The sequence below is a fragment of the Carassius carassius genome, chromosome 1 (genome assembly GCF_963082965.1).
Source record: "Carassius carassius chromosome 1, fCarCar2.1, whole genome shotgun sequence".
Taxonomy (NCBI): Eukaryota; Metazoa; Chordata; class Actinopteri; order Cypriniformes; family Cyprinidae; genus Carassius; species Carassius carassius.
This window is the reverse complement of record NC_081755.1, coordinates 16,729,904-17,306,619: the sequence shown is the minus strand read 5'-3', so window position 1 is coordinate 17,306,619 and position 576,716 is coordinate 16,729,904. Positions and strand designations below refer to the sequence as shown.

General features: G+C 38.6%; 7 protein-coding genes and 1 long non-coding RNA gene across 15 annotated transcripts; 4 read left to right on the top strand and 4 right to left on the bottom strand.

Annotated features, from left to right (window-relative positions):
- The first annotated feature begins 6,793 nt into the window (after nt 1–6,793).
- On the top strand, nt 6,794–8,491 carry LOC132140558 (serine/threonine-protein kinase 19-like). The gene is made up of 6 exons (XM_059549341.1): nt 6,794–7,140; nt 7,410–7,543; nt 7,667–7,902; nt 7,977–8,074; nt 8,147–8,294; nt 8,369–8,491. Exons 1-6 carry the CDS (start codon nt 7,050–7,052, stop codon nt 8,421–8,423), a joined length of 762 nt encoding a protein of 253 aa, XP_059405324.1. The 5' UTR covers nt 6,794–7,049; the 3' UTR covers nt 8,424–8,491.
- A 1,851-nt stretch (nt 8,492–10,342) lies between these two features.
- On the bottom strand, nt 10,343–14,540 carry LOC132140561 (ras-related C3 botulinum toxin substrate 1). Its single transcript, XM_059549355.1, has 6 exons — nt 14,287–14,540; nt 12,485–12,556; nt 12,066–12,183; nt 11,422–11,484; nt 11,096–11,255; nt 10,343–10,635 (listed from the first exon to the last, which is right to left on the bottom strand). Exons 1-6 carry the CDS (start codon nt 14,319–14,321, stop codon nt 10,505–10,507), a joined length of 579 nt encoding a protein of 192 aa, XP_059405338.1. The 5' UTR covers nt 14,322–14,540; the 3' UTR covers nt 10,343–10,504.
- Nucleotides 14,541–23,225: 8,685 nt separating this feature from the next.
- Nucleotides 23,226–63,658, top strand: LOC132140515 (cytohesin-3-like). 2 transcript variants are annotated; one of them, XM_059549289.1, is made up of 13 exons: nt 23,226–23,512; nt 47,541–47,623; nt 48,005–48,069; nt 49,806–49,872; nt 50,115–50,233; nt 50,583–50,663; nt 51,656–51,768; nt 54,220–54,368; nt 54,700–54,811; nt 60,720–60,796; nt 61,115–61,186; nt 61,276–61,430; nt 62,905–63,658. In XM_059549289.1, the coding sequence occupies exons 1-13, from the start codon at nt 23,227–23,229 to the stop codon at nt 62,975–62,977; spliced, it is 1,452 nt and encodes a 483-aa protein (XP_059405272.1). In that variant the 5' UTR covers nt 23,226; the 3' UTR covers nt 62,978–63,658. The 2 variants fall into 2 exon arrangements, with proteins under 2 accessions (XP_059405272.1, XP_059405277.1); XM_059549294.1 differs by lacking the exon at nt 23,226–23,512 and adding an exon at nt 40,665–40,812.
- Nucleotides 63,659–67,184: 3,526 nt separating this feature from the next.
- On the bottom strand, nt 67,185–82,224 carry LOC132140505 (voltage-dependent calcium channel gamma-5 subunit). Its single transcript, XM_059549280.1, has 7 exons — nt 82,102–82,224; nt 80,699–80,748; nt 79,992–80,229; nt 77,593–77,679; nt 75,671–75,811; nt 75,447–75,592; nt 67,185–67,899 (listed from the first exon to the last, which is right to left on the bottom strand). Exons 3-7 carry the CDS (start codon nt 80,185–80,187, stop codon nt 67,642–67,644), a joined length of 828 nt encoding a protein of 275 aa, XP_059405263.1. The 5' UTR covers nt 80,188–80,229; nt 80,699–80,748; nt 82,102–82,224; the 3' UTR covers nt 67,185–67,641.
- Nucleotides 82,225–97,694: 15,470 nt separating this feature from the next.
- LOC132140499 (uncharacterized) lies at nt 97,695–100,199 on the bottom strand. The gene is made up of 2 exons (XR_009433817.1): nt 99,053–100,199; nt 97,695–99,021 (listed from the first exon to the last, which is right to left on the bottom strand). It is a non-coding gene; the product is annotated as an uncharacterized LOC132140499 (long non-coding RNA).
- A 29-nt stretch (nt 100,200–100,228) lies between these two features.
- prkcab (protein kinase C, alpha, b) lies at nt 100,229–327,408 on the bottom strand. Of its 2 annotated transcripts, XM_059549266.1 has the most exons (18): nt 327,121–327,408; nt 326,055–326,086; nt 218,824–218,906; nt 154,869–154,980; nt 150,930–151,058; nt 143,566–143,722; nt 143,358–143,492; nt 141,224–141,317; nt 139,831–139,860; nt 135,341–135,481; nt 134,707–134,880; nt 131,537–131,628; nt 130,695–130,757; nt 126,685–126,823; nt 110,774–110,854; nt 107,568–107,675; nt 106,868–107,008; nt 100,229–100,632 (listed from the first exon to the last, which is right to left on the bottom strand). In XM_059549266.1, the coding sequence occupies exons 1-18, from the start codon at nt 327,285–327,287 to the stop codon at nt 100,465–100,467; spliced, it is 2,046 nt and encodes a 681-aa protein (XP_059405249.1). In that variant the 5' UTR covers nt 327,288–327,408; the 3' UTR covers nt 100,229–100,464. The 2 variants fall into 2 exon arrangements, with proteins under 2 accessions (XP_059405249.1, XP_059405254.1); XM_059549271.1 differs by lacking the exon at nt 139,831–139,860.
- Nucleotides 327,409–328,467: 1,059 nt separating this feature from the next.
- LOC132140432 (centrosomal protein of 112 kDa-like) lies at nt 328,468–555,546 on the top strand. 6 transcript variants are annotated; one of them, XM_059549213.1, is made up of 27 exons: nt 328,468–329,156; nt 329,440–329,543; nt 329,679–329,869; nt 329,991–330,121; nt 384,287–384,374; nt 385,206–385,283; nt 388,500–388,547; nt 391,852–391,926; nt 401,551–401,637; nt 407,217–407,316; nt 408,707–408,825; nt 409,622–409,765; nt 415,314–415,468; nt 415,749–415,878; nt 418,936–419,028; nt 420,464–420,523; nt 421,698–421,777; nt 437,359–437,494; nt 443,645–443,752; nt 452,508–452,690; nt 465,828–466,058; nt 486,082–486,144; nt 498,156–498,305; nt 514,451–514,540; nt 522,509–522,610; nt 527,944–528,008; nt 555,411–555,546. In XM_059549213.1, the coding sequence occupies exons 1-27, from the start codon at nt 329,140–329,142 to the stop codon at nt 555,427–555,429; spliced, it is 2,847 nt and encodes a 948-aa protein (XP_059405196.1). In that variant the 5' UTR covers nt 328,468–329,139; the 3' UTR covers nt 555,430–555,546. The 6 variants fall into 6 exon arrangements, with proteins under 6 accessions (XP_059405196.1, XP_059405202.1, XP_059405216.1 ...); XM_059549219.1 differs by lacking the exon at nt 555,411–555,546 and adding an exon at nt 533,466–533,772 and having other exon boundaries at nt 328,469–329,156; XM_059549233.1 differs by lacking the exon at nt 388,500–388,547 and having other exon boundaries at nt 328,469–329,156.
- Nucleotides 555,498–570,582, top strand: LOC132140473 (axin-2). The gene is made up of 10 exons (XM_059549258.1): nt 555,498–556,324; nt 559,083–559,223; nt 561,602–561,704; nt 563,096–563,236; nt 563,413–563,888; nt 564,976–565,143; nt 565,346–565,558; nt 565,651–565,731; nt 566,979–567,146; nt 569,159–570,582. Exons 1-10 carry the CDS (start codon nt 555,498–555,500, stop codon nt 569,283–569,285), a joined length of 2,445 nt encoding a protein of 814 aa, XP_059405241.1. The 3' UTR covers nt 569,286–570,582.
- The last annotated feature ends 6,134 nt before the right edge of the window (nt 570,583–576,716 follow it).

Here is a 576,716-nt window from a genome sequence, read left to right as displayed (position 1 = left end):
ACACCTAGGTTCCTAACTGATGACCAAGAATTGACAGAGCAACCATCAAGTCTTAGACAGTGTTCTAGGTTATTACAAGCGGAGTTTTTAGGTCCTATAATTAACACCTCTGTTTTTTCAGAATTTAGCAGTAAGAAATTACTTGTCATCCAGTTTTTTATATCGACTATGCAATCCATTAGTTTTTCAAATTGGTGTGTTTCACCGGGCTGCGAAGAAATATAGAGTTGAGTATCATCAGCATAACAGTGAAAGCTAACACCATGTTTCCTGATGATATCTCCCAAGGGGTAACATATAAAGCGTGAAGAGTAGCGGCCCTAGTCCTGAGCCTTGAGGTACTCCATACTGCACTTGTGATCGATAGGATACATCTTCATTCCCTGCTACAAACTGATGGCGGTCATATAAGTACGATTTAAACCATGCTAATGCACTTCCACTGATGCCAACAAAATGTTCAAGTCTATGCAAAAGAATGTTGTGGTCAATTGTGTCAAACGCAGCACTAAGATCCAATAAAACTAATAGAGAGATACACCCACGATCAGATGATAAGAGCAGATCATTTGTAACTCTAAGGAGAGCAGTCTCAGTACTATGATACGGTCTAAATCCTGACTGGAAATCCTCACATATACCATTTTTCTCTAAGAAGGAATATAATTGTGAGGATACCACCTTTTCTAGTATCTTGGACAGAAAAGGGAGATTCGAGATTGGTCTGTAATTAACTAGTTCTTTGGGGTCAAGCTGTGGTTTTTTGATGATAGGCTTAATAACAGCCAGTTTGAAGGTTTTGGGGACATATCCTAATGACAATGAGGAATTAATAATAGTCAGAAGAGGATCTATGACTTCTGGAAGCACCTCTTTTAGGAGCTTAGATGGTATAGAGTCTAACATACATGTTGTTGGTTTAGATGATTTAACAAGTTTATACAATTCTTCCTCTCCTATAGTAGAGAATGAGTGGAACTGTTCCTCAGGGGGTCTATAGTGCACTGTCTGATGTAATACTGTATCTGACAGCTGAATGGTTGCAATTTTATCTCTAATAGTATCGATTTTAGAAGTAAAGTAGTTCATAAAGTCATTACTGCTGTGATGTTGGGAAATGTCAACACTTGTTGAGGCTTTATTTTTCGTTAATTTAGCCACTGTATTGAATAAATACCTGGGGTTATGTTTGTTTTCTTCTAAAAGAGAAGAAAAGTAATCGGATCTAGAAGTTTTTAATGCTTTTCTGTAGGATATGTTACTTTCCCGCCAAGCAATACGAAATACCTCTAGTTTTGTTTTCCTCCAGCTGCGCTCCATTTTTCGGGCTGCTCTCTTTAGGGTGCGAGTATGCTCATTATACCATGGTGTCAAACTGTTTTCCTTAACCTTCCTTAAGCGTAAAGGAGCAACTGTATTTAAAGTGCTAGAAAAGAGAGAGTCCATAGTTTCTGTTACATCATCAAGTTCTGAGGTTTTGGATATGCTAAGGAATTTGGATAAATCAGGAAGATAACTTAAAAAGCAGTCTTTTATGTTAGAAGTGATGGTTCTTCAATACTTGTAACAAGAAGTAGGATTTACAATTTTGGCTATATGAAGTTTGCACAGAACTAAATAATGATCTGAAATATCATCACTTGGCTGAATAATTTCAACACCATCAACATCAATTCCATGTGACAGTATTAAATCTAGAGTATGATTTCGACAATGAGTAGGTCCTGAAACGTGTTGTCTAACACCAATAGAGTTCACAATGTCTATAAATGCTGATCCCAATGCATCTTTTTCATTATCAACATGGAATTTAAAATCACCAACTATTAAGACTTTATCTGCAGCCAGAACTAACTCGGATGTAAAATCACCAAACTCTTTAATAAAGTCTGTATGGTGCCCTGGTGGCCTGTATACAGTGGCCAGTACAAACATAACAGGGGATTTATCATTAACATTTGTTTCTCTGGATAATGTTATATGAAGCACCATTACTTCAAACGAGTTATACTTGAAGCCTGCCCTCTGAGAGATCCTGAAAACGTTGTTATAAATTGAAGCAACACCTCCACCTTTGCCTTTTAGACGCAGCTCATGTTTATAACAGTAATCTTGGGGGGTGGACTCATTTAAAATAATGTAATCATCAGGTTTTAGCCAGGTTTCTGTCAAACAGAGTACATCTATATTATGATCAGTGATCATATTATTTACAAAAAGTGTTTTCGTAGAAAGGGATCTGATATTCAATAAGCCAAGCTTTATCATTTGTTTATCCATATTGCTTCTGTTTTTTATTTGTTGAACCTCAATTAAATTGTTAATCTTAACTTGGTTTGGACGTTTTTTCTAGTTCGGGGAACAGACACAGTCTCTATAGTGTGATATCTAGGTGAAAGAGTCTCTTTGTGCTGAGAATTAACTGACCTCTGTGACGGGAGGCAGCTAGCAGACGGTCGGTTTAGCCAGTCTGTCTGCTTCCTGACCTGGGCCCCAGTTAGTCAAGTATAACCACTAAGACTATTTGCCAAATTTCTAGAGAGAAGAGTGGCGCCACCCCAGGAGGGATGAAGACCATCTCTTTTAAACAGGTCAGGTCTGCCCCAAAAGCTCGTCCAATTGTCTATGAAACCTTTGTTATTCTGTGGGCACCACTTAGACATCCAGCCATTGAGTGATGACAATCTGCTATGCATCTCGTCACCATGGTAAACAGGGAGGGGACCAGAGCATATTACAGTGTCTGACATCGTCCTTACAAGTTCACACACCTCTTTAATGTTATTTTTAGTGATCTCCGACTGGCGAAGTCAAACATCATTAGCGCCGGCATGAATAACAATCTTACTGTATTTACGTTTAGCATTAGCCAGCACTTTTAAATTTGCCAAGATGTCAGGCGCTCTGGCTCCCGGTAAACAACAACTATATTCACCTTCTGTACAATAGAATCACTAATAACTAGAGCACTTTCATCAGGTTTGTCAGTGGCTGCATCACTGAGTGGGGAGAACCTGTTTAATGTTTTGATCGGAACAGAAGAGCGGTGTTTTGACCCACGACTACGCTGCCTCACTGTCACCCAGTTGCCCTGCTGCAGGGGCTCTGTTTCCGGAACCGAACAATGTACAGGAATCCCTGAGCTAGACGCATCCAAAGCCGTATCTAGAGCCCGAACATTCTTACTGTCCTCAATTAAAGTTTGGATGCGTGTCTCTAATTCTGAAATCTTCTCTAGCAGCCTAACTATTTCCCTGCATTTATCACATGTGAATCCCTCATCTGCGACAGAGATAGATAAACTGTACATGTGGCAAGAGGTGCAAGAAACAATGACAGGAGAAGCCATTACTCACCGTGCTTGATGAAAATTCTTACTGCGGTTGTTTGATGAACTTGTGAAAAACTGAAAGGGATAGTTTGACCAAAAAGGTTGATGTTGATGGTCCCCATTGACATCCATAGTATTTTTTTTAAGTCATTAGGGACCCAAACTTTCAGTTTACTCATATTCTTAAAAAAATCTTCTTTTGTGTTCAACAGAAAAAAAGAAACTCACACAGGTTTGAAATAATGAGTAAATAATTACTTTTTTTTGGGGGGGGGGGGGGGGGCAAACTATCCCTTTAAAAGAATAATGTTTATGTTGATATTATTAACCTAATTACTTTTCACTTAAAGGGTTAGTTCACCGAAAAAGGAAAATTGTGTCATTAATAACTTACCCTCATGTTTTTCCAAACCTGTAAGACCTCTGTTCATCTTCGGAACACAGTTTAAGATATTTTAGATTTAGTCCGAGAGCTCTCAGTCCCTCCATTGAAATTGTGTGAACGGTCTACTGTCCATGTCCAGAAAGGTAAGAAAAACATCATCAAAGTAGTCCATGTGACATCAGAGGGTCAGTTAGAATATTTTGAAGCATCGAAAATACATTTTGGTCCAAACATAGCAAGAAACTACAACTTTATTTAGCATTGTCTTCTCTTCCAGGTCTGTTGTGAGCACGTTTACTGCAGTGTAGTGATAGTGTAGTCTGGTTCGCGAACGAATCATTCGATGTAACCGGATCTTCTTGAAACCAGTTCACCAAATCGAACTGAATCCTTTGAAACGGTTCACGTCTCCAATACGCATTAATCCACAAATGACTTAAGCTGTTAACTTTTTCAATGTGGCTGACACTCCCTCTGAGTTAAAATAAACCAATATCCCGGAGTAATTCATTTACTCAAACAGCACACTGACTGACTGAACTGCTGTGAAGAGAGAACTGAAGATGAACACCGAGCCGAGCCAGATAATGACTCGTTCTCGAGTCAAGAACCATTTTCTGTCCGAATCGAGAACCGAGGAGCTGATGATACTGCGCATGTGTGATTCAGCGTGAAGCAAACCGACACACAGAGCGCCTGAACCGAACTTTTGGTAATTGATTCTGAACTGATACTTTGCTAATGTTATGAGAGCGGGTAAACCGAAGGCTTGAATCAAGGGCAATCATCGCAAATGACACCATTACGTCGAGCGCAAAAGAACCGGTGAAACGGTTTCTTCAACTGGTTTATTGAATCGAACTGTCCGAAAGAAGTACTGGTGATCCGAAAACCGATGCAACCAGATCTTGACTCGAGATCGAGTCAATCTTTCAGCTCGGTGTTCATCTTCAGTTCTCTCTTCACATCAGTTTAGTCAGTGTACTGTTTGAGTAAATGAATTACTCCGGGATATTGGTTTGTTTGAACTCAGAGGGAGTGTCAGCCACATTAAACAAGTTAACAGCTTAAGTCATTTGTGGATTAATGCGTATTCAAATGATTCAGTTTGATTTGGTGAAGTGGTTCAAGAGCCGGTTACATCGAGTGATTCGTTCGGGAACCGGATATCACAAACTGCTTTGTTTTGAACTCTCTCACAACAGACACGGAAGAGAAGACAATGCTGAATAAAGTCGTAGTTTTTGCTATTTTTGGACCAAAATGTATTTTCGACGCTTCAACAAATTCTAACTGACCCTCTGATGTCACATGGACTACTTTGATGATGTTTTTCTTACCTTTCTGGACATGGACAGTATACCGTTCACACAGCTTCAATAGAGGGACTGAGAGCTCTCGGACTAAATCTAAAATATCTTACACTGTGTTCCGAAAATGAACAGAGGTCTCACGGGTTTGGAACGGCATGAGGGTGAGTCATTAATGACATAATTTTCCTTTTTCGGTGAACTATCCCTTTAATGCAATGATTACTTATGGGTACAATTTGTAAGAAATGTGCAGTAAAATATCCAAAAGCCACTAGGCTAGTGTTATATATTTTGTCCAGCTGATTACTAACAATATCTCTAATGTTTTCAACTACTTGTAAATCATGAGAAAATTCCAATTCTAAACAGTGACACGGGGCAGTGCAGTCACCTGTCAATCATGTTAGTTACCCTTTGTTACCGCCTTTACTTACGTAGAAACCACATGACAACAGTGTGTGGACAAATGCGGAAGTAGTGTCTAGCTTCCAACAAACCACCACATTAGCTTGCTTCAAGCAGTTCAAGCTGATCCATAGTCTGATCGCGTCTTTGCATTGACTTTGTATGTAATCTACTTGCGAAAACAGTTGAACTCCCGTTAAATCCATGATTTATCTTTCCGTCTGATTGATGGCCGTCAGCGGTTGGGTAGAAGACAACAAATCCCATCATTCCATGCTCCTTCTCAGCATCATCAACCACGCGATTGTTATTGTTTTGGTAGTGCGCCCTCTAGGGGCAGGTCCTACAATCTGTACTCTTAAAGGAGCTATGTGGAGGTTTTTACTTAAAAAAAATCTTTAAGATAGAGTTTTCATTTGTACACGTATGAGCCAACCATGATGTAAAAAAAAAGAATGACACCTCGACTGTCCATCACGGTTGCCTCTATCAGCCTGTAGGCTCAATTTGTGTGTGGAGGAGTCGGGCCCGAATTGGCGCGAAAATTCACAAAATGTGACGTCATGCGCGTTCTCGTCTACTTGGGCTTACAACCCTACGGCACACCAGCCATTATAGTAAGCAGCGGCAATAGTGTTTTCAGATGGACTCTGCGGATGGAAAGAAGCGACCAGCCTCCAGCACAATTCAGACACCCACGGACACTCCTCGTAAGTTAAAAAAAAAAAAAGCGTGCGCACTGAGAACGAGCATGAGACTGGCTGCAGTTCCTCTAACGGCCACTCGTGTCAGTAACAGTTAGAAATTTCAGAACCTACGCAATGCTCCTTTAACTGAAAAAAAAATATTATAGTTAAACTAGTTTTTTATTATTATTATTATTTTTATTTTCAACAATTATTATTATTACAACAAAAAAAGAATTATAAAAATAAAGCAGTCTGTTCAGTATTTAAAATATTAATTAAAAAATATGGCATGACACTTTAGCCTGATGGGACAGATGAGGGGGTGCCCACCCCTCAGTTCTTTGACAGGGGCCCAACATTTGCTACATTCCTGGGTGGCCTTTATGTCCCTGTGACCCTACGGAAATGAATGGATGCATGGGAGCCCACAATAACAATGTGAGAGTGTTGTCAAAAGTGCTGGCTCACTTTGACCCAGGCAGAAGACGGGTTTTGTCCCGGGGTGGCACCAAGTAGGCTACACAAGTTGTTTTAAACCGCGCTTTCAAGGCCTATTCACATAAAAACAGAGCAATACCTATCAATGTCCCATGTTTTGAGTTTTAGATGACAACAACGTCGTTTCTGAATGGCTCGTGCGTGTTGTTTGACTGCAGGCCGCCAGAGAGCAGCCGATGCGCTCCGTTCATCCTGGAAGAATCGAAGAAGAAGAGTCACAGTCCGCTGTAGAACTGGGAACAAACATTTAAACTCGAGAGTTAGAAGAGTTAAAATATACATATTTCTGAAAACTAAACTCTGTGTCACTTCGGCAGGGAAATGTTAAATATATAAGCTATTCTCGGCTTGCATACAAGCTAGTTAACTTACATCAGGAAAACAGTTAACGTAAATAAAGAAGTGGCAGTGTTAAAAAGCAGCAAGAGATGAACAGAAAAAGAGCCCTGATCGCAGACACATTCTGTTTATCGAAGAGACGCAGATGTGCCTCTGACTGTGTCACCGGAGACAGTCAAGGTAAGACCTTATTTCTTATCTGTAATAAAGTAGACGTGACGAGACCGTTTAAAGACTCCCCTCTAAAATGATACTTCTGTTGTCTCGAGATTAATTGTCATAAGATTCATCCAAAACCAATGCATAAATAATTTATAAATGCTTAATACATGTACTTTTTAAAAATAAATACTGCATGCTATGATTTTTTTTTCACCGTCAGAGTTACATCATAATGTTACATCATCAGAGTTATGGGACACTCATGTTGTGTGGCGTTTGTTGGGCAGATATCAGGTCGAGCTTGCAGTACCTCATGACCCTGTTTTCACGCAAGCTCTTCAACGACAGCCTCCCACCAGTGGTCTTAAAACACCAGCTCTATAGTTTACACAATGACAAAACCTCCGTGGACAAGCAGGTGGTAAGATCAGATTGATTTAGGCCTACCTATAAATATTCATCTTGGCATAGTGTGCCAGATCATCTTATAACAATTATAACCTTAACGCACTCCGAAGCCCTGGTCCTCTCTTCTCCTCGTCAGAATGAGTTGAGGGAAAACGGCGAGCTGTTGATGTTCCAGCTGGGGTTCGACTCTGAGGCCTTCGCTTTGGTGTTTGCAGAAGATTACAGAGCCAAAGTCCTGCAGGGGGAAGCTGGCAGAGGAACGCTGGCAACTGTAGAGAAATTCCTGGCCAAACTAATTCCCAGCTGCTCCGATTTGAGTTTCAACAAGGAGAAGATGCTCAAAGAGTTCCTCTTTACAGACTCTGAGATAACGTAAGGATCAGTCACAAATGCTCATATGTTGTTCACTGTCTCTGGCGCTTATGTGAAGATGCTTTTGGACGCAGGCAGCTGGTGAAATCAGGCGTCCTCACGGTGAGGGATGCGGGCAGCTGGTGGCTTTCAATCCCCAACTCTGGCAAATTCATCAAGTACTTCATTAAGGGTAGGTTTTCAACATTAGACACACACACGCACTGGTGGTATGGTTTCATATCTGGTCTTTGTTTTCTTACAGGACGCAAAGCTGTTCTCGGCATGGTTAAGAAATCCAAATACGGTGAAATCCTCAAGACTGAATTGGAGGGCCGCCGCACAACTTCGCAGGTCAAGTTCCAGATGAAGTATCACATTCATGATATAATCGGAGCAGAGTTAGTGGAATGGTAAGATTGCTGTATAGATTTGAGCTGTAATTGAGAAGACAAGGTCTGATGTCTGAAATGTGATCTTTTTGTAGCATACAGACAACATCAGGGACACTGTTAAGATACGTGGACGGAAACATCAACTAACAGCTCCACTCACTCGACCTGAACTGTACAGAATTGAAATGCGAAATGTATTTATTGCCATATTCTTTTGGTTACAAACTGCAGAATCAACTGTGCACAATATAGTGAATAAAAGGTTGTCAAACTTCACTTCAGTGCCAAATTCCTTATGAACACTCAAGAGAGCCATTAATTAAGGGTTTGAGACTGTTTGTTCTTATTTTGCTGGCACCAGTGGTGTTTACTGCTTTAGTGACTAGCTTACAAACCCTTACAATAATTTAAATAATTATCATAGTTCAGTGTGACTTTAGGCTATATTGATGAACGAGCGCTCAGTAGTCGTAGACCTAACCAGTAATTTGCTGGTCAAGTGGAAATACAAACAGGAAGACAGAAGACAAATGCTGCTTCATAAGGGGAATAATTGAAACAAAACAAAGTTTTAGGGTTTAATCTAAATTTATTGTATTTTATTATCTCTGTAAAACAAGTGACATCATGAATACCCCTAAAAACAGGGTTACAATCTGGCTATAACTGCAGACAGAAATCGCTCGACAGGGTGATCACAGGTGACGCACACTGTATTCGTGCCTCAGGACAGTTCAAGTATGTATGCAGTCGTGTTAAATGTCAGAATACCTTGTACATGATGTGCCGTTCGAATCCATAAGACAAGCAATGATTTCAGGAAAGAAAAAAAAACACATTTGACAATTACATGTTATTAGGACAGTAAGAAGTAAAATGTTAATTAAAAGTGATTAACGATAAGGGGAATCATCCTAATTCCTGTAGTGTACGCTATGACAGTAGTCTGTTGCTGTTTGTAACATTAGCAAATGTAAAAAGTGTCAAAAAGAAGAAAGTTTCTAAAAATGTGTTAACAAAAATATATATATATATGTGTGGCTGTAGAGGGTGTATTATAAATGCCAAAAAAAAAAAGAGCATGAAGGTGTTCATATACCGCTAAATCAAGATTGACACTAAATGTCCCATGTGATCCATTAGATATTTTAAAAAGCTGTTGTCGAACATCGAAGCATGATATTTGGGGACTGGAAATATTTGGAGGTATCAATACAGGTATTGTGAGACCTCTTGACATACTGGGACCAACAAAACACACATTTCCTGATCATGTTTCACTTTAAAGGAAAGATGGAGATTCTACTTTGATTAAACAAAATAAAGCCTATTTTTAGGATCATTACACACACACACACACATATATATATATATATATATATATATATAATGTGTGGGTGTGTGTTTTGAATTGAAATATTACTTTTAATACAAAAATACTTCCAAAACATCTATTGTAATAAGGGAGATTTAATTGATAAAAATGGTCCTAAAAACAGGCTTAATTCTTTTAATGCAAAATATGATGTTTTCTAAAATTTAGTAGTGAAATGTGGCTTGGACATGTTTTTGTGCATGATTAGTGTGGACTTAAATGACAGTATAACCCCCTCCAAACAAATGGCAAATAGTGTGCACATAACCTCAGAATGAAGACGTATAAAAATCTGTTGGGACACCTCGTCCTTCCATTAACAGAACCTCATGTTTCAAGTGTGAGGTAAACTGACTTCACTGTATCGCTTTCATAAAAATGTTACATCACATTTGCTTTCACAGTAGCCAACAGTTAGTTCTGGTTTACCGGATGACTGCAGACCTTTAGTGGGTAAAAAGCAACTAATGTTGTGTATGCAGGGCCGCCCCATCAAAATGTAGTGCTATTTGGCAAGATCTTCATTTCTTTCAAACAAAGACTGTAAACAAACATCATGGAAGGAATCTTCTCAATGGAAGGAACCAACTTCAGGACATTGTTAACCATCTAAAAGTTAATATCCATTAGTCAAAGGCCGCAGGTCGTCCAATAGTAGTGTATGTACTGGGGGGGGGGGGGGGGGGGGGGGTCAGGGATGGATTTTTTTTTAGCTATTGATAAACGTTTTGTGACGGTATAAAGGTGTACTGGTAATTACAATGGAGGAAGTGAAAAATAAAAACATGGTCTCATTTCTAACTTCTCCCCTTAGAAAATACAGTTTGGATCACAGCAATCTTTCCTCGGAGCTCTAGAGCAGCAGGCATTTCCTCTTCCTCTTCTTGACAGGGGGAGGGCAGAGCACGGCCCGGATGGCCTCGTCAAACACCGTCTTAAGGCCACGCTGCGTGAGCGCTGAGCACTCCAGATACTTGACTGCCCCTAACAAATAAAGGACAAGAGCTTTTTAGCCCAAACCATTCCACTTTTAACATTTGTGTGAGAAACAAACTACTGGATTTCAATCAGAAAGCTTAGTAATGCAGACAGTGTTTATGTGATTCTATGACAGGGTAAAGCGAAACATTTATAAGTCTGTGCATTTGTATAGTGTAAAGCTTGTGTGGTGTATACTCAAGTTTTATGGTTGTTCAATGTCGGTGCTATTTTTCTCCAAAAGTTATGACTGAAAAAAATATAATCGTGCTCTTTTATAGAAAAGCTATCTCTTAACCCTCACATACAGGTGCTTGTCAATGTGGGCATCTGTTGTCTGTGCACTATCAGTATTTTGTTGTTGTTCCATCTCTTTAGTTTCACTTTCTCCTGTGAAAACAGCCAGTATACTTTGGGCTTCGCACCTTAATCGATATAAAGGTAATAATACAGTGGTTCCACCTACCGATCTCTTTGGCCATAGCCAGGCCTTGAGGGTAGGTGATGGGGGTGAGCTTCTTCTCCTTCAGCTTCTCAATGGTGTCCTTGTCATCTCTCAGATCAAGCTTGGTTCCTACCAGGATGATGGGAGTGTTTGGACAGTGGTGTCTCACTTCTGGGTACCACTGAACACACAACGCATTTCAAAATGACCAAAACATCCAACACGAGTATGAAACAAGAGATGCGGTTTCAGTGTTGCATGCACTGTGCTAAACCTGAAATAATTATTTCAAGAGAAACATCTAATGATGTCTGCTAGCTCTACATTCTACTTCGAAAACGACGTACCTTTGCACGGACATTCTCAAAAGAGGCAGGGCTCACAAGGGAGAAGCAGATGAGAAACACGTCCTGGGGGACAAAAGCATTTATGATGTATCGATGGAGATTTACAGGTGTATTTCCACTATTTACATCCATTTTATGCAGTGGCTCATAGTTTTGATTTTCTAGGAGCAATGTCTCAGACTGTTATCTGAAGAAATGCTGTTGTTTAAAAGTGACAAGTGTATATGATAACACACAATTATATTCAGAAAAACAGACAGGAGAAAATTAATCCACGGCTAATGGTTATAGTGCAAACCCTGTTGACTACAGAGACACTATTAGTCACTATATATAGTCACTATTAGTTCATAGTCCAAGCATGTATTAGCAATGTAAAGCTAATGTAAATCATTCATTTAATGCAAGATCATTCAAAATGTAGTACAGTGGCAGGCAGCCTAAAAGTGAGCTAAAAAAACAACAGCAAGAAGAGAAGATAACTGAGACTTTAACTTGTCAAGTGGACAAACAAGATTTATGTCCACTGACATGGAAAGGGACAATGTGAAGGCAAAGGTGTCTGTTAAATTTCATGTATAAGTCAATTTATATGTTTATTTTTATTTGAAAAATGGTTGGTAAAGAAAGACTGTGGTTCTTACCGTTTGAGGGTACGACAGGGGACGGAGTCTGTCATAGTCCTCCTGTCCCGCCGTATCCCAGAGACCCAGGTTCACTGGTTTACCATCCACCATCACATTTGCAGAGTAATTATCAAACCTGTCAAATGAAAGGCAATCAGTGACAACCAGCTTAAACTGAAATGCTGACTGTAAACGAACGCAGAATTTAAATAAAACAAGAGACAGTTTCTGTTTTGTGGAGGAAGTTTCGAAATCCAGTGATTCATTTAAATGTTCATATTGAATACTTCATTGCACATCTCTCTAGAAAACATGATTTTCTATGATGAAATGGACAGCATTTCCTAGAGGAAGCTTTTAAACTATTCTACAATAATAATAACTTAATATTGACTGTTGCGTTATAAACTTGAGTGACGTGAAGTGGAGGTACTCACACTGTGGGGATGTATTCTCCAGGAAAGGCATTGGTTGTGTAGCTGATCAGCAGGCATGTTTTACCCACAGCTCTGGAATCAAGAAGATAAACACATCACCATGAACACATGGCATGCTACAAGATGGTATCAGCAAGCAGAACCACTGAAAAACTGGTCTGGTGAAGTCACTCGGTCAAAACAGTTCTCACATGACTGGCACTTAAGGGCCAAGATTTCCAGAAAGAGCCATCTACTTCCTGAAAGCAATTTTAATTGTCATCAGCAGGCAAATAATAAGAGGCCTCTGTTACATGTGTTAACATTTTGTCTCTATTGACTGTTTAATAACAATAGCAAAATAAAATAAAAAAGTAACATTTTATAAGAATATGCGGTCATGCACGTGAATCAAGTGTCAACCACAAATGTATAATTTCATTTTATTTTCTTAAAATGAAGTGTGTCCATTAACATAACTGTGAAGAAATTTAACCCTAACTTAATTTAACCCTAACCCTCTGACAGTTTAACTGTTAGATAAATATGAAACGGATCCTTTATAGAAATGCATGTGTTTTCATGGAATATATAATATGTTGGAATAATGTATTGATGATCATTTTATTGCTATAAAACATCAAATCTATCAGAGGCCCAAACTGTGTACAAATATGAGATTTGGAGCAGCTGCTATATTAATATGTCCAAAAAGAAAAATGAAATTCTGATAGCTTGTAATGTAAATCAATGAGATCTCTTTAACAGTATAGCAGACTACTTGCATAAAATGCATATAAATATCAGTTTTCACTCTGTATCTCCCAATATCATGTCTTCGAAAGAGTATTTAATGCTTAGAGGCTCAAAAGCCTGATGTGTGATTTTATCATGGTTTTTCTGATAAATTATGCATGGATGACCAAGTAAAAGTTGCATCAGTCCAGTAAATTTTCATCTTGATATATTACAAAAATAGAAAAGTTATTGTTAGGTTTACTTTATTTATTTTACAGATTTCACAACAAAAGTACATGTATTACATACAACTTGCCTAAAACGTTTGCCTTACAACTGATTATTTCCTAGCAATGTTTTGATCGTGTTAATAATTTAAAGATATCAAATAGTAGACATTATAGAGTTATTATACTGACAGCCATAAAAATATTTAATTGTCTTAACAGCATACAAACTCATGAATCCGCAAAAGCTATGAAAGATTGTGCAACGCCTGACAAACTACAGATCAAAGTCCAGTTATGACCTTACTGTACACCCACTGAAGCTTGAAGTTATCTCGGCCTGAAGTTATCAGAAATTCACATTGTGTGTTTGATGTATGGGTGTTTCTTGATCACAGACAGAGCTGATATGAGCCAATAATGTGGAAAGAACGAAATGTGTTTTTATGATATCATCGGCTGTCCTACGTGATGATTATATGGTACAGTGATTACATCATAATACTGGACTGAACGTCACTTCAATATATTTATGAATGCTGTACCATGGTACCATTACACCATATCCACAAAACCATGTTAGTACCATGGCACTTTGTAAAATGCAGATGCTCTATGTGTTGTTTAGAAAAACGCTAAAGAGCCTACTTTTGACGTCATGTGAACTCCGTGCCTCAGATAATGCGCTTGACGTCACGTTGAACCTCACGCGCGTCTATGACGCCAAAAAGCTGTTTAATGTTGCGGTTACGAGGCTTTGAGACACAGCCAGTGAAACACAGTGAGCCCAGTCATGTTTATGGAGAGAAAATGTAAGTACAGAGTCACAGACCGTGGAGAGACAGTAAAGTTACTCACCCGTCCCCGACGACCACACACTTGATGGCCTGCATAACTATAACTCGAGATTTACTTTCCCTTGGCGAGAAATGTGTCAAGATTAGTCAAACAAACAATGCCGTCCACAACGACACTTCTTCAGCCACACAGTATTTCGCTTTTATACAACTAGTTTTCTCCCTTCTCTCATTCCCACACAGAGGAATGAAGTCGAGTAAGAAAGTTTGAGGCCACCACCCAAGACAGGAAGCGACTCCAACAGATTTACAAGCGCACTTCCGCTCGGTTCCCTACAGAATAAAAGTACTCCAGCTAGCGCTCATCTTTCCCTGCATTTGTTTTGTTTCGTTTTATTTATTTATTTATTTATTTATTTTGGTTTAAAGAAGTACAAATACAGCCAGGGTTACAAACAAATTAGTATAAACAAAACAAAACCAAAAGATAAAGTTAAATAAAACATGGCAATGTTTGCAAATGCAAACACATTTTACAGCTTTTTGTTGTTCAAACTTGGTATGTTTAGGTATTCTTGAACCTCTGCCTTTTAAACTAAAAACAAAGGCTTATTTCCACATATATACATTAATCTTAATCTAGCCAACAGAAGTAACAGATTAATTCAATAATATTCCTTACGATAAAACATGCCACAGTCTATTCAAAATGAAAATTGGTTTGAAATTACTAAACAGTACACAACAATACACATTGCTATTCTAGTATAACTATTCTGATAACCTGTTTTCCTGGGAAAACACGGAAGCTTGAAATTATTTGGCCTAGTTTTGTATCTCAATATTTTTTTTATTTTTAATTGTTTTGTTTGTTTGTTTTTCTAATTAAAATAAAATATAAAGAAAAACAGTGCTCAATTAACAATATACATAAAATAATTCCCTTTTATGCAATGTTACATATGTACAACCCCGAATCAGTGTGGTCAGATTATTGAATCATTCTTTTGAGTCGGTTCTTTTTGGTGAATCAAAACAGGACAAGGGCGTGACCATTGTTGTTTGATTCACAAATTAATGAGTCAAATGAACCGGTTCGATTACAAGAAGCTCCTACTTGTTTTAATTCATTAGCGTTTGCTCTCTTAATTATTTAACATTCATGTGGGGGAATTAACTAAGGTTAAGCTGCTCTGCTTTATTATCTTGAAGTTTTACTAAGAAGCAGTGCACTTATTTTGACGTTGACAGGAAGTAGATAGAAGTTGATGACATACGGTCATGTCCATCTCTCCTAGGCTACTAGTCAGAATAATAATAACAGTGTTGAGAATGAGTTCATCTAACACGAGATGAGTGTTAGCGCGGTAAATGCTCACAGTAACAGAGGCTCGTGTGTCGTGTGTGAGAGAGGTCAGTGAAGCGCTCTCTTATGGCGGGACTGTCGCAGTTAATGCTGCGTGTGTCCGGCTCGTACGGGCTGTTTTCTAATGGGCTCAGCAGGACTCTGCTCATCTTCTTCGATCTCGCCTGGAGACTCAGAATCAGATTCCCTTATCTCTATGTTATCGCCTCTATGATGTTTAACGTGCGACTGCAGGTGAGATTCTGTCTGCCATTCTCTCTGTCTGTTTTATAGTCTGCCTGAATACTTGTCTATCTATCTGTCTGTTATTATAAATTGTTACATTGTAAAAAAAATTTACAAGCATCAAAAACCAAATATGGGTCATTCTGCAAAAATATGATACTTTTCTTGTATAGAGGAATGTCTGAGGAACAAATAGTGTTGAAACTAGAGATGTATCTTGTTTACTTATGTCATTACAACTGCATTGGACACAGATGTATGAGCGCCATAAATATTCTTTCTCCAGAGTTTGCATGCCTATAACTCAAGGAGTATCAAAGATATCGCAAAGCAGCATGATTTTAGATTCTAATTCTTAATAAACTTTTCTTTTTGATCCATGATTTTCAATGCCCTACATCATTCAGTCCCAGAGACACGGGATCTCTGTATTCAGATTGTTGTATATTACCAATTTCAATGGGGTGAAAACCAAATGTTGATCATTTTGTATACAGCTGATACTTGTTTTATTTAAAGGGCATGTGTGAAGAATAATTAATGTATCTTGTTTTCCTCTATGATAACAATTGAATAGGACATACCTGTTTGTGGACCTCTGGTTGATTTGACATGGAATGACTCAATATATTTATTCTACAATCCAATTTACATATCGTAGGAGCTTGCTTTTTTTGTTGTATTTAAATTTTTTGAACTGTTCGCAGTGTTCAGTTCTCATAATTTATGCTATAATCTCATCTCTGTCCCTCTTTCAGGTTCACATTGAGATACATTGATTGACACTGAATAGCTGCTGCTTTGATATTTCACCTCGTTGAAGCGGAGCCCAGTAATGGCTCTCAACTCTATGGTTTCCACAGACTTCATCAGTGAAGCTCATGAATTATCTATAGCTCAAAGACACTCAGAAGAGAACATGCTGACTGGGATACCAGAAGGGATTATTTGTGCAAAATGGACATCGACTTCATCAGAGGAGATGACTAGGAACTTATGATGATGATGATGCATCTCTTCCGGTTTCATGTTATTTTCTTTATTTTAGAAATGCTCAGCCGTAGGATGGTACGGGACCCCCAGACTCAAAATACACGTTTGGGATGAGTTTCTGAGCTCCATTGCACTTTTAAGACAGAGGGAATGCTTGATAAAAAGTGTTAAGATGTGTTTTTTCACACATTTCAGTTTTGCTTTCCAAGAGAAATTTAGAAATGTAAAATAAAAAAAAATAAAAAATTTTGATGGGCTTGTTTAGTCACTGCATGACAGCTCAGAGTGGGAATTACTCCGTTCACCTCCATCATCATCTCACCAACACAATGGCAACTGTTACAGAAAACTACAGGGATTTGTCTATATAGATGGTTTATTTGTTTGTGTTTTTGTTATTTTTCAATATGTGCTTTACATGGCACATGCATTATGGATGTACTGTAATTTAAACTTTGACAATAAATTATAGTTTTTTTTAACTTTATTATTATCATTTGTTTATTTATTTTTTGCCTTGTCCTGTGACTGAGTTGATGGTTTTTATATTGTTAAATGAATGCTCCAAGTTGAATAAAAGTTTCCATCAGTTACCACCGAAAGTAGGCGTTTCTCAAGTTCATGTACACAATATATACTTTGAAACTGTGATTGTGTCCAAAAATGTAAAATAAAACCTTTCATAGAAAAATGACTATTTTTCGACACTAGAGGGCAGCATCTCATTCGTCCTTTTTTAACTATTTCAATATTTATTGCGTGGAATAAATTATTTTATTATAGAAACAGAAAAGGCATTAACGAGTAAAATGTAACAAACAAGAGGGGGAAAAAAATGTTTACACTAAATACATTACTGAATTACATATAAATTAAATTACATTTCATAACAATAATGATTTAAATAAATCAAATCATCCATCGGTAAGAAGAAAGGATATTAAACATCAAACATTTCTCAGATTGTTTCAGGAATCTGTGACCTTTTATTAGTAATTTAATGAGAAAATGTAAGTACATTTCCATTAAGGAAGAAAACTTCTGTTTATGGATTTAAAAGAAAGAACCTGAGGATAGATTTAAGTGACTTGGAGTCGGCCGGAAGTGTCAGTAATAGCAAATAATATATTTTAAAGGAAGGACAGGGTTATATTATCTCATACACTATTCAGAAGCAAAGCTTTGAACAATGATGAATCTTTGAATCTTAATCTTTTTTTTTATTTTGATTGTATTTATTATTATCTTATTAATTTGACTGTACCTTAAAAACAGTTTTGTTAGTACAGTAGAGATCATCTCAGATTAGCATATTCTGAATTTAATTGTGCAGTAAGTTATTTTTTTACCTCATGAAACGTTTTACAGACATAAACAATGCTGTTCATAATGATGTCCATTCACACAAGACAAAGACTCCATCCATATCTCTGTAACACGGTTATATGAACCGTTTACCTGCTGAATAAATACTAAATACTACAATGCTGGCTGACTGTATAGTGCATTTATTCAATGGTATCAGTAACCCCCAAAAAAGCGTGCTTTTGTATGATGCTGAATCACACAACACTAAATAAAACAAGAGGTCCAATAAACCGGGAGATTTTAAAAATGCAGTATATTCACATCTATTTTAAACACATGTTAGGGAAGGAACCACATAATGATGCAGTTACAGCAATTGCTGAATCCATCATCCGAACCCTGACCTCAGGACAAGAAGAAAAAATAATACTTAACAACTTTAATCTGTAGCCAAGTAATAGACCCTGTACAGTAAACACTGATTGGTGTCTGCTGAATTTAGGCCTATTTAAGTACCTATTTATCGGGAATCATTTGGGAAAAAATACCTCTGACTAGACTTTCTGGTACTCAGAAAAAAAAGGTATTAGTTTAAGACTCTGAGCTTTCCTCATCCAGTAAGTTCAGCAGCGTTTGTTTGATAGCAGGCTACTTTAAAATACTGTTGCCAAGGCAACTGCCTAATTCTTTGCATGTCAACCCCCTCCACACATGCAGGATTTTCCCTGCACACTCGAAAAAAAAAAAAAGGATTTACAGATGAGGATTTGCTCACTGAAATGTTTTAATGGAGTTAACTAAAATGGACTGTTTACAACAGGGAAGACAAATGAGCAAATAGATTAGATTTTTGCACATTTTGACCATCTTTCAGAAATAAACTGAATATTTTTAACAAGGTCAGGGCTTAGTAGCATGCAGGTACATCCGTAGGGCTTACACATTATACAGCAGCTGTGTATGGATGTGTAATGATTGACCTTTGAATTGAAAAGGAATTGTGACAATGACTCAAATGATAGCCTACAGGAAATGTCTAATTGGAGCAAGCGATGCTTTCTAAATCGTCTCTTTGAAGCTTTTGATGTTGTGCGCATACAACATGGCCATGACACGTTTATTACACCAGAGGCAATTATGTTTTTTTTTTATCTTTAGAGGTTAAATATGATGATTCATTGCTTAAATTAGTGGTTTTTGGACATTTTTCCCATTTGCTGTATTTAAAAAACATACATATGCTGTGATCCAGGATCAGCATTTCTATTTGCCTTCAGAATAACATTCATGTAAAAACAAGCATAGTGCTAAAACAGTCCCAACTGTGAATTTACGGTGAAAAGCAGTAAAAGGAAAAAAGTCCCCAAAAGAAACTTCACATATTTATTAAATATTTGTATTTATTTAATATGAAATTATATTTAATAGTTAGTTCCCCGGTTTGGGCTGTGTCCAAAATTAAGGCGGCACTTATTTTGAACAAGTAGCCTAATTACTTTGAGACTGTAAAAGGAGTAAGTTCTGTGTGTAGAATGAATGCAATCTTTACGTACTACATTTACCATGTTGTCATTGTCCCGTGGCCTCGTGGTATAGTAACGTGTCCCTCGTATGCACACATCAGTATCACGCCGAAAGTAGTCGGTCATCCTGGTACTTTTTGCTGATTCTTGTGTGAATTCAGACATAGCCCACATATTTTGTCACATACTGTTTTTTGCCTGCTATATAGTAAATAAGTATGTGATTTGCAACAAAGCAGGTTTTAATAGTCATAGTTTATATTATTTTTACATCACTCAATTAAATACACAGTAAAAAGTTGAAAGTTAAACAAATGCGGCAACCTGATAAAGAGATCATAATGAGATCTAGATACGTGTGCATGCTGATTTTAATCCCAATAAACAGGCATATAAACATCTTACTGTGATTAAGACTGTATTCTGATGATTGAGGGGAAAATCACATTACTGGTGCACATGTAATCACAGTATTATTTTTTTTTACAGTGAATAGCAGACAACAGCAGCCAAGTTTTACAACAGTGTCGTGTAATAGATCAATAAAAGTAAAAAGACAAAAACGATGTAAAGTCCCACACAGTCTCCCCTGCAATCACAGACCTCTCCAATCATGTGTCCACAGGCACTTCATGTGAATTTGCTCTAGTTTAGTCTGCAGTGGAAGGAATGTGACAGTATGTATGACCACCAGTATCCACACAGGATGTCCCATTTCTCTGACCCCACTTATGCCCCTTTCCCCAACCTTCAGGAGCTATAAAACCACAGGATGCACGCTCTTCCCCCGGCCTGTTCTTCTCTGGAGAATTAGTCTGAGATCAGTCTTAGTATGAGCTGGTTGCAGATTATATATATATATATATATCTTTCAGCAACTTTTAAAAATCAGCCCCAGACAGAATATTGTATCAGCTATTGGACGAAAAATGACATAACCGTCAATGCTTGGCAATGGAAAGCTTACCATGATGTGATGCTATGCGGTTGTTGCGGTTGAGTAGTTTATATGTGGTTACATGCAGCCCAATATGAGTTTGTATGATATCTTGATACCTAATTATACATCTTCCGATTATGAATTGTACTAAATGAAATTTGATTGTAACAGCATGCCCTTTCTCAACAAGCCACATGATTTGAGGCATTCATGTCTGTAGCACAAACAGCGAGGCACGAGTTATGCACAGATTGAGCATGGTTGGGGGTGTTTAGGTGCTGGGGTGAGGGGTGACCCGACTGAAGACACTGGAGCAGATGAAAACATGTTTGTCTGACTGCTCAATCAGGCCACATGAACTCAGTCAGCGTGTCCCAACTGAAGCCATATTCTGCCAGACATGTGCTGCCCGAGGGCGGCCGCCTCTGGTGCAGAGCACGCTGGGAAATATTCAACACACCACATGCTTAATGCATGCTTACATGCCATTACTAAATGCAATCGTGATGTACGTTTGGAACAAAACATGTCTTTCAGCATGACAGACATGCAGATGATTCTAACCAAAATATGACATGTGACTTCCACTAAGAAGCTAAGCTACGAATGATAACACGAGCATTGAGCAACTCGTGCAGATTGCAGTTAATGCAATTAGTATGCTGCAATCAGTCATGCATCACTCCACCTAAAGCCTCTCAAAACCACCAATGGGAGAAACAGACAGTTGTTCCGGATTATGCTTTTGACCATATTTGTGCAGCAAAGATTACACTTATGACCTATTTTCAGTCTGCAGCTTTGATATATTCAAATCTGGTCTTGCGCTCGAAACTCTGGCTGCAAGAGTGTCCAACGCAAGGAAAACTGGGGAAACAGAGTGTTTCAGACATCTGCTCACAGAACAGGAAATACTCCCCCAAAACCTGAGGCTCCCTCAAGACCCGTTACACACACATTCATTACAACTCCCACTCTGTCCACCAACACACATTTTCACACACTCGAGACTGGAAGAGGTTTTTTTTTTTTTAATAGGAACTGGCAGTGATGATTTTGTTCAAATTGTCTATATGAAGCAGGAAAACAAATATCGCTCTTGTTGAAGATTAAAATGCAGTCTGTGTAATAGAGCTGTCCTTCTTTTTCCCATCATATCTGCTTCTCATTCACATGTTGATTTGTGAATATTAAAGAAGAAAATTCCATGATACAGAGAAATTAAGGGATTCTTGAGGAGTTTGGTAATGTGTATAAAGAGAGCAGCTCGTTTCGTCTGAGAGGCCGGCGTGCCCTAATTGAATCCATGTGTTGGAGAAACATACAAGAGCAGTGTTGTGAACGTCCACACCATCAGTCCCTTCAGATATTTTTCATCACCCGTTATATGACAGATTTGTCTTTCCTGAGTTTTATTTTCCTCATAAGAGAATATCATTCCCCTCTCAGCTGTAATGAGGAATGCTTTCCAATCCGATTCACTTCACCCTTTTGGGCTGTTTTCTCAGTCAGTTTTAGGTCTGAATAAAAGAGTTGCACTGAAATAAAACATTATTTTTATTGCTGTTATTTTGTGGCTTTTAGTCCATCTTTGTTAGTTTTAAAGCCATTCCCACTTGAAAAAAATAAAATGTTACAGTAATTTATTTTATATACTATAGTTTTTTATCTAACCATACTATAGTAAAGTGTCTTATATATTAGTATTTACAACACTTTGTTGATGAATGCTACAGCATACTGTAGTATTAACTATAGTGAACTGATAAACTATTATAAATACTGTAGAATACTTTAGTTTTTACGACAGTAAACTGTAGTGTATATTAGTATAATATATAGTTGTAGAAAACTTAGTGCATCGTGAAATAATGTGTTTATATTAGTTGTTATATTACCACAACAACTATAGAATTACTGCAACAAATTAATTCAAGTACTTTAGTATAGTATGGTTCGAAACACTAGTATTTACTATAAATTAGACCACTATAGTATTTTTTTCATTCGGGAATTGGTATGTTAGCTACTGTACTCCCAAACTGTATCAAAATTAAAAAGAATCTTTACACTTTAGAGGTGCCACTTTTTTTTCTTTTTCTTTTTGAGAATAAATAATTATCACATGTAAACTTGTATAACTGGCCTATGCGAAATTTATAGTGCATTAAAATCCAATACCAGTTCTGTTTCCCTCAGTATCAGAGCTACAATACAATGAATGAAGGGATTAACGAGTCCTACTAAAGTGAAGGTTTGGCTTATGAATATTAATTACGCTGTGCGATGCTTGTCCTGATTGGCTGGAAGGAAGGTGTTTCTAGGACAAGGAATTGTATATTTTTTATATCTTGTATATAAGGCAATTTCTTTATTTTTATCTATTTTAATGTATTACGTATCTTCTTTTCTGCTCTGCGTTTGTGCGTACGTGTAGGTGCTTTGTCAATATTAGGCTATATGTAAAACAATTAAGAGGTCATGACTCATGAATATTAAAAACTGGCTTCAAGTCGGTTACGAAGCAACGTCAATATTACCTAATTAATATTCATGCCGCAAGCCTTTATCTTAGTAGGATTGGTACATTCGCGTGTAAGGGGCGGGGCGAGTGTGATGACGTGTGGCGGTCGCTGCGAAACGCAGATGCCCGTGTGTCTCAAGCGCTTATTCCGCTGGATGTTATTGATCCACACAGCCGAGAAGAGCTGCATCCTCCATTCGTCCAGAAATACATCGGGTTTCGGATTTAAACGAGGATTGAGATACAATATCAGTTTATGCCGTTTAACATTCCGCATAAAACAGGAGCTGTCTGTAAATCCAGCATATAAAGCCCTCATTATAAAGCATACATCTGTGTCTGGAGCGCCTTCATCACATCATTTCATTATTTTACATTCATCTGCAGATATGGACGAAGATAATCAAGGTAAGGATAGAATGCAGGAGAAAAAAATGTGATGTGAGCAATGTTATGGGTTAACATGGTGTTATGACACAGATGTGTCATATTATTAAGATCGAGAAGCATTGCATTCATTATTTATATAATTTATTTAGCGATAAAGCTTCTAAAAACATTAATATTAACGTGATCCATTTCGTCTAATAACAAAAACACCATACACAGTGATATCTGTGCAGTTTTTATGCTTGTTTATATTTTAAGGCCTAAATAAGTATGCCTATGTCTTTCAGATACTGTATTAAGAGAGTCATAACTTGTTTATTTAATAAACTGCTGTGTAAAACGTTTGTTTTGAGAGCAGCACGCCACTCAGTAGAGCTCCAAGACTTTATTAATAAAATAAAATCTCATATAATCATAATATACTAGTTTGTTTCATTCTCAGAAGTGAACTGCAGATTTGACACTGGATCAGCGAGTTAAGCTCTGCTCTTTTTTTCCAGTCAAATTAGAAACTTCAAGGCTGGCTGTAGGTGCAAAGATCAGATGCAAGGGATGACCTACATGCCAGTTTGCCAGTGTTTGTTAAGAGAGACTGTGAGCTGATATGTCTATTGATTTAATTAAGTCAACAAAATATTCCCCAAGCTCCTGCTTTTCAACTAGGACACATATATCCTTCTCTTTCTCTTTTAACCACAGAGACACATAAAGCAGAGCTACAGTATATGGTTGAGTGATGCATTAATGGTGGATTCATCTACTCAAATTTGGTCAGATATTTCAGGACATCTGTTGACAAAATGGAGTATTTGAACTGTATTCGAACATTTTTTTTTGTAGAGAAAATACTAGTAGTGTTTGCCTAATAATAATAATAATAATAATTATTATTATTATTTGATTTGATTCTTGTGAGAAGACTTGTCTTCCATAGAGCTGCTTTATAGCTGGATCAAATTTGTTTCATAATTGATGCATTTTGAGTCATCAACCCTGAAATGAATCAATATTGTAGTGACTCGAGCTGAATAACGACACTATTGTCTTCAGTAGAGCTAAAAGAACTCGCTTTGATGAACTTTTTGCACAGTTATTGAACTAAACTGAAGCAACGCTGAACTGAGTGACGCTGAATAATTTCAGAGCTGTAGTTTAAAGCAGAATTCCAGTTTTCAGTTTCAGTCTCATATTTGACAAAGTCTGAATCATCGGTTTTGTGGTTTTCCTGTGACTTGACTGAAACCAGTCAGTTGTGTTCTGAGTGGTTTCATATTGACCCAACCAAGATATGGTTTCTAGATATGACTTGGATCCCTCCTGCCTATTTTATCACCTGAAAAGCCTAAAAAAGCAATAGCAAACCTCTCCTCAACAAGCTGCATGTTGAGGTTTTGGAGTGTTTGGTTCTTTGCACAGTTCCCCATCATAAAGCTAATCCATGGATATGAGTGCATGTGTAGTAATACTTCAAGAGATGGTCTTCTCACTATAATTAGCATATTCAAAGCATGTGCTCAACATAATCCTTCCCCACAATGCTGTGGGCTCACACTGAGGACTAGCTAACAGTCAGACTGCCGGTGTGTTTTGACAGTGGTTTGGTGGCTCTGTCAGAGAAGCGGCTGTAGGCTCATCTGAAGTGGAGCAGCAGGCAGACTGGATTAGACTCAGGGAGAGCGACTCTATTCCACGCTGCTTCTTCTGCCTCCACTGGGGTCCCTGCTGGGTGACAGTAATCAATGCTGCGGTCCACTGTGGGAGATCCCACTCTGGGCTCACCATTGAATTCGACTGGACTGAGAGGCAGCACCTTGTCACGTGTGCACTACTATGATTATGATTGCTGAAAATAAGCAATGCAAATAGCAATGATAGAATGTTTTCATGAATCGCCAACAAAATAGGGGGTTCCTTGCAAACATGTGAGCTAATGTATAGGATTTTAATTTTTTTTAATGAATAAACATGAATAAACTATACAAACCCCTACAATTATTTGAGGAACAGTGTTAAATGGTTGAGGCTGTAGTGAACAGTCAAAGTTAATAAAATCTTAAAAATAATAAGAATAAGAGTAATAATACTAATAGACACTGCCAGTCAAATGTTTGAGATGGGTTAGTTTTGATGTTTTTAAAAGAAGTTTCTTAGGCTCATCAATGCTGCATTGATTTGACCAAGAGTACAGGAAAAAAGTAAGATTGTGAGATATCATTTTAATTTAAAATAGCAGTTTTCTGTTTGAATACATAACGAAAGTTGTTCATTCCTGTGATGAAAAGCTAAATGTACAGCATCATTACTCCAATCTTCAGTGTCACATGATCCTTCAGAAGTCATTCTAATATGATTTATTATCAATACTGGAAAGAGCTGTGCTGCTTTTTTTTTTGATACTTTGTGTTTCTTTATGACTCTTTGAAAAAGAAACGCATTTATACAAAATAGAAATCTTTTAAAAGGTCTGTACTATAGTCTTTAAAGAAAGACTTTTCTATCACTTTTTAAAATCAATTTAACACATCCTTGCTTCTTGTCAGTTAAACTGATAATTCTTTGTGCTCCTTCTTTTCAAACTGATGAGAAACACCTTGGTGCAGTTTTGCATGGGTAGTTTTCATATGCATTCACGCACTTCCCTTTTGAGTGAGATCCCTGAACCTTGCTTATTTTTGACCTTGATGTAGCTGAAGTTGTCTTTATGCCAAAGAGATTTAAGCCTTGCGTCAAAGTGTAATGCTTATTCCAGCTAATGTCATAATATGACATTTGAAGTGACTCAGTCATGTTCTGCAGAGTGAAATTATGGACTGATTGTTTTATACGGAGTACAGTGAGTCTTTGTGCTGCAGGGCATAGGGGTGTTTCTCTAGGCATGATGTATGTTTCATTAATCCACATTACGTCAGCAGGGAAAGCACCAGTAGAGCAACACTATGACCCAGCAGTGATTCACATTCATGGCTCTGAACACGGACTGGTTTTGAACTCATCTCTGTTGCAGACACCTGTTTTAGGTGTGATTAAATGATGCGATAAATCATAACCAAGTTTGGCAGCACATGTATGTGTGCGATGTCAACATAGTTAAAATGTTATTTAAGCCTGACAGAAGTTCTGTGCCAAACTGTCTATTGTCTAAATAGCCAACTAGTCATGGCGCCGTTCACACCGAATGCATTTTTCCATTCTGATTCACTACTTTTCCATTGCTTTTCTATGTAAACATGGACAGATGTGTATGACAGTATTGCTGAGAATTAGTCTTTCTGTTTAAAAACATGTAGAGAGACACTTTGACAGGAATGTTCAGTAAAGTTTTTTTTTTTTAATTGCACAGAATGCCTCCTTCGCAAACAGTTGCCAAGCCAACTTGCTTGTGTAAGCAAAAGCTTGCAATGCTTGCCCTGCCTCTGGGGTATTCTGATTGGTCCACTGTTTTGAACTGACGATGTGCGACGCTGCATGTTAAAAGTTGAAATTCTTTTAACTTGACATGGCATCTTCAAAACACAGCCCTTTTGTTCGAGGCACTGCAAATTATGCGAAACGTGAGTGCAACGGTCCTCCCCATCCGTCTAGGGTGTGTTTACATAGAAAAACAATAGAAAAGTAGCAAACTGGAATGCAAAAGCGTGTTCTGCGTGAACAGTCATTTGAAAGAATTTAAATTTTTGCTAGTTGTCATGGCAACTACACTTCATGTGCACTTAGGGTCTTGCGGTCTTACAATGGCTGACGCATGAGCATGTCCACTAAGGCCGCGAGGCCTTACGGTGTCCCATTCATCATTTTAGCTTTCCCTTTGTGGCTACTATGCGGCCTAGATGCGCACTTTTGCTGAGCCCGCACTGAGGTGAGCTCTGCAGCAGACTTCTACCCAACAGTCAAAGTGGCATTACATTACCAAAGTGTAGACTCATAGGCAGACTGTGAGGGTTTAGGGTGTGATTTGGGACAGGGTTTTCGATGGCATGGCGGAAAAAGCACTAATCTCAATCGCGTTCTGTTCACTTCTGTTCACTGTTCACATTTCACTTTTAATTGCAAATGTTTGACATTACTGTGTGTGTCCCTAAGCTACAGTAATAAACAAAAATCCTCTAATAAACATGCAGAGCATGCACAAATATTGAGCAAAATAGTATTACAATTTAATGGTACAAAAAGTACAAAATTTTAAAATACATTTTCACATTGTATAGATCATAATATGTGTGATATATTATAGGCTTTATTCAAAACTTAAAAAAAAAAATCCTCAAATTCTTGAGTTAATAAACAGGCAGTTTTCATGGCTTCAAATTTTTTGACATTATGGAATATCAGTACTTTCATAAACTGATTTGTAACAGTGGACAACCAAAACAGTGATTAAAAATTGGATTCAGAAACTAAGATATCTCCTGTCCTGTATAAATATACTGTGTATATTTTAGGTTGAAATTCTCACAATTCTCACTATTAACTAGCATGCATATTACTAGCATTTTGGCTGTTTATTAGTACATCAGTTAGTACATATTAGTACATTAATAAATCACATACCAATGCCTTATTCTGCATGACCATAATTTAGATCCCTTAAAGGCACCATATGTAAGATTTTTTTATTAAAATATCCAAAAACTATGAGAACAATGTTATATATTTTGCTGATTTGTGTACTTACATTATCCCAAATATTTCGAAGAATGTTTAAATCCAGATAAATAAGTAATTTAAAGTATTTAACTAATTTTATCTGCCATTGTATCGCCTGCTTATTAAGTCATACCCCCTCGATTTCTGGAAACACCAAAGACACTTTAATATTTTGTGCGTATTAATAGACAGGTGATGACCGCACAGAGTAGCATTATATCAGAACTTTCAAACATCTAGTATGATAAAACAGCACTGCCTTTTCCCACATATGCACGACCTGAAGGTGCGAAAGCGGTCGACGGTGGCATAATAAGAGCTCCACTGCTTTCATGCCATGTGTTGCACTCGTTCAGCGGCTTCGTTTCGCATTGACGGCTTTCAGCCTCACCCTGTTTCATTCTACTATGCTAATAAATCATTAGCTCATCCATGAACAAGATTTCTGCCCGAGTCCTGTCAGATTGCATCTGCTGTGGGGATGTTGACAGCTCCTATGATTCCACACTCAGTCACTGTGTCATCAAACTACACTACCTGGTCTTTGTTTATTTTAAATACATACCCTCTAGCAGCGAAAAATTACAAATTGTGCCTTTAATCTGACCACATACCTAAAATTAACAACTATCTTACCAACTATTAATTAAAATATTTAAAAAATTTACTGAGTCATAGTTAATAGTTTTATATTAGTTAACCTAACAATCTATTAATGAAACTCTTGACTCATCTAACTAGTGCCTCAGGGCTCAGTTCTTGGACTACTTTTCTTCTCTGTCTACATGGCATCGTTAGGTTCTGTCATTCAGAAACATAGCTTTTCATACCACTGCTATGCTGATGACACTCAACTCTACCTCTCATTCCATCCTGATGATCCGACGGTAGCTATTCGCATCTCAGCTTGTCTAACAGACATTTCTTGCTGGATGACGGACTATCACCTTCAACTCTACCTTTCCAAGAGAGAACTGCATGTGGTTCCAGCAAACCCATAGTTTCATCACAATTTTACCATCCACTGAGGCACCAAAGGAGTTATCAACCATAACTTCTTCAAAAACAACCAGAAACCTCGGAGTTGTGATTGATGATCAGCTGACTTTCTCAGACCACATCTCTTTCATCTTTATTTGACCCTCTGACTCTAGCACTCTCTATTCAAACTCTATTCTTAAAATAAATAAAAAATAAAACACTTTCCCATTTTAGACTTGCACACTATTCATATACCAGCTTCCTTCTACTAAAAAAACAACAAAACAAAACAAAAAAAACAACAACAAAAAACTATTCTATTTCTTTTCTTTTTATTTATTTTACAATTAACAAAAGCAAAAAAGGCCTCTTACACTAACTTGCTCTATTCATTTTCTATTCTGTCTGTTTTCTTTTTATTTATTATATAATAAAAAAATCTAGCTATGTGTTAAGCTAACTGAGACTTGTTATAGCACTTGCATATAATTGCTCTTTTGTTGATTTTAACTGCTTCCATTGTCCTCATTTGTGAGTCACTTTGGATTAAAATGTCTGCTAAATGACTAAATTTAAATGTAAATGCATCTGCAATCTTTGATTATTTCTGCTGACCTAGTTGCAAAGTATTGTGGCACTGACTTCTTTGTGAAGGATACATGCATTGCTGCCTAAACAATTTGGCCAAAAAAAGTATCTTAGAATGCAGTCTGGGAGCTCACTGGTTTTTGGAACAAAGCTGACTAAAATCCTCAGTTTTGTCATCAGCATATAATGTTAGCAGATGCAGCAAGCAAGATGGCACATGGAAATAATTTGTATACCCTTCAAACTAACAATCTAAAATACTAATCATTTAAATGTCTTACAAATTTAACCCTGTTAACTGTTGATTAAATGTTTCAAAGATTTTACAAATAGTTGGCTAATTCCTCTGACTCTAAATTAGCTCATAGTACAGGGTTAAAATTTAAGAATGCAAAAATTAGAAACACATTTGCACAAACAATACAGCAGTTTCAGGAATTTAGGTTGGCGCAAGGAAAACTGAAGACTCTTTCACCCCCTCATTAAGGAAACCAGACTGCAGACGAGTCTCTGGAGCATGTAGCGAAATGCATTCCAGCAAAGGAGAGCCACTCTTTTGAAGAGCTGTATTTTTCAGATTCTGGAATAGGATGCAGGAGTAGAGGTGAAGGGGAATAGATTATGTAAGGGAATCTCAAATTGTTTAAGCCGATGAGGGTTCAGGAAAAGGTGTATCCAGTGGTCTTGCACAACAGATTCCATTCTCTCTTTCCTCTAGCGTGGGCTTCAACTCTCCAGCATTTGTCCTCAGAAAGAGGTTATTGAACAGAGATTTGCTAGAGGAACAAAATGTTCTTTGTTGTGAACCTTTGACAGTTACAGTTTTATCATTTGATTGTCATACACAAGACAACCTCTGCCATAATTTTCTCATTGTTTGGCAGTTCTGGTCTAAGCAAGCTTCACTATTACTCATTTATACGATTTAAGCGATCAATCAAAAAATAAAGTTGAGTTCACCCAAAAAAATAAAATTCCTTCATCATTTGCTCAACTCTCCACTTGTTCCAAACCTGTATTAATTTCTTTCAGCTGTTGGACACAAAAGAAGATATTTTGAAGAATGTTGGTTATCAAACAGTCGATGGTTCCTTAGTACTGTATATAACAATACCATGGAAGTCAAAGGCTACCGTAAAATGTTTGGTTACCAACATCCTTCATAATATCTTCTTTTGTGTCCTACAGCTGAAAGAAATTAATACAGACTTTATATGCTGAATCAAGCAAAAAATCCATAGACATACATTGAAGGAGGGACCTGGGTCAAAAAAACAGAATGTCATACTCAAGTGTGGCCCTTCATCCGCTATCAGAAACGTCCTACTTTCCACTTCTAAAGTTGTAATTATGAGTTTGTCGTGTTTAAGAACAGAAATTATGATGGACAGCCTATTCATTTTTGCCTGTTTCTTGGGGAAATGTTATTAAAGCTAAAAGGTATAGATTAGAAGATAATTAGTCTAGCTATCCAACAGGCTTTGAATAAAATGTAGCATTCCTTAAGTGGCTTAAAATGACTTACAGTGCATTCAGGGGTTGTTGTTGTTTTTTTTTACCACTATGTGTGTTCCTTGGGAATCAAACCCATGACCTTTTGCACTGCTTATGCAGTGCTCTACTACTGAGCATTTCACAGTATTTACGATAATTCTGATATCACGATAAGGCAGCATAATTTCTTTGGCCAACAAGTAATAAACAAATATTAACCAGTCAGAACACCCTAGCAACTGCGCATAGCAATGTATATTTTGGACTAACAAGTTATGACCAACTTCTGAGCACCAAGAACTTTCCTGCAACTTCATAGAAACATGGTAAAAACAAATGAATCTAGAAATCCTCAGAAAACCTTAGCAATGATGTTAACACTCTGGCAACTGCATTGCAACATTCTAAATACTTAGAATCAGAACCTCAACTGACAACATCCCTAGCAACTGCAACAAAACACCATATTAAACCATGTTATCATCGCTTTATAATTGTAGCATTAAGTTTTGTGGGGCAATGCTTCTGACAATTTCCCGAGAAAATATAAACATCAAGTTATTAACTGCAGGCTACTTCGTGTAATGCAATTACATTCTGTTTTGTCTTTATGCAAACGATGCTGGTTAATGATTATAGTTTGTCAATAGTTAATTTAGAACCAGAATCCTTCTTGTGTTGAGCATTTCCTGTGCATATAAGTATGTGCTGCTTTCCTGGGTTTATAGGTGATTTCTGTTGGCGATGCACATTTAAGAGGCTGCATCATTTAAAATTCATACTGTTTGACACACAGGTCCACAGAGATGTGTGTGTGTGTGTGGTCAGTCACGTGTGGTCTGTATATGGGTCTCTTTATAGTACATTGTCGGTTTGACGTACTATGCAAAAAGAACAATCCTTCATCAGCAACTTTTCAACCATTTGACAATCAGCTTTACATGATCTACCAGATGTATCTATGTGTGCACATGATGTCATGTGTTTGTAAAAGATTGAGAGGTCATATATGTATAGGTATGTACTGTATAGGACAATCTAAGTCAACATACAGTAAAATCAGATTTTTATTTCAGTGAAATTCTCACTAATAACTACTTGCTTATTGGGATGCATTTTACTAGAATGTTGACTGTTTATTAGTTATAAAGCACATATTAATACCTTATAACATGACCATATTTTAGCTCCCTTAATCTCTACTCCATACTTTAACTTAACAAATATCTAACTAACTATTAATAAGCAGACAATTGGGAGTTTATTGAGGGAAAAGTCATAGTTAATTGTGAAAATTGGACCTTAAAATAAAGTGCGACCTTTAGGGTAGATACATCGAAAAAATAACTTCACATGGTAACATCTAAATAAACTAAATGCATTCAAATCAAAAATATATTAATAAGATTACACCTGCACAACAGAAGTGTAAGATCACTATTCATTCACATTTGTGTCCTGTCAAACTAACATTCTGCATGCACTGAAAACAAAAGGATGTCTTTTAATTCTAGAAAGGTCATAGTGACCACCAAAATAATAGAGAAATGGCAAAGAAAGAACGAACTGATCCTAACACTGATCCTAGTTTGTGTTAGTTGTGCACTCTATCCCAAGCCCTCTGAAGCCACACAGTAGCTTTGTGTAAGGATGCAAATATACTGTAAGATGCGGCTGATAATCTTTCCCTCCAGCGAACTGAACTGAAGAAGCAGATCAGTGAATGGATTGTCTTTCACAGATCGAAACTCAAAATGAGTTCAACGCATTGACTGAAACTATTCATTTGCAGCGATTCTTGAGTTAACAGCTCACTGGAGGTCTGGCCCTGCTTGCAACAAACCCTTAAGCTAAGAAACACCATATTAATCAATATTAAACTTGGGGGTTGCCTTACCCCTTCATGTTGGAATATAGCATATGGCTGGCCTACTTTTTTCTATTACAACATTGAACTGATTAGGTGTGTCCGAAGTGAAATCTCCACATCAAATATGTTCTGATTGGCCGTGCATATTGGCACATCTTACAGCAGTTTCATATTCAATCTGGACAGATGAATTACCTAATGCTGGAATGTGTCTGATTCTGATCTAGAGTGAATGAGTTCAACAAGCCCAAACTAGCATTTCTGTGTATAATTCCCTGTGGAGGTGTGGCAAACACAGGTTTGAGATCATTTGTGAAGTGTAGATCACATAAAGTAGGTGTAAATCACATATAAATTATACAAATCCATCACATATCTCTTTCAAAACATTTTGATTTGTGTAACGTGCAACCTTAACTGGTATATGTTATTGTTGCACACCATTATTATTGTGCTTTGTTACAAAGACTTTATGTTTTCTCTTTTCTTATAACAGAATATAATGAGGTTAAGGTCAAGACTGAAATAAATACTTTTCTGTCTGCATTTAGCAGAGATTTTAAACTATTATTACCGTAAAGGGATGTCAAAGTGTAACAAGGATAAAATAATACCAAAAAATAATAAGTAGGGACCCATAACAAATTTGACATATTCCCAGAACATTTTTAGAAATAAGTAAATATTGAAAAGGCTAATGTTGTGTAAGCTATAAAGTAGTTTTTATGCTATAACCCAGGTGTTTTCAACTGCCAAACTGCTCAACGTACATAAAGCAAGGAAATATTTAAATAATTTAAAGACATATTTGCATGCTCTGCATGGTTGTCTGTTGCCGGTTAAGGGTCGCATAGCATGCAAGTAGACAGATGAAATATCTCATCTTTTTGCTAAGTGTTAAATTTAGAATATTAATCAAAATAAATAATTGTTTTATTTTTTACATATTTATATAAATTATTTATATAGGCTTATATTGAAATTGAACCGTCATTTCATATCTAATATTGATATTGCTGAGACATCCAAACACAAAGAATGAAGAACACTCTACTACTAAGGGAAATAGATACTTTTAAGTTAGTTCACTCTTTACAAGTTAATTTATACTAAAAGGTGCAATACAATTAGTTTTTTTGCATTCAGTTATTCATATTGAAACCCTTAAGATATTAACATGTCAAATCGTTTTGGCAGAATATTGATGAAATCGACAAAAAAATATATCGGAATTATTCACGTGTGAAGCAAATGACTGTATATTAGTTGTGTTTTGATAAGATATATAGCTATTTTAGTTTTATTCATTAATTGTGCCACCCCATTTGTTTTATTTTAATGTTATATATTCAATTTAGTTAATTGTTATTTGCTTTTCAGCAGCACACAAACAGTTATCTCAAAACCCACTATTTCGGAAATTCTGGCATAAACTATTAAAATGTAATTAACAATGTAATGTTTTTTTTTAGGTCCAATTCTCCCCATTAACAAACCATTAGCTACAACTTTTCCCTCAATTACCTCCTAATTTGCTGCTTATTAATAGTTAGTAAGGTATTTGCTAAGTTTAGGTATTGGGTAGAATTAGAGATGTAGAATATGGTCATGCAGAAAATGTACTTTATAAGCACTTAGTACCTATTAATAGGCACACTAATAAACAACTAGTTAATAGTGAGAATTGGTTCCTGTACTAAAGTTTACCACAAAACGAACAATAAGATTCAATTTGCTGTGTAAGTGTAACATTAATTAGAATAGTTGTACGTCATTGGGAGGCACACAGCAGCTGTTGTCCCGGAGCAACCATTTGTAACACATCTCAGAGATCATTGAAATGTGCCTTCGATTATCTTCATTTAAACACCTCTTGACTGGCCCAGTTCTCTTCCTTTGCGTCTCCACAGCCAGACTTAATTTAACAACAGTCTCTCCTAGTTTATAATTAAACCCCAAAGTTCCAAGGAAATTCAGGCTAAAGGAATTGAGTTCACAAGGCATGAAAAAAAACACAAGTGAGTGACTGAAGAATGTCTAATGGCGCAATAAAGAGCTGCCAGGACCGGACGCTCAGTCCTCGTCGCCCACGTGTCAACCATAATAATGCAACAGAGTGATTTTGTCTTTGCATTACCCTCTCATACAACGAGTACACCCCCGTCCTCACATCCAGATGTGGTGTCTGGACAGACGGGGCCAGTATAAACAGGCGGTTAGGTGTCCGGCGGCCCAGTTTGTCTCATTCATGGCTCTCTATCAGACAGCTGGAATCAAGCTCTAAACTCATTTCCTGTCTGAGTCATTGCAGGCCTCAGGGCATTCAGAAAGAAGGTCTCACTGTCTCATCTTGATGCCCCATGCCACATTGCACCTCAGATTTGCTTTGATAGACAAGGAGATTTTATATTTGATTGGATTTATTCCATAGAAGGAGATGAGAGATGAAATCCTGATGATAATCTGGATTTAATGGTGTCACTCAGAAATATTATCATCATTCAAAGCCACTGTATTTACCAGATTAAAATTACAGCCACAGCAAGGTCAGATGGTATTCACGCAGACAGAACTGAGGTACCGCTGACTTTAGTCTTGTGTAGGCAGGCGTATGACTATTAACTTATAGTCTGGTCCTTATTACATGTTTTTCTAGGCAGGATGCTCCTACTAAGACAAGAAATGATTATCTGACATGTAAAGTAACCAACTACAGTTCATTGTATATTTGAATGGTATGCTATGTGTAGTAACTGATTACATGCTGGATTACATAATCAGATTCCCAAAAACTGCTAACTGCTAATTGAAATTCGATTTTATTACATTCTAAAATGTACATAATCAGACTGATCCAGAAAAAAAAAGGAATCTTTAAATTAAATTGTTATTTTGTTTTCTTTGTGCACAAAAAGTAGTCTTGTAACTTCATAAAATTAAGGTTGAACCACTCATATGGACGTATCGTTAACGAAGATTATGACAACATTTTTTGTTGACAAACTTTTTTCCCATGACTCAGATGAGATGTCAATAAGGTCAATAAACGATAACAAGACTATATCAACATGCAATTCCGTTGACGAAATAAGACGAAACTAAAATGTATTCAAAAATGGGGACAAAATGTTATTGCAGACTGCTCAACATGCCTTTACTATGCAAGCTTTCATGAATGCGGTTGCCAGATATCAAGAGTTCAAATCCCCGAATCAGAGCTACGCTATTACAAGGATACATTTTCTTCCCTGTGTTTTGCTTACTTTAAGCAATTTGGCAATCATGCCAACTATGACAAAAACGTAATTTTTATGACAGACAAATATTTCGGAGGCAGTGTGTAAATGTGGTTGAATAACGTGAGCTCGTATTTCTTTTTTAACGTGTGAACATTTTGGACGAAATTTTCAGACTCAGTGTGTAATGACCTTAAGACTAAAATTGAAAAAAATTAACACTATGGAGGAAACTTGCTGTCTATGGAGGGTCAGAGAGCTCTTGAATTTCATTGAAAATATCTTAATTTGTGTTTCAAAGATGAAGGAAGAACTTACGAGTTTGAAATTACATGAGGGTGAGTAATTAATGAAAGAAATTTTCATTTTTAGGCAAACTATCCCTTTAATTATTAGCTTCCCATTTAACTCACAAACCCCTGCAATTCCTTCACAAACCGTTTGTAAAACCTTGATGTTTTCTTTGTAGTTTATATCAATATGGGACAAGATTGTCCTGTTTAAATCAATGTGATTAATGAGTCTAAACTTATCTAAAAGCAATCTAAAGTATTCAAATTATGTGTAATGTAACAGATTACATGACTGACTACAATTTATGACATGTAATTTTGCAAACCCTTTTTTTTTTTAATCTAAATCCTCATTTCAGTGCAATCATCCTCAGGTCTGTGGAATAAATCTGAAATCTGGCATGCATTTTAATACAACATGGAATAAACGGATATAAATTTTGATTTCTTGCCACTAATAAAAATCTGCAGTCTGCTACTTCACTAACATGACTTTTATTCCTTGTTTCCTGAAATGGTTAAATTTTTCAGTCAGGAAAGTCTTTATGTGCAAGATGCATCAGAAGGAACGTAAATGGAAAGACCAATTTTAAAGTGACTTAAATTTAGTTACATCATTTGTATTTCTTCTAAAAGACTTGACACAATGTTGAGGAAAATGTTGTCAGCTAGTCCATCTCACTTCCAGCAGTTTCACAGTAAAGCGACTGTTAATCTAATGGCACACATTCATATTAATCTAGTAATAGCTAGTAGGATGCAGATATGGAAGCTCACAGAGCTGATGCTGATGCTTTATGCAGCTGTTCTGAGCTCAAACTTTACTCACATTATTAACCCAGATGCTGCAAGTGAGGACAAAATGAGAATGAGCATGAGAAATCAGAAGCAAGCAAACCACTAATTATATGAGAAACAGCACAGAGTCTCTTCCAAAAATACTAATCTAATTTGTGAACGGGAGCATGACACAGGATGAGCTAAAAATAGGAGCACCAGGATATTTTCTCATCTGCTAAAGGAAAAGGAAGCTTTCTTTTTAAAATCATTTTCCAAATGGACTCAAGATGTCAGCGTGAGATGCAGGCGAAGAATAAGGCATTGTGAGAGAGCGAGGTTTCTTCTAGAGTGAGCTTTTATTGAGTTACGTGTGGAGTGGGTGAATTCAATCAACTTGGAGGTTTTGTTTGTGTTTCGTTTTTAAAATATTTGAAGCACCTTAAGGAGATTCACACTGCAGTGCCTTCTGTTTCTGTGGAGTACTGTGAAAAAAAAACAACTTCATGGAATATTAATACAGAACAGAGATGCAGATTGTAAAATCAGCTTTGCGGCAGGAATTGGTCAAAAGTGTTGTGTTCACTAAGTCAAGCAACACTGTCACAACTGCTTGTAGTTAGGGTTAGTGATTTAAACAAACTCCAAACCCTAAGTACTTCAGCCGTCCCGCACTATTTGTGCTGCAGACATGAATGATATTACATTGCCTCTTTGCTGAAATTGATGCTGAAACTTTTCCTTCTGAACAACAACCAAAAAAGAGTCAGGATAACATGTTTTCTTTGTGTCAGATGGCTTTCCCAGACTAATGATCTGTGCAGATTCACATATGGCAGTAGCAGAGGCTGGAGGATCATCACCAGAATGAGCAAAACTCCAGATCTTTTCATCAGATTTATGCCGTTAAATGGTTCATTGCTCATTCTAGCCCCATAAGGGAATGGCCCATGAGGAAGTGACATTATGCTTTTGATCAACACAAGCTGAATGTTAAATAAAAATACTTCTTATGTAGCTGTCCTCACGCAAAACACCATTCTTCACCACAGTTGTAACACAGCCTAACATAAATTGTTCAAAATGTAATGGTAAACACTATCAAATACCCCCCTTTCCCCATCAAATATTTCAACATTGTTGCTCTCCCAATTACAGTATGTCTCATGCAAAGCATGCCGTAAATTACAGTTTCAGTACCTGAATCACTTTCAAGTAAACATTTTAGAGAATTACATTAACTGGAAGCATAGAAATAAAGTTTAGATGAGAGACACAATTTTGTTGTGCAGATCACAAATTACAGGATTGAGTAAATAAGACAAACACTTTATTTTTAAGGACCACTTTTCACCATTATGTACAGTAGTTGCTTAATAGCATGCCTATAACTATCAGACTGGCTGTTTATTAGTACTTAAAAAGCACATGGTATTCTGTATGACCAGTCCTGTTTCAAATGTACATACTATGTACTTATTATAGTCATTTCAATAACTAGGTACTAACCCTGAACCTACTCCTAAACCTAACCCTACCCCATGTAGTTACCCTCTTTATTTCCAGAACTTTCTTAGATAAATACTCTGTAAGTACACTATAAGTACATGTTAGTACACGTACTGTAAAATAAAGTGAAAACCATGATCCCATACCTAAACTTAACAACTACCTTACTAACTATTAATAAGCAGAACATAAGGAGTTTATTGAGGGAAGACTCTTAATTAACAGTGAAGTGTTACCATTATAATCAACATGTTTTCTTTACACAAAAACAATAATTTTAAAATGTAGATCAGTGTAATGTCAGTATAATTTAGCTTTTTACAACTTAATTTCACTATAAACAAAAGCTAAATTACCTATAATATAGTAGGGTATTTTCGTTGAGAGAAAACTAAAAACATTTTGTTCGTCAATATTTAGTTTGCTATAAATAAAGATGACTTTTAAAAGCCTTAAGGTCCAATTCACCCATTAACAAACCCTAAACAACAACATTTTCCTCAAATAACTCCTAATTTGCTGTTTATTAATAGTTAGTAAGTTTATGTATTGGGTATGATTAGGGATGTAGAACATGGTCATGCAGAATATGTGCTTTATAATTATTAATAAAAAGCATGCTATTAAGCATCTAGTTAAGAGTGACAGTTGGTCCCTATGCTAAAGTGTTACCAAAACTGAACAAAGACTTTCAATTAGACCAAAAAATTCATTATTTTGATTGTCTGTTTGTTTGTAGTGAGTTCATGGTGCATTCCTGGAAACAAATTTAACTTATACATTTACATTATACATTTATTCACTTAGCTGACGCTTTTATCCAAAGCGACTTACAATTGCCACATATGTCAGAGGTCACACACCTCTGGAGCAACTAGGGGTTAAGTGTCTTGCTCAGGGACACATTGGTGTCTCACAGTGGATTCGAACCCGGGTCTCACACACCAAAGACATGTGTCTTATCCACTCCGCTAGTACCACCCCATACCCACCCACCCTTGCCTTGCCCTTGTTGTGTGGCTATAAATAAACTTTGTGACTCATTATTGAAACCAGCTCAGAATCAGGTGCCACTCCCAGTTGAGTGTAAACAGTCCCATTATGTCAAGTTAAATTGATGATATCAAACGATAGTGAACAATTGTTTCAGTACAAGTAAAATAAATAAAAATATAATGAGGTCACATAACAATTACCAATACCATAACATAATTCCAGCTACAGTGACTACATACAATAACAGAAAACATTCCCAAGTTTTGCTTTCCTCTGCAAGACTTGACCATATTATGTTGAAGTTGTCAGCATGCTTTTTTAACATTTTGCTATGTGTCTGCTGGGGTGTTGTGGGAAGTTGCCCGAGTGTATTGCTTTATTATTACTACAGTTGCTGTAGTGTGTACTGCACGTTGTTAGCATGTTACTGTGCGATTGCTGGGATATTCTAGGTGGTTGCTTGGCTGTTATACATTAGACGACTGTTGAAAAATGTATACTTCCTTAAACAGCAGTAAATCTAAATACAAAGCAGATTGTCTTAAAACTTAATAACCATGTACTGTCTCATGCAACATTTTAACAAACTCAAACACTTCCTGAAGAAATTTGACCTTGGTGAATATATAGTGAGTTTTACTATCAAACTGAACACTCGTAATGATTGAATGCACCAGAGACTGGTGTGGTTTTAGAGCAGAGGTGGTTGAACTGGTTTTACCTGAACAGTTGGTCTGTATAAGTATGCAAACTATGTTTTGAGAGCAGCGTGTGAGGAATAAACGCAGTCTAGCCGACACATCGTGCCTGTATCTGCAGTACTTCAGTTTCCCCGGGGAAATCATTCTTCTGACAGTTTCCAATGTGGTCCGCTTTGAGGAATGACTACTATGCCGCATAAAGAACAACAGAGAGGGGCAGAGAGTGATGGTACGTACCACATATATTGTGAGAATTAAGATGGAAGACGTTGTGCTGTAAACTTTTTTGTGGAAGTGTGAGATGTAAGTGGGTTACAGCATGATAAGGCTGTTTCTGTGTTTGTGTGGTTACTATTGTTATGTGCTGTAAGTCATCTAATCTGCACTGCAGACGGGCAGGGACATCCTCTCTATTGTCCCGAGGCAGTCCTGGACAATATCAGGATGTCAATCCAAGACTTTTCTTCATTAGATGTTTCCAGTCTCCACAAAGGACGTTTCTCTTTTAGGCTGAAGTGTCTTTTTCATATCCCAGCAGAAGCAACTATGTAACTAATTGGTAGGTTGATTCTCTAAAACTTGTAAATGCTAGCTATGTTACCATCCAAAGATTCAAATTAAACCATTTCAATCCAACGAGTCAAAGAGAACAAAATGATCACTTCCTGATAAACTGGCACTAAATATCTCTAAGATAACTAGGAGAAGCCACTGAATATAATAATTTTCATATATGATAAGTTGCTTGCGCCTCAGACCTAGCAGACAAAACGCAACTAATGTAGTTTACTAATTGCTTTCGGAGGTGGGTGATAGCGGTTTGGGAATGCAGTCGTGTAAGGGGCCGTTTACACAACAACGTTTTCAGCCAAAAAACTGCAACATTTTATGCGTTTTACCTGTTTGTTTATACCTCAATGGCATTTTGGAAACTGAAAACGCACGTTCTTGAAAATGAGTTTCAAAGTGCAAGTTTTTGAAAACACCACCGTTATCTTTTCCATGTAAACACCCAATACAGGAATCTTTGAAAACGGTGACATCATTCGCGAGCGTAGTATATGTTAGGTATGTAGACATGCGTAGTACATGTTGATTTTAAAGGCAAGCGCAAACAAACATACTCAACAATGGCGGAGTATGGTACTGTTGTTGCTTCTCAAGAGTTTGCTAACGCTTCTTCAGCAAAGTGTGGATTTACTTCACCAATATTACAACCAACAGCAGAGACGCATCATATGCAACATATAATCTTCACTTCCTTACAGGTATTGTTTACTAACAAGTTGACAGCGCCAACTACTGGCCAGACATACGTAAAATAATATAGCGCTTTTACCGTTTTCGCAGATATGTGTAAATGCAAATCATTTTGAAAAAATGTTGTTGTGTATACGTGAAACTTTTTAAAAACGCAAGGGAAAAACTTTTCTGGTTTTGACAACATCATTGTTGTGTTAACGTAGCCTAAGACAATTATACAGAAATACTTTGACGACAGACTTTGCTTAGGACATTGGTTAGTCAAGTTATCCCTTCTCATAGCGCAAAGTCACATGTCTATTTCTGTGCGCATGGAGGAATTTATTTGGAATTTATTCCATCGTAGTTTATGCACATTTTTTTTTATCGGATAAAAAGTTTATCCTACTCAAATGTGCGCTTAAGTTTTTAATGTACATTTTAAGAATTTATGCGCATGTTAGCATTGACGATGGAAACATAGCTACATAGCTATAGGTGGAACTGAGTGTGGTGGCTGTATAAAGTGTTTTTGTGTTTGGATTTGAGGAGAGCCCAGTATTACGCAAGCTTTAAGCAGTCTTAGCAGTCACAAGACGGCTAATATCTGAGTCTAGATGCGATGGGGATGTTCTTGAGCGAGGTTAAGATTAATCTGCGGACTGGTGGATTGGTTCACCTTTTGATCCCTTGTTGGAGGTGTTGTTCATGAGAGGCTGGGAATTAAATGGATGATGGGAATAAGGTTTATTCATATGTAGATCTAACCAGTATCTATACACTGCTGATGCTGTGTATGTAGGAATCAACACATATTTATATAGTTAATTTAACAGAAAAGGTGTAGATCATATGAGTGGTGTTTTCCAATCCAACAGTGTCCATCATTGTTGAAGCCATTAAATAAAATAAAAACATGGTTGAGACTTTAATCTGTCAGTTCTGACATTTTTCTTTATATTTTTCTTTATATATTTCAAGCAATTCTGAATTAAAAAAAATAAATCAGAATTGCAAGATGTAAACTCGCAATTGCGAGAAAAATCTGAATTGTGACAAGTTTGCAAAAGGGCATGTTTGTAGAGCTGCCCAAACAATATGTGTGGTTATATATCAATATGACTATAAAATGATAAAAAAATATTATCATGATGATTAAAATATTCAGTATTCAAATATAAAACAAAATAAGAAATATTAACTTTATAATAACACTAATTTACTGTAAAGAAATCATATAATATTACATTTATTTTATTTTAGAATACCACTGAAATCACAAAACCCAAATAAAATTGACCTGTATAGCACTTTTCACAATAATCATAAAGTTAATATTTGTAATATCTTAATATCTAAATGTTTTATAGTTGCATTTAGCAGATTAGATCTGTACTGAATATACTGAATGTATGTGGGTCAAGATGGAATTTTGCAGTAATATAAACAATCACAAACCTGAGATTGGCTATATATATTTTTTGTGAGTGTGCTGTATGAAGATCAGGTTGGTTGTACTATATATCCAACTTTTAATATATAGTTGGGCAATAATATAGCCAAGCAGTTGAACTATTAAACCATTAGGCTTTTATTTATAAATCTACAGGGAATCTTTATAGTTTCTCATTTGCTGGTAACAGGGTATATAAACATTTCTTATTTCCAGTTTGTAGAAATGGGTGGTGCACATTACATTTTCAATAGTACTTTATAAGTGACCCAAACACAAAGGAGGTAGAGCGGCATTAACTGCAAACTGAACCACTCTTCACCATATCGGCATATTGAATTTATTTAATTTTATTTGGTTGAAAGTCACATAGAAAATTATTTGAGGTTCCACTCACATTGGTAGCACATAGAGTACAGACCAAGTTTTATGGAATTTTTTAGTAATTAGGGTTAGGAGTAGTAAACACCACTAATATGTGCAGGTAGGGCTGGCCGATATGGAGCAAAAAATATATCTCGATATACGATATATATCTCGATATCTTTACAGGAAAAATAACCCCCCAAAAACTACTGCAAAAACACATATGCCAAATATTACATGTTTAAGGGCCTATGAAACGTTTTATTTTTTTCTTCACCATATGTTTTATTGTTACCTAATTCTGTGTTTTAGCATGTGTAATTATTTAAATGCATAAAAACAACTTAATTAGTTAAAAAAATTCTTAAAATAGCCTTATGTGAAATGTTTTTTTCCCTTCAGAAATTCTGTGTATTTACATTTTTCTGGTTATCAAATGAAGGCATAAAACATTCATTTAATTTATCTTTTAATTATTTAAAATTAAGCAAACTTTATTTTTTGGTAAACAAAGGGGATTTGCTATTAAAAATAAAACATGGAAGAAATGTTGTGTGATTATTCCTTAAAAAATTATGTTCGTTTCATTTTAATAGTAGTAGTAGTGGGCTATGTACATTCTCCTGAACAATATTAATAGTTTTCTGTCAAATACTTATATTTTGACGGGTTTACCGTTACAGTTCTGTGTATGTGATACTACAGTCTATGATGTGATATGACGCTAGTTTTACTCAAATCAAATGGTCAGATGCTCATGAAGTGACTCTCAGTGCAGTTCTGGAGATGTTCCTCATGTGTTCACGTCTTTATTTAGTGAGAGGAAAGATGCTGAAATCAGCGTGAGCGTCATGCGAGCTTCCGTGTGTTTAATGAATGAAGACGCGCTTCTGCTCCATTCATTAACACAGACACGCAGAACATGCAGGATTCATATTTAAATAGACTTTTTCATGTTAATATTTGCAGATATTAGTCCATATCGCGATTTGATGTAAGTGCATGACCTACTTTTGATTAATTCATTCAAAATTTGACAAATTCTGTGACATTCCGCCTTAAACTGTAAATTCCGTTTTTATGACTGGATTCCACGATTCCGTCCACGTTTTCTGCATCGCGGGAATCATTGGGCCCTACAGTAGACATCTGCCTGCCTTTCGCCCTACACCTTAAAACCGAAGTATCTCCATATAATGGAGCCAGTTGTCCATTTTTTTTTTTTAAACTAGTTCTCTACACGCGAGGGGAGAGGGGACAAAAGCAATGAGGCGGGGGGCGAGCACAGCACAGAGAAGGCAAACAAGCAAAGTAGCGGAATCAAAATTAAATAAACAATATATCGATATATACGATATGTCAAAATCCATATCGTGTTTAAAAAATATCTCGATATATTTTAAATATCGAGATATCACCCACCCCTATGTGCAGGTCTTGATGCTGTATTGTTTATTGTGCTTGAACTGACATATATAATGGTATTTAAATTCACACACTTGACACGTCAACGTCAAAATAAAGAATGCACATTTTTTGGCACGCAGTTTTCCCTTTCCCCTTGTTGGGTTATAGGTCATGTTTAATGCATTAGAGCCACCGTGATATCAAATTACCCTGTGCTTCCTGTGTGTGGGGGTTTGTCACTGAGTCCGGCAGGCCAACAATCGAAGACATTTGCCTATTTTATTCCAGCATGGGATGATGTAGGATCTCTGTGCTGTAAACGTAGGTTTCCCTGTGGGGGATTGCTCAATAAATGCTGCTTTATGCACGCTGTCAAAGAGAACCCAGAAACCATTGTGTGCAGCCAGGACGTGGTTGTTGTCATCATTTTTGTCTTTATGGAAAACATTCACTGTTTCCATGAACCCTGGTTTTCTGAGTTTGCTGTAGCCTCAGTCACCTCACTACAGACGTACCAGGCCATCAGAAAGCTTTGAACTAATGATCGGTATCTTTTCATGGTTTTTGGCCTAGAAAGGGTTTTAGCAATTGACAACTGAATGTGAAGTGAAAATGGGAGATGAAATTCAAAGCAGCTTAGTGGAGTGATGCAGATGGGATTTCTCTTCCAATGGATACAGGAAGCTGGCGAGTGCTACAATCTGCTCCAGCAGAAAAACTGAAGTGACCTACTTCCTCTGGCTGCTGAATGAATCCCAACCATCTTCACGCAGATTCTGAGGAGCCTAATGGTGGACTCAAACACTGCTGGTGGTCGCTTTCACACATTTTCTGCTTTAAAAAGTTTTTGTCCAAATTATGTTCTTTAGATTGTTCTTTAGACTTCATCTACAGCGATATCGTTGACTTGATTGCGAATGAATGCACAGATACTATTTAAACTGAACAGAGATGATATCACTGAATTCAATGATGAACTGCCTTTAACTGTCTTTTTGCATTATTGACACACTGTTTTCCTAATTAATGTTGTTCAGTTGCTTTGACGCAATGTATTTTGTTTAAAGCGCTATATAAATAAAGGTGACTTGACTAGATTTGACCAATATTTCATTGTGTCATATTCATTCATTTTAGTCTGCTGCCTGACTGGACTGGCGTATAATTGACAATAATGTACAAAATAGTGAACATGAAAATCAGACATTACATAAAAGAGTATCCTAAAGCTTCTTTTTTATGTATTAGAGTCAACACAGAACAACCACTTTAAGACATCTGTCAATGAAAACAGCTGCAGTGGGCTAAATGAATCAAAGAATCAAATCTAAACCTCTTTCAAAGAAATTCTGTTCACTCGGCAGCCATGTTTGCAATGTCTCCAGACAGCTATTTTGGGCATCCAAGACCAAATACTATCTGCTTGAAAGGGGAAGTCCTGATAAATTAAATAAATATATGATAAATTATTATATATTTCAAATAAGCAACAAAATCTGACATGAACTGCTCCATAAACATTTGTTATGCTCAAATAACAATAAAAAGCTTATATTTTAAGATGAATGCACATGTCCCAATGACTGTTTTTATGGCAGCCACAGCTTCTAGAAGCAGCTGCAGTGACTTTACCAACTGCCGATTGGCTCGTCTGTGTAGAATGTGAGAATGATTCCACTATATTGCATTGCGTTTTTCTCCTATTCATAAGTAATTTTAATTTTTGTATATCGAAGGTATTTGAAAGAATGCACAAGCTGTTCACTTCTGGGAACTGGGAAATTTGACTTTCTCCATGAAGCTTCAAGAACATGCCTTGCAGAGCAAAAACTTCACAGAAATTCTAATGCAATACAATACAAATATCAAGCATTAAAAATCAATACACTTTTAACCATTAAAACCATTAAAAATGGTTTCCTGTAGTGTTTTTGGGGCCATATTCCATTAGGATTTAGTGGTTTTAACAAGCCACCACCAATAGCAGTTTTAAATCACCAAAAACTGTTAGAGTTTTTATTAAAACCAATAAAATTTCCATTATAACCAGTAAAACCATTGCAAATTCTGTGATGGTTTGTATTGTTTGATACACTTTTCTGCCAAGTTTAGATCCAAACATGATCAAACTCACCTGTAACAAATGATTGGTTCAGGCGTGTTTGATCAGTGCTGGAGCTAAACTCTGCAGGAAAGTAAACTTTGAAGGATTGTGCCTGCCCTGACTTTTCAGATAGTTCATACGACCCTGGCTCTTTTTACGGCTATACTCATCAGAAGTCTGAGAAGAATATTTATGGAGGATCTCTCATTCTATGGCAAAGAATGTCTCAATAATTCATATAGGGTCTGGAGATAGTATGACTGGAGTTTGAATGCTGAGGGAAACATCTGACCCACATAAATGCTGATTTGAATATGTCAATTTTAAAACAACCAGTGCTCAAATAAGCACGTTTACAGGTGTCTTACCCTGTGTTTTGTTACAGTCCCTGAAGATCTGTCCTTAGAGGAGAGAGACGAGCTGTCCAACATACGACGCAGGAAAAAAGAACTGCTGGATGATATTGAGGTGAGAAAAGAAAGAAAGAGAATTTGATAATAATAATAGTTAATTTTATATTATATAAAATCCTTATTAAATTAATTGTATTAGCCATTGCTTTTGTATTGCAGCTGCCATTGCATTCTGAACATAACCTTTATTTTTCTTCATTGATTGCAACTTAAAAAGCACCTTGTTTGGTCTTCTCTATAGTTAAATAGCTTTAGAACATTGTAAAATGCACTTGGCAGACAGTTTTATCCCAAAAAAACTTACATTGTATTCAAGTTAAAAAAAATTTTCATGGGAATCGAACCCATGACCTTGTTGTTAGCAGAATGCTGCATTATTTGGGTAACTAGAGTTTCATATAGGGTTTACTGTTTAATGCAAGCCTCTGTTTTACAGCGGCTGAAGTTTGAGATCGCTGAAGTGATGACGGAAATCGAGCAGCTCACATGTGTGGGAGAGAGGTGAGTTACGGGAGTTTGAAATGTTTCCTTTTCATTACAGGCCAACTGACGCTCATTTTTGTTTGCACCTGTCTCTCTTTTGTCTAAGGGTCCTCACTGACCTGTTCTCTTCAAAACATTAATTAGGCGCTCTATTCACAATGTGTCATCTGATTGAAAGGTCATCACCGCTCACGAAATACATTTTTTGTTGATTTTATGAGAGTACATTTAATCATTTTTGCATTTTACCGACTCTGACTTTTGAGTCTCGTTCAGCAAAATGAACAAATCTTTTTTTTGAGTCAATTCGTTCATTTTAGCAAAATGTAATTAATGTTACGTGTTACTTACCTAACACATCTAGTACTTACGCAAATGATGATCACACTACAAACAATACAAAAATAAAATGATATAATAAACAGAAAATATTAATTCATTCTTTACCTGGGTCTTCAGTCTGTGATTAGCTCACCTCACATTTTGTCTGACAAGTCTTCGGGTTTAGATCATTCCTTAATCTCGTCACAGATCCATATGCTAAACCAATGCAGTCTGAGCCGGAAAGAGAATTGATTTAGGTGATCTTTCAGGTCGAGTTTGACTCATTCCTTAATCACGTGACAACTCCATACGCTATTTCTGACATTTCTGTCACTATGTTCAGACTATAGATTAAGGAACGACTCAAACTCGACCCAAAAGACTCATGAGATGAACTAATCAATTCTCTTTCCGGCTCAAGACTGCATTGGGTTTAGCGTATGGGTCTGTCACGTGATTAAGGAACGAGTCAAAAACCCGAAAGACCCGAAAGATGAACTAATCAATTCTGTTTCCGGCTCAGACTGCATTTACTGTACTTACCCGAGACGACTCATTCTTCCAGAGTCACGTTAAAGATTTGTTCAGAATGAACGAATTGTTCGAGAACGACACATCACTACTTTATTGAGTCAAGGAATGCCATGCGGTCAATAACACCAAAGCCTTATGATAAGAGTAAAACTGGTAAAGTTTGATGTTGTAAATCTGATGTTGTGTAGCACCTGCAGCTTTGCATGATTCGATACTAATGCCTGAGCTTTGTATTTAACAAAACGACGGATCGTTTCAGCCTAATTGTGAGCAGCTTTTTTTAGTGAAGATTGTTTAATGAATATGTTACAATGAAACGCAGCTTTGCAAAAAGGCTGTTATTAATAGATGCAGCGGTTAAAATCTATATATGACACATCATCACATAAGTAGACCCATATGGCTTTTTTCACATTGTCTACACCGTTTTTTTTTTTTTTTCTAGAAAAAATCAGCTGAATTCTGTGGACTTTAAGCATGCAAATCTGCTAAACAAAGCTAGAAGTGCTGCACTCGTATTGGTAACTAAATATTTTAAACTGTATGCATTTCATAAACAAAGATGTAAGTGTGAGGGATACGGTGAACTTTGTGAATGAAGGTCACTGTGTGTGTGTACATATACTTCTTAAAAGCACAGCATTAAAACAAACTAACAGTTGTTTCATTGTAACAAAGTTGAAAAATGTCTTTTAATGATATTTAAGATTATTATAAGTGGACCTTATTGGGAAACTGGGATCTTTTTGTGACAAAAAGCTGTTAAGACTGGTTATTGTTTTAAACTCGGTTTACTCCATATGTTGAATCTGCAGGCGAATCATACAAGAGGTTCTTTGTCTGTCTTAATTCCTATTAAGGGATTTTTGTTAAGACATGTTTTCTTCCATTTGCAGCAAAACAACACAGAGAAACAAACAAATTGCAATGGGAAGAAAGAAATTCAACATGGACCCCAAAAAAGTAAGTTTCTGTTTACTGTCTGTTCCACAATGACCCAGATATTTGAAAAATCTTCACAGATGTCAAATATTTTACCATGTTTTAAAGCCTTAAACCTTTCATTTATAGTATTTGTACTGTATTTGTACAACAGTGTGACATTTTCCCTGAGATACTGTATTACATTTGGAAATTTTCCACATAATTTCCCTGACATTTATAGGGTTGATCCTAAAATCCTTTTTAAATAAAATTCCTTGTAGGGGATCCAGTTTCTGCTGGAGAACGACCTCCTGCAACAGACCCCTGAAGACATTGCTCAGTTCCTGTATAAAGGCGAAGGCTTGAACAAAACCGTTATTGGGGATTACTTGGGGGAACGGTAACCCTTTACTTCATTCCTGTGTTTTTTATCCTTGTTTATTCAGTGCATGTCACTTGCGCTGTGAGAGATATGTGCCTGATTCATCACAAAAATCCTCCGGAAATTGACTGTCTGGGTTTAGTGAGGAAAACAACAGCAGTGAAACGCAACATGTGTGCCTCTGAGGGAAATGAACCACCTCTTGGGGTGTGTCTTGTCAAAACAACAGGATTTCTTGAAGCATAGCTATAGATACAAACAGACGAAGCAGCCCACAAATGCTGCTGAACACCTTGAAGGATCTTAAAAATCTACTCTTTGCAGAAAGTAACCGTTTCTAATGTGTGTGGTTGTTGTTTTCTCATAGGGATGAATTCAACATCAAAGTGCTCCAGGCTTTTGTAGAGCTCCATGAATTTGCCGACCTCAACCTCGTTCAGGCTCTGAGGTGGGAGAAGCTTCTCATTCTTCCTCAAAAACTGCAAGCATGCCTCCTTTCTAGACAAGTCGAAATATAGAGGACTTTTGGCTTAGAATTATCCCAGTAATACAATACTGAACTGGTTTCTACTCCAAAATCATAACACTCTTAAAAATAAAGGTGCTTCACAATGCCATAGAAGAACTTTTTTTGTCTAAAGAGCCTTTTTTTTTTTTTTACAAAAGGTTATTTGTGGCGAATAAGGATCTTCAAATTATAAAAAGGTAACAAAGAGATGTTTCTTTAAACTGAATGGTTCTTTGTGGAACCAAAAATGGTTCTTCTGTGGCATCGCTGTGAAGAACCTTTTAAGCACCTTTATTTTTAAGAGTGAAGTTCTAGCCATTAATTAACCATTTACTATAACTTTTAACCTCAATTAACTCCTTATTTGCTGTTTAATAATAGTTAGAAATGTAGTTGTTAAGTTTAGCTATTGGGAAGGATTAGGGATATATAATATGGTCATAAATTAATATGTGCTTTATAAGTACTAATAAACAGCCAATATGTAATAATATGCATGCTAATAAGCAACTAGTTAATAGTGATAATTGATCCCTACACTAAATTGTTACTAGATATTTTAATAATATATATATATATATATATATATATATATATATATATATATATATATATATATATATATATATATATATATATTTTTTTTTTTTTGCATTGTGACATTTTAATGACAATTAAAAAATAATTAATGACAAAATATTGATTACTGTAATATGAAAGAAATTGTGAATAAATTATATAGTAAAGTATTTATATATAATGGTACTATTTATGCTTCTACCATTTTAATTTGTAAAAAAAAAACTAAACAAATAACACTGTGATTAAAAATACAGTAGAAAATTTTCTTTTTGATTTTGTGTAAATGTGACCAGGACTTGTTTAGATTCACTGGTGAATGATTTGATGATGGATCTGCTCTCTCCACACAGGCAGTTTCTCTGGAGTTTCAGACTTCCTGGTGAGGCCCAGAAGATTGACAGAATGATGGAGGCATTTGCGTCCCGGTACTGCCAGTGCAACCTGGGAGTCTTTCAGTCAACAGGTCAGACATGTGCAAAACAGCCAGTGTCCATACTAATACAATAAAGCAATAAGCCCTGTGAAGCCGTGGTTTACAGTGAATTTATAACAGCTAAGGGGCGTTGTTAGGCACGACGTGAAGAGACTATATTCACATTCAGCTTCACAGGCCTTATTGCTTTGATAAACCGGTTATTCCATATTCTATACGTAGTAAGGTTTCACAGAATAAAACAGAGCAAATAAAGTGTTATGATATTAATAAAAACTGTGTTCTTCCACCGAACAATGTAGTTCCTCAGAATCAGTTGTGGTTCCAACAAAGTGTTGCCGAGCAACACAGAAACGTAAACAAAGGTGTATGTTTGTAGAGTAATTTACAAGAGCTTCGAACGTGGCTCAGCCAATCAGAATCAAGGACTGTAACTGTGTCTGTTTTATAAACCTTCTTTTTGTCCAGACTCTATTTCACAGAGAGATGTTTGTCAGAAAACACCAGGCCCAAAACATGCTCAGTCAAATCTGCATGTTTTTCCTCAGATTTATCTTAAAAATCTCAAGTCTGCAGAAAAGCACATGCCAGTTATCTGATCACAGCTGACAGATTATGTTATTCTGAAATGAATGGTTGGTTTGATGCTGATGGTGTTATGTCTGTTAGTGAGTTTAATGCCGGATCTGAATACTGGCAGAACAGACACTTGTTTAAAGTCACTTGTTCGAGTTAAGAGCTCATGTCATGATGTGTTTAGAGAGTAAACAGTGGCTGTGGTGTACTGAAGCTGAATTGTTTCACCGCACTAGTGACTCACACCCATACTTATGTCAGGGTTTGACTCTTAAGTAATACTAAGAATTGTTGGTCACACTTTATTTTAGGGTCCAATTCTCACTATTAACTAACAATTAACTATGACTTTTGCCTCAATTAACTCCTTATTTGCTGCTTATTAATAGTTTATAGACAGTTTCAACGGCCACAACATAAACAAACGTTACTGCGCATGCACGCTTTTTTGGACCTAACTTAACTTCCAGTAGACTTCCAAATAGAATCAATAACAACAGCCAAGTCCCTCTAGAGTAGATAATTTTTGATAACAAACAAAATATGTTTGCCGCGTGGATCAGGCGGACTTAATGAAAAATGCAAATTCATTCTTTGGCAGCAGGAGATGTTTTAAAGCATAGACATAAAGCGCTAGAAATAGAGGTTTCCCCAGTAACAGTTGTAAACAGAGCAGAGCTGGTACGCTCACACGCTGCTTTATCAGGCATATAACACGCAAGTCTTCCTTCAGAAATACAGCGATATAAAAACAACTGTGCCTCATTTTGATATTTAAACATATAAATGTAAGGAATTATTATTATTAAACGTGCAGTACGTAACGTTACTCATGTTTATTCAGCGAAGCCTTTTTGAAAATCGATCGGTTTTAAAATTGTGGCGAGTCTCCAAAAATAAATAAATGTATGGAGAACACATCCCGCAGCACAACCACCTGACCCCAACTTCAGTCTACTCATCACCTTGACTTTAACTGCGTTTGTAGAAGGCACTGCAGCCAGACCGATATACACAACACAGACCGGAAGTTTACTTAGGTCCAGGCGCGTGCGCCCGATGAAACCGTCTATAAGGTAGTTGTTAAGTTTAGGGTATTGGGTAGGATTATGGATGTCATGCATTATATGTACTTTATAAGCACTAATAAACAGCCAATATGTTAATAATAGACATGCTAATAAGCAACTAGTTATTAGTGTGAATTCGACCCTATACTATAGTGTTACCGAATAGTTTTTTTAGACTCGCTTAAATTTTCAGAATATTTGGGTGAAAGAAGTTTTGGTAACACTTTAGTATAGGGACCAATTCTCACTATTAATTAGTTGCTTATTAGCATACATATTACTAACATATTGGGTGTACGTATAAAGCACATATTAATACATGACCATATTCTACATCCCTAATCCTACCCAATAGCTAAACTTAACAACTACCTTACTAACTATTAATAAACAGCACATTAGCAGTTTATTGAGGCAAAAGTTGGTGTTAATGTTTTTTTTAATATTGGACTTTTATTTATGCAAATTATTTAAATGACAGGCCTTTAAATTTAAAATAACAGTTTTCCATTTTTACATATCTGAGTATTTTTTTTTTCCTGTGATGGCAAAGCTGAATTTTCAGCAACATTACTTTGTCTTTAGTGTTGCATGATCCTTCATGAATCATTGTAATATGCTGATTTGTTGCTCAATTATTAACATTTCATAGCATTTTCTATGTTGAAAACTGTTTTTATGCTTCCTTTTTTTTGTGGAGTCAGTAAAATTTAGAAAGAAAGATGAGTTTGATGGCTTTTTGTTTTTTTACAGATGTGTCAGATATTTTAGACAAATAATGTGTGGTATTGTCAGTGTAGTTATTAAGTTTTGTATCTGATTTTTGTCTTTGCAGACACATGTTATGTCCTGTCCTTTGCCATCATTATGTTAAACACAAGTCTTCACAATCCCAATGTCCGAGACAAACCCCCCGTAGAGCGCTTCATCTCCATGAACAGAGGCATTAATGACGGAGGAGACCTGCCAGAAGAGCTGCTCCGGGTAACAGCCGCTCACTGGATCTCTGATTGCCAATGCTGAAATTATAGACTGAGCCATTAATGATGAATAAAATAACACAACATAAGTAAGAGTTTCTTCTCTCTGCTGGAAAAGCCCAGTTCGGGGGCCAAGCACTAACTGCAAGAACTTGATTTACTCTACTCTTTCTTCTTCCTCTCTCACTTTCCATATGACTGACTTTAAGCTTCATGTCTGATCATAATTAATACCTCAGCAGCCATAGGATTGCTTTAAATATTTAACAGAGACAGACGTGCAAATATGCTCATCTGCATTCATTAAGAGCACTAATGTCCCTCCTCTCTCGCAGAACCTGTACGAGAGCATCAAGAGCGAGCCCTTCAAAATCCCTGAAGATGATGGCAACGACCTCACACACACGTTCTTCAACCCGGACCGCGAGGGCTGGCTGCTCAAGTTAGGTCAGTCCCTTCGCCCTGATATAGTCTGCCGAGATGTGGTTTTACACCGCGGTCTGTTGGAGCCTGTAGGTGGTGTCAGGGAAAGCTGTGAACACACAGTGCTGCTCATTACCACCCTAATGGGTTTTTCACATCACTGCGAGGGATTCCTTCAGCAGAAGCACGCCGTCTCATAGGGACAGAGCGCCTGACACATAGAGTTACAGCCACTCATGAAAAGTGTGCAGTTTAGTAGGGAAACATTTTGTGGGGAGACAAGAATAGGATGAAAGCATAATGCAGTGTTTTTAAACATCAGCTCTCACAGACAGGATTGTGGTACTTTTAATTAGTAAATCATGACGTCCTGGAATGGGCTTCTGTTGGACCTGGCAAGGGAGGAAGGGACACATAATGAAGAAAACCCAAGTTGTGTAACACCCAATTTAAACTAAGCAAGCGGCATTTAAAATACTGAAACACTGTTCACAACCTTTTTACTTTGTAATCTGATGTAAAATGGATTTGGCAGACTCTAAGCTGATTGGATAACATCTTTTTTAGTTCGCCTGGGTACAAAGTTAAGTTTATAAGTGGGACAATGAGAGATTCTGAGGGAAAAAATAATTACTGTATTTTATTTTATTTTATTTTTTTTGTCAGATCTGAAATTACTTTACAGCTTTGATAAATATGTGTATATTTGTTTTTAGAGTGTGATTTTGCACTTAGTAGAAAGTAAACTGGGTCACACTTTAGTGTAGGGATTTTCACCATTAATTTACTATTAACTATAACTTTTTCCTCAAACTCTTTAATGAAAATGCTTTTTAATAGTTTGGAAGGTAGTTGTTAATGGGGTCGGATTAAAGGTTCAAAAAAATATGGTCGAGCTTTATAACTACTAATAAACAATCAGTATGCTAGTAATGTGCAACTTGTTAATAGTAAGAATTGGTCCCTATTGTTCTTTCAAAATCATTTCAGTTAAAGGAACACTCCACTTTTTTTGAAATGGGCTAATTTTTCAACTCCCTAGAGTTAGTGGAGTTTTACTGTTTTCCAATCCATTCAGCCGAGCACTTTTAGCTTAGCTTAGCATAGATCATTGCTTTTGATTAGACCGTTAGCATCTCCCTCAAAAAAATTTCTATACAAAAAAGTTTCTATATTTTTCTATTCAAAACTCTTCCTTTAAATCCACCTCTAAATGGCACGTGAAAACAAAATTATGACTGGTCATTTGACTAGTTATTTAGATTTTTTTAGTGTGCAGCTGTTGAATAAGCTCCAGTGTGGACCAGACTTTATGCTGATAGTTCAATGTCTGGCTATAAAAGATTAGAGTTGCTGTATGAATCCTGATCTGGATGCACAAATGAATCCCTGCAGCAGGGGGTTGTCCATACAGAAGGTGTTTTGTAGTGGCTGTGTTTCATTCGTATGTGCCTCTTTTATTTGTCTGGCAAACATCAAATGACAATTTCAAGTGTTTCTGATGTCCCGTCTCCTAACATTATGTGTGTCATTTCTGTCCTAAATGTGTGTTTGTATGTATTGTGGTGGTGCTTTGTTTCTCATGTATTGATGTTGAACATTCCTTCTTGTTTTCCTTACACACTTTGCCCTTTGACCCTCATTTTCTGTCCTGTGACTGGCTGTCTCTACAGGAGGTAGGTAACCAGGACAGATCTATCCCATCATTCCCTCATCTCAACCTCTGGCGCCTCTTTTCATCTCTTGTAACCTTCATTTATCCTTTCCTGACTGTCATTCAAGGCCTTCCTACTTCCTGTCTGTAGGGATGTGTGTATTGTTAGGTTGCTCTACTCTGACTGGCTGCTCCTGGGGTCAAAGGTCAGTTTAGTGCATATGGTCTGGTTTAGCGTCACACCTCAGCTGTATTGTTTGGCACGGGACACACAACATTCTTTGTTTACTACGTAATGTCCCTGGAGTCCTGTATACATTGTAATAATGAAGGTACACATTATACCCACACAATCTTTATGTGCCCCCCTCAGCAGTAAGCAGTGGGGAGCTTTTTCCACACAAATAATTATGGTTTTCCTCACTAAAAATATCCCTGTTGGATTTGTGGGAATGTACACTTTGTATATATATATACATTTTCCCACCTTAGGTCCAAAGTATTTGGAACATGATCACCAAAATATTATTGCTCAATGGATGTCGATTTGTGTAAGATACTTTAAGTTCAGTATCTATATCAGTTTCCTGTTATTTATATCAAGAATAATTATTTCTCTGTCATCACAAGGAAGTTCACAAAGTCTTTAAAACTATACGTTTTTGATAAGATTCTTCATTAATATCAGGTCGGAGCAATTTAATTTGTGTAAAATGTTATGAATTTATAAAGTTTATTGTTGGCCAAACTAATGGTACATTTATTCATTTAGCAGACATTTTTATCCAAAGTGACTTGCATATGAGGAACATTGCAAACAATTTTTTATGGATCAATCGAGAGCAGATATTTTTTCATATACAATAATTTGTATAGGAGCAGTAATAAAGAGGAATTATATTAAGGTTTTATTTTTTGTATGTTACCAGATGCATTTTTTGATGTTTCATAATTTTTTCTTTTAGTTTTTTCATTCATAACTTTCAAAACATTTGAAAAGGCTAGGTTATTTGATGACACGTATTTTTTTACCCCATATAATGTGACAATATGCTATTGGGGAACGTTGTCACAAAAGTGTGATGATCTTTGCCCTGTAAGGCCATGAACTAACAGAAGCCTACATGTGTTGATAGTCATTGGGATTGTGTCATTGTTCCTTCTTCCATTCAGCTCCCTCACTGAGAGCCACACGCCATGAAACATCACTTGCGATCTCTCACACTGCAAGTAGGGAGCTGCAGATAGCACGACTCTAATCTCTCTCTCTATGCAGTACGTTTCCATGCGGATGTGCATTCAGCATCTGTGGGTTGGAGTCAGGAGAGGGGGTAGATAAGCCTGCGGCAGCATTGTGCTGGATACACCATGTTTGCTGCAGCCTGGAATTGAACTACTGGTTTCGTCTTGTCAGACGAGAACTGGCCGCCCAACTGAGCCTGGTTTCTCCCAAGGTTTCTTTTCTCCATTCTGTCACCGATGGAGTTTCGGTTCCTTGCCGCTGTCGCCTCTGGCTTGCTTAGTTGGGGACACTTCATCTACAGCGATATCGTTGACTTGATTGCAAATAAATGCACAGACACATACACATCACTGAATTCAATGATGAACTGCCTTTAACTATCATTTTGCATTATTGACACTCTGTTTTCCTAATGAATGTTGTTCAGTTGCTTTGACGCAATGTATTTTGTTTAAAGCGCTATATAAATAAAGGTGACTTGACTTGACCATGTTACTGAAGCCAAAAACAGGACAGAAGAGTGCCGCTTGCTCTAGAAAACAGTAGAGGAACGATATGACTGTAGATGAGTCAGAGGCTTTAATGTATGTGTGTGGATGTAAGAGAGAGATGCTTTGCATGTCTATATCTGTGTCATGTTCCACAGCATGATAGTGGCGTTTCTTCATTTGCCATGAGACACGGTGTCTAATTCAGTTGTAAAATGCAGTCTAGAACACTCTAAGGGCTGTCTTTTTTGTAAAGAATATTTGAAAAATAAACCAAAAAAGGGTAGCACTGTGATCCAAGCTCTCTTTGACATCTGTCTTAAATAACGTCTCTCATCGGCGTAGCATTGCTCCAAGACATTTCTGTTTTCGCATACTGTGGTCAGGAGTTGAAATCGACTTGTGCACTGGCCTCTATGATCTGCACAAATGCAGATCAGTCACAGATTTGAGCTGTATATTGTTTTCTGAAATCTCCATTTGGAATCTCCACTTCGGTCCTTGAAGATGTTGTTCAAGACACCACAAAGGATTCAAATAATATTCCGTAAATACTAAAGCATTTTTATATTCAAATAATCTGACTGGAATTTGATAATATTTAGCAGGTGTGAATGGTAAAGAAAAATAAAATAAATTCTTAAAATCAAATTAGAAAATCCATGTTTCTTTCAAACTACATTAATAACTGGTTTTGAGCTCTATACAAATAGCATTTTTGGAAATTCATTTCAATCTGACCTCTCAGATCTGATTTTTCTTAGATTTTTCACAATCTCACGTGATGTAAATGTGTAATATTTTTTGCCCTTTCTGCCCTTTATTATGATAGTACGCATCAGATGTTGTTTGTAGAAAACATTGCAGAAACAAAGTTGTGTTTTTGCAAAGTGCAATTCAAGCAGAAATTGACAACTGACAAAATACTGCTGGTCTCTTTGAGTTTTGAGAATGGTAGAGACCAGTGGTGGCTCGTGGGTTATAAAATAGAGGAGCCACACTAATTGTACTGTCTGGGGATCCCTGCCGATTATTATTATTATTAGGCTATTATTTGCTTAACCACTTTAAAATGGATTTTTGGTTCCTTTTAGTCAAAACACGAAAAGAATACGACACATACAGCAAGATAATATAATTTCACTTACCTGGCCTATCACTTGAAACAAACATCCATCCCTTCTTAAAAGTCTGTTGTGCCATTTAATTAAGCTTGCTGCTGTTGCCTATATCCAGCTTAGGTGTGTTCTAGCTCCCTTTAGTTTTTATTTGTATATATACTGTTTGAATAACAGCTTGGTAAATCTGTCGTCGATCAAATATTAAATATCGCTACTCATCATAAGTACTTGGTAAATTATCAGCACAGCGCGAGATGTTCAAACCAATATAGCCTAATTTAACTCTCCATGAGAATTGGTTGATATAGCAGAAGGGAGGCTAACCTCCCCTACCATGTTTCTTTTCTTAACACTCCTCAGGGCTGAAAGTGAACACTCGATGCCGATTGGCTAATTTTATTAACATAAAATTTTCACCTCAACATTTTGGATAAACTGTGCCTCTACCTCCCCCAACAAGCTGCCACTGGTAGAGACAGAAACATGGAATAAATCCATGCATTCAAGCTTTCTACATATATGCTGTTTTCTCATTAGATGTAGAATGATAAAGAGTGACAACATCTACATTGCAAACTGTATTGCCAATACAGATGTTCAGTAAAATGAAACAGCACGATGGGATACACAAATCGGATTCTGAGCAGTGTGGACTGTCATTTAAATCAGATTCCAATCGTATGCACAAATAATCAGATTTGGAGTGACTCAGTCTTAACAAGGATTACTGTTTCCAAACAAGTTTCCATATTGTCTTGCCGTCTTCCATTGTTTTAAGAAACAAGTAGTTCTGACCAAACTTACTCCACGTTGTTCTCAAGTGCCACAGACATAATTTGTCTTAAATACTGTAATTAATGTAGACTTGTGGTCTTGTGTCCTTTAATTGCATGTGTCCATGAGGTCCACTAGACCATAGTATCCTATTTGTTATCTTAAGGGGGATCTCTTCATGGCTTCAGTGTGTTGTTTTGCAGAGCTTGCACTGGAGATGAACTGTCTTTGTTGCATTATGTCACTCAAATAAAAAAATTAAAAAACACAAAGGCTGAGGCTGGTATTTAGGACAGGCTCGAACTCTTCAGAAATTCAACTAATTCGTGGTTTATAAACTAATTCATGGTTTATAAACAAATTCATGTTTTTTTTAGTTATCTCTGTGCATTAAAATGGGATAGTAGAAAATATTAACATAGAAAAAGATAGATATATTACACTGAATATGCAGAACTAAACTTGGCCAGATCATTTCCAAAAGAATGAGTGTTCCACCAGAAGATATTGTTTATATTCCAGAAATGAGAAGCAGGAGCTGTATGTTATTGTTGCATTGGCGCTAGTCGATATACTGCTCAGAAACTGGGTCACTGGCCTTGATTTAGTTTCTGCTTGTTGGTTCATAAGTTCTGTTTAATTTTCTTTGCAGGTGGGCGAGTAAAAACTTGGAAGAGGAGATGGTTTATTCTGACCGACAACTGCTTGTACTATTTTGAGTACACAACAGTAAGTGGTTTTTGTTATTTTTGGTTGTTAAGTACATGTTTCTGGGGTGTACTATACACCAGGGTTGCCAATCCTGTTCCTGGAGATCCACCTTCCAGCAAAGTTCAGTTCCAACCCTGATCCAACACACCTGTCTATAATCATCAGCTGCTCCTGAAGATCTTCATTAGCTGGTTCAGTTGTGTTTGATCAGGGTTGGAGCTGAACTTTGCTTGAAGGTGGATCTCCAGGAACAGGATTGGGCACCATGTCCTTCCTGAGAGTTTGAGGAGTTATTCTCATCCCAAATCTATTTTGATGGGTTTCTCCTGCCTGTAGGACAAGGAACCCCGTGGAATTATTCCTCTGGAGAACCTCAGCATCAGAGAGGTGGAGGAACCCAGGAAACCTGTGAGTGCCTCAACAAACTTGAGAGTTAGACATATACAAAATCATGAAAACATCATGCCTTACATTACATGTTTTGTATTCTTATGTAGAACTGCTTCGAGTTGTACAATCCCAACCATAAAGGTCAAGTGATCAAGGCCTGTAAGACAGAAGCAGATGGGAGGGTGGTGGAGGGAAACCACGTCGTCTACAGGATATCAGCGCCCACACCAGAGGAGAAGGAAGAATGGATCAAATCCATTAAGTAGGATTTCCTTCCTATTGAACATATTCTAATCATTAAATAGTCTTGTTCAATGATCTCATCACTGGGTTTCACCATGTTGCTAAAGAAATACAGTGATAACGTTAATGTTAATATTCCTCTTACACTAAGTCTCTAAAATCTAATTCATTCATTCCAGTAATTAGAATTTGGGGGATTACTTAAATGACATGAAAAAATTGCAAAAAAAATTGTAACGGTCTTAGACTGAGTCTTTGACTTGAGAGTTTCACCTCACTAGGTTTTGAAACAGTGCTATCAGCTGTGATTTTGTTGATATTGGGACAGCAGTGGATTTTAAGAGCACTAGTCATGATGGTGTTTTCAACAGAAACAGCAGTCTCATCACATAGCCCCTGTTTTCATGGGGCATCGGTGGAGATTAGTCAGAGCTTAACCCCCCATGAGCCGTCAACTCCAGCGGGACCTGTTGCAGACCTGTTCTCTCCGCTAATCCAGGCCTAGCGCTAGCGTGTCTCATCTCTCAGAGACATGCTGTAGGATGAGAGGGTTTTGTCTAGTCGGCAGAGTTATGACCCACAATCCTTATCTGCTTATCTGTAATCATGCTTTAAACGCTCAGGGTAGGGGACCATTCAGTCTAGCTTTGGAAACAGTCCAAAAACAAGGGTTCCCATTGGTTTTGTCTTTCAGCAGAAATAAGTTCTGTCGGTGCAGAACTCAATGTAGAATTGGAACACATTTAATCCATTCAGCAGAATTATTTTCAGGATAGTAAAATCAGGGTAGAAATAGTAAAAGATGAAGGATATGTTTGGAATAGATCACTGCCATATTACTGAGTCTGTGCAGTATATTCTGTGTACTAACAGCTATTACCAAATAGTAAGTAAAAGAGTGCACAATAAAATAATACCTTGTTGATGAATGAATGTCATCATATTGTATGCGAGTGACATTCTGTTAGCATTTTGGGAAAATTTTATTTGTTGCTTTTTTTAGTGTTGAATCAAAAAAATACTATGCTATTCTAAACATAGATTGTGCAAATTAGACCCATTCCCAGCAACCTTTGCAAGATACAACAGCACTTATTCTGCTCTGCATCTCCAAGAACTTACAGATTATAACTAGAGAAATAGAGAGAACTTCTCAAAAAAGGGAGGAATATAGGAACCCTAACCGAAACCTAATGAGCAGCATGGCTGTTTACCACCTACAAAGACAGATCACAAGTGACCATTTTGAAATGCTTGATATCCTTGTGAAAAAAGTTCATCTTAGCAGGTCTGGCCTTGCACTGGACAAGTCTCAAAAAAGAGAGGCTGGGTTAAATGGGGGCGGGTCTGTCCTCAGAAACCATGGAAACCAAACTAGGTCACTGAACAAACTATTTTCTATGATGTGTGTACTATATATGTGCTACATTTCCATATCAAAGATGCCGAAGTCTCTCTGCCCCCCCTCACATCTCCTTTAATTGCTCCTTCAGAGCGAGCATCAGCCGGGACCCCTTCTATGACATGCTGGCCACCAGGAAGAGACGAATCGCCAACAAGAAGTGAAATCTACATTCAAACCGCTTCCCCAAAGCCTGTTCACGGCAACACACACTGCCTTCTGGGACAGCCTTTGAGCAATGTTTATAGTTCCTTTCTTGTGTCTCTATGCGTATAAAAACACAGCTGTCCTGATCTGTTTGTATTTGCATGGATGTTGGTACAGTATGTATAACTGGGTGGCTCACTCGAGAGTCCAGAGGAAGTCGTTTGTGATCTCTCACTACAGATGTCAGATAAAAAAGCCATTTAGTTCAATAGAACAGACCTTTCGATCCCCAACGACCTGACAATGTGATTGCAGGGCTCTGAGACAATCAGCCTTTGTGGCCATTGTCTTTTATGGTGCTAGAAGACTTCCTGCGTGCATGTGACCTCAGCACTAGAAGCTCAAATCGACAATGCTAAAACTAGGTGGCGGTCTAGAGTCAGCTGGACTGATTTCATGTTGTTAAAATAAGAAACAGCAAATATGTAACACATACACTGCCGTTTAAAAGTTTGGGATGAGTACGATTTTTAATGTTTGTTTTTTAAAGACGTTTCTTATGCTGATTAAGGCTGCATTTAGTTGATCAAAAATACAGAAAAAAACTGTAATTTTGTGAAATATTATTGCAATGTAAAATAACAGTTTTCTATTTGAATGTACTTTAAAATATCATTTATTCCTGTGAAGCAAAGCTGAATTTTCCGCCTCATTACTCCAGTTTTCAGTGTCATATAATCTTTTAGAAATCATTCTAATATGATGATTTTTATGGAGCGCCGGACAAACATTGTAGGTTAAATTGTGTGCATGATTTACTATTTAGTTCCCTCGATTTATAAATTGAGCACACAATTTACTAATTCGTTCCCTTTTTTGCTAAATCGTGCACAGGATTTATAAAATGCAAGAACAAATTAACAAATTGTGCACACGATTTAGCAAATCGAGGGGACGAAAAATTAATCGTGTGCAATTTTTAGTACATTGAGTGAACAAATTAGTAAATTGTGTGCTCAATTTATAAATTCGAGGGAACAAATTAGTAAATCATGCACACAATTTATATATTTTTTCTTGCTTGTCATGATGTGTGAAATATATTTTGGGGATTTTGGTCAGCAATTTTTCTTTCTTTTTTTAAGAAATTAATACTTTTATTGTATTAAGTGGATAAAAAGGGTTATGTCTTAAATTGTTTGAAAAGATTTCTATTTTGAATAAATGCGGTTCTTTTTAACATTTATTTCTAAAAGATCATGTGACACTGAAGACTGGAGTAATGGCTGATAAATTCAGAAGTATATTAAAATAGGAGACCAATATTAGAAATTGCACAATATTACTGTTTTTTGATCAAATAGGTGCAGCCTTGATCTTGATCAGCCTAGAAAAAAATGTAAAAATTTTACTGATCCCAAATTTTTTAACAGCATTGTAAATATAGATTTAGTTTCCATGTAGCGGTCCATTAACTTTTCTGTTCTGGTCTTGTATGACAATCTTCTGTTACGTATGATGTGTTGATGTAATACGAATGAATTTGCTTGCTTTTGTGTTCTTATGACAAGTATAGTTAAATATCTTTTTATATTTATTTTCTCCATGTGAAATGATTTTATTCTACTCATAATTGGAAAACTAGAGATCTAAGTTATGTGTAAATACTGTAAACATTTGTCTTCTTTTTTGTGTAAGTACAATCTCTGTAGCATATAAATCTACTGGCTTTTTAATGTTGGGGCTCTTTGCTCAGCAGCCTTAAACTAATGTACTTCTGTCAGGGAAAAACACCTTGTAATTCTGGAAAAAAATTTTTTTTTTTAAATCCAGTAGCAATTTATATGTGGTTGTAAAATAACAGCCCTGTCCAAGGGCAGAATACTATCTCCAATGCCCTTTGGGGCTCCAGATTAATTTTTATATGTCTGTATAAGCTATTGGTCGAAATGTAAATGAAATATAAAACAATCATAAAGCTAAAACTTTTATGAGTGATTTTTTTTTCTCACACGCATCAAAGCTATTTGATCCAACTTTGATCACACCTTGAACACGCTTAACGCTTTTTTGAAATGGCTCTAAATCACATTCTTTGTATTAAATTAAAGTTTCAGTGTATTTAAGTGACCAAAACTGTGAAACATTGGTTTTGAGAAGTCTAGAGCAAGCGAAGAAATTAAGAACATGGATTAAGAAAAACAAGGAAAGTTTTGCAATATGTTAAGATTATATACACGGCACTGTAAATGCAATCTTTCTGACACCTACAAAATATTAATGTAGAAAGCATCATCCTACATTAGCTATGACAGAAAGACACAATACAACGTTTCAGATACATTTTCAGATACAAAAAAGAGATAAAAGCAACATTTGTAATATATGTCTATACTATACTGTGTTATGCCATGTTTTATCAAACATGGATGAGCCAAAACAAGTGCTGAACGTTCACAAAAAAAAACAGTTTCATTAGCTTGGTTTCATATTCATAGCAGAAAAGAAATTAATTTTATGTAAGCTGTGAACAACTCTATAATATTACAATTCCATCACAAATATTTAAAAAGATTTTCAGGTTATATTCTACTTTGATGTGTTTCATTTCAGACGTGGAATAATAGTATGTGATATTTGTGGTATAATTGTTCATTAGTATTTTTTCTAATATATATAGGCCTACATTGTATATGCTGACACGTTAATTTATTTCTAAAGATATAGCTATATATATAAAAATGCACTTATTTACTAATATATTTTTTCAGAACAACCTCTATAAGAATACAGTTTGATATTAATAGATTTTATATTGCATAAATACATAGTATATTACGCATTCATTTTGTACTATTCTTGAAAGCAGATCGATCTACAGTAGTTGAAGGCTAGTGTTCCATAATAGCTACAATTCATGTTTGTTTTAGCACCATACATATTTACATTGATCAACAGCCTGTTGTACAGTAAAGTGCCCCTATCATGGATAATGAAAGGTTAATATTTTGGTTTTGGGAGTCCCCAACAACAAGTTGACATGCATGCAAGGTCAAAAACACTTTCATTGTTTTATAATATGCATTTATTTTTACCTTACTTGCTCAACGACTCCCAAACGTTTTGCTCAAAGATTCGTTTTTCCAACCCCCTCCCTTGCGTGACGCTGATCTGCAGTTACTGGTTGATTGGTCTTATTTTCATTTACCGTATTTTCCGGACTATAAGTCGCACTTTTTTTCATAGTTTGGCTGGTCCTGCGACTTATAGTCAGGTGCGACTTATTTATTTAAATTAATTTGACATGAACCGAGAGAAATTAACCAAGAGAAAACATTACCGTCTCCAGCCGCGAGAGGGCGCTCTATGCTTCTCACTGCTCCTGTAGTCTACACTGAAATCATAGAGTGCCCTCTCGTGGCTGTAGACGGTAATGTTTTCTCTTGGTTCATGGTTCTAAATAAATGCCACTTATAGTCCAGTGTGACTTTTTCCTCATCATGACGTATTTTTGGACTGATGCGACTTATACTCAGGTGCGACTTATAGTTCGAAAAATACGGTAATCATGCCTTTAATATCCAAGCCGCAACCTCCCGCTCTCTGTCCTGAAGCCCACGCGGAAGTGACTTAAATTGTATTTCCTCAACTGGCCGCTAAAGGCTGGCTCCCAATGTTAAACTGCCCAACTTCACAGCAAAAAAAAAAAAAAAAAAACCTTGTTTACAGCCTGGTTCATATAGCTAATTTAGAATTAAATTTAGATTAAATTTAGATTAAAATCGCAAACCTGGTCTATATAGCTCATTTTGCCCTTCATGACAACTGTGAGGGGGTGATTTTTTAAATTTGTTTACAATTTAAATTTAAGTTCTGCATAATTAAGGGCGTGGCCACTTGAGTGACAGGTGGATTTCCGCTGCTGTCACCGCCGTCCAGCTAGGTGGGCATGGTTTCAGCAACCAGCTCCTGCCTTTTTGCCCATTTTCGACTATCTGGGAGTGTCACCTGGTGACGCGCTACCAACGGGCCGCCTCCGCCCACTTTTGGCTTCAAAAACGCTCTTCGGAAATCTATGGGTGACATCAGGAACACTATGTCCGTGTTTTTATATGCCTGATAAAGCAGCGTTTGTGAGCGCAGTGCTGCTTTGTGTACCGCGTTATCAGGGAAACCGCTATTTTTACTGCTTCAAAAGCGGCGTTTAGTGTCATAGAATGAATATGGATTTTCATTCAGACCAACTCGAAAAGATCAAAAAGTTGGTGGGCAATATGCTAATGATTCATGTTGACGTCAACATTAAACAACTTGGGACTCGTTTAAAAACGACTCTTTTCAATGAATCAGAGTTGACTTTCTTTTGAGAGACACAATGAACTTTAGGATTTAAAACTTTGCAGGATGTTTTCATTCACTTAGAGCTTTGTTACACACTGCATGAAAGGTAACTTTCAAAAATCCATAATAGGGGCACTTTAAACTTCAATGATTAATATTCACCTTAGTAGTTGTGTGGATCACTCCAGAGAAGAATACTATACTGCCACCTGCTGGAACAAAGCCATTAGCTCACTACAGAACAGGAAAATTACAGTCATACATTCTGTCAGTCTGTTCCCTTTCTTAAGGCAAATACACACATCTATTTTTCAAACCCAGTTCTGACGGACACTGAACTTCAGCAGGGAGAGGAGGACACCTGGTCGTAGTCAGGGCACTTGAGCAGTGCAGGGTAGCTGGCGTTCATCTGGAGCGAGGTGTCGCTGGAGATGTCTGATGGGCTGCGTCCTCGCGTCCAGGCGTCGGGGTGAAGATACTGACCCGAGTAATCAGAGCAGTTGCTCAGGCGTGGCCGGTAGAAGCTGGGGTGAGGCTGGTAGATTTCCTCCGCTGTGTAACGCTTCATGAAAAGGTAGACGGACATCACACCTGCACTCTGAACAGAGAGAAGAAAACATTTCTTGAAGGAAACACCAGGCAACAATAAAAGATTTAGAGAAAAAGCTTTAATTATGACAAATGATGACTGCTGATTTATATGTATGATAAAAATGTACAGTGGTGGCCAAAATTATTACAACACTAGTATTTTCATCAGCTAAAAAATGGTTTTAAGTCAGTTATTTACATCTTTTGCTGTAGAGTGTCAGTAGGAAATGTAATTTCCATTTTCAAACATACATTTGCCATTAATTGTAATAATCCAGTGAGATTTCTGTGCTGCAAACAGAGATCTGATCATCATCTAGTCTGTCTGGAATAACATAACAGAACAAATAACAGAACATAAACAGAACAAACTGAGACAGACTCAATCCAGAAGAACTGGATCTATCTATCTATCTATCTATCTATCTATCTATCTATCTATCTATCTATCTATCTATCTATCTATCTATCTATCTATCTATCTATCTATCTATCTATATGCGCAATTAAATTACTTATTATGGCTAGAATTTAAAATAATATACTGTACTGTACATAATGTAATGTTTTCAGATTCTTAATTTAATTTATTAGCACATAAATGAAAATGTATTATAGTTTAAATTTATATTCAATACAATTAGTTGAACTTAGCTGAGTGCTTGATATTTAAGCAGTTTCATAATTACTTAATTAATGAAACTTGAATGTGAAGTATTCCAGTATTTAAATACATTTTTAATTAAATGTATTAAGCTTATTAAGTTAGTCCATTATATGTCAAATGATTAATCGCATCCAAAATAAACGTTTTCGTTAACATAATATATGTGTATACTGTCTATATTTATTATGTATATATAAATACAAACATATGCATGTATATATTTAAGAAAAATATGTTATGTTTATATATTAAATATATTTATATATAATATACAATATCAGAAAATTAATATATAAATGTATAAACGTAAATATTTTCAAAATATATACTGTATGGGTGTGCATTTATATACATAATAAATAAAGATACAGTTCCCTATCAAAAGCTACTCTCGATGCTGCGCTCAATAGCACTACTGAGAAAATTCTTTGTTCGACCGGTTGTGAAGCATGTGTGTCAAACACGCCAAGAATTGGCTTAAATAACCTCGGCAGGTGACGTCACTGATAACATGCACCTGCAGGTTATAAATAGACGTGAAACGGAAACATCCTCAGTAGTGGTGGAAATTATGATTCTTTCAAGAGATTCGTTCATTTTCAGTTCGTTCACCAAAATGATTCGTTCAGAATCGTTCACTGATTCGTTCAGTGATCATTTCTTCGTATTACACAAAATATGCCAGCAGGTGGCAAAAAAGAGTGTATTATGTGTTATGTCTTAAATCAACGAACGTATTCACTTGTTACAACAACTGATCTGGCTTTATTAAAATGTGTGCATAAACGCATTCAATATAAAGTCTATTTAAGTTGTTCAGATGAACAAAGCACGAGGTTTTATTGCCTAATTAGCATTTTAATTGTTTGGTCAGACAGTTTGTATATTATATATTCACATTCATAAATCGGGGATTAAACGTGGAGTTCTGTATGCTAAATATCAAAACAAGCATATGTGCACAGTGCCTATAACTGCGCTTTGCATTTTCCGAGATTGACATGCGAAATAGCATACTAACCCTGTTTACTCTCATTCATTTCATTCACGAACGACATGTATCCGTTCATTCAACACGCTCACGAACGACATCTGTGCCAGTTCAGTCATTTCATTCACAAACGAGATGTACTAAATCATTCAACTCGTTCAGGAACGACATGGGTATCAGATCAGTCATTTCATTCACAAACGATAAGATCTCGTTCAGACTCATGTGAAACTCGTTCATTGAAGGGCGTATTCGTTCACTACATTCAACAAATCACATACTCTGTCACATCTCATACTCGAAGGCTATTGGCTCGAGGTTAAGTAACTCTTTGACAGGATGAAACAGTTCACAGCTACCCAGTTCACCGAGCTGTGCATGCGCTACTAATAGCGCCGCGCTGTTGTGGAGGGAGGAACTTCAGTGAACGAGAAATATGAGCCAGTGGATTGCGTGAACGAGAACGATTCGTTCACCTAAAAGATTCGTTCAAAAAAAACGATTCGTTCACGAACGACACATCACTAATCCTCAGGTTTCTTTGTCTTCAGAGACCACATTGTGTGTGTGTGTGTGTGACACGCTGATGAAAGTATTAGATTAAAAGAAAGTATGTTGAGACTTAAAAAAAAGGAAAAAGAAAGTTCTAACTATTCTTGCTGATTCTATAAGAGAGGCGTGCCTCGCTCTCCATGGTCGATCTCTGAAGAGAAATCGCAAGTTTATTGTTTGGAAAAAAAAAAGGCTGCTTTCGCGTTCTAGAGTGGCAGTTGTAAGCACCGCGGTTCACTTCCTCTCACGAGGAACGAGCCGCTTCCCGCTCATTAAGATCGCGCTCCGATCTGGAAGATCTGACGGTTCTTGCGCCCACCTCCGAAGAGTGCCCAGGCACTTCTTCGGATTGGGCAGAGGCTGCTGTAGCTCTAGCTTCTGTTGAAATGGACATTGAGAGTGCTCTCTCCTAGCGCTCCTCTCGCGATTATAAGGACATGAGGAGTTACTAGGTGGTGACTCCTGCAGTGACCAGATTAAAGCCTTAAAATTAGATTTTGTACATTATGATTTCATAGGTGAGAGAGACACTAGCTGCTATCTCTCCCCTATTGGAGCAACATCATTTAAATAAAAATATAAATTAAAAAATTATGATGAGATGATGATGATGATGAATAACAAATATATATATATAAAATATATATATGAAAAGACAGCAATTGTTCCCTGCCAAACGTACTGTAGCAACATCTATACTTGGATGGAACGCATTTCATGCTGTGGGTCAGACTAGTGCTGCCCTGCACACCATGGGTTCTGCAGGCGTATCAGGCTGATCTAAAAAATCTGAGTGCCAGGAGGAGACTTTTAATATGTTTCTCACTCACTGTGCTCAAGTGTCGGGCTGTCAAAAAAAAAAAAAATTAATAAATAAACAGTCCCGACCCGATCCATCTCCTCCGGCCCCCTCATAAGACTGGGGAGCAGCTTGTAACACTTGGCAGCCGCAGATGGAGCTGGACTAAAGTACAGTCATCACGACCAAATCAAGGGCCTTAAGCTGTGCCCAGGACAAAGGGTGTGTCCCCTCAGGGAGAGCCCTGGAAAATTCCATCAGAAGTGTAAGGCTCCTTCCTGGCAACCCTTAGGGGATCACTGAACAACCTCCACCACCACCGGTGTTTCGGGGGCAGTGGTCTCCAGTGAAATGATACATGCTCTGTTTGCTTCCTGCCACGTTTCAGGACACCAGACATCTAACCCATAGTCACAACACATAGTCTCTTACATAAATCACCAGGGCGGACTGCAGTCGCGCCACTCGAACGAGTTAGCGCACCAGGTTCTACTTTGGGCACAGGACAAGTTCCTGTCCCTTAGGGCGATTTACATTCCTGGGCATATGCATGTGGGAGCAGAATTGCTGTCCAGACAAACTGTGAAACTCGGGACATGAAAACTCCACCCCTAAGTAGTCAAATCTGGGAAAGATTTCAAGTAGCAGAAGTGGACCTCTGTGCTTCACATGAGATGGCACAATGTCCCCTCTACATCTCTCTGACTCATCCAGCTCCCCTGGGTCTGGATGCTATGGCTCATGCGTGGCCCAGACTGCGTCTTTATGCCTTACCTCCGATTGCCTCTCCTGCCTCTTACTGATAGCGCCCCGTTGGCCAACCGGAGTTTGGTTCTCAGATCTAATATCACTCCTCGATGGCTCGCCATGGGCGATTCCAGCCAGGAGAGATCTTCTCTCAGGCACAGGGGACAGTACTTCATCCCCAGCCTGAGCTCTGGAACCTTCACGTCTGGCCCCTGAGGGGGACTAACTAGAGATGCTGGCCTTCCAGCCACAGGAATAGAGTCTATTCTAAGTGCTAGGACTCCCTCCACTAGAAGAACTTATGCCCTCATATGGAGTGTTTTTGAGGGCTGGTGCATGACACACCATGCAGACCCAGCTCACTGCCAAATTGTTTCAGTACTGGAGTTCCTGCAAGAGAAATTGTCCTCAGGCACATGCCCTAGTACTAGTACCTAGTACCTAGCGCCTTCCAGGCTTCTGACTCTAAAGATGGTTTTTCTTATGGCCATTACCTCTCTAAGGAGAATTCGGGATTTACAGGCTTTGTCAGTCCTGCCATCCTGTTCCGATTTTGCCCCTAGGCGAGTCAAAGCTATTTTGCATCCTCACCCTAATCATCTTCCGAATGTTCCTTACTGTATCCAGTACGTGCTCTTCAGACTAACGTCCAACCGCACTAGCTAGTGGCGTAAGTCAGAGCAGCTTTTCAAATGCCATGGGGGCGGCTGCCTCCAGGCAAACAGTTTCACATTGGGTGAGGGATGCTCGTGCTTAAGTGTGTGATGCGGCAGGTTGGTCCTCTCTGCACACATTTGTCAGGTTCTATAGTTTGGATGTCCATCCTACTCATTTCCAAAGACTTCTGTCCTCCGACATTTACAACACCGGAGCAGAAAAGACTTCACTTACTGTGTCTAGTATGTGCTCTTCAGATTTACTTCCACCGCACTAGCCAGTGGCGTAAGTCAGAGCAGCTTTTCATATGCCGTGGGGGCCGCAGTCAGGGGTGCGGCTGCCACCAGGCAAACAGTTTCACATTGGGTGAGGGTTGCTATTGCCCTAGCCTACGAGGCGCGTGGTCAAACTTCGCCTCTAGGAGTTAGTGCCCATTCAACCAGTTGGATTGCATCTTCAATGGCTTGAGCAAGTGGTGCGCCCTTGCAGCAAGTGTGTGATGCGGCAGGTTGGTCCTTTCCACACACATTTGTCAGATTCTATAGTTTGGATGTTGATGCTACTCCGGGCTCGCATGCCCTTGAGTCCACATCCCAGAGTCATGTCTGAGACCTCTTCGATGTTTGTGCGCACACACTACACAACCTTGGGGTCGACAGACACTTACAGTGCGGCTGCTTTGGTATTCTCGTTCCCATTAGCGCTATTGAGCGCAGCATCGAGAGTAGCTTTTGATAGGGAACGTCTCGGGTTACTTGACTGTAACCCTGTTCCCTGAAAAAGCGGGAACGAGATCCTGCGCCTCAATGCCGCACTGTCGATGTGTCCGGACATCTCTTCAGACAAAGGGGTAACCTCAGGATGTTTCCGTTTCACGTCTATTTATAACCTGCAGGTACACGTTATCAGTGACGTCACCTGCCGAGGTTATTTAAGCCAATTCTTGGCGTGTTTGACACACATGCTTCACAACCGGTCGAACAAAGAATGTTCTCATTAGCGCTATTGAGCGCAGCATCTCGTTCCCGCTTTTTCAGGGAACAGGGTTACAGTCAAGTAACCCGAGACGTTTACACACATATATTATGTAAACAAAACTTTTATTTTGCATGTGATTAATTGCGATAAATCTTTTGACATCACTAATATATAGATAGATAGATAGATAGATAGATAGATAGATAGATAGATAGATAGATAGATAGATAGATAGATAGATAGATAGATAGATAGATATCCAACCTGAATTCCGGAAAAGTTGGGACGTTTTTTAAATTTTAATAAAATGAAAACTAAAAGACTTTCAAATCACATGAGCCAATATTTTATTCACAATAGAACATAGATAACATAGCAAATGTTTAAACTGAGAAAGTTTACAATTTTATGCACAAAATGAGCTCATTTCAATTTTGATTTCTGCTACAGGTCTCAAAATAGTTGGGACGGGGCATGTTTACCATGGTGTAGCATCTCCTTTTCTTTTCAAAACAGTTTGAAGACGTCTGGGCATTGAGGCTATGAGTTGCTGGAGTTTTGCTGTTGGAATTTGGTCCCATTCTTGCCTTATATAGATTTCCAGCTGCTGAAGAGTTCGTGGTCATCTTTGACGTATTTTTCGTTTAATGATGCGCCAAATGTTCTCTATAGGTAAAAGATCTGGACTGCAGGCAGGCCAGGTTAGCACCCGGACTCTTCTACGACGAAGCCATGCTGTTGTTATAGCTGCAGTATGTGGTTTTGCATTGTCCTGCTGAAATAAACAAGGCCTTCCCTGAAATAGACGTTGTTTGGAGGGAAGCATATGTTGCTCTAAAACCTTTATATACCTTTCAGCATTCACAGAGCCTTCCAAAACATGCAAGCTGCCCATACTGTATGCACTTATGCACCCCCATACCATCAGAGATGCTGGCTTTTGAACTGAATGCTGATAACATGCTGGAAGGTCTCCCTCCTCTTTAGCCCGGAGGACACGGCGTCCGTGATTTCCAACAAGAATGTCAAATTTGGACTCGTCTGACCATAAAACACTATTCCACTTTGAAATAGTCCATTTTAAATGAGCCTTGGCCCACAGGACACGACGGCGCTTCTGGACCATGTTCACATATGGCTTCCTTTTTGCATGATAGAGCTTTAGTTGGCATCTGCTGATGGCACGGCGGATTGTGTTTACCGACAGTGGTTTCTGAAAGTATTCCTGGGCCCATTTAGTAATGTCATTGACACAATCATGCCGATGAGTAATGCAGTGTCGTCTGAGAGCCCGAAGACCACGGGCATCCAATAAAGGTCTCCGGCCTTGTCCCTTATGCACAGAGATTTCTCCAGTTTCTCTGAATCTTTTGATGATGTTATGCACTGTAGATGATGAGATTTGCAAAGCCTTTGCAATTTGACGTTGAGGAACATTGTTTTTAAAGTTTTCCACAATTTTTTTACGCAGTCTTTCACAGATTGGAGAGCCTCTGCCCATCTTTACTTCTGAGAGACTCTGCTTCTCCAAGACAAAGCTTTTATAGCTAATCATGTTACAGACCTGATATCAATTAACTTAATTAATCACTAGATGTTCTCCCAGCTGAATCTTTTCAAAACTGCTTGCTTTTTTAGCCATTTGTTGCCCCCGTGCCAACTTTTTTGAGACCTGTAGCAGGCATTAAATTTTAAATGAGCTAATTAAGTGGATAAAAGTGTAAAATTTCTCAGTTTAAACATTTGCTACGTTATCTATGTTCTATTGTGAATAAAATATTGGCTCATGTGATTTGAAATTCCTTTAGTTTTCATTTTATTAAAATTTTAAAAACGTCCCAACTTTTCCGGAATTCGGTTGTAGATAGATAGATAGATCATTCTATCTAGAAGTGTTTGTTCATGTCAAACACTTAGGAAGATTAAATTATAGCATGTGGTAATCTTTAGTATATCACAAATAGAGGTTACTCTTTGACATTCCTTTCATCGTACATTTCTTTAAAGTCGGACTTAAATTATGCACAAAATAACGTTTGAATGGAGTCAGTACATTAAACATTCAGACTGAATTAACTGCAGAGAAGTTGAATTCAGTGCGAACACCCTAATAATGGAGAAAAGTGAGAGAAGAATGACAGTGTGAATGAAAGAGCTTTTTACCTCAGTGAGCAGGAAAGAGATGGCAGCGAACGCAAACGACCAGCCGTACTTATAGCTGAAATACGCCTCATTACTCTTGGTCCTGCTGAACATCTCGTCATTTATGCTGGAGATGTAGAGCACCAAACCAACCACCAGAGACAGACCTGAGAGACAGACCAACATCAGTCTGACAAATAAGACGTGTCAGACTGACCGAGGAGGAAGTGGAAGAGGAAGTGTACCTGACAGGATGAAGAAGATTCCAGAGACAAACGCCAGTATGGTGCGATGGGGCCGAATGTGTCCGATATTGTTGAGCACGAAACCAATGAACATAAAGAACAAACTGACCAGGGGGAACGGCGTGGCCGAGCGAATCATCTCTGGAGAGATATAAAAAAGAGCATTTGATAGTCAGTGTGAAATTGTGAGTATAAATACATGTTCACAACGAGAACAATAACTACACTGTAAAACCTAACAAATATTACAACTAATGAGGTTTAGTCAACTTAACTTGTAAAAATCTAGTATTTTACACACTATGCCTTTGTTACTGAGTTAAGATGAACTGTTTTCTATGAGTACCATTGAGTACCAACTATAGACTATATCTATAGACCAACTGATGAACGAATAAGTCATTTGTTCATCATTCGGTCTATATTGGTCATGCTGTTAATTTTTTGCATGCAGCCAAAAAATAGTGGTTTTAAATGCTTTTGCACAATAGCTATCTTCTGGAATCAGCTGTGGATGCCAGTTGAGTCATCATGAGAAGTCATGCGCTATTTCTGTGAAGCTTGTGAGCGACTGTAAACGAAGCTGCTGACGGTGAGGATGCTGCCTATATAGCAGCTCAGTGAAGGATCTCTCAGCTGTCCATCAGCTCAGACCCTCAGCAGGGTAATTACCAGCACACTGACAAGACGGCCACCCGAAATAAACTCACCTTTCAGAACTGACAGCTACTGTAATAACCACCCCATCCTGCATTAGCTATACAGTTTGGATTGTATAAGCAGTTTATGCAACTGGATTTAAATATATTATATGGATTTTACATTATAGGGTTTGTTTTGTTCTGACAGCCATGGGAAAGCAATGTTAACTGCAAATAACACAATTAACCATATATAAAATGACCTGCCCTCATCCTCATCCTCATCTTTTTTTTTAATTAAAGGTATAAATTACCCCCCACAAAAGAAAATTCATCATTTACTCACCCTCAAGTTGTTCCAAACCTGTATCAATTTCTTTTTCCTGCTGAACACAAAATAAGATATTTTGTCCCCGAAGAGTGTCTGTTCTCCATTGACGTCCATTGTATTTTCTTCCATATTGAAGGTAATGGTTTACTACCACTGTTTGGCTATTTTGTGTTCAGCAGAAGAAAGAAACTCATACAGGTTTGAAAAACTTGAGGGTGAGTAAATGACCAGATTTTTGGGTGAACTATTAAGTCTGAATCTATGGTTATAATTATCTTGTCGGCAATCATTGCCTGCTTCTGCCAAAAACAAAATGTACCACAGGCAGCTTTACTGCACTATTTGCACTTAGCAAATACCATCTAAATATTGAATATTGAAAAAAAAAAATTTAAAAATTTTTTTTAATTTTTTTTTACTGTTCACACATTACACTTTGCTGTGTAAACAGCTTCTATTGCTATTAAAAACATGGTTTGTGGCAATCGCAGGGTTTTGTGCAATGCAACATTGGGCCTTCATGTGTTTTTACTGATCGGATAGTTTTGTACCTGGACACATAAATCTCTTACCACAAAATGGCTAAAAATGCAATGTTCAATTCCCATACTATAGGCAAATTTAGATATGCAACAGATATCCACTGTTTTATATTCAACATCAAAAACTGCAATAGGAAAGAGAGCAGCATCAGCACTGGTAAGATAATTCAGTCTCACTACCTTTCAATGAAGATTACTGTGTGTTGAGCATCTGCCACATACTTTCGGTTAAAAAATGCACTTTAGTGACCAGATTTAAACACACCCATTGACTCTCAAGAGAAAGAAATCACTGTATTTAGTCATTTAAAACAAATAATAATAATAATCCAGTCAACTCTGTGTCACAGATATGATTTGAATGATTTGATGATGTGTTTGTCATGAAGGCACGGTATAATCACTTACTCAGGACACTGACAGTAGACTCACTGGTCAGCTGAATGCTCATGGGCATCACATACTCGATGGTGAAGCAACGGCCTTTCTCCTCACCTGAGACAGAGAGATCACAGAGGATGGAAATGTTTACTCCGAGGTTGTGCTTTCATAGTTTAGGATACAAAACAAGGTTGCGTTTGTGTTTCATTTCATAGTACAGAACAGGGCTTTGTTCACACCGATCATATTCACAACAATAATCACAATAAATAACACGATTTCAGAGTTTTTTCTCATTTAAAGTTCTATTCTACTGATAATAGATCATTCTAATGATATTAAAATGGTATGGCGTGTGTATGGTGAGTCAAAGATGGGAGTCACAGACACTTTCCTCATGTGGTGCGACCTACAGGATCATGAGATCTCAGTCAGTCACTCATATCACATTTACACATTCAACACTATAACAACCCGCAGCAGTCACATCAAAGCACAGAAATAATGTGAGACTTCTGGACTTCTGAAAGTTTTGGGTGTTTTAAAGCAGAGCCGATGGTGATCCTCTAGAGCTCAAACGACTGCTCACATCTGTTCACAGTCACGCTCAATTTAACCGGCTGTAAACAGCGAGGGTTCGGACCAAACTCACTCCAGTCACTCATCCACATCTTCACACACAGAGCGAATCCTTTCCCTGAGATTAATGTGGGTGTTTGTGCCACAGCAGGCCGTTGTTTGCCAATTCAGAGGAATGTGAGCTCAACATGTCATCTAAACGATAAAGAAACATCCTGCCTCTTGTGGATAAACCTGCCATCCCATCATTAAACGCATCCATGGAGATGTCAAGGGAGGGCACAAGCATAGAGCTGAAACCTTTGTAATCAGCCCAGAATGCCTGACCAGCCAAAAAATAATGGTGTAAACCAATCAACCCCTTTGAATGTGTGAAGTGTATTGGAACAAAGTGAAATGACTGGCTATTTGCAGAAGAACAATTTACGATTACTCACAGTGAGAACTTATCAAACACTGCAAAAATTTTTTAAAAAAGCCTATTTTCTTTTTAAAAAATTTTTTTCCAACTCAGGAGGATTAAAGTGATCTTTTCATTATGCTGTAGCAAAAATCACTGTCTGGGTGTTTGTTAAAATTCATTGGCTATCTCGTTTTGTATTATAGTGATGTAGCTTCATTTCTTAAATATCAGCACTGGGAAGTGGGAGTTTTATGCACACTTTTCTGAGAAAAAAAGGCAGAATTTTGAGTTAATAACATAATTGGGGGGGGGGGGGTCTGAATTTATATCACAAATATCAGTGGGATAAGTCAGAATTGTGAGTTTATATCAGAATTCATGGGAAAAAAATCTGAATTGTGAGTTTATATCATAGAATTATGTGGGGAAAAGTTAGAATTGGGAGTTTATATCAGAATTTTGGGTGGAAAAATCATGGAATTCAGGGGAAAAAGTTAGGATTGTGATTTTATATCACAGAATTTTGGGGAAAATGGTCAGGATTGTGAGTTTATATCATGGAATTCAAGGAAAAATTTCCAAATAGGGAGTGTATATCAGTATTCAATGAAAAAAGTAAGAATTGTAAGTTAATATCTCAGAATTTAGGGAAAAAAGTCAGAATTGTGAGTTTATATCAGAATTTTTGGGGAAAAAGTCAGGATTGTGAGTTTATATCACGGAATTTGGGGGGTTGTCAGGATTGTGGGTTTATATCACGGAAATCAGGGAAAAAGTTAGAATTGTGAGTTTATATTACAGAATTCATGGTAAAAATGTCAGAACTATGAGTTTATGTCACAGAATGTTTGGGAAAAATACAGGATTGTGAGTTTATATCATGGAATTCAGAAAAAAAAAGTCAGAACTATGAGTTTACATCAAGGAACTCAGGGAAAAAAGACAAGATTGTGAGAATATATCACGGAATTCAGGGAAAAAATGTTTGTAATACAGTAATCAAGGAAAATGTCAGAATGTTGAGCTTATATCACAGAATTTTGTGGTAAAATCAGGATTGTGAGTTTACATCAGAATTTGTTTTTGGGGAAAAAATCTGGATTGTGAGTTTACATCACGGAATTCAAGGGGAAAAGTTTATATCACAGTATTCAAGGACAAAATTCAGAATTGTGAGTTTATATCATGGATACTGTGAAAAAAAAGTTAAAACTGAGATAAAAAAGTAGCAATTATATATATATATATATATATATATATATAATTTATTTATTTATTTATTCAGTAGTGCATCAAGCTTTCATAGAGATATGTATTATTTAAATAATAATAATAATAATAATAATTTCAAGCTGTAATGTTATACATATGCAGTAGTCCATGCAAGTCAGATTAATAATTGTAAATGTAACTTGAGGTAAAGTAGAATCAACCATGTACTTACCTGCCAGAAAACAGACTCTCCAGAGGCCGGAGTGGATGGACATGCGTATGTCAGCGCTCTGGTTAAGAGGCAGGATGACACCCTCCTCCAGGTAGAGCCAGTAGTCAGTGCTGACGGCGATACCCAGCAGCCCCAGACTGCATACCGCAAACACACTGCTGAGCAGGGTCAGAGCCTTCCTCCCGCACGCGCTCATGCCCCTCAGCCTTCAGCAGGGGGCGCTAACCACACAGAGAATCTGAGGGACACGCAGATGCAGTGCTGTCATTTCACAAAGAGCTGCTTGCTGACTGTAAATCAGCCACGCGTCAACTTCCATCTCCAGCAAATCTGACACATAATGAATCATGAAAGCGAGATGAGATTCGCAATCCTTCCGGAAACAAGTGATTGCGGAAGCACAAAGATGCAGCTGGGATGCCAACAACTCAGCTCACAATGCGAGATTGACAAGCAGCACATTTAGTGAAATTCCACACAAGGAGAGAGAAAAGGGTTCAGTTGTTTATGGACAAAAATACACATGCACACCCATGCGTTTTCACATCTGTCCATGTGTCATCTGTGCACAGCTGGAGCCGCTGAACATGAGACACTAATGCACAATGCAGTATTAAACTGAATCATGCTGCTTGCTCTGTGGCATTGCAAAGCTGATATTAATGTGACATGTCATATATGAATATCCCATGTGAAGTGCAGTATACCTGTAACTCAGAATGTGAGAGCGTCCATTGCTGCTGTGATGATGATGCACCTGTTTAAAAAGGGATACATTTGTGAGCTCCTTTACATTTAATGACAGATCTGGGACATTTACTGTGCAGAGATTATTTGCATATTCAACCAGTTAAGCCACAATGAAAACAGTGTTACCACAATGCAGAATAATAAAAACTAATCAACATTTGAGTTTAATGTCTTATGTGGCACATATAAAACTCTTCACTTCAGAACGTTATAAAGAATGACAACTGTCCCTCACTTTTTCAGCTGAGTAACAATGCTTGTTTTCTGTAAAGCTGCTTTATAGTTGAATTGAGTGTCTTTCACTGTTGAACTTTGCGATATCATCAACACTATTACCAAAATAAACTTAACCAACATTTAATTAAATTTAGCTGAATAATGACTTCTGTAGAGCTACTTTACAGCTGAAATTAAATTAGACTCATAACAGATTTTGCATCATTTGAACTGTTATTTTCCTGTTTATTTCTCTACAGCTACTTTGAAACCGCCTGTGTTGTAGAGAAATGAATTTAACTTAGAAAACTTAGAAATGTTTGGCTTGCTTATTTATTTATTTATTATTTTTATGTGTGTGTTTGTTTATCACCTATACCAATGAAGACCATTTAGGTTTTAAAAAAGAGCCAATTTACTTTATTGTTAATAAATGATGGTGCAGTACAATTAGTATTATACAGTCCAGTATAAGAAAACTTCAAAGATAAGATAAATCTTACAGTATTTTTATTTAAAAAAATTATAGTGATGGATAGCAGCAACTATTACTATTTATTGCAAATGACAATAACATTAGTGACCATGATAATTTAGCTGAAACTATGGTAACCATTGTGCGTTTTTGCAAGGGCGCACAGCACTTTGGGGCATCAAGTGCGTGCAGCAGGAGACTTCCTAATCAGCCGCATCACACTGCGATCTTCAGCCTGTTAGTCAGCTCACTAGGTTTGGAGAATTTGGCTTTTGGTTTTTCACTTTAAAATCTATTTCAGTTTCTCCGCTTTTACTAGTTTCATCACTGTAAAAAGGTGTTTCTCTGCACATGTTGCAGTAAATAGTTCTGGACGTTAAGTTCCGCGCACAGCTGAATTCTCGTTATTATAAACATATGCATCCAATTGAGCTATTTAAAAGACATTTTAATACTTTTAATACATGTACACTATATCAACCATATAACCATATTTAAAGCACAAATTTGAAACACGTTTTAATATATTGCATGCAATGTGTAAATCCCACTAAGTATATAAAATCATGCATTTAAGACGCATTCATCTGTGCTGACATTAAAAAAAAAAAAAGAATGATGACATTAACTGTATATTCCTTCATCTGTATTTGAGAAATGGTGAATTACCTGAAGGATCTTGTTGATGAGAGTAAATCTGAGTGTAATCCAGCTGTGGAGTGAAGCAGGTCCTCACAGCGCAGTCTGACCACGAGAATGAACACGAGCCAGCGAGCGTGTTGTGCGTGCGTGTGTGTGTTACGTGAGAGTAGCCTACTGTACGTGCGTTACTGTTGCAGGTTAACGAGTCTGATCGTTCAAACAATTCGTTCAAATAAAAAGATTCACCGTTCAGTGATTCGTCATCGAGTCATCGCACAAAAACACTAAGAATATGTTCAGCTGAACGTATTTTTATACTTAAAAGCAAACACTGTATCTATTTATTTATCGTAGCCTAATTATTTTATTTCTTTTTGCTATCAGACGTTTACATAATCCCCAGTTCGAGTCCCGTGGCCGGTTTGGATAAAATCGAGAAAAGTCGACGAGTTGGCACTCGAACTCGTGACGCCCAAAGCCAAATTATGTGTTTTTTGTCATATACAGTGTTGGGGAGTAACTAGTTACATGTAACGGCGTTACGTAATTTAATTACAAAATTATTGTAACTGTAATTAGTTACAGTTACTACGAAAAAATGAGTAATTAAATTACAGTTACTTATGAAATGTTTAACGATTACAAAGGGGATTACATTTGAATGTTTACACACATCCACATACAGATTTAACTGATTTATTTCCCAAATTGCACTGACCGCCCTAATAATACCCGGGATGCGGAAATACCTTCTGGTTCGTAGAATCCAGTCATAAAAACGGAATGCCTAACGCGGGGGGAATATCCCACATTTTGGATGACTAAATCAAAAGTAGGTCAGTTGAATCAAAACATGACATGGACTATTGTCTGTGAATATTAAGCCCCAAAAATGTAATATATGACTTGCACATTCTGCGTGTCTGTGGAAATCAGGCGCGGACTGGACACTGGGAGAACCGGGACAATTCCCGGTGGCCTTGCAGCCGATTTTGCCCCACTATTTAATATCATTATTGTATAATTGCCGAATGTACTAAAGCGATCATTTGCGAATCCGCCATTTGATAATTAAATCTCTAATAAATCATGAATTGTTAGTCATGACTCGCGCGCTCTCCGTGCCTCCGCCAAACGGTTTGGATCAGAACCAGAGTAATCAATGCGAGAGAGAGAGAGAGAGAGAGAGAGAGAGAGAGAGAGAGAGAGAGAGAGAGAGAGAGAGAGAGAGAGAGAGAGAGAGAGAGAGAGAGAGAGAGAGAGAGAGAGAGAATAGAGTGGACTGCTGGAGCAAAGAAGCAGAACTACTGTTCAGGGTTTCAGGTCAGTTTCATGTGTAAAGATGCTTTTTTGTCTTTGTTTTTTTTTTTTTTTAATCAAGCAGCAGCACGTTGCTCATCAGTCATCACTCAAAATACTAAAGGACATCATTATTATCTGTTGTAATGTTACAGTAGTAATTTAGCTGAAAAAAATTCAGATTTTTTTTTATAGGTTTAGGGGGAGCTACGACAGACAACAACACAACCCTTACGAAAATTAACATTTTAATATTTAACTATAAATCCAGAGAAAATGGTTACTATTGTTTAACTGTGATAACCAAAAATGTAAAATTATTTTACAAATGTATTTATTTAAAAATAAATACAAATCCATTTGAAAAAAAAAAAAAAAAAAAAAAAAAATTACTCAAGGTTATTTTACTTTTATATAGGCTAATAAAAGCATGGTTAATTTTTGTAAGGGAAAAATATGACTCGTGTACAGTATTAGGATTTTCCTATAAAGATATTGTAGTATTGTAGAGTATTGTATTGTAAAGTATAAGTTTGTTCAATCTTGAGTATTAAAGTCATGAGAGAGATGCATAACAGGGCAAAATAAAGAAACTGAAGAGAAAATGGAAGTGAAGGTGCAGTTCAGGAGAGAACTTTTAATTATTTTGCATGTCCCCAAATTAAAGATTTAAAATAGATAAAAAATAGTTTTTTCCATGAATTTGTTTGTATGAGTTTGAATTTTCCAGTCTGAGTTTTTTTCCCAGTCCGCTCCTCCTGTAAATTAATGGCAAAGATATGGTTTCATTTACTACACATAGGCCTACTGAAGCTCGCAGAGTTTTCAACCTCTGCCATCTCAATATAGGAGTAAACAAGCACATAAACACAATTTCTAGAACTGCTCTGTGTCACTTCATGTGCATTTTACTTATTTTGAGAAAACTATCATCATATACAAAGAGACAGCAGTTTAAAAAAAACACCAATGTTTAGGAGTTTATTACACAGAATACGTCACATGCTTATTAGATAACTCTATTTAAGATGATGTATTTGCTTTTATTTATTATTCTTTAATTTTCACAAATTTAGAAAAGTAATCAAAAAGTACTCAAAAGTAATTAGTTACATTACTTTAATAAAGTAATTGAAAAAGTTACACTACTATTACATTTTAAACAGGGTCACTTGTAATCTATAACCTATTACATTTCCAAAGTAACCTTCCCAACACTGGTCATATATATCTTCTGAACCAAACATGATATCACAGAAAATGTGATGTCTACCCCTGTGCTTTAATGGCCGAGGATTACAATGATAGGCTACCACATACAACAACATAAACTGTTCAGGTGAACAGCTAATGGTAAAATCAGAAATGTGAGAGGAAAATCACAGTATCACAGCATTTACAATATTTCATATTATGGCTATTCATTTTTTTTTCTTTCTTTTAAAATGAACTATGATTTTATTCAATAATACAATAAAAGATTGTTTCAAGAATACATATTTAAGTTTAAGTGTATTCTTCCTTAAAGGCAAAGGTGGAGTAAGGTGGTAGTATGTTTCCAAAGCATTCTTGTTCTCTCTCAACAGGCTCTAACATCAAATGCAGATGGCAATGTAATCTTCCTAACCTGGATCCTCTGCACACCTCTTCTACTGTTCTTCTCTCATTTTCTATGGGTCTCTGGCCTGGATTCATTTTGAAGTCTTAACAGCCCCATCTTTTCTCTCCAATAACTTCCCTCTCTCTCTATTTATTGCCTTCTTGGTCAACAGGGTGCCTTGAGGAGCTGGGTGGGCTGCTGTCCTCATTCTCTGGGGATGGCAGTCCACTTGTAGTCTTTGGTGACTTCAACATCCATCTGGAGAAGCCATACACTGCCGGCTTCCACATACAATTGAATCACATTTCTCTGATCATTTACATATTACTACCTGTGTGCCACCGATTACTCTCCCATCTGTCCTCTGTAGTGTCATCCTCTCTTCCCTCACCCAGCCAATTTCTTATCTCTGGATGTGAACACAGTCACTAAAACTTTATATCTACTTTCACTTCTTGTCAAGACAATAATTTCAATTTCAGGTTCAATTTAAGTGTGCTTTATTGGCATGAACTATAAATTTGTATTGCCAAAGCAGTTGCAACTGGGCTGCTTACAAATAGAGCACATATGTATAAACAGAAAGAAAGATAATATATATATTGGCCATATATTGGATGTGGTATGTTCTGCTGGTGTTGGTATCCAATCTCTGGATAGTATCGACATGAGTATAAGTGATCATAGACTTATTACTATTGACATAAATGTTACGTCTTCACGATCTATTTCCGAGCGCACTATCAAATTCCGTAACATCAAGCACATGGACTTCACTCTTTTTTCGACTTTTGTGTCTGGGCTTCCCACTACTAACTCCGTGGAGCACTATAATTCCATGCTTTCCTCACTTTTGGATGAGTTCGCACCTGTGCGAGAACGGCTTGTTACTTTTAGGAAACCCTGTCCATGGTTTACCCCGGATTTACGTTTAATGAAAGCTGACGGAAGACAATTAGAACGGCAGTACAAAAAATCTGGCCTGACGGTGCACAGGCTTCTTTACACTGAACAACAGTCTGCTTACCATTCTGCTTTGAATACTGCACGTAAGAGCTACTATTCAAGCATCATTGGTAATGCTGCAACAAATTCTAAATCGCTGTTTAAGACTGTTGACAATCTTCTCAAACCAACTAAGGCCGTTGTTCATTCCTCTGTTGAACAGTGCAATAAGTTTCTTCATTATTTCACTGGTAAGGTTGAGGATATATATAGCACTTTAAATACCATCACTCCTCTTGAGCTAGTTAATATCCAGCCTTTAAACTTCCCAACTACTACCTTTTCAAACTTTGAAATGGTCGGAGATGATTTTATTATAAGTACAGTGAAGTCCATGAACTCTACAACCAGTATTTTAGATCCGGTTCCCTGCTTGGTCATCATGAACTGCCTTGCATCAATCTGCCCTTTTATGACTTCAATTGTGAACTTGTCATTGACTTCTGGAATTGTTCCTCCAGAACTAAAAATAGCTGCCATTACACCAGTCCCTAAGAAGACTGGTTGTGATGTATCTGATTTATCCAATTACAGGCCGATTTCTAACCTCCCATTCTTGGCTAAAGTTCTTGAGCGTGTTGTGGCTGTTCAGTTAAATAATCACCTAGCTCTGAACAGTCTCTTTGAACCTTTTCAATCTGGGTTCAGAAGAGGGCATAGTACTGAAACCGCTTTAATTAGGGTCATAAATGATCTTCTTATCACGGCGGATTCAGGTGCATGCAGTATTTTGGTCTTGTTAGACCTCAGTGCTGCTTTTGACACTATATGTAACTCTCTTCTGCTTGACAGGCTGGAAAATTGGTTGGGTCTTTCTGGAGCTGTCCTCAATTGGTTTCGGTCTTATTTAACGAATCGTGCCCAGTTTGTTGGCTTGGGTAACTACAAATCAGATACCGTGCCTGTTCGACAGGGAGTTCCTCAGGGTTCAGTATTGAGTCCAATATTATTTAATATTTATATGCTTCCACTTGGGCAGATCATTAGGAAACATGGTCTTGGGTATCACTGCTATGCTGATGATACACAGATTTACATCACCACTAGTCCTGATGTCCATTGCTCATTAATAGCTTTGCGTGGTTGTTTAGCAGAGATCAGTAACTGGATGCATAACAACTTCCTGAAGCTGAATGGCTCCAAAACTGAACTGATGCAGATTGGTACAGTGGCACCTACTCGTAAGGCCGAGCAGATCAGTTTGATTGTTGATTCCTGTACGGTAATCCCCACTTCACAGGTGTGAAATCTTGGTGTCATTTTTGATTCACAATTATCATTTGAAGCACACATAAAACACATCTCTAAAACTGCATTTTTCCACCTGAGAAACATAGCTCGACTTAGACATTTTCTCTCTTTTGCAGACACAGAAAGGCTTATACATGCCTTCATAACAACTAGGTTAGATTATTGTAATGCCTTGTTCTCTGGCCTTCCAGCTAAATCGTTGAGCAAGCTTCAGTATATACAAAATTCTGCCGCTCGTGTGCTCACTTGTACTTCTCCTCGTGAACACATTACACCGGTTCTTTCACAATTACACTGGCTTCCCGTAAATGCGAGAATTGATTTTAAAATTCTTATTTTAACATACAAGGCACTTCATGGGACTGCACCTGAGTATCTTTGTGAACTCATCAGCCCTTATATTCCATCACGCTCTCTTAGCTCTACTAACTCTCTTTTACTTAACCAGCCATCATGTAAGCTAAAGACCATGGGGGAAAGAGCCTTTTCATATAAAGCCCCTAAGCTATGGAATGTACTTCCTCTGCACGTCAGAAATGCACCAACGTTGGGTGATTTTAATAAATTTATTAAGTCACATTTATTCAAGACTGTCTTTCTATAATGAATTGTTGTATTGCTTTTGGTGTTTTGTTTAACTTTATTTATTAATTTATTACTGTAGTGCTTTGGGTTTAAGAAAAGCGCATTACAAATAAAAAAAATGTATTATTATAATAGTAATAATAACAATAATAATAATAATATAAAAACTATTAGGCATGTAGTGCAAAATGAATGAGTTTATGTAAGTATTAAGTTAGAAATAAAATAAAATAATATAAAGTATTAGATTTACAGAGGCAAAATATACATATAAGTAATTATTATTTATTATTTGTATAGATCCTCTGATAAGCTCTTTTTGCGTATAACTCGCTCTCGATTGAAATTTAAGGGGGATTGGGCTTTTTCTATGGCCGGTCCTAGACTTTGGAACAGCATACCTCTAGACATTAGATCTGCACCTTCCCCTCCTGTTTTTAAATCCCGCCTGAAGATTTCTCTGTATTCCTTGGCATTTGGATAAAATGTATGTTTGTGTTTGTGTATTGATTGTGTTTTGAGTCATTTCTTTTAATTCTCTTAATCTCAATATTTACTTCATTTGTATACGTACAGCACTTTGCCACTGTAGTAAGTTCGTGGGAGGAAAGGAAGAGGACAAAGGGGTCGGCATGACTGCTGACGAATTTATTAACTCAAAATAACTTAAGCTTTACAAACACCAATGGTGACTTTTACTCTGACATCAACACAAACACGATCGCACAACACTTCCGGTTTACTCGTTCCGGTTCCGTTTCCGGTTCACGTCAGCAGTCCGTCTCTCTCTCCTGGCATTTTATACTCTCTCCGCGCCAATTACTGAAACAAGAAACAGGTGTTGATAGTTTTTGCCCAAACCACTCACTTACTGCTCATTTCCTGATTCTCTCTCCTGCTGCAGACTTCGCTAAACCACGTCCCCCCTGCCACATACTCCCACCGCCCGTCTCAGGCCGGGGAACCTTCCGGCCTGCAGCCCCCCCCATTTCTGGAGAGGAAGTCGGCCACCGCCATCTGAACACCCGGCCTGTGGATCACCTTGAACTTAAAAGGCTGAAGAGCTAGATACCAACGAGTGATCCGCGCGTTGGTATCCTTCATGTGGTGGAGCCACTGCAGCGGAGCGTGGTCTGAACAGAGGGTGAACTCCCGTCCCAGGAGATAATAGCGGAGGGTGAGGACGGCCCATCTGATGGCAAGGCACTCTTTCTCTATGGTGCTGTACTTAGCCTCTCTCTTCGAGAGCTTCCGGCTAATGTACAGCACCAGCCATTCCTCCCCCTCTATCTCCTGGGACAGGACTGAACCCAGCCCCCTGTCCGACACATTTGTCTGCAACAGAAAAGGGAGAGAAAAATCAGGAGAGTGTAACAACGGCCCGCCACACAGGGCAGCCTTGACCTGGGTAAAGGCCTACTGACACGGCTCCGTCCACTGGACCGTATCTGGCACCTCCTTTTAGTAAGGTCAGTCAAAGGGCTGGTGAGGTCAGAATAATTAGGAATAAACCGTCTATAATATCCCGCCAGCCCCAAGAACTGCCTTACCTACTTTTTGGTCTTGGGACGTGGGCAGGTCGCAATAGTGGCTGTCTTATCAATTTGGGGACGCACCTGTCCATGCCCCAAGTGGAAGCCCAGATACCTTACTTCCACACGCCCAATCGCACATTTCTTTGGGTTGGCCGTGAGTCCCGCCCCCCTCAGCAATCTCAGGACAGCCCTCAGATGCTGCATATGCCGCTGCCAATCATTACTAAATATAATGATATCATCCAGGTAGGCAGGCACATATGCAGCATGGGGCCGCAGAATCTTATCCATGAGGCGCTGAAAGGTAGCCGGTGCCCCAAACAACCCAAATGGAAGGGTAACAAACTGGTGTAATCCAAACGGCATTGTGAAAGCGGTCTTTTCTTTGGATAATGGAGACAAGGGGATCTGCCAATAACCCTTTGTTAAGTCCAATGTTGAATAAAAACGAGCTGTGCCTAGCCGATCAAGCAACTCGTCAACCCGCGGCATTGGATACGTGTCAAATTTCGACACAGCATTCACCTTGCGGTAATCCACACAGAACCGGACTGAGCCGTCCGTTTTCGGAACTAAAACTATCGGGCTCGCCCAGTTACTATTTGATTCTTCTATCCCCATGTCAAGCATAGCGCCTAATTCAGCCTGAACTACTTTTTTCTTGTGCTCAGGTAAGCAATACGGCCGGCTGCGAACTACCAAGCCCGGCTCGGTCTCGATATGGTGCTGAATCAGGTTAGTACGGCCCGGTAGGGGTGAGAAGACGTCGACAAACTCTGCCTGTAATTTCGTTAAATCAGTGAGTTGGGACGGCGAGAGGTGATCTCCACCTGGAGCCAGGGCGAGGGATTGTGGTTTGATATTCGCCTCTGGTCCGAGATCATCCTCCCCACCAATCACCGTTGCCAACATCACTGATTCCGCCTCATTCCATTTTTTTAGGAGGTTGAGGTGATAGATCTGATGGGACCCGTTCCTATCGGACCGTATTACCTCATAATCGAGATCTCCGACTTGTCGTGCGACTTCAAACGGTCCCTGCCACTTAGCCATTAATTTAGAGCTTGACGTTGGGAGTAATACAAGTACTTTCTCTCCCGGTGCAAATTTGCGTAATCTAGTTCCCCTGTTATACCGCTGGCTCTGGCGGTCCTGGGCTTGTAACAAATTCTCCATTGATAGCCGCCCCAACGTGTGGAGTTTTGTTCTCAAGTCCAGCACATACTGAATTTCGTTTTTGCCCTGAGATGGTCCCTCCTCCCAAGTTTCTCTCAGTACATCCAGCACCCGTCGGGGCTGGCGTCCATAGAGAAGTTCAAAGGGGGAAAACCCCGTGGAGGCTTGTGGGACCTCTCGCACAGCGAATAACAATGGCTCTAGCCACCTATCCTAATTTTTGGCGTCTTCATTAACGAACTTACAGATCATGGATTTAAGTGTGCGATTAAACCGTTCGACCAGGCCGTCGGTTTGTGGGTGATAGACGCTAGTTCGAATCAATTTAATGCCCAATAATCCGTACAGTTCGTGTAGCGTACGTGACATAAACGCCGTGCCCTGATCGGTGAGGATTTCTTTCGGAACCCCCACCCGGGAGATAAGACGAAACAGGGCATCCGCAACACTCTTAGCGGAAATGTTGCGGAGGGCCACTGCTTCAGGATATCGTGTTGCATAGTCAACTATGACTAATGCAAAGCGATGTCCTCGTGCAGATCGCTCTAATGGCCCGATGAGGTCCATACCAATTCTCTCGAAGGGGACCTGCATTAAGGGAAGAGGGCACAAAGGCACTTTTGGGGCAGCTGGTGGGTTCACCAACTGACATTCCGGACAAGACGCGCACCACCTGCGCACATTGTCATGAATACCCAGCCAAAAGAAACGGGTCATGAGGCGATTCAGTGTTGCTGCCTGTCCCAAATGGCCTGCCATAGGATTAGAATGAGCCGCAAGGAAAAGCATTTCCCTGCGGCTCTTCGGAATCAACAACTGGGTTGTATTCACTTTTGTCCGAGCGTCTTGGGTCACTCGATACAACCGATCTTTTAAAATGGCAAAATACGGATAGGCGAGCGGGTGGGCAGGTTGGAGAGGCTGGCCATCGATGGAGCGGACCTGTTGAAACGCGTGTTTTAATGTCTCATCCTGAGACTGCTCCAGAGGAAAGTCATCACGCTCCGAGAGAATCAGTCTCCCAATTTCGTTCGGTTCCTCTGAAGCAGAACCCAGCGGTCCTGCCTCTCCCACCTGCACCTGCGCGGTCTCCTTCTGTGCCTTATTTCCCCAAGAGGTATCCGCACATAACGACCCCAATAAAACCGTAAACGCGGGCCAATTCGTTCCCAAAATTTTCGGATGCCGGAGCTGGGGACTAACCGCCACCTCCACACTATGCTTTTGTCCCCGAATTGAATAACAATTGGGACTACCGGATACTCCACCATATCCCCGTGTACACACCGCACCTTAACCACGCGGCTTGTATCCAATGCCCCCAGTTGAATCAGGCTTTGATGGATTGAGGTTTGGTTACATCCTGAATCCACCAAGGCCGGATATGTACCGCCCTTGATACTCACAGGTATTTGGTACTCGCCAGCCTGACCGGGGGTGGCCTGTGGGACGACCGGGACCCGGATCATCATCCCCACCTCCATCACTGGACACCTGTCCACGAAATGCTCCGGGTCCCCGCAATGCCAACAGGCCAGCCCAGACCTCCCCGCCGCCCCAGTGGCAGGGAGTGGATTGGAGAATTGGCGCGGAGAGAGCAGAGAAACGGAAGCGCTGTCCCCTCCGGCAGCCATAAGGGCCCTTGGATTCATGAAATGCCCTTGGTCAATCCCGCCCCACCCCCGGGTGGACCGGGGGCCGGGTGGGCCGGGTGTACAGGACCTAGGGAGAGCGACAGGTCGAGAGAGAGACGGGGAGGAGAGAGAGGGAGAGAGAGAGAGATGTTAATGGTTCGCCGACCCCTGGGCACGCCGCCATGTGGTCCTCTGCTAGATGGATGGCCGAGTCCAGTGACGTGGGACGGTGGCACTGGACCCACTCGGCTGTCTTCTTCAGTAGCCGAGCGATGAATTGCTCCAGCACCACGAGGTCGATGACATGCTCCACGTCACTTCCCTCGGCCAGTAGCCACTTGCGGCAGGAGTCCCAGAGCTGCTGGGCCATCGCGAAGGGCCGACCAGATTCCCCCAGGTCCAGGGACTGGAAGCGCTGGCGGTGCTCCTCTGGGGTCCGGCCGACCTGCTGAATGATGGCCCTCTTTAGGTCGTCGAAGACTAGGAGGTTCGCCACCGGTAGCTGTTGTGCGGCCACCTGGGACTCGCCCGAGAGCAGGGGGATGAGACGGACTGGCCATTGGGCGCGGGGCCAGTCGCACGCTTCCGCTGATTTCTCGAACAGTTCTAGGAATACTTCTGGGTCGTCTTGTGGTCCCATCTTGTGGAGGGGTAAGTGAGTGGGAACCGCGGGCGGTCCCGTGGCCTCGGTGCGAACCTCCCGGTCGATCCAGCTCCGAAACCTCTCGCGGTCCTCCTGCTGGGCTTGAAGGATGGCGTGGAATCGCCGCTCCTGATCCGTTCTCAAGTCCAGCAGGGCCTGGTGTTGCTCTTGATGTAGGGCCGCGAGGGATGAAATAACGTCCGCAAATGGCGTAGAGGAAGGACTCTGCATAGCGGCGGCACTCCTTCTTCCTTTCCCGGGTTTCGGCACCCGTGTAGTAAGTTCGTGGGAGGAAAGGAAGAGGACAAAGGGGTCGGCTGGACTGCTGACAAATTTATTAACTCAAAATAACTTAAGCTTTACAAACACCAATGGAGACTTTTACTCTGACATCAACACAGACACGATCGCACAACACTTCCGGTTTACTCGTTCCGGTTCCGTTTCCGGTTCACGTCAGCAGTCCGTCTCTCTCTCCTGGCGTTTTATACTCTCTCCGCGCCAATTACTGAAACAAAAAACAGGTGTTGATAGTTTTTGCCCAAACCACTCACTTACCGCTCCTGATTCTCTCTCCCGCTGCAGACTTCGCTAAACCACGCCCCCCCCCCCCCCCCCCCCGCCACAGCCACACACTAGCTGTTTTTAAATGTGCTTTTTACATGTGTTGGAAACATCAAATCAGGACAGGTTGAGTGTTTTCTCTTCTATCATGACAAGCAGACACATATTGAGCAGCAAACACAGCAGTTCTTGTGTTCTCCTGACAGATACGGTAGTTTCTCCTGGTTTGAAAGAGTTTTAAATGTCTGATGGATCTTCTGTATTTGATCATAGAACACTGTCCGTATGGCCGTGTATTTGGAGCATTCGGTTAGGAAGTGCAGATCTGATTCAGATCACAGTGTGAACACAGTCTTTGTTCCAGTGCAAGCCATGTTTTTCTGTATCTGCCCATCTCGATCATCAGCTTGTGTCCGCTGAGTCTGTATCTGGTCTACGTGCATCTCAGATTCTTATCTGACACTGTGTACAGATACTATGCCATACTGTACTCTCTCTTTAGGGCGAAATAGCTTTGCACTTTACTCTGTTGTTGTGTTTGGGTTTGCCAGTGAGTGATTTAATTCTGTTTGATTTGTGCAGTAATCTGATTGATTCTGATGTTGTGATTCTGAGGCTCAGTAGATGTTAGTGAAGCATCAGGACTGAAGCTCTGGATCAGCTGAGGGTGGGGCTTGCTTTCTTTGTTCAGCTCTTGGTATTGCAGGACTTAATGATATGATTGGGGTCACTGATTTTTCCAGAATTTAATTGCCTTTTTTTGTATCTTTATGATAGGAGGATATTTGCCTAATTCTTCCCTGAATGTGTTATTTGTTGTGTGCTGGTGCAGGTGTAATTTTACAGAGTGCTGCACTTCCCCCATGAGGAAACTGACATAATAGATAACTCTGCCCCCAGAGAGTGATTGCAAATTAAGTTTACATGAAATATGTTGGGAAAAAAGAGCATTGTTGAGAGAGAACAAGAATGTATTATAAATATACAAAAACCTACCTGACTCTGCCTGAGAGGTAAGGGAAATATATATATATATATATATATATATATATATATATATATATATATATATATATATATATATAATATATATATATATAATTTTGATATCTCTGAAATGATAATATTCTTGAAACAATCTTTTAATGACTTTTTAAATAAAATATTAGTTAACTATCAAAGAAAGAAAAAAAGATTGCCATAATATGGACATATTATTGCAAATGCTATACTGTGATACTTAGATTCTGTGATTTTCCTCTCACATTTCACCATTAACTCTTCACCTGAACAGTTTATGTTGTTGTATGTGGTATCATTGTAAACCTTGACCATCATTTCTATGTTATCGTGTTTGGTTCAGGAGATATGACACAAAATACATAATTTGATTATGGTGGAAAGTACATTGGTTGCCATGTCCACCACGGGGTGTTTTTGCGATGGCTGCAAAAACTATACAAGTGTAGTTTCATGCTTTCATGAAAAGTGAACATTATTTTCACAGTTTTATAATTTTAAGTTTTATCATTTTAACAGTTTTAACTAAAAGGGAATTGTGAAGGGAAGGGAATGGGAAGAACCAATAAAAAAAATAATGATAATTTTAACATTAATTATATGAATAATGTAGCTTTATATATCATAATATACGGTAGAATTATTATTATTATTATTATTATTTACAAATTGCTATAGCTCACAGCTGTTATGTAGTTATTTAACTCAATGCAAACTTTACATACAGAAACAAGAAGAGCCTCACAACGAGAAGAGACTTTATCTCATTGTTGAGCTATAAGCTCAGCAGGAACCTGTTCAAATGACAAAATCATTCTCGTTATACTGTAAGTTCACTCAAGAGCAGCAGTTCTCCAACAGAAATCGTCAAAAACCGAGATATTTTCATCATTTTTCTCTAAAGGTGTACTGAAATACTACATATAGTATTCTGTACTGACTTTAAAGTACCTTTGGGGAGAGATTACATTCTGACCTTTTGATTTACAACAGTGAAGTCCTTATTTGGTCAGAAATTGCATTCAACTTGTACTGCTTCAAAACCCCATTTTAGCTCTTTTTTGGGATTGAAAAAGCCCTCGTGCTGTACTTCTAACAAGAAAATTATTGTAAAATTATTGTGTTCCTACATTTATTTAGGTTGTCTTGTTCTATTTGTTCATCTCTGTTCTGTACATCCCCAGGAGTGTATTCCAGAAAGCACGGTTAACTTGCCGTCAGCTAAACCCTGAACTTTCAGTTGATTAACCCCAATCCTTGCTTACTCGGGGTGTGTGGTTCCAGAAATGCATCCGTGAGTAAGTTCATTCAACTCAGAGTATGCTCCTGGTTAAGACTCAAGACATTCTCCACAGAGCGATGAATCTGCAAGTTACTATGCAAAAGCGTGCCATGCTGTTTCTTTCTTTTTCTTTTGTTCAATGGTCGTTTACATGCTTAATGCATATTGCCACTTAAATGATTGTTGCGCAATCATTATTATTATTTTTTTTTAATCTTCAATCCTTGAGAATATGAACTATGTTGTTTGTTTGATGCTAATTATATATTAGGTGATATCAGATATGTATTTTGATTTGGAATTTAGACATTATAGAAAATGCAGATCCACGTGTGAGATGATAATATATAAAATGTAATATATATAATATAATCAATTAAACATTACTTTGTCATAGTGTTTTATAATTTATACAGATGCCAATAAAATAAATGTAATAACCATATTAGAATAAGATATTACCTTATTTATTACCTTATATTACCTTATTTATTACCTTATATATTTATATATATATATATATATACAGTACAGACCAAAAGTTTGGAAACATTACTATTTTTCATGTTTTTTAAAGAAGTTTCTTCTGCTCATCAAGCCTGCATTTATTTGATTAAAAATACAGAAAAAACTGTAATATTGTGAAATATTATTACAACTTAAAATAATAGTTTTCTATTTGAATATACTTTAAAAAAATGATTTATTCCTGTGATGCAAAGCTGAATTTTCAGCATTATTACTCCAGCCTTCAGTGTCACATGTAACATCCAGTCTATCACATGATCATTTAGAAATCATTCTAATATTCTGATTTATTATGAGTGTTGGAAACAGTTCTGCTGTCTAATATATTTGATGAATAAAAGGTTAAAAAGGACTGCATTTATTCAAAATAAAAAAAAAATTCTAATAATATGTATTCTAATAATATATTTCCTTTACTATCACTTTTTATCAATTTAACACATCCTTGCTGAATAAAAGTATTGATTTTATTTAAAAAGAAGAAAAAAAAATTACTGACCCCAAATTACTGACCAGTAGTGTATATTGTTATTACAAAATATTTATATTTTAAAAACATAGCTTCTTTTTTTTTTTTTTTTTTACTTTTTATTCATCAAAGTATCCTAAAAAAGTATCACATGTTCTGAAAAAATATTAAGCAGCAGAACTGTTTCCAGCTTTGATAATGAATCATCATATTAGAATGATTTCTAAAGGATCATGTGATAATGATCCTAAAAATTCAGCTTTGCATCACATAAATAAATGATCATTTAAAGTATAATAAATTTAAAAATAATTATTTTAAATTGTAATAATATATCACAATATTACATTTTTTTCTGTGTTTTTGATCAAATAAATGCAGGCTTGATGAGCAGAAGAAACTTCTTTCAAAAACATTAAAAATAGTAATGTTTCCAAACTTTTGGTCTGTACTGTATGTATATATGTATATATATGTATATATATATATATATATATGTTTTATTACATATTGTAATAGGCTATTACATATTGTTACAGTACATAAGGCTTGTCAGTAGATCACACGTGTGCTGACGCTGATAGTGCTGAAGATTTTTTTGAAGACTGTTTTTATAAATAAAAATATACACATTAGTGTTTTGTAAAGATTAATGAATTAAATAAGTTACCACAGTTTTGTTTGGTATTGCCGCTCTATCACCAATTATTGAAATGCATATTCTGCATGTCACCTTTACCAAGACATTTAAAAAAAAGACAATACAATGTCTGTTAAATGACCTTTTGTAATAATTGTTTTAAATGTTTTAATTCACCCTCATCTTATCATTTGGCCTTATGTTTCATTTTTTCAATGCTTATTCATTAAAAGTACTAAAGTATTGTTAATGGAACCCTTAATAAGGAACAGGAATCAGAGTTGAATTCTTTAAGATTCCCATCTATGCTTGTCTCGGTACTGTGGGGAGTGTGTGATAAAGAGAGGCTTAGTTTGGTTTTAGAATTTTGAAGAACTAAAACATGGACATTATCACTTTTGTCATATATTTATTCATACACATTATCCTTCACAAAGAACAGAGGGACAACATTTTTTACAGAAAAAAACTAACAAATATGACTGATTCAACCTATTAAATTTAAACACTGTCCTGGAATCCAAAATGTAATAATATTAAATGTATATTTATAATTCCTGATAGAATCTCTAATAAGAAATGGCTTGGTGGAATGTTCATATTCTTCAAATGTCCAGTGAATGTTAGAATGTCATCTCACATGCAGCAAAACCACAATCAAACACGTGACCGTTACATTCCCAAATACTCTCAATGTGAGACACTTGTGTAAACCTGCATCCTGCAAGACAACCACTTAAAAACGGTCTGCATCACTTCATAAGAGGACCGGCTCTATTTCCACTTGTTCATCATGTATCCATTTACTTCTGAACGAATGAAGAAATAAACATCTGAAGGTCTATTACATTTCTAAAAAAAAAAACATACTGATAAATGACAGATCAAAAAAATGTGAATCTATTGTGAAACTGAACAGTGGTGCACCTGATAACTACAGTATTTCCACCGAGGGCTTGGCACAAGACTAGAGCCCAAACCGAGCAATCTAATGTGTAAATACAGCATTTCTGAGGTACTTTTCTTTACTAGAATACACAAAATGATGTCTGAAGTGTGGTAAAACTAAATTCCCCGTCGACCCAGTTGTCGTACAGATCATTCAGACAGAGTTGCTCATCAGTGGTCGGAATCTACACATAACAGAGTCTAAACCTTCATCCACAGACAGGAACAAAAGCAATGACACAAAGGAAAAAAGTTGAGGTGGGACAGATATTGTACTTGGTGTAACGATCATTCTATGCTAGAGGACTCCGGATTCCTGGAATCATGCAACACGTTTTGCATGCACCGATTTCCCCATCATGCACACAGCAGCTGCAGTACAAACACACGTACAGTATTAGGAGCACAGAGCCCAGTCAGTCTACATACAGCTTAGATACTATCAGCATAGAAAACAGAGCAGATAAATACAAGAATTACATGTAACAAAGGTTTGCAGATGCCACAGTTCAAATCTCAAATTAGCCAAACTAGTCTTTTTGGATCGTCTAAACATAGAAACCATCTAAGTTAGTAAAAGCACATTCAGTTCTTAGTATAAAATCTGCAGGATAATGTATGCCTTCTCTGTATTTACAAAAGTCTTGGTGTATATTTAGTGTAACAGTAAACATAGCGCTCTACGTAAAAGTACTCACAGAGCAGAAATGCAAGATGATCGTAAACTAAGACCTAAAAAGATAAAAATAGCTGATATATACTGGAAAGCTCCCTTTGATAAGAACATGTAGTTTAACACGAAGAGTATTGATCACCAAAGGACAGAAACACTACCAGAGACAGGGTTATATTAGAAGTTATACATAACTGACCTCCCACCCCCCTCCAACATTTGAAAAAAAATGGGGAGTCATAAACTTTACATGAAAACCATTAGGAATTTTGCATTGTGGCATAATTTCAATTACATTAATGTTTTAATTTTTTCTGTAATTCTTTGTTCACAATGGCAACTTTTGTTATGTCAAATAATTACAGTAATAAGCAGCATAAGACTACCATGGTTTATAAATACTTAATGTACATTAAATAGTACATCTTCATTTCATATTTTTTCCACATTAAAGTAAGGGTAAGTTTTTTAGCAGTGGTAGTTTTCTTTAGCATAACATGCAAGCATTAAATCAAAGACCATATATCCATTTCTAACAAAAGAGACTCATTTGAAATGTTGCATTGGCCACTCTTTATCAGTACTCTTTATTATATTTTAATCAGCAGACTTTTTTGTGACAGAAAATCTATGAGATGGATTTAATCAGGGTAAAATATGTTAAATAAAACAGTATCATTTGACTATATGAAGCATTTCATAAAAACAAACGTGCAAGCGGATGAGTAGGAAAGGTGATCTAATTCTGTGGAAATCTGCATCTGGATTCTGCGGGTGCGTAAGCCTGCATTTTACCAATTAGGAATAACAATTCATACAAAAACGTTGTGTATATGTGAATATGTAGGAACCAGGCGAGCAGGCAGTGACGGGATCGGAAGTTGTCATGCTAAAACTCAGGGAGCGATAAGGGTTCAAGTTTCAGCCCAAGATAAGAGACACCACCAAGAGGTCTAGTAGGAAATCAATATGCATATATAGAGCTGGATATAAAAAAACCTTTTGATGCAGTTATATTTTGGCACTCCTATATCAAGATTTGAGATTTACAAATATATAATTCAGGAACATTAGAAATGGCAGTAGAGGATTGAAGGAATAGGACACAAAAACCTGTTTCATGTCAGCATGCTTCACACATAAAGAATCTGAGGACTGGAAAAAGGGATCGTTTTGTAAAATATACTGGGCCTGCACATAAGTTCTATCTGTATACAGGCAATAGATGAACTGTCATTGCTGTGGAGGCATTATCACTCTCTTTCAAAAAGCCTAGAGTCCTGCCTGTTTACTGCCTACCCAAGCAGCACCCTAACCGAGATGGAACCTCATAAAATTCTAATTTGTCTTTGGCGCCTTAAAATGCTCGTGATATATTCCCTTCAGCCATCAGACCCCCTTCTCCAGCCCTCCTCAGTTCAGATATGTTCAGATAAAGGGTATTCAACTGTCTACAAAGATTTGGTGAGTTCATAAATAATGTGGATGTGGTAGTTAGTTTGAGCAGGACGGGCGGTCCTCTTCTTCATCGGGCCGTCTCATACCACACTGTGAAGCGTTGATGGGTGGATGAACTCTGGGTTTATGAAAGAGAATCCAGAGAATTCGCTCTGGTCGATGTTGGCGATGACCAGTTGGTCTGGAGGGGTCAGCATGGGCTGCGTGCGGGTGAAGAATTTGTCGAAGTTCTCTGCCGCTTTGCCGCACTGTGAAAGGAAGGGGAGAAGAAAGACGGCGGGTTATTTTTAGATTCAACTGAAAAGCTGGTCGTGTGCCTGAGAGAAAATTCATTCACGTAGGTCTTCCGTTACAGACGTCATGTACGCTCATATGTCCAGTAAATGGAGGATTTTTAGAAAGATGACTGGAAGGAGAATATTCAGGGCTGTGTTAAAGGTTGAAACGACTACAGTCCAGGTTTAGCACCTGTGGGGTCCTTTGAGGGGGCTGTGCAAACAAACATGGGTGGGCACATGTTGAGATGAATCAGGGTATTCCCATAAAACACACATATATACACAGAGTGAGGGAAGATCAGCACAGAGGGTGGGCGGTTTTGATGCAGACACATGAAAAGACTCTTAAAATAGTCCAGGCCTTTATCATGTGGATTCTCTTACTAGGCCAAGTGGACTAAATGCTGGCCCACGCTAAAAGATATTTAAAACCTTATCAGATTTTCAATATGTGAAAGACCACAAACATAACCATGAAAAATCATAGATTGAACAGGTTTGTACTTTTTATTCCACATACTTACACATGGCATTCACAAGTAACCAGAGTCACGATTCTGAACAAGCCCCCCCTCCCCCAAATTAGAAATGGCCAATCCGTCCCACCCACTATTTAAAATTCTTGCACTGATCTGCTGCACTCCATTATGCAGCACTCTATTCTTAGGATGACAAAAATGTTTCAAAGTTACATTCTTAGCCTAGTCTGCCTCAGCAGTCTAACATCGCTCGTCAATGTCAAAATGACTGAGATGGCCAATCAAATCAAAGTAGGCAGGGTTTACTGTTCATAGAAGCAGAGCGCGAATTCCAGTGTGAAGTAGTGATGGGTAGTTCGGATCATTTTCCTGACTCTGACCTTTGAGTCTCGTTCAGCAAAATGAACTAATCTTTTTTCGGTTCATTTCGTCCATTTTTATCAAAATATAGTTAAAATGTTACATGTTACTTCCCTAACTGGTTTACGTTTACTAGTTTTTACGCAAATGTTGATCACACTACAGACAATACAAAACAGAAAAGATTCATTCATTGTTAAACCCATACAGTCTGAGCCGGAAAGAGAATTGATTAGTTCATCTCATAAGTCTTCGGATTTTTCGAGTCATTCGTTCATCACTTGACAGACCCATAAGCTTTGACTATAGACTGTATAAAATGAGTTACCCTGGCAACAAATCTGTGTGTATAATCTTTTTTTATTATTATTATTATTTTGTCTTTATGATTTTAAGTGTTCCTGTGGCTCAAGTGGTAGAGCATTGCGTTAGCAGTGCAAGGTGGTGGGTTTGATTCCCAGGGAGCACATGTTAGTCAAAAAATGTTAGCCTGAATGCACTGTAAGTCCTTTTGGATAAAAGTTTATGCTAAATACATAAATTTACATTTAAGTGTACTGCCTTAATGTTTTAATGTTTGTAATGTTTAATAAAAAATAAAAAAGACTGTATAAAAGGCTTTAACCTATCGTTCATTCTTTTGTCACGCGTTGTGGCACCATTAAATAGAGAAATTAATTTACAAGCTTCCTTACAAAACAGATGCATAGTCATTATTATTATTGTCATCATCATCATCATCATAATTATAATTATTATTTACTCTTACAGTTACTGCATTTCTGGTCTCAAATTGTAGCTTTTTATTTCTTACAATTTATAAATATGTGAATTTCTGTCATGGTGGTTATTTTCCATACACTGAATGTTGCAACAAAGGTAATAAAGGCTTGGTTATTATTATTATTAAGTCTTTTTCCGGCTCAGACTGCATAAGTTAAAGCTTATGGGTCTGTCACGTGATAAATGAATGACTCGAAAAGTCAAAGGACTCTGCAAATGAACAAATCAATTGTCTTTCCGGCTGTTTCCGGATTTTGACACCATTAATCACCAGATTCTCCTGTCCACCCTCAGAAAGATGGGCATCTCTGGAACCGCACTCCAGTGGTTTAAGTCCTACCTCTCTGATAGATCCTTCAGGGTGTCTTGGAGGGCTGAAGTTTCTAAGTCACAACAACTTGCTACTGGGGTTCCTCAAGGCTCAGTACTTGGACCACTTCTCTTCTCCATCTACATGACGTCATTAGGATCTGTCATTCAAAAGCATGGCTTTGCCTATCACTGCTACGCTGATGACACTCAACTCTACTTCTCATTCCAACCAGATGACCCGACGGTAGTTGCTCGCATTTCAGCCTGTCTGAGTGACATTTCTAGCTGGATGAATGACCATCACGTTCAGTCAACCTTACTAAGACAGAACTGCTGGTGATTCCAGCTAACCCATCGTTTCATCACAACTTCTCTATACAGCTGGGTTCGTCAACCATAACTCCTTCCAGGACAGCCAGAAATCTTGGAGTTGTGATGGATCATCAGTTAAGCTTCACAGACCATATTGCTACAACGACCCAGTCCTGCAGATTTGCCTTATATAACATTAGGAAGATTAGACCCTTCCTGTCAGAGCAAGTCACCCAACTTCTTGTCCAAGCTCTTGTTCTCTCCAGACTGGACTATTGTAATGCTCTCTTGGCGGGCCTTCCTGCATGTACTATCAAGCCTCTGCAAATGATCCAGAATGCAGCAGCGAGGGTTGTCTTCAATGAGCCACATCAAATTCAAGGTACTGATGCTTGCCTACAAGACGATCACTGGCACGGCACCAACATACCTAAACTCACTAGTTCAAACTTATGTGCCCTCCAAGTGAACAACTCCTTGTGGTGCCATCCCAAAGAGGTTCAAAATCACTCTCACATACCTTTCCCTGGACAGTGCCCGATTCACATTAAAGATTCATTCAAAATGAACGAACCATTCAAAGATGACCCATCACTAGCGTGAAGCGCCAGTTTAACACTGACAGAAAGCGAGGTAAGATACAAGTTGCAAATCATTTAATATTAGGCTACATTCACACTGTCCGTTGTTGGGATTCACTACAGCATTATCTTAAAATGTGGCGAGTTATTTAATCAAATCTTCATTAACCGACAGCTACTTTTAAAATTGGGTGGAGAGCGGAGCATTTGAATCACATGCAGAACACAAAACCAATGGGATCTGAAACGTTCAGATGACTCGCAGCTCATTTCTCCGTCACTGTAATTGACCAAAAAACAAATATTAAAACACGTAACATGTGGTAGACACATGTCTGTTTGGCAGACTGGCTCCCTCTTGTGCTGTATGACTTGACGGACAACTAGTTGTCCAGTCATGTTCCATTCACGCAGCGCATGTTCTGAGAATTTGGTTGTGAGTCCTGAAAATTTACGGATGTGAGTTCAGTTACAGAATGCGGTTGTCAGGCCCATAAATAACCGAACTGTGTGTGAACGTAAATGTATTAAGGACCCAAATACAGGACTGACAAAAAATTTCTGCTGCTGTGTGATCGTGACCTAACAGACAGCTATATCCAGTGATGCATTGACCTTTTGAAAGATTAAAGTTGTGTGTATGAATGATCTGAATCTGAGCATCTCTCTCTACAAACAATGAAGCTGAGTTTTTTTCACTTCAAAACAACGAGTTCGAAGTTTAAACATGGTTCAAAGCTGTTGTCAATTTTTCTACAAACATACACCTTTGTTTATGTTGGTGTGTTGCTCTGCAACCATTTCTGAGGAACTACATTGTTTGGCGAAAGAATAATGTTCTTATTAACATCGTTACACTTTATTTGCTCTATATATTTGCTCCACTTCACGTCATGCCTAACAACTCCCCTTAGCTGTTATACATTCACGGTAAACCACAGCTTAATGGGGCTATTGCTTTATTATAAAATGGATAGTTCTGGTCCTTGATTCTGACTGATTGAGCCAAGTTTCTAAGCTTTTGTAATTTTCTCTACAAACATACACCACTGTTTATGTTGGTGTGTTGCTTGGCAACCACTTTTTGCAACCACAACCATTTCTGAGGAGCTACTGTACATTGTTTGGCAGAAGAATAATGTTTTTATTAATATCATTACATTTTATTAGCTTTGTTTTATTTAGTGAAACCCCGATACATATATGGAATAACTCTGCTTTGCGCTGTGCCTAACAGCACCCCATTAGCTGATATAGTTATAAATTCACTGTAATTTTACCGCCTTGAAGTAACAAGAGATATAATGTAGAGATTTAGTATTGGATGCTAATTTATAGCGTTGACAGGTTTCTGTTTATGTGCAGCGCAATCTATGCATTGAATGCATTTAATGCACACCTGCATTTTATATATACTCTGTGTGTGTGTGTGTGTGTGTGTGTGTGTATATATATATATATATATTGTGGCGGGAGTTTTAAACTAAAAACAATTGTCTCTTTTTTGTAGAAATGTAGACTGTTGTACATGCTTTTGTATCATTGTGCATTGATTACTGTAATTCAATATATATAGGTATTTCACAGAGTCAATTATCTTGTGTTCAATTACTGTAGTACAAAACGCTGCTGCCAGACTTTTGACTCTCACGAAGAAGAGAGAGAATTACCCTTGGTCTTGGTTTCTTTAAACTGGTTGCCTGTAACATTTAGAGAAAACATGAGATCTTCAATGATTCTTAATGTTCCTAAAACAAGCTGAAAATCAGAGTGTGATTGGGCTTTCTTAGTGGCTGCTCCTTGATTATGGAACCCTCTTCCGATGCATATTAAACCTTCCCCATCTGTGGATGCTTTTAAATCTAGATCGAAACCAAACCTTTTTAGAAGAGCTTTTAGAATGTATAAGAGTAATCAGGTTTTCATTTTTAATGTTTCATTTTTTTGTGTATGACTATGTAATAATGCTGTAAAGTGCTTTGGTCAATAGCAGTTGTTTCAAATGTGCTATAGAAATACATTTTGTATGGTATTGTATAAACTCTCTGGGCTGGACTAGTGAGCTTCTTCTGAGTAACTTCTGAGGAAGAGCTCATCATCAACTCTTACACATTGCTGGTCATATTGTGCATATGTTGATGATATGTTTCATGTTTGAAAAAAAGTGTTTGTATGATATTCTGTAATCCAGCTACTCTGAAGTGACTTGGCTCCCAGAATGATTTATCTTATGACCAGAAAATGTTTAATTTCTCAAACCATCCCAACCATCCACCTATTTTTCACCCTACTTGCTCATAAGATCAAGTTATTCTGTTAATCAAAATGCATGAGTAAACATTCATTTTGAGTTCATTTTGACTTTATAGACAGACTGACCTTGCTTCAGTTTCCTCTCATTAGCTGTTCAAGGCTATAAGCAGTCCATTGAGTAGTAACAGTATGGACTCTCAACCCCCCTTTATTTCATTAGACAGTTCACCAAAGTTCACAATACCTTCCTGTCAAGCACTGAACCAGTGAAAGAAAGAGAATAATCTACTAATTTCAGTGATCATAGATATGGCCTGATGGTTCTTTTTAACAGCTCCGAAGCTTTTAACCAAAAATTTAGTTTCTTATCAGGGGTGCAATTCATGTACAGTGACATAACTGGAGAACTGAAGCACTGGAGAAATTAATTAACTAGTCATATCTGTTTGTGTAGTAACTTCTATTGTTCCATCAATGAGGCCAAATTAATGTCATATAATAAAAACATGATTTTAGATAACTAATTAGCTATTTTGTTCTATGTGGTTTTGATTTACACGTTTCAATCGTGGTTTCCCTCACACTCTTCAAAAACTGTGTTTACATTCTCATGATAAACTAAAAAGGTGTAGAATTAAATGTGTACAAATTTGGATATATAGATATAGATTGTACTGGATGTTAGTTTGCTTATTTTGCAGAAGAAAATGATCTATCGAAGTCAATGCCATTCTAACTAATCGCAGTAGTATCAACTATAATACATTGCTAAGCTGTTTGCAAATGTTCATTGGAACTATGATTTTGGGAAACACAGAATCATGGAACTATGATGCTTTTAGAAAAAAAACGCAAAACTGATTGTTAAAAAGCAGCTAGCAGCTAGCCATTGGTGAATGCAATAGCTTCAGCTATCTTAGTGTATAACACGCATTAAATGAGCAAGCATTGGTCATTTGAGGCTGAGAGTATGACACATCGAACTATTATCAAAGAACAGAGGTTATGTAAGTAACTAAACAACATACAGTGTGGTCCACTGTGACCTGAAAGAGCAAGCTGTCATCAACAACAACAGCGCTGGGAAAGGTCACAGACGAACAAACACATCATATTCACACTCACCACTTTGGGTTTGAAAGGAGGCTGGATCTCTCTGTTTGCCAACCGTTCCCAGTCGATTCTGCGGAAGAAAGCTTGCTCTTTTATATCTCTCTCACCCTCTGGACTGCAACCTAGACGCTTGGATGGATGCTTCGTCATCAGCTGTGCATGCGGAGGAGAAGAGAAAGGTTTAAACCTCAGATTTAATCACGAAGGAGCATCTGGCTATATCTGAAGCATTATATATATATATATATAAATAATTAATTTTTCATTTTAAGGAAACCACTAAAATACAGTAGTGCAAAGGTTTTTTTTTTTTTGGCTGTGCTTAATACATTAACACACATTTACAATCATTAGGAAGAAATTACACGGTGCCCAAAACATCTAATATACATACAGTACATATTATTTAAAAATCAATGACGTTTAAAGCTATTCTACATTTTTAGTAAACACAGATGTCTGTTATTATAAAGTGTCATTATTACACTGCCTTTATTGACATTAATATCACCACCATGATTCATATAAAAAATATTCTGTTTCGCCGAGGAACATAAACAGAATGGTGGAAAGACAAATTAAATATTATAATTTTTTACTCAATTATTATAGCAGGTAATATTCCAATGACTTGTACTGATGGCAATATTAAAGTATGGCATACAGACATTTAGAGGAATAAAGGAGCTCCTGCTGATATCTCGGGACTCACCCCTTTACAGATGGACACTGCCTCTTTAGACAGGGATTTGGGGTAGGACACATTGTGCTCCATAATGGACTGAAACAGCTCATCCTCATCCTCGCCATCAAATGGAGGCTGTTAGAAACAGAGCAGATGAAGGTTTATATTAAATATACATAGAATATAATTATGTACAATGCCATTTAAAAGTGTGGCATCAGTACAAGGGATCATAAGTCTCTTCTGCTCATAAAGGTTGCATTTATTTGACCAAAAATACAGAATAAAACCGTAATATTGTCAAAGTATTATTACAATTTAACATAATGGTTTTCTATTTTAATATACTTTAAAATATAATTTACTCCTATGATCAAAGCTGAATTTCCAGCATTATTACTCTTTACTCATTACATGATCCATTAGCAACCATTCTAATATGAAGATTTATCATCAATGGTGAAAGCAGTTTTGCTGCTTAATATTTTTTTTGGGACCTGTGATACTTTTTTTAGGATTCTATGAGAAATAAAAAGTTAAAAAGAACAGCAGTTAATTAAAGGCGTCCTATTATGGTCTTTTACAAAGTCTTGATTTTGTTTTGGGGGTGTACTAGAACATGCTCTCATGTTTGTTGTATTGTTTTTCACATAATTTACATTATTACAATACCTTTCTCCCCAGCCTGGCACAAACTGCTCGATTAGTTGCGGGTTTGATGAAGACCCGCCTTCCGAAAAACTAAATGTATTGTGATTGGTTAGCTGTCCCAGTGCGTTATGATTGGTGAACAGCTAAAGCGGTGTTTCAGTACTGCCCGGCCCATTGTTTAAGCAGCAAGTTCCTTGTTAAGGAAGGCGTCAATATTACCATATCAATTTGTGCCAGATTCAAACCCTGAGAATACTGAGCAAGAGGATTGCGCAGAACATTTGCACGCATGGATATTGCAAGAAATATTATAGTGCTAACGTTATTGTTGTTGTTGTTTGGCTAAATCATGTTTCAGATACTTTCAGCAACTCTTTAAATGCACTTCTTCGTCGTCGTCTTGTCTGATGCACAACCTCGCCCCTCCCCACCCACCAACCATTAGAATTTCCGTAATTTAATGATATTCTAATGGGCCATTTTGTGACATCACAAATAACCCGGAAAACAAGCTGTAGTCCAAACAAAACGTTCTTCGTAGTTCTAATATCTAAATATCTAGCTTTGGAGTGGACATTGTGTTTTGTAACTTTGTAGATCTTTTTTATACCCAAACATACACACTACACACAGACTAAAATTGAAAAAGTGAAAAACCATAATAGGAGCCCGTTAAAATAGTAAAGACTTACTTTAGCCCTATTTGCACAGAATTAGTATTATCTGGGGACCTTGTGTGATTTTAAAATTACCCCCCAAACCTGAATTTAGTGTGGTGCATTCACACAAGTTCAGATTCAACAGACCCATGTTTTTATAAACTTGAGGTAAATGGTAAAACAAAGGCATGCTCAACGTCTCTTTCCCTCCCTTTTTCACAGCTTTAGGACCCTAATTCTCAATCCATCTTAAGTTCTCCAGAAGTACTGACAGCTTCCACCCCCTCATCCTGACAGAGGCGGGTTATAAGCAGACACCCACAGTATACTCAGTACTTCAGAGTTTCTAAAAAGGAGCTGTACACATTTCTGTCATGATTCCAGAGTCATTTTACACTTTCAAATTTTTTTAACGCTGTATCCTCAGAGCAGTGGGATGATATATTACATAAGCAGGAATCATTCCAGAATGGGGGTGTCCAAGACAAAATCATCCAAAGGGAAACACATGAAGTGTATAACAAGATTCTTCTGTTGGGTAATTGGACCCGGGAGTCAGCGGGAGAAAGCCGAGATGTAAATGACGTAACCTTGGTAACCGTTCTGGTAGAAAGTATCGACGACACAGGAAGCGTGTTTCACACTGAGGCCTGGGCTGCACTCTATAGAAATGAACCTCACTGAACTCAACAGAGAATATTACAAAATGCACAAATAAACCAGTTTATTATGCAAATTAAATGTCTGTGAGTATTTGTGTATAAAACCAGTGTTGCGAGTGCAATCATTTTTTTGGTGTTTTTCCTGAGTACCACTGCGACATTATAAAAGTGAAATAAGATAATAATAAAATATAAGATGTTATACAAAATATATTGATCACACTTTAGTTTGGGGACCAATTCTTACCATTGACTAACTACTAACTATGGCTTTTGCCTCAGTAAATACCTACTTTGATTAACAATTAAAAAGTGCTGTCAAGCGATTAATCGCGATTAATCGCGTCTAAAATATTATTTTTTTGCTTACATAATATATATGTGTGTACTGTGTATATTTATTATGTATATATAAATACCAACACACATGCAGGTGTATATATTTAAAATAATAATAATAATAATGTTCATACAGTACATAAAAATATGCTGTTTGTGAGTATTCATATATACATAAACATACACACGCATATATTATGTAAACAAAAAACTTTATTTGGGACATGATTAATCGCGATTAATCGTTTGACAGCATAATTAATTAAATGAATGAATAATAATTATATAAATGGAGATGGAATGGGTTTTCTGACCGGCCCCCACCCCCAATTTTGTTTCCCTTTTCTTTTTGTGATATGGCATGGCAGGCCAAATTAAAGGTTGTCACAGTCCAGCTGTGGCCTGCGGGCCCTGGTTTGGGCACTTATAATCTAAAATATCAATGCAATATTCTAAAAATAAAAGATGTATTGATATCAGTGCTTTTATCACACGAGTATCGTGTCAAGATGTTATACTTTCAAAACAGTGTGTACTTTCAAATCTTTTTATTTATGCAATGGTTTTTCCCATAGACTTGCACTGCTCTGACATTGACAAGCTGCTGTAACCCTTAAAGGTTTTTTTTTTATTATTATTGAACCCAGGAGATTAAAAAATACATCATAACTGCAATATAAAACTGCATAAAAATGATTGTTCCATCAGAAGCACCTTGTGCACATTAAAATCTCAATCCTCTCTGTGCAGTGTGCACTGTTGCTCGGAGACAGCATGTTTTACTGAAAGTCATTTTCGGTGGCTTTCAGTGATCACAGCAGGGCTGCAGTCACAATTTTTCAAAGCAGCTCTGACTCATTTACTCGAGTACTATAAAGAATACTAAATGAATTACAAGAACTTTCTGTGCACGTCCACCTACCTGCCCAGCCAGCATCTCGTAGAGGAGCACACCGTATGCCCACCAGTCCACCGACTTCCCATACGGCTGATAGGCGATTATCTGGGGAAAGAGGAAATTAAAATGTGCATCATATTCTGTCCTGTCATTCATTCAGCTCTCATGGGCTCTTTTCAACTCTATTCAATCTCCATTTATTTGTCAAGAGCACAATGCACATTTCATTACTGCTCAAGAGGGTGGTTGGTTCTCTGCTATTTTTAACCATTTGCTGTAATAATTGCTTTTTTCCCCTCACTAGTCCATTTACACCCACATATTCAGCACACACACACCAATGAGTGTGTATAATCACAGGGGTAGTTAATGAGAGCTTTGTTAAGCACAGAGAGTATGTTTCATGTCACATTTTGAACTTTCTTCCTCTTCATGTGTGCTGCACAGTTGTGCCACTTACCACAAATAGGGCACAAATTGGTGCCTCGTTCCTTTCTTAAAAGCAATGAAGTCTGGATGGTCTAATGCTTAACTTATAATTACCACAACTTACCAAACATAATATGACTGATATCATATTGTTTGCAAACCAGCTACAGCATGATTTTCCTTGACAATAAATAAATAAATAAATAAATCATTTTATAAAATAGAGACACGTGGGAAGTTAAATCACCTGGATCTTTTCTACAGCATAATAGGAAGACAAGATACTAATATTCTTATTATATTATGTAGTACATGCGTCAAGTACATCAGCTCACCAAAAAACCTGGTGACTCAATATATCACTCCAATTAGAGAAACTAGTGGATCTTGCTTAATGAGATCTACATACCTCTTAGTGACTACAGTAGAAGAGCCTTATCCTTAGCCTTATTTATGTGGGAATGTATTTTTCTGTTTAGTTTGCTCAGTATAGTGCGCATAAGATCAGGATGTAATCTGTCCTGTCCAATTTATGTAAAAGTCAATTTATTCTAAAAATGGTTGTTGTTTTATTATTGTTCTTCAACACTGCTATGACAAAATGTCACTTCTTCCAACATACTGAGCTGCACTTCTCATTCAAGCAAGATGAAATCTGTCTCATGCCAATTTTCCCACTTTTTCACATCATTTTCATGTCATCCCTCGTTTTTCCACTGTCAAATAAATGGCAGAAAGCGTGCAAATGAGCATAGCTGTTGAATAAGTCTTCTTCCAGCACCTGTTTTCCAGAGCAAATTTAAACTATTGATCCATTCCTGTGGTTACAATTGCCTTTAGAAGCAGAAAGGTCAATATATCAGATCGTGTCTTCATTAGCATTTGTCTAAAGACAGGATGAAAATTAAAGATTGCCTCATTTCCTATGACAGTGTAAATCTGGAAGCCAACTCAATGGATTTGGACTCCTTGAAGTATCCCATAAACACTTTTTGATATTCATTGACCGTATGACATCATCACTGCGCTATGGTACTGCACTACGGGAGAACTGTTTCCCCAAAATGTAACAGTAAGTTTTAAGTCTGATGAACCAAACTGCTGCTCAGACCAGTCATCTAGAGAAACCTATGTATAAAAATACAAACTTTATTGTGTTTCTAAAAATAACATCCCATCTGCAGTAATATAAAGACGGCTGATGGGGGCTGGTGTGTGATTGGCTGGGGACTGGAGGATTTGAATGAAGTCAGGACAGATGAAGAGGTGGAAGGGCTGCTTATGGATGAATAAATGATTGTGTCAGGACACGGACGTGCTGGAGTTTCTAATGGAGAAACTGAGATGATGGAGTCACGCTGATCGTACAATACACTCAATTCTAAATAAATGCGAGTAACTGCTGGTTTTTAATAAATCATGGCTGGCACTGAATGTTTTCTAGACTCTTCTGTTTAAATCAGACCTGAGGAGATCAATAACTAAGGAATTAGAGGGAGCTGTCATCATGACACATGAGCTGAAGACGTCAATGTGACACTTGAAAGGAGTCATAAGCAATCTGGAGGCTATGTGCAATATAAAGAGATCAAAGTTTCCTCAAATCCTTGACACACACACACACACACACACACATACACACATTCTGTATCAAAGCACTCAAACCACCTCGTTCGTTTTAAAAGCTATCTTTGAGATACGAGGTACATCATGTTTATGTTTACTTTCTCTCTTCCCACCTACAATATGCTTCTCACACAGTGTATCTCCTTTTGTGTCATAACGCTAGAGGAGATCATGATGTTCCTGCTACCCACACTGCTCTGCAGCTTGATCCCCCCTCACACACACGCTCACACACATACACAAGATATCAAGCTGCCACATGCTTCAGTGGAAATGTCACAGCACTAATCTACAGGTCAATATCACTGTGGGCTTTGCAAAGAAAGCAAATTAAAATGTGGCCATTAGTGAATGCTGTGGCCATGTATCTAACAAAAAGGCCAAAACTTTTATGTTTAAAATACATATGAAAAAATTTATAAATAAATTAACTCTTTATTCATTATTTATTATAGATTGTAAAGTAATTAGATACTTATTAAAATTAAACATAAATTAAAAGGGTGATTTCAGACTGGGTCTAAAATGACAAACATTGACACAACTTATCAGAAAGGCAGTTAGGAAATAGTAAATAATTAATAAATAAATAAATAAATAAATAATATTATTAATAAATAAATAATTAAAGGCAATTATATAAAAAATATGAAATTCGTTTTATTAAATATTTATTTTCATCATTAAATCTACAATATATTCCATGTTTATATAAAGGTTTCATTGTTTAAAATATTTATACTTATAAAAAAAAATGGGGCAGAATTTTGAATCTGACAAGATGGGCTGGTTTCATCTAAGAATAATAAAATTCATAGGCATGTGTAGAAAAATGGGCTGTATTGTATGTGCCACATTATTGTTTGATAAAGACTTACAGTGCCCTTCACTGATAGTGGCACCCTTGGTACTGTAAATATGAACAAATGCGGCTGTGAAAATAAATCTGCATCGTTTATCCTTTTGATCTTTCATTCAAGTCAAGTTAAGCTTTATTGTCATACTGCTACAGGTGTGGACATACAGTGGAACGAAATGTCCTGCCTCACAGGATCACGGTGCTACATAAATACAGTATAAAAAAACTGTATAAACCTATGCACAACATACATATACAAAATATACATAACAAAATATACATAAACAAAAAAAAAAAAAAAATACAAACTATATGAATGGTTCACATAGTACTGTACATTTGCAAAGAGAAACATCATAAGTCAAGCAGCTGGGCTCTAAAGCTCCGGTACCGTCTTCCTTATGGTAGGAGCTGTAATAGACTGTGGGAGGGATGGGTGTGGTCCTTCAAGATACTGTTGGCTTTGCTGGAGCATCGTGAAAGGAAAATGTCCAGGATGGAGGGGAGAGGAAGGGTCTTGCGGTCTGTTACACTACAGTTTCCATACCAGACGATGCAATGCAATGAGACTTATGTAGCGCTCCCCTCAGACTGAATATTATTGAGGGCAGGGCTTTTGGGTTCTTTTAAGGTATTTATCAAATGTGTTTTAACCCTGATTAACTCAGTTTTAAATGTTATCTTGGATCTCTCTTTTACAGTACACACCAGAAATGTTTTTATAACTAACTTATGAATTCACAGTTCTTAAGTTATAGTTTTAATAAAGATTTTTACCCGTGTCTGTATATGCCTCTCCTCGAACATAATAAAGTACAATAAAGTAACACAACACAAGGTTTTCGGAAAATATATCTAAATTATTTACTCAAAGAAATTACTATCTCCAATGAAATAAGAAAATGAAATAAGGATATGATTGTTTTTTTTTAAACCTTCTACACAAAATGTCTCTCTTTTTAAAAGGAAAATACTGTCAAAACTGTACTATATATAAATGCACAGACAACAATTTAAACCCTATTAATCTTCAATTGGATTAATTCTGAAAACTTCGATGAATAACTTTAAAATCACTTAAAACAACATAATTTGTGGGCCCACACACACCTTAATACAATCTAAAGCCGGCAAAGAAAAATTCTTATAAAACAAAATACCGTAGCAGGCCTGATTCGTTGTGGCCCAAAAGTAATGGCCTTTTCGCTCGTCAACGAGCAAACAAAAGGAAAAAACGTTTCTGTCCAGTCCTTCTCCAACAATCACATGAGCAGGCTCCACATTCCATCAGCATTTCAGCACAAACTCATTGGTTTATCTTTTCTCCTCACAGTCTTTCTTCGTGCTCTTCTAACATTCGGCCAAATTCTATCAAGTCATCGAGGTAGACAAGGACTTCGAGTAGATTCATATCACCCACAGCCTTCTCCATTAATCTTTGGAAGGTGGCTGGGGCTCCAGTTATCCCCTGCGGCATCCTCTCAAATTGAAAGAACCCCAGTGGGCAGATGAATGCCGTCTTTTCCTTATCTTCCTCGGCCATGGCAATTTTGTAATAACCGCTCCGCAGATCCAGAACGGAGAACCACTTGCTTCTGGTCATTGAATTCAACACATCATCAATACAAGGTGTTGTATACTGATCTGGGATTGTTCGGCTATTTAACAATCGGTAGTCGATACACATTCTCACAGCTCCATTGTTTTTGTGAACAATCGCGATTGGGGATGCATAGGGACTACGAGACTCCTTGATGATCCCTGCACGCAACAGTTCTTGGAGATGCTTTCTCACGTCTTTCAGGTCAGCTGGAGCCAGACGACGAGAATGCTCCCTGAACGGCCATGGATCTGATAACCGGATGGTGTGTTCTACTCCCTTTGCCAATCCAACATCCCATTCATGTAAAGAGAACACCTGAGACCTTGTGGATAGCTTTTGACGGAGTCTCTCCTTCCACTCCTCTGAGACAGGTGAGTCTCCGAAGTTGATCAGGTTCACATTAAATTCAGTGTCATCTGTTTTGGATGCAGAGAGAGAAGTGACTGCATCTGTCAGATACATATGTCCGATTACGGTTCCCACTGGTATGACTGTCTCTGACAAAGACTCATTCTGGACCAAGATTGTGAAATGGTTGACGTTCACCTCTTCGCTGGGCACCACTGTGGGTTGAAGTAGCACACCAGCTGGGAGTGGAGCTACAGGTGTTGAGTCAACCATCAGGATTTCTTTGTCAACCTGGAGCTTGTACTCGACTTTGCAGACTGCAGTACAGTCACCACCAGGGGGGAAAGTCAATGGGCCAGGGCCTTGCCAATACACACAGCCAATATCACCCTCCTCTTCCAGAGCTGTGACCGTGCCAGGCGCTGTTAACTGGTTGTCGCTGTAACAGACTTGTATTCCCCATGTCTGGGTGATGTCAATGACATTGTCCTTACACTGCTGTACAAGTCGTCGGATGTGACTGGCATTGGTTCCCACTATGATAGGAGTCTGGTCTGCAGTTCGGGACTGGGGGCATATAAGAGCGAGAACTGTCACCGTCTGGTTTGCACCTGCAACCCTTGCTGGATATTCAATGTCGACCACTACATACCCACGGCATGGATAACTGATCTCAGATTCACTGCAGCAGCAAGAGTTCTTACTAGAACCAGGAAGTATGACCATATTAGCCCGGTCCTGTCAACACTGCACTGGCTCCCTATCAAGCATCGCATAGATTTTAAAATATTGCTTATTACTTATAAAGCCCTGAATGGTTTAGCACCTCAGTATTTGAATGAGCTCCTTTTACATTATAATCCTCTACGTCCGCTACGTTCTCAAAACTCAGGCAATTTGATAATACCTAGAATATCAAAATCAACTGCAGGCGGCAGATCCTTTTCCTATTTGGCGCCCAAACTCTGGAATAACCTACCTAACATTGTTCGGGAGGCAGACACACTCTTGCAGTTTAAATCTAGATTAAAGACCCATCTCTTTAACCTGGCATACACATAACATACTAATATGCTTTTATTATCCAAATCCGTTAAAGGATTTTTAGGCTGCATTAATTAGGTAAACCGGAACCGGAAACACTTCCCATAACAACCTATGTACTTGCTACATCATTAGAAGAATGGCATCTACGCTAATATTTGTCTGTTTCTCTCTTGTTCCGAGGTCACCGTGGCCACCAGATCCAGTCTGTGTCCAGATCAGAGGGTCACTGCAGTCACCCGGATCCAGTACATATCCAGACCAGATGGTGGATCAGCACCTAGAAAGGACCTCTACATCCCTGAAAGACAGCGGAGACCAGGACAACTAGAGCCCCTGATACAGATCCCCTGTAAAGACCTTGTCTCAGAGGAGCACCAGGACAAGACCACAGGAAACAGATGATTCTTCTGCACAATCTGACTTTGCTGCAGCCTGGAATTGAAATACTGGTTTCGTCTGGTCAGAGGAGAACTGGCCCCCCAACTGAGCCTGGTTTCTCCCAAGGTTTTTTTCTCCATTCTGTCACCGATGGAGTTTCGGTTCCTTGCCGCTGTCGCCTCTGGCTTGCTTAGTTGGGGACACTTCATCTACAGCGATATCGTTGACTTGATTGCAAATAAATGCACAGACACTCTTTAACTGAACAGAGATGACATAACTGAATCCAATGATGAACTGCCTTTAACTATCATTTTTGCATTATTGACACTGTTTTCCTAATGAATGTTGTTCAGTTGCTTTGACGCAATGTATTTTGTTTAAAGAGCTATATAAATAAAGGTGACATTGACATTGACATTCACTTAGTCCCTACAAGGCTAAACCAGAAACGGGGCATATTGGGACATCAGACAGGTAAGTTTGATACCAAGACTCAAAAATAATGGTGACCTGAGAGCCACTATCAAACAAGGCATCACAGCCATGTCCATTTACTTTCACAGGTACTACGCTAGGCGGTCCAACCAAGCCTTCAGGGATGTCAGCCCGCTCTGATAAAGTAACAGCACTTTTCTTGACCCCACAATTAACTTAATTGGTGGTGGCATCCCCAGACTGCTGTCTGTCTTTTGTCACCTTCAAAGCATGAATTTGCTTTCTGATAACCTTGGCTTGATTCTCAGGGTTTCGGCACTTTGTGGCAAAATGTCCTCTCTCACCACACCTGTAGCAGAAATTCTCTTCTGGACTTTTTGATGCTCCTTTGGGGTTTTTGGGGACCTGTTTAGTAGCCTCCATGGTTGAAACGGTAACTGCTGCATCTTGCTCAGGCATCTTGTTGCTAGTTTTCTGTTTTAATCGTTTCAATTGTTTTTTTAAGGCAGCCAGCTCGGCATCTTGCCGGTTCTCAACACCAGGCGGTGCACTAATGGATTTAAGCTCCATGTAATCATCTTTGTCATGAGTGGTTTTGGTCACTACTGCTGCAACCATTGACTTTAGCTCTTTTATTTCAGCCTTTAAGTTTTGAATCTCAGCTTGCCTGGTATCCACTTCTGTATTAGCATGCACTTGATGCACTGAGGCACTGAGCGTCTTTCTAGAAGTTTCGTACTCTTCCTCAGCACGAATCTCAGTCAACAGCTGTAGAAAATTTGGGGGTGCAGCCCTCCTTTCTCTCAACCACAGCTGGATCAGCATCAGGTCTGAGGCGATACCACCCCTCAGCAGTTGCTCCAATCGTGCTTGATCTTTGCTGCTAGCAGGGAGGCCAACTCTTTGAATCACTTTAACTAGAGATCTCTCTAGACGTCGAAGAAAATCTGATAGTTTCTCTCCTTTTTGCTGTTGCATCAAACAGAAAGCAAAATAGAGATCATCTCCGGACTCAGCACTTCCAAAAGCACTTTCAAGGGCTTCTAAGCACTCTTTTGGGCTGGCGTCAGGATTGGTGTGCCGCACTGCTTTCACAATTTCTAGTGCGGGCCCTTTTAAACTTCCAATAATTCTGCATCTTTTTTCTCTATCTGAGCATTCAGTTTCCTCCACCATAAGCGATGCCTGCTCTAGCCAATTATCAAATGGTTCCTCCCCTGGCGGCGTTGGTAGGACTCCTGAGAACATGCGTAGTCGACCATAACTCCCTCCATCAGATGGTTTGGTTGTCTTTTCCAACAAATCTCCAACAGCGCGAAGGATGGATTCAGTGGAGCTAGTGGGCGGGGTTGTACTGGGGAATAATGATTTGAGCTCCTCCATGGTTTTCCCTTCAGCCTGCAACAACCCTTTTAATTTGCTATTGAACTCTTCAGCAGCTGCCGGTGCCCCTCCTAAGATGATTACAGGCCACGCCTCTCCACCATCAAAAGGCATCACTTCAGAAGGAACACTGTCCTCTCGCACTGTCTCTTTACTCTCACACAAAACCATTCGTCCATTATTTCTCCATATAACCAAGTTTCTCCCACGTACACGCACCCGTCCTAAAGACTTGATAGTTTCCAGTGTTTCTTCCAATTCACTGATCTCTATATCTTCCGAGACAATGGTAATAAAGGCATGCGTCTCATCTAAACCCTCACCACGGCACCAGCATTTTAACTCTGACACTAGTTCAGTTTTTTCCATGTTAATACTATTTGCAAATAAGCTTAGTACTTTTACCTTTTCACTATATTTTTATTTTCTTCTTTACTGAAAAATCCAAGACAATCCCAGCGGTGCCTCCATTTTATGTAGCGCTCCCCTCAGACTGGATATTATTGAGGGCAGGGCTTTTGGGTTCTTTTAAGGTATTTATCAAATGTGTTTTATCCCTGATTAACTCTGTTTTAAATGTTATCTTGGATCTCTCTTTTACAGTACACACCAGAAATGTTTTTATAACTAACTTATGAATTCACAGTTCTTAAGTTATAGTTTTAATAAAGATTTTCACCCCTGTGTCTGTATATGCCTCTCCTCGAACAAAATGATAACCTCTTTCCAGATAAGTAATAAAGTAACACAACACAAGGTTTTAGGAAAATATATCTCAATTATTTACTCAAAGAAATTACTATATCCAATGAAATAAGAAAATGAAATAAGGATATGATTGTTATTTTTTAAACATTCTACATAAAATGTCTCTCTTTTTAAAAGGAAAATACTGTCAAAACTGTACTATATATAAATGCACAGACAACAATTTAAACCCTATTAATCTTCAATTGGATTAATTCAGAAAACTTCGATGAATAACTTCAAAATCACTTAAAACAACATAATTTGTGGGCCCACACACACCTTAATACAATCTAAAGCCGGCAAGCAAAATTCTTATAAAACAAAATACCGTAGCAGGCCTGATGCGAGGCTTGTGTTCATTGTGGCCCAAAAGTAATGGCCTTTTCGCTCGTCAACGAGCAAACAAAAGGAAAAAATACCTGGCGATAAGACAGTTTCGGTAAAACCCACGAGAGAAATCCTTGTAAATCCAAGATCAGTCTGAGTCTCTTCCGTCTTCAGGTCGAAAACAGCAGATAAACCCCTCAAACATTTCAACTGAGCTAGTCAAACTTTAGCTAGAAAATGTAATTCACTTGTAATGAACGGACTCCAGCCTATACTTAAATTTATCTAAGCGTTAATATTAGCAGTAACACAAAAATAAACAGTCACTGAACTTAGAAATTCCTCCCATTTCTCAATATGCAGCTTGTCACTCGTCTCACCGGTTGTTGTGTAAACAATCATAAGACACAATCTACACACTGGTTTGTGCACTACTTATTCACAAATTAACTCAGAAAATCTCTTTGTCTCGCACACTCTTTTTCTTCTTTCCTCTCTCTGTCCGTGCTCAAAACAAACTCGCGAGCTCTGACTCTCCGCCCCATCAGTATTAACCACATAAATGTTGGTTTGGACAGTTTTCAGAATTACATTATCTTTTACCATGAAACAATAAACATAATAATTTTTAAACGGCTTTTAACATTTTTATAACAACTTTTTTAATCACACTATTTATATGCTCGGATAATTAAATGATAGGCCTACTACAATCATCACTTATCACCTCATGCTTTTTCAAGCGTTCTTGTAATAGTTTTCTATGGGAGGAAAATGCTTAACCGTTCATATTATGGGCTCATCTGATTTTTTTGTACATAGCATAGCCTATTTGTTAGGATTTTAGTATCATAATTAGGCTAATAAATGCACGCACAATTATCCGTGAACTTGATTTGAACAAATGCCTTTCAACTTGTGTGTGCAAAATTCAGAATTAAATTAATGTGCAGAAATTTGTACAAACAGAGAGTAGGCTATGTAGGCATACTATACTGTTGTAGCCATTAAAAAAGCGTGTTTCATATTTGTTAAAATATTATAATGATACAAATGAACGTGAACTAGTTCGTTTTTAGATATGTGTACTTAGTTCATTTTTTTTTTTTAAATGAACTATGAACATGAACTAGTTCATTATCATCTGTGTGAACTGAACTTTGAGCTAGTTCTGTTTAAGTATGAACTGGCACAACACTGTTAGTGGTCCAGGTGAGATCCTCTGTGGTGTGCACCTCCAGGAATTTAGAGCTGTTGACTCACTCCACAGTCGAGCTGTCAATGGTCAGTGGGGGGGGGTCAACAGAGTTTCTCCAGTCACAACCGCCATCACAACCGCCTTTGTCTTACTCACATTGAGGGACAGGCTCTTAGTGCCACACCATTCAGCCAGATGTGTCACTTCCTCTCTTTAGTGTGTTTCCTCGCTGTTGCTGATGAGACCTACCACCGTTGTGTGATTCATGAACTTGATGATGTGGTTGGAGCTGAACTTGGCAGTGTAGTTATGGGTCAGCAGCGTGAAGAGCAGCGGGCTGAGCACACAGCCTTGTGGAGCACCTGTGCTCAGTGTGGTAGTGCTCAATGTGTTGTGGCCAACACAGACCGACTGAGGTCTTCCAGTTAGAAAGTCGAGGATCCAATTACAGAGGGAGGTATTTAGGCCCAGCAGGTTTTATTTTATTAATGAGCTGTTGTGGAACTATTGTGTTGAATGCTGAGCTGAACTTGATGAACAGCATTCTAACATAGTTCAGACAGGAACCACTTTGGGAAGTTTACTTGAGTTTATTGAACACAATTTATCTTTGGTGGTATGGTTCCTTATAGGGGTTCTTGCTCACAGAATAATTGAACATACAAGAGCTTTAACATTAACCCCCCGGAACCATGAGTTTAGAAATACATAACAATTAAGACTTTTAATAAAATCTTTAAAGCAAACAGTGTTAATCATGTAGATGTGGCAGTGGTACATCTATCCTGTAGCCTGGTTATGAAGATGGGTGACTCTCCGCAGTGAAGTCCATACCAGCTAAGATTTTGGAAGCCTTAGTGATCTGAAACAAGACAAGGTTTTGATGTTGTGCATGACTAACCTCTCAAAGCAATTCATCATGATTGGAGTCAGTGCTATGGGACGGTAGTCGTTTAGACAGGACACATGTGACTTCTTTGGTACTGGTGTCATGGATTTAAGACACGTGGGGACGACTGCCTGGCCCAGCAAGGTGTTAAAGATATCTGTTAGGACATCTGTTAGTTGTGCAGCACAGTCAGTACACAACCAGGTATGTTGTCAGGACCCGCAGCTTTGCATGGGTTAATCCTAGACAGGGTCTTCCTTACATCAGCTGGAGACAGACAAAGCATCTGATTGTTGGGAGGTATGGGCAGTTTTTGTGCAGGTGTGTCATTCTGCATGTCAAACCGTGAATAAAAGTGGTTGAGTGCATCCGGGAGGGATGTGTCATTATCACAGGCCTATGGTGGGGGCTTGTAGTCAGTGGTGGTCTGAATTGCTTGCCACAGGCTCTGTGTGTGTCTCTGCTGTCTGTGAAGTGATTGTTGATTTTTTTGAACATATGACCGTTTTGCATTTTTGATGCCACAGGACAGATTGGCTCCTGCTGTTTTGCGGGCTGCTTTATGATCTGAATGCTTTATCTCTGGTCTTTAGCAGCCAACAGACCTCTGATGTCATCCACGGCTTCTGGTTTGCATGTGTTGTGATCGTCTCACATCATCAATGCACTTTTTGATATAAGCCAAACTTGTTGACCAAGATGGCAGTGCGGTCAAACGTAGTGGCTACTTTGGGTCCCCAAACTGTGTTTTTATGTCTGTTAGTCTTGTTCCCTCATCTTTGAACAGTCACATTTTATCGCAAAATCATCAGATAAACACTCAGAAACTTCAGCCTTCTGGAAATCGGCAAAGTGTACAAACATCAGCTTTCGCCAGTGACTATTGAGGAGCTATGAGGCCTCTGTCTGCTGCTGAAGCCGAACCCTAAGACCACGGCCTCTCCTGCTGACACTACCTGCACAAAATGGCAATTCCAGCGGTGTGAGAATGGGCAGAAGTGCAGAAAACATTGAGGCACATGAGCTAGGCTAAGGGCTTACCCCATTGGACCAGCGATTCTATCACTCATGCTCTCAAACTTTCATCTTTGGAAAATAAACTGGACTTAATCCAATTCAGCCGGTCTACACAGCATGAGACAAGGGACTGTTGTGTATTTGGTTTCACTGAAACATGGCTAAATGACAACATCCCAGAATCCGCTATTCAGCTGCACGGACTTGCCTGCTAATGTTTACCACTCCATTTCTACCAAAAAATTCTGAAAATGTGAACCTATAATTGAAGTAAAATAATAGGGGAGAAAATCTAATCAATAATAGTTTTTTCCAATGCATGATGGCCACAACTGGCACCCCTAGTTATTCTTATGAGTAAAATATCTCTGAAGTATATTAACATTTTTAGCACACCATGGTAACTAGAAGAATAAAATTGTGCAGGCAAGGCTTCCTGTTCCACAGGATTATAAATATGAGGAACTCAAAGGCCAAATTCCCTTAATCATCCATCACAAGGATTACAACTAAAGACTACAGTTGTGACTGAAGACTGATGTGCAGAACAAGGTTGTTGAACTTCACAAAAGAGAGAGTGGCTGTAAGAAAAGAGCTAAAACATTGAAACCCCCCATTTCCACCATTAGGGCAATAATTAAGAAGTTCCAATCAACCTAAAAAAAATCAAACAGCCCTTACATCCCCACATGTTGTTCGAGAGGGTTTCAAGAAAAATTCTCCTTGCTTATCCAAAAACAACCTCCAGCATATTCAGTTGTCAGACATGACTAGAACTTCAAAAGGCACTGGCTTCATTGGCCAGATGAAACAAAAAAAGAAGAGATTTTTGGCAGCAAACCCAGCAGATGGGTTTATTACAAACTGGGAATAAAAAATACAACATGCCCATGGTTAAAAATACTGCTGTATCTTTAATGTTGGACCTGTTTTTCTGCCAGAGGTCCTGGGCATCTTGTTCAGATGTATGGCGTCATGCATTCTTTCAAATAGATTCAACAGATAAAAAATCTAAACCTGACTACCTCTGTTAGAAATCTTATAACGGTTGGATAGATCTTCCATCAGGACAGTTATCCAAACAAACATCAAAATCAACACAAAATTGTGTCACTGAGCACAAAACGAAGTTTCTGCCATGGTCGTCCCAGTCTTCTGACCTGGGGTGCGTTCTCCGAAACTACCTTAACGCTACGTCGTTCTTAAGTTGTACCTTAAGAAGTACCTTATCGTTAATATGTGGTTTCCGAAACCTACTTAGTTAAGTATACCTTCTGCAAGTCATACGTTCGTAAGGTTGGTCTGGAGCGCTCTTAGCTATACCTTATCGCTGCTGACGGTTCATACCGCTAGTGGCCACCACTACGCAAAAAGATTTTTTACATCGCAGTTTAATTACACATAGAAAATTTTATATGAACATTTAATATAAAATCTGATTTAGTATTAAAATTACATTTTTACTTTACTTTAAAATTATACACATAAAATACTTAAGTTGTTATAGCCTACACCCAGTGTATGGAAGTGTTTTCATTAATAAAGTTTCCATACACTAATGGTTGTTAGCTTTTTTAATTACTATCCTAAGGCACATCAGCTGGCGAACCATTTGACAGAAAAGGCTTAGGAGTCTATATAAAGAAAGATGAGTTTACACAAACTTTATAGCTATGGCAGCGAGACAGCGAGTACTTGTTTTAAATCAAAGACGGCGGCGTCCGCGGAGCCAGTTAGAGTTTGTCAACTACTTTATAAGAGAAGCAGCACGGAGCTTGACGGAGCTACCCCCTCAGCCCCGAAATTCAGCTGCTGGCGGCTCTTCGTTTTTATGCCGTGGTGGAGTTTTCTGGAGGTTGTTGGGGATGGATATGGGCTGAGTAAGACCTCAGTGTGGCTGGGCGATCTCTTTTTGCGGACTTTTTTCCCCCACATAGTGAATGTCGGTATGTCTCTCATGCTTGCGCTTTTATTGAGGAAATCATCCAATTACACAAATGAGCGATTTACGCCAATAATGTGATACGGCTGGTGGATAATCAGCATACGTTGTGGAGAACATTAACACACTTATGGCCGTGAGGGTTTGGGATTGTACACTTGCTAAATTATAAACACATACTCTTATTTATTTCTGCATGTACTTATTTCAATAAGCCCCGATAAATGCAGTTTGTACTATTTCTAAAATGCTTCTTTATAAAGAATATTGTTTTCTCAATACTTTACCTATACCACTGTGAAGGAAAGAGCGCACAATCGATCATCGAGGCGTCGATATCAACCTATTCAGCACCTCCACCATGGACAGCACCTGCTAAGGTCGAACTTAAGAAGGTTTACCTTAAGCAACATCCAAAGGTATAGTTCGGAGAACACACGTAGCAAAGGTATACCTGTAGTTAAGGTGTACCTTTTGAGTATTCGTAGCGCGCTAAGAGACAACGTTATCGGAGAACGCACCCCTGAACCCTATAGAAAATTACCATGTTGAAATGAAGAGAAGACCAACATGGACCTGTGAATCTGAAGGATCTGGAGAGATGCTGAATAAAGGAATGGTCTCTCTTATTAAGTGTTCTCCAAACACTTCAAGCATTATAGGAGAAAACTCAGAGCTGTTATCTTGGGAAAAGGATGTTGCAATTATAGGGTGCCAATAATTGTGGCCAACATGAACTAGAGATTTATTTCACAATGAGATCCCCCTCTCTCACTTCAATTGTTTTACTTCAATGATAGGTTAGGATTTAGAGAATATTTTAAATGAAAGATCAAAAGGAGAAACAATGCAGGTTTTTTTTCACAGCAACCTTTGCACATATTTACCAAGGGTCCCAATATAAGTGGAGGGCACGATATACTATGTAATACTATGTAATGAATTTGAAACAATTTTATCATAGTGTATTATTTGTAAACAGTGTTTGCAGTGATGATTGCATCACATAACCAGCTCACCTGGTGCATAATGCACTCGCATTCGGGTACAAGTCCAATGAAACATGAGCCATGATAAAAAAAGCTTACATGATTACTTTAGGAAATGCATGTTTGTGTCTTGTTTTCTTTTATTGATCAGTAGGGTTTAATGTAGGTGGTACGTTAACCTTTACACGCTACTCACTGGTCATTTCATTTCTGAACTACCATTATTAATGTACTAAAACATTGCCAGGTTCATGTTAATCTGTTTCAGGTAAAACTAAATGCATTTTAATTGCAACTCCCTGAACATTTCATTTCGAAAGTGCTGTGAAAAGAAGCAATAAAATATAATTTTGCAGAGATTTCGCCACGGGCATGTTTTTATAAAAAGCCTGGGTTGTCTAATGCTATATGAGTTGTCTGTTTATAAGGTTGTGTGAGTCTGGTTGAGAGGTCAGCAAGAGTGACGACTTTAAGGCCTGAGGTCGTGTCCTTCATGCAGTGACTATGACATGGGCAGTCCAGGTCATTTGATTTCAGTTAAAATTGGTTACTCTCACTCTCTCTTAACCTGGAGTTTGACAACCTCCCTCCTCACTACTTTCATTATATTGATAATTGGCCAAGATAAATCTCATTTTGTGAAGAAATAAAGTCATACATGTATGGAGTGGCATTAAGGGTGAATAAATGTTCAGTCTCGGTCATCCCTCACCTCCGGGGCGATGTAATCCGGCGTTCCACAGAAGGTGCGTGTCGTCATGCCCTCATACATGTGTTCCTTACACATGCCAAAGTCTGCAATCTTGATGTGGCCCTCGGAGTCCAACATCACATTATCCAACTTTAGATCTCTGAGGACAAAATGCACAAACCAGGTGTATGAAATTCACTGCATATAACTAATGTTCATGGCAGAGGTTGTGTATCTGCCTTAACTCGTTTCACTCTGCAGACCAGACAGTTCACAGTTAAATTAGCTGTGGGTGCGTATGGCCGTGTGCGAGTGGGCAGTATAAGCGAGGTCAGGGCGACCTCGGCCACGCTCAGCATTCATCATCAAAGAGCATGATTAATGTAAGCTGAATGCTGCAGCGCTGCAGGGATGGGAACGGCGAGTGAGGAGCTGAATGCAGACAGCGCCTGCACATAAACAGCCTTTCTTACAGCCCCCTTCTCCTCAGAGAGTGACTCATTCTCTGGACAGGAATATTTTTATTGCATTTCAAGGGTGTTTTCGGACCTGCTAAATCCTGAGTAATGTTGTTTTGAACAAGCAATATGTATTTCAGTGACACTGTTCTATAATTTTCATCTCGTTCATGTACAGGTTTAGCTTTCCTCTAAAATATGGATATGTTAGCTATAGCAAATAACAGCTGGAAGCTGACCGTTTAAAACAGCTTAAGCTCTATTTTGCTTTTACAAAGAATTTGTGCAAAAGCTTTAACAAAATAACATCAAACTTAAGAAAATGTTTTCTTTTAAACACATAGACTATTTTATTGAATTACAGTTCATTAAAGCATTATGGTTTGTTATTTTATATTACTTGTTGCTACTGTTATTCAAGAGAACAATTGGTTGGACAATTTTAGAAAGAAATTGCACAAAGTACATTCACACAGGCATTTCAGACCTGCTAAACCCTGAGGAACTATTTTTGTTTTTTCCAACAAATGTGTTATATGCACTACAATTTTCATCATATTCAGGAAGAATTTCTCTAGAATGGATGTTAGCTTTTGCAAATAAGAACTGGGAGGGTACACTTTGCATCATAAGGCTCATTTTAATCACATAATTATTTCTGCAAATTATTTGTAGTTTTCATAATGATGCAATTGAAGGTATGTTCTGTGTTTAAAGAAACAAAAGTTTCCTTTTATTCACCCGATGACACACACGATCTTTGCATCGTTTGTTTGGATGAAGAGCACGCACGCAATGTCTTTGAGGAGACAATCTGCATGCATTGTGAGCATTTTTTCAATGAAAAGGCTCCGCTCTCGTTCGTCTCTCTTTCAGAGGAAAAAAAGGAAAAAAGGCATCTGCTTCCCACGGTTCAGGACCCACCGCTGCTGAGGCACGGAGGAGAATGAGCTCGTGAGAATACAGGTGGATCTATCTGAATGGTTTAAAGAGAGACTTTCCCTTTTGCACTCGTGATGGCAGCGGACGAAAGAGAGCCTCGGGAGGATGATGTTATATCTTTAACACATTCCTATAATGAGGTTAGTGCTCTGCTGGGTTTTTACCCAGGAAAAGCAGGATATTTGAGGATGGTGAAGAAGCTGAGGCTGAGGACGAAGCCAATAACAGCTGAGATGGCGTCAAGACAAACCTATTAAAATTCCGAAAAAAAAAAAACCTTGATGAGCATTATCTTTCTGACCATAGCCCTCTAGCTCAGATGAGCCTTCCATTTCTGCATGAACTCCTTACAGAGATCGAAAAGAAATGAAAGAGGCTCTTTTCTTCTCGCATCCATCGGTTCCGCTGCTTTCAGATCCTTCGTTCCACGAAGGTCCAGGTATGAGCACGAACAACATAGGGGTCCTGGCATTTCTCGATCTGAAGATAAAAGACGGGCACAGTAGGCTAAGAGGATAAGGGATAAGAGAATTCGTGGGTCACAAGGACGTAAGCAGAACCTGAGGGATGTGATCAAGACAAGGCATCGTTCTAATCCGAATCAGAGTGATACTGAGGTATCTACTCGTTCTCTTTAGGGATTTTTAACTTCTGCTTTTATCCTCCCCTTCCTAATTCCCCTGTAACCACCAGCTCTTCACCTGATCGAGGTTAGGTGGAAACCTCTCACATAACAGTCTCCTATGCTGGACCTATAATGTTTTTGGCTGGTTTTATGTTCATAGCAACCACCTGACTGATGGTCCGGACTAAAAGGAGGTGCCCCTTAAGCGGGGCTCCAGCGCAGGAGGGTGGGTGATTATGTAACCCTTTCTGTATATACTTATGTGTATTAAATTGCTGGTGGTTTTGTGTCTACTAATAAACTCTGTGAGTTTCCGTTCCAGTGCTCAATTACAGTGTTTACTAAAACTCGCTAGAGGTTTGTAAAATTTGAGCTTGCCTCTCCCGTGTGGTTCAGCGCCTCTTCAATGCTTAGGAACCTTTAGGTACACATGCTAAGCTCTGTGTACTTTCTGAAAACTACATGGTGGTCACTTTCTAAAATCCATGTAAGTGGTAAGTGTGCACGCAAGACTCTGTGCACTTTCTGAAATCCTGTACGGTAAGGGTTACGCGCTACGCCTCGTTCCCTTTCTTGAGACGATTAGACCTTGGTTCCTGGGATCCATTCAGCCAGTGTGTATTTGTTTATACACTACAAGCATCGCTTCTCTCAACATGGGGGGCTATTTGGCCAGCGGTAGCCCCTGTGTGACAGGCAAGACAAGTATAAAATGTTAGGTTCCGTATCCCTTTAAAGGAATCTTTCCTGATTCCAAGCCTTCAGCTCTACCCTGGGCTGAGGCCCTAACAATTATGTTGGGTATGTACAGTAGCTTAGGCCTTTGGCCGTAAGGGGTACTGTCACAGACAGCCGTCTAAACGTCCCAGGGGCAACTCCCATGAAAATGGTAGAGTTGGTATTTAGTGTTCGCCATGATTCTGGCCTGCACTCCCCACAGCATGGCGGCATGGGTATACTGTTCCCCCCATAGCGACCCCTAGAGGACACAGTTCGAAGTTCCCTTGAAAGGGAACATCTCAGATTACCAATGTAACCATGGTTCCCTGAGTAGGGATCGAGACATGCTTTGGACGCAAGCTTCAGACGAAGAAGTGAATGACGTGTTATCCCGGTGCCTGTTTATAGTCATGCCGGTAGTGACGTCAGAGGCTGTTGCTGGCCAACAAGTTGTTTTTTTTTCAATGTATGCTTCAGACATGGGTCACGACGAGGTGTTCCCCATAGTGACCCTTAGAGGACACAGTGTCACGAACCCTACTCAGGGAACCATGGTTACATTCATAACCTGAGATGTTTCATGTACAGCATCTGTTACATTCTGTCTGACAGAAGATGTTTATAAAATCAGATGTAGAAGTGGTGTTTTTATGTATATCCATAACTTTAGTACTATCAGAAAGTGGCCAGCGATATTTATATGCAGGAATATTGCTTTTAACCCTCCAAATGGCAATCAGCACATGCTCACTGCAGCATTATGGTTCATTATATTGCTTGCTGCAGGCATTATTGAAGAGAACATTTGCTATGATTGCAAGTCATTAATATTTTCAGTCCATCTTCCCAGTTAATTTTACTGTATACTGTATATGTCAACTTTTAGGAGCACATTGACAGACATGCACTAAAAGTCCCAAAACTCCAACTGTGATTTCACTGTCTTTAGATACTCAGTTAAAGCTAAACAGCACAGTGCATGCTTGTCCTGAATTTACTGCAATTATTTGGCCAATAAACAAAGGATCTTTCTCTGTACTGCTGTAACAGTAAGAACGAAAGTGGAATTTTAATAGGTTTTTCTTGACGCCATCTCAGCTGTTATTGGCTCCGTTCTCAGCTAATCTAATTTGATCATGTGGAGAGTCACATCTGCTCCAATTAATGTGTGTTTTCCACTGATGGTGACACACTGACAGCATGTGATATACTGTGCTCCAGCGTGTGAAATCGGTGTAGAGCAATAACTATGTACAGTAATACTAAAGATACTGCAATCCACTCACCTGTAAATAACTCCCTTCCTATGAAGAAAGAAGAGTCCGACAGCAATCTCTGCTGCATAGAATCTGTCAACACAACACAGTGCAGATTAGTCAACATCACGCATTCATTAACATGTAAAGGACACATTTGTTTTGTATTTCTCAGACTGGCATCCCAGCCCTTACTTAGAAGCAAAGGAAATAAACTTGCATTGATTGTTCCAGCAGAAATTTTCTAGCCTCTGTTGACAAGGTGAAAAAATGGTGTGGAGTTTTGAGCTCAGACATTTGCTGCTCACACATGCATATATATGAATAACAACATGAACAACTCTATTTAAGGAGCAGCTCTTCATGAACGCTCCTCATATGTTTCCTGTTTTATTCATGAGTGAAGACTGGGTGTTGATGGAGCGGATGTTTACAGCTTTTCATCTGTGCCATTTTTATACTGTATGTGTTTTTGCATTATTTAAGCACATTCCTGCACAAATTCTCATTAGTGTACAGTAATTCAAAAACATTCAAAAATGACAATTTAAATCTGTTTAATAAACATGGTAGTATTTGTAATGCTTTTAAATAAAAGACAAATGTTCATTAAGGATAACAGTACATTTAGCAGCATTTTAAGTTGTAATGAGTTGGTGTTGGAAAAAAATGTGAATAGGTTATTATTTTGCACAATATAGCACGCATTAAGCTGGTGTTGCAGCATAAACATAGCCCCACAAACACACTGTGTAGACGAACCAGCATGTTCAGTCACATCTAGAGCTATGTGTTCTGCTTGACTAATGTGTTCATCATTAGTCTGTACTCGTGTGTTTTTAATTGACAGTAAGAAGTGAGTCATGTCTTACACGGCTTGTGGCTCCTTAAACTTGCCCACTTGCTGGATGTGATACATCAGGTCTCCACCGTTAATGTACTCCATTACAAAGTACAGACGATCCTAAGAAAAGACACTAGATAAATAAACAAGCAAGCCCCTGTATGCAGTACTGAATCAATCCATGTGCTGACCTCAGATCAGACAGGATGCCATTGACATATTGATATACTTTATGACAGATCTGCTGTGACCTTCCCTTTTTTTCTTACTCAGATTGGTAAGTTGATTACTTTCACAACCAAACACATATTGCATATTGACCCTCAATACCACGACTGAGGTACCCTTGAGCAAGGCACCGAACCCCCAACTGCTCCCCGGGCGCCGCAGCATAAATGGCTGCCCACTGCTTCGGGTGTGTGTTCACAGTGTGTGTGTGTGTTCACTGCTCTGTGTGTGTGCACTTCGGATGGGTTAAATGCAGAGCACAAATTCTGAGTATGGGTCACCATACTTGGCCGAATGTCACTTCACTTTAAAGCATTTCTTAAATGTCTCTTAAGCTACTTAGGCCTTTGATGGTCTGCTTGCTCACAAATGGGTTTTCTGACAGTTTTGGTGCAAATTCTGCTTATTTGTCACTAAGATAATATTATCTTACTTTCTAATAATGCAGAAACAAAATCCCTATCTTTGAATCCTGATAAAATCATAGGTCAATCTTCTGTTTTTATATTACCATGCTGGTTTGGTCGTAGTCTGGCTGGTTGAATAAGGATGTTAATGCTGGCTATACTACTGTATTTGCAAAATCTGGTGAGGACTCCACCAGAGACCCAAAACACAACATATGCTGGTGAACAGCTCTGCAGACCTTTTCGGCTGAGCTTCCTCTGACACCAGTTATGTTGAAGAAGCATTGTGACTATCCCAGGGGGAGTTATGGTGTTTGGAGTGAAATGCGAGTGGACATGATGGCTGGTTTGCTGTCTGCATGCAGCTCATGAATATTTAGTGAGGGCATGCTGGGATCTGTTGCATTATTCATCAGCAGGATGCCCATACTGAGAGCGGCCTGCTGTGACTCCTGGAGGAGCTTCCCCTGTCTCACACTGAACTATTACGTACATCAGTTGTTTGTGCACATATTTCTATGGTTTCTTCTTCATGCAACTCTTTTCCACAATGAAAGTGACTGTCAAACTCCAGAGAGGACAAAACTATATTAAAAACAGAATAAAATGATCATGGAACTGTAGTCAAAATAACAGATTTGTACGAAAGCACTTCACCTCACAAGTGCAACACCACATATGAGCTACCGGGCAAATACACTGATAATGTATATATAGTAGGGGTGTAACTGTACGTGTATTCGTACCGGACCGTTTCGGTACAGGGCTTTCGGTATGGTGCACGTGTGTACCGAATGACCTAATGCAATATTTTGTTTTGCGGAACATATGTACATTTTCGTGTTTCCAAACGAACATATTAAGAAGCGGAAGTCTCCGCGTTCAGCGCAAATCCCGCCCTGCAGCTGATTCTAAGGCCGGTGACACACTGGCTGCGTGGCGTGAGTGTGGCGTTTCTGGCGGGCTGCTGCTACTGTAGGTGACATAGAGGGAGGCCGCCGACAGACCAGGATCTTGTCTTCACGACAACAATATGTCACCTTTATTTATATAGCGCTTTAAACAAAATACATTGCGTCAAAGCAACTGAACAACATTCATTAGGAAAACAGTGTCAATAATGCAAAAATGATATTTAAAGGCAGTTCATCATTGGATTCAGTTATGTCATCTCTGTTCAGTTAAATAGTGTCTGTGCATTTATTTGCAATTAAGTCAACGATATCGCTGTAGATGAAGTGTCCCCAACTAAGCAAGCCAGAGGCGACAGCGGCAAGGAACCGAAACTCCATCGGTGACAGAATGGAGAAAAAAACCTTGGGAGAAACCAGGCTCAGTTGGGGGGCCAGTTCTCCTCTGACCAGACAAAACCAGTAGTTCAATTCCAGGCTGCAGCAAAGTCAGATTGTGCAGAAGAATCATCTGTTTCCTGTGGTCTTGTCCTGGTGCTCCTCTGAGACAAGGTCTTTACAGGGGATCTGTATCTGGGGCTCTAGTTGTCCTGGTCTCCACTGTCTTTCAGGGATATAGAGGTCCTTTCTAGGTGCTGATCCAGTATCAGATATAAATCCAATATCTATACTTCATGTTGAGCATAAATATAAAGCCTACTGATAAAGGACACCGTCAACAGTATTGACGGCAAAATAGACTATGTTTGACAGGTGCACTATGCCAGTGTGTCACCAGCCTAAGGTTTTCAAAAGGCATCACGCGAGTGTGAACATCACTACATATAGGAAAAAAACAATTGTAATTCAAACGCAGCTCCCGTCGGCATTTAAACAGACCTTTGCTCTTAATTCCGATCGGGCCAACGCAATAACGAAATCTGAGCAGGTCTAAAAACTGAAACTGTTGATGCTGCACTTTACAGTTTGGAAAAGTTATATATGTATTTTTTAAATATGAGCAGGCCTACAAGCTGGGATTGGTAATGCTGCACTGTAATCATAGTTATTTATTTATATTTTTCATTATATTTTATTATATGATATTGGTTTGAGACAGAGTATTTTATTCAGTTGAGAACTTTGCAGCAGTATTTTATTTCTTATTCTTTTTTTATTTTATATATATACTTTATTAAAACATGTATGTAAACAAATTGTTAAAAAAAGTAATAAACAACCTGCAGTTTAATGTTTGCATTTCTTTCCCTTACTGTACCGAACCGTGACTTTAAAACCGAGGTATGTACCAAACCGTGATTTTTGCGTACCGTTACACCCCTAATATATAGTAGTCCATATTTGAAGTGGATCAAAAAAAGTTAATCAAAGTTGTCCTAAGACAAGAACACATTTTGCTTTTAGGTTTTAGGACAACTTTGAAGAAAGGTTTTAATCCACTTCAAATGTTGACTAATATATATTGATGAAATATACTGAAAGACAAGGATTTAACCAAATTCCACAGAAAAGGAAACATCATACAATTTGGAATGCGAGCAAAAAAAATACTTCTCTGTGTCTACTGACAACTGCTATTGTGACAGCTACTGGCAACAGAAATGCCCCCAAAAGACAAAAGGACAATAAATATAAAGAAATGCATTTCTCACCACAGTTTGGAAGCAGGAGTGCAGCTGGGTGAGGAAAGGTGGCTTTTCTCTCTGGGCCAGCACTCTCTTCTCCACCATTGTGCACTCCACATCATCATCCTGGATCACCACGTCCTTCTTCAAGATTTTAATGGCGTACAGCTCCTCAGTGGACTTCATCTCTGCTAACATAACCTATGTTAAAAAAAAAATAAACACGCACTAAGTGGAAACTCATGGTGTGGGTTAGTAAGTCAGTTATGGCATATGCCTTATTAAGGTGCGGTCACATTTAATGTTCCTTGGTGTAATTTTGCAGGTGACATTGAGTCACTCTAATAGGGATCAGTGCTATCATAAGTTTCGTGTGAGGGAGAAAAAGTTATCATATTTTTAAGTACTCCAATTCAACAGAAAGTTGCTTGACTTCTGTGTAAGCTGTGCTTTATAAAATGTGCTTTATATTTCACTAATGTGACTGCACCTTTATGTCAAAAATGACAAGCCTCAGTCTTTTTGGCTTTACACAGTTTTAGAGAGCCAAGGGTGGTTTATTCATAAATTCTAGAAGATCTAGTAGCTTTTAGAGATTTATCTTCAAAAAAATGTAAGCATTTGTTTGAAACATGACAGGAGCACTAAATATTTGACTGACCTTCCCAAAACTGCCTTTGCCCAGAAGAGCCAGAAAATGGAAGTCACTGAGTTGAACTCTGTTCATGTTTCCGGATGGTAAACTGAAGCGACGGTGATCAGTGGGAGTGATGACTTTCTTCCCAGGGCCGAGCCTGGCTTTCTACAAGAGTGATGGAGAGTTATTAAAACTCTTGCAATTAAAACTCTGTTGCGTGCTCAACTACACAATATAGCACTTCTTAGAAACGTGCTGTAACATGGTCGGGCCTGTGTGAAAATGACAGGACATGCAGAGAAATGTATGCTGGGCTTGAGGAGACGTCCAGAGCTGCTGGAGAGAGATCTTCAGGCCAAATTAACAAGAACACAACCTCTAGGATCATCCTTCCAATTAGCTCCCATGCATACCCTTTTCAAAGTCTGTTCTGTATGGAAAGTATATCATGTGGTGACCTAGATTGTGCTTGGCTTTAATGTCTGGGTTGATTTAAAGTCCATTCACACTAGCTGTGATTCAGTCGCTGAAGGTCACCCAGTCACTGTCAATTCCAGTGGCATTGCTACTAGACTTTTGTCTCCAACTGGATGCGAGTAACTCAATTTCACCATGTCGCACCATACAGCCTGTTCACTAGGCTTTACACCGTGATTTTAGATTTGATGGTGAAACACAGAGGTGTAAAGTTTGAAAAAAAATATTTTAAACATATTTTTGTTGGAACTTATGGTAACACTTAAGTTTAGGGACAAATTCTCAGCATGCGTATTATGAGCATATTGGCTGTTCGTTAGTATTATTAACAGTATGGAGTCTTTAAGTGAAGCACGATGTTGCTCTGTTTGTGGTGTTCATATCCAGTGGAGCTCAGTGAGACTTTTCATGATTCACCAGTTCACAGTGATAATGAGAGGCAATCACCTTCTTTCAAACCCCGCAATTACACCTCCAACATCTTTCACACACTCTCGCTGTACGTTGCACTCTCACTTGCTTTCTACTATAACACTCTTCTCCATCCTGTTGTTTTGGTGTAAAAACCCACCCAGAGCATCTAGGGCACTAATTCTCTCTCTCTCTCTCTCTCTCACACACACACACACACACACACACACACACACACACACACACACACACACACACACACTCTCTCTCTCTCTCTGTGTATATACTATATGTTTTTTTATATCTGCTATCTAGCTGTGTAGAAAAAAAAATCTATTATTATGAGTATTCTGGTCACACTTTAAGATCCTAATTTGCTGTTTATTAAATGTTACGTAATAAGACAATTGCTAACTTTAGGTAAAGTGTTACCAGTATTCTTATATTTACAAATATACTCATTTTGATAATATGAATAATAATAAAGTAATAATAATGATAATGTTTTTAAAATATTAGCCTTGTTACCATGATTTTGTACAGTAAATAATGATTGACAATTTGACATTTGCAAAAATAGCTAAATACTTTTCTTCTAATTAAACTCCCTATTCCTCCATAATCTATAAAATCATGCTGTCAATCCTGTTTCAATTCTGATGGTATTTTAGTATTTAATACATTCAATGTGAACTGGCACAATTAAACTTTTTAGCACTAAGACATGATATGTCATAGAAAGTTTAAAATCCTAATGAAATATCACATTTTTGTAATGGAAAAGACCTCAGTTTAACAGAAGGGCACACGCTGAGATAAGAGAAACACCATCACTCTGTGTCCTCTGACTGTACAGAGACCATGACGAAAAAATGCCCAAAAATTATCAAAGGTTTCCAAAGCTAATTTAATTTGAGGTGGCTGTTATAAATCCTGCAACTCCCGTTAATGATTTCCTAGAATGATTAAAGTGGTGTCATCCTTATGTCCTCTAGAAATAATAAATGTGTATTAGGCAGGTGTCCAGACTTGCATGGCCAAGGACTTACACAATACTGAGATATTACACGACTATATGACTGATTTTTTCATTATTAAGATTTCTCAGTTTCTCTTACTCTAAGTTTACTGTGCAGGAGATCCTGAAAGAACATGCCAGCGGCTGCTCACATTAAATTCAAGGTAAAGATTCTTGCAGAGAACACATAGAAGCTCTTCTTGACAAGCTGTTATAACACTCCCAAACAATTTGGCTCCAGCTGGTATTTTCTAAGCCATTCTTATGTTACTGCCCCTTTAGCATCAATCTTTTGTGTTGTTTTCCTCATTTGTAAACCACTCTGAATAAAAGCATCTGTTAAACTTACTGTATGAAGGGAGCCATCATGTGGTTGATTTTAGATTTATCATGCTTAATTATTAAACATGAAGAGACTTTTTAAACAGCAAATCCAATCTTATACAGCAGGGGTTAGAAGATTAAATAATAATAATAATAATAATAGACACTAATGTCTCATTTGCTGGAAACCAAATTGAACTAGTGTTTCGTGAACATTGTGCAAAGATCAGAGGCTAAAAGGTAAGGTTTATTTTCATAGATTACATTGCAGATTGAATTACATTTCTGGGCAAAACAATAGCCTACTAGAATCTGTTTTGTTATTTGTTCCCTGATGCAATTTTAGGGTCTCATTATGACATTGATAAAGAATCTGTAACATGCATGGAGTATTTCCACTGCAACACATGCAAAAATATTTAGAAGAAAAAAGGTTATTCAGATTTAAATGCTCTTCATGGTTCTTTTAAGAACTGTAAACTAAATTGCATTTTATTGCATTGCTCTAAAAAACCCTTCTGGATCCTTTATTTTTAAAACAGAGTGAGACATACTGGTCACACTTTAGTATAAGGACCAATTCTCACTATTAGCTAACAATTAAATACAATATTTTGCCTCGATAAACTACTAATATGTTGCTTACTAATAGTTAGTAAGGTAGTAGTTAAATTGAGGTATGATTAAGGGATCTAAAATATGGTCATGCAGAACATTTCTAGTGCTTTATAAGCACTAATAAACTGAAAATATGCTCGTAATATGCATGTTAATAAGAAACTTGTTAACAGTAAGAATTGAACCCTATACTTAAGTGTTAACTATATTTCTTGTGCACATGTAGTTTTTTTCTGTAAAACTACAGTATCACAAGATTTGTCTCTGCAGCTAAAAAAGTTTAAGATTATAGGTGGGCACCAAATAAACGCAGTGCATAAACATCCCATGTAAGAAGAAAAATTACCATACAGCCACTGACACATCATCATTTTCATGTTTTATATTAATATAATAGGATATGATCCTATCTATATTGGGGTACAAATTAAGATGCACATTTTAAATAGTATGTGAAATAGTGTAATTACATATGTATTTACATGTTATATTAATGTAATTACAGTGTAATAACATGTATGCATGAGATACCTACATTTTATACAAAAGTTAAATACACCTCACAATTTTTATAAAATATATGTATATGTACATTTACTTCCTGAATATATCTAGCAAATACTGTCTAGACAATGATCCAGAAATATGTTGTTATGTATCTATTATCACTTGCACACATTTAAGTGTTGAAAAGGGCATTTCATTAGCATGTTGGTCTTTGAGAAATAGTAAACATCAGACACATCTAAAAAGAGTTGTCAAGTGCTGCCCCCTATTGGAAATCTCATGTCAGTGAGCTTCACAACTACATGCAAACCCAAACACTAGTGCATTTGAGACTGTCAACAGTGCAGTGAAGAACAGTGTCATAACCTTTTTTTCAGTGAGTGACAGGAACAGCATTATTCTGTGGTGCTAGACAAAAAGATGTGATCTAGCTGTAATTCATTTCATGATGCACATGAAGCATGCTCAGGGTCAGTGTGAGGAAACCTTCTATGATCTATAGAAGGCTGACGCAGATCACAAACAGCCAAAAGATCATTGCCTATCCTTTAGCTTCTGTGCTCTGCTGTGCTATTTACTAACAACTGCAGTGCTTATGTATGTAGAACTAAACATGTTTGTGTGTCTGTGTGTGAAAGAAGCCAATAATTTATAGATTTTATGTTTAATGAAATAACTTGCAAAATACAAAATTAATTTTGCATTGGAATATCATCCAAAAAATGGCATGTCCCGTTTAATACTTTCACCTTATATTAGGTATGTAATAGGTTGCAGTATCACTTAATCATTTGACGTCAATATATATATATTACAGATCATTGGGATTCATTCATAGTTTTGAAATAATAATATTAATAAACAATCATATTTCATGCTCAGATGGCACCATTTTTGTCACCTCTTTCACTGATTAGAGGTCAGATCTCATTGGAAGTTCATTGAAGCAATAGAGAAAGAGAGCAAGAAAGTGCATGTAAATTGTGTAAGTGAAAGTAAATAGAAACCTGAAAGAAGTTGGATTGCATCTTTGTTAGTAAATCTGATTTCTTTGTAGCAGCCTGAGCCACACAAAAAATCAGAGGGAGGGATTTTTAATAGTCTAAGATGAACAGATAGAGACAGACGAGAGGCGAGCAGGACAGAGAGAGGGGGCTACCTTCAGCAGGTGGATATTGAACTGAAAGGCCTATAAGAGGGAAAAAACTGGGATGTTAGTCTGCTATCTGCATACAGGGATACACAGGGACTGTGGTGACACAGCAGGTATTTCCTTTTCTCTTCAGACTTCTGCTGTAGACGCAGAAAGGCAGGAAACAAACGTCACAGAAAAATGAGAGAGGATCAGTCAAACCGACACAGTCACAGACAAATCACTCACTGTCAGACAACTGACACAAGCATTAGCAAAACTGCAGAAGATGGCATCCAGAAAGCATTTTACCAGACTGTCTTGGCATTATTTCTGCTCGTGGTTGTTAGAAGAGGATTTAAAACAAACTGTGACGAGTGGGGCGGGGCCGAGAGACGTGGGAACAGGAGCGAGGCCGGTGGAGTGATTGGGAAATGAGCGACACCTGCTCGATCCACCGGTCTCGAGTCCCACGGAGGAGATGGAGGGATATAAAACCGGAGCGACTACAGTGACGGATGAGAGAGGACCAGGCCTGGGCTTTAGTTTTAGTTTGCTTTTTATCCCTCCATCTCCTCCGTGGGACCGGTGGGTCGAGCAGGTGTCGCTCATTTCCCAATCACTCCACTGGCCTCGTTCCTGTTCCCACGTCTCTCTGCCCCATATTTTTAAACATATATATATGTTTAAAAACTTTTATGATCAAATCTCTTTAGTTTTTACTGTAGGGCAATGCATAATGTAATATATTGTATATACAGTATGTTTGTTTGTTTGTTTGGTAGATTATGCAAGGCTTTTTATGTGACCGAATATTTTTCAGTGTCACTGTATCTGACTATGTGCTTGTCTGAAAATTCGGCACATTCACCTAAAATTTGTGATTTATGAACACTGCCAAAACCGTAGCGCTTCATATGCCAGGTCTGGTTTCCACGATACCCCAGAAGAAAAAAGATAGTGAAATCACTAAAAGACTGTTTGATGTAAAAAATCTAATCAGTTTGAGGAGTTTACAAACGAGAGACACACAATAGCAAACAGTTCCGGCATTATTAAGCCAAACATTCGTTGCACAATACGCAAACACTTGACAAACACTTGACAAAGGGATCTCAGCACCCATCATGTCCCTGGCTTCCCTTAGCATCCCACCATCACACCAACCACTAGATCTCACCATGGAAACAGTTGCTATGGTGACCCTGACAGTGGCTTTTTGGTCTTTGAGAGTCACAATCTACAGTAGTCTAAGCCGTATAAGTGGGCCACTGCTGTTATTTGAACATTCACTACAAATAAAGCTCAATTTAATCACTTGACTTGAGAATGAACAGCCGTACAGGACACTTCAACACTCCTCTGGCATGACAACGAGTCACGAATGAGTGTGTTTGAAGAGATAAACACACACTCTCACCTCAAACTTCTGCCGCATCTCCAGGTTAATGTCACTCTCCTCTGGGATGGGCACGTTGTAGTACTCACCCTCTTCCTGGTTTAACATCTTATACCTGTCAAACAAGAGAATACCAGACACAATTGAAACTTTAAATTTTACCATAATACAGTCTATAAAAAACATGGTACAGTAATAGTAGCATCCCATGGAATTTCCATGGCACTCTTTGTTTACATATTACATAATATTAATTTATAAGTCATTGTAAAATAGTTTGCACCTGCTGTGTATTAATGCACTATCATTAGTTTTTTTTTTTTTTCTAATCCGCCCACAGTTTAATTTATAAACTACAGCTGTGGCCATAAGTTTACACAAACCTTTTAAATGTTAATAATTAAGAATAGATGAACAAATAAATAAGAGCGATTATAAAAATTTCATTTTTGGTACAGCCCAGAATAAGATTTTGCACATATCAGATATCTACAAAACAAAATAACGGATGCATTTATAAAAATGACCTTTTTTAAAAGTTTACATACTGTAAAGTTAATTCTTAATGCTCTCTTGTTTGCCTGAAGCAGTTAAACCACATGATGCTCAAGAAGTCAATGTGATGCATTAAAGGGTTAGTTCATCCAAATAGCAAAATTATGTCATTAATGACTCACCCTCATGTCATTCCAAACCCATGAGACCTTTGTTTATCTTCGGAACACAGTTTAAGATATTTTAGATTTAGTCCAACAACATGAGGGTGAGTCATTAAATGACATATTTTTGCTATTTGGGTGAACTAACCCTTTAAGAGGGGGCATGTCAATTTTTTTTAGTAACACAGTTTAGGGACCAATTCTCACTATTAAGCAGTTGCTTATCAGCATGCATATTACTAGCATATTGGCTGTTTATTAGTACTCATAAAGCACATATTAATGTCTTATTCTGCATCACCATATTATGGAATCCTTAATCCGACCCCACACCTAAACTTAAAAACTACTTTAATAACTTTTAATAAGCAGCAAATTATAAGTTTATTGAGGCAAAAGGCATAGCTCATAGTTAATTAAGACTGGACCTTAAAGTAAAGTGTTAGCACCTTTTTTAACTTTGATTAAAGATCTTGGTAACAATTTAAATTAGGGAACACATAAACATGATGTTACTGTAGTTCTAGACTAAATGTGAACATGCATTTACTCATCTCACTTGCAAAAAATCTAAAACATTCCTCAAAATGAATAAAAAACACAAAAACTCAGAATATGACATGGACCTGCAAATAATAAAATCTCTGAAATAACACAATTATCCATTATGTATTTAATCCCATTTTATTAATCTATGTCTTTGCTGCTGATCCACTTCAACCATACTTATAAGCAAAACTTTCTTTACATTCACATTTCATTTCTGGTGTGAAAATGTATGTAAAATGTGTAAAAGTTCTGGCCTTTTACATTTGCCAAAAAACTTTTTATATTAAAACAAACAAACAAATTCAACCCAGATGAGAAAAAGTAACGCAAAAGCAATGTAACACATTACTTTCCATAAATGTAACTAACACATTCAGTTACTTTTTAGGCAGTAACACAATACTGTAATGCATTACTTAAAAAAAAACAAAAAAAACCTGTATATACAATTGTGATCTTTAACTATTTATTGAACATTAGTGTCTTTTACTATATTGCAGTTCCGGTCATTTTTATACAATAATGACTGTGTGCTACATGTTACACTGCACCTAAGAACCTGTGGTAAAATCACTGTAAAGCATGTCCTTTTATGGTTTATTGCCTGAATAAGCACTGTAGTGTGAAAGCACCAATTAAACTCAAAATACAGGAATAACATGATAGATTTATACTGAAATATTAGCCACTGTATTAAAATAATTATCTGTTTTTGCATTTCAACATATTTTACATTTTACATTATACTGTGTTAACCTAACTGAGACTTGTTATAGCACTTATATATCATTGCTCTTTTTGTTGTTTTTGATTGCTTCCACTGTCCTCATCTGTAAATCGCTTTGGATAAAAGCGTCTGCTAAATGAATAAATGTAAATGTAAATGTAAATAAAAGTGAGAAAAACAACATTTTGCTGTATTTTTGGTGCCAGTGTATTTGACTCACCAGCCACACAGAGGAGCTTTGATCAGCTCAGACACACCAAAGGACATGGAGCCCATGAAGTCATTACGGGTGGTTCTGTCCCAATCCCACACCTCCACGGACAGACGGCGCTCCTTATCCGATGGCTTTAACTTACTGCACACAAACATGCATGAGAAAACTCATCTACAGTGCTGTGAAAGTGTGTGTTTACCGCTGGCAGACTCACAAGATGAAGGACTCGTTCCAGGTGGGGTTGAGCGAGGAGCGGATGGTGCGGGTCTTCTGCTTGGTCTCATTCTTGGGGTCCGGGATGAGTTTGAGCTTCACATACGGGTCTGACAGACCATTGGGGTCCATGGGAATCAGATTTCGGGCCTCACCCACTGATTAAAGAGACAGAAACCAAATCTCTTCAAACACACAAACTTCAAGTACATTAGCAAGTTTACTGCTAAGTGATTCTCAGACAGCAACAAAGACGGTGAATTAGCATTTGATGCTGCATTTCTATTAATGACCAAAAGGGGGAGACGTGTCTCTTTAGTTTTTCTCACAGAAACATTAGGAAGCAACTTAACAGAGCTCACTCCAAAAACACTTGAATGTTTGGACAACATCACTCAATTCTCTCTAATGCACAGAAAACTCATTCCCAAGGTCTGAGAGTGTTAGTGATAGTGGACATTAATTAGACTCTCCACATCGCCTACACTTGGTAACTGACAGAGAGACATCAACAAGAATCAAGGCTTTTTCTGCGGCTGTTGCTTAGATACAACATCTACGAGGAGCGTCGCGCTCATCCGTTTGCTTCCTCAGGCTTTTCTGATGGAAGAAGATCCACCGCTGTTAATTCCAGCTGAATCTCCTTTTTATGTCTTTAAACATAGTCTTGTGGAAATTATATTAGTGTCAAAAGGTTTTCCGGAAAAAAATAAGAAGATTATTTTTTTTTACATGTAATGACAGTCTGATTATGAAAACAGCATAATTATTAACCATTCAAAGCAACTGCATTTGATTTACTAGATCAGTTGATCTACTGTGTACTGTAGTTAGGGTTAATGATTTTAACAAACCCCTAACTTTATTGTACAGTCGCACACTGTTTGTAATAAATGATTCTTCAGATCATGTGACTTGTTGTAAAGAGGAGTTTTATTACTTTACTAAGCAAATAATCATATATTTTTAATCTGACAATGCCATAAAATCATCTAGATAATGTAGCAACATGCTAAAAACACTTTATACTGTAGCAACCACTGAGTATTGACACAGCTTTCATGAATTGATTATCAATATCATTACATTGTAATTTGTAAACTGCCCTCAACTAATACTGTATATACAGAGAACCATGTCAGTTGGTACATTAATATAATATCAAATTGGTAATACTTTATTTGAAGTGGCTTATTAGCATGCATATTACTTTAGCATATTGGCTGTTTATTAGTGCTTATAAATCACATCACAAGTGTGGCATCATAATTCTTTCATCTTAGTTATTAATCAAGTGAGTTTTTTATTTATTTATTTATTTTTAGTTCTGAAGGCCAGAGTTGGTATTTGGCATCAGCGCCTTGAAAAATGCATTTGAATCTATGGCTGATAAAACATTATGAAATTATCATAATCTTTCCTCTTCATATTGCTGCTGCATTACTAGCAAAGTTGCCCATATTATGTCATCCTGAACTTCAGTAAAACATATCTTACTGATGTCGACAGAGAGCAGAATGAATTCCTAAAACTTAATCTTCAAAGGCTATTTTTACGTGTGCTTTTCCATGGATGCTCAAATCGCACAAATAGCCTGAGAAATTCAGATGTGCTGTTACATAACGTCCAAATGTCCAGTCCACGGCATGCTGGGTAATCTGATAATGCAGTCAGGTGAGCTTGTTTCTTCCCATTGTTTCAGCCAAGACTCCTCCGTCTGACTGCAGCCCAGAATAAACAAATTTTAATACAATAACAGCAATAAATCTCCACAGATCTCCACAGTGCATTTGGTGTCTGTATGAGATACTTAACCTGCAAGAAATACGAATAAACACTGTTTCCAGAATAAGGAGATGAAACAATGCATAACACTTTTCATGCCCACAGAGTCAATGATACCACGCATCTTCATACTTCCATTCGATGACCCATCAACACTACCTCGACCAGCATGCCACATCTATACTGTCAAAGGCCTGATCTAATATCTGGCAGCGAGAACAAAATGAGTCATAGATAAAATAAAACCACACAAAAGTATGGCAGGAAGTGAATTCCAACTGGCCGACGCTAAATATAAAATCCTAAAAGAAGACAAACAGACTCCAGAAGTTCAGATCTACAGAGCGATCAGAACTAGTGTGAGGTCTCATATGCAATAATGCGGGTTCATATCACAAGCAAAATGCAATAAACCGCATGTGAAAGGACTGTGACTTGTAAGTAAAAAACCCTGTGTTATAAGTGGTGTTGATAAATCATTTACTAAATAAAACCAAGAGGAAACGATATATGCATGTTAAAAAGAGACCAGAGTTTTGTCTCTAAAGAATTGTAGCTAACTTTTTTCAGCATCTCTTATGTGCAGTGTCTCTCATGTTCCTTCACTGTTTGGCTAGGGCCACCAATGCACTAGATTTAGAGTAATCATACTTTATTTTTTTTTATCCATGACTTTACCGAGACCTATCCAGTCATTTGTGATTACAAATTAATGTTGTCGTTGTTGTTAAGGTTTTTTTTTTTTTTTCCACAACCATTTTGATTGAGAAAATTCACAAATCACTTGATCTAAAGAACAACTCAGACATCAAAAATTACTATGGATTGCAACCAAGTTTTAGTCTAAAGCGCAATATCTAGCTAAACAAACAAACAAAAAACATTACAATTACAAAGTTTGATGTCAGTAAAATAAAATAAACATTTTACAAGAAGGCTCTTATGCAAACCAAAGGTGCATTTATTTGATTGATAATACAGAATGAACACATACTGTAAATATTATTAGTTTAAAATGTTTTGTTTTTTAATATATTTAAAAATTGAATGTATTCCTTTATTTCATTACTCCAGTCTTCAGTGACACCTGAAGTCAGTCTAACATGCTGATTTGCTGCTCAAGTAACATTTCCTATTTTCAATAATTTCTTATTATCAGATTGTGCTGCTTAATATTTTTGTAAAAATGTGGAATGTGGAATGTTCTACATTATGATGTTATTGTGTGGATAAACATTACCTACAAAGATGATCAACCCCTGCTTCTACATCACTGCCTGTTTAGCCCCACCCACTGATTTGTGCATGTTGTATAAATAAAGAGAGAGGTGAATTGAGGTCCATGCAGAGACCAAACGATAAAGATGGTTTTGAAGACAAAAAGTGCCAAGTTCTGGAAAAACAGTGTTTGCATTGCTTTCCTTCTGATCCTAATATAAGGAAAAAGTGAATGAACTTTATTTTAAATGAAGATCCAGCCTGCGTTAGTTGTCTCTTTTTACAGATCGCTTGATATGTACATATGCGTTTTAACCTATATCACAGCAGCGTCCATCAGTAAGGACGTAGGCTTTAAAACATACAGTGAGCATTTTCATTTCCGAGTTTACAATCTGCCAAGAAAATTTTCAAATATTTCCAGGATTTCCATGATCGTGGGAACCATGTGGATTGTGTAAGAGCAGCAGCTCATATCTCATTGGTCAGTTATTTTTGTCATAGGAAGTAAAAAAGAAGAAAAAGATAATGTCTATCGCAATAGTTAAACTATCAACAATATAAGACACCTCCACAGAGGACAGCTTGTGTCAGCTTGCTGCATTGATTGAGAGTTTTAGATACTATACAGGCAGGAAATGGCCAGCCCCATGGGAAATTTGCCTTTGTGGCAGACGCCGTGGGTCATACTTCTTTACAGCAGGTATCTGGTTCTCCACATTACAACCAACAAAGGCAGCTATAGAAGAATGACCTGCTGACAAGATCTTAAACAAATATGAATTTCCATTCTGGTTTATTCTGGTGTAATACTAGTACCTGAGTAGTCATGCTGTTGAAGTTAAAAAGTGAAAATGTGAAGTTAAAAATCATGATCGGTCTAAGAAAACTGGTTGACCAAACACTTCAAGCTAGCAATTCTTGTTTCAACCAATTGTTTCATATATTTTCAACCTATTTAAACGATGATCCATATTTAACTAATACCCTGCACTGAAAAGCATGACAGAAGAAATTATGACTAACGTAGTATAATTAGGGATGACTGAATGGTTCAGCCAAGTTCACAAAACCACTTTCGCATCAACCATATGGACAGAACTCTGATGTCTGATGCACTCAGGTCTGCACCGAAAGCATCTTAGAGTGTGAGAAAAAAGAGGAAACCCAGCCTGAGGGTGTATTTGTGCGTGTTTGTTGTGTGCAGGATGTGTGCACATGAATGCTGCTGTGTTCTTGGCTGGACAAATTTAATCAAGTTCACCTCAGAGCAGTGAACTCACAAACCCCATGAAGAACCCAGTCATATTATTTACAGTTCCTGGCATACGACCTCCTTAGAAACAACATATGTGTGTTAATATTTCCCTTGAATATAGCTAATATAGTTTGATGAGCAACATTTTAGTATAGGGACAAATTCTTACTAGTTGCTTAATAGCATGCCTATTAATATATTGTCTGTTTATTAGCACTTATAAAGTACATATTCTGCATGAGCATATTCTACATCCCTAATTCTACCCAATACCTGACCTTAACAACTACCTTACTAACTATTAAAAAGCAGCAAATTGGGAGTTTATTGAAACAAAAGTCGTAGTTAATGGTTTGTTAATAGCGAGAATTGGACCTTAAAATTAAAGTGTGACCTAATGCTCACAACTCAAAACCCATAGCTCTTCCATTCATAATTTGAATTTAAAAGGATGGTTCTCTCCAAATGACAATTCTGTCATCATTCGTTCCAAACCCATAAGATTTTAATTCATCTTCAAAACACGAATGAAGTCATTTTTAATAAAAACTGAGAGCTTTATCATTCTCCTAAAAGACCAGGATGTCAAAAGTTTCAAGCTCCAAGAAGGTCATAAAGGCCTCATAAAAGCAATTCATATGAAGATATTTTGTTTCCACATGAAAATCAATCACATCGATCCATGAAAAAGAGGTTAAATCACTGGAGTAACATGGATTACTTTTACAATGCCTTTATGACCTTTTGGAGCTTGAAACTTGATTGCCTAAATCTTTAATAGATTAACAGAAATTACCTAGGTTTTCTAAAGAAGATCAAATGTTTTATGGGTTTAGAACAACATGAATGTGAGTAAAATAACTATCCTGAGAAGATGGAAAACAAAACTAAAAAACAAATGAAACTAATGTTTTAGTGTGTGTGTGTGTGTGTGTGTGTGTGGTGAAAAAAACCATTGACTAACATCATCAAGTGCAATTCAGGGGGAAATAAAACAGAATAGAATATGGCTCCTTCATCACTAGAATCAAAATTGATGACTTTTATTAACTGCAGAACTTGCTGAACAGGTCTCATGGTGAATCCTCCAGATGTATACAGTAATTATCAATGGATCAGTGTGAAGGCCCTGTTTGACTTCAGCATGTCTGTGTGTGTAAGGTCAGAGATAAACAGAAATGATATTCTCACAGCAGGGAAGAGGTGCCAGCTCACAGGAATCTGTTCACTGGAGCAAGAGTCTCTGAGCGGCCACAGGCTGGCATAGCCTACATGTCTCCTCCTCCACATAAACCCCACCATCACACCAGCTAGGCATCAGGCCAGACATCTGGCACTTAAGCTCCCTCATACCTGCTGCCCGCCCGTGTCCTGCTGTGACCCTGAGTTCTCCACACACACACACACACACACACATACACATGCTCAATATCTAAATCCACTCAACCCCTAACACATGACCTACCATGATAGCTTAATGCTAACTTGCAGTTTGTGGAAAAAACAGCATCAAAGTATTATAAAATCTGAGTAATAAGACTAATGTGAACTTGCAAGGACCATGCAAACATATAAAATAGAAACATTATGCGAATTATACTAATAATTTAGAAGCATTCAAATGACGTGACGTGACGTGACATTCAGCCAAGTATGGTGACCCATACTCAGAATTTGTGCTCTGCATTTAACCCATCCAAAGTGCACACACACAGAGCAGTGAACACACACACACACACTGTGAGCACACACCCGGAGCAGTGGGCAGCCATTTATGCTGCGGCACCCGGGGAGCAGTTGGGGGTTCGATACCTTGCTCAAGGGCACCTAAGTCGTGGTATTGAAGGTGGAGAGAGAACTGTACATGCACTCCCACCACCTACAATTCCTGCCAGCCCGGGACTCGAACTCACAACCTTTCGATTGGGAGTCCGACTCTCTAACCATTAGGCCACGACTTGGACGTGACAAGGACTATTTGGATAAATATAAATTTTAGACTAAACAAATTTCATGTACACGCATAGGGGTCAGATTTTTTTGCCTCAATAAACTCCTAATTTGTTTCTTATTAATAGCTAGTAAGATAGTTGTTAAGTTAAGGTACGGGGTAGGTTTAAGGTATCTAAAATATGGTTATGCAGAATAAAGCATTTAAATGTGCCTTCTATGTAGACTACTAATAAACAACCAATACGCTAGTAATATGTATGCTAATAAACAAGTAAATAATAAATCATGCAATGTGATTTACTAAGCTTTCCAGTAGTAAGTTTACTGGTATTTGCACCAGTATTTAACTCCCAAATACAAACACCCAAACGCATGTCTTAACTTATTTTCACTTGGGTTGTTAGCACATTACACACACCTGATTATCATCCCCCTCTGCTTGTTTGCTACCCTTCACTAATTTACGCAGCTCTCTGTAAATTGCATTGGTCTTTATGGAAATTAAATGGCTGTGTCTGTGTTTTTTAATTTGCACACTGACAGTAGATGAGCCTCAGTAATTTTCACTCATTTTGGTGCTATTATGAGATTGCTGCTAATTTGACGTTTAGTAAATCTGTCCTTAGGAAACTTTCTACAGGCCAGTGGTTCAGGTTTTTACTTGCTCTGACAAACAAACAAACAAGCAAACAAACAAACAAACAAACAAAAAAAACTATAAAACAGATTAATCTATATTAAATTTGCAACAGTAATTCTGTAAAGAGCACAGTGAGTGTTTGTTTTATTTTTATTTAGTTTTTTTTTTTACATTAAGAAAACAGACAACAGCAGGTATATTAGGCTTCTGTCACTTTTAAGACCTGATTCACATATCCAATAAACTGGCACATAGCAGATTTTCTCCAAACTGTGTAGATACTTTAGCTGTAACTGACTGTGTGCCAAGATTGGGATTTTTTTCATTATTTTCTGTGTATTGTCCAGGTCAAGTGTGTCAAGGTCAAATAAATAAATTTAGTACTTACGTGATTTCTGAGAGTTGGCTTTTTGTGTGAAGATTTTAGGTAAGCAGTAATATGACTAAATAAAATCTTTCAGGCAGATATTGTACAAGACAAGGGTATTCCCAGTTCATGCTGGATGCTGACCTGTGACGTGAAGTCTGTCTCCGCTGACCTCAATCTTGAGGAAAAGTCTTCCTCTGCGTTCAGTGTGGTCGGTCCCGCACAGACTTGGCACGTTCATCACACACTGCTTATGAACGTTCATGTCACAGGCTGGGAATAAGAGAGAGAAACATCTGTAAACACTACGGGATTAGACATAATAAAGTCAACATGAAATGACATTCACAACCCAGTTCCCTTTCACAGTGTTTTCAACAGAACAGGGCAGTCAGTGTATATAGGGCTTGACTGAATTTATTGGGAATTGATTAAATTGTAATACGTTGTCTATATCCACAACAATTGATTTAACATAATGGCTCCCTTCCTCTGCTTGTAAATTTTCCTACCAAGGCTTAAAGAAAATGCATGATTTTACTTACATTTCTGCTCAAAACTGTATGAATCATGGCAGTTTTTAGTTAAAATGATCACTAAGGGCTGTAAAACTTTGACAACTTTTATATATTTTCACACAAAGTATGATTTACAGGGCCAGAGTTCAATTAAGATTAAGATTTTCCCCACAATATTATGTTATGACTTTAAAACATGCTGGGATATTTGAAAAGTGATACTTTTGAACATTTGTGCCACATTTACAGCTTCATATGTAAGAGTTTTCTAATTCAGTAGGTTTGAACGGTAGCTCTCAAAATACGGTGTTGCACTTGTGAGGTAAAGAGTTCTTTTATAAAATCTCAAATTCTTGTAACCCAGACACTCAGTGATGGTAAGGCAGCCATGGCGATGGGACATGGCATCTCCATATCCTCTTTCAGGGAACGAGGGTTACAATATGTAACCAAGATGTTCCCTTTCATTCGGTCACTCTCTATGTCATGTCGGTCACGTCAGGCCAGTCACTGTTGTCGTAGCACTACCCACTCAGTGAAATTGGATAATACTGGAAAAATGCTGGGAACAGGAACGTTGCAGAAGCCCCATCCTTCCCAAAGGAGGATTCGGAAGCACTTACACATATGAACCACCGTGTAGGTGCATATGGAAGATTAGAGGTGATTGTAACCCTCTTGGAAAATGGGTCTGAGTCTGCCAGAGAAACACAGGTTTTGAGGCAATACCGTGGACACATATGGGATCCATTTACAGTAAGTCTCTACATATGGAACTCAGCCCTCTACTGGTTCTCAAAGATTCATGGAGTGAGGGCCAGGCGCTGGATATTCCGCCATGTCTGGCTGCTGGGTGGATGGAGGAGCTTGATATAGTACAGACAATCTGGAACAGTTTTAGCAAGCCGACACTAAACCGGTGCCTCTCAGTGCCTCTACCCATTTGAGGTGGGGATACGGGCTCCACATGAAGGCTATAGAATCTAGCAGGTTTGCCCAACCTGCAGCTCTACAAATACCTGTCAACGAGGTGCCATGAGCCAGCACCCAGAAGGATGCAACACTTCTAGTAGAGTGAGCTCCAAACGTGAATGGGCAGAGCACACCCTGTGCCTGATAAGCCAGGGTGATGGCATCCACTATCCAGTGGGCCATCCTCTGCTTGGAGATGGCATTCCCCTTCTGCTGGCCTCAGTGACAGACAAAGAGCTGGTCTGAGGTCCTAAAGCTTTGCGTCCAGTCTATGTATCATCTCAAGGCTCAGATGGGACAAAGCAAATCTAGGGATGGGTCTGCCTCCTCCAGGGGCAGCGCTTGCAGGCTCACCACCTGATCCCTGAAGGGAGTAGTGGGAACGGCCGAATCGTTGACCGAAAATGTGTGCAGGTCCCCTACACTCTTGATGGCGGCCAATGGAATCAACTGAATGCAAAGGCTCAAATGGGACCCGCTATAGTACTTCGAGCACCAGAGACAGGTCCCAAGAAGGTATAGAGGGAGCTTGAGGAGGGTTCAAACTTCTGCTGCCATGCCCACCTCAGAAATTGGCCATGAAGCCAGTGCTGAAGTGGTCTCATATGAAGCAACCCCAGTGGGGTCACTGCCGCAGCAGCTTCCATATGCTCCAGGAGCCTCTAAAAAAGTGTTTCAGTGGGACAGCCATCCTGCCTTTAAATTAATTCAAGCAGCTCAACACAGACTGAGCATGTTCCTTTGTGAGGCATGCTGTCTGTTTGACTGAATCCAACACCCTGCTCTCTCAGGGGAACAAAAGCCCCCTCCGTAACTTTTGTGAAGACACAGGGGGACAGGTACAGCTAAAAGAGCAGGCCCTTGTACCTCTAACACAAACTGCATAAAAGGTCTGTAGCAACACCGATGTACCCGCAGTAAGGCAGCAAGGTGGAACGCAGGGACCCGGCTCGGGCAGCTCATGGACCGATTGAAAGTGGACAAAAGATTCTCTGCCCGGCCCAACTCCGGGGTAGGGAGTAGTGCATTCTCCATTTCCCGAAGAGCAGCTCCCACCATCTATGGGTCGCCTGGCTCAGGGCCTCTTGCTCTTCCACTTGCCTGGGGCTGGATATGTCGAATCACCTCAGTCTGCTTCTGTGTAGCAGAGAACTGTCGGGCGAAGCTCTCAACTACATCTCTGAAGAGGCCGGTCTGGGACAAAGGGACATTAAGGAACCAAATTTTGTCATGTCCCACATGTTGGCCAGACACAGCCAGAGATGATGCTCCTGGACCACAAGTGTGGACATCACACGACACAGAGAATCATGACATTTGTCGCTCGGAGGATGAGGTCAGCTGTGTTTGTTGTTCCTTCAGAATTTCCGGATCATGACCATCCTCGTGCAGGTCCTTCAGTGCCTGGTGGAGCTGCATTAATGCCATGGAGTATAAGGCGGTGGCAGCCTGTCCGCAGACAGCATAAGCACTTTAGGGTTGGGCTTGGTGTAGTGGGTATGTTTTTTTACAACATGGTATAGAGCATTAACCCTTTAGGATCACTCCCTGCACATTTATATTCTTAACCACTGCAAATAAGTGCCTGAACCAACAAGATAAAAAAATAGCCAAAGTCACGTATTGAACACACATTTAAGTGGGCATTCAGTGGGCATTTAACTTTGAAACTGCCACTAAACATGCAGTAATATCAGTTTTGCAAAAACGTTGCCACAAGCACATATTTTCAACAAGACTGGGTTTTCATTTTCTCTTTGTGGTTTTAAAAAAAATAAGCGTAGCAGCTGTACATAGGCCGCAAGCAAGAACTATGTTAGATGTAAAACTGACTTCCACAAAAATATGATTTTTCAAGGAAATATTTGTAAGAACATATGCAAATGTGCATCGTTTTGTCTAATCCACATCAACTTTTTATTTGTATGAACAAAGCTCCTGCCCATTATGAAAACCCTTTATCCTTTGAATTACATGCACTGATAAATTGTCCACATAAGACATGGAATTTGATTTTGAAGATGAACTTGAAGGATTTCAAGTTAACAACAAGCAAACCTTTTTTTTGGAGTGTTTTTACTTGGAAAGGTATATCAATATGGCTTTTGCTATTGGACAGCAGAACTAGGTCGGTGGCAGAGAATTTGTGTGTGTACCATGCTGAGGCTGAAGTTGATATGTGGAAATCACTGTGGTGTGTCTTCTCAGAGAGGTGTGGATGAACAGATTGCAAAAATGTAATTACAAACATGCTGCTATTCCCAAATAAAATACTTCAATCTGTTCTCATTAAAATCTGTGATAACATTCCCATTAGAGCCAGAGCGCTTGAGAGGAACAGGAATGTTCTGGTTCAAATGAAGGAGGCATCTATGCAAAATACAAATCTAAACACATTTGACCTCATAATGGTAGAGAAAAGCAGAATCAGAGGAATTTTGTAGGCCTTAGGCAGGAGCTGCCCTTTTATACTGATCTGAGGCCAGTTCCTTTTTATTTTGTTAAAGGTTTTATCAAGATTTGGAGAAAACAGTCTTGCAAGAGTGTAAAATGGCAACTTCCACCTGGGGCATAATGGGAGGTTCTCACTCACTGTCACATTTCATCCCTTGGTGGATGAGGCCATACAGCAGCGATCCGCAGTGGTCGCAGAAGGTGGGACTGCCGTAGGTGTGGATCTTGAACTTGTGCTTGCTTCTGGGATCCTGCAGAAAAGTAAAAAATAGAGGAATCATTTACAGCTGAACTAATGAAAGAGTTTATGGACAGTCTGATACAACACCCCCCCCCCCCCCCCTCCAAAAAAAAAATACTGAGCAAGAAACTAATTAGGTTATGACATATGGAAGATATACTGAGTTTCAATTAAGATACTTTGAAGCAAGTTCATATTGTGAAAGTGACATGACATACAGCCAAGTATGGTGACCCATACTCAGAATTCACACACACACACACCATGAACACAAACGTGGAGCAGTAGGCAGCCATTTATGCTGCAGCGCCCGGGGAGCAGTTGGGGGTTCGGAGCCTTGCTCAAGGACCCCTGGTCATGGTCTTGCTGGCCCAAGACTCAAACCCACAACCTTAGGGTTAGGAGTCAAACTCTCTAACCACTAAGCCACGACTTCCCCATTCATGTTTTTCATCATATGAACAAAGCAAACTATGGGGGGGACATTTTACAGATTTTATATTGAAAATCAAAAGTCTGACTACATGAAACCAGTTTTTGATTGTGTATACAGAGTAGAGAGTTTAATATTTCCTGCATAAAGTGAAACTGCTGCTTGCTGGTACTAAACTTAACACTGCTAAGGTGTTGTGGGTGGTTGCTTTTTCCACTCATTTTATCATGTGCTAGTTTAAAATCGTAAGTATGAGCTATAGTAACAGTGATGCTTGACTTAGCAAACAGCATTAATACGTAAAATCTTCCATGTGCCTCAATGAAATTGGGAGGAGCATCAAGGTGACCATTAACTGTGAACTAAAAAAAATTAAAGCAGTTACCTAACAGAGGCTGACTGCGACAACAGGTCAAACGCTTTGCTGCGGCTTCTGTCCAGAAGCAGGAAGTTAATCATAAGTCTGTGGGGTTATTTCACTGGGCAATGCAAATAGGGCAACCAATTAATCTGTCTCTGAGTGGTCTGAAATTAATGAGAATGTGAATTTAGTTGAGGGGGTCTCGAGTTTTCCCATAGCTGAACCATTAATCTGACATTAATAAAGAGCTGTCAGACTCTGGTTAAACTGCACATCAGAACTGCAAGGGAATGCTGAGTCAAGTATCACTGTTAGGAAGAGTTTCTATTTCTGTAACAGGAACTTGATCATCTCACAGCCAATTCAGCAAAGAAATGTTAGCTATATCACAGTTAAAAAATATTTTCTTACTTAAAATTTGTGTCTTTTTTCCATTACCAATATCTTAACATTCTTGAAACAAGATACATTATCTGGAGTAGAAAAAAGACTTAAGATAATAAAGATATAAAAAGATACAAAATATTAAAAAATTTATAAACTTTATGTTAGATTTTGTTTAAAACATGAAAAAAAAGCAATTTTTTTTTCCTTTTTTTTAAAGGGGTGGTTGATTGTGATTTCACCCTTTTAATGTTTGTTAGTGTGTAATGTTGCTGGTTGAGCATAAACAATACCTGCAAAGTTGCAGCGCTGAAAGTTGAATGCAAACGGAGATACCATCTTTTAAAATTCTGGCAGTTAAAAAAAAACTGCTCTTCATTAATAGTCTCTGCGTCTCTGGCTCAAATTGATTAGGGATATAGAGGATGTCATTGTTTACAAAACAACTGGAGCACATTCTGAGCTTGAGAGGGGTGGTATGTTCAGATGCGCTCGAGGAGGTTTAGCGAATCACAACACACTGAGCTAGATGACCAATCTCAGTGCATTGCGTATTTATGAGGGAAATAATAAAAGAAAATAAATTGAGACATTTCTCAGAGAAGAGACAGATCGGTATGGAATAAAGGTAAATTATGTGAAAAATAATGTGCTTTTTCAAAAAAAAAACAAAGCATTAACACGTAAGACTGCACCCCATGAACACAATCAAGCCTAAAAAAAACAGTATACCACCACTACAGCAAAAAGTAACAACATTTTGAATTTTATGTTATTTTTTTCAGAAAACAAGACTTAATATCTTCAGTCATTTTGCTTCTTGAAAAAAACCTTGAAAAAGGTTAGAGAAATTTTTACTGTGCCTGCTATAACAGTAATACCCACTCTCTCAAGAAAGAAACTCGTTGTCTTGAGCACAAATGGAGAAAAACAGTATGTCCAGCTATAGACAGGCTCTAAAAACTGCCAGGGCCAAGCATATCCACAAACTCATTGAAAATAACCAAAACAATCAAAGTTTTTTTTTATTTAGCACAGTGGCTAGATAAACAAATAACCAGACTCCACCTGATTCAAATATTCCATTAACATTTAATAGTAATGCCTTCATGAATTTCTTCACTGATAAAATAGATAACATCAGAAATACAATAGTAAATGTAGATTCTATAGTGTCAAATACTTCAGTTTCATCCATCGCACCCAAAAATAAACTGCAGTGCTTTATAACTATAGGACTACAGGAAGAGCCAAATAAACTTATCACTGCATCTAAACCAACAACATGTTCATTAGATCCTGTACCAAACAAAATTACTGAAAGAGATGTAACCTGTAGCCGAAGAACCGCTTCTCAGTATTATTAACTCATCGTTATCTTTAGGTCACATCTCAAAACCATTGAAGCCAGCAGTTATTAAGCCTCTTATTAAGAAATCACAACTAGATCCTAGTGAACTGGCAGATTATAGGCCCATTTCAAATCTTCCATTTATCTAAAAAAAATTAGAAAAGTTGTGTCCGCTCAATTGTGCTCCTTCCTACAAAAAAATTCTGTATGAAGAATTTCAGTCTGGTTTCAGGGCCACTATAGCACAGAAACTGCACTTGTTAAAATTACAAATGACTTGCTTCTTGAGTCAGATCAAGGCTGAATCTCATTGCTGGTTTTTCTTAATCTTAGTGCTGCATTCGACACCATAGATCGTGACATACTTATAGATCAATTACAAAACTATACAGGTATTGAAAGGCAGGCTGTAAGACGGTTTAGATCCTACCTGTCCGATCGCTACAACTTTGTTTATTTAAATGGGGAGTCATGTGATTTATCACCAGTAAAATATGGAGTGCCACAAGGATCTGTCCTAGGTCCTCTGCTATTTTCAATATACATGTTGCCCCTTGGTAATATTATTAGAAAAGAGAGTGTGTTAAAAATGTAAAAGATTGGATGACCAATAATTTTCTCCTATTAAATTCAGATAAGACAGAGATATTACTTATTGGACCAAAAAACAGTACACAGAATCTAGTAGCCTACAGTTTGCAACTAGACGGATGTAGTGTTACTTCCTCTACAGCCAAAAATTTGGGTGTTATATTAGACAGCAACTTGTCTTTTGAAAACCATATTTCCCATGTTACAAAAACTACAAGCTACAAAACATGTTACCGATTTCTGATGCAGAAAAGCTAGTTCATGCATTCATGACCTCTAGACTGGACTATTGTAATGCACTTCTAGGTGGTTGTCCTGCATCAATAAACAAGCTACAGGTAGTCCAAAATGCAGCGGCTAGAGTTCTTACCAGGTCAAGAAAATATGATCATATTACCCCAATTTTACAGTCTCTGCACTGGCTACCTATGTATACCCATATACCTATGTTCCGTATCAGTTACAATTTATTATTACTTACCTACAAGGCCCTAAATGGTTTAGCTCCTGCATACCTAACTAGCATTATACCATGCTACAATCCAACATGCTACCTAAGTTCCTAGGATAGCAAAGTCCACTAAAGGTGGTAGAGCGCATTTCTTTCCCAAACTCTGGAATATCCTTCCTGATAATGTTCGGGGTTCAGAGACCGTGGATTAATAGCGATGTTCGAGCAGCCTTGTCAGCCTTGCTCTGTACCGTATGAGCTAAATAACTTCTATGCTCGTTTCAAGGCTCACAACCCCGCCCACACAGAGAGCGCTCCCGCAGCTGCTGCAGAAGATGTGAGTGCACTCTCCGTCTCTGTCGCAGATGTAACCCGATCTTTCCGACGGGTAAATATCCGTATGGCTGCGGGTCCCGATGGCATCCCAGGCCGTGTGCTCCGAGCATGCGCATTCCAACTAGCCGGTGTTTTCACAGACATTTTCAACCTCTCCCTCTGTCTGTCTGTGGTTCCCTCGTGCTTCAAAAAATCTACCATTGTGCCCATAACAAAGAGAAACAAAATCACATGCTTAAAAGACTGGAGGCCCATTGCTCTCACACCCATCTTCAGTAAGTGTTTTGAGAAACTCGTCAGAGATTACATCTGCTCTGTGCTGCCTGCCTCACTGGACCCGCTACAATTTACATATCGCAGCAACTGTTCCACAGACGATGCTATTGCTTTCACCCTACATACTGCTCTCTCCCACCTGGAAAATAAGAACACCTATGTGAGAATGCTGTTTGTGGACTACAGCTCAGCATTTAACACCATAGTGCCTGCCACACTTGTTACAAAGCTCCAGACTCTGGGACTAAACAGATCTCTGTGCAGCTGGATCCTGGACTTCCTGACAGGCAGAAGTCAGGTGGTCAGAATGGGCAACAATACTTCATCCCCGCTGACCCTCAACACTGGTGCTCCTCAGGGCTGTGTCCTCAGCCCACTCCTGTACTTCCTGTACACACATGACTGTACAGCCACACACAGCTCCAACGTCATCGTCAAATTCGCTGATGACACAACGGTGATAGGCCTGATCACCAACAACGATGAGACAGCCTACAGAGAGGAGGTGAGCACCCTGACTAAATGGTGTGAGGAGAACCACCTCTCACTCAACATCGACAAGACCAAGGAGCTAGTGGTGGATTTCAGGAGACCGAGCAGAGAACACACACCCATCACCATCGACAGGACACCTGTGGAGCGAGTAAGCAGCTTCAAGTTCCTTGGCGTTAACATCAGCGAGGATCTCACCTGGTCTACACACACTGATGCAGTGCTGAAGAAGGCACACCAGCGCCTCTTCTTCCTGAGACGGCTGAGGAAGTTTGGAATGAGCCCCAGCATCCTCAGAACATTCTACACATGCACTATAGGGAGCATCCTGATGGGCTGCATCGCTGCCTGGTTTGGAAACAGCACCGCTGGCAACCGTATAGCTCTGTAAAGGGCCGACGAACTGCCAGCTACATTGTTGGAGGTGAGCTTCCCTCCCTCCAGGACATCCACACCAGGCGGTGCATAAGGAAAGCCCGGAGGATCATCAGTGACTCCAGCCACCCAACCCACGGACTGCTCTCTCTGCTGCCCTCCCTGCTGCGTCTCCGCAGCATCCGATCCCTCGCTAGCCGACTGAGGGATAGCTTTTTCCCTCAGGCTATCAGACTAATGAACAATCAGAACTAATACACCCTACAGCATACTCCCACAATATGGTATGCCACACACTGCACTTTAACGTTTACAGCTCAACACTGGACTAAACATACACACTGCTTTTAATACAATAACCTACCTGTTACCACCGGATACCATCCGATGCATATCCATGACATTCCTGTATCCAGTTCACGTACACTCTATTGCACCTTAGCATATTTTTATGTGTCTATATGTTTACAGAATGCAGAACGTGTACATTCTGTGTATAGTGTAAATTGTATAGTGCATATGGTCCATTGTACGGTGTAGTGTATAGTGTACATTCGTGTATAATGTTTAATCTGTAGTGCTAAGTGTATGTATGTACATATTTCGTATAATGTGTTGTGTTAACTGTAAGTTTGTCTAATAGTACACTGTGTGTGCTGACCATATGTATGTGCATATTGCACACTTTCACCTTTTGAAGTCTGTTTGTTTTATGTAAATAGTTTCTGCAATTTCTGGAGCAAGCTCCCAAGAATTTCACTCACTAAGGCACATGTGTTGTGACAATAAAAGTGACTTGACTTGACTTGAGACACTCTCTTTGTTTAAAACTAGATTAAAAACAATTCTCTTTTGCCAAGGATTCGAATAATGCATCTCATAATTTGTGACTGCAGTTGTATCTGATCAAATGTGCAGTATTATTCTTTAGCTTGGGTTAAACCAATTAATTTTACTTGGTTGGAACAGAAGCTACACTATGTCTCTATTTGTTTCTCTGTTTTGCCCCGGACTAGGATTTGCACAAGCTCCAGTCTGGATCCAGAACACCTGAGAAGAGATGATGCCAACCCTGAAACAACATACACAACTTACAAATATTGCTACAAGTGTGATTGCACCAGATAATAATTGCTGTTAATAGTGTTCATCTTCTGGTTGACTATGTCTTGTATTATTTTTCAGAAATTTCCTGTCATATGCACATAAATTGACAGTCACCACTGATAAGCTACTACAAAATATTGTAGAGACTTAATTTTCTTGCTTTGCAGTTGCTTTGCAATGATTTTTATCGTAAAAAGCACTATACAAATAAACTTGAATGGAATTGACTTGATTTGAATTGCTTCTCAAGTAAATATATTTAGATCCAAAAATATTTAGATATCTGTAATGCAGCAGTGCTCAATTCCAGTCCTCATACCCCCCTGCTCTGCACATTTTGTATGTTTCTCTTATCGCTTCTATTCGAAATAATTGCCCTGCGAAGTGGACATCACAGGATATTCCGCCATGATTCCAGTTTGAAGTGAATGCATATGTGTGAGTGTGCAAGACGTAATTTTTAATTCAGCATTTTCACAAAAGTTTCATGGTTACTTTGTTGTATGAATATCTGAACAGGCAATATTTTAACAGAAAAAGCAAAATTTTTAACAAAAATCTGAGAAAATTATGATTATATCATAATCATAAATCTGAGTCAGAACAGGGTTCAAAACAAGCTTGCTCAGGCATATACCACCTCCTGGGTCATATGCTATTGTTTTTTCTGCTTGTTCTTTGCCTGTGTTTTGTCCTGGATATTCTGTATTCTTGTAGAAGATGTGTAATAGCGCCCCTTACCATATAACAGTAAAAACTACTGAAACTTCTGTCAACAGTCAGGAAAGAGTTTAGGGTTGTATTGTACTTCAAGCTGCCTTGAAGGACAAGCAGAGGAGGAAGACGATGCCGCTCCGTGTCTCCTGAGAGTTCATCTTTACAGACTGAGATGATCGAAGGTCAAATATTATTTACATATTTAGTAATACAAGGCATGACATATTGCATACAAATCACTGCGAGAGCTTTTTTTTTCTTTTTCTTTTCTACTAATGCAGAGATCAAAAACATACAAAAGTATAAACATACATCACATAATATCCACCACCACAAAAAAAGAAGAAAAGAATAAAATAGAACTAAAGAGGGCCAAAATCTAAACAAAATTACACAAGGAGATCAAAGACTAAATTCTAAAGACTAAATTCTAACAGTCCTTATAGCTTTCTTATTAGTAGATACTGAGATTGCGTGATCAGCCGTGACTATTACAGCCGTGTATATACCACCCAGTGCGAACACAAAAGACGCGCTTTCTACATTGTATCAATCTGTGAGCTCAATGCAGGACTTAAACCCGGACTCTGCCTGTATAATCGGGGACGATTTCAATCAGGGCAAATTGAAGACAGTACTCCCACACTTTCATAAATATGTGGACTTTGCAACCAGGGGAGAAAACATTCCAGGTCTATTCCAACATCAAACAGGCATACAGAGCTGTTCCACACCCCCATCTGGGAAACTCGGACCATCTTTCTGTTATGCTAATGGCATCTTACAGGCCACTGTTGGTGAGGAACAAACCATCTGTGAAGCGGATTAGAACTTGGCCAGAGGGGGCTACCTCAGCGCTCCAAGACTGTTTTGACTGCACAGATTGGACTGTTCTTAAGAAGGCTGCCACTTCTAACCAGCATGTCAATATAACTGAATACAGTGAGTCTGTGACGGGATACATATCCAAATGCATGGAAGATGTGACCGTCATAAAACACATCACCACAAGGGCAAACGACAAACCATGGTTCACCAGGGAGGTATGTGAGCTCCTAAAAGCACGGATTGCACCTTTCAAGTTTGGAGACAAAGAGGCCCTCAGAACTGCCAGGGCCAACTTGAACCGAGGCCTGAGAGCAGCAAAATATGCCTATGGACAAAAAAATCCAGTCAAACTTTACTGATACAAAAGACCCTAAACGCCTATGGCAAGGCATCCAGTCAGTAACGGACTACAGGCCCACACTCTTACCGTGCGAGGACAGCACAGACTTCCTAAACTCACTCAATTCATTTTTCCGTCGTTTTGAGGAAAACAACAACACCACTCCGACAAAAGCTCTACACTGCTTGGACAATGCAACTCTTCAACTTGACCCTGCCGACGTGCGGAGGACTCTTCAAAAGGTGAACCCCAGGAAGGCTGCTGGTCCTGATAATATACCTGGGCATGTGCTTAGAGACTGTGCTAACTCACTTATAGACGTTCTCACAGATATCTTTAACATCTCTCTGAGCAAAGCCATCATACCAGAATGCTTTAAAGCCACTACTATCATACCGCTACCAAAGAAATCACCAGCCACAACACTGGACGATTACCGGCCTATAGCACTCACGCCCATTATGATGAAGTGCTTTGAAAGGCTGGTCAAGGCTCACATAACATCTAGCCTACCTGCCACATTTGACCCTTTCCAGTTTGCATACCGTCCCAAGCGCTCCACTGATGATGCCATAGCAACAGCACTTCACCTCAGTCTGGCTCATCTGGAGAACAAAAACAGCTGTGTGCGGATGTGCGACTTCAGCTCTGCCTTCAATACAGTTATCCCTCAACATCTGGTGAATAAACTCAGTGCTGTATGCATCAGCACCCCACTTTGCAACTGGCTACTAGACTTTATCACCAACAGACCACAGACAGTAAGAGTTGGCAAAAACTCTTCACAGACCACCATCATGAACACTGGAGTTCCTCAAGGTTGTGTGTTGAGTCCTCTGCTGTTTACACTGATGACTCATGACTGTTGTGCCAGATACAACTCAAACCACATCATCAAGTTTGCAGACGACACGACAGTGGTGGGCCTCATCAGCAACGACGACGACTCCGCATACAGAGATGAGGTACACCAACTCATTAATTGGTGTGACACTAACAATTTACATCTTAATGTTAATAAAACAAAGGAAATGATGAGAAGAGCCAATCTCCCCCCACTGGCACTCACTACCTTCTACAGGGGTGCCATTGAGAGCATCCTCACCAGCAGTCTCTCAGTCTGGTATGGTAGCTGCACTGTTGCTGACCGGAAAGCTCTACAGAGGGTGGTGAGGTCAGCTGAGAAGATCATCGAATCAGCTCAACCATCCATCCAGGACATATACCCATCCCGTTGCCACAAAAGAGCCACCAATATCATCAAAGACTCCACCCGCCCCACACACAAACTGTTCACCCTCCTACCATCTGGCAAACGCTACAGCAGTATGCGTTGCAGGACTACCAGGCTCAGCAATAGTTTTTTCCCACAAGCCATCAGACTGCTCAACTCACTCATGAAAACTGGATTATAACACCCCCCCACAACCCACACACACAAAGACCTGTGAGACTGTGGAAAAGGCATACTCAATGTTCGCAAAATACTCATATGCACATATGCCAATATCCCCTTGCACAAGAATGTAACAAGTTTACAAAACTTATTTATTTTCATGCTGCTACTTGCACTTTGCCATATTGCACTTTATATTGCACTACAGTAAAATACCTTAACCTGACTATATTCTGAAACTCTGTGATAGTCTGGAAACTGTAAGCTCACTGTAGGCCATATGCTATGTTGATCAGTCTATTTGTTGAATATCTATTTGCACTTGTTTAGTGGTGTCCTATGTTTAGTCGTATGTTTAGTTTATGCTTAGTATGTGTCAAATCTTGTTTTAATATTGCACATTGGATGGACATTGTATGGGAGAAACGCAATTTCAGTCTGCTGCGTAATGTACTGTTGCATGGTTGATTGACAATAAAGTTGACTTGAACTTGAACTTGATTACATTCAAATAGTTTTCCATTTCTTTTAGGGAAACAGAGAAGACAGGTTTACAGTTGGAGAATTTACATTTGTGAATGTGAAATTTGTTTAGTGAAAAAATTTATAACAAAACTGATATTTTCGTTTGTGGGGTCGGAGTCATAATACGCAAATATAATGTTTTTCATATGTACTGAGAAGCCTGGCAAAATCTTACACTTGACAAACACACCAATATCATCCCAAAGTTTCTGAGTGTAGTGACATGACCAAAATAAGTGTACAGTTTCTTCAGAACTCGAACAAAAAGAGCTTGTAAGATCAATGTCAGATATAAATCTTTGTATAAATTGTCTGTGAACAATAATTTTTTGCGGTAGAGACCAGATTTAATCACCGCAAGAGCTTTCCAATATGCGCGCCACTGAGTGGCGTCTGTATTTCCTGGTCAGAGCACCTCTCCATCAAAAGCTCACTATCCAATCAGAGTAGATCATTGTTAAGCCCACCCCCACGAGAAGTTTGTGTCAAAACACCAAACGAAAAACTGCGAAGCACAAGCGAAATCTGTGGCAATGCATTCAGAATCCACGATTAGCGAAAACGAATCTTTGAAAAACATTAACAAAGAATGAAGCATATTTGAAGAGCCTGTTAATTTGTGTGACTGAGTTAATTTTTTTCATTTTCATTGTGTTTTTCTTCTTTTATAATGGCATATTTTTGATAGTTTCTGAAAAAGTTACGCTCAGTTTTATAAAGTTACGTTCATTTTTATTGAAACAAATGTAATTCTATAGGGTTGACGCTTAAACTTAGGCTTCACAAATTAGCCATGGTAGGTACACGCAGTTGAACACAAAAAGGGGGGGTATTTCCTAAAAAAAATTAAAAAGAGGTGAGACTGGTGGACTCCATTCTGATTAGATGCCTTTGAGTCAGGCTGCACAGGTTTATATCAATCCACCGAAAAACAAAGTCATGTTTACAAGTTCCCAGGTTGCTAATGAGCATTTCTCACAAAGAACTACAAAGTTCACAAGGTTTATGGCACTGAATATTTTAAATATATTTCACAGTTTGCTTTGAGGTATTAATTAGCCTTGAGATAATCTGGATATCCTTGAGTCCAACAGTATTTTACTTTGTTTTCAGATTTATGTCTGTGAAGGAGAATAATTACCCATTATTATACAGAATGCTGCACAATTATTCAAAATACCTGTCGTGTACTTTGCTGCACATCTATTATTTCTGGTATTTATGAATATATATCAAAATTATCTGCCCCTCAACATCACATAAAAATATAAAAGATGATCACTGAATTTCAGATCTAACTTTTTCTTCTGTTCTTCTTTGACAGTTCCTTCAATGATCACTGCTGAGTTGGTTTGTGTCAGATAGTTTGTTGGCTATATGGTCATTTTACATGCAAGTCATTCTACTCTACTATACTTTTTTTCCGCTCAAACCAAATGTAGTACCCAGTAGACAGCATGAGATTTCAGACTAACTTCCTGTCTATATCCTGGCCAGGATGACCTGCAAATTGTAAAAGACTTCAAGTCAACAGTCAAAAGCTTGGCTATGCAAGACTAGGCTTTACATACACTACTGTAAATATGTATAACTAGAACTAAAGCAGAAAGGCAGTGTTATAATTGCCATTCAAGGTACTGCAGTTTCTAAAGAGCAGAAAATGAGTAGCTGTGTTCAGATCCATCTCATGTAGTGTGCTATTTCCTTCAGACAGCTTTTGTCACCCTATCTAAGTACTAATTGAAAAGGCCAGAGTGCAAGCAAAGCAGATGCAGTCTGTGCGTCGGCCTCCTGGCCAATGGAGGAGCGTGTAATGAAAACAAACAGTGGACAGACCCCAAGAACCCTGTGATTGGCACAGAATGAGTCACTGAAGCACTCTAATTAGTACCTTGGCATCTTAAATAGCATTTGGGCTATTTTTTTCCCCATTGGTGGCTAGTATCAAGCTGCTGCAGCAGAATTATGGCACAGTATCAGCTCTCGATGGCTTCATCCCAATTTCCATACTTTTACTATGCTCTAAACATATTATTTTCCTGGTGATGGGAAAGGACATAGCTCTGAGCAGATGGTGAGACAAACAAGTACTGCGACACACTACTATGAAAGCACCTCTTTGTTATGTACTGCTTGTGCAAATGTTAGTATCTACTTATTACTTAAAAAATTCTGTAACACTTTAGTTTGGGGACCAATTCTCACTATTGCCTATTAGAATGCTTATTACTAGAGTATTAGAGATGGAAAAGGAGAAAAACACAACAGCTTCACATATTTATAGCCAACTAAAATATACAGTAGGCTATTCAAACCATATTTACTCTTAGTATAGTTTTTTTTACTACAGCCCATGATAATTAATACATTATATATATATATATATATATATATATATATATATATATATATATATATATATATATATAAGGCTACAACCATCTATGGACACCTTGGCAATTGAATCGCCATTGGCTAGTAAAGTTTACTCGCCAGATTGACAATGTAGAGGGTTGAGGTTAAAAGAAAGTCATAATAATACAAAAATGGTGTGCACATCCCAAACAGCATGCTTATTAGATTTAGCAAGTATCGTTTTAACTAATAATTTTTTTCGTTTTCAGGACGATTTTTTTTTACAAGTTAAAGGTACTGCAATGGGTAGTAAAATGGCACCTAATTATGCTTGCTTGTATATGGGAGTGTTTGAAAACGACTTTATTTTAAATGAGAATTCTTTTCGCCCTAAGATTTTGCTTTATAAACGGTATATTGATGACATTTTTATGATAACTAAGGCCACACCTGCAGAGATGTTGACATTTTTGAATTATCTTAACTCAAGGACTGAGCATGTGAATTTCACAATGGAATGTGATCCAGTGAGCATTAGTTTTCTTGATGTTCGAGTATACATATGTGACGGGAAAAGGCGATAGTTTCCATCCTAGACCTTTAGTTAAGAGTTTACCTATCAGACAATTTAAGCGTGTGCGCAGAGTTTGTAGTATGGATAAATCTTATACTCATCAAGCAAATGATTTAACTAAAAGATTCTTGAATCGTGGTTATCGTATAGAATGGATCGAAGATGCCAAAAAGAAATTCAACGAGACAAGTTCACTGATCATAATGCTCCCATGTGCATGATAAAATACTCTGCACTGGGAGCGGAGTTTCGTAGAGTCCTAAACAAACATTGGCATATTATTTCAAGTGATCCTAAATTATCAGGTGTCTTCAAAAATGGTCTGAAATTAGGTAACAAAACGCTTAAGAGGAGGAGATTATGAGAAGAAATTATTACAGAGGGAATTTTTCTGGATTTATACTTTAAATACATTGTCACCTTTAGGGTTGAATGAGGATTTTGATATTAAGCCATTTTTATAGCGATTCAAAATGTCTTTGTAGCTTGTATCTGTTGCATGATTTGCATGATTTGTTTTTGTCACACAATAGACATGACTTGTATGTGTCACATGACTTGTATTTGTCACATGATTGCTTGGATGTGCCTAATTAAGGTGATCACCTGTGTCTATTTAAAGTTGACTTCACTTTACATTGATATTGTGCCTGATGAAGCCCTGAAGGTCATATTTTTAGTAAACAGTATATGTAGGGAATTCACGATTATATGTTGTATATGATGCGTCTCAGCTCCGAGGCAGTGAAGCAGATATGGAGAGTTTTTGGACAGGCTCAGGTGGACCTCTTTGCGACTCACGAGACATCGCAATGTCCCCTCTGGTTCTCTCTACTTCATCCAGCTCCTCTGGGACTGGACACTATGGTACAGACTTGGCAGAGGCTTCGTCTGTACGATTTTACCCCGATCGCTCTGCTCTTTGGGAATTCTGGTGAGAGTACTCCGGGATGGGGTTCAGCTGTTATTAGTAGCCCCATTCTGGCCAGGCCGTGTATGGTTCTCAGATCTGATCTCACTCCTCGACAGCTCTCCATGGGAGATTCCTGTCATGAGAGATCTACTCTCACAGGTGTGGGGTACAATAATTCACCCCCACCCGGAGTTGTGGAAACTGTGGGTGTGGCCCATGAGGGGGCACAGCTCATAGCATCCGGTCTCTCAACTGAGGTTGTTGAGACCATCCTCCAATCCAGAGCTCCCTCAACGAGGAAACTGTATGCAATGAGGAAGCAATTCACCTCATGGTGCAGAGAGACGGCAGGTTCTCTGCAGGGTTGACCTTCTCCGCCTTAAAAGATTACATGTCCCCCTCGGTGGCCAGTCAGTAGGCAGACACCCCCAAGTGACACATATCCTCTATTGTGCGCTGAGGCCTCCAGTACGGTCCCGTGTTCCCCATTGGAAATTGGTTGTGGTGTTAGAGGCTTTCTATAAAGCTCCATTTGAGCAGATCCAGGAGATATCAGGTCGTCATCTGACTATAAAGACTTCCTTTTGGTAATTACTTCTCTAAAGAGAGTTGGAGATTTCACGCCCTCTCAGTAACCCCTACTTATCTCAACTTTTCACCCAGCATGGCCAAAGGATTTTTATACCTTCAAGCAGGTTATGTTCGAGCACTGGGCACATACAGTACGTGCACAGAGCTGCCCTGTGGAGAAGAACAGACCAACTTCTCGTGTACCATGGTCCTCCCAAAAGGGGTCTCCCTGCAACTAAGCAGACCCTCATCCGGTGGAAAGTTGAGGGTAGTTGATCAACCTGGCCTATGAGTCCTCTGACCTCCCCTCACCAATGGGACTCAAGGCTCACTCCACATGGGGTATGGCTGCCTCCAAGGCCTCCTTAGCAGGTGTATCGATACAAGTCATCTGCAACACTGTGGGATGGTCCACAGCCTCCACCTTTGTGAGGTTCTATGGCCTTGATATGCGAGCCACCCCGGGATCTTCTGTTCTCACGACTCAGCTGTGCTCTTCGGATACACTAGGCAGGGACTTGGAAGTCTGGCAGAGTGGGCACATCGTTCCCCATAGCGTTCGATGCAACTTGAGTTCCTGAAGAGGAATGTCTCAGGTTACGCATGTAACCATGGTTCCTTGAGGGAATGAGATGCTGCATCTCGAAGCCATACTCCTGGCACCCCTGCTTTATTCTCAGAGGCTAACGTCGGCACTGCTGCACGTGCTTTTAAGCTTTCGATGAAGTCACCCGCCCATAACGTCTTGCTTTTCCATTGGGCTGATTACACCTGTGATTCAGAGCATGGTCATGCAGAGGGCGTTCCCCATAGCTTTCGACGCAGCATCTCATTCCCTCGAGGAACCATGGTTACATGCATAACCTGATATGTTTTTTTGCTAATGTAATTGCTACAATCTCATGTGAGGGACCGACCTGATCTCATGGGAAAACTGGTGGCAATTTTGTATGAATACATACAAAAACTTGTATGTAAAATATGTATGTAAAAATCTTTAAATAGTTACGAAATTACCAAGAGATTTTATTGGCGTAAGAGGTAGCTGGAGAGGAGAGATTATTGCTCAGCATTAGCGGTTAATATGTCAAATTTTTTGTACTGAACTCACTTCAAAGAGACAGTGAAATAAGAAATCAATAAATAATGTTATAAGGAGCCTTTAAACAGCATTCAACATAAAGCAATTGCCAGCTGTTTTTTTTTTAATGCATCCAGCCAATCGAGTTAAAAATGTCATTGGACAGTTTGTCATGTGGACACAACAGTGAACTTCTGAACTCCATATCTTCGAGGTTATTAGAGGCCTGCACCTATCTTTCATCTCAACAGTCTGTTCCTCTCATGTTTCTCCTCATTTTCCCAACATTCAGTCATCCTGTGTGTTCTGTCTCTGTTCATGCCATTTGTGGTATAATCAGCTTTACTGCTGTCCAATGAATCAGTCACAGATGAAATTAAAAGCTCATCTTCTGCCTCTGTCTTTTTGAACCGAGGATTGAAGGACGGGTCAGTATGTGTCTGTGAGATTTCACTGGAGGTGCCTGTGTGTGTGCACGTAGCCAACAGTGCATATGACCTTTAATTCCTGGGCAGCGCAGCTCTATACTTCCACACTTTCCTTTTTTTTTCCATGGCTGGTGTTCACAACTCAGTGTGAAAGCCAAAGACACAGGACAGGACAAAAGACAGCTCGCTACCTCCATCAAACACCACTGATGAGGAAAGTCAAAGCTGTAACAGGAACCCAGCAGACGGACTTTTCAGAGCAGAGTCCCATTATGAACATCAGAGTGTGTGATACTGTGAACCTGTGATCATGGCTATGTTTAAACTGCAGGCATATCTGATTCACGTTTTTTTTTCTCAAATCAGATCTTTTCAAGCAGACTGTCCGCACTATTAATTGCAAGTGAATCAAATCAGGTTTGTCTGTCCAGACATAACCAGCTTATCTGCATGGGTTGCTTTTGTTGAGATGCAGGTGTACCCCTGTGTGTGACGTCGCTTTCAGAATGGATGCAACAAAATGGATGTGCGTCATTTCACCAATTGTGGCACAGTCTACATACATTTGTGCATTCACTCTGTAACAATGATTATATAAAAATAAAGTCTGAGAAGCTGACTAGAGCCTAAAAACTACTCTAACCAGCCGACAACAGCAAATCACATTGCTTTTAAAGTCTTTTTACCCAAGAGATCTATGAATGACAGACTATCCAATTTTGCAGGAACCTGCAGAGTGTTCTAGGAGTTTTGTGGCCACACTTTCTGAGTGGGGCATTTATATACAACCTGTGCCTTTTACACACAAAACAACCAAATCTAGATCAGTTATCTCATACAATTTGGCCGCTCTGAGGAGAAACAGAGGAGAACATACAGTGTCCTTCAATCAGACTGAAGAAACAGACTGTTGGCACTGGGCAGATATAATTTTTTAATAATGCTGGCACCTACATCAGGGGAAGATTTAGTCTCTGAAGTAAAGGATAATTTCTGGACAGACTGCCAATACTCTTTTATACTAAAGGCTCATACTATTTTTTATTATTGTTATTATTTTTTATTTTAACTTCCAGAAAAGAACAAAAATAACAATTAATAACATCTTAACCAGTATATCCATGATGTATGACCAGTCAAAACTAGCATAAAAGTGTCCCTAATGTGCCTCATACTGGATGCCAGCATTAGTAGGAAGTGAATATCATTTAAGCATCTTATTTGCTTCAACATGGCTCTCCTGAATACAGCTTGATTTTTTTGTGTTGCATCATTGATACTTTTATGGTTCTGATCTGAATATTCACGCTCACTGTGGTTAGACCTGGTTTAACTGTGTCATTTAATTATACTCATGTTAAAGCTATTATTTTCTGTTGTTTTTATTCTTGTTTTAATGTTCTGCTCAATGCAGGAAAAACACTCAAGTGTGTTATAGATTTTACAAAATATTACTACATAATAATTAATTACATATTTTCAAATTTTCAGAATTACATTTTCAGCAAATTCATTTAATGCATCTTTCCATGCAACAAAATGGTACTAAAGAACAAGAATAACAATCTGCTATGGGAGAACAAGTAAAAACCTTTTAATTTATTGTGGACTATAACATGGCATGGAAAGCTGCACTTACCAATAAGCATTTATGGCTGGATTTTTTTCTTTTAAATATTAAACATCAAATCTTAATTGGTCACTAATACTGAATTTTAAAATCGAATTGCTCGTGTAATTTATTTTACGGTGCCACACATAAAACAGGGCTGGTACCTACTGTATATAAGCATTAACATGTGCTGCACCATAGAGAAACACACTGCTACTGTAATTACAGATGTGAAAACACATCACTCACTCATGATCATCACTTCATGTCAATAATTAGCTGACTCATTAACTGCAAATGAGTGGAAGAACCTGTTTTTCCATCTGTATCATATGACGTACATTTCAAGCACAGCTTGATTCATTAATGTACGTTTAACAGTAAGCAGCTACTGAATTATAGCTTGTTATAACATCCTTAGTTGTTTTATTTTTCAGACACAACACTAATTGATCTAGGAAACCTTTAGGGAATCCTGTTACAAAAATAATAATGTTTTTATGTTAGATGCGTCTGTTATGTCTGGTTATTAAAGAGGCATGAATGTAATGAGGCTGAAATGTGCTTCTCTAATGGTGTGTGTTATTATTTGAGGATGTACTGCTGCCTGCGGCGCGAGGTGACTGTGATGTGGATTATTCCAGACGCGTCTTTTGTTTCACTGTCTCTCTGAATTCACAGTCATTTGTGAAAATGCTGATTGTATATCTTACGATAATTCACATGTATAAAGCCATACATCTGTCCACATTATTATTATAAGAGTAGGTTTTATTGCATAAATCAAACAGACATGCACAGATTTTTGCCAGTACAAATTTAATGTGATTGCAGACTATAAAATGTACAGTTTATGTTTAAATGTACAGTACACATGAATTACAATATATTCCATACAAACTGAAAGTTAAAGTTTGTGAATATTGGAGTGTTTTATTTGAAAATAAGAGTTTCAGTTTTTGTATTTCAAAATTTCACTTTCACTTTAATTTAGTTCAAGTTCATTTCATTTGTTTAAGACCAATCCAGGACTAGGGCTTTGCGATATGGACAAAAAAAAAAAAAAAACTACCGCGATTTCTTTTATTAATTTATCAATTTCGATTTAATCACGATTTTTACACACACAGACATGCTTTACACTCACAAAGGCATTCAGTATGAATTTGGAACATATTTCCAAAAGAAAACCAATTAGAGCTTTATCAAAGCTTTATTATGTCTCTAGAACAGACATAACTCAAAATAATCACTAAGTAAAGGTGTGACCAAATCTCTAGACATATGGCAAAAAAATAAATAAAATAAAAATAAAAATAAAATAAAATAAATGAATCCCGTGTCCAGGGATTTTTCTGTTTGTTTGTTTGTTTTTTGCTTTTTTTGCCATGCATTGGTCATAGAGCTCATTGTAGCGGTGCCTCAGGTGTTGTAATATATTTGTTATACATTATACAGGTTCACATGTACTCTGTCTGCAGTGCGTATACAGTATGAGTATGCGGTGCAGATGCAGCAGCGAGAGCGCATTATTGTAATGCGAAAAGCACATTAAAATAAAGCGTGGGTGCGAAATCTCTTCGCTCGCACTCAGATTTCCTTTGCTCTGTCACAAAACCAGATGCGCGTGCTCTGATACATGCTGGGTCCGTGTACGTTTTGATGATTTCATTTCCTATTTAGAATTCAAAAATGAGAAATGGAAAAATGGCTCGTTTATTCTTTTTCCGTTTAGTTTAACAAACGGAAAATTAGTTTTTGGCTTGATATCTCATTTTGTCATTTGGGGTTTACAAATTGGTTTATGGCTTCAATATTTCATTCGCAGTTGTGGGCAGAGCTGAAAGGCTGCTTTCATCTGATTGGTTGAATCGCTCTGCCTTCAGCTCGGTCATTTCATTCTTTCAGTCAGAATAAGAGTCAGTACGAGTGCGGCACTGTAATGTCTGAAACCACCGCTCACTGTTAATTAGCATAATATCTGAATCAGATGTTGCTGGGCACATAATTCGTGCTGCTGCGACTTGCAAGTGACCCCTTTAAATTATTTCTAGGTTATAGTTTTGTATGAATATTGTCCCACTGATAAATACAGTGCAAATAGTTCTGCACCCCTGGATAAAAAGTGGAAGTGGAAATAAAAATCAATAACAGACTGAACAGTTCCATGATAATAGGTCTGTAACCTTTTACCACTCTATACAATAATAATTTTTAATTGGCACCAGCCGCAGTTAACCCTCTGGAGTCTAAGGGTATTTTTGGGGCCTGGAGAAGTTTTGTCATGCCTTGACATTTGTGCTTTTTTCAGTTTCTTATAAATATCTAAATGGGTAAAGACTAATCTCACTGTAATCAGCACAAACTGGGCTGTAATAATATGTGAAATGCATGTATGTACATGATTGTGTTTTTGAGAAAAAAAATATTATGCGTGGTTAGTGAAAAACTAAAAATGTTAAATCGCTTGAATAAGGCAAAAAAACACATAAAGAACAATGGTTCCCGGGATTTTTGAGAACTGGAGCTTGTAGCCTAGAATTTTTTTTTTCTAAATTATGTGAAAATCTTCTTGTTTACTCACTCACAGAAAACAATATATTGATTTAAATTTTCTAAGACACTTTTTGTTGGTAAAAGTCATATGCGAGTAGGCGTCAACTACCATGAATATCATTGTGATTTACACCTGAGAAGACAAAGGGCCGCATAATGAGCTGCATAATGAGCCTCTCAGTCATCTGTGCCACTGTGAGTGAGGAGTTACAAGAGAGAATGTGAGAACAAAATAAATCTATATAATTTTATGTTTGTAGTTTATTAAGAATATATTTAATTATCCCACAACATAATTTAATATCCACTTGGGGGAGCAGTTAAACAGTTTATTAGAAACAATCAAAGCTGACTTTCAAACAAATTGTTTGGCATGCTTACTTCAGTCACACAATCCTTCAGAAATCCTTTTAACAATCTTATTTTCTACAAAAAAAGATATCTCTCTCATGTATTTTCGTTGATTATTCACGGAGTTACAGTTCATTTAAATGACGTGTTTGTAAAAGAAGATCAGCGCAGACAAAGGCTGCAGACAGCGCACCTTGTTTGTTATCTTTATTTTATAAGTGCACAAAGTTTTGTTGTTATTATGTCTGTATCCAAAAAAAAGTAGACCCTTTACAGATTCGATTGATGTATTGCTCTTATCTGTACGATTAAAACTGAAAGTGTAATTTAAGTTCTTTTCGGGGTTATCAGGAGAAAATGACTCAAAACGCGTATCCGCGTTAATCGACTTGAGAGGGTTAATGTTGACAGCTAGCAGGAGTGTGGTGGGATGCGAGGTCTTTTTTGACCAATGGATGCAGACCTCAAGGCAGTGCCCTAAATGCAGATCTGAAGATTTTGTCTTTACAGATTACTTTTTCCGCTGTACTTACTGACGTGCACCTCTGCATGCAGACACCCAACTATACACATTCATTTATAGATTTAAAACCCAGTCCTGAACCGGGAGAACAATGTTCTGCAGAGTTCATTTCCAACACACTTGCTTGGACATTGCTACTGATCCTGCAGACCTTGCTTAGCTTAGGTGTGTTTATTCGGGGTAGCTGAACTTTGCAGGACACTGGCCATCCAGGAGCAGGACTGAGAGCCCTGACATTAGCTCTTTACATTCATTGCATTTGATTTATCAACACCTAGTACATCTTTAAATATACAGCTCCTAAAAATAAAAGTTCTAGATGGACAAACATTAAATGCATAATCCAGTGTGAATAAACAATATCTTAAAATAAATTTGGTTGAAAAAGCCAGAATGGGAAGTTTTAAGTAGTTGTACAGCTTGAAGTGTGAAGTTTATTCTTGTACACAGATATGGCATATTCATGGCAGTACACATGAAATTAATGTATTTATTTGTCATTTAAACTCATGTAAACAGAAATCCTTTCGCCCCCTCTAATGGACATTAAGTATTAAGGCCTTCATTGGTCAGATTACAAAAGTCCTTAGGATTCTTTGGGAAGGTAAGTCTGGCCAGTTTTACAGCAACGAGTCAGACGAGTCTGAAGATTTGAGCTGAATTTGGTGAATCATTAAAGTTCTAGTCAGTGTAGTCGGTGTACTCTCATAATAAATAATAATAATGTTCAAATATATGTTGGCTTCTCAAACCCAACAAAGAAGACTAAGAAGAGAAACATTATTCAATTTAGTATGTAATAAAACTAATATTACTAATTTATTTAATACATTTAAATATATATTTTCACAATTATTTATTAATGTCACATACACATACCTAGTGCCTTGTGACTTAAAAGACAAGATTGGTAAATGTTACAGACATATTATCATGGAACCGTTCAGTCTGTTATAGATTCTTATTTCTACTTCACTTTTATCCAAGGAGACAGAACTATTTGCACTGTATTTATCAGTGGGACAATATTCATACAATACTGTAACCTACAAAATTATTTAAAGGGGTCACTTGCAAATCGCAGCAGCACGAATTATGTGCCCTGCAACATCTGATTCAGATATTATGCTAATTAACAGTGGTGGTTTCAGACATTACAGTGCCACACTCGTACTGACTCTTATTCTGCCTGAAAGAATGAAAAACCGAGCTGAAGGCAGAGCGATTCGACCAATCAGATGAAAGCAGTGTTTCAGCTCCGCCCACAAGTGCGAATGAAATATTGAGGCCAATTTGTAAACCCCAGACGACAAAATGAGATATCGAGCCAAAAACCCATTTTCTGTTTGTGAAACTAATTGGAAAAAACGAATAAACGAGCCATTTTTCCATTTCTCGTTCTAAATAGGAAATGATTAAACGTACATGGACCATGCTGCTCTCGCCCGGAGAGAGTGCTCTAAAACATCTCCTCTCGCTCAAACTGCGTCGTTTGCACTCGTAACTCTCTCTATGCTCATGTGCTTGATATTAATTATTTTATCACCTTTCTATTTCCAACTTTTTCTGTTCACATCTTCGCATGTTTTACAGCGTGCAGTGTGAACACTCTGATCCGTTAACATGGTCTCTGAAAAAAATATGCATCAGAGACAGAGTGTGTGAACCTGGAGTTACGTAGGCATATGCCCAGTCTGTTTTGTTCTCATGCTCCATTTAGGCACACTGCATTCTGATTGGATAGCATACTGCGAGAGGTTGGGGCTGCGGAAAATCGTGCTATAAGGCGACTTAGAAATCGTGCACGCTTAAATCATGATTTTGATTAATAACACAGCCCAACCCAGGACTCTAGTATGGGGTGGTCTACTGTATCAAAAGCAGTCGATAAATCTAAAAGAACAAGGACTACATTCTCCAGAATCAGTGGAGAGATAAATATTGTTTAATACTCTCAAGAGGGCAGACTCAGTGCTGTGAGCAGACTTAAAACCAGATTAAAAAACCTCATAAATACAATTACTTGTCAAAAAATGTTGGAAGTTGATCCAGCACAATTTTCTCCATTACCTTAGTAATGAATGGTATGGAATGGAATGCTTCTTCAGCAGGGGATTGATTGGAAGCTTCAATACCTGGAAATTGATAAGTTTGAAAGCATCCCAAAAGGCAGAGGCAGATGGCAGGGTTGGAGAGACAGTTAAAGTAGGGCAGACACTAAGTCTTAAGTTAGTAATTTTGTCAATGATATACCTCAGGAAGCTTTCACAGAGAGCATCAGAGGCATCAGGTAAGGAGTTAACAGAAGGATTTGCAAAAGAGACTAAATAACTGAAAACAAAACATTAGGTTTAGATTGATTAGTTTCAATTAGATTAGAATAATATGCCACTTTAGCAGACTTAACAGCTGTTTGGTAAGATGTAAGAGAGTCTTTAAATATTTGAAGAGAGATATGTAGCCTGTCCTTCTTCCATTTGTGTTCTGCTTTTCTACAGTTTTGTCTTAGAAGATGGGTATCAGAATTTTGCCACAGTTCAGATTTTGGTTTGTGGATATGAGGCTTAAAGGGGGGCAGTCACATTGGCAACATTGAGCCAGGCTGATTTAAAAGGCTAAGAAGTCGATCACCATCCAAGTGAGATAATGGTTGATCCAAATTCAACTTTGGACAAAATTCAGCAAAGCAAAAGTTGAAGTTTGAGCTAAACTGTGGAGAGTAGTACAGAGAGAGTTAATAGAAAAATGAGAGAGATCTGCAAGAGTCAGTGAAAATAATATAGATTATAAATATTGATATGAAAGAATGAAATGAATATCTTACTGATTATGTGATTATTAAATGGAGTCATGTTGATGTTAAGAGGCTGGTTTTGAGTTAAGGAGCCTGATTGCCTGGGGGAAGAAAGTCCTCCCATGTCTCTCAGTTTTAACCATCAGGCTACAGAAGTACTTACCAGATGGCAGCATAGTGAAAATACAGATACTAGGGTAGTTGGAGTCCTTGATGATTTTAACAGCTCTGCTTTTGCTGTGTTTGAGGTAGATGTCCTTCAGCGATGGAAGAGCAGATAAGAGTTTAGACCAAGGTCTATGAGTTAAGAAGCAAGCTTGATGGGGACTATAGTATTGAAAGCTGAGCTATAGTCGTAAAATAGCAGCCTTACATAGTTCCCATTGCTGCTGTCAATGTGTGTGTGAGAAAAGTGCAGGACGTGAGAGATGGCATATACAGTGGATCTATTGGGGCGATAAGCAAATTGAAGAGGGACTTAAGCATCCGGGATGGATGAGCAAATGTAGTTCTTTACCAGTCCTTCCAAGACCTTCATTACTACTGATGTGAGGGCAACTTGGGCAATAGTCATTCAGACAAGAGGGTTTATTGTTCTTAGGCACAGGGATGATGACAGATTTTTTTAAAGGAGGTGGGAACCACAGAGGTAGCAAGGGACTGATTAAAGATGGATGTAAACAAACCAGTGAGTTGATCAGCGCAGGACCTCAGAACATGGCCAGATATCCCATCAAGTCCGGCAGCTTCCCTGATGTTCACTCGCTTTAGGGCCCTCCGAATCTCATCCTCCGTCATGGTGATTACATGATTATCGCTGCTCTGACTGCTGCTTCCTGATGCGCTGATTGGCAGTTTTCAAAACAGCCAAAGAAAGTGATTAACTCGTCAACCAGCAATGGATCTGCTCTCACCACTGCAGAGGATTTATTTCCAAAGGCACAGATGGTTCTTAGTCCTTGCCACATGCGTCGGGAGTCATTGAGCTGGAAATGAGACTCTAGTCGTTCCCTGAATCTGAGTTTGCAGGCTCTTACTGCACTTCGGAGAGCATAGCATGATACTTTGTACTCATTCATGTTCCCGTCAAAACACTGTTATTGTATGAGGTAGTGTGTTTGTTTACCGCAGCACGGATTGTTCTGTCCACTCATGGTTTCTGATTAGAGAAGGTCCTTATAGTTATTGTTTCAGTTGCTTACTCGGCTAGTGTGTTTACAAAGCTTAATGCTACATCTGTGAACTCACTGCCATCAGATGAACTTGCCTGAAACACGGCAAAATACTCTCTGCACTGGGGGTTCTTGAACTAGCCTTTGTTTATATTCTGGTGTGAGGAAAATGGCGGCATGGTCCAATTTGCCAAAAGCCGGTAGTGAGTGGGCTTTGTAGGCATTCTTAAACTTAGAGTGGCAATGATCCAGTGTATTAGGTCCTTTGGTTACACAGGATATATGTTTAGTTAATCATGAAACACACTCCTCCACCTTTGGATTTACCAGCCTCAGCTGTTCTGTCCATCTATAAAAAAAAGTCTTGTTCACCAAGAAACAGCCATTTATTAATGCCATCTCCGGTGAGGGAAAAATAACAGGAGATGAGGATGTTCTTCTCAGTGAACACAGATTACCATGAGTTACTCCTTGTCACCGGAAGCCATGGCTGATTCGGTGGAGGCCAGCACGAGAAACAGGACTCAGTTGCCGGGGGAGTACAGGACAAAGCCAGATCCAGCTGCCGCCAGGTAGTAGAGCCACCATAAAACGACTCATGGGAAGGGTCAGAGAGAAAGCATGTGAGCAATGTATCCCACGCTGTTGCCTCATTTTCTCCTTTGTTTTCTCCGCGAGATGTTGAGGGGACACAAGCAGATTCAATCCAGGATGACCATTCGGAATGACTTGATGTGATTTCTCAAAGGGGCAGTCCACATCCAGAGTGTTATCATGAATCATGAAAGTGTCCACAACAGATGCCAGGCGCCATCTTCCAGTCCATGAGAGTGATTAGATTAGATTATTGTAATGCTACTTGTTGTTTCTTTGTAATTATTTATAATTATTTATGAAATAATTTTCCATTTTCAATTTTATTCTATTCTATTATTTTGAAATTTGTTCCAAAACCTTCTTCCTGTTATATAAGTGCATCAAGTAACATTGTAATAAAATGATATCAAACATAGAACTGCCTGACTACCTTTAACTGCTCTGGCTTCTGCTTCTGGCTTCAGACATCGCAATAATCAAGCGAGACAAGCTTACATAAAATTCATTCTAAAACTTGTAATTACCAATTTTACAAAGACGTGAATGGTTTTTACAGAAAAAAAAAAAAAATACAACTGTGACAGCAATCCTATAAAGTTGAGCAACTCAGAACGGCACCCCCGCTGCTCTTTATCTAAAAATATGCCAGGAAAGCTTTCCTCTCATAATTCTCAACTTGTTTTAGAGATCTTTGTGAGGCATATTAATTCTGTGTGTACAGCACTATAAATCAACCATATATTACGTGTTTATTAACCAAAGCCTCAATATCTTTTCATCAGCCACTATTTAAAGTTCAAATATTATCTTCTTTGCTGCTGTGATGCCAAAAAATATTGTTTTGATCAATATTAAATTTAGACAAGTACCATCATTCAATTTAAAAAGAAAACTTCCATTTTAATTCCAATAAATAATTCAATTTATATAAAAATCAACACTACCACTCATGCAGCAATATTAGAATTATAAAAGTCTGATATTTTTCAAATTCTGTGATAATACTGACTATTGCCTATTTTGGAAGAGAGTTTCTAATGCAAATTTACCCAAGATAAAACAATAATTAAACATTAATTGCATCAGATTTGGTTAAAACTTTAGTATAGGGACTAATTGTCACTTTTAACTAGTTGCTTATTAGCATGCCTATTATTCACATTTTGGCTGTTTATTAATACTTAATAAAGCATATATTCTGCATGACCATATTTCTACCTCCATAATCCTACCCAAATACCTAAACTTAACAACTATGATAATAGTGAGAATTGGACATTAAAATAAAGTGTGACCATATACATATATAAATGTGTGTGTGTGTTACCCTGATCCCCAAAAAACAGTTTATATTAAATTTTCAGAAATTCTGGAGCTCCTATTGTATCAATAAGAATTATGTTTCATGCATATCCATGCATAATTACTGTGTGTAAACAAAACAAGCAGTTGTAAAAAATAAAGTGTTTATTATTTGTATTACAGATAGTTTGTACAACTTTAATGATATGCATGTAACGGATGTAAACAAGATTCTTCAGGCTGTTATTAAGTGAGAAGTGTATGTTTCCAGTGAATGTCCATTCAAAAATGATACTTGATTAAACATTACAAACATTATCATTGTGTTTGGAGACTGGTCTATTGTCATACAGAAAGCAGATGGGATGATATTGTGATGGCTGTGTTTCCTGTGTGAGATGAGCACACGTGAAGCCTGGAGCTGTGTTCTGAAGATCACTGGCTGATGCTTATCTCTCACAGACACAATCATCTGAGCTGTTATCCCCATGCCACCCCAAGGTTAACATTTGCATATGATTTTATTGCTAAACCAATAGACGCAAGAAATCGTGCGGGAAGTGCACAGCACAAAAGATGCCACATTACTGGGAAAAAAGAGCTCCAGGTACATCTAATGGATCAATGTAAATGTAGTGAATAGTGTGTAAGACACGTGATAACTGAGTGAGCAGAACAAACATGCAATGGACAACAGATATGTTGCTATGGTGATGATCTGAAAACAGCTTCACCGCTGTTGTATCACAGGATTCACTGTGATATTCAACAATAATACTTCTTATCATAGCTGTAAATGTCACACTGAACCAAGATAACAGTTCTACTGTATTTAACAGGTTCTCTTCCATCTCGTCCAGTTTATTCTAAAGAAAACATGGTCTCACTGTATTTTAAGGTCCAATTCTTGCTATTAACAAACCATTAACTACGACTTTTGCCTCAGTAAACTCCTAATTTGCTGCTTATTAATAGTTAGTAAGGTAGTTGTTAAGTTAAGGTATTGGGTATAGGGATGGAGAATATGATCATGAAAAATATGCAACCTGTCCTCCAACCAATACGCCCATATAGGTCGTTTGTCCAAATCCCTGAAATACGACCCATCAGAGCATATACTACAATTGCGCCCCTATCGGCAACAGGATGTTTTCATATTAATATTTTGTACTCTTTTATTTGCACTAGAATTTGGGTTTCCTGTAGCTCAGTTGGTAGAGCATTGCGTTAAATCAAGGGTTCGATTCCAGAGAATGCACATGCTCATAAAATGTATATGCTCTTTAAATCATAATTTAGCATGATTTCTGTGAGGGGTAGGTTTAGGGGTGGGGTTAGTTACGGTCATTTGAACGAATAAGCCACCTAGTAAAATATGTACAAATTACTGTGAGATTGGTATAAAAAGTCCACACATTGCATTTAAATAAGCATCCATTTTGATTGGTAATGACAGATATATGTAATTTCATGACAACAGACGCAGCACGATACTGTCATTATTTTTACGCCCGCTAGAGTGCAGTTAACTTTAAAATGTAAATATAGGTCGTAATAAGGTACTTGCAAAAATAACCTATATGGAATTTTTTTTTTGGAGGACAGGCACAAAATATGATGAACAAAATGAACAGCCAATATGTTAATAATAGGCTTGATAATATAGCAACTAGTTAATAGAGAGAATTGGTCCCTATACTAAAGTGTTACCAAAAACACAAATGCAATTTATCCGGTTGCTAAGCTAAAGATGAGATAGCAGTTATAAGAATAAAAATGATACAGAACAATCAAATATAAGGTCATAGTAATTCATTTAACTTTGGTGGCTCCCATTAAGGGTCATCACATTAAAATTATCCACACATTATTTTGCACAGGTTTTATGCTGTATGGCATTATGTAATGTTGACATAAAGAGAACTTTATATAGCAGCATATTACTGCTGACTACTTTTGGAACAGCCTTCACATCAGGTCTATGGTGCTTAAAATCTAGGTAGGCAATTAACTAGGGATTGGAACTGAGATCTCTGATGTGTGCCTGTATATCGCACAAATCTATTCTATAAGATGTGCCATTTTTAAGAAAAAAAAATATGTTATAATATTACTTTTTTCTGAAGAACAATTTAAGAATACAATTCTAGTAGTGTAATATACAATACTCAAAATTAACAAATTTTGTTAGAAATTCATCCATCAATTGATATTTTAAAACCTTCCAATAATTTTTAACAATGTGATGTGTGAGATGACCTTTTCGATTAAAATTATGTTTCAAAATATCTGTCAGATACATTATTGAGTTTCTGGGAAATCTATATTGCCTATACGTTCTGCTTAGGACACATAGATTTCCCAGAAACTCAATAATCATAATCATTTCAATCAGGGGTAGGTTTAGGGGTGGGGTTACGTGTGGACATTCGAGCGAATAAGCCACCTAGTAAATATGTACAAATTACTGTGAGATCGGTTTAAAAAGTCCACACATTCCATTTAACTAAACACGGTTTTTGATTGGTATTGACGTTATACATCATTTCATGACAACAGACAAAACACGTTACTGTCATTATTTCTACACTCGCTAGTAATAAGGTGCTTGCACAAACGACCTATATAGTATTTTTTTTTGTTGGAAGACAGGCACAATTATCTTTATATAATTTCAATTATTTCAAAAATAAATGTGAAAAAAAAGGATACACCACAAACATAATGATTAGGATTAGCTCTGAGACAGATGACATAGCCCATACCAAAAGAAAAAGAAAAATGTAAACTCACAGTAATATTACTGTATACATGTGATGAAAGAATGTGAGGAATATGTTCATAACATCAGCACAGATCAAATGTAATTAACCGAACGGTTGATTAAATTGTGCATTCACATGCGTGTATGTCGTCAAACATTCATTAAAATCTCAGTATAATCTCACCATAATCTCTCTGACTGAATGTATGGGGAGATTATAAAATATAATCTTAAAGGACTGCAGTGAGAGGATCAAAACGCCATCATATTTCCATCACTTTATCTGCTTTTCTGCAAAGGATTTATAAAATCTGAAACACAGGAGCATGAGAAAAACTCTTGTGGGTTATCCGACCCAACAGGCCTATCTGAAATAACGTCCTGAAGATCGAGCTGTTAAGCTTGTAGCTGTCCTGTGAAATCATTAAAATCATAATGGGAATTTGAATAATTAATCTGTGTGTGCAGCCTCATTTGCTCTAGACAGCCAATGTCTCAATAGTTTGATCCATAATATGTCATGCGCACTCTGAATGAGATTTATGGTGCCTGTGCTTGAGCAGGTGATTGGGTTGACAGCACTGATTTCATTGACATGCTTTATTATCTGAGGAATGGATAAGCAGTTGCTCTCGAGGTCTTATTGGTCTGTTCTGATCTAGCAGTTTGTGTTAGTGTTAGGAAAGCCCAAAGGTAAAGGTATGGTAATACTATCATGGTGCTAATATTACATGGTTATAACATGATAATTATAATGGTACTATCAAAAATATATATATATATTTTTTTTTTTATAAAAAATACTATTGCACATTTCCAAAAAATATTGAAATATATTTCTATATGCCTAGAAATTAATTGTATGCATGTCAAAAAATAAAAATAAAGTGCATACATAAAATTTATAATTACCCATTTATTTAGCCTGATTGTTTTAATTGTTCAGTTTATTTTGTCCTGGTTCCAACAATAAATACAATGATACAATCAGAAATCATTAGCAAATCAAACAGCCTGCTTGGGAAATCATGCTAATGTTATTCTGCATGAGTCATGTCAGGAGGTATCAATCAGTGGACAGCTGTGGCTATAATTGATCATGTGTTACAGAGAAAAGACTCCCTTGTTCTTGTAAAACAGCTCACCACAAACCTGAATGTCACAGCACAAGCACTCTGCATTTGAATTAAACCGATAATGCAATATTTTCCCTGTTGTGTCATTTTCATTGAAAAAAAAACCAAGCGTAATAAAATGCAGAATGCAACTTTCCTCAAAGACAAATGAGATGCATCTCATTACAATCGCCCCGTCCCGCTGAGAAATAAAAACACATTATTGCAGATTCATTAATCTGCAAGATACACTTATCAAAGCCCATCACGTAATGAATCCAGACACATGCATAATGCCCACTTTCAGGTGTACTTGAAACTGTAGTGCAGATTAGCATTAACTGAAATGCACATTTGCTGTTTGTGTGAGATGTGTTTCATCAAACAGGCATACTTGTGCCCCTTTCACACTGTCATTCCGGCAAATACATGGGTAAAGTGCTCCGGCAATTGTTCCTGGGTCGCTAGATTTTGCACTTTCACACTGCCAGTGATTACCCAGGTTATGTGCGTGCTTTCACACACAACCCGTAAAGATCCCGTAACGACATGTGACATCAGGGCGTGACGTGTAATGTACGAGTCGAAAACGCTAGGCACGTTATACTTTCACTGAAGCAAGCGAACGATCTTGGAGTTAGCGTGGAAAGTGAGGAACAAACTGATCTCTGCTTCATTACAGTTTGCACATATTTTTTCGTCGCGAACGTTGATCTTCTTTCAAAACAGCCGGTAAAAGAGTCGCGCGATAACGTGTGTCATCACTTCGACATGGCATTAGATCTGGCTTTTGTTCACACAGCGCTCGTCCCGGGTTGAACCCGACAATGTTACTAGGTCCCCGACCCAGGTTAAATGCCGGAATCAATCCCGGGACGTGGTTGCTTTCACACAGAAGGCGACCCGGCAATGTTCCGGCAATATGCCGTGTCCGACGTGCAGTGTGAAAGGGGCTTTGGAAATCTCAAATGTAAACTGCACGAGTTGCTAAGTTGATAAATGCTAAGCTCCAAATATCATACCAAGTATTATTTAGTTACAATAAATGTATGGTGTAGCAACATTATAAGTCTTGCAGTCTGCAAAGTAAACTGAACATTTACTGAACATATAAAACAATTACATGTAAGGAAAACAGGTCAATTTAGCTCAAAGGGAATGATTTAAGATTTTAAAGGGAATTTGAACAGAATCACTATTTCACGGCTGATCACTGAGATGCCCTGCGATTCACTGAACAAGCCATTTAACATCAAATCTGCATTGGATATTAACATCCAAACTATAGTGAAAACACTATTAATTAGCAGAGTAACAAGATCGGCAGTTTAAGACATTAACTTGTAAGCAGAAAACACAAGATACTTCTCTTTTCAATATGAATAAGGCTTTATTAGATAAATCTAAGACATATAAACTAATCTAACACACAGGCACACGCACTCACACATTCACACAAGTTGCAGGGAGATAGAAAGTTAGGAAAGAATCAGTTTAAAAGGTCTCCTTAGGAATTTCAGTCTGGTTCTGCTAGGTGGGGGGAAGTCAATCCAAGGATCTTGTTTACTCTCATGGGTTCACATGTGATGTCGGATGTGCATCTCTTTGACCACCAATCTTGATTACTTGCCCCAAATTTGACAATCTCTTCTCTGAATTGAAATGGTCAATAACTGTTCTAATGGTGTTAATGTTGAAAGCTGTTCTGTGAAAGAGTTGGATGGTTAGTTATCTTGCTTCTGACTTGTGGCACTAGGAATGATTTACAACATCCTGTTGCCTTTCTGAGGAATTCAGCTCGTGTTTCAACCACGGTCCTGATTGACTCTTTAATTTGTCTGTTGCAATTTAAAATTTTCCTTTCTCTTTCTGGGGTGTTACAAGCTCTTGGTGCATAAAGAAGATCTGTAAAGTTATAAAGACTAAAGTCTCAAATCCAAAGAGATATTCTTTATGAAAGTTAAGACTTTTCCAGGCCCTCCTAAAACGCCTCATTTAAACATGCCCCCACATGTCTACATCACTGTATGGGAAAGTTCGCATAACAACGCCCAAATGTACACGCAAAGAAAGAAGGCGTAACTTTTATTCTTGCTGTAGTATTGTTGTTGACATCGCCATGTTGTGGAGATGCTGTGTGTTTTGTTGTGAAAGCAATACTACATTGTTTGGACTTCCAAAAGAGGAAGATATCTGCCTTGTCATGCCTAGAGCTGATCCATGCTGGTTGCTGAGGAAATACATCAAGTTTGCGCTGTGGATAGTGTGGAGGAATAAGCCCGGGGTCGTCTCATGTGGTTGCCCGCCAGCTGCGCTGTTCTCAAGTCTGCCGTGTGTGATGTATTTTATAGAGGACTTTTTCCTGACTAGCCTACAATGGGTCTGTGCTCAAAGACTGTTCAATAAAGTGGGACAGTTCCAACTTTGAAAGGACAGTCTAGCGCTTCCGAGTCACAGTTTGTAAGTAAATTTTTTATATTTAAAGAGTTGGCCACTGACGATTCAAACGCGGGTTTTCAGAAGTATAGAGTAACGCTTGTTGTTTGTCATTTCTCCGATCACAAATGCAGACATGGTTTTATGTTTATGTGGCGTGATACACAATGCGTAAAAACACAGTATAAGTCATTATAATCAGTAATTATGTCCCCATTGGATGCAACAAATGTCTTGTTTATAAAGGGTTTTATTCCTTTTGTCTCATTGTGCCAGGAGACGGCATCACAGTTTGTTAAGGGGCATAACATTTCCGTCACACGCTTGAGGTATTCAACCAATCACGATGCACTGGAAAGCTTGCTAATCAGAGCACACCTCGCTTTTCAGAAAGTGGAGCTTGTAAAAATGTTCACATTATGTGGAAAATAATATGTTTTTGAACCTTAAAGCATAAACACAATGCTTTACACCAAATACACAACATAATGTTCTTTTTAGCCATGTCATATGACCCCTTTAACAAAAAACAAACACATTTCCTAAAGCAACTATACGCTTTTTTATTGCTTTTACAATCTTTTTTTTCACAGGACTCTGCATCGCAAGGACTGTACCAGGTGAGCCACTGAGCAAGTTTACTTTCTTTTGTCGGCTGAAAAAATTGTATGTTGTTAAACAATAGTACAATCGATTGATCACACTGTACTTCTATCACTAACAGCCTAAATTTCATTACTGCCAAAACTAAACATGGTACTACCCATATGGTCTGTGAGCTTACATTAGTTTGCATTTTATGTTCCATTTTCCAGTTTTTGTCTTAACCCCTGGCAGTTTGATCACAAAATGAGTCATAAAAGGGGATGTTAAAATGCTGTATGGTAGTATGCTATACCAAACGGCCATAGTCAGATACACTTGCACGCTTCCACTCAGATTGGAAGTTCTGCTCAGATTGACAGTTCTGTTATGAAAGACACAATGGGTCACTCTGTTCAAGGCATCTGTCTTCTGCCGCAGTGCCATATTCTGTTGCCTGTCTTGTTTTATTCATTTGTGAATCTGCTAGCATTGAATCAATCACCCTGTCCAATCTAATGAGGACCATGGCTCTCTGATACACGTCCACAGCTAATAGACCAGAGAAGAACTGCTCTTTAAAGCCCTACGAGTTACGTCCTCCTCTTCACTTCTTTCCACTGTGAGGGATCCAGCACTCAGCAGCACATAATGACACACCAGCAGACAGTAATAATTGGGAACAGTCGAACTTCAAGGAAACACAGGCTGACTGCTATTTCAAAGCACTCTTTGCCTCCAGAGGAAATCTCACAAACCTACTGGAAGCAATACGTAGCAGAAATGAAAACTACAGGACATCTGAATGTGCAGGAATGCTGTTAATACTTGGCAACCCCACGATCTTCCATGTACTGTATTCCCCTTACAGCACACCTCTCCCCTTCAAACTCCTGCAAGTGTTCACTACCAGCCAGCCTAAACCCGTTAAAGGTCCCATGACATGGATTATTTCCTTTTCTTTAAATGCTTTTTAATGTTTCCTTAGGTGTACTTAAATTGTTAGTATGATTTTACATTTAAAATTTAGAAATAAAAAGCATTTTTTATATCCTGATATTAGCCCTCTGGCTTGAATGCTCTGTTTCAAGGGGCGTGTCTGCTGTGAGACTCTGAGTAAACGACAACTGTTGTGATTGGCTGACATCTTTGCATTTGAAATGCGTATTACATGTGGACCCCTCTCATATATATATATATATATATATATATATATATATATATATATATATACTACAGCTGTCGAGATTAACGAATCTTGGATTTGTTGATTATATAATTATTTTTTCAATCTTTTCCCATCACATGAAAGGCTGCAGTGATGAGCAGCATTGAGTTGACAGAGTCTGTTTATCGCGTGAATGCAGTGATCTCGTCATTATTGCAACACGTTTTCTTTCACAAAATGCTTTCACCACAACTAACAGCAAACACATGAATACAGTAAGAGCTCCGTTGTGCAGCATAACAGCGTCATTCATTGTAACGGCAGTTTGGGCAAGAGTGCAGATATACTCACGATGTGTGACAGCTCCGAAAAAAAGGGAGCGTTCTTTGATCGCTCTCTGTAGTTAAATCACAATTTAAATAACAGATTTGTTTCATGCTACTAAGAGAAACAACGTGAAGTTGATCGTTTAGTCACTGGCTTGATTCACTGATGCATAAACAGTATTAAACGATTTAGAAAGAAAGTCTGTGTGAACTTGAATGATTAACTACACATCAGAAATCACTGATCACAGATCAGGCATTAATGAAGACTGTTACTCACTGTTTGTGGTGGTGCTGTCGAATCCATATCATAAAAGTCTGTTTGTAACGCCTGTGCTGACATTGCGAATGTATTATATGTAAATATTTGGGCGGGCAAAGCAGAGAAAGGGGAGGTAACATTTCTCTTTACAACGTCACAAAGAGGAGATTCCAGATCAGCCCGTTTGAGCTTCCATTTTCTCAAAGGCAGAGAAAGATAGCAAAATCTCGATTTACACCGATTAAAATTTTTAGAAACTTGGGGACCACATACATGCTAGGGGAAGTCATATTAATGTTAAAAAACCTCAGAAAGTGAAATTTTCATGTCATTGGACCTTTAATAATCATAAGCTCAAAAGAGACCTGAACTTCCTATGTGCATGCAAGAGGATATTGGTGGTGGCCAAGAACTTAATTGGGCTATGTTTTCAATCGGCTGCCAGAGCTATTTATAACGCTCAGGATACGCCCCTCTTGCTGTCTCCGGGTAGCATTTTATTGTCGTATTGCTAGGTACAGTGCACAGCATGCAGCCTTTCAGGAGACACACGCCTGTGCTCACTACAGTGATGTTGTGTGATTAAAAAGACAACACAGAACAGTACAACTAATCCATTTGCAATTTCTAGAAACATCTGCCAGTAGATAGGCTAACGTGGAACAGTTTTAATCACAGATAATGAGAGTTTTATAGTTGACTGAAGTATGTTTTTCTCTGTGGGGATGACATAACACAGCTATTAATAAGTAAAGTAGAAGGTAGCTGACTACTGCACTGCCCTGGAATTTAAAGTAGTCAATAAACTGATTATGTCAAGGTTTCTACTATATGTATGTGTGGTCCTGGTATTCCCTAGATTATGGGGATTATGCTCCAACAAGTATAGTGATACCAGTAGATCTTGACCTTTCGGGGACCCCACAAAGAAAAACAAGCTTATAAATCATACAGAATGTTCTGAAAATTTAAAAATACCTGTAGTTTTGTGTGAAGAGTAGGGTTAGGGTTTGGATAAGGGAAGAGATATTCAATAAATAGTTAACATTTTAAAATAGTTTAAATCAGTATTTAATCTCCACTTAAACATTTAGATAACATTTTATTTTAAGGACCAATTCTCACTATTAACAAGTTGCTTATTAGCATGCCTATTATTAACATATTGGCAGTTTTTAGGTACTTATAAATAACACATGAATTCCTTATTCTGCATGACCATATGTTAGATCCCTTAATTCGACACCACACCTAAAATTAACAACTTCCTTACTAACTATTAATAAGCAGCAAATTAGGAGTTTGGTCAGTTAAAAAAAAAAAAACTCTAAATTTTCATCTTATTTTATTTATTTATTTATTGTTCCATTTGTCGTGGCTCAAAGCCACTTGACAGAAACAATTATTATATAGCTAAAATATTATTTCAACTTTAATATTAATATATTGTGTTAATATTTTGTGCTTAATTACTGTATCTACTTATATGGCAAAATAGCAGTGTTGGAGAAAGTTACTATTAATTATACATTATAATATTGCATCTCTTTTTATGGAAAGTAAAGGACTATGTTACTTCTGTGTTTTTTCCCAACTGGGCTTGGCTTACTTATTTGTTTTTCATAAAAAATTTAAATAAAAAACATAAAAAAGTTATATTTTTGGCAACTGTAAAGGCCTTTTTGCACCAAAAGTGAAATGAATAAGCCTCAGGCTGAAGGAAATACCTCTGCCTCTGCACTTCATTCCCGATTTCTCTCAACATGAGGACAGGAGAGGTGTCAGTGAATAAATGGGAAAACAACGTAACTTGCATTATGTATTTGAAAAAGTAACTCAGATATTTCATTGTAAATTTAAAAGTAATGTAATTTAAAAGTAATCTGATTATGTATTTCACGTTCCTTGTAATGCATTAACCCCAACACTGGCAAGTAGCTGTGCAATAGTGGGATAGTGGGATAAAGCACATCTGTTTGGTTGTTATCAAAATTAAACCCTTTCTGATCACCCTGATTGGGTATATTTTGCAATAGCAACAGGCTGGGCTAGAACATGTACAAAGATAAACTGGTTCTTTTCATTTGGTTTGCTGCAGACAAAGACAAGTACCTGGAAAGTCTAATATGGTGCTTTGGATGACCTTAAAGCTGATCAGTTTTGATTTCATATGAACTTTAAATGTGTTATCTTTGCTGCAAAAACCATAGCCAATAGAATGACTAATGCTCTGTGTGTGGCACAGGTAGACTATCCATGACAGCTTAATAACTGAGAGCAGAGAGACAGAAAGAGACAGACATCTCTATAACTCCTACTCCAGGCTGAATCACAGACCGAAGGAAACCTTTAAGGTCTCCAAGCTCCCAGGCGAACGACTTTACATTTGATGTGATTAACTTCACGTCTAGACGAGAAACTCTCAGCTGTGTGTGCATCGGGAGAGGGGGCGTCCCCGAGCTATACATATCAATAAGCCACCCGTGTCTCATTTCGAAAGAAAGAAAAGAAAACCAGAATGTTCTCTCTCATTTCCTTTCACTGGGATGTGTGGTTACACAATGCTGCTGTGGAGCGTCATTCTCTTGTGCAGTTTTTTCCATATAACAATGCACTTCTAAGCATCTGCGGTTTGATTTCCATTAACAGTTCCTCAAGGGGAGGGACAGAAACTGCAAAGAAGATGAGTCTGAAAAACACAGAGCGGCTGCACACGATTCCGAGAACAGTTTGTGTGAGCGATACATTTTCCATGCTATTTATGAGCATTCATTGTGAACATTAGCTCCACTCGGCATATGTGAGACTGATATGTTTAGAGTTTGTTTAGTTTAACACATAACCTGATGAGAGTGTTGGGAAAGCTAAGCTACTTCTGTAGTCAAACTCTAAAAAAAAGTAGTGAGCAAAAACTACACTGAATCAAAGCAGTACATTTTTAAATGCCTACTGTAACTATAAGAAAACAATATCAAATAATTTACCTAGCATAAAAACAATAAGGGTTTCCATTACTATGACAAACATACATTTTAACTACAATGAAGTAATAAAACAAATGAAAAAATAATATATTTTTCAGCTGATTTAACTAAATCTTTATTTCACTACAAAAGCTCAGCAGATTAATGACTACAGTGTAAGAGTGAATCATTAGTTTGAACTGGTTCAGAGAAATCAGTCTGAATGAATAGATTTATTATATATATATATATAATAAATCAGGCTTAGGAAAGAGGGGGACATTGAAAAAGAGTGCTTTTTTATTATTCTCTCAGTTCACAGGGTTGTAGAACTGTAAGCTCAATAAAATGTGACATAAAAATCTGCGGTTTTGTCTCAGTACTTGCAATGTGTTGAAAAAATGTTGGGATCTTGTGGATGATTCCCTTTAATCAATGGAGCTGTCACCACTGCACAATAAATCTCTTATTTACACCATGTCTATGTGTCCTTGTTGATTAGAATGGATGCATTCTTGTTTTTTTGCATCACTTCCTTGCCGCCTTCATTGGGCGTTACACCGCCTACATTGCACATGAGTGCCGTGGCATTTAGCAAATACAAAGGAAGATGTTTCTTCATAACTCCTGTGGATAAGCTTCAAAATCACTCATTAGGACTGGCTGTCATAAGTGATGGGTCTAAAGACTGCATTCACGAGACATGCCTGTGATTGGCTACAACGCTTAACAATAAATAAAGAAATACATGTTGAAAATATAACAATGGGTACATCCAAATGGAATGTTGTAATCAAGACTTTTCATGTAATCACAATTATTTGAGCTCTTTTGGCTATTTGTGCATGCTAAAATGGGTTACATAACAGTATTTTCCTCTTTTGAGCTGCTTTACACTTGATAATAAATTTGTTTTTAATTGAACAGTTTTGTAACAGTTAACAGTTATTTTCCTGTTTATTATTGAGAAGCTGCTTTGAAATAACTAGTATTGTGTAATGTTAGATAAATAAATGTGACTTGAGTTGACTTGGCCAAAAGCTACAGAATTATTTAGCATTGCTAAATAATTAACCAAAACACTACACAGGTCAGCCTCTTCTTCTTATAACTACAACAAAAAATGACATGTCCACACGTGTGACTTGCATATTCTGATAAAAATCTCATTGGTTTGAGAAGAAAGATCTTAATTAACTGACGACACTGCATGAAGAGCGTGTGTGCTGTTTGCTCTTGTCGATGCTTTGATGCTCCCCAAAGCTTCGAGGCTGTCTCCTGCTGTCTCTACGCTTGTCAGACGGTCTGATCAGACCAGGTGAAGGTGTCTGGGGTCGTTCTATTTCCGACAGACCCAAGAGGGCACAACAGGAAGAGGCCTTGTGCAAGGAGGAGACCACGAAAGACATTCATCTACTTGCTAAATATAGCATTTCACACTGCAAGACAATCTCACTGTTTTCTCTCTCTCTCTTTTTTCGGGTGTTTTTAAGGTGATGGAAGAAAACAAGTGCCAACCTTCAAGGTGCTAATGTCCCAGACAGGGAATGCAGGGGAGGATTATCAAACAGAAATAAATACAACACAGCATTATTTTCATGTTTGTGGTGTCAGATGAGGTAAGAAGTTCATTAAACTTGGAAAAATGGCAGTACTCTTAAAAGGAAGACTTTTTACTTTACCTAACCCTAAAAGGTTCATTAGTACATTAGAGTAGTAATATGTACATTTAACCTTAAGCCATATGAAATAATAGTTAGAAAAAATATCACTTTTTGAAATTTAAGAGTTATAAAAATTATGCATATGAAAATATTGTTATAAATATATTTAAATTAATAATAAAAAAAAAAAAAACATTTAAATTAATATTTGGTGAAGTTGCTGATATTTATATGACCAAAAGTAACATGAAATTCTGATAGCTAATTCTGATATCTTTTGCAATTTTCAAAGATTTTTGATACTTAGATGATTTTTGAAAAGTGTCATGATCAAAGCTCTTCAGTTTTTATTGTAGGGCAATACATTATGTAATACAATGAATGAGAGATGAACAATAAAAGTTCCCCAAAAGCCTTATCATCATACTTGATACTGACATTTTAACATGATTTTTTTAAAGAAAAATAAAACTGCATAATAGTGTAGTATAGTATAGTATAGATAATCAAGTAAATAAAAAAAGTTTAGATAATCAAGTAAACCTAGGTTGCTTCAGTCCTGTAAAAGTTGATCTTGAAATATTGTTAAAAACATAAAAAAAAAAACATAAATAAAAAAAATCTATACATTTAGTTACAATTACATTAGCTTAATATAAATTTTACAAAGATTTTACATGCACATTTTTAAAATAATGTGAAAATATATTTGCTAAAAGCCATAATCTATGAATTTGATGACAGAAGGCACGTATGTAGAATATTGTATAGAACTGGTTTTTCAGCAATAATTTCATCATGTTGATGCGTACCCCTAAAACCTAAAAAAGAAAGAGATAAAGAACTTGTGATAGGCCTGATACACACACATACACACAGCACTCCATATATGCCATAACTCCAGTGTGCATGTAGATGAAAAGTCATTAAAATTCTGAAGCCTCATTTCTTTGATGAATGCACCAGTGATCATCAGAAGACCTGATTGTATTTCCACTAAATCAAGAGTTCAGTTGGAAGATTCAGTGTTTCTTGAAATAATCAATGAAACAGCAGCTGTTTCAGAGCAATCACTCCAGCAGAGTGTTTTATATTTTATGCATCAAAACACCAAACCACAGACTGGTGGGTTTCATGAGGGAGAGAGGTACATAGAGAGTATTAGAAGAAAGCAGATGGAGCTGGAATCTGTTCAAATTAATAAAACAATATGCTGAATAATTATGTAAATAAATCACAGTTAATCACATTTGCACATATCATATAATCACACATTAACTTAATTAACTGGAGAACTTGCAAAAATACACTTTGTCTTGAGCTGTTACTTTGAAAATGATGCAAGTTCAGGGACCATGAATTGCTAATTTATATTATATTTTCTGTCAACACTACAGCTTTTTATTAAATGAAATTAACATAAGCTCTGCTGAGGATTAAAAATGCAATTTCACTTTCTATTAATCATCTCAAAATGTCATTTTTAAGTAGGCCAAGGGGAAAAAAACTAACTGATCGAAGAGAAGAGAAGGAAAAGTACTGAGATGCCAGAGACACCTCTTAGTTGCATGTTTTAAACCACAGCTTAAAGATCCTCAGAGTAGTTAGAGGCCAATCATTTATTGAGATGCATAAAATCTGATATTGCATCTGAGATTTCACAGGCATTATTTACATATTCCATCTCTCTTAATTATAAATGTCAAGCTCACTGTGAAGCTCTAACATACTGCCTGATGGATTAATAACAACAACTGGACATTTGTCAGGAACTGATGAAACTAAAACACTCTAAAAATGCTTAGAGCCATATGAGCTGAACTATTATTCACAAAGGCTTTGGCTTCAAAGATCCTGCACAATCCTTAAAATGTTCTGCCTCCACGATATTGAATTTACCCAGCCGAGCATCCATGAAGACAAATCCGAGCAGAGGAAAGCCAGGAGTCACGTCGTTTTATTGATTTTCTCTCTAACAGCTTCCAAAATGGATTTGGATTAGTTTGTTTATGAGAAACAGCTGGCATACTGTAAGAGTTAAGAGGTAACATGAGAGAGTGATCCACATGTGTACTGGAGGATTATGGGATGTTGGCTCTAACATCAATCTGGTTTCATCTGGGGACTCCAGAGGGACGAGAAGTGATTTAACGATTCTCATTATTGATTCTATGAACATATTTAGTGTATAATTAGTGGTAATGTACTATATACATAACATAAACTGCACTAATCAAAAATTAACCTCCTTTTTGGCAAACTTTTAATCAGTTTTATTTTTAGGGGATTGTTCACCCCCAAAAAATTATATATTCTCTAATGACTAACTCATCCTCATGCCTTCACACAAATGTCTTCACAAATATTAGCAATTTATCTGTAACGTGTGATTTTGGTTCTTTGTGATGTATTTTAATGCATTATATTTAATGTATAATGTCTAAAGGTAAAGGTATATATAAGTTAATACAAAGATAATGAATTTTATACATATAGTTCAGAGAGTTCAGATGGCGGTTGCCATTCTGTGTGTTTGGGCTCTTCTACTCCTCTAAAGCCCACTCCAGTCTATGAGTCTGATCCAGATCACGCTATAGTTAAGAGCCCGCTCCAGTCTATGATTCTGATCCAGATCACGCTATAGTTAAGAGCCCGCTCCAGTCTATGATTCTGATCCAGATCACGCTATAGTTAAGAGCCCGCTCCAGTCTATGAGTCTGATCCAGATCACGCTATAGTTAAGAGCCCGCTCCAGTCTATGATTCTGATCTGGAGTATATTAACTGTGGTTACAATTATTCCTTATTTCAAACAATTGGTTAAGGTTACAAGTTAATTCAAAGTATATTACAAGGCATAATAAAAGTCACATGTATGGTCACGGTCTAATTTTCACTATTGACTAATTATTAAATGGCCTCAATAAACTCCTAAATTTTAAACAAGCAACAACACAACGAAATCTCCACAACACAATGAAATCATCACAACACAAAGGAAACAAGCAACAACACTACAAAATCTCCACAACACAACAAAGTCTTCACAACACAATGAAATCTTCACAACACAAAGGAAACAAGCAGCAACACAACAAAATCTACAAAATACAATGGAAACAATCCAGAACACAGTCAAATTAACACAAAGAAAAAAAGCAGCAACACAACGAAATCTCCAAAATACAATGGAAACAAGCCAGAACACAATAGAATTAGCACAAAGGAAACAAGCCACAACACAATAAAATCTCCACAACACAAGGAAATCTTCACAACACAACGAAATCTCCACGACACAACGAAATCTTCTCAACAAAGGAAACAAGCAACAACACAACAAAATCTACAAAACAACGAAATCTTCACAACACAAAGGAAACTAGCCATAACACAACAAAATCGTCACAACACAAAGAAAACAAGCAGCAACACAATGAAATCTCCAAAATAATGGAAACAAGCCAGAACACAGTAAAATTAGCACAAAGGAAACAAGCCACAACACAATAAAATTTGCACAACGCAAACAAGCCACACCACAACGAAATCTCCATGACACAACGGAATCTTCTCAACAAAGGAAACAAGCAATAACACAACAAAATCTACAAAACAACGAAATCTTCACAACACAAAGGAAACAAGCCACAACACAATTAAATTTCCAAAACACAATGGAATAAAAATAAATTTTAATCTATGTATGTTTGAGCGTCAACTAAAAGTGCCATTTTTGAAGAGTGTGCATGTGCACAAATACCTAAGGGAACCCCGGAGTATGACGTAAGAGGGAAACCGCGATGAATCAAACAGGGAACAAAATGACAGGGAACAAAACATAGTAAATAAATCATCAGGTGCAGTGTTCAATACAGCAACATCTAATGAAATGTCTAATTGGTTAAATAATATTTATTCCTCCACCACATGCGTGTGACATTATTAACAATGGCCCTATGTTGTTGAATTAATGTGGTTCAAACGACGGAGATGCAACCGTGTTCAGGAAACAGTCGTAACTAGCTAGTTTGTTTCTACAACAATGCACCGTACTTTGGTGGTTAATAAGTGAGTCACGTCGTGTATGGAAACGCATCCCAGGGTGGTTCTGTGTTAAAATGGCAGTTTCTGTCAACTTTCGTGGACAAGGCCTGTGGCCTTGTGAAAACAGGTACAGTAGTTGGGAGACACTGCTTTTTACTTATGGGGATTAAAACAAGGAGTGGGCGGATTTTTATCATTATAGGGTGCCAACACACATTTATGTCCAAGCAACATGTGAAAGTGAATTTTGCATAATAGGTCCCCTTTAAGACAAATGTAAACTCAACCCTCTCATTAATGTTTGTATGACAGTTGGGCAGAAACTGTTGAGCCAGTAAATTAGTAGAGAGCAGTCAAAGAGTGAATATTTTTAAGAGTTCTTTCTAGTCATTGATTTGTAAATCAGACTACAGTGATGTATCAATCATCATCAGACAGTGGCCTACTTGAATCAACTGTGAGTGGCGCTCTAGCCAAGTGTCTTTCAGTTCAATCACTTCAGTCAATAATGTAACATGAGGGTCCATCTGGTATAGGAGTTGACTATATAGATAGTGTAGCTCACTAGGTATCAAAGCAGAGCGAGATTTTTAAAGTGTCTTGTTTCTGAGGAAAGAGAGTTCATAAGTTCAAAGTGTGAGGTGCAAAGATGTTTTTTTTTAATGATGCTGTGATTCATTCTCAGACAATAGCTTCCATTTAAACATATTTTAAAATATTTCTTTAAAATTGTGGCTCAAAGTTAAACTGCTACTGCATTTTTTTTTTCTGGGGATGCACAGCAGCAGATTAAGTGGTGGAGTAAGGGACGAGGTGCCCACACTCCATATATACTGCACAGTTCACAACCTCATGTACACCCCCTTCAGCTAAATACTGTACACCTTACATACATCTCCAGTAACATACTACACACTCAAGATGACTCAAAGACCGTATAGTAGAGGTTAAACCACTACCTGTTACCTCCTTTCATCATTTCCGTACATCAGAGAAGAATAACAGAAGAAGATGCTCTTGAGAACCCTGATGTAACACCAAGCCAGGATTCATAGTCCAATAGTAGGAGAATTACACATGCAACGGACACTCCCTTTCTTTCTCATTCAGACACAAGAGCAAAAGCACAAAGGCATTTGTGATGGTGCTCGTGTCTGAAAAACAAAACAAAACAATACAAAAAACATGATATATATATATATATATATATATATATATATATATATATATATATATATTCTATTAAAAGACAGAGCTAATAATGATGGAGAATGTGTGAGCATTTGTGTCTGTGCTCTAAGTGGTGTCAAAAAAGTCGCTTATCCGCTGATAACAAGAATTCAAAAATGTCAAAAATGCCAAATGTCGTCTGAATACGTCATCGGGAAAGGCTCATTTCAGAAAAGTAACCATTATAAATTGACAGTTATTCCTCATAAGGTGTAAATTATTGTAATTCCCTTCTTACACTGAAATGTAATGTAATGGTTACTTTTTTGAGGCAGCCTCTGTAATGTATATTTTTGATCACTAATCACATTGCATTTAGAGGATCGAAATGTCTTTCAAGATGGCCAACTTCTATCGACATCCAGGTCATGGGTTTGTTAAGGTAATTGACAAGTTAAGGGTTTGCCATTAATATCCAAATGTTTCAAAGAAGAAGTCTTGATTAGAATGTGTTGTGCTTAGTTTTGAATTATCTTCTTATTTAAAATAATGCTGCAATTAGATCCTTGCCTCAACTACTCTTCTTTTCAGCTCAGGAGTCTTCGGTGCTTGTGGTGCCAGAAGCCAATCTATTTTATTGTAGCATTATTTTTCTCAAAAGACCAGATGATTGGCTCAAAAATGTCTTCATCTAGACCTGAGTGCCCATAAATAATGATGGCAGAAAGCAGTATCTAGGAAATGCTAATGCATTCTCTTAAGATTTTATAGACCATATTATCTCTCATCTATTGTGTTGATACATAAAGAGCCATTTTCATAAATCCCAATGAGGAGTACAATTCCATACAGGTCATGAATAGGCACAGATATCAGACAATATACAGCAATGATATAATGCCTCTTCCCAGTGAATAATGCTAATCTGACTTTAATAATCATCCATGACAAATGCATTCGTTACACTGTGAGAACATGCTTTCATCACACAGGACTGAATATATATCTGTCTCTGAAATGATCCAGTCATACGGCTAATGAGTCTCTCTGCTAATCAACAGAAAGATAATTGTAGCGCATGAACAAATACACTGGGTAACACAAGCTCTTGAATCTCTCTACAAAAGCACTGTAAGACATGCAGCTTTTCCTGCCGTCAAGTTTTAAAGAGTCTATGGATTGATAAGCAGTTGTCTTTGTTTGTTGACATATTTTCTATTGAAACAGGAAGATGAACATGGCACAAGCAAGGGAAATAACACTATTGTCCCTTCTTCTTTTTTTTTAATCCAAAAGTCTTTATATCACATCTTGATTAAACCATGTTTGAATTGATTGACCCCCGGGTTGCTGTTAAAAAGCACTGAAGCTGAAGACTGAAGAGATCAGGGGGCTATTTTATTCACACAGCAATTAAAATGGTGAATCTGAAGAGGAACGACAGGAGACTGTCTCTGTGTGTTAATGTCATAATGTCATTTCATCATGATGGTCCTTTCAAACTCTGTAAACCATTTTCTCTTGGTAAATATAAAACTTGACCTGATTTGACTTGACTTGAATATACGTCTATTTCTGAATAGCCACACAAAATTCCTTTTTTTGGTGGTGGGGGGGGGGGGGGGGGAGGTGGGGCTAACTGGATTACTGTCATTCAAGAGAGCATTTCATTGAAAAAAAAAAATGTCATCCTTAGTTTTTGTTGTGTTTTTTAAATCAATTTTACAAGTAGCATTTATGGTAAACTCAACTTTACTGTAATTTCTGCTGAAATGTGCACAGGTACAGTATGTCATGCATTTAAAGTATTGCTGTCAAACGTCCAAAATAAAAGGTTTTGTTTACATAATAAATATACACAGTACATACATACACATGAATGTATATATTTATGAAAAATATGTAATGTTTATTTTTATTTATTTATATATATATATATATATATATATATATATATATATATATAAATAAATGAATCGTTTGATAGCACTAATTGAAATAAATGTATGTTGACAAAAAAATTATTAAAAAGCACACTTTTTAAAAGCGTTCTTAAGTGTACACTTTTAAACAGTCATGAAAGTGTATTCACATTGTTGACCTTTTATTTCATTAATATTTTACTATCTGCAAGTACATTTTCTAATACAATTTTAAGATTTGAAGTACACTACAATCAGTGCACAATCAATATAATTCATCAATGTTTGATAGCCTGTTAATGACCTTAAAGAAATTAAATCTGACATACAACTTTTATGGGGGCTTTAACAACGCAGCTCAAAATTACGACATGGAGTCTGTTTCATGTGATTTAAAAAGAACAGAGGTAGATGCTGATTTTGGTATTTAAATGTCAGTGAAATGCTACTCTGCATTACTAAACCTGTGCTGCAACAGTTTCATGACTCAACCGTCCTCCAAGCCACATTTCATATTCAAATAATAACCCTCTCTGCACCCAATTCATGAGAGCTGCATTTTAACAGTCACTAAGAGCTACAAAAAGTGAATCAAGACATGAAAATGTTTATTGAGCTGCTGTGAGTAATGTTATAACACAAGCTATTGCTTATAGAAGAGATACAGTTGATTTCAGCTGTATGTGAAAAATTAACCTTGACTTTGGAAATGGTCTTTGTATATCACCTTAGTCACATTTTTCATTTCATTTATATGAAATAAAGATGCACTGAAATATAGACAGTTCAATGAAGTCTCTCTGTCATGACCTCTGGTGCTGCTCTATCTGTTCTGTTTATACTAGTGTTGTGACTTACTTTTGCTAAAGAAAAAGCTGGAAGCCTTTAAGTGTTGAAATATGAATAAAATGTGATTTTTCAGAGTGATGTGTGTGTGAGTGTCAGTGAAAGCAGTGCATTAATATAGAACAGTGATTAAACTTATTTGGAACTACATGTGAATTAAAAAGTTTTAATACACACCTGTCATCAAAATCAAGTATTCAGTCAGACCATGGAATGAATTCTTTAAACATATATGATTTCTGTATTAAGGACTTAAAAAAAAAAAAAACATTCTACAGTGTACTTCTTTTTCACAAGGGACACCAGCAGACACAAAGGCATGAAAGTGTACACAAACATGGCAAACAAATGAACCAAGGCAACAAAAGATGTTTAAACACTACAGCAGTGTTTGAAAGTGGAGTAATTGACAAATCAATGCACAGCTTGATAATTACACACACTGACGAGACAAACAAACAGCGCTGGTGAATCTGCATGAGACACTTCAGCTGATTGACTGTAATCATGTATGAAAGTCATGAGGATAAACCCGCCGAGAAACGACAAAGGATAATGAGAGGAAATCTGAGACATTAAGTACACTTATAACACTAGAGAGGTTTTATTTAGCTCTTCTCCACCCATGATGCTCTGGACTCACGCCCCAACTCTGCCACGGAGCAGGTTGTTCTTAACATGCCCCATGGGCGGCTGCCTTCTGTTTCCTCAGTGTTGCTTTCTTTAGCCTGACTAATGAGATAAGCACATGCTCTAATAATATTAATAATTCAAGTAGGAATTTGTTAAATGTGCTCCATTTTAAACCACCTATGGAACTGTGGTTACTGATTAATGCCTGGACTCATTTGAAGCAGATTACTGTACATGAACCTGATGTTACCTAACTACATTTGTACATTACTTGCAAAAATTTATTTTTGGTCTATACATTTCTATACATTTTAGTCCTCATTTTTTAGTAATGTTCTGTATCTTTTTTCATGACCCAGAGGGAACGTGTACAATATTTCTGAGCTCACACTTATTAGCGAACAGGAAGGAACACATCAGAATGTTCAAAATGCAAGTGTGTTTTTCTGATGCCTCAGGAGAGCTCGCAAATCTCAGGATCATTAAGAAGAGATTCCTAAAGGATCCAGGCATAAGAAGTGGTGTGTTTCACACATGCTGAGCTCTGTGCTAAAAACAGACAGTGTTTGTAAGCGGTTTGTGTCTCCTTCAGTCAACCCACTCGACAGACCTACTCAAGGCCATAAGAAAATATAGAATAGCATATTCACATAAGCATATTTCTGCACACCACAATATTTTGCCACTGTTACTACATCACAGTAACCTCTCAATATTTTTGATGTGCTCCTTGTACATGTTAAAGTCTTGTACATATAAAATCTGGTTTAGGTTTTGACAGAAAAAAAAATGTTTTTCTGAATGATGTACCGACAGTAAGATGTTTGAAAATTAATGGCACCAAAAATGAACAGATTGAAAAAGTGCTATTGATTTTACATAACCATTCATTGAACAAGAAGTTAATATTAAAGGAATAGTTCACCCAAACATAAAAATTATTCTGTCATTAATTATTCAGCCCCATGTCGTTCTAAACCAGTAAGACCTTTGTTCATCTTCAGAACACAAATTAAGATATTTCTGATGAAATCTGAGAGCTCTCTGACCCTCCCAAATACAGCAAGGATCATAAGATGATCCAAGCCAGAAACGTAGCTAGGACATCGTTCAAATAATCCATGTGACATTAGTTGTTGAACCGTAATTTTAGGAAGCTACGAGAATACTTTTTGAAAAACATACATAACTTTATTCAACAATTTGTCTCCTCCGTGTCACCCTATAGCACCAATTTGTAGAGTATCACATACTTTACTCAGAGTATACTTAGAGCAGCACTGTACGCATTCTTTACACTTTCATCTAAATTTAAACAATGTATCTGCATACATATTTTGCATATATATGCGCACAAAAAGTATTCTCATAGCTTCTGAAAATTATGGTTGAACCACTGATGTCACATGAATTCTTGTAACGTTTCTAAACCTTGATCGTATTAGGACCCTTGGTGTCTATGGGAGGGTCAGAAAGCTCTCGGAATTCATCAAAAATATCTTAATTTGAGTTCTGAAGATGAACGAAGGTCTTTCAGGTTTGGAACAACATGAGGGTGAGTAATTAATGATAGAATTTTCATTTTTGCGTGAAGTATCCCATAATCCAAGTGACTTGCATTTAAGATTGTACGACAATATTGACCTGAAGTCAGTATTGTTTGTATTTGCTCTTTTACCCATCAAATAAGTTCCAAACAAATCCACAACAAAACACACATAGGTATTTTGTTCCAGAATGAATCTGTATTTTGAACTACTAGGTTGAGAGAATGATTCAGTGACCCATTCATAAAGTCAGTCACATTCTTCGTTCCTAAAAATAAAGTAATAATGAATACAAAATAAGCTATCTTACGGTTTTAAATAAATATAATCCACCTTTGAGCTGAGTGAAATAGCCTATTTAAATACACTTAAATGCCACTTCAGATGCAGCAGTGCAAAGATGGATTTTGCTGTTACTGATTTAATTTGATTGGTAAAAGTCCTACAATTTATATGCATACAGACATAAAACAACAGTAACAGTTCTTATATTAATATCCTAACATATAGAATATTGTATAACAAATCTTGTATGTATGGACTAAATGTATAGTCACTTAAATGGCATCTTAAACTGTATGGAACATGCTTTTCTTTTTGGTATAACTAATCACCAAATTATGTAAATTAACAATTTCAGTAAACTTTCAGTTTCATTTAAACTTGTGACATCCAACTAGTTGTAATACCAGTATAACTGGTTTGAACATGGTTACCACTCTAATGTGAAAACATATAATCTTATAATCATGAATAATTATTGTAGATGTGTGTTCTGTTGAATCAGTGGATTCATTGCTGTTATGATGTTTACCCGTGATAGACAAACACACTTAAGTAAAGCACAGCAGAATCTGGCATACACACAGATGCAGATCGTCCTCTGGGTCTCTGTTATTGTCGCTGCTGTGTGAGGGTGGCACTTCTGTTTATGTAACTCCTCTGAGCTTCACCTCCCCCTCTAAAACACCTCCAAATAGACTATTCCCACAACACAACACAAACAGACAACATCACCAAAACTCTCCTTAAAACATACTGTCCACAACAACACCAAATCAAGCTTTACTTTATTCCAGAATTATCTCCAGAACACAAAATGTGCATTTCCTAAAGCAAACAGAAGTGAAACAGGAAATGAGCAGCTTTAAAGCTGTTAGGTTTAGGCTTCAGTTCTGAGTAGGGCTGCAACTAACGATTATTTTGATAATCGATTAATCTGACGATTATTTTTTACGATTAATCGATTAATCGGTTTATGTACTTATATTTTAGTTTTTTCCATTTTTTCCCCAAGTAAATTATTAATAAATGGTCTTTATCCTTCAGCATAGATTTTTAAGATATTTTAACCATTTTGCACTGTCATATCCTAATCAAAAATATACCTAGAGTTGTTTTATAGTGTTAGTAATCCTTTGTCGAACTCTTCTGCAATCAGAACACTGACCCATACTCTAGCAAATTTCACAAGGAGATTTAAAATAATGTTTTCACCATGGCAGTCCTTAGAGCTCTAGTAGTTTAACATCCCGAACGAAGCTTATTAAGGAATCTTTCAGAACATATTTTCACGAAGAATAAGGATAAAACAGAATAAAATTGCAGTGCATTGTATTTTATTATTTACTGGGAAACAGCTTTACAGCTTTTGCTGTGAAATTGTAAACAATCCTTCGAATAAAGTGCCAGTGACATGAAACCTGAATGGAACTCACATTTTAAAGTAAAATCCATCAGAAGGTTGTCCAGAAAAAAAAATTGGACAGTCACACACAAAAAACCTGCTGTGTGAAAAAGAGCAGTGAATACTTAGAAAAAAAGTGCATTTCAAATATCTTTAAATATTTACCTCTCTCATTCAGTCATAATTAGGCTGCACGACTGAATTTTGAACTGGTAAACGACAAACTGATCACAGATCATGTTTGTAAAGCTTTAAATGTTAACAGTTAAAAAGCAATGTTATCAGCTTTTACGACTAAACATTTGCAAACAACATTGTACTGGAGAATCTGCACAAATAAAAGTCTTAGGGGCCGTTCACATATCGTGCCTAAAAACGCGTGGCGCTTTCTCCTTCTTTCCAAAGCGCTCGGGCAGAAGCGCCCCTGAGGCGTCTGCCTTTGATAAGCAACCATTACGTGCTCTCTCCTTGAAGACGCGGAAATTTCAGCAAAGGATAAATGGATTTGCAGCTCAAAAAATCACTTGCAGTAGCTCTGCTACTAAATTTATTTCAAAATGGAAATCCATATACAACTATGATCAGCTGTTCCTTTCATCTTGATTGAGCTTTTAACGTTGTTACGGGAAAGGATGAAGCTGATTGGTTAGTTCTTGTCACATGACCCGCGATGCGCTTGCAGCATTCTGAAAAGTTGAGATGTTTTTAACTCGATGCGGTGCGGTGTTGGAAATAACGAACTTGAGCGCGCAAAAGACGCGATATGTGAACGTCCCCTTAAACAGTTCAGTAGTGCAGAGTTTACAGGTTACTCTTCTTTTTTGAAGGCTCAAAGTAAAGTACTCCCAGTCTCCCACATCCCGCTAAATGCTGCAGAGACGCTGTTCGGGAAGCACGTGACATAAAACGAGGCCAGCTATTGGCTATTCGCTACTTCTCCGTCTGTACTGGCTGAGTAAAACCTCCGATGGCTCATTACTGCCACACTTTGGTCACCGCAGATTTGAAATATGCACGAAATGAGCCGCTTACGGCAAATAAAAGTTATTTAGCAACGAATCGATGACTAAATTAGTTGACAACTATTTTAATAATCGATTTTTATCGATTAAATCGATTCGTTGTTTCAGCTCTAGTTCTGAGTAAATTAAATGCTGCATCAGAGCTACTTTGCTGATGTCAACAAGCTGTGGGCTTCAGCAGGAGAACTGGAGTGCTATTGTAAACTTTACAAATTACAGACTTTGTTGTGAAATGGAAATGAGAAGCAGGACCACATTCACAATCAAAAGGTAATGGTAATATATTTCCATGGAATAGAGGCTAAACCCGAAAGTGTAGCTAAAAACTGCTTTAGTCAGATTTACTCAGAAAAAAAGTCAGATTTACTGAAAAGAAAGTGTTTGTGTGCCAGCCACACTGTTTAAAACATACAGACTAAATCCATCTTTTTTTTCAAGCAATGGATGAGGAGTTCAGTCCCAGCTTAAGGAATTATAGAGGGTTATTTCACTGTGTCAGACTCTTCAGCTGGTGGGTTTGTGTGAGTAGATTTAGGGTCTTCAATGCGTCAGTGTGTTTATGATGATGTCAATGAGCTGTGACTCTGAGATAACACTCAGAGAATGTGTGGCTCTGATGAAATCACAGTGATCATGACCTCCATCTGTCTGTATGTGGATGCTGTGACCGAAACCTCCAGCAGAACTATAAAAAGTTTTTGATCGGTTGTGACTGCAGGACATCTTTGGACTGAACTGGAGGTTCTGGTGAATTTCAAACCACTGATATTTGGCTCGACTCATTACATGTCGTACAACACACTTGGGTTAGTTTATTTAGCCAGCTCAGATAATGTATTAGTCTGAACTTTAGACTGGAGTTAATGCTACAAACCTTATACATAACAAAACGAGAAATAAAAGCAGTGCAGACACTGTCCTCCTAAAAACCATCATCAAAACATTAAAGAGGAGCATGCTTAACCCATGCAATTACACATCTGCATATCATACTGCTTTGGATGAGTCATCTAAAAAAGAATCAGACACTGATAAAACATCTACTATAATGCAGTATAAAATATTTGCCCTAAGTTAATAAATACAAGCAAGCATGACTGGTGCATGCCTACCCTCTGAAGTCATATGAAGTCAGATAATCAGACTTGAGATTGTTAGAAAAAGCAAATGCTATCCAGTTCCGCGTGCAAATACTACATCTGAGTGGTTCATGGATGTGCTTACAGGGGATGAAACTACATGAGATCTGGCTAAACAGTGGTGGTCTTAGATCTATGTAAAAGCTTCTTTAAATTGAGAGGCCAAAGCTCCATCTGTATGTGAGCAGTGAGGTGGAGCGAGAATAAAGAGTACTTGTAAAATCACATTGTACTTTAGTCATGTCAATTAGACCGCTCTGCCTCAGTGAGAAGAACGATCACATAACTATGACTTCACAGCTGAAAAAACACAAAAGTTCAGAGTTAATGACACACTGGGAAAAGTGCAGTATTCCAGATCCCAATAATTAGACTATAGGATTCCTTTGCCTACTTTATCTTCTGATTTATGCAACCAGTGTTGAACAGTAGCTAAGAGGTAGTCAAAACAGCTTAGCTTTTCTTGTAATAGATACAGGTGGGGAATCTTTAGGTATCCCATTTTTTTTTTTTTCAGGGAGTCTCATTTAGAAATAATTATCAACTTTTCAGTAACTGTATAGTAGTGAAGTTCTTTGCTGAGTTATGATGGTTACATAATATCTCAATTGTTTATATCAAATTCAAAATGCATTGTTTATTATCCCAAAGCTCTATATAAAGTTACATTTATAAGTACATGCAACTAAAATTTACATATAATGTACCCACCCCCTTATCAGTGTTTCTTCAGTTGTTAAAGAAATTGTGTTTTTTGAGGAAAACATTTCAGGATTTCTCTCCATATAACGGACTTCTATGGTGCCACCGAGTTTGAACTTCCAAAATGCAGTTTAAATGCAGCTTCAAATGGCTCTAAACAATCCCAGTCGAGGAAGAAGGGACTCATCTAGTAAAACGATTGGTTATTTTCTTAAATAATTGACAATTTATATACTTTTTAACCTCAAATGCTTGTCTTGTTTAGCTCTGTGTGAACTCTGTGCACTCTGTTTCATGACAGTTAGGGTGTGTTGAAAAATCTCATTTTTTCATCCAACTTCAAAATCGTCCTACATCACCGTTTTACCTTTTTTTTGTACAGGGCGTTTGATCTTCTATGCATGTTCAATTTGTAAACACTAGGTCGGTGCTTCTGGAGTTCGGGGTTCAGAGAGACAGCATAATGATAAAAAGTATCATTTATCATATCATGCATCTTGTTGTTTTAAGCAGCCTATAAAAGAACACTATGTAACCAAGTGCAAGAGAGTTTGTGTGTTTAAAGTGCTCATGTATAAACAGTTCTCACTAATAACTTGAAAGATGCACAACGTCCAGGCCCAGTGGAGTCCAGTAATGAATATATAAATATGTTCAGAGACTCTGGAGGAAAAAGAGACAGAGAATGACTGGGGACTTGACAGATCATTTGTTCCAATTTAATCCACATGTGAAAATCAAAGCCGCATATGAAATGCAGAAACACACTGATCTGATTGTGACGCACAACGCTGTAGATCTGTTTGAAGCTCACCTCAGACAGATGCTTCTTATACAAAATCACGACATTAAAAAACAACACATTTACAATCATTTTGGCACAAGGGTTTGCAATGGGAATGAACATAGATGAATGAACATAGATTCAAGACAGACAACACGACAGATACAGTTCTGTAAAGTTCAAAGGTCAAGTGTGTATCCTTGTGGATGGTAAAACATCCTCAAGATGAATTTGTAAGATGTATTTTCCGGACTATAAGTCGCACTTTTTTTCATAGTTTTCACAGAGTATTTCATAGTTTTCATAGTGCACAGAGTATTTATCAAAATTAATTTGACATGAACCGAGAGAAATGAACCAAGAGAAAATATTACCGTCTACAGCCGCGAGAGGGCGCTCTATACTGCCAGAGATGCTGCTCAATGCGACTTATAGTCAGGTGCGACTTATTTATCAAAATTAATTTGACATGAACCAAAAGAAATGAGCCAAGAGAAAATATTACCGTCTACAGCCGCGAGAGGGCGCTCTATACTGCCAGAGATGCTGCTCAATGCTCCTGTAGCCTACAGTGAGCAGCACAGAGCGCCCTCTCGTGGCTTGGGACGGTAATGTTTTCTCTTGGTTCTTGGTTCTAAATGAATGCGACTTATAGTCCAGTGCGACTTATATATGTTTTTTTCCTCATCATGACGTATTTTTGGACTGATGCGACTTATACTCCGAAAAATACAGTACTTTAAGAGACGGTATTTCGAAATGTTCAAAATACATAATCAAGTATTTCATTTTATTCTCATATAATACAATATCTTTCTTCAAAAAAAGAAAAAAAAGAATAATATTACATTATAATTTATAAATGTATTTATTTAACACACCAAGCTTCTTATTTACATTTTCTTGCATTTGTACACCACACATGTTCACACAAATAGTATTTAAGGGAAAGCTCTCGGATTTCATCAAAAAGATTTTCATTTGTGTTCGGAAGAGAAACAAAGGTCTTACAGGTGCTAAACGACACAAGGGTGGGTTATTAATGACAGAATTTCCATTTTTGGGTGAATCTATACCAAAATATAGAAATATACATATAGTGCCATTTTTTGATCTACATAACAACCACATAAAGCAATGTGTTAAAAACCACTCTAAAACCCAAACCCTACCAATGGATTTTATTCTGTATTTTGCACAGTAAAAAAATACAAAATAAATAAGAAAAGTTGGTAGGACAAAAGTCTGAGGTGACAGTTCCACATGTGGTCATGGCCTAGTGAGTTCATTGAAGAAAATAAAAGGAAGGTTATTACGCCTACCAAGTTCCTACGTAAGACCTAGTGTATACTCATAAATTCAACACAATGGAATAAAAACACTCATCGCCACCCGCACCACCCTAGCATAGCTGGCAGGTTCTTGCACATGCAACTCACTCACATTTTGGTGGCACAGAAATTACGCACTGCAGCTTTAAATGAGTGGAGATGGTTTCTCCGCATGTCTTGAGGGTTCGAGCATCAGTTAAAGAAGGATGAAGCACCAGGGGAACAGAGAAAAGAGATGTGAATGAGCAGTGTTCAGATGAAAGCCCATGATGACAGGGCTGGATGGATTCAGCTTTAGGGTCATGATGGAGCACATGCTCCCACCAGGAGGAGGAGAACTTATGAGATCAGCAGCTCTGACCCTCGGACTCCTACACAATCACAAACACAAAGAGAGTCTCCAACCCCTCCAAGAAACCAAAGAGTATAGAAGACCAAGAGGTGAAATGCTAATGTTTTTTAGGTAACAGCCACTAGGTGTCACTTCACTTAGTTCAGCCGCCATTTTGGAGTGAAATTTCAACTGGACAACAGCACAGACTAGAGCTGTAGTCAAGTCCAGCTTTGTCAAGTCCAGTGTTGGGGAGTAACTAGTTACATGTAACGGCGTTACGTAATTTAATTACAAAATTATTGTAACTGTAATTAGTTACAGTTACTAAGAAAAAATGAGTAATTAAATTACAGTTACTTAAGAAATTTTTTACGATTACAAAGGGGATTACATTTGAATATTTACACACATCCACATACAGATTTAACTGATTTCTTTCCCAAATTGCACTGACTATTCTGAGACACACCGCCCTAATAATTTCCGGGATGCGGAAATACAGTCTGGTTCGTAGAATCCAGTCATAAAAACGAAATGCCTAACGCGGAGGGAATATGCCACATTTTGGATGACTAAATCAAAAGTAGGTCAGTTGAATCAAAACATGACATGGACTAGTGTCTGTGAATATTAAGCCCCAAAAATGCAATATATGACTTGCACATTCTGCGTGTCTGTGGAAATCAGGCGCGGACTGGACACTGGGAGAACCGGGACAATTCCCGGTGACCTGGCAGCCGATTTTGCCCCACTATTTAATATCATTATTGTATAATTGCCTAATGTACTAAAGCGATCATTTGCGAATACGCCATTTGATAATTAAATCTCTAATAAGTCGTGAATTGTTAGTCATGACCCGCGCGCTCTCCGCGCCTCCGCCAAACGGTTTGGATCAGACTCAGAGTAATCAATGCGAGAGAGAGAGAGAGAGAGAGAGAGAGAGAGAGAGAGAGAGAGAGAGAGAGGACTGCTGGAGCAGAGAAGCAGAACTACTGTTCAGGGTTTTAGGTCAGTTTCATCTGTAAAGATGCTTTTTTGTCTTTGTTTTTTTATTTATTTAATCAAGCAGCAGCATGTTGCTCATTAGTCATCACTCAAAATACTATATAAAGGACATCATTATTATCTGTTGTAATGTTACAGAAGTAATTTAGCTGAAAAAAAATTCCGTTTTTTTATAGGTTTAGGGGGAGCTACGACAGACAACAACAGAACCCTTACGAAAATTAACATTTTAATATTTAACTATAAATCCAGAGAAAATGGTTACTATTATTTAACTGTGATAACCAAAAATGTAAAATTATTTTACAAATGTATTTATTTAAAAATAAATACAAATCCATTTGCAAAAAAAAAAACAAGGTTATTTTACTTTTATATAGGCTAATAAAAGCATGATAATTTTTTGTAAGGGAAAAACATGACTCGTGTACAGTATTAGGATTTTTCTATAAAGATATTGTAGTATTGTAGAGTATTGTATTGTAAAGTATAGTTTTGTTCAATCTTGAGTATTAAAGTCATGAGAGAGATGGATAACAGGGCAAAATAAAGAGACTGAAGAGAAAAATGGAAGTGAAGGTGCAGTTCAGGAGACAACTTTTAATTATTTTGCATGTCCCCAAATTAAAGATTTAAACCTTTTTTATGTCAGATCCATACAAAAAAATAGTTTTGTCCATGAATTTGTTTGTATGAGTTTGAATTTTCCAGTCTGATTTTTTCCCCAGTCCGCTCCTCCTGTAAATTAATGGCAAAGACATGGTTTCATTTACTACACATAGGCCTACTGAAGCTCGCAGTGTTTTCAACCTCTGCCATCTCAATATAGGAGTACACGAGCACATAAACATAATTTCTAGAACTGCTCTGTGTCACTTCATGTGCATTTTACTTACTTTGAGAAAACTATCATCATATACAAAGAGACAGCCGTTTAAAAAAAACACCAATGTTTAGGAGTTTATTACACAGAATACGTCACATGCTTATTAGATAACTATATTTAAGTTGATGTATATGCTTTTATTTATTATTCTTTAATTCTCACAAATTTAGAAAAGTAATCAAAAAGTACTCAAAAGTAATTAGTTACATTACTTTAATAAAGTAATTGAAAAAGTTACACTACTATTACATTTTAAACAGGGTAACTTGTAATCTGTAACCTATTACATTTCCAAAGTAACCTTCCCAACACTGGTCAAGTCCAAGTCAAGTCCAAGTCCAGGACTAGTCGAGACAGAGTCAAGACCGAGTCCAAAGAGGTTTGAGTCCAAGTCAAGTCCAAGTCCAAAAGTTTCGAGTCCAAGTCAAGACCGAGTCCAAATGAGAGAAAAAAGGGTCCTCTTCAAGACCACATACTTAACTACTGATAATGTATGTGATGCGAGAGACAGCATATCTCCTATTCTAAGAAAACAATTTTACATTATTATTTGTAATGATGAAAAACCATGTGCAAAGTAACAACTCTGTAGGACAGGGGTCTCCAAACTAGACCCTGGATGGCCAATGTTCTGCAAAGTTTAGCTCCTACTGGCCTTAACACACCTATCTGGAAGATTCTATTGTGTCTAGTAAGAGCTTGATTAGCTGGTTCAAGTGTGTATAACTAGGGTTGAAGCTAACAGGGGCGTTACACAAGATCCCGAGCCCTATGCATAGGCAGTCTTGATGGGCCCCCATGCCCCCCACCCATGAAAATATCCAGGTAAAATAAAATATATTTCAGATTCATACTTTTCAAGGGCCCTCTCTTCCTTTGGGGCCCTGGTAATGAGTACCTGGGACCCTGGGAGCTAAACTATAAAGGACACTGGCTTTCTAGAACAGAGTTTGGAGCTGTAAGGTCAAATTATTTGTATGTACTTTATTTACATTTTATTTACTTAATAATGCTGCTTTTGCTGACATTATGTCTGTGGTCAAAAATTTAAATGACTGATGCCTTGGCACAGTGCACACACACATGCAAAGCTCGGGATATGACAAATGTGCGTGGCTAGGCGAGGCAATGTGTTTGGCTCTACTGGGCATGCGCACATAAATACAGCGAAATTTTTGTCATACTGTACTAGTGCTTGCATAGACTAGTCGAGCGCTGCCGGAAACAATCGAATACTCCAGCATGCATTAACCATAATGCATACAAAGTGTTTGCAAGTACGATGTGAATTTTAGGATTACAATATTGCGTGGAGCTGTTACTTTCTATGACCTTATCCATGTTGCATGTAAAAATAAAATATGTAATATAATAATTAGGGTTGTGCCTGAAGCCGAATACCTTACTCGGAATGGCTCGGATAATGGCTTAAAAAACGAATAACAGACAAGGAATAATTCTGCCTGAGTACGCGGCATAAATTAGAGCTTTGCAAGAGTAATAATAACATGTTATAGTATTTGTGTATATTTAAAAGGCAATGATTTAAAGCTTAGGCTACGATATGAAACGAATGAATGGAATCAGCACAGCACGCTCACCAATCAAACAGACTCGTTGCGCGTCTCAGTCTCTCAAAAACCAAACTAGTTCTCTCTCAAGAGTAGGCTAATAATCAGCTTAGATACGGATACATTGTCTCCTTGGCCTACATGTTTGCATCTTTATCTTTTGCTGGTTTGCGCGAAACACACACATTTGTTTAGTGAAGTTCACTAAACATTATAGACTCGCTTATAGACTCGTTCTGCATAAAGAAAATGTGCACATTGAATTGATTCAGTCGTGTTCAGATAATCACTAAACGTTTGTCATGACATCTCTCTGCTTGCATTATAAATATTATTTTAGAAATTAATAATTATTTTAGTTTAACACGACATACTTGTTCAGTGATAACTACGAAAAAAAAGATAGGTCATAACAGTCTTATCAAGTAACTGTACGACGTTGTATCCGAATGCAGATAAGAAAAATGTTGTGATTGTTACAGATACAAATACTGGCTGTTACATGGAAATTTAAATATGTAATGTCATAATTATAAAGTTTTTAAAATTTACATATGTAATTGTTGCATAAGGCTATAAAAACTATTTAATGTGTTTTCATTTACAATAGCATGAACCACGAGTAGTCGAGTAACTCAAACATTTTTTAATAAAAAAATCGACTAGTAGAAATCAGTAGTCTTGCAACCCCTATACTGTACAACATTAATTAGTATTTAATTATTGTAAAGGGTACGTTTAAGGATATCTAGGTGTAGACGTAAATAAAACACAATCTAACAGGTAGAAAATTAAATTAGAAACATCTATACTTTCAGAACGCAGCAATTACGCCGCTGGTCATGCACATCCTTTCCCGGAACAACACTGAAAGCTAAACCAAGATGGAGAAACAGATGGTCATAGCTGTACAAGGATAGCCATTTTTAAATGAATCTATTAGCAGAGCTACGGCAAGGGATTTTTTTGTGCTGGAAATCCATTTATTTTTTGCTGAAACTTCTGCGTCTTCATGGAGAGCGTGTCATGGTTGCATAGCAACAGCAGACAAGTCCGAGACAAGTCCGAGTGCAAATGCAACGAGTCAGAGACAAGTCCAAGACGACAGAAAAATGTCTCGAGTCCAAGACCTGACTCGAGTACTACAGCCCTAGCATAGACACACAGAAATAGACAGAATAACAATGAAATAGAGGTCAAAGTGGAATATAAGAATGCAATGTTGGGCAATCCACTGCAAAAAGTCAGTGTGACTGTAAAAGTCTTGACTTTCATCGTTTTCCCAAAGACGCTGACAGGTAATTAGTCACAAAAGTGTGAAAATATAGTGTGTTTTGAAGTGGCACGTAGCGCTGTCTTATGCACCTGTTAACTTTAACTTCTTTTTAGTCTGGTAGTAAACGTAAATCCTTTTAGGAACTGCAGTTCCTAGCCATAGATACCATAAAAATGATTTATATGGATATGTCACTAATGAGCTTACTGTATGCATCTTTACATATTTACAATTTCTTACTATATTGTTATTTACTATTACTCCACTAGGTCTGAAATATATATTGTACGTTTAAAACCCCTGGAACACACTACAAACATGATGATCAAGATTAGAACATGATGCATAGCTGTGTCTCTTAAATAATTAAACAGTTTTGGAGAAAGTGTATTTATGTGATTTTTTTGTTTTGTTTTGTTTAGTCTTTCTTTAACGGACATTAATATAAGACACTTCTACTGTTTACTGTCAAGCTGTTATATATTCCTGTTTTATATTTATATTCCAACATTCCTAATTTTTCTGTCATTAATTTAATTTAATATGTTGGTTTTAATTCAGTGTTTATAATGCTAACACGTGAACTTAAATATTTTCAACCGAAACTGACATGGTTTCTAGGGAGAAAAAGGTTTTGTGAAAAAAGGCAAGAGTTTAAAATAAAGTCTGTAAATAAACTGTTTAAAGGATTTGATGATCACTAGTCTATTTAGCTTCTATTTATGGTAAATATATGATGTTGACCTACATCAATTATTAAGTAATCTTTTGACATCCATTTATTTTAATCTATTTTAAACTGGCTTAAGTATTTTTCGGTAATTTTTCAGTGTATGGAAAAGAGCAACATGCATGGTCTGCATAATTTCTCCTTTTGTGTTCCAAAGAAAAAAAAGAAAGTCACGGAACTTTTGGAATGACATAAGGATGAATAAATTTACTATTGATTAAGGTAAAGGCCATTTTGCTTAAATGGCAAAAGTCAAACAGAAAGGGTTGTGTTATTAGTGTTGCAGCTGTCATGATGTGCATACTTCCTGAACTCATTCATGCCTGTACTTTAAATCTTGCCTGCAATTTGGACCCATTAAAACAACCAGAACAAGCATGTAAACCTCTCATAAGCATCTTCCTGGTGTGGTTTAGATGCTAATGTGAGGCTAATCTAGTGAAGAGTTAAAAGAAAACACACATAGCTGGCTTTGTGTGGGTTTTTCTGGATATCTGAGTAAGCAGCACTCAGGGGACATGCAGGGGCCAACAGGTCATATTTGACCACTACTGGCCCCGGTGCTCATCTACTCAAACCACAAGCAGCTGTCCTCCCAGCAGACACACACACACACATATATCCCCACAGCAGGAGGAGGTGAGAGAAGAGAAGAGAAGAGAAGACAGTTTTGTTCTGCATCACACTGAATTCAAGCACACCTAAACACAGCTCTTTAACAAAGAACATGCTGACTGCAGTGTGAGCATGTGTGTGTGTGTGTGTGTGTGTGTTTGTGTGTGTGTGTGCGTGTGTGTGTGTGTGTGTGTGCTCTTGTTTTTGTGACATATCAGGACACAACTCTGTATAATGACATGGGTATGACACAGGTATTACAAGGAGAGGGTGACTTATGAGGACATAACCCATGTCCCCATTTTTCAAAACGCTTATAAATCAAACAGAATGAGTTTTTTTGATAAAAAAGTAAAAATGCACGAAGTTTCCTGTGAGGGTTAGGTTTAGGTGTTGGGTTGGTGTAGGGCCATAGAATATACAGTTTGTACAGTATAAAAACCATTACACCTATGTGATGTCCCCACTTTTCACAAAAACAAACGTGTGTGTGTTTGTGTGTGTAAGAAAGAGAAATACAAGCATTTACTCACATCTGTGTCAGGGCCCTTGTCGGCCCCTGGACAGGAGAATGAAACAAACTCATGGCATCTTTTGTGGACCACAAAACAGCACACTGTGGATGAGAAGAAAGGGGAAATTTGATGAAAAAGCATAAACACATTTGTTTCATATTCAAATCGATATCAAACCAATAAATACACCACAACATAGTTTGTGTGTGCTATTGTCACATCAAATTCACCCTGATCAAAAGTTACACCTGTCACAGGTCTGTCACAAAACCATTGCAATTTTGTGATTTTAGATAGCAGTTTCATTATTTATTAATTAACAGAGACCTTTATTTAAATATTAATAGATATACTGAATAAAATAAACCAAAGCATTCAACAATTTCTGAATTAAGTCAAGATCTCTTTATATTCCTAAATTATCATTCAGTTAAACAGTGAGTAATAAAAAAAATAATGTAATTCAAACTACAGCTGACTTGTCTGGTCACACAGACTGATTGACAAAAGCAAAGTTTGAGGTTGCTCTGACCTTTAAAAACATACATACATACATTCATATATATATACATATATATATATATATATATATATATATATATATATATATATATATATATATATATATATATATATATATATATATATATATATATAAATAAGAAAAAATAAATAAATAAACAAACTAATCAACCCTAATCTGCTAATCTGGCTGTTTGACAACTAGCTAATCGAATATTTTTGTACATACAATAATTAATTATTGTATATGGTAATATGTATCACAACCCAGAGGACAAGCAGTTTGAAGAATGAATGGATGGTTTTATGTAAATTCTATTCTGATAGATCAGTAAATTGCTACAGCGGTCAGCGGCTCACTCTCCTTATCAGCAATTCATAAACACATTTTAAAAACGTCCTTTACAGTTTAATAATTGATTTACAGCCATATTCATTCTGAATCTCTTTCAGATGAAACATTGCTCTGAGAGTCCTCAAGGAGACACAAATGCTGATTTGTATTTATAGAACTGCTTCCATGAGCAAACGCTTTCCAAAATCAAACAATTTCCCCATCAATCTGTGCGCTGTAGTCTACTGTAGCTTTGGGGAAATCCATTCCAAGGTTTCTGTACCTGAGCCATATTTAATCAATAGTGGTTTTGTTTCAGAGCTAACTTACAATGCTGCGCATCAGAGAAAAAGCAATCATATGTCAAGACTGAATTCAATCACATTATCATAGATAGCTCACTATTATTACAGCTCAAAACAAAGGAAACAAGACATTTGGTAACACTGCAGTATAGGGACCAACTCTCATTAACTTTTGCATATTATCATGCCTATTATTAACATATTGGCTGTACATTCTATTAGTAAAACATCATAGTTAAGGATTTATTAATAGCAAAAATCGGATCTTAAAATAACGTGTGACCAGACATTCACTGACAATGGCAGAGTTTAAGGTGGATTTGATGCAGCATTACATTCATAGTGCCACTGATACTAGGAGAATTGAGAACAGGTTCTTATTCACAATCTGTGTTGTTTTTAGAAAATAGTGGAACTGATGGATTTTAACGGGTACAGTGAAGAAAACTGTTTTTCAACGTGTTTATTCCTATGCTTCAGGCTACAGCCCAGTCAGAAAAAGTCTTCTTAGCCAGTTCTTTCAAAGACTGTTGTATATAACAATGTATAGTTTAAGACACAATCCCTAGTATATTCATAGCAAATAGTGAATATAGATTTTTAAAATAATGCAATATTGGAAGAAATAGAATAAATCAATGAATGTTAATGCCTGCCCTGATTAAACCTTGTTGAATTATATTTTTCTACTAAAATAAACAGTGAAGTGGAAATATAAATATTGCTAGAGTAAAAGGCTTCACAGGTTGCTGGAAGGTTCTCTTGTGCTGATCTGTTGTATTGCACACAGCTGAGAGTGGAAATTGGTTTAAATGTCACGGCATCAGCTACATTATCGGCACAAATGCCTCCCACAAACAGAGGAGAGCTGGGAATGACTCCAATCCATCCAAGCCCCTGTCAACAGCTCCATACAAACACCACCCTTCAATTTAGATTGTTCTCCTGTCATTTAGATTTATAGTGTTGAGTGTGGCGTCTCATCCAGTTACATCTTCCTGACAGATTGAGTGTTAGCAATGACAATGATGAGACATGTATTAATGAATTAAGTGATCAGACAATATGAAAACATGTCACATACTGACTATGATTAACTATTGAGACAAATGTGTTAAAGAGTGTAAGGTCCACCCATTTAAATACCCGACCTCTTTAGTAACTGCTGCTATGTCCGACAAGCCATGCCGCTCTCTCATTACACACTAGGGCTGCACGATATTGGGAAAAAATGACATTGCGATATTTTTTTTTCTGCGATATATATTGCAATATGAAATCTAATCAATTTTTTTCTTACAAACAAAAATGGTGAGCACCTTTACATTCTCATTTTCAATTATTTAAACATCAGAGTATTATTTAAATTAGAGTAAATTATTTGTTTGTAACTTTAGGATATGATTTGAATTGTTAACATATTAATTAACATGAACTTACCACCAGCAATACTTTTGTTACTATATTTATTAATCTTTGTTTATCTTAGTTTATAAAAACACAGCAGTTCACTGTTTGGTAATGTTACTTCACAGTGCATTAACTATGTTAACAAATACTGTACAACTTTTGATTTCAACAATGAAAGCTATAGCCTAAATGTTGAAATTAACAATGTTGTAGAAGTGCAGTTTAGTAATAGTAAATGTTAAATAATGTAGTTAAATAGTTTAATAAATAGAACATCATTGTAAAGTGTTACAGATTTTTTTGATACACCAATTCAGACGTCTCGTGAGTTCAGTGTTGGACAGGTCAGTTGTTTAAACCATTCATTAAATTGAATCGGTTCAAAGGAATCATTAGTTCGCGAATCAGACGTGTATGGCACACGTTGTGTAATTATCTCTGCAGTTTAGAATATTGCACAAGATTTGACAACACAGAAAACATTTAATCACTGGATAGTTTTTTTGACACCATCGTGTCAATTGATTTTGATTAATATGTGCGAAGGAGAGAGAGCAAGACAGCGCTGTTGTTTGAAGACGGTGAAGGTGAGCGTGCGCGTGGCTGGGGCTCTCTCTCTCTCTCTCTCTGCCCGTTCTTATATGTGCCCTGTTAAACTGACAGGACTTAAAAACACATGCAAATGATAAACTTTCACTCTATGATGGTTAAGCTGTGCTGTTGAATTATATTTTGTCGCTGTTGGCCTTCTGTAGCTAATCGTAGCTCCGTGTAGCTGTTTTTATTTTATTTTTTCTCTAGAATCTTTATCTTACTATCACTCTCTGTTTTTTAAAGTGATAACATATAACTTAATTCACACCATATTTCTGATATTATCGATCAATCTTATCATATTAACTTTGATCGTTCACTTTTATTTTATTTCAGTGAGTGCATTACACCTGCAAAGCGTTAGCACTCGTTAGCTTGTCATTAGCGTTTTCATTCGAACCTATCGCTGTTTTCTTTTCTCCTCTCCTCTCTCTCGCTCCAGTTTTTCACAAGTTCATCAAACAACCGCAGTAAGAATATTTCATCAAGCACGGTGAGTAATGGCTTCTCCTGCTATTGTTATTTGCACCTCTTGCCGCATGTACAGTTTATCTATCTCTGTCGCAGATGAGGGATTCAAATGTGATAAATGCAATGAAATAGTTAGGCTGACAGAGAAGATTTCAGAATTAGAGACATGCATCCAAACTTTAATTGAGGATAGTAAGAATGTTAGGGCTCTAGATATGGCTTTGGATGCGTCTAGCTCAGGGATTCCTGTACATTGTTCAGTTCCCGGCAACAGAGCCCCTGCAGCAGGGCAACTGGGTGACGGTGAGGCAGCGTAGTCGTGGGTCAAAACACTGCTCTTCTGTTCCGATCAAAGCATTAAACAGGTTCTCCCCACTCAGTGATGCACCCACTGAGAAACCTGATGAAAGTGCTCTAGTTATTGGTGATTCTATTGTACGGAACGTGAATATAGAGACACCAGCCACCATAGTCAAATGTTTACCGGGAGCCAGAGCGCCTATCATCTTGGCAAATTTAAAAGTGCTGGCTAATGCTAAGCGTAAATACAGTAAGATTGTTATTCATGCCGGTGCTAATGATGTTCGACTTCACCAGTCGGAGATCACTAAAAATAACATTAAAGAGGTGTGTGAACTTGCAAGCACGATGTCAGACACTGTAATATGCTCTGGTCCCCTCCCTGCTCACCGTGGTGATGAGATGCATAGCAGATTGTCATCACTCAATGGCTGGGTGTCTAAGTGGTGCCCACAGAATAACATAGGTTTCATAGACAATTGGACGAGCTTTTGGGGCAGACCTGACCTGTTGAAAAGAGATGGTCTTCATCCCTCCTGGGGTGGCGCCACTCTTCTCTCTAGAAATATGGCAAATAGTCTTAGAGTTTATACTTGACTAACTGGGGCCCAGGTCATGAAGCAGACAGACTGGCTAAACCGACCATCTGCTAGCTGCCACCCGTCACAGAGGTCAGTTAATTCTCAGCACATAGAGACTCTTTCACCTAGATATTTCACTATAGAGACTGTGTCTGTTCCCCGAACTAGAAAATACAAAAAATGTCCAAACCAAGTTAAGATTAACAATTCAATTGAGGTTCAACAAATAAAAAACAAATGCAATATGGATAAACAAATGATAAAGCTTGGCTTATTGAATATCAGATCCCTTTCTACGAAAACACTTTTTGTAAATAATATGATCACTGGACCTGGCTAAAACCTGATGATTACATTATTTTAAATGAGTCCACCCCCCAAGATTACTGTTATAAACATGAACCTCGTCTAAAAGGCAAAGGGGGAGGTGTTGCTTCAATTTATAACAACGTTTTCAGGATTTCTCAGAGGGCAGGCTTCAAGTATAACTCGTTTGAAGTAATGGTGCTTCATATAACATTATCCAGAGAAACAAATGTTAATGATAAATCCCCTGTTATGTTTGTACTGGCTACTGTATACAGGCCACCAGGGCATCATACAGACTTTATTAAAGAGTTTGGTGATTTTACATCCGAGTTAGTTCTGGCTGCAGATAAAGTTTTTATAGTTGGTGATTTTAATATCCATGTTGATAATGAAAAAGATGCATTGGGATCAGCATTTATAGACATTCTGAACTCTATTGGAGTTAGACAACACGTTTCAGGACCTACTCATTGTCGAAATCATACTCTAGATTTAATATTGTCACATGGAATTGATGTTGATAGTGTTGAAATCATTCAAGTGATGATATCTCAGATCATTATTTATTTCTGTGCAAACTTCATATAGCCAAAATTTTAAATTCTACTTCTTGTTACAAGTATGGAAGAACCATCACTTCTACCACGAAAGACTGCTTTTTAAGTTATCTTCCTGATGTATCCAAATTCCTTAGCATATCCAAAACCTCAGAAAAACTTGATGATGTAACAGAAACTATGGACTCTCTCTTTTCTAGCACTTTAAATACAGTTGCTCCTTTACGCTTAAGGAAGGTTAAGGAAAACAGTTTGACATCATGGTATAATGAGCATACTCCCACCCTAAAGAGAGCATCCCGAAAAATGGAGCGCAGCTGGAGGAAAACAAAACTAGAGGTATTTCGTATTGCTTGGCGGGAAAGTAACCTATCCTACAGAAAAGCATTAAAAACGGCTAGATCCGATTACTTTTTTTCTCTTTTAGAAGAAAACAAACATAACCCCAGGTATTTATTCAATACAGTGGCTAAATTAACGAAAAATAAAGCCTCAACAAGTGTTGAAATTTCCCAACACCACAGCAGTAATGACTTTATGAACTACTTTACTTCTAAAATCGATACTATTAGAGATAAAATTGCAACCATTCAGCCGTCAGCTACAGTATCACATCAGACAGTGCACTTTAGACCCCCTGAGGAACAGTTCCACTCATTCTCTACTATAGGAGAGGAAGAATTGTATAAACTTGTTAAATCATCTAAACCAACAACATGTATGTTAGACCCTATACCATCTAAGCTCCTAAAAGAGGTGCTTCCAGAAGTCATAGATAGTCTTCTGACTATTATTAATTCCTCATTGTCATTAGGATATGTCCCCAAAACCTTCAAACTGGCTGTTATTAAGCCTCTCATCAAAAAACCACAACTTGACCCCAAATAACTAGTTAATTATAGACCAATCTCGAATCTCCCTTTTCTGTCCAAGATACTAGAAAAGGTGGTATCCTCACAATTATATTCCTTCTTAGAGAAAAATGGTATATGTGAGGATTTCCAGTCAGGATTTAGACCGTATCATAGTACTGAGACTGCTCTCCTTAGAGTCACAAATGATCTGCTCTTATCATCTGATTGTGGGTGTATCTCTCTTTTAGTTTTATTAGATCTTAGTGCTGCGTTTGACACAATTGACCACAACATTATTTTGCATAGACTTGAACACTTTGTTGGCATCAATGGAAGTGCATTAGCATGGTTTAAATCGTACTTATATGACCGCCATCAGTTCGTAGCAGTGAATGAAGATGTATCATATCGATCACAAGTGCAGTATGGAGTACCTCAAGGCTCAGTACTAGGGCCACTACTCTTCACGCTTTATATGTTACCCTTGGGAGATATCATCTGGAAACATGGTGTTAGCTTTCACTGTTATGCTGATGATACTCAGCTCTATATTTCTTCGCGGCCCGGTGAAACACACCAATTTGAAAAACTAATGGAATGCATAGTCGATATAAAAAACTGGATGACGAGTAATTTCTTACTGCTAAATAAAAAAACAGAGGTGTTAATTATAGGACCTAAAAACTCTGCTTGTAATAACCTAGAACACTGTCTAAGACTTGATGGTTGCTCTGTCAATTCTTCGTCATCAGTTAGGAACCTAGGTGTGCTATTTGATCGCAATCTTTCCTTAGAAAGCCACATTTTTAGCAATTGTAAAACTGCATTTTTCCATCTCAAAAATATATCTAAATTGCGGCCTAGGCTCTCAATGTCAAATGCAGAAATGTTAATCCATGCATTTATGACCTCAAGGTTAGATTATTGTAATGCTTTATTGGGTGGTTGTTCTGCACGCTTAGTAAACAAACTACAGCTAGTCCAAAATGCAGCAGCAAGAGTTCTTACTAGAACCAGGAAGTATGACCATATTAGCCCGGTCCTGTCAACACTACACTGGCTCCCTATCAAACATCGTATAGATTTTAAAATATTGCTTATTACTTATAAAGCCCTGAATGGTTTTGCACCTTAGTATTTGAATGAGCTCCTTTTACATTATAATCCTCTACGTCCGCTATGTTCTCAAAACTCAGGCAATTTGATAATACCTAGAATATCAAAATCAACTGCGGGCGGCAGATCCTTTTCCTATTTGGCGCCTAAACTCTGGAATAACCTACCTAACATTGTTCGGGAGGCAGACACACTCTTGCAGTTTAAATCTAGATTAAAGACCCATTTCTTTAAACTGGCTTACACATAACATACTAATATGCTTTTAATATCCAAATCCGTTAAAGGATTTTTAGGCTGCATTAATTAGGCTAACCGGAACCGGAAACACTTCCCATAACACCCTATGTGCTTGCTACATCATTAGAAGAATGGCATCTACGCTAATATTTGTCTGTTTCTCTCTTGTTCCGAGGTCACCGTAGCCACCAGATCCAGTCTATATCCAGATCAGAGGGTCACTGCAGTCACCCGGATCCAGTACGTATCCAGACCAGATGGTGGATCAGCACCTAGAAAGGACCTCTACTGCCCTGAAAGACAGCCGAGACCAAGACAACTAGAGCCCCAGATACAGATTCCCTGTAAAGACCTTGTTTCAGAGGACCACCAGGACAAGACCACAGGAAACAGATGATTCTTCTGCACAATCTGACTTAGCTGCAGCCTGGAATTGAACAACTGGTTTCGTCTGGTCAGAGGAGAACTGGCCCCCCAACTGAGCCTGGTTTCTCCCAAGGTTTTTTTCTCCATTCTGTCACCGATGGAGTTTCGGTTCCTTGCCGCTGTCGCCTCTGGCTTGCTTAGTTGGGGTCACTTCATCTATAGCGATATCGTTGACTTGATTGCAAATAAATGCACAGACACTATTTAACTGAACAGAGATGACATCACTGAATTCAATGATGAACTGCCTTTAACTATCATTTTGCATTATTGACACACTGTTTTCCTAATGAATGTTGTTCAGTTGCTTTGACGCAATGTATTTTGTTTAAAGCGCTATATAAATAAAGGTGACTTGACTTGACTTGACTATTAATCCGCGAATCACATTCATCAAGGGCCGGGGAGCAGCTGGCCCGTACGGTTAATGAATAATGGATCAACTACGACAGCCTACATCGCACATCCTGCGATGTGACTATCGTGGATTCGTACATCGCAATATCGATGCTTAAACAACACATCGTGCAGCCCTATTACACACCATGTTCTCACATAGTAAAAAATACATTGCGGAGCAAAGAGGATACTGACAACACTCCCTCAGACAAGACAGGTTATTTTTGGTATGAAACAGTCTCAGCTTTCAAATTGTGTAATTTCTTTAAGAAATTCAAATAATAAATACAATTTTGTGGCTCTTTAATGTGCTGTGACAGATCACTGTATTGCCTCAGTTAAAGTGGCACGTGAACAGACCATCTTTTCATGTTTACTTAAATACCAATAGAAACATGAATGAACATCAGAAGGGAGTTTTAATTTCAACCGCGGAAAGACGTCAATACACATGATTTTTAAATTTCAAGTCCACTTAAATTGTTAATTAAGCTCAAAGGGTCAGTTGGCCCCATAAAGGAAATCCAACGGTGGCTGATGGTTTTCCTGCATGTCCAGTCTTTTTGGTGCGCAAAGTAATTTAATTTAAATTGAATTCTAAATCAGACTCCAATTTACTAAAACCTGCATTAAATTTAGATTGAAATGCAAATTGGTTGTTTGTCCATTTCTAATTCTTCTTCTTCTGACATTTCATTATTCTATTTAACTTTCTATTTCACTCATTCATTAGGAATCTGTGTCGCTCATAGTGTCTCGCATTGGCCATTTACGCGGACCTCATGGTCACAAACTCACAAGTCATTAGCCAGAGAATATTGGCTACATGTGTGTGAATGATTGTGTCTAAGATAAATGAAGATTTTGCATAGAAAGACATGGAACACACACACACACATGCACACACATAAACTTCATTCTGTATGATTCATAAGCTGTTTTCCTCATGGGGGCCAAATTACTATCCTTGTGGGCACACTAGTTGGGAAAACTTTGCATCGCAGGTGATCCCACTCACTCGTCATACAGCTTCTTCAGTATGCTGCCATCAGGGAGAAGACTGCGGAGTCTCCAGGCCAGGACCAGCAGACTGAAGGACAGCTTCATTCATCAGGCTGTCAGGAAGCTGAACTTCCTCCCTCCCCTCTTTTTTCCCATGCACCACTGAACTCTGAACCACAGCACCACCACCCCCCCTCCCCACCCCACCACCAGCTCCCACTATACACTGGGACCTGCACCAGACACTTTGTGCAGCATTGGTCTGCTCACTCGCTCATTCAGCATTTAACTGACCTCATTCAACTACCTCTTATGTCAGTTTAAATGAAGAACTGCTCTCTGAGATTTTTGACACTTTAATCAGACTGAATAAGCTCTTTGCACTAAAATCATTATATCTGCACTGTTTGTTTACTTCACTGGTTTTCACTCTATCTGCCATGTGCCTTGTGCGGCTTTACTTATCTTTCTTTTTACATGAGCTATTTGTATAGTTGTACTTTATATTTTATCTGTATTTAATGTTCTACTGTTAGTGTTATATGTATGCACCAAGGGTCTGATAGAAACGCAATTTCAATTTTCTGTATGTGTGTACCAGACACGTGGAAGAATTGACAATAAAGCAGAATTGACTTGACTTCCTTCTAAAGTGTCATAACACCTTCCTGTCAGAAGCATGCCTATGATGCCTAAAAATGCTGGCCAGTAAGAAAATTCACAAGGGTTTTAAACAGACCTTTTGTCCACAGCCAGATGTACATATGGTACGGATGAAACCGAAATGAAGCCGAAAAAAAAAAAAATTCCCATTTTGCTTCTGAAAATGGTCAACGCACTTGGGCGCATGGTATAAACTGGTTATCCCAATTCTCTGAATGAGTAATGTTTTTTTTTTTTTTTGGGTGGGGCGTAACATGCAATAAACCAATCAGAGTCTCATCTCCGATCCACTTTAAAAGCCAGTTGCACTCGCGCCATGGCGACTTTGCTATTTACATGCCAGAATTTAATTTTACATTTTTAAAAAATGTTTGTGTGCAGTTGCACGTCCCTGTGTGTGTAATAAGCAAAGTGTATGCATGTTGTGCACCTGTCTATAGGCACATACTACTAACATTAACTGACCTCATTCAACTACCTCTTATGTCAGTTTAAATGAAGAACTACTCTCTGAGATTTTTGACACTTTAATCAGACTGAATAAGCTCTTTGCACTAAAATCATTATATCTGCACTGTTTGTTTACTTCACTGGTTTTCATCTGCCATGTGCCTTGTGCGGCTTTACTTATCTTTCTTTTTACATGAGCTATTTGTATAGTTGTACTTTATATTTTATCTGTATTTAATGTTCTACTGTTAGTGTTATATGTATGCCCCAAGGGTCTGATAGAAACGCAATTTCAATTTTCTGTATGTGTGTACCAGACACGTGGAAGAATTGACAATAAAGCAGAATTGACTTGACTTCCTTCTAAAGTGTCATAACACCTTCCTGTCAGAAGCATGCCTATGATGCCTAAAAATGCTGACTAGTAAGAAAATTCACAAGGGTTTTTTAAACAGACCTTTTGTCCACAGCCAGATGTACATATGGTACGGATGAAACCGAAATGAAGCCGAAGCCGATAATCTCCGATCCACTTTAAAAGCCAGTTGCACTCGCGCCATGGCGACTTTGCTATTTACATGCCAGAATTTAATTTTACATTTTTAAAAAATGTTTGTGTGCAGTTGCACGTCCCTGTGTGTGTAATAAACAAAGTGTATGCATGTTGTGCACCTGTCTATAGGCACATACTACTAACATTAACTGACCTCATTCAACTACCTCTTATGTCAGTTTAAATGAAGAACTGCTCTCTGAGATTTTTGACACTTTAATCAGACTGAATAAGCTCTTTGCACTAAAATCATTATATCTGCACTGTTTGTTTACTTCACTGGTTTTCATCTGCCATGTGCCTTGTGCGGCTTTACTTATCTTTCTTTTTACATGAGCTATTTGTATAGTTGTACTTTATATTTTATCTGTATTTAATGTTCTACTGTTAGTGTTATATGTATGCACCAAGGGTCTGATAGAAACGCAATTTCAATTTTCTGTATGTGTGTACCAGACACGTGGAAGAATTGACAATAAAGCAGAATTGACTTGACTTCCTTCTAAAGTGTCATAACACCTTCCTGTCAGAAGCATGCCTATGATGCCTAAAAATGCTGACTAGTAAGAAAATTCACAAGGGTTTTAAACAGATCTTTTGTCCACAGCCAGATGTACATATGGTACGGATGAACCCGAAATGAAGCCGAAGCCGATAATCTCAGATCCACTTTAAAAGCCAGTTGCACTCGCGCCATGGCGACTTTGCTATTTACATGCCAGAGTTTAATTTTACATTTTTAAAAAATTTTTGTGTGCAGTTGCACGTCCCTGTGTGTGTAATAAGCAAAGTGTATGCATGTTGTGCACCTGTCTATAGGCACATACTACTAACATGCTCTTTAAATAACAAAGAAAAAATATTGCAGCAGACTTTAGAACAGGTTTGAGTTGGTCTATGGTGCAGTCTATTTTGAGTATGGAAATGAAAATGAGTATGAAATATCAACACGCTAACAATGCAACGATCACACCTCTTTTTAGGGTGCACAAATGGGCACAAATGCATTTGCTATTTAAACAATGCAGCGCAGGACGGGAAAACGAGAACTGCGTCGGCCTGAATCTAGCAAAAAAACTTGTGCAGCCCCTTGCTCAGCATGGCACTGGTTGAATGATAGGGCCCCTATGTGTGAATTCTATAATAAATGTATTAATAGAGCTGTAGTAAATATTTTGTTTTACAGAACAACAGTAAAATTACAAAAATAACATTTATTAATGTCAAATGAGTTCTTGCTTTTTTTCATCTTTTATTTTGGCAGAAACTTGCAGGAAGATCTCAGTGCTTCTTTTTGTTGACAACAGTAGATTTATAAATGATTCTTATTACGAATTTGGGAAGATGCACGCTCTGCACTTTATTTCATTGTTTAAGGGCATTTCGCGATTTCTGTCATCATACAGTAACCAGCAACAACCACCCCGTCCTCTTCTCATTAAAGACATGCGATGCAGTGCTAAACAGTCTCTCGCTGTCGGTGCTTGTAATGATTTTTGCATCTTTCTAGGAAAGTTTAAATTATTCCATATTGCCGACATGTTTGTTGCATTAGTGCACACCTCTGTTTGATTGCTTCACATCATTTTGGTTTATTTCGGTTGCCGAACATTCGGTGCATCCCTATCATACAGTATAACCAAAAGCCACTAATATTGTCAACAACATTGACAGAGACAACATTGATTGATTAAATGGCAAATGTGTGTTTATTTGAGACAGCACAGTTTGCATACTGCTGTGTGTTTCTCTAATTTCCCCATGAGTTCATTACCGTTGTCAACTTGCATCCTCCAAACACAGCCACCCACTCAGCTTCCTCTTCCTGACACTCCACTGACACTGTCCACACACAGGAAGACAATCACTGAGACATCTTTAGCAAGTCTCGGGGTTGGGTCTTATTTTAGAGGCACTGTGATTATCTTGTCTAACATTGTAATATGATAAATGAAATATGGGAGGGTTTTAACACTGGAGATGCTGTTGCAATTCAGACAACTGCTCAACCATTTATCCATCAGCATCAAGTAAGCGTAACATTTCCTGCTGGAAACCATCAGTAGGTCAGTGCATCCTTGTCCTCAAGTTGGCATTTGAATGAAACTATGTCATTCAAATGCCATCTTGAGGACAAGGATGCAAATATAAGCAGGAGACCAGTGAGTTAGCTGTCAAGACCACATGGGGAATTCATTAGTCTTGCATTCCAGATGTCCCAGCTACTGAAATGTGGAGCTCAGCAGATATGCACAGGTGTGAATCAGTCCTCTTCACAGCAAGCATGCAGCTGCATTTGTGTCACTTAGGGATGGAGATGTCAAACATTGTCAGGCATTATAATGCCTCTTACAGAACACACAAGGACAATCTATATTTGTGTGGGTGGACATTATGCAGAGACGTGAAGCTGTGGAAGCTCAGAAGCTGAAGCTACTTGAGTATAATTCAAATGTGTTATCCATTACTTCGTGCAATTCTGGAGCCAGCTGCTTGGTTAATCATTAAAAGCCGGCAATCTCGATTCAATCACTCATGAGATCTTATTTTTAGAAGACAGTGATTCACCTCTGTCTATTAAATCATTCTGTGATAAGAAGCCACATCAGATCAGAAAAGGTTATTTAAAACATTTGAGTGATGTTAGGAAGTAAAAACATGTTATAGTTCTCTTACGAGAGTTCTCTCGTACTGCGTCTTAGCTAAGACGCTACGGGAAAAGTCTCTTTTCACGAAATACTGAAGCAAAAAATTATCCTTAAAAAAAATCGCATTTGCAGCAGTACACAGCCATAGGCGAGACGGCTCGCTCGCTCATTGGCTGCTTCAGCGGCAAGTGCACAGCCTATCGAGCGCAGGCTGATGCCATATCAGACCAATAACGCCTTCAATAACTTCCCGATGAAACGGGTGTGGCCCAACCTTATAAAAGGAGCTCGAAAAGGCTGACTCACCTGATTTTTCATCTCTTCAGCGAAGCTCACGCATCGCTGGATCACGGAGGAAGCAAGCGCCGTCTGAGAGGCATATCAGCGGGACGAGCCATTCTGAAGCTGCTGGCCTTCGCCGCCTTCCACTGCCGTTCCTGCTGCGCTGTCCGGCGCCTATATCCTTTCAATTCTGTTATATCCAGCTGTTCTTTATGCGTGTGTGTGTGTTCGCCCTGCGACACACACTCGTAAAAGAGCTTGCGTCTTTTTTAAGATGCCTTCCTGCGGCTCGTCAGAGCCCCACTCAGCGAGGGAGACCGGTACGTCATCTGTGTCTCCTGCCTGGGTGAAGATCGTGCAGCGCTCGCGACTGGCTGATTATATAGCTGTTGCCATGGTGACTCTGAGGACTCCCCTGGCCTTTTTCTCTGAGCCTGCTTCCCCGGCCTCCCCTGCATCGCTTCCCGATGGGCAGCGCCCGCTATTTGCCGCCGCGTCGTCTGAGGAAGTCGATCTCAGGGCCGTGTCGGGGGAAGAGGACACACGCTCTCTGCTAGCTTCGGACAGTGAGGGCTGGGCGAGCTCCGAGGATCTCGCGCCTTCTGCTCAGAAGCCCAGCAGACGAGCTGACATCGAGAAGGAGCCGGGGCGAGTGCTCGCGATGGCCGCGATGAGTCTCGGCCTCTCGTTCCCGGCTGGATGGTATGTTCCTTTCGGATGAGCGTACTTCTCAAAGCCCGCCTCATTTCTTCCTGAGCCTCACGAAGAGGTGGCAAAGGCTTGGAACGTTCCATATTCAGCGCGAACTCGTTCGCCTGTCTCACTAGCATTCTCCACACTGGATGATGCTACAAACAGGAACTACCAGTCACTTCCGCCGGTGGAACAGGCGATAGCGACGCACCTTTGTCCGCCCTCTGCTGGACGGCGGACGAAAGCGGTGTTGCCATCTAAAGCCTGCTACATGACGCTGCGTCTGCACTACTCACGATGGCTGCTTCATCGAAGCGCAGGTGTACGAGTTCCGCTGTGGCCGAGCTCTCACCCAAGCACGCAGCTGTTTCAGTTCCAGGAATTGTGACTGTCTCAGTGTTTTCTGCAACGCGCAAGCCTGCACAGTTGAAAGTGAAAGTGAAAGTGAAGTGACATTCAGCCAAGTATGGTGACCTCAGAATTTGTGCTCTGCATTTAACCCATCCGAAATGCACACACACAGTCGAAAGTGGTAAATGTGCATTGCAGCCTACAGTTACTCGCCGACATCACGAGTCCCACGGGACCCGCTCAGCCCTCCCCCAATCGGTTAAGCACCGGGATGGGGTCGAGGACGAGCGATCTGCCCGCTGTGATCAGCGCGCCCCCCGCCTCAAATGCCACAGGCATAACGCCCATGGTGCAGTGCACCCAAGCGCCGCCGTTGCCCAGTCAACAGAGCGCGCTTCGCATCCAGCCCTTAGCCATTCATGCAGATGCATGGTCAGCGCTTCCAGGGGTTTCGGATTGGGTGCTAGGCATTATAAAGGCCCATACTGGATCTAAGACAGCTGAACAAGGCATTGATGAAACGCAGTTTCAGAATGCTTACGACCAGGAAGCTCCTCGCGCAGATTCGCAGAGGGGGCTGGTTCATGTCAATAGATCTGAAGGACGAATATTTTCAAATACAGATAGCGTCAAGTCACAGGCGATATTTGAGATTTGCCTTCGAGGGCCAGGCATACCAGTTTACAGTCCTGCCGTTCGGCTTGTCCGTGGCTCCTCATACGTTACGAGGTGGATGGATGCAGCGCTTGCTCCTCTCAGAGGCATGCAAGTGCTGAATTATTTGGACGACTGGCTGTGAAGAGTTGGGTGAAGAGTTCGCTGAACCCCAGTCAGACGATTCTGTTTTTGGGTATAGTTCTGAACTCGTGTTCCATGACGGCGCGGCTGTCACCACAGCGCGCGTTGGGCATTCAGCGCGCAGTGAGTTCTCTCCGCTGCGGCGCGACCGTTTCGCTCAAGCACTGTCAGAAGGTGCTGGGTCTCATGGCCTCAGCATCTCCGGTTCTGCAGCTGGGCCTGCTCCGCATGCCCCCCCTGCAGCTCTGGCTGGGTGCCGCGCAGAGCGTGGGTGTCTGGCCGACTGCGTCTCAAGGTCAATCAGGGCTGAAACCCTGGACAGCAAACGGCTGGTACCAATCAGGTGTAAGCCTGGGGACTTCCTCGAATGTGAAGATGGTGTCGACGGACGCCTCCACTTCGGGATGGGGAGCGCTGTTCGAGGGCAGGCCTTCCTTTGGCCTGTGGTCAGAACGGGAAAAGCTCCATCATATCAACTGTCTGGAAATGCTGGCAGTGGAGAACGCGCTAATGCGCTTTTGTCCCCAAATCAAGGGCCACCACGTCTTAGTCTGTTCGGACAACATGTCTGTGGTGTCCTACATAAATCGCCAGGGCGGTCTCGGGTCCCGAAACCTGTACAGGCTGGCGGAATGCCTCCTGGTTTGGGCTCAGCGCAACGTGCGTTTGCTGAGGGCAGTGCATGGGCCTGGGCTACAGAATCTGAGTCCAGACAGGCTGTCCAGAAGCAACATTCCCAAGGGCAAATGGTCTCTACACCCGCAAACAGTCCGGCTGTTGTGGGAGAGATTTGGCAGGGTGGAGGTGGACCTCTTCGCGTCCCACGAAAACGCTCACTGCCCCGCGTTCTTTTCCAAGGACGAAAGCGCGCTGTCACGGAGATGGCCGTGCTGCCCGCTTTATGCTTTCCCTCCCATCTCCCTCCTTCCGCAGGTGATGGAACGGGTGAGAGAAACGAGATGTTCAATACAGCTTGTAGCACCTTTTTGGAAGAACCAACCATGGTTCCCAGATTTGATGCAGTTAGCAGACATCGCCCCGTGGCTAGTGCCGTTGAGGAGGGACCTCCTCTCGCAGGCCAGGGGCTTGATTTGGCACCCTCAACCGGAGTTGTGGTCCCTCCATGTGTGGGCGCTCAACGGTTACCCGCTGATCTCTCAGTGGGAGTGCTAAATACCATCACTCAGGCTAGAGCTCCGTCGACACGGCGGCTGTATGCCTCGAAGTGGTCGGTGTTCTCCAGCTGGTGCACGGCTCGGGGATGTTCACCCCTTAGTTGTGAGGTGACGGAGGTTCTCTCCTTCCTACAGGAGCTGTTGGATAAGGGCAGAGCCCCCCCATCCATGCTCAAAGTTTATGTGGCGGCCATCGCAGCGTTTTCTGAACAGCGCTCTGTCAGTCAATAGGAAGGAACGATTTGGTCATCTGCTTCCTTAGAGGAGCTAGGAGGCTGAATCCTCCCAGACCTCTGTCAGTCCCTATATGGGACCTCACGGCGGTTTTGGAGGCCATGAAAGGTCCCCCTTCTGAGCCTATCCAATCGATTAGCCTCCAACATCTGTCGTTCAATACAGTATTCTTGTTGGCTCTCGCTTCAGTGAAGCGTGTGGGTGACCTGCACGCGCTCTCGGTGAGCCTGTCGTGCTTGAAGTTTGGGCCTAATGACTCAAGGGTCATACTCAAACCTAGGCACGGTTATGTGCCGAAGCCCCTCAACACGCCATTTCGGGCTCAGGTTATTGCCCTGTCTGCCCTGTCGGTGTCAGGAGAGGATGGAGACTCGAGTCTTCTTTGCCCTGTTAGGGTTTTAAGAGCTTATGTGTCTCGCTCTGCTGTCTTTCGATAGATTGAGCAGCTGTTTGTCTCGTTCAGTGGACTCTCCAAGGGAATGGCTGTTTCGAGACAGACTCTATCCAGATGGATAGTTGACGCCATATCGTTAGCTTACGCTTCCAGGGGCCTTCAGTGCCCACTGGGCGTCAGAGCACACTCCACAAGGGGCGTCGCCTCATCGTGGGCGTGGTCTACTGGGATCTCCTTGCAGGATATATGTATGGAGGCAGGTTGGGCCTCGCCGTCTGCATTTATCAGGTTCTATAACCTGGAAGTTCCCGCCTTGCAAGCAAGGCTGCTGTCGGTGAAGCCGAATCAGGGCCCTGATGGGAATTCTGAGTTCGTGAGCGTTATGCGCTACCGACTGTTATATGGGCAGTATTGTGTAAGACCTGTATTGCCACATTGGTCAGGCCTTGCCTCGACTGTGTGATGATTGTATTGCTGCATCTACGGGTGCCGCTAGATATGGGACGGAAGGCTCCCCCCCCTCTCCTGTCCTGGGCTCTCTGTGAGTCCCTCGGGTGACTGTGCACTGTAAATCCTGGGCGTTGCTTCAGGTTTATTGGTGTGTGATCCCTGCGCGCACGGCGTTTTACATGGGGTTCCCGTAGCGTCTTAGCTAAGATGCAGTACGAGAGAACTCTCGTAAAAGAACGTACTCGGTTACTAACGTAACCTCGGTTCTCTCTAGAAGAGGGAACGAGTACTGCGTTCTCTGCAGTGCATACGATTCACTCTGGGTCGCTTTGGCGATGAAATAAATCAGGTGAGTCAGCCTTTTCAAAGCTCCTTTTATAAGGTTTCGGCGTTTCGGCGGAAAGTGGCGTGAAGTTATTGGTCTGATATGGCATCAGCCTGCGCTCGATAGGATGTGCACTTGCCGCAGAAGCAGCCAATGAGCGAGCGAGCCGTCTCGCCTATGGCTGTGTACTGCTGCAAATTCGCTTTACAAAAATTCAAAATTAAGGATAATTTTTTGCTTCAGTATTTCGTGAAAAGAGACTTTTCCCGTAGCGTCTTAGCTAAGATGCAGTACTCGTTCCCTCTTCTAGAGAGAACCGAGGTTACGTTAGTAACCGAGTACGTTTTCTTTTTTGTTGGACAGCAGGTTTAGAAATGTGTCTCATTTCAAGTAATAGGAAAGTTTAACTTTAGGCATTTTAATTTAAGTGCTTTTAATGTAGCTAGCTAATGTTAGGCTACCTGCTGCCATCAGAGAAAGTTAGTGCTGCATTCACATGCTTTTCAGATGGCCTCTTTTCCCGAGTTGTGCTTTTAAGTCAGAATGTGAAAAATGAATTTCTCAGTAGGGGAATTATTTCTTTTTTGATTATTCTGACAGAACATGAATGCAGTATTATTTAACTAGTGATCATGTGCAGTGAAGATGCTTCTTATGTCCATTTCGGAGCACCAGAGAGCAAATATTTCAAAAACAGTTCAAGCATTGAAGTGACACCGGAATTAACATTCTGATTTGGTCTGGTACATACTGGTTATACAGGCATCAGTGCCATATTGGCACTGGGTTTCGGTACCAAGCCCTACGTTTAAGTATAAAACAGATTCAGAAACAGACTTTTCAACCACACAGTATTATTTCTGTCTCACAATCATTCATATCATCAGAGAAGTACTGGGATAAAAGTTTATAGTTCGGATATAAACACTGATGTCTAAGGTAGCGATACAAATCACCTTGTGACAGTAACTGACACTTCAAATAACACTTGCATTGATTTTATTTATTTTTTTGCTAATAGGTGACAAGAAGTGACTGTTTTTGACACTGAATCGTTCATTCAAGAGATTTGTTAAAAACCGTTTCATCAATTTAATTTGTTTTATCCGTATTCATCCAGTAATGAAACAAGTAACGTAGTTATGAGTGAGTCATTGAATCATTCTAGGGCTGGGCAATATATTGAATGATATGATCATGCTTCAGTCTTGTCAGTAAAGTTGGATCCATGATTAGCGGTAAATCCGCATCACCTGCTTTCCAATGGAGTGCCAGTTAACCCTCTGATAACCCCAAAAAGAATTTAAATTACACTTTCAGTTTTGATCGTACAATACATCAATCGAATCTGTAAAGGGTCTACTTTATTTGTATACAGACATAATAACAACAAAACTTTGTGCATTTATAAAATAAAGATAACAAACAAGGTGTGCTGTCTGCAGCCTTTGTCTGCGCTGATCTTCATTTACAAACACGTCATTAAAATGAACTGTAACTCCGTGAATACTCAACACAGAGACATGAGAGAGATATCTATAGAAAGCTTGACATGTCTACCTTTAAACTAAATAAGTGCTACCGAAAACAAATATTCTGTGATAAAGTAACCCATATGAAAACAACAACGATGTCTGTTTTTCACGTCTCCCTTCATTATAACTAATGCAACCATGCCCCCGCGCTGAATGCCCTATTCAGATTATAATGTTTCATTTGAAGCTTGCTGCTTGAATACGCCCACACAGAAAACAAAGCAGCGAGACTGTTCTTCAAGTTTTTTTTTATTGTACTGTATGCTTCGAGCTGAGAGGAATAAGACATAATTCACCCCAAGAAGATGTAATGAGGATGACCTCAGGATTTGAGTTTTGGATTTCCTCAGAAAAAAAGAATGAAGTGCTTTATTCAGCAGAGATCATAAACAAGAGTCTCTTCTTATTTATTTATATACTTGTATTAGGTTTCACATAATGTGTAAACATTTTACTAGGTAGACTTTTTCCAAAATATAATTCCTGACTAAATGTATAATCAAGTGAAACATTTTGAAGTTTCAATAACAATATGCACTATACCATTCAAAAGATTAATGTAAATAATATAAATGTAACAAATAAATGTAAATGTAACAAATGTAACAAACAATGCTGTTCTTTCAATTTATCAAAAAAAAAAAAACCTGAAAAAAATATTCTCAGCTCTTCTCCACATTAATAATAATAATAATAATAATAATGATACTAATAACAATAAATGTTTCTGTAGAAAATCAGTGTGTGACTGGAGCAATGATGCTAAAAATTCAGCTTTTAAAATCAGCTTTGATTGTTCCTAATCAACTTTTTAACTGCACCCGCAAGTGAATATTTAATTATTTTGTGGGATAATTAAATATATTCTAAATAAGCTACAAACATAAAAATATATAGATTTATTTTGTCCTTACATTCTTTCTTGTAATTTTCCCTCTGCATCACAAACCTGACTGAAAGGCTTATTAAGCAGCTCATTATGCGGGTCTTTGTCTTCTCAGGTGTAAATCACAATATAATGCTGATAGTTCACACCCTCTTGCATAGACCCTTTCTGCACAAAAAGTGTCTTGCAAATTTTAAATCAATATATTGTTTTGAGGCCCACGGAGGAGATGGAAGGATATAAAACTGGAGCGACGACAGTGAAGGACGAGAGAGGACCAGGCCTGGGTTTTATTTTAGGTTTTGGTTTTATTTTGTGCGCATCAGTCGTCCGTGAGGGGCTGATGCGCTGTTTTGCGTTTATTTGTGATTATTAAAGTTTCATATGATTGTCCGCCGGTTCCCGCCTCCTTCTTCCCGATGATTAGGAAGTTTTAATTCATTACAAGTGGGTAAACAAGTTTATTTTCACATAATTTAGAAAGAAAAATTCTAGGCTACAAGCTCCAGTTCTCAAAAGTCCAGGGAACCAATGTTCTTTATGTGTTTTATTGCCTTATTCAAGTGACTTACAATTTTTAGTTTTTCACTAAACACACATAAACATTGTTTTCTCAAAAACACAATCATGTACCGTATTTTTCAGACTATAAGTCGCACCGTCCTCGCTAGTTTATTTATTTAGAACCAAGAACCAATAGAAAACATTACCGTCTACAGCCGCCAGAGGGCGCTCTATGCTGCTCAGTGCTCCTGTAGCGTACCACTGAGCAGCACAGAGTGACTCAGGTGCGACTTATTTATCAAAATTAATTTGACATGAACCAAGAGTAATGAACTAAGAGAAATGAACCAAGAGAAAACATTACTGTCTACAGCCGGTAATGTTTTCTCTAGCACCCTCATTCTCTTATAATTGACTTTGAAGTCTTATTAAAAATGCTTCTGGAAAATAGTTGACCAGTAAATTAAACCAGCAGCACAAAGTGTGCTGGCAACTGGATTTTCTCAATGGGAATAACCTTAAAAGTCCCATTTTTCGTGCTTTTTTGAAGCATTGATTGTGTTTACAGTGTGCAATATAACGTGTTCATGTTTCGTGTGTAAAAAAACACAGTATTTTTCACACAATTCACCTATCTGTATACCACTGTTTTCACTGTCATAAAAACGGGCTGATGACTTCCTTGTTCTATAAAGTCCCTCCTTCAGAAATACGTAACGAGTTCTGATTGTGCCAGCGATTCCTGTGTTGTGATTCGACACCAGCTTAGAGCATGTGGCCCTCCTGTAAACGCGATTGGGCTAGAGAGCACGTGCTGGAGAATGTACTTATAATCACAGGAGCGTTTTTACTGATGAAATGCGCATGAAAATCGCATTTGATTTTTCACACATCCCTAACATCTAGTTAACAAAGCTAAACAGCATTGCCCTTTGTGTAATAAGTTACAGAAACTGTTACACGCACCAACTTAAATAATACAATACACTTACTGGTTGTGGTCCATAAACCATGCGTTCTCCAGACAAAGAGGGAACTGCTCCATCTTTCAGGAATAATCTTTGTGCGAATCCGGCATTAAACTGATTGAGATTGAGGAAGCTCGCTGTCCTCAGCAAAATGTGCTGCACAGTTTTACATGTGGATTATAATTTTCGGGAACCGATCTTTAATTAATCTCCAAGTACAACGTCCCTGGGAAGGCCAAACAAAGGTGACTGGACTCTGAGATGAAAATAACAGCGTTTCGACAACATGGTGACAAACACAACTGCAACTCTTCCTCTTCTCTGTCGGAGCGCAACAAGGCCACGCCCCCTTTTTTGTATATTCCTGTGGGCGGAGGTTAGTCAAAAAACTGTTTAAGTGACGTCATTACTGCAGGAACTAGAGGGATGCAGTCCAAACGGGTCGTTTTTTGTAGGCGAATTCTGTTAAATAAAATATCTCGCTTGCCATTGAACTTTGAGCTTTAGAATTTTACAGATATTATTTATACTCTAACAACAACATTACACACTACCTAAAGTTTAAAACATGGGATCACGAAGAACGGGACCTTTAAACAAGACACCAGGTGAAACCATTACAAACAAAATGAGCCTGGGCAGAGTTAAAGGGCACTTTGTCAGAGCTTTAATATGCCTAAACAATCTTGTGTTAAACCTTTTAGCTAAATAAAAAGCTACTAACAAACTAACAAACTAAGTGCTGGAGAAATCTGGAGTCTTTAGTTCAGTTAATATAAAACAGTGAAGGACAAATGATCTGAACTTGGCACTTAAAATAGTTGCAAGAACATCAATAGAATACTGGGATAGACCATTTGTTCCATTCAGGGGAATTCCCCATTTGTTTTAAGTGTCTGTTTTGGTATAATATTATTCCGCCTACACATGAGACGAGATGCCAGGACTTAGCCTCTATTAGACTCCATGTTCTGGTCAAGTAAAGATGCCTGTGACTACAAGGATAATCAATATCAGCTTTTATTTAAATACTGCTCAAGAGGTGAGGTGAACTAGATGAGATGTACACCTGGCTAATAGCAAAACATAATGGGCGAAATTTGAAAGAGAATCAAAAACAACAGCTTTCAATGCATATTTGCTTGGGATGTGAATAGATCTACAATCTACTATGACACCAACTATGAGGCTTCATGAGGTTTGACAGATAAAAATTAAGCTCAAGACAATTAGCAAGCACACACTGAAGTTATCATCTCTTTGTGCACTTTCTCTTTGTGCACTTTCTCAGAATAAAAGCAGATGGTAAAAGTCAGTAGCAATTTATTTTGTTCATGTTTTTTTGTACTTACTACATAACAATAACTTTGTAATAACTAGTTATTAACGCTGAACCTTCCCCTAAACCTAACATTAACCCATTTGGTTATCTTGTATAATCCAGTACTTTCTTTGGTAAGTGCATTGTAGGTACATGTCCTGTAAAATAAAGTGTAACCTAGAAGTTAGTGTTTAGGATCTTGAATATCCATGCAGACATGTGGCATCCAAATGAGGCTAATCTTTCCTTTAGCAGTATGCAGTATGCTTTTGTGAGCTGAAGTACTCATGCAATGCAGTTAGTAAATTTTAAAAGGAGATTATGCTTGAATATACATTATATCACCTTAAGTGGTAAATAAACACTGTTACACAAGTTAATGTTGCCGCAAAGCTACAAGGAAGGTGTAGCTTTTATGGCAATTACTTTAAGGTGGAGGATACATTTCAGCACTGTGTTAGCAAGTTCAAGTAATAAAGTAAATAAAAATTTAAAAACACACACACAAAACAGCAGACCGAACTAGAATATTACATTACATTGAAAATAACCTTGCCACTCTGAGAAGCTGAGAGGAGGACTCCCATTGGGAAAAGTTGTGCTGGATTCCAGGCAAATCCTGCTGTGATGATAGACAATATAGATTCTTTAGCAAGCTTGTGTAAATAGTGAATGGAATTGACTGAACACCAGTTGGATCAGCACTGAGCACCATAAACCAGCCAGTACTGGAATGGAAATCCAGGATAGATTTAGCAGCAGCTAGAAAGGCTCCAGTTAGCTTGGCAGATGGTGCTTCATCAGGTGTCTAGTTATTACTCAGTACAAGCTTTGTTTTCTCCACTCAACCAGATAAAATATAAACAGACCCATTACACAAAGCGGCTTACAACGCACTGCAACAATATCTATATATCACTTGCTCAGTTCAGTCTGTGAGAGGCTTTAATGCTTGGATGAGCCAGAGTTAATCTCATTCAGGTAAAAACTTCACAACTGGATTATAAAACAGAGGACTAAAAACAGGGTTAAAAATGTTCAATTATCTCAAAATTCTGACAATTTATTGTAAAAAAAAAAAAAAAAAAACATTCCCACTAACATTATAATTGCACATCTGGGGAAAAATGCAAATAATAGAATGCAAAATAAACAAATTATTTCCTGTCCTAGCGCACCACAACTTTGATTTGGTGGACAAACATAATTAAATTATGAACAAGCAACTTTTTTCATTTTTGCTGTCCACTTTTTGGAATAACATTGAGGGTGGGAATACCTATGGTGCATAAATATGCAGCTCACTAAGTTCTGGAACAGAGCAAAAGAGAAAGGTAGAAGGAGGGAGGCAGTAATGTTCAGACATTATTGTCTAAGAGGCCACATGATAAGAACTTTACTCTCAACTGAACACACACACACACACACACGCACACAGGCTAGGGTTACTGCTTTCTCCCGTACAACACACATCCACACATCTCACAGCCTGTCCAACAAGAACAGGCACATAAGTCCTACTCCATTTCTGTGTGTCAAATTCTCCTCAAACTTTCATGGGGTTGAAGAACAATCCTGTTATAGTCTGGCAGTGAGAAACTGACACGCTCTTTTTTTTTTTACACATCCTGCAGTTATTCTATCGGCGTGTAACTACACCGTCATGGCAACAGACTGACAGGTTACAAGTGCACCTATAACTCGAGCGGAGTCTTTTCCGCCAGGTTGCAGATCTCCTTTGTTCTGAACGGACTGATTATTTAGCACGAGATGGAAAGAGCTGCCACTCTTGAGCTAAAATAAGCAGTGAAAGCTATCAGAGAGCACTGATATGGTTATACAGATGATACATAGTCAACACACTTTCACACACAAGACCTTATAAAGTGACTAATCTGAAACATGCTACACTGGTTTGCTGGGCTTAGATGACTTAGTTTTCCCAAAACCTATAAAGCAGCGAATCAACTGGCATACCTGTTAAGATCAGCAATCCTGCTTAGGCTGACTTAAGGTGTATTTTTCTCCAAAGTAGGCCAAACCAAACCAACAGAAGTCAAGTGTGACATTTAAGAACATACTTTACACCAGTGTGAAAACAACACTTCTACTTAAGCTCCATTTCATGCAATGTTGTCTCTCGGAATGTTAGACTGTAATTCATATCTTCATAACAAAATTATGCAACGCATTTCCAACATTATTATAAGGGGTTATATAGTATTCAACAGTTTAAATAATTGGGGAATGGCTATTAGCTATCGACATGACTGTCACACACCTGGACTTATTTTGTGTGTTTTTTCCCCTGTGACCCAGTTTCTGTCTTCCGTGTGTGGTTTTGATTAGTTCCCAGGTGTGTCTAGTCATTTCCCCATGTGTTCCATGTCCCTGTTAATTTAGTCATGCCATCCACCTGTGTTTCCCCAATTATCCCTTCTATAAAAGCCTTGTCCTTTCAGTTCTGTTTTGTCGGGTCTACTCGTCTAAATGTCCACTTGTCTACTTGTCACCTGTTACTTGCCACTTGCCTCTTGCCACCTGTTATTTACGACTTACCTTGTTTATGTTTTATTTAATAAATCCTTGTTTTGTTTATCCCTCGGCTCCGTGTTCCTTCCAGCAGCATAAGCCGTGACAGAAGACCCGACCTGAAAAAGTTAAAAACTGCGTGTTTTCCCTCCGTTTTGTTTTCCGTTTTTTTTCACAGTCTTTTTTCTTTCCGTAGTGTGTCATGGATCCCCTCTATCGCCCCGAATACCTCCTCCTCCTGCTGGAGCAGGAGGGACTGTCTCTCGAGGACCATACCAGACGGTTTCTCTGGCTAGCTAATGCCACCAGCTACCCGGACCACGCGCTCTGCACCTTTTATCACGCCAGCCTGAACTCCAGGTGCAGAGCGTTGTCGCCCGAAGATGGTCCTCGGGAGGATTTCGCCGCATTTATAGAGTGGAATCTGGTGAGAAATGGGTCACCTCTCACGGTCGGCCCAATGGAGGATCTCGCCAGGTCCACTCTGGACCCAGAGCCCAGCCTACAATCTCCCCACGGTACGAGGCATAAGCCCGAGCCCACCGATGACGGAGAGCCAGAGAGCAACCCGTCAGACCAGGTGCGAGAGCCGGCGACACTGCCCACCACGAGGGAGCATAATGTGGAGCGCCAAATGGGTCAAAATGTGGGTGTTTCCTATTCACCTATGTCAGTTTCTCAGTTAAGCCCAGGACGGGCTCCTGATCCTCTGTTAAGCCCAGGAAGGGCTCCTGATCTTCTGTTAAGCCCAGGACGGGCTCCTGATCCTCCTGTAAGCCCAGGATGGGCTCCTGATCCTCTGTTTAGCCCAAGAAGGGCTCCTGATTCCCCGGTAAGCCCAGGACGGGCTCCTGATCCTCTGTTAAGCCCAGGAAGGGCTCCTGATTCCCCGTTAAGCCCAGGACGGGCTCCTGTTCCCCGTTAAGCCCAGGACGGGCTCCTGATCCTCCTTTAAGCCCAGGACGGGCTCCTGATTCCCCGTTAAGCCCAGGACGGGCTCCTGTTCCCCCGTTAAGCCCAGGACGGGCTCCTGATCTTCCGTTAAGCCCAGGACGGGCTCCTGATCCTCCTGTAAGCCCAGGACGGGCTCCTGTTCCCCCGTTAAGCCCAGGACGGGCTCCTGATCTTTCGTTAAGCCCAGGACGGGCTCCTGATCCTCCTGTAAACCCAGGACGGACTCCTGATCCTCTGTTAAGCCCAGGAAGGGCTCCTGTTTCCCCGTTAAGCCCAGGACGGGCTCCTGATCCTCCTGTAAGCCCAGGACGGGCTCCTGATCCTCTGTTAAGCCCAGGAAGGGCTCCTGATTCCCCGTTAAGCCCAGGACGGGCTCCTGATCCTCCTTTAAGCCCAGGACGGGCTCCTGATTCCCCGTTAAGCCCAGGACGGGCTCCTGTTCCCCCGTTAAGCCCAGGACGGGCTCCTGATCTTCCGTTAAGCCCAGGACGGGCTCCTGATCCTCCTGTAAGCCCAGGACGGGCTCCTGTTCCCCCGTTAAGCCCAGGACGGGCTCCTGATCTTCCGTTAAGCCCAGGACGGGCTCCTGATCCTCCTGTAAGCCCAGGACGGGCTCCTGATCCTCTGTTAAGCCCAGGAAGGGCTCCTGTTCCCCCGTTAAGCCCAGGACGGGCTCCTGATCCTCCTGTAAGCCCAGGACGGGCTCCTGATCCTCTGTTAAGCCCAGGAAGGGCTCCTGATTCCCCGTTAAGCCCAGGACGGGCTCCTGTTCCCCCGTTAAGCCCAGGACGAGCTCCTGATCCTCCTTTAAGCCCAGGACGGGCTCCTGATCCCCCGTTAAGCCTAGGACGGGCTCCTGAACCCCCGTTAAGCCCAGGACGGGCTCCTGAACCCCCCGTTAAGCCCAGGACGGGCTCCTGATCCTCCGTTAAGCCCAGGATGGGCTCCTGATCCTCCGTTAAGCCCAGGAAGGGCTCCAGCCCCAGAGCTTACTCCAATGCCTGCTCCTCCAAAATTCCCACCCTCCCACCCACTCCTGCCTCCTCCTCCGCTGTCGTCTGGCTGCCCCTCTGCTCGCCCTCAGCCTACCATCATTGTGGTGCGAGTTCAGCGGGACCGCCATCCTCCAGCGACGCCTTGGTCGGCGTCTCCCTCACCTCCGCCTCCAGCCTCTGAGGCCTGGACTCCGCCTCGGCCCGTTGACCCGTCGGCTCCACCATGGCTCCTAGCTCCTTCCTCTCCGCCGTGGCCCGGCAGTCCGCAGGCTCTGCCTGGCTCCCTCGTCCCTCCGGCTCCGCCTTGGTCTGGCGTCGTCCTTCCTATGCCTCGGGACTCCACTCCTCCGGCTTTGCCTCATCCCTCCGTCCCTCCGGCTCCGTCAGGCTCCTTCATCCCCTCGGCTACACCTCTGTCCTCGGTCACTCTGGCCTCACCGCGGCCTTCCGGATCCACATCGCCGCGTCAGTCACCAGAGCCATCTGTTCCGCCTAGGACCTCCGGCTCCTCCCCGTCACCCTGGCTCTTCGGCTCTCCGTCTCCGCCTCGGGCTCCTCCTCCACTTGCTCCGTTGCCGTGGGTCGAGTCCCTGGAGTCAGTGACCATTCCTCCTCCATGGCTCCTTCCACCGTCGGCCCCACCTTGGGCCATTATGGCTGTGGCCTGGGTCCTGCTGGGTACCTCCTGCTTCACATCCTTCCTGTCTCCTCCCTGGCTCCTCCCTCCGTCATCTCCTCCCTGGCTCCTTCCTCTGTAGTCCCTGTCTGCTGGCCCCCTCCTGGGAGGCTGTCCTCCACCGGAACCTCCTCCCAAGTTCCCACCCACGCCTCCCTTTGTTGTTTCTACGGTGCGAGGACGCACCTACCGGGAGGGGGGAGTACTGTCACACACCTGGACTTATTTTGTGTGTTTTTTCCCCTGTGACCCAGTTTCTGTCTTCCGTGTGTGGTTTTGATTAGTTCCCAGGTGTGTCTAGTCATTTCCCCATGTGTTCCATGTCCCTGTTAATTTAGTCATGCCATCCACCTGTGTTTCCCCAATTATCCCTTCTATAAAAGCCTTGTCCTTTCAGTTCTGTTTTGTCGGGTCTACTCGTCTAAATGTCCACTTGTCTACTTGTCACCTGTTACTTGCCACTTGCCTCTTGCCACCTGTTATTTACGACTTACCTTGTTTATGTTTTATTTAATAAATCCTTGTTTTGTTTATCCCTCGGCTCCGTGTTCCTTCCAGCAGCATAAGCCGTGACAATGACAGTATAATAGTTTGAAAATATTTTGCTTATCAATTTACTGAAAGCTAGTGTTAACTGGTCAACATTACTACCTAAATAGTAACACATCCAGGGTAATACAGACATTTAAAAATAATGTCACTGCTGGATTGTTACCTATGCCTCTATATATATATATATATATATATATATATATATATATATATTGGCATAATAGTGTAAAATAGTATGTTTCTGATTCAAAGTTGATCAAATATAAACAAGCAAACAAACAAATAAATAAATACATAAAATACTGAGTGAATTAATTATTGTAATTTTTTTTGTTTTGTTTTTTACTGCAGATGGCTCTGAGAAAGAGATCAGTGCCTTATTGTACTGAATGTGAGCTTGTAGAGTACCTCAAAAAACTATTCTTGCAGATAATGCAATATTAATGAAAAAAGTCCACATTATTAGTGTGCACTTCATGGCTGTTAATTCCCTTGAGTACACTAAACAGTGCACTTTGTAATAATGTCAAATTACTATTTACTAACAACCGCAAAATTTAAGAATACAGACGCAACATCTAATTTAAATATCGACCAACACATTGTAGCAATCGCATCGCAAATTAAAAACCCTCTCACTTGTACCATGCACTCTGTTACCCTCTGTACTCCTCCTTACAGCAATAATTGCAGTCATTTCAAGCACAAAATAGTTAAAGATATGCTTTTTGGGGGTGTTAATGGTGTAAATGCCAGTAATTTGACGAGCGCAAATGTTAGAAAAATGCGTTTGGTGATTCATTTGAATATTGTCCTCCCACATATTTAGCATCTGAAAGGGAAAATCCTACATTGTTTACATGAAACTGAAGCAAACACATGCATTGTGATACTTTCTGCTGCAGACGGGATTGTTGAATAAAGTAATCATTTTTGTTTTCTTTGAGCACAAAAAGTATTCTCATAGCCTTGTAAAATTACGGTTGAACCCCTGATGACACATGGACTATTTTGCCAATGTCCTTGCTATGTGTAACGATAAAAACTCCATAACTATGGGAAGAAAGAGGCGGGAACTGGCGGACAATCAAAATTAAACTTTAATGCTCAAAATAAACATAAAACAGCGCGTCAGCCCCTCACGGACGACTGACGTGCATAAATAAAAAGCAAACACAAACTAAAGCCCAGGCCTGGTCCTCTCTTGTCCTTCACTGTCGTTGCTCCAGTTTTATATCCTTCCATCTCCTCCGTGGGACTCGAGACCGGTGGGTCGAGCAGGTGTCGCTCATCTCCAATCACTCCACCGGCCTCGCTCTGTTCCCACGTCTCTCGGCCCCGCCCCACTCGGGAACCTGGGGGTAGGACAGACGAGGCAAGAGAAAAGGAGATGGAAGGAGGAGCGACAGAGACGAGAGAGAGGAAATTAAAAAAAATTCCGGTTTCCAGACGCATAGCTGCTCGGCCCTCCACCAGCTGGGTGATCTCCTCCGCGGTGCCTGGCGGTGGCACTGGACAGCCCTCGGCGGACGGCACGACACTCCTCCGGTTTTGGGCAGCCGGCAGGAGTCCCCCCTTCCCTGCTCCTCCGGATTCCTTCACGGAGGCAGCAGGCTCCGGCCCCCTGGCGAACGGCGCCGACTCCTTCGCTCTCTCACGGACGGCAGCCGCCCCTCCACATCACGGGCGGCCAGCAGCGAGCTCGCCCGTCCCCGGCAACTCACTCCAGCCCACCGCCTCGAGTGTCCATGGCGGCACACTTCCTCGCCTGCTCAATGGCATCGCAGATTCACCACAGCGGCGAGGGATCTTCAGCAGTGCGTCCCTCCTTCTCCTGGGCTTCGGCACCACTGTTACGATATAAAACTGCAAAATCATCGGGAAGAAGGAGGCGGGAACCGGTGGACAATCAAATAAAGACTTACAAACCGCGCGTTTGCCCCTCACGGACGACTGACGCGCACAAATAAAAAAAAACAAATACAAAATAAAGTCCAGGCCTGGTCCTCTCTCGTCCTTCACTGTCGTCGCTCCGGTTTTATATCCTTCCATCTCCTCCGTGGGAGTCGAGACCGGTGGGTCGAGCAGGTGTCGCTCATTTCCAATCACTCCACCGACCTCGCTCCTGATCCCACGGCTCTCGGCCCCGCCCCACTCGTCACACTATGTTTCTGGACCTGGGAACATTTGAGTTGTATTGCTGTCTATACATGGTCAGAAAGCGGATTTGATTAAACATATTTTAACCCCTTACAGTCGCCCACCATTTTTTGGCATGCACTCTAAAAACCCGGGGTTATTTTTTTAACCCAAATGCTGGGTTGAGCCTTTTGGGTAATTTTTTCAGTGTTTGGGTAGTTTTTGTGTTACCCAGCTCCTGGGTCAAACGTAACAAACCAGTGTTTGGGTAGTTTTTGTATTACTCAGATCCTGGGTCAGACTTAACCCAGCGGTTGAGTTATTTATCGCAGGGATTTGCTTCTCTTCTGGAGAGAGCAGTTCTTAGCGCCATAGAATTGAAGCATTCGTCGGTAAAATATAGGTTTGTATAAATTTTATTTTATCTATAAAATCATTACTGTGCTGAATATCGTTCAATTTTATGCAGAGCAACATACAGGCGCGCGGTATGAATCACCTTTAATGAGTGTCGCGATCTTTTCGAGTGATGGAAAAGCTTGATTCTTTGCATAAAATAAACGATTTTATTCATAAAGATACAGAATACAAATATTCCCTAAGAGCTGTTTACTGTTTGTTTTTGGGCAGGTTATAAAGGCAATCGCAGTATATTTTGGCTATGAGTGAAACGCAGGGGGGCGGCCTCCGACGTGAGCAGTTCACTGCCGCCGAACATGACTCCAGCTCGGGCACGAGAACTAGCGTGACGCAGCGCAGTTACAGTCACGGTGAAAACAGAACAGAGACTCGTTAATAACACGTAAATTACATCTGTTTAATGTTACATTTTTAGTTTTACTGTTTGTTAAACGAGTTTAAATATGGCCAATATAAACAATGATATAAACAATGCTGTAAATGATAATAAAAGGAAAATAAAGGAAGTTAACATGTAAACCAGTGGTTGTGTGGATTATTTTAGAAAGTTTTAGAGGATTTAAATTAATATGTAAACATTATTTAATGTATGAAGTAAAAAAAACTAGTAATACAGTAAAAATGTATAAACTTCATCTGGGTTAAATCAACCCCTTATGCTGGGTTAAATAAACAACCTAATTTGCTGGGTAAAATTAACCCAAGATGGGTTCTGTCCTATATTTACCCAGCCCTTGGGTTAATAAGAACCCAAATTGGGTTGTTTTTAACCCAGTGTTTTTTAGAGTGTGGAGACAGAAATGACATACCCAAAATAAAAAGGCTTCTGCTCATGATTCTTTCTGTCTAGATATACAATCAACATTTGTTCACAAAGCTGACACTTCAAAGTTTACTGTTCAGGACTCAGAATCACTCAGACTGTTATGATAATAGAGATATATTTTTTACATGTATTAAAAAAATTGTTGATGTAAGATATGAGTTTAGAAATACAGTGTTTAGCTAGACTGTATTTCTAAACTCATATCTTACATCAACAATTTTTTTTAACAAAATCTTTTAAAAGCCACAAGTCTTTCAAAACTTCATTAGAAATTTCATAATCTAATCCGTAAAACTATGAATTTTATTAAATATATTTATGAAATAGGCCATTTCATGTGTGTTTTTAGAGAAGGCTAATCTGATTGATTTATGGCACTTGTCTTCTCTGTAAGATCTCACATGTAAACACTCCTGTGTGCTTTGTCTGTGTTTTTGGCTTTGAAAACTCCCCGATTTATGGTTCTATTGTTCTCACGATATGAGTTTTTCACACCTCCGCCAGGTATGACACATTATCCGCATTATTCTTTTATCATTATTCTATTGTTTTTATTCCACCTTTATCAGCCTTTTTTGTGGTATTTCAATGTTTACAAAGCAACAAAGCAGCAATCTCACTTCAGTCTCAGTATGCATTTACCCCTTATTTATCAAAAGTCTTACTATAAAAATACAACAAAACATTTTCTTACGACCTAGAAAAGATATAGAATATGGTCATGCAGAATATGCGCTTTATAAGTACTAATAAATGGTTTATATGTTATTAATTGGCATGCTAATAAACAACTATAGCTAATAAGCAACTATAGTAGAATTGGTCCCTATACTAAAGTGTTGCCTTTCTTTTAAAAAGTATATTATTTCCTGTATTAAGCACTCTTTTTTAAAGGTATACTAGTATACTTAAATTTTCCCAAGGGTTTTAATGGAAGAAAGTAATGGATATTTCTTACTGACACTTAGTACTGAAGGAAATACAGTTGTATAATCAACCTTAACCTGCACCCTCAGTTCCTTTGAATTAAACTAAATCATCACTGAGCTTAAGCTGAATAATGACACATTTGTCTTCCATAGCTGCTAGATGAACTGAGTTTTTTTCACAAGTAATGAATGTTACAAAATTTAAGACTGTTGTTGAAATGTTTGTTTTATAACCATTGAAAATGGTTAGTAGGCATTAACACTATTATTTAAGCTTCTTTAAACAATATGTATTGTATAAAGTGCTATATTAATAAATGTGACGACTTAATGCGTCTATTTGCATTCTGAATTCTGAGCATTCGAAGATTGCATACTTTTACAGAAGCAGAGCTTTGCTGACTGGCCTTGTGTTGGGAGTGTCTATGGTGACTAAACACCTGTCCAAGATAGGTAGCTCAATAAAGTAGGTTTCACTAGGTTACTACATCAATCATTTCAGAAACACTGAAACTGTATCACAGCAGCAAGGCAAGCAAACTGGAAACATGACAGGCCTGCGAAGGGTGGCAAATAACCCCAGCAGGAACAATGCAATGACGCCCACAAGAAGTGTGCGGCTCAGCAGGAAATGCTGTGTGTGATGTCAGCAAAGAAACTTTTCCCCTGTCTCTGTAGACCCTCTGCCTCTGTTCATTTACAGACAGTGCTTGTTGGCCTTTCTGTGTGTGTGTGTGTGTGTGTGTGTGTGTGTGTGTGTGTGTGTGTGAGAGGGAGAGAGAGAGAGAGAGAGAGAGAGAGAGAGAGAGAGAGGGAGAGAGAGTTTGTCCAGCTCCATGCGTGGGTGAATTGATCACTGATTTCTCAAGGCAACCCCAGTGGTACCCTGCTGTCACCAAGGCAACCGAGCAGATCATTCAGATCCTGTGTATCTCCCTCAAGCGTGTTATTATCTCAGAGATGTGTCTTTCCGAATCATAGTTTGGAGTGGATTTTTAAGTTTACAGTAAATTGTGACAGTGTGGATGTTATTTATCTGACAACAGTGTGGATGTTATTTATCTGACAATGTTTCTAATGCAGGGTCAGCAAAATTGGCATATTGTCTTCCAGTCTTAACGTATCACTGTCCAGCCTGTTGGGCTTTCATAAATACAGGGTTCCTGCTGGGCTCTAAAACGTTCTAGGCCTGCTTTCACAGATAGGTCTTAGACTAAGCTTTGATTGGGCCATAGTTCAATTAAGACATTTACAGTATTTTCCGGACTATAAGTCGCACTTTTTTTCATAGTTTGGCTGGTCCTGCGACTTATAGTCAGGTGCGACTTATTTATCAAAATTAATTTGACATGAACCGAGAGAAATGAACCAAGAGAAAACATTACCGTCTCCAGCCGTGAGAGGGCACTCTATGCTGCTCAGTGCTCCTGTAGCCTACACTGAGCAGCATATAGCGCCCTCTCGCGGCTGTAGACGGTAATGTTTTCTCTTGGTTCTTGGTTCTAAATAAATGCGACTTATAGTCCAGTGCGACTTATATATGTTTTTTCCCTCATCGTGACGTATTTTTGGGCTGATGCGACTTATACTCAGGTGCGACTTATAGTCCGAAAAATACGGTAAGTAATTTTTAGAAATATGCCTTAAAAAATATTACTGTGAGCAGCTTGAGACAAAACAAAGGCACTGGTGCATTTTATGATCAGTCAGTGTTAGTTTTTTCAGTTGAAACATCTTAGACTTACATTTTAGACTGGGACTAAAGCCTTGTCTATGAAAATGGTGGCTAAAGTCTTAAATTTAGCTTAGTAAATTAGTATTTCAGTAAAATATAAGGACATAAAAAGTCTTAAATATCTTAAGATTTAACCTACGATACCTAAATTACTGAATTTGTTTCAAAGTCAAAATGCGACATTTTTATTTGAATGCATCTCTGAAGGAATTGACTGTCTTCTAAAAGTTTAGATTTCAGTTTTATTTCATCTTACTTGTTTATAATGCCTGAAAGTAGTATTTATGAGCGCAGCACTGCTTTGTGTACAGCCATCAACTCATCAACATCCCAAAAGTACCTCCTGCAAGCTGTAAATGCAATCAGGTAGACCGAGAAAAAGCTAATGTACTTTCTAAAAATATAAACAATTAAGCCAGTAAGATATATATTTTATTTGTTAGATGTTTGACTTATAAAATGTGATGTTGATCATTTTAAGACTTTTTGTTTTGTGAAAACCTGTATCTGAACTGTAAATCAGGTATTTTTATTGTTTAACATTGCCCTATCATGCTCATATGGTATTGATTTTATTTGTCCAGGTCTTAGGTTTCATAATAAGCCATACATTTCATTTTAAAAACCATGCAGAGACCCATTATAAATAATAAAATAAAGTTTATTCCTTGATATTTTGATGTTCTAACAAAAGAGAAGATCTTTTTGCAGGCTTGATATATTATTTACATTTTTAAATTTTGCCAGCCCTGTAATGACAGCAAGAAATAAAAAAATAAAAAACACACTGCAATATTTAAAATAACTCACCCTATTTTAATTTTAAATACATTTCTATTTTTAATAGTGCTCAATTCATCAGTGCATCTTATTCTACAGATACTTAATTACAAATTATTCATTAAATATATTTATTCTTATGTTACTTAGCAGTATGTCTGTTGGGAGCATCAAAATATAGTATTAGCAGTTATTTGTTTACACATATTGCTAGTTGATGTAGTTGTAAAGTTACTTAGCAAGTGGACTATTGTAATAAAGTGTAACCTATAGCACATAGTGTCTTAAAGTGTCTTACAGCCTACAATTTTATAGTGCATTTAGGATCTTAACAAGCTCCTGCGTGTTTTCACTGTATGGGAATGAGCTGTGCTAAACATCTCCTTGTGATCTCCTTCTCATTTTTTTGGTTTGTTTTTAATTAAATTCATTTTCCTTAATGTAATGAGAATCTCTTCTATCTGAACTGTCATATTTTGCTCTGCATCACAAACACCCTATCTGGATAAGACCGATGAGTGTTATGCGCTCAAGATGAGCTGTGAATGAAATCCAGAGAGCGTTTTCAGACTGTGTGAAGGGCTAAACATAGATGTGACTGTTCTTGAGTGAACAGCTCTTCCTGGGCATGTAATGACCATGTGCTGACACTAGAGAGGGGAAGAAGACACACCCTGGAGTGTAATTTGATGGTAAATGGCAGTGCTGTTTCTGGGCCGTAATTCCAGAGAAGAACAAATGAGTCACATCCCAATGGGGGGAAATTGCTAGCCACTGTGTTTTTTGAGGGATGGGGTGGTTAGCCATCTATGAAGATTCAGTTCACCTTGACCTGACAGATGCATTCAGGTTCTCAGGGACCATTTGTCTAAAAATGCCTTTATTTATGGTTACAAAACTCTTTTTGACATAATGTCAAGTGACAAAACCTACCCTTACCAAAAAGTTCTGTAGTATCAGATATAATCCATGGTACTCCAAGATATTTCGGAAAATGCCACAATGCTACCATAATGCATTTTCAGTATACTAAATGCATTCTCTGGTGTACTACTCCAAAATTATTTTGAATACTTAATTTTAACTTTCTAATTGATTTTTAGTATCAAAACTGCTTTTAGTGATTTTTATTTATTGTTTAATGTGCTCAGATAAACCTAAGTAAGCAATTCCTAGGTTCCACCCAAAAGTATAAACACTGTATCTCTGTGGCGCTATCATACATTTTAGTGCCATGTAAAAAAAAAAAATTATAAGATTACGAGATTAAAGTCTAAATATTGAGAATAAAGTCAAAATTAAGAGGAAAAAAAGTCAAAATATTAAGAGAGTAAAGTCTACTTAATATGAGAATAAAGCTGAAATACTACAATTTCAAGCCGCTACATGTGTGCAGTGGTCATGGTGCACGAGGGAGGGATGAGGAGATGATGGAGAATAGTCAAAGGTGTCACTATCAACAAAGGTGAATGAACTGATGAAACAATAAACATAGGTAAGTAAGTAAGTAAGTAAATTTATTGTCATTGTGCAGTAGTACCATACAACGAAATTTGCTTGTGCATCCTCTAAGAAAACAATGCTCACATTCATATACACATTCACACAATAAATATAGTTAAAAATAACAGGGCTTCCAACATTACACTAAAGTTCCATTACATAAAGTCCGTTCCTATAAAGTGCAACTGTGCTGACTGGGAGGTAGGAGTGTATAATTATTCAGTTCTGCAATGGCCCTTGCAATGAAACTGTTCTGCAGCCTGGAAGTCCGTGCACTAAGAGCCCAGTACCGCCTGCCAGATGGAAGCAAGGAGAAAAGATGGTTTGAGGGGTGTGTCTCGTCCTGTAGAATGTTACGTGCTCGGCGGAGGCAGCGGATCTTAAAAATATCATCCAGTCGGTTCAGGGGAAGTCCAATGGTTTTTTCAGCAGATCTTATAACTCGATCAAGAGATTTCCTGTCCTTCCCTGTGCTATTAGCAGAGGTGGGTAGAGTACCCAAAAACTGTACTCAAGTAAAAGTAAAAGTACTTCTAGAAATATTTACTCAAGTAAAAGTAAAAGTACTAGTCTTGAATAGTTACTTGAGTAAGAGTAAAAGAGTATCGGATAAAAAATCTACTCAAGTAGTTAGTTACTTTGGGTCATATATTTTTATTTAGATATATAGATAAAATGTATGTAATATATGTGTGTGTGTATAAATTTATATATTTCATCAGCCTTTACTCCAATTTATGTAATTTATTATAAAACCCTGTCTGTTTAATTAAGTAACAGATATAGGTGTCATGCCATAACATATTTTTAATTCGACTGACTTTATATTAAATGTGAATTTAACATTGAAAGTTAATGTGATATAAATATTGCTACTAATCTTTCATTGTTCAGAAAGAGAGCAAATAACATTTACATTATTAAAGATCATTTTCACTGACAGTCTAGAGTTCAATCACTCTCAGAAACTCCCATTAAAATCACTGAAACTGTTAACACTGTGAAATCAATATCTTAATTAAAGATTCGTACACACATCTGCACTTTGTTGTTTCTGATGAGAGAATTCGCCAGAAAGAGGTCTCCAGTCAGCAAGCGAGTGAAGGAAGCACCGGCATTTTAGCGATGACTCATCGGAACACCTCTGATTGGCCAATGCTTTAATAAGCTCAAAAGAATCATGTGTGATTGGTTATAATGTGCAGTGCTGTAAAAACACATCTATCTCTGGCTCAGCGCCAGCAAGCGATCACAGATCTGAATTTAGCAGCTGATGATGACTCGCTGAACGTACTCGCACCGGTGTGATTGTATTAAAATTAATAAAATCTTAATCGGCTATTTTTTGTCTTTTGGAAGCTGCATTCAACTTGACTCCCCTCTGTTATAAGCCACACACATACAACAAACTAATGTCACAGTGCTATCGTGTACTGTAATGTAGCCCAAATTATTACCTGGAACAGTAGACAGTAGACATCTAATAAGGATCTCCATCGCAAGCAAATAATAGCCTTTGGAGATTTGCTTTTAATTCAGTGCAGTTCCATAGCCACGTTTTCAACGCTGCTGATGTTAAACGTTACAACTCTGAGTGAACCACTTCAGACGCTCAGCGCGTGCGGCAGAGAACTGAAAGAATCATTCAAACTGATTCATGAACCAATTCACTCGTTTGCCAATTGGTTTGATCAAGCCTTTGAACAGAGCTGACTCAAAAGAATGAATCATTCACGAATGGGCATCGCTCATTGTCCAGAGAAAAGTAGACGGCGCGTTTGGAATAAACTGAAGCATTTATAACATTTATTGCATTAATATAAAGTAACGAGAGGAGCGTCGCCCACAGTAACGAAGTAAAAGTACAGATTTTTCCCCAAAAATTTACTCAAGTAAGAGTATAAAGTACCCATCTTTAAATATACTCCGAAAAGTATTAGTTACCCCAAAAAATTACTCAAGTAAATGTAACAAAGTAAATGTAACTCGTTACTACCCACCTCTGGCTATTAGCATACCATGCAGAACTCCCGTATGTTATGACACTTTCTATGGCACATTAATAAAAGATCTTAAGAAGCTCAGCAGGCAAATGGCTCCTTTTGAGTGTTCTTAAAAAGTAAAGTCGCTGTTGCGCCTTTTTAACCATAGCGGTAGTATTTTTCTCCCATTTGAGGTCCTCTGAGATCATGATCTCCAAGAATTTAAAACATGATACCTTTTCCACTTCCTCACCATTAATTATGAGGGGTTGAGGGTCCTCCTTACACCTTCTGAAGTCCACTATTATCTCCTTTGTTTTCTTAACATTCATGGTCAAATTGTTGTTTTTGCACCATCCTGTCAATCTGTCAACTTCATCTCTGTATGCATTCTCATCGTCGTTTGAGATTTCTCCCACCACAGTTGTATCATCCGCAAATTTTATCATTGTGTTCGAGGGGTGGGTGGAGATGCAGTCGTACGTGTAGATGGAACACCTGGGACTAAACAAATCTAGAAATAAATCAACATGATCAGGACAGTAATAGGAAACTAACCATCTTGGGCATATAGGGACTCAAAACAAGGACCATATACATGACAGATCGGCCATTAGTTACATCGGAAAGTCGGGTGGGGTGGGGGGGGGGGGGGCACCGGTGGTGCAGGACTGGAATAGGGCAAGGAGAGCCTAGACAAGGAGAGCCTCCAGGGCAGATCAGCAAGCCATGGTGGATGAGGGGACTCAGGAGGCCATGGCGGAGCAGGGCACTTAGAAGGCCATGGTGGATACTCTGTGATCTTAGCCGGCTCGGCCACAGGCATATGGCCTGCCCCAAAACATTTTCTTGGGGAAAACTAGGTATCTTAATGGGGGCTATGGAGTAGTGGGCTCTGTCGGGCACTCTGGGAGTGGAGACAACACTGGAGTGAGCTCTGGGGCTGGACCAGACATTGGAGTGAGCTCTGGGGCTGGAGTTGACACTGGAGCAAGCACAGGTGCTGGAGCCAACACTGGACAGAGCGTTGGGACTGGACCTGACACTGGAGTGAGCGCTGGGGCTAACTGGAGATCTGGAGCCCTTCCTGGGTTGAACTGGGGATCTGGAGCGCTCGCTGGGCTTGAAGGGGAATCAGGAGTCCTTGCTGAGCTTAAAGGGTAATCAGGAGCCCTTCCTGGACTTAACGGGGGATCAGGAGCCCTCCTTGGGCTTAACTCAGAAACAGGAGCCTTCCCTGGGATGAACTGGGGATCAGGAGCTCTTCCTGGGTTGAGCTGGGGATCAGGGTAGTGCTTACATGGTGCTGGCACTGGAGGGTGCTCTGGTGTAGCAGGCTCAATAGAGCGCTTTCAAGGAGCTGGCACTGGAGTGAGTTTTGGGGCCGGCAGCCTTGCCACATTAACGTCCAATGGGCTTGCCACATTAATGCTTGGCAAGCTTGCCATATTAATGTTCACAGCTGGTGAACTTGAGTGGTCCGCAGACTTGACTCGGGAACTGCTTGCAGAGGGATCGGGATCGGAGACTCTCCAGACACAGGATGACTGCCTCCTTCCAGCCGAGGGTGGTGGTGTCTGGGAGCTCCGCGGGGCGATGGTATTTCATCCCGATCCGAAATAGCATCACAAGGGTTTCCCCCTCGAGGGAGCTGATGAAGGCGAGTGGCACAAACACCCTTGCAAAGACAATGGGGTTGGGGCTCACCTGAGCCACGGCAATGAATCTCGCTTGTTCTTCCATCACAGTGTGGCGGATCGAGAAAAAAACTAAACAAAAAAAAAAACTTCAAAAAAAAAAAAAAAACTAAACTAAACATGAGGAGAGGGGGTGCTACTTACATTCATGATGATGATGATTTGAGTTCAGGGCTCTCACAGCCTAAAAGCTGTTGAGCAGTGTGGCGAAGTGGGCTCTGATTCTCTGGTACAGTCTTCCTGATGGTAATAGCTGGAAGAGACTGTAGGAGGGATGGGTGGGGTCCTTCACAATACTGTTGGCTTTGCTGGAGCACTGTGTAAGGCTCTTTTCAGCCGTTGGGGAAAGTTTAGGCGCTGTTGTGCCTTTTTGGAGAGTGACTTGGTGTTAGTGGTCCAGGTGAGATCCTCTGTGATGTGCACCCCCAGGAATTTAGTGCTGCTGACTCTCTCCACAGTCGAGCTGTCGATGGTCAGTGGGGAGTGGTCAATGGAGTTTCTGCTGAAGTTCATCACAACCTCCTTTGTCTTACTTATATTGAGGGACAGGTTGTTAATGCCACACCATTCAGCCAGCTGTGCCACTTCCTATCTGTAGTTAGTTTCATTGCTGTTGCTGATGAGACCTACCACAGTTGAGTCATCCACAAACTTGATGATGTGGTTGGAGCTGAACTTGGCAGTGTAGTCATGGGTCAGCAGTGTGAAGAGCTGCAGGCTGAGCACACAGTCTTGAGGAGCACCTGTGATCAGTGTGGTAGTGCTTGAGGTGTTGTTGCCGACAAGGACTGACTGAGGTCTTCCAGTTAGAAGATCCCATTACAGAGGGAAGTATTTATAAACCCAGCAGGTTTAATTTATTAATGAGCTTTTGTGGGTGCGACGAGTGGGACGGGGCCGAGAGCCCTGGGAACGAAGCGAGGTCAGTGGAGTGATTGGAAATGAGCGACACCTGCTTCACTCACCAGTCTCAAGTCCCACGGAGGAGATTGGAAGGATATAAAAGAGGAGCGACGACAGTAAAGGACGAGAAAGGACCAGGCCTGGGCTTTATTTTGTGTTTTGGTTTTTGTTTGTTTGCGGCAGTCGTCTGCGAGGGGCTGTCGCACTGTTTTGTGTTTATTTTGGTATTAAAGTTTTGATTTGAATGTCCGCCAGTTCCCGTCTCCTTCTTCCCAATGATCATGAAGTTTTATATTATTACAGCTACATGTGAGGAATGAAAGTTTGGATGCCACATATGTTTTTGGTGGAATTTTCACAAAGAAAACAGTATAATTTAATGAATTGATTCACATAAATATAGCGATCTGTCGCGCCACATTAAAGAGCTTGAAATACACATTATTGTAAGACACATAGTTTGTGTTTCGCTATAAAACTGAGACTTTGTTTTCTATTAAAAGTACCAAGAGCACAAAGTTAAAACTTTATTCTCATAGTATTTTGACTTTATTCTCTTATTTCACAACACCAAGATGGTGGTGCGGTCGGACGCAGCGGCTACTCCGGGTCACGAAAACTGTGTTTTTATGTCTGTTAGTCTCTTATCATCTTATCGCAAAATCATCTGATAAACACTCTGAAACACATCTATGATCAACAGAGCCTTCTAGAAATTGGCAGAGTGTAAAAACATCAGCACAAGCTACGAGGCCTCTGTCTGCTGCTGAAGGTGAACCCTGAGACTGCAGCCTCGTCTACTGATGCTACCTGAACAAAATAGCGATGCCAGCAGTATGACAGGGGGCAGAAGCGTGGCATGCATGGAGGCACATGAGCTAGGCTACTGGTTAACCCCACTAGACCAGTGATACCATCTAGTGATCGACCGATATTGATTTTTTTATAACCGATACCGATTATTTGCATGTTTATGTACCCGATAACCGATATGCACAACCGATATTTATTTACTGTTATACTTCTGTTTTTGACAATTATTACAACACAAATGAGCTGAACAACCCATTTTATTTATAACAATCACTCCCTCCTTGCATACAAAAAAAACCGTTATATTTATACACAAATAAATAGAGGGGTCTGAGTCCAAAAAATTAAAGTGCACTGTTACTAAGTGTCTTTGTTTTACAATAAAAGCTTTGATGAGGTAAAAAAAAAAAAAAACAGGTAAAAAAATAAAGCACAAAAATTATTATAACATATTGGTGGGGCGGGGGGGCTATTTAGAAGTGCATAGCTATTTAGTAGTGTAACTTAATACTCCCAGTTAAGCAGAACTAGGTTGTAGTGTAGAAAACAGAGTCTTTCAGCATTCTGCCCTGTAAGCCTGCTTCGTTTGTTTTCATAAATGGCTCCCACTTCACTGAAGACTCGTTCACTGGGCACCGAAGACGGTGGGGGGCAAAGGAACTTTCTTGACAGACATCTTAAAAAAAAGTGCTGAAAGTTAGCAGTTTTTCATGTTAAATTTAAATCTTCAAATTACAATAAAAAATATATTACATTATATAATTTATATCTAAATTATACATATGATTTATAAGCATTATCAGCAACAATGTTAACAATAGGCAAAATAAATGTTAAAAGTCTAATGTTTTAAAATGGAGTAAATAAATGACAGGGGAGTTATATCACCTTTGCAGAAATGTAATTTATTTTAAACAGTTTTAGAAGGTTTATGTGCCATTTAATAGGTTTAAGAGTGAGTAATAATTCACTGGGTAATTTTAATTTAATTCACTGAATAATATTAGCTGGAATATATAACATTGTCAGGAAAGTAACAAACAAAACAGCATACATCATTGCATTTTCCAACTAGTGTTATTAATTATTATGTTTTGTCGGTCTAGATCATGAAATGCTTTCTGAGCGCTGTAACTTATCTATGAATTTACACAAAACTATAAATTGGGCTACTCAACCGCGATCGCGTGTGGAGATAATAAATAATTTCCACAGAGCTGCATTTATTTAGATTTGTATTAACTAAATAATGGTTATGTAGTAAATCAAATGATTTTATAATTTAGGGGGTTTAAACGAGATAATCTTGTCAAAAATTTCATGCAGTGGCCGTGCTCGAGGCTTCCTGATCATCAACCCATTCAGGTGCTGAGCAATATGAACGAACTTTTTTTTCCGAGACTATATAAAGTTAAACAGCACTTGTCAGTTGGCATTTTATGATCTAGATTCAATCTAACGTTAGATCATGAAATGCCAACTGACAAAGTGCTGTTTGACTATAACTTAATCAACCGCGATCGCGCATGGAGATAATAAATAATTAATTTCCACAAAGCGGTAGGCTATATTTATATGTGTATTAGCGAAATAATTGTTATGTAGTAAATGATAATATAATCTATAAATGATAATATAATGCTTAAGCCTCCTGATCATCCGTCTTTTGCTAAGCAATATGAACGAACTTTTTCTTCTAGACTAATGGTGAGCAAATACAACAGATAGAGAATTAAATTCAGTGCTTTTATTTTCAACATGCATCATTCATGTCTGTTTTATTTAATTCATGTAAAGTTACGTCTTTATTGGGGCAGGACATGACGAATTATATTTAGACTTTATTCTCATAGTATTTCAACTTTATTCTCATAATATTTTGACTTTATTCTCCTAATTTCGACTTTATTCTCAAAATATTATGACTTTAATCTCGTAATCTTAGATATTTTTGTCATTTTTTAACATGGCACTAAAACACTATCATACCATCAAAACAGTGATTGCAAAAAAATAAAATAATAATAAATAATAATAATAATAAAAATCAGTCTGACTTGAGTGCAGCAGGAATGAGTCCTAATACATAAAAAAAGTTATAATTTTTTACACTTCCAGTTCCATCATCCCAAAGTCAATGGGATTTTTCAATGGGGTTAAATTCCTCAAATAAGGTCTGTGACAAGCTGAAGATATGATCACGGTTTACTTTACAACATAAAATTAATCACTAATACCCCATTTATGTTTTTTAAACATGTCTTAATGGTTTCTAACAAATGACTAAACAGGAGTACAGAAGCTGCTGGGGACATTAAGCATCATCTTACTGAACAGGAATACTCTATTTACTAGTCCGTTTTTACAGCCTCATGTATATATTCACACTCTATTCTAATGCAAATGTTCCAACCTCAAAGACTGAACGAGTTGTTGGAAGCTTAGGCTACGTTCACACTATTGCCTTTTGTTTTGAAGTTAGTTTATAGCCTAATGTTAGCTTTTTACAACTGGTAATTGTATTTAGGCTTCAAAATTCATGAAAGATGTGTTCATTAGTGAACAAAAAGTGAGAATATTAAACTTTTATTGGTCAAAGTGCTTAATTTTCTGCAATAATCTAAAAGCCAATGGGAAAATCCTAGTGCGTTCAGTCAAGAGAACCAGAGTAATGATAACTTACAGGTTGGTCTACAAAAACATGTAAAATAAATAAATAAATAAATAATAATAATGTCATCCCTCCAGAATGCTATTATGACTGGCTAAACAAAGATTTTTTTGTTTATTAACAGCAGATCAATGCAATTGGGTTTGGTGAGGTTAGTAGCACATAAGTGATAATTTTCCTTTAAGAATATTCTTCTGCAACACGCAGTTTCATTTTAGGTGCAAACATGATACTTGCAACATGTCTTCTGTCATTGTCAATTGTCAATTAATTCCTAAAATTTGGATGCATGCAGCCATTCAACATAGAGCCTTGCGAAGCAAACCTCCCCGACTCCAGAATGACACCACTTTTTGTTCACAAACTGCCATGGTGTGCTGTTAGGAATATCTGTGGACTATCTTGACTTGACTGAATACGTCCTTGACTGTAATGACAGAGCATGGCACCTTATTTCTTCATCTACTCCTCTTTCAACCCAGGTGTGCTTGGATTGGTTATAGCATTTGAAGGATCACAGAAGGCTGAAGTGAGTGGTGGCATGGTATTGAGTGTGACAGGAGTTTTGACAGGGTTGGATAATCAATGAGAGTGGAGTGAAGTCCCTCTGTCAAGTGCTGCATCTCAATGTTTGATTATCTGAAATGTCAGAGGCAGGACAGGCGTGTGCAGAAGAACCTGTATGACAAAACATGACCGCCAGGCTCTGATTCATAGGGACAGGTAAAGACACTGCCATTTACTGATGTTTATACTCAGCTTCCCTCAGCTAATTTTAATGCTGTGGTCCATTCAACATACAAAGTCAGAAAATACATTCTGCTATATGGAAAATTTTTCCGCAAATAAAATGCATCAATAAACAGACAACATGTCCTTCGACCAATACAACTGTATAGGTCGTTTAACCAAATTCTTGAAATACAACCCATCAGAGTGTTTACTGCAATTGCTCCCCTATTGGCAACAGGACACTTTCATATGAATGCTTTGTACTCCTTTTCTGTGCCATAATTTGGATTTCGTATAGCTCAGTTGGTAGATGTGACGAGTGGGGCGGGCTGAGAGCCATGGGAAAGGATCGATGCCAGTGGAGTGATTGGAAATGAGCGACACCTGCACCACTCACTGGTCTCGAGTCCCATGGAGGAGCTCCGGAAGGATACAAAAGAGGAGTTATGACAGTGAAGGAGGAGAGAGAACTAGGCCTGGATTTTATTTTGTGTTTTTGGTTTTGTTTGTGCTTGTTTTGTGTTTATGTAATTATTAAAAGTTTAATTTCTGCCGAAGATCCCTCGCCGCTGTGGTGAATCCGCGGTGCCATTGAGCAGGGCGAAGGAGTCTGCCGCTGTAGATGCTCGAGGCAGTGTGCTGGAGTGAGTTGCCTGGGGCATGGACAAGCTCGCTACCAGCCGCCTGAGATGTGGAGGGACGGCTGCCATCCATGAGGGAGTGGAGGAGTTTCCACTGATCAACAGGAGGCCATTTGCCAGAATTGGGAGGAGCAGGGAACAGGGGACTCCTGCCGGCTGCCCGAAACCGGAGGAGCCATCGCCAGCCACCGGGCACCGGAGGAGTGTCGTGCCGTCCACCGAGGTCTATCCAGTGCCACTGCCAGGCACTGCGGAAGAGTTCACCCTGCTGGTGGAGGGCCGGGCAGCAGTGTGTCTGGGAACCGGAACAATTTTTTTTCTCCTCTCTCCCCTCTGTCGCAGGTGTAATTGTTTAGTTCAATTGTTTATTGTCATGGTTCATGGGTCTGTGCGTTCATCTTGCGTCTCCGTCTGATTGTGTGCGTCTGTTAACTAGCACTACAGCTGCGGTCTATGAGCGCCATTTGTGCTGCCTTTAAGTTGGCTGGCAATCCTGTGCGTGTTGTTGGTTCGTTAATTCTCGTCTGTCTCTCCTGTCTAGTTGTTGTTACTGTTCCTCCAGTTGATATTTTGTGGACCTTATTCCTCGCCCACCTGGGATTCCTGCGCTTGGTTAGAGTCACTGCAGCTTGAGCGGCCTGGACAATATTCATCTGGAGTTATGCCATAGTCTTCCTAGATTTCTCATTGCTTGCTATGCTGAGATATGCAAAATAAACATTTTTTTCCCTCGAACTTGGATCCCGAGACTCGATCATTGTGACAGTTTATTGTGTTCCTTATCAATTTGCCAACAAAAACAATCAAAATACATGTAATCCATGTAATAATGTACGCACAAGTATGTGTATGCACCTGTTTGCATGGGCATGCTTTATAAAGGCCTTTGCAGAACAAAATGCAAGTTAATTCAAGCTCAACTAAGACTGAATTGCGATGGTTGTGTATTTGGGAATCACCTGAATATGTGTCCTCAAATTTGTGTTTTATGTCTTCGAAGTTGAAAGCAGGTTCAATCTGGGGTTGCACAATAAGCATCTGAAAACATTTTTTCTCTCTGTTATCTCGGTCAGTTTCATGTACTTGTCGAGTTACGGGCTGTTTTTATACAGTCTATGGGTATGGGTACGGCCACGGTGACTCGCTCCTCAGGATCAATACAACTGTTCTCCGACCTCACCCTCTGCCATCATTTCATCAAGTAATTTTTTGCGTGACTGGTCAAGGAGTGGTACCGTCCGGAGCAGAAGGTGGCAGTAATGCATCATAAAGCTGGTTGGTTGCTATCCACCGTAAACATGAACAAGATGAAGTGGCGCCGTCAGAAGTTCGAGCTTCAGAAATGCTTGCGAAAATGTAGCTTGTGTGTAAGCTACCATACTACTGGGTAAAAAAAAGAGCTTCACTACTGAAAAGCTATTTGATTCAGAAAGCTACGACCACGCTACTGAGAAATGTAGTTAAACTAGTAGCTTCACTGCTTGTAGCGACACTACTGCCCAACATTGCATAATTGTTCAGTATAGTTTTGGGGGAACAAAAACAAAACTGTATTGACATTATTGACTTTAAACTCAATACTGAATATTGAATATTGACTTTGAACAGTGTTATGTTTTTCCTGAGAATGGGCCAGGAAACTTCTAATTATGCAATGCACAGTAAACATTACAAATAACAGAGTTGAAAATACAAAGAGAAACTCTTTATAGAGAGCAAACTTAAAGTGAATGCATGTCCTAGATGATCACATTAATTGTGACAACACAGTGTTTAAAAAGATTAGACTGAATAAATCCTCAAGTGTTCTCTTTTCATTTCGTTACTCATCTGCATGGTCATTCCCGGTCTAATTGACTCATTCTGTCATGTTACATTAGGATGGAGTGGATGTGCTGTATTTCCAGCTGTAAGTGCTCTTTCCCTCTCTCTTGTGGGTAACAGACATTAAAAATTTTTCCCTGACCTATTTTATTTCCACAGCCAGAGCTTGAGGGTCTCCTCACATGTCACATACTCACACGCACTGATGTGACACCAGTGGTCCTGCAAATAAAACAGAAGCAGGCCTGCTGCCTATTACATAATTCTGCACAACATGACACTTATTTCATAATCGGATCATGGATTGTGATTAATGTATACTTAAATTGGCAAATAATATACATTTGAATATAGTCTGATACCGATACTTTTTATATTATTACATATTTGTAAGGATGTAGAAAACCATTCGTAACACGGAAAGGATACAACAGTTAATGTTTTTACTTGGATATTTGATTAAGTTTTAATCTGAATGAAGTGTGTGCTGTAGTTACAGTACGTGCATGCACAGAAGCACTCTTTTTATACAAACTACATATAAATACAAAGTTCTGTCATGAAACTCTAGATGGCACAGGCCATTTGGTTTTTATTTGACGCAATCACCTGATTAGTCACATGGCACAGCTGCTTTTTTATTCCACATCAGTAGCCAATGAGTTTGCTGCTCAGCATTCAGATACTTTGCACCTTGCTGTAGTAGTTGCAGTGTGCTTCAGAAACCCCCCTCCTTCCCCAGCTCCACCTGTATACATCTGTAAAAAGTATGTTATATATGTGTTTCATTTTTATTATATAAGTGTTCCTTTAGCTCAATTGGTAGAGCATTGCGTTATCAAGGTTGGGGGTTCGATTCCCTGGGAACACATGATAGGTAAAAATTGATAGCCTGAATGCACTGTAAGTCGCTTTGGATAAAAGCATCTGTTAGATGCATAAATTTAAATTTAATTTAATTTAAATATGGGGGTTTATTTCATATATTATATGTACTATATGTAACGGTGGCAGATTTTTACCACCGCAGTGGTAATGGAGCAACTACTGTTGCTTACGCGGTGTTATTATATATATAATATATGTCAATTAAATAAATAAATAATTATATATTAATCTATATAAATATATTATGAAACACAAAATATAAATAAAATAGGCTCGATCATTTATTAACACACGTGTGTGTTTCTTTTAGCACTTCCATCAGTGAACACGCAGCCTGCAAAACACTAAAATAAATATAAAAAAATTATACAGTTAAATAAGAAAAAAGCCTGAAATAATAATGTTAAATACATCCTGTCTACACCTGGTGTGAGCGGTGAGGTCCAGAGCAGCATGACAAAATAGGCTATATAACCCATTATAATTAGTGATGTTGTCTACACTGAATGCAACGTGACATGAGTAACAGTAAACTGATGCCTCATCCTTTTATGATGTACACACATTTCAAATGTGCTATAGAGAGACTCAACCTGTTGTGTTGCGACGAGGCATGGAAACTGTCCAGTGTTGATATGGCTCACTGTTCCACCACCAAGCAAGCGGGTGCATTAACTCCTGGTCTGCATGCTCTTACTATGGAATAGGAATTGCTTTCGCATGTTTCCACATTTCATTTTAGCATTTTACATTTACTGCTGTCTCATTTGTATTTGGCCAGTTTGGAGAAACCCTCACCATACAAACCTGACCAGCCTATCTTTTGCATTCATGGGAACTTGAAGACACTTTAACAGATGCGGATGGGTGACATGAATGGAGATGGCTTCAGATCAGCGATGTATTATTTGTTTTTCAACAAGGTCCATCGCTCAACATGAAAATAGTTGGCTGAATGCAGAATAAACAGTATTTTCATGCGCTCAAACCCTGAATCCTGATCTAAAGGAAATTCCATATGACGTTTGAGGTAATTTGTAAATTAACATAGACTTATAGTTTAAATAAAACAACAACTGTCAATGTTATTACACTTGTATACAAAGCTATGCATTATGCTTGTTATAGATTGTGTGACATCACATTCACTACCGCCTGTAGCAATAGACGACCCACCGCAGTGATGCGGTTGTCACGGTGACGGTCACAGCAATATTTATATGTGCAGCAGCAGTATTTCCTACATGCAGCATCACAGCAGCATGTCTGTGGATTTATTGGCAGTAGCGAATCGGAGTATTTGTTGAAATTGAAATTGAAATTATGAGAAAAAAAAGTCAGAATATTGAGATAAAAAGTTGCAATTACCTTTTTTATTTTTCATTCACTGGCGGAAATGGGCTTCCATAGATTTAACATTATCGAGTATTGCAAAAAAAAATTCAAATAAAACACTCCAACAGAGTGTTGTGAAGAAGATTAGTGTGTGTGCGCATTTAGAGAGCATTCTTTCACTACATGATTCAGTTTATTAAAATGCAATTAGAATGCTCACAAAATGAAAGATATAGGCACAGAAAATGTGTATACATATCATTTCATAAAGTTAATCAATCTCACCAGAACAGTTCTATTTTTTCTCCAAAAATCAGCACGATTACATACAGATTTTTAGGTAGGTTTTCGAGGGAAATTCGCGTGTCATTATGTCACGTCTGTAAAGTTGTCCCGGTCACTAGGCTATCGCATGTGAGGATCCTGCAGGTGGATCGTTTATAGCCTTTTCTCCCGGCAGCTAGAATAATTCTTTTTACCATTTTGATGGTGGATTGTAATCCAGAAAGGATTATGTTTTTTATGAAACACATGTGAATAACATTAAATTATATTACAGTTTCAAATGTGCTTCTGATATATAAAAACATTATTTCTGCATGTGTAACTGCAGGTTAAATGCATTCATGTTTTGGATTAAACAGTGAATGACACTTCAGATAAAGCTTCTGTGTTTCATCTGCATTGCAAAGATGAATTGTGTTGATACTGATTTAATTTCCTCGGTAACAGCTCAAAGGTCTTATTATTCTAAATGACTGATTGATTAAATGTAAGAATTTGGACGATGAACACTTTCAGAAAAATAAAAAATGGCTTTATAAAGGTTAAAATGTCCATACAATGTAAAAATCAATAAAAGATTAATTTCTATCACTGCTGTAAACTGACCACACAGAATATGAAAAATATCAAAAACTTTAAGAGTCAGCTGTCCACGGCAATCCTTAAGTTACCAGCATAATAACACTCTCAGCAAAATATTGTCTAATTATCATTATCGATAAAATCAAGATATCTTTTTTTGTTACACACTCCTAGCAGTACTTATAATTGAGGTTGGCACCAGGGTCAGAAATGAACGGTCAAAAAATGTCATCCAATATTATTATTAGGTGCAAAAAGTGTCCCTGCACAATTAAGCAAGAACTATTATGGCATTCTCGACTTAATGTGTGATGTGAAATAAATGAAAAGTGTTACATTTTAGACTACATCTGCTCATGTTGCATCAGATGTCTTTATTCCTGTGTTTTGCAGCCTTGAGTATTATAACTATTCACACACTTTTCCGTTGAGTTTATGATCATAAACGTTCATATTTATAATAGGATTAATAATGTCATTTTACCATGTGAAGCATCCGTACCTGGCATGAACACAAAAAGTAATACAATGAAAGAAAAATCATTCATCTTAATTATTTTATGACTATTAATTGCCAGGCAACTGTATAAAGGTTGCAGGCATGAAGAGACAGAAGGGATTTTTCATAGGGAGTTTATTCTTCTTCTTACATAAGATGCCCACGCCTTTCTATTCCTCATCTCTCTGCCCTAGTGAATACCCACCAGGTGGCACAGCACACTACATCATTATGTTTCTGGGCCACCCATAACCACCCCACCACCCCCTCTCTGAGCTTAGCTGCAAAAATCACTCGTAACATATCCAGATGCTGGCTGCTGGGATAGAGGATCAGTCTTATGCTGAGGCCACACATAATACACACTGAAGCTTTGTTAAAGAGCACTAACACACACAGTAACACACACTGTCAGATTACAGCTATACACACACAACATCACAGGAGGTGACAGCTTCATATTCCATACTGCCACAGCATATGTGTTTTTGCGTGTTTTGTGTGTATGTGTGTTTGCTTGTGTTTTCTGTGGTTGTAACAGTTCCAGTGTGTTACTATTTGGTTGATAGGGTGTTTTGGTGGTTGCATACAAGTCCACCAGTTAAAATAGCCTAACTCCAAGTTTTGGGGATTGTTAAAGGGTCATGAAACCCTAAACCAATTTTTCTGAGATTTTAACAGAGGTAGGTGTGTTTAACACCATAGAAGACAATGTTATAATCTGTAAAATTTAATAATAGGATATAAATGGTTAAATTTGAGTTTGTATCGGCTATTTTCGTCTTCCGGGTTTGAAATCTTCATCAAGACCACGTCACAGGATGTGACGTTTTTCTGTACGGATCATACAGTGATGACTCATCGTTCTCTCATAATTATTAATGAGGCTGAGCCTTCATATCCAATGAGAAGACATTTCACTGAATTAATCATGATACCACGTGGATCTTTTCAATGATAGACCTGTCAAACAAACTGTGATATTGCGTAGTCGATGAGAGAGGCGATCATGGGACGCAAGTGTTTGTATGCGTGGTGCAAAAGTTCAAGCGCATTGCAGAGCTTTCCCCGCGATGCTGCCAGGGCTAGAGTCTGGCTCCGTGCGGCTGGTTGGCCATCCACAACGGACACATCTAACTTATATATATGCAGCAAACATTTTTCTCGAGAGAGCTTCGCCTCTCGAGAAGTCCTCCACCTCCACAGAACCCTGCGCGCTGCCGTCACTGTATATTTCTATGTCGCTGTCCATCTTTACTATTGTTGTTCAGGTGGCGCGTCGATCTAGGCACGGAATTTTTTTTTAACCGGAAATCTATTATTTGCAAATATATTAATTTATAGTGTGTATATAAAGTATATAGTTGTTTATAATGACATTATAATTAATATGTACATTTAATATGTTTTATTCAATAGAATTTGATGACAGGGCGTTCAGTTACTTTTGAAATGACAGAAATAGTGTCAGTGTATTGCCAGCTTTTTTAAAAAAAAATTTTTTGCTTACGTTTTACGACACATTTGTAATGATATGCAATAACAGTTATCCCTGCCGTGCAATACCACATCCACACTCCCCTCCCCTTCTCACAGCCATCCACGCCCATTTCAGTTGCATTTTTCAAAAACAGTGTGAGCTAGACTTGCGCTGAAATAGGGGGGTTTCATGACCCTTTAAAATCACTAACCTGAACTATCAGAATTTGTAATAGTGATGCATCCCTTGGCAGTCATCACTGATAATAACTATATATGCTGAACCTAAGGGAGACAAATTAATTGATAGTTGAAGGCAAACAGTGTATGTGTGTATGGGTGTGTGTGAGAGAAGGGTTAGAAAGATAAAAGTATCTGTTCTCGTCACTAAATCTATCTTTTCACTTGATATCCTTCAACAAGATCCTAAATGTACTGTTCTTAGCATGCTATTAGGAAGAGAGCAGCATGCTGGCTGCCTGCGGACACGACTGAGGATTTGAGTTCCCAATCCAGTGTTATATCCCTCTTAGTTCCTGTCAGTAAAGAAAAGAAGAAGAAGAAGCCAAAAACTATTCTTCCTTTTATTTTTTTTCTCTTGTCAATCACGAATTCCCAAACATCCATGAGTGATAGAAACTTTTCAGAACTCACAGCTCTTTGGAATGCTTGACTTTGATTGCCTGAGTTCTCTGCTATATTTTTGGCCACAAAACTGTACATGGTTTTGGCCACAAAACTGTACATTAGTTTAATACATTAGAAAATATTTACCTGTTCAGTCAAAACCCATATGTGCAGTAATTTCCACACTGTACAATAAATATCACTGACTGTGTGAGGCCAACAGTGGCTGAGAGAGCTCAGCCCAGTCAACACGTGAGATCATGTGATGATCACAGTGACATCACAGGATCCTCATACTGTGATCCTCACAGTGTGAGTAGTATGTGACCTCATTGTGAGTTTAAACGATGTTAATACTGCATTATATACTGCATATATAATACTGCATAATACACATTGTCTACATAAGAGAAATGAAAACAATTTTTTGTCATGTTTGCCTTTATTATGATAGGATAGTTTAGATCTGACAAGAAGAGAAGTTGAAGCCCACGATTACTGCCCATGCAGCTATCGGTAACGAAAAGAAGGTTTTAATACTATAGTCTTTATCAATGGATCAATGAATGCGTAAGTGGTTTACTTATTTGCTATTCACATTCGCTGATATGACATTATAATGCCAATATTCACTTTGGCCTGGCCCCATGTTAGCAAATTAGCCAGGTACACGTGTTAGCCAGGTACGTGTAAACCAGTAATCTTGTCAGCTCAGCCAGGAACACACCACGACTGTAAGACTGATTATGAATGTAATTTGATACTTACAACTCACACCCAAATGTATCAGAGCTAGTTAGTCTATATTCAGTCGGTGTTTGCAGTCAGCATCTAAAATCATAAGTGTGTTTAGTTTAGTCGTACAGTGTGTTATACTTCCCAAATCAGATCATTACTAGAGGAAGCATGGATGCATGATTTATTTCATATTTTGTTTAACTAATAGTTATTTTCACCTGTAAGAATGTTAGCAACTGATTGCAATAACATATTATTCTCTTTGTTTCAGGATGTGTCAAGTTCAAGGGTACAAAGAAATCGAAGTAAAGAACCGAAAAGGAGTCAAAAAAACAACACCGGAAGCACAATATATGTTAAATTGAAATGTTTGTCAAATGCCAACACCTAACTTAAAATAAATCAAAATAAACAAGGAAACCAAATTGTAGAAATACTTTTATGGAAATTAAAATGAAATTCCACTGTTTGTGATATTACTGACCAATATTAGAGAACTTTTAGAGCACACTTAACAGAATGACACACTGATATGACAGTGGTCTCATATGGTGAGATCACAATATGAGTGCACAGTGGGTATACTGTGACCTCACATTGTGAACACAGTATGAGCACACAGAGAGTGTGCAGTGACCTCACACTGTCCACAGTATGAGCACAGAGAGTGTGCAGTGACCTCACATTGTGAACACAGTATGAGCACACAGAGAGTGTGCAGTGACCTCACACTGTCCACAGTATGAGCACAGAGAGTGTGCAGTGACCTCACATTGTGAACACAGTATGAGCACACAGTGAGTGTGCAGTGACCTCACATTGTGAACACAGTATGAGCACAGAGAGTGTGCAGTGACCTCACATTGTGAACACAGTATGAGCACACAGAGAGTGTGCAGTGACCTCACATTGTGAACACAGTATGAGCACACAGAGAGTGTGCAGTGACCTCACATTGTCCACAGTATGAGCACAGAGTGTGCAGTGACCTCACATTGTGAACACAGTATGAGCACACAGTGAGTGTGCAGTGACCTCACATTGTGAACACAGTATGAGCACACAGAGAGTGTGCAGTGACCTCACATTGTCCACAGTATGAGCACAGAGAGTGTGCAGTGACCTCAGATTGTGAACACAGTATGAGCACACAGTGAGTGTGCAGTGACCTCACATTGTGAACACAGTATGAGCACACAATGAGTGTGCAGTGACCTCACATTGTGAACACAGTATGAGCACACAATGAGTGTGCAGTGACCTCACATTGTGAACACAGTATGAGCACACGAGTGTGCAGTGACCTCACATTGTGAACACAGTATGAGCACACAGAGAGTGTGCAGTGACCTCACATTGTGAACACAGTATGAGCACACAGTGAGTGTGCAGTGACCTCACATTGTGACCACAGTATGAGCAAACAATGAGTGTGCAGTGACCTTACATTGTCCACAGTATGAGCACACAGAGAGTGTGCAGTGACCTCACATTGTCCACAGTATGAGCACACAGAGAGTGTGCAGTGACCTCACATTGTGAACACAGTATGAGCACACAATGAGTGTGCAGTGACCTCACATTGTGAACACAGTATGAGCACACAATGAGTGTGCAGTGACCTCACATTGTGAACACAGTATGAGCACACAATGAGTGTGCAGTGACCTCACATTGTGAACACAGTATGAGCACACAGAGAGTGTGCAGTGACCTCACATTGTGAACACAGTATGAGCACACAGAGAGTGTGCAGTGACCTCACATTGTGAACACAGTATGAGTACACAATGAGTTTGCAGTGACCTCACATTGTGAACACAGTATGAGCACACAATGAGTGTGCAGTGACCTCACATTGTGAACACAGTATGAGCACACAGAGAGTGTGCAGTGACCTCACATTGTGAACACAGTATGAGCACATAGAGAGTGTGCAGTGACCTCACATTGTGAACACAGTATGAGCACACAGTGAGTGTGCAGTGACCTCACATTGTGAACACAGTATGAGCAAACAATGAGTGTGCAGTGACCTCACATTGTGAACACAGTATGAGCACACAGAGAGTGTGCAGTGTCCTCACATTGTGAGCACAGTATGAGCACACAGTGAGTGTACAGTGACCTCACATAGTGAACACAGTATGAGCAGACAATGAATGTTCAGTGACCTCACATACACTTTTAGCTCACTGTGACCCACAAATTGTGACCACACCATGACAATGGTGCGAGCTCATGGTGACATCATTGTGAGATAAAATTTTTGACTGGGAATGCACTGCAACTAAAGAAAACACATGCAACAACAAAAAAAAACATACTCAGTTACTAATGTCACCTTGTTTCCCTGAGATACGGGACGGAGTACTATGGGAAAAAGCCTTTTTCCTCCTGAACTGAAGCCTTTTTTCAATCACACAATGAAACTGCATGGCCATTGGTTCACACAGTGTTTTAAAAACAAACCAATGGCTCAGCTGAGCTGCACGAGCCTCTTGCGATGAGGCCCACCAAAGCTTGCCAAAGCCTGCAAGAATGGGCAGGGCATCTGGCTATATAAGTGGGCAATCACCACAGGATTCTCAGGTTACTTCGAATGAAGTGAAGACTGAGTTGTGCAGCTACATAGCAGAGGTAGCAACGCAGTACTAGTTCCTGTATCTCAGGAAACCAAGGTTACATTAGTAACCGAGTATGTTCCCTTTCTATATTACACTCATACTGCATCTGGCTAAGATGCTATGGGAACACAGTACAATCATATCGGGCTAATGTAGTGGAATGACTAAAAGTATCAAACTTCCATAAGCAACCAATGCCCATAGAGAAGTTTACAACAACCCAAGGCTAAGATGGAATGAGCTTCCTGAGGTCGGACCTGGGCTGGGGTGCGATTCCCAAAACCATAGTTGCTAACTTGTTAGCAACCATGGTTTTGAGAAACGCACCCCTGGATAATTGGTTCAGAGTACTCCTGCAACTTCGACACCCAGGGGTCGAGAGATAGAGGTTGAGGCACTCTACCAGATTGAAGAAACACTTTGGGGACAGGGCTCTAGTGTTGGGCGATATGGTCATTTTTCAAATCGATATATCGTCAGCCCATGAGATCGACGATGCATGATATTATCATGCATGTGTGGAGCAAGACAGAGACTCTTTGTTCTTGTCATAGCATAACTATTTGGTGTTTTAAACCGCGCAGGTGCGCGAGAGAAAGCCTATGGAATCACCAATAATCAAAAAAATATACTTTCAAACATACTGACTGATTTAACTAACATTAAATATAAAAATACTGTATTTAAAACAGCTAGTTCATATATATATATAGTCTGATGCAACTGTCATATCGCACATCCTGTGACAAATTTGCCGCATCTGAGCACGGAAGTTATCAGACTAAATATTCTGCATTTAGGGCTCGTTTAAAATACTGCACATTTATAGGCCGTTCAGAATACTTGTTACAGTGCAATGAAATTCCTTATATCTGCAGACCATGTACGTCTGTTTGTGGATGGAGACTTTGTACGGCCAAAACTATGTATTTTGCATGCATCACATTATAGTGTGGAGTGCATGAAAATAATAACAAGGCAGCAGAGCGAATTTATAATCCATATCTGTTCTCACGTATACGTCATCACCACATAGTGTGTGTTATGAGTTAAGTGATCAAGTGGTCTTTAAGAGAAGGACTACGTGATAATCACTATGGATGATAAGTTCGCTCTTCCGCCTTGTAATTATTTTGTCTTTACTTTATTTGTTTGTAACGCCAAGAAAGAGTTAATCTCTCATGTTCGAGTAGAGCGCGTCATCGTGTAGCTACCAGCCATTAAATGTGTGGGACACCAACTCCTCCTTCTCTTTTATTTCATGGATTTAACGAGTTATCAGAGTCAAAGCGTTACAACTTCTTCAGGAACAAGCTCCTCTTTTTGGGCACATGCGCTATGTGTGTGTGTGAGAAAGTGCTGAAGTGAAATAGCTGGGCAGTTTGATAGCCGAATTATAATAGTTATTATTATAATCTAATACATTAATAGAAGAATGAGCCTAATATCTTCTTGATTATCGACAGAGAAATCTGCTTATGTCGATATCTCTGACTTTCGTCGATGCATGATACTATCGTCTATCGGCACAACACTAGAGGGCTCCCTGGTGATTTATGTAGGACACCACATACATGCTGTCCAATCAGATTAGCACATGGTGCTCTTTTAGGACTGGCAGGAAGAACTGACAGGCTTGACATACTGCTAGCATTTCCAGACTGTTGATGTGGGAGTCTTTTTTGACCAATGGCCGAAAGTCAGTATGCCCTTGGACAGCGCCACACATGGGATGAAACTCGTGGTTTCAACCAGCACTGAAGGGGGCGCATACGATGCACACCCAACTGTAGTGTTGCATCTTCTGAAACTCTTTGAGAGGGCGAATGGTACCAATCTCAAAGGAGGTCACCAACCTCCATATGGCCAGAGTTCATTCAGGCAGGACTACAGCTCTCATTTGGGCTGAGTCAAAAATTGTTCCCTGGAACAATATTAGCTGGCTGGGGAACAACGTGCTCTTGGCAAAAATGACCCTGAGTCCAAGGCACTCCAGATGGCTGAGGAGAAGGGTCCTGTATGATATTAATTCTGTCTCTGACTGGGCCAGAGTGAGCCAGTCATCGAGGTAGTTGAGAGTGTGGATTCTGATCTGACTCAGAGGGGAGAGAGCCACGTCCATGCACTTCGTAAAAGTGCGGGGGGCAAGGGACAGCCCGAAGGGAAGGACCATATATTATTAAGCCACTCCCTCGAACACAAATCTCAAGAATCGCCTGTGACGGGGGCTATCTGGGTGTGAAAGTATGCATCCTTCAGGTCCAGAGAAAAGAACCAGTCTCCTGAGTGAATTTGCTCAAGGATCTGTTTCAACGTTTTCATCCTGAATTACCTTTTCATGAGGGCATGATTCAGATGTCTGAGATCGAGGATGGATCGGATCTTTTTTGAGGATGAGGAAGTAACGGCTATAGAAGCCTAGCTCACTCTGGGATGAAGGAACATTTTCTACAGTTCCTTTGGCCATTTTTAACATACTGCAAGATTCAATTGCTGTGCAGTTTCGAAGCATGATTGAAAAAAGGCTTCAGTTCAGAAGAAAAAAGGCTTTTCCCATAGCATCTAAGCAACACAGAGTACGTGTGTAGTATCGAAAGTAGGGCTTTGCGATATTGAACGAAAATGCAATACGCAATACCTTGTTTAAAAATTTTATATTTGTTATGTGATACGATATTGCTAAAAAAGTGGGAAAAATCCATTTAAATTACATTTAAAATATTACATAAAATATTTTACAATTATATAACCAATTTGTTTCACATTCTTTTTTGGAAAAGAAAGAATCACTACAACTTCTGAAAGTGACCAGCAGTGTTTTAGTAGTACATAATGTCACAAATCCGAAAATGTAATTTTAACAAACATTTTTTATTTCATTGTGACTTTGCTTTTCATAGACTTTTAGTACTTCATATATCACAGCAAAAGCTATAGTCTGAGAAATTTCAAACATGATTTAAGGCAAGCGAACAGTCAGTAAAAAAGAAAGAAAGAAAGAAAGAAAGAAAGAAAGAAAGAAAGAAAGAAGGGGAGGAAAAAAATACACAATTTACAAGCAAAGATAAAATAAACAATAGCATTCAGGTACAGAAATGTTAATAATTAAGTGTAAAATAACAGTGCATTGGGTTCACTGTATGAACAGAATTTAGATTCATCTTTGTTATAGCTGTTTTATTGTTTCATTAAGATTTGTGACATATTCAGCAGCACATATTTATATGCTGCTGTCCCTTTAAATCCGACTGCACATCCAGTATAATGATACGCATCTGATGTCTTTCTCATCTGTTTACATTAATTTTTACTGACCGTGTTTATGAGAATGATTGTCGAGATGGGTACCATTGACATAATTATGTATGTATGTGTCTGTTCAAACATTAGTAGGAGATGCGAAAGAAAAAAATAACTTGGTGTTTGCACAATGTTTTAAATGCTTCTCAGTGTGTGTGTGTGGGTGTGTGTGTGTGTCCTCAGACTAAAAAAGAGGACGATGTGTTCTACAGGTGCCTTTTATATCCGCAGTCGCTCATTTGCTTACGTCAAAGGCTTCCGCCTGCCAATGTCAAGTTCATTGTCGTTATTTCATTCATGCTTCAGACACCGGTCATGCTGACAGCGTTCCCATAGCCCCCTCTAGAGGATGCAGCATCTCTTTCCCTATTCTCAGGGAACAATGGTTACATGCGTTACCTGAGACGTAACTTGCAACTTATTGCAATTAATAATTATTTTTAATGTCTAGCATTTCACAGCTATATGCGTAAAATTATAACTTTGACCTTTTGCAACATTTTGATTTAAGTAGCCTATTATTAAAATGATTCAGATATCATATGCGTTGCGGTATGCATATTGCAATATTTACATTTGTGATATTTAGATAATTTTGGTATATCGTGCAGCCCTAATCGAAAGGGGGAAAAAAAAAACACCAGCAAATTAAGAAAACAGTTTCATCAATGCAAACAAATACAGAAACACGCTGCATGTCACAACCTGACCAAATGCAGAAATGCACAGCAAATACAACACAACCAAATAGAGAAACATACTGCAAATATTTACATTGCAACCAAATTCTGCAAATACTCACATTGCAAACAAATACAGAATCATGCTACAAACTCAACAAACAAATGAAGAAATGTGCTGCAAACACTAACAGTGCAACCAAATACAAAAAAGGTGCAAATTGTCACAATGAGATCAAATGCAGAAACGTGTCCCAAATACTCACATTGCAACAAAATATGGAAATGCTGCAAATACTGAGAACACAAAGAAATACAGAAATACGCTGCAAACTCAACAACAAAAGCAGAAATAGGCTGCAAATACTAACAGTGCACCCAAATACAAAAACTAGCTGCAAATACTCAAAATGCAACAAAATACAGAAACACGCTGAAAATACACAACGTAATACAGAAATAAAACGCACTGGAAATATTCACAATGCAACCAAATACAGAAATGTTGCAAATACTCACAACGCAGCCACATACAGGAACACGTGTTTCTGTATTTTGTGTTTTGAGTATTCAATATACATGTGTTTGATTAAAATTTATTAACATGCTTTCTTAATTTGCATGTGTGTGTTTTATTTTTTATTTGTATGTTTTCTTATGTTGCAGCATTTTGAGCTCTCTTAGCCACCATAGAGGCCTCACTACTACAGCAGCAGATCAGATCAGATCAGATCCATTCTGTGTGATGAACAACCATCTTGTGTTACTTTAAAAGGAAGTTGTTAGGAAGGCAGAAGCTGATGAGGTCATACAGAAATGCAAAAGCTCTGAATCTTGCAATCTTGCAAATGCAAGAGCTCTGGGGCTCCATGACGTCAAGTGTCACAAAACGGCAAAACACAACAGTAGGATCAGGCTGTACAAATAGAGCAAGTACAAAGATGTCAACACAGATCAAGAGACGACTGTAAAGACATAAGCAATCTTCTTGGGTGGAGAATCGACATGCAGACATTGTTTTTTAAATACTAGTGTTTGTTAACAATAAATATTAATCAATTAAATGTTCATGTATTTTAATGTCAATCAATTATGAAAATTCATGAAATCTGGTATTCCTTGTGGGGGAGGTCTATAATGTTTTACTTGAAAGGATGAACCAATTGTATAAAATTGCACATCCTATCACAACACTACTAGAGGAGAGTAAGCTTGATTGATGTCAACAATTGTTCCTCTGCTTGTTTAACATACTTGCACTGTGGGCTTATGTTCTTGGTCTCAGCTTTGTGAACAGCAGTTCCACGTATACACATATTGGGCCCTATAATACACCCGGCACAATGCGACGCAAAGCGCAGCACAAGTGTGTTTGCTAGTTTCAGTCCGGCGCTGTTTGCATTTTCCTGTCTAGCGCCATGTCGCTTAATTAGCAAATGCATTTGTGCTCATTTTTGGCTCCATGAGCGTGCTGGTCTAAAAAAGAGGTGTGTTCAGGCGCATTGCTTTTTTAAGGAGCTGAAAATAGACTGCGCCATAGACCAACTCAAACCTGGTCTAAAGTCTGGCGCAATGTTTTTTCTTTGTTATTTAAATAGCGTGTTAGTATAGGCGGGATAGTATAAGCGTGTTAGTATAGGCGAGTGTGGCAGGGGGGGCGTGGTTTAGTGAAGTCGGCAGCGGGAGAGAGAATCAGGAGAAGAATGGTGAGTGAGTGGTTTGGAGGGAAATCAACACCTGTGTCTTGTTTCAGTAATTGGCATAGAGAGAGTATATAACACCAGGAGAAACAGGAGTAGGTGAGAGAGAGAAGGACTGCTGGCGAGTGAACCTGACCCGGAAGAAGTAACCTGGAAGTGATTACAATAGCATGTTTATGTTGGTGTGGTAGACACCATGAGCAGTAAAAGTGTATTTTATAAATAAAGATATCGTCAGCAGTCAAGTCGACCCCTCGTCCTCTTCCTTTCCACCCACGAACTCTCTACAGCGGGTTAAACACAGGGACGCACAGCACACAAACATGCCAAATATTAAAAATTAAAAGATTGCAATGCATAAGAATTTTATATATATTCAGTGTTGGGAAGGTTACTTTGGAAATGTAATAGGTTACAGATTACAAGTTACCCTATTTATAATGTAATAGTAGTGTAACTTTTTTAATTACTTTAATAAAGTAATGTAACTAATTACTTTTGAGTACATTTTGATTACTTTTATAAATTTATAATGAATGTTAATTTGCAACTGTTAATCATCTTCAACCATTTTACACCATGCAGGTTTAACCTTAAAGTAGAGCTCAATACTGTCAGACTTTCACCATCCTTCATCACCTGAATTAAGATGATCACATTTGAACACATCCACCACACAATCAGACTTTATTACTGCCTTTTACTTAGAGATTGATCTGAAGTTCAAAGCAGATTTAAAATCAAAAGAAATAGTTTATAGATACTGTTTTTGAAACCAAATCTTTGCATAACTATAGGCATCTAACTGCATCTAACAATGGTTTGGGGAAAAATAGTTAATAAAAAAATAAAAGCATATACATCAACTCAAATACGGTTATCTAATAAGCATTTGTCCTATTTTGTGTACTAAACTCCTGAAACATTGGTGTCTTTTTGAAACACTGCTGTCTCTTTGTATATGATATGATGATAGTTTCTCAAAATAAGTAAAAAAATGCTTATGAAGTGACTGTTCTAGAGATTAATTTCCATGAGGGGCGGACTGGGGAAAAAAAATAGGCTGGGAAATCTCACACTCATAAACCCACAACCCATTCTGAAACATGGACAACCCTATTTTTTTTTTTTGGACCTGAAAAAAGATTTGAGTTCTCTCCTGAACTGCACCTTCACTTCCATTATCCATCCATCTCTCTCATGACTTTAATACTGAAGATTTTTATTTGACTTTTACCATGTTTTGTAAGTGCAATTTAGTTTTTTTGGCAAATGAATTACCACTTGTATTTATTTTTAGTACAAATTCCATAGTTAAACCACGGTTAGTGCCATACCATAGGCTACATTAATTTTCCTAAGGGTTGTGTTTTTGTATCCACTAGCTCCCCCTAAACCTATGATAAAATATGAGGATTTGTCTGCTAACTTACTACTGTAACATTACAATAGATAATAATGACGTCGTTTATACAGTATTTTGAGTGATTGCGAGCAATGTGCTGCTGCTGCTTGACTAAGTAAACAAAGACAAAACTACATTAGCATATTTACAGATGAAACTGACCTGCACCTGAAACCCTGAACAGAAGTGTCGCTTCTCTGCTCCAGCTGTGCGCTTACACAGTTCACTCCGGTCTCTCTCTCTCGCATTGATTACTCGGAGTCTGATCCAAACCGTTCGGCGGAGGCGCAGAGAGCGTGCGAGCCCAACCATTGCCAGTCACGACTAACCGATTCATGATTTATTAGAGATTTAATTATCGAATGGCAGATTCGGAAATAATCGCTTCAGTAGGCTATATTCGGCCTGCAATTATACAATAACAATGTTAAAGTAGAAGGCCAAATCGTCTGCCAGGCCACCGGGAATAGTCCCGGTTCTCCCGATGTCCAGTCAGCGCCTGATTTCCACAGACACGCAGAACGTGCAGGATTCATATTCAGTCTTTTTGCGGCTTAATATTCACAGACATCAGTCCATATCGGGTTTTGATTCAAGTGTACTGACCTACTTTTGATTTATTCGTCCAAAATGTGGCATATTGCGTCATTATAGGCTAAATTCCATTTTTATGACTGGATTCTATGAATATGTGTTTTCCGCGTCTCGGAGATTATGGGCCATATGTCTTAGTGCAATTTGGGAAAGAAATAAGCTGTATGTGGATGTGTGTAAATATTCAAATGTAATCCTCTTTGTAATCGTTACAATTTTCATAAGTAACTGTAATTTAATTACTCATTTTTTCTTAGTAACTGTAACTGATTACTGTTACATTTATTTTGTAATTAAATTACGTAACGCTGTTACATGTAACTAGTTACTCCCCAACACTGTATATATTTATATATATATAAATGGCTACATGTCATAATGGATAGTCATCGCATGTAGCAGAATTAGGCTATCTATTTGCTCGCACACGAGCAGCTCCGTTTAATCTCGGAGATGCGTTCTCTCTTTGCGCTTGCCAAGTTCCGGCGTGTTAACAGCAAATCCGTCATGGCACGAGCGCAACTGGCTCTTAAAGGGAATGGAAGATGAGACTCTGATTTGTTTATTGCACGTTACGCCCAAAAAACACCCATACTCATTAACAGAGTAGGGACAACCCGTTTAGACCATGCGCCCGGATGCTCCACCCATTTTTCGTTTGTAGACCAGTGATAAACTTGGGTATTATAGAATAACAGAAACAGAGTTGGTTATGATTAATCTCTCTTACTCAAATGAGTCGCATAACTATTAAAAAAGTAAATTTTTATTTACTTTAAATAAATAATAGGAGATACTGATTTCTGAAAATGGAAATATTTAATTCATTAATAGGAGATCAATATTTGTGATTTTATTTCATGACAGTGATTTAAAATGAAAGTTTAAAGTTTATATTATTTAGTTAAATAATATTATCAGAGGTTTCATACATTAAGCCTTTTATTACTCTATTCTTGTTTTCATGTTACTGTTGTTATTATTTTTTGAGTATTAACGCTATATAGTCAATGGTGTTTGGCTGTCGGTATGACAACGGATACAGGTAACCGGAAGAGAAACCGTGAGAGCGCGGAGTTTTTTGGCTTCTTCCTTCTTCCCGCTGGACCGATGTGAAGCACAAGGCGTTGGCGCGTTTGAGAGAGATATCACGCTAAAAAGAGTGAGTAAAGCTGACGAAACTGAGCGGGGTGTTGAGATAAGGGGATCGCGGACTCTGGGTGTGGAGAGAGCGACTGAGTGAGTGAGAAACGAAACCGGAGACCCGTCTGACGGAGCGGGAGAGAATGAGCGGACGTGTGATCGGAGGTAGCCGAGATAGTTAGCCACAGTGAGCTGATGCTGGAGGACCTGTCGTGAATCGCGCTGCACGTGAGCATCCGGACATTTCCACGATCTCAATGTGTTGCAAGTGTTTGTTCAGCGCACTCAATGTTTTGCAAGACCAACACAGGCCTGCAACGTGTTTTTTCCTTTTGTTCTAAGCAGTACCGTGAGTGAACTGAAACGTGTGTGAATGTGTGTGTGAGTGGGCCCACCTCTGCATTTACTAAGACTGGTTTCAGAACACGTGGAGACATTTTCTGTGTATTTTAGATCATTTATTCTTATTTAAAAAGTGTGATTGAAACGATTGAAGTTTCTAACTAAATTTAAAGAGGAATTTCTTGGTTATTTATTTTGTTTATTGGGTGATATTTTGTTTTAGGGGAAGTTTTTATATTTTATTTGCCAAATTTGTGGTTTAAATAAACCAGGGCATTACCCTATTATTTTTGCTAAACTAAAAACTCTCTGGGTCTCATTATTTGTTAATATTTTATTGTATAAAGGTTTTTACAATTTATTAGAAATTTATTAGGTGCACCTTCGTGGTATCCACCTGAACTATCCGAACCCAAGCACCCACCATTCTCACATAAGTAACAAACAGAGTGGCTGTACGGGTGCTACATAAATAAAATGGAGGCACCGCTGGGATTTATTTAGTTCAAAAGTAGTTTTAAATCAGATCTAACTTTAGTTTGACCCAGAGATTTAATTAGTTTGTTTCAAAAATAGTTTAGAACCAAAAGCTAGCTAGCTATTAACCTACATGTAAAACCATATTAAAGAGTATCTATTGTGAAAATTGTACAACTACAAAAGTAGAGTTTTACTAAGCATTTTAAGTCAAGAAAACGCAAATTAAGCTTTATTTGTGTTAATATACAACTAAAAAAACCCCAAATTTAGTTCTGACAAGTGATCACAGTAAGCGCACAACCCGTGGGGATGGCTCAGTTGAAGAACTGGTGTATTGGAGAAGGCATAGACCCGGTGAAAGCCCTGCTGGTTAAAGATGTACCTCCGGAAACTGAAGTTGGTTTCATTGAAGAAACGCTGCAGACTATCAAAGCACTCGGGAGAGTCAAGGTGAGAGGAAGAATGTATGACTCGCAGTCTCAAAGTTTAACTGTGCTATGTGAGTGCAGGGAGAAAGTGAATGCAGATGCCATTCCTCTTGATGTTGTTCCTGAGGGGTTTGCTACGACTTGGAGAATCTTTGGACCTTCTAAGCAGGAGGAGGAACCCCAGGGTCAGGCCGCCTGTGATGGTCAAAATGTGCCGCTATCCGAATCCAGTCTTTTCACCCCACTTCAAGCGTCCACTCCTGAAGCTATCATTCGAGCAGTTGGTGATGTCCTGCAAATGACAAGTAAGCCCACACACAGTGACAACAACCTTTACAGAAGATTGCGCACTTTCTCAGGGGTCATGCCCACACCACAGGGAGAAGAACAGTTGGAAAACTGGGTTGAACAAGCCAGACTAATGAATGAAGAATACGATCGCCCTGAAAAAGAAAAGAAAATGAGAATAATGGAAAGTGTAAAGGGTCCTGCACTTGAAATTCTCCAAGCTGTCCGTTTCAACAACCCATCTGCAACTTCTATGGACTACATTGACATTCTCGAGACCACATTTGGTAACCCCGAGAGCGGTGAAGAACTTTACTTTGCCTTCAGAATGTTGTGTCAACACCCCAACGAGAAACTTTCTGAGTTCCTGAGACGCCTTGAGAGAGTTCTAAATAAAGCTGTCCAAAAGGGTGGACTCCAGTCATCGGCAGCAGACAAAGCACGTCTTGACCAGCTCATTAAAGGGGCCATCAGATCTGACATGATGATACTAAATCTCGGATTGAGAGACTGCAGAGACAGTCCTCCCACTTTTCTCGAGCTGATGAATGAGATACGCCTGGAGGAGGAGCATGAAGCTTCACGTCGCAGGCTCCATCCACCCAAAGCCGTCTATGCCAAAAGTGCTGTGGTTACCTCTGACACAGAGTTAAATGATTTGAAAGCTGAAATACACCAACTCAGAGCACAAGTGAGTGAACTCTCTAATTCCGCCGCCATGTCAAGTCAACGTTCGACAAGCACACTACTTTCAGTCACTCCGGCGACAGAGAACGCAGAAGACAAGAATGTGCAGGCTTTAAAGAAAGAGGTTGTCAAGCTACGAAAGCAAGTCTCTGTCATGTCAGTCAAGCCAAAGTACAGTCCTGCTACTGAGCCTTGTCCACAAGAGACCCAGTCAAGACCCTGGCAGCAAAGACCTTCTACAGCCAGAGACCCAAGTGATTTTTTCTGCTATCGCTGCGGTGAAGACGGGCATTATGCCAACAAGTGTGCCTCTCCTGAGAACTATCCCAAAGTTATTCAGAAACTGCTGCAAGCTCAAAGGAAGTCCAAGCAGAACCGCCAATCTGATAACGAAACAAGAACCAAGACCACAAATGCAAGTGTCAAGAGAAGCGCAGTAAATGTACAGACCAACAGTTTGCCCGAGGGACTCGTGGGACCGCCCTCCACTGCTCAGGTCAGGATAAATGGCAACCCCTGCACTGCGCTGATGGACAGTGGATCTCAAGTTACCATCATCTTCGACAGCTGGTATGTCAAACACCTGTCACACATCCAGTTAAACTCTGTGACCGGTCTAGCCATATGGGGTCTAAGTGAGTCAGAGAGCAGTTACCCGTACAAAGGTTACATCCAGGTTGAGTTGGAGCTGCCACAAAAATCTAAGTCCAACAAAGTCAAGTCTGTTCCTATCCTGGCCCTGGTGTGCCCTGATCCACGGTGCTCCGAGACTATTCCTGTCCTGATCGGCACAAACGTCAGAGGGGTTCAGCCTTTCAAGTCCAGAGCAAATAAAGGAGATCTGGAGAACGTCAACTCAGTCAAAATCCAAGTTCCAGAGAAAAAACACTCACCCGTTCATGCAGGGATGACCATAAAAGGAAACAAAGACTTGCCTGTGGCTGAAGTTAAGTGGTCTGGGCCTGGTCCTCTCAGCATTCCTCCTGGCACTGAATACGTTGCCATCTGCAAAGTTAAAGAAAAACAAGACATTGGAGACAGTATACTTATTATTGAACGAGCCCACTCACCTGCTCTTCCTCCAAGTGTACTTGTCCAGCCAACTGTGTTGTTCTCCAAGATGCTAGATCCAAACAACTTCCTGGTGCTCCTGCGAAATGAGTCTCTAAAGCAAACTGCCATTCCAATGGGCACCGTGATCGCTCACCTTCACATCGTAGACATGGTGACAGATGCACCAAACCCTAAAGTTGAATCTGTTCCAGCTATGGATCCTTCTTTGTTTGACTTCAGTGAGTCACCCATCAGCAAAAAGTGGAAAGAGAGGCTGAGTCAAAAGCTTGCCAAACACTCTCAGGTGTTCTCTATTGAAGAATGGGATGTCGGTTTGGCTAAAGGGGTAGAACATAACATCCGTCTGAATGACAACACTCCCTTCAGAGAGAGATCTCGACGTATTGCCCCTGCTGATTTGGATGACCTTCGGCGTCACCTGCAAGGTTTGTTGGCGGCTGGGATTATAAAAGAATCAAGAAGTCCATATGCTTCACCGATTGTCCTTGCACGTAAAAAGAATGGTCAACTTCGTATGTGCGTTGACTACCGCACCCTGAACCGGAGAACTACCCCAGATCAGTACACTGTACCACGTATCGACGACGCTCTCGATTGCTTGTCCGGCAGTAAGTGGTTTTCAGTGTTGGATTTGCGCAGCGGCTATTATCAAATCCCAATGGCAGAGGAGGACAAAGAAAAAACTGCTTTCATCTGTCCTTTGGGGTTTTTCCAATTTGAGCGGATGCCGCAGGGGATCACAGGGGCCCCTGCGACATTTCAACGGCTCATGGAAAAGGCTGTCGGCGACATGCACATGCTTGAAGTCATTGTCTATCTTGATGACCTCATTGTTTTCGGTAAGACTCTGGGAGAGCATGAGCAAAGACTCCTCAAAGTCATCGCTCGTCTTGAAGAAGCTGGACTCAAGTTGTCCCTCGACAAGTGCCAGTTCTGTCGCTCACAAGTCACCTATGTCGGGCACATCGTCTCTGAGAACGGCATCGCCACAGACCCAAACAAAGTTGAAGCAGTGACGAGGTGGAAGCAGCCAACCGACCTTCCTTCTCTGCAGTCATTCCTGGGGTTCTGCGGCTACTACCGCAGGTTTATAAAGAACTACTCCATCATTGTCCGACCCCTTACAGAGCTGTGCAAAGGGTATCCTCCCACCCAAAAGAATCGAAAGTCTGCCTCGTCATCAGACAAGACCTACTATAAAGTCAATGAGCCTTTTGGTGACCGGTGGGACCAGCCATGTTCAGAGGCATTCCAAAAGATCATTCACTGCCTCACAAACGCACCTGTGCTGGCATTTTCCGACCCCACCAAGCCTTACATACTTCACATTGATGCCAGTCTTCATGGGCTCGGCGCTGTCCTCAACCAAGAGTACCCAGAGGGCTTGAGACCTGTTGCTTTCGCCAGCCGCAAGCTGAGTGCATCCGAAAAGAACTATCCAGTGCACCAGCTCGAGTTTTTGGCACTTAAGTGGGCAGTGGTAGACAAGTTCCACGACTACTTATATGGAGCACAGTTTACCGTGAGAACTGATAACAACCCCCTAACTTATATTCTCACGACTGCGAAACTCAATGCGACTGGTCACCGCTGGCTCTCAGCACTCGCCACATACCATTTCACACTGCAGTATAGGCCTGGTAGCAGCAACATCGATGCCGATGCCCTGTCCCGCAACCCTCTTCCAACCACAGAGGAAGGCTGGCAAAGCGTACCGACTGAAAGTGTCCAAGCTCTGTGTAAGCAGATCAAGTGCCGTGAAACGCTAAAAGAGTCAAGCACTATTGCTGAGTCACTTGGAGTGTCGCCTGATGGTATACCAGAGTGTTTCGCCTTCCCAGTTAGGTTGGATCTCGGTTCTTTGAATCAGCTCAGTCACAAAGACCTGGTCACTGCTCAAGATGTTGACTCTACTATCGCTCCAGTCAAACAGTCGCTGTGGGGTGGTCCCTCATTCACCAGCCCTGACAATCCAACTTCTGTCCTGTTGAACAAAGAAGCAAGCAAGCTGTTCATTCAAAACAATCTGCTCTACCGAAAGGTTGAGAAACATGGAAACACGGTAAATCAGCTGGTACTGCCCAGAGAGTACGTTCCGATGGTTCTGAGATCTCTGCATGATGAGTCGGGTCACTTGGGCATGGACAAGACTATTGAACTTATCAGACAACGGTTCTATTGGCCGAAAATGGGAGTTGAGGTTGAGCAATATATCAAAAACTGTGGCAGATGCATCACTCGCAAAGCCCTTCCTCAGAGAGCTGCTCCCTTAAAACAGATCACCAGCCAAGGCCCTCTAGACCTAGTTTGTATCGATTTTCTGTCACTTGAGTCAGACTCCCAAGGTTTCGCCAACATCCTTGTAGTGACAGACCACTTTACTCGATACGCCCAAGCTTTTCCAGCCAAAGACCAGCAGGCAGTTACCGTGGCCAAGATACTGTGTGAGCGCTACTTTGTACACTACGGACTCCCTGCCCGTATACACTCAGATCAAGGCCGCGATTTTGAAAGCAAACTGATCCAAGACCTTCTGATGATGTTGGGTATACGTAAGTCAAGAACATCACCTTACCACCCTCAGGGAGATCCGCAACCAGAAAGATTTAACCGTACGCTATTGTCCATGCTTGGCACACTTGATCCAAACCAAAAACAAAAATGGAGTCAAAAGATCAGTCAGTTGGTCCACGCCTACAACTGTTCTCAAAACGATGCAACTGGTTATTCGCCCTACTTACTAATGTTCGGCAGAGAAGCTCGCTTACCGGTAGACATTTGTTTTGGTGTGACCGATGACAACCAAAAGACAAAGTCCTACCTTCAGTATGTTGCTAAGCTCAAGCAAGATCTCCAAAGAGCCTACAGTCTTGCAACAGAATCGTCAGACAAGAACCACCAAAGAAACAAAAAAGCACACGACAAGCACGTCAAAGAACAAGTCCTTGACAAAGGCGACAGGGTGCTACTGAGAAACTTTGGGGTCACAGGCAAGCACAAACTGAAATGCCAGTGGCGATCCTCACCATATATTGTTATGGAGAAACTACCCAACTTACCTGTCTATAAGATCAAGCCAGAGAGAGGCATGGGAGCAGAAAAGACTATTCATCGTAATCACCTGTTACCCATTGGTTATCTGGTGAGACTCCCTGTTGACGAAAGGGAAGTAAGGTCACAACACAGACCTGTGACCAGAGCATTTCAGCAAAATACAAAAGAACCAGTACAGACAAACAACCACGGTGAAGATGTGTCCTCAGAATTGGAGTACGACGAAGTATATTTGCCAAGACCCGTTGAGTTAGACTGGGATAAGTTGCTGACTGGTCCAGAACTGTCCACAAAGCAATCAGAGCCACTCGTCACAGGACCTGAAAGACAAGCTCAAGACCCTGCGGAGATAGAGCCAGTGGTCAATGATCTTCCAAACCTGCCTCTGCACGCTGATCCAGAAATCGACGTTCTAGAAGAGGAGACCGACGTCAATTCCTATCTGGACACTCAAGCTGAGAGTGAACAAGTTGAGCGTTCAAAAAGAGTCACCCGTCCAGTGGTCAAGCTGAGCTATGATGAACTTGGCAAGCCCTGTGACTACCCTGTGACAGTCTTAAGCCATGGAGTATTGGTGGGAAGTGGACTCTATGGAGACTCCAGAAGCAGTCTATGTCGAACTTTCTGGTGCCACCCCATGGCGTTGTGTTTCACTTGTTCAAATCTGGTCTCTACCCTTGACATTAAAACTATTAGAGTCATCTAAGGTTTATTTTGATGAGGACATCAAAACTGTCTAGAAGGGGGAGGATGTAGACCAGTGATAAACTTGGGTATTATAGAATAACAGAAACAGAGTTGGTTATGATTAATCTCTCTTACTCAAATGAGTCGCATAACTATTAAAAAAGTAAATTTTTATTTACTTTAAATAAATAATAGGAGATACTGATTTCTGAAGATGGAAATATTTAATTCATTAATAGGAGATCAATATTTGTGATTTTATTTCATGACAGTGATTTAAAATGAAAGTTTAAAGTTTATATTATTTAGTTAAATAATATTATCAGAGGTTTCATACATTAAGCCTTTTATTACTCTATTCTTGTTTTCATGTTACTGTTGTTATTATTTTTTGAGTATTAACGCTATATAGTCAATGGTGTTTGGCTGTCGGTATGACAACGGATACAGGTAACCGGAAGAGAAACCGTGAGAGCGCGGAGTTTTTTGGCTTCTTCCTTCTTCCCGCTGGACCGATGTGAAGCACAAGGCGTTGGCGCGTTTGAGAGAGATATCACGCTAAAAAGAGTGAGTAAAGCTGACGAAACTGAGCGGGGTGTTGAGATAAGGGGATCGCGGACTCTGGGTGTGGAGAGAGCGACTGAGTGAGTGAGAAACGAAACCGGAGACCCGTCTGACGGAGCGGGAGAGAATGAGCGGACGTGTGATCGGAGGTAGCCGAGATAGTTAGCCACAGTGAGCTGATGCTGGAGGACCTGTCGTGAATCGCGCTGCACGTGAGCATCCGGACATTTCCACGATCTCAATGTGTTGCAAGTGTTTGTTCAGCGCACTCAATGTTTTGCAAGACCAACACAGGCCTGCAACGTGTTTTTTCCTTTTGTTCTAAGCAGTACCGTGAGTGAACTGAAACGTGTGTGAATGTGTGTGTGAGTGGGCCCACCTCTGCATTTACTAAGACTGGTTTCAGAACACGTGGAGACATTTTCTGTGTATTTTAGATCATTTATTCTTATTTAAAAAGTGTGATTGAAACGATTGAAGTTTCTAACTAAATTTAAAGAGGAATTTCTTGGTTATTTATTTTGTTTATTGGGTGATATTTTGTTTTAGGGGAAGTTTTTATATTTTATTTGCCAAATTTGTGGTTTAAATAAACCAGGGCATTACCCTATTATTTTTGCTAAACTAAAAACTCTCTGGGTCTCATTATTTGTTAATATTTTATTGTATAAAGGTTTTTACAATTTATTAGAAATTTATTAGGTGCACCTTCGTGGTATCCACCTGAACTATCCGAACCCAAGCACCCACCATTCTCACATAAGTAACAAACAGAGTGGCTGTACGGGTGCTACACGTTAAAATAGCAAAAGTGGATTAGGACACGCCCTAAGTGCACCTGCGCCGTGCGCTTTACACTTTGCATTTAGATCGTTAAAATAGGGCCCATTATGTCAATATATTTACAGTTTAAGCTTGAAATGCAACCAAATCTGACACTGTCTTCTTCTGCTGCTGTCCCATTGTTTAGCAGCATTCAGGCAATCAACTTTGCATTGGACAATACAATAAGGATGGGCTGCTGGCCCACGTCCAGTGTGAGAGAGTTTAGTCATTGACACTTGCCTTTTAATTAGGTCTGTCCTGTGCTGCCTCTCAGAATCGTATAGTACATTTATTGAACATCTACTGTACAGCTCATAAAAATCTTGCTGGCTAGAAACTAAAATTGTTAAAATTATTTGTGATTGTTTTGAATGCATCAATGAGAATATGTTGATAACTACAATTCAATCAGTAATGTTTATTTTATATTATCATTTTATATAAAAATTGTTGAGCCCTGTTTCTCTGCATGCAAAATCTTTGGCACTTTACAGATTCTAGCTCATTAGAAGACTGGTTGGTATATCACTTCTGGAAAAAACATTACGTCTGGCCAACATTAAGTCAAACCAGGAGTCTGCTAAAAGCCATGTAACAAATCAGACATCTTCTAGAAATTGAAAAAGATAAAAATTGTGTTCTAATGAGTCCAAATATGAGGTTTTTTTTGGCCTGACATAAAATTGCTATTTTGGCACAAACAATTTTCAGCCTACATGTTGCAGATCTACAAGATCTTTAAGAGCTCTTGACAGAATAGGATTGTTGAAATGTAATTTAATAAAGATGAATATGAATCAGGTGAAAATGCAGTTTAAAAGTTCCTTAAGTTTCAGAGAACTTGTATATTGTGAACACAGGGTGGTACTCGTCATACAGCCTTCCTAAATATTCATCTCCAACATAGAATTCACTACAATCTCTTTTCTGGCTCTCTAGCTCATAGTCCTGATGGAACCCCTGAGGCTTTAACCGGAGCAAGATGAACAGTGTTGCCACTGACTCCATCTTCTTCAACCTGATTTGACCACACCAGGGGTTTAACACCTTTACAGCTGACCCACTTACAGATAAACCACCACAGACCACCTGAAGAACCCCACTTCTCTTATTTCCTGTGCAATGAAATACTGCAGGGGGACTTATATTACTGTCATACAAAATCAGCAAACCTCTGTTGCTAAAGTCATTTTATGCTTCTGCTTCTCCTTAGCTTGGTCAAATCGACAAATAAACCTGTCGAACACCGTGGATACAGCAAGGCAACATATACAATGAGTATGAATTTTTGTATTCTTTTACACCTCCAACATTAGAATAGCTGAAAAATTACACATTAGGGTGAGGCGTAATCAGCCACCACTTTTAACAGTATACCATACAGCCATACAGCACATTTATCTCCACTGTCACCATTAAACAGAGGGAAATAGTCAGGACAACCATGTCAAACTGCATGAGCTTCTTCAATAATGTTACAGTGCTCATACTGGTGTTTATTTACTCTTTCTTTTTATGAAATGTCTAATGAAGAGCATCACTTATTGGACATTTCACTTTGAAAGTGTTGCCAAATATGCAAGAATCAACATAATATCAGATCATCCTAATTCATGAGTTTGCCTGCCCATTCAGTCCTGCTAGACACTTGGCTTGTTGCACTTGAGGGAGGCTCGAACCTGAGGCTTGAACCCCACCTTTTGATTGTATGCTGTGAAGGGATTGCAGTCATGAAGGCTTTGGGAACTGCCTCGCTTGTTATTAAACTCAGCTTGACAATGATAAGCGGTGTGCAGTGTTTTTTTCAATGGGCCATTATAGTTGAGTTTGTTTTGTTAAGTGAATCAGAGATGTGACACACACACAGGTCAACTAGCACTTTCTATGAGCCATGAGTGTGAATGCTGTGAGAGGAACTCCACAGCATAATAGAGCTTGAGTTATCCAGACACATTAACCTTAAACACACGCTATTAGAGATGCTGTCCTACACCTGCCGTACAACACAGAAACACTGCAGTAAACATTCAATCACTCTCGCCTCACCTACACAAAATGAAACAACTTTTTTTCTGACCAAGTAAATAACAATGTGTGACAATACTGCCCTGCCAACACTGCGAGCTGACTGGAACTGGTCCTCATGGGGCGGAAAACAGCCATTAGCTTGGCGTGATGGGTGGACAGTGGGAGGAGAGAACAGGCCATGTGGCCAAAATCAATGTAAAAGCATGGTGGCCATCTTGGAGACTATTCAAAATTTCCAGTCTGCTTAAATAGAGACAGATCTTTCTAGTCTTTTTTTAGACCACAACTTTTAGGCTATAAAAAGTCATCCCTTGTGAAAAAGTACACTTTTATAGTCACTCTAGGTTTTCACTTTTTAGTTGTTGTTGTTTTTTTTTCGTGTGTGTGTTTCCTGTGATTTTTTTTTGCAATAATAATTTTTTTGTGTGATCTTATTTTAATATTATTATTTATTAGAAACAAGTGACATCAGGACAAATATGTACAACATTAAATAACAATACAGTTTTTGTTTGTTTGTTTGTTTGTTTGTTTAATGATAAATGCACGAAACAGAAATCCAATAATTCAGTTACAGAATTACAATACATTTCTTTGTGAGACCTTATGAGACCACAATTATTCTGTGGTGAAATTACATATTATGCAGTATCATAAAAAAAAAATGCAGTATTGTGTTGATTTTGCATTGGATTCAGAGAGTGTGTAATCATGGAAAACTAAAGGGACTGATTTTGGCATACATTTAAAATGCACTTATTATGGAAAAAAAATACAAAGAAAAATAGACTTTATGTAGTATGAAGTACCATAATATTGTAATGCATTACGTTTAAAAGTAACATTCCCCAACACTGTTTACAACACATTTTCAAGGCTTTCCATCTAACTATGTATCATTAGAAAAAAGTTTGAAAGGTGCACACTTGTATGGACAGAGATAACTATTTTTTTTTTATTTTTTTTTTAGCATGACACTACTGTGCTTAAGGCTGTCTCATACGTCTGTATGTTATGACAGTACTGTATATACCACACAGTAACATAAATGTGTCAGTCAGTAGAGATTTTGCTATACAATTTATTCAATGTAATGTATATTCGACCAACTTAGAGAATAGGAATGCTTTACATTATTTACACTCAAAAGTGATGAAGAAAAAGTCCCTAACCAGTCAAATGAGAAATGTTAATATGCCCAAAGTGGAGTTTAGATTTTTATAGTTGGCAAGCAACATCACACCTTGAAACACTACCAGAGATTTAAAATGACATGTTTTCAGAAGTGTGCTTAAAGTATATCAGCTACTTTACAACAGCTTTAAATATGGCTCATCCAATTACGATTCACAGTTTAATCTGTCTTGTAATAACTCCTGTTACATAATGCAAAGCTGTGTGCATATGTCAGACTTATTCATATGCCAGACTTACTCATTTGTTTTATTCACTTATTTTTCATCAAATATTTTATTAAATATTTTATAATTCTTGAAAACATGGATAGAACCACAACATCTAGTCAGAGAAATAGAATTCCTTGTATAAATCAGAATGCCACAGAATTTGGCCAAATTTGGATCGATAAGTAGGGCTTTATACTTTAACCAAAGAGCCTGTCCTCCAACAAAAAAATGACCATATAGGTAGTTTGTGCAAGCACCTTATTACGACGTATATTTACGTTTTAAAGTTAAGCCGCCTCTGGCGGGCATAAAAATAATGACAGTATCGCGTTGCGTCTGTGGTCATGAAATGACGTATAACGTCATTACCAATCAAAACGCATGCTTATTTAAATGCAATGTGTGGACTTACAGTAATTTGTACATATTTTACTAGGTGGTTTATTCGTTCAAATGACCACACCTAACCCCACCCCTAAACCTAACCCTCACAGAAATCATGCAAAATTATGATTTATTGAGCATATAGATTTTCATGCACGTCTGTTCCCTGGGATCGAACCCATGATAGCATGATTACATATCAAGGTACAACGCAATATTCTACCAACTGAGCTACAAAAAATGCAAATCAGAGTGCAAATAAAAGAGTAGAAAATATTAATATGAAAACGTCCTTTTGCCGATAGGGGCGCAATTGTAGGATACGCTCTGATGGGTCGTATTTAAGGGATTTGGACAAACGATCAAGGCTATATGGGCGTATTGGTTGGAGGACAGGTTGTAACCAAAGTATGGACTTGTGTCTATATTTGACAGAAAGTACTATTGTACAGTAATGTACTTCTCAAAGTAATAACAATAATAATAATAATAATAATAATAATAATAATAATAATACAGTTTAACTGTTTATTAAGGACTAATTCCTAATTAAAACTTTGATCCATTTTTTTATTATTATTTAATTAAACCTTTGTTATTCATAAATTTATTTGTCAAAAATGTTAAGGATTTAAAGATAGATTACATTTTAAAATTAGTATTCAGTTGTCACTGTCAAAGTTTTATGCGTTCATTTGATTACCACTGTTTTTGATACAACATTTGTCGTAAATAATAAAACAAAGAATTCAGAAAAAAAGAACATTCTTGTTTCGGTAACACTATCTTGTATATTTTGAGAGCATGTGGTTTAGAGTTTTGGATCACAATTCTCCTGTCTAGTTCAGTTTCAGTTCAGTATAGAGGTTCGAACATTTGTGATCCATGTTCGGCATTAGGATTTTTTTTTTTTTTTTGTGAACACATGACTTGTTATTGTGTTTATTTCTGCATGCCATTAGTTCCTCCATCGATTATCTGAATTGCTCTCTAACATTACCCTCCTAATTTTCCTCTCTGTTTATTCTCCCTGTGTTCTCTGTCCTGTGCCAGATTGTTGGTTCTGGTTGTGTTTTGCCCTGCTGTGCCCGAATGTTTTCCCCTGCAGGGTATATTTTTTTTATAAATATGATAATGCCGGTTGAGCTCTCAGACCCACCTCTGGCTCTGTTAATTGGTATCTGTGAACCCAACGCCCATAGCAATGCTGCTAATAAGACATGTTTCCTCAGCTGTCGTAGGCAGACCCAGGGCTTCTCACAATGATAACATAAAGCAAAGTATTATACAATCTGTGTCTTGAGGTAGAGCTGCACATTTTGTGTGCCAAATTTACTTCTCGCTCTGCTTCTCTTGATATTTTTTTCCCCTCCACATTCATGCTTTTTATTCTTATTTAAGCATGCTACAATTTGCACTCCCACTCATCCAATAGCACATTAGTGCTGATTTACAGTCTTTTTTTGTTGTTGTATTGTTTGTCTGTGTGTGGTCTATCTGTCTTTTTTGTCCACCCATTCTTCCTCTCTTGCAAACTGCATTCTCAAATGTTCCTATTTGATATTGTCTGCCTCCACCCACACTCTTTCCTTCGCTACTCTTTTCTCTGTCTCATTCTCGCTTTCACTCAATAATAGTTTTTTATGAAACTGATAATATAAATATCCAATTTGGTCCCTTTTAACCAGACTTGTGACTATAGTTATAATGTCTGGTCAATTTAAAAAAAAAGTTTAAAGTGAAGTGACATTCAGCCAAGTACGGTGACCCATACTCAGAATTTGTGCTCTGCATTTAACCCATCCGAAATGCACACACACAGAGCAGTGAACACACACACACACACTGTGAGCACACACCCGGAGCAGTGGGCAGCCATTTATGCTGCGGCGCCCGGGGAGCAGTTGGGGGTTCGATGCCTTGCTCAAGGGCACCTAAGTCATGGTATTGAAGGTGGAGAGAGAACTGTACATGCACTCCCCCCACCCACAATTCCTGCCGGCCCGGGACTCGAACTCACAACCTTTCGATTGGGAGTCCGACTCTCTAACCATTAGGCCACGACTTCCCTTCTTTTTTTTTTTTTTTTGTTTTTTTTTTTTTTGTTTAAAGTTTTTATGATAATGCCGGTTGAGCTCTCAGACCCACCTCTGGCTCTGTTAATTGGTATCTGTGAACCCAACGCCCATAGCAATGCTGCTAATAAGACATGTTTCCTCAGCTGTCGTAGGCAGACCCAGGGCTTCTCACAATGATAACATAAAGCAAAGTATTATACAATCTGTGTCTTGAGGTAGAGCTGCACATTTTGGTCTTGAGGTAGAGCTGCACATTTTGGTCTTGAGGTAGAGCTGCACATTTTGGCACAAAATGGTCTACTTATTCTGGCCATTCTTTGTAATGAAGAAACCAGCATTTGTTTTTGATATATGTGACATTTAGGGGCATGCAAATCTGAAATTTGATGTCAATTGTTGTACCAAGTGCACCGTTTGTTTCCATAACAGGGGGAAAAATACTAGTCAGTGGCTACCAGCAACTGTTTGGTCACCAATGTTCTTTAAAATATATTTGTGTGTGTGTGTGTGTGTGTGTGTCTGTGTGTGTGTGTGTTTAACAAAAGAAAGAAACTTATACAAATTGGAAACAACTGAGGGTGAGTAAATGATGAGATTGATTTATTTGAATCACCAGATTCCAAAATGTTAACTGATAAACTGAATGTTTTTAATTACACAATAACCCTCTTTATATATTTACCATCAATAAATCCTGTCGTTTCTGTCTCTCATTACATTTTAAGAAATTAAATTTTATTTGTTCAACAACTAGCCATGTTTTGTTTATAGAGACATATTTCATATATGAATAAATAAAATTGTTTTCACAACTAATACATTTATGCTGATTTTCAGGACTTTGAATAAATGCCTTTGAGTACAAAAATCTTCCCTGTTTCTAGCTGTTTCTTATACGCACAACTGACAAATATTACCCAGTCAATCTTTTTGATTTGAATCTGGCATACCATTCTTTCCCGTTTATCAAAAGAAAAGATCTTATAAACAGCCCAGCATTTTCACATATATCTAAAACCCAAAACTCTTTTGTCTCCATCAGCGCTAAACCTGTAAAACACTTGCAGCTGGTTGTTTTCCATGTTATTGTGTTTTAATAATTGGGTTTTATGATTCTACTGGCTGGTTTCAGATTAGCTCTTCACACTGAACATTATAATTATGGGCTTAATATAATAGCTGGCTGCAGACCAGAGAGAACCCCATGACACATTTGTAGTACTATTAAAGGAGACTCCGGTAATATAATATATTATGAGCGCGGCTGAAGCAGTCCATATGGTGCTGCCCACACATTGCAGGGTCTCACGGCAGCGGCACCCAGTGCTCTAATTGGTATTTGCGGAGACCGAATGGAGGCCCATTTGTTGTGCTGTCCTATTAACCGAGCTGAGAACAGCCTGCGCGAACAAGCACTGGGGCAAACCTCCACCAGATGATGGATAGCCTTCTATTCCTGCATGGAGGAACCAAACGTTCCTTCAGCCAAATAACAAGTAACAGCTACAAACCATTTCATATAATAAACACAGAGAGGAAATAACCACAAAGACAATGAACAGACTAAACATTAACATGGCTTTGTTAGGAATAGAAAAAAATGAATCACTTCCTGATTTCAATGCAGTGCACTGTATGCTTACTATACTTTTTAAGTAAAGTGAGTGAAATCGTATGTGGTAGTCTATAAGTTTAACTCCTGGCTACCTGGCACTGTTAAAAGTCAACAAGAATTATTAATTCAGATTTGGAACAAATGAAACTACATGCATACTGTATGAAGTGAAATTCCTTTTTTTTTCATGAGGTGTTTATATGAATGCATTCTGGTTGATCCATTAGTTGGATTATTGACCGATTATTATGCTGATTCTTAACAATGAAGAAAGAAAGCCAGAACGTAGAGATTTGAACACACTTTGGTCTGGAAGCACACAATGTGCCCATATCCTTCTGATGAATTCTTCTGCACACGTGCGATGGCAGAGGAAGAGGCATATGGACGGCACTCTCTCAGAACATTGTGTTTATCTGAGCTGTGGGAAAGTGAATTTAATTAAAGGAGGATTGTGGGAAGAGCGGGTGGACACATGTGAAGCCAGCAGCAAAGCCCCACCTTATGTAACAACAAGCATCCGAAGATCTCATTTCCAGAAAAAAAAAAAAAAAAACATCCAGAGAATGTTTTCCGTATGTGAGAATCTAACACAGCAGAGTGCAGAATCATAATGTCACAACTCTGAGATGAGCAGAAACACTACAGCTAAAACATTAGTGTTTGACTTCAAAACATATCCTGCATAAACTTAGACGTTTGCTCCAGGGGTTTGTCTAAACACTGTAGTTCTGTAACCAAAACCTATTAACCTATTTTTTCTCATGGAAATAGTAGGTTTCTCAGGGAATATCCTAACCAATATGAAACCACACAACCACACACTTTACATAGGCAGGAACACAGGTGTTAATAAACCTGTTGCCAACAAAGAGGAAGCTGGTGCTTCTTGCGGATTTCCATCAACATGAAAGCTTAAAGGTTTAACTGCTATCATTGGGATATTGACAACTTTTCTAATTGTAACTTGTTATAATTTGTTATAATTTTTTGTTCAAAATGGTGATTCTTTATTTTATACAAAATCATGGCAAAACACCTTTGAACTTTTGTAGCGATATTCAGATTTGATAAAAACATATATGAGATGTTACTTATGTTACTCTGAGCAGAAATGTATGACATGTTTAATGTTTATCATATTGCAGTTTTAGGATACCTTTACACACTAACAATGTATTAAAAAGGGGGGGGGGGTCCTTTGTGTTTTTAAAAGGTTTTGCGTACATAGACAAAACGATCCCCATTCACACCGATAAGTGTCTAAAATGCTGTGTTATTCATGCCAGGCCAGTAGTTGGCGATGTCACTTTGTAAAGAAGTACTACGCATTGGCACTGAACTCGTAATACGTGTTTACAATGTCAATGTTTTCACAAATGCATGTTTTCATAGTTTACACAGATATGGTAATGGTACAGTTTTCAAAAACTTGCACTATGTTTTTAAAAGTTTTTTTTTTTTTTTTTTACTTTTTTAAGGCCCCAAAAATGTTGTTTTTGTGTAAATGAATGGCCAAAATGCTTCAGATCCCAGATTTCACATCGTTCACTTAACACAAGACTGTTGCTCTATTCTGACAGATTTGCAGATTGATAAAGACATGGTGGGATTTTGATCCACTTCTGAGTTCACACTCCATTAAGACAGCTTTAGGGCTCAGAAACGCTCAGTTAACTTGTCAAAAGCATATCAAATAACACTCTGGGCAGCTCACAACAACATATCCAGCCTTCAGCAGGCCACACAATGAAAACTGTGTCTCAATTAGTCATGACATGGCAGGTTTCCACATGCAATTTTTCTGTGATTGCTGAAAGTGAAATACACAGAGCAACAAAATCAGTTTTTACTTCAAGAAAAGTCTGTGAAAATAGGGCCCGATGCACTGTGATAATATGAAGAATTTTACATATAGATTTCTCATAGGTGTTTTACCCATATTTTGAATTACTCATAGTATATTGTTGTATTTTAAGACTGAGGGAAACGTCAGTAAATTTAACAGATCATTTTGGAAGAAAAATAATAATACATTTTCAGTTTTCCTATGGATTATTTTTGTTACAGTGTTAATTTCGCTTTGATAAGTGTTTTTCTATTTAGTTTTCCCATTTCTGAACATTTACTTGAATTGCATGTATTGAATATGACTCACGTGACATATGATGAATACAAGGCCACATTTGAATTAAGCCGACTGCATTCTGATCCGCCTTCATTCCAACATGCTTTTATTTCACAATCCAATCAACAATTGTCGGATAAAATCAAGTCCCGTCCTATGATTTTTCTTGTTTAATAGCCATTTTAATTGGAAATATGATACCATACGATAGCAAAGATGGTCACAGTTTCTGTTTTTTTTTTCGACTTTTTATGTAAAGTTATTGTTTTCCTCCTTTGTATCCTTGTATCTTAGTCACATTTGTATAAATTTGTTACTTGGTTACTTGTTATATAGGGAGCTCAGACCTGATAGGTGTGTTTGTTGGAGTGTTGATTTTAAATATCAACAGCGTTTCTCAGAAATTGCTTAATGAACCTTTAATAAAAAAAATAATAAAAAAAAAAATCCTGATGACTCATTCATACATTCCATATTATGATATTTATCTATTCCTTTTAATTAAAGGAGTGTTCTGTATTAAGTATTATGAAATTTCACCCTACTTTGGTATCAGCTTATAAAATGTTGGTATTGTGATAAGCCTAGTTGAGGCTGGTTAGAACAGAAACTCAGACTGACAGGATAGATGGCATTCAGATTTGTGTGAATGGAAATTGGAGCTGATATATGCATGTAAAGCAGATTGATTGTATCATTGCTGTATGTTTTCACAGGACACAGGGAGGCTGGAGGCAAGCTCACAGCTGGAAGGGAGAAGTGCCCTCAATTAGTATGTTCACATTGCCAGATCCCAGCCAGGGTTCAACTGTCTTCCAGCAGATAGAGAGAGAGAGGTGAGGACACACAGGACGAGTGACAGCAGAGGTGGCGAGACAACCTGATGTGTGTTTAGGTGTATGTAATATCATAATTCAACACATCCTGTTATAACACACACATTCACACTAAATACACACAACAACATGACACTAGGGCGAGACACACATCACATTTTCTGGTTAACAATGTGTTCTCCTGTGATGCATTCTCTGGTGATGTATTTACTGATTCATTCTTTGATAATGCATTCACACATGTATTGTCTGGTGGCAAGTCTTGTGCACCCAATAAACTTCACATAATGTATAAAGATATTTTGGTGCACAGTTGGCTACTTGAAAGGTTTATTAACATATTATGTTCCATATTAAACCAGTAACAAATACAAAAAGCTACAGTGGCAGTTCAATTTAAAGGGTTAGTTCACCCATAAATTCTGTCATTAATGACTCAACCTCACGTCATTCCAAACCCAGAAGACATCTGTTCATCTTAAGAACACAAATTAAGATTTGTTTTAATGCATTCTGAGAGCTCTCTGACCCTCCCATAGACAGTAACTGAAAAAAATAAAAAATTTTCTCCAAGCCACACGGTGCCGCAGCTGACACAGAATGGCATACTTTGTTTACGTTCAGTGGATACTCTCCAAAATGGGGCTAGGGTGACGCGGAAGACACAAATTGTTGAATAAAAAGTCATTCTTTTTTTTCTTTTTTTTGTGCACAAAAATGATTCTTGTAGCTTTGTAAAATTATGGTTGAAAACCCCTGTCACACTGATTATTTTACCGATGTCCTTGTTATGTTTCTGGACCTTGATCGTGGTAGTACCCTTGCTGTCTTTCGGAGGTTCAGAGAGCTCTCGAAATCCATCAAAAATATCCTAATTTGTGTTCTAAAGATGAATGGAGGTCTTACAGGTTTGGAACGACATGATGGTGAGTAATTAATGAAAGAATTTTCATTTTTGACAGAATTGTTTTGACGGAACTAACCCTTTAAATAAACATATTGACTTCTAACTTATTTATGGTTATGAACTACTAACAGGTTTACGTTACTGTCGCTAATTTGAGAACAATTTGTTTTGCAGCAGTGATACATAAAAAAAGCATAATATATTTAACATGAGAAATAAGTAAAAATGTATATAAAATGTATGTAAAATCTACCTTTTCTAATTCAACTTATGAAAATAGCATATGAAATGTAGTAATGTATAAGTATCAATAAAGTGGTTTACTAACGATAAAGCACAAGTACTTTAAATGAATGTAACTGCAAATATCCATAACAATTATAAATTATGCACAGTAATGCATATGCTGATTTTGCAAGCAAACATTATTCAAATGCTAATTTAATAAGCTAAGTAATTTATTATGTGCTGAGAGAGAGAGAGAGAGAGAGAGAGAGAGAGAGAGAGAGAGAAGCTGACAGAAATGTAGGCCTAATGGTTCCACAAGTTCCAAATATAAAATACACTTTTTTTTTGATGCATAAAAGGCCAATGTGTTTGTTTGTGTGGAATAAGAACAGCTGAGGCTTGCAATTCTTACTTTAGAGCCTCATTAATCACCCTGTCAAGGTACTTTAGGTCAGTATGAGCTTTAGCATGAGGAGGAAACATATGCAAAAGCAAATAAAACCAGCACATTTGAACCTGTTCTGCATGTTTTCTAATGAAAAACCTACCTTATCATATAAATCACAAAATAAATATATTTTACTGAAACTCAAGAAATGGTTTATATATTACAAAACCATGTGGTTATGCCTATTGTTGGATACTCCAGTGAATGAAATATTTGTACTTTGAACTTGATGGGTGCAAACCAAAATATTTAACACTCAAAGTAAAACAAAATTGTCCAAACATGTTGTTTTACTTCATGATGAAAAAGGAAGGTATAGAAAATGAAGGAATTAAAAAATGATATGATGATATATTCATAGATATTATATTGTGAAAATGTGACTCAGAGTTTTGGTTCATGTTGTTTTATGCTCTATTATTTGCATTTGCAGACAGTAATGCCTTCAGCAAAGGTCACATCAGCATCATTACCAGCTCTGAGCTGATGACTGTGTTGACAATCTTCTGTGTGTGTGTGTGTGTGTGTGTGTGTGCGCATTTCTCACAGCTCTGCCTAAATGAATCTGCAGAATGGGCGCTAATTAGCCCGCATCTCTGATGTAAATGTAAATACAGAAATGCATTGTCATTTTACATATTGCATTGTCATTTTGCATATTACATCGCAAATTGAATATTGCTACCCATATGCTTCCATAGTTTTGTTGTTGTTGTTTGTTTGTTTGAAGAAAACAAGCAGTTAGTAAATAAATATAGTGCAAGTCTAAAAGGGGCACTTTTTTTAAAGAATATAAATAGAATAGAAGGTGCTAGAGTTAGAGGGTCAAATAAAGATGGAAGAGATGTTCCTTAATTAAAAACTAAACCACACAATGTAACAGTCAAGTGTTTATTGTCTTTATGTTTCATCATTCAAAGCATTTTCATCTTCTTTTAATTCAGCTACAGCAATAACAATGCTGTAGTTGGATTAGGTGGCTTCTTTTAATGTAATACACGGTTGTTTTGCTCTTTTTGCTCTTTATATTTTTTGTAAGTACTGCTTCAGGCACCAGTACTGTTTTAAAAAAAATGTTAATAACTTGTATTGAATCATTTGTTGTATTCCTTGTTTGTAGGTCACTACAGATGAATGTGAATATAGATTGCTAAATGAATAAATGTAAATGAATTTATGTCTATTAGTGAATGGAGACATTCTATCAATGTAAATACATATAATCGCACATTTTTAGAAAACAACATTTAGATGGAGTGCATAGATTGACTGGCTTGTGAATGTGTAGTATTTCTGATCACAGTCTCAAAACAAATCAATAGAGTCTTATGCTGTCGTATGCGGTGACTCAGGGCAGCTGGACATACCAGCCTGCGCTGGGGAGCGTTGTGACATCACCAGCATTTCCCCTCATCAAAACCACCGCTCTGACTCCATCACGCGCCCAGATGAGCCGTTACCCTAGCAACAGAGCGCTTCATTCATGTGACGAGCTGTTGATGCTCTGGAAGAGGCATGACTCGCATTACACATAATTAGAGCTAACAGAGCGAGCCATTACTCTCACTGCAATTAATGTCATTTGGTGTCAGAGAATATGTTGAAGGACTTGGCTTGAATTAGCAGTTTCTTTTTAGATGAATGATGCAAATGGAAAATAATGGGGGACTGATTGAAGTCTTGTGTGAGAGCAGTGAATAATCTGAGAGAAGATCTTTTTTTTTTTTATTGTGGCCTTAATTGATTTTAGGAGAGAAATAGGGATAAAAATGTTTGGCTTTGCGGGACAAAACCAAGGGCGTGCTTGACACAAAATCAGCAACTTAATCACTTAATGCACTTAGTCAGCAAAGTTTATCACTCTTGTTTTGGTGCAATAATTGTGTTTTATGTGAGTAGGCGGTACATCAGAATGAATTAACAAGATACAAAATAATTTTTTACCACTATCAAATGTGGTTTGATATTCAACAATTAATCACAAAACATTCTGAAGTTCATGCCTTTATTTTGAGCTGTCCACTTTTGATTAGATCACCCAAAACATTTTAAACTGACTTTTTTCCATCCATGTTTAATTGCGATAATCTGGTTCCTGGTGCATCTACCAACCTAGAAAACATTAAAAAGGTACACTGTACCCAGTAAAAAATATTTTTGGATAGCCTTTCTCTGCAAGCTTGTGAGAAAATGAACCACTCAGATTGCACTCCTCCCGTGAGGTAGAATGGTGATATTTGGTATAATATTACTGATCCTTATTCTGCACTAGTGCTTCAATGCGTCACATTGTTTACATCTCGCGTAATGGCATACTAGGAATGGAGAAAGTTGCATTCTATCACAAAAACAGAGACCACTGTTATCAAAAGTATGGGAATACTTTAAACAGAGGCCAAATAAAATGGTCCCTTGCTCCCTTTGCAAAACCGATATGGTGTACCACGGCAGCACAAATGCGATGCACGAGCACCTCAGAGGAAAACATCCTGGTGCTCTCCGGTGTTACGGTTTAACTGGTTACCGTGTGATCTGGGGACCAACTTCCTGATTCAGGTCTGCTGCATATGTGATGGAACGACCGCGGCAGATTCGGCGATTCTAAAAGCACAAACTGATGTGATATTATTAAATGTCTAATAAACGCAGACTTGCTCATTGCATGATTCTGATATTCTTGTAAAGATTACAAGTTATTGGTATAATAACACTTGGCGGCTGAAGTAAGGATAAAATAAAAAATAAAGTAAGTCTGTGTTGGCGCGGGTTTCGAACACGCGTTAGGGGCGTTCACATATCGCGCCTAAAAACACATGGAAAACGCTAGTCGCGCCGCTTTTTCCTTCTTTCCAAAGTGCTCAGGCAGTTGCGCCCCTGGGGCGTCTGCCGTTGCTAAGCAACCATGACATGCTCTCTTCATGAAGATGCGGAAATTCCAGCAAAGGATAAATGGATTTGCAGCACTAAAAATTGCTTGCAGTAGCTCTGCTACTAAATTTATTTCAAAATGGCAATCCATATATAACTATGATCAGCTGTTCCCTCATCTTAGCTGAGCTTTCAACGTTGTTACGGGAAAGGATGAAGCCGATTAGTTAGTTCTTGTCACATGACCTGCGGTGCGCTTGCGGCATTCTGAAAAGTTGAGATGTTTTTAACTCGATGCTGTGCGGATGCGCCTGTTTTCGTGTGCGCGTCACAACCGCGTCGCTTCCATTATAAGCGCATTCCTGTGCGCCTACATTGGAAAAACAAACTTGTGAATATGTGAACAGCCCCTTAAAAGACAGCGCGCCGCGAGACAACAGTCACAAACCACCGAGCTACCCCGAATCAGCTCCAGATCTCTAGAAACCATGCTAAACCATAGCAGAACCCTGACTACATTTTATGTTTTGTGATGCTAAAGAACATTTCATGACGTCTCAGACAACTGTAAATTTGTGGCTACTGTGGTTTAATTATAAACGCTATCGAAAACTCATATTTACCATAGTAAAATAATTTTCTTTGCCTCTATTTTTGTATACTGTAAAAACTTCAACCACATTGGTTGAAAATGAATAAAGGTTGAAATATTATATTAGAAGTTGTACTTCTATTTTTTTGTAAAGTTATCCGAAGGATTCATTAGCTAATCAAAAAAAGAACATTATATTAATTATTTATTGTAATAAAAATAATCGTTAGAGTACTCGACTAATCGATAAAATAATCGTTAGATTAGTCGACAGAAAAAATAATCGTTAGTTGCAGCTCTATTCTGTACATTTCCACCCACAGCGCCAGCGCGGTGTATCAGTCTATAGCGAAAATTCGAGCAAAGCATACTAACTTTTGTGTCTTTGGATGCACTGAAGATCACAGAACAGTATTTAGTGCCCCCTAGTCTTAGAGGAGACAAGAGAGCAGTGGATTGACTTATTTACTGAGATATACATTTATTTACTGTATATAATGCTGTTGCCACACAGATCTAATATAAACATGTGATTTCTGTCCCAGCTGTTTACCTTCACAGATATAACCGTTTCTGTAACATAAACTTGAGTGTGTTTGAGAGTTAAAGTGCAATAAGACACGAAAGTTAGTGAACATGAACATAGTTTAGTACTCACATGTTGTGTGAGAGCTGCTTTCTGTGCGTGTGCATCTGATGTGTGCACTCAGAGAACCGTATAGCAGAAGTATAAACCAATATGTTTTTAAACGTAAGATGATTTAAGTGATAGACATGAAAATCAAAACCAAAGAGATTTTTAGGCAGAATATAAGAGGTAACAATAATAATTATAATTATTTACATTTATATTGTGCTTTTCTGGGCACTCAAAGTGCTTTGCATAGAAGGGGGTAATCTCCTTAACCACCACCAGTGTGCTATAGGCTAAAGGCACAGCCCTATTCTGGAAAAGGGGCGGGGAGAAGTAGCTCATTTGCATTCAAAGAGACATGCACAAAAACAGCTTGTTTTCTGCTTACACTCATTTATGGTATCTTGGGCTGAAATGTCAAAGACACATTCTGGGGACACCTGAGACATGTAGAACATATTGTAAAAAAGGGCCATGATGCATCTCCTTCAAATAAAACACAAACAAACCCAACATGAGGCCAGAACTTTAAATAGTAGGATGGCAACTATAAACGAGCAGAAGATAGATGGACCAAAAGATCTGATGTCCAAAACACTCACAGTACAATGTCACCTGTAGAATTATACTAACATCCAAATCCATCTTCTGTAGCTTTAAACAAAATGAAACAAGAGGATTTTAAGTACATCCAACTCAGAATAAGATTTTGGGGCCTGTGATGGACAAGCTAGGACTGGTTGAATCTCAAAGAGCATAAAGAAGACTAAACTTTGGAAGCATATGGGTAGCATTATTCAATTTGGAATGTAATATGCAAAATGACAATGCAATATGTAAAACGGCAATGCATTTCTGTATTTACATTAACATTCTCCAATACATTTGTGCAACGTATGGTGCAAAATGAAAATGAAAAATAAATTACATAATTTTCATTTGCCATTTCACACACTAGTTTTAATCTGTAAAATGAATACTAATTTTAATGTTTTATAAGTTGCAAAATTAAAATGAAAATGTATTACAGAAATGATTAGATATGTATAACATGTTTAAGCAAAAACTGTGGCAAAATAATCATTCAAATGCTATTTTTCTTAATTGCATTAACACTCACAGTCAAGACACTTACGATTGCATTTTCATTCAATGTCCCGCAATGAATGTAGCAAAATTCAATGTGCACATTGAAAATGCATTCCGAGCCGATCACGTGTCCGCCCCGTCGTGCCACGTCAATCACTGCGTGAACAAAGCGGGGCTTGCAGAAGGTCAAGAGACTCAAGACTCAAGAAGAGGATTCAAGTGAGAGAACATAGACAAGACAGTTGGTCCGTGTACGTTTTGATAATTTTGGTTTATTGCTTCAATATTTCATTCACACTTGTGGGCGGAGCTAAAACGCTGCTTTCATCTGATTGGCCGAATCTCTCCAGCTCGGTCTTTTCATTCTTTCGGACAAGAATAAGAGTCAGTGCGATTGAAGCACTGTAATGTCCGAAACTACCACTCACTGTTAATTAGCATAATATTTGAATCAGATGTAGCTGGGCACATAATTCGTGCTGCTGAGACCTGCAAATTATTTCTAGGTTGTAGTATTGTATGAATATTGTCCCACTGATAAATACAGTGCAAATAGTTCTGTCTCTTTGGATAAAAGTGAAGTGGAAATAAAAATCAATAATAGACTGAACAGTTCCATGTCTGTAACATTTACCACTCTCATATTTTAAGTCATAAGGCACTAGGTATGTGTGTGTGACATTAATAAATAATTGTGAAAATTAATATAGTTACATTTCTTAAATAAATTAGTAATATTCGTTTTATTACATACTAAATTGAATGATGTTTCTCTTTTTAGTTTTCTTTGTTGGGCTTGAGGAAGACAACATATATTTACTGTATTTTCCGGACTATAAGTCACACTTCTTTTAATAGTTTGGTGGTCCAGCGATTTACAGTCAGGTGTGACTTATTTATCAAAAGTAATTTGAAAAAGAACCAAGAGAAATGAACCAAGATCTACAGCCGCGAGAGGGAGCTCTATACTGCTCAGTTCTCCTGTAGCCTACCCCAGAGCGCCCTCTCGTGGCTGTAGACGGTAATGTTTTCTCTTGGTTCTGAATAAATGCGACTTAGTCCAGTTCGACTTATATATGTTTTTTTCCTCGTCATGACGTATTTTTGGACTGATGCAACTTGTACTTAGGTGCGACTTATAGTCCGAAAAATACTGGTAACATTATTATTATTATTTATTATGAGAGTAATTGACACAGACTAGAACTTTAATGTTTCACCAAATTCAGCTCAGATCTTCAGACTCGTTTGACTCGTGTTCCTGTATAACTGGCCAGACTTACCTTCCCAAAAAATCCTATTTAATTCTATTTCATAAATGTAATATTTATTTTCACTTCACTGTTATCCAAGGAGACAGAACTATCTGCACTGTTTTTTATCAGTGGGACAATATTTATACAATACAGTAACCTAGAAATAATTTAACGGGGTCTCTTGCAGGTCTCAGCAGCACGAATTATGTGCCCAGCTACATCTAATTCAAATATTATGCTAATTAACAGTGAGCGGTGACTCTTATTCTTGTCTGAAAGAATGAAAAGACCGAGCTGAAGGTGGAGCGATTCGGCAATAAAATGAAAGCAGCGTTTCAGCTCCGCCCACAAGTGCGAATGAAATATTGAAGCCATAAACCGAAATGATCAAAACGTACACGGACCAACGGTCTTGTCCATGTTCTCTCACTTGAATCCTCTCGAATCTTGAGTCTCTTGACCTTCTGCAAGCCCCGCCTTGTTCACGCAGTGATTGACGTGGCGCGACGGGGCGGGGACGTGATCGGCTCAGAATGCATTTTCAATGTGCACATTGAATTTTGCTACATTCATTGCGAGACATTGAATGAAAATGCAATCATAAGTGTCTTGACTGAGTGTTAATGCAATTAAGAAAAATAGCATTTGAATGATAATTTTGCCACAGTTTTTGCTTGAACATGTTATACATACCTAATAATTTCTGTAATACATTTTCATTTTAATTTTGCAACTTATAAAGCGTTAAAATTAGTATTCATTTTACAGATTAAAACTAGTGTGTGAAATGGCAAATGAAAATTATGTAATTTATTTTTCATTTTCATTTTGCACCATACGTTGCACAAATGTATTGGAACATGTTAATGTAAATACAGAAATGCATTGCCATTTTACATATTGCATTGTCATTTTGCATATTACATTCCAAATTGAATAATGCTACCCATATGGTTCCATACTAAACAACAATCACAAGCTTTCAGAAACAGAAAGTATCCTATGAGTTTATGTTTGCTATCTCTTTAGTCCAATAGTGCAAGTATACTTTAAATAATTGGGAAAGAATATGAAGATAACTGGCTATTTTAGGCACTTATCAACCTGACTGAAAATGATATTAATATAGGGGTGTCTTTTGGCTAGTTCCTTACATTACAGGCATACTTTAGTTTTAGCATCTAACATAAACAGATGAAGAACAAACAATTAAAACAGGTTAATCACTCTAAAACAGATGAGCAGGAACACTATTTCCACAATTGGAAATTAGTCACATGCTCATCATGTGCAGAACCTGACCATTCACCATTTTTAGCCTCTTAAATATGCAAATAAGAATATTAAAGCAGTGTTTGCAAATGTAGGAAACCATGTAAAGGCTGTACGGTGTATTATGTTCATGATCTGAATAAAATAATTAATATACGATGACATGTATGTTTATGGTACACTTTCATATATTATAGCACTACCATGAAAATGTGCTTGTAAAAATCTGCCTAGAAAAACCTATGAAACAATATTACATAAAGCGCTAAAGAAAAAATAGTGCTCTGTCAGCAAACCCATTCTGAACTGACATGCTATTCTCAGCTTCATTTCAACATCAACTTCTGTAGCAGCTGTGCAGTTTAACTTCTACAGCTTGTTTCATTACAGTAAGTGATATGAAGTTTGTGTTCTCCCAACAGGAAGCACTGTGCCAAACTAACATTATTCTACATTGCAAGAGCACAGAAAACCCTACTCTTAACTATACGTAATAACATGGCAAACCATCTTAACAGTTCCACTTCTGAGGAGGAGCGCAGGCCGTTGTGTAACGTGTTTATTGTTTCACGTTCTCCTCACAGCTCGTGTTCACCACCCCCTCACTTCTGCCGGCTGATTGGTTAATGAGCTCAGCTGTACTCTGAGATGAGGTGAAGTGCTCCCCACCTACACTACAATTGAGAGCTCAACACGGCAACAGCCAAACTCTGTCACAATTCAAGACGCCAATATAATGTATTAACATAACATTATATATTATTCATATGAAAGAAAACTCACAAGCAGCATCTTTTTAATAGCTGAACTGAAGCCGTGAGACACTCACATGGTTTTCATAAGATTCTATCAATATGGGATTTTTCAAACTGATATCCAGATGGCAGTATGAATGATAGCTTATATAAACAACACACAATAGCAAATAAAACATACGCAAAAATGTATAATTATTAGTTTTAGTTTTTTTTTTTTTTATGAGTCACTGATCGATATATGTTATCTTAAACCTCAAGTGGTGTGGCAGGCAAAAGGTTATCAGTTGGTTAATGAGATATGGTGACTAGTATTATTCTGCTTAAGAGGTTCGAAGCATGTCATGCAGAATAAGAATGTTATTAGGTTACCAATATAACCAAAGTCTTCATCTAACATTGAAAGTACTTTTCATTTCTTTAATAAACAGTGAGACTGAGGGGAAAAATACAGAGTATACCTTTAATCGGACTCTATTTAAACACAAAGTTAAATCTAAATTAAAAAAAAAACAAAATTGAAACCAGCAAATGTGCATCTATTGACAAGGCTGTTTGTAGATTTTGGAAGTGGATTGACAAGAGTAATCGACCTATTGGGTGACTGATTCTGGCCAAAGATATCTGATGCTGCTTTTAGTTGCACTTGGGACCGTTATCCCCATATTATCACATGTCAAAGATTCAAGATTGAAATATTGTAACCCCCTGAACAACTACATTTGAATTTGAAACATGAAAATTATTAATTTCTCTTTTATTTGTATATGGTAAATATCTGTGTAACACAGTTAGCAAATTGTGAAAGAGAAATTAACTTTCTTATTGTCTATCACCTGTTTATTACACCTTCACATCATATAAAATTAAAGTAACTTGTGAAATCATTCATTAAAAAATTTTTTGTTTAGATTCCTGCTGGTAAATATGACTTTTCTTGTTCATTCATGTCCTTGGAACTCATAATTGCCAGTGTTGTGGTCACAAGTAATGCGAGTTATGTAATCAAATGACCTTTTTCAAGTAACTAGCAAAGTAACGCATTACTTTTACATTTACAAGAAAATTTGTAATACAAGTTCTTTGTTTTCTCATTTATGAACTGATAGCTCTCTTGTCCAGAGAAATTGGGAGCGGGGGACTTTCTATAAAAATCAACTAATTTATCATAGTTACTTTTTTAATTCAATTCAATTCAAGTTTATTTGTATAGCGCTTTTTACAATACAAATCGTTACAAAGCAACTTTACAGAAAATTATGTTTCTACAATATTTAGTAGTAGCTAGTAGTTTGTGCACGTTTGACAGGATTTTAGAAAAAATAAAAAATAATAATAATAATACAAGATGCAGTCAGCTAGACGACTACTTTTTTAATTGACTTACTTTTTTAATTGACTAACACAATATTATAATTCTGTATATTTAACTTTCACCAACAATGGTAATTACAATAATGTCCACTTGAAGTGCACATGAGTCTGCAAACATAGGTCTGTGTTCTCAACATGAACTCAAAACATTTCTCATCAAATTCTCCTCTTTCGTGTCTACTTTTACTTCTCCTCAGTGAGAGGACGAAATATAGTATTTTAGACACTGTGACACTAATACATTTCTCAGTTATATTTTATTTCTGCTTTTGAAGCAATGAAAGAACCATTTTTGAGAAGTAACCACAAAATTTTACTCTCAGTCACATCTTGGATCTTAAACACATTTGGAAATTAAGCTTCACTGTCACAATAAAGACAATCTCATGACAACTTTAAGTTGAACAAATTGAACAACTGAACAAATTTAGGCCCGCTTTCGTAACGAGGCTACCATCTCTGTAAGGTGTCAGCCTTGTCTTCAAAATCTTTTCCACAAGCCTTGTCTTCTGTGGCACATAGCATTTGGGATATCTGACAGAGGGATGTGGTAATGAAGGGTACGGCTCTGAGAGACATCAAAGCAAACAGGAAGTGCAGCAGAGCGGTGCAAGGGCTCTTAATTTGGCAGAGGCCTCAGAAAGATAGACGTTCAAATGAAACTCATTACCATACTGCTGAGGAGAGCCGACAGGAACAAGCACACACATAAACACTTCAACTGCACTAAAACACATTGCTGTCACTTCAAATGAAACAAATAGCTCAGATACAAACGCTATCCATATGCAGTAGTTTAAACTCACACTTCGTTTAATGGAAAACAGGATTTTTCGTACCTTTTTATAATAAAAAAAAGTGTACTATATAGAGGCACTGCAGAAACATTTTGTGGTCAGTAATTTTTTCATAAGTCTCTTATGCTCTCCAAGGCTGCATTTATTTGACCAAAAATCACTCCAGTCTTCAATTTTAATATGCTAATTTGCTGCTCAAGAAACACTTATAATCAAAGTTGAAAACAGCTGTGATGCTTAATGTTTTAGAGGAAGTCTTTGATGAACAGAAAGTTCAAAAGAACAGCATTTCATTTTACATTATTTTGCCTAATTATTGTTTTTATATTTGTGGTATTGCTGGTTAGGGATTTTCAGTAACCGGGAACAATAGAGTGATTTCAAAACAGAGATGCCAATGGTGAACTCAAATAACAAGCAATAAAAGTCTAGAACAGTCAGTGTAAGTCACTCTCAGGCACATAAATGAGGGCATGAACTGTTTCTTGAGTCTGACATTTGGAGACATGTGCTCTTATCGGAAGTCTAATCTTTTTTTTCAACAGTTCTTCGAAAGGTTAAATAAAACAGAGATAGCAAGGGAAATCTTCCAGACCCTCAGAAACAGCAACTGATACCGTGTCAGCCTGCGTTCTGCTAATGCTCACTCTGTGACGAAAACATCCACTTCTGTTTTTCACCGCTCTCACCCGTCAACTCAAACCGCAGCTCTCAGACTGTTTACGTTCTCCTTGCCAGCGGCTCACTAACTCCACCGGCTCGCTCAAGCTCACCCTTCAGTCACAGCGTCGCTCTCTTCATTCCTGGACATGGCAAGACTCTCCAGATAAAGGGGCACCTGACTTCAAAGTCACAAAGGAGATTGAAGAGACGGGCAGAACATCTGCATTAGCCAGCTGATTTATTCTGTGCCAGTGCTGAAGAGGGCAGTGACAAGGCTATGCTGTTAACAGAGAGTGGTTAGAGTGCAGTGGTGATGACAGAACTGTTAGCACTGACCCTTGAAGAAGAGAATCCAGACAGAACTTAGACAGACAACAATGAGAAGGTTGTGCTCCCAAACAGACTCTCTTTGCAAAAGCTCTTCGCAACTTATTTCACTTCTGTGATTTGATGTATTTATGTATTTTTGCTTTAGCTTAATCTGATTGCTTCTGGTAAGAAATGATTCAGACTTAAAGGTAATTACACTAGCTTGCTAATATTTATGTCTTGCTTGCTTATTAGGTACAATTAGAGCAAATGCAGTCTGTTCTTATTTATATTTAATTGGTTTATGTGACAAAAAATGATTTATATGTTATACATAATGACAAAAAAAACTTTTTTGGCTCTTGTGTGGTATGAATGGCAATTTAAATTGTGCAACTTGAGGAGAGGGATCAGACCATTATTTTCATTTGGGTCAGGGTTGGGGCTAAACTCTGCAGGAAGTGGATCTCGGAAGCCAAATTTGAGGATCCCTGCAAATGAGAATGGATGTATGGATGTACTAATGTAAGCTTGATTTGTCCACCGCATCCAGTGTTGGTTCTATGTTAATACAATGTCATCTGTTTAGTTTTACCTTGTGTCAAAACTTGAATGATTTAGGGTAACTGGCAGGTAACAAGGGGCACCTGCATTTCTTCAAACAGACACATTACCGTTAAAATTATGATACTGTAATGATAGTCAAACCTGACTCCTCAGAGGCTTGTAAAGAAGGTTTCAAAGGAAAGTGGAAATTTCGCTAAATCAAATATTCTCTCCACAGAAGAGGCCATAGAAAATTACCATTGACTTTTTTATTTTCTGGGAGTACTGAGGCTAAACAGAGATTCTTATCATATTCCTAATGATCTGTAACAGAATACAGCACAGTAGCCATGAGACCCACACACTAGTTAGAGCTCTCTCTCAAGTGGTCACTGTAGGTAGAGTGAGGGCAGCTGGTGTCTGTCTGATGTCTGTCTGTCATCCCTGCTCAAACAAGCAGCTTAATTCAATTCCAGACTAAACTTTTTTTGGTGGTCTAAGCTGGCCCCAGACTTGTCAGGCTGGGTTTTGGGCACTTGATAACAGGTCAGGCTGGCTGGGAGACCACCTAAATGCAATTAAAAACACCAGCTGAAACCACTGCTAGCAGTGAGGATGGCCGGTGTGATTTTACCAAGCAACAAGGATGTTGATCCAGGAACATGTTGTACTTGGTGAAATCACATTCACCCAGTTAGGACATCATTCAGTGTGTTCTGTCGTGAGTCAGATGCATTTATCGGACTATGCTACAGTAATTCAATTTTTATTCTAGAAAGCATATTAGCAGTTTTGCATGCCCCAAGAGCAAATATAAATGGAATGACGCACAACATTAGAGATTTTACATTAATGGTTCAGTTGTTTATAATTATTTAAGCATTCAATACTAGCTATATATAATAAACCAAAACTTTCAGGCAGCATTCAGTACATACTGTATGAGAGCGCCTACACAGAACTTATTCACTAACAGCACAAAAACACACACACACAAACATTTATTCTAGAAAGAGCGAATGATTGCAACAGCCTGCTTGAGAAAGGCTCTTTAAAGGTGCACCAAGCTGGATTTTCAATAACTGTTTGGAAAACACAAGATTCAAACTGGGCCCCTCCTACACCGCCAGTAGCTCAGAAGATGAGCGATGAGGGGTTTTGCAAACATTTTCTTCAGATATTGTGTTAATCATTCATTAATGGCAGTTTTTATGTATACGAACAAATAGTGTCATCATAAAAGCATAATTACATTGCCTAGTAATCTGTCCAGTTACAGATAGCAATCAATAAGGCAATGGCAACATTGAAAACATGACAACGGGCCAAAGTCCAAAAACATTCCAATCACAACAGAATAAGAAAATAAGAAAATACAGGTAAATGACTATGACTCTGTAGATAAACTTACATACAGTACTGATAGTGGATCGTAATATTTAGGAGGCATTATTTTTATATTTTTGAGTCTATATTTTATTTTATTTTATTTTATTTTATTTTATTTTTGTGAAAACCCTGTATAGATCTTTTAAAAATATAAAAAACATGATGTGGGGGCTTTTCATGAATCCACACGCTGGTCTTTTTCAGAATACCTCATGTGTCTTATTCCACTCTCAGTAGCAGTTTTGGAGAAGCATGCTCAAAACGCAGGTGAGCACAGATCTGGTGTCCCTCATCCCGTGTCTCAAATCACTTGGTCGGGTATCAGAAGCCTTTTCATTGTTACACGCCATTACACATCTCCCTAACGCTTCCAAGAACATGCAATCTCTGGCCTGGCCCTCGTGTTCGCTTCCCACTCCACTGCACACCAACCAGCTCCCACAGCCAACCGTCCATCAGTGAAACCATCTGTGAGCTCACCAACAGCCTCACTGTCAGCCTGTTCAGAGCATGCTTAATGCGCTTGTTTTAGCCAGTTTCCTTCATGTTTTCATGCTGTCCTCAATTCTCTGCATGCAGCACGTTCTCCAGTGAAGAGGTAGTTGCAGACAGGCAGGTTATTGCATGGACAGAGGTTAGAGTCGTCTGGAGCAACACATGCTGACTGCAATGACACTTAATTAGGGAGACAGACTATGTAACCATGTGGCAGGTGCTTGGAAAGAGGAAGCAGTTATGACAGGGTTGCTTAAGTAAAAAACATGCAGGCCAAAAGCTTTAACACAAGGGACAGTGATGCCTCTTAAATAACCTTCATCTTGATGACTGCTTATAGGCTGATGGTCATTACATATGTGATTCTTACAAGACTCAAAACATGCTCTACACAACACAAGAGCTTCCAGCTACACAAGATGCAATCAAGATCCAAATGTACAATTCATAACTCAGATGCTTTGTTAGATCATAAATGAACTATTACATAAGTACCATATTTTCAGCCACTTGATAAGTGCTATAACTTATATAATGCAATGCAATTAACGGCAAGCAAGCAAACTATGTGTAAAGTTCACACATTTGGAAAATGTTGAAAAGTGAAATTGTTCAAAACAGAATAAAGTGATCCTGGCAGAAACTTGTTACCAGAAGATTGTGGGTTCGAGTCTCAGGTCTGGCAGGATTTGTTGGTGGGAGGAGTGAATAAAAAGCACTCTCTTCCACCCTCAATACCACGACTGAGGTAAGACCCCCGAGCAAGGTTCTGAAGACCTAACTGCTCCTCGGGCACTGCAGCAATATGGCTGCCCACTGCTGTGTGTGCGCACTTAGATGGGTTAAATTCTGAGTATGGGTTGCCATATTCCCTTAATTGCAACACAGATTAAGCGAGATGTAAAGATTGTGTTCGTGTAGAGCAGCATTTACTGCAAATTGAGCCGCTCTGCTACTGAAAACAACAGAACACAGTGTAATTAAACACAATGCCATTATAAACTCAGAAAACACTAAAGCTGCGGTTATATTAACCGTAGCCAGTGTTGTGCATGAACGCGTTCAATGAACGACGCTCACTGAACGCGTTCATATTTTCACCGAACGCTGAACTGAACGAATCACTTTTCATACAATGAACGTGAACGAGAGGGGCGCTCACTCTGGCAGAAATGAACAGCACGCGCAGTTCACGTTCACGCTCATTTGAAAAGTCAGGTTTTACCAGGGCTTAATTTGAGCTGGAACATGTTCCGTCACCTCCGACATTGGATCTGGCACCTCCTGTGTCACAAAAATTGATTGCCTAAATGAAAAAAAAATTACTGTTGGTGTAGTGTTCAATGTTTGTGACACATGACTTGCGCGCTTGTTGTACTAGTTGAGATTGCTGTTAGCCTCGATCGTTTCACGCAGGGGAAAAATGTCAAAAAGACAGGAAAGTTTGCTTAACTTTTTCAAATACGCTGGACAGTCAGATCCCAAACAAGCAAAAAAATTAACAAATGAACGTGAACTAGTTCGTTTTTAGATATGTGCACTTAGTTCTTTTTTTTTTTTAAATGAACTATGAACATGAAATAGTTCATTATCATCTGTGTGAACTGAACTTTGAGCTAGTTCTTTTTAAGTATGAACTGGCACAACACTGACCGTAGCTCTGCGAAATTTTGTAAACAAAATGCTGTCTTTCAATTGAAATCTGCATGTTCAGGAGTTTTACATGATGGCATAAAAGTTCTCCATGCAGACTGCGCTCATATTCAAGATGCGACATTTGCAACATTGTGTGAATTTTTGTCTTTTTAACAATGTTTCTAAAAAAAAAAAACATTCTAAATGGGAAAGCTATATTAGTTAATCAAAATGTATAATTCTGAGTCCAACAAATGTATCAAATATGCATTCAGCTTTCTTATCATTATAGAATGCTGCATATTTCATCAGCATTTTTTAAAAGCTGAAGCATCTTAGGCTGTGTAGAAAAGAAAAAAAAAAGACCTGTGAAATCCTAAATGGACAGAAGAATGCATGCTTACAATGCCTTGACCAGTCATTTGTGCTAATGTACTAGAGGCCGATCGATATATTGTTAAGCCGATATTATCTGCTGATATGAGTCTGTCACCGATATATCGATAATATATACACATTCCGCAGATATTAATAATTTTTTACAGAGCATATAACGCAGATACTGAATGGTGTAATTACTTTGTTTGTCCAGCAGAGCATGCTTTATTGTTTGCTACTGGCGACCCAGGTCAATGTAGTGTAGAGATGAGTCCACTGTTTCAAATTATCCTTCCGCCACCCACCTGCACCTATATTCGATCATAACTTTACAATGATTCTAATTCTTAGTTTTGCATGATGATATGATGAATGGACGGTCAATGACATAAGAGACTATAGCTGATCTGTGCATCACAGCACTCATCTGCAGTGTGTTATAGCCTGTGTTACGGCCAATGGAGCTGATGCTGTCAGTGTGTCAATGCTGGTGTTTATATATCCTATTTATGACGTGCGGACACAAAGTTTAAATGATTTTCAACGATGGCTTTGTTGCGTCCTGTTGAGGTGCAGACACAGGTGTCAGCATAGTTTGTCAGTACAGTCAATAATGTAGCATATTGAAAAGTTAGTATTTTTTGCACTCCAGTAGGCGGCAGTGCGGTGGTGGCTTGAATCTACCATATGGTGATTTAACACTATGTTGTCAACTAGTTGGAGAGACTCAATGCTAATGTACAATTCATAACTCATATGCTTTGTTAGATCATAAATTAACTATTACATAAGTACCACATTTTGTGCCATCAGTTCTGCCAAACTGCTACTGTTTGTTTGGCAGCAGCTTGCTTGCCCTACACAGTTACCTTGTTATATATATATATATATATATATTTTTTTTTTTTTTCTATTTGTGTTATTAAAGTTATTTATAATAAGTGAAGTGAAGTTTACTGTTAAGTTAATCAGACTCATTTTGAATAATAAAGTCTATTGTTAAATTATTAAATACCCTGCCTCCACTATACATAGGCCTATGTTTGTCACATCATTATAAGTGTGTGATCACCACATCTGAGTTATCATTGCAAAAAATATTTTTATGTTTATATATTCTGTTTATGTAGGCTAAAAGTCAAAGTTTGGACACACAAATTGGAAGTTTGTACAAACATTTGACTATACTGTACTATAATATAGCCTACACAAAAAGAATATCGGCCGATACTTTGGTATCTGTCTATTTTTACTCCCTAATATCGGTATCGGAATCAGCCCCCAAAAAACCCATATCGGTCAGGCTCTATTATGTACTTGTGTAAATTTGTCTCTGGTATAACACTGCAGAGGTCTTTGGAAAAATATTCACGGATGTACCCACACATCCTCAAAGACTTGACCATTTTCCATGGCAAAAGTCCAGTTGACAGGAAGATACACAAATATGATACACAAGATACCTTTGCCATCTGTGACCATCTGAGTATGCCAGCTCTTGTGTCATCCTGTAGTTCTGCTCAATGATTCAAAATGAAAAGATACACTTTTTAGGAACTTATATCATCAAATCTTATGTAAACATCCTAATTCTTTTTTTATTTTTATTTTTTTAACCAAATATGTTATTGCTGCAGCATGGCTCTGACAAGTCATGTTGTTTTAGCAAGTCAATGTTTTAACCCAGCTCTTGGAGAGTTTACTGTCGTGAAGACTTCAGTTAAACCCTGCTACAACACACTTGCCTGTCAAGTAACCCAAAAAACCTGCTGGTTCATGTATGTTTGGGGTTGAAGAACCCGATATAATATCTTGGGAACTTCTACACAAATTACTGCACCTCTAAAGACCCCTCTGTCAAGCTCTGACACCACAGTCATTGGCCTCATTCAGAATGGTGACGAGTCAGCTTACAGACAGGAGGTTGAGCAGCTTGCTGTCTGATGCAGTCACAACAACCTGGAGCTCAACACTGTGGAGATGATTGTGGACTTCAGGAGGAACCCCCTGCTCTCCCCCCACTCACCATCATGAACAGCACTGTGGCTGCAGTGGAGTCATTCAGGTTCTTAGGCACAACCGTCTCTCAGGACCTGAAGTGGGACAATCACATTGACTCCATTGTGAAAAAGGCTCAGAAGGGGTTGTACTTTCTTTCGTCAGCTGAGCCTCAGCCTGCCTCAGGCACAGATGACACAGTTTTACTCAGCTTTTATTGAGTTGGTTCTGTGCTCTTCTATAACTGTCTTGTTTGGGTCAACCAGCAAATCAGACTTAAGTGAAAGTGACATGACATACAGCAAAGTATGGTGACCCATACTCAGAAATCATGCTCTGCATTTAACCCATCCAAAGTGCACACACACACACACACACACACACACACACACACACACACACACACACTGTGAACACAAACCCAGAGCATTGGGCCACCATTGGGAGCAGTTGGGGGTTCAGTGCCTTGCACAAGGGCAGTCGTGGTATTACCGGCCCAAGACTTGAACCCACAACCTTAGGGTTAGGAGTCAAACTCTCTAACCTCTAGGCCATGACTTCCCCACTAAAGAAGATTACAACGGACTGTTAGGACTGCAGAAAGGATCATTGGTGTGTACCTGCCCAGTCTTCAGGACCAGAGTGAAGAAACGGGCAGGTAACATCATCAAAGACCCCTCTCACCCAGGACACAACCTGTTTGCACTTCTCCCCTCAGGCAGATGTTACAGATCTCTGGGCACTAGAACATTTAGACATAAATGTTTTTTCCCCCGTCTCCAGCTTAAACAGCTAACGTATGAATCAGTACCAGTGTTCTGTAATTATTTCGGTAAATCATTCTACATCTTTAATTATTGTCTTTCTCAAGTATTATGTAAATACATATGCATATCTCTATTATTTATACAGTTCTATATAGAGTAAAATGCACAAATCTGTACATAAATCAATATACTGTTCCAGATTCTTTTATTTTTATTTTATTTTTATTTTTAGTTCTCATGTCAGATGTGTATGTATGCATGTATGTTTGTATTTACCATGAGCACAAATTCCTTGAGTGTTTGCGCACACCTGGCGAACAAACCTGATTCTGATTCTGAATGGATGGAGTTTAGCTGAAATGGACAAGCAATGTCAGCAAGCAACCAGCATGTAATAATCACATTTTCTCATGCTAATCAATATGCCAAAAAAAACATGGTTACTGTACTTTTACTGCAATCAAGCCATGGTTAAAATCTGTAAGGGATGCAAAAATAACTAACATTTCTGGGTGGTCAGGGAGTTATTGCTGTCATATTGTGGACATGAATTCCCTGAAAAATCAGTTAGATTTCAGTAATCTTATAGGGCAGGAAAAGTGCTGGTTGCTTAATCATGACATAATCATTCATCAGCGGTGCTCAGGTCTGGGTTTTGTGCCGGATGGTCAAGTTCCTCACAGGGATGTTGTAATGTCAGAACAGAGGCACAGAATTCAGCACAACTGGGCATGTACTGTAGTTTACTGCAGCCATACAGTGTTCTTCAAAACCCTTTCAGATTTGGGATCTGCCATTTATCAGAAGCCAAAAATGACAAGGCAGAGCCAAGATTTAAACAAATTTGCCAAGGACCCTTACAGAAAACGCCAGAGCTCTGGCAAGGCCAGCATTTTCCACATTATCCAGATTATGTGTACCTTAATGGCACAATGATGAAATAAAATTAACATGTGTGTACTCAATGTCCTCATCTGCCGTGATGTACAGTAGAATAGCGTAAAGATCAATACATGAGCAAATGCATCAGTGATAGAATCTGTGACACTAAACCACAACTTCCCACTACAGCACACACACACACACACACACACACACACACACAGTACCTTGGCACTGGAAGCCTTGCTTTCCAAATCCCCTGTAGAGTTGCATTTGAAAATGACAGAAAAAAAAATGTGTTAGTGATAATGCTTCAAAATGTAACCTGAACCTAAAATACTTTCCACCCTTTCCTGGGAATTTTCTAATTTTTTAAATGCACAAAATAAACTCTTTAACCTCAATTATTTTAAAGGTTGAAGGGTATTAAAACTGGATTTGGGTATTAAAATGTCACCAAACATCTGTTCAGCAAATCCAGTTTCATGATGTCATGAAATGGTTTTCTGAATGTGCATTAATAGCTCATTAACCGTAACTGACAGTCTGTTGTCGAAATGAAACATTATTAATATTAAATATATATTTAAACTTTATACGAATATTACTATTATTAATGCATGACCATACATACCTACACATAGAATATAATACATAGAAGAACATACCTGTTTTTATAGAATGAATGAATAGAACAATAAATGATGAAATTACACAAAACAGTGACCTATAAAATAAAGTGGTTTCATGCATGGAACTACAAAATATCTGCTGTTTATTTATATTTAAGCATTTTTAAGAGGTTTGCGTGTGTGTGTGTGTGTGTGTGTGTGTGTGTGTGTGTGTGTGTGTGTGTGTGTGTGTGTGTGTATTACTGAGAACTATAAAGTAAAATATGATTGACACCTGTCAAAATAAGGTCAAGAGTTTGTTTTTGTTTTTTGCATGTAAGTAATTTTAAGACGTTTTGTATCATAGAAACAAATGATCCAATTAATTTAGTAAATATAAACCCTAAATTTACGCTACATAAATAGAGAATAAGCTAAATAAATTAACCCCCTTCCCCAAATTCAAGCACAAAATGAAAACTCAAACATATTGTCATGCTAATTTATTCATGCAGGCTATGCACCTCAATTTTCTATGATTTTTTTTTCTTGTATTACTTGAGGTGTTATGCTTGCCACTAGAAAAGTAAGACATGATTGTCAGCTGTCAAACCAAACATTCAAGACTGCAATTTCTCAGTTTCAAGTGTAATGCATGAGTACTGAATGCAAAGCATGTTACCAGATAAAGTCGGTGCAGTGGCTGCAGAATGTGGGCTGCTTGAAGAATCGAGCGATAAATTTGTGGTTTTTAACTTCGTGCACGTTCTTCTTTCGCTGAGCTCCTTTCCGCGCGAAACGGTTGAAAGCGGCGGAAGAGTCATTGATCTGTATGAGATGATCAGCCATCGCGCCGCTATTCCTCAGGTGTGTGTGTGTGTGTGTGTGTCTACTCTCCTCCGCTGCGCGAGTCGACGCGTCTACTGTACGCGTTCAGCTGCTGCTCTCCTGTTACAGCGCGCGCCTCTCTCACTGACACTGACGTCAACGCTCTCCATAGTGCCTGTCCACTCGTCACTCAATACGATGGTGTATGACGCCATCCCGTGGACGAAAACCAGAAACACGTCAGCTGTACAGTTCCAAACGCGATGAAACGCGATGAGTCGGGCGCTGCAGAACAAAAGTCAGTCGACTATCAGAAACCTCTCTATAATTAGATAATTATGTGTCCCTGGACCACAAAACCAGTTATAAGGGTCTTTTTTTATTGAGATGTATACAAAAAAGCTGAATAAATAAGCTTTCCAATGATGTATGGTTTGTTAGGAAATGACTATATTTGGCTGAGATACAACTGTCTTAAAATCTATGAAAAAAAAAAAAAAAAAAAAAAAAATATATATATATATATATATATAAATATATATATATAAATAAATAAATAAATAAATAAATAAATGTTGGGGGGGGGGGGGGGGTCGATTTTAAAGTTGTCCAAATGTTCTTTACCATGCACATTACTAATCAAAATTACGTTTTGATATATTAACAGTAGAAAATGTGCAAAATATATCATAACATGATCTTTACTTAATATGCTAATGATATTCTATATATTCTATATATTTGTTTATACCATTGGCACCATTGTTTTTTTCAAGCAATACAAATAAATAAATAAACAAAACCTTTAAACCAAAACCTTTGGCCAAATAATTAATATTTATATATATAGCCTATTTGTTTGGTCGTAAACTTTATTGTAGAATTGGTTTTTGCAAAAAATAAAAAAAATATATAATAATAATTTGAACTGTTTGGGTTAATATAAGTGAATACATTTATCAATAAGTTAGTAGGCTGTGACATAGTTACGGATCTACAAGACCGGTAGCCGGTTACACAAAACCAAGAGAGTTAGTGCTAATTGATTTATAACTAAATCTAACCTGTTTCTAGTGAATGCAATTAATCGCTTGCAAATAAATAAATAAAGCACCCTAAATATCAAACTTAACTACACGTGTTTGTTTCACCTGTGATTTTATGGTTGCTAGGAAACGGAAACGCTTATCGTGAGGAACGGAATGAAGCTACAAATAATGCGCTATTTTCTGGCGACATGAGGAATACAATTCTTCAAATTAAAAGTAAAAAGCGCAAGGAAACGTATAGAACACATAGAGACAACAACTAAATAATGTTTTCTCGGTGTGAGAGATATTGCTGAAATGTAAAGCTATTATGCACAAGCTGTTGCAAGAAGCATGTGATAACTTGTTTATCAGTTAGGAGAAAATAAATAGAGAAAAATATATAAAGTACAACAGTTAGTCCTCTAATTGTGTAAAACAAATATCCAAATATGTTATAAATTTGAATATTTGCATCTCAGCTTACAATAAAAAGAAAGTAAAAATTGTACAAAACAAAGTAGTTATATTTACAAAGTACAAGTAACGGTGGGGAAATACAACTCCGTTATGTGAGACTTTTATTTTGAATCAATAAGGGTTCTTGAAATATGACTTCACAGTTTGTCAGTTTGAAACCGTTTGGGAGCGTAAAGTAGCAACAAGTGAAGGAATAGCGCACAATCACAGCTGCAGATCACACTCTGCGAAGACATTATTATCATTCAAAATGATTTAGTGCTCAACAACTGTTAACCGTAGACTTACGTTTACATCAACACTGACGTTTACATTACCCGTTTATACAAGCCTATCGCAGAAGTAGCGCTTCTCAGTATTTGTGAATGACTTCTGCTAACTGGTGAGCTAACACAATGATGAAAAAGAATTATGTATCTATAAATTATTATTTAATATAAACTATCGCACCACATCACATAAATATTACTAATTATTGTTATCATTAGACTTTTAAACCCATGTCATAGGCTGCATGCTGTATGTTAACAAATAATGATATGTCTGTCATTTATGGCTGTCTGCTATGATAATTAGCTAAAACATGCACCAAAAATACATACCCAAAGTTACATATGGATACAGTAAACTATAGGTTGTTTTAATTAGTCTTTTCATGCATTCAGGAGCAACATGAGTGAACAGGACTGCTTTGGGATTCTGGACTCTGAGTTTGATCATTACCTTGTGGACATGAAGCCATATGTGCTCAAACTGACTGACAAGACAGGTGAGAATATATATATATATAGAGAGAGAGAGAGAGAGAGAGAGCTCTGTCATCTCAACACAGGATTTGTAAGTCTTCAAATAAGAAAATTCTACTTGAAAATGATCTTTTTCAAAAACCACATTTGCCCGTCAGATCGGCAACGGTGTGCACTGTGGATTAAAAAGTTGTGTGATCTTGAGACCTGTGGCTCTGGACTGACTGGAAGGAAAAATCGTAACATGTACGCCCGGCTCCTTCTGCACATGCTCAGAAAAGGAGTTTTAGAGGGTCCCTTTACCCACAGACCTGAAGCAGGCAGCCTAAAGACTTTACCTACGTACATGGTAAATACTGCACTGATACTTGATTTGTATAAGGCAACATAACACCACAAAAGGTTTTATAGGTCTGAGACCTGGAATCAGTGGTGATCGTTGAGCATTGTGATTTTTTTTCTGTTTTTAGTCCATTTATTTTGATGAGCCGTTGCTGGCAAAGTCACAGGAGCAGGGATCTGCAGTGCTGCCGGACTGGGTGTCTGAGTTGGGTCAGACTGATGGCTCATGGTCCACCTCACCCCTCTCAAACACACACAGGTATGACAGATCACAGATTAAGCCCCCTGTGTTGAGGTTAGGATGTGATGTGACATACAGTATCTGATTGATTAATTGTTAACTTGTGGCCCACAACCCTACATAGCAGTAGGATGGATGAATAATTGTAAATCTTGTTTCAAAAAGGACCTACATGTCCAGGTCTTACCGTATTTCACCCCAAAATCAAAAGGAAAGAAAAAAGCTTTGATATTTTACACAGACATCAAAAGATATTTTAAAGACATCAAAGCTTATTTTAGTGTACAGGCCTTTGATTCACAGGGCCGAGTGATTCAAAATAATATTGATGCTACTACTAATAATAATAAAGTCTGGAATTATTGGTACAGTTATATTATAGATGATTTAAATTATTTCAATTTCAAAAGGTTGGGGACTGAAAGTTTATTTATTTATTTATTTTTAATTAACAAATTGAATTTTTATTCAGAAAGGATGCATTAAATTAATCAAAAATTACATTAAAGATATTCATAATATTAAAAAATATTTTTATTTCAAATTTTTGTTATTCTGTTAATTTAACGTTCTATTGGTCATTTAAAGAATCCTGAAAAAAATGTGTCACAGTTTTTATCAAAACATTAAAGCAGCACAAATATTTCAACATTGATAATAAGATGAAATGCTTTCTGAGCAGCAAAACAGAATATTAGAATGATTTCTGAAGGATCATGATTCATGTGACACTGAAGACTGCAGTAATGGTGCTGAATTGAATGATGCACAGTTTTTTGTTTTTTTTTTAATCAGTGTTGAATTTATATACTTCTCTGTGTTGACCTGATCGTCAATCTTTTTTTGTGTGTGTGTTAAACACAATCTACTACATATAGACAACTTCATTTTAATGAAAAATAACAAATGAAAAATATATAATCATCATCTATGACAAAAATACTATTATAAACTAGGTTAGTGGATAATTCAGCAGAAAAAGATACTCAAAAAAAAACACACACAGGTGCACAACAATTGTATAAAATCTAGTAAAACATTTTTATTTAAATAAATGTCAATGTCTAAATCTGGTAAAATGCTCTCTGTATTTTTGTAAAATACATTCATTAAAAAAAACAAGTAAATACATTTATATATACAGTAGGCAGTGTTGGGAAGGTTACTTTGGAAATATAATAGGTTATAGATTACAAGTTACCCTGTTTAAAATGTAATAGTAGTGTAACTTTTTCAATTACTTTATTAAAGTAATGTAACTAATTACTTTTGAGTACTTTTTGATTACTTTTCTAAATTTGTGAAAATTAAAGAATAATAAATAAAAGCAAATACATCATCTTAAATACAGTTATCTAATAAGCATGTGACGTATTCTGTGTAATAAACTCCTAAACATTGGTGTTTTTCCTAAAACTCCTAAAAACTGCTGTCTCTTTGTATATGATGATAGTTTTCTCAAAATAAGTAAAATGCACATGACGTGACACAGAGCAGTTCTAGAAATTGTGTTTATGTGCTCGTTTACTCCTATATTGAGATGGCAGAGGTTGAAAACTCTGCGAGCTTCAGTAGGCCTATGTGTAGTAAATGAAACCATATCTTTGCCATTAATTTACAGGAGGAGCGGACTGGGGAAAAAAATCAGACTGGAAAATTCAAACTCATACAAACAAATTCATGGAAAAAACTATTTTTTATCTATTTTAAATCTTTAATTTGGGGACATGCAAAATAATTAAAATTTCTCTCCTGAACTGCACCTTCACTTCCATTTTTCTCTTCAGTTTCTTTATTTTGCCCTGTTATGCATCTCTCTCATGACTTTAATACTCAAGATTGAACAAAACTATACTTTACAATACAATACTCTACAATACTACAATATCTTTATAGGAAAATCCTAATACTGTACACGAGTCATATTTTTCCCTTACAAAAATTAACCATGCTTTTATTAGCCTATATAAAAGTAAAATAACCTTTTTTTTTTGCAAATGGATTTGTATTTATTTTTAAATAAATACATTTTTAAAATAATTTTACATTTTTGGTTATCACAGTTAAACAATAGTAACCATTTTCTCTGGATTTATAGTTAAATATTAAAATGTTAATTTTCGTAAGGGTTGTGTTGTTGTCTGTCGTAGCTCCCCCTAAACCTATAAAAAAAATCTGAATTTTTTTCAGCTAAATTACTACTGTAACATTACAACGGATAATAATGACTTCCTTTAGTATTTTGAGTGATGACTGATGAGCAACGTGCTGCTGCTTGATTAAAAAAAAAAAAAAACAAAGACAAAAAAGCATCTTTACACATGAAACTGACCTGAAACCCTGAACAGTAGTTCTGCTTCTTTGCTCCAGCAGTCCACTCTATTCTCTCTCTCTCCCTCTCTCTCTCACATTGATTACTCTGAGTCTGATCCAAACCGTTTGGCGGAGGCGCGGAGAGCGCGCGAGTCATGACTAACAATTCATGATTTATTAGAGATTTAATTATCAAATGGCGGATTCGCAAACGATCGCTTTAGTACATTCGGCAGGCAATTATACAATAATGATATTAAATAGTGGGGCAAAATCGGCTGCCAGGTCACCGGGAATTGTCCCGGTTCTCCCAGTGTCCAGTCCGCGCCTGATTTCCACAGACACGCAGAATGTGCAAGTCATATATTGCATTTTTGGGGCTTAATATTCACAGACACTAGTCCATGTCATGTTTTGATTCAACTGACCTACTTTTGATTTAGTCATCCAAAATGTGGGATATTCCGTCCGCGTTAGGCATTCCGTTTTTATGACTGGATTCTACGAACCAGACGGTATTTCCGCATCCCGGGTATTATTAGGGCGGTATCAGAATAGTCAGTGCAATTTGGGAAATAAATCAGTTAAATCTGTATGTGGATGTGTGTAAACATTCAAATGTAATCCCCTTTGTAATCGTTAAACATTTCATAAGTAACTGTAATTTAATTACTCATTTTTTCGTAGTAACTGTAACTAATTACAGTTACAATAATTTTGTAATTAAATTACGTAACGCCGTTACATGTAACTAGTTACTCCCCAACACTGACAGTAGGTGGCCATCCTGTCTGGGGCTCCGCGGTGGTAACTGTAATTCAGTCGCGTGTTAAAATCATTCGCGAAACTACCGCCAGGTGGCGCAAAGGGATGGATTGCGAAATGAATGTAATTGTAAAATGAGATAAAAGAAGGAAGTAAAACAACAATAACATTATGATATAACATTGTAACATTTAAAAAAAAACATATTTTTTTTTTTACAATTTGTTAATTTTTAAAATGTAGAATAGTCTTAGGCTACAGTCTACTAAACAAAAATTAAAAGAAGACATTAACACAAAGGATCATATGCATGCTATTTTTATTAAACAGTAAATAAATATAAGGCCTATATATATATAAGCTAAATGTTTTAATTTCATTTTCATTTCCGTTCATTCTTGGTTTAAAAAAATCTTCAGGTTCCATATGCAGAGCGAAATGGGAACGGTCCAGCATTTAGCAATAATTAGTATTAACAGCATTTTTGAATTATGCCTTATGTGTGACCAAAAATTAAGTATTATTTGTTTCAGCTGTTTGAGCGTGCTGTTGCCTCGCGCACATATTCACTGGAAACAGCAGTCGTTCACCAGACATTCGGCGTGACCACTTTGACATATTGTTAATTAGGGCCCGAGCACCGATGGTGTGAGGACCCTCTTGGAATTGCTCCGTTTATTATTATTATTATTATTATTATTAGGGCCCGAGCACCGATGGTGTGAGGACCCTCTTGGAATTGCTCCGTTTATTATTATTATTATTATTATTATTATTATTATTATTATTATTATTATTCTCTAAGATGAATCACATTTATGAGAGCCTAAACATGCTCGAAAAGTCATGAAACTTTGCACACACCTCAGAACTGGCGAAAATTTACGTCTGATATGGGTTTCAGAAGTGGGTGTGGCAAAATGGCTCGACAGCGCCACCTATACACGTTCAACGGTGTGCGCCTCAAGCTACGTTTCACGTAAATGTATGAAAATTGGTATACACATGTATCTCTCCAATACCTACAAAAAAGTCTCTTGGAGCAAAATCCGAAACCCAACAGGACGTCAGTTATTTTTAATTTTATGAGCAAATTTTGTGTCATTTTTGTCATTTCCATGCGTTGTATTTTAACGAACTCCTCCTAGAGATTAATTCAGATCAACACCAAAGTTGGTATGCCTAATCTAAAGGCCTTTGCGATGTTAAATTGCGAAGATTTTGAGTTTTCATTAAAGGGCGTGTCCGTGGCGGCCTGGCGAATTTCGATGATTCGCCATGAAAAATGAAGTTGCTATAACTCAGACATACAATGTCCAATCTAACCCACACTTCACATGTTTGATGAGACTCCGAACCTGAACATATTTACATGCCCATATTCAGTTATAGTCATAGCGCCACCTATAGGCAACAGGAAGTGACATATTTTACACTTCGACACACTACTCCTAGAAATTTTTTGAGATCAATGTCTTTTTTGTGGTCAGTCTAATCTAAAGGCCTGTGCGATGTTAAGTTGTGAAGATCTTGAGTTTTCGTTAAGGGGCGTGTCCATGGCGCCGTGACAAAATTCAAAGTCTCGCCATGGGAATAAAAGATGTTATAACTCAGGCATAAAATGTCCGATCTTCCCCAAACTTCACATGTTTGATAAAAGTCCTGGCCTGAACAGATCTGTAGGCCAATATTCCATCGGGTGTGGCAAAATGGCTCGATAGCGCCACCTATACACTTTCAATGGTGTGCGCCTCGAGCTACGTTTCATGTACATGTATGAAAATCAGTATACACATGTATCTCTCCAATACCTACAAAAAAGTCTCTTGGAGCAAAATCCAAAACCCAACAGGAAGTCGGTTATTTTTAATTTTATGAGCAAATTTTGTGTCATTTTTGTCATTTCCATGCGTTGTATTTTAACGAACTCCTCCTAGAGATTCATTCAGATCAACACCAAAGTTGGTATGCCTAATCTAAAGGCCTTTGCGATGTTAAATTGCGAAGATTTTGAGTTTTCGTTAAAGGGCGTGTCCATGGCGGCCTGACAAATTTCAATGTTTCGCCATGAAAAAGGAAGTTGCTGTAACTCAGACATACAATGTCCAATCTGCCCCAAACTTCACATGTTAGATAAGACTTCTGCCCTTAACAGATCTACATGCCCATATTCAGTTATAGTCATAGCGCCACCTGCTGGCAACAGGAAGTGACATGTTTTACGCTGCGACAAACTACTCCTTGAAATTTTATGACATCAATGTTATTTTTGTGGTCAGTCTAATCTAAAGACCTGTGTGATGTTTAGTTGTGAAGATCTTGAGTGTTCGTTAAAAGGCGTGTCCATGGCGCCGTGACGAAGTTCGATGTGTCGCAATGGGAATAAAAGATGTTATAACTCAGGCATAAAATGTCCGATCTTGCCCAAACTTCACATGTGTGATAAGGGTCCTGGCCTGAACAGATCTGAAGGCCAATATTCCATTGGGTGTGGCAAAATGGCTCGATAGCGCCACCTATACACTTTCAACTGAGTGCATATACACTTTCAACGGAGTGCGCCTCAAGCTATGTATCACGTACATGTACAAAAATCGGTACACACATGTAACACACCAATACCTACAAAAACGTCTGTTGGTATGAAATCCGAATCCCAACAGGAAGTCGGTTATTTAGAATTTTCTCTGCAAAATTGGCGTTGTTTTTGCCATTTTCAGGGGTTGTACTTTAACAAACTCCTCCTAGAGATTTATTCAGATCAACACCAAAGTTGGTATGCCTAATCTAAAGGCCTTTGCGATGTTAAACTGCGAAGATCTTGAGGTTTCGTTAAAGGGCGTGTCCTGGCAAATTTCGATGTTTCGCCATGAAAAGGAAGTTGCTGTAACTCAGACATACAATGTCCAATCTGCCCCAAACTTCACATGTTAGATAAGACTTCTGCCCTTAACAGATCTACATGCCCATATTCCGTTATAGCTATAGTGCCACCTGCTGGCAACAGGAAGTGACATGTTTTACGCTGCGACAAACTACTCCTAGAAATCTTTTAACATTAATGTATTTTTTTGTGGTCAGTCTAATCTAAAGGCCTGTGCAATGTTAAATTGCGGAGATCTTCAGTTTTTGTTAAAGGGCGTGTCCATGGCGCCAGGACAAAATTTGATGTCTCGCCACAGCAAGAGAAGTTGTTGTAACTCAGGCATAAAATGTTCGATCTTCCCCAGACTTCGCATGTTCGATAAGAGTCCTGGCCTGAACACATCTGAAGGCCAATTTTCCACTATAATGATAGCGCCACCTGCTGGCAACAGAAAGATTGGCACATATATGGTATAAACATTGATATATTCCACTTATATTTATGAGTTTAAATGCATATTTCTCACCGTTCACCTATTTACTAAAGCCACTTGCTGCCGGTGAGCCCGGGTGCGAGGGCCCGTTCATCGCTGCTTGCAGCTTTAATTATTATTATTATTATTATTATTATTATTCTCTAAGATGAATCGCATTTTTGAGAGCCTAAACATGCTCGAAAAGTCATGAAACTTTGCACACACCTCAGAACTGGCGAAAATTTACATCTTATATGGGTTTCAGAAGTGGGTGTGGCAAAATGGCTCGACAGCGCCACCTATACACGTTCAACAGTGTGCGCCTCGAGCTACGTTTCACGTACATGTATGAAAATTGGTATACACATGTATCTCTCCAATACCTACAAAAAAGTCTCTTGGAGCAAAATCCGAAACCCAACAGGAAGTCGGTTATTTTTAATTTTATGAGCAAATTTTGTGTCATTTTTGTCATTTCCATGCGTTGTATTTTAACGAACTCCTCCTAGAGATTAATTCAGATCAACACCAAAGTTGGTATGCCTAATCTAAAGGCCTTTGCGATGTTAAATTGCGAAGATTTTGAGTTTTCGTTAAAGGGCGTGTCCATGGCGGCCTGGCGAATTTCGATGATTCGCCATGAAAAATGAAGTTGCTATAACTCAGACATACAATGTCCAATCTGCCCCAAACTTCACATGTTTGATGAGACTCCAAACCTGAACAGATTGACATGCCCATATTCAGTTATAGTCATAGCGCCACCTATTGGCAACAGGAAGTGACATATTTTACACTGCGACTAACTACTCCTAGAAATTTTATGACATCAATGTCTTTTTAGTGGTCAGTCTAATCTAAAGGCTTGTGCGATGTTAAGTTGTGAAGATCTTGAGTTTTCGTTAAGGGGCGTGTCCATGGCGCCGTGACATAATTCAAAGTCTCGCCATGGGAATAAAAGATGTTATAACTCAGGCATAAAATGTCCGATCTTCCCCAAACTTCACATGTTTGATAAAAGTCCTGGCCTGAACAGATCTGAAGGCCAATATTCCATCGGGTGTGGCAAAATGGTTCGATAGCGCCACCTATACACTTTCAACGGAGTGCGCCTCGATCTATGTTTCACGTACATGTACAAAAATTGGTACACACATGTAACACACCAATACCTACAAAAAAGTATCTTGGTACGAAATCCTAATCCCAACAGGAAGTCGATTATTTTGAATTTTGCCTGCAAAATTGGTGTTGTTTTTGCAATTTTCAGGGGTTGTACTTTAACGAACTCCTCCTAGAGATTTATTCAGATGAACACCAAACTTGGTCAGTGTAATCTAAAGCCCTTTGCGATGTTAAATTGCGAAGGACTTGAGGTTTCGTTAAAGGGCGTGTCCATGGCGGCCTGACAAATTTCGATGTTTCGCCATGAAAAAGGAAGTTGCTGTAACTCAGACATACAATGTCCAATCTGCCCCAAACTTCACATGTTGGATAAGACACTTGACCTGAACAGATCTACATGCCAATATTTAGTTATAGTCATAGCGCCACCTATTGGCAACAGGAAGTGAAATATTTTACACTGCGACAAACTACTCCTAGAAATTTTATGACATCAATGTTATTTTTGTGGTCAGTCTAATCGAAAGACCTGTGTGATGTTTAGTTGTGAAGATCTTGAGTTTTCGTTAAAAGGCGTGTCCATGGCGCCGTGACAAAATTCAAAGTCTCTCCATGGGAATAAAAGATGTTATAACTCAGGCATAAAATGTCCGATCTTGCCCAAACTTCACATGTGTGATAAGGGTCCTGGCCTGAACAGATCTGAAGCCCAATATTCCATTGGGTGTGGCAAAATGGCTCGATAGCGCCACCTATACACTTTCAACTGAGTGCATATACACTTTCAACGGAGTGCGCCTCAAGCTATGTTTCACGTACATGTACAAAAATCGGTACACACATGTAACACACCAATATCTACGAAAAAGTCTCTTGGTACGAAATCCGAATTCAAACAGGAAGTCAGTTATTTAGAATGTTCTCTGCAAAATTGGTGTTGTTTTTGGCATTTTCAGGGGTTGTACTTTAACGAACTCCTCCTAGAGATTTATTCAGATCAACATCAAACTTGGTCAGTTAAATCTAAAGGCCTTTGCGAAGTTAAATTGGGAAGATCTTGAGATTTCATTAAAGGGAGTGTCCATGGCGGCCTGACAAATTCAATGTTTCGCCATGAAAAAGGAAGTTGCTGTAACTCAGACATACAATGTCCAATCTGCCCCAAACTTCGCATGTTAGATAAGACTTCTGCCCTTAACAGATCTACATGCTCATATTCAATTATAGTCATAGCGCCACCTGCTGGCAACAGGAAGTGACATATTTTACGATGAGACAAACTACTCTTAGAGATTTTTTGACATTAATGTATTTTTGTGGTCAGTCTAATCTAAAGGCCTGTGTAATGTTAAATTGTGGCAATCTTGAGTTTTTGTTAAAGAGCGTGTCCATGGCAAAAAATGACAAAATTTGATGTCTCGCCACAGCAAGAGAAGTTGTTGTAACTCAGGCATAAAATGTTTGATCTTCCCCAAACTTCCCATGTTCGATAAGAGTGCAGCCCTGAACACATCTGAAGGCCAATATTCCATCAGAATGATAGTGCCACCTGCTGGCAACAGGAAGATTGGCACATATATGGAATAAACATTGATATATTCCACTTATATTTATGAGTTTAAACACATATTTCTCACCGTTCACCTATTTACTAAAGCCACTCGCTGCCGGTGAGCCCGGGTGCGAGGGCCCGTTCATCGCTGCTTGCAGCTTTAATTATGATTTTTTTTTCATCGATACTGAAACGCACACAGCCTATTTACCTCATGAATAATAGTTAAGCTTCAAATGGGCAACATCACAAATATGGAAACGTTAGATTTCTCCCGATTGAGAAAGCCAAACCTTACCTCATGCTTAGCTTTAAATTATTATTATTTTTTTGTTTTTTTTTTGTTTTATTACTAAGCCTATATTATTATATACTGCAATTATATTTATCCATTAGAATTATATGTTTTTAATTATTGTTTTGTTCTGATAAACTTGTTAAATTTAAAGGATTTGTTGTAAAATATTTTCTAATAGCCTATTTTTTTTCCTCTCACAAACTCTGATTTATTTTTTAGCGTGTTTAAAAAAAACATGCAGCAAACGAAAATAGGTGATTGATCCGTTAAAATGAAACCTATACACGACTCATAGCCTATATTTTTTTCCCCTGACAAACTTAATTTATTTTTTAGCGTGTTTAAAAAATAAAAAATAAAGAAAACATTCAGCAAATGAAAATAGGCGATTAATCCGTTAAAATGTGTTACTCTTGGTTAACAGTAATTATAATTATTTTACTTCAGAACAGAGCCTGGGACTAATCTAGGTTATCCATGTTTTTTTTTTTTTTCATTGCATCTGAAAATGACTTTGTTCATTACATTCACTTCACGCGATCTGGCGCAGATCAGCCTCCCGCAAAGCTCAGCTGTGGACGATTTAAAAATGTTTGAAATAAAGCAGTGGTTCTCAACCCGCAGCCCGTCACGAATTCAAATGCGGCCCGCACCACATGCTGAATAATAGTATTTAAATTCAAGTAAAAAAAAAAAGGTTTTAATTGCTTAAATTATTTTTATTAATTAATAATATGTTATCATGTTTATTCTTGTAAAAAATACGTGTTTATTCTTTAGGGAAACAAGGGAAAAAATAAGGGAATAAAAAAAAAAAACATGCAGCAAACGAAAATAGGTGATAAAAAAAAATAAAAGCAGTGGTTCTCAACCCGCAGCCCGTCACGAATTCAAATGCGGCCCGCACCACATGCTGAATAATAGTATTTAAATTCAAGTAAAAAAAAAAAGGTTTTAATTGCTTAAATTATTTTTATTAATTAATAATATGTTATCATGTTTATTCTTGTAAAAAATACGTGTTTATTCTTTAGGGAAACAAGGGAAAAAATAAGGGAATAAAAAAAAAAAACATGCAGCAAACGAAAATAGGTGATTGATCCGTTAAAATGAAACCTATACACGACTCATAGCCTATATTTTTTTCCCCTGACAAACTTAATTTATTTTTTAGCGTGTTTAAAAAATAAAAAATAAAGAAAACATTCAGCAAATGAAAATAGGCGATTAATCCGTTAAAATGTGTTACTCTTGGTTAACAGTAATTATAATTATTTTACTTCAGAACAGAGCCTGGGACTAATCTAGGTTATCCATGTTTTTTTTTTTTTTCATTGCATCTGAAAATGACTTTGTTCATTAATTGCTTAAATTATTTTTATTAATTAATAATATGTTATCATGTTTATTCTTGTAAAAAATACGTGTTTATTCTTTAGGGAAACAAGGGAAAAAATAAGGGACAATCCGAATATTTGTTTTGCTTTACCTATTTATGTAAGCTACAATTATTCAAATAATAATAATAATAAAATAATGTCAATAAAAAATACCATTGGCCTGAGTAATTTTGACCATTATAGAATTGTGTAGCAACAATCACTTTCTGGGGAATAATTATCTCAAATGAAGTGAATATTCATGAGTCTATGAATATAATGTGCTTATTGCTTACAAATATTAAATTACCCAAAGAGGTAATATTTAATCATTTGAAGGTAACCTTCACTAGAATTAATTTAAGTTAATCTAGACAATCTGTTCGTCCCGCGAACTGGAAGCTGGACTTCCTTATCAAAATTCAATAAAAATACCCTTCTTACAAACTCCAAGAAATATTAATCTTCTGATCAGGAAAAAACAATATTTTCTGTGTCTGTACTATTTAGATTACTAAAATCAATCTATAGAAAACAAAGCTTGTAGCTTAGATCACACGATTCAGGGACTTCGATCTCGATGAGCAATAGAACAGTTCAATTCAAGCAAATTATGGTATTTAATAAAAACAGACTAAAGAGTACATAACTACACTTCACACGGAGTAAATATGAGTATATAGCAAAACAAGCAGTACAATTTAAACAAGATAAACGAACAAGAATAGTAATGAGAGATGAGAGAGAGAGAAAGTGGAGAGAGAGAGAGTGAAGACAAATCTCAGCGTGAAAATATTCAAACAGTTAACTTTTCAAGAGACCCCAAGTCATTGAATAATTTCACAAACATGGAATAGCCTGGACAACCTTAAACAGCAATTTGAAGTTGCGATATAAGAAAGTACTTGCTTTGATCTGGCTCTTGTGTGTAGCTGAGTTCAAATTGTCCGTCGGTGCGGCTTCAGCGTCGTTCTTTCCAGAGCAGATGATGCGTGAGCTCGATGGTTAACGCGAAGGTCAATTTTGCCAAAAGATGATTAGACTTAAGTTTGTTTGGCTCGTGAAGACAATTGAACAAAGTCAAATATCAGAAGACAACAAAGAAAACTAAAATGAAACGAAAAGTAAAGAAGAACAAATGGAGAAACTTCTTGAAGTCCGGTTGCGAAGCTGAGAACCCCCTCTTTCTCTGGCGGAATGCCAAGAACACCGGCTTCCCTTTGTTTTTATGTAAAAGTAGGTTTACACCTATTTTTCCATATGAACCAATGAAGTGTAAGAAACTGAGGCGGGAAAAATCTTCTTTGTTTGCTGATTTCCGCCCACTGGTCTAATTTATGGCGATGACAAAATTAAAATTTTTCCTAAGCAAGATTGTTCCTCTGAAACAATGCATCTTTTTGTAATTTGCTGTCAAGATTCGTTACAGTCATGTTTTTACGGTTATACAGACACCAAAAACTACATGCATATAAAGTTTGATTAAACACACAGTAACATTTATATATTCCACTATGCCACATACATACATTTGAGCACAAAAAGGGAGACATTAAAAATACATTTAGAGGTAGTTTTATGGAAACTGGCCCATGGCTGGCCAAAATGCTCGTGCCTGTTACTGAATGTTTGTGTGTCCGTTCTGTGGAATGTGTGGTCGCGCCGTGAGTGAAAAGGGCGGGTGTTTGTCTTTCGTTTGAAGTTCGATCTTGTATCTTCTGGATAGTCTCAGAGGCGTTATAATTCTCATCCACGCCAGGATGTTGCCGTCATGGTGGCGCCCGGGTGGTGAGTTATGTTGGAAGATGTCGTAAAACGAAAGTCTGTTGTATTTTCTTTAACTCACATTCTGGTCTTTGAGTGCAGAATGTGTTAGAGAGTCAGGATTCATTAATATGGACCAGATGGTTGAATACCATCCGCTCATTGGGGTTACATTCCCCCTTTGTTGTTGGATAATGCCCTGTGGTCATTATCGGACAACACCCATCACAATGGCCGGATGGCAGGTGAATCATGACAGTCAGATAGCAGGTGTTTGTTAGGGCTGAGGACTCAGCTCGATGAGGTCCCTATCCGTCTCTGGTGTGGTACCTTCCCTCCGAGGTTTCCATCGGAGACTTCCAATCCTGGTTGTCTTGAGTTTGGCTGCAGAGATTCGCATCTCGTTGAGTTTCCTGTATAGGACTAAGGCCACGCCAAGGGTCAGGGTGTGGCCGACGACCATGGAGATACACAGTGCTGTGTCAGCTGCAGTCCAGGCTTGGACAACAGGTGAAGTGTTCAGGATGGGCAATCGAGACGAGGCTTGGAGGGCTGCGTCGACGGGAGCAATGTCAATGAGCTGAGGCCCCCCTTTTTCAATCCACAGTTCTAACTCTGGACCTAGGGTGAAGTTGTAGTTCCTGAAGAAGGATGGGATTTCTAGTTCTGACTGGTACTCTTCACTCGGAAGATGGTATAAGGCCAGATCGTCAAGGTGGAGGATGGCCCCTCGTGGCACTTGAATCCACATGCTCTGGTCAAGCAGGTTGACACGGGTGGCTGTGTCATGCTGGTCGTTGGTCAGTGTAGCGGTACGTACTGGGGTGTTAACGTTGTAGGTGTTATCTATCACCTACAATCTCAGCTTGTGTCTCGGTGACTTGGCTGCGAGGCTGGGCGTCGGCAGGGCAACGTGTGTTGCTGATCATGGGTTGCAACCCACAGATTCCATCAGTATTGTCTCTGAGAAACGGTTTGCTGGGGCAGAGGTAGTGGATATCTTTAGTCAGGGTGCACATGTGCAGGTTTGGGGCTAAGTACAGCTGGGTGTTGCTGTCATGGTACGCCACCACCTCAGGGGTACGTATCTTGATATGAGTGTTATCCTTCCAGAACCCCACATTAACAATGTCTTTGAGTCTGTAGATTCGGCTCGACTCTATGATGGGTAAGTTCAGGAGGAAACTCATCTCCTTCTGCTCAGGATCCACGTAAAGGGGAATAGCGCTACCCAGAGAGTAGGCAAGGTGGATTTGCATAGGATCAGTGGGTGTGGCGATGGCAGAAGCCAGCACATTTTGCACCAGGCTTAAGGGTATCAGGTATGGTGGAATTCTTCCCATGGCTAGACTGTCGATGGAGGAACTCACTTCTCGTAACATGTCAGTCATTAATGCTGTGACCAGCTGCGTTTGGGCAAAGTCATTTTGGAAGACAGTGAACAGCTGTTTCATGGAGTTCACGGTCTGGTTCAACAGCACACTGTGAGTGTTGAGAATGACCACCGTTCCTTTCACAGTCTTTCCAATGGTTTGCAAGGATGCACTCTGTGTAGTGAGCTGCTCTTTTAGCTGTGGAAGTTCAGTCTGAATTTCAGCCACATGCCGTCTCACGGTGGCTATGTTTACTGCATTGACACTGGACATACCAATGTTAAACAGAGTTCCTACAGCAGCGGCGGCTCCGAGCAACGCTCCCAGGAAACGTTTGGAGCGGCGGTTGTGTCCACCTAATTCCGCCTGGGTAACAGTCATCTTCTCAAGTTGGTTGAGCATGTGCTTGACAACGGCCTCGGCGTGCTGGAGGGAGTCCTCTGTCCAACGGGCACCGGCTACTGCGCGGGGGTAGTGTGCTCTGTAGACGTTACGGGGGTCGAGACGAACGTATACTTTCTGGGTGTACGTCCGACAATTCGTGATCAGGTGTCCTGGTTGTTCTCTCAATACAATGCCCGAGGCAGGACCCGGTATGATGATGTCTGATGACGGCTGGCCTCTGGTTGACTGGAGGCACAGGATGACAATCCACAACAGCATCCTGTTACAGGCCAGAGAGAGAGAGATAGAGAAGAAAAGGGAGAAAAGAGAGAGATGGAACAGGTCAGTGAGGTTTGTCAAGGGTTGGATGGGACAGTCTTTTTGCTTCGATGGCGGTGGTTGAGTTTAGCTTGCATTGGCCCCTCCCTGTCTTTCTCTGCTAGTGGCCACATGTTTCTTAATCTGGTTACGGTGGACCCATTTGAGAACTGGTTCTCTCGATCCCCGGCTTAGCTGGATTTGGTACGCAACTGGGGAGAGTTTGTTCATAATCTCATGAGGTCCCGTCCAGTGTGGCAGGAATTTCTTTGACAGCCGCTGGGGGCCTGTCTGAGGTGGCGGGGCGAAGCTGTTATACAAGACCCTGTCGCCCACATTCAGTTCCTGGTGTGACGATACATTACTGGCTGGTGGCAAGTCTCTATGATAACTTTCTGTGCCCCAATGTAATTGGAGAATCGCTGAATGGCCCATACAGTGCAGAGCAGAGCTTTTTCACAGTCTGTGAACTTACACTCTGGTGGAAGCAGTGTCTTGCTGGCATAGGCAACAACTTTCTTGTCTTGGTCATGCCGTTGGTAAAGGCCAGCACTGAGGCATTGGTCGGAAAACCCAGCTTCCAGGTAGAATTCCTTTTGTGGATCAGGGTAAGCAAGACATGGAGCTGTGCATAAATGTCTTTTTAGTTCTTTCATGGCGTGTTCTTGAGCCTTCGACCAAACGAAAGGGCAGTCTTTTTTTAGCAGAGCTGTCAGAGGTCTGGCAATGTCTGAGTAGTTTTCGATGAACTGTCAAGAGTAATTGCATACCCCTAGAAAACTCCGCAGCTCAGAGACGTTAGTGGGAGGCTTGATGTTTTGAATGGCATGAATGCGGTTTGACTGAGGTTCAATGCCTTGGGATCCGATGAGCAGGCCCACGTAGTTAACCTTAGTTCGGCACCACTGTCCTTTGTGGAGGGCGATCTTGGCTCCGGCGGTGGACAATTGGTTCAAAACATAGTCTATTTCTTTCAGGTGGTCGGCCACCGTTGTGCTCTTCATGAGAACATCATCTACATAGATCAGGTTACCTCTCATTCTAGCGTCTGGACAGGCTTTGTTCAGAAAGATGTTGAATTCAGCTGGTGAGTTGGCGTAGCCGAACGGACACCTGTTGAAGGTGAACTGTCGGTTGCCAAATGTGAATGCCAACTTGTGTTGGTCTTCCGGGTGCACCGGAATGGTCCAGAATCCAGAGGCCACATCAAGTGTAGAGAAGATTGTGGCTCCTCTGATTCGGGGTATTTCTTGTTCTAGCTGGGTCATGGGCCATCGTGACAATGGCAACTGTTGATTCAGTTTCCTGTAGTCAATGGTGGGTCGCCATTTGCCGTTAGGTTTGAGGACGGGCCAGGTGGGGGCTGAGTAGGTGCTGTTGCATGGACGGATGACACCCTTCTCAAGCATAGATTCAATAATCTCCTGCACTGGTTCGTGTGAGGCGATGGGAATCTTGTACTGTTTGACAAAAGTGGGAGGAGCATCAGGGTGCGTAGGGATGCACACCGTATGGAGGTTGGTGAGACCACAGTCTAAAGAGTCTTTGGCAAAGGATTCTTTGAACTTATATAGAACTTGTCTGAGTCCTTGACGATCCGTATCGCTCTGAAGTCCATTAGCGTCTTGTAGAATTTGCTGCACTTGAGATTCAAAACCTGGGTAAGGCTCCTCCGTCGGTGTGTCATCAGTCGGTTTGGTATTGAGAGGTGTAGTAGGTTCATTAGCCTCACCGACGTTCTGGTGGGAGACTGTGTATATTGTGAGGTGTCGGTCCTCGGTCAGCTCCGTTCTGCACACCTGGTCTTTGGACACCGACATGACAGATGCGATGGCGATGAGTTTGAAGGGTGCAGTGAACAATGTGTTGTCTGTACTCCCTTCGGGTATCAGTGCAGGTGGAATGGGCCCAATAACAGGTAGTACAAGTTCAAAGTCATGAAAGTCATGGCTCACTAGCCATCCCAGCCGGTAGGCCTTGGGAATGTTGATGTTAGTTGCCGTGCAGTTGTTGAACAGGATGTATACTACACGAGATGACACTTCAGTGAGGGGTGTGGCTTCCAGTGTGAGTCCGAGTTCCACACATTCAGGTGAGGGTTGGAAGAAACCCAGCGTGTGGTTTAAGGTTTGACCCCATCACATGTTGAGCCGAATAGCAACCCCTTTGGTGTAAGCTGGTACCACTGTTTCCTGTTCGTTGACTAAGATGCAGACTTCTGGAATGGTCTGCCCTGACATGAGGTTGTCATGGTTGATGGAAACATGTGGCTGCAAAGTCAATGGGGCCCATACAACTTCATTAAAAATGTCCACATGAGCCTTGAGGCGAATCAAGAGGTCTGCTCCAATGTAAACATCGTGGGGCAGGTCCGGAAGGACCAGGAAATAATGAGTCAGGCATCGGTAATTCCATTTCACGTGCAAAGCGCAGATTCCTCTGGCAGACACCATAGAGGATGGGTGTGAGTTCAAAGGGAAACGTGTGCGCTTGCTGGTATAAGGGAGGTCAGGTGTCTTCTCAATGATTGCATTGTATAGTGAGAGACTAATGGCTGAGTTGTCTGCCCATATGGCCAGAATACTGTCCGCTGTGGTTATATCATGCAGCTGCAGTTCGGTCTTGACCTTGGGGCAGTAGGTATCAGAGTCTTTGGTGGCCTTGAAGGTGCAGAGGATTGAGCTTGAGCCTTGGTTCGTTGTTGAGGCTGGGTACCCATGGCTGGCTGCTGGGGTTCCCGTGACCTCTGTGACCTGATAGTCTGGCTCTGTGGGAATTCCCGTGACCTCTGTGACCTGACAGTCTGGCACCGTGGGAATTCCTGTGACCTCTGTGACCTGACAGTCTGGTACCAGCGACCTGTGTGACTGGAGGGGAAGAGGTTCTCGCACTTGAGCCCAGACTTTGAGCTGTTTGAAGTCTAGTAAAGGCTCAAAGCGATCTAGCAGGTACAGCCCCAGATACAGATCCCCTGTAAAGACCTTGTCTCAGAGGAGCACCAGGACAAGACCACAGGAAACAGATGATTCTTCTGCACAATCTGACTTTGCTGCAGTCTGGAATTGAACTACTGGTTTCGTCTGGTCAGAGGAGAACTGGCCCCCCAACTGAGCCTGGTTTCTCCCAAGGTTTTTTTCTCCATTCTGTCACTGATGGAGTTTCGGTTCCTTGCCGCTGTCGCCTCTGGCTTGCTTAGTTGGGGACACTTCATCTACAGCGATATCGTTGACTTGATTGCAAATAAATGCACAGACACTATTTAACTGAACAGAGATGACATAACTGAATCCAATGATGAACTGCCTTTAACTATCATTTTTGCATTATTGACACTGTTTTCCTAATGAATGTTGTTCAGTTGCTTTGACGCAATGTATTTTGTTTAAAGCGCTATATAAATAAAGGTGACATTGACATTGACAGGTCTTTACCGATGAGAAATGAATAATTGTTCATTGGTGCAACATAAATAGGATGTACTAGACTCATAGGACCGATCGTCAGGTGGATGGGAGCTACATTTCTGAGCTGGATGTCATTTTGGCTGTATGACTGCACATTCAGTTCGCAAGTGTGGAAATTAAGAGTTCGATTCTGTCTCTGAGCTTCAAATTTGAGCTTATCAAATAGTTGAGCCGAAATCAACGTGAGGTCTGAGCCCGTGTCCACAAGGGCTTCGAGTCTCATTTCCTTTTCTAAAGTGATGGTTAGGTAGAGTTTCCGAGCCACTCCCTTCTCGATCAGGTTCCCCAGGAGTTTTGGTGTTGGGGCTTGTGTGTTGATCGATAAGCAGTTAGGGTATGTTTTGTGTGTTGCGTTGTGGGTACAGATGACCAAAACAGCACTTTCTGGCACGTCAGTGCATGGGATGATGCTTTCTTGGTCAGGAGCTGCAGGCGTCAGCTGGACTGAGTGGGTGTTGCTATTGTTTGATGATGCAACAGCTAGTTCATCAGTTAGCTAGTTCATTAGTTAGTGGTTGAAAAACAGTGTTCTGTGTGCTTGGTTCCGTTGCGGAGACGTGGTGAGTGGTGTTGGTTTCAGGCATAAGGTTTAGTTATGCGGTGTCTGGTTTATCCTTCTTGTCTTCCTTGTGAGGATTCTTTTGAAGGAACTCTCTCAGTATACTCAGAAGTTCTGCAGCTTCAGACATGGCTGCACTTTCCTTGTTAGATGTGGGTTCAGCCTTGAGTTTCCAAGCATCACGTCGAGAGTGTTCCCCCTCCTGGCTTCCTGGGCTTGGTGTTCTGGAGGCTGGAGGTCGGCTATTTCTGGGTCGCCGGCCGGCTTCCCAGGTGGCCCCCCCCTTTTGGTTGTGGGAGGGGCGAGGCCGGTCCCAGGATACTCCAGAGCGGTCGTTCTGGTGCCTCGGACGGGCACCACCACCGCGACCGCCCTGTCCTCTGCTGGCTTGGAACGGTCTTGACTCTCGGTTGCTGGGTCTATAACTGTGGTGCTGTTGGGCGCCCTCTAGGGTCAACTCTGAAGAGGACTCAGAGACAGGGCAAATAGTTGGGTGTTTTACAGTCTTTTCTGACACAGTCTTTTGTTTGGTGTAAGCCTTGTGTGCTAAATCACGTAACTGTTGCGTTGACATGCTACGCGGGCACGCTAACACTCCCAAATGGTGGCTGACAGTAGGATGGAGGTTTCGAAGAAACAAAGTTCGGAAGTTAACGTCTTCCTCCATGCCTGGTTCATTTCTTGCTCCGAAGTAGGCATGTCGCAGTCGGTTATAGAAATTTGGTGGGGTTTCAAGTCGACCTTGCTTGAGGTCCATTGCGGTTACTAGCCCTTGGTTTGATTCTGGATCAGAGAATTCACGCACCAAAGCTTTTCGCAGTTGCTGGTAGTCTGTTTTGACAGTCTCTGGTTGACGTCTAAGAAACTGCGTACCTCACGACTGGACGTAATTCTGAGCAGGTACAGCTTGTCCCAAGTGGTTACGTTGGTGACAGTTTGTAAATGAAAATCTATATCTTGTAAGTAAGCGTGAATGTCGTGGCCTCCTGCAGGATCTGGGTTGAACGTAGGGATATTTCTAGCCAGCTTGTCCAGTTCTTTGGGAGTTATGTGTCCGTGGCCGGTGACCCGGACTTTCTGGAAGAGTTTTCCCTCCCCTACTGCTGACAGGGGCTCGTGGAGGCTGGCTGGTGACATTTTGAGAAGCAGGCTTTCACCCCCTTTTTCAGCTCGAAGTTCTTGGCTGAAAGGCTGGGGTTCACTAACCAGGGGAAACTCTGTGGAGTGTGTTTCCTCTTTCTGTTCACTTTGCAGTTTATAAGAATGTTTCAGTTCTCTGTGAACCATGTCAAGTTCATCTATTAGAAAGTCTTTACGCTGCGTAAGGTCATGGATTCGCTGATCCGTGCCTGGGCGATGAGGAGGTGAGCTAAGGTCCCTGTGATCCTGGCGAGTTCTTTGTGCGTGTAACCCTGCGTCGGATCATTTGCCATCAGCTGGTCAATCTCAGTGTCCAGTTGTCTCTGGCTGAAGTGCTGCAGGTCACAGGTGTCCTTGGGCAGGAAGGAGGTCGTCATCGTCTCCAGCCATGTCGTTAGCTGATCCCAAGGGACTGCGGGACTGGATGACCGCGACATCCTGGCTCACTGCGGACGAGAGAAGCACAGCACACACACAAAGAGGCCAATGCAAGTTTGTTCTCAGGTTAACGAGCTATCGTACGGGCTATGCTGTCTATAAGAATTTCGGCTAACTGATGCAGACAGTTAGACAGTTAGGCGGGACCAATTAAGGGTCGGCCCAAAATAGAGACTTGACAGGGGGTAGCCTCGTGGGTCACCTGGTGACACCGGCTGCTCGGTTGTCGCTCTACTACTTAGCTCTCCTTGGGGTCTCTCAGTGAACTGTAAGAAACAAAATCACAACAGCATGCAAAAAGGTGAAGATGGGAAAGATCACAGTGAAAACAAAACACCAAATAGATTGGTCTGCAATGAAATGGGCTGAATAAGAACGCTGGAAGTGTTAGGTAAAGAATAAAAGGGACTAAGCCTGCTACTTTTCGCAAGAGTTTCTGCTAGGGCCTACAGCACGTGTGGCTATGGGAAAAAGAGACCTAGGAAAAGGGTGTGGCTTAGAGAGGAAAATGGACCAAACACTTAACATATATATCTGGGGGAATATCTAATATTCTGTGCCTTATAATAAATGGATAGGTTTTATCAAATTTGGTTCACCTGGTGGAACCCAGCGGCACGGTCAGCCTCCCTAGCACTCCCAAACACTCAACCGCAGTGTCCCTGGCCCTCCGTTACTCTGGCGCTGCGCCCTCTCAAACAGCTTGGGACTTTTAACACAACCGGGAAACACCAAGATGTCAACCGCCAGACAGCACTACAAAATTGGGCTGTTCCCCAGAATCCTCTCTTAAAAAGATAGTGGCCCCGATTTAGGCCCAGGTTTAGGTACTATTCCCAGAGATTGCGTCGTGTGTCGGCTGGACTGATTGACTACCGTTGGAGTGCCAAATTGCTGATGTCTTCCACTGCGTGACGCAACGGACAGAGATAAGAGGAACCGAGTTTCACTCACAGCCAGTGTTGGTAACGCCAGTCGGCCCCCTTGCTCACTGGAAACCTGAGATGACTGTCCAATCACCAAAGGAGTTCTACAATCAAATACACAAAGGATGAACAAAGGAAACTTAAACTGATTTAAGGTTTGTTTTGTTTAATCATCAACTGAGTAAATATATATATGTAGAAATGAGAGGTAACAGCTTTACCTAATAATGATAAAACAACGAAAAGGAATTATGATGATGCTAATTATCAACATAACCTAAGCCAAAAGGGAGAAGGAAAAGACAGGAATGAAACACGGGAGAAGTAGTAGCTGGTTTTGACCACAAGGGGGCGTACTCCCTCTCTGTGCTTAACCTGGTGAGCAGAAAACTTAATTCAAATTAAAAATTCAAAACTGGTTTAAAATGAAATTTAAAATAAGCATGTAAGGAGAATTAAAATGAAAATCTGAATAATATCCTATAATAACCAATGGTAACAGTAAGGTATCATTAATAATTATGAAATTAATCAAACAGGGTAAAAGTAGACATATGCAATTCAGAACAGAATTGAAAAGAGAGAGATGTCAATGTCAATGTCACCTTTATTTATATAGCGCTTTAAACAAAATACATTGCGTCAAAGCAACTGAACAACATTCATTAGGAAAACAGTGTCAATAATGCAAAAATGATAGTTAAAGGCAGTTCATCATTGGATTCAGTTATGTCATCTCTGTTCAGTTAAATAGTGTCTGTGCATTTATTTGCAATCAAGTCAACGATATCGCTGTAGATGAAGTGTCCCCAACTAAGCAAGCCAGAGGCGACAGCGGCAAGGAACCGAAACTCCATCGGTGACAGAATGGAGAAAAAAACCTTGGGAGAAACCAAGCTCAGTTGGGGGGCCAGTTCTCCTCTGACCAGACGAAACCAGTAGTTTAATTCCAGGCTGCAGCAAAGTCAGATTGTGCAGAAGAATCATCTGTTTCCTGTGGTCTTGTCCTGGTGCTCCTCTGAGACAAGGTCTTTACAGGGGATCTGTATCTGGGGCTCTAGTTGTCCTGGTCTCCGCTGTCTTTCAGGGATGTAGAGGTCCTTTCTAGGTGCTGATCCAGCATCTGGTCTGGATACGTACTGGATCCGGGTGACTGCAGTGACCCTCTGATCTGGACACAGACTGGATCTGGTGGCCACGGTGACCTCGGAACAAGAGAGAAACAGACAAATATTAGCGTAGATGCCATTCTTCTAATGATGTAGCAAGTACATAGGTTGTTATGGGAAGTGTTTCCGGTTCTGGTTTACCTAATTAATGCAGCCTAAAAATCCTTTAACGGATTTGGATAATAAAAGCATATTAGTATGTTATGTGTATGCCAGGTTAAAGAGATGGGTCTTTAATCTAGATTTAAACTGCAAGAGTGTGTCTGCCTCCCGAACAATGTTAGGTAGGTTATTCCAGAGTTTGGGCGCCAAATAGGAAAAGGATCTGCCGCCAGCAGTTGATTTTGATATTCTAGGTATTATCAAATTGCCTGAGTTTTGAGAACGTAGCGGACGTAGAGGATTATAATGTAAAAGGAGCTCATTCAAATACTGAGGTGCTAAACCATTCAGGGCTTTATAAGTAATAAGCAATATTTTAAAGTCTATGCGATGCTTGATAGGGAGCCAGTGCAGTGTTGACAGGACCGGGCTAATATGGTCATACTTCCTGGTTCTAGTAAGAACTCTTGCTGCTGCATTTTGGACTAGCTGTAGTTTGTTTACTAAGCGTGCAGAACAACCACCCAATAAAGCATTACAATAATCTAACCTTGAGGTCATAAATGCATGGATTAACATTTCTGCATTTGACATTGAGAGCATAGGCCGTAATTTAGATATATTTTTGAGATGGAAAAATGCAGTTTTACAAATGCTAGAAACGTGGCTTTCTAAGGAAAGATTGCGATCAAGTAGCACACCTAGGTTCCTAACTGATGACGAAGAATTGACAGAGCAACCATCAGAGCCTTAGACAGTGTTCTAGGTTATTACAAGCAGAGTTTTTAGGTCCTATAATTAACACCTCTGTTTTTTCAGAATTTAGCAGTAAGAAATTACTCGTCATCCAGTTTTTTATATCGACTATGCAATCCATTAGTTTTTCAAATTGGTGTGTTTCACCGGGCTGCGAAGAAATATAGAGCTGAGTATCATCAGCATAACAGTGAAAGCTAAAACCATGTTTCCTGATGATATCTCCCAAGGGTAACATATAAAGCGTGAAGAGTAGCGGCCCTAGTACTGAGCCTTGAGGTACTCCATACTGCACTTGTGATCGATAGGATACATCTTCATTCACTGCTACGAACTGATGGCGGTCATATAAGTACGATTTAAACCATGCTAATGCACTTCCACTGATGCCAACAAAGTATTCAAGTCTATGCAAAAGAATGTTGTGGTCAATTGTGTCAAACGCAGCACTAAGATCCAATAAAACTAATAGAGAGATACACCCACGATCAGATGATAAGAGCAGATCATTTGTAACTCTAAGAAGAGCAGTCTCAGTACTATGATACGGTCTAAATCCTGACTGGAAATCCTCACATATACCATTTTTCTCTAAGAAGGAATATAATTGTGTGGATACCACCTTTTCTAGTATCTTGGACAGAAAAGGGAGATTCGAGATTGGTCTATAATTAACTAGTTCTTTGGGGTCAAGTTGTGTTTTTTTTATGAGAGGCTTAATAACAGCCAGTTTGAAGGTTTTGGGGACATATCCTAATGACAATGAGGAATTAATAATAGTCAGAAGAGGATCTATGACTTCTGGAAGCACCTCTTTCAGGAGCTTAGATGGTATAGGGTCTAACATACATGTTGTTGGTGTAGATGATTTAACAAGTTTATACAATTCTTCCTCTCCTATGGTAGAGAATGAGTGGAACTGTTCCTCAGGGGGTCTATAGTGCACTGTCTGATGTGATACTGTAGCTGACGGCTGAATGGTTGCAATTTTATCTCTAATAGTATCGATTTTAGAAGTAAAGTAGTTCATAAACTCATTACTGCTGTGGTGTTGGGAAATGTCAACACTTGTTGAGGCTTTATTTTTCGTTAATTTAGCCACTGTATTGAATAAATACCTGGGGTTATGTTTGTTTTCTTCTAAAAGAGAAGAAAAGTAATCGGATCTAGCAGTTTTTAATGCTTTTCTGTAGGATATGTTACTTTCCCGCCAAGCAATACGAAATACCTCTAGTTTTGTTTTCCTCCAGCTGCGCTCCATTTTTCGGGCTGCTCTCTTTAGGGTGCGAGTATGCTCATTATACCATGGTGTCAAACTGTTTTCCTTAACCTTCCTTAAGCGTAAAGGAGCAACTTTATTTAAAGTGCTAGAAAAGAGAGAGTCCATAGTTTCTGTTACATCATCAAGTTGTTCTGAGGTTTTGGATATGCTAAGGAATTTGGATACATCAGGAAGATAACTTAAAAAGCAGTCTTTTGTGTTAGAAGTGATGGTTCTTCCATACTTGTAACAAGAAGTAGAATTTACAATTTTGGCTATATGAATTTTGCAAAGAACTAAATAATGATCTGAGATATCATCAATTGGCTGAATAATTTCAACACCATCAACATCAATTCCATGTGACAGTATTAAATCTAGAGTATGATTTTGACAATGAGTAGGTCCTGAAACGTGTTGTCTAACACCAATAGAGTTCAGAATGTCTATAAATGCTGATCCCAATGCATCGTTTTCATTATCAACATGGATATTAAAATCACCAACTATTAAAACTTTATCTGCAGCCAGAACTAACTCAGTTGTAAAATCACCAAACTCTTTAATAAAGTCTGTATGGTGCCCTGGTGGCCTGTATACAGTAGCCAGTACAAACATAACAGGGGATTTATCATTAACATTTGTTTCCATGGATAATGTTATATGAAGCACCATTACTTCAAACGAGTTATACTTGTAGCCTGCCCTCTGAGAAATCCTGAAAACGTTGTTATAAATTGAAGCAACACCTCCACCTTTGCCTTTTAGACGTGGCTCATGTTTATAACAGTAATCTTGGGGGGTGGACTCATTTAAAATAATGTAATCATCAGGTTTTAGCCAGGTTTCTGTCAAACAGAGTACATCTATATTATGATCAGTGATCATATTATTTACAAAAAGTGTTTTCGTAGAAAGGGATCTGATATTCAATAAGCCAAGCTTTATCATTTGTTTATCCATATTGCTTCTGTTTTTTATTTGTTGAACCTCAATTAAATTGTTAATCTTAACTTGGTTTGGACGTTTTTTGTTTTTTCTAGTTCGGGGAACAGACACAGTCTCTATAGTGTGATATCTAGGTGAAAGAGTCTCTATGTGCTGAGAATTAACTGACCTCTGTGATGGGAGGCAGCTAGCAGACGGTCGGTTTAGCCAGTCTGTCTGCTTCCTGACCTGGGCCCCAGTTAGTCAAGTATAAACACTAAGACTATTTGCCATATTTCTAGAGAGAAGAGTGGCGCCACCCCAGGAGGGATGTAGACCATCTCTTTTAAACAGGTCAGGTCTGCCCCAAAAGCTCGACCAATTGTCTATGAAACCTATGTTATTCTGTGGGCACCACTTAGACATCCAGCCATTGAGTGATGACAATCTGCTATGCATCTCATCACCACGGTGAGCAGGGAGGGGACCAGAGCATATTACAGTGTCTGACATCGTGCTTGCAAGTTCACACACCTCTTTAATGTTATTTTTAGTGATCTCCGACTGGCGAAGTCGAACATCATTAGCGCCGGCATGAATAACAATCTTACTGTATTTACGTTTAGCATTAGCCAGCACTTTTAAATTTGCCAAGATGTCAGGCGCTCTGGCTCCCGGTAAACATTTGACTATGGTGGCTGGTGTCTCTATATTCACGTTCCGTACAATAGAATCACCAATAACTAGAGCACTTTCATCAGGTTTCTCAGTGGGTGCATCACTGAGTGGGGAGAACCTGTTTAATGTTTTGATCGGAACAGAAGAGCGGTGTTTTGACCCACGACTACGCTGCCTCACTGTCACCCAGTTGCCCTGTTGCTGGGGCTCTGTTTCCGGAACCGAACAATGTACAGGAATCCCTGAGCTAGACGCATCCAAAGCCGTATCTAGAGCCCTAACATTCTTACTGTCCTCAATTAAAGTTTGGATGCGTGTCTCTAATTCTGAAATCTTCTCTGTCAGCCTAACTATTTCCCTGCATTTATCACATGTGAATCCCTCATCAACGACAGAGATAGATAAACTGTACATGTGGCAAGAGGTGCAAGAAACAATGATAGGAGAAGCCATTACTCACCGTGCTTGATGAAAATTCTTACTGCGGTTGTTTGATGAACTTGTGAAAAACTGGAGCGAGGAGAAAAGAAAACAGCCATAGGTTCTAATGAAGACGCTAATGACAAGCTAACGAGTGCTAACGCTTTGCAGGTGTACTGCACTCACGGAAATAAAATAAAAGTGAACGATCAAAGTTAATCTGATAAGATTGATCGATAATATCAGAAATATGGTGTGAATTAAGTTATATTTTACCACTTTAAAAAACAGAGAGTGATAGTAAGATAAAGATTCTAGAGAAAAAAATAAAATAAAAACAGCTACACGGAGCTACACGGAGCTACAATTTGCTACAGAAGGCCAACAGGAAGTAGAGAAAACACTGTCCAACAGCGACACCCGCAGAGATCAGAGAGCTGCAGGCTGTGATCTGACTTAACAGGTGACTGCCACTAGATAGCTTACTTCCTTCTAAGTGGGTTAATCAGTGGTTGGCCTGAGACAATTTTCGCTATTAAACAATTAAATTCTAATTCAAATCATGTTTGAACCAAATTCAAAGTAAATGTGAACAAAGGCAGGCTAAAAAAAGAAAAAAAGAAAGTCTAATACTGAAATAATATTCACACGAGCAAAGCTGTAAATGCAAATAATTATTGAGAATTTAGACAGCTAATTCAATAAATCGCAGGGAAATAGAGATTAGTAATTAGAGCGCCTTATCTGAAACGGCCACGAGATGGCACTCATGCAAGCTGGAATCAGAAGACAGGGCAACTTGAAACTTCTAAACAAAGGACCCCCCCTCTAGTGTTTAGTCAGCGGAATTACAGCCAATTTCAATATGACTTAGAATCTGATCGTTTGTCAGGCTGATCTTCTGCATCAAAATCTCAACTAACAACAGACAAAGGTTTTATGACCCTTGAGGTGCTATATTAAACAGTGAGTGAGACAGGAACCTTTCACTGACAAACACACGACTGTTAACAACAGGTTTTGTCCATCTGTTGACTCCCATAAACATTTAACAAAATAGCACTTATGATTTAAATGTTTTAGGTTTACAATCGGGTAGCAAAGCCAATTTTAGACCAGGAGTTTTTATCGTTTATTTTTGAATATCACTGTGGTTCACCACGAATTCAATAACGATATTTAATAAACAAGGCCTTTTTAACTGAATCAGAGGAACATCGCTCATGTTCAGATTTAATTATTCATATTAAAATGTTCTCACTGCAGAGAGATCTTGGTCTTTCTTAACAGGATACTTTTAACATTATACTGCAGTTTAACTTTATTAAAATAACAGTGACTATAGGTATTTCTAGAGACTGTTAGTGCTGAACAGCTGGCTTTGTGCCGAATGAGTTCGCTCGCAGCGCAACTTAACTCACAATTCAAAAATGCGCATACATAATATTAACATCCAAAAATAGGCATGAATATGACAATGAATATTGCTCACAAAAACAAAGTGTGAACGCTGCCCAAATTAATCTCCACCATAAAATATGTAGCAACAATCACTTTCTGGGGAATAATTAACTCAAATGAAGTGAATATTCATGAGTCTATGAATATAATGTGCTTATTGCTTACAAATATTAAATTACCCAAAGAGGTAATATTTAATCATTTGAAGGTAACCTTTACTAGAATTAATTTAAGTTAATCTAGACAATCTGTTCGTCCCGCGAACTGGAAGCTGGACTTCCTTATCAAAATTCAATAAAAATACCCTTCTTACAAACTCCAAGAAATATTAATCTTCTGATCAGGAAAAAACAATATTTTCTGTGTCTGTACTATTTAGATTACTAAAATCAATCTTAGAAAACAAAGCTTGTAGCTTAGATCACACGATTCAGGGACTTCGATCTCGATGAGCAATAGAACAGTTCAATTCAAGCAAATTATGGTATTTAATAAAAACAGACTAAAGAGTACATAACTACACTTCACACGAAGTAAATATGAGTATATAGCAAAACAAACAGTACAATTTAAACAAGATAAACGAACAAGAATAGTAATGAGAGATGAGAGAGAGAGAAAGTGTAGAGAGAGAGAGAGTGAAGACAAATCTCAGCATGAAAATATTCAAACAGTTATCTTTTCAAGAGACCCCAAGTCATTGAATAATTTCACAAACATGGAATAGCCTGGACAACCTTAAACAGCAATTTGAAGTTGCGATATAAGAAAGTACTTGCTTTGATCTGGCTCTTGTGTGTAGCTGAGTTCAAATTGTCCGTCGGTGCGGCTTCAGCGTCGCTCTTTCCAGAGCAGATGATGCGTGAGCTCGATGGTTAACGCGAAGGTAAACTTTGCCAAAAGATGATTAGACTTAAGTTCGTTTGGCTCGTGAAGACAATTGAACAAAGTCAAATATCAGAAGACAACGAAGAAAACTAAAATGAAACGAAAAGTAAAGAAGAACAAACGGAGAAACTTCTTGAAGTCCGGTTGCGAAGCTGAGAACCCCCTCTTTCTCTGGCGGAATGCCAAGAACACCGGCTTCCCTTTGTTTTTATGTAAAAGTAGGTTTACACCTATTTTTCCATATGAACCAATGAAGTGTAAGAAACTGAGGCGGGAAAAATCTTATTTGTTTGCTGATTTCCGCCCACTGGTCTAATTTATGGCGATGACAAAATTAAACATTTTTCCTAAGCAAGATTGTTCCTCTGAAACAATGCATCTTTTTGTAATTTGCTGTCAAGATTCGTTACAGTCATGTTTTTACGGTTATACAGACACCAAAAACTATGATTTTGCAAATCACGTATACAGAGATACAGAGTTTTTCCTAACTACATGCATATAAAGTTTGATTAAACACACAGTAACATTTATATATTCCACTATGCCACATACATACATTTGAGCACAGAAAGGGAGACATTAAAAATACATTTAGAGGTAGTTTTATGGAAACAGGCCCATGGTTGGCCAAAATGCTCGTGCCTGTTACTGAATGTTTGTGTGTCCGCTCTGTGGAATGTGTGGTCGCGCCGTGAGTGAAAAGGGCGGGTGTTTGTCTTTCGTTTGAAGTTCGATCTTGTATCTTCTGGATAGTCTCAGAGGCGTTACAATTCTCATCCACGCCAGGATGTTGCCGTCATGGTGGCGCCCGGGTGGTGAGTTATGTTGGAAGATGTCGTAAAACGAAAGTCCGTTGTATTTTCTTTAACTCACATTCTGGTCTTTGAGTGCAGAATGTGTTAGAGAGTCAGGATTCATTAATATGGACCAGATGGTTGAATACCATCCACTCATTGGGGTTACAATTGTGACTTTAAAGATTAGTCATTTAGGTGGTAAAAATACTGTGAAATTAATAATGGCATGGATTTTAGAGCATAACAACTGAAGGTTTATGAAACATTAGCCAATAAAGCATTTTTTTAAACAACGGAACTTAAAGTTGTGAACTAAAATATTATTTCAACCATACAGCATGTGAATAAATAAACTGCATAATTTTCATAACATTTCATTATTCATAAAATGCATAACGTTTCTGGTGTTTGGATTTGTACTTCAATATAATGAGCTCCAAGTTTAAGAATAGCCCTAGACTAGTTTCTCTCTCTCTCTCTCTGTTTAACAGCATTAGCTCAATGATATACGTCTTCCTTCCGTTATAATTTTCCTGCCTTGCTAAATGTTGTGCTCATGTAGGGCCGGCGCGTGCCTATAGGCGAACAGGGCCTAGGGCGGCAGCTCAGCCAGGGCTGCAAGAGAGAAGGCGAGAGAGAGAGAAGGCGAGAGAGAGAGAGAGAGAGAGAGAGAGAGAATTAATTTATTTGTTTGTTTCACATTAGGTATAAATTAAATAAAAGCTATAAATAAATAAAAAAACTTTACATTTCGAATAAAAATAGTGCCCTATTAGTAGGTCTATATGCATGCAAAATACTTTAATGTATATTCAAAAATGTCAAACCGAATAAATTTATCTGGTCATGAGTAATCGCCTCCGTGGAAGAGCGCTTTTCGCTGCTTAGAGACCATGGGCGCGTATTTGGATTTTATATGACAACGCATCTCTCAAAGAAGAGCAGAATAGAATAGCCTAGTTCTTCAGGATTGCTTAGGACTGGAAAAGGCCCTGACTCATGGAGACTCGTGGGATGTTGATGGGCATGAAACCACTGGATGCGCTTAAATTCATCTGTGAAAAAGGGATGGAAAACAATTTTCCAAATGTTTTTGTAGCATTGAGAGTGCTTCTCACTCTCCCTGTCACTGTGAGCTATGGAGAACGCAGTTTCTCAAAGCTTAAACTGATAAAAATGATCTCCGAAGTACAAGTTAAACTCGAGGACGCAATCAAAGCGTTTGCCGCTGCGAAAGCCCGACGCGCACGCTTCTGAAATGTAGGTGTGTGAATGTGTGTATCAGTCAAGAAAACAATCGAAAACGTTTTGTGAGCTAAACAAAATGTGTGCATATGTTTAGTTTTATTCTGTACACTATCTATTAGCCTATAAAACAGAATTTATACTTAGCTGTTGCATTGTGTACCCTTTTCACCTTTTTGCAGAATGAAAAAATGTAAAACTCATAGATTATGTAATTTAAAATGTAATTTAAAATGTAATAAAATGTAATTTCATAGATTAAAAAAAAAATTGTTTACATACATCTTAAGGATCCCTAATTGTGAATGTGAGGGGGGCAGCACGATCGTGCTCTGCCTAGAGCGGCATTTGAGCTTGCGCTGGCCCTGGGCTCATGATCAATAAGTTTTATTCGCCTCTATCTGATTCAGTAAAGTCAAACCGCAGAAAGTGAAGCTTGCATCACTGAGCGGGCGGGACTCGCTGTGAGGCGGGAACAGAGGATTCCGCTTGGTCTTAAAGCCTCCCGTAAACATCCACGATCACAAATAACAATGATTTTCGTAAAATAATGATTAATTATTAATTAATGATTTGTTATTATCATTATGGTCTTGTAAAAAATAATAATATGGGCTGCGAGAAAATTATGAATACAAAGAGTAGCCTACTGCTGAGTGCAAGCATATCAGCCCAGTAACACACCGTTCCTCAGAGCCAAAACACAGACTGAATTCTGTTCAGCTGGAGGGGGTTGGGTTTTTTGGGGTAGTTATTCATGGCTTGTGGGGGTCGAGATAAAGGTGTGAATTGCTCTTTCATATGGACAGTGTCTTATGAGGCTTTCACTTGCTGAACCGGTTTATATACGACTGTTGTTTTGACTATATTCACAGTGCTGACTCTCTCCGACGAGAGAAATGCAACATTCACACATTACACTATTCCTTTTCGTCTAAAAACATTTCAAGCTTTCTGTAGATATATTTTTAATGTACCTATGTGAGACACCACGATATTATGTTAATTAAAAAATTATACATTCATTATCATGAAAAATTAAAGTGATGAGACGGCGCCTCCCTGTCATTAATGCACATTAATAATTTTTGCACAAACACTTGAATATGAGCTTCTTATCACGAGTAAAATTCATGCCAACAGCCAACATATTTAGCTTGATCAGAAGGTTGACTGCAAGAGTCGAGCGGGATGTTAAGAGTTTGTCTGTTTCTTTTACTGATTATTTTCGGGTTAAAGCATGATATAAACGGATTCAAACTCAATCGCTTTCGCAATAATGCGTTCAAACAAATGTAATCTTACAGTGCTACTACATTATCAGCATGCTATCTGATTTTGAAATCTTGAAGTTAATCGATCTGTTTAGATAAAATAACTGACAAAAATATACTGTTATTTTCATCACAAACAAAGTTTTCACAGCAGAAATCAGCAATTAAAGATGTAATGCTTACAATGTTATTAGTTTGGCATGTGTTAGGCTATAGGGAAAAAAGTTTACACAAAATAGCTTAAGCAACTTTGAAACTCTCCTGTTATTTTTTTTATTATTATTATTATTTTATATGCTATGTTATGTTTCTGGTATCAGAGCGCATGGAGGGGAAGTTGTTGCTTCTCACAGACTCTGCTGCGAGTGAGAGAGATGTTTCACCCGATGAAATGAAGACGACCGCGGCCGCACAAGCACAGCACATCCGCCAAAAATCAACCTGCAGCAATGCTCGTTCATCGAGTCGCCAAGCTTTACTTTTGTAGGTCGCATGGCAGTAAATAATTCGATAATATGACCATGCAGTCAATACAGGTATTTAATAAAAACATTAAAACAAGCAGGGCTGTAAAATAAAACAATAAAAAACGCATACCAGGTCTACACTGGACACAAGTGGAACGATCCAACAAAAGACAGCAGAACCCAGTGATGGATACACTGGACTCGATCCCCATCAGTGAAATGATGCTCGTTCTGTTTATGATGAAATGTTCTGACACTGTGTTCAGATGATTTGACACTATAGTGTGATGTCATCCAGTTTAGACACACTTTTCGCTGTGGGGCACAGATGACAACTTTCGCGTCTGGTGTAGACACAGACAGTGACTGCTCTATTTACAAATAAGTTCTATAAGAAAAAAAAAAAATCTAAACCAGTGGCATAACGAGATGGAAATATAAACTAGAAAAAATATTAACAGGTCCTCCGTCCATGACACTGACTCACTGCGGAGCTGGCAGTTTTAATCTGAACAGCTCTTAAAGCTGAGTGGATGGTTAGATGCATGATGGGCTAGTATTAAAAAAAATAAATAAATAAAGATCTTTCCAGCATTTAGGTATAACAGTACTGTTTTTGTTAATCATCTTGTTGCAGTTATAAATTTGACTGCTAAATGAATGATAAAGAACTATATTAAAACTTGTTTTGTAAAATTTCTTCGTCATTTGAATATTGATTTAAAAATCGGTTTAAATCATAAATCAGATTTTTTTTCTAAAATAAAATAAAAAAAACAGGGATTTTTTTTTAGGCCATATGATATTACCCTACTTTAAAAACAAGTAAAGAAGGTTCCCTTTAAAATTACTTTAGTTGTCAATTACGGAAGCTTTTTTTTTTTACATCGTGTGAATGTTGTTGATTATTGTAATGATTTAAACCTTCGTAATTGTCGGGAAGAAGGAGGCGGGAACCGGCGGACAATCAAAGGACATTTTAATTACAAAAATAAACACAAAACTGTTACATCTGGTGATACAAGAAACACGGAGAGATCCAAGTGCAGGTATGTGACTTTATTAAAGGGCAAATCCAAAGGGTAAACAGTCCAGGCATGAGTCGAAACCAAAAAACATCCATCCAAACATAAACCAAACAAGAAGACAAGGCAAGGGCAAGAACTGACGGACATGAATTAACATTACATCAAACAAGGACTCTGTAACACAGACTCAGACAGACCGGGTATAAATACACAGAAGGATAAAGGGGAAACAGGAGACAGGTGGGGAACAATCAATTAACTAAACAAGGAGGAAGGTGACCAAATAAGGGAACAGGAAGTGATAAGGTGACAGACACCGTGAGAAAGGAGGACATCTAGTGGAAACCCAGGGACACAACCCAGACACTGTGACAGAACCCCCCCTCTACGGAGCGGCTCCCAGACGCTCCACGACAGACACAAAACAGACCAGGAGGGAGGCGGACAGGTGGAGGCTCAGGGGGAGGGACGGAGGGCCAGAAAAGAAAAACATGGGGAACAGGCACCAGAATGTAACACAACACAGAAAGACCAGGAGGGAGGAGGACCAGAGGAGGTACAGGGGGAGGGACGGAGGGCCAGACTAACAGAAAGGGACAGGGACAGACATTAACACAAAAACAAACGGAAAAAACAACATGAAGCCCCCCAGGGCGGAGCAGAAGACCACCACACCTTTGTGGTCAAGGCCAGAGTCCTCCAGGGCGGAGAGGAAGACCACCACAACCGTGTAGTCAGGGCAAGCGCCCCCCAGGGCGGAGCAGAAGTCCACCATGTCCGTGTGGTCAGAGCGGAAGCCCCCCAGGGCGGAGCAGAAGACGACCACGTCCGTGTGGTCAGAGCGGAAGCCCCCCAGGGCGGAGCAGAGGACCACCACGTCCGCGTGGTCAGAGCAGTAGCCCCCTAGGGCGGAGCAGAGGACCACCACGTCCTTGTGGTCGACGCCAGAGTCCCCCAGGGCGGAGCGGAAGACCACCACAACCGTGTAGTCAGTGCAAGCGCCCCCCAGGGCGGAGCAGAAGACCACCATGTCCGTGTGGTCAGAGCGGAAGCCCCCCAGGGCGGAGCAGATGACCACCACGTCCTCGTGGTCGACATCGGAGTCCCCCAGGGTGGAGCAGATGACCACCACGCCCCTGTGGTCGATGCCGGAGTCCAACAGGGCGAAGTAGAAGGCCACCCAGTGACTTGACCTGACTCTGAAAGGTCCACGATGACTAGCCTTGTCTCTGGAAAGTCCATGGTACCTAGCCTTGGCTCTGGAAGGTCATCAGTGACTGGCCCTGACTCTGGATGGTCATCGGTGACTAGTCCTGACTCTGGAGGGTCATCGGTGACTAGCCCTAACTCTGGAAGGTCAACGGTGACTAACCCTGAATCTGGAGGGTCCACAAGCACCTGACTAGCCTCTGGAAGGTCAACCGGAACCTCACTCAACTCTGAAAATTCAACAGTCACCTGACTCGACTCTGGAAGGTCAACAGGAACTTGACTCGACTCTGGAGAGTCAATGGGCACCTGACTTGGCTTAGGACTGCCTGTGGAGACGTGAGACGCCTCGGCTTCAGGCACCGCCTCTGGAACGGCCTCGGGCACTGCCCCGGTAACGGCCTCGGGAGCGGTCTCGGGCACCGCATCGGGAGCGGCCTCGGGCACCGCATCGGGAGCGGCCTCGGGCACCGCATCAGGAACAGCCTCGGGCACCGCCTCGGCCTCCGGAATGGCAACGGACACTGCCTCGGCATCGGACACCACCTCGGCCTCCGGAACAGCATCGGGCACCGCCTCGGCCTCCGGAACGGCATCGGGCACTACCTCGGCCTCCGGAACGGCATCAGGCACCGCCTCGGCCTCGGGAACGGCATCAGGCACCGCCTCGGCCTCCGGAACAGCATCGGGCACCGCATCGGCCTCCGGTACAGCATCGGGCACCGCATCGGCCTCCGGAACAGCATCGGGCACCACATCGACCTCCGGAACAGCATCGGGCACCGCCTCGGCCTCCGGAACAGCATCGAGCACCGCCTCGGCCTCCGGAACAGCATCGGGCACCGCCTCGGCCTCCGGAATGGCAACGGACACTGCCTCGGCATCGGACACCACCTCGGCCTCCGGAACAGCATCGGGCACCGCCTCGGCCTCCGGAACGGCATCGGGCACCACCTCGGCCTCCGGAACGGCATCAGGCACCGCCTCGGCCTCGGGAACAGCATCGGGCACCGCCTCGGCCTCGGGAACAGCATCGGCCTCCGGTACAGCATCGGCCTCCGGAACAGCATCTGGCACCGCATCGGCCTCCGGAACAGCATCGGGCACCGCCTCGGCCTCCGGAACAGCATCGAGCACCGCCTCGGCCTCCGGAACAGCATCGGGCACCGCCTCGGCATCGGGCACCGCCTCGGCATCCGGAACAGCATCGGGCACCGCTTCGGCCTCCGGAACAGCATCGGGCACTCGCCACAATTATAATGACAGAACTTGAGTTTAATCATGAGGACGTTTTATTAATTCTTTAGAGTTTCAAAGATTTAATCGTGCCGGTTTAATTTTATTCGTTTCTTGTTTTAGGCAAATTAGGTCTAAATAATGGGAACGAAATTATACATTGCTTCACATTTAAACATGTAACAATTTCTTAATCAGTTTACAGACAAATGTCTTTTTCCCAATAAGTTATGTCAAAATAAAGGACAGGTAACGAATAACAAAAATGCATGTTGTTTTATTAAAGGAAAAAATATATTTATATTTAAAATATAAATTAAAATATTGGCATAATATATTAAAATATTGACATTTTGCATATTAATCCATGTAGCCTACCCCCCTAAAATAGGCTACCACTTTTAATGCTCGGATGCAAAGTAAACCACAATTTCTTTTGAATAATATAACGCATAATTAATATAATATAAATAATACTACACATCTTTTAAATGTGTCCAATCTAAAATATGGCTTAATACCATGTAGCTTGGGAAATATAAGCACAGACTAACGCACAGGCTTGACAAATCCTGCTTTAATTCGTTCTAAGAACTGCACATAACTTCATAAATACCAAACTTTCATCTGTGAATATTAAATATTAAATATATAAAATATTTAAATTATAGTGTTTTTCTTTCATTTTCCGTGACTGAAGCAGTCAAATGTAACACATCAGCGAGGCAAAACTGACGTCTATTTGCGAAAATGTGCTTTGATGCGCTTGTTTGATAACTTGTGGTTAAAGCGCCACTCAGCGGTCAAAGGCTGCAAATGCACTTTATACCGCCGCCGCCGCGGTACCCGCGATGGTAAAAGAGGCGTTTTTGATGTCTACTTAGTGTATATACTATAAATTTAAAGATTGAATGATACCCTTGAAACAACACAGTCACAGTGCTGCGCAGTCCTCCTAGTCCGCATAGAAAAGTTAGTAGAAAGGCAATAGATATTGAAACGTAGTGTTTTAAATATGTGCATTAGTTTATTGAGCCTTTTCTTTAACAGTTTTAAACCTGTGTGCTCGAAGAGTTTCATTGTTTTGGCTGTAGTAACCGAATGCAACACATTGAATTCTGAATGGAGGATGACAGACAGCCGCAGCAGCAGAAAGAAGAGTTTATGTGAACTTGAATTTAATGACTTAAATATTCATCTGTACCTAACATTAAACTATGAAACAGCTTCAGAACACTTGAAATATAGTGCACTGGTTTGTGATGGTGAGGAAATTTTCCCGTTTATGCTTTTTCTCTTTTCTCGGTTTCCTGCACTTTTAAATAGCTTGTAAAAGCGATGTGCTCATTCTGCTTTCATTTTCAAATAGCGCCAATTCGGTGTAAAACAACTGTTCATTTTTAGTTTGTTTGAATTTTCCCTCTTTTCCTCGCTTTCCTTTGCTTTTAAATAGCTTAAAAGCACCATGCGCATTTTACTTTCACTTTCGAATTAGCGGCAGTTCAGAGTCACTTGCTTGAATGCAACAACAAAATACAGTACAATGTCAAACTCACTTTAACCTATTTATAAAACATAGAACTTTTATTAACAAAACAATTAAAACTACACCATGTTATAGGGCAGGCTATTCCTAATATAAAATAACAAATAACTTAAAAAAAAAAAAGTTTAAATAGGTATACAAAACTGGAAATAGGCCAAGTATACAGGTGCTTCTCAATAAATTGCAGTGTAGAGGAAAAGTACATTTATTTCAGTAATTCAACTCAATTTGTTAAACTCATGTACATTTACAATTATTCATTTAGCAGACGCTTTTATCCAAAGCGACTTACAAATGAATAAATTCAATGTACACAGACTGAAGTAGTTTATGGCCCAATCCCAATTCTATTGTATACCCCTTCCCCTACCCCTCTGCCTACCCCTTCCCCTTGTTCCTTGAAACAGAGTGTCAAGGGGTAGGGGAGAAAATATTCCCCTAAGGATTGGGACACCACTACCATGACGTCACACGCCATCATTCGTCATCTAGCTCTTACAATGCACACATATACTGGTGTGCTGGTGTGCATTAGAGCCTTTAATTTTCGTTCTGTATTAATGAGCTGCTTACTGACACATATGACATGACACATATCGGAAATCGCGCAGCTCACACAACCAGGAGAAAATAAACTTGTCAACGGTGCCCCACGACTTTTATTAACCCTCTGGAGTCGATTAACGCAGATACGCATTATGAGTCATTTTCTCCTGATAACCCCGAAAAGAACTTAAATTACACTTTCAGTTTTAATCGTACAGATAAGAGCAATACATCAATCGAATGTTTTGATAATAACAACAAAACTTTGTGCACTTATAAAATAAAGATAACAAACAAGGTGTGCTGTCTGCAGCCTTTGTCTGCGCTGATCTTCATTTACAAATATGTCATTAAAATGAACTGTAACTCCGTGAATACTCAACGAAGAGACATGAGACAGATATCTATAGAAAGCTTAACATGTCTACTTTTAAACTAAACAAGTGCCGCCGAAAACAGATATTCTGTGATAAAGTAATCCATATGAAAACAACGCGATGTCCGTTTTTCACGTCTCCCTTCATTATACAGTTTAAATACTGAATCGCTAACATTATATTTTCCAGCGACGAGAGGATACAATCGCTGTTTTAAACTCTAAAAAGATAAACGCACAGATGCGAATACACGCAAATTCCATTTCTCTCTCTCTCTCTCTCTCTCTCTCTCTCTGCAATATTTGAGAAAATGGTTTAGTGAATTCTAGTCGACGGCAGTTATCACCCTGATCAAACATGTGCTGTGGCACTATCATGCAGTCTGTAATGTTATGATGTTAGCAAATATTAGGGATTTTTTGCAAACATTTCTTTGAGTAACATGACCATTAATATGAACTCACAATTGAATGTAACAAATGATTACTTTTCGTTAAAATCTTTATTTATGCCAAAAAAGCTTACATTTATGTGTCTTTTTGTTCGCTGTTTTGTTAGCCATGTTGCCGAGATAATTCATACCCCTTTGTTTGAAGTGTGGTCCCGAAAAATCTTTGTTTGAAGGGCTATCTGGCCCTTCCCCTTCCCCCTTTCCCTCCAACCAAAAGAGAATCGAGACACCCCTACCCCTTCACGTGAACGCGCGAAACGGAGGGGTAGGGGAAAGGGCAAGGGCTAAGGGGTAGAATTGGGATTGGGCCTAAGTCTTTGGTTATTTTAATTGTGATGATTTGGCTCACATTTAACAAAAATCTCAACAAATTAGAATACTTCATAAAACCAATTAAAAAAACATTTAGTGAAGTGTTGGCCTTCTGGAAAGTATGTTAATTTACTGTACATGTACTCAATACTTGGTAGGGGCTCTTTTTGCATTAATTATTGCCTGGTGATATGGAAGCCCAGGTTTCTTTGACAGTGGCCTTCAGTTCATCTGCATTGCTTGGTCTCTTGTTTCTCTTGTTGATCTTCCTCTTGACAATAGCCCATAGATTCTCTATGGTCATTAACACCATGGTCATTTACTGTAACCAACTTGTGCTTTTGGCAGTGTGGGCAGATGCCAAATCCTGCTGGAAAATGTAATCAGCAAAAAGCTGGTCAGCGGAAGGAACGATTAAGTACTCCAAAACTTCTTGGTAAACGGATGCAGTGACTTTGGTTTTCAACAAACACAATGGACCAAAACCAGCAGATGAAATTGCACCCCAAATCATCACAGACTGTGGAAACTTAACACTGGACTTCAAGCAACTTGGGCTATGAGCTTTTCCAACCTTTCTCCAGACTCTAGGATCTTGGTCTCCAAATTAAATACAAAACTTGCTCTCATCTGAAAAAAAAAGGACTTTGGACTAATGGCAACAGTCCATTTCTTCTTCTCCTTAGCCCAGGTAAGATGCCTCTGATGTTGTCTGTGGTAAAGGAGTGGCTTAACAAGAGGAATACGACAACTGTAGCCAAATTCCTTGACACGTCTGTGTGTGGTGGCTCATGATGCCTTGACCCCAGCCTCAGTCCATTCCTTGTGAAGTTCTGTAAAATTATTGAATTCAGTTTCCTTGACAGTCCCCATAAGGCTGCGGTTCTCTTGGTTGGTTGTGCATCTTTTTCTTCCACACTTTTACGTTCCACTCAACTTTCTTTTAACATGCTTGGATACATCACTCTGTGAACAGCCAGTTTATTGGCAATTCATTTTTGTGACTTACACTCCTTGTAAAAGGGTGTCAATGATTGTCAGAGACCATTTTGAAGGCTCAGGAAACCTTTGCAGGTGTTTTGAGTTGATTGGCATGTCATCATATTCTAATTTTTTGAGAATTGGTGGGTTTTGTTAAATGTGAGCCAAAATCATCACAATTAAAAGAACCAAAGACTTAGACTACTTCAGTCTGTGTGCATTGAATTTATTTAATAAATGAGTTTCACAATTTGAGTTGAATTACTGAAATAAAAGTAATTAAAATAAGAATGTCGAGGAAAAGTTTATTTTTTTTCTCTTTTAAGTTATTGAGAAGCACCTGTACATGTATAATATATAACCAAAAAGTTAAGAAACGTAGAACGTTTATTAGCAAAACGAATAAAAAAGCTTGGAGCCACGGCATACACTTTGATGTCAAAATAAAATAACACAAAGTTTAAAAAGTATAAATCAGCAAACAATGTGAAACCAATTAAATAAGAAACAAATATTTAAAAAAAAAACTTCCAAAATCAGCTTAGATAAACAGCTAAAGTCAACAGGCTTTTCAAAAGCCAAGATTTTGCAAAACAGGTGCTTTTGCATTTCTTCTTGATACTACAGTAAATCATCCTCCATCGTCTTGTCTGTCTCACCTCACTCTTCTTGTCAGTCAGCTTGACTCACTCTCCTCACTGGATAAATTAAATCTGATCTGTGATGCGACTCGTTCGGCGTGCTGCATTGAGCTGCCAAATTTAGTTTTTAATTGTAGTGTCTGTTCTTTTACTGAACTGAATGATTTTTATTACTATAAAAAAATCTAAACGAATGAAAACTTTGGTTCTTTATCATGATTATTATTTTTTTTTTGTGCTCAACAATAACACTGAATTGTATACACACTATATCGGATTTAGGTAGGTCTAGTCTGATCGATATACTATCCAGCAGAAAATGCCAGTATTGGAGTGATACCGCTACTGAGTATCAGATCGATGCATCCCTAATAGTAAATAGCTATTTTAATTTGATTGTAGTTTTTAATTGTATAAAGAAGTTTATACAATAAACTTTTGACTACTGAAAAATTGTAATATACAACAATCTGAATATGGAGCCTTATTGAGGCCCCTAATCTCAGAGATTGAATGATACATGGCCTTGAAAATTAAGACTCCAAAAGAAAAGTATATTAAAAATTAGAATATAAAAACTAATTGAAATATATTTAATACTACAGATATAGGCATGTAATATTTGGGAAAATAATACTTATGGCACTCAGATATGTATGTTCAATGCAGTTGTTTTGAAAGAAGTAAACAAGATACGTTTCTAGTTTTAATATAATTTGTTCTTCAAATCATATTTTTGCTAATTCCAATATTTCTGGCACTGGACCATATAGGTCCTTAAAGAAGAAGATGCTAAAAGGGAAGTTTGGTAAGACCTAATATCCATTAAGATATCTTTAATACTTTTTGAGTTAAAGGACTGCAAACTTTGGAGAAAAAACTTTTGACTGAATTTTTGAAACTTGACCATTTTTGAATCGTCACCATTGACATTGACATTGAATCATGGTCACCATTGACATTGACTCAGGTGAAAATTGACATTTTGACCCCCTCTACAAAATAGTGGATTACTCAGTAAATATTCATCCATGACATTAAATATTTAGGTTTTCATCACTATACATTTTTATATTTCTTTAGAAAACAATATAAGAAAATTGAGTCTTGCAAGTTTCTGAAATTTGTTTCAATTGACTGAGAATAACCCTAATAGCTTTGTTGGGTAATGTACATTCAACCAGTCATTATTGCAAAATAAACCCCTTCAGGGTGACAGAAACCCAACATGAAGCCAATCATATGGTAATTACTTGTTTATAATTTAATAAATAAATCATAAAATCCCATGTTAAAAAATAATAATAAGATGAAAAAGTAAAAGATATTTCTTTCACCTCTAGCGGCACAATATGAATGCCCCCGGTCATCCCTCTTAATCATGGCCCCGGGTTCCAGAAACCCACAAAATAGAACCGGAGTCATATTCCATTATTCCTAGCTGCGGTATTCAGCGGCGACAGGCAGCCTGCTTTGAACACTCTAATTTTTATAAAAAGTAAACGCTCCGGGCCCTGAGGTGACCGGACACCCAGTTAAGGGCATCCGGGGGACCGCCAGCCCACTCCCGAGATCCAACTACGAGCATTTTAACTGCAGCAACTTTAATATACGCTATTGGAGCTGGAATTACCATGGCTGCTGGCACCAGACTTGCCCTCCAATGGGTCCTCGCCCATTTAGTTTGTTTGTTTGTTAGTTATTTGAGAAGAAAGAGAGCATGGAATAATACAAGAGCCATGAAACTAAACCAGATCTATCAGAAATTGTTTGCTGAGGACATGTGATAGTTTGATACCAATTAGTGGTCATACAAATATATTTAATCACCAAATGCAGCTACTGAAAAAATCCAGAGAGTCATTGTAATAAGAACAACATTTCATCAAGGTCTCTGTTAGGCCTAAGGATTCCCATATTAGATAAACATCAGTGATCTTCATTTTGGGGCAAATTTATCATAAAATACAGAACATTAACAAGCTTTCTAGCACCACTGTATGCAGTTACTGTGTCATAAAATGAGCAAAATCAATCAAATCAAAGCATCATTTGTGATCCAAAATATTTTGAAGAACACTTCACGCTTTTATTGCATTCATGAAAGAAAGAAAGAAAGCAAAGGAGACATGTTTCAAAATATGTTTATTGTGTTCTCAGAAGAAAGAAAGTCAAGCAGGTTTGGAATGGCATATTTATTTATTTATTTATTTATTTATTTTTGATGAACGATCCCTATAATTTGGAGCTTCACAAAAGAACACAATGATGGCTCTATTAAAACCTGGCCTATAGAACATGAAATAGACAGACCCTTTGTTAACACTCTCACAACACTTTAATGTTAATCTGTGTTTGTTCACTGCACTGATAACTAGCTTCTTGCACAAATGGTGCCCACAAAATCCACAGAAAGCTCTGCAGATCTCCTCAGAACTGGAACACACCCGTCATTCACAAAGCTCTACACATCCCCACTGTCAGCGACTCTCCTGTTCTCTCTAACAATATCCCATTAAACTGTCACTTATGACTCTTCCTTAGCTTCAGCTATATGTTTTCCATCCTAAAAACAAGTGGCAGTGTTGTCTCTGAAGTGTAGACCCAGGCAGTCCACATCCATCTATGCCTTTTCCTTTGAGCCAATAGTTCTATAGCCCCATTCACACCAGTTTGTCACTGATTCATCCTGACATAAAATCATTTTTGTGTTGTTAAAAGTAAACTTTCTGGAGATAATTTTTTTTTATATAAATTGCACCAGCTAGTTATGTTGCCAGAAGTCACCAATTTTTAGGCTGGAGATACACTGGGCAATTTGTTGAGCAAAGCTGCCAGGCAACTTTAGGAAAAGTTGTTGTCAGCGAGCAACCAGGAGAGACAAAGGGCCAACGACTGATCTAAAGCATAAAAAAGTGTTTAGATGAATAGATTCAGTGCCAGTGAGATGTATTATGAAAACATGATGTTCTCCTCCACCGCAGTGTTTAGTTCTGTGAAGATCTGGCTGGTCTTTAGTTATGTCATTTTGCCAGGGATATAAAAGCATTCCCTGTAACTCACTTTATCTTGGAAGCTTGAGCCAAGAATCACAAAGTGCTCATTTGAGCTGTATCTTGTAAGACTATTTCATACACTCCATTGCACATTAAGGATAGTGTAATAACTGCACAAGCTGTGGCAAGTATTACATTATTTTTGTAGTAAAATGTTGATAATGTAAAATCCATTGATAATGCAATCCAACTGAGTATGAAAACTCACCAAGTGATGAAGTAATATTTGTGTTGTATATTGGAGGTTGTCTAAAGCAAGCATTACAGATATACAGTTGCATGCAAAATTATTCAACCCCTTTGACCTGCAAGGCATTTTGCTGTGGCGAACATTATTTATGAAAACAATTTAACAAAGGCATCAGTAAAGTATTAGAGAAAGTTGGTTAATACACTTTTGAGTGATTATGAGAATGGAACACAAATTGGCTCTAAACATTTATGTTTAAAATTATTCAACCCCCCAAAACTCAAATTTTGTGCAGAATCTTTTATTCTTTATAAAATTAATAATAAGCACTGTCTGTAAGTGCTTAGAAGCTTCTGTCACCTCTCTACTACTGTCTTGGCCCATTCATCGCCTGAAAAAGCTTCCAGATCACTGATAATCTTTGGTTTTCACATTGACCACTGCTTTATTTAAATTCAACCAGATATTTTCATTGAGAATTAAATTCTGGAGACTGAACAGGCCATTCAGGAACATTCTTTAACTGATCACTAAACCAAGCAGAAGTAGATTTGGATGTGTACTTTGGGATGACTGTCCTGCAAGAAAGTCCATTGATCATCAGTCTTTGCACCAAAGGCATCACAATTCTTGTCAAAATGGCCTGATACTTCAAAGAATCCATGATGTCCTTCATACAGTCATGATTTCTACTTCCTGCTATAGTTAAGAAACCCCATAACAGGACTGATCCACCTCCAGGTTTGATGATGGAGATGGTGTTCTTCTGCTTATGAGCTTTGCCTTTTTTTTTTGCAGCAGCAGACATACCGCAAAAAATTATAGTTTGGTCACATCACCCCATAAAACATTCCTCCAGAGCTCCACAGGTCTACACAAATGAATTTTATCAAGTTAAAGTCTGCCTTTTGTTCTTCTTGATCAAGAGTGGTATTCATCAAGATGTCTCAACATGAAGGCCATACTTGTCTAGTGTTCTTCTTATACAGTGCATTGAAATGGTTTTCCTCCTTTCATCGAGTCATCTTGCAAGTCTTTGGCTTAACATTGCACATTTTTTTTCAATTGCTCTGATTAAACATTTTATGATATTGTGCTTTTTCTTCAACACCCTCAAAGGTTTTCTGGTACAACACACTTTAAGCTAAGAAATAAGGCTGAGAACTGTGTCTCTAGGAACTTTTAATGTCTTAGAAATCTTCATAAGTATAGCCTTAGCCTTTCTAAAGTAATACAACATTTATTCTCTTTAGCTTTTGTGAGATCTCTGTTGACCTTTTTGCTACTGAACTTCAGCACATGCATGGGCTAACTGTATGTGTAACAGCTCAAGCTAATTCTGTTTTTAATAGAGTTTCTAATTAATTGTGTTTTGAGACTGTTTTATTCCCCACCATGCAAATAAGTGATTTAAAAACAGCAATGTTGAATAATTATGACATAGCAGTATTATTAAAAAATCTTATAAATCAAAAATATTACATTATATATTAACAATATCACTTTTAATATGCCAGTGAACTGTTATAGATGCAATTTAAATTTTATCCTGGATCTTCAGAAAAGCTTGTATTTGTAAAGTACTGCAGTCTCTGAGGGGCTGAGTAATTTTGATTGCAACTGTATAGAGCGATCCGGATCTCTGAGTACAAGGAGCATGTGCAAGCTATTTTTACACATGAACAGTTTCGGTGTGACTGTATTGGTGAGGTTTCTGTTGTTTTATCATGTTGCTCTGGGTGTGAAAATGTCTTCAATCTCAACTATGCAAGACAAAATCATTGGGAGAGACACATGATTGTGTTTAGCCACACAAATGAATGTTTGCCAATGCCAGGCCTGTGTTTTTCTCATGACTCAAAGAGTCCATTGACCCTCACGGCTGAAGATTGAACTGCTTCTTCTGAAATTAGAGATCTTTCAATTGAAGCAGTCAGCAGATAGAGGGAGTCCATCTGCTTGAAAGCCTGGACTTGTGCTTCAGTGCTTAAATTTGGTAAAGACCATTAAAGGCATTTAGATCACAGACTCAAGTCCTGCTGGAGAAAATTACAGCCGTGTCTTTTATGTGTCGCACTCATTTAGATCAGATTAAAGCTTTGAGCTTGCGGCTCTTCTCTGATGTGGCTGTGTTTGCTTTCAGTCAGTCAGTCAGTCAGGTGATGACATAACAGTTCTTGTGCCTTTTTCCCCCTTTTGCTTTTTCTTTTTGTCTTTAATATGTTGTTATTGAACATTGTGTGAAGTATTACTGCTTTTTTTAATATACAATCATTATGTCTATATACAGTATTACATTTGAAAGGAAAATGGACATGCTTCTCCAAGCCACAGAATTTTATATTTGGGCTTTTTTATTCAATTTAATACTTTATTTCTGCTTGTATATAAACTTTTCAGATGACTGATGTAAAATGAAAACGCTAAATTGGGTGACTAATGAAAACAAAACAAAGTTATTTTCTTTAAAAATACATTTGCTCGATTTAGGGCAGTTAATTTTCTTTTCATGACAATGAGCACATTATCCCCATATTCTCAGTAGCACGCTGTAAACCAAAATAAGAAAGAAAAAAGTTATTCTCTTTGCTGTAATTTGGGGATGGAAAAAATGTGTAAAGTACATCCATAAAAGTGCATCAAGTAATAATTGTTGTTTTGAATGTAAATTATAAGGATAAAAAACACCTGCAAACAAGGTGGTTTTTCTATGATGTGACAGTAAGTATAATTACTAAGATTTATTTTTCGTTCTTTCTTTTTTGTCTTATATTACATACAGTAGTTTGTGAAATATCTTTTATGGCCATGAAAGTAATGACACTGAATGGTTCAGACCACTCCATGTTTGTCCACCTGATGGCGATCTTCACTAAACTTTGGCTCCCCAAGCATGTGTGAGTTGAGAGAGGTTTTAACACAGTGAATGTTCAGACATGGATTTGTTGTGGTTGTTATGTGTGTAACAGGTCTGAGACCAGTGAGACATGCTGATGAGAACTTAGTGTTGCAACAGGTTTGTTTTTTTCCCTTTTATTCATGTAGTGCTTTATGCAATGCAGATTGTCAAAGCAGCTTTACAATGATAAATAGGAAAATTGTGTTGCAGTGATGCCACCATAATTGTGATTTAGCTATAAAAAGAGGACAATAGTAAACATTTTTCCAGGTAAAGTCAGTTCATTGTTGATGCAGTTTATATATAAATATATATAAACTCAATATACTAAATCAGTGTGTATATATACATATATATATATATATATATATATTTATAACAGTTACAAAACCAGTGCTTTAATGTGTGCTCACATTTACCATTGTTTTGCAAATATCCATAGTCTTTACAATAGAAAGTGGCAAAATTGAGAATTTTGCATGAGGGCGAAAGATTTTCCCACAAAGATTCACTACAGGTAGTTTCATTGTCAGTTCACCACATTGACAAGCAACACAGCTACTTGGTTTGAATGTGACTTCTGTGTGAGCTGGGTTTTTATATCACTACACTACTGACATTAGACAATGGGCCTTTTTTTCTAATATGATGACACCTTTACTGACCACCTAGAACTTGTTAGCGACACCCTAATTATGCTAATCTTTCAACTAATCAGAACACATGCGTCGCTTATTAGCAACACCATAGCATCTTCTCAGAATGCCCTAACAATTCATAGCAACACCCTTGTGGACACTGAGATGTTGTACGTGTTGATCATTTAAAGGCCTTGTTGCCATAGTTTCCTTGTGAACCATTCCATCTGTCTGTCTGGGTTTTATGTGTTCACCAGAAACATTGTCCAGAGTCTCCTACCGTTGCCAAATGTGACAGCGGCAGCAGCAACGGCCGTAAGAGACATCAGATGTGTTGCTGAGTCCAAGGTTTGAGTCAAGTACGCATGAATGCTTTGGCCTTGAGTTTTTAAGTGGTGTAGATGAAGACGTGTCCCTGAGGCCGAGGCCGTTCTGAGTAGCTGCAGGTCAGGACACGGGGCTTTAATCAGGCCGCGGGGCAGCAGCACCTCCACAATCTGCCCCCACAGCTCTTTGATCCCTCACTCTCATCTGATTCAATTATCCCCATCCACCTGTTAACGGCCAGGCGCCAATCACAATGGCTGGCCCTCATCTGACAGCTCAAAGGGAAGGTAGACTGTGTGTGTGTGTGTAGTATGCAAGCAGTCCAGCAGATTTAGCTGCAGTGCCCTTTTTGATCTGTTCTTTGATGTAGTGTGAAGATATAGAGCTATATATATATATATATATATATATATATATATATATATATATATATATATATGTGTATATGTATGTTTGTGTGTTTATATTTGTATATATATGGATATATAGGTCATCTGGCGCAGCACCCCATCACTCTCCTTCTTGGTCAAATAGCCCTTGATGCCTTCAGTGTGACTCTACAATTTTCATAGTCATGAAAATAAAGAAAACTCTTTGAATGAGAAGGTGTGTCCAAACTTATGGTCTGTACTGTATATATATATATATATATATATATATATATATATATATATATATATATTAGGGGTGTAACGGTTCACAAAATTCACGGTTCGGTTCAATATGATACACTGGTGTCACGGTTCGGTTCGGTACGTTTTAGATACAGCAAAAAGAAAATTTTTTTTACATTGAACAATGATGGAGCTATTCTTTACCCATCTTCTATGGTGTTTTCTTAGCAGCATACTGTATAAAACAAAAACAGCAACAAAAAAAAAACAACAAAAAAAATGTTATATTATTGTAGTAGTTATGAACAAATACAAAGATTTAACTTTTTATATGGAACTCTATAACTCTTTATATTGAGTGTGTTTTTACTCAATTGGTTCTCTATAGGGCTTATGTTTTTTGGAACAAAGCAGGAATTACGGTCTGTCTGAAATGGGCTCGTGAAGGAATATTGTAACGGGGCTCAATTACATTAAGCAAGTTCTTAAAACCTACGTTTTCCACTAAAGAGTAAGGCGCTCACTCATTACGCGCTGAAGGCTCGTTTCAAAATGGCTAATGCGTTTAACAGACCAGAAATAGAAGATCCTCCAATAACCAACAGGTCTGGTGTTTGGGTGCACTTTGGATTCCCTGTAAGCTATAATGGTGATGATAGAATGAATGGTAAATAGTAAGGTCTCATATCCGCGGCTATAGCGTAAATGTAGCCTACCAATCGCCGTGCTGATGTCTTTTGCCCTGTTTGAATCCGTTGGAAATGTCTGTCTAAATGCTGCGGGGATAGTTTGTTCCGTGTATGTTTCTCCTTTTTTTCGTCTTTTCCCAGATACTGACACACTAAGGTGATGTCGGCGTAAATGAGTTGACATGGTTCAAGTATTCCCGCTGGTGTTTTTTTTTTTTTTTTGTATTCCCGCTGGTGTACCCTAGATGCAACATATCGTTGTTTTTTTATCCACCACTCTCTTGCCATCACCATTATAGTTTACAGGGAATCCAAAGTGCACCCAAACACCAGACCTGTTGGTTATTGGAGGATCTTCTATTTCTGGTCTGTTAAACGCATTGGCCATTTTGCAACGAGCCTTCAGCGTGTATTACTGAGTGAGGGAGCGCCTGACTGAGTAGCCTAACATAAACATATAAGTTGGTGTTTTTTTCTTCTTCGGGGGTGTCAGGGGCGTTGCCTGTTACGTCGTTTGGGTTATTGGGCTACCTTGTTGAACGCATAGCATTATATTTCACAATTTTCCAAATATAATTAATTAGTCCAACGAACCGTTCGGTCCATAATGCGTACCGCGTACCGAACCGAAGGCCTTGTACCGAACGGTTCAATACGAATACGCGTATCGTTACACCCCTAATATATATATATAAATTGTTTCTTTTTAGCCCCCATCTGGTTGGCATGCTGCACTACAGCTCATGCCAATGTTTGCACCCTAGTTTACATTTGTTCTGTATAATATGTAAGACTAGGATGCCTGCTTTTTGAATTGCAGTATGTTGAAGATAGTATGTCAGATGATTGGAGGATGTACTGTTTCCTTAAGGCAGCATTCCACTAACCAATTTTTCAACTGATTTCTAAGATTCGTTTATGGTACATTCACATAGGGCATTGAAGTCGACAGTTAGAAGAGGGAGCTTGATGCTGAGGCGACCGTCATAGTCACAACAGCCAATCACATTGCTTTTCTGGTTTTGCATGAACAAGATAAGTTAACATCTGTGCTAGGGTATTTGCACAAGGCAATCTAATTGGCTAATGCCTTAAGATGTCACGCCCACAGATCGCTAGTTGAACGTATGAGGAATGTGGCACACAAAATTGGAAGCACTTCAGGAGTTTTGAAGTTGACGTCAGATTGGCTGATTTCTAGAGAATTTCTGGGAGATGTGTGTGTCGCATTCTTTAACGTTCCGCCTGGAAACAAAGATGCTATGCCGCCCAACTTAATTTGTGTTGCACCTGTGTGATACTCTTACCATAATTCTTTCAATTAAAATAACAACAGTAATCAATATAATTCAAATTACATCACAACCGACATGTAAAAACAAATCATTAATTTGCATTGGAGGGGGTGGGACACCTGACTCACTGACTGAATATAATGGTATTCTTGGCAAGCTACTGGTAGCTTGTGACCAATGTGTTGGAGACCTCTGCCCTGAACACTACTTGGCACAAAACGAAACATGATTGGTTGCTTTAACTGTCAGTCATTTGGCCTCTTGGGTGGGCCTTGACCATTCAAAGCAGCCGAGGTTCCCAAACCAATGTTACCAGGTTCATGGTTTTCCCGCAGAATTGGGCTACTTTAACAATGTTGCAACGGGTTGTTTTTCATTTCCGTAGGTTGAAGTAAACCCAATAACCTGATTTAGCCCTTGGAATTAAAATTTTACTGGAGGATCTGGAGGATTTTTCAGCTTCAGCTGCAATCAATGCCAGTGATATGACACAACAGATCCACAATTCAGTTTGGCAACAACACCTATTTAAAAGTAATTCAGAAGGGTTAAAGTCGATGCACCATGTGAATGCTTCCTTATGTAGTTGTTACAAACCGTTCATTAAAATTAATAGAAATACATATATCTGTAGTAAGACTTTTTAACGGAAAAGTATGTTTGTTAAAGTGGCATGACAGCCTGTTTTGAAAGATTACCCCCCCCCCCCCACCCCCACCCCCACCCCAGGCAGACAGATACACGATTTAATTTGTTTGATTGGTATATATTTAGTCATACTTGTTTACAAACATTGCTTTTCTCTGAATGCCATTACCTGTGTTAAATTCCTTTAAATTGCAGTTTAGCAATTCCTCTTATTGTCAGTTCAATCCAGTGCCTTCTGGCCAATTCAGTTTATATTGGTGATTTGTGAATTGAGTTTTTTTTATTTTTTATTATCTGTTTTCTTTCTTTTTTATTTGGTTACACTTTTTTGGTCACTCGCTATTAACAAACCATTATGACTTTTGCCTCAATAAACTTCAAATGTGCTGCTTATTAATAGTTAGTAGTTGTTAAATTTATTTGGTAGAATTAGGGATTTGGGTCTTGCATAATACAGTATGCGCTTTTGTAAGTACTAATAAACAGCCAAAATGTTAGTAATAGGCATGCTATTAAGCAACTAGTTAATAGTGAGAATTGTTTCCTATACTAAAGTGTTACTTGTTTTCTTGACTGACATTACGTACAGTCATATACATTAATGGGATGGAAGTGTGAATTGTCTAATAATTCAGTTAAGTTCAGATTTTGCCTGGTGCTTCTGTTCTTATTTCTGTTAGCTTTGTGTGAGTGGAAATGTGCTGAAAAATAATAATGAAATTTAAGGTTGCCAATTGGTATGGTAATGCTTATACGCAAATGGAATCTGCACACTTCAAGATTTTGACACATTAGTGTGTAAGTACTGCTGTATTGTTTTATTGCACACTTAAAAGTATGCACTTTCTTGTCCACATGTGAATATACTTTCATAAATATCTAAATGCAACCATTATTGCTATACGCATATAAATAATTGTAGGCTGTACATTTAGCTGTGTGATTGACAGCAAAATAAAATCACTGCAGTGCTTTTAAAGCAGCTTTCTGATGTGTCTTTTAGGCTAGAGCTTAATAGTAAGTCCAAACGAAACCACAGAAAAAAAGAAAATAGAAAAAAGAGGGTTTATGTGTCTCCAAACACTTGTCAAGACTTTCATATAGTCATCACATCCTCCCTCTCTTCATCATTTGACTAACGGGGGATTAGTTTAATTAGTTGAGATTTGCGTTAAGCATTCATAATTAGCTCGAGAACACGTTCTTAATTTGCCCATGAAACAAATGTGTCATGGCTGTCGAAATCACCGACATCTAGTCAGACGAGTTTCAGCCTTTGAAGTTGTCGTTGGTGGCCTCAGCGTAGCTGATCAAACTGGAATCATCTGGGCAAAGAAAGAAATCACAAATATCAGTGAACTGGAAACGATATTCTGCATAATATATGCTCCCAACTGGCATGAGTGTGTGAGTCTGCTGGGAACTTACAAGTACTAGAAACCATGAACCATGTGTGTTTTAGATGTGTTAAAGATGATGCAATTATTTCCATTATTTGTGTAGAAAATAAGCTTTTTTTGCTTACTTGTGTAGCAAATTAGCTCAAAAGGGACATGTATATAAATAATTACAATTATGATTTATTACATTTATTTATAATAACTTCCCATAGTAGTAACAGAAACCTTAGCAGAATTAAATTGATGTCAACTACTCACATGTCATTATAGTTGCAGCGCCTACTGCCCCGAATCCTAAAAAAGCTTTTTTAATTCCGTGTCGCCCCATCAAGCTTTCGCTGGATCCACTCCTCTGCTATCAATGAGAGGAACTTCTGTACTTCCGCAACAGACAACGTAACCTTTTGGTTGTTAAAAAAAAGTTGCGCTCGTTCAAAAGAGTTGCGTTCGATCCTTTGCTAGCTGTGCTCTAGTTCAGTGACGCAGGTAGTGATGATTCTCTCCGGCCAATCCGTGATCAGCAGAGTTTACACTTCAGGTTTCGGTAACAGTACGGTTCACTTGGAACCTCAACTGAGGTAGTACTAAAATAAGTACCAGGTACTGTACCCATTGGAAAACCCCCCAAAAGTTATTTGTACCGAGCCATACCATGCAGTGGAAATCTGCCATAAAAAAAGCTTGACTTTGAGGCAGTCAATAATCTAAGTCAATAATCTAAGTTCTGTGGTGGTCATACCTCTCGGAGGTCAAAGAGCAAATGGTGACTTGCACTTCTTGAGGGAAAGTTTTTGACTCTTTATCTTAGAGCATGGTTTTTAAAATATGTAATTCGATTTGATGTTGATGCAAAACTACAAAGAATTCTTAGAACATTAATATGTGGCATAGCTGTAAACATTTAATATACACAATTAGATCATCCGAAGACAAATTCATAGAGACCAAACATGGTATAGGTAAGGTTACATGAATGAGTGGTTCTATCATAAGCATGCATAAAACCGTATATAATACAAAAGACAGTATACAAGAACAGTATTAATATACACAAGGACCTGAAGGATATCTGCGTTCATTTAAAAAAAAGATCTATTTATCTATTAATTAATTAGTAAAAAGTAAATTTTTATGGGCATTATGTTTTTCCTATGGGTGAAAGGTAGTGAGAGGGAGAACTCACGACATGCCATTAGGATGTAAAGTTTATCTGCCATAGCAACCAGGGGCCTTGGGTCATTCACAGACATCCTGGTACCCAGTATGGTTATTGGGTGAGGGGTCTGTGATTATTTGTTAATCTAACGGAAAATTGATTTGTTAAATCTAATGAACAATTGTGTGTCTGATTGGTCCTAATGCTATATCTGTGTGCCTGTGAATGTCCTAATGGAGACCAAGGCATCAAAGAAAAGACTGATGCATCTAGATTATGCATGTGGATTTTGATACATTTATGTAGGTACTTGTATGATCTAGTGTAAGGGAGCTAAAAGTTATTTCTTTTCCACAGGAAGAGGAATTTGTTCAGTAGTAAGTCACCAACCAGACCCCTGTCATCAAGTCCCATCAAACACGATACCAAGGATGATGTCAAGATGGTAAGAACTTAAAACTGTCATGAAATCAACTTCCAGTTTCCAACATTGCAACCTTAACACAACGTCTGCACAAGTTCTTATAGCTTTGGGCTGTAACCAGGAATGCTCCCATGTGTCCTAGTTTTTATCTGATATGGGTTCAGACACCTTCCTTTAATGTGAGTTATTTGCTCTTTGTGAACTATCCACTTCCTACAGTCCTATTAAGTTCCCTGGAAACATTCAAATTATATAGAGCTCTTAAAGAGCTGGATTCTTCTGACAAAAGACCAGCGCCTGAAAACAAAGAGTATGTCATGTGACGCTCTGCAGGAATTTACTGCATATGAAGGAGAAAGCAGAAATAATGTGGAAATGTCAAACATCTGGTGTGCCACGAGGGGTGTATGACCGTATCTACAGCCATCTTTGTTACTTGATCAGTCTCTCTCTCTCTCTCTCTCTCTCTTCTATATTAATTTTTTTTTAATTAATTTTAACACAGTTGCACATGTCTGATTCTACAATACATTTCAAATGTTTGATATCTTCAGTATCTTGTGACTTGATGTTTATGGTCCAAATCTGTTCATTACTGTGCATACAAATTAGATACACAGAGGTGTCAAAGTTGTTCCAAAAGTCACATTATCTTATAAATGTTACTTATTGTAGAATGTATTTATAAAGTATATATAATTTGAGCAGTTGTAGATTGAGGTTTCTTAATCTCTGCCCATGTCTAGCCGACTTTACAGTCTCTTTAGTTCAACACAATGAATTCCCAGAGCGCTCGCCATCCCTGGACATATTTGTCGTTTCTTTGTTGCTCACTGTCTGTTTCTCCTCCAGGCGGAGGCACACAGGAGGCCGCCCATCTCCTCTGATGATAGTGACTTTGAGGCTCGCTTCAACAGCTGGAACCTGGGGGTAAAGTTGAATGTTTTTGTTTTTATGTATATTCCTCCCATTCGTTAAAAAAATTCTGTTTCACTTCAACTTGTATTTTCATATCTGACTGTTTGTTGGTATGACTGTTCACATTTAATTGATCTGGACTGTCATAAAAACCTTGAATGATCATTTTAATAATGAGAACACAATATGATAAATGTTCTTCCTGTTTATGAAACCGATGAAGCAGTGAACAGTTTTTCCACTTCATTGTGCAGTTTTTAATCATTATTCAGATCCAACAATATCAGACAGTTTGCCGTTATAGTGAGCTGCCATGTGCATTTAAATTAAGTTCATCATCATTTTCAGTGCATGCATGTAAATTAGGCTTTATTATGGAGTTTTCACAGAAAATGCTTTTGTATAATGACCAATTGACCTATCGGTAAGCCCTGCCCTCCTTAGTTACTGTTGCCCCCTCGGACAGACAAAGGAGCTGCTCACTGTCTTACAATGACAGCTATCAGTGTGAAAACCTTGTCACAAGATGTTCTTGAACCAAGAAGGACCACCATTCATGTGGGATTTAAATATGCCATGGAAGGATATATAAAAGATTTAAAAATAAATATGGTGGGTAAGTCGAAGGGAGGGTTTACAGATCACAATGCAAGCGGGAGAAGCCTCATGTTACAGCCGTCACAATCACTGATGACAACATGCAGCATCAACACTGTTCATGTATTATAGGGTATGATTTTATTAATTTACCATTTCAGTATGGAGAGGCACTGAAATGTAGACCTTGGTTTATGTGTTTTTGACCTACACTGTACATGACATGAGAACAGTCCACTATTTAGGTTTGTAGTTTAGCATGGACTCACTAACTTCAACGCTAGCTAGTTTTAGCCAGAGATACCTTGCTGAAACGCAAGTTGACATTAACATTCTGCATGAGGTGATAAAAAAAGAGAGTATGACAAACAGAAAATGAACATTTTCGTCTTCATTAGGATTAGAGTTGAATGCTTTCGGATATTTTGCTGTTTTGTTTGGGTTCAGGAAATGGAATAATATAAATTCCATTGCCCATCCTCTCAGGATACATGGAATTAGTGTTACAAGTACCCTAGGCACACAGTTTTTTTTTTTTTGTAACATAAACGCTATCAAGCTCAGGAAAGCTTCGGATCTTCCAGTGATTCTCTATGTTTATGAAACCTAAAGATATCCAAGTTCTGTTCCCTCTGCAACTGATACTCGATTGCCATTGACTCATCTGCGTTCGAGGGGAGGGGCTTACTGATAAGCCATTTCTAACTATTAACAAGTTGCTCATTAGAATGCCTATTGTTAACATATTGGCTGTTTATTAGCACTTATGAAGCATATGCTGCGTGGTCATATTCTACATCCCTAATCCAACCCAATACCTAAATTTATCAGTTGGCCATAGTTCATTCTTAGCAATTTCTCCCTCAGTGTCCTGGGTTTGGTTCTTGATTAATCCTTAAAGTAAATGTACAAAAAAAAGAAGAATTGCATTGTTTGCAGTGGATGACTACACTATGTGGGAGGGAAAATGTGCTGCAATGATTTCTCAACACGTTGGCATGCAGAGTTCTTGTGATCAATGCATTTGAATCTTTATAGGACTGAGTTGGCCTCCAGATTTTCTCAGTAGCCACTTCTGACTTCCCCACAGATTGCGAAACCTTTCGGCTGCTTGTTTCATCACAAAGTTTATGCAGAAAAACAAGAGTCTGAACTTTGCTCTTATCAGAGAGTGGAGTGTTGAGATAAGTATTTGCACTTGCGGGCAGGTTTTCAGCGGCTCCGGGCCCCTGTTCTGTCGGCACTGATGCTGGACTAATCAACAGCTGCATCATGTGTGGACGTGAAGCGCAGCACCGCTTCGTTCTGCCTGGAAACCGATGCGATAACACACCACTGCCGTCCGGTTCCTTTGGCCTGATGATTCATTTTGAGTTCAGTGTCAGATTACACTCACGCTGTGTTTGAGTAGTGTGCACTTACAAAATTTTTATAACATTCTTTTGACTGGGTCATTGTGACTCATAAATTTGTAAATGCTATGCTGCTAATGTCACAGAAATGGAATTGTGAAAATAAGGAGTCTGAAAATATTTTCCCGGACACTTCCCAAAGTAATGCCTTTGTTTGAGCCATACAGTATATGCTCTTCATTATGGCTTACTTAACCTTGACTCTTGACTGTTTACTTGCAGTTGGCTTTTTCACACCATGTGTGAATTTTTGACACTCTACAAATCTCTTTAGAAGCAGTGTGAAAATTGGTTTGTTGGTACTAACAATCGTATATTATGACATACAGTACTGTGTAGAAGTCTTAGGCAACTAGTATTTTTATTTATAAAATGGTTTTTAGTCAGTTATTTCTATGTTTTGCTGTAGTGTCAGTCGTCAATCTCAGTTTACATTTCCAAACGTTATTTTTGCCATTAATTGTAATAATCCAGTCAGATTTTTGTTTGCACAAGGAGTCTGACAGCAGCCAGTGCTCATTAATCATCATCAAGTCTGTGGAACAAAAAAAATATATATATAATTAATAAATAAACAAACAAAGTTGTGCATTATGACACAAAGATGGCTGGCCACCAAGTAACAAAACAAATTATGATTAAAAACAAGCAGACAAATAAATAAATAGTTATTTTGCTGTTCCAATACATAGAAGTAACTGCTAAAAACAAAACAAAAAATGAAAAAATAAATTTTTTAAATGTTTAATCAACCAAACTTTAGCCATTTTTGTCTCTTTGACTTTGAGCTTATACATTTATTTATTTATTTATTTATTTTTGTGCAACAATATATATATATATATATATATATATATATATATATATATATATATATTTATTATTAGTTTTATTATGAATAATATTTCCAAATGGTCAAACTTATTATGTGTTGAGAGGGGTCTTCTACAGTCTCATCAGAAAGAACAGATAGTGTCCTGGAAAAATTTCCATTGCTTTCAGATTATTTATGGATTATGTTAAGAAAAAACAAACTAACAGAAAAAAAAAACAAAAAAAAAACTTTTTTTAAGAAACGGAAATGGCCTTGCTGCACACAATGCCTCAGTTTATGCATTGTTTATGACAAATAAAAGGAGGTCAGATGTGTATGGGAGGTGTTTGGGACTTACCAGAAGAGGAGGGGAGTAAGCTTGTGTTGTATTGTCTGGTTTTGCAGATAGAAAACCCCAGATATCTGCGTGAAAATCCTATCCCACTGTCTCCGGTAAGTGCTGATGGCTCCTTGTGGCAGAAACATGATTGATCTCCACAACTGCATATACAGTTAAATGACAATTCAAGGTAACACTTTAGGGATCAGTCCTCACTATAAACTAGTTGATTATCAGCATGCATATTTTTAGCATATTGGCTGCTTATTAGTAATTATGAAGCACATAATTATATGTCTTAAAGGGTTAGTTCACCCAGATAGCAAAATTATTTCATTAATAACTTACCCTCATGTTGTTCCAAACCCGTAAGACGTCCGTTTATCTTTGGAACACAGTTTAAGATATTTTAGATTTAGTCAGAGAGCTCTCAGTCCCTCCATTGAAACTGTGTGTATGGTATACTGTCCATGTCCAGAAAGGTAAGAAAAACATCATCAAAGTAGTCCATGTGACATCAGAGGGTCGGTTAGAATTTTTTGAAGCATCGAAAATAAATTTTGGTCCAAAAATAGCAAAAACGCCGACTTTATTCAGCATTGTCTTCTCTTCCGTGTCTGTTGTGAGAGAGAGTTCAAAACAAAACAGTCTGGATATCCGGTTCACGAACGAATCATTCAGTTCATCAAATCGAACTGAATCGTTTTAAACGGTTCGCATCTCTAATACGCATTAATCCACAAATGACTTAAGCTGTTAACTTTTTTAATGTGGGTGACACTCCCTCTGAGTTCAAACAAACCAATATCCCGGAGTAATTCATTTACTCAAACAGTACACTGACTAAACTGCTGTGAAGACAGAACTGAAGATGAACACCGAGCCGTGCCAGATAACAAACAATAGACTGACTCGTTCATGAGTCAAGAACCGGTTGCATCGGTTTTCGGATCACCAGTAGTTCTTTCGGACAGTTCGATTCAATAAACCGGTTTAAGAAAACGGTTCACCGGTTCTTTTGCACTCGACGTAATGTCGTCATTTGCGATGATTGCCCTTGATTCAAGCCTTCGGTTTACCCGCGCTCATAACACTAGCACAGAATCAGTTCAGAATCAATCACCAAAAGAATCAGTTCGGTTTGGGCGCTCTGTGTGTCGGTCTGTTTCACGCTGAATCACACATGTGGAGTATCATCAGCTCCTCGGTTCTCGAATCTGACAGAAACGGTTCTTGACTCATGAACGAGTCAGTCTGTTGTTCGCTATCTGGCTCGGCTTGGTGTTCATCTTCAGTTCTCTCTTCACAGCAGTTTAGTCAGTGTACTGTTTGAGTATATGAATTACTCTGCGATATTGGTTTGTTTGAACTCAGAGGGAGTGTCGGCCACATTAAAAAAGTTAACATCTTAAGTCATTTGTGGATTAATGCGTATTAGAGATGCGAACCGTTTAAAACGATTCAGTTCGATTTGGTGGAGTTCTTATGGGTTTGAAACAACATGAGGGTAAGTTATTAATTACATAATTTTGCTATCTGGGTTAACTAACCCTTTAAGGCCTGTTCACACCAAAGATGATAACTATAAAAATATACGTAAAGATATAGTTCTTAAAATCATTTTCAGTATTAAAGAATAGCACACTACACCACAGCTATAACAATAAAGGCACAAAGAAAAAGTTTTTTCCAGCTACTGAACAATAAATACATTTGACATGTGCTCAGAATAAACAGACAATAATTTTTCGCTGGCGTGGTTGGTAATATATATTATAATATATATTTTAATATATATATATATATATATATATATATATATATATATATATATATATATATACATACAGTTCTGTGCAAAAGTCTTAGGCCACTAGTATTTTCACCCACAAAAAATGATTTGAAGTCAGTTATTTCTATGTTTTGCTGTAGTGTGTCAGTTGTAAATATCATTTTACATTTCCAAACATTATTTTTGCTATTAATTGTAATAGTCCAGTGAGATTTTTGTTTGTACAATGAGTCTGACAGCAGCCAGTGCTCCGTAATCATCATCCAGTCTGTCTGGAATAACATGAAGAAACAGAACAAACTGAGACAGACTCAATCTAGAAGAACTGTAGGAATATTTCCAAGACACTTCGAGAAACCTACCTGCAAAGCTACAGTACCGTGCAGTGCCTAAACCTAAAAAGGCTGTAAAGTGAGGATGCCATCAGAAATAATGCCATAAATAGGTTAACTTCTATTAACTTAACCTAATTAAGCACTTGCACATTGTTTTCCAGGTAGCTTTGATGGTAGGTTTATTGAAGTGTCTTGGAGACATTGCCACAGTTCTTCTGAATTTAGTCTCAGTTTGTTTATATATATGTATGTGTGTGTATGTATATTTATTAGAGCTGGGCAGGTTAATTATTCGTTATTTTAATATTAATTATATTATTAATTATTTATTAATATATTTATTTTATTAATTATATTAATTCTTTACCGCGTTAATGCATTTTGTTTAATTATTATGAAAGTCCGTTGCTCACTGGCTCTGAATACACATACAGACAAATCATGAGTCACAGGAGGCCATGCTCCCGATCAAATTATTTAAGCTGAGCATCAACATTCACAAACCACTGTCCACTGTTATTTCTAACAGAAAAGAATGCAATTAGCTCGTAATCACGAATTCATAAATGGGAAATAGGGCGTTTCCAATGGCACATGAAGACAGCAGAGAAGCGCTCTCGCTCAACACAGTGCATTGTTTTGTTAACTTTGTGGTTTATTATTTTGCGTCATATGGGATGGTGTAAAACACAGCCCTCTCACAATATATTGCTGTACACATCTATCGCTTTTGCTGCTTAGAAATATTCACGCAATCATGCAGCACGAATCAGAAGATCCGCGCAGGTCTCTAATAGTAAAATGCCTGTTATAACGTTATGATCAAGATCTCTGGACTCTGAGCATAACTTGTTTTTCTATTACAAACTATAAATTTTTTTTTATAAAAACTTTAATGTCCTGGCATTGACAAATAGCTTGTTTTATATTTAAATTAATTACATTAATGTTAGTTAATAGTGACAGTTGGTCTCCATACTAAAGTGTGATCAAATTTCAATGAACACATAATGCAAAATAAAGAACAAAGAAACAAATTACAAGAAAAAAGAAAAATAAAACTGCAAATGCAATTGCCAACATAAAGCATACAGCAAGACACTGTCACTTCTCTTTGACTGCATGTTGATCAAACATTATTGGTAATGATTTGAATTATAGTATTATTTCTTGAGTTCTGCATTCAGATATTTAGTGCAACCAATACTGTCAGAACTGTTATTGTAACATAGTTGTATTAGTGTAGTATCAGCAGAATGCACATTTTATCTTTCTCTTTTGTATTAATAGATTTACAACAAATCAAGTCTTGGAAAAAACAGCACCCTTTATGATGAGGCCGCCCCAGTTAAAGCTGATAAGGAGGTAGGAACATTATGTTCTCCCAAAGTGCTTGAAATGTGCTGTAATTGCTTTCAAAATGGCCCAGTACCTTTAAAGGAGTAGCTGACTCCAAAAAAATGAGTTGGACACTTTGCAATGCAAAAGAACAGAACAAAGATTCTGCTAAACATCTTCATTTCTTCTCAAAGAAAGATGTCCCCTACGGTTTTGGAATGATATGATTAAATGATGACACGAGTTTCACTTTTGATTAAACTAACCATTTAAACCAGTAATGGTTAAATCTTCAGTGCTGCTGTCTTGTTGAGATTTGTCATCCAGCATGCTTTTCCACTTCTTAAGTAAATGCTGTGTGATGGCTGGTTGCTTTTAATAAACTCAAGAAAGAAATGCTGGATGACAGCTTCACACACCTAACCAAAGCAAGACTCTCTGAGTTTCACTTGTTTAGAGACGCCGACTTCTCCTAAGAGCTTTACAGACCCTGTTTGTGACGACAGTTTCCCCCTGTATGTGGGTTTAAGCTGAAAATCCCATAGAACAAGCTTCTCTTTGATGTAATTTGACTGGTATTGTTGAATATACTGAGCGTGACCTGCTGTAATCACATTTCCTCCGGGAAGAGCAGTGCTCAATTAGATCAACTTCAGTCACACAGCATCATCAGCCTTCGTCTTCACTAGAATACTGCCATTTCGCAAACAGCTAAATAGTCTTTTGAAACAGTCCTTAAGTTTCCAGGGCTGCCGTTTGAAAGATGAAGCCGCCACATTAACTCCACACACTGTTAAGCGAAGAGATTCTGAGATTAGCTGAAACATTATTTTACTGTAAGCAGAGTAAATAGTGTCTGCGTTGGGCTGTGGAGCATGGTAATTAATAACAGGTGCCAAAATGGCAGGCCAAGAGGTCTGCTTGAGTTAACATCAAGGCTGAAGAAATATTCCCAGGTAATGGGGTGAAGGGTGAGTCAAACGTTCCTCAGGAGCTGCTAGTCTTTGATGAAGGGAAATGGTGCATGTATTGCCCTTCATTGCCTCTGATTAAAGTGACTGTGCAGCTGAGGGCAGAGAAAAACAAAGCTCATACGAGTTCTAGTACTCATCACCGGCACTGCTCTTGCTGTGTGTTCTTGGTGTTGTGCCTCATTATCAGTTTTTACTCTTTGTAACCTGAGTTCTGGGTTCTGTCTTTATTTCACATATGTCTCCTGAAAACCTTGTCAGTAGACTAGTTTTAATGCATTTTCTTGCTTTGCTAGAACACACAGCATCGAAACAGCATTAAAGTTTGCATTTAGAGGTCTAGATGAATCATTTGATGAACCACTCTGTTTAGTTAGTTGATTCATACTGATTCATTTTGGAGAATCACACAAAAGTGTTCAAGTCTCTATAACCTTTTTATAGAATATATACTGTATGTAAATGCATATTACTGTTTATTACAATGTAATGGTATATTGGTGCATATAATTAAAAATAAATTAATATATATTTAAAAATATGGTTATTTTCATCAGTTATGCCTAATTAGCTAATTATGCATTCTGCCCACTTTAAAAACAGACACAGAGATGAAGTAGTGCAGTAAGACATTTATTTGTATAAATTATCAAGGAAAGGGGGGTGAAAGTTGTGTGTGAACCTGTGCATTTCTGTCTATAAACAATGAAACTGTCAGTTTAGTTACTTCAAAAACTGTGATTTTACTGCCTCGTTGCTGAGAAACGTAATTACCGATTCAGTATCAAGCAGCTAAAACAGCATCATCCCACTGAATTATGGACTCTGAAAGTGTCCTTTAAAAGCAGATCCTTGTGGGGTGAAGCTGTCGTGAATTGAACATATTGGTCCAGCACATCCCAGAGATGCTCAAATGGTTTGGGATTTTGTGAATTTGGAGGCCAGGGCAACACCATGAACTCTTCATCATGTTCCTCAAACCGTTCCTGAGCAATGTGTGCAGTGTGTCAGGATATGTGATTCTGCTGAAAGGGGCCACTTACATCAGGTAAACACAAAAACTTGGTCTGCCACATTGTTCATGTAGGTAGCATGTGAACAACTCACACCACACTACATCCTGGAGCCATCACTTCCTCAGGTAAATGCTCCTCTAGTGTGATGTAAATGAAAACGTGACTCATTGGACCAGATTACCTTCTTCCACTTGTCTAAAATCCAGTTCTGATGCGTGCTTGGCCTTTGTTCATGACTTTGATGGTGGACAAGGGTTATCATAGGCACTCTGATCTGCGGCTACGCAGCCTCATACACAGCAGAGTGCGATGCACAGCGTGTTGTGACACATTCATCCCATAACCATCACTAAAATTTTGTGTAACAGAGAGACTTTCTGTTAGCTCAGATCAGATGGGATAGCCTTCACCGAAATCTACCCAGACCTTAATTTGTGGCCTTGTTATCAACATTATTTACGTCACCTGACCTGTGACTGGTCATAATGTTTTTACTCATTAGTGTTTACATACATCTCGCTCATATATTTTAAAATTCTTATTTAATGTAGTAGGTTCTGTTGGTCCTCTTTTGTTTATTATTATCCCTTAGTAATTTTGCGACACCTAGAAATATTTGCAAGATTCCAATTGCCTCCATTGATACAGTTGACAGAAAGGCTCTAACCATCACAGGAAAACAATCTAGTCAGACTGATTTTACTTACTATTTTACTATTATTAAAATCTGCTGCACATATTCATATTTTCAAATGGGAAATGACTCGCTATAATGCCGATCAATGTAAGTGTAAAATGTAAAAGTATTTTTTTCCCCCAATAAATCGCCCTTTAAGTGTTTTACTGTTGAGTTTTAATATTGAAAAAAGAAGACCCTGATAGTGTATTTCCTTATGAGGTGATGCAGTCTGTTTTTATTTATTTGACTATCCCAGTTTGTTTATTTGAGATATTTCAGTTGTGTTATTTTTCTTTCATAGAGTGAAGACAGTGATTTGATTGAGATGTCATCGGTGTGACTGGGGAAGCTTTCTGGGTTTTATCTAAACACTGAATAGTCACCCAGATTTTGACTCTCAAAATAGCTGGAATCACAGATTCAACCCGCAGTGTGGCGCTAAAACGTAGCAGACGTTTTGTGAAAATATTCCCTAAGGAAATGTGTGAAACCAACGCTGGGTGAAGAAAAGACGGAACATCTGCTCTTGTTTCATTCGCACCGTCTTCATCTCTCCTCCTCCCACCCTTCCATCTCTCCTTATGCTCTTCAAAAAGCTCAGCGTCTCTGTGAGTTTAACGCGAGTAAAAGTACCAATGTCATTCACTTCACTGATTCCAGGGAATCTGAAAACCCGGAGGTGTGCACTCGCCCGCCGCACCTTTTCAGACAAGAGTTTCAGAACGCCACTGATGTAGTTTGACAAACTTTTCTAAAAGCACCAATTGAAGCTTCAAAAAAAAGACAAGAAAAGAAAAAAAAGTGCTGCCCACGTTTGCGTCTGTGCTGCCGGGATCTGTTTGACTGCGTGGCTTCAATCAGTGCAATCTTCTCCTCTGACAGGTCTCCTGTGGTCTATGAGATTGCACAAGAAGAATTGTGCGCAAAGCGAGAGGCGGGGGCTTGTTTCTCAGGGTTGAGTGGAAGTAGGGCAGGTGACGGTAGCAAAATGTGTGCTCTGCTCTTATGAGATCATTCCAGCCTCCAGATAATGCTGTTTGAGACGACCCTCTATGTTTAATTTCTATAAAAATGTGTCTGGTTGATTTTAGAGTTTTTTCATAAAGTCTTTTTTGACTAAATATTTAGATATGCACTCATATGGAGCTTCTAAGGTGCATCTCAAAACATGAAAATGTGAACGCAAACACTTCTGGCTATGCATTTCATGCGTCATTATATTCAGAAATGTTATAAAGCAAGTAAACATTGCATTCTCGGGATTGCTGGAAGCAGACATCACTTAAATTGTCTTTACATTATATGCAGGGTTTTTTTTTTATTATATTTTAAAGGGTTAGTTCACCCAAATATTAAAATTATGTCATTAATGACACACCCTCATGTCGTTCCAAACCCGTAAGACCTCCATTCATCTTCGGAACACCGTTTAAGATATTTTATATTTAGTCCGAGAGCTTTCGGTCCCTTCCAGTGTTAATTTTGGCAGGCATTTTTGATTTAGTCTTAGTCTTAGTCTTGAGACGAAAATGCTTAATAGTCTTAGTCACATTTTAGTCACTTTCGTAGTTTTAGTCAAAGAAAAAGTAATTGCATTTTTGTCAACTTTTAGTCATTACTTTTAGTCAATAGTTTTAGCCAAACTGTAGTTATCAAATTAAAATTATCAGCGCGTTCACGAAGCTGCTGACATATGACGCTGCTAATGTGTTTTCTGGTGCGCCCACAAAGATAACACGTCAGCAGCATCGTACGTCAACAGTCACAGCAGTCGCACTCACAACAGACCCGGAAAAGGAGACAATGCTGAATAAAGTCGTAATTTTTGTTACTTTTGGACCAAAATGTATTTTTGATGCTTCAACAAATTCTAACTGACCCTCTGATGTCACATGGACTACTTTGATGATGTTTTTATTACCTTTCTGGACATGGACAGTAGACCGTACACACAGTTTCAATGGAAGGACAGAAAGCTCTGACTAAATCTAAAATATCTTAAACTGTGTTCTGAAGATGAACGGAGGTCTTACGGGTTTGGAACGACATGAGGGTGAGTCATTAATGACATAATTTTAATATTTGGGTAAACTATCCCTTTAAGGCCATTAATAGCCATTGACTATTGAAGATAGAATTTTCATTTTTGGGTGAACTATACATTTAATGTCATGAAGAGAATCTTACAGTTGTAGTAACACAAGTGGCTCGTTAATGGCAGATATTTGACGGTAAAGTAATTATATTGTCTTCTTGAGCATGTACAAGAAGACCATGCATTGGTTAAGCCAGGGGCTTCCTCTAATTTTCAATACCACACCCAACCTAGCCTAGCATCCCCCAGCAGCTGACGTAGTGTATATAACAAACCATTAGCTTTTGAGAATCACAGAAGTGAAAGAAAACAATGATTTCTCTCTCCCTGGAGATGATGAAGTCTGTATTCATGTTTTTGATATGTAAATAAATACATTGTTTATGTAGAACACACGAGATATCTTCATGGATTGGGCATGAATATGAAATGACACTGAGATATATATACTAGGGCTGGGTGATATGTTATAAATAGTTCCACAATTCAATGAATATTTTATTACGTTACATTATGTAAAACCATTGTCTCTGCATTCAACCCAACTACAGTAAAGCAGCGATTCTGTCTGTGTCATTTTGATGCATTAAAACATCTCGTTCATTTAAAGTTTGTTCATCATGGTTCACAATCTGTTCCATTGTACCAAATATAACAAGTATCACTGTTATAATTTATTGATGAATACAGGTTGATGTCATAAAGCCATGTGTTTTAAATCAGCGGCTTTTAATAATGACGTGTGCTAACTTATTACTTCAGCATTTCACAATAATGTGTTTTCCCAACAGGCTGTATTTTTCTTATTTGTGAATTTATATATATATGTGTGTGTGTGTGTGTGTGTGTGTGTGTGTATATAGAGAAAGAGAGAGAGAGAGTGTTTATCTATTTTTTTTTTATATAACTGCTAAAGATATCCTAAACAAGTTTTTGTGCCCATATGCTTTTAATACCTATAGTTTTTAAACAAACTGCCTTATTCATCTAAATTAGAGTCACACATGTGAAGTTGCAAATGCTTATAACTGCCAGTAATTCTCACTTTAGTGAACATGATATCAGGCTTTGAGGGTTAAGCAAGTGCTTGTTCTTTCAGAGCAGTGTGGGTTTGTGTACTACAAAAAAAAAAAAAAGATTTAGCCCTGAATTTAGGCAGGTTGGCCAATGTCCAATCATAGTATAAAGATGTTCATTGGCCGATAACGTTTGGTAGCCAGTAAATATGGATATCCTGAATAACAAGAAATGAAATAAAATGAACCAACATATTTGACTTATTAATTATATTTAGTAAGTTGTCATTCGTTGTTGTTTTTAGCTCAAGTGTTATGGAATGCTAAGTCATTTTCTCACTGTATTGTTGTATGATTAACCATACTAGACAGAAGCAGGTCTGTTCTTTCTTTTGAATGGAAATAAAACGCATATATATATATATATATATATATATATATATATATATATATATATATACTGTATATATATATATATATATATATATATATATATATATATATATATATATATATATATATATATATATATATATATATACTGTATATATATATATATATATATATATATATATATATATATACTGTATATATATATATATATATGTATGATTTTGTCACATTACACTATACATTCCAAGACAAAGCTCAAACACAATGAAATGTTGGCATTAAATTGGAATTAGTATCTTAATCAAGCATTCTTCCCATCAGTGACCACTCCTGTTGAGTTGGATTTTCCTGTCAGTCTGAGTCTGTTCTAACAGGCAGCAGAAATGGCCTGTGGCTCTTTCAAAGTTCTTGTGGCCTAGAGACGTCGGGAACACTCTCTCACACTCTTTTACTCTGGCCATATAGTGCCCTGCAGCAGATCTGATAAGCCAGTAGATCGTGTCCCACGCTGGTGGCAGCAGTTGAAAGCCCTGATCCGCAGTCAGCCAGAGGGCTGGGAGGCTCACACAAAAATCCTGCTCATGCCACATCAAAACATGTTTCCCAAAATACATGAGAAGAAAGACACCGCTTCAGGAATGACCAGCAGCCATAGTGACGAAAGTTTCAGCTGCATTTTGTGTTTGTGTAAGCAGAGTTGTGTGCTTACTCCTCTCTTGTGTGTGTGCGCTCAAATTATTTGTGTGGGTTTGACAACCTGAAGAGCCTGGGACACATGTTCTGACAGGCCACTAAAGAAAAATGTTGAAGTTTTGCTCCCAGAAATATTGAGGCACATTGAAAGCCTCAGGTTGCTTGAGGTGAGGGAAGCTGATTAGTGGTAGAGCTGCAACTAACGATTATTTTTTCTGTGGACTAATCTAACGATAACTTTTTTTCGATTAGTCGACTACTCTAACGATAATTTTTATTACAAAAAATAATTAATCTAATGTTCTTTTTTTGTATTAGCTAATGAATCCTTTGGATAACTTTACAAAAAAATATAAGTACAACTTATAATATAATATTTCAACCTTTATTCATTTTCAACCAATGTGGTTGAAGTTTTTACAGTATACAAAAATAGAGGCAAAGAAAATTATTTTACCATGGTAAATATGAGTTTACGATAGCGCTTAAAATTAAACCACAGTAGCCACAAATTAACAGTTGTCTGGGACGTCATGAAATGTTCTTTAGCATCACAAACCATAAAATGTAACTTAGTCAGGGTTCTGCTATGGTTTAGCATGGTTTCCAGAGATCTGGAGCTGATTCGGGGTAGCTCGGTGGTTTGTGACTATCTTTTAAGGGGCCGTTCACATATTGCGTCTTTTGCGCGCTCTAGTTCGTTATTTCCAATGTAGGCATGCGGTATGCGCGCTCATAATGGAAGCAACGCGGTCGCAAAAACAGGCACGTCCGCACCGCATCGAGTTAAAAACATCTCAACTTTTCAGAATGCCGCAAGCGCACCGCGGGTCAGTTGACAAGAACTAACCAATCAGCTTCATCCTTTCCCGTAACAACGTTGAAAGCTCAGCTAAGATGAAGGAACTGCTGATCATAGCTGTATATGGATTGCCGTTTTGAAATAAATTTAGTAGCAGAGCTACTGCAAGCGATTTTTAGTGCTGCAAATCCATTTATCCTTTGCTGAAATTTCCGCGTTTTCAGGGAGAGACCATGTCATGGTTGCTTAGCAACGGCAGTCATCCCAGGGGCGCAACTGCCCGAGCGCTTTGGAAAGAAGGAAAAAGCGGCGCGACTAGCGTTTTCCATGCATTTTTAGGCGCGATATGTGAACGGCCCCTAACGCGTGTTCGAAACCCGCACCAACACAGACTTACTTTATTTTTTATTTTATCCTAACTTCAGCCGCTACGGGTGATCATACCAATAACTTGTAATCTTTACAAGAATATCAGAATCATGCAATGAGCAAGTCTGCGTTTATTAGACACTTAATAATATCACATCAGCTTGATCCATCACATCTGCAGCAGAGACTTGAACCAGTAAGTTGGTCACCAGATCACACGGTAACCAGTTAAACCGTAACACCGAAGAGCGCCAGGATGTTTTCGTCTGAGGTGCTCGTGCATCGCAGTTGTGCTGCCGTGGTACACCATATCGGTTTTTCAAAGGGAACAAATGGCCATTTTATTTGGCTTCTGTTTGAAGTATTCCCATACTTTTGATAACAGTGGTCTCTGTTTTTGTAATAGAATGCAACTTTCTCCATTCCCAGTATGCCATTACGTGAGATGTAAACAGTGTGATGCGTCAACGTATTTTTGTAGTAAAAAATATATCATCGATGACGTCGACGCGTCATTGCAGCACTAATTAGTGGTGCTTGCTACTGTAAGGGGTAGCAATCAAAATAGGTCAAAATGACTCACAAATCACTCTTACACTCATGAGTAATTGTTTTATGTTGGTCCTCAATATATTGAAAGAATTTATGAAGTAGAATCAGAACTGGAACCATACAGTAAAATCCATTTGATTCCCATGTGTGTTGAAATACTAATGAGGACTGTTCAAATGTTATTATGTGTGTCCTTTTTTATCTTCCTCTATCTGCTGTTTCCTGTCCAGTATTATTTCATCTGTGTCCTTCTGAACAGATGGGCTCTTTCATCAGTGTCTCACAGCACAATAAATGTCGTTTTGTGTTTGCTCTGAACATTGGCAGATTCTTAACTGACTCTTTTAATGACTGATCTTAAAAACAAAAAGACTGGATGTGTTTCTCTGTAGGTGGAGAGGAAACTCAACACTGTAATTCAGACATTTCTATGCTTTGGCTTTTTGTAAATGGGTCATGTCATGAAAAAACTTGATTTTGATGTGCTGTGTAGACAGACTTTAACATTGATAACTTTTTCTCCAGTCAACCCAGACTGAAACAAAAAACACCAAAAGGGCTTAGAAATTATTTTTATAGTTACGACATCACTGCATCGAGCTTGTTAACATACAACCATCCACATTCACATATTAAGATCTTTTCAGAACTGAGCTTGATCTGTACTGACGAATGTCATTGTGAACTACACCAACATTACTGAAGCTTGTCAATCATTTACATGTAGAAGTCTTTATCAGCCTGTTTAATTTGAATAGTCAGAGAAAAAAAAACTAATTATTAACAATTCTCGCTATTAACAAACCATTAACTATGACTTTTGCCTTGATAAAATCAATTTCCGTTTATTAATAGTTAGTAAGGTAGTTGTTAAGTTTACTGTGTGTGCTTTATACGTACTAATAAGCAGCCATTATGTTAATAATAGCCATGCTAATAAGCAGATAGTTAATAGTGACAATTTGTCCCTATAATAAAGTGTTACCATTTGCATTATACATGGAATTTAGAAATAAAAATAAAAAATTGCCATTGTGTCATTAATTTTTTTTTTTGCATTTGTAGATTGAGGTGAGGACTAAAGTCTTGGAGGCCAAACATCAAGAGGATACACTGAGGATGCAGCAGAAACATGATGCAGAGATTCAAAAGGTGAATCAACTGACCTGTCAGATATTTTATAAGGGATTCTCCACCAAAACATTTTCTCATCATTTACGCACCCTTATGCAATCCCAGATGCATATAATTTGCTTTCTTCAGGTCAACACATTTTTTGGAAAAATAGTCTCTGTGGGACCATGTTATGCAAATGTACAGGTTTAAATGTTCAGGTTTATAAAAGGTTAAAGGGATACTCTACCCCAAAATGAAAATGTTGTCATTTATCACTCGCCCCCAATGCTGTTCCAAACCCGTAAAAGCTTTGATCGTCTTCGGAATACGATTTAAGATATTTTGTATGAAAACCGGGAGGCTTGTGACTGAAGTCCAGAAAAGTATGAAAGACGTCGTCAGAATAGTCCATCTGCCATCACTAGTTCAAACGTAATGTTATGAAGCAACAAGAGTACTGTTTGTAAGCGAAGAAAACAAAAATAATGACTTTATTCAACCATTTCTGTCAACAGTCTCCTCTGTGTCTCTCCACATCACTTAAACTGCCTACGCTCTTCTGCGTGAGCCACACCACAAGGATGCGCTGTTTCTATGTTTATGTTTTCCACGCATTCTTGTGGTGCGGCTGACACAGAAGAGCGTGTCACTTACAAACAGTATTCTTGTCGCTTCATAAGGTTTCGGCTGAACTACTGTTGGCAGATGGAATATTCTTTCATACTTTTCTGGAACTTGACAGTGTAACTTACTTGGCAGTCTATGGGACAGTCATAAGCCTCCTGATTTTTATCCAAAATATCTTAAATTGTGTTCCAGAGATGAACAAAGCTTTTACGGGTTAGGAAAGACTTGGGGGTAAATGATTAATGACAAAATGTTCATTTTGGGGTGGAGCATCCCTTTAAAATGTAAACCCATTTGCATTATATGGACAGAAATGGATAATGTTTATATAATTTTCTTGGTTTTCATCTGAAAAATGGAAGTAATTTTCATCTGGAACAGTGTGAGGGTGAGAGTGAGAGAATTTACATTTTTGGATGCAGTATCCCTTCAAGCTGATATTCCATAACGTCTCCTTCAAACTATGTACAAACTAAAGTTTATATAATATGTAAAAAAGCAATTACATTTTTAAATAACAAAATTGTTAATTATATTAAACAAAAGAAGATAAGAACCACAAACCAACTTCAGAATTCCAAGTTCAGCCCAGTTTGCTGTTAATAGAGGAGAAAATGGAAGATGATGAGTTTATAATGGCAAGTATACTGATGATACACAGAGTGACTGCTCACATCTTGCAAACATTTTGTCTGACTGTCTCACTCATTGTTTTAGTGATACTGATTTTATGTGCATGTGCTGTGTCAGTATCTCCTCTGTTACTTCCACATTTATTTTCTTTTTCATTCAGTCCCAGTGACATCACACCTTAATTCCGCTTTAATAAACTTTATAAATGACCTAGGCCTACAAATGTTTGTGTATTCCCACCCCTTTTTAAGCGGAAACATGATTCTGTTCATGAAACAGACTGTTGTCTTTCACAGCATCCCCAAAAGTCCAACGGTCTCTGGACCTCATCCTCAACACTCTGTTATGACTCTGCTATGTGTCTGAAAAGAGCTCTTTAAGGAGACGATGGGAAAATTGTGTGTCCCTAAATGTTCCACGAACTTCCCTTTAACCTCCCTAACGCCCCCTCTTTCCCTCACTCTCAGCTGCAAGCTTTCATCTTTCACAGGCGACCGGATAGCTGGATGATGAGCTTAGCAACAGAGTGCACTTCTGACGGACAAGAAGCAGGATAAATAATCCACTGATGGGCTCACTGATTTTTCAGAGGGAGAAAATAATAACTTTTGGGAGGTATTTTTTGGTGGGAATGAAGTTGCATCTGTGTTTGAAGGACCAGCAGTGAAATTGTCCTCTTGTCGGCGATGTCCATCCTCTCTTCACTAAACACTGCTGTATTAGGCCTCATGAGGGACCATCACCCCCCTAACCTCAGAGAGTACATCTGTAAATAGGAGCTCTTACTGCTGCAGAAGCCCTTTGAAGACTATTCTTGTTTAGTTTCTCCAATGGGTTTTGAACCTAGCTTCCTGTGGATCTTTCATTAATTTGCCGTTCTTTTTGATCAGCGTTACATGAAATCTTAATTGATTCATAAGACTCTCTTTTGTTGGCAATTGTGTCTGTTTTGCTCTTAATAAGCCCTGTTGTTTGGTTCTGAAAGACTCAGTTGTGCTTGTTTGGACAATGTCAATATTTGCTCAGGTGCATCTTTCTTTGAAGACCCTATAAACACCACACACATGCGGCACAGTGGTGTCCGTTGGTGGGCTTGCTTGAGTCCAGTGTGTCATGTCCTCTGAGCCGTTGATCTCCGTCGGGTCCTTTGAGATTTACAGACCCCTGGTCGCAACGCCGCTGTCCACCCTCACTGAGACAATGGCAGACAGCCTTTGAACTCCCACTCGGACACAGGCGGCTTGTAGAAGGTCAGGCCATCAAAGGAGTTACAGCAGTCTCAACAAACGGCTCTCTGCTGCACAGCAGCCGCATCAGATAAAACACATTTCTGAAATGCCCAACCCGCCTCCCACCCCACCTTGAGCCTAGGCATCTTATTGCCCACAGCTCAAGGCACAAGACTGGACCTCCGCTTGGGAACAAGAAACAGCAGATCTGCTGTTTATTTGGAGCTTGCTAAATGCAGGTTGCACTTGGCTCCCTCCCGCCACAAAGGATTTCTAAATTCCTTGGGTTCATCAAAAGCCTGCGCTGTGTGGCACAATGAGTGGATTGTCAAGGACTCGCAGAACCGGTCCATTGGAGTCTGGGAGCCCACAGCCAAGGGACAAGGTCATGAGTGAGTTTCTCAAAGCTGTGGCTCAAGTCCTCTCAGATACGGGCAACACTCATTCATGCTACCGAGAGTCTGGAATGTTAACACTCAACATGCTCCTGAGACACATCAGAAAGAATATGTAACAGTGTTTTCACTGAAGAGATCACTCCATTTCCTTTTATCCATATTCTTTTTTTTTTTTTTACTTCCATTTATAATGCAGAATCTTTCACAAAACATATTTGCAACAAAACTTCAATGAGCAATATTTCAATATCTAGTTTACCTATTTATTTGGTATCTTTTGCTATAAAACATGCTTTTTTTTGAAAGTGGTGGTGATGTCGATTCAATCAAGCGACTATTTTGAACCAAAAGATTCATTTAGATACTGTTGATTACATAATTAAACCAGTAGATGTTGACAAATTAGTTTTGTGTGTGTGTGTGTGTGTGATATGAGTGAGTCATTGAATTATTCACTTAGTAGATTCATTCAGAATCATTCACAACAGAAACAGTCTTGTACATTATTAAAATTTTACAAAGAGACCTTGTGAATAGTGATTAAGCATCAGAGGTGGTTCCCAAACCTTCCCCAACACTGCATTTTTTGAATGTCTCATTTGTTTGATACACTCTGTTAAGGGATCAGTATATGCCAAACCTCTTTTGTGTTGTTTTTGTAAGATATAATGTTACTTCAGTTTTTTTCTTTGATTTTGCTTGAAGTATAACTTTATTACCTTTAAGGTATTGTAGTCCCTGCCAATGAGCTGATGAATTGGGTGTGTCTGGTAAGGAAGACATAGGTTACATGATGTGCATTGTTATGGCGTGGTAGGGTCCACTTGCCTTATTAAATGTGCCATTACTTCCAGTAACATCTTTATTTAAATGCATATAGTCAGAAGTCATTTTATACATTCATAAAATGAAGTACTTCTTATGCTAAAAGAACCAGTGCCCCCTTTTCTTTCGATCATTTTCAGTCATCAGATCCCTGTTCACAAATGAAATACTTTGTTCATTCAGTACAATCACAAATGACAAGTTCCAGTTTGTTTAGTTAGATCGTGAACAAGTGGCAGTTCATTCAGCCCTGCTCCAAGTCGTTCAGACTCAAAACATAGACTTGTTCAGTGAAGGGCGTATGCGTTCAGCAGGTCCAACAATTGATATACTATTTATATGCTAATGTATGGTATTAATATGCTGTTTGCTCATGCTATAGTCAGCCTTTGAAAATAGGGAGAAGTAGTCAAAGCCCTTCAAAAGGGAGAGACTTCACTGTGTGAAAAATATGTCAGTGCGCAGAAGTGAATGATTTGTTTTGTTCATGACCAAAACACTACTTCTTGTCAGTGGGGTCATGGGTATGTCTCCTGGAGTGGTCTTCCTTCCCAGAGCATAATGTAAGATTCATACGGGTTTGTCATTGTCTGCTTTAAGCTTACGCTACTGTTACAGATAATATACTTAAGCAAAAAGCCTTCACTGAAGAAAGGCCCACCACCCCCAAACCCCCATCCACTAAACGTCGGCTTCAAAGCAGCAAATTCCAACATTCAGTGACGCAGGAGAGGGCGAGTTCCTTCATGGTCATGCTTGTGAATAAGAACATTATCCTCTGTAATCTGCAGCCAGCATTAGCTTGTCATATGGAAGCACCAAAACCTCTATTTAAACTCTGTTCCCACTGAAATTTATTTATGGCTCTAGATTAGCTGGAAAGTCTGGAACATAAATGTTCTGTCATCCGTCGTCTCAGTGTCATGAATGCTTCTTGTTTGTAGAGTTGTTTGCTAATGCAAGCATCACTATTAGCATTGCTCACACTTAGGGTTAGTGATCTGAACAAACGTCTAAAAGCCGTGACACACCAAACCAACATCAAAGAACTAGTGATGACGTGTTGCCTGGCATCTGGGCATAAAAGTTGCACTAGAATACAGTGTAAAGACTGCAGCCTACTGCCAACTGGTGCATACATTTTTGCCAGCATGAGGGGAAATAAGTTTCCATGTCAGCAGGTGGCAGTAGTCTGTATTCCTCATTCAAAAAGAGATCCTGTGGGTATACAATACTATGTGTATATGTAAAGTGTGGTCCAACTAGTGCAGAACACACCAGAACTCTGTGCTTACAGAAGATCGACGATGGTCTGGTGTGTCACAGCCTCAACAAGTCCTAATCTTTAAACTTGGGAACTCGTCATGCATTTGTGACATGAATAATACCTGTTGCATTTGTTTTGTTTGTTTTACTAAATTTTCATCTGGTAGGTGATAAAACAGGCACAAACCCTACTGAATTATATTGAAGAAGGTAACCTAGCCATATCTAGAGACCAGATATCACCTAGATTACACTAGTAACCACATACAGTACTGTAGCTGTCTAACAGTCCAATTTAGCTTGCTTAGTTGGGAGCACTTGACTGATTGCACAGACAACATTGGACGAGAGCTGAACTAGATGAAGACAATGAAGTTCAATAAATTGACTTTAGCTGGAAAGATGACTCTTTGATATTGTCTTCTTACATTATTGATAAACTTTTTTCCTGTCTGACACTGTATAGCTGCTTTGACACAAACTGTATTGTACGCTATGTACATACTATTATAGCGTATTATAGCACTGTGTACATAACGGTGACTTGACTTAAGAGCTGCTCCATCCACACACAATGCCAGTCACGTTTTCTCCAGAAAATGTACAAAACGTGGTATGTGTTTTTTTTTTTCCTCAGATTTTGGACCGCAAGAATGGTGAGATTGATGAGCTGAAGAGCATGTATCGTGGGAAGCAGAAGGAGGGGGAGGAAATGATTCGGAGGCTGGAGAAGAGAGGTGAGGGTAGAACATGCAGTGGGTCGTGTTTATACACTCGCTCTGAGCACTCTGTCAGTGCTAAGGTGTTGCCCTGTGCACCCCAGATGGAAACCTCTCCTTCAGCCCCAAAATGGCTCTAAAGACTTGTAAACAGACATGTAGTAAAGCTGGACCACACTCTCAAACAAAGAGGCTTTTTCTTTTGACTCAGTAAAAGCAGCATCTGTGATTTGATGTCTTGTTATGGCCTTTCTACATATTTCTTAAAAGTCAGTGGCAGGTATGTCATTTTAACTGACGAAATGCTAATTATTTATTGATGAAACTCTTCAGTCAAATTAATCTTTTTTGATGATGACATTAATGAAAAGTAAAGAGAATGTGGAATGTGTCAGGCATAGCTCTGTGCATCATTTTTTGTTTGTTTGTTTTTTTATTTAAAGTGTCATGAAAGCTCCTGTTTCAGCACTGGCTAGTTCTCACCACATTTTTTAAAAACGCTACAAAAGTAGGTATGGTGCACAGCGGAGTGGAGGGGGAAGAGGGGAGACACAGTTTCATTTAGCTTCTATTCATTTAGAAGCCATTTGCGCTATGCATCAAAAACATATATGAATGCGCTGTTGCACCTTGGATAACTTTTAAGGCTTATTCTGTGGCATTTACATAAGCCTTTTGATGGGTTGTGTCACAGAAATGAAAAACAAACCATTATGCTCACCAAGTGAATGGATGCGTTTGTGTCAAACTCTTATTACAAAGCAAAAACAAACACTCTTCTTCAATCCATGAACGTTTCTATCAGTTAATGTGTGCAATGTTATTTCTCAGTCTGGAATGTCTGTCATAGCAAATCAACACATTTAAGATTTAAGCGAAGCTTCTTCTCATAGCATAAGAACACGCAGTATATAATTTAATAGACACCGATGCGTCATCAATGTACTAAAGTCCATTGCTACGTCACAAATTGTGATGACAACACAATGTAGATTTTAAAACCGGAAGATGAAAATAGCGCAAAACAGCTTCAAATTTACCAGTTTTCTCCAGCAGTTAAAATTATCGGATGCTAACATTGTCTTCTATGATGTGCAACACAAACACCTCTGCTAAAATCTCAGAAATAGTAGTCTGGGGTTTCAAGAGCCTTTAAAAGTTCTAAACATTCACCATAACCTTTTCTGTCTTTCTGCTGTAATACACTTCACCTTAACTTGTAACACAAAGATATTGTATCATTTCTTGTTTTCGTACCCATTGTTGTGTATTATCGTTTTATTTATTTACTTATTTTTTGAGTCAAGAAGTATGGTGCTGTCCAGGGCAGCCTGGGGTGCGAGCAGACATAGAGATGCCCTGCGGCCAGGCCTGAATGTTTGTGTCTGCCTCCCTCTCTCCCCTGTAGTTCAAAGCCTGCTGCGAGAGTCCCAGGTCATCCAACAGACCAAAGAGAAACAGATCAGCGAGCTGAAGAAAATGTCTGATCAAAGTGCTGAGTCTCTGAAAAACGAATGGGAGAAGAAGGTAAGGAAGGGTTGAAAAGGCTCAGGTTTCCATAGGCCCGTCCCTCCAGCAGCCGGAGCTTTGAACGCTGAACACTCACTGAGTTTAGAGCTCAGCCAATCCCGTCTGAGAATGAGAAAGAATCCCAAAAATCCATCTTTTTTGAGTGTTCAGTAGATGTGTATGTTTATTGCAGAGATAGAAAAGAAAAGCTCAAGGTTTTCCCAGAGATTCCGGCCCCTGCCTTTCTACAGGCTTTGGTTGAAGGGTATCTTGCTTCAGGCCTTATAAAACATTCTCTTTGTTCTCTGTATCTAAACATAATATTCTGTAGGACTCATGTTCAGGGCTCAACAATAAGGATGGCCAGATGGTAGTGTGGGATCATAGATCATCTGTTTTTATGTCTTGCAAACTTTTAATATTTTTTATTTATTTATTTGATGTTCATAATTAAGTCATCTTCTTCCAGTGAAAGCATTTTATAGGAAAAATTGCACAAATTGGAAAGGAGTGAAACTGGCTGATACATCCTGTATTTTGTTTGGTATGGATATACGTTAATTTTGTTTGTTCAGGTCTTTATTTAAAAGTATTACATCTTAAAAAAAAAATTATAATTCTGTAAAATGAAAACATATTGTTAAAATGAACTATTCTTTAATAGCAAGTAAAACGGAACTACTTGCCGTTTGTGAGGGCAGTAACATAAAACAAACTCATAGTTGAGCCCTGATATTTTAAATGTTTCAATTTCAAAAGTTATTTTAATATTTTATTGATCTGTATTGTATTATTGGTTTATCGTCTCTATCAGTTGCATGCTGCAGTGGCGGAGATGGAACAAGAAAAGTTTGACATGCAGAAGAAGCACACAGATGACATCCAGGAGCTGCTGGAGGACACCAATCAACGGCTCGCCAAGATGGAGGCTGAGTACAGCAGCCAGATGCAGGCCACAGTGAGTGTATTCACTCATACCTCAACACTGTTCAATGGAAATATTCAATGTTTTGCACTCTTATGTAGCTCCGTTTCACATGTTGTTGCATTCTAAAATCTATCGGAGCGAAATTTAAATAGTGACATTCTGAGTAATGAAGCAAGGGTGCATCAGCGTAGTGAGTCTTTATTCAGTGACTTTCAAGTCTCTTTCAAGTCATCTGCTGTCATGGTGGAACTACAGGCCCAGTTCAGGAATCAAATTACTTGTAATTACAAAAAAAAAAAAAAAAGTCACTTCAGTTCATAATGATCTTGCAGAGTTCTGCTGTACTCACATGAAGATATCCATTATAATCAATGAAGCTGACTACACTGCACAATAACTGCCTTATTTACTTCGCATCTACTCTTTTGTTTTGTACAACGAGAGGATACATGAACAAATAGATCACAGCACTAGGTTTTTGAGTGGTAAGTGGATTCAGACTGACTTGAGCAACTCAGACTCTTGAGCAACCATTGAACTCTATTGTTAACGACAGAACTTGGGGCCATAGTTGTTTTTGGGAAACGCACCCTTGGACAGCAACGCATCTGGTTTAATGGCATATACATTTAGAGAAAACTATATCGCCCCCTTTAGTACTGAGATTTGTTGCTGTCAGCACGATAGGACCACACACTTGTAACACGTTGGACAAGCATTTGTGTGCATTGTGTACCTTTCTTTGTTTTTGTCTTTTCTCCTCTTCTCTCATCTTGCAAATACTTGTATGTGTCTTGTATGTGTGCATTCAAAGTGTGCCTGAAACAAAGCATGCCTTAGAGCCTTTGATTGAAGCCACCCCATTAGAGGGACCGAAGCGCTGCAGTGCTCTGAGATGAGCCGGGACATGCATCCCTCAGTGGCTCTGGCCTAATGAGTTTTGCTTGTTACAAATTAGCATTCAGTGGCTGTCATACAGGTAAGGGCACACACTGAGACGGCCGGCCGCGGTCTGTCAGCAGGGCTGAATTTAAGAGACTTCAATTGCATGCCGACCCCACAGAGTAAGAACCTTCTTTAATAATTAAACACAGCGCATTTCCAGGCAGGGCCCCAGATGAAAGGCCCTTCTGTCATTGGAAATTAGGTTCTCCCATTCTGTTGGTTTAGGCTGACCTCGCCAACCTCTCCACCCATAACCCCCCTTCCTCTTGTCTTACCTCTTCTCTCCTCATAGGCTGCTGTTGTCAATATGTCAGCTGAGGTGAGATGCTGTGTGTTGTTTCTACTTTGCGTTTGATGTCTCAATACTCCAGCCTTTGAAAGCTTTTGTTTATCTTTCGTTCTTTCATCATTCTTTTGTGCGGCACACTCTGGTGCCATCCTGATTTCTCAAAAAAGCTCTTCAAAGCTATGTGGAGACACAACGTCCATCTTCTGGACGGGCGAGATCGGTGCACCAACGGATGCTTGTCAGTTTACCTGTGGCTTCATGCTGGCATAGCCGTTCTTCTGCTTATTATTCCTAATGTTCATTGGTGGCTTGATCGCCAAGTTTTGAAGCACACAACGGTGGTGCCAATGTCAGTCCTCAATAGAGGAAGCAACACATTGAATATTAATGATAAGATACATATTAATCACAGTCAGGGCTCAGTGGAGATTGATGACTTCAAATGCATTGATTTTATAGCACAGACTGTAGCTTAGAGACGTGAACATCAGCTTGTGATACTGAGTGCATCAATTTGTCCAACTTCCATAAAAAAAAAAAAAACCTAACCACACTTAAAAATAAAGGTTCTTTTCGGCATCTATGTTTCCATAAAGAGCGTTTAACATCCAAGGAACCATTCCTTTGCACAAAATTGTCCATTGTTGTTGTTTCTTAAAAGTTTATTTTGGGAACCTTTTGGAACTTATATTTAAGGTCAACGAATAGTTGAACTTAAGCATTAAAATAGCAGGGTGTTTAAAGCTTAGAGCTGGTGAACCATGAAATTATCCATGTGTCTCGCCATTATGTCCTTTACAAGACACTTAAAGTCTGAATTTAATCAACACTCATCTAAATTAAGCTGAATGAAGACACTTTTTTTTTCTTCTGTAGAGCAGTAGCTGAATCAAATTTGCTTCTCAATTGATGAACTTTGCAACATTAACACTATTTTAACACATTTTCCTGTTGAATACTGAAAAACTTTTTTATACAACGCCTGTTGTATAAATTACTGTATAAATAAATATTATAATATAAATAAAGATTTGACTTGACCCTGTCTACAATGGATGTTTTGGGCACGACATGATGGGTCAATCATCAACAGTAAACAGATGCTAAGTTCTACATCCAACAGATGAATGAAAAAACATTGACTTGTTGTGCCCATTGTACTAGAGGCACATCTGTAATAAAACGTCCCTCACACAGCTTCGGGTGGTAAATAAAGTCCCCCTGTAGCAAATTCATGCATTTTTGTAAGACCTCAACCGTAATAAACACTTTTTTCCTAACATCTACTGACTTTGGGACGCGGAAGACGTGCAGGCTGAAAATGGAATATGCTTCTCGTATGCCTCTGGGAAATGTAGGAGTAAAGGAAACAAAGTTTCCTTACTTTACTAAAGGAAAACCAGTCTCCTCTTGGCTTATTTCAAAATCTTTCTACATTTTTCTTTACAAATCCTCATTTTGTGCTTCTAATTCGTAACCAGAGTTTTGTTTTGTTCCTTCTCAGCGCTCGTCACTAACCACGCAGCACTGTCGAACTACAACATCCGCCTGCACATCTGCTGGTTACCCACAGTCAGCAGAAGTGAGAAAAAAAAGTGTTTACTATGTTTGAAATCTGGATATTTATTTGACAAAAACGCATGGATTTGCTACAGGGGGGTTTTATTCACCCACAGAGCCGTGTGAGGGATGTTTTATTACAGATATGCACACTTTATTACACGTCTTTGAACGGTTGACAACAGACACCTGCTTACCCCCACTGAAAGGCTTGGAAGAGCAAGGGCAATATTTACTATAACTCAGATTGGATTATTCTGAAAGAAAGTCACATACACCTACTGTAGTATGCTTCGAGAGTGAGTAGAAGATGGATACATTTTTATTCTCTGGTGAACTAACCCTTTAAAGGAGATTTTTGCATAGAAAGAGATGAACTAATCTCAGGAGGGCGAAGTGATCATATACAAATAAAATTATTATAGCATTTTAGTGGAAGTAACCTAGATTATTAGACTTCTAAACAGGCCATTGAAGTGTACCTTCTGCCCCTAAAGAAACTAGAAGATAAACATAGTTTGAGCCAACAAAATGTCTGCCTTATGAGATATGTATCTTTGTTTGAATTGAGTATTCATCAACAATTGTTGATCTGTATCTTCAGAGAGTGGTGGTGTATGTCTGTGTATCGGAAAGCAGATCCTCTCCCCATCTCTTTTGTGGAGGATGTAAACAGACTAAGCATCCTCCTGTCCACTGAGACGTGCTCACAGATGAGTGCATGTGTGATTAAAAGGATAAAGACATGTCCCGTCTCATGCGGAAAGTTTGAGGGTGTTATCACAATTTACATCAACAACTGTTTCTGACTGACACTCAACAACAATGCTGAGTAATTCAGTAATTAAGGCTGACAAGGTGAGATATGTGTGCTTGTGATTACTTGAATATTTTTAAATTGTTTTCTTAAAAAATATCTTTAAGATCTTTAAAATGTAGAATTATAGGTAACTCATTATTTTACAGTATCCTTGTTACATATGATACAAGTAGTTGCTATAGTAGTAACGGAAAATTAAGCATAATTAATATGAACCGAACTCCTGACTCTATTAGTCTTCATGTTGGTAAGTGTTTTTAACAGTAGGATGAGTTGTTAAATAGCTCAGCCTGTGAGCAGATGTGCTGTTATGTGCCGCTGGCATGTGCTATCAGGGTCAGTGTATTAATTACCAGCGTGCGTCATAGCACATGCCCAACTCTTTCAGATCATGCCACATTTCACACTGGGAGTTAACAAAGGCCTATTTTCCAGCATTTTGACACCGACATTGCCATCAGAAAGCTGTACTTTTCAACACTGGCCACTTTCATCATCTGAGCTGTGTATCTTCAATCAATGATCTGTCATCATTCATATCAGCCTGCATTCCATCCGCCAGGCACGGGACAGTGGCCTCCATTAACGATGAGGCATGAGCGCGTGTGTGTGTGTCTGCGCTCCACTCAGGCAGGCTGTCTGGTTTTGGTTTAACAGCTCTTGCTGTCCCATGGAAAGTTTTCCACTTCCTGTATTTCGTCAGTTATGGTTGTCTCATTTTCAAATGAAGACCATCCTATATGTTCTTTGAGGGCTGATCCATGCTTAGCTGCTGATCTGCTTCACATGCCTTTTTCATATTCAGTCCCAGCATGCTCTGGGTTGTGCTAAAGAACAGAGGCCCACAGGTGCATCAGATTTGAGGCTGTTTGAAAGATGATCTCAGATGATCTTTGAAGGTGGATGAGGATGGTGTGGTGGCCATGAAAGCGGTTAGAAAGCTGTTTAAGCTCACTGTTACTGAACTGTTCAACTTTCACTATCACATCTACAGAAGAATTCCCCATTCAGGAGATCTTCACTGCCTTTCTCGGCTGTCTCTTTGTAGTGGAAATCAGTGTTGGGAAGCTACTGTGAATCTGTAGTTTGTCAAGATGCAAGCTACTCATAATTTAAAGTAGTTCAGCAACACTCGAGCTGTTCTTTTGAAAAAATTGTGAGCTACCGGTCAAAAGTTTAAATGTTGTTGTAAGAAGTCTCTTATGCTCAGCAAAGTTGCATATATTTGATCAAAAATAGTAATGCTCTGAAATGGTTTTACAATTTAAAATAGCCCTTTTCATATAGAAATACATTTAAAAATGTGATGTATTCCTCTGAAGCAAAGCAGAATCCAGAATGCTGATTTGCTGCTCAAGAAACATTCATTTTTATCAATGTTGAATTTTTTACTGCTTAATATTTTTGTGGAAACAGCGACCATTCAAAAGTTTGGGTTTTGAATTTGTTTTTAACTGATAAGCTGCAACATTGACACTAAACTGATTTGAATCAGCTTTGCAACATTAACTCTATTTTTAAAAATTCTTACTGTATAAAGTGTATACATTAACTCTTTCCCTAACAGCTTTTCCTTTTTTAAGTTGCTAGCTAGTGCCAGCGTTTTTGATTATTTTCACAAAGTTTCATAGCCCCCAGGAAATTTTGTTGTACAGTATAAATACAATACCATGATAGAACAGAGACTCTGTTTTTTAAAGAAAACAAACCATTGTATTGAATGCCGGTACGTTTCATAGTTTTGAAAAGCAACATTTTGAACGAAAGCTGAGAAATCACTTTTTCTTTTTTTAAAGACTATGTCCAGGTCAGATTCAGAACGATTATCAAATGGCTGGAGAAGCACTGTCATAAATGACGGAAAACAAAATATTTGTCCAGAAAATATATTTTTTAAATTCAGCACTATTTGAACAAACCACTCTACAGAACTTGCTCTGTATTTTACTGTTTGGTTCTTCTAGGAGCAGATGCTGCCTGAGCTGGAGACTCGAGTGAAGCAGCTCTCAGTGGAGGTGGAGAATGGGAACCTGCTCCGGCAGAAGGTTACTCAGGAGAAAGCCGAGTTAGAGGTTCATATCGCCTCCATCAGCGCTGAGCTTCAAGAGGCCAACCACAGGTACAAGAAAACCACCTGATCATCCCGCCAAGCTCAGATACGACTGATCACAGCTGAAGAGATTTGATGTAAAAATCAGAGCTCTGCCCCAAAACAGATGTACGGCATCATAAACACACCTGGAGGCAGTGTTACATATATCCTGAATGTATAATGCAGTCGCACAATACATTGCAGTAACTCCATAAAATTAATTCAGTGCGATGGAGTCAAGTGATTGGAGCTATTGTGTTTTGTGATTTTTTTATCACTCGAATAAAAAGTTGTTTGTATGATTTAGGAGCATATCCCTGCAGAGGGAGATGGAGCAGATGAGAGAACAGCATGAAGACGCGCTGCAGAAACTTCAGACCAGACATAATGCTGACATGAGCCACTTCCAGCAGGAGCATGCCCTCTCTGCAGCCAAGGCATCTTCACTCACCACTTACACCTACGAATGCTTTACTCATTTATGCCCTGTGATAATTGACGAATTCATTCTTTCATTGAGCCGTGACCATTGCTTTATTTGAATTAACTTGATATACAACCTAAGGAAAGATTCCTGGTATATTAGCTCTTTTCCAAACCCTGCCTCACTTTCTAGCTACGTTCTATTGCAGAATACTAACCCAAATGAAGTGCCTGAACTGAAACTCAATTATTGATCAGTGGTTGCCACCCAGAATTTACTTCTCACAAAAAGTGCAGAAGAGAGTGAAGTTAAACACACAGTTGATTCTTATATTTAAAGGAAGACTCCACTTTTTTTGAAAATAGGCTCATTTTCCAACTCCCCTAGAGTTAAACAGTTTTTTATACCGTTTTCCAATCCATTCAGCCGATCTCCGGGTCTGAGGGTAGCACTTTAAGCTTAGCTTAGCATAGATCATTGACCATAGACTGTTAGCATCTTGCTCGAAAATGACCAAAGAGTTTCTATATTTTTCCTATATTTAAAACTTGACTCTTCTGTAGTTACATTGTGTACTAAGAGAGACGGAAATTGAAAAAAAATAAAAAATTCTATGCCGATATGGCTAGGAACTATACTATCATTCTTGCATAATAAACAAGGATAATCATTACTGGCTAACCATTGGGTGTAGCAGGTGCAATGATATTCTAACAACTACAAAAATGTAGAAATGTTGGGTATTTTTCTTTCCTAAAAATGTAAGTAAAAATCATAAGTTAACTGTAGGATTGGGTACCAAAACCCGGTGCTTATATAGTTATGGAACTGGTATCCACCGAACCGAATAAGAACTCAGATTGCGGTGCCTCATATCGGTGCCTCTTAAATGCCTGAGTGATCGATTGAAATATTTGTGCTGGTTCTCCGAAATGTACACAAGAAGAACAGGCATCGCTAGGCTTTTTTAGCAGTGCTATAGCATTTAGCTCCATAAACTGTACACAAATTTGCGATCACCTCAGAGTCAGTCCCCTTAAATTTCATATGAAAATGGCGACAGAGCGGTCTCCTCTCCGTCTTTCAATCCACAAACCGTGGCGTAGCAGTGCGAGCAGACTCAAACACAAACACAGGACACACGCTGTGTGTTTATCGATAGATTGTCAGAATATCTGTATCTGTGCAGTACTTTGTCATAAATATAGTTTACAAAAGATCGCGAGGGAGCAATCGGTTTCTAACACTTATGAACGCATACTTTAATTACACTTATTTAAATATACTTCATCTAATTACAAAAGTCTTAGTTTTAGGCAGTTGTCAGACTTCTTGTGCATTCAACAATCTCACTAAAATTAATGGCAAAATGAATGTTTGGAAATGTAAACTTATAATTCCTTCTGACATACTACAGCAAAAGATATAAATAACTGGCTTAAAACCCTTTCTTGGGGTGAAAATACCAATGTGCCTAAGACTGTACTTTACAGACGACATTGTTGCTACTTTATAAAGAATGACCATACAGTCATTCACAGAACTGAACGCAGAGACAGACAGCACTCATTTTAACTAAATATCAGAGTGATTGACAGAGATACAGTAGAAACATTATGTGTGGTTTTCTATTAAACATTGACCCAGATCATGAAATAGGCTACATTTATTAGGCTTAGAGTAAGGGAAGCTTGGGAAATGAGAGCATCCAAGGAGTGTGTGAATGCTGTGGATTTATTTTAAATCTTTTTAATGTTCTTTAATGTTATCCTTTTTAGGCTTTATTTATTTATTTATTTTTATAGAAGTATTGGTTTAGGCACTGGTATTGTTTTAAAAGTAGCAAAATGGCACCGGTATCGAATAAAACCCAATCGATACCCAACCCTAGTTAACTGAGCTTGTCATAATGTATTCTGAGAACGCTGTGCCAAAAAAGTTTATTCATCTGTGCTATTAGTGTAGGCTTTTAAATATTATTATTATTATTATTATTATTATTATTATAAGAGAGCATACTTTAAGTCTGTTTTTATGTATTTTTTACACATTTACTTAACAAATGTATATTTACATGTACTTGACTTATACCAAAGTCCTTTTAGGCATGTCATGCCACTCGGCCGCCATCTTGGCAATGCCTCCGGGCAGCTATTTCAGACTAACAAGACCAGGCTCCTATCTAAATGAATGGGCATAGAGTCAGAACTGCACTTTCACTGGTCACCGGGACATAAAAAATGCATGTATAGAAACAGCAGTAAAATATGATAAAAATCGTTGAAAAAGTTTGATGACTTTGCCCCAAAATAAGGTTTAAAACGCCTTTTTGCCCACAGGTTATATTTTTACAACGCATGCGCAAGGGTTCCTGAACTATGCGCATACGTCAGTGGAACCAGATGATAGGCTTAAATGTTTCCCGGCTTGACTGTTAAAAGCAGATGATTGGCTTTCCAGTGGGAGGGGTGGGACATGTGTATACAACCCCCATCTTTGCCATTATGGGTTTTACTTTTATAGTTGTATTGAGGATTGTGGAAGTGGCATGTCTCTTATAAATTGTCTCTGCTTATACTGACAAGTATACTGAAAAGTTGGAGTTAATTTGCCAGACACTTGTACTTAAAAAAGCTAGAAGTGCGTAGCTAGCAAACTATCAGTATATCTAGCAGTTCATTTATATATTTAACAATATAGCTGCAGTAGAAAATAAAAACTTGTAAACTGGTGTACAACAGTTTTGTAGTCAAAGTCTACTACCATTACAGTTCAGTCCCAAAAAGAATTGAAATATATATACTACTAATACACTATATTTAGTGTACTTAACTACCTTAGATGGACCTGGAAATATACTTTAACCTTTCAAAAATGTAATTAATAGAGTTCTGCGGCTCTCTACTGAAGGGCCTTTGCATCAAGTGGAGGTTTGTGATGGAAATACTGTGTAGGTAGGCAGTTTACTAGGTTTTGGAACTGAGCTAATGCCAGTGTGTTTGATATCAGACAGTGTCTGTAATCCTATAGTTTTATAGCATGTTGTGAATGTAGTTTGTTTTGTTGTCAGGCATCGGAGGTGATTGAAGATTTGGAGCAGACTGTGATTCACCTCAAACTGCAAATCCAGGAAGCTGAAAACAGGAGACAGAAACAGCTCAGGGTCAGTTGTTCACACTTTTCACACCCTTCCATATTCACAGTGAGTGATTTTCTCTGATTTTCAACCCCTCCCATCCAACCACTAGCCACAGTTACACTCATCTAAAGGATTATTAGGAACACCTGTTCAATGCAATTATCTAATCAACCAATCACATGGCAGTTGCTTCAATGGATTTAGGAGTGTGGTCCTGGTCAAGAAAATCTCTTGAACTCCAAACTGAATGTCAGAATGGGAAAGAAAGGTGATTTAAGCAATTTTGAGCGTGGCATGGTGGTTTGTGCCAGACGGGTCGGTCTGAGTATTTCACAATCTGCTCAGTTACTGGGATTTTCACACACAACCATTTCTAGGGTTTACAAAGAATGGTGTGAAAAGGGAAAAACATCCAGTATGCAGCAGTCCTGTGGCCGAAAATGCCTGGTTGATGCTAGAGGTCAGAGGAGAATGGGCTGACTGATTCAAGCTGATAAAAGAGCAACTTTAACTGAAATAACCACTCGTTACAACCGAGGTATGCAGCAAAGCATTTGTGAAGCCACAACACGCACAACCTTGAGGTGGATGGGCTACAACAGCAGAAGACACCACTGGGTACCACTCATCTCCACTACAAATAGGAAAAAGAGGCTACAATTTGCACGAGCTCACCAAAATTGGATAGTTGAAGACTGGAAAAATGTTGCCTGGTCTGATGAGTCTCGATTTCTGTTGAGACATTCAGATGGTAGAGTCAGAATTTGGCGTAAACAGAATGGGAAAATGGATCCATCATGCCTTGTTACCACTGTGCAGGCTGCTGGTGGTGGTGTAAAGGTGTGGGGGACGTTTTCTTGGCACACTTTAGGCCCCTTAGTGCCAATTTGGCATCGTTTAAATGCCACGGCCTACCTGAGCATTGTTTCTGACCATGTCCATCCCTTTATGACCACCATGTACCCATCCTCTGATGGCTACTTCCAGCAGGATAATGCACCATGTCACCAAGCTTGAATCATTTCAAATTGGTTTCTTGAACATGACAATGAGTTCACTGTACTAAAACGGCCCCCACAGTCACCAGATCTCAACCCAATAGAGCATCTTTGGGATGTGGTGGAACAGGAGCTGCGTACCCTGGATGTGCATCCCACAAATCTCCATCAACTGCAAGATGCTATCTTATCAATATGGTCCAACATTTCTAAAGAATGCTTTCAGCACCTTGTTGAATCAATGTCACATAGAATTAAGGCAGTTCTGAAGGTGAAAGGGGGTCAAACACAGTATTAGTATGGTGTTCCTAATAATCCTTTAGTTGAGTGTATTTTTCAACATTAAATGAATTCCCCATGTATAAAATCTTTTATACATCTTGTTTGTTTCAATCAGAAATATGCCATATTACAGAAGTAAAATGGATTGCATGAAAACCTTGTTTTGATTTTTTATTCAGGACCAAGAGAATAAGTTGCAGCAAGAGATAACTGACCTACAAAATATCACTGACAAAAAGGTAATTCATCTATTCACAAAAACAATATTAAATGTATGTTTTAAATAATTTTATACAAAATGTGATTTTGCTACATAATATCAAAGCAAGTGGTCACTGATTATAAAGAAACATACAGACAAGCACACACACCCATTCTGTGCCCACTCTGTGATTGTGGTTTATAAATGTACATTACAGATTTTTACATTGCATTTTTATGCTTAATAATACCAAACATTAAACATTGACAATGCTAGTGATTATATTGAGGCAATAGTAATGAATTTATGCAACATTTTAAGAGACTGGCCCTTCTTTACAATCACCACCCGTCTCAGAAGTGTTATAAACCAAAGCAGGTTTAGGTTTTTAGGTAGACATGAAAGCATTTGCTCTGCTCTCAATTGCCCTAGTTCACTTTGATGAGGTGGCTATAAAATGTAGGCCCTGTTTCCACCTGGTATTAAGATTTTCAGTGATCCGATCACAAATGGTCAGGTGAAATGCAATACCATTTATATTATTAACATGCATTTCAAACGCGTATCCTTTGATCACTTGTAGATGGCGAGTAGGCGGAGCTTCACACGTTTATTTCCAGAACACCTTTAGAGTGCTTAGTGTTTCCACTTAAAATGTGATGTGGTCACATGCATTTTTGTCTACCTCTGTATGTAATTTACACCTCTATTTAGCACTGACCACTTGTGATTGAACAGCCTAATGAGGGTACCAAGTGTTTTCCCAAATGAAAGGGGAGCATAACTGGACAGTCATAATTCGACCTGATAGCCCCACTAATTATGAGTCTAAAAGGAGCTGCTGCCAAGCGGCTCCCTTTCGAAAGTCTTCAAAGCTTCAGAACTGTCATAAAAAGGCTGCTTTAATAATTGGGCCGACACAATCAGGTGAAGATAAGTTTTAAGATCAGTCTCAGACACCTGGTTGCTGCCTGCCACCCCACCTTCAAAGGGCCGGTCTGGTCATAAAGCTGGACGGTGAGGCGGACCTCTGTCAAGGGCACATCTGCAAAGCAGAGGCCTTATACACCTGCAGGCCAGTCGTCTGCCAGCGGCTGCTCACGGCTGACCTCTGACCTTTCGAAAATTAGATCAGCTCTGTTTAGTTATGCCGAAGGGTGGGAGCTGATGAAGCGTGTTGAGTGATTGACACTTCTGCTGTCCTGTCACAGCTGCAGACACTTCAGGTCGAGCTGGAAAAGGAGAGAGCCAACAGCAAGAGGAAGATGAACAAGATGGAGAACTCACTCAGGTACATACATATATATATAGACACATATTCACATACATATACTGTGTGGATACTACATATATAAATACATATATATATATATATATATATATATATATATATATATATATATATAAATACTATATATATATATATATATATATATATATATATATATATATATATATATATATATATATTACTATATATATACTATATATACATATTTATGTAAAACATAAAATAATAATAAATAAACAAAAATGTTTTAGTTTAAATAACTTTCCTTTTTCAAAAGTTCTGCCCTGCAAGCCACTATTAAAGTTACATGCTGTTTCCTGTACTAAAGTACCACATATAGCTTTAACCACATCAACTCTGGGGACCCACCGGTGGGTCCAATATTGCATATGCCTAATTCTCAAAAAATCAAAATAACAGCTGAAGTGGTTAATAACAATACACTGCAGTGCTAATTATTATCATTAAGATACCATTATAGTTTTTATTAATATTTTGAAAAAAAAAAAGTTCATTTTACTGTTGAAAAAATGTTTTTTTGTATATACTGTTATGTTATTTTTGTTAAGGTTATGCTATGTTTAAGGTTCAGTTATGTTATTTTTTTTGTATATAAAGTAACTTTTTTATGGTTTTAATTTTAGTTTCAGTTTTAGGGTGCTTTCCCACCTGCCTCATTTAGTTTGGTTAAAGCGCACTAGAGTTCGTTGTTTGGTGCTGTTTTCGTTTGGGCAACTGTGAATGGAGAAATAGCACTCGACTGTGCACCAAAAGCAGACCAAACGTCTCGGCCCGTTTGCAAACTGACTCGTTTCGCTTGTGGTGAGAAAGCAATCCAACCCAACGAACCAACAAACCAAGCGCTGTCATAATTCATAATTGGAAATGTGTTATGTAAAAAAACAGCAGACAGTGCCTGATTCTATGAGTGAGTATATAAGTTATTGCATTTGAAAACCAAAGAACACCTCTTCATATTTAAACATTTTGTAAATAATTGCTCTTCATTACAAGAATTCTGTCTGGACGAAGCCTTGATTCCCGCTGACTGTAACTACATTTTATATATAATCATATAGATAGATATATTAGAGCGGGAATGAGGGCTACATTCGTAAGTGTTTGCATGTGCCAGGACAGCTATAAAGCCGCAACACGCCGCGAAGCGAACTTGACAGTCCATCTTGAATGATGCAGAGGAAATAAACAGGTGAACTCTGACCAATAAGAGCACAGCTTTACTCACATGTGACCTGCATAAAACAAGTTTGTTATGCTTTGCAATGCTGCCTTGTGAAAGTGAACTGAACCAAGAAGAAGATGCAACATTGTAACAAATTACGTGTAAGTCTCTGATTCAGAACAAAGTCAACGATCTACAGATCTGAAAACACCCTCAGTTTTAGTTAAGTATAATAAACCTTGCATAACATGATTTAATGTTTACATGGATGTTTACATGGATACACAAATGCTGCTTCTCATTTGAGTGTACAAGGGCAATATTTGGTCAGTCTTGCCTCCCTGACTGCTCATGAGTTGTGATGTCCAGCAGTGCTGTAGTATTGTTGTGTGCTAGCAGAGACCAGTAAAATGTGAACAATGCTGTGGTCTGGACTGGATTATGGGGCTGTAGAAGAGGCTCTGCTCTAAGTCCTGTTTTGGGAAGGCCATCTCCTGGCCAACAACAGAGTCCTTAGATGTGGAGCTAGCGTAGGGTTACTGCCTGTGCTCCCGGAGCCCGTTCCCAACCGCAGGAATGCAGCGGGAGATGTGGAAGTGGTTAGGATGGCGTTCTGAGGAAGCTTGCAGGGTTTGTGTGCCGGGTGGAATCGCACACTTCAGGTTAGATGCTGTTCAAGTTTGTCTGGCCTCGCTTTTTCACTGTCAGTCAAGGAAAATGAGCAAAACTCCCCTGACAAGCTGTGTGCCACGTTCAACATACCCACCAGGCACAGATGTGAGATTATTTACAGTGTCTAAACACTGGTGGAAAACCTCCCATTTAGGTTGAAGAATGACATCAGGCTGGACTCGACCCACCTATGAGCTCATTATTTGCTGTTTGTTTGTTTGGCCCTTGTCCTGGTGTATCACTCACTCTTGGCAGTAACTGTACGCGTTTAATTAGATTTCAGTCATTAACTCTGCCGGTGGACATGTGACATCATCATCATCTCCTGGAGCACAAGACCTGGTCCTGAATTAATAGTTTTTACAGGAAAACATTTCCATGACATACTTTTTATTTTTTATTTATTTTTTTGTATGCTGTCGTTTTGTTCCAGTATAAATTTAAATGTGTTTATCAACACATTTTTGGAATGGAAAGCTGAATATAGTGGAAGAGGTAATATAGAATATGTGGCTTTCTTTAGAGATCGGTCGGTTTCTTTTCTTTGAGGAACCATATTACAGTATAAGATCATTTACAGGCAGTTTGGCAACACTTTAGTATAGGGACCAACTGTCACTCTTAACTAGATGCTTATTAGCATGCCTATTATTAACATATTTGCTGTTTATTTGTACTTCTAAAGCATGTATTCTTGCATGACCATATTCTACATGCCTAATCCTACCCAATACCTAAACTTAATTACCTTACTATTAATAAGTAGCAAATTAGGAGTTTATTATGGCAGAAGTCATACTTTATGGTTTGTTAATAGCAAGAATTGGACCTTAATGTAAAGTGTGACAGGCAATTTTATTAATTTCATTCTTAAATGTGTCACAGTGTGGTATTTTATATAAATACTTACATTTAAAAAATTAATAAATTAATCAATCAGAGTCCTATAGCCTGTTACCAAAAAATAATTCTGCCCAGAGGTGGAATTTTGCAGTGAAAATTCTTTGCACAAGCTTGCGTTTGCAGTCTCCTGGATTCACATGTGCACAGGTGAAAGTCAATAGAATGAAAATTGTAGTGGGAGTGGCCCTTTTGTTTGGTACATATTCATGCCAAACCGAAAGACACTTACGTGTACACCCCGAGTTACTATACTACTGCACAATGAAAATTATATATTATATAAATATAGATGATCGATTCACCATTTTATGTCATATTTAAAATGGCTGCATTAATCTAACACATGCTACAGTATTTTATTCCTTAGCATAAAAATAACAAATGTTACAGCAGTTTATTTTTGCCTCTTTTGTAAAAAAGAAAAAACTGAAATGAGACAACTATTAAATGAAAGAAATCAGGTCTGGCTGTCATTGGCACATACGTAATTTAAAACTGTTCCAGGACGTTTTGCATGTCTTGTTCCGTATAGCACAACGCTTCCTTTCATCTGCCGAATTGTGATTTTTTTTTTTTCTCTGCCATTGCTTTAAAGTGTCGAGATGAAACGAGTGCCGTTATCTGACGTACCCATTAGTAGCGCCAGACACACATGGCTTAAGATGAATAAATTAGCCCCGCAAGAGCAATGAACAACACAGATGCCCATTTGTGTCAATAGGCAAGCACATTTACACTGCAGTCCTCATCGAGCTAATTTACATTTACATTTATTCATTTAGCAGACACATTTATCCAAAGCGACTTACAAATGAGAACAATAGAAGCAGTCAGGTCAACAAGAGAACAACAACAGTATACAAGTGCCATGACAAGTCTCAGTTAGTCTAGTCTAGAACGCATAGCCAGGTTTTTTTTTTTTTTTTTTTTTTTTTTTTTTTTTTAAATGAAAAGACAAGAAAAGGAAAAGTGCTGGTATTAGTTGGTTAAGTGCAGGCGAAAAAGATGAGTCTTTAGATGTTTCTTGAAAATGAGTAAAGACTCACCTGTATGAATTAACATTGGGAGGTCATTCCACCAGCTGGGCACAGTCCAGGAAAAGGTCCATGAGAGTGATTTTGAACTTCTTTGGGATGGCACCACAAGGCGTCGTTCACTTGCAGAGTGCAAACTTCTGGAGGGCACATAAGATTTAACCAGTGAGTTTAGGTATGTTGGTGCCGTGCCAGTGGTCGTCTTGTAGGCAAGCATCAAAGTCAAAGTCACCTTTATTTATATAGCGCTTTAAACAAAATACATTGTGTCAAAGCAACTGAACAACATTCATTAGGAAAACAGTGTCAATAATGCAAAAATTATAGTTAAAGGCAGTTGATCATTGGATTCAGTTATGTCATCTCTGTTCAGTTAAATAGTGTCTGTGCATTTATTTGCAATCAAGTCAACGATATCGCTGTAGATGAAGTGTCCCCAACTAAGCAAGCCAGAGGCGACAGCGGCAAGGAACCGAAACTCCATCGGTGACAGAATGGAGAAAAAAACCTTGGGAGAAACCAGGCTCAGTTGGGGGGCCAGTTCTCCTCTGACCAGACGAAACCAGTAGTTCAATTCCAACTATTCCAACTACTGCATCAGTACCTTGAATTTGATGCAAGCGGCTACTGGTAGCCAGTGTAACCTGATGAGGAGAGGAGTAACATGAGCTTTTTTGGCTCATTGAAGACAACCCTCGCTGCTGCATTCTGGAACAATTGCAGAGGCTTGACAGTACATGCAGGAAGGCCCGCCAGGAGAGCATTACAATAGTCCAGTCTGGAGAGAACAAGAGCTTGGACAAGAAGTTGGGTTGCTTGCTCTGACAGGAAGGGTCTAATCTTCCTAATGTTGTATAAGGCAAACCTGCAGGACCGGGTCGTTGTAGCAATGTGGTCTGTGAAGCTTAACTGATGATCCATCACAACTCCTAGGTTTCTGGCTGTCCTCGAAGGAGTAATGGTTGATGAGCCCAGCTGTATAGAGAAGTTGTGATGAAGCAATGGGTTAGCTGGAATCACCAGGAGTTCTGTCTTCGTAAGGTTAAGCTGAAGGTGATGGTCATTCATCCAGCTAGAAATGTCACTCAGACAGGCTGAAATGCGAGCAGCTACCATCGGGTCATCTGGCTGGAATGAGAAGTAGAGTTGGGTGTCATCAGCGTAGCAGTGATAAGAAAAGCCATGCTTCTGAATGACTGATCGTAATGATGTAATGTAGATGGAGAAGAGAAGTGGTCCAAGTACTGAGCCTTGAGGAAGCCACTGTAGGTGATGGCTGAAGATCAAATTTCCATTCTTTTGATGTAAGGAGACCCATACCTCCACCCCTCCCAGTGGTACGAGGAGTGTGGGAACAAGTGAAATTAGTGGACAGGGCTGCAGGGGTGGCAGTATCTTCAGGTTTGATCCAAGTCTCTGTCAGTGCCATGAGGTTGAGACCGGAATGAGTAGCAATAGAAGAAATGAAGTCTGCTTTGTTAACTGCAGACTGGCAGTTCCAGAGACCAACTGGAATAGAGAGTGTAGTAGTAGAGGTCAGAGGGACAGGCCGTAGGTTTGTCAGACAGGCCTTCCTGCGACGTACATAGCGTGCTCTCCGAGTGTTAGTAGTGATAGTAGAGATCTGAAAGCACATAGTGAATACAAGTGTAAGAGATATTTGAGAACAAGGTATACAAAAGTGTCGATTGTCTTTACACTCGTCCGTCTTTACACGAGGAGGATTCACACGAGGGCTGTCGCGGTGAAACCTACCGCTTTTGTATTTGCCTGATTACCTGTGATTGAAGTCAGCTGGCCACGCCTCACTATTTAGCAGATCGAAACTGGGCAGTCCCTGCGATAGGCAAACGCAAAACCAAGCGCCACTTTCAGCACGTATTTACCAGGGTAAGACACACACAATTTAAACCAAAAACTTTCCTAGCAATGACGATCACACAGTAGTCTAATGAGAAAATGACACAAAACACTTACAAGCTGCTGTCCTTCTCTGTTGCTCGACTGTTTCTTCTGACAAGTGCTTTCAAAACAGCTAATTAAGGACTTTCACTGGCTTTGGCCACGCCTCACTATTTAGCAGATCGAAACTGGGCAGTCCTGCGATAGGCAAACGCAAAACCAAGCGCCACTTTCAGCACGTACCTGTATTTACCAGGGTAAGACACACACAATTTAAACCAAAAACTTTCCTAGCAATGACGATCACACAGTAGTCTAATGAGAAAACGATACAAAACACTCAAAAGCTGCTGTCCTAATTAAACAGTCATTGGGCTAACGAGCACCCAGTTTCCCGATCTGCTACCTACCTGCCGTTCAGGGTCTTTTGGCCACTTTAAAGTCAGCTCAGAACTTCAAACGGCCAGCCAGCACACACATCAAGAGAGCACCGCCTGATAGCAGAGATCAGAGGATGAGCGGAGAAATTTAAGTCAAGTGCTGCCTGCTCTCCGCATTATATACAGGCTGGCATGTTGGACACACTTTCATGTGCATATGCGTTACAGAGAGGCTGTGAAAATGTATGTAATATTTAGCAAGATTTGCATCATTTTTGCGTGTACATTTTATTTGTATTTAGAATTTTGTCGTTTTTGCGTGCCCTTTTGATATGCATGTGAATTTAAACATGCATGCTAGTAGATGCAAGCAGCTGGTGCACTGTTTGTTTGTCTGAGCCCCCTTCCCTTCAAAAGACCACCCCCTTCCCAATGCAAATGAGAACTGGTGCATTGTTTAACTTTATGTTGCTTTGGCAATACCATAGTGAGCTACTATGCTTTGAAAAAAAAAAGTTAGTTTTTTTTTTTATCTGAGTGTCTGTCTGATCATCAGAGGAAATGCATATACATGACGAACCATTGTGCTCTGAATGTTCAAACTGGTCTTGGTTTTATTTTGATAATGCAAGGACTTCTTAGAGCTGAAAGCCTCTGTAAACCCTTTCTTGTCCCTTCCTGCTGCTTTTATTTATCCATACCAATTCTTTTAATAATCACCAGTCAAGTCAGTGAACTCAGGATTATTTCCATTCACACTTGGATTTGCATGGAGAGATGGTTGCTTGCTTTGTGTCTATCTCTGTTTAACCACACATTTCAGAAGACGGCCAGGTCACCTAAACAGACCAATTCAGTTCCCATCACTGAAATATGTTTGTCTTAATATGCGGCATGATTGTCAATGTAAGATCACATGAGGGAAGTGCCACAGGGATATATGCTTGCCCCGGCTATGTTGTCCCACGTCTGCAGCTGCGTCTCTCTTTGAGTCTCGGCTGCAGCTCAGTCCGGCTCTGGTGGGGGAGGAAGGGGGCACATCCCTGGGGATTCAGGGGCCAACATCAAACAGACTAATCACTGCAGTCCCGCTGGATCAGACGGAGGATAAGAATAGGCAAGAAAATAAACCAGCTGGCCTTAAACTCTGTTCTTCGTTTTGAAAACGATAGTGTTGCATTCCCTAGATGAAGTGCAGAATAAACTCATCATTTGAATTTGCACAGATCTCCTCTCCTACCAAAACATGATTTTTTTTTGCTCTTCTGCAGACATAGAAGAGACTAATTTGTATTTGGATATGTATTTTTGTCATTCTGAGTGGATGCTCCAAGCCAAGGAGAGTCAGGGTGTGTTTGCAGTGGCATACAACTCTTGCTATTTTTGCATTATGCATAGTACAGTATATGAATTTTGTTTTGTATGTCTGGAAGGACTTCTACATTCAGAGCACACTGCATGCACATTTGCATCTGATATGCCAAACAATTGATAGAAATCAAATGTTTCAACCTAAAATTAGTGCCAAAGGAAAATAAATATGATATAGGTTTAAATACAAATATCACTGATATGTTGTAGAACAGTGCATACAACAAATGTCTGATTAAATCACAGCATGTATTAATGCGTACACTGAATATGGTCATTACCTGTTAGAACTGTTAAGATTTCTTAATGGGTCAGTATCACCATAGAGTGCCTTTGAACTCTCAAACATTTTGATTTTAATTTCCCCTTCACTTTATATCACGTTATAAATAGTAGACACTCAAGTACTGTAGAAGCATATTAGCTGAGCTCCCACACTTTTTTTTTTTTAGATAATTATGTGCCATTGTTTGAAGCATAAACAATAAGATATGTCCACCCTGTCATATATGTCCATCAAACTGTTAAATACATTTTCATTGCAAAATTAAGATGCAAATTGTATATATATCATATATCATATCATATATATATATAATCATTTTGTATCATATTTTATTCATTCATTCATTTATATGTATTCATTTATATGTATTTTGGTTTTGGTTTAGGATACATCCAGTGCTAGCTATGGTTTTAGTTTTCGCTAAACGAAGACATCAACCATTTTGTTCCAGAAACGTCTACAATGCTATTCCCACCACTGAATGTGACCAAACATAATACTTTATATCACGGGAGATATGGTGAAATGTTGACATATTTCTTCATTGTTAGAAGACAAATTAAATATCCTATTGAGAGTTTGAAGAGTTTTTCTAAAAGTCGCAAAGTGGTGTCAAACATGCCCGTAGTTGAAGAAACATGCATGACCCTTCATCTCCGTATAAAGATGAGTCTGTTCTTGAGTGCTGCTTGATTGAAAGTCTGCAGTATTGCTCTTGGCGGTAAACAGCTCACATGTGTTGCTGTGTAGATGCTTTCATTTTTAAACTCTTGATTGTGGATAGGTGATTGAAATCTGATCTCAGCTTTGATCTGCAAAGTTGATTCAAATAGATGCTTGTGCAACTCACCAAACAACGCAAACACACTGAATTTCAGAAGTCACAGGCACATGACGTTCAGCTGCATATGTGGCAAGAACAAACTTTTATTCCCGTCATCTGTTTTTACTTTTTAGCAATTATCAGAATTTTTTTTCCCCTTCATTTTAACGTTGCATTGTTTATGAGTTATGGTCTGCATACATGTGTGTCTAACACATGCCTGATGTTCTTAAGGATTACTATAAATTAATGAGTCCAAAGTGTCCAAAAACACATTGAGAGAAGGCCTTTTGGCGGGGGATTCATTCGCTGTTGCTATAGGAGAGAAGTGGGAGGCGTGCCCTGTTGCATAGGAATGGAGAAAACAGCGCGCTGAAAATGCATCTGAAAGCATTTAAATCGTCACACTTTCCAGAGAGCATTACATGCATACCATAAGCCCCTGCTTCCTGCAGACACCTGCTCTTCCTTCAGGGGGCGCCATACAGACACAATGATCATCCGGGATGGCAGGAATAACCTTTCAGTGCTAAGCTGAAACTACGAACAAATTCCTTGTGTTTGGAATTTCCTCTGGAAGTTTTAAAGAGATGCAGATGTTGTTTTCTTGTATCATACGCAAACCGCATCATTGAATAATCGCCTCATGCTTAAAGCAGGAGGTTTATGGTGTGTGTCATTGAATGTGTCTTTTGCACTGGGAATGACATTAATTAAGAGGCATCCCTGAATGTAATACCACCCAAGAGTCACACACTTCACTGATTCAGCAGCACACTCTCCTGGTGGTCCACACTGTCGCAAAAATCAACGCAGATGAGCAACCCTTCTTTTTTTATTTAACATCAAATAAGTGATTTCACGTGTATTTGGGTCAATTCCAAATTTAACATAAATTAAAAAAATATATAATAAAAATTGTTTAGCAGGTAAATAGCCAGATTTCACAAACAGTTGGCAGATATTTTCTCACCATCAAAGCTTGTCGAAGGGAATATTTTTGACAGCATGCAGGTGGTCTGAAAGAAGAAAATTGCATGGCACACTGAGCTGCATGTTGATTTCATGATCCTGTACTTGGAGGCTATCTAACTGTGTTTGGAGTGGAATTCCAGCTTTCTACTTACTGAATTTCAGTCAGTAGTATGCCGCATTCTAATGACTTCATCATATATTTCATTTAGAATGTGTGACCCTGTCTGTAATTACTTATGTTTCGTCTCTCACTATACAACTTATTTTTTAAGTAAGCTAAAAAGTAAGCAAGCTATTTTCTTTGAATGTGCAAGATTTCTGATTTATAAGCCACTATAGGTATTAGGGATGGTAAGATTCACCAGTTTGCATCAGATTTTAAAAAGTGTGCATTGGATACAAGTTGTCATTTGTATTGCGATGCATCGTTTTTAACATATTTGCATTGGTAAAAACCAATTAATTCATATATAATTATTAGTAGATATGCTATACTTATTAGCATCATATTTTTTTTTCTATTGCATCGTATTGCATAGAGTTGAATCTAATCAAAATCAGATCGCACTGCATCAGTAGCTGCTTCATATGTATCTTTAATGTGTCATATCATTGGCTATGCAGCAAGATGCGTATCGCGTCGACCTTAGTTATGGAGATGCAGACCACTAATGGATATTTAACTAGAGCAATAACAAGGTGTGGTAAGAGGTTAAACTATTTGCCCTACAATCAAGTATGTTTATGATTATAACAATACATTTAAATAAAATGTTAAAAACAAATACCAGTTTCAATATGAAGCAGTATAATGGACTGTTTTGTAGTGGTAAAATAACTGAAAGTAAATGTCACCGGAAGTCTTGCACATTCAAATAACATATTGCCGGCTCTTATGTTAAAATGAGATGGATAGAAACAAATTGTCAAGTCGTTCCCACTTCATTTGGGGATAATTTACCCAACATAGTATAAGTAAGGAATAACTGATGACAGGCCATTGAATTCTTGGAAAATAATACACACACAAGGTAGTAACGTTATATCTTGGGTGTGCATTATTTTCTAAGAATTCAATGTAACAATTCAATTATTCCGCTTATTCTACGGTTACCACACCTCAAGACATCGATCAGATGATATATTTCAAGGCATTTGTCTAGTTTTTCTACTTAAAACGCTATTGAGAGTAGGATTATTTCTTCTGCATCTCATCCAGTGCCTCCATTACTAATTCCAAAACATTTTAAACATAGTAACGGAGGCTTGAGCCATTGATAGCAGACTAATCCAGCTAATAATGAAGTTATAAGGGACAGAGAGAGATTATCTTTGTAAGTCTGTACATCTCTCGTCTATGTCTCTAGTAATATTGAAACTTTACGTTCATTTTCTTCACAAACAGAGCCGTTGTTGTTGCCGAAGTCATGTAGTTTTTAAGTTGTTAAGCTATGTTACTGATAAAATCATTAGAGTTGTGCTAATAACATGCGTTTGTTAATGTCAACTGTATGTATGTGCGTCTGTGAGGGAGAAAGAAAGAGAAGGAGAGGTTGAATAGCTTATGTGCTATGATAAAACATAATTTTGTGTCAAAAACATGGAAATGATCTGTGATTTTTATCCTATTGTTTACTATATCTGTTTGGCGAGTGTCGTTGTCGGTTTTCACAGGTTCTTTTGCCGTTTTAGGCTGTAAGGACCTTTGAAATAACTGAAATCATTTGGTGAAGTAATATGGCCATGTAATGCGGTCAAGGGCTGCCTGGAACTACAGTATGTACATGTGCATTTCCCTGAAAATAATTGCACACCTTAGAACATTGGTCAGCCAATCAGACTGTATAATCTGTAGTAGGCTATACTGCACATTTTTTCAAATGTAGACCACATTGGTATTATATGCATAAATGGAAAATGTGTATTGTCTGCCTTGTACTGTATGCATACTTTATTCTGCAGCTCTACCATTTTATTCAGAACAAAGTCTTGCAATACTTGACATTGAACTTCCATTCTACTACAGATTGCATTACTTTGTTTATTAAATGTCAAACAAGAAATTCTTATCTCAATCAATAACTGGCCATATTCTCGAACCCCAAGTGTATATTTGACCATGAGCGCAGGGTGTTAAGACTGCATGCTCACGCAGCGGCTGCTGTTATTTTTGAACGGTGCGTATTTGCATGTCAGTCGTAAAGTGCACGAGGCTGTTTCTGTGCATTTCTGGCTCTCTGGGGAAAGATGAATGAGGCACTCCTCTTTTGAGGGCGCTGAAAATTTCAGCTTTGCATTTTCTCTCTGGCTTTAATGTGTTGCCTCTTTTTGGGCCCCAGCTTTGATCTGGTGCTGGATGTGTTATCATTCCGCCATGATGAGCTCATGGAGTGGACGGCCTTTGGCTTCACATTGGTGTGGAGAGGTGTAATCCACCTGGAATCCATATGTCTCTCCTAGTGTGTTTATTGATTGAGTCTAATATAGGGACGCTGCGTTTGTACAGCTTTTTAGCCAGATGCTCAGAGACTTATAGAATATTTATGATATATTCCACATTTTTCTCAAATATAAAATTAAGCACTCAATTTCTCCCTCTTCTATCAGAATTTATAGATTGACTCCAATTTGGGATCAAACAAAATCAACTAAAATCAATAAAAGGCAATATTGGTTCAACTGTATTTCCCACGAAACACTTATGTGTTGTCACTAATGGGTCAGTGTAAATCTTCAGCCTTTAGGGGAAATTGTTAGTTTTTTTTTGTACAGTCAGACAAAAGTGGGTTTATTGTGGCATCCGTCACAGGTCATGTGCTTTGAAGGTCATGAGCCCAGGTTCTCTGCGGTCATTGGTGCCAGAAACTCAGGCGTCGTACGGGTTGAATGCAGCCTGGATGAAAATGAATGGGTGCATTTGTGTGGCCATAGCATTTGAATTAGCAGCATCTCCAGTCTTATTTACAGTACAAGCTCCCCATCGAAGCATCCTGCTCTCCACATTGGAGGCGTCCTGTGGTTAAGGAGGTTTGGAAAATTGACCCTCCTGTCTGACTTGTGGCTAGTCGGAAGCACTGTCACCCTTTCCTTAAGTCCCTTCCTTCTGCTTTTCCCCAAAAAAATCCCCTTAAAGAGTGCAGGATGAGAAGGATTTCCTCTGGTTTGACGGCACATCTTTAATTTGAGTCTGCTTGTCTTCCACTCTTCTCTGAGCACAAACCCCAGCCAAAGCCGACGGCCTCTGCGGAGCTGGCATTCCCCTTTCCCTGCCGCGTTGCTTTATTTGTCCTTCCCCATTCTGCCTTCTCATCTCACCCCTCTCTATGACGGATGGTGACGGACTGTCTGCTCTGCTCTTCTCCACTTCCACACCCTTGGTCAGCCTTTGTTGTGTTCTCACAGCAGTACACCTACATAAAAACCATAAGATGAACCTTTGCCTTCTTGAAACTTGATTATGCTCACTTTCTGCCAGGACATTAGTCAGGGACATTTTCTTCTAACCCTAAGACTGAACACAATGCATAATTTAAAATATGTGTCAACCACCTGTGAATCCAAACCAAATATCAATGCAGAGAGCATATAAACCTTTTTGTTAAATGTAGATCTGTGTAGTATACTGCTCATAGCAAATGGGTTCTTAACCCATAACAGACAAAATAGGTAGATTTAGGTTTTTGTATTCGTGAGATCAAAGCAGCTAGATGAAGACTGAATGAAGCAGATGGAGATGCATTTTTTAAAGTTTAGTTTTATAACTGGACACGGCATCTTAAATGTGTGGCATACATGGCAAAATACATTTAAAAAAAAGATGCAACACAACAACCAAAGACCAACAAGTTGAGAAACATCAGTCCGTCCACTCATCCACTGCTGTAGGGTCTCAGTGAGGCTGGAGCTTAATCTAAGCGTCTTGGGCCACATGTTAGTGGAAGAAATGGACAGTAGTTGAAAATTCCAAATGATTATGTTTGATAATGATAATGCCTTACACACTATTAAGCCTATAGATTCAATCTATGCATCAGTCCCATCCTTAAAGGGTTAGTTCCCCCTAAAATGTCATTAATTACTCACCCTCGTGTTGTTCCAAATTGTTGAATAAAGTAATTATTTTTGTTTTCTTAGTGCACAAAAAGTATTCTTGTAGCTTTGTAAAATTACGTTGAACCACTGATGTCACATGGACTATTTTACCAACGTTTCTTGGCCTGGGAACATTTCAGTTGCATTGCTCACTATGGAGTTCAGAAAGCGCTCAGATTTCATTAAAAATATCTTAATTGCTGTTCTGAAGATGCTCTCACAAGTTTGAAATGACATGAAGGTGAGTAAATAATGACAGAACTTTCATTTTTGGGGGAACTAACCCTGTAAACGGTACTAATACAGATAGGAATTGTACACAAAAACAACACAGCCTTGCATGTATTTTCATTTTGCAATCCATTTGCAATATTAACTCAAACAGGGTACGGTAGTTAAAAGCCAATGGTAGACACATTGTCTATACTGCAAAGAAAGAATGTGGAAAAACATATCAGGAATTGCTTGGATAATGAATAGTGGTCTCTATGACAGGTGGTTAGAAGGGAGTGGTTTAGAGATAAGAGGGCTTGATGATGTCAAAAAAAAAGTAAATTCAGGGGCAAAGCAAGACTTTATTTTTCTTTGGAATAGTGTTCACTGATTAAGTCTTCACATTAAAACACACAGCACATATAAAGAAAGTGAAAAACAGCCGTTTTGGTTTCATGTTGAGTGTGTTTAAAAAAAAATGTGTCTGTTGCTGGTATTCTTCACCATTAAATGAGTCACTAACTAAAACCTCTAACTCACTACCTAATCCTCTCTTCCTCACAATGAGCTGCTCCTTCTTCTTTCTGGAACGTCTCAAAATGTTCAGAGAGAGCTATTTTTGTGGCTTTGCCTTTTTCTTATTTCTTTCTTGTTTAGACGCCTGTTTTTCTTTTTCTTTCTTTCTTTCAGTGTTTTTTTGTCTTGCTGGTTGCTCCACATCAGAGATGAGCAGAAGGCTCTTTTGTGTGTGCTCTGCCCTGAAGGCATTCATGTTGCAAGACAGATTAATAATTACAGACTACACAACAGTCGGGAGAAACAATTTCTAGATCTTTGATGTCAAACATGAGAGAGACCAAAATTACACAGAAAAGAGGCCATAGAGAAAAAAAAAGAAAAAAAGGTCCCCAACTTTTTTTTTTTTCGTTTGTTTTGTTTTTAATTTCCTCTTATTGTTATGCCTGTTTTGTATGTATACACTAAATGAGACAATAACTAATGAAGGAGAACCTGATGAAGATCATTTATAGAAAAGTAATTTATATATACAGTATATATGTATTTTGTATAAAAAAGTTTTATTGAAATTTTAGGTTTAACGTATGTTGTGTTTGTAAATCATGATTACCAAAATTTGTTTTAAGAAAACAGTTCCCCACATTAAATGTCTTGTGTCTCATATAACTGCATGTCACATATTTTAATTCACATTTCCTCTTTACTAGTTAATTAAAAAGTGGCTTTTTGGATATGCTGGTTAACTTGTTTGATGAAGTACTAATATGTAGTTTCACAGGTCCTGGTGAATTGTTCTTTTAATGAAAAGTAATTACAACAGTAATTACACTCGTTTGAGGGAGGGGAGATGTGCCACACACACACACACACATACATACACATGCAGGGATATAGACAGTGAAAGCAGGTTGACAAGCTCTTTGTAGCAGTCTGGCTTGCATCTGACAGCTCTTTTGGCGGTTGTGTCTCAGCGTTGTTGTCAGACATGAGTCTGAGATGCTGTTTGTTTTGCTTCGACACACATTTGTGCACTGAAGTTTTCTGTGTGAACATAAAATGCTTCCCCAATCAGCTGATAAAAAATAAATTTAAAGCACAACATGCTGCTTTTATGTGACGTGTTTACCATTTCTCAGTTATGTTATAGCGCATGAAACAAATCTGAGTGAGGAGAACTCCTAAGGATAATACACATGGTGACCCAATTTGTGTGGGCTTTATGTTGTAGGGATAAAGAGGAGCAGCTGGTTCGTCTTCGGGACAGTCAGAGGCTTCAGGCCCAGCAGGCTGAGAGTGCACTAGAGAACTTTAAGAAGCAGGTGGAGCTCAGCTCAGAGAAGACCTACGCTGACATGAAGCAACAGGTGAGTAAAGGGCACCTACAGTTTACCCTGTGTCCTGTGTCTCACGGTACAGCGATCACAGCATGAGCATCAGCCTGCTCACTGACCCTCTGACATACATTCTGACTGCAATCCAAATCACATGTTTTTGGCTACTGTGCAGCTTCCGAAGTAATGTTTACAAGTTTACAGGTTGCTAGATTGAGAGCACTTCTACGGAAGAACTAATCACTGGAGTTAATGGTCTCTGTCCCACTTTATATGAATTGCCTTTAACCCTTTCGAGTCGATTAACGCGGATACGCGTTTTGAGTCATTTTCTTGTGTACATACATGCATTTCACATATTATTACAGCCCAGTTTGTGCTGATTACAGTGAGATTAGACTTTACCCATTTAGATATTTATAAGAAACTGAAAAAAGCACAAATGTCAGGGCATGACAAAACTTCTCCAGGCCCCAAAATACCCTTAGACTCCAGAGGGTTAACTATGTATTTACATTAAAAATGAATTGCTTGGTGCAATGTACTTATTGTGTTTCATGTTGTATTGTAAATCACTTGTTCTGCTATTGAGGTATGAAATATGTAAATTAAACGACAGGTTTAGTGGCCTGGTTAGGTTTAAGGGAGGGTTTAGGCTTAGGGGTAGGGTTGCCAGTGTACCTATAGATGTAACTAAAGTAATTAATTGCAAAAGAAGTTAGAGGAAGGTATTTGTGTGTGTGTGTGTATATATATATATATATATATACAGTACAGACCAAAAGTTTGGACACACCTTCTCATTCAAAGAGTTTTCTTTATTTTCATGACTATGAAAATTGTAGAGTCACACTGAAGGCATCAAGGGCTATTTGACCAAGAAGGAGAGTGATGGGGTGCTGCGCCAGATGACCTGGCCTCCACAGTCACCGGACCTGAACCCAATCGAGATGGTTTAGGGGTGAGCTGGACCGCAGACAGAAGGCAAAAGGGCCAACAAGTGCTAAGCATCTCTCGGGGAACTCCTTCAAGACTGTTGGAAGACCATTTCAGGGGACTACCTCTTGAAGCTCATCAAGAGAATGCCAAGAGTGTGCAAAGCAGTAATCAAAGCAAAAGGTGGCTACTTTGAAGAACCTAGAATATGACAAATTTTCAGTTGTTTCACACTTTTTTGTTATGTATATAATTCCATATATTATTCCACATGTGTAAATTCATAGTTTTGATGCCTTCAGTGTGAATCTACAATTTTCATAGTCATGAAAATAAAGAAAACTCTTTGAATCAGAAGGTGTGTCCAACCTTTTGGTCTGTACTGTGTATATATATATATATATATATATATATGTAAAAACATGCATGCACACAATAAATGCATAAGTACATAGTAGTTATAGACACTTAATATTAAAGCATAATATAATTTGAAAGACATTTAGTGGCAATGCACCAAAATTTCAGCAACTGAAAATATTCACTCTTTATTGTTGTTTATCTTTGTAAGTGTTGAAAAAAAAAATTATTACATTTTATATTTAGTTTTGGTTTTCAGCTAAATGAAAAACTTTCAGAGTTGTAAGCAAATGCATGTGTCTATGTTATATCGAATAGCACAATAATTTTATATAGGAATTATCATAATTCAAATTTTGCTGTATCAAAATCTTTTTTTTTTTTTTTGGACAGTCAAAGTTTGGCCTTCTCCCAATTTTTACAATTAACTAATTGCTTAATACTGTGCATATTATTAGCATATCGACTGTTTATTATTACTTATAAAGCTCATATTAATTCCTTATTCTGCATGACCATATTTTAAAACCCTAAATCTGACCCCATACATAAAGTTAACAACTGCCTTACTAACTATTAATAAGCAGTCATTAGAAGTTAGACGCAAATGCTGTAGTTATTAGTTAGTTAATATTGAGAATTGGTCTAGAACTTAAGTGTGAATATTTTTTAGGGTTTAGCTGTTATCAACAACAATGCCACACATTGATCCTATTCTAGTTATTAGCAACTAATCATTTTCAAGAATCTAACAAAAAAATCATAGTACACTCTCTAAGTGGTAATCTCATTCTTATGAAACATAAAACCATCAAATGTATCCCAGGTTATATTCCATGTATGAAATCTGTGATTGGTTGCCTCACAATTCAGTCATAGTCTCTTTCTGCCTAAATGTGTGTTCTTGAGGCTGAGAATCTGAGACATTCTTTCACTGACATCTCAGGGTTTATTTGATCTGTGGATTGTTCCAAGTAGTCCAGACAGCAAGCGATAAGTACTGTAGACTGGATCATAAATCATATCCAATCCAGTCCCCTCATTCAGTCTCACAGGATGTCACTGCATTCCACCATATGGGCAGCGAGCATCTCTCAGATGACAATTCATGTCATTGTAAAGCGTCCAGCATGACTTATAGTTAGCACATGTGCTCCAATACATGGGGCTGTGGTGCTCATGTGGGCATTGCAGGGTTATCTGACTCACAAGGTGTGTTGACCTTAATTGTCAAAAAGGCCAAAAAAGGATTGCGGAGGATCCCTATTGGACTCATCTGCTGTGTTGAAAAGCTTTTACGGTGTTTGAATCCATTTCTTCGAGACAGCAGACACTGACTTGGTATTAGATGAGCAAACAGATCCCATTGTTAGTCATCAGGAATAGTAACTCATCCTGACATGTATTCTGTATGACTGTTTGTACATTCACCATTTCCATCATAACAGTTCCAGCCTCCCAAACAGCGGTGTTCAGTCTGTCCCATCAACACAGTGCACATGACTGCAGTCTCACATCACATCCTGCGCACAGATGCTGGAGCGGGCCGCTGCGGCGCCACCCGGGTTCACTGCCACAGCTGTGTCCAATGTGTGCACAACCAAACTTTCATGCTATTGTTACCTAGCTGTTAAAAGTCTCTTATTTAGCCTCCATATAACAAAATTCATCATTCAAATCGTCATTCAAAACTAAATGACCCAATCAAAATGGATTTGGTTTACTTTCTTTATAAATATTGCTAGTCTTGTTGTGAATGAGTCATTAGTTCAGGTTTTATAAAGAAACCATATTAAAATAAACAAAAAATAGGAATAATAATCAAAATCAATGACCAATCAATGGGCTGTGTTTTCCAATCATAGATTTTAAAGGCCACTGATGATTTGTTCTAATGTTGTTATATATATATATATACAGTACAGACCAAAAGTTTGGACACACCTTCTCATTCAAAGAGTTTTCTTTATTTTCATGACTATGGAAATTGTAGATTCACAACGAAGGCATCAAAACTATGAATTAACACATGTGGAATTATATATGGAATTATATACATAGCAAAAAAATGTGAAACGACTGAAAATATGTCATATTCTAGGTTCTTCAAAGTAGCCACCTTTTGCTTTGATTACTGCTTTGCACACTCTTGGCATTCTCTTGATGAGCTTCAAGAGGGAGTCACCTGAAATGGTCTTCCAACAGTCTTGAAGGAGTTCCCCGAGAGATGCTTAGCACTTGTTGGCCCTTTTGCCTTCTGTCTGCAGTCCAGCTCACCCCTAAACCATCTCGATTGGGTTCAAGTCCGGTGACTGTGGAGGCCAGGTCATCTGGTGCAGCACCCCATCACTCTCCTTCTTGGTCAAATAGCCCTTGATGCCTTCAGTGTGACTCTACAATTTTCATAGTCATGAAAATAAAGAAAACTCTTTGAATGAGATGGTGTCCAACTTTTGGTCTGTACTGTATATATATATATATATATATATATATATATATATATATATATATATATATATATATATATATATATATATATTGTTTAGGTTTAAGATTCTTTTGGAAAACACAGCCCTGGTGGGTAACATCAAATCAGCTTTATCTTATTTCCTGCTTTCACTCAGAAGATGAGTATTTATGTACCTTGGAGATTTAGCAACTAGTCATGTTTTTAATATATAAAGATTTATTACTTAAATTGTTAAATGCTTATTTCTTGTGAAAGTTATTGTCACAGTCCTGGTACTGCTTTGCTGATGGAGACATGTAAAAGTCACAAACACACCACAGCCATTCTTAGCACATGTGCAATGGAGGCTGCATCCATCTGCTTTTCTTCAAAAAGACTCACAGTCCTGTCATCAGTACTTTTACAAACTAATGCAGAAAAACAGAAGAGAAACTCGTCTCATGTCATTCCACTAAATGCTAGCTAGAGAAGAGCCTTGGACTGGAACAGTGAACACAGGATAAACAGTCTCAGTATACACATACTATGCATGCTAAATGCTCAATCAGAATGCTTAAGTGTATATTTTCTGTGTCACCAAATACCATTGGTCAGTCAAACAGTCCCATCCCAAACTCATGCCATTGGATCTGTCAGTATACTGCTATGTCGTTCTGGTCGAGATCCTCTCATACATCTGTACATTAAACCAGATGCATAGTATTGTTTATCCTCCACAGTTTGTTTGACAGCAGACGTCTGTTGATAGAAGCTTCATCTTCTCAGAATTAGACAATGCTTTGATGGTGGAGGTCAGAGATATATAAGTTGGAATCAACCCAGGGTCTCAGGAAATACGTGCCTGTGGTGACATTTGATTGTACGTTGATTCTTGCACATTTCCTGACACTTCCAAAGTGAGTGGCACTAAAAGGTTAATGCTCAGTTGTGTTATATAAAATAACACACAACTTACACTAAACACCACACTAAACCTGAACTATAGTGCTAACAAAAGCAAACATTTCCTCAAGCAACAATGCCATTTTAGCTTGCTTCTACAAGTCTTTGAGCTCCTTTTTCTTGAGACTCGTACCCAAGTGCATTGTTTACCAGGTATGCTATCAAGCAAGTTTACGGTGTCAGAAAAGCCATACACATGCAGCTGGTTATGTGATGCAACCATTATAATTAATTAGTTTATGGACTACGATAGAAGTATATTCAGTTCATAATATTGTGCATTTAAATCTTTAGAAATCAATAATCTGTAATCATAATTAGCATGAAAATAAATTAAATGTGTTGGTGTTGTACTCCCACTAGTGTTCATTTCACCTGGAAACTTCAGTGAATGATATGTTTTTTTTAGTTTTGCTGAAATGTAGCCTAGGTTTGTAGGCTGTATACTCTACATACAGCATTTGATGGAGCCCAGCATTATTTTCGATTATTCTGTGTGCTTATGTGCGATCAGTAATGAGGTTCCCACAGGAAGTTTTAAACAGGCTTGCAATAAGTCATGTTGGCACTGTGTGGGTACAGTTCTTTTGGAGCATAACACTGGGCAGACTGCGAGTGTGTGTGTGTGTGTGTGTGTGTGTGTGTGTGTGTGTGTGTGTGTGTGAGTGTGTGTGTGTGTGTGTGTGTGTGTGTGTGTGTGTGTGTGTGTGTGTGTGTGTGTGTGTGTGTGTGTGTGTGTGTGTGTGTACACATGGACTAATGGTCATGTAGTTGTGGGCGAGCGTTAGGGGATGCTTAAGCTCTCGCTCGACTCAGAGCTGCTGCCCACATCCTGCTCATGTTCTTTCTGATTCACCTTTCTCTTTCCACCCTGTGTCTCCAGCGATCATCATCTGTCCAAGATTCAGCCCACATCAAAGTCTTCCACACTCTTTTCCTGCCACCCCCTCTCTTTCTCTTTTTTTGCTGTCCATTTGCATTCATCTGTTTGTAACAGCATCATAGAAAGGAACGTCCTCTGGATAATCGGACATGGCCTTGACTTGCACATGCTAAATGTAGAGTATCTTCAGCCAGCTAAGAGACCGAATCCATTATTCTGATATATATGTACATATATATTACCTAAAAAATTAATTCATAACCACATAATAATATATGGTATAATACAATATAAAACATGACCAGCACTCATATATAGAGGGTGCACCGAGTCAAACACAGACACTATCATGGTAGCACACACAGCACTAATATAATAAAATAAATAATACCAAAAATAGTATATACATAAAACCAAAAAGTATCAATCCATTTTACATGAACTATGTTGATATTATTATTTTATTTTTGCCTTGTGTATTTTTCAGCTTATTGGAACCATTATTATCAATGTGTCAATGTTACTTTCAGCCAGCACTAACGTTCTCATAAACAATATTTTAACTGTAATTCATTGTGTTTTCTGCTTTCAGATGGAGAAAGTAGAGGCCGATCTGATTCGCTCTAAGTCCCTACGAGAAAAGCAGTCTAAAGAGTTCAGTTACCAGTTGGAGGAGCTGCAGCGAAGATATGAGCAGCAGGTCAAACTTTTCTTCAAATACATTTGCATTGCATTAAAGCCCCATTCACACCAAGAATGATAACTATAAAGATAACGATAAAGATATAGTTATAAAAATAGTTCTCAATATTAAAGAATAGCAGCGTCCACACAACAACTATAACAATAAAGGCACAGAGAAACTATATAATTGGAATCACTTTCAGAAAGTTTCTTTCCAGTTGATAAACGATAAAAACTTTGACAGCCAATCAGATTCAATCCTGTTGTCATGAGCTTAAGAATTTACAGCAGCAGACAAGTGTGCGCTTAGAATAAACAGATGATATCACTCGCTGGTGTGGATGCTAATATCGTTATCTTTATAGTTATCATTCTTGGTGTGAACTGGCCTTCAGTGTGACTAACTATATATATATATATATATATATATATATATATATATATATATATATATATATATTAGGGGTGTTACGGTACGTGTATTCGTATTGGACCGTTTCGGTACAGGGCTTTCGGTACGGTGCACGTGTGTACCGAATGACTGAATGCAATATTTTGTGTGCAGGAACATAGGTACATTTTCGTGTTTCTAAACGAAAATATTAAGTGACGGAAGTCTCCGCGTTCAGCACAAGTCCAGCCCCGCAGCTGATTCTAAGGCCGGTGACACACTGGCTGCGTGGCGTGAGCGTGGCGTTTCTGCTGCGTGTCAGTTGCGTGACGGCTGCTTCGCGTTTTCTGTGTCTTTACACACAAGAATCGTGCCTGACACTGCACTGGTGCGCTGCTGCTGCTATAGGTGACATAGAGGGAGACCGCCGACAGACCATGATCTTGTCTTCACGATAACAATATCTATACTTCATGTTGAGCATAAATATAAAGCCTACTGATAAAGGACACCGTCAACAGTATTGACGGCAAAATAGACTATGTTTGACAGGTGCAATATGCCAGTGTGTCACCGGTCTAAGGTTTTCAAAAGGCATCACGCGAGTGTGAACATCACTACAACTAGAAAAAAACGATTGTAATTCAAACGCAGCTCCCGTCGGCATTTAAACAGACCTTTGCTCTTAATTCCGATCGGTCCAACCCAATAATGAAATCTGAGCAGGTCTGAAAACTGAAACTGTTGATGCTGCACTTCACAGTTTGGAAAAGTTAAATATATTTTTTAAATATGAGCAGGCCTACAAGCTGGGATTGGTAATGCTGCACTGTAATCATAGTTTATTTATATTTTTCATTATATTTTATAATATGATATTGGTTTGAGACTTAGAGTATTTTATTTAGTGGAGAACGTTGCAGCAGTATTTTATTTCTTATTCTTTTTTTATTTTATATAGATTTTATGAAAAAATATTTAAAAAAAGTGTAAACAAATTGTTAAAAAAGTTTATGGTAATAAACAACCTGCAGTTTAATGTTTGCATTTCGTTCCCTTACTGTACCGAAAATGAACCGAACTGTGACTTTAAAACCGAGGTACGTACCGAACCGTAATTTTTGCGTACCGTTACACCCCTAATATAAATATATATATATATATATATTATACAAATTAGAGATAGAAAGACGATGGAAGAATGGTGTTAAATTGGGATGTATAGTTTGGGCAAGGAGTGGCATACATTTTAGCAAACACAATGCTTGCTGCCAAAGAGACATACTAAGTTGAGTGTTAGCATCCAAAGCATTGCTGAGAAAATGTTGTAGCTGCAGCCAAATGGTTTTAAAGACAAAATTGGGAGGAGTAGCAGAAAAACTGTTCACTTACTGGTTACTTGGTAGCAATGTCCCTAAACCGTAGTTGGATAAGCAGTGGTGATTTCATTTGTATCTTTGTTCATTTGTATTGATTTGATTTATTGCTTATAATTAGCTTTGTCTTCAGTAAGCTTGAGAATATTTTACTATTTTTATTTTTTTACTGCACAGGAACTGTTAAAATAGTCTTTAAAAAAATGATTTGTATAAGATTATGGATTGTGATCCTTCCTGGAATATAATGTGATATATATTTTGCCATATCAGATACCCCTATTCTATATTTGTTACATAATTTATTTTCTCTTTTACTTTTTTGAAAAAAAAAAAAAAAATTAGCAAACAAATGTGACAACTATACCTCTTGCAAGTAACCATAGTGTTATGCTGTATTTGTTATATAATATCTTTGCTTTTTTATGACTATAACTACAACATTTTCTTATTTTTATTTTATTTCGCAGACTGTTTTCAAATAGCATATTAATGTAATGTTTTATCGTGGGCTCAATAACAATAAAGAAACAGTAATTTAATGGTATGAGCAATCTACGTAAAAAAAAATATTGTGAAAATAATGCACGTAATATATTTTGGGTAGTTTTTAAGGCTTTTTTAAATAAAATCTTCCTGAATAAATGATGTAAAATCTCCTAAATTGTTTAATCTATGACACAATGAATTTAACATTATTATGAGTTCATTCTCAAAAAGATTAGGAATACATATCTCTTGATTCTATTAGTGAAAGGTTCTCAGTATTATTTTTTTTGTACAACACTGAAGCACAATTTCTTGAATAAAAGAAGACACTATTTTTAATTATCACCTTCATTTTTTAAAATGAAAATGGCAAGATTCGTTTTTTACAGTGTAGTCAATGTAGAACCCATTCTGAAATCAGTTTAAGCTCTGTGATGTGACATGTATCCACATAAAACTAGATAATCAACTAGAAAAGTAGGGTGATGAAATATCAGAAATATCAGAGTGACATGACTGGAGGGTGGTTGAAAAATAAAACAGCAAGTCATTGTATTTTAATAAAAGATGCAGACCAACAACCACTGCTGTCAAGAAGATACAAAATGTTTAATGTAAGTAAAGTTTAATAGAAGATCTAGTTTAAAGGGGTCATATGATGTGATTAAAATTTTTCCTTTCTCTTTGGAGTGTTACAAGCTCTTGGTGCATGAAGAAGATCTGTAAAGTTGCAAAGACTAAAGTCTCAAATCCAAAGAGATTAAGATTCAGCCACACACCCCTAAAATGGCTCATTCAAACACGCCCCACATGTCTACATCACTATGTGGAAATATTTGCTTAATGCCACCCAAATGAAAGTAGATGCATTTAGGAATCTTTAAGATTAGTAACAACAGAACAGCAACACATTTTATGGATGACCATTTCGTGAAACTAGGAGAGGAGTTAATTCTGACTTTGCTAGGACAATCTGGATCAATTCTGAATCAGCTACTGTAAGTATGTTTTGTTATTTGCTAAGTATTTGCTATTGAATGTTCAAATGTTGAGTTTTGCACGTTGCACGTGTGTGTGTGCGTGCACGCATGTGTGCATGTGTGTGAGAGAGAGAGAGAGATGGTCACACAGTGGAGTTAGCTGTCCTGTCTGTGGCTTGTGTACTGCAAACAAATACAAGCTTCATCAATGTGTATGTCACGTGACTGTTTCCCTTTCGGGCTTGAACTGATAGTAAAACTAAGGACATTATTAAAGGGATACTCCACCGTGTTTTCATATTAAACTATGTTTTTCCCTTACCTAAGACGAGTTGATACATACCTCTCTCGTCTCAGTGCGTGCACTCAATCGCTTTGGCGCGCGGTGACACTTTGAAAGCACTTAGCTGAGCCCATTCCATCCATTTGACACGCTTAGAAAAGCGCAACGTTTTGTTTTGTGTTACCGTCCTAGGTCGAGTTACACTACGCTAGTAACTGTATTTAAATAGGGAAAACGTGGAGGTGTTTGGTAGCTTCTCTGCTTGGCCCATATTGAATGAATGGGCTCAGCTAAGTGCTTTCAAAGTGTCACCGCGCGCCAAAGCTATTGAGTGCACGCACTGAGACGAGAGAGGTATGTATCAAATCGTCTTGGTTAAGGGAAAAACATAGTTTAATATGAAAACACGGTGGAGTATCCCTTTAACTGTCTTTACATTAAAGATTAATCTTTACATTAGAGATTATTTACAAAAAGCATCATATGACCCCTTTAAAATATTCAAGGCATGTTTTGCACACTTTTCTTTTAATTAGCACAAAATAATATTTAAATATTTGTGTTTATATGAAACAGTACACCGTCATCAGTCAATGAAACCTCATTTTGTTTTGTCGCTTCAAATGTTTTGGCAGCCTCAAAACAACTCTACAATATTCCTCCATCATCAAAGGGCAAAAATCCAAGCTAGTGGCTATGCAGCTTAGGTTAGCTCAGGACGGGGAACAGGGTTGTGAGAGGAAAACAGGCAAAAATGCACCTCCATGTGCTCCACCTCCTGTGGTTCTCACAGCTAGCGGCAGACAGGTGGTTAATTGGGAAGTGATTGAAACTTGCTCCTATTGTTCCCACCCACATGGTCAGATTGATTAATCATTCACAGTTACACCAGGAACATGTAGCCTTTTTAAAATATGGGATATGTGATATGTTCCGTTTAAAATTTCATGTCAAACAGTGTTGACTTTTGTTCATTTGTTCTTTTTGTTCATTTGATTTGAAGGGTAAATAATCATAGTGGTAATCAAAACCAGTAAATATATAAATTAATAAATTAGTGCTATGTTTATTATTTGAATAACTGAAAACATGAAGGCAGGTTATTGTGAGGCTTGGTCTAAAGACCACAATCGCTGAATTACTCAAAAATTGGAGATTTACAATTGGCAAATATTTTTCTAGAGCAAAAGTGTGTAATAGATTGGAAAAAGCTGAAAAAACTTGCTGATGGAGCCACTAGAGGGTGACCACCAGACAACCAAATCTGGTGCAAGGGAACTATTCAGGCTAGCCTGGGAAAACCCAGACTACTTCCGGCGAATTTCAATTCTCTCTACAGAATAGTCTGGCAAAGAGGACTATCTAGCTCGTTTCTGTGCCGCCGAAATCGCGGCACCAATCAAAAACGTTGAGGCGGGGTTTGCACCATGACGACAGCGCAGCGACGGTAAAGCAGATTTTGTACATTACAAAGATGGATGCTGCAGAGGAACATTCGTTTGAAACTGCTATCGCGTCTGTTTTAAGTGATTTAAACTTTAACTTTGCGTTAAAACCCGAGCAAAGAACAACACTTGAAGCCTTCATATCTAAAAAAGATGTTATCGCTGTCTTACCGACTGGATACGTCATCTCCTTCATCGCTCTGATTGGTTTTAGGTCTATCCAGTTGCACCCAGAGGCATTTGAACGAGGTCCGTCGGTGACGCCCCTTTAGAAACGAGACGTCTAATAGGCTTTGCCAGACCCTAACTCAGTTTCAACTGAAAAGGGTCTGGTTTTAACCAGGCTATATTCAGGCCTATTCAGAACTATCTTTGTTATTCAGACTATTCAGACTTCACTGTCCCATAAACTGAATCACATCAGTAAATGATGCACACACACACAAAAAAGAGTAACGCTTTATTTTAACTACTTACTAGAGTAATTACTATAAATTCTGCATAATTACATGCAAGTAACCCTAAGCCAAGCCATAATCCTAACCCTTACCATATAGTAAGTACATGTAGTTAATAGATGTTACTCAGTACTTAAATGTATATTTACATTGTAAAACCCTAAAATACAGTGTAACCACACACACACACACACACATATATATATATATATATATATATATATATATATATATATATATATATATATTATTATATATATATATATATATATATTATTATTATTATTAATATAATCTTCTTTAGAGCTAAATGTGTTAAATATGGCAAACAACAATAAATAATAATAATAATAATAATAATAATAATAATAATTGGTCTGACAATTAGCAAATTTAGCAACTATCTCCCATCTTCTTAACACACATGTTGCGTCCTTTATAATTGCTGTGATCATATCATTAAATAAAAGAATAGCAATTTTAATGTAACTGTGGGAGATACGGTTGCCAAGGTAACAAGCCCTGACAAGACCTTTGAGTGTCAAAATTTATTTGTTATGTTCAAAATGTAATGTCACTCCCCCAGAGTCATCCAGGTCATTTTTTATCCCAAAATCAAAGAAATATATTTGCTTATATTTTGCATGATAATTAAGTACATCCTCTACTGTAAGAAAATAAAACTTTGAAAGGCCCATGTATGTATGTATATTTGTTTGTTTGTTTGTTTGGCAGGACATTATCCGTTAAGTTTATAGACATTTCCTTTAACCCCAAAACACAACACAATGCGATGTGAAATTGAAAATATGGGTTAACCCCGATGGAAACATAAACATGGAAAAGTCAAACACATTGGACCCTATTTTAAAGGACATTTCTTAAATTGCATTATCATAATTTAAGAAATTTGTCTTGATTCAGAAAAATATATATTATTTAAATGAAGTACTTTTACATCATTTTATATCACAACTGTCTTGAAAATATCACAATGCAAATAATTGTATTACCTTAAACTATGCTTCATAACTTTGGCCTGAAACTCACTTTGGCCCCTGTACTCACTTATTGACTACACAATATTAAAACATTACAACTTTAAAATATTGCATTTTACTGATTTGTCATGCATTTAGGAATCACTGGGAAGCATCTATTAGTATCTTTTCTTCTGAGATCAACCTTTTGAAGGTTTTTAAAGTTCGTAAAGATCTAGTTGAATGACACCTTTAAGTTAGCGAGCTGAGATGTTTCTTACTGGTTTAATGAGAGTACTGTGGTCTGAGGGTCACTTAAGCCATTCATATGGACACAAAGAAACATTCCCCAGGATTCCCATCAATGGGACTTTAAAAGAGTCCATTTCTATGGAAGTGTTGTTTCTCTTTGACCCCCTCACCATTCGACATCATGCCAGCTTGAGTGCCGACACCAAGCTGATGTCTGAGGTCACAACGAGTAAGAAGTTGCGCATTATATGACATCAACAACATCCCACTCACAACTGTGGAGATGGCAATCTATCCTATCAATCAACATCAACCAAACTGTCCATCTCATAATGTCTCTTTCTTTTTCATTTTCATGTTTTCTTACGCTAAAAAGCCAGACACAAACAAATAGACAGAATGATTTTTGGAGTTTCTATACTCTGAATAATAGAATATATTTTCCGCCACTCCTCGTTCTTCAAACAGAACCCCTACTGAGTGCCGCCAAGCTTCCCTCCTCTCTGATACCGCACTCTTTCCCCAGGGAGCCTCCTTCAGTCGCCCACCGCTCCATGATCCAAACACTGGCGCTCTAGGAGGGGCGCTAATCACATCTGCCCAGAGACAGCAGCCATTCAGCACTGGCGCTTTAAGAGCCCGGCACCCAGCAGCCCTTTCTGTGACGTTTAAATGTTTTCAATCTCTCCCCCACCCTTCGCTTTCCCACTGTCATATCGCCACATATTTGCCGTGGATTTTCACCCTTCGTCGAAAAAAATTAACTCAGAATTGTCAAAACCAAAGCCTTGCTTTGTCGCTTGTCCAACAAGTGCTGTGGGATAGGTTTAACCCATCACAGCAAGATATACACGGGGCTTTAAACTAAGGTAATCACTGATCACGGTCTATTCATCTGTCATGACATGTATATATTGCAAACTGGATGGTCGTATTGTAGTGTACCTCCCAACAGAATCAGCCTGTTTACCCGAGGTTAGCATATTAATGCATGGCGTGTTATGAAGAAATCTGTCCTATTGCTTTAAAACTGCAGGGTTGCGTACTTTTGCAGTCCCTGATCAATTAGTTGAGGCTCTTTCTGTTGGCTGTTCGGTTTTGCCCCATTAGAGATGTCTGCTTGCATCCACGTCTCTTCCTCTACAGAAATCGATAAAGCTGGAGGATGAGGAATCTTCTCACCAAATCTTACTTCAGCTTCTTCAAAATCCACTGAAATTGGAAATGCCATGGGACTGTTTGAAGCGTCTTTTGTGGCCATGTGCCTGATTGGCTGAGAGAAACAAGCTGAAATCCCATTCATCACCTACACTCAATAGCACCACAGCAGCCTCTAGCTGGCAGGCCAGGTAGGGTGCCTAGTCACACAATGTTGGGGGATTAGCTTGAAAACTGTGGGGACCAGGCCTCTCGCTGCAGGCTAGCTGGGAGATGGGGGCCGGACCGGCCAAGGTCACCGTCTCCCGTCCGGAGGAGAGTGGGAACGGACCTTGGGAACCATTGGCACTGTCTCTCATTGCCAGGATCGGCTCTCCACACAGCAGGTGCAAGTCAGCGAGATAATACCGCTGCTAGCTTTTGTGTTCTTTCAATATTTTCCTTCTTGCTTTCAATGCTGACCGCATTTTTCTCTGAAAAAAGAAGTTAGCAGGGATGCCGGGCAGATTGGGATTTTTTTAGGCTCTTCATTTTCCATTTTTGTCAAAGCGCAACACTTTGGATAAGGATTCAGACGTAACAGTAAGTGGTTATTAAAGTTGCAGTACGTCACCCATGACATACTGTATGGACATTAATTAATTTCAAATAAATTTAATCAATGAATTAAGTGTTTTTCTTTCTTTCTTTTTTGAGCATTCTTTTGGAATAAAATAGGATTACACGTAAAAATACAAAACACAGCTAATGTGTTCATTTCTTGCTTCCTTGTCTTTAATTATTATTATTTATTTATTTTTATATAAAAAAAATTGATGAGATCATAGTGATGCAAAAACTTGCATAGGTTTCTTATGTTGAGGGAAAAATTAACTTTTTTCTTCGCTGAGCCATGCACAAGTTGTCATGACGACAGGGATGTTCCGCTGATGAAGTCTTACTCCTTGTTGTCCAATCAGATTGTGGAACTGAAACTGCAGCATGAACAGGAGCGGACGCACCTACTCCAGACACACAATGCTGAGAAGGACAGCTTGGTCCAGGACCACCAGCGGGAAATCGATAGTTTGGACAAGCATGCGAGGGCCGCCATGGTCCAGCAGCAAACGCAAACCCAGGAGTGGAGGAAGCGTGATGCTCAGGTAGGGGGTCCCTTCCGATTCCGTCGCTTCACTATTTTGTTTTTTTTCTAATTAGGATAATGTTACAAGTAATGGCTATTTTACACTGTGTATTTTATTTCATTATAGCATTTTAATATGTTCCATTACATAGAATACCGTTTACAAGTTACTTAAAATATATAGTATTTTGCATACTTTTTCGCAACACTGTTGTCATGTTTTTATTGTACCGTGTGGGGAAAAAAGTAAGGATTTAATTAGGAAGAATTCTAAAACGCAAACTTATTGTGCGTTATTTTTATGTGCAACTTTCCACTTGGGAGAATTCCTTAAAAATTCATTGAAAAAAGTGACTGAAACCACAGGATGCCAGATGAAGGATGTAAATTCCCCAACCCATTGATGATATGGCCTTTCATTGTAAACCGTAGGGTGCATTCTTCTTTTCTTGGGTTGTTTGTATTCGGTTTAGTAGGATCAATGCACCACCATTGAGTTCTGGTTTTGTCGCTGTGGCGTAGTTAGCATTTATCTGCTAATAAGAGCTATGCTCTAATATCTCAAACTACTAGAACAGGCGTATGTCATTTAAAGAGTATTAATGAGCTCTTTAGCCATAAAACATCCATTTTGGTAATCAGTGGATTTCTGTTCCCTGTTGTGCCAAGTTCCCTGTTCGCCGCTTGCCTCTCCAGCCTGGCTATCATGAGATCCCGGTGGGAAGCCGTTTGATAGCCTAGCCCCCAACTGTGGATTCATTGGACTTGTCAAACTCCAAGATTAAATGTAAATTGTCAGCATGGCTAGACCATATTTATTGGCTGCTAGCAAGAGAAACAAGCTCAGAGGTATTGGTGCTCTAGAGGACATATCACTCCATGCTGAGACACTCCAATCCAGATATATATATACAGTATATATATATATAAAATTTATTTTTATTTTATTTTTTAGCGAAAATGTATGGTAACATTTGTTGATAATATTGATCTACTTGTGATGTGATCTATAATTGGTGGGGAGTGGGTCTGTTTTGAGTGAAAGTTATTTTCTTGCTCAGCAAATGTATTTGCTTCCGTTAGTTTTACTGTAGCGCTGGCTGTTAGTGGTTTTGTATCAGTGATCAATTACTTTCAAAAGTGTTTATCAATAGTTATACTAAAAAAGTTTTACAAAAAATAAATGATAATTAAATACTAGATAAAACTTAAAACAAAAGCTGTCAGTAAATCAATGTGTATTATCATGTATACTCACCACTACATAAGTGTCATCAAACAAAACCCAGTGTTGTTGAGTATTCATGTCTCAATGTCTTCCATCATGTACTGAGTAGTTAGTTGGCACATAAAGGAAGGGGTTTGTGGTTTGGTAGATGTCTTCTGCAATTCATAGATGCAGTTTTGGCCAAGAGTATATCAAACCCTCTATGGCCCAAAAAAAATCTCCATTCCAAATAACCCCCTCCAACTCACTAAGAGTGAAACCAATGGACTGGAAAAGATCCCGGGAAATATTTGCAAAAATATTGATAGGTAAAGACCTGATGAACGCTAATGCTTTTTATACAGTGCTCTAACAAATAATAATAATATATATATATTTTTTTTTACCTCAACATTTAGATACCCAAGTGATGGTGCACCCCCCACCCAAAACCATACCTATTTTGATTGTTAAAATTTTATAAGAGCAGACTCTGATATCATTTGTGCTTTTATATGGTGTCATAACAGCTACCGAAAACTAGAAATAAAGCTACTTGAAAATGAGTGTTATGGCCACAAGCCCTATAACACGAGCTGAATGCCAGTTGTTATATTGAATGAGTTTTATTTTGAAGTGCAAAAATTCTGTACAGTTATGTCTTTATTTCTTCAGTTTCATGCAGCATGGCTTGACAATACAGCCGCAAGAAAAACTGGAAGCTTCTGCATACAACAACAGCTGCTAAAATGCTATAATTTTCTGTCCACAAAAAAAGTTTGAAATGTAAAAATAAAGTTTAGTTTGTTGTGCTTTATAAGTGATGCAAACTTGGAGCACCTGGAAAGCGTTTACTGTGAACTGAGCTGCTCAAAACTCTGAGCCGTGTCATTGCAGCATAGCTTTAAAACAGACATAGTGATGTTGTTCACAGTCCTTGTCTATACCACAAACAAATTTGGCCAAAACAAATCATGATCTTCATTTCACAACTGTACAGGTAGCTAGGGAATGACAGTAATTAATAAAAACAATCTGCAAAGGAGAAGTTTTGAGCATCCTCCCGGGAAGGCTGTGCGAAGCACAATGGGCAGTTTTGTTCTCTGTAAAAAATTATAGAAGATTGATTGAAAGATTGAAAATTGATCCAAAACATCAACCAGCAGTGCCAGTAGGCAATGCTCATGCTGTTAGACTGAGGCATGGTGGGAGACTGAAAAAGAAATTTGTAATTTTGGTTGACATCAAGAACGCTAATTATAAAATTTACATTTGCATTTACATTTAATCATTTAGCAGATGCTTCTACCCAAAGCAACTTACAAATGAGAGCAATAGAAGCAATCAGACCAAGGAGAGAACAACAACAGTATACAAGTGCCATGAAAAGTCTCAGTTAGTGTAGCACAGTACACATAGCTATATATATATATATTTTTTTTTAGAATAGAAAGAAAAGGTAATTGCTAGTATTATTTGGTAAAGTGCGGCGACAAAGATGTGTCTTTAGATGTTTTTGGAAGATGACTAAAGATTCGAATTGTCTGTTCGAATTGAGATTGGGAGGTCATTGTACCAGCTGGGCACAGTCCAGGAAAAAGTCAGTGAGAGTGACTTTTTTGAGTGACTCTTTTGAACATCTTTGGGATGGCACCGCAAGGCGTCATTGACTTGCAGAATGCAAGCTTCTGGAGGGCACATAAGATTGAACTAGTGAGTTTAGGTATATTGGTGCAGTGCCAGTGGTCGTCTTGTAGGCAGGCATCAGTACCTTGAAATTGATCCGCGCGGCTACTGGTAGCCAGTGTAACCTGATGAGGAGAGGAGTAACATGAGCTTTTTTTGGCTCATTGAAAACAACTCTCGATGCTGCATTCTGGATCAGTTGCAGAGGCTTGAAAGAACATGCAGGAAGGCCCGCCAGGAGAGCATTACAATAGTCCAGTCTGGAGAGAACAGGAGCTTGGACAAGAAGTTGTGTGGCTTGCTGTGACAGGAAGGGTCTAATCTTTCCTAATGTTGTATAAGGCAAATCTGAAGAACCGGGTCATTGTAGCAATATGGTCTATGAAGCTTAACTGATTATCGATCACAACTCCTAGGTTTCTGGCTATGCTGGAAGGAGTAATGGTTGACGAACCCGGCTGTATAGAGAAGTTTTGATGAAATGATGGGTTAGCTGGAACCACCACCAGTTCTGTCTCAGTAAGGTTGAGCTGAAGATGATGGTCCTTCATCCAGCTAGAAATGTCTCTATACAAGAACTATACGAATATTTATAGGGGAAGTCGTGGCCTAATGGTTAGAGAGTCGGACTCCCAATCGAAAGGTTGTGAGTTCGAGTCCCGGGCCGGCAGGAATTGTGGGTGGGGGGAGTGCATGTACAGTTCTCTCTCCACCTTCAATACCACGACTTAGGTGCCCTTGATCAAGGTATCGAACCCCCAACTGCTCCCCGGGTGCCGCAGCATAAATGGCTGCCCACTGCTCCGGGTGTGTGCTCACAGTGTGTGTGTGTGTTCACTGCTCTGTGTGTGTGCACTTCGGATGGGTTAAATGCAGAGCACAAATTCTGAGTATGGGTCACCATACTTGGCTGAATGTCACGTCACTTTCACTTTCAATATTTATGTGGTAACTATAACTATATTAGCATCTACACCAATGCACAATAATGTTCTGTTCATTATAAGCGCATGCTGCAGTTATGTTGTCTGCTGCTTTACATGCTTGAGCTCTTTAAAGTCTGATTCTGACTGGCTGTCAACGTTGTATTGTTCAACAGCTGGAAAAAAAAAATCATCTGAATGTGATTGCAGTAATAATCCTCTGTTATAGATATCGTACTTGTTATGAATGAACTTTAAGTTTGTTATAAAACTTTTCAGTATGTGAAGATTCTTGTGTTTTATGTAGGTTAAACTATTAGTTTGAAGTTTTATTTAAATCCCTATTGTTATTGTTAGGGTTAATCAGACAATATTTAGACAATATGCTGTATTTTTTTGCCCATTTTAAAGACATGTTTCACAACCTGATGATAGTCTTGTGAATAGATAATTCACACATTCCATCATTTCATGTAATGTAATTGTAGTGAGAGATATAGCCTAAAGTTACATGGCACAGGACAGAAATTAAGTCGTGTCATTTGTCTCAGATTATCTGGTCTCAAAAAAAAACACAAAAATATTACATGCATTTCTCTTAATGTGGTTTGAGTGATAAGACCACAGGACATTTTTTTTAACTGTATTTAGTTCTGACCACTGAAATGAATGGCAGGAATAAAAAAGATCAGCAAGATTGGTAACACTTTACGGTTTGGTCTGTCACACACCTGGACTCATTTTGTGTGTTTTTGTCCCTGTTAATTAAGTCATGCCATCCACCTGTGTTTTCCCAATTATCCTTTGTATAAAAGCCTTGTCCTTTCAGTTCTGTTTTGTCGGGTCTACTCGTCTACTCGTTACTTGTCTACTTGTCAACTTGTCTACTTGTCAACTTGTTACCTGTTACTTGCCACTTGCCACCTGTCATTTACTACTTACCTTGCCTATGTTTGATTTATTAAAGCCTTGTTTCGTTTATCCCTCGGCTCCGTGTTCCTTCCAGCAGCGTAAGCCGTGACAGAAGACCCGACCTAAAAAGTTAAAAACTGCGTGTTTTCCCTCCGTTTTGTTTTCCGTTTTTTCACAGTCTTTTTCTTTCCGTAGTGTGTCATGGATCCCCTCTATCGCCCCGAATACCTCCTCCTCCTGCTGGAGCAGGAGGGACTGTCTCTCGAGGACCATACCAGACGGTTTCTCTGGATAGCTAATGCCACCAGCTACCCGGACCACGCGCTCTGCACCTTTTATCACGCCAGCCTGAACTCCAGGTGCAGAGCGTTGTCGCCCGAAGATGGTCCTCGGGAGGATTCCGCCGCCTTTATAGAGTGGAATCTGGTGAGAAATGGGTCACCTCTCACAGTCGGCCCAATGGAGGATCTCGCCAGGTCCACTCTGGACCCAGAGCCCAGCCTACAATCTCCCCACGGTACGAGGCATAAGCCCGAGCCCACCGATGACGGAGAGCCAGAGAGCAACCCGTCAGACCAGGTGCGAGAGCCGGCGACACTGCCCACCACGAGGGAGCATAATGTGGAGCGCCAAATGGGTCAAAATGAGGGGGTTTCCAATGCACCTATGCCAGATCCTCCTTTAAGCCCAGGACGGGCTCCTGATCCCCCGTTAAGCCCAGGACGGGCTCCTGTTCCCCCATTAAGCCCAGGACGGGCTCCTGATCCTCCGTTAAGCCCAGGACGGGCTCCTGATCTTCCGTTAAGCCCAGGAAGGGCTCCTGATCTTCCGTTAAGCCCAGGAGGGGCTCCTGATCCTCCTTTAAGCCCAGGACGGGCTCCTGATCCTCCGTTAAGCCCAGGACGGGCTCCTGATCCTCCGTTAAGCCCAGGACGGGCTCCTGATGCCCCGTTAAGCCCAGGACGGGCTCCTGTTCCCCCGTTAAGCCCAGGACGGGCTCCTGTTCCCCCGTTAAGCCCAGGACGGGCTCCTGTTCCCCCGTTAAGCCCAGGATGGGCTCCTGATCCTCCATTAAGCCCAGGACGAGCTCCTGATCCTCCGTTAAGCCCAGGACGGGCTCCTGATCCTCCTTTAAGCCCAGGACGGGCTCCTGATCCTCCTTTAAGCCCAGGACGGGCTCCTGATCCTCCTGTAAGCCCAGGACGGGCTCCTGATCCTCTGTTAAGCCCAGGAAGGGCTCCTGATCTTCCGTTAAGCCCAGGACGGGCTCCTGATCCTCCTGTAAGCCCAGGACGGACTCCTGATCCTCTGTTAAGCCCAGGAAGGGCTCCTGATTCCCCGTTAAGCCCAGGACGGGCTCCTGTTCCCCCGTTAAGCCCAGGACGGGCTCCTGATCCTCCTGTAAGCCCAGGACGGGCTCCTGATCCTCTGTTAAGTCCAGGAAGGGCTCCTGATTCCCCGTTAAGCCCAGGACGGGCTCCTGTTCCCCCGTTAAGCCCAGGACGAGCTCCTATGACGAGAGCTTACTCCAATGCCTGCTCCTCCAAAATTCCCACCCTCCCACCCACTCCTGCCTCCTCCTCCGCTGTCGTCTGGCTGCCCCTCTGCTCGCCCTCAGCCTACCATCATTGTGGTGCGAGCTCAGCGGGACCGCCATCCTCCAGCGACGCCTTGGTCGGCGTCTCCCTCACCTCTGCCTCCAGCCTCTGAGGCCTGGACTCCGCCTCGGCCCGTTGACCCGTCGGCTCCACCATGGCTCCTAGCTCCTTCCTCTCCGCCGTGGCCCAGCAGTCCGCAGGCTCTGCCTGGCTCCCTCGTCCCTCCGGCTCCGCCTTGGTCTGGCGTCGTCCATCCTATGCCTCGGGACTCCACTCCTCCGGCTTCGCCTCATCCCTCCGTCCCTCCGGCTCCGTCAGGCTCCTTCATCCCCTCGGCTACACCTCAGTCCTCGGTCACTCTGGCCTCACCGCGGCCTTCCGGATCCACATCGCCGCGTCAGTCACCAGAGCCAACAGTTCCGCCTAGGACCTCCGGCTCCTCCCCGTCACCCTGGCTCTTCGGCTCTCCGTCGCCGCCTCGGGCTCCTCCTCCACTTGCTCCGTTGCCGTGGGTCGAGTCCCTGGAGTCGGTGACCATTCCTCCTCCATGGCTCCTTCCTCCGTCGGCCCCACCTTGGGCCGTTATGGCTGTGGCCTGGGTCCTGCTGGGTACCTCCTGCTTCGGATCCTTCCTGTCTCCTCCCTGGCTCCTCCCTCCGTCATCTCCTCCCTGGCTCCTTCCTCTGTGGTCCCTGTCTGCTGGCCCCCTCCTGGGAGGCTGTCCTCCACCGGAACCTCCTCCCAAGTTCCCACCCACGCCTCCCTTTGTTGTTTCTACGGTGCGAGGACGCACCTACCGGGAGGGGGGAGTACTGTCACACACCTGGACTCATTTTGTGTGTTTTTGTCCCTGTTAATTAAGTCATGCCATCCACCTGTGTTTTCCCAATTATCCTTTGTATAAAAGCCTTGTCCTTTCAGTTCTGTTTTGTCGGGTCTACTCGTCTACTCGTTACTTGTCTACTTGTCAACTTGTCAACTTGTCTACTTGTCAACTTGTTACCTGTTACTTGCCACTTGCCACTTGCCACCTGTCATTTACTACTTACCTTGCCTATGTTTGATTTATTAAAGCCTTGTTTCGTTTATCCCTCGGCTCCGTGTTCCTTCCAGCAGCGTAAGCCGTGACAGGGTCCAATTCTCACTGTAAACTAGTTGCTTATTACTATCACTATTATTAACATATTGGCTGTTTATAAGTACTTATAAAGCATGGCCATACATATTCTACATCCCTACATCCTATTCAATAGCTAAACTTAACAACTACCTCACTAACTATTAAAAGCAGTCATTTAGGAGTTTATTAAGGCAAAACCCATAGTTAATGCTTTGTTAATAGCGAGCATTGGACCTTTAAATAAAGTGTGACTACAAGATAAAAATTTCAAGATCGAAATTTACGCTAAATTTAGGTACAGAAAATTGTCTGCCAGGACAATATGCCTGAAGTTTAACAAAATTTCCTTTAATCCTAAAACACAACAAATTGCAATACATAATTTAAAGTTCACCTGTGAAACGTCAATGTGGAAAATGTATTTTCCATATATATGTATTTCTTTTTTTCCCATAAAGAAAAGTGTTAATTCTGTTTAGCTTGTATATTGCATGACTAATGAGTGATTTAAACATTAAAATGTTTGTGAATTTTGACTCAAAAGTAAAAACGTCACCAAATAGATGTGCATAAATAATGACTGTTCACAGATCAGACCACTCACCCCTTATGTCAATCAATAGTCAACAAAAAATAGACTGCCCAAAACTCACACCACTGGTTAAGTCTGTATGGCTGTGTTGGACTGGTTGAACACTGCATTGTATCAATTTAGTGACAACTAAAAGTTATATTTAGAATTATGGTTTTTACTTGTTCCTCATCGTGAGATGTTTGTCACATCGGTTCACATTCCTTGAACATGCTCACATCAGTCACAGATCCAGTGACGGGTAACATCGCTCACGTCTTTTCCTGGAATCCAAGCTGCGGAAAGCTGGCAGTGTGAATGGACGTCCTTCACACACAATGAAGATGAGCGATTCAGACTCATCTCTTGATGTGGTCAGGACATCATGAGCGTGTGAGATGTGCAAATGACTTGTGCTTTTCCTCAAGGTTTTGTTCCAGGTTGCGGTGACTTGTTTTCGCTCAATACCATTGGCCTCATTTTGTAACCTGAGTTACGTGAAGTCAGCGTGTGTTTTCCTGTTAGTTGCAGGAATCATAGCACATCTGGTTTTACAACCATCAGATGAGACTTCAAGTTTGTCTACAAATCTTAAATTCAATTTCAATTCATTGGTCCGTTGGATTTAGCCCTATCGGTTCCCCTACTCTCATGCATGGCTGTGGAAGGATGTATCGATCTGAAGGAATATGATGAGGGAGTTCAAATCCCCTCGTCTCTGGACTGGAATCAGTGTATTAGATTCCTTGGACTCTGCCGCCCTCCGGGTTCCTGTTTTCTTTAGTCTGTTTGAGGATGAAAAGGCCAGAACATCAGGATGGTTCTCAGTAAATATACTTGCCTGCAGCCAGCTGAGTAAACCAATACACAGTATACTCTAGAGACCACATGCGCTGTAATGCCCACTGTACACGTTTACAACAGTCAGGCGCTTGTGCTCTTCATAACTATCTTTATTATATGGAATAAACGGTGGTCAGAATTTACACTTTCACTTATGTTCTCTTTCATCAACCTGCACACATTAAGTCTTGTTCACACTGAGCGAATTTATCATGGAGGGTCGCCAGGTCGCTATAATGTTGGTCTCGTAGTGAGCGTTGCTCCTGCTGGATGATCTAATGTTATTAGTAAGCTGAGAGTGGAGAAGTGTTTCATTCTTTTTTAACAAGGATTGATATCCTGATAACATATAATGAACATGGTGAACTGTTACCATACACAAAAACGTGGTAAAATCTCCAACAACAACTTCTCTGTCAGCATCAGTCTGTAGAGGAGCTCTGATCACATGATAGTAACCAGAAATAACTTCTAGTTGCTGTAGATCGCAGTGACTAAATCTTTATTGGGGCCCACTTTATATTAGGTGGCCTTAACTAATATGTACTTTCATTTAAATTAGTCATTAGATCATTTAAACTACTTGCGAATAAAACAACATATATTGTAGTTCCCTCACTCAACAAATTCTCTAAATGTAATGGTATTCCTAACAGAACTGGACTGAATAATATGAATATAAAAAAAACTATATTGGCATTCACTATTAACATTTTTTTTTTATATAAATGTCAGGCTAAAATTAATTTAGTGTAACTAACACATACATATATAATTTTATAGGTGATATCTGTCTATAGATTGTGTTTTTGCTGATTGAAAATTGCTGCATGATTTGATTTGATCTCGAGACACGTTAATGTCTCAGACACAGAAAACAAAGTCTTTTAATTTCATTTAGACACACTGTATGAAAACAGATGCTTCATTCTGACATTCAAATCCACTAGTACGTTTCCTTGCGATTTCGTCTTGACACATTCCATGTTTTTTTCAGTAATGTAACATGGAGTTCAAACAGCATGGGAGAACATCTGAAATCCGTGGAGTATAGCATCATATCGCTCTGATCGGCAAATTAATGATGCTGTCAAACTTTCAAAGAACTTGATTCCCCAGTAAGAGATTAGAACACAGAAAATGAAGGCAGACATGGCATAGGAGATCAGGCCTGCTTTCTGATGTGCCAAAAACAACAGGCTTGTTGACGGCGGTCACGTTGTCTCTTGCACCAGCAGGGGGTTTGGATTCTGCCGTTTTGGGTTTTCATGCCGCCCCAAGTAATCTCAGAGCTGTAATCTAGGCAAAGGGTGGCTGCTTTGCAGGAGCTCAAATAGAGCATGTTTTTAAAAAGATTTGGTTTGGTTTTGTAATTCCCATATGCCCGTTTGTGTTATTTCATAGTATTCTGAAATGTAGAAGAATGAGTTGTCTAGATTTGTGACTGGTAATGTACATTCCATGATTGTTTCAGTTATCTCTCTAGTACGAGAGTGGAAACTCATCCAACTCAGCCATGCTGCATATCCAAAAGTCATCATTCAGATTCTTTTTTTTTTCACATTTCAGGGCATATGGTTGACACAATGGACTGTTTGCCAAACCACGGCTGGTTTTAAGCAGTCATCTACTGGCATTGTCTTGATTTCAGCTGCTCTTTTCAACTCTGGAAAACACAAAACAACACCATCATGAGTCTGTCCATCCAGCTGTGATGGGTCACGGAAGATGGGCTCCAGCAGACTGGCTCTCAGCACCAGATGGGCCCTCGATGATGAAAATAGTTTTAATCTCTGGCCAGACATCACTGAAGCAGAGCACGCACAGACGCTTTTCACTGGGCTTCACGTTGAACTCTTAAAGACATGCTAATGCATTTCAGCCGAAGATTTGGATCGCACAGTCCGTCTTTCATCGAGAATGGTGCCATAGTTTGTAAAAATGCTAATTGAGGAGCATGCCACACATATAATTCCTAAGAAATCACCATAAGGGAACAGGGTCTTATCTGTACCCATCTTTTTTTCCTGAGCAATGCTCTTGAAATAGCTTACTAGCAAATTATTTCACTTTGACAGTGGTTAAATCACTTAGTCACTGTTGGTTTCGAGAAGCCATTCTACTGGACTACTATATCATTGTCTGTACTCCATTGTTTTTCATTGCATTGTGTGTAGCTGCTCATTTGCATAAATCGTACTAAACTGTAAAACCATCTTTGCACTGAAGTCACACTGGCATTGGCATCTCTCTTTAAAAATGAATGACTTTTAATTGTTTGGTTTTAAGGCATGGGATCAACAAGCACACTTTAAAAAAAAGTTAAGAAGATTTTTTTTTTTTTTTTTACAGCAATGGTGCTTAAAACCTACACATTTTTTTGTAAGTGTGAAGAACTTTTTACACTATAAAGAACCTTTTGTGGAATGGAAAGATTCCACGGATGTTAAAGGTTCTTCATAGGAACCATAGATATACAGTATACAGTATAATCTTTATTTTTAAGAGTGAAGTGGAACAGTTCTGACAAGAAGAACTGTTCCAATGAGGAAGTGCTGTAGATGAATTTGTGTAGCCCCTGACAATGATTTAAACCTGTCTGGTCCTATTTGCTGAAGAGTAAAGGCTTGCAAGTTTTGTGTGTTTTGGCCAGTGTATGCATATTTTCATTTTTGTATTTTGTTTCTCTTGGTTCTTAATGAATATGTGCACAAATAACAGAATATATCACAGTCTGTCCTACATTCCCCTCTCTCTCTCACTTCATTTTAATTCAATTCTTTTGTTGAACTGTTTAAGTTACATCATACGAGATGCGACATTCTCAGTTGTTATTGCCTTTCATTTTCTGTGATAGTATTTGAGCTTCTTTTCATAAAAGCATGTCTAAGCCCATCAAAGATGCATCAGAAAATTCTTCCCAGAGTCCAGTTTAAGAGGGAATTATAGATTAAAGGCTCCTCCGAGCCGAGATCTAATAGCTTAGTGCCGTTGCAGCAGCATGTGGGCTGGTGCTGCGCCGCTCTGGCCGTATTGGACCCAGGCGCAGTCTTGGCATCTGGGTGTTTGTACGACACGACTTTGAAGTTTGCTGCTATTCCCCAAGTGGCCGCAAAACAACTTCAGATGCTCTTCCGACAGACATGCCACGTGATGCACTTAGCCGTCTCCTCGTAGGGATGTTTGGGAGCACGAGGAGCAGACAAGGGACTGCCAACATGCCAGACTCTACCACACACCACCGTCTGCACAAGGGTTAAATGCTTTGGGAGCACACATTATTTGATATCATTATTATGGACATGGTGTTCTGAAGTATTCAGTAGGTGGCCAGCTGTAAATGGCTGTTAGCATCAGTTGTGCTGTTAATTGATGATATACAACATATCTTTTTAAAGATTTAAAGTGTCAAATGGTGTTTAAAGAGAATATGAGAGTTGGATTCTCTGTACTTCATAAATGTCCACCCCATACCTAAACGTAACAACTACCTTGCAAACTATTAATAAGCAGCAACCTGGGAGTTTGAAATCATAGTTAATAGTTACTTAATAGTGAGAATTGGGCCTTAAAATAAAGTCTGACTGAAATTCACCCAGTTACAGAAGAGCAGTGTGAATGCAGTTTTATGTTAAGGGCCTGGTGGCTTTGAAATACGAGTATCGCTAGTTATTCTCCGTAACGCTGTCCATTTGTACTTAAGTTTTAACCTTCGGTGAGTGTGTCAGACGGTTCTTGACTCTCAGAACTAGGCCTCTGACAGGTCTGTCAAGGGCTAATTTCTGTGGTAATGCCTCTGGTTCCTTGTCTTTTTTTTTTGTAATCCATCTACTCTTTTCACTCTATTTCACGTTAATGCAAAAGCTCATTGGTAAGTGTTCTCGATGAGGTTTTTCATCTTCCTGTAATGAGAAATGGCAGTGGTACCTCATCCCCATGAGTAACTGACCTTTGATTTGCGCTAATTTTGCTCATTAAATCAAACCGCTGACCTTTGTGGAATGCCGAGCTTTGATGTTGAACTCTTGTGGCTCGGAGATCAGAGGCTGTGGTGTCCGTTTTCCTCTTCCTGGCTAGAATGGGCACAAATACTCCACTCGTCCTGCTTGGCTTGTTTCGCTTATCCTCTTTCTCTCCATCCTGCCTCTTCTGTCTTTTTCACTTTGCATTTGTTTCTGATTTACAGCCTAAATGTGTTGAATTCCTTGAATCATTATTCCATAAACACATCATCTGTCCTATTTATGGGTGCATCTTAACGGATTTACAAATTTTGGTGTTTGTGTTTCTCACCAGACCATCTCGGATCTGGAGGTCCAGGTGCATTCCCTGAGGAAGGAGCTGTTGGCAGCCCATAGTCAGAGGAAACAGCAGCTGACGGAGTTGGGTGTGCTACGGGAGGAGGAGCGACATCGGGCCACTCGAGACCAGCAAGCTGCTCTGGACCGTCTGCGGGCCGAGATGGATCTGGTGCGGCAGGACCTGGAAAGAACCCACAAGGTTGAAAGAGAGATGGCCCAAGAGAAGGTTGGTGTAAAATGCAGGCAATGTGTTTTTGGCATTCTAGGTTGCAATTCAAATCGCACAATCCACCTGCACGATTTGTATAATGTAACAGGCCGGTGTTATCTCTGTTATCACCATGTCATCTCTGAAAATATATTTACAAAATTCACTTGTTTAGAGCAGAAAAATAGCGATTTACTGCAGCAAGTAGAAAAGACTGTGTCTTTCTCTCATGTTAAGAAAACGCCATGGAGGTGCTTTTTCTTAACACTACAAAAACAGTTAACCTATCAAAAGAAATCACATAACATGTATAATAAATGTGTATCAAGGTGTATCACATTTCCCGCCAGTCCTAAACTATGGCATGCAGTTTTATTATTTATTAATTTGAATATCGTGAGATGGCTGAGCGCAAGAAAACAACGCAGTCTGAAGCTGCTCACTTAGACAATCTTGCTTGTCTCTGTCTGCTCAATCGTGGTGATGTCAGTGCCCTTAAAGATGTTATAATGGACTATTTCACATCCAGAGATAAAGGATCGGATGAAGTTACTAAAAGGGAGGAGTATGATGACAGTGTGTTATATGCACAGGTGTGTTGCGCTCGCTTTTCTAACTACAAGGCACACTATTTGTGCTATCCAAACATACAATAGGTGTTCAAAGTTCAGAGATTATGTTCATGATAAACAACAGAAAACTGTCCTCTTCAGGGTAACGTTAGTTTGTTTCTGTAATGATGCAGTATATTACTCCTGACAGACAGCGATCGTTAAAGCGTTAGTTCAACCAAAATGAAAATTATGTCATTAATAACTCACCCTCATGTCGTTCCAAACCAGTAAGACCTCCATTTATCTTCGGAACACAGTTTAAGATATTTTAGATTTAGTCCGAGAGCTCTCAGTCCCTCCATTGAAACTGTGTGAACGGTATACTGTCCATGTCCAGAAAGGTAAGAAAAAACATCATCAAAGTAGTCCATGTGACATCAGAGGGTCAGTTAGAATATTTTGAAGCATCAAAAATACATTTTGATCTAAAAATAGCAAAAACTACGACTTTATTCAGCATCGTCTTCTCTTCCGTGTCTGTTGTGAGAGAAAGTTCAAAACAAAGCAGTTTGTCATATCCGGTTCGCGAACGAATCATTCGATGAAACCGGATCTTTTTGAACCAGTTCACCAAATCTAACTGAATCGTTTTTAAACAGTTCGCATATCCAATACGCATTAATGACTTAAGCTGTTAACTTGTTTAATGTGGCTGACACTCCCTCTGAGTTCAAACAAACCAATATCCCAGAGTAATTCATGTACTCAAACAGTACACTGACTGAACTGCTGTGAAGAGAGAACTGAAGATGAACACCGAGCCGAGCCAGATAATGACTCGTTCATGAGTCAAGAACCGGTTGCATCAGTTTTCGCATCAGTAGTTCTTTCGGACAGTTTGATTCAATAAATCAGTTGAAGAAAACGGTTCACCGGTTCTTTTGCGCTCGACGTAATGGCGTCATTAGCGATGATTGCCCTTGATTCAAGCCTTCGGTTTACCCGCGCTCATAACATTAGCACAGAATCAGTTCAGAATCCATCACCAAAAGAATCAGTTCGGTTCAGACACTCTGTGTGTCGGTCTGTTTCATGCTGAATTACACATGTGCAGTATCATCAGTTCATCGGTTCTCGAATCGGACGCGTCCGACAGAAACGGTTCTTGACTTGTAAAAGAGTGATTATCTGGCTCGGCTCGGTGTTCATCTTCAGTTCTCTCTTCACAGCAGTTCAGTCTGTGTACTGTTTAAGTAAATGAATTACTCTGCGATATTGGTTTGTTTGAACTCAGAAGGAGTGTTAGCCACATTGAAAAAGTTAACAGCTTAAGTCATTTGTGGATTAATGCGTATTGGAGACGCGAACCGTTTAAAACGATTCAGTTCGATTTGCCGAACTGGTTCAAAAAGATCCGGTTACATCGAATGATTCGTTCGCGAACCAGATATGACAAACTGCTTTGTTTTGAACTCTCTCACAACAGACACGGAAGAGAAGACAATGCTGAATAAAGTTGTAGTTTTTTGCTATTTTTGGACCAAAATGTATTTTCAATGCTTCAAAATATTCTAACTGACCCTCTGATGTCACATGGACTACTTTGATGATGTATTTCTTACCTTTCTGGACATGGACAGTATACCATACACACAGTTTCAATGGAGGGACTGAGAGCTCTCGGACTAAATCTAAAATATCTTAAACTGTGTTCCGAAGATAAACGGAGTTCTTACTGATTTGGTTCGACATGAGGGTGAGTTATTAATGACATAATTTTCATTTTTGGGTGAACCAACCCTTTAAGTAGAAGTGAAAGTGAAACAACCCGTTTTTCTTAAAATTCCATTCCATTCCAAATCATAACTATCAGCCAACTTCAGAGAGTTCAGCTTGAACACAGCTTTCATATAGTATCATATTTCATATAGTAACCTAAAAAAAGTAAAATTTCACCAAGTGTTGGGTTTTCCTAGATCGTATCACATTTGGAGGTTTCAACAAAAAAGGGAAGTCACAGTAGTTGTGGGACAGGCATCATTTATTTCAGGCACTACCAATTATTTTCTTTTAAAATTATTTATATTATTCTGGTTTATCAGATGTTTATAGTTGGAAAAGACAGGATATGTCAAATCACTGTTATGTGTTAAATGAAGGATCTTGGCCCTTTCCAACATGACGTAGATGTATTTCCATGAGCTAATGTGATACCTGTGCATTAATATTTACTATTCCCATGTTTCTGATGTTAGCATATTGCTATTTTATGATCACACTAGACTTTGAGCATTCACAATTTCTTTGGACACTGCAACCATAAATAAATATATATATACAGTACAGACCAAAAGTTTGGACACACCTTCTCATTCAAAGAGTTTTCATTATTTTCATGACTATGAAAATTGTAGAGTCACACTGAAGGCATCAAGGGCTATTTGACCAAGAAGGAGAGTGATGGGGTGCTGCGCCAGATGACCTGGCCTCCACAGTCACCGGACCTGAACCCAATCGAGATGGTTTAGGGGTGAGCTGGACCGCAGACAGAAGGCAAAAGGGCCAACAAGTGCTAAGCATCTCTCGGGGAACTCCTTCAAGACTGTTGGAAGACCATTTCAGGTGACTACCTCTTGAAGCTCATCAAGAGAATGCCAAGAGTGTGCAAAGCAGTAATCAAAGCAAAAGGTGGCTACTTTGAAGAACCTAGAATATGACATATTTTCAGTTGTTTCACACTTTTTTGTTATGTATATAATTCCACATGTGTTAATTCATAGTTTTGATGCCTTCAGTGTGCATCTACAATTTTCATAGTCATGAAAATAAAGAAAACTCTTTGAATGAGAAGGTGTGTCCAAACTTTTGGTCTGTACTGTGTTTATATATATATTGTGCCACATTCCAAATGTAAGCACTCAGGAGCAAGTTGCTGGTGCATCACATTTATACATGCATTACACACATTTATATATTTATATATTCACTAAACTTCAGAAGATGCTTTTGCTAAACTAACACAATATAACAAGACAAAGCCTTTAGCTAAGAAGGAATTTAAAAGGGACTTTAGTTTAAAAGACTGTAATATTAAGTTAATACATATTAAAAACACACACCAACACGTTTTTGCCTGTGAAAGGTTAACCAGTTTCGTTAGGAATTTAATTGTATGCATTTTTGCAACTAGGTGCTGAACAATATTGTTGCATATTAAAGCTCATTGATTGATATTGTGAATGACGACACCATTCCAAGATGGCAGAGGCATTAACGTATCTGAAGTGGTCGAATGTGGCATCTATACATTACTAGGGTTTCAAGGGTTGTGATATGGTGTCATGCGTCTTTTTAAAAACTTAAATTCAACTCATAACAAATAAGAATAAATCCAAAATGTAAAAACATACAATCTACTACGCTTTCCTCCAGCACTGTAGTTTTAAATTTATGATTTTTCAATCTTCAGTTGGTCACACGGTTTCGGTTTCACATGATATGGAAGATTTCACCAATTTGAACTTTGGAATGCAGTATGAGATGCCTTTCCACTCTCCTGCATTCACATGTGTATGAATGGAAGCCAATGAAATGAAATCAGTGAGTTTTTTCAGACTCAAATCTCATTCAGTTCACATATTGAGATGTGAAACTGATGGTATAGAATATTTTGAGAAAAGTATTTCAGAAGACTATGAAGATAGAGTGTGGACTATTTTAGGTGTTTTTAGAACTGTTCTGATTCTCCAGTATGATTGCTGTGTCTATGTAAGTTACCCAGTGTTAACATCACTCTTCATAATTTCCACAGTCAGTTTCCAAAAGCCAGGATTGCTTGTATGTGATCAGACTCAGTTTCTGGAGAAAAAATAATTAATCACATCCACCTGTTGAGCATGCAACAAATTAAGTTAAACTTATAAACAGATGTATGAATTCACAACAATATCTTCTCAACCTAATCATGTGTGTTGCGTACAGTATACATAAACACATTCGCACATGTTCATTGATGGGCTGTGTTGGTTTGAACTCCAGCACTGAAGGAATAGATCACTTAGTATTTAATTAAACACATTAGCCCCTCTTTGCCCCGGCGTTATCAAGTTTGAGCAAGCAGACTTGGGCGACTATACCAGAAATCCTGCATCCTTTCTGGTTTAAAAGCTCTTGAATCCAGCCACAGAAATGAGGGCTGGAAAGCGGCTGTAATCCAGCACAGGTTGGCCAGGAACCGGCTAAAGGTGGTATTGATCAGAGGGTAATCCTGATTAGGCCCATCAAAGCGATTAGTTTTCATTAAACTCATGCACCGCTGCTGACTTCACCCTCCCCCAGGACATCTGCGGCACATTAGCATGCCATTTGGCCTCTTCATAAATCCTGGGCCTACATTTTGGAACCATATGTGAGTACATTGCTGCACATAAATCCCATCTGAAGAGAATTCCGCCTCGCTTTTCCACTCTCTGGCTGACACGTAAAGCTTGTTTACAATATCAGTCTCTGTTTTTGCCACCCCTCATCTGATACTCATCCTGACCAGAGGCTGAAAACTTCCTCTGAAGATACTTCAACAAAGTCTGTTTCTGGGACTGATTGACACACTTCAGACTAGAGCTGCCAAAGTTAATGTGTTATCATGTTTTAAAACTGTTACATATTTTAACACAGTCATCTTTTGATTAAAAAATAAAGCTTGTTTAGGGGCTGTTCACATAAAATGTGGTTTTCCTTTCCAATGCACAACTTTTGTCCTTTGCTTTTCTATGAAAACATGCACTGGACGGATGTTTATGATCATTGCGCTCATGTATTGCAGTGTCTCGCACATGAGTGCTCATCAATGTTAGTTATTAAACAGTGGGCCAATCAGAAGACCACAGAGGTGGGGCAAGCATTGCAAGTTTGTGTTTACAATAGCAAGTTGCTGTGCCAACTGTTTTATTTGATGGCAACATGGCGGAGGAGGCATTCTGCTCTGAATTTTGTTTAAAAACCATTCCTGAGCACTGCATCTCGCATTTTAGACTCAGACGCATTCACTATGAACAGCCACTTAGTCTTTCATCAATGCTTCTTCAACCTCTCTAATTTCCAGTTTAGCCCAATTTTAAAAATTCAATTTACTATAATTTTCTTTCAATCAGTCAAGTTGTCAATGCAGTAAGATGTCAATGCAGTCCAGTGGAGAATTTAGCTACAGTACTAAGACCATAATGGCCCTTTGAAGAAGGCACCTTGTGTCTCTAAGGAAACATATATTAACCGACAGAATTTGCCACATAATGGTATTGAGTCTTCAAGCTAAGCTAGTGAGAAAGTTATCATGTATTCTTAAAATGATCATTCAGATGTAGCAAGGAAACATACGTGTAAGGTATTCAAGGATATTTCACCAAAATAAAAATTTATTTATTTACACTCTTCTTTTACAGTCTTCTTCCAAACCCACTTACAATCATCAGTGGAATACATAAGTGGAGTGACAGTTAAACATTTTTTGTATTTCATGAAAGGCAGAAAGTCATACAGGTTTGAAACTTGAAGATGAGTAAATGATGACAGTTATAATTTTTGGGAGAACTGTCCCTTTAAGGCATCTCTCACTGAGCGATGCAGATTAGTCATAAAGAGAAACTTAAAATTAATGCTCATATGTATTCTGCGTAAGGCATGACTCTTGTGAGGTAAGTAGTATCATGATTACTAATACAGATGTAGATAAATATGGCATAATGAGACCGATGATGTTAGCGTTGGCCTATGAGAGTGATCAGGCTATTATAGTACAAGGTAAAGGAGGCAAACCGGCTCTCTGATCTCTCTCTGTCCAGAGGCGCAATAGCAGACTCATTCCTCCAGAGTAAAGCTGTTTTCAGACAGACTCACACACACATACATGAATCAAATTTTGCCATAGTTTTATAGCTCACCATTGCAGTCCAGTACGAGTCATCCGTGGTGTTCAGAAGGTCAATCACTTTTACTCATATTTAGAGTTTGAAATTTGAACAAATCTCTAACCCTATACTAAATTTTGGCACCATTTGTGCCATTGTATGTTATCGGACATATGATTTTTATCTGGTGGACAATAAAATGGACAGAAAAATCCTTAAGTCCCCTTTGAAGTACATAGCTTTTTCATGTGATAGTTGGTAAAAAGATATAGTAGGTTTAGGCTCTTTTGGTTAAGGCTAGTAGGCAACCACGCAAAACGCCTTAGCACCCTATCATTGTAAAGATAAGAAAGCACAACTGCACTGACATTCTCTTCAGAAACTGTAAAAACTAATTTTCTTGTTGCATGATAGTAGAAACGTTACTAAGATAAATCCTTCTAAGAAACTAAGAACTACTAAAATAAATCCTACTGGTTTTACAGTTTATTAGCCAGAATGCTTTAAATGCAGCTAATGATTTCATTTGAGCATTTAGCCTGCTATGTTATCTCTCCCCAACTGCGTCAGACCTTCTTTTTTTTGTATGTTTCAGAGGGAAAAGTTTAGCTATTTTCAATTTGGAAGTTTTTAGGCTTTTAGATTTGTAGTGACTTGGCATGTTTCTAAGATGAAATTTCTTATTCTTTTGATGGCGAGAGAAACGCTGTCCTCGGCAGTCAGCCGCTCCTGAAATGGCCAGCCAAGGTTTGAAGGCAGATCCCAGAGAAAAGGCAAAGAGAAATCCATTAAATCCATGAATGGGTTTTCATGAAAGACACAGGCTTTTTGAAGGGGAGCTTGTGGAATAAAATAATAAGAAACAGAATATCCGAAGCGATAAGATCATGTGTTAGATTGTTCCAACGTCAGACGCTTAGCGAAAAGAAAGGAAGATGAAAGTGAATTTATTCCAGCCTCTGTTAACAACAGAGGTTTATCTGGCTGTGGCTAGTGTGTGCGAGTGTGTGTGCGCGCGCAGACACCAGTACCCAATCTCCATCCACCACAGAGAACCCTGGGAGCCTTGTTCCTCCAGATAAACCTGACTTCTTTCTGCAGCTCACAGCCAGTGCCTCTGATGCTCAGATGTTCTTTGTACTTTCTTCTTCTTTTAGCTTTGGAGTAACGGCTATACAAATCATGGCTTCCTGTCCTGATTCCTATGGATTCATCCCTTTTCATGTCTTCCCTCGTTTTAATTTTTATTTATTTATTTATTTATTTATTTTATTTTTTTACTGCAGATTCCTCAACAAAATCTGTCAGTCAGAAAACTTAAGTTTTCAGATCAGCATCCTTCTTTAATCACTGCAAACAGTTCAGCTGGGTCCATAAAGCGAATGTGTTTTTGTTATAATGACGTGCCATATATGTGAATATTAACTCATATTTTCAAGTTTGAGAAACAAAAAAGGCTAAATGAAAATAATTCTAGATTATACACAATGATTAGCAGGTACAAAATCACTACAGCCACTTTATGTCAGCGCATATAGTGCTGTGACATGCATATTTAATTAAATTAAGGCAAAATCATTATCATTTCTATGTAAATGAGACTCTTTATAGAATGAGCCAGTTCCACGGCTAATCACCAACTAGTAGATTCATGCACCAGCCCGAACAAGATGATTTCAGTTTATTTAGTATTCACATCCAAAGTAAAATGGCATATGAAGGCTGTTTATTTAGTATCATAGGGGCATTCACCCTAAAGATGGGCAGTTGTCCTAAAAGTAGTGTGTGTAATAAATCCCTGTTGAAAGAGCAGCCTTTCTTTGGTTTCCTCACTCTTTTTGGGCTCTTTTCATCTTTTCTCACATGCCCTCATCAGATCAACCCACTTGTTAACACCATCAGGATAGGCAGGGATTGAGATATACAGGTATCTCTAGCATGTACTCTTGAGCAGTTTTCATCTGCCAGCACTAAATGAGCAGGAATAGTTTGGAGGAGGATTTGGCTCTGTTTATGAGGATGACAGTTTGTCATGTTCCTTCAAATTGTGTTTTGTTTACAGACATATTCCTGATTCATGTTGTTTAACTTCATTCCTTGAGTATTTCCACTTTTGACTGATCAGTGTTTCTCAGATGATGCAACTTGAGAGTTTAACGTCAACGGGATTGGTCAATTCAGCTGTAGCTGGAGGTGCTGAAATGGATGTGGCTGGTTTCCTTTACTGTTTTCTGTTTGCCCCAAAGCCAGAGGCTAAAGGGATTGCCCTGATAAAAGGCACCAGCCTAACTTCCCTTATGGACGGGAGCTGTCAGACCAAACCTAGTGGCATAGATTTGACATGAGAGCAGTCTCAGAACATAGACCTGTATCACCACTCATGAATTGCTACAATGTGGCCATGTTCTCTTGCATTCAAAACAATACTTCAGCCAAAAATGAAAATTCTTATTCCAAAGCCATATTACTTTTTTTCCTTTAGTGGAACACAATAGGAGAAATGGTGAGGAATGTGCTCGTTGTCTTTCAATCTATAAAATAAGTAAACAAATACATAAATGTATAAAATAATTAAACATAATTAAATTCATACATACAATACAGACATGCACCATAACAGTATGATAAAATTAGTCCATATGACTTGGGCACTATGTTCCAAGTCTTCTAAAGTCATACAATGGTTTTGTGCTCCCAAATTTGTTCTTTATTTTGACCAAAGTTGGCAGAATATTATTCTGTAATTTGTTTCATTTATTATTATTATTTTTATTTTTTTATTATTATTATTATTTCCCAATTATTGTGTTTTCCATTTTATTTTTTGGGGGTTTTGTTTTAATAGTTAAATTACATTTTAATAATAAAAAAAATGTCAAACCAATTGAAATGATGAAAAAGTTCAATACTAATTTATTAATATTTTAATAATAGTAGCGGCTAAAGGATTTTTTTTCAGACACTCTGTATTAATTGTTCTGGATTTGTTGTTTTATGGTGTTTTATGCACATTCATTATCAATAATAATAGTAATCAAATTGATGCATAAAACTTGAACAAATTGTTCAGTCTTTTAAAATTTAATCAAATGAAATGGTTAAATGCTGTGAAATGTCATTCAGAGCAGTTCTGGAGATTGTGGAAACACCACAAATGTCACATGTGCTTGAGCGTGTGTAGTAAAACCCAGCAGTCATGCAGAACAAGCAGACTTCTTGTTTCAAAAGAAATCCTTTGCCGTTTAACATTAACTTATTGCGATTTAAGTGTACAACCCTACTTTTAGTTTATTCAATCAAATTTTGCCACATTCTCTGACATTCCACACTATACAGTAAATTCAATTTTTACGTCTAGATTATGAGATTCATTCCATGCATTCCACATCAGTCACTGGACCCTACTTCTGTGTTCTTATTGTTATATTCTTTCTCTCATACAAATATAATTCTGTAGTGCCACTGCATCTGCTTCTAGCTACATGGTTTCTGTACATGCGTGAGATCACCATGGTAACAAGATGTGCGGCATGCAACTGATGCTGTTATTTTTGTTTCCTCACTGTGACAAAGAACAAGAGAAAAGTGCAAGACAGAGGTAGTGGTACTGTGAGAGATAATGCTTTGAAAAGGCAGCATGTGGTTTTCTGTGCCATTCGTCTGCAGCTTAACAAGATGTAAATCGAAGAGCCATGTGTGGCGAAAGCAACCAAATCTACGCTAGCTGAAAAGAATGTAAATATGAAGTGTATTTGTGAATGATCCAGGAGGAAGTTGTCAGAATGTTTCACCTGCCTTCTGTTTACACAGTGTTTGCCCTCCATCCACAGACATCCACCCAGAAGCTTTCACTGCTAGCTAGTATTACAGAGATGTGACATATCTCAAAGTCCGCTATCCCAGAATGCCTGCTGAGATGATCCAGACTGTTTTCAGTCATTACTTTGGCATTACTGTCTCGTTAATAATTTAATTCAAAGGAATGTTTCAGTGTAAATCCTTAATCCCACTTTAAATTGTGCCTTGTTTGTAAACGAATCCACGGTAAAATGAAGTGAACAAAGAACCGAGTTCAGTAACACTTTACAATAAGGTTCATTAGTTAACATCAGTTAACTACTTTAGTTTAACATAAACTAAGAATGAACAATACTTCTACAGCAGTTAGTAATCTTAAATTCAACATTTACTAATGCATTATTAAAACAAAAAGTTGTGCTTGTTAACATTAGTTAATGCACTGTGAATTAATATGAACAATGAACGACTGTATTTTCATTAACTAACATTAACATTAGCCTCATTAGCATCATCTCATAAACACCACGTGGGCGGGGCTAAAAGTCAGTGATGTAGAATCGTGGGTGGGGCTAAACAGCAGTGATGTAGAAGTAGGCGTTGATCTTCTTGATGAGAAAGTTTTGAGTTCTGAAACGTACAGGACCTTTTTTATAGTACAATGACCTCTTATGTCAAAAGATCAAGGGAATTTTAGTTACTCAGTTCATGACCCCTTTAAATTGTATTTAACCCAAATCAAAAGTGCATTTCTTGAAAAATGTCATATACATTTTAACATTGAAACAAATGGAACGGTTTGCATAAGATTATGACCACGAACATGAACACAATTGAGCAACAGCAGAATTATAAAGTCTGTTGCACGTAAAAGCTTTAGCTCAGTTAAGAAACTGGCAGGAAAGCGGTCAAGATTATTGCATGTACACATTGCATAATGAAATGCACCTGTTGACTAAGATGGAAGTGGCATCGGTACAAGATTTCCATTGAGCAGTGACAGGAGGGATTACAGCGAATCGGGCCCGAGAACATGGCTGCTGCTGCTGTCTTGGAGAACGTGGTAAACACACGCTCACTTCAAAGACACATCAATACACCCAGCTCCCCCACGGCATGTCTGTCAGCTGTCATTCTGCCCAAACTTTGGATGTTGCCCCTTTTTTAACTTTATTTATTTTTTGTTAATGTGTCACCACCATTTTTAGTCTCTGTTTAACACTATGATTCATATTTTCTCTCTCTCTTTCACTGCTGACGGAAGATGGTGGATGTTGTTGTCATTGTTTGTCTTCACTTTTTGTCCCTGCAAACTTATTAATTTCTGTCAACCGGTTTCTCTGCCATTTGGAGATACACCAAATCCCATTATTTTTGGTCATGGATTACAGAGAGCAAAACAGTGGGAGAATATGATCAAAGACACCTCCCCATCACCTCGGAGTGGCAGATCGAAAGAGGGAAATGGAGCTTAATAGCAGAAAATCAGATTTAGACCAGCCAGGCATGTGGATGGATTTGGTGATTCTATTTTTCTTTCTTCTGCGGAGATGAAAGTTACGCTGTTTTCCCCCCATCCTTCAGTCTTCTCATTCTTTTTCTCTCAGTATGGCTGGGAAAGTCGGTGACACAGGAAGAGACTGCCACAGACCGGCAGTGTAGAGCTGTGGAGAGCTCTCTGGCTTTAGAGCGCTTTAAAACACATCCACAATGCCACCGGCCACTCTTTCAGAGACTTTAACATCACCCTTGAACAGAAATTTTCAACTTAGTGTTTTACAGGCTGACTTTTGACAGTTGACATGAGGTGTGGTCCATATAGCAGCTTTATTTGACCAAGAACAGTTAGTAAGGCATAATGCACAATGAGCTAGTTATCACAAAATAAACCCATGGTGATCTCCATGAACCTCATGATCACAGATTTTTGCAATAATGAGCAGCTAAATATACCGTACACAGCTACTTCCCAAAAAAAAAAAATAATAATGCTTAAGGAAGCAACTGTAAAAAAAAAAATTTAAATAACCAGCTTTAAGAACTTTGCCATGGTAGCAACTTTATATTGCGGATTTAAATTAAAATTGCAATTAAAAAATACATGTATTTCATTAATGGAAATAAGGTTGTAATAGAAAAACATGATACCAAAATAAAGCAATACACATTCATTTAATAAAATATAATTTAAAATTATAATGAAATACATTAAATCTTTTCACCATATAGAGTAAGAGAACTGTTATCATTCAATTTCATAATTTTTACAGTGTGCTGTGACAACCAGCACAATGGTCATTATTCAGAAATATGACTGTTTGAATGCTGCACCTGATCAATCCTGAGACCTGTATAATAATATTGGATTTGCTTTGTTAAAGAGCCAGTATTGAAGTTCACAAAGTCTAAAACATGACTATTGGCCAGTCAACTGCAGGTTGCAATTTTGAGAAAGTTCTTGCATTTATTGTATAAGATATGGAGCAGACGGTCTGTGAATGGCAAATCTGTGGGCTTTCCATTTGCAGCTAAGACCATCCTCCAGCTATCACCAAATGGAAGTGCTAGAAAAAACAATGCATGATGGCACAAAGTCCACATGTCAACAGGAACTTGATCAATATTGAGTGATCACTCTGGAGACTCAGCTCTTTTTTCCTTCTCCAGCTGAAGGGCAATGATAGATGGTGTTGTGCAGCCGTCAGTGTTTTCTGCTCAAAGTGGATGGTTTACAACTATAAAGTTGAAGGTTTGCCGTTATTTACAGGTCAGCTCTCCACACTTAATAATTATTGATGAAGCTGACACGAGGAAAGCTGGCCGCCCCTTGTCAGAAGGCTTTAATCACACTACCAGATGGTGATGGAGGCTCTAGGGTCACCAGCCAAATAAAAGGCTCTTATTGAATGCCTAAGCTGGCCTTTGTAGTGTTGACCCTGGCGGCAAATCAGCACCCAAGGTCATCGCATGGGATGAATTGCAGGAGGTCCTTAAAACATGAGAGGCCAGCAAACTCCCCAGCAGCCTAAATCCTCACGCAAATGCATTCATAGCTATGTTCCCTGATCCCTACCGCCAGTCCACTGATCCACCTGCTAACAGAGGTGTGACAGATCCCTGCCCAAAAACAGATTTGGAAGCCATGATGAAAATCAAACAGTCCTAGCCACACAGCACACACAGGCTGGGGGTGTAGCCACACCTGCCAGTTTAATACGTGATGGCACTTTTAAATAGGACGAGGAAGGACAAGTGAGGATTGATCTGTTTTTCATTAGCATGGTGTCACCTTCACTGACTTGGTTTGTTCACAATAGGGCTGAGCAATATAGATAAAAAATACATCTCAGTAGTTTTTAGCCTTTTGATGATTTCCAATATACATTGCCATATTTATTTGACTGATGTTTGCATGCATTTTTTGTTTGTTTTCATTCAGATAAATATTTTAAGAAAGTGTTGGTAGCACTTTATTTTAAGGGGTCCTTGTTACACATTGCATGCACTTACTATTATAATAACAATAAATTATGCATAATTACATGCAAGTAACCCTGAGCAAAACCCCAATCCTAGCCCTAACCATACAGTAAGTACATGTAGTTAGTATTACTTAGTACGTAAATGTATAATTACACTGTAACATGTTGTTTACTAAAAAATTTTTTTTAATTGTAACACAAGAGGATGTTTATTAGAATCTTCACACTTCTCTTTTTTCAATGCAATAATAATCAGCAAAGATCAGCATTTAAAAGTAGTTCATATGACTTTTTATATATTTTGTATTCTATATTCTGAAGTTATATGATTGTGAAAAATTATTTTTCCCTCTTTTAATAGTAGTTTGTCTTGTAATTCAAGTTTTCTACAACTGACTAAATGTTTTTTGAAGCTCGAGTATGTGTATTCTCAGTTATGTATAATACGATTTTAAAGACTGAATAATTACTATAAGAAATAAGTAAAATTGTCTTCAATAGGTACTATTTGGTAATGTGATCAAACTTGGTAATTCTTATAGCACTTTGACTTGCTTGAGGTATGCAACTGGCATGACTTAACTTGTCTAGCTTAATTATGACTTGCATTTCTTTCTTACTCCCACCCAAGCTTTTATAATATTGTGAGAGATTTTTTCTTCCTTTTATGGAGTTTATTGACCTCTGATCTCAGTATGGTTTCATTGTATGAAAAAGTACGACTCATACTGATTTGAAAACAACATGAGGATAAGTAAATGATGACAATTTTCATTTTGGGTGAACTGATGTTTGTGTATGCTCAGTATTCACGGTGCTATCTCTTTACCTGACTCCAGGAACAAATAAATCCAAGGCAGTTTAGATACTTGAGAATACCCGTTGCTTTTAAAACCATGTTTACAGAAAAAGTCATCCTCTCCAAGCAACACAATCCAATGCCACACTCGCCAAAAATCTCTAAACACATGCTGCAAAATTGTGGAAAAATGCCTGCCAGCCTTGTACTTATTACACTATCAAACCTAATTGTTCCTGTTTTTAAAAAAAAATTAATAATTATGTGTGCTTATGTTTATTTTCCTTCTGTTTTAATGTGTATGGTTAGAAGGGTGAGTATAGTGATTGCTCAGCTACAGAATTAGATTGTTAATGAAGGTTGGCTTAGCGCTACATGCTTTGTGCTTTCAAAAACAGTAACGTTCAAATACAGCGTTCACACTTCAAAGGCCGTGGACTCACACCGGCAATATTTTGAAGCGATTGCAGCACCTAATAGAAGCTCAAAGCGCCTGTAGCTCTAAGATGCCTTTGGCAAGGTACAGACATTTGCTTGTAAACACACATAAAGCAGTCCAAATGCTTCATTTATCCATGCTTTCCCAACTTTCTTACTGTTTGTGTTTTTCCATATTTAGTGCAGATCCATTAGGCACCCTCTGTTCATTGGATCCTCTCTACTTTGATCAGTGTTAGCATGTTACAGGATTAGTTCTTTAACCCTTAAAGACCTAGAACATTTTTGGGGCACCTGACACACCTGCACTTTTCTTTGTTTTTCAGACCTATTCTAGCAGTCGGCATCAAGTGCCATATATCATTATAAACAGGAGGACTTACAGTTTAAGTTTAACTAATTCAAAGTCTCAATTTTACTTTCTTTTTCTCAAAGAATGAATGAAATTACAGAATTTTCAGAAAAATGCAAGCAACACTTGGGAGTTTTTTACTGTGTACTCAAATGGGAACTCCTAAAGTTTGGATATTTTTCTTTAGAAAGTTGTGTCTGGGTGTTTTACACTTCCAAATAAAATTTTGTTTAGATATACCATTCCCCAAGCAAATTATAGCCATTTATTACAATATTGTTATCTGCGCTTTTAAGTAAAAAAAAAACAGGCCTATTTCATTAACTAACAATAGAGATGTGTCCAAAAACATTTTAATGAGTAAAGAAAATGGAAAGAGTGTTATTTGATAACAAAACCAAACAAAACAAGTTTTTTTCTTCTTCTGAGAAATATATTTTCAATCTGAGTATGAACTATAAACTTAAACTATGCAGCATAGGCTATAGTAAAACAATTGTACAAAACAATAGTGCAAAAACTACACAAAATGAGTGAGAAATATTCGGAGTGCAATAGAAAAAATATTTTTGAACTATATATTTTGCATAATTATTTAATTATAATAGACATAATATAAATTAGAGATCCGATGGCTGTAATATGACTCAGAATCGATTTTACCGGGACATCGCCTAGCAACTCAAAACATAAATTCCAGTGCTTTATCAGATATGTACCACTGTTTCATCCTTGGTTTTGATTTGTTTTATGTCAAAGTTCTCTGTCGTGTGTTTTTTTGTGCTTTTTCAGAGAGTTTTCTCATGCAAATGTGTTATTTTGTGTTTGTATCCATGCACTCGCGACAGACTTCACTTTCAATTTGTGTTCGTTCATATTTCAAAAGCAATATGTTAAGTAGTAGTTCAAATGACTACTTATTGGTTGAATATGGGCTCGGGGGATGGGACTATGCGTCAACAATAATTTCTGTTTGGCTCAGAGGAACGAAAGCATTGGTTTCTTCTGACGAATCAATGTTGTCAAAATGTGATGACATAATCACGTGCACTACGGCATCTCTGAATATCCAAATGAGATAAATAGGATATCTCGAAACGTGGAGAATCTCTGCTTTACATCACTTTTTAAAGCATTCAGATTGGATTAGCGGTTCAAAAGTTATTAAACATTTAAAAACAACAGTTATTTTTATAGGCTATATCGGTCTTTGAGGGTAAAAAAAAAAAGGAAAATTGTCATCATTTACTCATGTTGTCTTTCATGGAAGACTGAAAAAATATTCACGCTCAGGGGTGTAGCCATTATTTCAAAAGTAAGGTGGACAGAAATGACAAATAATACCTTTTTTAATACACAGGTTTTATTTATAGGTTTTGTTATTATTATAATTATTGTTGTTGTCTTTTAATTGAGATTTGACTTTTAATTTATTTAAGAAATTAATGGCCAGATGTACTAAACAGGGCAAATTAGCATTATAGTGCAATTCCATAAAGCGCAGATGGGAGGGGAAAATTCTGCATGTGATTTACTGATAATGCACACATTGATGAACACAGACACTCTTATTAAATGTAGCATTATTTTTCTAGCATACGGAACTGACAAATTTCAATTATTGTGTGATTTAGTAGCAAATTGAAGAAAAGTTTGTGACTTAAAATTCTACAAAATATTCTGACAAAATCAGATTTCTTAATAATTTGATATTTTATAATAGAGAAAATGTATAAATGAATGACTGATAAGCCAATAAATGCTCCTCTGCTGCTGTCTACAGGTTATAATTGTGATTTTATGTACTTATCTTACATAAGTGTTTGTTTACCACAAAGTAGGCTGTATTTTGTTCATCCCATTAAAAATAACATTCAAACTGGATCATCATAGAGCTTTAAAAAATAGTTGTGTGAAATGCTTGAAAGTCATTGAAAAGTGCTTGAATTTCTCTCTCAAAAAGTTGTACAAACCCTGAAATGAATGATATAATGCATTTGACTATTTCTACCACAAAACCATGGTTACAGTTAGCGTTTCCATTTCTGGTCTCCTGATGTATGTCGACACTGTTTATAACAGAGATTTCTGTGCAGAATTTGAATGATTCTCACTAGAACTGGCAGCAAACTTATAAATATGCGGTGAATTCAAACTTTTTTCACTGTATCTCGCAACACTGTTGCATCTGTGCAGTAACAGTGTCACAAAATCAACTCTGGCTCCTGAGGAAACCTGTTCTGAGCTCGGACTGGTTGTTCATAAAGGCTGAAATGTGCCCAGATTTTAATGTAGTTGGAGATTTTAAATTACTCACACTTGTGTCTTGCCTCCCTCTTCCATTGTATGCTACTGCGACATATATTAGAAAAGCATCAGCATGTTATAATAGGTTATGGTCTATTACTGAACTGATACAGAATCATCCTTGTCTGCATCGCAGTGCATCGTAGAAACACCAAAAACATATAGTGACCAGGCATTGCACCAAAATAGTCAATAAAATTAGCATAAAATTGTATTCATGCACTATATTCTAAGTCTGTATTCTATTATCTTTTTGTGAGTCATTTTATGGACTGGCCATCCATCCAGGATTTAGGTCCACAATTATACAAACATTTCCTTTTGATGGTAAGTTAAGATAATTTTGAGTTTTCAGTGTTGGTGTAAATGTTCTTTTTAAGAAAATTCATAAAAGGAAGATATTTGACACTCAAAATGTCATTCACACAAAGTTCCCCATTACCCATGGATAGAATTAAAGGAACACTACACTATTTTTGAAAACAGGCTAATTTTCCAACTTGCCTAGAGTTGCCTAAACAGTTGAGTTTTACCGTTTTCGAATCCATTCAGCCAATCTCCAGGTCTGGCAGTAGCACTTTTAGCTTAGCTTAGCATAGATCATTGAATCTGATCAGACCGTTAGCGTATCGCTCAAAAATAGCCCAAGAGTTTTGATATTTTTCCTATTTAAAACTTGACTCTTCTGTAGTTACATCATGTACTAAGACCGATGGAAAACTAAAAGTTGCGATTTTTCTAGGCCGATATGACTATGATATGATCATTCCGGCATAGTAAACAAGTAATACCATTGCACCTGCTGCACCCATAGTACGGCTACGAAGTCCCTTGATTATTACGCTGGAATGAGAGTATAATCTGTAGTTATATCTGCCACATGACCCGGAGATCGGCTGAATGGATTTACAAAGGGTAAAACTCAACTGTTGAGTTGGAAAATGAACCTTTTTCAAAAATAGTGGTGTCTTCCTTTAAGGAAATGTATGGTCTCTATAGCAACACAAGCAGCAAAAAAAAAAACGTAAGAATATCCTTTTTGTAGATGCTAGAGTTGCCTTGTTTCTCTCATCAGTGTAAAAGGCTCGGGGACATACAGTAACTGACAGGATGAGAGAGGTAGGGCCCAGGATGGATCTGCTTGTGGGTTTGCTGGTCTGTATGTATGTGTGTATTTTAGCAGTGGCTCATGTGTTGATGCCTCTGGACCAATGCATCAGTAGCATCAACATCAACTTCACCTGCATGTGCATCTGATCACTTTACATATTTTATTGAGGGCTTTTCACACTAGAGATTTGACATCATAAACTTGAGTTCATTGTGTTAGTGTGGAAGCTGTGGTGTCAACATTATGAGGACTTTCACAAGATTAGATCTTAAAAAACAACATGTGTATTCTCAAAAAACAGATTTTTGCAAACCGCATCTGATCAATTGATTGGCTCAAAAGTAATTTAGGTCACACTTTTATGTGGCTTTGTGTACCAGCCAAGCAACTGCCATTGAAAGGAATGAGAATGCTAATGGTTAACTCTCTATCTAGGTATGTGTTAAGAAGATTTTTTTGTTATCTGTGTCCATCTATGACACTACCTTACCCTATTTTAGATATCATTGGCCAAGACGGACTCTTTGAGTCCTATCTTTACAAGTTTATGATAGGTAGGAAGCATTACAGTGGTGAATTGCTACTCAGAGTGCCAACATAACACACTGCAGTAAAGAATTTTTTATTTATTTTTTTCAGTCTCTTACTAGTATGGTCACAATTTATTGTAAGGTCCAAATCTCACTATTAACAAACAGGTATATACAACTGTTGCCTAAAACTCCTAATTTGATGCTTATTAACAGTAAGGTAGTTGTTAAGTTTATTTATTGGGTAAAATTAGAGATGTAGAATATAGTCATGCAGAATATGTGCTTTATAAGCATTAATAAACAGCCAATTTGTTAATAAAAGGCATGATGAACTGATTAATAGTGATTAATAATGAGAATTGGTCACTATACTAAATTATCACTAATATATAAGTTTATTAGTGAGCATGCAACAAAAGCACATCTGGCTCTTCACAACAAAAATAAATTTAAAAACCTCATATAGTCATTTATCTCTGTTTTTTGTTGCTTTTTTTCATGTCATATCCTTGTTTTGCAGATAACACTGTGATATTGTTTTCTCTCTTCCTGTTAAGTGGTGATAAGTTGGCTTCTGATGAAAGGCCCATGTGCTATTGTGGTGTCAGGCCTGGCCCTGAGCCCAGAGCTCCAGCCACACGCATGCCAACATGCCTGCCAGTCGCAGAGGTCACGGCAAGGCGACTCTCTCAGCCGATCCGGTGTCATATGTCTGCACTCTCTGTTTCTAACACCCTCCTCTCCTGTGTTCTCTTTCATTACAGACCAACAGCAGGTTGAAGCATCTTGAGAAGGAATATAATCAGAAGCTGGCCAAGTCTGCACAGGTAAACACGATTGTTTGAATGTTCTGAGGGAAGCTTAAAAGGAAGGAAAAACACTATGTCCTGCTTTTCAGTCCAGATAGATAGACCGATAGATAGATATGCTCATGTGTAATCTTTATTTCTAGAGCAATTCGTGCATAATGCATTTGCAAACATATGTGCATTAATTCATGTTCATTCCCTCAAATATGTGGGTGTGATGTTGGGTATTGTTTTTCTTTACCTGTCTTCGCCTTGTCTTATTCACACTCTGTATTGTATGTTTTCAGTTTCTACTGTATGTAGATGTGAGTGCATTTTCGCATGTTCTTTGGGAACAAAAAAAATAGTACTTTAGTGTCACAAAAATATTATATCAGTGATTGTATGACATTATACAGCCTTATAAGCAAGTGAGCTGAGCTAATAATTAAAACATCAAAGATGCTCCCCTAGAATGCCCTCCATCTAAGTCTGATTCACTTGAGCTAATCGGTTTGTTCATTTCAATGAAACGTTTCAAAAATCAACTAATTTAAGTTATCATTCAGTGCAGTAGTGTTCCCAGAAGTCAAGTGTTTTTTTTCAAAGAAAAATTATAATATAATTAATATTAATTATATTAATACTAAAATATATTAATACATTGTTACACACTCACAAAAAAACACTTAATAAATTCAGTTATTTTACTTTCTCTATATTAAAGATATATATTAATGTGATAATATTTCACAATATTACTAATTTTATATTTTTATTTAAACAAAGAGCAGGCAAAAGCACACACATCGATCACAACTGGGTGCTCGACTAAAAAACAATTGGAAAGATTTTTAAATGTAAAGTTGGCAACACCAAAGCTCCAAAATTATAAAAAAAAATATTTATTAACAAAACTGTGACATAGCGGATGTGATGTTTCGAGCACGCAGGCTCTTCATCAGACAAATTAACAACACTGATGTACCAATCTTTAAAGGCCTACCTTCAGGTGATTAAAGGTCACATGACCGTGCAATGTCATCATGATAATAATAATAATAACAAAACAATGACATATCAAGCAAGGACAAAAACAAAGAATAAATAAATAAATACTGGGTGGTGTTGGCGCAGTGGATTAAACCCCTTCCCTGTGGTAGAGACCCGGGTTCGAATCCACTGTGAGACACCAATGTATCCCTGAGCAAGACACTTAACCCCTAGTTGCTCCAGAAGCGTGCGACCTCTGACATATATAGCATTTGTATGTCGCTTTGGATAAAAGCATCAGCTAAATGAATAAATGTAATGTAAATGTAAATAACAAAACAAAACATATGAAGCTATGCAAAATACAAAAATATAATAAAACAATTCTCGACATTCAATTACATTAAATGATACCTGCCTACATACATAAATTCAGCTAATACCCACAAAATGTTTATTATATATAAATAGATCTCGTGTTTAAAGAAATGGACGAAAATCAAAGTCCTGATTTAATCCTCTAGGGGACAACGTGTGTATAAATCCAAAAGGCTTAACACTGTAAAAGCAATTTGTTGATATCACCTGTGCGATGCAGACATTTAACTACTAAAGAGTGGAAACTGAGTGTCCCAAATCTGCAAAGTGCTGTGCTACTAGACTTTTTGGATTGCAATGTATAATTTCACATCGATGTTCAGAAATGCGAGTTTTGTCAAGTTAAGTCAAGTCACCTTTATTTATATAGCGCTTTAAACAAAATACATTACGTCAAAGCAACTGAACAACATTCATTAGGAAAACAGTGCGTCAATAATGCAAAATGATAGTTAAAGGCAGTTCATCACTGGATTCAGTTATGTCATCTCTGTTCAGTTAAATAGTGTCTGTGCATTTATTTGCAATCAAGTCAACGATATCGCTGTAGATGAAGTGACCCCAACTAAGCAAGCCAGAGGCGACAGCGGCAAGGAACCGAAACTCCATCGGTGACAGAATGGAGAAAAAAACCTTGGGAGAAACCAGGCTCAGTTGGGGGGCCAGTTCTCCTCTGACCAGTTTTGTCTGCTAGTCTTACCAATTTAACATAATCCGCAGGGGCAACGCAACAGGTTAATGACATTAGCCTTCTTACACAAAAGAGTGCCTCAAATTTTTACAATTTTACCCGTGTGAGTGTAAATGCCTACGTCTTATATGTGAAATTGTACTGTTGACAGTTACCACATCTGTAATTTCTATATGGTATTTTGTTCAAGAAATTTGGAGCAGGTTTCAAATCAGCTCTGACCAAAATATTTTAGAGATTAGGTGTTTTCTTATACATTAAAAGAGGTGGTTTGTCAAAATATTTATTGAGGTTGGGATCACTCTCTACAATATGCCAATGTTTCAATAAAATATCAATGTCCTTCGAAACAGGCAAAAATGAGCTATAACCATATTCTACTGTTTTTTTTAGAAAAACAACTATGAAACACAGCATAAGAGCATAATATATACAGTATATAAAAATGTACCAACCCCAACATTTTGAATAGTTGTGTACATATGATAGATATATTTGTGTAAAATACTGCTTTTTAATGCTGCTGATTTCCTTCACTTATGTTTGTTAGAGTTAACATGTTCATTGTGGTATTTTTGTTTAATTTTGTAGTGTGTAGTGTTTGGTTCTGTTGCTATAAGGCAGGGGTGCCCAATTCCTGCAAAGTTCAGCTCCAACCCTTACCTGCGTACCCCCAAAGCCACAATGTTAGCATTAGCTGCTACACACTTTTGGCTAAAGGTTGTAGACTTTCCTTCCAGTGGCTTTATCAAGAGTCTTGTTTGTTAAAGTGGCGCTGATATAACTGCTAAAATAATAAATAGAAAATAGCTAGATCTTAAATGATGGCTCATTAACATCATTGATATATCATCAATGTTAAAGCATTAAGCCATAATAGACGTAACAGTAACTCTGTAAAGCTTAAAACAATTTCTTTGAAACAATGTGTATTGTGAAGAGCGCTTCACAAATAATCAAGAACAAGATTCCTTACTAAGAGATACTGAACAAGGAAACCGTTTTGGTTAGGTTGTTTACCTCACTTTCACCATTTTGTTGCTTCAGTGCTTAGAAAGCTGAAAAATCAGCTATGATTGCTGATAATTCATATGATGTGTTCTGAAGTTAGATCATGTAAACACAGTATAATATAAAATGTATAAATTAACTACTACTCAGTCTCTACTGTAGCACCTGTGCCCTAAAATCCCACAATGCGTCATGTTGCTGACATTAGGTTCCTGTTCACTATACAATGAATTTCATGCAAGGGTCAAAGCTTGCCATGACTCTTGTTTTGAGACGTGTTAAAGCCTTGATGCAAGTCAATTTAAACCAGATCATTTTTTGTTCCAAATAAATAATATTGATCTGTTATATTAATTATACATAAATTTTCATGGTTCCCAATCCAGGTTCTGTTGTACCCCCAACTCTCTAATAAAACACACCTGATTCAACTTACCAGCTCACTAGTAGAGACTTCATGACCAGTTGGGAGAGACATCCGAAATATGTACTGTTGGGGGTACTCCAGGGCCAGGTTTGGGAAACACAGCAAATATATTTTTGGCGGGCACTTTTATCCAAAGCTATTTCATTCATTGTGTATACATTTCCCCAGTTCATGTACTCCCTGGGAATCAAACCCATGACCTTGGTTTTGTTAGTGCCATGCTCAACTGTTTGACTTCCAGGAACATTGCATAACTTTCTGTAAATAGCTTCAATGTAGTTTCTGTCATTTCTGCCATGCAGTGCATTTTCATGTTCTGTCATGTTTTAATTACTTGTGAAATAGAGTGAAAATAAGTGTATTCTATCAATTTGCTTTTACTTTAATTCGAGAGGATGTTCCCATTTGTATGTCCTCTGGTACTGCTCTAATTTCTATGATAAAACACTTTAACTTTAAATATTTTAACCGTCATTTCACACGTTATGTTATTCCATCATTTATCGAACAGGATATTTTACAGACAGATCAACTGATACCATGCAAATCACATAATTCAGGTCAGCAGGTCATCACAGATCAGGTGGTAATAATCGTTTATGCTTTTGTTTTCCTATTTAAAATTTGCGAATTGAGTAAAAGTAGAGCTACACGATTAATCGAATCGCGATTTTCAAAGGCTGCGATTTTTTTCCATGCGCAGCTTGTCAGTGAAGCACTGTTCTGTGATCAGTTGTAAATATTATGGGGTGGTGTTGGCGCAGTGGATAAGACACACGTCTTTGGCGTGAGAGACCCGGGTTCGAATCCACTGTGAGACACCAATGTGTCCCTGAGCAAGTCACTTAACCCCTAGTTGCTCCAGAGGTGTGCGACCTCTGACATATATAGCAATTGTAAGTCGCTTTGGATAAAAGCGTCAGCTAAATGAATAAATGTAAATGTAAATGTAAATACTGCTCCCTCCTCCCTACTGGTTCAATGCATGAAAATAGCGTTAAACACAAACAAACAAACATTAATTCAATGTGCCTAAACATGTGACTATGATAATAAATGTTTTTCAGTTCTTCAGGCCTTGTCGTGTATTTACTTTAGAATTAAGTATATGTATTTTGCAGTGCTAATCGTCATAGCCTTTATCCGAATACTATGAAATGATATTACGAAACGACAAAAGGATTTTATTTCAAACACTCAACTGATGTTAATGAGTAGGTTTGGAGTAAAAGCGTTATTAAATGTTGTCATTAAAGGTTCATTATATGTTTGGAAAGATGTTTGATGCATGTTTTTTTTTTTTTTCAAATGCGCATTATAACTGACTCTGTCATTTACTACTCAAGCATTTACTATTGATCATAGAGCCGTACTTCACTGACAAGCCGCACATAACAACTAAACATGAAACCAAACAATTTAATTGCGATTTTGATTCAATTTTGGTTAATTGTGCAGCTGTAAGTGACAGATTCTATTACTTATTTACAAAGACAGTAACTTTTTGCCACCTGCTGGTGTAGCGATGTAACCTGCCGAAAAAGGAAAATTCCCTCTACCAGTGGAAGGATACACACAGTGAAACGTCCCAGTGCTTTTGGACTGTATATCAGCACTCTTGGACACCGCTTTATCAAATTCAACATAATGTGTCAAAATAATGATCCAGATATAATAAGGACATTGAATGTACTGCCTAACATGAATGATCCATATGTTAGCTTTTTTTAAATAGCAATATCATTTATTTGTATTCAGTTTTAGTTACAATTTTGAAATAACAGGAATGACCCAGCTACTTTTTTGATAACTTTTGATGGACTGCAGATAATTACTTTATCAAGGCTGCTTGCCTTGTATGTAGTAAACTACTTTAAGTCATGAGAGGCAAACCAAAGTGTCAGAGAGGAGTCCTCAACATGTTTCCCCTCTGCCTCAATAACACAACTTGCCCTCTGAGGTGTTGCAGACACGTGCATTTCATTTTGCAGCCCCTGATAATACTCATACTCGACACTTGTTGCCCACTCTCTGGTTCCCGGTTGTGATTTCACACTCAGGTCACCACTAGGGTGTTCTGAGGGTGTCTGAGCACTTATCTCTCCTCTATATCCCATACTGAGGCCGGCCTCTGCTGTGTGTTGATTATATCATACATTAGATTGAATCTTCTCAGACTCAACGCCATTACACTCGCTCAGGTTCAGAAGAATAACCTTCATTCTCCTCTGTGTGTAAGATTAGCACAGAGCTGAACTCCTGTAGATGTTGTGGTCTGAGGTTGTGAGCCTCTCATAATTGCCTTGCATTACGTTAGTCCCAGCTCAAACGCTCACTCTTTTTTCATGGCCTTATTTTCAGTTCTCTCCACAACACAGAGCGCTGACAAGTAGATGTTGTGTGAAAACACAGGCCTATTAAATTACACAATGCTTGACATCAAAAGAACACACTTTGAGTGTGAGAGAAAAAGAGTTCACAGGCGTTTTCCCATTTCTAAATAACCTCTGAAAGGGCCAACGATGATTAATTCCTTTTTCGAGGCACAAATTTGGCATTCGCTGTATAAACATAGTTTTTCCTCTCTCGTGTTTCCCAATCGCATTTGGTGGGAACACATCTTTGTTTAATACACATTAAATGCGCCTCCTCCACACCAAAGAACACAGGCCTACTCCTCTTGTTAGGAACAATCCACCTAAAAGGAAAAAAATGTAAAAGTAGCATTATTTATTTAGTTATTGTATTTTCAATTTGTACTTTCAGTTTTTATATTACCTGTCACACTGTCTTTGTTAGTTTTAGTTTAGTTTTTAGTTCATAATAGTTTATAGTAACTAGTGTCATTTTAAAATAATTGAAAAATAAATAAATTGAAGAAAAAAAGCATGCAAATAAATTCAAACATCAATTCAATATCTACTATATCCTGAATATTATGAAATTTGAGATGGCCACCCACTGATGACATAATAATATGCAAATTAGATGAGTATATATTTACACCCCACATAAACTTTCGGTCATGCCCAACATTTTTCTAATTTACAGTAGATCTCTATCTTCACGCCACAAGCTTTTGAAATCTTGATGTCAAAATACAGCATTTTTTCCCCAAAAAAAAAGGGTTAACAGTATTAGCATTTCCATCAGCTATTTCAGTTTCAGTGGCATTTTCAGGTTTAATTGCATTTTTCAGCTGGGTTGTAATGGTTTAAAATTTTATTTTAGTTCATGTCATTTTTTGGACTGTCACTTTGTATGTAAAACAATATGAAAAATTTTGACAGTTTCACTTTTAATATGTCCGTTTTGGACTTGGAAGAGTAACCATGAAAGAATACATTTCTGCTGCTGCTGTGGCATCCCATAAGGCATTGCAAGGTTATATAGACAAGTGTCCTTTGAACTTCTGAAGCACATACTAACCAGTGCAATCAACAGACATCTCTCAGATGTGCCCAAAGCGGAGGAATTGCATATGAAGTGCACCAATTAAATCCATACCATGCCATACATTGTCTAGAGGGATCTCAGCTCTGGCTCTGAGGGTGCACTGTACTAGAGTGTTTTTAATTAGCATTTTGGAAATCCAGCTCCTCTTTGATTGACCTTTAATCTTGCTAGTGTTTGAAGCTCTCCAGCTAATGATGAGCAAGGTGTTGTCCAAACAGAGCTTTGCTTTCTACAGCTGTCCTTTCATTACCTCCATCATATAGATATGTATCCTAGAGCTGCTGCATTATTCATATTTATTAATGTGCATATGAAGACACCACATCTCTGTGGTTTTCACATTTCATATATGTTAAAATAAATTATGTTGCTTATTTTTCAAACATTAACAATAGTAACCACCAATATACTATAGTTACGGTTACTTTTACTGTTTTGACTAGAATATTGTGATGTAAATTTAGTAATGCACTATACTTTAGTGCATACTACTAAAGTAATCTGATCAAGTTATAGATGATACCCCTAAACTCGTGTCACGATGTGGCTGTGGTTTTTTTCAATATTTTTTTTATTTTCAATGTGCTTCAGATCTACTCCAGTATGTCTGATTAAATAATTTTATTTACGGGTTTTTTGTTATGTATTTAAATAACTTGATGATACCTTCTAAACTAGAGGTGTAGTATTGGTAACACTTTAGTATAGGGGTCAATTCTCACTATTAACTAATTGCTTATTAGTATGCCTATTATCAACATATTGGCTGTTTATTAGTACTTATAAAGCAAATATTCAGCATGACCATATTCTACATCCCTAATCCTAACCAATACCTAATCTTAAGAGCTTCCTTATTATTAATAATTAAGCAGTATATGAGGAGATAATTGTGGCAAAGGTTGTAGTAAATAGTTTGTTAATCACGAGAATTGCACTCTATTTAAAATAGAGTGTGACCAAAAACTCCATAGACTTACATTGAAGAATCTGACCAGAATACCATACTTTGTAACTTGCAAGCTACCACTTGGAACACCAAGTTTTACGAATGACACTTACATTTTCTACAGTAAATCTAAAAATCTTGTTTTTTGTCATTACATATACTTTTTGGTCCATATTGGTTCATCAGTCATCCATCAAAAAGACATTAGGTTTAAGACCTTGTAGCTACAGTGTAACGTTTCCCTCAAACTATAGAGAGGCTTTAAAATGAAAGAAGATACGATGAATCCATTAACGCCAAAATTCACAAATATCAAGAGCAAGGAATAACAATCGAGGGATGAGTGTGTCCCTTCAGGCAAAAGACTTGATGCAAGAATCTGTATAGCTAAATAATTATTGCCATGTGAACTTATGTTACCATAATAATGGGGCGTTAGGTGCTTTCATGTGGTTCGCCCACTGACAAAATAAGCCTAATCTCTCCCTCTGTGTCCGCTCCAAGAGTTCACTCCCAACTCCCACACAATGAACGGATTCCAGTAAAACCATTCCTCCGAACATTTATGCACAATAAACAATTATCTGTCTGAGCCTGAGATGCACCGCTGCCCTGCGCAATTGTTGGAAATAGTTGAAATAGAATCTGAATTTGGACTGCAAGATTTCAAAGGGCCAGTTTTTCTTATTTTCATCTCGCTAGAGCTTCATTAAACAGTCCGTCTTCTCTCTATGCTCCTCTTGTTCTTTTTTCAGTTTGGATTGTGTGCGTGAAATGAGAAGAGCAACTGTAGTGATGCAGTGGTGGTCATTTGGGATTTTATTGTACGGCTCTCATTTGGGCCCTAACAACACTGATTCTGACAGGACTCTGGAAAGGCTAGAGGCTAGACCTTCATCTGCGCTTGACAGATTTTAACAGTCATTAAGTGTTTGCATGGACAACAAAACGATAACCATTTAAAATCTGTTCATTATTAAAAGCCAATAATGCATTACATTGAATTTTATAGTTGACTCTTTCATGCTTTTGACATTGAATCATAAATATTGCATAAGATGGCAGAATTCAGAAAAGTAATTCGGGTAATTGGCAAAACTTTTTTTTTGCAAAAAATGCAGTTTAAGGTGTTGACATCACACAACAGGGCTTATTATGCATAAGTGTAATCATGTTAAGTTTGTAGTAGTGTGTCATAGTAGTGTGCTCAGTTTTTAATATACAGTTAAAACAGTAGCAATGTATAGTACACAGCCATTCAAAGGTTTGGGATCAGTAACATTTTTGATATATATATATATATATATATATATATATATATATATATATATATATATATATACAGTACAGACCAAAAGTTTGGACACACCTTCTCATTCAAAGAGTTTTCCTTATTTTCATGACGATGGAAATTGTAGATTCACAACGAAGGCATCAAAACTATGAATTAACACATGTGGAATTATATACATAACAAAAAAGTGTGAAACAACTGAAAATATGTCATATTCTAGGTTCTTCAAAGTAGCCACCTTTTGCTTTGATTACTGCTTTGCACACTCTTGGCATTCTCTTGATGAGCTTCAAGAGGGAGTCACCTGAAATGGTCTTCCAACAGTCTTGAAGGAGTTCCCCGAGAGATGCTTAGCACTTGTTGGCCCTTTTGCCTTCTGTCTGCAGTCCAGCTCACCCCTAAACCATCTCGATTGGGTTCAGGTCCGGTGACTGTGGAGGCCAGGTCATCTGGTGCAGCACCCCATCACTCTCCTTCTTGTTCAAATAGCCCTTGATGCCTTCAGTGTGACTCTACAATTTTCATAGTCATGAAAATAAAGAAAACTCTTTGAATGAGATGGTGTCCAACTTTTGGTCTGTACTGTATATATATATATATATATATATATATATATATATATATATATATATAATTTATTTATTTTATTTATTTATTTATTTATTTATTTATTGTTAAAGTAGTATCTTCTGCTCATCAAGGTTGCATTTATTTGATCAAAAATACAGAAACAACATAATATTGTGAAATATTTTTCTATTTTATTCCTGTGATGAAAATGTTGTGCTGCTTAATATTTTTGGGAACCTGTGATACTTTTTAACGATTTTTATTTTTTATTATTATTATTATTCCTTTTTTTATTATTATTAATTAAAAAAAAGTTTAAAAGAACAGCATTTATTCCAAATAGAATATATATTTCCTTTATATAGAGATATAATTATTTAGTATCATTTTTTATTATTAATTTAACACATTCTTGCTGAATAAAATAATATTTTTCTTAAATAAAAAAATACAAATTATTGACCCCAAACTTTTGAACGATAGTTGTTAGTTACAAAATATTTCCATTTTAAATAAACACTATACTTTTTAACTTTTTATTCATCAAAGTATACTGTATCACTCATTAAAAAAAAATAATAATAATAATAATATATATATATATATATATATATATACAGTACAGACCAAAAGTTTGGAAACATTACTATTTTTAATGTTTTTGAAAGAAGTTTCTTCTGCTCATCAAGCCTGCATTTATTTGATCAAAAATACAGAAAAAACAGTAATATTGTGAAATATTATTACAACTTAAATTAATAGTTTTCTATTTGAATATACTTTAAAAAAAATAATTTATTCCTGTGATGCAAAGCTGAATTTTCAGTATCATTACTCCAGCCTTCAGTGTCACATGTAACATCCAGTCTATCACATGATCATTTAGAAATCATTCTAATATTCTGATTTATTATGAGTGTTGGAAACAGTTCTGCTGTCTAATATATTTGATGAATAAAAGGTTAAAAAGGACTGCATTTATTCAAAAAAAAAAAAAAAATTCTAATAATATATATTATAATAATATATTTTCTTTACTATCACTTTTTATCAATTTAACACATCCTTGCTGAATAAAAGTATTGATTTTATTTAAAAAAAAAAAAAAAAGAAAGAAAAAAACAATTACTGACCCCAAATTACTGACCAGTAGTGTATATTTTTATTACAAAATATTTATATTTTAAAAACAGCTTCTTTTTTTTTTTTTTTTTTTTTTTTTTACTTTTTATTCATCAAAGTATCCTAAAAAAGTATCACATGTTCTGAAAAAATATTAAGCAGCAGAACTGTTTCCAACTTTGATAATGAATCATCATATTAGAATGATTTCTAAAGGATCATGTGATAATGATCCTAAAAATTAGGCTTTGCGTCACAGAAATAAATGATAATTTAAAGTATAATAAATTTTAATTTTAAATTGTAATAATATATCACAATATTACATTTTTTTCTGTATTTTTGATCAAATAAATGCAGGCTTGATGAGCAGAAGAAACTTCTTTCAAAAACATTAAAAATAGTAATGTTTCCAAACTTTTGGTCTGTACTGTTTATAGCATACAGCATATTAGAATAACTCCTGAAGGATCATGTGACATTGAATACTGGATTAGTAATGACTGCAAGACACAGTGGCAACAATACTTCAGCAAGAATAAAAGTTACGCCATCTTTCTTTGGGTAAACATTTGGGCAGTGTTATGCAAATCTTACGACACTGTCACGTAGACACGTGGGGGCGTGTTTAAACTAGGCTTTTTAGGAAAGCATGGACGAGTCTTAACTTTTACAAAGAATATCTCCTTGGGTTTGTGATCTTAGTCTTTGCAGCTTTACGCATCATAACTATGCACAAAGAGCTTGTACCATTCCAAAGAGACAAAGGAAACTTGAAATAGCTTTATATGACCCCTTTAGGATTATTTTAAATTGCAATATTTTTTTACTGTTGTTAAATGGTGCTTTCTCCAATACTAAACCTGTCACCCATTTCATGTGCCTATTGGTTTATCTGCATTCAGAGCATATATTAGAGGTGATTGATTATGTGACACCAGCAGCTGAAGTAAGATCTTAGCTTTCAGTCAAAAGATCTTCTGAAAACCTCAAAGACATTGCTGGACACTTTGACTCCAGCTGGTCAAGCAGAAATTCAGCCGAATCTATTATCTGAGTAATTAAAGCAAACCCTAAGGAGCTTTACTCATCACTGAGCTCAGGAGCCTGTTGCTGGAGTTGCCCTGACATATTTTCTGTTTGGAATATTTCCACACAGGTGATAGCTGAGCTGCAGACGTCTCTGAGCAGCGTCAAGGAAGACGGCCGGCAGACGCAGGAGAGTCTAGAAAGACAGCTACAGGAAGCACAGGGCCGTTGGGATGAAGAGAGGAGACAGATCAACAGAGATGCTGACCAAACCAGCAAGGTAAAGAAATGCACATACACATAATGTAATCGTATCAGCAAGCAGACCGTTAATAGATGACAGTATTGCAACTTATTTCTTATGCAAAGAGGTTAGTCAATCACACCTGAGCTAATTTACATATGGAATTACTAAAGGTACAGTAGCAAAACAGCCTGTTTAATTCATTTTAAAAGGGTAGAAAGTGCACATGAAAAACCTGCACATTTTTGGTGACCAAACATAAATTTATAAGAGGATTTCAGCAACAGAAGTGTAGAATATGGCCCAGCAACATAGTTTTTTATGACTTGGCAGTAAAAATTAGCTTAATATATATCACCCTTAACAAAGAGGCTTCTTAAGATTCATCCAGATGATTTGTTGTTCCGTTGTCTTGACCAATCCATCATGGCTGACTGAGTGTTTTCAGCTCTTTTATGTGTTTAACAACTGAAACAACTCCACACAAAAGACTTCCAACATGCCTTTTTGCATGACAGAGGAGACGGTACAGAGTGCGGGAGTCTGGCCCGGGCTTTTATGGAGTAGACATGACTCTGCTGTCCTTTGTGGAGCTTTCAAAGAGGGTTTGGGATCATGGCCGATTGGAGTGTGGTGTTTTTACGAGCGTTTTGAAGTGGTGACCCCTGCTTTGAACTGCTGGGTTTTGTCACTAAGGCTCTAATGCTCTCTGTATTCAGGGTTGGAATTAGGAATCACTCCTTTGAATCTGACCGCTGTTTTCCAATAATCTTAACAGCATTTTGTACAATAGTAACAAACCTTCATAAAACTTTTTTCTTCTTTTAGACGCAAGTGCAATAGCTCTCACGAGTCCCCAAAGAGGCAGACGAGATTTAGCAGAGACTGATCATTGATATTACAGTGAATTAGGGAAATCTAAATGCACGATATGTAGCGGCTCTAGTAAAGTAATTCTATCCTTCCAAATAGACTGCTGCAGTCATTACATATTTGTGACATATTATTGTGTTGTTCATCAAGCCTAAATACAATCGCTAGAGGCAAAAAGCTAAAAACATAAGCTATAAACAAACCCCACTACAAGACCATGACCTCAACGTCACATGACCTCAACATCACCATTAATAAGCTTCTAGTAGCTTTTTTAGAAACTTAAAAACTTTGATTTAGATTTATAATAGTTTTTAAGAGTGCGGTTGTAAACACAATGAGGCTGTAAAAGTGGACTATTGACTATATGAGATTACCTGTTGAGCTTGATGACATTTAATGTCCCAACAAGGGCTGTTTGATTATGACAAAAATCATAATTGTCGATTATTCCCTCGAAATTGTAATTGCGATTATTAAGTTCAATTAATCAATTCAATTTACATTGAATGATGTTTGATGAATTGTTTGATGCAACTGCATGCCATATATTTATAAGAAAATAAACAAGCTGAAAACACTCGAACTGAAAAACTTTTACTGCTTTTCTATAGTATTAAGCCCGAAATGTCAACTATACATCAAATTGGTTTCTTCTTTAAATTATAAAAAAGTACAAATATGAAAGTTATGTTATACTAAAACTAAAATTAATATAATGGAAAAAACCCTTAAGATGACATGTAGAAAGTAAAACGTATCTTACGCGCACCAAATAACATAAGTGGACTTTGAAGGATTAATTGCCACTTTGAATGATTACGCAGTTGTGGCATCCATAAGTGTAATCGCGAATAGAAATTTGATTAATTGTGCAGCCCTACCAACAACCTTTAGCCATTTATTAGCAACCCCACCTTTTTCAGTAAAAGCTTTAAAAAAAAATCATGATGACTATTACGGATGTAATAATGGTGACCTCAGAACAGTGGAACTGAGAAACGCTAAAATGCTAACTCGTTTCTGGGTTTTGACCATTAACCCTCTGAGGTCTAGGGGGATTTGGGGGCCTGGAGAAGTTTTGACATGCCCTGACTTTTGTGCTTTTTTCAGTTGCTTCTAAACATATTAATGGCTAAAGTCTGGAAAGTTATCTATGCAACACTAAAAGAGCCAATCTGAGGAGTCTGCATACACTATGTCAGATTTTATTGCTGATTTGATATATGTTATCAAAATGTGAGGTTTGCAAGTAGTTTTTGAGGTTTCAGTATTTCCCCATTCAATTAGAAAGGAGCTGTAGTTGCATGACTGAAGATAGCTCCCCAGGTGTGTTCCCAAGATGCCTTTCCATGAAAAAGACTGGTTCTAGTAAGCTGCACTGTGAGTAGCACTGATTAGATTTCCTGATCTCTCTCCTTCTGTTTAACTGGATTTAGTTTCTTTCTTAATTTCAAAACCATGCTCGCTGTTTATGATCAAAAGCACCAGTTTGATCAGTGTTTTATCAATATAAATGAGTAAAATCTGCAGGTCTGACAGGATAGATACAAAAATTCTGTGCAAGTGTGGAAATGATGCCAGCTGCTGAAAGCTTCATATAAGCTCATAAACAAAACAATCTTTCCATACCTGCATGTATCATGTGTTTTCCACAGTCTGAAGATCATTATGAATACAGCGTCACACACATATACAATGTCAGAATTACTTAAAAACATTCTCAGTACGTTCCTGAAATAAATACTGACTTGAAACATGGTTTTCTCTACTGTGTTATCGGAAATGTCTCTTAACAGCTGTTTTAAAGGGATTTTAAGTTGGCATGACATTAAAATGTTTCATGTTATAGATGTTATTGTGAACAACAATCCATGGAGATATTTCATTTTTAATATATATTTGTCTGTGTACCTTGTAATTTAAAGGTGGCATATGAAAATCTGACTTTTTCTGTATTTAAGTGGTGTAATCGGGTCCCCGTTGCATCTACCAACACAGAAAATGTGAAAAAGAACAACCCAGTAAAACATTATTATTATTTTTTTGGTAAATCTTTCTCTGCAAACTGAAAACACAAGCCTCTCAGATTTCAATCCCCCCATGAGGTCGAAAGGGGAGCTTATTGTAATATTACTGCCCCTTAATCTGCAAGTTTCCACCCACGGCGTCGTCTTTGTTTTCACAAGCGAAACAGTGAACCAGTTAGAGCAATGCATGCTAACTGTTCTGTCTTTGGCTGCACTGACAAGCACAGAACACTATTTAGATTCCTAGTCTTAGAGAAGACTTATGTGCGTTTATAACATAAACTTGTGTGTATTTGACAGTTCAAGCACAATAAGACATGAAAGAGAGCTTAGATTTGTACTACATGCCATGTGACAGCCTAATTAGCCTAACTGTTTGGTCTCCTTTAAAATCATGAATCCATCATCCGGTGAAACATATTTTTGTTTGGTGATGTAGCTTCTCATATAAGCTAACTGGCTTTTACAGTTAGGGATTTTGTCCAATTACTATGTGTGTTTTTCCACGTGAAAACTTCAGTTGCTCAGCGTTCCGAGTCCAGAGTGTTAACTGCTGTTAATGAGAGTCTAAATAATGACTTGAGTAGTTGATGTAAGTCCAGACACATGTATAGCATTACTGATCAAACCAAGAGAGAGAGAGCAAAGAATGGTTTGCACAGCCTGTGTGTTTGGACAGTAAGAATAAGCATGTCACACACTGACATTGTTGCCAAGTCGCTCACTTCAAAGGCGGATTATGAAAGCTGAAAGGCTTGAGACAAAAAAGAGCAAAAAGAAACATCAAAGTGTGGCGCGTTTGAATGCAATAATCCCAAAACAGTTGTTCTGATTGCGCTGCCTGCTATCAGATGTCTCTGTTGCTCATACTGCTTAAGATTAAACTCTTGTTTGTTTGTCAAGTCTCCTAAAGTCCCACTTTCTCCGCCCCAAAAGCTTGCCTGTGAAAACCTTTCTTCTCTCTTTAATCGACTGTGCTCCATATGTCTGTATGAGGCCCAAAATAGTGCTGTCAGATATATGTGTTACTGCTATGTAACTTTTTCATAATTTTCTCCTTATTTGCTCAGCTCATAGCAAACTTCTTAAAACATGTAAAGCATTCAAGACTTCTTGTTGAAGGTATGTGCTTCTGTAGAAGCCACAAGTGAGTACAAGTTCAACTTAAAAAATGAAAAAAATATAAATTTAGTTACTAAATCTTCTATGAAGTACTAGGCTACAAACAATCCAAAAGAGAGACCCACCAATCAGAGATGTTGCTGTCACCGTAATGAATTGTGGACGAGTTGTGGTAAGCTTTAAAGGCAGTTTGAGGCTTTCTAATGTCAAAGTGTGAAAGTGGATGTTTGACTTTTCAAAAGGCTCTGTGCGAATGCTACGGAAGTTGTCTTGTAGAGCCTTTAGTTTGCAATGTTCCCCTCTCTGAGATGTTTTTTTTTTTTTTTTTTTTTTTATGAACTCCAGACAATGTTATTGTCACAATGCATTCTGCAGTTGCTTTATTGATGAAGCATACATCTGGCTTGACCTTAGAATGTGGCAAAATGCAGGTAATTGTGTTACCTATTGTTTGTAAAGGTGCATCAATGATGCCTTAAAAGGTTGCTTAGCTGCTGACTTGCAGAAGGACGTGCATATTTTTATGTCCTGTTGTTTACAGCTTTTCTTCCTCCGTCTGATTGACAGTAGCATGTGCTCCAACAACTAGTTTGTGGGTATGTCTACGGACGTCCTTCCAGATATGTGTCTGTGATCAAAGCCGTTCAGCTACATTGTGACTCACCTTGGTGCAGTTGTGTTCCTGCACACAGATGACAGGGAAGGGTGCGTGTGCTGGTCCTGTTTCACCCCCCTGCCTAAACCCAGCAGTCCCATCATGCACAGCTGCCGTTTAAGCCTGGCTTTGCTTTCGACTTCTGTCGCCATGTCTAGCTGTGACATCAACAATAGCTCCCTACCTCCAGTGTCAAACCGCAGCACTTTGATCAGTGCCTCCATCACCACAGGAGCCCTGCCATGCTGCACTCTTGCTCTGACATCACTCACGCAGCATGCGACAAATCTCGCAGTGCCACATGCATCCGGGCCGCATGTGGCATGTGTCATGTGTCATTCTGATGCCGGCCTCTCTATTTATAATGCTCAGGAACACTGTTCATGCTTTGTCGTCACTGCCACTGTTGTTTATTAGCCTACTCATCTGATCCAGAATGGAAGTGGGATTTTTAATTCATTATTTTAATTCACTATTTTCAGGATTAGGTTGTTTATTGAAAAATTTGCTGTGCTCTTATTATGTGTATAGTCCTTTGGTATTTTTTGTTTCAGGATCTTAATTTTAACTTTTACACTTAATTTACCTAGTAGTTACTCAACAGTACCAAAATTGTAATCATAAAAAAGTAACAAAAATGTTCTGAGAATCGAATATTGAAATGCATTACAATGAACCAGAAATGCCCAGAAGTAAAACAAATATAATTAACATAGGCTGAATAAGAAAATGTTTATCTCACATTCTGATGGTTTCGAAAACATCTTGATAATTTATAAATAAATATTCATTGGTTTGCGGATGAGGGCATATAATACAACTTGTGCATGTTAGAGAAGGGTTTCTCAACTCTGACCCTCAAGGTCCATTAGAGTTTAGCACTATCCTCGAACTTACCTGCCTGTAACTTTCTAGTAATTCTGAAGACCTTGATTGGATTGTTCAGGTGTGTTTGATTAGGATTGGAGCTAAACTCTGCATGAAAGTGGATCTCAAGGGCTACAGTTGAGATTCCCTGTGTTATGGTGTTTTGAGTCACAATAACTAGTATGTTCCTGTGGCTCAAGTGGTAGAGCATTGTGTTAGCAGCGCAAGGTTGTGGGTTCGATTCCCAGGGAACACGTTAGGTAAAAACTGTTAGCCTGAAAGCACTGTAAGTCACTTTGGATAAAAGTATCTGCTAAATGCATAAATTTAAATAAATAAAAAAACTATTATTTAGTATGTATAAAAAAGGTGTGGTTGTTTTTGTTAGTCCTGTAATTTCCGATATTACAGCTTTACTATATGCAAAGTGATATGGAACTGTAATGCGGTCAGGAGAGCTGCCTGGAACTACGTTCGCTATGGGTTTCCCAGAAAATAATTGCACACCTCAGAACGTTCATCAGCCAATCAGATTAAAGCATTCAATGGCCTCTATATATATATATATATATATAATATTAGGGCTGGGCAAGTTATCGCGTTAACACATTAATTGACTAATGCCGACAATTATTTTGTCACACGGTAACCCGTTTTTTTTTTTTTTTTTTTATGAAAGTCCGTTGCTCACTGGCTCTGAATACACATACAGATAAATCATGAGTCACTGGAGGGCATGCTCCCAATTAAATTATTTAGGCTAAGCATTAACAAACCACTGTCCACTGTTATTTTTAACAGAAAAGAATGCAACAAGCTCATAATCATGACTTTATACGTTGGAAATAGGAAGTTTCCAAAAGCACATGAAGACATTGGAGTGGATCATTTTGTTAACTTTGTGGTTTATTATTTTGAGTCGTTTGGGACGTAGTAACACATGTCCCTCTCACAATATATTGCTTTTCAGATCTATCGCTTTTGATGCTCAGAAATATTCACGCAATCATTCAGCACGTATCAGAAGATCCGGCTCCGATGGGGTTAGCGCTCACACCCGTGCTCTTGGCCACCTTTTACAACCGAGCCAGGGACTGGTAAACGGAGCAGTCACACTAGTCAAATGAACCAGGCTTTGGGGGTTAAGATTTCCTAGTGTGAGCACACCCTAATTATTCTCCCGCATCCTGCACACACGAGTCTCTACCTGCACATCAAGTATTTTCCTGTGCCACACTCCGCTGCGATAGGACCCGCGATCGTGCAGGTCTCTAATAGTAAGATGCCTGTTATAATGTTATTATCGAGGCTCTGGACTCTGAGCATAACTTATTTTTCTATAACAAACTATAAAATATTTTCTATAAAAACTTTAATGTCCTGGCAGTGACAAATAGCTTGTTTTATATTTAATTTAATTACATTAATGTTATAAGTTGAGATTTAGGCTACAATAAATATTTTAACCGCTACTGTGAAAAATGAACACTGCTGTAAAAAACACCTTATTTAGTTTTTGCAAACCAAATGTTATTACACTTTTGTTCATATAGCAGTAGACCTACTTTTGAATGCATTATTAGTTTTGCGCATAACAATGCGATTAATCACTATATATATATATATATATATATATATATATATATATATATATATTGCAACAGTTTGCATGAAGTTATGGCAAATTCTAACTAAATGGGAAGTCGTGGCCTAATGGTTAGAGAGTCGGACTCCCAATCGAAAGGTTGTGAGTTCGAGTCCCGGGCCGGCAGGAATTGTAGGTGGTGGGAGTGCATGTACAGTTCTCTCTCCACCTTCAATACCACGACTTAGGTGTCCTTGAGCAAGGCATCAAACCCCCAACTGCTCCCCGGGCGCCGCAGCATAAATGGCTGCCCACTGCTCTGGGTGTGTGTTCACAGTGTGTTTGTGTGTTATCACTGCTCTGTGTGTGTGCACTTCGGATGGGTTAAATGCAGAGCACAAATTCTGAGTATGGGTCACCATACTTGGCTGAATGTCACCTCACTCACTCACTCACTCACTCACTCACTAACTAAATTATGTTAAATATCAAACTATGTTGAGTTAGAAGAACTTAATTTAACATAATTTATATAAAAAAAACTATTGATTATTCCAATTAAATTTGCTCCAACTAATGAATTTGTGGTCCTGGAACCAACAAATTTAGCATGTGTATTTAATAAACACATAAGATGTTTCATGTCACTGGCATTAGCACGGTCATTGGAGTGTTTTCTTTTATGTGGTTTACTTTTCAGCACAATGGTAACCACAGAAACTCTTTCAATTGTCAAACATAACAGTGTTAAACACTAGCAAGTCTTTCCCTTCATTAAAAACACTTAATTTCAACATTTACTCTCCTTATCCAATCCTTCGCAAAGCATGCTGGGAACTACAAACACAATACACAATTTTCAAAGTTAACAAGACAATTGTATTGAGTTACTATACATTTTAATCGATAAAAAAATAAAGAATAATCAATCAACAGAAACTGTAAAAATGTTTAAATTGCACACTAAATTAATTAATGTAATTATCAACATTATGTCAACTGAACTTGAGCCACAGTGATTGGGGCAACTGGCCAGAACACACTAGCACCTACATATTAATGCATTGTCAACCACCAAGGACTCTATAGCAATCCCAGAGCAATGCGCCAAATCGCTACGAACATCCTAGCAACTGCCTTGGTACACGCTGGCAACTATTCCAATCACACCTGATTCCACCATGGTGGTGACTTTTGCACGGAAAAACACTGCATTTTCTTCAGAATATGTAAAATCCAGCAATCAGACTACAGCAGATGATGAAGCACATGTTGAAATGATACTTTCCATTGCACAGGTGCAGCCCTCCATTGCTAGTCCTGGCCTCTTATTGATTCTTTCATGTGTGCTCATGTGTTCATTTGAGGTTGGTTGATGTGTGTATTCTCAAGACCAAATCTCAAATGCACACACACACACACACTTTTGCTGTAAGATGTGTGTGAGGCGGCAGCAGCACGTTAAAACATGTCCAATGAGAGAATGAGTCCTGACATGTGTTACTACCTCTCTGACTCATACAGCAGCAGCTTTATTAAAACAGAGACTGATGTAAGAGTATAGAGAGGAGAGGATGTGAGAGTACAGGAGTGTTTCTCAACTCCTTGATTGTTTATATCATTGCAAAATCTAAGCTATATTATTACCCAGCTATAAGTATATTCTACTTAATTTGTATGCATACAGTATACTCAAGTTAAATGATGTATACTATAGAAAATAAGCGTAACACTTTATTATATGGACCAATGGTCACTATTAACTAGTTGCTTATTAGCATACCTATTATTATCATATTTGCTTTTATTACTTCTTATAAAGCACATTTTCTGCATGACCATATTCTACATTTCTAATCCTATACCTAAATTTAACAACTACCTTACTAACTATTAATACGCAGCAAATTGGGAGTTTATTGTGGCAAAAATCATAGTTAGTGGAATATTAGACCTTAAAATAAAGTGTGACCGAAAAAATCTCAACTACATGATTGCTTATACAGTATAAGAACTACATTATTGCCCAGATCTAATCTGAAGATGTTATAAACATTAAACTCATGATTTTATTTGAAGCTGCTTCTAAACAATGTGTATTGTAAGAAGCACTGTGCAAATACATTTGACTGGTTTCTGCTGACAGAACTCGTAAACTTGTGTGCACAGGTATCAGTTCTGACTCACACGCCACTAATGTTCTTCATCATTACTTTAGTAGCACACTAATTTAACTGCTTACGATTGTTTTTATTCCAGCTACAATCAATTACTCTTTCAAAATTGAGCATGATTACTATAGTTTCAATTACAAATATATATATATATATATATATATATATATAGTTAGTGGTGTTTTTTTTAGGCTATTGCTATTGTATTATACTTAACTGGCAACAGGTTTTACTCCATTTTTGCTCCAGGCATAAATTATTTCTCAAATCATCTTTTTAAGGAGAGTTACTTCTACTTTTTATTTGTTTTTTAGGATAAATATGTGTGCCTATCCATTCCATTCTAACACAAAAGAAGATATCTCAGTTCCTTATGATAGATGTCTTTAACTACTATCTACAAAAAAAAGGTGTCAGGTAAGGTTAATATGGTATGGTTCGGTTAAAGGGTAGTTAAATACATTAATTACAGTTACAGATGTAATTGCATGCAGTTTTTTACATGTAAGTACAAAGTGTTTTGAACCGCACTGCCGAAACAACTGCAACATTCTTTGAAACGTCTTTTGTGTTCAGCAAAACAAAGAAAATCAAACAGGTTTGGAATGACATGGAAGGAAATGATGACAGATTTTTTATTTTTGGGTGAACCAAGCCTTGACCTTTAACGTCATTTTTTTGTTTAGTTTTTTCTGTCTGCTCAAGTTCAAGCACATGGGGTCTGGAGTGAATGCGTCCTGTTATTCCCTCATTCTTTCTCTGACCCTGCCATGACCTCTGAGCTGTTCGTGGCTCTCGTTCAGTAACGTGCCGTTATATGGTTGAGGTTTGACACAGACTCTTAAAGCCACAGGAATGATGAGTTAGCAGATTCGGTGAGATTTGAGTAAGATTTGCCTTCATTTGCTTTCCTTGGTGTGTGTGTGTCTGGAAGGGGGTTTGGCAAGATGGTAGCTGATAAATGAGTGGATGAGGGATGGGGCAGATTCCCAGAACCCTTTGAACCCCGTATCACAGGAAGCAGCGTGTGATAACGTCCCAGTGGCCTGCGTGAGAAAGTAAAGCCTTGAAAGTGCAGCTCTCACCCCCACACGCTTCTGTACATTACACAGTTAGACAGCCCTCACCACCAGTATGAGCTTAATACATTTAGTGTCCCTCTTTAAAAGAGAAAAAAAAATGCTTTTGCATTTGCAACAGTGTTCTTTTTATTTTTATTTTTTTATTTTTTTGATCAAGGTCCTTTTATTGAGGAAGCAATGAAGATGTGTGTATCAGATGTAATTAAAAAAGTAAAAAAATAAATAAATAAAAGCTAACAAACATCTTATCAGAACAAAAATGAATAAATAAAACCAATAAAAAAAATTAAAAAAATCCTACGTAAGTAAACATGTACAGGAAAAAAAAAGCATAGTTTACATTCAGACCAGTTGCGAAGTTGTAAAGTAAAATAATTTTGTGGAATATCAGCTTATGATAAAGAGGAAGAGTCTTTTCATTTGCACAAAATTTGCCTTCTGGCAACAACTGAACAAAAATCAATAACATTTGACTAACTAATTTAATTAATCCAAATGTTGCAATAACATAGTCCATAACATAGTGAGAATTGGTCTCTATACTAAAATGTTACAAATAAAACCTACCAATTTAATAACTATAGACATGACAAGAACATATAAAGAAGCTAGCGATTGTTTGCATTAGTCACATGTAGGATCTACATCACTCCTAACTTGACCTACTTACTTTATAGATTTAGCTTATAAAGTGTTTTACCTTGCTTTCTTTCAGTGTTTTTTCAGAGATTTTCCATGTGGCTTTTAGCACACTAGTAACACTTTAGTTTTAGGGACCAATTCTCACTCTTAACTAGTTTTTTTTTTTTTTTTTAGCATGCATATAACTAGCATTCTGGCTGTTTATTAATAATTAGAAAGCACATATTAATGCCTTTTTTGCATGGCCATATTTTAGATTCAATTAAAAATTACAAAAATTTAATTTATGCATTTAGCAGATGCTTTTATCCAAAGCAACTTACAGTGCATTCAGGCTATCAATTTTTTCCTATCATGTGTTCCCAGGGAATCGAACGCGCTTGATAACGCAATGCTCTACCACTTGAGCTATGGGAACACTTTAGATCTGTTAATCCGACCCATACTTAAACTTAACAACTACCTTACTAACTATTAATAAGCAGCAACTTATGAGTTTGAGGCAAATGTTGTAGTTGATAGTTAGCTAATAGTGATAGAAATAGTACAAGAAAAATCTCTCTTTTTCTCTTTCAGATATGGTAGTATATAATATCTGTTACACAAGGGCAGTTAAAGTAGTTTACTTTCATATTTCTATTTCCTATTCTCAAAATACTTCCAAGGATCAGGTCTGTTTTAATTACACCGCACACTGCACTGGACCCTTTTTTCTCCCACAGACCTCTCTGTGTGTTTGTAGTTTGCTGAAGGATTTGTGAAGGACGTGTTGGCATGCTCAGCTCTTGGCACGGGAGAGTTGTGGATGGTATTGAACTGTTATTGTTTGAAAGCAGCAGTCACTGTGTCAGAACCACAAAACACCAAAGCAGAAAGGAAATAAAGCAAGCCCTGTGTACCTCAAATACAGCTTTTACAAACCCAATATCTGCCTCATAAAGAGTCAGAGGGGCGCTGCCAGAGGAGAGTGTCTCTCCCTTTTTTCTTTTCTTGTCTTTTTTTTTTGCATACCATAGGAAATGGATAAACAAATCACAAAAGAACTAGAAGGTGGCTCTTTTGACTTCAACAAGTAAGCAACAGCATAGCAATAAATCAGCTAAAGATCAAAAACCACACAGCAACAATAAAAAATACAACACCTCAGCAACCACATAGTGACACCCTGGCAACCACACAGAGCACCCACAACTGGTCAAACAACACTCACATTCTCTTGTTGGTTTTTGAAATTTAGTTTAGTTATGTATTTTTATGTTCACACTTTATTTTAAGGTCACTTTTATTTTAATATCGACTTAGACTTTTGCCTCTATAAACTGCTGCATGTTAATAGTTAATAAGGTAGTTTTTAAGTTTAGGTATGGGGTGGATAAAAGAATCTAAAAAGCAATAATATATGCTTTGTAAGTACTAATAAACAGCCAAAATGCTAGTAATATGCATCCAAGGATGAATCGTTTGCTGTAAGACCAGGTACTTATGAAGGTACTATTTATGGTACTTTTTAAGGTTATGAAGGTACTTTTTTTTTTCTTTTTCATGCTGACTTAAGTTTAAATTATAAAAGCTATCTGCTCTTAATAAATAAGTTGTTGTTGCAAGCAAAACTCTCCTTCACATCCATCATTCGATAGTCAGGTTAAAGACGTTACAACCACCACATCCACATTCCCTGCTGTCATCATCCACCTAACATCTGCGCAGCTGGAAGACAGACCGAAGCGAAGGGACGAGTGTCTGTAATTTAGCCGCTCGAGCTCGCTCTCACACACGGCCACACTGAAGTTTGCACAGCCCTCTAGCCCAGAATTGCACTTCTATATTTTTTAAAGTGCTCTGGCTTGTCGTCATTAACGGATCTCTTTAATCTGATGCTTGGAAAACTTCTTAAAGCAGCACACTACAAATAGAAATTCCACATAAAGAGCCGGCTAGTGCTAACAAAACATGGGCTGCAGTTTAAAGAGGCCCTCTCTTTTTTCTTTTCTCTTTTCTTTTTTCTTTTCTATTGCCTTTACCCGAGGGAGACATACTTGCCTTATCGTTTGGTGGACCACCCAAGAAAAATGACTCTGGTCTCACCTTTGAGTGTGAGTGAGCTTTTAAGCTCAGAACTTGCACATCCACATCTCTGCAGGTCCGTACGTGTGTGAACGGTGTATTAGTTGTGTGCGAGTGTGTGTTTTAGTAATCTGTGGGGATAAACAGCTGTTGAAGAAAACCAAGAGGGCCGAGACAAGAAAGTAAGAGAATAAAGGCCATTGCCATGCCTCTCTCTCCATTCAATCCCCCTTCACTTGCCCCCAGGAAATCAAATGTTCCACGTTTGCCGCTTGTTTAGATTGATCCCATTCTGGCTGGCTGATAAAGAGCGTATCGCCCTGGCCATCTGGACCCTGTTTGGAGAGATTCACCATTGAAAATCACACGTTCACGCAGAGAGGAACAACAGCTGTGAGGTTGCTATGCTTCCCTTGGCCCTTCAGAAGGTTTAGAGGGAAAACACAAGGCGGTATCAAGGTGTATACTCGATCGAGTGCAGCCGGGGAGTCCGGGAGACCTAGGGTTCACGCCGAAGTGGCCCTTTGAGTGGTCTCTCTGTCCCAGGAGATCAAATGAAATGGAGCCTGTAGTGCGACGGTACACAAATCCACTTTAGGAGCTTGTCTTTTCTGGCCTCCCTCACCTCTATGCTCAGCTTAGCCAGTGACCTTTGTCCCGTCTGGAAGGACATGATGTGCTCTTCAGGAGAACATCGGGACAAAGGAATCACCCACAATGACTCATTCAGGCTGTTTATTAATGAGAGCTGCAGATGACAGGGTCCTTTTATGACAAAGACGGAGATATTTTCAACCCCTCACCCCACCCCAGCACTCAACTGTTTCGTAAATCTGCTAGGAACCACATGAAAGACTCGGCTCATAACTGTCAGCAATCTTCCAGGAAACATCACCGCACAAAGGCTGTTACATTTCTGGGGTCTGCTAGCATTCGGGTTACTGGCTTGTTGTGTTTCATTAGATGTGGATTGGTATTCGTGAAGGTCATGGCTTCTTTGCTCCCTAAATTTCCCTCTAGGCCTGTCCAAGGTCCAAATCTAACTTTCTGTCACACCTGCCAACAGGTCTTAGTTAGACACTGTATTTATGATGTAAATAAAGCTACAATGGACAGAAGCAAAGTTAATTTACTATGCAATACTATTCTAAGGTTAAACTAAGGTTTTTTGTCGATTGGAAATGTTTTGAAAAATACCTTCACTGTTTTGTTGGTTGATTGATCAATGTGTGGTCACATGTTATTTTAAGGTCCCATTCTCACTATTAACAAACCATTTACTGCCTTTTGCCTTACTTTTGCCTCAATAAACTCCTAATTTGCTACTTATTAAAGGGGTCATATGATGCGATTTCGATTTTTCTCTTTTAAAAATGGACAAGCTCTTGGTGCTTAAAAAAATCTCAAATTCAAAGAGATATTCTTTACAAAAGTTAAGAGTCAACCACGCCCTCCTAAAACAGCCCCACATGTCTAATTCACAAGTGTGGAAAGCTTTGTATAACACGCATTGTTCATGCAAAGGATGAAGGTGTGACTTTGATTCTCGCTGTAGTATTGTTGCTGCTGCCATGTAGTGGAGAAGCTGTGTGTTTCGTTGTGAAAGTGAAACTACTTTGTACTTTAAATTGAATTTAATTTATTTAAATTTAAACTACTTTGTCTGGCCTCCCAAAAGAGGACACAACTAAAAGTGGTTAAGTGGTTAAGTTGTATTTACAACACTGTTCCGGAACAGTTCAACCCAAATATTCAGATATGTGCAGCGCATTTTATGAAGAACAAGGACTGTTTCCTGTGAGAGTAGCCTACAATGCTGGTGTCTGTTTGTATAAAGTGTGGGCAGTAATAACTTTGCAAGGACAGTCGTTTGTAATGGGTTTTATTGGTTTTGTCTCATTGCGCCGCGATCACAGGATCACAGGACACAGGATCGCAGTATGGTAAGGGGTGTAACATTTCCGTCATACGCTTGAGGTATGCGGGCCAAACCCAGTGCACTGGATAGCTGACAAATCAGAGCACATTACTAATTACTAATAAACAGCCAATATGCAAATAATAAGTTAAGTTAATAAGATATTAGTTAAAAGTGAGAATTGTTCCCTATAGTATAGTGTTACCCAATTTGTTTTTCTTTGATTACACTGGTCCTTGATTGTTTTTACAATGGGATTTAAATAATGCTTTTCATTTTATGCTTGACATAGCCAAGGGTCAATAAAGCTGTCATTCAGTCAACTTCCATTGCATTACACCATCACTGACATTTCACGCTTTTTAACCAGAAAGTCATGCCTTGTACTTCGCAAAAAATAAATAAATACAATTAACAGAGAATTTACCCACTGCTTTTTATGAATTAAAATGAAATGGTAGCTAGTCATTTGTGGGCTTGTCTGTATGAAATTAAATCCGCCAATATGCCTGTTCATGATTACATCCGTTATGGTCACAAAAATATATAATTATGGTTTATTGTAGCATCTTATATGCTTTAGTGAAGTGTGTGTGTTTTTTTTTAGGTTTTTTTAGATTCTGTTGCATCATAAAAGAGAGTCATATTGTATTGTGTCCAAGATGTGCCAGTTAAGAATGATACTTAGCATTCGTCCAATCAGAAATGTTTTGTGATTTCTTAAACTGATCTAGCAGGCCTCTAAGGTGAACATCTGCTTTGTTAACATCCTGTTTATTGATGTATGTTATTCCTGTTTGACATCACATATCAAATCACATGGCCGAGGCTCCAATATCTACTTTACTGTACTCTGATTTTTCTACTTTTCATGGTGGGTATTCAGAACTGAAGTGTACACTTGTGCTAGAAACATCTGGTTCAAGAGAAAAACCTTGCCCAGAACCCTTTTCTACTTGGCCCTTAAAAGTAATGAATAGCTGTTTTGATTCTAACTGGTTTTGAAATGAAATGATAGGATATCAGCTGATCTAACTTTTTAAAGATGTATTTGATACCCTTTGTCATGGATCTGATTGATGCTTGGCTTTATTGACAGTGATTCTTCTTTCCTTTATCTGGAATCTGCTTTATTTCTAATACTCGATTCACTCAATTTTCCCTTTCAGGTTCTTCAAGAACGTGTTGAGGCTCTGCAGAGACAGCTGCATGCCGTTGAGAAGAAGTTGATGAGCCGCGAGCTGGAATACCAGGAGCAGGTAAAATTACAAATGGCTTGGACCTCAGTGCATGCCACGTCCCCTGGAGGGCTAGGAAGAAGCAACATCTCCTCACTGTGTCACTGATATGCCCTACACACATTTTACACATTCCATGAGAACCGGCTTCAAGAGCCAGAGCCCTGGGCCAGGAATGCTGTCCCCGTTTCAAAGGGATTTCTCAATAATAACAGGCTACTTTGACCTTGAGTTAAAGAAAAGAGAGGGAGAGAGAGCTAATTAGCTGATTAATAGCTCCGGGTGGGTCTCTGGACCTGCTATGCATGTAGAAACACCCTTTTTATCCTGGAAACCTCTGGTGACCTTTACTGGGCTCCTCAGACAGTTATTGGGATGTTCCCTGGGCTGAAGTATCTGTTCACCCACAAACGGGCTTTCTTGAGGAACACCTGCACTGAGTTGGCACTGTATTCTGTGGAAGAGCCCCAAAGATGCCTTTTATCTGAATAAGTGCCTGTAGATTAGTGGTCAGGCTGTGTTATGACAATCATATGCCCGACACCTGAAAATTAGGAACAACTAGATGGTGTCTAGATTGCTTTAACCGTAAAGTCAACATGAAATGAAATGTAAAAAAAAAAAAAAAAAGAGAGAGCCACCAGAAATGAATGTCAAACATAAAGAACAATGGGTAAAGCTTTATTTTACGGACCAGTTCTTACCACTATTATTTTATTTTAAGTACCAGTATTAACTAGTTGCTTATTAGCATGCATATTAATAGCATATTGCCTGTTTATTAGCACTTATAAACCACATATTAATGTCTTATTCTCCATGACCATATTTTGGATCTCTTAGTTCTAACAAATGCCTATTTATACTTAAAAACTACATTGCTAACTATTATTAAGCATCAAATTAGGAGTTTACGGAGTCAAAAGTTGTAGCTAATAGTTAGTTAATAGTGTTGGTAGAATTGGTCCCCAAACTAAAGTTTTACTAAAAAATGCATTCCAAAAATGATTTGCACTCTTGAAACGCCCAAAATGACAGAATAACAAAATACAGAATGTTTACAAAATATAAAGTACGTTTCCAACATCTAGGGCCCTATTTTAACGATCTAAGTGTATGGTCTAAAACGCAAGGCGCAGGTGCTCCTAGGACGAGTCCAAATCCACTTTTGTTAGTGTAATGATGGGAAAAATGTTAGGCATGCCCGGTGCATGGTCTTAAAAGCTTGTCTCTATTCTCTTAATGAGTAATGTGTGTTTATTTGGCATAACATGCAATAAACCAATCAGAGTCTCATCTCCCATTCCCTTTAAGAGCCAGTAGCGCTCACACAATGGCGGATTTGCTATTTACACAGCAGAATTTGCAAGTTTGGCGAAGACTAAACTCCAAAAATGACTCCAAAGCCATTGACTTTATACCAGGTTTTAGTTGGTCAGTGGCACAGTCTATTTCAGTTGCCTCAAAATAGCAACCTTCACTGTTAAAATCATAGGCTAATGATCATGAGGCAGTCAAATCCCAAATCAAGATAATATTAAGTCCCACTTACATTGTCACTTCGTGAAATATTTCATTAAAAAAGAAAATTTTAAAACAACTGTTAAAGTAAAAAATTGCAATCCATTTTACGTCTTTAATGTGTATTTCTGTTAAACCAGGATGTTTAACAAAAAATATATATCCATCAGGAATAGTTAGTAACAACTATCACTCCAAACTAATTTTTCTTTTCTATAGAACGGCAGTTTGTTTGCCCTTTAAAGGACAAAATAAACTATAAAAGCTTGATATTCTATGCAGTGTTGTCATATAGAAATGTGCAGCATGATCATTCATCAAAAACTCTTCTTGAATATGAGGGTAAGACTTTCTGAGGATCAATTTTGATTTCATTCTGACTAGCCCTGGAGACAAGACCTCTGCTTTGGAATGCGATCACCAACCCCAGGCCTCTTTAAGAGACAGAGCGCCTGCAAAGAACATCTACTCCCACCTCATAAACCCTCACAGACACTCCACATCTCAAACGCTGTGCATGTGTTCATGAGAGAGGGAGTATATGTAGAAATAAAGGCTGAGAGGCCTGCTCTCTTTTCAGTGCAGTTGATATTGCCCCAGTTTATCTTCCAAGACATGTCTTTGTAATGCAATCCTCGGCATGCAAAAACAGCCCTCTTTTTGCCCAGACTTCAAACAGATGTTCCTCGCTCAGTTGCTTCGGGCCCCTCCACGCCTGCTTGGCATGAAATGTCGGCATGGCAGCGGCATGTTTCTGCGCAGTCTCGCTGGCACGCAGGATGAGACGATTACAGACACAAAGCCTTCGAAACAGTTAAGTTACGGAGTCCTCCGAGAGGTATCCTCCCGAGGCACAGTAAGGTGTTATTTTCATATTAGGATGGATTTGACATGTTAGTTAAACAGGAGCTATTCGCTGCATGCTAAGTGTGCTGAACACCTGCAGTGAGTCTTAATCTTCCGAATCTCCCTTCTTCTCTGGTAAGGGTGAAGCCGATCTTTTGATGTAAGCATGGGATTTCGGGGATGTCAGTGACGATGCATGTAACACTCCCAGAGCTTTTAATTCTTTACTTGCTTTATTAAACTTATAGTATGTCATTTCTTGAATACCAAATGTTTTTCAAAAACATTCATTGTTTTTCAGTAAGGTTCCTGAACACTCCCCCCATCTGCCATTGGTCAAACAGACTCTCCCTCCTTAAACTCACTCAGTTGATTGAGTCGGTATTGATATGTCCGATGCTTAAACAAACAAATTGCATGGGACAGAAGGTCACACATTAGTGTGGGGACCAATTCTCACCATCAACTACGACTTTTGCCTCATTAACCTCCTAATTTGCTAATTATTAATAGTTAGTAAGGTAGCAGTTAAATTAAGGTATGGGGTAGGATTATGGGATCTAAAATATGGTCATGCAGAATATGTGCTTTATAAGTACTAATAAATAGCCAATATGCTAGTAGTATGCATGCAATTGGTGCCTAAAAAAGAACAGCAACTATGAACCAATGTTAACACTTTAAATATGTAAAGCCAAATGATGCCAACCAAAATCTTATTATGCCAACCCCCAAAGACAAATTATCTCTACTACCATATGGAGTTACAAAAACTTTTCAAGACCCAATCGAACCCAGATTAGTCCTGTCCTGTCTGGTTGTTGTTGTTGTTTTTTTGTTAGTTTTTTTTTTTTGGTTAGAAACATATCAGATTAAACCAAAAAAATGAGCTGCAAATTCTATTTGATGCTATTTTTTATTGACTTAAATATTGTATTGTATAAACAAATTATGTTGTTGCATTGTATAGTTACTATTATTTTTTGCCATTGACAGGGTCATTAGATTTGGCTATGAATTTCCACAGAAAAGATGCCTAAACCTAAGATCTGTTCCTCTCTGCTGCCAGCCCACTGTAAAGTGCCGTCATTTTCCATTAGCTTCCCATTACCACACCGGTGCTACTGTGGAGCCCCACTCTACTGGAGTGGCACTTCATAAATCATACTTCTGCTTCATAACTTCATAAAGAGCCTCCTCCAACCTCTAATTTCTGTTCACATCACTCCCAGCCTCTTGAAAAGGCTTTTTTTTTTCAGTTGGCGTGCTATTCAGAGAGCTTCATACTCAACAAGTGCTCTTGACTCCAGAACCGCCAATTTTTTGACTCAAAACTTTGTGAGAGGTGCAGGTTTTTGATGTACCCTTGTGCATCTGACAATGTTTTTGTCACTTTACCGTGTTTTTTTTTTAAACGCTTGTGCGCTCTTTCTCTCTCCTTCACCCCTTCATTAGCATACATCAAGCTCCTGACGACATGACAAACGTTATTTGAACATTCAAAGCACTGAGGTCTTGCTGTTTTCAGCTGGCAGCTGTCAAAAACCCCAGCTAGTGACACCATCCTGCATCGCGCAAAGTCAAATGCAGGCACAATCTAAAGACTATATATAGATGAAATAGTGTCATTTTAAGTGAGAATGGTGCAGAAAGGAGACTGCTGCTGTCTTCAAAATGGAGATTGGTTTGTTAAACAACAAAGAATACTTTTTAAATAGGAAAGGAAGATGAAATCGTTCAGTTGTGAAAGCCTGTCAGAATTTTAGGGCTGGACCAGAATATTCGATTATTCGAATATTCAGTCTGTGGGTTGGCATTCGATTTTCAGTTTTGAGATTTTGTTTGTTTTTTTGTTTTGTTTTTAACACCTTACTCTCTTCATTCGCACTTGAATATAACTGAATATAATATAACTTTTTTTACTATCGGGCCAAACGGTTCTAAGGACTATCAGGTACGGTTACAGTTGTATTTTGATTACAAATAGTTCTCGGCCCGGAATTCTAGGCACTGTTAGACAGCCATGCTTAGTCATGCTGTTAAAGAGTGTGTGACGTTGCCACTTTGTTTCCTGGCTACCAGTTTCTCCAAACAGCCACATAAACAGCTAGGCTACATTCCATATAAAAAAGAAAGAAAAAAAAAGTCTTGAGATGGTTTGGTCTGTGGAGGAAACATTTGCGCTTATTGATATTATACCCGCCGTCGCCTTCTGTTTATTTTATTTTTCACTTCAAAAGTTGTCTTTTTTCTTTTATTGAACAAAGTAAATATCAGATTTTAAAAAAAGGAGTCCCAAAAACAAATATCTGATCATCATCCATATCGCTGTTTATATTACCCTTGCATTACCAAGGCAAGGACTGACGCATTTGTATTGCATTCCAAAGAGCGCCGTTATAAACGTCCACAGTGGAAAGTGAAGCTGTATCCATGCTGACTGACCCAGATCGGTATGAAATGTAACGGTTAAGCAAAGAGAACCTTTCGGCCAGATAGTGGAAAAGTGAGTGAGTGAACATCATGAACGTCATGATTCAGTTAATTTGGAAGATAAAACTAATGCAAACACACAGAGATGCCTGCCTTTATTAGAGAGAAGAATATGTTCAGCCCCTCCCTCTGAAGCTTCGAATATTCGGTGTTGATTACTATCGAAGCTTTGAAACTCAAAAAATGGTATTCGGACAAGCCCTACAGAATTTATTGAAGAGAAACCTGTATAAATGAGTGGTTATGTCTTTCATGCCACAGTCAAGGATGTTTAAAGGAATAGTTTGCTTTAAAAATAATCAGGGCTTAATTTTTGCTGGATCCTGCCTGAACAGGATCCGGGGCCTATCGGTTTTTAACTGGTACCTGTTTGCATAGGTCCAGAAGACGCATTTTGGGCAATTCTGACAAGAGCTAAACCGATGCCATTCAACAGAATATTGGTTGTGATGAAAGAAATCGGAAGAGTACCAAAAAAATTTTTATATTTATATTACCATAATATTTATGGTCCTTATAGCCATAAATATGCTATTTGCATGAATGCAATATCAACAGACATTATTGGTGAATGACACTTCCCCAGTATTTGATATTCCGCTCGCTCTTTAGTTTGTGGAACAATTCTTTAAACTAGTTGTTAATGTATGAAGGTAGGATTAAACACAAAAGAAGAACATTTTGGAAAATGTTTCAGTGTTTTCCATACAATGACATTGTCAGGTGACACTAACTTTCATTGTATGGACAAAAACAATTGAAACACGCTTTAAAATATCTTCTTTTGTGTTCTGCAGAAGAAAGAAAGGACATGATGAAATTATTTTTGAGTAGCACTCCTTAATGGACATTCATGTTTTTATTTATTATTACTATTATTTAATATTATTATTAAGTTGATGACGTCTTTAGTGGTGTTCGCTTAGACTAGTATCACAATTGCTCAAGCCCGCAGTTGCTCTACCAAATGAGCAACAGAAACTTTTAGATTAGATTAGATTAGATTAGATTAGATTAGATTAGATTCAACTTTATTGTCATTATGCAGAGTACAAGTACAGAGTTAATGTCACATCACAACTTTGCTGTTTGAGAAGAGATCCTTCCAAAGAGAGTATTATTATAGTGATAGCATTGGTATTTAAACAAAACAAAAAAGTGGTTAATAATGTGAGTTGATTTATATTAGCCATGATAAGATTAAACATGATAAGATTAAAGAAACACCGAGATACAAAGTTTAGATATATCCCTAGCATTGTGCTGATGAGTTTTGCACATGAAAACACCACTCAGCTTTTCCACAGAAAATATTAACATCTAGTTTGACTCCTCATAAGGCTGCTTTGTAAATGAGGTCTAAACCTCTTCAAACCACTGACACTGCCAAAGGTGAGGAGTTCAGTTGTTGTGAGGTCCTCCACAGTCTCATGCATTAACATCAGTACTATTAAACCCACTGCCAACCCCACACCAGTCCATTTAGCCATGCTGTTAGCACTCAGATGCTAAGAGCCATTTTACGCTGGCACAATTTTTGCTGCATCCCGTGCTGATCTTGTTGCGCAAATAAAGTTGTACGTAATGGAATGTTAGATAGATACAGCGGCGCAAGATGGCTCCTGTTCTCAAAAAGCTGTCTAGCTCTATATGAAAACCACTCCCCCGTTTCCTTTCCCTCACAGATGCCTTTACCTCCCACTCTTTGTTGCAAATATTCATGGCATGTCGACTTCAATTACACGTGGGCCTCCCGATACAGTACGCAGGGCTGGGTCTGCTGTAGTGTGTACTAGCTGTGTTGCATGGAATGTGTATGATGAAGAGGGTAATTGAGATAAAGTCATTGGGATTGGAGGTTGGTGGAGAGAAGTACAACATGCTCTTATGAGTCCAGCATCTACTGCTAGATCACAAGAACCCTCAGGCCAAATATGGTCAGCTAGACATAGTCAGATGTTGTCTCGATAGCCAATGCTATAATTCTTTTGGGGATAAAATCACTCAGACAGGAGTCTCCTCTCACAATGGATCTGGTTTTTAGTTACCAAATGTTAAAGCTCATTATAATCATTATTTTTTTTATTTTATTTTTTCCATTTTTGTTTTTGAACCAAGTTCTGAAGTTCATAAGTAAATTGATTGACCCCTCAACTCAATAACATCAGAGTTTGTCAAATGAAAAAGAGGGCAGTGGTTGGGGGACAATTGGCTAAATGGCAAAGGCCTAGTCTACAGCTCACTGTGGGAATAAAAAAAGAACAGAGAGCTGTGTTCAGATAATGTATACTCTTCCTCTTTGAAGTGGCTTCCAATCCTTTTGTTGCACCCTGGAAGATTAATTATAGAAAGCCAGAACAATCAGTTAAATCCACAACAGGAAAATTATTTCAAGAAAGGCAATCATCTTTCTTGTTGGCTCCTCTGTTCTCTCAAACAAGGCGAATATTAAGAAATTTTTTACATAAGATGGTGGACAGAGACCTCAGTGTCTGTCTGAAACAGTCAGCAGAGAGCCAGACTAGACCCACCAAGATCCAGATTAAGGCCTAAACCAGTGTTCCTGTTCCCTAATCTAAAGTGTTACCCAAGTTTCTTTTAATGAACACCGCAGAATTCAAGGCACTGAAAATAACCAGACATGGCATAACAACCAAATTGTTCTCCATATAAAGATACTGTATGCAGTCATTTGTGTAATTGTGTGTACCAAACCAAAAGACCTGTATCAGTTCAGTTCGTAACGTACAGCTGCAGCATTAACCGTGGTACTGATGTCTATGTAACAGATGAAATGTAGACAGTGACTAGTCTAGCCTCAGAAAAGGCATAGTTTTCTCTTTTCATTAAAAGGGGCCCTCTGACATGACTTTTCCTGTCCTCAGTGCAACACGTCTTCTACTTTCCTCAGTTTGCTGACAAAAAGTGTTTCTGTGCTTGAGTGTGTGAGGGAAGAGGGGAAACCTGCCAAAGTTGTATGTTCAGTGTATAGTCTGCACTTGCTAGACAGACAGGCTTAGTTAGCGGTACTCTTGCCGCAGCTTTAGTTTACCGAGAACTGACCACAGTGTCTGACAGTCTAATAGAGGCGGGACATTTTTTAAACTCTTCCACTCTCTCCTCGTGTAGATCACACACATCCGTCAGGAGTGTGAGTCGAAGATCAAAGGCCTGATTCCCGCAGAGCTGCAGCAGGAGCTGGAGGACACCATCACCTCACTGAAGTCACAGGTGATCAAACAAATACACACACCACAAGAGCTCCCACTGGACACACACAAACAAATAAATGTTAGTGTTTCAATTTATTTTTGTAAGGCAGGTCTGAAAAACCACTAGCACAGGCACATCTGGACATGGCGTAATTTCATATAAATGGACTCTACCGCAACAGATTCATAAACACACCTGGAGCAGTTTTATATACAGGATTATGTGCATTATAGAATGGATATTTCTAGTCCTTGATGCTGATTGGTCATTGCCAGTGGTTTATTCGTGATACTGCTTCATCAAGCTACTGCTTAAATCTGCATAGCACTTAAAGCCTATTGTTATTTTGGTAAGACTTAAGTATAGTTTCTTTTTGTCATGCAAATATCATCACAAATTGTCTGTTTAGTACTTAAAAAGCACATATTCTGCATGGTCATATTCTACATCCCTGATCCTACCCAATATCTAAATTAAACAACTACTTTACTAACTATTAAAAAAGCTGAAAAATTATTCGGCAGCCAGGGAATTGCATAAGTACATCATTCATGATCACAAAATAACCAAGAACAGTTTGGTTGGTATGTGAAGTATTTTAACTGATACAGATATGGATACTTGTATCTTAAAATCTTTTAGTTGATGCTCTTTTCTGTTAATGCGTGAACAAAACGGCACTAAACATTCACTAAAAATATGTTGGTAACACTTTAGTATAGGGTTCAATACACACTAATAACTAGTTGCTTATTAGCATGTCTATTATTAACATATTGGCTGTTTAGTAGTGCTTATAAAGTACATATAATGCATGACATCCATAATCCTACCCAATACCCTAAACTTAACAACTACCTTATAAACTATTATTAAGCAGCAAATAAGGAGTTAATTGAGGCAAAAGTCATAGTTAATGATTAGTTAATATTGAGAATTGGACCATAAAATTAAGTGTGACCAATATTTAATTCAGTGTTACTTGGTGTGCCTTTGTAATTATTTGTGAAATTTACAAGCCATTTTGGTCACAATTTATTTTAAGATCCAACTCTCGATATTAACAAACCGTTAACTATGACTTTTGCCTCGATAAACTCCTAATTTGCTGCTTGTAAATAGTTACTTTGGTAGTTGTTAATTTCAGGTATTGGGTAGGATTAGGGATGTAGAATATGGTAATATAGAATATTTGCTTTATAAGTACCAATAAACAGCCAATATGTTAAAAATAGGCATGCTAATAAGCTACTAGTTAATAGTAAGTATTTATTCCTATATTAGTTAATAGTTAACAAGTGTTACCTATTCTAAAGTGTTACCAAAAATGGTAACACTTTAGAATAGGGAACAACTATTAGTTTCTTATTAGCATACATTTTACTAGATTATTACCCATGTGTTAGTGCTTATTAAGAACATATTAATGCCTTATTCTACTTGACCTTATTCTACATCCCTAATCCTACCCAATATCTAAACCTAACAACTACCTTACTAACTATTAATAAGCAGCAAATTAATAATTTATTGAAAGAAATGTCGTAGTTAATAGTTAACAAGTGTTACCTATTCTAAAGTGTTACCAAATTTTTTTTCAACATATTCAACTTAATATTTGTTTGAATAAATCTGTCATCAAAACAAGTTTTTTGTTACAGCCACCATTTTAATGGTTATATAACAACACCATTAAAACATTTAAAAAGAAAAGAACAAAGAAACATTAAAAAGTTTATATAAAAACAGCCTAAAGTGCATTTTCAGTGTTTGTACAACACATTTTTTATTTAAGCATTGTCTATTTAATCAGTTTGATTAAATAACTGATTATTAAATTAATAAAATTTTTGGTTTTGGTTTTCACCTAAATTAAAGCGTACATTTTTGTGTCGATGTCTCAGTAAAAAAAAATAATTTTTTTAATAATTTTTTTTTCAATTCATAAAAGACAGTATAGTTAAGTGGTACAATGTAAGAAGAACCCTGTGATAGATCGGCCAGCCATCCAAGGTGTTTTCCTGTCTATAGACAGGATAATACCCCATACACGAGACAAGCAGTTTAGAAGTAAAGAAGCAGGACCATTAAGACGCCTCATGTCACTGCAAGTCTCCTCATTGCCTGCAATTGACAAAACACAACAACCAGTGGTTTACATTAATACTTCATCAAACAGCTTATCCAGCCTGGCTACAATAAACTAATTCTGGCCACATAACCCTCTCTTTTCTTAACATGATGAGTACCCGCTTGTCCAGATCATGGTACTTCTGGTCTTCATTCTTCAGTAGTGGGATCGACTCCCAACAGCTATGAGAACAACTAACACCCCAACCACATCCAAACAAAGCTTGAAGACTCAGCTGCTCTAGACCTCACACGCTAAACACATAAATTGTTGAAAAAAACAACCTAGGCTCATTAGAAATACGTGACTCTGGCTACATTTCTGCAAAACTGCAAAAAAGTACTATATACATTTCAATGGACCTTTTAGCTGAAATGAACACTAGAGGCAGTGAAACAGTAAAACTTTTCTTCCTTTTCATGCATGATACAGGGGCAGGTTATTGATTAATAAAGACTTGTTTTCACATTGTGCCTTGCAGTCACATTGTGCCTATTTATAGCCTCAAATCAGCCTTTACCATAGTGAATGATTTGTAAACTAACTCCAAGTGGGTGTCATTGATGTGTTCATCTGATTGAGGTCAAAAAGTTGTGCAAGTTCTGAATGAGCCATTTTAAGTAAATGCTCTTTTATAGGCTGGGAGGGCATTTTGAGTTCTGAGCATTACAATATGTTTTAATAACACACTGAAGTCTTTTATTTCCAAACATCAAGGACCATTCATTTTCTCATGACATGAGCCCTTTAAAAGTAGAGTACATTAATCTGGTCTGACCATTTCTAAAAGGGAAAGTAAAAGAGAAGAAATGTAGCCACATATTATCATCATCATCATCATTGCCCTTCACCCCAACTGGGCTATGGGCCGTCAACCACGGATCTCCAGAGTCCTCTGTCCTGAGCCATTCTTTCTAGCTGGTTCCAGCTGTAGCCCATCTTTGCGATGTCTGTCTCAAGGTCGCGTCACCAGGTATTTCTTGGTCGGCCCCTCTTCCGCTTGCCTTGGGGTTTCCACTTCAGCACCTGCCTGGTGACATTCATTGGCTGGCGGTTTGCGTAATGTGTGCTCTATCCAACCCCATCTCCTCTTCCTGATGTCTTCTTCAATGGGAAGTTGGCCGGTTCTTTGCCAAAGGTTGGTGTTGCTGATGGTGTCTGGCCAGCGGATCTGGAGAATCCTTCTGAGGCAGCTATTTGTGAAGGTCTGTAGCCACATCTAAGAGTCGCATATATTTCCAATAGGTTGCAAAAAACAGTCAAGCATTTGTGAAGCAGTGAGATCTTATTGCATTTGCCATTGTTTGGAGCTTCCACAAATGAAAGTCTAGTTTCAGTATTCTGTATTACAGAAACACTAAAGAACAGTGAACACATATTTTCTAAGAGTGTTCCCTGAACAAACTCCTTATTTGCTGCTTATTATTGCTATTATTATTGCTGCTTAAGGTAGTTGATAAGTTTAAGTATGCGGTCGGATTAAGGTATCTTAATTATAATCATGGAGAATAAGGCATTGATATGTGCTTTATAAGCACTAATAAACTGTGAATATGCTATTAATAGGCATGTTAATAAGCAAATAGTTAATAGTGAGAATTTATCCTTAAAATAAAGTGTTACCAAAATTACAAACCCAGCACATTAGTTCTACTGTAAATGACAAAGCATTTGATTGTTTCTGTATTATTTGTTTTATAGTCTCCAAACCACTTAAAAGTCAAACATTGTTGATTTGTTGACAAGTGGAGTGCATTTTACACCAAAACTAAAAAAAAGCTAGGTTTTCAGCCCTTCGTATGAAGTCCTGCACCTCTGTTCTTGTGATCAGTCTACTTCACTTCAATACCTCCACATTTGGTGTCTTGTAAGCCATCGCAGATTCCTGTCCCTTATCTAATAATGTCGAGCAGTCAGACCCCTCGTCTTTGAACTCAAATGGCTCTTGTTTATTTGATTTCTTGGGAAGGGGAGGGGGTAACAAGTGCTGAAAGTTCCTCCTTAGACATGGATCTAATTTGGCCATGGGTCTTTGAAGTCTCTGGTCCAGTTCATCTCCTTATGTGCAATTACACCCGCCAACCACATTAAAACAGGCTTCAAGGGCTCCGGCCAGGGTCTTATTAGTTACAGTCAGCCTTGTTCTACACGAGTCTGTGGCAAGAGCATTTTTTAAACATTTAAAATCTAAACAATAGCCCCTCTTTGTCAGGCATGGTCCGGGGCCCCTCAAACATCATTTCGAGATCACAGTTCAAAGCCCCGGCGCACGCCTCTGAATAGCTCTGACTAGATTCTTTCAGAATCACAGCCACAGCTCTGTGATCTGATATGTTTATACGTTGTAATTGGTGACCAGTGTGGCCTCCTCTGTCCTTGAATATTTTGAGCATTGCACATAGCAGTGCATTATTTTAACAAAACCAGTGGCTGTTTAGGAATCTAACCATAGTCATTCTTTTCTGAGTAAGAGGCATGCATTTGCAAGGATGGTAACATTAGATTTGCTCTGAGGTTTGCTTTGTGTATTTTGGTTTCCAGGAAAATCGTCGCAGAACAATGTACATTCTTTTCAGGCTCATACAATATTTAAAAAGCCAGAATTAACCAACTGTATTTCTTTTTAAAAGAAAATATTTTTTATAAAGAATCACATTTGCTCACAGCAGATCTACGGTTGCTGTATTGACATACATTTCTGTTACTCACTATTGTTACACATGGTAAAAGCAATTGTTAGAAATGAATGGGGTTGCATGAATCATATGCATTTCTATTTTTATTTTCCACTGATAGTAGGCAGATAAAGTTTCTGAAATCCCAGTGGGTGTCATTGATGTGTTCATCTGATTGAGGTCAAAAAGTTGTGCAAGTTCTGAATGAGCCATTTTTAGTAAATGCTCTTTAATAGACTGGGGGGACATTTTCTGAGTTCTGAGCATTACAATTTGTTTTAATAACACACTGAAGTCTTTTATTTCCAAAGCTCAAGGACCATTCCGATTCTCATGACATGAGCCCTTTAAAAGTAGAGTACATTAATCTGGTCTGACCATTTCGAATAGAGAAAGTGCTTTAGCAGTTGTGGGTTTACCATTCAGAATCCTATGGGCTCCTTATATATTAATTTCTGTTGAGCTCCTACTCTTCACCGGAGAACTAGCCCATAATGCTCTGGGAATGCTTACACGTGTGAATGATTTTGTTATTTATTCTGCAGGTCAGCTTCCTGCAGAAGAGAGCGTCAGTTTTACAGGAGCAGCTAGATGCTAGTCACATCAGGAGGTGAGGACCTGGACATCCTTTTTCACACACAGTAAATCCAGCTTCATGTCAGCTGTGCATTGTCTATTTATACATATATGCAGTCATGTTTTAAAATGCACAGGCATTTGTGTCCTGTCAGAATGATTGTCCACAAATATGACAAGTGCACAAGACACCCCTCTGCTATTTTTGTCCAAGTTTGCAGTATAGAGACACTGTAATTACTGATACACAAAAGTACCAAATGTAGTTTGTTTTACAGGCCGTTTCGAAATCATGCGAAGAAAACCTGTGAAACCTCATGCCAAAATGCTGCATAACAGTCTGATTGGAGCTTGTGGTGTTCATAAGTGCTTTGTCACACTTTATTTTAAGGTACATTTCTCGCTGTTAACCAACTATTAATTATGACTTTTGTCTCCACAAACTCCTAATGTGCTGTTTATTAATAGTAAGTAAGGTTAAAATTAGGTTTTGGATAGGATTAGGGATGTTGAACATGGACATGCATTAATATGTGCTTTGTAAGTACTAATAAACAGCCAATATGTTAATAATAGGCATGCTAATAAGAAAAGTAGTTAACAGTGACAATTGATCTCTATACTAAAGTTTTACCTTGCTTTCACAGTGAACAGACTGTGTATGTGTTGACTGAGCCTGAGACTAGCTTTATAATAAAGAGACCATTAATGTGTCCCGGAAATTGTTCCCGGGTCACTAGATTTTTAGATTTTTGTCCCTTTTCACATTGCCAGTGATTTCCCAGAATATGTGCGCGTGTTTACACACAACCCGTAAAGGTTCCCGTAATATCAAGTGACATCAGGATGTGACGTGTAATGTAGGAGTTGAAACCGCTAGGCACGTTAACTTTCACTTAAGCTCTTGTCCACACAGCGCTCGTTCCGGGACTGAACCCGGCAATGTTACTTGGTCCCCAACCTGGGATCAATCCCGGGACGTGTTTATGTTCCACACAGAAGGCGATCCAGCAATGTTCCGGCAATTTTCTGGGACCAACGTGCAGTGTGAAAGGGGCATGTGAACTATAAACCCTCCCCCACCAGAGCTCTGACTGCTGCATGTGTTGATTGGCCCTTTTGATCAGATTAAACTAAACAAACAGTGTCATGTGTCAATTGTGGCCACTGGTTGATGCTCATTTCCTCTTACACTCTAATTGTTAACTGGTTACTGATTAAATATTGACTGCTGGTGCAGCCTGAGAAAGAGTATGCATTCCAGACTGATTTCTATCTGTTCACGTTCACACTTGGTATTAACATCAGTTTTTGTTATATACAGGTGTAAACATACTTCATGCTCCGTATGAATGTTAACCAATGGCTAACTTTAATCTGCAGTCCCTTGGTTACCAATACATTTAAAAAAAAAAAAAAAAACACTCCTCTCTGTAGTAAAATAACACTGTCTTTAAAAAGTTTGAAATTGGCTCTGAGTGATAAACTCACAGTGAAATAATGAGTAATGTATCTAGTGACCGAATCAGGAGACTAAACAGTGGTGTAAACAGTGGTGGGTCTCATCTGACATCTGACATGACTTTAAAGGCATAGTTCACCCAAAAAAAAAAGGAAATTCTGTCATTACTTACTCACCCTCATGTCGTTCCAAACCCATAAGACCTTCGTTCATCTTGGGAACACAAATTAAGATATTTTCGATGAAATCTGAGAGCTCTCTGAACCTCCCATAGACAGCAACACAACTATCATGTTTAAGGTCCATAAAGGTAATAGGGTTTATCGGTATATGTGACATCAGTGGTTCAACTGTGATTTTATGAAGCAACAAGAATACTTTTTTTCTGCAAAGAAAATAAAAATAATGACTTTATTCAATAATAGAATGCCAGTCTTTATATGCAACTTGATGTTTTTTAGGCCACTATGTATTAATAGTTTTAATGTACGCTTGAACTTTACCAGGAAACAAGCTTTAATGGCCCTGTCCCAAATGGAACACTTCATGTGTACTTGCAGTCTTACGGACTTACAATGGCCGCCACATGTACATGAAGTCAACGAGACCGTAGGGTGTTCCATTTGTCATTTTAGCATTCAGAAGGGTGCTCGCGAGCGCCCCCTTTGCACCGGTATGCTCCCTCAATCCGCACTTCTGCTGAGCCCGCACAGGGGAGAGCTCCGCAGCAGACTTTTACCCGACAGTTAAAGCGGCATTACATCATAAGGGTGCTGACTCAGAGGAAGACCACAAGGTTTTAGGGTGCCATTTAGGACAGGGCCAATGAGAGCAACATACAGGCATTTTAGGAATTAACACAGAATTTATGCAGTAAAAAAACTCTTTATAGGGACCAATTCTGACTATTAACTACTAGCATATTGGCTGTTTATAAGTACTTATAAAGCACATATTAATGCATTATTCTGCATGACCATGTTTTAGATTCTATGATACATAGACACTTACTACTTACTACACTATACATACTTACTAATTGTAAATAAGCAGTAAATTATGAGTTTACTGAGTCAAAAGTCGTAGTTAATAGTAAGTTAATAATTATAATTGGTCCCAAACTGAAGTGTGACCAAAGTTTGTGTTGTGAATTTTTTTTATATTAGTCAGCATTTCCATCTGCTGCAACTGTAAATATTTTGATGCACTGAATCGGTTTCCGCAAAAATAATCTTGGCTATACTGACAGCGAGTTGTTTTAGCACTAATGCAACGCAATGAAGAGGTTGTGCCTGTCACGTTCGGTGTTATGGAAAACACAGGAGAGAGAACCAATTGCGAGTACGTCTTTAATAAAGGGAAATCCAAAGAGAATACACAGTCCAGGCAGGGTCAAAACCGGTAAATCCAAACATAACAAAAACAAGGCAAGGCAAGGCAAGGCAAGGCATTGACGGACATGAATTAACATTTAACATTAAACAAGGACTCCGTGACTAAGACTCAGACAGACCAGGTATAAATACACAAAAGGATGATGGGGAAACAGGAGACGGGTGGGGAACAATCAATTAACTAAACAAGGAGGAAGGTGACCAAATAAGGAGACAGGAAGTGATAAATGATAAACACTGTGGGAACTGAGGACACCTAGTGGAAACCCAGGGAACACCACCCAGACACTGTGACAGTACCCCCTTACTAAGGAGCGGCTCCCAGACGCTCCAAGACAGACACAAAACAGAGACCAGGAGGGAGGCGGACAGGTGGAGGCTCAGGGGGAGGGACGGAGGGCCAGACTAACAGAAAGGAACAGGGACCGACATTAACACAAAAACAAAAGGAGAAAAAAAAAAAAAAAAAAAACATGAAGCCCCCCAGGGCGGAGCAGAAGACCACCACACCCTTGTGGTCAAGGCCAGAGTCCTCCAGGGCGGAGCAGAAGACCACCACAACCGTGTAGTCAGGGCAAACGCCCCCCAGGGCGGAACGGAAGACCACCACGTCCGTGTGGTCAGAGCGGAAGCCCCCCAGGGCGGAGCGGAAGACCACCACACCCTTGTGGTCAAGGCCAGAGTCCTCCAGGGTGGAGCAGATGACCACCACGCCCCTGTGGTCGATGCCGGAGTCCAACAGGGCGGAGCAGCAGACCACCCAGTGACTTGACTTAACTCTGAAAGTTCAACGGTGACTGGCCCTGACTCTGGAGAGGTCACTGGCACCTGACTCGACTCTGGAGAGTTCACTGGCCCCTGACTCGCCTCTGGAGGGTCAACTGGAACCTGACTCGACTCTGGACTGCCTGTGGAGACTTGAGACGCCTCGGCTTCGGGCACCACCTCTGGAACGGACTCGGGCACTGCCTCGGTCACCGCATCGGGAGCGGCCTCGGACACCGCATCGGGAATGGCCTCCACCTCGGCATCGGGCGCCGCCTCGGCCTCCGGAACAGCATCGGGCATCGCCTCGGCATCGGGCACCGCCTCGGCCTCCGGAACAGCATCGGGCACCGCCTCGGCATCGGGCACCGCCTCGGCCTCCGGAACAGCATCGGGCACCGCCTCGGCATCGGGCACCGCCTCGGCCTCCGGAACAGTATCGGGCACCGCCTCGGCCTCCGGAACAGCATCGTGCACCGCCTCGGCCTCCGGAACAGCATCGGGCACCGCCTCGGCCTCCGGAACAGCATCGGGCACCGCCTCGGCATCAGGCACCGCCTCGGCCTCCGGAACAGCATCGGGCACCGCCTCGGCCTCCGGAACAGCATCGGGCACCGCCTCGGCATCGGGCACTGCCTCGGCCTCCGGAACAGCATCGGGCACCGCCTCGGCCTCCGGAACAGCATCGGGCACCGCCTCGGCCTCCGGAACAGCATCGGGCACCGCCTCGGCCTCCGGAACCGCATCGGGCACCGCCTCGGCCTCCGGAACAGCATCGGGCACCGCCTCGGCATCGGGCACCGCCCTGGAGGACTCTGGCCTTGACCACAAGGGTGTGGTGGTCTTCCGCTCCGCCCTGGGGGGCTTCCGCTCTGACCACACGGACGTGGTGGTCTTCCGTTCCGCCCTGGGGGGGGGTTGCCCTGACTACACGGTTGTGGTGGTCTTCCGCTCCGCCCTGGAGGACTCTGGCCTTGACCACAAGGGTGTGGTGGTCTTCTGCTCCGCCCTGGGGGGCTTCATGTTGTTTTTTTTTTTTTTTGCGAGTACGTCTTTAATAAAGGGAAATCCAAAGAGAATACACAGTCCAGGCAGGGTCAAAACCGGTAAATCCAAACATAACAAAAACAAGGCAAGGCAAGGCAAGGCAAGGCATTGACGGACATGAATTAACATTTAACATTAAACAAGGACTCCGTGACTAAGACTCAGACAGACCAGGTATAAATACACAAAAGGATGATGGGGAAACAGGAGACAGGTGGGGAACAATCAATTAACTAAACAAGGAGGAAGGTGACCAAATAAGGAGACAGGAAGTGATAAATGATAAACACTGTGGGAACTGAGGACACCTAGTGGAAACCCAGGGAACACCACCCAGACACTGTGACAGTGCCTTAGGTGCTTTTTTATTTATGTTTTATCATTATGTTTTTGTGATGAGTAGTTTTTGTAGCTATGATAATAATTATATTAAATACTGGGAAGTATTGGAAGTTTGGAAGCACAAACCACACCTCATCTCATAAATCAACTATTTCCTGGTAAGCTATTGACCAGTCCTCAATTGTACACTAAATGTAAAAAATAAATAAATAAATAAACAAAAAAGGACAAGTCACCGATTACATCCAAACCCTATTTTAGATTAATTTCATTCATGATTATTTAACTGGCATGTTTTCTACACAGTAAGTCCAGGCTTTCAATAAAATAAATTATCCATTGTTACAATGTAGTTGTCCTGTGGTGTGATCTTTAAACATATGCTTGAGACTTGGATATTTTGTTTTAAGAAATGTTTAATGCACCAACACATCATAATTACAACCCCAGTGTGTGTCTCTCTCTCTCTCTTGCTGTATAGGTAGTGGATGATATCAGGCCATCCATTTATGTCCTCTTGCAGACTTGTAAAGCAAGCCCTTCCTGATACACATGCGGCCATCCTCACTCAACGCTGCATTCATGCTGCATTCGTCTGATGTGCCACTTTTTTAAGCCATATTCATGTACCAAGTCATTGTATTTATTTTGTTTTAGTTGATGTTGTTGCATTCATTGCTAATTATAATGTTCGTCTGTGAAAAACATCATTTGTTTTTTTTTATTGTCATTATAATTAGCATTATTATTAATTTTGTTGAATGACATAAATAACATTGTTTCACAAACCCCTGACTTTGCATTGTTGTCATTTTCCTGTTGGCTTCAGTTAAAGGGGTCATCGGATGCCCATTTTCCACAAGTTGTTATGATTCTTTAGGGTCTTAATGAAAAGTCTGTAACATAGTTTTGTTAAAATTTCTCAATGGTAGTGTAAAAAACAATTTTTTTACCCTGTCAAAAACAGCAATTTTCAGAGCAAGTCGTTTTGTAGCATATTCCTTTAAATGTTAATGAGCTCTGCTGACCTCCCCCTCTCTTCCGAGACGCTCTGAGTAGTCTCAGCCTCAGACGTCTTGACTGTTGGCTAAACGTCTGTGCCCGGTTGCATGAAACTCCTTAAGCTAAGTTATCCCTTAGATATAAGGTTAAGGGTACCCTTAGTGAAACTTGGGTTGCAAGAAAAAACCCTAAGGGTTTCCTTAAGGAACTTAAGGCTGTTATTAAGTTTTTCCCCTTAATTATCTAAGTGTTCCCTTAAGCGTTGCTACAAAGTCCTTAGTGACCATTTCACCTTAATAAATTTAAGGGCCCAAAACAGCTCCCTTAAGTCAACCTAAACTCAAAATACGATGGCTGATTTAGTGTTAATTGAAGAGGAGGAAATACCAAGGCGTGTTTTTAATGATCGTAATAATCCCTTGGAGACGATGAATGTTTGATGAAAGGCTGAAAAGTATTATTATTATTATTATAACCACTTACGAAAACAATAATTGCCTTACGTTTTTTTTGTTTTCTGTTATGTTTGTACTCTCCATAGCACTAATATATTAATACAAGTGTGATTTTAGCAAGGGTTTGGCTTTGTGGTTCGTTATGTTCTGTTTACTGTTAGAGGTAGTAACTATAGCAACCGCGGCGATCTTTGCCGTATGTTGTCAGAAACTACAGTGAAACGCTTAGTATAAACACTTAGGTAAGGATGACAGTTAAGAGGTTTCTTGCAACGCTCTTAATGAAATCCCTTACCTCAGGGATTTTTTCTCCCTCAGGGAAACCCTAACTTAAGGAGTTTCATGCAACCGGGCACTGGTGCATATGGCACACAAAAGTGGAAACACTTCAGGAGTTTCAAAGTCATCATTGGATTGGTTGAATTATACAGGATTTTTGGGAGACATGTGTGTCGCGTTCTTTAATGTTCCACCTGGAAACAAAGATGACATGACACCTAACCAGGCTTGGGAGGGTTACTTTAAAAATGTATTCCATTACAGTTACTAATTACTTCATAAAAAAAGGATTCAGTAACGTAATCCAAGTACCCCAAAATGAAAGTAATGTAACTGATTACTTTTGGATTACTTCTGGATTACTTCAAGGTCAAATATTATTTTTTTTAAAAACAACAACATTTATTAATTAAGAATTTCACAGCCCTGAATTAATATATATATGTAAAGGACTATACAGACATCTAGTGCATGGTATTGGTATTACAGATTATTTTGTTTTATTTTCAAGAAAATATAATAAGAAAGAATTTAAGACAATGAAAATGTTTCTTCAACAGGAAAATAGTGAATACGAATTTTTTTTTCCAAGCAAATATAGTAAGAACGGAATTTTTAGACAATGGAAATGTTTTCTTCAACAGGAAAATAGAGAATACAAATTCTTTTTTTTTTTCGATGAAGAAAGTGTTTTCGTTGCTGGAAGGCACAGTTTACACTGTACAACCATGTTGTTTGCATTTTCTTCTTTGAAAACAAAATAGCAGCGGAATTTCCATGAAATGAAGGCGTTTTTGCCCGCGGGCAGCATATCGTTTAGCAGCAGTGATTCAATCTGCGTCTGAGGAGATTGTAGACAGCTGTTATTAGCGCATGCACCAGCGGGTGGCACACGTGACTTGCGTGAGTCATTACTCAAGCTGCGCTTAATATAGTGTTATTATGCCAAAATACTGATTTATTTAGTTTTAAATGAAACCATTGTAATCCTGAAAGTATTCCCCCTTTTTTCAAAATGTAACTATAATCTGATTACTACGTTTTTTGACGTAACTGTAACGGATTACAGTTACTGGATTTTTGTATCCTGATTACGTAACGCCGTTACCTGTATTCTGTTACTCCCCAACCCTGCACCTAACCCCCTCATGATAGAAGAAAGCCACCATGTTTACAACTGTGAAGACAAGGGCTTATGAGGATCAACTAAAAGCTGGACTCTCAAAAGTATGAGAAATATTTTAAGTTCACGGCATGGAATCTTTAAAACACCTCAGAGAGTTCTGTTGTTGTGGCTACATTTTCACTCCCTGAAACATGACGATGAACAAAACTTGTTTGTGATTGGTTGTTTGACATGTCAGTCAAACGGCCTCATGGGCGGGCCTTGGCCAATGAAAGCTGCCATGGATTCCAGAACTTCAGCTGTCAGTCTGAAGCTCTGGATAATTGAGCCAACTCTCTGAGGGAGTGTGTACTTTAAATTTATCGTGAAACTTGCTAATTAGCACAATATTAAGAAAGACGATTTACAAAGATTCATTAAAAAACCTTATACTCGCTTCTTCTGTAGGTGAAGCTGGATCACAAATGATTCACACGAACATCGACGCATTTAGGTAGATCAGTGAAACAATGGTGGACAGATGACAGCTCACTCAGGGCGAGTCTAAGGTAAGACGCCAGTCCAGTCTGTACTGAAACGCTATTATCAATCAAACTATCGTGGGAGGTGCCTGTGTTTGTGATGTCATACAGACAGACATCTGACATCGGCACGATTTGAGAAAGGGTTAAAGATTTTAATAGATTAAAAAAAAAACACTGGGTGGATTTTTATCAGTATAGGTGGTTGTGTACAAACACTGTCAACTCACATTTCAGTTCAAACAACTTGTAAAAGTGCGTGTAGCATCCGATGACCCCTTTAAAGGTGAATCTGTGATTTATGTGTTACTAGTGGAGCTAAATGGAATTCCAACAATAATAAGCATGAGAAAAAAGTTTCCCAAACACTTCCAACTCCATCTGTCATCTGGCAAATGACTGGTCCCGCCCCAAACTCACACAACTGACTTGAGTCAGAAGTTGACATGTCAGGCTGCTCAAACAGCCATGTTTACACTCTTCAAGAAGACAAACTACAACACTGGCTTACTCACACTGACTTTACATGTTTACCAGTATTTTAGCACAGACAATTGTACACATCAGCATTAATAGCATTATTTAACAGCAGGATACATGTGGCTGTCGTTTGCCTCTGATATCAGTTGTTATTATTGTTTTATATCTCTTCTAAGTATGTTTAATGTTTTAAAATTTGTATATATTTCTAAATTGATTTTTTTATCTGTAGTGGCAAATCCCAGTTTTTAGCAGCCACTACTCTGTTATATTGAAATGTTGTTTAAAGTTGGCAAGAAACAGATTTTGCGAATAAACTGTTGATTTGTGACGTATTTCTGGGTGATGTGGCTTATCGAACAGGAAAAAAGTACAGGCCATAAATGGAGGCAGATAAGAGTCTTTTCAAACATCAGCAGTGAAAATTGAGTCTTATAACAGGAACTTGTGCTGTTTTGATTAAAGGTGAGTTTAAAAATTGATTTCATACAGAACAATATTTTTTTTCTGTTGATTTGATATTCAAGAAACTTTTTTTTATTAATGAGCCATTCTCAAAATATGGTGTCAAACCTGTACCTTGACCTTTGAGAGATACTATAAAAATATATATAGTTAAGAAACACCATGTTTAAGGCATCATTTCATAACAAAGTTTATAGTGTTTGACAAGCACCTTGTCCCCTTTATCTGGGACACCACTTCTGACATTTACAGTTGTTGATTTGTTTATTTGTAATCAGTTTTTTTTTTTCAAGGTAAAGCAGAAGTGCAAGGTCTAACAGTAAAGAACATGCAAATAACTAAAGATATGAACAATTCCAGAAAAATTGTTCTTGTATTTTTATCGTTAAATACTATTTAAAAATAAATATATATTAAAGAAAATACTAAATATTATAGAAATATAGAAAATTCTGAAGAAAATTGTTCTTTTATCATTAGATACTATTTTTAAAAATATTATAGAAATGTACATCCAAACTCAAAGAGGCTTTTCAGATGTGCACATAATTATTTTCCAACTAAGTAAAAAACATTTCAAACTAATTTAGTTACGGTTTAAATTCATTGGCTTTCTTTGTTCACTTGAAACATTCATTTTAAAAAAGTCATAATTAACTGATTTCAGTCTCATCAGATGTAAGATTGCGATGATTTGAAAATACCTAAAAATATTTTATAAGAATTTGTGACTGGTGTTACAATCATGCAATAAGCAATACAAAATTATGCTGAAGTTAGCTTCCATAAACAAGACTATTGGTTCTTTTTTGTGGAGTGTTCGTGTTTCACCAGACTTCTCCCAACGTGCTCCACAAGTGTTGCAAATATTAAAATGTAGTTACATTAAATTAAAATTAAATCATGCACTATGGTAAAAGTGTTTTGAAGTCATTACATTGCATTGTCCATGAATCTTATCGTAATAAGTATTTATCGATCCCAGCGGGCATATTGATATTATGCTGAACTATATGTTATTTTAAATAAACTTTTCTGACTACAATTTCTTCCAGTGGAAAATAGGAAGTGAATACCACACTGAAATTAGTTTAATGTTTATTTAGGACAATATGTTTGACGTTCATTTTACATGAAATCAACGTCAGGCCAAGTTTTTGATGTCAGTTTAATGTCAATTTGATGTCTTTTCAACATCAATTGCCCACTGGGATGGCGAGTGAAGCTGACAATATAAATGAATAATACAGAATGTAATTATGAATGTTAGTCAAGATGAAATGAACTAATGAACTAACTTTTTTAATGAAATCATATCTCATAATTTGGAACTTTATCCAAGAAATTTAGCATTCAGATCATTTACATTTCGTGTGGTGACTGATTTGGAGCGCTCTTCAAAGACAGCAACAGTGGTGTCATACAAATAGTGATCTGAGGCTCACACTTGATACAATTCATTATAATAGAATTTCACGTAAGCCACCAGTAATGATAATGCTCTATCTATGACGCCTTAAATGCTGTTCTATGTAGATGACACTTAGGCCATCGGTTGTGTTGCTTTCTGTTTTCCTTTGCTTTGTAACATAAGAATAGTTGTAAAACCAGTCAATATTCACACAGCTAAACTTTATTTGATAGAGAAGATCACACATGTCGAAAGCATCTTCCCAGAAAATATTTTGAAGCAGCATTTGTTAAAGTTGTATTCTTTTCAGAATGGTCTCCAGAAATCTGCATTGGAGATTAAAATCTTCAACACATCTGCCCACTCAGATTCCTGTTGTCTACTTTTTTTCCAAAGGTAGCACAACTCCACCAGATATTTATTTGATCTGCAGATTTAACTGTTGAGACGAATGGACAAATGTTACACAAAGCTCTGAGTAACAGTAGCTTCAGACTCTTGCTGGAAAAACCTTTGTGGTTGGAAACCCTGATTAAATGATCATCAAGAGCCTCATGAAATGCTGTTTTATCAAGCATTGTCTTTCTGTGAATAGGGACTGTGGACTTTCAATTAGATAAAGGGTTTTTGTGCTCTGTTTTCCACTGTAGCAGCAAAGATTTAATGCTTTTAATGAAATAAAAATACAAAATAGTCTTAAACTTAGTTTGAAATGCATCTTTCTTCCTAAAGAAGGTCAGTAAAAGAAGGTGTGTAAATCAATTCAAACAACTAAAATAATGGTAACACTTAAATTTAGGGACCAATTCTCACTAAAAACTAGTTGTTTATTAACATGCCTATTGCTAGCATATTGGTGGTTTACTAGGGCCTATAAAGCACATATTAATGTCTTATTCTGCAAGACCATTTTTTAGATCCCTTAATCCACCTCATACCTAAACTTAACAACTACCTTACGAACTAGCAGCAAAATAATGAGTTTATAGAGGAAAAGTTGTTGTTAATAGCTAGGTAAGAGTGAAAATTGTTCCCCAAAGTAAAGTGTCCCCAGAATAATTCCTGGCACATTTCCAATTCAATTTCTAAAAGAAAACATATAATAAAATGCAAACCCATGAGGTCCGACAAAGAATGGTGCAATCCACATTGTTGCAGATAAAATGTACCACAGATAGTATTAAATAAATAAAAAAATATTAAGATATTATTAATAATTCAAACTCCTTTCAGGGCATCTCTGCTTAGGGACACCAAAGTATAGCTATTCATGGAAGCATTCACTTTTCTCTCTCTGTTTTCTCCCACTCATCTATTTCTGTACCGCACAGAGCGCAAAGACGGTGGGATATCTGTTAAACAATAACACGGGAACTCTCTGCGGCCTCCATTAAGCTCCAATCTTGCCCCGTACTGCAGTCACCAAGTCCATCCAAACAAAGGGTCACATATTTAACGTGACCACGCTCTACAGGACTCTACAATAGATCCTGACTGCAGCCAAAACCAAAGCTATTTTCAACCTTATCAATATTTTTCATCTGTGGAGTATTGGGAGGATCAAAGGGTTTTTTTTTTTACACCCTCCGGTTTGCCTCTGTCTTATCTGCTGATCAGGAGGGTGTAGCGCTGTATGCCATTACCTCATAAAGGCAGATTACAGCCAATGGAATATCCCACACCGGCTCTAAAACAGGAGGTGGCAGTTAGGTTTCCACACCTGCATTCCACAGCAGTGTTGATATTTATTAACAATTTATACAGATATGAAACCATCTAGCACCGGTCAAAGTGTGCATTTGAACCCAGGTCTTATCAGAATGATCATGTTTAGGAAATGAATGCACATGAACACCATAGTGGGATTTTTGCTGCTGCCAAGTTTTCCTTGCTTATTAGTTGGGAAATCATAAAGTGATTTTAGTCCTAGCTGAGTCAGGAGGCCTTTCTGTGTAGAGTTTGAATGCACTCACTCTTTGCATGGCTTTACTCTGATTGCAGTTCCAACAATCTGATATACGATTTAAGATATTCGTATCAATACATTTTTGTTATTTTGTCAATAAGCGATTTCGATTTTTAGACCCCTCCTACCTCCAAAACTTAACCTACCCATTTTATAGCAAATATAAAAGGATCTAAAATGCAATTGATCGAAATATGCAGGAAAATAACCAATTTAGTAACAAAATAGAATTAAAAATATTTTTATAGTCGCTAATTCCACTCCTTCCTCTAAACCTAAACATAACTATTTACGTACAGTAAAACATGACAAACAGATAAATGCAATTACAATAATTTATTTTATTTAGTCATTTAGCAGATGCTTATTTATTGCAAAAAAAAATTTCAAAAGCAGTACCACAACTAATCCAAATGACGATGCGATGCAGATGCAGTTCTTTCTGATGGAATACAGTAGGATTGTGTAAGCCAGAGCATAATTTATGTTGTTAATCGGTGAAAATATTCTACAGATTATTTGTGTGCGTCATTCAAACACACCTCACTAGAAACACGGCATGTGGCAATCTGTTAAGAGTCGTTTGAGGCGCCAACATTTAAATTTGTAAAGAACATGCAGTGTTGCCAATTTACTGACTTTTCGGACCCTACTTGTGACTTTTATTCCAAAAAAAGTGAATACAGTTGTATGGATTCTGAAGATTTGGGTTACAGTGCATGAATAAAAATTTGTCATTTCGTAATTATGTTGATTTTTTGGTGTATTTTATAGTTCTATTGTCAGGCACAGCATGTCGGAGAAAATGCCTTTTGTGGTTCATGACAACCAAAGTAAATATTACATGACAAGTAACGGTTAAACTTTTGCAGAAATGTTATTTATTTTATGGGTTAAAAGTGAAGTCTTGTTTAACATTGTGTAACGTTAGGCCTATTTTTGGAAACGAGTGGCAGCAGAAATCACACAGAACAGAGCAAAATGTTAAGTAAACAATTTTAGAATGCAGCTGAAAAAAAGGTCATTGATATTACAACTGAAAACAACAACAATAATGCAGCGATATCAATATTCAGTATACGTTAATATCCCAGTTTGGTACGTTTAAATGCTAAAAAAAGGCCGGTATTGTATGTTTTATTCCCTCTAAAAACTTAAGTAACTGTACGTTTTATAGAATCACATTTTACATAAAATTTATACGAATTATCTTTAGATCACATTGGTCTCATGGACTTAATGGACTTGTATATGCTGCAGCCATTGTAAGTCCACAAGACCACAAGTGAACATAAAGTGTGCCATTTGGGACAGGCCCTCTGTTGGAACCAGCTGGAGATAAACTTTGAAGGACCGCTGATCAACAGCAATGTTACACTGCTTGCATTGGGTAAGCATTATGAAACAGAAGTTGGGATCATCTTTTTTCCTCTATTTTGACATACAGTCTTGGCCAAAAGTTTTGAGAATTACATAAATATTAGTTTTCAAAAATTTTGCTGCTAAACTGCTTTTAGATGTTTGTTTCAGTTGTTTCTGTGATGTACTGAAATATAATTACTAGCACTTCATACGTTTCAAAGGCTTTTATCGACAATTACATGACATTTATGCCAAGAGTCAGTATTTGCAGTGTTGGCCCTTCTTTTTCAGGACCTCTGCAATTCGAGTGGGCATGCTCTCAATCAACTTCTGGGCCAAATCCTGACTGATAGCAACCCATTTTTCATAATCACTTCTTAGAGTTTGTCAGAATTAGTGGGTTTTTGTTTTTCGACCCGCCTCTTGAGGATTGACCACAAGTTCTTGCATTGTTCTTCACCAAACTGTTGTTGGATTGTTGGAAGAAGTTGCTGTTGGAGGGTGTTTTGGTGCCATTCTTTATTCATGGCTGTGTTTCTGGGCAGAATTGTGAGTGAGCCCACTCCCTTGGATGAGAAGCAACCCCACACATGAATGGTGTCAGGATGCTTTACTGCTGGCATGACACAGGACTGATGGTAGCGCTCACCTTTTCTTCTCCGGACAAGCCTTTTTCCAGATTCCCCAAACAATCGGAAAGGGGCTTCATCGGAGAATATGACTTTGCCCCAGTGCTCAGCAGTCCATTCACTATACTTTCTGCAGAAGATCAATCTGTCCCTGATGTTTTTTTTGGAGAGAAGTGGCTTCTTTGCTGCCCTTCTTGACACCAGGCCATCTTCCAAAAGTCTTGGCCTCACTGTGCGTGCAGATGCGCTCACACCTGCTTGCTGCCATTCCTGAGCAAGCTCTGCACTGGTGGCACTCCGATCCCGCAGCTGAATCCTCTTTAGGAGACGATCCTGGCGCTTGCTGGACTTTCTTGGACGCCCTGAAGCCTTCTTTACAAGAATTGAACCTCTTTCCTTGAAGTTCTTGATGATCCTATAAATTGTTGATTTAGGTGCAATCTTAGTAGCCACAATATCCTTGCCTGTGAAGCCATTTTTATGCAACGCAATGATGGCTGCACGCGTTTCTTTGCAGGTCACCATGGTTAACAATGGAAGAACAATGATTTCAAGCATCACCCTCCTTTTAACATGTCAAGTCTGCCATTCGAACCCAATCAGCCTGACATAATGATCTCCAGCCTTGTGCTCGTCAACATTCTCACCTGAGTTAACAAGACGATTACTGAAATGATCTCAGCAGGTCCTTTAATGACAGCAATGAAATGCAGTGAGTGGAAAGGTTTTTTTGGGATTAAGTTAATTTTCATGGCAAAGAAGGACTATGCAATTCATCTGATCACTCTTCATAACATTCTGGAGTATATGCAAATTGCTATTATAAAAACTTAAGCAGCAACTTTTCCAATTTCCAATATTTATGCAATTATCAAAACTTTTGGCCACGACTGTACATGTGCATTCATTTCTTAAATATGATCATTCTAACTTGCCTTGAGGGCAGCACTTTGAGTCCTGATTTTTTTAATTAGAGTCTTGTCAATGCAAATGCATATTGAACATAATGAAGATCTCATTGTGAATGTTTACTGTACAAATAAATAAGTGCATATTTTGTGTCCTGTAGGAACTTGAAATGTACAATCTTTTCTCTTTAATTTGTTGAATTATAGTCTAGTCTTTCTCAGTAAGGGAGGATAATAAATATGATATTTTCACCAAAATCATGTAAACACACATCATGCCATTATGGCAACTTCTGAACTCACAAACAGAATATTCCCAAAAGGACAGCAATAGATCAGCGTAAAAATAAAAAAAAATAACCCGGCAAATATTTGGCTGAGTTGATCAAATAAAAAGCGAGCAAACAGACTTGCTTTGATGCATCATTCTGGCCAGCGCTGTTGCAGTGTATTGTGGGTGTAAAGCATTTATCATAATATTTCTTGAATATTATTGTAAAGACTTTACACCCACAATAATATTAATAATGTTCAATCACACATTTGTTTTTGTTTCATTTGGATCTGAATCAAATATTATGCAAGATAATTAATTATTAATCATTTAAACTGATTTTTTATTTTTTTTTACAATCACTATCCAGGTTTCCTATTATTGTAATTTACTAGAAAAAGGGTGAAACTACCCCAGGGTTTCAATGTTTAAATATATAGTACGTTTTGTCAATATTTAAAGTACAAACGTTTTGATGAGTCTGGTAATTTGGAGAGATTCTCACAAAGAAAATATTATTTTAGTTTAGTCACCGCCTTGTTTTCTCAGTCTGGTTGTAATCAGTACATTATACTGTGTGTGTTTAACACAGATGTATCTCTAATAGGAATGTTTGGGTTTGGAACACTCAGGTGAACAAAGATGGGAGCCACAGGAGATTAAGGAGATAAGTAGATCCTAATAAGAAAGTTATATTACAATAACTTCATCTAGAAATAATCTAGAATATTTCTACTTGTTCTCTGTGTAGTTCTTACACTTATAATTCTATTTTAGCCATGTCATGAGTTCAATGGACTGTATGCATAGGCGGAAATCTCGGGGGGGGTCCGGACCCCCCCATATCTGAGGGTTGTCCCCCCCTAAACTATAATTGAAATGTGTATTGTAAATAATATAATGAGATATATAGTTAAACTAATTGTGTAAGTAGTAAAACAATACAAATGCAAACTGAGCAACAACAAAAAAAGTTTTAATCATCTCGAGTTCCTCCTGCATTGCCTCACATTGCTTTGGTCCACTGCCTGCTCCCCTTTTACATCACCACCACCGACACACACACACATACACACACACAGTCCGGTGCGAAAAAACATCGTGTTTCAGTAGTTGTGGAAGTCCATAAGTCTAGCTTACTTTATTCACATTAATCATCGGATGACGTGATTATTTTCTCTTTAATATAGATGATGCTGAGTCATTAATAAGTCGTGTCCAAAAAATATTATTGTGTAGCCTACCAATTTACTTTTGTCACCGATGTAGTCTGCGCTGTTAGCGATTATAACAGGCGTTTTTACAACCGCTAAGTGAAAGAGAAGGGGAGGGGGAGGCCAGGGGAACCAATCAGCATCGAGTGTTCACTTTCAGCGCTGAGGAGTGCTGAGAAAAGTAACATCATAGAGGAGGCTAGCCTCTCTTCTGGAATACCAACCAACCATCATAGAGACATAAATTAGATATTAGTTTGAACCTGTTTTTATACAGTCTATGGTTTGAACGTCTCCCGGAGCGGCTGGGCTGATAATTTACCAAGTATTTATAATGAGTAGCGATATTGAATATATTTTCTTTACGGTTTCTATCTAAAAGCTGCCAAAAAGCCATTTTTAAAGTGGTTAAGCAAATAATAATAATTACAATTGGCAGGGATCCCCAGACCAATACAATTAGTTTGCCTCCTCTATTTTAAAATTCACGAGCCGCCACTGGTCGGTTTATTTCATTTAATATAGTTAATCTAATATATCATCATACTAAGAGTGCAGTTGTTCTCCAGATATTAGCATAACAAATGTGATTTTGATTTTTATAAAAATTGAATAAACAATAAGTTAATATTAAGTGCATTTTAGGCACCATATTGCCTGTGTTAGCTCTATTTCACCAACTCAAAAAGTTGAAACTAAGCTACACACTGAGGAGGTGTTTCCTAACTGAATAAATCCACTTTTTGAACAAATCAGTCATTGACGTAATAAATTATTATTTTTTGTTTTTTTCCCATCTTTCACGTCTATACCGATCTCACAAACAGTTGTGTGAGGGTGTATGTCTAAGAGTGTGTATGCCTTCATTTTGCTAGGCATGGCAAATGTTTTTATATATGCATGTTTTAATTATAACTGTGAAGCAACAACATTGCTATTAAATGTGCTATATAAATAAATAAAAGTTTTCCATTGTATTTTGGTGGCTTGATTGTGTAAACAACTTCAAAAACATTGCAACAACAAAAAAATTGTTTTGAAGAATGTTTTCGTCAATTTAGTCAGCTTTTTCATTGAAACAAAAAGAAACTTTGAGAAGAAGGATAATGGAACGGTCTCTATGCAATAGTAAGGCTTTCCTCTCTGTACACATATCCTTAAGTACAATTTTGCCTGTTTAATTGGTGTCCCCTTCAAAACTTGCTCATGAGAAATGTTATGTTTATTGTCCCCCCCAACATTTAGATGAGATTTTCGCCCCTGGCTGTATGTAATGAGATTGTTTGTAACTTTGAGTGAAGTGACATACAGCCAAGTATGGTGACCCATACTCAGACTTTGTGCTCTGCATTTAACCCATCTAAAGTGCACACACACAAAGCAGTGAACACACACACACGCACACACACACACACACACAGTGAACACACACCCGGAGCAGTGGGCAGTCATTCATGCTGCAGCGCCCAGGGAGCAGTTGGGGGTTCAGTGCCTTGCTCAAGGACACCTGGTCGTGGTCTTGCGGCCCGATACTCAAACCCACAACATTAGGGTTAGGAGTTAAACTCTCTAACCACTAGGCCACGACTTCCCCACTTTCCATAAGTGTTGGTAACACTTTATTTTAGGGATCAATTCTCACTGTTAACTAGTTGCTTATTAGCATGCATATTGGCTGATTGATTTACTTGAATATTACAAAAAAATGCATATGACACACTAAAAAGTGAACAACTTATCATGTAGCATCATGCTAACACACAAAGGAGAATTCAAAATTATAGTCTGCCCACTTTCATGGTCCATAGAGCTTAAGAGAAATAGACCTTTCAGTTCAGGTAAATGTGGATAGAGATTGGTTGAGGTTCCAGGATGATGATTTAATGATTGCACAGGCATATCCACAGCTGCATTTGAACAGACTCTCTGTCCCTACATGTAATGAGGCAGCTTCGTAATCCATGTCAATCCTTGTTTTAACCTACCTCTTTTATTCAGTGTTTTGTTGTTTGCTTATGTTACTTTCAACACCAGCATAACATTTTGTGTCATTATCACAGTGTGGAGGGATACATAGACTTTTTGAAGTGTAGTATTAAAGGAACCTGCCATTTCAGTCTGACAATGACACAGTCTGAGTGTAAATGTGTGTGACAATCTTTTCTGTTCCTTTGTCTCTCATGGATTTTCTGTCAGACTAGGTTCTGTTCCATGCACACAGGACAGGTTTCCTTTTTTTCCACTCTATTTGTGTAGGGCCAGACGAGTTCATAGTTGTCTGTTTCCCATCATTAATATTGATGTGTTGCATTGTGACAGACAACTGTGCTCAGTCTGGAAGTCTTAACGCTCATCTTAAAGCTGCTTTGAGTGTGTGTCTGTCTGCTGTTGTCAGTGCGAGCAATATAAAAAAATATATATTTTCGTATGTTTTTTGTTTTTTTTTACATTGCTGTTTAATAATAGAATAAACCACATCATATATCTGGTCCATATAAACTAACACAGTCTTAATTCTATACAATTCTCACAATGCCTTTCTGTCCAGCGTCTGTCAGTTTAGAGTGGGGTCCAGAAGAACTGAAAATATGACATTTAAAGTCTATTATGAACAGAGCCCTTTTGAAAAATTACAAACAAGGGATATTATAATATGAAGTTGTTATAAAAAATTGAAGACTGCAGTCAAGTCAGTTTGGATAAGTCAGATGTCTTGCTTCCACTGAAGTACAAGATGCTCTTTGAAACATCCTCAAAGCACGCAGGACAACATGATCATTGCGTCTTACACTAACTCTGGGAGTCCCTGTCAGCTCAAGTGCTGCTAAAAAAGGAAGAAGAAAAAGAAGAAGAAAAGACATGGAGCAAAAATCATGATAGAAACTAAACTATAAAAAGATTGAAAGTTCCTTGATAATCTCTTGAAATTACATTCAGCCCATTTGAAGTGCGATTTACATGTCTACTTTTTTGGACCAAACTAACAATGTTCTTTTAACAAAACCGACAAAGGCTTAATGCATTTATAAGGGTTACGTATATAGTGAGTGTGTTCCCTGGAAATCACACTCACAAGTTTAGCTAGACAGGAACTATTTTCAGCAATATTGTTTTATAGGACACAAGGCATGATGCTTGGCTTGTTAGATCAGACCTCCAGATTGATTTTCATGTTTAGTCTAATAGCAGCTTCTAACCTGCTGGAGGAAGGACAGGATCTTTCTCATTTACACAGTGAGATTTCCTGTGTCCTGGCTCTCAATCCCACACATTGGTGACACAAAATGAGGGGGCGTGTGTATTTTTCAGTCTTTTCCAACCCCAGTAATGCTACCAGGGTCTGATACTGACATTATAGTTTGCAATGACAAAAAATAAAAACAAAAACTCTTCAGCAATTTGACAGCAACTTTCCGGAATCAAAGCCAGTGAACGTGTAACTCAGGGGCCGTTTACACAACAATGTTTTTTTTAGCCAAAAACAGGAAACATTTTATGCATTTTGCATGTGTGTTTACATGACAATGGTATTTTGGGGACTGAAAACACGTTTTTGAATATGGGTTTCAAAGTGCAACTTTCTGAAAATGGCACGATTATAGTTTCCGTGAAAACGGTGACCTGATGTGTGTGCTTAATATGATTTAGGCATGTAGACATGTGCAATACATGTCGATTTTAAAGGCAAGCACAAACAAACATAGACAACAAATGGCGGAGTATGGTACTGTTGTTGCTGCTCAAGAGTTTGCTAACATTTCTTCAGCAAAGTGTGGATTTACTTCACTAATATTTCAACCAACGGAGATGCATCATATACAACATATAATCGTCACAGTGTTTACTAACAAGGTGACAGCGCCAACTACTTGCCTGGCATACATAATACAGCATTTTTGCTGGATATGTAAATGTGAATCATTTTGAAAACATTTTTAATCTTTTTAAAATCACAAGAGAAAAGAAATCAGTTTTTGACTACATTGTTGTCGCGTAAACTTAGCCTCAATGTCAGCATGAAATGAAAACTCACCCTGTTTTCTAAATACATGTCATAAAACTTGTTTGGAATGATTCATTCAGGTGTATGTTTTTTGTTTTTTTTTTGGATCTGTCTGGTTATGTATAGAGAACTTTTCCAAGAACTTACTTAGCATAAACATGACTGCAACACCCACATCTCAATTTTTCCAAAAACCGAAGTTCAAGAACAAAATTTTAAAGACTGCTGTGCACTTGTATTTCTGGCGCATTAGGTATACAGAACCAAGTCCATGTTGGTCTGTTGCACTCAGATGTACTTCACATTATGGAAGAAACCGTCTGATCTTGACTGTGGCCGTAACCCTGCCTCTCCTCCTAGACAAATTAAGAAATAAAGAGGATGAGGATGAACCTTTAGGATGTCTTCATCTGCTCCCCACCACTGGCAAAGGAAATGAAAATCATTTCTACAGATGTGCTCCCTTTCATGGCCAAAAAGGGATTAGAGAGAACATCAGACATTGTTTCTATGTATTGTTTGACTTTAAAGTCATGCGCAAAATGGGATTAAAACAAAACAAAAAATGCTGATAAATAACCTTCAGTAAGCCAACCCAACCCAACACCCCCCACCCCTTTGGCAGAAGACTAAACCAGCTTCAAATAGCTACCATGTTCCTGACAGCATCCCACTGCTGCTATCACCTCAAAGGCCATTCCAGGACAAAATTCAAGTTTATTTTCTTTAAATCTCCCATTTCTAACAAGATCCTCTTAAAAGCCCATAACAAGCAGATGAATTGTTGCTCTCTTCATCTGGAGGGGTGTAAAACACCATGTCTAACTTCAAAGTCCATCTTAATGCCACACTTTAATTGTATCTACTCCAGCACCCTGCATGCCATCTGATTCTGCTGACTGCACTTACACTAAGAGTTCTTTCTCTTTTTAGGCCCAGTCATCCTTTCTTTTGACTCATGCACACTTAAAGAGTTAGTTCACCCATAAATGAAAATTCTATCATTATTTACTCACTCTTATGTCGTTCCAAACCAGTATGACATTCTTTCTTCTGTGGAACACAAAAGGAGAATCAACCCATGGGTTCTTGTCCATACAACAACGCAGTGTTGGGGAAAGTTACTTTTAAAAGAAATGCATTGCAACATTGTGTTACTCCTTAAAAAAGTATCTAATTGTATTACTTTTTATGGAAAGTAATGCATTACATTAGTTGTTAGCATTACTTTTTCTCATCCTTCAGCTGTGCTGCCATTCTGGATTGCTTGAAGAATAGGTTGCAGGAGAAGAAAATTCAACACTATTCATTTATAATAAAAATAAACATAATGCTGTGTTTCTCAAAAAACATTTTTGCTTGTTAGTACGTTTGAATTGGATCATCAAAGGCAATAGTAAAGACGTTGGCTAAAAACGGGATTAAATACATAGAGAATATTTTTGTTATTTAACAGGTTTAATTGTTGCAGGTTTGCATCATTCTGAGTTGTATTTCACTATATATATTCACTTTGAGAAATACTGAATCTGTTTTTGTGCAAGTGAGATGAGTAAACGCATGTACACATTAGTCTAGAACTACAGTAATAACCATCGTGTTTGTACAGCACACACGTCTCTGCACTGCCTCCCAATTTCTCTATCAGTCAATAAATTGGAAAAAGTAAATGGCATTAGTTATTTGAAAAAGTGTAAATTAAAAAAGTAATGCATAACTTTACTAGTTACTTGACAAAAGTAATCTGATTACATAACTCACATTACTTTTAATTAAAGTTGCAAAAAGATGGAAAATTTCCTGTAACTTTCGAAAATATTCCAGAAATGTTGTAAACGTTGCATAATATTTTTGGAATATTCTAGGGATTTTGGAAAATTTACAGAAATTTACTGGAAATTTTCCATCCATCTGCAACCCTACTTGTAATGGGCAAAACACTGCGATGTCTCAAGAAATCCTCTGAAGACATAAAAACAATACTGACCTAAAAATGCAAAACATTTTGAAAGGTTTTTGGATGGAATTTTGATCCACTTTCATTTGTGAATCTGAACATAGCTGAGACAAACTTGTAATTCAACGATCAGATTATAGCATGAATTCAGTCATATCTCAGTTTTTACTAAATGTGTTGTTACCACATTTTGCTACAACATTTAAATAGATTTGAGTTTGGAGAAGTGTGATTTCTTTTCCTAACAAAGTTGTAAAAAGACTTCAGAAGACTTGGAATATAATGTACAAATCATCTTAATTGCTGTTATTGTGCTTTTAAAACATTTTTATGGTTCTTTTGGTCACTTTGTGTTAAGAAATTCTGATTTATATCTACTTTTGTGAAAATCGCATGGGTTTGGAAAGAGATGGGATAAATACATGATGAGAGAACTTTCATTTATTGGTGCACTGTACCTTTAAAGATAGTGTCCCAGAGCGGTCTTGTTTATTTGCCTAAGCCATAATTTCCTCCAAAAGCATGGTCGTTGCTCTGTGTATTTCATGCAAATCATGATCTGCTTCATTTTCTTTTGCCTCCCTGCATCTATGCCTTCCTCCTCCCCCTGACCCCTGCACACACTCACATCAGACATTCACAAAGTGGACATTCACACTTCACTCCTGGTGGACGTCTGTGATAATTGCCATAAGCCTCCTACTTGCTTTCATTTTCCATTGTTCTCCCTAAAGTCTTTGCTCTGGCTTGTGATAAAGGGATAATCACTTCAAAGCAAACTGCTGAGAGTTTAGCCCTGAGCTGAAAGAGCAGGCAGACAATACAGTCATTGAGAGCAGTTACTGATCACAGCGTTCATCACGGAGCAGCAGACGCTCTCAGACGCACTCACTTAAGCTGCTCCAAAGTGAATACTCACCAATGGTGTTTCCTTTTGGAAGTATTTTTTAATTTCTTTCTAATTATTAGTTATTAAACAGGTTGGGTCTGATCAGTAATAGGCAATTGCACATCAAGCTAGTTTGCTGTCCAACGATACATATGAATGTCTTTGACCCTGCAAATGGCACATCCTGGATGATAATGCCTGGACAATTACTTCCTACTCTCATTAGAATTAGAATAGAGCATTACCATGTAAGTCTCATTTGTGGACCGATTCCACAGTAGACAAAACATTTGATTATTGAGAATGCTTTCCTGTGAAGATAAGGCAAGTGAGTAAAATCTGTTGTTCTAAAAATGTGTCTTAAAGATTGTTTTCTAAAATATACTTTATATTCTGCTCACCATAGTATGACAGCAATGTACACAAAGCTTTACATCTGCTCTTTAAATTCATCTCATTTAGCACTAATGCATGTATTTTATAATATCCTGCTCCTTAAAGTGAATGTAGAACATCAAAGGAAGCGCTCAAGCCTTTGAAGTATCAAGAGTGGAATCAGTGGAACGTCCTCCCTCACTAGTTCAAAATGCAGGACAAGCTTTTCTGGTAGTTTCACTTTTTTAGTTGAGAAGGACTTTTAACTATACTGCTACTGTAAAGTAACCTACTTCAAACTTTTGTGCCGTCTTAACTTACCCTATCATGTTTTAAAGTGGTAGTTCACCTAAAAATGAAAAGTTTGTAATCTTTTACCTAGCTTTTACTCATGTTGTTCAAAACCTGTATTCGGTGTAACACAAAAGTAGATATTTTGAAGAATGCTGAACCCCATTTTCTTTCATTGTACAGGAAAAAACAACAACAACAATGCTTGACACATATTTCAAAATATCTTATTTTATTCTTTGGAATAAGTCGAATTACATTTTTTGGGGGTGGGTGGGTGAGTGGGGGGTAAACTATTCCTTTAAAAGTCAATGTATATGTCTAAATCTGACTTTTGCCTTAAAATATCAGTATAGACACTGAGTTTAAGGAATAGTTCCCCTAAAGATTTAACTGCTGTCATCATTTTCCATTACTTATGGAATATATCTGATCAGATATTCTCATTGTTTTCCACTGAAGAAAGAAAATAACACTAGAGTGGAGCAATATGAAAATGATGATAAAAATTGTATTGTTGCGTTAACTATTCTATTCTACTTTATAGTCCTTAATTTGTCAGGTACAACACTTTGAACACAATTGTTTGTACTGTGTTAATTTGTTACAATGTCAAAAATTGTTGAACAACACAGAAAGGTAATTCAATAAGTTCTCTATGAAATGTTTAGAATAGTGGTTTTTGGGTTTATATAAAATGAGTAAATTAATGTAGGCCTATATGGTTAAAAGAGACTTTAACCCCAAAGTGACCATTTCTTTACAGCTGAAATGTTAACTTTTTATATAAAGAAAAGTAAGAAACAGGTAGCATTAATATTCTCATTTGAGTTGTGACTAGTTTATGGTGTAGAGAGTCATTGTTAACCCATGACATTATTTTACTCATAAATCATAAACTGCTATTCTAAAAATCTGGCACATGGCTCAAAAAAAGGCTAATTCTGTAACAAGCTTTTGTATTGCAAACTTTACATCTCTATTATGTGTGAACGCAGAAGTGAATGGGTTAACTAACAAAACAGTACCGAAGAGGTTAACTGTGATTCCTCCGAGGAAAAAGCGGCCTGTGTCTTTAAAGTTTCTGTAGCAACAGCAGGATCGCGGCGCTGCAGATCACTTACTCCTGACGCTCCACAGCTCGAGGGGAGTCGGCTCAAGATCTCTCTGCTTTGATAAGGTCCTTGCGCCTCAGTTGAAACTTTTCTCTGGCGGACTTTAGCGAACGGGCACTTTACAGCGACTCGTTGAGAGCATTAGTGTTAGAGGCATCGATAGGGCTTGTAAAAACTAAATATGTGGTTTTCGACCGTTTTGGAGCGATCTGTGTTGTTTTAAACCGGGAACGCGAGAAATAGTGCTGTATGTATCTGTCGGGACCGTGCGGTCGGCTGCGCTCTTTGATGTCCGCTCTTAAACCCTGAGCTCAGTCCACACTGGAATAAGAGACCAGAGCACATTCAATCGCACTATACAGGGACCTAGTGTGCACTTCGCGGGAGGAAGTTTACGTTTAAAACCTTAAATCTACATTTGACAACAAACAACATCAGAGGACAGGAGGACTGCGTACAATTGGATATATTGTGGGATATATTCGTTCTGTTGATGGAAAACTGAGACTTTGAGGACTGAACTCATGGATGGATGGTGAGTTAGAGCAGTGTGTGCGTGTGTGTGTTCTCCCAGCGCTGGCCCCATGCTATTGCTTTGATGTTCTGTTTACCGACTTTGAAGTCATGTGTCGCTGTAAAATGCAGTATATCTAATAGACGTTACATTAAAAAGCATGTTTTCAGTTTGTATTTGTATTGTGTTGTATTAAGGTTAGATTGGCTATGCTTAAATAATATTCATGATAATATTACTGGACTTCAACCCCCTGTGATCTCATACTTTTGTTTTTCTTGAGGGGTTTGAAGTTGAATGCAGCATGTTATGTCTTATTTCTAATGTATTGGAGTTGATCACTCTTTATATCCGCAAGGGACGACTTTTAGCGGTTGATTAGTCTTTCAAAAATGTCTTAATGGGCATTTTAGACCTCTGTAGCATGTTTCGAAGCCGTTGTATCTTTTGTGATGCATTTGAGATCCTTTATGTCATCAGAAGTGTCATTTTTTACTATATATATTCTTATTATCATAAATGTAAATTACGTTTTAATGTATGTGAAGCGAATGCCTTTTTGTTAAGAAAAGTCAATGTGAACTATTAATGATATAATTCAAGTTTATACTGTACAGATATACTGTACTAATCAAGCATGCTATTGATTAAATAGGTTTACATTATTGTGCGTTTCATTGCGATTCGATTTCCTCGTCACAAGTAGAATTTTACGCGACTTAAATCTGCATAGTTAAACATTTCTGTATTCGGTTTGCGCTCAAGTCGCCGTCTTAAAAATCACTTTCAGAGTATTTTGTCTTCTTTTGAAAGTTGGAGTTTAGTTATGACATCTTTATAACTGTTTACTTATTTATATAAAAAAATACAACCAGGAACAGGATGTTTGATAGTTTTAATTATGTTTTTGAAGACCAAAATCGCACATTTGATCGGATAAGCTCAGTTTTCCTTAATGTGAGCGTTTATGCTCGCATAAACTGGATTTTATGTGATTTAATAATTTAAAAGTTTTAAATTACTAATATAATGCCTACATAGAATTTAAACCAGGTCGCTTCGACTGCATTCGACGAAGCCTATAGTACACAGAAAGCGCACACAATGTAGAGCCATACGTGTCTGAAGTGACTCTTTTGAAGTTTTTGGGGCGGATCTGGTTTTGATGAGATCAATACTTTGTGTTTCAGAGAGAAGCTCCCCTGCTGATTTAAGAGAGAAAGGAGATTACAGCTGAGCTTCACACTGAAGGCTTTGCTGCAGGAGCTGCAAGAGCCATGAATAGGACACTCACAGATCCTATGGTCAGTAGCTTCAGAGAAGATGACCCACGTCCACCGGTCCCAGGGGAAGAGGGTGAGACAACATGCCACCATGCCAGCAAGCTGGCCATGATGAGACCGAAGGATCCTGTGAAAACCATTATGGCTGATCTTCGCTGTTCCACAGCCAGGAGGGATGACTTGGATGGACTTGGGGAACCTGAGGGCAGTGCGTCCCCGGACTCCCCTCTTGCTCGGTGGACCAAATCTTTACATTTCCTTCTTGGGGACCAGGACGGTGCTCAACTTTTTCGGTCATATCTTGAACGTGAAAAATGCGAGGACACTTTAGATTTCTGGTTTGCCTGCAATGGTTTCAGGCAAATGGACCTCAAGGATACCAAAACAAACAGAGTTGCCAAAGCAATTTACAAGCGGTATATCGAGAACAACAGCGTTGTGGCCAAGCAGCTTAAACCTGCTACTAAGACCTTCATTAGGGATAATATTAAGCGTCAGCAGATTGACTCTGCAATGTTTGATCAGGCTCAAATGGAGATCCAGACGGCTATGGAGGAGAATGCCTATCAGATGTTCTTGACCTCAGACATATACCTTGAGTATGTCAGAACCGGGTGTGAGAACCCCAGTCATGTGAATCCTAACGGACTAGGAAGTATAAAGCTGGTGTGCGGATACTTGCCGACTCTAAATGAAGAGGAAGAATGGAGTTGTAATGACTTTAAAGCCAAAGCTTTGGCCACTGTAGTTGGACTGTCTGCCAAAGCATTACGGTCACCTCCATCCCTTCGCGCAGTGGAAGTTTTGGAGAAAGGCTACAGGTGAGATATCCCAAAAAATGTTTTTCACTTGAACACTGTATACTATGACAATCCTGCAATGCTGTCGCATGCTTCGTACTGCTTCATGTGTCATGCAGCCTATAGTGTGTAGCTTATACCTTAAAGGTAGCCGAAAAGATGTAGGTTGAAACAAAAATTTATTGATGTGTAGGCTATCACTGTTTGTGTTCTTGAGCAAGACACTGAGTCATGGGGATTAATTCTCTATGTATGTGTGTGTATGTGTGAAGTAAATAATTTTGCATAAATTCATCAGAGGAATGTCAAATTAAAAAATGAGTAATGCGTTTCCAAGTGTATTATTTCTTACTTTTTAGAGCTATCACACTTGAGCTCTTGCATTAAACATGAGAGGCCCTTTCTTGCGAGTTTGGGACCGTTTGCTCTCACCTGGCTTGCATTACGCAGAGAGAGAGAGTGAGAAGGGGGAAAAAACATCAATAGAGCAGCTCTTCCTTTCATGTAAATATTGTCTAGCACCAGGCCCTCTGCTGGCTCCACACAGTTTCCTCTACTTTGAAATTCTTCTGTCGTTAGAGGATCATCTTCAAGGATCAAGGCTAGTTCACAATGTAAAATTGGTTTCAACCGTCAAACGGATAAAACAAGTGGCACACATCAAAAATGTCACTGATTCAAAAACAAAACTTCAGCTTTTTCTTCGCTGTTAACAAAACAAAGTACTTCATCAAATTGCTCACAAGATTTTATTAAAGTTGTTTTAACTAGTCTTCGTTTAGACCAGCTCTTTATCTGTACTTTGTCAGGTTTGACACCTTTAGATGTCTTGACGAGTTGCTGGTTTGGTTTTTAAAAAAAAGAAGTATATTGTCTGTGTCTAAACAAAACACCAGGGGAAATCTGGTTTGATGAATTGCTAGCCGTCACACAACTTGAGGTTGTAAATGAGGTGACCCATTAAGGTGTGGTGCCAGACAAATTTTTTCCTGTCTCAAAGACAGCTCATTGGGAGGGTGATCTTGAAAAAGGTGACAGAATGTTTCATCTCTGCTTATCTTTGTCTGGTTGTTTATGTAGGAGATGATTAAGAAGCAGAAGAGAGTAAGCAAAGTCTCTTTTTTTGATGTTATTCCCTGATTTATTTTTGAAGAATGCTCCTTGAGCAGTCTGTTTTCCCTCTCTCTTGGGGCACTTTTTTGTTCATCTGAAGCATGTGGAACTTATTCTCTCCATTTCTGTGTTTCTGAATCAAGTTATTCACAAAACAACACGCAGCAGCAGTTCTTCTGTGAGTCACAGAGACCGTGGCCTTCATCTCCTCCGTTTCTTATTTACCACCATTCTCCTCTGATTTCAACTGCCTCTCTTCGCACTTTTATCTAGGAAAAAACCCCGACGGATGGAGAATAAGTACACTTTTTGAGCGAGCGGAAAAGAAGGACAGAGGGGGGCGAGGCACCTCATGAAAGAAAGCATGAATGAGGGGGTGAGCGAGGGAAGAATGTGAACCCAGCTGTGCTAAATACCTGACTCTGAGCAAGAGCTTCCAAAGGTCAGGTTTGAGTTGGGGCCGTAGGCTATAGTCCTGCTGGGTCTCCCCTCACAGCGCTGCTGGCAGTAGGCATTCTCATAAAGAGGAGCCCCCCCTTCTTTCTTTCCGCTCTCTCTCATGTTCTTTCTCTCTCTCTCTCTCTCTCTTTCTCTCTCTCCCTCTCAGCCCGGCTCAGGTTCTCTACCTCCTCCTCCTCTTCCAGTGGAGCAGGAATGTGTCACAGCAGGAGAGAGGGGTATGGAGAGTGAGAGAGAGATCGGAGGGAGGGGCGGCCTGGGTGGGTATGTGGAGGAGGTGCCCCTAGCAGAGGAAACAGCACAAGAGAAGGAATGGCATGAAACGGGAAAGTTTGGAAGGGGGAGGTAAAGTAAGGAAAGGGGTGCCTGGCCCAGACAAAAGGCCCCAGATATGCTCCACTGAAGGGAAGTGGCATTGGCAATTCACACAGATGTGCTGCTCACTTAACTTTCCCCCGATCAGCCCTCACCGGGCTGCCGCAAGGGGGAGGTGGGGGCAAGGGAGATGAAAGGGAAGAGTAGAGAAAAGACAAACTGAGCTTGAGTTCCTCCCCCAGCCATGAAGGAAAAAAAAGGCTTGTAAAATTAGCTGGACACTTTTCACAAACATATGGGAATCCATGTTAGAAGTATTTTTCTATTTGCAATGTGATTATTATCCCTCTTTTGCTCTCAAAGTTTGGATGTTATCTTAACATTTATTTAATTATTTGACTGATGCTTTAATCGATTTCGTTAAGGCCAGATTCATAGTCTAGGCAAGTACACATGTGTGGTCTCGTTGTTCATACTTGACATGCTTTCTTGCATTACTGTGGTTGTAACAAACCCCAGTAATCAAGATGGTAATCATGTTGTCCTGTTAACTGGAGGCATCAACTTTGTGATGGCAAAACTTAGTCAAGTTTTCAAAGTTGCTTTCCACTGTTGCTCTGCCGTGGCAGTAATTTACCTGAGCGATTGACTCCGTTTAAAATATTGCGTGGTTCAATTCTGTTATGGCAAAGCTTAGAATGCAGCAGAAGACATTTCTAAAAGTGATACACATATAGGTCTTGCAGGTTCAGTCCCATTTGAGTAACCTAGTTACAAATGCCTCAATTGTGGGTTCATGAACCAAGCAAGCAACCTTCCAGTTAATAGCCTTGCAATTTAACCACTGTACCACGCTTTCAATTAAAAGCAAAACTGTTTGTTGTTCCTGTAGGTCTTATAGACGCAGCGACCCTGGAAACCCCTATCGTGTTGCGTCCGGTTATAGTTTTGTCCCTGCCACCAGTGCCAACGACAGCGAGGTCTCCAGCGATGCCTTGACGGATGACTCGATGTCCATGACGGACAGTAGTGTGTAAGTGTCTTTTTGAAACCCTATATATTTATGTATTTTTCTGTTTCTTAAAATAGTAAACTGCCTCCCTAGGTGGCACTGTTGGGCATCATAGGCAAATCGGAATGAATAAGATGATGCCTAAAAATGCTATCTTGAAAAATGTATAGTTCAGTCTATCTCTACACTGTGGTCAAATACTAACATCTTTCTCTGGCTGTTAGCAGACATTGGGTTTAATTATTTAGTCATTTGTGGCTGGTAATGAGATGGTACAGATTGCAGATGATACATTTTCTTTTAAATGCGTTTGAGATATTTTTAATGCGTTGCTGGAGTCTTGAAGGGGATGAGCTATGAGAAGTGAGTGGACCCAAGAGAAGGGTCCTCGGAAAATGTGCTTCCTCTATGCGCTAATTGAAGCTAATGTTTGCAAATTCCTCAAAAGGAAATGACATTGACCAGTTTGTCCTCCTCTTTTACCCATGCTCTTTCCCTAGAAAGCTTTGATCTTCAATGGCTCTCTTTTTAGACATTGCACAATTTATTCACCGAAGACACTATTATTTATTAGTTTCTCCATTGTTCTGGAAAAAGGGGGTGAGTGTTAACTCGCTATGTGGACTAAAAGACAATCAGTGAAGTGTTTTGGCAGTAAATTAAAGGAATCACATCTCACATGGAGGTTTGGTATGAGCCCGTCGTGGCTGGAACGAGGGGGATCCGGTGTCAGCTAGGCCTTTGAGTGGTTAGCCATTTCTGGAGCACAAGAGCAGGTCACCTGGGATTAGGGTGTTTGGGACCCCATCCCCCAGACACTCATGTACACCACCCATTCATCCCCACCTCTGCCTGAAAGCAGCCCTCCCCCCTCTGTGTTTGCGGCAGATGCAATTGTGCAAGTGCATAGCTAAGTGCAGAGAGTGAGAAATAAAGTGCATGCTGGATGAAAGGCTTAACTGAATCGCTTTCAGCCCATTGTTAGGCCCCGGGAGGTTAGAGGGATAAGAGGGTGGCTGGCTGCTTTTGAAAATTACTTGCACAAGTGAATAGGAGATTCCCATAAAGCACAGCCAGCCTGTGACACCCCAAAGCTCCAAACACAGCGAGTGTCTATGGACAGTTGGCTGATTGAACCAAAGATTAATATTTTGATAGGTGCAACCATGGGGCACTTTTTTTTTTTTTTTTCTTCACAAAATGTGCAACAGGTTATTGAGTGACCTGGGAAGTATTTATTTAATAGCTGAAACCGCAGCATAGTTTAAATTAGTGTTGAAAACATAAGCTAATCAAATGGGGGAAAAAAATAAATATCTACATGCTCCTGTCCAGTGATTTCATTCACATTTAGCCATTGCATTTCTTATCCTATATTTTGTTTGTATTTGTGCCACTTTGAAGTAGCATACGCAATGGGAAAACCAGCCTCTGTGTTCTTTATTTGGAGGCTGATTTGATTGAAATAGCTGCGTTTTTATTTGAGTTAAAAGGCACGGCGCTAAATCAGAATCTGAATTCCAGATAAAGGGAGGGAGCGAGGGAGGGGTGGAGAAGTGGGGGAAATTTTGCTTATATCTTATTTATGGAGTTACTTGGACGCTAGGGAATGCCGCTGCGCCGACTTCAAACATTACCTTATCTTACAAACCAGCCTTTTGATGTGCGCAAGATCAGAGGCTGACTGCCGAGCGCTTGCCAAATGAAGATTGGAGCGACGGCTTTATGCGCATGACTGTGAGCTTTCAAAGACATGCTGGAAACTGCATTTGGGCTAGGTCATACACTTCAGAGTCAGAACAGAGCAAAGGAAACTGGCCTGGCTTAAAAAAAAAAAGTTGAGCAGAGGATGAGAGAGATGTCTGGCTTTAGAGGCAAGAAAGGGTGAGATTGAAGAGGTGGAGGTTTACGAACATTCTGCCATGGATTAGATGGATTAGGAGTGTTTATGGAAACACAAGCCATCCTTTTTGTAATTGGTAACATCATATAGATGTCATAACGGTGGTGACGCTTGATTGTGAGTTGGTCATAGTGGCAGCATTTGCGCTGCTGCCCTTTGGGTTTGAGCGAGCCCCACAGCGTCTGTGCTGGGCAGGAGAGCAGAGAAAGATCTTGCTGTTACCAGCAGTCTGGAATGCTCACGGCTAACATGGAGGAAGATGAAGAACTTTGGGTTTTGGATGGTATTGAAAGGAAAGTCATGGGGCTTGCGGTTTTAGTTTGCACAGGGTGAGAGTGCATCGTTTTCTGGGCCATTATTTCAACATCGCACTAAGTGTAGATCTGTATGACTACAGGATTTGAGTTTCTACGGATGCTGAAGATGTATGTGTCTGTCTATTGTATATTAATTTGGGCAGTAAATAACCTTTATTGTTCTCTGTGTGTCCTGACAGAGATGCCATACCTCCTTACAAGCTGGGGAGTAAAAAACAGTTACAACGAGAGATGCAACGCAACATGAGGATGAACGGCCAAGTGTCACTACCTCCGTTCCCTGTAAGTGTCCTCACCATTCTTCTGAATTACATACAAACAACTCCAACATCAACCCCAATTAAAAAGCTTTACCCACTCTCGGCTGTGGACCGTTTGTGTTGTTGTGCTCATTCTGGGATAATGACTCTTAATAAAGTGCCACACCGCGCTAAATGAGTCTGTTTTATCCCGGGGCACCAAAATCAACTGTCTCTCTCAGAGAATGCTTTGATCAGCGGATGAATGGGGCTGACTTCAAGGGAAGTGACAACTTCCAACCGAGCTGCACCCTTTTTATTCCTCCAGCAGCACCCTCCTTCCCCCTCTCCCTCGTTTCCTCTCTGCCTCCCTCAAAGTAGAAAAAGAGAGATGGTTGGTTAGTGTTTGGAGTTTGGAAAGACAATTTGTTAAGCAAGTCAAACAAACCTGTATCCACCCTCCCTATGCCCTCTTACCCTTTCTTACCCTCCTTTGTGTTCCTTCTTTCCTCATCCTGTCACTGAATGTATGAGAGAGGACAAGAGCACAAACAATTTTAAATTCTGCTTTGGAAATCCCTTCCATTTTCTGTGTCTTCTCTCTCTTTCTCTTTATCTCCTTGCCTCCCGCCCTGTCTCCTTTTTTTCTTGTTTGTAATATTTCCCTTCTGATTTGGCAATGACTGGCTGCCTCTCCCATGATGCTACTTTAAGGCAGCAGGGGCCTGGAGCTGCTGCAAGTCTCACCAGCAGCTCGTCTTGCTTTCTTCTCTCTTTCGTCTCTCTCTTCATCGTCTTCACAAAGAGATGGAAAGAGGAAGCCAAATCAAGAAAGGCAGGGCACAAAATAATAATAAAAATAATAAGAAAGCGATAGAAAATCCTTGTGTGAGACGCACACATGGGGAAGGAGGATAATGTGGCTACTGTAGCTCAAAGGTGCCTGCTGTTGTTGGGGGGGAATAAATTACCTCTGTGCTTCTGATCTCTCACCGCTTGACTCCTCTAGTGGCGGCACACATCTCACCATCTTACTTTCTCTTCTTTTAATCCCCCTCTCTTTCCTTTTTTCCTTTGCCTCCCTCTTTTTTCCCCCTGTCGATATGTGACTTTTATTGCTAGATGTAAAGCCAGTGTCCCTGCCGCCCCTGGTGAGCGTTTGATATTTGACGAGGGCTCTTTGAAGCTGCCTGACTTCACAGGCCAGGCTGATGGCTTGGTTGCACTACAGAGGGAACAAGCCGAGGCTCCTTAGAGCGTGACCAACTGCTCATGCCGGCAGTGGCCCATGCCAGTGGTGTGGGGCATGTGTTTGTGTGTGTGTGCACGTGTTGGATGGGCAGTAGACTTATGCGGGGAGGGCATCTGTAGAAATCAACCCCTCCTGTCCTGTCTGGACTTCTCGCTAATCTGAATCTCTCTCTGTTTGTGCAGAGGACGCGGCGGCCACCAAAGGAGATGACTCCCGTGGAGCCAGCAGCCTTTGCGGCACAGCTGATAGTCAGACTGGAGCGTCTGAAGCGGGAACAGGAAACCATGAGCTCCCTGGAGGAGAGACTTCAACAGATTCAGGAGGTTGGTATTGCTGGAAGTCTCTGAAAATGTTGTCAGTGTGTCAACATTTTATAAGTTTTATAATAAAGAATTCACAGAAACATACATTTATATGCATGACATTTGCAGAATATTTTGGGCAAATAGGCTGTTTGCAAGAATTTATTTGTAACACTGGATTCCTGTGTGTGTTTAAGGAGGAGGAGAGGGATGAATCCGAGGTGTCTGGAAGCAGTGCATCCCACTCTCTGCCTTTGCTCCCTCCTGGCTCTTGTGAGGAGGACCCCCAGGCCATCCTGGATGAGCACCTTTCCCGAGTTCTCAAGACCCCTGGCTGTCAGTCTCCAGGAATGCTGCGGCATTCCCCACGCTCCCGCTCTCCTGAACAGCGCCCCCCGCCTCGGGGAGGTCCCGGCACCAGGTCGCAGTCTGGCTCTGTGAATGGATACATGCCGGCAAAGACCTTCATCTCCAGACAGTCGACCAAGCACATCCATCACCATTACATCCATCACCATGCTGGGACCAAAAGCAAGGAGCAAATCGAGGTGGAGGCGACCCACCGGGTGCAGTGCCTGTGCCATGGAGCTTCAGAATGCGGCTCTGCCCCCTACAGCCGCAGCCGGAGTCTGGGCCGAGACCAGTGTGGCATCCCTGCAGAAGTGGCCTCTGGGTAAACTCACATTTTTGTTGTTGTTCTCAATTGAATCACATTTTTGAGGGCCTAAACATGCTCCAAAACTCATGAAACTTTGCACCCGAACATTTACTTTGCACCCGAACATTTAGATTTACGTCTGATATGGGTTTCAGAAGTGGGTGTGGCAAAATGACTCGGTAGCACCACCTTTACTCATTCAACGGAGTGCGCCTCAAGCTATCTTTTACGTTTATATATGAAAATCGGTACAAGCATGTAACATGCCATTACCTACAAAAAAGTATCTTGGTACAAAATCCAAAAGCCAACAGGAAGTTTGTATTTTAAATTTCCTGTATGATTTTTGTTACGTTTTTGCCATTTCCAGGCCTCGTCCTTTGACGAACTCTGCCTACAGTTTTAATCTTCAAACTTGTTGAGGATTATCATAAGGACATTGCAACATTAAATTGTGAAGATCTTAAGTTTTTCGTCAAAGGGCGTGTCCTTGGTGGCCTGACAAAATTTTATGTTTCGCCATGAAACAGGAAGTTGCTGTAACTCAGGCAAGCAATGTCCAATCTACCCCAAACTTCACATGTTTGATAGGTGTTCTGTGCTGAGCAAATATCCATGTCCATATTCAGCTAGGCATAGCACCACCTCCTGGCAACAGGAAGTGTCATGGTTAACACTGTTATGGACTCCTAGGAACATATTAAAAATGTCAACAAGTGTTAAATAGGCTGGAAACATGCTTGAAATATACTAAAACATGCTAGCAACACTTAGCTAAATGCTAAAGCATGCTATTAATGTAGTGAAATGGGAAGTTGCTGTAATTCAGGCATGCAGTTTCCAATTGCCCGAAACTTAACATGTTTGATGAGAGTCCTGGCCTGAACTACATCTACATGCCCGTATTCAGTTATAGTCATAGCGCCACCTACTGTCAATAGCAAGTGATATGTTTAACACTGTGATGCACTATTAGCAACACCATAAAATATGTCATTGTGTGCTAAACATGCTAGAAATAAGCTTTAATATCTCAGTACTTTTTAATTGTTACATCCTGGAGTTTTTCAGCTTCATTTATTTCCCTTTTTCCTGCTGCTAGGCATCCCAGCTCTTTATCTAAGCGTCTGTGTAAATCTGGAGAGGACGTCAACACAGAAGGGTTGGAAACCACTCTCCTCCAGCTGCCAGCTGACAGTACAGACCGCTCTCAAAATGTATGGCAGTGGATCCTGGAGAGCGACCGACAGGCCAAGCACAAGCCCCACAGGTCTGTCTCACAACTCTGTGGTCATGTCTACATTGTACTCTCGGAAAATTCTTGGGCAAGCGCATTTGCACACTAGTTGTCTTTTTGTTACTGAATTGCACAAGTGTTTTAAAGACTGAGGCTTCCCATCTGTCCATTGTGATTCCTGTGAGCTTTTTGTTTTTACATTGTACTTACATATTCAAACTTGCTGTTTTTGCAGCACTCAAAATGTAAAGAAGTCGCAGTGTTTGGATCCCACACGCACACACACCTGGGGAGGTGGCGGAAGCAGTGGGCATCTCCGTGCCCACCAGCCCGCACACCCCATCGTTCAGGACCCCACTATGCCTCCTCTACCCCCTCCCAACACCCTGGCACAGCTGGAAGAGGCCTGCAGACGCCTTGAAGAAGTTTCCAAACCCTCTAAACAGAGGTACAAGCTCTAGAATTTAAGATCCTCTATGTCAGTCCTTGCTAAAAACTCTTGATTGATTCCTGTATTGACGTATGGGTTACACTTCACAGACATTCAACATCAAGCCTTCAGAGAGACAAGAGTCACCCAGTGCCTGTGCAGAATGGCAGTTCAGCGTTTCAAACTGATGAGTATGTATCTCTTCTGATTTTCATTGCACTTTAATTCATTTTCATTGACGAATGGCACAAGTTGCAGCCATTAGTCTTTCTTTTCCTTCAGAAACTCCTAGTTGGTCTCTTTTTTTGGTTCTGGTCCTAGCCAGTGTTTGAAGTGTGGAGCATTGGCCACCTGATGGCAAAACTCTTTTTCATTTTTAATTGGCTGACCTTCAGTCCTGGTCTAATGCTAGAGGGCTGTCTGAAGTAGCACTACAAAATGAAGAAAGGAGCCAGGGGATAATCTTGACCATTTTTCTTTTCACTCATTTCAGTCAGCATTTGTGAAACTTAAAGCACAGCATTTGAGCCAACTACTGACTCTGACACAACTTTGGTACTTAACATATATATATATATATATATATATATATATATATATACATATATATATATATATATATATATACATATATATATATATATATATATACATATATATACACATATATATATATATATATATATATATATATATATATATATATATATATATATATATATATATATATTTACCTAGTCGTAGAGCCCTGCATGTGCCTCAGATATAGGCCCTAGCCCGGTCCTGGCCCAAGATGCTCTGACCCTTCAGTAACCAATAAAGATATCCGATCATAAACAGACCATTAACAGGCCTGATATCTGAACTGGGAAAAGCCACCGCTGCAGCAGGTTTGAAGAGATGACCAGACAGTGAGGGAGCTCAGTGAAGTTTATGGACTTTATGCAAAGGCAATGTCAATTATTAATATTAAATACAACAATGTTTAACACATTGGCCTATGTGTACTCTGCGCATATTTGGGCACAATGAAAGGAGTTAAATGAGCCCGAGCCCGATCTGTAAACCCCAAAAAATGGCTGGAACTTGGAACTCGGGTTTGCAGACCTCTACCCAGTCATCGACTAATATTTAGAATTACCATATTCTTGAAGTTTGATAATTAGGTCTTAGATTTTTTTATCATTAATCCTACGTATGAGCTATAATTGTAATATTGATGGTGTTTTAAGGACTCAACATGAAAAATATCCATACATGCTTCCACAAAATCGAATCCTGATGGATAAAAACCAGTCCCACCCTAAATATTTCCTGTTGTGTTACAGAATTTCGATGTGTTGTGCATGCCATCTAGTGTGGTCTTTAAGACCTAGCTAATATTATGCTCTGCTATGAGGATATTTACATTTGTGCTCATGTGTTTGTGTCTTTCCAGACCAAAAGATCTCAAGAAGATGTCAGGTTGCCACAGTAGTTTGGGCTCAGAGACAGTGGTCACATACTTCTTTTGTGGTGAGGAAATCCCATACCGCCGGATGATGAAAACACACAGCCTCACACTCGGACACTTCAAGGAGCAACTGAGGAAAAAAGGAAACTACAGGTATACTTTCAATTCTGACTGCAGAATTTTTGTTTAATAGTTGATATTAAGGCTGCTGAAGTTAGCTAATTAAAAAAAAAATTATGCAAGGTATTTATTGACTTGTTGGTTTTGTTGGTCTCTTCAAGACAGTGATGTTTACTATAATTTATTTACATTAGCAGCAAGTATGGAGTTAATAGGACAGCAAAGAAACAGGGGTGGGTGCATAGCGAAAGAAAGAAAGAAAGAAAGAAAGAAAGAAAGAAAGAAAGAAAGCAAGAATGAGGGAATTTTAACTGTAGCCGTTTGGTCACATCTGGGATTGATTTCATCTTAAGGCACATTTAATAAGCAGCTCTTTGAAGTCCAGGCCTTTCATTTGATGCACAAAGACTTGCACACATTTTTCAGCAATTGTATCAAGCTATGTTGCTCTCATACACTTGTGTGTGTGTTTACATAAGACTATCAGTTTTTTTAATGATTATTTCTCATTTATATCAAAGCCTCTCTTTGTGTTGGCCTCTTTATTTGAATGGGGCACTGTCAGATGGCCGCCAGTGGTTTTCCTTGTGCATGTTGACTCCATAAAAGCCCATTTAAAGCACAACAGACCAGTTGAGTAACTTTTACTGGTAACTATGCTGGCCATTTAGCTGCCCTCTGACCAAAATCTGTAATGCTCCATGTGATTGCATTGCTGTCCATATAGATGATTTGTTTTGTCAAATAGCTTGTTTTCTGAGGCCCATATTCTACATGAATATTGTCAAAAGACGTTAAGATGTTAAGCACCCCTCTCTCAATATGCACATTTTCAGGGAAAAGAGAATTCAAAGCTGATGGTTTTAATCGCAGAAAATGTGTGTAGTTGGGTCATTTCAACATGGCAGAAATTCAACAAAGAACAGTATTGCCAGAGTTGCCAGACGATATTGGTGCCAGATGTTGCGAAGAGAAAATCTTGCCATATAAAACATGTTCCAATGGAAAGACTTCTTTCTCTTTTTCTTTCTTCTCCCTCTCTTTTTTTCGAAACAAATAAGAGCAATGCTTCCCTTTTGAAGGTTTTGCGGAGGAGGATATAGCTTATTCTCCAGAAATAAGGATGTAATTATGTGCCATGTAGCAGTATTCTAGTTTGTTCCTCATTTATGAAGTTGGGGTTGGGCAGTGGGAGAACAATGGATTTTTTCCGACATATTGAAAGAAGAAAAGCAACTTTGTTCTTGTCAGTTGTTGTTTTGAGTCATGGTTATTCCTGTGTGTGTTTTATGTGCACTGTTTCTATGACTTGGTGGTGTTTGCTTGTAAAAACCTAGCATGCACCGCAGCGCAAGTTAGTAAGAGGGGGCATTTTCCATTACAAAGCCAATTACTGAGGCAGACCTCACCACTCCCTCCCCTCCCACTGTTTTCTCTTCCTTCTGGAGGAGGTGTAGATCATTAGTGCATCAGAGGTGGAAGGAAAAAGACAAGTCGAGTGATAGAAATGAGGCAAAGAGGTCATCCGTCAAGGTCAAAGACTAGATTAAGGCCAGACTCATCCCCTCGCAATGTGGTAATGAAAAAAGCTAGAGTAGACTCTACGGCACCCTAAAATGTCAACCTTGTGAAAGATCCCCATCATTTGCTCAAGAGCTCCCAATTAGACACCAGAGGCCTGATGGTAGATGGGTGGTAGTGTTTAACCGACCCTCTAATTTAGGCTAAAGCATCCCCCCCCCTCCCCCCATATAGTGGAGTGCAACAGAGTATAGCACTAGTGTCTGATATGGATATTTAAAGTCCACACAAAATGAAACATTTTAGTTCTGTAATGTGATGTATTTCCCGTTGAAATGGGATATTAAGATTGTTTGAGTGTGTCTCTGTGTGACATCTCCATGGGGTCTTTAATCTTTTCATAAGCTTGGTAATCAACATTGTTATTTTCTGGAATGAAAGAATACCATTTTATCTATAGATTACCTGTTGTCATTTATGAATGCCATCAACAGTTTGTTGACCGTATATCTTCTCTGTTTTAGGTACTACTTCAAAAAGGCCAGTGATGAGTTTGAGTGCGGTGCCGTGTTTGAGGAGGTCTGGGACGACTGCACAGTTCTGCCCATGTATGAGGGCAAAATCCTCGGCAAAGTGGAGAGAATGGACTAAACAAGCATGACAACCCCACATGTGGACTTACCCGGCACTCAAGACTAACTCAACCAGTGGAAAATGGACGTTTTATGAAGCTAAAAAAGTTAAGATGTTTAGCTTACCAAGCTATTGAAGGAATACTAGCCAATGAAGTACAGAGGGATCTGAAGCAGCAATGCATCATGAGAAATTGTTCCTTTGATTTGGAATGCTAAGAGAGATGTTATGACCAATGAAGACGCAGTCAACCACTTGTTTTTGGGACTACAGCATGCCAACACTGGTGTGTTACCATACCATGGACTGCTGACCAGCATTTGTGATAATTGTAGATGTGTATACGTGTGTTGGATGCGAGAATGTGTGCATGTGTATACAGAGGTGCTCATATGTACACAAAGTTATAATATGCTTCTGTCACAAGTTAAAGACTTTATTCCTATTTATTAAACTTTCATTCCCCTCATACCTGTGTTCAGATGTTGGACAAGCTGCTTATTTGATTGGGAGATTTTCAATGTTATACATGCATGGACGGATGTCTAGAGTCACGCGACCTTAACTCAACAGACTGTACCAGGAATCTTCTCTTCTGGCCAATGAGAACGAACTGTGCTTCAGAACAGCACACCTCTCCAAACCTCTCTTCTGATTGGGTGGATATTTCAACCTTAATTGCCCAGCCAATAGCTGATGTGATGTGTTGCATCTTTAGTGCCTTTGGTTTAAGGTCCAGACATTGCACAGGAACCAATAGCCTTGTCCTGGAACCTGTTCCAAAACTCTTAAAACACTAAGTAATGGGAAGTCATACTATTTAAAGAACAAAACACAAAAAAGGTCATCTTAATTTCAACACTGTCTGGGAGATCAGAGAGTGTGCATGGAAGGGGGCTAATGTCCTGTGTAAATGTTGAATGGAAAGACCTGGTGTAGCCTATTTAGAACAGCTGAGCTCCAGGGCAAACTCTCAGAATGCACTGGCAGGAGTGGATGAGAACATGCCATCGCTAGTCTTTAATACATTACCTGTGCCTACATGGATACCATGCTGTGTGCTGCCCTGTTTCAGGGTGTGAATATTCCCTTGCTTTTCTGAGGGGTTTATGTTTAAAATAATTTTATATGCTTTGGATATCTTGTAATCATGACATTACGTTTCAGTGTTTTCCTCCCTCGATTCTGTTTGTGTTTCACTTAAATGTAAATTATGCATTATATAGAGCTTCATTTTAAAGACAACTTGGTACTTTAATTATTGTAATTATGAAGAGATGTAGCCTTTATTAAAAGTTATATTTTTTAAATGAAAGCTAGTATGTTTGTGTGGTTACTGTGCATTTGTGTCTGGTTGGAAGTGATTATTGCACCCTCATTTGAGCATTCAAGATATACATTGGTCAGTTTGTGTTTTCCCTGAGAATCAAACACAAAATGATCTTCACACTGAAACTATGCTAGTCTATGCTTCACAGAATTGGAACACCTGTATTGGATATCCATTTAAATAATAATATTTAATGCTTTGAGAATATTTTTGGATACTGTTGATTCACCTTTGTGTAACTTTTACCATTCCACACATTTCGCCCAAAATCTGGGCCAAAAAAAAAAGCCTCAAGATGACAGATTTAGTTGATTAGATTTAGATTTAGATTGCTTAGATTTAGATTTAGTTGCTTGCACATGATCTTTACATTATGAGGGCTCATCACTCTCTTATATGTGCCATTCTAACAGGAAGTTTGGTAAAAACATGATGAATGATAAAGAGGCTCCCTGATTGGCTGTTAATCCCATCCATTAAAGTGCAGGCGGGGTTCCTGCCAGTTGGGGGTAACTCTGTGGCTGTTTGTACACCATAGAAGGCTTTGTTCATGGATCATTCCCCCCGTCAGCTCCCTCCAGCCCTGCCCCAGCACCTCCATGCTTAATTAAAATCCCACCCCCTGTAGCTCCTTCCATGAGAACCCAACTCCAAGGTGAAGGCCTTTCCCAGAAAAACCCCTATTGCTTTCTCCAATGCATTTCTCAAGCTTCAGACTGGCCCATTAGGAGGGAGGGGGATGCAGGCATCAGGTTGTTTTTGTCGCCATTTTGACAGAGAGCGCAATCTGTTGCCGGAGTTCTATGTGGGAATAGTTTTATCTGGCTGCCTTCATTCAGTATTTCAAGTGTTCGCCAAAAAGTGGAGGGAGGAGGTTTTAATAGTGACATGCTTTTCTTGAGTGCCTCTCCAAACTTGGACCAGGCCCTGGCTTTTACCTCTGCCCTGGGAGACATGAGCTCTGCCAGTGCCTGGGCAGCTGGTTTTTCTTGGGGCTAATTGGAGGATTAGAATGCTTCTGGAAGCACCACTGGCCCAGCATGCTCAGAGACAATGCTGTGGCATAATGAAGCACTTCAGATCCCGGTGAGAAATCCCAGCCATATTTGTTCCCATTATCAGCCTTTAATTTGCACCCTCATAGAAAATTAATAAATGCACCAGTAATTTGGCCACAAGAGTCCTTTTTGCCTGCGTGCATGAGCGTGTATGAGCTCAAAGATAGGTTGGAGTGCTAAGTGTTCCCGGCGTGTCTTACGCGGATGCATCCACCAAATGTTTTTTTTTTTTTCATGTGGAATGCCAGATACAGCCTGGCAGAGATCAAAGCACGCCTGACCCTTGACTTGTCACTTCCCTTCTCCTAATTGTCCTTCATTCCAGCAAGCTCTATTTTAAAGTTTCCTGTGCTTTGATCGTGAAACCATTTAGGAAACTCTTAGCTGTATTTCCCTGAACAGCCACGACCTTCCCACCTAAATATGCACCCCGCAAACCTTGGTGGAAATTGCAGGTGCCATCTGCCGCCGGAGGGTGAGTTTAACGTTGGTTGACTTCAAGTCATTTAGACAATGTCGCAATGTTAGATTGATGATATCAGTGCTCTCGTTTTCCCATGGCACAAAGCGTAGCACGTGGGAGGCAGCACAGTAACCATATCAGGCAGTGTGTGCCAGGGGCTCGCTCTGAGGAGCGCTAACTGTTTCATTCACTTCATTGTGTGGGGTGGTAATTGGCATTAAGCGCTACTCTGGCAGCTTTAACCAGCTTCTGTGTGTGTGAAAAGGAGAGAAATAGACAGCTAAAGCTGCCTTAGTTCACTTCCCAGCCAACATTAGCTCGCATGGCAGGCCAGGGATATTGTGCTATCTCACTTTTGTTACACTTAAGAGAGGGACCCCAAACTGGTTTTGACCCCCCCCCAAAAAAAAGGGGTCTCTGTTGATAGATTTATTTGCCAGGTAAAAACACTCGGCTGTGAAACGCAGGAGAAACAGAAGGGTGTGTGTGTGGGAGGAGGGTTAAAGGATAAATGAGGAAGAAAAAAGAAGGAAAAGAGTGCGACAGAGACTGAGACATGGGCTATTGCCAAGAGACACATCAAAGCACTCCCTTGATGTTTATTTTGAATGGGCACTAATGGTTTCTGAAGGCAAAGAATTGCAGCAGGAAGGCAAAAAGAAAGAGCAAGAGAGACAGACAGAAGTATGGAGCCAGGCAGCAATCCTGTGAGGGCACAAATATTCTCATCTTGTGTCTCTAAAAGGAACAGCAGGGTGTGGTAATGGTGGCGATGCTAAGACCAGGTTATGATTACATCCACCCATATTCTGGGTGCACTGCTTTGAGCCTTTGCCCAATGAGCTGCGCTTGTCTTTGTTTTTGTAGTTGATCAGCCATTTATAAATGTTTTTCCTGACCCACAACTTTTTTGTTTTCGTGCCCATTCTCTTTATACTGAAATCAGCAGATTTTAAACACATTGAACTAGCGCTAAATAAAGAAAAGTGTGCATGTTTGCATGCTTGTGGGTCCTGGAAGTAGATAAAAGGAGCCAGAAAACATACCACATTGCTGCGGCTTCTCTGTGAATGCAGACGGTCGATGACTTTAGAATGTGTCATGTCTTCACTTGCTCTAGCGCCTCAGTTCCAGCACCCCATGATGTTTTGCCTGCTTCAGGGGAGACTTTTATGTCATATCTCCTTTGAAACTCATACAAAATCTCCTGACATATTTTTCGCCGTGCCTGAATATACCCAACTGAATCCACACAGCTGTCACTGCAGATCTATTTTTCAATCATCTTCCTTTATTTCTATACTAATACAAAATATGTCCTATATAGATATTTAATTAATTTTTCACAATAGAATACTATTTTGGGTAGTTGGGTGTAATGCATTACCATTAAATAATTACTGTAGTTACTTTTCTCCTAAAAAAGTAGAGACTATTAATTAGTTACTTCTGATGTTATTGCATTAAATACCAAATATTTTTTATTATTTATTTAATCAACTTTTTAGAAAGTTAAATTAGTGTAGTAAAATATTTACACTGTTCAAGATTGAAGATAGATTTTAAGATAATTACTTACCAATTACTTTACAATATACTGCAAACTACACAGTATACACTGTGTAATACTATAAATAGCAAGTGAATGTGCAGTATTCTGTGATAAACATTATTTAAGTGAATTTAGGGCTTAATTCAAAGTTACATATTAGCATTATCTGTTATATAAGATATGGTAACATGTTGCAGGTGAGTGGTCAAAAGTCCATTTGGGAGGCAGATAAAAAAAAAAACAGAAGAAAAAGAACAGAATGAGTTGCAGTGCATCCGAAATCACATACTGTCTGAGTAGGTACTACATTTGATTTTTAATTTGAACTTACTATGACTTATATAGTATGAATGTGTATAGTATGGGTGCTTCTCAATATCCCTTCTTGTTTCCTCACTCCTCCATCCTATGACCCGGAAACAGATAGACCTCAGACATCCTGTAGGACTCTCAATTCTCTAACTGCACCGAGGTTGCCGTGATTTTGCCAAGTAAGACATGTTCCAGAATCAACATCATGGATCAACATTACTGTAAAAATATAGACTAAACTCAATCCATACCTCTAAACCTAACCCTATCCATAATATATTCCCAAAATCAATGTAAAATGATAGCTGATTAATAAGGGTGTAGAAGCACCTATCCCTGATCGTAAGCCTAAAACAGATATTTCCTGAAAAGTTATCCCTCAGTTCTGATTGGTTTATTGGAATGTTGTTTCAGGGTCAACAAGAATGTTGATCCAGGAACATGTTGTACTTTGTGAAATCATGGTCACCAAATATCGAGGAGCGAGGAGTCTTCCTGAGGAGTCATGAGCGAGGAGACACAGGTTTATCCTTTGCAGAAGTGTTTTATCAACTAAACGTGATGCACGCATACATTCTCTTCCCCCTTCACATCTGTAGTAATAATTTACTTTTATATTTTACCTTTGCAGTTTAAGTAAACTGTACATGTCATTTCAACAGGGTATCTTGCTTTATTAATATTTATTATGAATGCCTTATATAACGAACTTTACCAACATACAGTATGGGCAGATCCCTTTAGCGTAGCTAATGATGCTTTAAAGTAATGCTTGAGTGATCAAGAATATTCCAATGTTCATCCTTTGATTCCTCCGTTCTCATTTCCTTTCCATGCATACTTCCCTAGTATCCTAAGGGAGTGGAGCTAAGACGTGAGGAAAGGAAGCGAGGATGCACAAATAAGAATTGAGAAGCACCCTTTGAATTAAATTTGGACATATTGCATCAGCCATTTTGTTACTATCATGTGACCTACCAGCTTCAGTAGCGTTGAATCACTGTCATTCATAAATCCTCTCCGTTGGCTTCATGGGTAGTAAAGTAAATGGGCACTTCAGAATCCATGCAGGTCATATGTCATCCTGGTACTTTTCACTTACTGTTTTTTAAATAATATAAATTTGTATATACTACTCTTTAGGCATATTGGTGGGGGTTTTTTTGTTTTGGTGTTTTTTTTTTGTCAAATATTTGGACTCAGTGTTGGTTAATTTTAGTTTCATATGTCGCAAAGGAAAATGGAAGTCAAGTTGAGCACATTATGGGATACAGTATTCCATGTGCTCTGTTGTATTCTGCAAGTTTTGTCAAATATTGTAAGCCACCCTTATATTCCATGTTAACAGAAGATCTCCATACTATGCACAGTATACATGTCATATGTGCAGAAACAGTATGTTTGTATGACATTCCAAACAAAGCCTCAACATATGGTCAAATACATAAATGTTTGCGCTAAATAATTGTTTGGAACTAATTTTTTATTATTATTATTATTATTAAAAAGAAAACTAATAATAAGAATAACATCTTTTGTAAATACTTTTAAAAGCTAAAAGCTATTAAAAGCTAAATCTATTAACTAACAGAAGACAGATCCCTCCCCAAAATGCTGTTTGCTGTCTCTTAGAGCCCCTGAATGGGTGGATAGCTTCAGAATAATTCTTATACTGCCTTTTATATTGAAAGGTCATCACAATATTGTTAAAATACCACTTTCTGCACTTTCATCATGAAAGGTCACATTATATACCTGAAAAGCCCTTTGGAGTCTTTAAAGGTAAGCGACTGTGCCTGCTGCCATTGTTGAGTCAAGCATTCCCTTGAGCAATTATCTCTTCTTTTAAGACTTCAGGAGAAAACTGTCCTTTTTGAAACCGAGGTTTGGTTGAGCAAGAATTTTATTTTGTAACCTGCATTGTATGTAAACTTTAATACAGGGCAAACAGCTTTGTTCTCAAGTGCTTAGTCAAAGCTAAAGAGTATATATAAGCTTGTATTATCTCTTCTACCCTGTACCTTTTAGGGTCTTCATAAACTCAGGCGATACACCAAGCAGTGGCATATCAAAATGATCACCTTTGTGTTTGATACCATCTGCAAACCTTTTTATGGCACATTAATAACAAATGTGATCTTTTTTGTCCACCCTCTCTCTTTGCCTGGCTTGAGTGAAAGTACCTCAGTATTTGGCCTCCTCCTCTTTTTGCATTGTGTCCAATCATAGCATCTCATTCCACTGTGAGTAGGATGGATGGAAGATAAAACAGCAGAGAGTATAAACATTTATCTGGGATGCTTTGCCTCAAAAAAAACTTTTTATGTTTGCCATGTAAAGTTTGTCTTATTCTTTTGGTGACCAGCTTCAATTAAATGTGAAATCAGTTCTCTTTCAGCCAATGCCAATGTTTACTTCCCTCCGCTGAAAGATCTGTGCAGTTGTTGTCCATCGTCATTTCCCCTTATTGTTTCATCTTGCTTCTCATGACCTAATTTTTGTTGTTTTTTATTGCTTTTTATCTTTCTCTCTCTTCTCTGCAATGGTATGGGTACATGGTTGAGGGGTCACAGGCATAGAGGGGAATAGTACATATGCAAATTTTTATGGCTAACCACATGTGTTTTTAGATATTTGTGCCTCTATTTCTCATGTAAAGGCAGTTGGGGGTAGTGTGGGTTAGGGATGGGTTATGGGTAGGTTGGGGGATATTGGTGGGGGTAGTTTGTGTGGG

Excerpts from the sequence above, each read along its gene's own strand:
- LOC132140558 (XM_059549341.1), top strand. The coding sequence starts at position 7,050 with ATGAACAGAAAAAGAGCCCTGATCGCAGACACATTCTGTTTATCGAAG. Across the intron at positions 7,141-7,409 it reads TGTCACCGGAGACAGTCAAG|ATATCAGGTCGAGCTTGCAG; the intron begins GTAAGACCTTAT and ends TTTGTTGGGCAG. Across the intron at positions 8,295-8,368 it reads GGAGCAGAGTTAGTGGAATG|CATACAGACAACATCAGGGA; the intron begins GTAAGATTGCTG and ends ATCTTTTTGTAG.
- LOC132140561 (XM_059549355.1), bottom strand. The coding sequence starts at position 14,321 with ATGCAGGCCATCAAGTGTGTGGTCGTCGGGGACGG. Across the intron at positions 12,184-12,484 it reads GGAGAATACATCCCCACAGT|GTTTGATAATTACTCTGCAA; the intron begins GTGAGTACCTCC and ends TTCATTTGACAG. Across the intron at positions 11,256-11,421 it reads TTGAGAATGTCCGTGCAAAG|TGGTACCCAGAAGTGAGACA; the intron begins GTACGTCGTTTT and ends TTGTGTGTTCAG.
- LOC132140515 (XM_059549289.1), top strand. The coding sequence starts at position 23,227 with ATGCCCGTGTGTCTCAAGCGCTTATTCCGCTGGATGTTATTGATCCAC. Across the intron at positions 23,513-47,540 it reads TATGGACGAAGATAATCAAG|TCCCTGAAGATCTGTCCTTA; the intron begins GTAAGGATAGAA and ends GTTTTGTTACAG. Across the intron at positions 60,797-61,114 it reads ACTATTTTGAGTACACAACA|GACAAGGAACCCCGTGGAAT; the intron begins GTAAGTGGTTTT and ends TCCTGCCTGTAG.
- LOC132140505 (XM_059549280.1), bottom strand. The coding sequence starts at position 80,187 with ATGAGCGCGTGCGGGAGGAAGGCTCTGACCCTGCTCAGCAGTGTGTTT. Across the intron at positions 75,812-77,592 it reads GTCTACTGTCAGTGTCCTGA|AGATGATTCGCTCGGCCACG; the intron begins GTAAGTGATTAT and ends ATATCTCTCCAG. Across the intron at positions 75,593-75,670 it reads AATCTTCTTCATCCTGTCAG|GTCTGTCTCTGGTGGTTGGT; the intron begins GTACACTTCCTC and ends TCTGTCTCTCAG.
- prkcab (XM_059549266.1), bottom strand. The coding sequence starts at position 327,287 with ATGGCTGATCATCTCATACAGATCAATGACTCTTCCGCCGCTTTCAAC. Across the intron at positions 151,059-154,868 it reads CCAAGGGATGAAATGTGACA|CCTGTGACATGAACGTTCAT; the intron begins GTGAGTGAGAAC and ends TCTTATTCCCAG. Across the intron at positions 139,861-141,223 it reads AGATGCGGCAGAAGTTTGAG|GCCTTTCAGTTCAATATCCA; the intron begins GTGAGAGTGTGT and ends TCCCTCTTATAG.
- LOC132140432 (XM_059549213.1), top strand. Across the intron at positions 408,826-409,621 it reads AAAACGAATGGGAGAAGAAG|TTGCATGCTGCAGTGGCGGA; the intron begins GTAAGGAAGGGT and ends CGTCTCTATCAG. Across the intron at positions 486,145-498,155 it reads AGCTGGCCAAGTCTGCACAG|GTGATAGCTGAGCTGCAGAC; the intron begins GTAAACACGATT and ends ATTTCCACACAG.
- LOC132140473 (XM_059549258.1), top strand. The coding sequence starts at position 555,498 with ATGAATAGGACACTCACAGATCCTATGGTCAGTAGCTTCAGAGAAGAT. Across the intron at positions 556,325-559,082 it reads GTTTTGGAGAAAGGCTACAG|GTCTTATAGACGCAGCGACC; the intron begins GTGAGATATCCC and ends TTGTTCCTGTAG. Across the intron at positions 565,144-565,345 it reads GCCAAGCACAAGCCCCACAG|CACTCAAAATGTAAAGAAGT; the intron begins GTCTGTCTCACA and ends CTGTTTTTGCAG.